At 34.9% G+C, this 576,716-nt stretch overlaps 5 protein-coding genes, 1 long non-coding RNA gene and 1 pseudogene across 17 annotated transcripts; 5 read left to right on the top strand and 2 right to left on the bottom strand.

Moving 5' to 3' along the window:
* The first annotated feature begins 113,941 nt into the window (after positions 1-113,941).
* Positions 113,942-189,732, top strand: DARS1 (aspartyl-tRNA synthetase 1). The gene is made up of 16 exons (XM_051985804.1): positions 113,942-114,143; positions 117,060-117,117; positions 120,754-120,846; positions 136,335-136,437; positions 158,028-158,130; positions 162,094-162,174; positions 162,820-162,879; positions 173,510-173,621; positions 174,430-174,564; positions 177,235-177,382; positions 179,192-179,338; positions 184,233-184,275; positions 185,210-185,290; positions 186,540-186,651; positions 186,812-186,883; positions 189,058-189,732. Exons 1-16 carry the CDS (start codon positions 114,084-114,086, stop codon positions 189,147-189,149), a joined length of 1,500 nt encoding a protein of 499 aa, XP_051841764.1. The 5' UTR covers positions 113,942-114,083; the 3' UTR covers positions 189,150-189,732.
* A 22,818-nt stretch (positions 189,733-212,550) lies between these two features.
* Positions 212,551-222,532, top strand: LOC127557245 (zinc finger protein 800-like; annotated as a pseudogene).
* Positions 222,533-224,191: 1,659 nt separating this feature from the next.
* Positions 224,192-469,538, top strand: LOC127554361 (uncharacterized). The gene is made up of 2 exons (XR_007951953.1): positions 224,192-224,488; positions 469,501-469,538. It is a non-coding gene; the product is annotated as an uncharacterized LOC127554361 (long non-coding RNA).
* Positions 253,003-292,261, top strand: MCM6 (minichromosome maintenance complex component 6). Its single transcript, XM_051985800.1, has 17 exons — positions 253,003-253,738; positions 256,286-256,432; positions 258,237-258,347; positions 261,056-261,305; positions 264,807-264,972; positions 265,423-265,568; positions 268,435-268,585; positions 275,263-275,404; positions 276,519-276,660; positions 278,077-278,184; positions 278,775-278,930; positions 279,546-279,674; positions 282,193-282,354; positions 283,890-284,025; positions 284,445-284,600; positions 287,045-287,184; positions 291,741-292,261. The coding sequence occupies exons 1-17, from the start codon at positions 253,632-253,634 to the stop codon at positions 291,855-291,857; spliced, it is 2,466 nt and encodes an 821-aa protein (XP_051841760.1). The 5' UTR covers positions 253,003-253,631; the 3' UTR covers positions 291,858-292,261.
* Positions 317,234-364,635, top strand: LCT (lactase). The gene is made up of 17 exons (XM_051985802.1): positions 317,234-317,876; positions 322,348-322,427; positions 325,571-325,654; positions 329,658-329,760; positions 331,479-331,557; positions 336,331-337,048; positions 339,298-339,934; positions 340,819-342,369; positions 343,167-343,435; positions 345,555-345,845; positions 348,442-348,640; positions 351,318-351,520; positions 352,974-353,083; positions 357,245-357,379; positions 360,102-360,325; positions 362,207-362,434; positions 363,381-364,635. Exons 1-17 carry the CDS (start codon positions 317,234-317,236, stop codon positions 363,596-363,598), a joined length of 5,772 nt encoding a protein of 1,923 aa, XP_051841762.1. The 3' UTR covers positions 363,599-364,635.
* On the bottom strand, positions 366,960-407,118 carry UBXN4 (UBX domain protein 4). Its single transcript, XM_051985801.1, has 13 exons — positions 406,158-407,118; positions 402,636-402,738; positions 400,612-400,640; positions 399,838-399,956; positions 398,870-399,047; positions 388,699-388,807; positions 382,482-382,536; positions 381,170-381,334; positions 377,968-378,095; positions 377,501-377,603; positions 373,806-373,937; positions 371,328-371,530; positions 366,960-368,213 (listed from the first exon to the last, which is right to left on the bottom strand). The coding sequence occupies exons 1-13, from the start codon at positions 406,237-406,239 to the stop codon at positions 368,075-368,077; spliced, it is 1,545 nt and encodes a 514-aa protein (XP_051841761.1). The 5' UTR covers positions 406,240-407,118; the 3' UTR covers positions 366,960-368,074.
* On the bottom strand, positions 466,315-555,162 carry R3HDM1 (R3H domain containing 1). 12 transcript variants are annotated; one of them, XM_051985787.1, is made up of 26 exons: positions 555,066-555,162; positions 549,723-549,933; positions 535,684-535,725; positions 535,084-535,176; positions 524,624-524,738; positions 522,617-522,695; positions 518,088-518,147; positions 517,858-517,998; positions 514,413-514,521; positions 514,235-514,330; positions 513,985-514,022; positions 513,850-513,900; positions 513,507-513,733; positions 510,828-511,082; positions 508,566-508,717; positions 506,406-506,507; positions 504,258-504,527; positions 502,788-502,911; positions 489,867-490,024; positions 484,789-484,940; positions 476,148-476,251; positions 473,086-473,252; positions 472,690-472,840; positions 469,733-469,815; positions 468,690-468,774; positions 466,315-467,715 (listed from the first exon to the last, which is right to left on the bottom strand). In XM_051985787.1, exons 2-26 carry the CDS (start codon positions 549,891-549,893, stop codon positions 467,354-467,356), a joined length of 3,387 nt encoding a protein of 1,128 aa, XP_051841747.1. In that variant the 5' UTR covers positions 549,894-549,933; positions 555,066-555,162; the 3' UTR covers positions 466,315-467,353. The 12 variants fall into 12 exon arrangements, with proteins under 12 accessions (XP_051841747.1, XP_051841749.1, XP_051841748.1 ...); XM_051985789.1 differs by having other exon boundaries at positions 504,258-504,524; XM_051985788.1 differs by having other exon boundaries at positions 524,624-524,735.
* Positions 555,163-576,716: the final 21,554 nt, after the last annotated feature.

Raw genomic sequence — 576,716 nt, 5'->3', positions numbered from 1 at the left:
CTTGGGCTGTGATTCTGGGAGGCAGTCCCATTAGGGAAGTAAGTAGCTCCCAAGGAGTTTTAAGATTTCAGCTCATTTATATATAATCAGACTTTAATATCCCTGTCACGGAGACAAAGTCAAAACTCAGCCTGCAGGTTGCCTCCTTTTGAGTGACTTCAAGATACTTTGATGGATCTGTGATTCCATCCTTTGCAATCTACTCCCTCCAGCTATACAGGATGGCACTCATCCATACCTTCTCATCCTGAGATGCTTATCCGCTTAACTAGGTCTTCTCCAGGAACACTGTCATTTATCTCTTGTTATCAGGCACTAACCTATGTTTCAAACAGAACATTTTCTGAGAAGCTAGCAGGAACATAATTCAAAGTTTCAGCCCCAACTGCCTAGTTTCTAGGTTTTAGATGTCCCCTCCCAGGTGGACTCCACCTCTCTCCATTCCCACCCCTGCCATGGTGAGCTTGAGCTCTTGCTCCACTCTAAGGTGGAGCCCTTTTCCAACAGTCACGAGAGGGAATATGGTCATTCAATACTCTTGGGTGATCAAGGAGTCTCTAACTACTAACCTTTCAGGAAGGTGGTGGTTCACAGGTCTTACTATCTGTTCTGTTGATGTCCCTCCAAGCCACCTAGCATTTGCCATTTGATTGCCAATCTAAGGACTCCAAGGTTTAGCCATCTGATCTGCTGCTGAACCCTCCTGGATGTGATCTTTCTCCTATTAGGATGTGAGTTTTTTGAGAGAAGAATGATCTCCTATTTTTATTTGTGATCTCAGCACTTGGCACAATATTTGGCACATAGGAAGTATTTAATCCATCCCTTTTTAATTCATTTATGGAACAATCTAAACTCAATCTCTCAACCTCTATTTGTACTTGAGGGTAAGGTGCTCAGAAGAACAGTAAGTCATTCCTTTCCTTCTGGGTATAGGGGACAGTAACTACCATTCCTAAAACTTCATCTGTTCTATTCTCTCTTCTCAACCAACCAGTGGAGTTCTCTCCCCATTGGCAAGTAACCAACTTTCACAGATTAGCTTTTACACAGGGTATTATTTTACAGCAGTATCTCTCCAAACTGGGAAGTGCATTCTCTGGTCTCTACATCCACTCAGACCCTGGAGAGAAAAGATTCAAACCTAACTGGCTGTTATAAACTATCCCTTTCTGACCCCTTATAATTCAGGATGGGCAATGTATTTCCTGGCTCTGAGAGTCTTTTTCTCCTTTCATGAAGTCTCCACTCAGTTCACTTCTGGGGATGGTGGAGCTGTCTAAAGGACCAGTTGCTCTCATGTTCAAAAGTGCTAGATATTTGCAAGGCTGGGTCAAACAGGATGCTCTTTAGAGCTAATGGATGGTCTTCTCCCCAGACTTGGCTACTGCTAACACCTTGGTGTTAATTGTCAGGCCAAAATTAGCACACATAAGAGAATCAATCTATACTCTATTGCATCTAAGCCTCAGAGGCTGCATAGAGTGCATAATCAATCATCTGCAAATAGTCATGCACTGACTCTCCTTCCACTTTAGACTTGACTTTTAGCCTTTTCAAGTTAAATAATTTACTGTCAGTGCAGTAGCTGATGCCATTTTCAGTCTCATTGAAGGAGTCTGACAACGTTGCTGAAAACATCACTCTAAAAAGCAGGAGGGCAAACACACAGCCAATTTTCACTCCACTGGTGACAGAGAAAGTGTGAGAGAATCATCCTTTATCCACCCATGCAAGCATACTGTCATAAAACTAACATATAATACAGATGAACTTTTCTGGGCAACCACATTTGGCCATTGTGTGGAATTAACTGAGTGAAGACATTTTCATGGGAATATAGCCTTAAATTATACTTTAATTGAGACTTTGTAATAACAAATAGAACTATAGCTAAAAAACATTGCTGGTGTTTCTCCCCTCCTGTTTCCTACCACCTTTTAATTAGCATTTAAGTACCACTTTTTAAATTTTCTTATTTCTGGGTTAGATTTCCCCTATTAGAATGTAAGCCTGGATTCCCCTAAACAATGAGAGAAAAGGCCAGGCTGGGTGGGGGCTTCAGGGACTTCTGTGTTCAGGCTATTTAATCTTGTGTTTTATAGTTTTTACTTTGCCTTCCCTTTACTGACAAACACCTTGTCATATGGGTGATGCCCTTTCTTGGGAGATCATAATAAACCCCTTTTTTGCTTTTTCTTACTCTAAAAGTCTCTGATTGTTTTTGTGGTCACCACTGTCCCACACAGCTATGATCTTCCACAAATCCTCATGGACAATATCAAAAGCTTTGATCAGGTCAACATATATTGTGTAGAGATATCTTTTCTGCTCCTGAAATTTTTCTTGGAGTTGTTGGGCAGCAAACACCATGTTGATCATTCACTGGTCCTTTCTGAAGCCACAAGGCTCTTGAGTAGATGATCATTGTCCAGATGAAAGAACAGATGATCAAGGAGGACTCTGGTAAAGAATCTTGCCAGCCTGAACTACAAGAGAGATAACCTTCCATCCCCACCCTCCACCCCCATGATTGTCACAGGACAATCTGTTTCCTTTTCCTTTATAGAGATGAACAATGAAGGCATCCTTGATCTCCAACTAGTATCAAAGTTACCTTGACAGTTTACTTCCCAAGGATGTCCACATAAACAATGAGATTGAGCAGGCAATGCCAGAGCCAGATCAGAGTTTGGGAAACTCCAAAAGAAAGTATGGTAGAAAAGAGATATTAGGTTGCATACAAAACTGAAGATCTAAGAGCCCTTCTACTGACTTCATTATTAAATACCTGCCAAACCTGGATAGTCTCCCAGCACCATGCCATAAAATTGAATCATTTGAATTATTTCAGGAAGATTCTGGTAAAATAAGATACCAGACATTGAGATCCTCTTTAGAGCTGAACTGCCAAGCTTTCAAATTTTGCTTCAGAGCACACAACTCTAATGGGCCGACCACTTAGTCCCAATGCCAAATGTACACTTACCTAAAAGACTATTTTATAGAGAACTCTCACAAGGCAAATGCTCACAGAGAGGTCAGAGAAGTGGTAAAAGATCTCATTGAGGAACTTTGGAATGCTCCAAATCAAAGAAGATACTGTATTCCGTCTGCAAATTAGGATCACAGAAGCACAAAAGAAATGTCAGATGCAGAAATCTAGAGACATCTCCATTCTAAATGTTCAAACGGACTATTTATGCTGAACCTGTGTTAGGTCTCTTATTGGACTAATCAGCCACAGTCAGATACATTGTTCCTGGACCCCAACATTTTCCAAATCAGAGGACGAACAACTGCTAACAACAGTTCCAAAATTCCAGTTATTAGCAAGATCCTCCATGGTTTTGCTGAATCTCTCAGTCTCCCCAACTGCCTGGATACTCGTCTTGATCAATATTCCATTTTCACAATTTATCTTGGGGAAAGGATGTCCCATCTCATGAGGCTCATTTTCCTAAAATCCCCCCAAGAAAAAAACATATCAAAGAATGAAACATCTCATATTCATGGACACCTGGATTTGGGTGGGGAGACTTGGCAGCCAAGTAATTGCCCTATTCCCTAACCTGGAGGCTTACTACAGTGCTTCCCTTTCCAAAGCTGCCCGAGAAGCGAGCAAGAGATTATCTGCTGGAGGCTTTTGTATGCATGCTCTGCCCCAGCTCAGCAGCCAATTAAAAGAACTTTAGCCACTACGAAGGCTTTCTAAGAGGAAACACAATACCTGCAGTGCTCTAAAGTGGAGTGTGTATGGGGGGGGTGTTGTTAGAGCACCTCCATTATGCATGCTGAGAAGCAGGCTCGGTGGGTCCTCAGTCTGGATAGAAATCAAGCAAAGCCTATTGTGTTGGGGATACTCTAAGGCAGGGATTGGCAAGTCTAACCCAGCCACCAGACTCTGTACACTTTCAAACTAAGAATGGTTTTTATATTTTTAAGTAAAATATTATTGAATTTGAAAATATAAAAACCATTTTTAGTTTGCTGGGCTTTCAAAAACAGAAGTCAGAATCTGCTGACTCTAAGGACTAAGCCCTTATTGGATAATTCAGTTGTTACAGATTCATTCATAAACTATTTTAGCAGCTTCTCTTAACAATCCAAAAAGATCTGATTTCACCTACATTAATAACTTCTTCCAGAAGGGAGTACATAATATTTCTCCAGGGTATTTTTCCTACTCTCTAAGGACCCAGGGAGAAGACTTACTCTTCTCCCCACTCTTCAGGCTGAACTGAATATCTGACTCATGGATGTGGGATGAAAATCTACTCAGAATGTTTCTTTTAAGAAATACTGCACAGTAACAAGAAGATTATACGATGATCAATTCTGATGGACGTGGTTCTTCTCAACAATAAGATGATCCAGGCCAGTTCCAATGATCTTGTGATGGATAGAGCCATCTGCACCCAGAAAGTATTTTCACTCCTTTTGTTGCTGTTTGCTTGAATTTTATTTTCTTTCTGATTCTTCTTCCTTTTTGATCAGATTTTTCTTGTGCAGTAAGGTAATTATATAAATATGTATGCTTATATTCGATTTACATATATGTTTTACCATGTTTAACATATATTGGATTACTTGCCATCTAGGGAAAGGGGTGGGGAGAAAGGAGGGGAAACTGAAACACAGGGCTATGCAAGGATCAATGTTGAAAAATTATCCTTGCATATGTTTTGAAAATAAAAAGCTTCAATAAAAAAAAGAAATAGTGTACTATTTGCTTCATTTCCATCACTTGGATGAGTATCCATACTTTCCCCTAATCCCTGGGCTCCATAAGAAAATTTCAGCATAAATAAAGGCAAGTTCTATAATCCATTTAAGTTTTAGATGATTTTATCTGTCAGTCATGTACAAATAAAATGGTTCATATTGATAAGAACAGCATTACATAGCTCTTAGTTAATATGAAGAAGTAATCTGATGAGGAAATCTTATTTGGTAATATGATAGGGGAAAAATACTGAGGTTACAGAAGGTAATACCAGCAGTCAGAGTAATTTAGCGTAGGTATTGTGAATTTCCAAGCTTTTATAGACACTAAGGTCAAGGGTATCATAAGGGAGTGAAATTTGACAGCCAACAGAAAATGGAAATATATAAAACTGTCATAGGTTAAAAGAATACATGTTAGTAATTCATTCACTCAAACAGTATTTATTTGGTACCAACTTCATGCAAGGCACTATACAATTTAAAGCTAAATAAAACATAGTTTCTTGCCTGAAAGATCTCATACTAAGGTAAGAAAATTCTAAGATAAACCATTTCAAAGACAGGGAGCAAAAAAAAGAAGCGAGGGAATTTGAACTAAGCAATTTTAGACTGCAAAAAGATTTATTATTCTGAAAAAATCATAGAAGATATAATCATATTGGATTCTTGAGAATTTACAGACAATAGGGTCTCCAATACCACAAAAAAAGAAATATTCTGTGTCCAAAAGAAGGTCTAAATTTGTCTACAAACAAAACTTTTAAAAATAAATTTAATATGGTAAGTACGGTAAATTCCTATCGCCTTGTGTATTTGGTACATTTGCAGCATATCAAAAGTTAGCTGGTATTAGACAGTCTCCTAGCTCTTCCTCAAACAAGACACTGTCTCCTAGCTAGGGACATTATTTCTGGCCATCCTTCTTGTTTGGAATGTTCTTCCTCCTCAGTTCTGTCTACTTGACTTCCCTAGCTTCTCTTAAAAGTCCCAACTTAAATCCTTCCTTTTAATTGGAAGTCTTTCTCAAACTCCCTTAATTTTAGTGCCAGCCCTCTGTTAATTTGTTTGCATGTTGTCTTTCCCATTAGATTGTAAACTCCTCAGGATAGAGACCTCTTTTGTTCTTTTTGCCCTGGCACATAGAAAGCAAATAACTTGATTGGTCATTTGATTTAGACAAGTGGAAATCCCATTGCCATTGACGTAGCCAGTAGAGACTGAGCCTACACCATACCAGAGGAAGAGGAAGAGGATAATTAGAGAATTAGTCAAAAGAGATGCTATGACCAAGAAGATGATGTTAATAGACTGTGTCTCATGAATGAACTAAAATTGGATATAGTATTAAGATGGAAAGAATATGGGAATGGGAATATGGGAATGGGAATGCATATCCCTGATTTCTCCTGAAGGTTCTTCTATATTATACCATCTCTTTGACCCCCATTAAAGTATTTCACTTCTCTGAGACTTGCAAAAGTACAAGATTAAATTCAACACCTTTATTTAAACAAATGAGGAAACTGAGATCAAGAGAGGTTAAATTATTTTCCCAGAGTCTCTGCCTCCAAATATAGTATTCTTTCTCCTACATCATACTGTTGATTTGTCCAATCCCTTTACTCTTCTGATTTTCTGTTTTATGATCTGCTTTAGGGTGGGTTACCTGAAACCAAGCTTGTTTCCTTGTGAACACAATGAGTTTGAGTTTTGAGAGTTTGAAAACCTCTCCTGTGAGTCATGAACATGAACTTTGACACAAGTCTATTCTGATTCACTGCAGGTATGGGAGAAGGATGTTTAGTTTTTGGTTCTTAACTGGATTTCTCCTCCATAAGGCTGTTGGATAGCTCCATTGTGGATAGATGGGATGTCACTCCAGTTTATTTGCACCAGAGAGGAGGAGCCTAAAATAGATTTCTATGAGGAAGAGTATAGGAGATAACTGTGTTCTGAAGACACAACCACAGAATTACCACAGAATAATATTACTACACCATAATGTTGATTAAGAGGCTAGAGAGATAACAAAAGAATGAACTTTCCATTTAGATGATAAGGGCTTCTGACCCAGACTGTACAGGGCAGTGAAGCAGAAACTATACACTTTACCCACAATTGGTATGTCCATCACATTCCCTCTACTAAGGCAGAAACTTAGGAGAAACTCTTTTTCAAGTCTCAAACAAGCTAGTAAGATATATGGTTAAAAACCCTAGAAACAACTATTTAGAAGAGAGAAATTTAAACCAACTAGAATCAAGATTGCAAAGTGGTAAAAGAGGTACTTTAATTAGCTCTTTTGCATATGGAAGTTAAGAGAAGCCTCTATTATCAAAGACCTTAAGATAAAAGGCAATACACAAAGATAACAGTTTTCAGTACAATCTGTATTCCTTTTTCTTAGGGAGCCCCACAGCTACTTTTGTTATCTGCTGGAAGATTGCTTCAAAATGATACTTTTTGAATGCCTACGGTATCCTGGGTATTGCCCAGCAAGCCAAGTATTGCTCTGCTGATGAGGCAAACTGTTTTTATTAGTGTCCCCTCATGCGCTGATCTGCCCCCCAATGTTTGAAGTACGACAAAGATAGGAAGAGGGAGGGGAGCTGGCAGCAAAGCTTTAATATCAATCCTCCAGTGACTCAGGAGATGTAAGCCTGAAACCCATCTCTGGTACTCTGTCCTAATCAGACCTTTTCTTCACCCTAGCAAAGACCAAATCCTGCTTGATCCATCTAATTAGAATATTTTTAGAGAAAAGCACAAGCTGTCATTATTTTTTAACATTAGCAGATCAATTATATGAAGTTTTAAAATTGCACAAACAAATCTATTATAACCCAAGAACAAAAGGAAAAGCATATGTTGCCTATAATGATAGATTTTAAGTGGAGCTGTTAGTTGGTCTGACCATTCTGGAAAGCACTTTGGACTTATGGTTGTTGGTTTTTAAAAAGTAACTGCAATATATCCATAATACCTTGAAAGACAAGTGCCTATGGATCCAGTTATCATCTCTGTACTGATCATTCTCAAACCCACTTATCCAGTCCTAACCTCTCTACTGACCTCCAGTTTTTCATTTCCAGCTGCCTATTGGACTTCTTAAACTGGATGTCCTCTAAACATATTAAATTCAACATGTCCAAAATTGAACTCATTATTTTTCTCCCAACTCTCCCCTCTTTCTAACTTTCTTATTACTGTTAAGGGCGCCATCATTCTCCCAGTCACCCAGGCTAGTAACCTAGATGTCATCCTCTATTCTTCTCTCTCTCCGGCTTTCATATCCAATCTGTTGTAAAAGCCTGTCAGTTTTACCTTCCTAACGTATTTCACATATGCACTGCTTCCACCCTGGTGTGGTCCCTATCACCTCACTTCTGTATCATGGCAATAACCTGCTGCTTTCTTTACCTGCCACAAGACTTTTCCCACTCCAGTTCATTCTCAGCTGTCAAAATGATCTTCCTAAAGCACAAATCTGACTGTGTCACTCCTATTCCCTCTTCCCAAAAAGAATTCTATGGCTTTCTATCATTTCTAAAAACAAACAAAATTTTCTGTCTGGTGCTCAGTGCTCTTCAAAACCTGGCTCTTTTTATCTTTCCAGTCTTTTTACACCTTATAACCCTTCATGAGTTTTCTAGTTAGCTCTCTTTGCTGTTCCTCAAACAAGCCAAGACATCTCCCAAATCCAGACATTTTTACTGTCACCTATGTCCAGAATGCTCTCCCTCCTCATTTCCAATGGCTTCCCTGGTTCTCTTCAAATTCCAGCTAAAATCCCATCCTTAAGAGGAAAGCTTTGTTTCTAGAAACCCTTGATTCTAATGCCTTCCCTTTGTTTATTATTTCCAATTTTCATAATATTTTTTCTTTGTACATAGCTGTTTACATGTTGCATGCTCCCTGAGAAAGAATCTTTTGCCTTTTTTCTTTGTATCCCCCAGAGAATAGGTGCTTAATAAATACTGTCTCCCTTTTTTGCTCCTTCTCTTCTTAAGCTCCTTTTCCCTCCCCCTTTTTGAGGGGACTCTCTGAATTTTACATCTTTGAATTTTTAGCAGCCAAGTGGTATATATTTTGGATTCGGTTTCCAAAGCTCAGTTTGCTTTTCTTTTGATGAACAGAAGCCTTCCTCCTTTGTGCAGGAAGCAACGTTTACTGTGCTGTGTAAAAGTTCCATGACAGAATAGCGTGGCTACCAGCAGCGGTTATCCAAAGACTAATCTGATCCAGTCTCTCATTCTGGAGCCGTGTAATTGCTGAGCCTTTCAGGAGCCGGAGGCTTAGATCCATTTAGTGACTGTGGCAGGGTCTGTTGGTATTACAGCTGCTTCCCTGTCTGTCTTTGAAGACTGTGCTTCTTGGAGAACACAATAGAAAAAGACATCTTTTAGTGGGCCAGCTTCCCCTTTACACACAGGTGTACAGGCTGACTATGAATCCTCCTGGGCCTCCAGAGGAACAGGGACACCCTCCTGACTCCCTTCTCTAGGCCATAAAAGAAGCAAAAGGTTGTACACAGCAACTGGGAAAGCAGGAAAAGTAACCCCTCCCCACTTTATTCTCAGCTATCCAGGGGCCTTGATCTCATCTCCACTCCCCACCAAACTCCCCAACTTGAGTGAATTCACTCTCTAATTCTTACCCATAATTTAATGTCCAACTTAGTCCTTGCAGCTTCCATGGGACTCTTCTTGAGCAAGTCAACTTCTGCTTGCTCAGTTTCCTCAACTACAAAACAGATATAACACCGAGATAAAGTTTATAAAGTGTTTAGCATAGGGCGTGGCTCATAGTAGATGATTAATAAATCTTGCATTCTTCCTAATAATAGAAAATAAATACAAATTTCACCATTCTATCTTTTTTCTTAGATTCTTATACTCTCTTCTAATTGCTCAGTTTCTGCCTAAAACAGGCTTTCTCCTTCAGCTTAATGAATGCTACTTTTCAGAAAATCCTTGGAGGATGGAGGGGAACTTAGTAAACTAAGTAAGAATATGGAGGGAGAGGGGCAGCAATTTTTAAAGAAGTCATGCTTCATACTGATTGTAATATTTATTATGGAATATGCCTTTTGACATAAACATTTCTACACAAATTTCTACATAAATTTCCCTTTGTTTGGCCTCTCTTGCCCTTTGTAGATCATATACAGTTATTATGCTGTGCCAATAATTGATCATATGTTATCAAAACTGAAATATTTGTGCATTATGTTAACAATTTTTAGAATCCTGGATCTCCTTATAAATACAGTGGGACAGAGGAGCAATGTAGCTTATAGGAAAGAAGATTCCATCTAGAGTTAGAAAAACCTGTGTTTGAATGCTTATTCTGCTACTTTCTACCTTGGAAATGTCATTTAACCTTTCTGCTTTTTAAAGGGCTGAACCCTATAACATCTAAGCTCCCTTACAATTCTAAATCTATGATTCTCTGATTTTAAGAGAATGACCAAAAAAGAATTCTTAAATTCAATAGGACACTGGAAAGTTATTCTATTAGAGACAGCCATAAGCATCATTATTTAAAAGAAAAAAAAATGAGTACCAAAGGAATACAGTAAGGGCTTGTTCAAGAAGTCTACTGCCCACAGAAAACATTTTAGTGAAAAAGCAATTACTCAAAATCCTTTTGATGTTATAAGGGTTTTGTTGCTTTGAAAACATTTCCAGAGGGGAGAACATTTTTGAAAGAAAAAATAATGGGTATATTGCCAACTGTATTTTGATGGATCTAATTAAGTTGTCTAAGTTCCTCAAGGAGTAAAGATGCTTCAAAATCCACTGCATTTCTTAACTTTATTCAATATAAATTCGGATGTCGATATATATCAACTTTTGTGTGTTAGTAAGACTGGTAAGAAAAAGCTCAAAAGAAGCTATATTTTCAATAGAGAAATATGACATACATAATAAAATATGCTTGCTATTGATATAATTTGTTTTCACTCATGCTTCAGCCACCATTTACTTACTAGCTACACAGGGAACTGGATTTATTACTGAAAACAGAAGCAATAAGCAAAAGACAAATGGCCCAAATCATTTTGAGTCCTCAAATATAAGAGCTGAGGAAACATCCATGGTGGAATTATTCTAACTAGATCAAGCAAATCACAATAAAAATGCCAAAAACAAAGGAGTTTATTAGTTAATGTGGTACCTAGGCCTGGAATGTTTTTACAGTAAGTCATCAGACACAGCAACTCAATCATATCAAAACAGTGACAGATGCTTGGGTACAAATTCTGTTTTCAGAATGGACAGACACTGCCCCTATTGATGCCAGGGGTAGCTATGTGGTTCCAAGAGGCAGATTTGGCCTGGTTTGGAAATTCCAAAGTAAAAACATTCAGTTCCCTGTGTAGGCAGCTCAAACATTTTCTTTTAACAGGTGGTTGTCACAGTCCCTCTTCAATTCTATTTTTTTGGATTTTATACAACTTCTGAAATTCAAAGTCCTTTAGTGATTTTTTAAAATGGCCTAGTTAGTATGGCTTCTTCACATCTTGATCTAAACAGTATTTTAAAACAAGTTCTCTCTGTGGCTTAAATGAAACTTTCTGGTGTACCAAGACCAAAGTTTGTCTATCCATGGGAGAGAGAACTGGACTCTTTGCATTGGAGACATAAGAAAGTGAAGAAAAGTCTCACGAATTTACTTCTGGACTGCTTCTCTGTTGCTGTTTCTTGTCTGGTTTTTGGGTGACCATCTAATTTGTGAGTTATTTTGGCCCCTTGTTTCTCTGCCTTTTCCCTCTTACTAGAAAACTTTCAATACTCATTAATGCCTCTTCCAGAGAACAGAGGTCTTCTAATTGTACCTACACAACAATAAGATTTAATTTTATTTAAAGCATAATGAACAGAAAAGAAGTCATATCTCAAACTTACTTAAGGAAATAGAGACCTATTTATTAATCTTGGTGTCCAGCTCATGGTCCCAAGCATTTCTTTTCATTTTATGTTTCTAAAAATCAGAGGAAAACAATGTTAAAAATGGAAATGACCCTAGAGATGGTCTCGTCCAACTCTCTTTCTGTATAGATGAGGAAACCAAAATCCACCCACATGAAATAAGGTACCCAAAGTCCCATAAATCATAGCCAACCCAGATCTCTTGACTTTCAGTTTTTTACCTTGCTTAAGTCAGCTTAGTGGAGAAAAAAATCAGTTAAAATATTCAGCTACTGATAACTATGTTTTCACATATTTCATTCACATTTATTTAGAGCTTTAAAATTTAGAAAGTATTTTCTTCACAACAACCTTATGAGGTTGGTAGCACAATTATTATAATCCCCATTTTATAGGTAAAGAAACTGAGTCTAAGTGACTTCCTCAGGGTCATACAGCTAGTAAGTGTCTGAAACCAGACACCATATCTCCAGATTCCATGAGAAATTCTCTTTCTACTATATCAACTGTCTATTTTTTTATGCTTCTTTACCCCCCCCCCCCTTTGAATAGATCAAGACTTAGTCTCCTTTCCTAATGATTCAAAGTACTAGTGAAAGTAAAGAGACCATTGATGGGTAAATAAAATGTATTTCATTATTATAGAACCAAAGAAATATTATCTAACTTAATAGTGTAACCTAAGCTTCCTTGGTTCACTTCCAATTGGAGAATGAATCAAAGAAATGTGTTATCTCACCTTTCAGAATAACATCGGTAAAAAATGCAACTAGGTTGTAAAAGGACTTAGAGAAATTAATGGACAATGACTCCACAATCTAGGAAGAAAAAAGGGACAAATATTCAAGGCAAGCCTCTAATAACTTTGAGGCTAAATTTATGAATAAGGACTAGAAGTTAGAAGGGACTTCATTGGCTGCTTAGCCCACTCCCCTCTTATTATGATTGAGTTTTAGAGACTTTTCCAGAAGTGTAAAATAGCCACCATTAAAAGGCAGGAGGCCCTCTGATTAAAAAGCCAGTAGTCTTTTCATTACACTAAGATTTTCCTATAAATTATACTTTGACAATCACATGCTAAAAAATTCAAACTGAATATAATAAAATTATAAAGTCTAAGCATTACTCAAATAAAGAGCCACAAGACAATTCTTCCCACTCACACATTTGTGGAGATGGGAGGGTTATAGGTGTTAGATTGTGCATGTTTTGGGATTTTTTTTCAGAGTATCAATCAGTTATTATTTTTTTCTTTCTAAAAAAATTCTATTTTTACATGGATAGCTTTCTGAATTAAGAAAGAGAAAGGATACTGGGCATAACAATGATGTTGTAAGAAACAGAAATAAATAAAAACTTGTTAAAAGCCCAAAAAAATTCTAAACCCAAGAAAATTCCCTTTGTGCCATTGCTAAAGATAGTTTGTTAGGCCAGAAAATTACTAGGGAAATTTAGACCTGATTTAAGCAAAATATTTCTTTGCAATTAAATTTATCTGAAATTGGGATGGACAACTTCAGAAGTTTCTGGATTCATTATGAGCAGAAGTCTTCAAACAGCATCCATATGCTGGGGGATGTTTGGGATGTATGGATTGGAGCAGCTAGCTATATGAGGCCCTTCAATTTTACTATCATGATTCCATGACTGTTCAGAGAGGAAGTTTTGAAATGACTGGCTAATATAATTTTCTTGGATTACATAGAAATTTCTCTTATAATTATTTGAAATTGCCCTGGAGGAGCTGAGACTTCTTAAATAATTAATAATTGACAATCAACTAATTAAGTAATTAAAATAATCTGTCTTTAAAAGTTTATTAATCTCTGATTTGACAAATAAAAAACTGAAACAAAAAGAATCATAGGCTCATAGATTTAGAATGAGAAGTCATTTTGAAAGCCATCTGGCCTAACACCCTCATTTTACAAATAATGAAACTGAGGCTAAGAGATTTGAAGTCAGAAGTTTCGAATATCCTGGGCTACATGGGGCCTACAACACTGCTAAGTGTGACCTGAACCAGACTAAAATTTAATTAGTTTTTTTGTTTATATGTTTATAAATGTTTATAAAATAAATAAAAATACAATAAAATATAGATAATATTGCATTTTAAAACTGGTCAATATGCATCCTACATGGATCCTGATATGCAAGTTAGTGGCCCCTATTTCTATTTGAATTTGGTATGGCAATATTAAGCAAGCTGTACAAGGACACATAATGTAAACTCTAAGTGACTGAGATTTATCAAGGGCACAATAGTGACCAATATTTAGCCCAGACATTCTGAAAACTATACACATAGGACCACTCACTCTCTTCCTGTTGCATCCCAGTTGGACTCCATTTTCTGCTTCTGAAGCTGCTGCTCCTTACTTCCCTGGAGAGATGCTGATGTCATCTGCTACTCTCTGTTATCTGCTAGAGTACTCTCTATGCTGCACTATAAGCAGCTACTAATGCTTCAGGAATCTACAGACCCCTGCTGATTCTCTGCTGAACTACTGTATGGTCACATCTTAGCCTGGCATAGGCAGCTGTCTTTTTGTGTCTGAAAGAACTGTTCCAGCTCCTTTGAGTAAGACCCATAAGCTTACCCAGACAGCCTAGACTCTGATCAGGTGTTTTCTGAATGGCTCTGGTTCCTCCTTCTTGGCCCTCCTTCACATCTGATTCCTATTTGGACTAGGGTGAGAAAATTCCCATCAGCTCTCACCAAGCCTCTGACCGCTGTTGTTGAATAGATTTTCAGTCACGTCTGACTCTTTGTGACCCCAATATGGATTTTTTGGGGGAGATACTGGAATGGTTTGTCATTTCCTTCTCCAGCTCATTTTACAGATGAAGAAACTGAGGCAAATAACGTTAAGTGACTTGCCCAGGATCACACAGCTGCTAAGAGTCTGAGACCAGATTTGAACTCAGGAAGATGTCTTTCTGACTCCAAGCCAGCACTCTATCCACTATGTCTCCTAGTTGCCCCTGTCTCTGAACACTGGGTTCATGCAAATAAACTCGATGCTTCATTTTCTGAGACTGAAAGAACAGAGTAGATCTGCTGACCTTCATCCTGCATTCCTGCTGATACCAAAATAGCTTCTTCCCTCTACAAATTTAGGTAATAAGTCACAAAACAAACATTTGGGTTTAGTAAACATAGATTATATATACATATGTATATATATGTATATATATATAGAGAGAGAGAGAGAGCATATGCTTATATTTACTATATAAACACATAAATATATATGTAAATATACATAATATATATGGAGTTGACAATCCTTCCCATTCTGTATGAGACTGAAGAGAAACCTAAGGATGTATGCAGAAAGTGAGAGAACAGAGAGAACAGATCACAAACGAATGGGAAGGAAAACAACGTCAGATCACGTATGGGAAAGGAATAGGACACATAGGCACAAATAGAGAGAGCTGGCCCAGTTGAATAGGGATGTAGGATCAGTTGTGAAGCAGAAAGATGGAGCCATAAAGACTATCAGTCCTGCCTTGAGATCTGGGGATGCTAAAGCATCCTGAGATGACTATAGACTATAGGCTCAATATTAACTCTTCCTGACCATCCATCTCATCTCCATAAATATATAGAGCCCAGCACCAGAGGAAGATCCTGCATCAGTAGGAGATCCTGCATCAGTAGGACATGAAATTCCTCCTGTGAGTCAGGGACTTTATTTACTAAGTAAATGTTTGGAGACCATGAGTTTAGACAACAAAGCAGAGATTAATTGAAGGGTCTCTACTGATTTATTAAGGTTTGAGATATGAGTTCTTTTCTGTGTTTATTATGCCTTAAATAAAATGATTCTTTGTTTAATGTTTTTGTCAGCCTTGTTGCTGAAAGCCCGTTAAAAGCATATTAGATTCTGATGCTTCTGGAAAGGAGACTCTGGGAAAGTCCCTAAACTACCGAAACTATTATAAGAGAGAAGCTTTAAGGTCAAAATGCACCCATGGATCAAACTCTGACCTCTAATGTGATGGACTAAATCCAATCTCAGGGGACTTTCTAACAGTAACTCCAGATCTACATATACATGCTGCTATCAAGGTGCTAAAAGTAAGTTGATGCTGAACATTTGTTCAGCAATTGTTATTAGTTTAGACCAATGAGTAAAAATAAATCCTAAGACTTATTAATAGCAGTTTAATTGATGATTCAACATAGAAGAATTGGTTAAAAGTTCTAAAACTAGATTCTAATAATGAATATAAATCATCCCCAATTTATAAGCTACTTACAAATGTCCATTACATATGAAATACAGCTTCCAAGCATTTAGGTTAATAGTATACTGGGGTGGAAATATCATGAGGTGATTCCCCCATACAAATATCCTTACTACAAGTGTTTGTTCCTCTCACCCCAAAATTGGATAGATTATAATACTCTTAGTTTCTTTCTACTTTTACTACTGAAAGTATCTTCTTCCACATATTTTTCAGTTAACATATATACATCTAATTTAAGCTCCCAATAGTTTAAGATTATCCTGATAGACCTCTGATTCTTTCATAAAATAAAAACAAAAAGTTTTTTTTTCTTTGACAAGAATAGACAGGTGTTGATGACATAGACCTGGCTTATTAACAAACAAGTGATACAAGGCAAGGCAATGAAATGAGTGTGGTAAAGCTCAGGCCAACATCCCACTCAGTTTCCAACCAATGGGAATCAGGAATGATTTCATGGAGTTAGTGTTATTTAATTTGGTCCATGAGTAAGGCTTATCCACTGGGCCACTACTGTCAGATTCTTATATATCTAAAACTTCTCACTATATTGTGGATTCATTTATACTCCAGAGTGAATCATGCTCCCCATTTAATATACCTTGCTAAGTAGAACAGAGAAAGCTTGTGACATGAATAAAATCTTTCTCTTCTAACATTAGTGTTTTACATAATAGAGTTCAATTATACTTAACATCATAGTGACCTAAGTTAATTCATCCTCCAAAATTACAAAAATGCTTACCATACCTCTAAGGAGTAAGATGATCCCTGAAAGAATCCTACTCAGTATGTTAAAAAATAAAAATAAAAAGCTTAGCATAGGACCATGAAAATGGGATTTTTCTCCATGACAACCAGAGGTTTTTTTTTTTTTTTTTTTTTTTTTTTTTTGCTAACATTTGTTCTATGGAAATCTCTGCTTTCATTCTTTTCTTGCTTTGTTTTGTTTTTGCTGTTTTTTGAAAGTTGGACTTTGAACAATACCCAGTAGGTAGCTAGCTCACTTGATGTCTGGTGTTTCACTTTCCACATAGGACACTAAGACTATTCTGAATGCAAATGGTTCAGGTACCTTTTGTAGACCTGGCAAAACCCCCTTTTCTTTTGGATTATAGAAAGTCAACATTTCAATTCTGTTCTGAGGAATATTGCTTTAGGCTCTGAAGTTTGGCAGATGATTTAAGGCTGATTTAAGTTGTCTCAAAGCAGGTTTGAAGCAATTATCTAGGGGATTCAAGAAGAAACAGGGGTTCTGGGAGAAGGAGAGTTTTTGTTCTGAGTTTTTCAATTGGCTGTTACTTCACCACATGGCATGCTGGTGACCAGAAAGGATGTGTCAACAAGGGCAAAATAAAATGAAGAACTGGAGCAATTTATCCAAATGTCTGAACAAGACAAAAATATATACAGTTAAAGAGAATTTGCTTGGTCTGAATGATTTAGATCATCCACGTTCAGCCAGTGAATTTGATGGATAAGTGCTCAATTTCCTATTTCACTTTACTTTTATTTTTCACTTGTCAAGTCTTGTGGTTTTTAACTTCCACACATCTCTTCTTCCTCCACTTTTCTCTTCTGACATTAAAACCACCCTGGTGCAGATGTCTGAACTATTGCAATAGTTTGGTTAGACTCCCTGCCTCGGCTCTCTCCCCGTGCCATCCTCCTTCAGCTGTCAAATTGATCTTCCTGGTGCCGGACTGATCATTTCCCGCCCTCCTTTCTTACCTCCAATCAATAAACTCCAGGGGCTCCTTATAATTTACAGGATCAAATAAAAAAATCCTCCATCTGGCTTTTAAAGCCCTTCTTAACCTGGCACCTTCTTATCTTTCTAGTCTCCTTACACTTCATTCCCTTCCACGTATCCTGCAACCCCATGACAGCAGCTTCTTTGATATTCTTCAGAAGGCCCTCCTTCTCCCAACTGGGCTTGTTTTCTCTGGCAGTTCTTCATGCTTGGAATGCTCTCCCTCCTGGTCTCCAGCTTCTGGTGTCCTTGGTTCCTTCAAGGCTTAGATGAAACCTTTCCCAATTCCCCCTTAATTCTAGTGACTTCCGTCTGTTGGTTATCTCCAACAGGTACTGTTCCTTTGAACATCATTGCTATTTGCATATTGTCTTTCCCATTAAGCTGTGAGCTTCTTGAGTACAGGTCCTGATTTTTGCATCTTTTTGACTCTCCAACACTTAGCACAGAGGTCAATCGGTGCTAGTTAACTCACTTCACTTCACTTTACATGTAAACGAGGACAAAGGAAAATCTAATTACAACTATTCAAGGAAATGAAACAAATACAGAATAAACTAGGGGGAAAAAACCTTTTGAAAAATAATGAAATTCAAGATTATCTAGTATATTAGTTTGAAGAATAAAGAGGTATTGAAGAGAAAGATTTAAAGAGATTGGATTAGAGAGGGTCTAAATAAGATGAATCTAAGTTGATTTTAAAAATTATTTTGTTTTTTATTTTACTCTCATATAGAGTTTTTTTTTGCATTTAATTTTTATCTATTCAATTGTTTTCCCTCAAAAAATTTTAATTCCCCACTTTTTTTTTTAACTATTACTCTTGATACCTCTATACCTATGTCAAAACTATCTTTCAGGAAGGAACAGATCATGGTATGTAGGCAGGCAGACAGGCAGGCAGGATTTTATTAGCATCAGAATTTGCTCCACCAAAATGCTTCAGGAAATTATCACTTGAACATGCATTCACTTGTATAATAGGAATAATAGCTACATAACACCTGCAACATAGGCTAGGGTTGCTCTTCTTAAAACTCTACTCCACAAAAGCCATCTAGTACTTCCTTAAAAGGTATCGGGGAATCATACTCAAGACTAAGTGGCCCAAGGAGCAAACGCTAGAACAGCTATTGTACCTTCATGAGTTTAAAAACCAGCCCATGAGACAGGAGCTCTTCTCTCAGACTTTTCCTAGCACCAATCTGACCAACATAAGAAAATGAAATCCACTGAATCAATGTTCTGTCCTTTCCAAGTTACAGTAATGTAAACCTCCTTTTATTAACTGCTAAATGGAATAGGAGGGTCTTATCTCTTCTAATCCTAATCCTGAGCACAGGACCACCTACAATAATTTCTGTTCATGAAAGATTTATCTCATATGGACTTCGGCTGGTGATATAGGAGCTGCAAAAATCCCCCTCTATGTTACTCCCTCTTGTTTTAGGAAGCTCTGAGTAGCAGTCTAGGGTGTTTGCATAATCCAGCCCAGTTTTCCTGGAAAAGTATGGGAGAAAGGTAGAAGAAAAAAAGTAGGAATGTCTTTTCAAATGCCCTCCCACTCCACCGCCAAAAAAGGCTCATTAGGAGATGCAGATTAAACAAGATGTTCTATCTAGAAACTAGGGGAGGAAAAAATTGATTAAATCAAATTTACTATCCCATGACCAGAAGTGGAAAATAGAGACTCTTTGGAGAGATTAGAATGAAAGCTCTTTTCACAGCCACATGACACTTGAGGTGGTTTAGAGAGCGGTACTATAAGATTTGTTTGCAATATCAGAGATTATAAATAGCCAAGAAGAATTTTGGCTTGAAAGCAGGAAAGAGCGGCAGCACTGACATGTAATAACCATTCCATAGACCAACTGCTCCAAAGCTAGACCCCTGGAAGCTTCTATCACCAACAGATGGAGAGCAGCAATGATAGAACACTGTGGAAAGAAGCCAACGTAGAGGAGAAATGCCAGAAAATGAGCACCATGGGGACTAGAGCACAAAAGGGGAGCTGTTGGGGAAGAGCAATGCACTGGCAAAGAACTAACATGGGGGATTGAACCCTCACTCTTTCTCCTTGCTAGTGCCAGACCCAGAGTGATACTATAAGACATAAGGATTGTTCAAGTCCCTGGCAAGAGAGAAAGATGGACTACCAGGGGATTAGGAACAGAGGTAGGGAGAAATTTTTATTCTTTATTATAGGCTCAGTTTTGAATTTTTCCTTCTTGCAGGAGCCTGGATCAGAATCTAAATGTAAGTTAAGAGGAGTGTTTTATTATTTATTTATTCCCCCCTCCCCCTGCCCCCCCATGCTTTGCTTTTTTTTTTTTTCAACATTCATTTTTTATAGGATTTTGAGTTTCAAATTTTTCTCCCCTCCTTCAAGACAGAAACAATCCCATCTAGGTTATATATGTGCAATCATGTTAAACATATTTCCATATTAGTCATATTGAAAAAGAAGAAATAAAACAAAAGGAAAGAACCGTGAAAAAAAAAGCAAGGAAAGTGAACATAATGTGCTTTGATCTGCATTCAGCCTTAAATCAATTCTTTCTCTGGATGTGAATAGCATTTTTCATCATGAGGTTTTGGGAATTGTTTTAGATCACCATATTGCTGAGAAAAGCTAAATTTCTCATAGTTAATCATCACACAATGTTTCTGTTCAGGTTCTGCTCACTTCATTCAGTGTCAGTTTATGTAAACCTTTCCAGGCTTTTCTGAAATCCTCCTGTTCATCTTGTACCACAATTTGTTCAGCTATTGCCCAATTGATGGGCATCCCCTCAATTTCCAACTCTTTGCCACCACAAAAAGAACTGCTATAAAAAATATTTTTGTACATGTGGATCCCTTTCCCATTTTATGATCTCTTTGGGATACAGACCTAGTAGTGTTATTGCTGGATCAAAAGATAAGCACAGTTTGATTGTCCTTTGGATGGTGTTTTATTATTCAACACTTTGTAATCTAAGGCCATGCAAGGAGACCTGAAGGCTACCCTTCTCAAAAGTACCAGGTATTGACATTTTCAGGTTACCAACTGAAGGGAATAGCAAGACAGAGATCCCAATGGTGGACTTTTCATACATGAAGGGATCTTCTAAGCCAAAAGTCAATCAATTTAGCATCTATTACACCTATACTGAGGATACAAAAGAGACTGAGGATACAAAAAAAAAGGCAAAAGTTAATTCCTGCTCTCAAGAGGCTTACAGTCTAATAGAAATGCAACAAATAAATTCTTTATAAAGAAGCTCTTTATAGGATGAATGTCTCTAAGATTCTCAGGCTAAATTTGAACTCAGGTCTTTTTGACCTCAAGCCAAGAATTCTATCTGCTTAGTCATCTAGCTGCCTCTCAAAAACATAAATATCCCCTTTCTAAATCATTTTAAGATCACTAAAAGAAAGACTAAAAATCCATGAGAAGTTGGTGAAAATAAAAAAACAATATTTTCCCATCAGAGTTCATAGACCCTATTTCCCTAGATTTTTCCACTTAACCTTACAGATTACAAACCCTGGTATACTCCTTTTTTTTTTCTTGAAGCAATTGGGGTTAAGTGACTTGCCCAGGTGACACAGCTAGGAAGTGTTAAGTGTCTTGAGTTCAAATTTGAACTCAGGTCCTCTTGACTTCAGGATTGGTGCTCTATCCACTGCACCACCTAACTGCCCCTGAATACTCCTTTTTAAGGATAATGATATCAATAAATCCCACATGATAGTAATTATAGTCATGGTTTGCATGGATTAAAAAAATACATAATATGACACAAAAACTACTGTAAATTGAGCAATAATCTTAAATTAATTTGTATTTTATTAATAAAATAGCATTTATATATTTAAGAATATTAATATGTGCAATATATTTATTCAATCTTCAAAAGGTAGGGCTTTTTATGGATTCATAGATAGATTTAACAACTGGTAATAATTCCAATCACTGTCCCCCATACTGGCTCATATTACACAGATTGGAAACTGCTGGTCTAAATAATATGCATAAATAAATAAAGCCTCCCCTAAGTAATTTTCTATTTTCTTTAAAGCCTGACTTATCAAGGACTAACAGCTCTTGGCAAATCCCTCTAGAAGCTTAAAGAAGAGGGGTATTTTATAATAGAATCTTGAGATCTGGAATAGAGAGAGGAAAGATTCAGGAAGGAAGGAAGAGACACTGGGGAAGCTATCACTGGCATGAAGAGTCAGTCAATAAGCAATTAACTTTAGAATTGATTGTATGACATGGTTAGACACTGGCACAGGACCGCCCAGCATGGTATGACCTCATCAGAGAATGTGCTGTGCTCTATGAGCAAAGTGGAATTGAATTAGTCCAGAAGAAACGTGAGATGTGTAAAGTTAGAGAGACTACCCCGAATATTCACAAGGACTATTTGTGTCCGAGCTGCAGCAGAGCTTTCTGAGATTGTACTGGTCTGACCAGCTATTCTCATGGCATTTTGTTCCTCTGAGAATGAAGGACAATAATTTGGACAAGGACAAGAAAGGATACTGTATAAGCAGTAGGGAGCCAAAGAAAGGCAAAAGGGAATTCTTGCCCTCAAATAAATACTAGATAGAATTAATTTAAAATAACCAATAGAGAGCGGGCACTAGAATTAGGAGGGATTTGAAAAGATTTCTTGTAGAAGATGGGATTTTTTTCTAGGACTTGAAGGAAGCCAGGAAGCAAAGATGAGGGAGGGAGAGCATTACAGACATGGAGGGACAGATAGGAGGTCAATGTGTTATCAATCAAAGGATACCTGGAACATATAAGGACTAAGTTATGAAGGACTTTTAACATCAAATACAGGATTTTTTTGATTTGATATTGGAGGTATCAAGGAACCACTGTAGTTTTTTGAGGATGAGGTTAACATGGTCAGCAATGCTCTTTAGGAAAAATGGCTTTAACTTGTGGTGGAAAATGCCATCCACATCCAGAGAAAGAACTATGGAGACTGAAAGCAGATCAAAGCATATTATTTTCACTTTTTTTGTTTTTTTTCTTTCTCAGTTTTCCTCTTTTGTTCTAATTTTTCTTTCATAGAACAACTGAACTGGAAATGTTTAAAATTATTGTACATATATAACCTTTTCAGATTGCTATCTTGGGGAAGAGGGAGAAGGAAGAAAAATTTGCAACTCAAAATCTTTTAAAAAAAAGAATGTTGAAAATGATCTTTATATGTAGTTAGAAAAAATAAGATATTGTTGAGTAAAATAAATTTTTAAAATGACTTTGATGACTGAATGAAGGATGGACTGGAGTGGAGAAAGACGAGGCAGGCAGACCAATGAGCAACTCATGATGACCACATAATTTGTGGTCCCTTTAAGAAACTGTATTTCTTATTGCTCTGCCACTATAGAAGTCAGTCTCTTGGTAAACTGATTTCTATCTAACAATAAACTTTCATTTGCAACTAATAATTCGGTAATGAGTGAATTCTTTCACTCCTCGAACCTGCGGCTGATTTAAAGGGGATTCTTAACAACTCTTTTATAGCCACTAACCTCTAGACCACCAGGAATCTAGACCACTAGAACAGCATCAATAACAACATTCTAGTCACAGGGAGATGGCTTGCAACAGAATAATGAAGGTATCAAAAGAAAGAAAGGGCGAGTATTTGAGGGATATTGCCTAAGTGAAATCAAGAGGCCTTGGCAACAGATTGTATATGAGGAGTTAAAGTGAAGAGTCTAGGATGGATTTAGGGTATAAGCCTGAGAGACTGAAAGGATAGTGAGTGGTATCCTTGACAGTAACAGGTTCTAGCTAAGGAAGCTGGAGCAGGAGCAACATTTAAGGAAGGGATAAAACTTTGGAAGTACCACTGTGGAGAATAAGATAGAATTATATTAATCCTAAATGTACATGTTTTTTTCCAAGACAGAAAAAGAAAAATGCAGACATCAATGCCAAGGGCAGCAGAGGTCAAGCTGCTGAGAACAATCTATTGTATTTGTTTAAGATTATTAATAAAGGTGGAAAGAGCAATTTCAGGGAAAACTTGGGGCTAGAAACCGGACTTGAAGAGATTTAAGGAGTTAATTGTGATGAAGTAGAAAAAGGAGTACTGATTACCCATTCAAAAAGCCAAAGAGGTCAACAAATGGAATAGTACCTGGAAAATGTAGAGGGAATACACATTTATGAAGTTGTTATGAAATGCATCATTACTATCATTACTGTTTTTGTTTTTTAAGAATTCAAAGTTGGTCAAATAGGGCTAGTAAATCAGTGAGAAATGTTTCAATTTTATATTGTGGATTTTTAATTAGTCTATTTTAGTTAGAGAAAATAAATAATATTAGATAAAATTTCTTTGGATCTATTCAGATTCTAATTCTACTCTGTGACTTGATGCAGACTATAGTCTTGATTTTGCCTTTTACCTCTGCTATTTTTTTTTCTTGCCTTCTATCCTTTAATTTTCCATTAACACATTCAGAATAATGTATGTTGCCTGGGGTGGGGGATGGAGGAGTAGGGTGTAAAGATGGAATGCTTGGATATGGGAGTGGACTATAGGGAGATAGGTTTAATGAGGTGAGAATTTATTAGAGGGAGGCAGGATACTATAGTAAAAAGCATATTGAATTGGTAATCAGAAAACCTGGGTCCTTATCAGGGCTGTGACTGAGTTTGCTTTTCATTACTAGGCAACTGTAGATAAGTCATTTCATCTCTATGGGTCTTAATTTCCTCATCTGTTAAATAAAGGGCATAGACTAGACGATATTTAAGGTGCCTTTATACTCTAATTTTCCATAAGTTTTGATCCCAGAGAGTCTTATCATTTTGCTTTCTAAGCTCTGTTCTTTGGTTTGGCATTTTTTCACTAAACATCCTTTGATTTTTTTTCCCTCCCATTGTTGACTATCTCCCAGAACATAAGATTCCTAGGCCATTTAAGTGGCTACTAGATAAAGTCAGCCTGGAACAGATTACTTAGAACAGCCTGCTGTGACATTTTCTAGGGAGGGAGGGGAGAGTGAGGGTGACATGTATTTGTGGGGATAGTCAAATGGGAATAAATCCTAAAGGGCCTCTTTCTTTATTCAAAATCTCATGCATTACCAAAAGTCTAATATCAAAGATGATTAATGTTTCAAGAGGCCCTCATCAGGTCTTTGCTTTATAGCTACTGCTTGCACATTGAGATAAAGCTAGTTAAAATTTAAAAAAAAACCCATTTTCAAAATCCCTTTTTATTTATATTTTCAGTTAATCTAATAAAAGAGCATATCTTATAAGCTGGTATGTTTTTTAAAGTTTGTGTTCACAAGAAGAATGAAAGTATTGCTTCTACATCCTGCCTTCAGAGAAAAGTACCGCCTTTAAAAATATACACAAAGAACTGATCCAACTATTCTGGAGAAATATTTGGATCTGTGCCCAAAGGGCTATCAAACTGCATACTCTTTGATCCAGCAGTGTTTCTATTGGGCCTGTATCCCAAAGAAATCTTAAAGGAGGGAAAGGGACCCACATGTGCAAAAATGTTTGTGGCAGCCCTCTTTGTACTGGCAAGGAACTGGAAACTGAGTGGATGCCCATCAATTGGAGAATGACTGAATAAATTATGGTATATGAATGTTAAGGAATATTATTATTCTGTAAGAAATGACCAGGGGGATGATTTCAGAGAGGTTGGAGAGACCTACATGAACTGATCATAAGTGAAGTGAGTAGAATCAGGAGATCAATGTATATAGCAACAGCAACATCCCGAGGGAGGACTGTGAGGACTGAATGTGGATCAGAATATAGTTTTTTCATCTTTTTTGTTGTTGTTTTCTTGCCTTTTGTTTTTTTCTTATTTTTCCCTTTTTGTCCAACTTTTCTTGTGCAATATGACAAATGTGAAAATATTTATAAAAGAATCACACATGTTTAACATGTATTAGATTATTTGCTTCTAGGGAAAGGGTGTGGGAAACAAGGGAGAAAAATTTGGAACACAAGATTTTGCAAGGGTGAATGTTGAAAACTATCTTTGCAAGTATTTTGAAAATAAAAAGCTAATATTCAACTAAAAAATAAAAATATACACAGAGAAAGATTCTACAGGGGTTTCTAATCATTGTACCTACAGGGTTCATCCCTTTTATTGTTTAGTACGCTACTCGTGCAAGACAAATATGGATAAAGAGAAGGGCACTTCTAATTTATATATAACTTTAGAAAAAGTCTAGAGTATTTACAGTGGTAAAATGAAAAAATACTTTGCCTTCATTCAACTGTTAGTAACAAGATTTTTTTTATGTTTTTTGAACCAATCTAGATCACAGTTAAGCACTGAAGAATCTGGGGGTCAATTCTTCTATACATTTTGGGAAGAACATTTGGAAAACTATTGAAAGTCTCGATTTAGAATCCTGTGGATTTTGTTTGGCTTTACCTGTGTTATCTCTACTTGTAAAACTCAGGAAATGAATCCATTTAACAAATTTCATAAGGGATGTCTAACATTTCATCCAACTTCATTTGGGATTCTGTCATATTTAAAAGAGGCTATGTAAGTATCAAACAAGCTGGCCACAGCTGGCACAAAGCCCGCAATATTTCAGTAATTGGGAAATATTTAACAAAGTAAATAAAAATATAATTAAAAATAAATAACCTTACATTTTAAAACTAAGTTCCTCAAGAATCCTTATGTATGGATCAGAGGCCTCCATTTCCATTTAAATCTAACATCACTGGTCTAGAAGGACATTATATATATAATTCTGTCTTTACTCTTCTGTGTTAAGCATTTGCTTGATCAGTGAGAACAAACCCCCTTTAACTAGCTCATAACTGACAATATTATGAATTCAAGAAATGATCATTCATCTGACTCAGATTATCTATAAACTATTAATATCATTCAAATTAGAACTTTATTGCTGTTTGAGTCTGTTTGATTAGAGAAACTCAGATAGCACAGAAGAGAAAATTGAGACTCAAGACCTGAGTTTTCAAATCCAATTTCGGACATTTTTAAATTATGATTTTAGATATGTTGCTAAACTTCTTTCTGCCTCAGTTTCCTCATCTATAAAATAGAGATAATTTTAGCACCCATTTTCCAGGATTGTTGTGAAGATAAAATGAAATAATATTTGCAAAGCACTTTGCACAGTTCCTGACAAATAGTAGATTCTATGTAAATGTCTAGCTATTATTACCATATGACACAAATTCTAGCACAATCTCAACCCCTGGTAATACAAATAGAAAAGTAACACTAAATCATGTTCTAAAAGAGCTTCTATTCTATTGGAAGTGACAACATATTTATAAAGTAGAAGATAGTTTTTAAGTACAGCAAATTATCACAGATTTGGGAAATAGTACTTTTTACAATGCCATCTACAAATAAATTGTTGATGATAATGTCACATGAATATTTGAATGTGGCGTTTCATAACAAATGAAACTATTCCTCCTATAGGACCCTATTTCTCCCACCTCGACGATGCATTCCTGGAATATACTCCCTGCTAATGTCTGTCTCTCAGAATCCCTAGTTTTCCTCAAGGCTTTTCAAGGACCACATTTCATATGGTGCTCTTCTCCTGATTCTCCCAGTTGCTAATAGTTTCTCTACAAAAAAAGATCCTTTAACTATACACACACACACATATACATACATACATATATATAATGTATACACATTATACATATATACAACCTGTATATGTGCATATCTGTGTGTACACATATGTACAAATTTAATGTTTTAAATATCTAAACATCTGTATTTATTTTCTTCCCGGAGTGGAAGCTCCTTGAGGGAAGAAACTATTTTCACTTTGGTCACATAGCTAGTATAGCAGGAACTAATACAGTGCCTGGCCCATGGTATACACTTCATAAATGCTTTTGATTGATCTTTGTAAGTAATTGCCTACAAAGGACTTGTTTGTGAAAAAATAAACTATATTCTTCTTTTTTTTAATCCTCCAGAAAAGACAACTTCTAAATTTCTCAAGGCTTAGTTTCCTCATTTGCAAAATGAGAAATTTGGGTCACATGCTCTCTAATATCCTTTCCAGTTCTAAATTTCTGATCCTAGGACAGCCCAGATCTGAAAAGTAAATCATGAATTGGATCCCAATTTGGAAGGATGGATCATCATATAATAGGTTTTTTTATAATTAAAAAAAAGTCTTTAATCTTTTCTGAATCATAGACTCCATCAACTACTCCTTCTTAGGGTACATACAATAAAATACACAGAATTATAAGGGAACAAATTATATTGATATATAGGTAGACAAAAAAAATTTAAACCAAGTTTATGGCCTCCTGGTTAAGAACCCCTGAGCTAGAAGGGACTTCTCATATAATCTAGTCCAGTACCATTATGAGGCTATGAAGCAAAATGACTTATTTGAAGTCGTTAATATTAAAGACATGACTTGAACCCAAGACTGACTCCCAAGTCCATTCTTCCTATTATACCACAGAAGGAAGGTTGGCTGAGGGAGTGGAGGAACTGCATTCTCTCCCAGATGAACCACGTCTATGGCCAGAGAAGGAGTCAGAACATCCTTGGTGGAGACTTAGATCCATTCAGGTCATAGGAATATCCGCCAGCAGACATGCCTTACACCTAAGATGGGACTGAGAGTAGACAAGGGAGGAGAGGGATGACAGACAGGAGCAGGAAAAGCAGGAAGAACAGGTAAAGGAGTGAAGTCAACAAGGTCTTTTAAGTTGCTTGAGATCTTGCCAGCACTGGCCGGCTGGGCTTAAGACAACACAGCTGCTTCTTTCTGGCAGCTCAGACAGCTGGAGCCAGAAGGACGGGGAAAGTCTAGTTGGCCAATGACCAAAACGAAGTCTTTACAACATCCTGTTAAAGACTGCTTTGAGGGAGCATGCTTTAGTTAAGATAATGAACCTTTTTTTTTTTTAAGTCCAGTCTCTGTATTTTCTCCTCCCTAGCGTCTTTTGTAATCTGAAGGATCCTGATGTCCCAGAAGGTCAGAAGAACTGTCTTAAATTTTCTAATCTGACACCCAATTTCAAGAAGATTGTGTTTGTTACACTTATAATTTTTTTTATTTTGATGCTTCTTTATACATTTACCAAAGTCTCTAAGGATAGATATTCCCAAGGTTAAACCTTTGGTTTTCTCTTTTCTCTCTCTACTCATTTCCTTAACCATTTCATCCTCATAAATCTATCAGAGTTAGGGCACAGAATCCCACAGTTTTAACCCTTTTGAGACCCCCAGAGAAGCATCTCCAACTACCTTTAGGACATCTCCACCTGGATGTTTTACTCCTATTCTCATCAGCAACAAGATTTTATTAAATGTTTGCTAAGTTCCAGGCACAGTGCTAAGTGCTAGGGACACACACACACACACACACACACACACACACACACAGAGGCAAAAACATGGTCCCTGCTCTCAAGGACCTCACACAATCTGCTTTGTTCAGTCAACATGAAGTCATCAGAACAGTGTTCAACCTACTACCTGCAAACAACTATGCTAACCCCTGGGTAAGTTACAAAGACAGAAACAGTCTCTGTCTTCAGTGAATTTACATATTGTAGGAGGCAAATAATATATACACAGATAAATATGAAGGAAAATGTTTTTGACCAAATTTTATTTGATTCTTTTGGAGAATTTTCTTTACCAATATGGATGTATGGCTTTTCTTCAAATTTATCTGGTCTCAGAGAGCTTCCTAAAACACTGAATTCAAATCTGGCCTCAGATACTTGAGAGTTGTATGATCCTGGGCAAGTCACTTAACCCTCTTTGCTTTCATTTCTTCATGTGTAAAATGGAGATGATAATAATACTTCATTCCCAGGGTTGTCATGAGGATCAAATGAGATAATAATCATAAAACACTTATCATATTACCTAGCAAATATAATTACTATATACATATTACTATTATAATTATAATTAATTGTTGTAAAGTGGATAGAGATCTAGGCCTGGAGTCAGGAAAAGTTCAAATCTGGCTGCAGACTTAATACCTGTGTGATCCTCGTCAAGTCACTTAACTCTGCCTCAGTTTCCTCATGTATAAAATGAGCTAAAGAAGGAAATGACAAATCCCTCCAGTAACTTTTCCATAAAAACCCCAAAAGGAGTCACAAAAAGTAGGATATGAAAAGAATAACAGGTCCTATATGTGGGGGTGCAAAGTACAAGGTACATACCAATTGAGATGAAAGGAGCTGTTTTTATTCTTAATGACCTCTGATGCCAGAATTTTTCATGTCTATTATCACACTTGAAGTAAAATCAGTTCCATTTTTGATGGTTCTATAAGCCTGAGTGTTTCTAAGAGTGAACTATCATCACTGGGAAGAGTCAGGTCCTTAAAGCATCAGAAAGAGAGAAAAAATGATATAGAACAATATTTAAGTGCTCAAAGTATGTCCAGGCACAAAAGTTGCAATGGAATCATAAGATTCTTCCTGACATGGATTATCCATTTCAAGTGCTTCATTGTACATCGAGGGAAACTGAGATCCAAGAGCTTAGAGTCTTCTTCAGGGTCATAGAGGCAGAAAGTAGCAGAGGAGAGATCTGAGTTCATATCTTCTTAACCCAAATTCAAATCAGATCAGCAAGTACTTATTAAGCACCTACTGCATACAAGGCACTGAGATGAACAATAGCTCTGCTTATGCTGCTAAACAGCTTGAGAGGATATCATCTTTTATTCTTACTAAGTAGTTAATATATAATCTTTATAGTAATTCACCTTTATTCATCAAACATATTCTAGACCTGTGTCCTCGGTACCAATCTTTATTTATTAGATCTAAAACTACCTTCACTTTTTTTTGGTGGGGAATAAAGGAGAGGAAGGAAGAAGAGGATAATTGAGGAGTATAAAATATACATCTTAGGATTTTTCTATTAGCTAACTGAACTGTTTTTCATTTACCATTGTAGGCAGATTTGAAAAATCTAGACTATTTTATTATTTGGAAAAATTTTGGAGAATTTCCTAAAACGTGACAAAAATATCCATTTTGTACCATGAAAGTATGGTACATTGGCATAGTAGGTATGCTGAATAAATGATTGTTGAACTGAATTTAATATAGATAGGCTAGCCTTTTCATCATTTATGGCACCACTCCAGGGTACCACTAACTTAAGCTTATTCAGCTCTACAATGAGAAGGGAAGCAGACAATTCATAAATTCAGAATCTCTCATAGAGTAGATAGGTGAAACTATTATCTAGAGCAACGTTTCTACAACTTTTCCTTAATAAAGATCATTTTTAAAAGTTTGTGGGGATTTTTTTTAATTTAACGAGCAAACTACTTCATTTCTTTCTTTCATAAACTTTTTCCTAGTTGGTATCTTTGAAATACGAAATATAACCATGTCTTCATAATGGTGCTTCAACAAACTTATTCACAATATAATTAATATTGACCAAATTCTGCTCTAATGTAGGTTTATCTGTTAACTTTTTTGAGAGTGCTCCCTACCCAGGCTGGCTCAGTTCAGGCCCTGGACTGAATTCAGTTGCCTTGGGCCTATTTGCAATTTCACTGAGACTTTTTCCAGAGACTGATCCACTTAGAAATCTATTCCCCTTGGCTAAGCCCACTTATAGCATCCCCCACTTCTGCCCCGACCATATAAAGAACTGCCCAGCATACTTCCCACATCCCTCAGCCAGCTCAGCTCTTTTCCAGGTCTGTCTCAGGCCGACCTCATTCTAATTTGGCATTTTCCTCACCCAGATTATTTTCTACTCCCATAATTTTTCCCTATAACTTTGTCTCTATGAAATCAAATCTTTAAGAAACCACTAGTTAAGGATGTTGGAATAGGTGTGTCTGTAATTGTTTTAGTGTAAAACCTTTCCCCTAGGCATAAGGATGTTGGAATAGGTGTGTCTGGGATTGTTTCAGTGTAAAACCTTTCCCCTAGGCAAAATTCCTTTGAACTTTAATAATTCTTATTTTCTGTCCCCTCCATTAGTTATTCTTCTTCACTCATTTTCACTTATGACTCCAAGACCCCTTTTGAGTTTTTCTTGGCAGAGATAATGGAGTGATTTGCCATGTCCTTCTCCAGTTAATTTTACAGGTAAAGAACTAGGCAAACAGGGTTAAGTGACTGACTCAGGGTCACACTTTTATTTTTTTTTTATTTTTTATTTAAGGGGAAAAGTCGGAACAGAAGTGAGTGTAGGGTCACACTTTTAGTGTCTGAAGCCCAAATTTGAATTTACAAAGGTAAGTTTTCCTAACTGCAGGCTTGGGACTCTATACTAACTGTTGACATAGCATAAATGGCATTGTAGTATTAGTTATTTGTTTACTATATCTCCTGCTTCCTGAAAAAGTACAAGTTCTATGAGAATGGGGATCATGTCTGCATTTGCTTGTTTTGTTGTTTTTTTTCTTAATCCCAAGGGAGCCTGAGTACATGTAGTGCACTGAATGTATTAGACATGCAACTTTGATAATGATGTTCCTGCCACAGCTTCCAGATGCCATGCCTTTGTCACTGGGATTGTTCAACTCTTAGTGCTAATAACCAGTTGTTCTCTCCAGAGGCCGAAGATAGTAGAGAACGATGAAAGTGATATTTCAAGGTTTTCAATAATAAAGATTCCCTGAGTACCTAAGTGTATAACACTCAGGGCAAAGCAGCATTAGTCTTCAGTACTGGAGTATTTTTGCTGAGTGACTGCTATGTAAATACCATTTAGGGAAATGCTATGGATAATGCAAAGCATACTATATAAATGGGATGGGAAAGACTAAAGAACTTGAATGTTAATCTATAGGCAATAGGGAAGCACCAGATTTCTAAATTTGTGCTTTGGGAAAATTAATCTGATAATGGGGTTCAAGGTGAATTAGACAGGAAAAGACTTGTGGTAGAAAGATCAATTTTATTGACTAATTGGGAGAAATAAAGCTGTTTATCACAAAGTTCAAGATGGAAAGAGCTGGGACAATCGAAAGAGGGAAACAAGGAGGAGGAAGAGCTAGAAGAAACACTGTTAACATGAATCATACAAGCCAGTGTTCTTTTTAGGGTTCAGTTCCTTTATTGAACCAACCACTTTCCCCATCTGAGTGCTCTCTCTTTTTCACTTAAGGCACATTCTCCTTTCTCCCTCGGCAAAGACCTGATATTAAAAATCCAGGGTTTTACAGCATTTTTATCTTTTCCTTTATGGCTTGCTTTCTTTGTTTCCACTCATATTTATTTATTTAAATAAATCTTTATTGGTATCTTTTGTTTCCTATAACCTAAATTAAACCCTGAATCTCTCCCTCTGATCTCCTAGTAGACAGACATTCCATATTATAATGATTTTTTTAAAGGGAAAAAAAAAGGAAGAGAAAAAATGTCTGCAAAATTGATCCATACATTGGGAAAAAAATCTGCTAATATATGCAATGTTCCATACCAATGAACTATCTTCTTTCTTCTACAAAGAATTAGGCAGAGCTGTCTCTGATAACCCTTTTTTTGGGGATCTTGCTTGTTCCTTGTAATTTTGTAATATTCATTGTCTAATGTCTTATGGCAGTTGTTCTTGTTTTCAGTTTCACTCATTTTTTCAATGCCCATCTCAACTCCTCCTTACCCCAGGAAGCTTTCTGTGATTACCATAATTCCACAGAGATCTCAACTTCCTGTGAATTCTTATAAATAGTCCTATTTACACCATCCATTTGGTATTTGTCATAAACCTTATTATTATTCATTCAATAAATATTTACTGTCTGATTGATTGGTCTGTTAAGACACTACCACAGTCTTTGTCATATGCTGTGTCGATGCTCTGTGAAGATTTATTCCTAAAAATATTTAAATATTATTTCCCTTATTCTCTTCTATCCTCAGCCCTTTGAGAGAATAAAAACTAGGTATTATCTCTAAGACCTGAATAAGCTCAATTACAAAGACAAGGCACTACCACAATATATCTGTGTTTTTATCCTTGCCTGTGTTTTATTTCCCCTGTGGTAACAAAGGATACAGAGATAGAATAAAACAGATGGGGATAAATGCAATTGTATTTCAGCATAAAAGAATATCCTGCTCTTGTGTAGATGTGACCTTTGAAAATCATATTTAATCAAATAATAAACACCAATCAGAAATGTGTCTGAGTACATCCCAAACACTATTTATCCTAGAAGTAAATCACTTGAATAAACACTGAAGTTTTTCATTTTTTCAATTTGATCATCATGAGGTATTAAAATGAATACATAAAATCTTTACATAGCTTTAGGAACATTCCTCAAAGTGAATGTTAAAAATTAAATGCTGCTTTCTTGCTTAAATACATTTTAAAGAGAAAAAGTATAACCTTTATACCATTCCAGACACCAAAATGCAACATTAAAATAGAACTGTCCAACATGGCCAACTTTCTTCTCTATGAGCTCCCACATGCTATCAATTTAGGCATTTTGTCAAGTCTTCCCTCACATCTTTCAGATTTTCTCAGTAATTACCCTAGTTCAAGTTCTGTCACCACTTGTCTGAATTCTTGTGATCTCCTCCTAACTTCTCTTCCTATTTCCAGTCTTTTCCCTCTCCAATTCACGCTTCATATAGCTACCAAAATAATCTTCCTAAAGCATCAATCTCACTATACGTTGTGCCTGCTCCAAAATCTTCAGTGACTCCTCCACTGTCTAAAAATAAAATTCAAACTTAACCTCTTATTTAAGGCCCTCTATAAACTGTCTCCCACCTACCTTTCCAAATTTATTTTATTCCGTTTCTCTTCCCAAGATTGCCATTTCAATCAATCTAGACTATTAGCCATTCCTTAAATGCAACAATGCATCCCCTGGTCCATACATTACAACAAGTCATTCCCAATGTCTGGAATACACTTCATCTTTGTTTCTCAGAATTCTTTTTTTTTTCAAGGTTCAATTCACATGCTACCTCCTCCACAAAATCCCTGATTGCACCATTGATTGGTGCTGTCTCTTTCTCCTCAATTTTCCTTGGACTATACTTATTTCTACACATTTGTGTACTCCCCTCCCCCTTCTCCCTCTATCTCCAGATCGAATAAAAATTCTATGAGAGCAGGAACTGTTTTGCTATTGTCTCTATAGTACTAGCATCTATCACTAGGTGCTAGCCTCTTGCATATAGGTAGCCATTAATAAATTTTTGTTGAATTGGATTCATAGAGTGTAGATTTAGGAAATGATAAAATTGAATTTAATTGAATGTTGAGGTTGAGTAAACTTAAATAATTATGTTAATGTGAAAGGGTATTCTAATTCTAACATAGGTCTTGATCTTTAATCTAAGTTTAAAAACAAAACTTCAGGATCTTAAAAATGTCTGCCTAAAATATCAGTTCCTACTAAACCTAATATGCGACCCAGATCTTTCAGGTTTGGTAGTAGAATCAAATAAGAGACAGTACTATGAAGCAGGTATTCTAGTGGGAAAAATTTTATTATGCACCAATTTTAATAACATCTACAAATGTGAGCTGCTATTATTATCTATTAAACTCAAAAAAGACTGTACACACAAGGTAACTTTGTCACCAGGACAAGGCACACTATTATTGCCTTCATAATCAAATTAGTCTGCAATATTACTTTCATTCAAGGCAGTTATATGCCTAATAAGAAATGCCAGGACAGTATATGCTCAGCATTTTCACACTCATTTATTGCAATACCTCAGAGTATTATAGAAATTTCAATTGAAATATAATTTTCTAGCGAGGCTGCCACTATAAAAAGAGTTAAGGAAACTTAACCCCCAGATTTTCTCCAGGAGATTTAAAACTCTAATTCTATTATGACTGTCTCAACATGTCAATGTAAACCCAATCGTGTAAAGTTACACTCACCAGAAGAGAAAAAAGCTGGAGTTTCTAGCATGATGTAACCAAATGAAAGCTACAGACTTAAAATGGCATTCTACAAGGAGACATAACTAATGTCAGAACTGGACAAGATGGAAGCAACTGGATATCCATATAGCCGTGTTAACATAGGTCAGAACAAAATTCCATTGTGATACCAAATCAAAAATGGAAGATTTGTCAGCATATTTAAACATGTTTATTATATTTAATAGACACAGCAATTGCCAGGACAATATTCTCTTTTTTTTTTTTTTTCCTGAGGCGATTGGGGTTAAGTGCCTTGCCCAGGGTCATACAGCTAGGAAATATTAAATGTCTGAGGGCAGATTTGAACTCAGATCCTCCTGACTTCAGGGCTGGTGCTTTATCCACTATACCAATATTTAAAGCCTTTCCAGCTTGGTAGAAGCTGCCTAAGATGGCTTCAAAAACATAGCCTTCAAGTACCCAAGAGCATTTTGGTATAGCCATTCCAGAAAGCAATTTGGAACTGAAACCCAAAAGTTACTATAAAAAGTACATATCTTTTAACCAGTGATACCACTACCAGAAAGAAGAAAAAAAGATCCTAGATGTGTTCCCCATATAAGTCTCTTAATCTTTGCCTCAGTTTCCTCAACTGTAAAATGGGAATAATAATGGCCCCTATCTCACAGGGTTGTTGTGAAAAACAAATGAGATGATTTTAGTAAAAGTACTTAACATAGTGCCTGACACAAGCAGATGATTAATTAGTGATCTTTTCTTCCCTTTTTCCTTTCCCATATGTATAAAAAAAATGAAAATTGAGCATACCCACCAACTTAAATTATGACATATAAATGTATTGGAATACTATTATGCCATAAGAAATAATGAAATGCATGGTTTTAGAGAAACCAGGAAGACTCATGGTAATTGCTGAAGAGTGAAATCAAGCAAAACCAGAAAAATAATTTATACAGTAACAACAGCATTTTAAAGACAAACAGCTTTGAAAGACTTGAGAACTCTAATGAAAATAATAGCCAGTCATGATTTCAAATGTATTATTTGTAAGAGATAACTTTGTTACTCACCTGTGGACAGAGATGTTATAGGCTTGGGATACAGATTGAGATATATACATTTTGGACCTGATCAATGACATAATGTGTGTGGTTTTTTTAACCTATCTTTTTTTTATTATTATTATAGCTTTTTATTTACAAGATATATGAAAAAAAAGATATATGCATAGGTAATTTTTCAGCATTGACAGTTGCAAATCTTTTTGTTCCAACTTTTTTCCTCCTTCCCCCTACCTCTTCCTCCAGAAGGCAGGTTGACTAATACATGTTAAATATGTTAAAGTATAAGTTAAATACAATAGACATAATGTGTTTTGATTAAGACTATGCATATTTATTCAAGTTGTTGTTTTCACTGGAAAGTGTGGGGAAGAGGGAAAGAAAAGATACTTTTGTTAATTGAAAAAAGTTAATAAGTAAAAAAAAAAATAGTCCAGGGGCATTCCATGCTCCTATGAAGCATCAGAATAGGAATTCATGGAATCAATTAAATTAGATAAAGAGATATTTAATGCATCTAAAACTCTTATTTCACATAATTGAACTTAAATAATACTTATCCATTTAGAATCCCCAAGGCATCACAGATAGTCCCCTGAAAATATTTACCCATAAATATTTGTATTTGAAGCATGTTGTAAGTAATGTTACATTTGTGTAAATTAATACATGATGTAGGCAGCAGAATGTGATTCTTCAACCCTTTGATACCAGTTCTAATAGATGATAGCTTGAGTGAGAGCAGGAATTAAAAATTTCCTTCCTTTGTGACTTTTTTGTCTCAATCTCAACTTTATTTTAACATTGTTTGAGGCTTTATTGTATTATTGGGCAGGGCAAGGCTGATAAGAGCAAAGGAAAAGACCTAACACAGTTTGGGGAAGGCAATATGGATTTCCTCTAGAATCCATTCAATGACACACCCTTGGAGCCTTGAAACATGGGAATTTCCGACTAAAGTATGTACCAACATAAAGTTTAATATAGTCATCATAAGACTAATGGAGTTTGCATTGAATAACCCAGACTTGTATGCTATAATGAACTCAAATACAAGTTTAAACTTCAGGTGTATTTTGGGGTTTTTCTACAGATATTAAAATGATCCTAGACTAAATGGCTATACTTTGAGAGGGAAAAATTTTTTTGTGCAACTTACTATGAACTGTGAAGAATCGAAATGATATGCTTGAGGACAGCAACAACACGGAACCTCAAAGGGGAAAAAATTTTTAAATCCACTTCTGAAAACTGATGAATGTCACATATTATGCTGACGGGATATTCAATCCAAAAGGATTTGCTTCTTTCAACTGTCCTACAAGTTACAGCTGTGACTGTCACATTCTTGGGGTGATTCCATGCTCCGTGGCAATCTAAGCCTGATCCTCCTAAAAAGCTAACAACCTCAAATATGCAGCCTGCTGTGCTATCCTGACCTCCCATTGCTAACATAAACACTTCTAATATTGTTTGATTCTGGAAAGAGGTAAGGAATTGGACCCTCATGTCTGTGGAGGTTTGTTATTAGGGGTTAAGGTGGACAGTGTAAGAAATTCATGCTTTTATTGTCTATTTCTCCCATTCCCAAAGTCCTTATCTCCCTTTGCTTGAATAGAAGTCTAAACTGGTAGACTCCTCTGCAAATAAAAAATGGAATTCCTTTGGCATAAAAATATTCTTTTCTCCTCCAGAAGACATTGTCTTTACTGTTTTTACTACTAACTTGATTGTGAATCTCCTAAAATCAGGCCACGGAAAATATGGTAAATAAAAGGACAATTAAGTTTGGATATAGAGAGAAAATATAGCTATATATGTGTATGTGTGTATATTTGTATAGATGTTACGTAATATGTATATATATGTGTGTATGTGTGCATAGATTAAACCTGTGAATACGATACTACTTCCACTTGCCATTTGAGTCTATATGCGTCATCTGACTTTGACTAAATCATATAACTTTAATGAAATGATTCAATTTCTTCCCCTCTCAAATGAGAATAAATAGATATTCTGGGGGATCTGAACTCAAGACCGTTCAAACATTCTGCTTTCCTCTTTTTCAAAGGAAAAGTAATTTAGCACCTCGATCCTACCTATTGAAACTCAAACAAAAATGGATGTGGAAATAGGTAAGACAATGATATGCAATGTTATCTGTCCATCACCAGTTCCAAGCCTTTTAGTAGTCTCCTTTGCAGACTCCTTATTAAGTTTTGACCCTATGCATAGCTATGTCTTGGGGCTCTAAACTGGGCCCTCATCTTTTTCTCTATATTCGCCCTTGGTTGTCTCATCAGCTTCTATGAATTCAACTACCATCTCTGCTGGAGAAAGTGAGACTGATAGCTGTACGCTGCTCTGATTCACTTCTGTGCAATTCATGCACAAGTCAATTTATCATCTTTGTGATGTCATTGGTCCTCTTCAAGAACGAAGGGCCAAGCACCCCTCTCTTTGCAGATGATGTCTCTGTCTACCTCTCCAGCTCTCATCTTTTTAGAAATAGTCAGGTGGCAAAGTGAATAGAGCACTGAATCTGGACCCCCTTCCTGAGTCATAATCTGGCTTCAGACACTGATTAGCTGTATGATCCTAAGCAAGTCACAAAACACCTATATGCCTCTGTTTCCTCAACTGTAAAATGAGAATATCATAGTGTCTACTTTCTGAAGATCAAATGAGATATTATTTGTAAAGCATTTAGCATAGTGCCTGGAACATAGTGGGCGTTTAATTAATGCTTGTTTCTTTCCTTTCTTCTTTCTCCTAAGCTTCATTCTAACATTTCCTACTGTAAGTTGGATATCATTACCTGAATGTCCTATAGATATCTAAAACTCAACAGGTCCAAAATGGAACTTTTTTGCTTTTAAACTGATCTCTCCTTCTAGCTTCCCATTTCTGTTGAAGGCTCCACTATGCATACTATTCAAATCACCAAGATTTGAAACCCAAGATTCATCCTCAACTATTCACTTTCACTTATTCCACCATTTCCAATTAGTTTCCCAGTCTTATTTATTCAACCTTTTCAACACCTCTCTCACACATTCCCTTCTCAAATCACAAAAATCATAGTTCAAACCCTCATCATCTCTTCTCTTAACTTGTACAATAGTTTCATAATAGGTTTCCCTGTTTTTAGTTTCTTTCCTCTCCAATTCATCCTCTATCCAGATGCAAAATTGATATCAGATCTAGCCATATCATATCACTGTTCAACAAGTTCCAGTGGCTCTCTTTTGCCTTTAGGACAAAATACAACTATTCCATTTGATTTTTTTAAAATAAAATTGTTATATCTTTGTTTTGCATCACCACATTTTCTCTAATATTCATCTCCCTATCACTGATAGCTATCTCATTTGATAAATAATATCTTAAATATAAAAGAAAAATAGAGGAAAAATCAATATAACATCAATATATCAAATAAAGTAAAAAATAAAAAATACACTATAATTGTAAATGTTCTATCTTTTCAAAGGAATGGGGTGGAATGTCTCCTTGGAGCAATTCTTATTCTTTGTAATTTTGTCACATTCACTTTGGGTTTTTTATGGTTGTTCTTTCTATTTACATTGCTGTAGACAATGTACGTGTGTGTGTGTGTGTGTGTGTGTACATGTGTGCACAGGTATTCTCACATACCCATACATATCTGTTTGGCTCTTCTTATTCCACTTTATGTCACTTCATGTAGATCTTTCCATGTATCTCTGTATTCATCATATTTGTCATTTATTATGGCAGAGTAATATTACACCCATTACATTCATTTTTTGCCATTTCCCAACTGATTTGAGTTTGCTTTGCTTCCAATTTTTGTTATCATAAAAAGTGCTGCCGTAAATATTTGGATACATATAGGGATTTTCTTTTACCAGTGTCCTCCTTGGTGTACCAATCCTAGTAGTAGAACCTCCAAATCAAAGGACATGGATATTTTATAGTCACTTTGTTTGCATAATTCCAGATTGCTCTCCAAAACAGTTGTACTGATTCTTAGCTTCACCAATAATTCTTTACTGTGCCTATTTTCTCCTTTCCAACATTGACTAGTCCCATCTTTCGTTATCTTTGCCAATTTCTAGAATATAAGGTGAAACCTCAGGATTGTTTTGCTTGGAATTTCTGTTATTAATATTAATTTGGAATATTCTTTCATACAAGTTGTTGATAATTTCCAGTTCCTCTTTAGAGAATTATTTATTCACTTTCTTTGACTCCTTATCTATAAGGGAATTTTTTTGGTCTTGCATACATTTGATAATTATTAATTATTTGCATCAGGTAAATTGAAAACAAAGATTTTTCCTCTTTTCACTCACTTCCACAATTTCAAGCCTATCTTTTCAATTATTATACATTATTCTCTCTTACATACTTTACACTCTGGCCAAATCACATTTCTTGCTTTTCCCTGCACATGACATTCCATCTTTGGTTTCTGTACCTTTGCATATGCTCTTGCCCCATGTTTGCAATGCTCATTTTTCTTATCTTTGCTTCTAAACATTCCTAACTCTCTTTAAGACTAAACTCAAGTACCACCTTCTTTAAGAAGACTGTCTTGTTTCCCTCAGTATTCCCCCAAATTATTATACATTTTAAAAATCTAGCTTATATTTATTTATTAATGGAAATGTTGCATCCCCTGTTGAAATGAGAAAGCTTAGAGAATGAAAAACAAACAAACAAACAAACAAACCAGATGATCCAGAGCAAGACAACTTCAAGGACTTACTGTTTATCACAGTTTTTTCTTATAAGTTTTTGTGCTCTGTGTTGTTTGTGTCACTAGGGAAGTAGTTCTGTGTGCTAGGCAATGATGCAATCTGTCCAATGTGATGGTCAGGGAACATCAAAGGATTTATGTTTGTAGTGGGAAAGATGTAGTTTGTATGTCTACCATAAAAGATAATTAACAGTCCTATCCTTCCCAGTACTTTCTGACTTCTCCCTCTTCCATCTATTTTACCAGTGAAGGACAATTCCTTATTGATGGCATGCTAACTGATCTAAAGGCTCTTTGATGAAACTCAGGTTTCCAAGCCTCCATTTATCTTTCCATTAGAAAGAAAGCAACAACACAAAATGTGTCTCAACTTCTTATTTTTCATGGAAACTATATGAGAACATGTTACATGTGGTAGAGAAATGATCAAATGATTTCTATTTTCTAGAAGAATTAAGTTCATCTATAAAAGGTAATTCCTAGTTTTTACTTCTTATAGGCAAAAACTCCCCACCTAACGATAGTATGTATATTGGGAACTGCTTACCTTTAGTGATATAGTATCACCAGGTACCAGTCTTGGATTATTAAGTGTCAGATTTCAACCCTTTGAGAGGCTATCATTGGATGACTGGCTTCAGTGTGAAATCTATACAGGAGCTAATCCCACGACATATTATCTAAGTTATCCTTAAAACATCAGTGATAAGACAGATGGTAGAGCTCTGTAAGATAAGCAATAATGCCCTCTCCAGGCTGTTGATTATGGTGATAAAATGTAAATCTTGAATACGGTGAGAACTGTGCTTTCAATAATTTCACAAGATCATCAAATATCTTAGTTTAAGTGATACATGAGTAGTGAGGGATGCATTTCAGTCCCATGGATTACATCAAAAGCACAACATACTTCTGCTCAGGAGTCTCTATTCTGTGCTATCCTGAAAGAGAGTCTCTCTATATGCAAGCATCCTAGGAAACTGGAGGACCGTTATCAAACCAAAATGAATCTCATTAGGCACAATGTTTACTTAGGTTCTATGGGGAGGTAATATTCTACTAGCATTCTTTCGGAGTGAAGTAGCACTGCTTTCAGGGTTCTACTCTTATCCAGATTGAGTCCCCTTTTGGGTCCCAGTAACAAATACAAAATAAGCATTATAGTCTATCTACTGCTACAAACCTATTTTAAACAAAACCCTCCTTTGGATGACAGGAGATGGGTGAACTCAGGAATTTTGAACCATAGCATATTAAAAAGCCCATTGGATTTTCTCACTAAATATAGAATCAATATGTCCTCGGGATATGAGGGTCACAGTCAGAGGGAGAACTCTGGGTAAGGTATAAAACCATTCAGCCCAGAGGAAACCTGCTGACAATGTCTGGTTCAGCTCCCCATCTCCCCTAAGGGCTCTCAGCCTTCCTGAGAAGTCAGGGGGTGGTGGCAACCTGTGTTGTGATTGAAACAGAGTGATAGCAGGTGGAAGAGTGATACCAGGTGGCAAACTACATAGCAAGTTGTTTATGTGGTCCTACGTGCTCAGAGTTGTTTTTGTTACATTATAAAAAGGGGAAAGCCCTTGAAATAAACGGACTCCATTTTCCCACCATCCTTGGGAGTACCGCTTCATCACTTCTCCACTAGGAAGGTATATTTTAATCACCCGGCATGGGGCCTCTCAAAAGCAGGCTATTTTAACCACCCCGGTGTGGGAGCTCTAGAAAGCAACAATACATTTTGTCACTCCAACTTGGGGGCTCTAGAAAACAGGACACAACTTATGAGGACAACAGGCTATCTAAGGAAAGGTGAACATCCCCAGGTCTGCAATGGAACAGATCAAAACTTCTATGCTGACGGAGATAGTCAGACAATAAGCATTTATTCAATGGTATTGTGGTAGTCATGGGAGATGATAGAAAATAGTTAAAAGACCTTAACTTTGAGAAACTAACAGTCTAAAGTGAAAGATGACAAACAAATATGTACAAATTATATATAAAATAAATAGGAAATGATTTATAGAGAGAATACTAGAATTAAGAAGAATTGGAAAATTCTTCCTTTTCACATCAGGATTTTAGTTGAGACTTGAAAAAAGACTGGAAAGCTAGAAGGAAGGATGAGGAAAAAGAGCATTCTAAGATTGGGGGGTAACTGGAGAAAATGCCCAAAGCTGAGAGATGGAGTTTCTTGTTCACAGAACCATGAAGATGCTAGTTTCACTAAATCAGAAAATATGAGAATTAGGGAGATTGAGTTGTAAGAAAAATGGAAAAGTAGAAGGGTTAGGTTCTTAAAGGTTTTGAATGCCAAACAGAATGGTTTGAATTTTATCTTGAAAGCAACCGGTTGCTAGTAGACTTCATTAAATATAGGAGTGACATGACTTGCTTTTTAGGAAAATATCTTTGGCAGATGAGTAGAGGATGAACTGAAATTGTGGTTGCTGTTCCTTCTTCACTCTAGAGGACCAGTGAAATCACAAAGGTAATATCTTGACTTGCACATGAATTGGATTTAAATGAAGCAGAACTTCAGAAAGTCATCAGCCTCATTTTCTCTCCAGAGTCCTCAAGTCATTGGCAAGACAAAAGTCAAGATGACTGGTGATAGTCTGGGAGTTTATATTTTGTAAGATATTTGGGGCTTTGAGGGCTAGATTTTTCAAATTATTTATTTATTATAGTTATGATTATTGATGTTATCATTGTTATGTGTTATGGTTGTTATTGTTACTATTGAAGTAGGGAGAGGTTTGTGGCAGGACCATTCATTAGCTGGCTGTTGCAATAATTCAGGTGATGAGGGCCTGAACCAGAGTAGTGGCAATATCTGAGGGGAGGCGCAGTTTTTGAAAGACATTGCAAAAGTAAAAATCAACTAGCTTTAGCAACAGACTAGATATAAGGGGTGAGAAATAGTGAGGAGTCAAGGATGACTCCTAGGTTGTGAACTTGGGGGACTGGGATAGTGTTGTGCTCTACAGAAATGGGGAAGTTAAGGGCGAAGGAGAAGGCTTAAGGGAAAAGACAATAGTTCTAATTTTGGACATGTTGAATTTAAGATCTCTGTGAGACATCCAGTTTTCTGAAAGGCATTTGAAGATTTGAGATTGGAAGTCAGAAGAGAAGTTGGGATAGTTTAGGATCTTGAGGATTATCAGGATAAATGTGGTAAGTAAGTTCATGGGACCTGATGAAGTCACTAAGTGAAATAGTAGAGAGGGAGAATAGAAGAGGATCCAGAACAGAATGCTGTGAGATATCTATAATTAGAAGATATAATCTGAATGAAGATGTCACAAAAGAGGCAGAGAAGAAATGGTTAAATGGGCAGGAGGAAATGCAGAGTGTTGTCCCCAAAAACCTAGAGAGAAGAGAAGTGAGTGATCAACAGAGTCAAAAACTTCAGGGGTCAAAGAACAAAGATTGAGTAAAGACACTGGTAATTGTGGAGAGTAGTTTTGGTGGAATGATGTGGCTACAAGTCAGACTGTAAAAAGTTAAGAAGAGAATTAAAGGAAAGGAAGTGGAAACATGGCAGCCAGCCTTTGGAGGAGTTTAGTCAAAAAAGAGAAGGATATATAAGGTATTAGGAAATGGAAGGATCAAGTGTTCTGAGGATAGGGGAGACATAGGAAGTAGCCAATAGATAGGGTAGGTGCAGTTTGAACTTGGGGGAATAGTGAAGACCAATTTAAAACAAAACAAAACAAAATTCCAGCCATATAAATTATAGTAATGATCAACTATGGGAATATGAATAAAAGCTTGCAAACTGCAAAGTTTACAAAGTACTTTCCTTGCCATAACCCTTTGAAGTGATTAGTTCCTATTATGACCATTTTTACAGATGAGAAAACTAAGGCTCAGAAAGATGAGGTAAATGGCTAGCAGTCATGCAGCTACCAAATGCAAAGCAGAAATGGAATAAAAGAAACAGTATACGTCCAAAAAATCAAAGAAATAAAAATATACCATAACATTTCCTAGAATACATAAAGAACATCTAACATAAGAATCCTTTCAGAGAAAGAGGTGTCTACTACTTCTTCAAGATCTCCAGAGAAAAACTCTGCATCCTTTTTTGGTAACACCTTGTTATATTTCTACCCTCTTTAAACGTAGAATCCCTTCTCTAAGGATTTTAAAGAAAAAGAGTAGACAGCATTGCATCTAGAAAAAAATTTTAATAAAGTTCTGCCAAAAGTTCTCATGGTGCCTTAGAGAACCAGGTAAGGTAGAATTCAGCCTTTTTGACTCTTGTGGTGGGGGGATGGTTTTTAGGTTTCTTTCTAGAGAAATATATTATAATAGTCAGGACCAAATTTTTTACTGATAAGTTGTATACTGATTCTGGTAACAACAGGACTGGCCTTAATCATAGAAAGCAATGGTATAATTTCACAAGTTTGGACATTTGCCAAAAAATACTTTTCTCCCTTGCTCCCTGTAACTCTATCATGAGAAATTCATTCCTTTGAGGCTCAAGAGTTCCCTGTTAAAATGCTTTTTAAATATTCCTAAAATAGTAGTTAGACTTTAGGTCTCTCTTATCAGCCATTAACACTTTATTAGAGGTCACAGAATTTTTTTAAAAGGGTGGAAATGAGCTCTCAAGAGACTTTATCATTTAAGGAATCATGTATAGAGGAAAAGAAGTTGATACAATAAATTAACAAAGAGAGGTGAGCAATACTGTCCTCCATTTCAGAATGTAAGATCACTATGACAATCCTTGGTCAGGTAAAAACTAAGTTTAAAATAAATTAGCTAAGAATGTTTTGCTTAGACTCCTATGGGGAGGAGAGAGTTTGGGTCTCAGGCCTGATGGTTCCCATCCTGACTTAATTGGAGTTGGGAGTGCTCTACTCACGCCCCTCAGGGTCAGAGGGAGAGTCTGTGTCATTACTTTGCTATTTCTCTCCCAGCCTGTTTGACATCATTGGCTTTAGTTGTGAGGATAATGATGCTGAGAAAGGGGATTTCATTTTGGGAGGTCTTAGCAATGTATGTTGTAGGGGAAAAAACTAAACTAAAAGAATTTATTCCTCTAGCACATATAAGCACAATTTCCATTCCTCCCTCCTGGGTCCTCCTACTCACACACAAGAAATCTCTTCCCTGATAGTCCTGCTAGAAGTTTTGCTTTTAACTGCATTGGTTTTGTGAGGTCCCATCTATTTTCCCACAAGATACCCGTTCCCACCGAGGGAGGTTTTCTTACTACATAAATTTATTTCAGCTGGCCACTTGGAAAAAAAAAAAAGAATAAGAAATCATGAAAGGATTTTATTGTGACTTTGGGCTGTTTGCATGTGTCAGACAATAGATAGATAATTTGATTAGACATCTGGACCAAGAACACAGATCCTCAAGAAAGCGAAGACCTGGAGCTGCTCCTGAAGGTCTGTCCCCTGCGAGGAGGCAAGAGGCACAAGGAAAAAGCGGGGTAAAGGACCAACGTCAGGAAACGGGGCACCCACATCGGGACCTCCCTTCGCAATAAATAGCTCTGACCCTGACACCGCCCCCCGCTCTTTTGTTTTTCTCCCTTTGCCTTTTCCTTTCTGTCTGCCTCCTCATCGGGGGCCACAATAGCCTGTGAACAGTCAGCCTGTCCCTTTCTCTCTGCTGTCCAGTTCCTTTCAATGGGGCTCCTGGAGTTACTGTGGCAGGCAGCATTTGGTTGCCTGGCAACGTCCTGAAAGGCAGCACATGTTGCCGCCAGGGCAGAGACACATACGGACTGCGCCCGTCTGCCCAATTCCCGATCCACTCCCGCCCTGGCTCACACCCCCCGCCCCCCCATTGTTGTCTCCGGCACAAAAAGCTACAACTCCAGTGTGGCCATGGGGGCTGCACTGAATTATGAGCCACACAACAATTCTTTCCAACTAGCGTTTTGTGGGGCTGAGTCCGCCTTCCTCCCAGTCCCGGGACTTCAGCAAATTACCCATGCTTAGACCTCCTCATAAGCCCTGGGGACTTGTCCCGCATCCATCCACCTACCTAACACTTTGTTCTTCTCAGATGGCTGCCAGACCTATCCTCCGCTTTAAGGGGGAATTGGCCGGGACTGATCCCTGAGCTTCCAGCTCCAAGATGCTCTGACTACTCCTGGAGCTCACTTTATTGGGCATTTTTCCTCGTCGCTGTCAAGTCAAGTTTTGCATGCAAATTCCCAGGCCTTTTCAGTCACTCTTTTCGGAGTCCCCCACCCTTTTTTCCAAGGGTTGTTGCCATAGAATTCTACTAGCATTTAGGGTTCATGTGTGTCTGCCAAGCTCCCACTCCCTTCCCCCAACTAAAAACACAGAGAAGGACAGATAGAGCAAAGTCTTTGTGCTTCCCCCACCAGCCTCCCAGTCTCTAGAATAAAGTTCCCGCTGGGTTTGGGTTCTGCAGAGTACAGCGATTAAGTTGGAAAAGTCATTAACCAAGTTTTTTTTTTGTTTTTTGTTTTTTTAATCACACAACTGCATGCAAAATCTGAGGAAAAAAGAACGGAAAACATTCCAAATTATGAGCAAATTTTCAGATGAAGGACACTACAACAATAAATGGACAATGAGAATTATGAGAGGCAGAGTGGGCAAATATAATGAGCACTGACCTGAAGTCATTAGATCAGGGTCTCAGATCCAGCTCTGCCTTTCTTCTCTCCCTGGGTCTCAATTTGTCACCTCTGAAATGGGAAAGCTGGACTAGATAATCTCTTCTCCCTTCCTTTTGTGCTCTAAATCCAAAAATGCTGAATTTGATTCAAAATTACTTAGTGTTTTCTGTTTACAGATCATTTCATATAATCTCTCTTGATGACAACTAATATTTAGATAGAACTTTAAAGTTTGCAAAGCACTTTACATAGAATATCTCAATGGATTCTCTGAATACTTGTAAAAAGTAAGTAACATGTGTAATCACTTTGCACATGAGGTAATTGAGACTCAGAATAGTTAAAAAATAAGGTCAAGGTCAATGCAGTGGTACAGTTAGGTTAATCATCATCTGATTCTAATGCCAGTGCTTTTTTATATTGTGCCTTTTCTAATAAGAATTCTTATTGATGGTCTGGAAAGGATTTATATTCACAATCCTTTAAATTTCTGATAATCTATTAATAATTAATAATCTAATCAGAAGCAATTCAATATTAACTCCTAGTTTCTAATGGTGGCTTTACATGACAGCTTTTCTGGTGTGTATGACTATAATGTCATGCTACTCTGCAACCTTTTATGCTATTATTCTCCTCCCTTTATAGAGTAGGGATTGAAGGCATGAAAAGTTAATTGCTAGGAAGCTCAATGGTTCACTTAGGACTCACACGTTTATAACCTATAATCTATAATTCAATCCTTTTGAGTAATGAGTCTCAAAGGGCACCCTAGCAGCCCAGCATATAGGCAAGCAACACACACACACACACATAAAACAATACACACACACACACACACACACACACACACACACGATTCTACCAGCAGTACTACTGTTTCTTTGTGTCTCCCATTTTTCCCACCCATTTCATTCTCTCGAGAAGTAGGAAATGCAGAAAAAAAATACTACACCCACTTCCTTCCTCTTGCCACAAGTGTTCTCTTGTTCAAACTTGGGGAACAAGGAGAGGGGGCATAAGATGTGCTCAAAGTTCATATTTATGCACTATTTTAGGAGGCATAGAAAACATAATATAGGGTTAAGGTATCCGGAGAGCTAGGAACAACAAAACCTTTCTGCCTTTATTCCCAGTGGCACTAGCTCACATTGCACTCCCATTTGTGATGGGAATAACACTGTCATAATCAGTCAATCCACTAATTTATGAACTATTATTTATTAAGCATCTACAACATGCTTAGCATTCTGATTGGGATTCTGGAAAGCACAAAGAAATAGATAACATGATGTCTGCTCTGAATCTAGGCAGTGGGAGAAAACTTAAATAAGAAAGCGTAGGAACAACAAAAGATAATACAATAACTGCTAAATGATGTGATAAGGATGACAAATGCTGTAGGAGTTCAGAGGCAGAGGAGAGAAATATCAATAAGGGCTGAACAGTGGGGAGAAACAGCCCCATAGAAGTGGGGCTGAAGCTGGGATTTGAGAGAATAGATAGGATTTGGATAAATGAAGGAGAGGAGTGGTAAAAAAAAAACAAAACCAAAAACAAAACAGAAGCCAAACATTTTCTCTTCTCCCTCTTTAGAACAAAGGGATTTTTTTGGGAGAGCTGAGGAATAATTTTGGATAAGTATCATAGATATAGTGAAAGCCATACATTTAAATGCAATATATTTGACATGTTGAAAGCCACACAGTGTAGTGTCTTTGACAAAAAAAAAAAAAGTTGAGAAGCACAGTACCATATACTTTAAAAAGAAGCAATTTAGAACAAAGGATGTAACCTTATAGGAACCCCATCTCATCTTTTAGTTTTGCTTTCCAATACCTATTTGCATATATAATAGTCACAGGGACTGAAAGAAAACCATGATGTCTCAGATTCATACAATTCTTGAGGAATTTCTTTGGCAAAGCCTAGACCCAAAATGAGTTTTTGAAAGGACAGATGTCTCATAAATGGTTAAATGGGAATAATTTTTAATTTCTAACCTTCAAAATGAATGATTTCTAAATTAGGTAGTTGTCTGGAACAATGGACAGGAACTTTATGTGTGGACAGACTAAATACCTGCAAGTTTAAATTAACTGGCTCTTCTATGTTCAAAGAGAGCTTAGTCCCCAGAAACTTTGACTCTCTTAAGTAATAGATTCCTCTTTTTATGCAGAATAAAGTCACTTTTCCCTAATGCAATGAATGGGTGTGTTGAGGGCTGATCTTCCTTACTATAAGATCTGAAGCTTAGTCTGAGTTTAAATGAAAGATGGTAGAACTCATACCTCTATGGGAAAAAAGTGGAATCTCATCTGGGGACTTTAGCTGCAAAGTGGTGGAAATGGAAGGGGAGACCTAACAGGTAGCAGCAGATAGACAATGACTGATAGGTGTGGGCCCAGGAGAGATTGTAGAATTACATTTTCAGAATATATCCTACAATGTCAGAGGCATAAATTACCTTCCTATATGCATGTCCTGGTTACATGTATTTTTCATAGGTGTATGCTATACATATAGCCTGACTATAGGCATGTACCATACATACATGATAATTTTAATGCAATTTTCCATACATACTAGTCTCTTAATGTACCCATTGACCACAGTCCCTTTTAATATGTCCTTTGCATGTAATATGAATGTCCCATTGATATATGGGTTTGTATGCATACATGCATCCAGAAAAGTCTATCATAGATTTATGGGGGAAATATTCTATAATTTTTTTAATATGCTATTTCATCAAATGCCTTCACTTTTAACAAGTTGAGTCTTCTAACCAACTAGTGGAATGGGAAAAGAATAAGTATTTAAATAGTTTTTACTATGGGCCAAGTATTTTGTTAAATATTTTACAAATATATATTTAACTCTTACAACAATCTTGGGAGGAAGATGCTTTTATTATCCCCATTTTAGAGTAGAGAAGACCGAGGCACAAAGAGGCTAATTGACTTGCTAAAGTCACATTGCTAGTAAGTGCCTAAGGCTGGATTTGAATTCTTTTTTTCCTGACTCCAGGCCCAGCATTCTATCCACTGCACCATCTAACTGTCCATAAAAGTAAACATATCTATGGGGGCTTATAAATTGTGGGGTGTTTTTATTATTTTTATTTTCCCCAGTTACATATAAAATAATTTCTTTACATTTGTTTTTAAATTTTTGAGTTCCCATTCTGGAGAGCAATTTGGAACTGTGGGCTATCAAAGGGCTATCAAACTGTGCATACCCTTTGATCCAGCAGTGTTTCTACTGGGCTTATATCCCAAAGAGATCTTAAAGGGGATGGGAGAAGGGGGAAGGGAGGGAGAAAAAAAATCTTGTAACACAAGGTTTTGCAAAGAAGAATGTTGAAAACTATCTATGTATGTGTTTTGAAAATAAATAGCTTTATAAAAATTTTGAGTTTCAGATTCTCCCCTTTACTCCCTATACTCCCTTCCAATTAAAAAGGCCCATATGAAGTTGTACAAAATATTTCCATAAAAATCATGTTGCCAAAAAAACATAGACCTCCTCACCCTTCCCCCAAAAAAACTCTTAAGAAAAAAAGTAAGTTTAAAAAGTATTAAGCTGTAGTTTTAAGTTGAACTTGGGGTAATTTTTCTGGAGTAGGGGGCAGCATGAGCATGTCTGGTTGTCCCCAAGTATTTACAAATAGAAAATAGATATCTATTGAAGGGGAGAAAAAAATGATTACTTTGAAAAAAAAATTGTTGCCCTCATTGTGTTTATAATCTAATAAGATAGATAGATAAAAAATGTAACTAACTGCAATTAAAAAAGTATATGATAAAAAGTCCTGCTCTGATGTCTTCTTATGACATGAAAAGGATGTTCAATTCTCAAAAGCCATGCCAGTGGCCAGAAGGATATGAGAATAATCTAGCAAAGTACAAGCTCTGGCAAATTCTGCCAACTTGGAGGACTTTGAGAACTGACCTAATGATGACTGCTGTATGAAGGCTAGTACATATTAAATCTAGAAATGTTTATCACCAGATAAGACTTAAGGTGATGGATATGGGAGCTATGGCAACTCTTAAAAGACATCTCCTATATGAGAAAGCCTTAATTTTTGTTCCTGGAAAGAGTACCAATATCTATGAAATCACAAATCCTTGAAGTATGCAATGGGTATCATAGGATAAAATAATAACTTTGCTTCTGGATATGTTTAGTTTGATGTGATAACAGTGGTAAGAGAATAGGTTTGAAATCAGAGGATTTCTCCTCTACTTCCAGCCTCTACTTCTTGTGAAATTGGGGAAGTTTGCTTCATGACAAAGGGGCTTAGTTTCATTGCCATAAAATGAGGAGATTGAATTAGATGACCTCCAAGGTCCATCTGTGAGTTTATCATTCTAAGACTTCCAGGAAAATCAAGTAGCCAACTCAATTCAACAAATATTTATAAAAATCCTCCAATATACAAGGCACTCTGCTAGACAATAGAGATACAGAGATAAAAATGGAATAGTCCCAGCATTCAAGGAACTTATATTACACTAAAGAGGATACAAAAAGCACACTGATAACCATAATGTAAGGTAAGAAGGAATGATGGCAAAGGAGAGATCCAAACAAAATGTTTTAGGAAAATATGAAAAGAGAATATCCCCTTGAAAGTTGAAGGGATGCTATCAGAGAAAGCTTCCCAGAAGAAATAGTAACTGAGATAGCCTTTAAAAGAAGATTCCAAAAGAGTTGAAGAGAGTGTACATTCTGAATTTGGGGAACAACTTATACTAATGCATGAAGGTGGGAAATGAAATGTCATGATCAATTGTCAAATGACACAGAAAAGTCAAAGATAAGGACTAAGAAGAGACCATGTGATTTAGCAATTAAAAATTCATCAGCAACCTTTGAGAGAAAATTAATAAATGTGACAGTAAAACTTGGGAGAAGGTTGAGAATGGAAATATAGAGCCATAGATAGCTACAAAGATATTCAACCTAAAAAAAAAACTCCATTGGAATCCATTCTATCCTGCTCTTGGATTAATAACATTAGTAATGGCTACTCACAGCAAAAGAGCACTTTTCCCCAAGCAATATCATTTTATGGATAACAAAACTGATGTTTCAAAATGAAATAACTATTACAATTCACACAATTAGCACCTGACAGAACCAACATGGGAATCCAGGGGCATCAATAAAAAAATGCATTTTTATAAAATAACAAAAAAGTCTTCTTATTTTGAATTTAACATCAATCCAATAAGAACATTTCAATATAAAAAGAAGAATTTTTCACAATAGTATTTTATCTTTTCAATTACATGTAAAGATAGTTTTCAACATTCATTTTTTGTAAGATTTGGAGTTTCAAGTTCCCTCCTTTCTTTATTTTCTCCCCCTGCCCAAGAGAGAAAGCAATCTGAAATAGGTTATATATGTACAATCATTTTAATTTCATTATTAGTCATTTTGTGAAATAAAAATCAGAACAAAAGGGAAAAGCCATGAGAAAGAAAAGGCAAACAAACAACAAAAATGGTGAAAATACTATGCTTGATATACATTCAGTCTTTGTAGTTTTCCCTATGGATGTGGAGGGCATTTTCCATCCCACATTTTATTGGAATTGTCTTGGATCAGCACATTGTTGAGAAAATCAAGTCATCATGTAATCTTGCTGTTACTATGTACAATGTTCTCCTGGTTCTGCTCACTTCATTCAACATCAGTTCATGTAAGTCTTTCCTAGTTTTTCTGAAATCAGCTTTTCATCATTTCTTATAGAACAGTAATATTCCATTACATTCATATACCATAACTTACTCAGCCATTCCCCAATTGATTGGGGATCTACTTAATTTCCAATTCCAATTTGCCACCACAAAAAGAGCTATTACAAACATTTTTTGTATATCTGGGTCTTTTCCCCCTTTTTCTGATATCTCTAGGATACAGAACCAGGGGAGACACTGCTAGACTAAAGATAAGCACCATTTTGTAGTCCTCTGAACACAGTTCCAAATTGCTCCAGAATGCTGGATCATTTCACAACTCCACCAACAATGCATTGATGTCCCAGTTTTCCCATATCCTCTCCAACATTTTTCATTATCTTTTCCTATCATCTTAGCCAACCTGATAGATATGAATGGTACCTCAGAGTTGTTTTAATTTGCATTTTTCTAATCAATAGTAATTCAGAGTATTTTTTTCATATGACTATAGATGACTTTTATTTCTTCGTCTAAAAATTGTCTGTTCATATTCCTTGACCATTTATCATTTGGGGAATGATTTGCAGTCTTAAAAATCTGACTCAATTCTCTCTATATATATTAAAAATGAGGACTTTATCAGAAATACCAGTCATAAGAAAATTTTCCCCAGATTTCTGCTTCCCTTCTAATCTTGCCTCCATTTATTTTGTTTGTGCAAAAACTTTTTAATTTAATGTAATCAAAATATCCACTTTACATTTCATAATTTTCTCTATTCCTTGTTTGTTCATAAATTCAAAGCGTATTTTTTTTAAAGTTTGCATATGAAACAGTGAATTTGATTTGAGGAGTGCTACCAAAATACCTTCCTTCCCTACAAACCTTTCCTCTACAGGAAAATCTGAAATTCATTCTTTTGGATTAAGTAGAATATTGTGTTTTCATCTGTCTTCTTTTCAACCACAAATATAAATCAGAAGCAGGGCAGGACAAGATATTATCAACCATTTAAGCTATAATATATACTAGCTTTTTGGATTAGAACCAGTAATATTCAAAGGACATATGGCCAATAACAGATTTATTTTTATGCTGGAGTTAGGATGGTTTTGGTCAGCAACCAGGATGAAGGGCAGCCTTCAAAGATGCTACAGTTGTCATTAAGGCACTGAGAGCCTTCATAGGGACCAGAGAAGGAAAGAAAGGAAGGAGACCCTGTCCTGCTGAGCTCAAGATTTTTACATACTCCTTATTTATAATATCTATCTTTATGTAGCCAGAAAATCTCCTCTTCATTAGAGTAACTAAATAGAAAATAATTTGCTCCACAGAGACCACCACTTTAAGGGAGACAATAAGTAATGTTCTACAACTGTTTGAACCCCCTGGCAGTTTGCATAGTTTTGGATGGGCTTTTTTTCCATTGACTTTGATTCTCATGATTTTGTACTCATGGAATTTTTCTCAGAGAACAGTCCCTTTGGCAACTCTATGCTCACAATTGGCATCAGTATCAATAGTAGCTATGTAGACATGTTAGCAAGAGAATAGACCTCTCTGAGTAGTAAAGGGGAAAAGAATCTGTCTCCTTTTATTTCTAAAAATAAAAAACAGAAGACAAAAGATTTTTTACCACACATGGTACAGTCAAAAGAAGAGGAAATGAAGATTCTCTCCATAAAATGAGATGCTTTGTATGTTTCAGATGCATGTTATGTGGTATAACAAGGAACTGGCTTCAGCCCCTTGGGCTTTGCATTTGAATTGCACAGACATAATAAAAAGACACTGAATTCTTCTCTATACTTTCCTGCCCAGAAAAATATAACAAAACAAAGGTGCTGAAAGACAGCATCATCTGGAGACAGCTTGTCTTTGTCATTTATAATTTTCAATAGTGAGAAGAGTCCCCAAAATAATTTAGAAAAGATGGTAATAATGGTCATAACTATGTAGTCAACCTCATGCTTTTCCACTGAAATTTTAGTTTAATATTTGCAGTATTTTAAAATACTGGATTATTTTCTCAAGCATCACTTCAACTGTTTTTGTGTTGAAAAGTTCTATCGCCATTTTTGAAAATGACTCTTTTCTGGGGAGTTCATTGTGAATTCATCATGAGCTATAGCAATCAAACTTAGGGCTCACCTATAATACACAGACACAATGAATAGTGCTCTCCTTTGTTTGAGAAGTTGATGCTACCTACTCTACAATCAGTATTCCATTAGGATTGTGTTACAGTTGGAGTTAGAAATATAGTGAGAGACCTAAAAACAGAGAAAAGTGAATTGATCCATATTGGTGGTATTGACCTCAGTAGTAGAATCTGCTGAGCAGATTCAGAGAAGCAGCCTGGTGTGGTAGATAGTGCTAGCCAGATTTAACAACATAAAGACTTGGGTTCAACTCCAGCCTCTCTCATTTATTAGTTGGATGATCATGGAAAAGTAAGAGAATGAGCATTTACACAGTGCCTACTATGTGCCAGTTACTGTGCTAAGTGTTTTACAAAAGTTATCTCATTTAATTCTTAAAATGACCACGGGAAGTAGATACATCACCTCCATTTTTGCAACTGAAGAAACTAAGGCCAAAAAAAAAGTTTTTACATGCCCAGTGTCACACAGTATGTATGTGAGTCTGTATTTTTAACTCAGATCTTCCTGATTATAGGCCTAGTGTTTTACTCCCTGCACTATTAGCTGTTTTAATTTTGATAGCTATCTCAATTTTGTAAAATAAGAATCATAGAATTTCAATCACAGCATCATTGAGAGACTAAAATGAGATAACATATTAAAAGCAATATGTAAATGTTAGTTACTATTCGGTAAGAGGTGCTGGTTATAATGAAATTCCTTTACAAATTCATTCACTTCAACTACTGATCTCCCTGGCTTCCTTTAAGTCCCATCTAAAGACCTTTCTCTTATAGTAAGTCTTCCCCAACCTCTCTTCATTACAGTTGCTTCCCTTTGTTAATTGTTTCCTATTTATCCCGCAAATAGCTTGCTTTGTATATAACTATTTGCATGTTTTCTCCCCTTATAGACTGTAAGCTCCTTGAGTCTGGGACTGTCTTTTGCCTGTTTTTGTATTCCCCCATGCTCAGCAACAGTGCCTGACACATAGTAGGCATTTAATAAATGTTCATAGCTGAATTGAATTCATTCATCAAGTACTTATTAAGCATCTGCTATACATATAGAATTGTGCTAAGCTCTAGCTTCAGTTTTCTTCTCTGTAAAATATGGAGATTAAACTGATTGACTTCTCAGTCTTCTTCAGTTTAAAGACCAACTCTATGTATAAGATGGCATTTATTATCTATTTGTATTCATTTTTGTATTTTTACATGAAAAGATTGCCTAAAATCTTTTCATATCTAGAAATCTGATTCTTTTCCCACTACAAGTTTTTATTTTTGAAGTAGGGAAAGTCAGATGAACAAACTGTTAGGTAGACCAGAGGTGTCAAAATTGCTGTCGATCCAATTAAACCAGGTTAAAATATTATTGGGAAATATTTAACAAAACACAATAAAATATAGGCAATGCTAACGTGTGGTTTTTCTAATTCAATTTGGAGGGGCAGCTAGGTGTCCCAATGGATGGATTACAGGGTCTGGAGTAAGGAAGACTCAACTTCTGGAGTTTAAATCCAGCCTCAGACACTAACTCTGTGATCCTGGACAAGTCACTTAACCCTGTTTGCCTTAGTTTCCTTATCTGTAAAGTGAACTGGAAAAGTGAAAAGTAATTGACAAACCACTCCAGAAAACCCCAAAAGGAGTCAAGAAGAGTCAGACAAAACTGAAAAATGACTTAACAACAACAACAAAAATGCAAGGTAAAAATAAAAAGTCTCTGCCCTCCAGGAGTTTCCATTATTCTAGTGGGAAACAATGTATGTAAAGATGAGTAAATATAAAATATAGCATAGACAAAATAAATACAAAAAATCATTATGGTAGAGAAGGGAGAGAACTTACATTGGATCAGGAAAGGTCTCCTGTAGATGGTGGTACTTAAGTTAAGCTTTGCCAGGACTAGAGATTCCAGGAAGCTGGAATGAAGCTGGAGAACATTAAAAGTAAAGGGAAAATGGCCTGTGAAAAGGCATACATGAACAAATAGACCAGTCTAGTTGGAATCTAGAATATATGTGAAAGAGTAATATGAAGTTAATCTGGAAAAATGCCTTGGAGCCAAATTGTAAGGATTTTAAATGCTGAAGTGAGGAAGTAGTATTTGATCCTTGAGGTGCTAATGGAGCACAAGAGTTTAGTTGTTCAGTTTTTTGTTGTTGTTGTTAGTTTATTTTTAATCAGAGGAGTGACACAGACAGACTTGTACTTTTGGAATATCAATTTCATAGCTCTGTGAACGATATATTAAAAAAGAATGAACTAGATTGAGGGAGAACCCAATAGCCCAGTGAGAGATAAGGATCTGAACTAAAATGAGGAAAAAAGACTGTTGCTGATTGGATATACAGAAAGGGAGAGGGAAATGTCGGGAATTTGAAGACCTGGAAGACATTTGCATTGAGATGAGGACTGAACCCATAGGAACTGAAAAAAATCATCAAGGGAGAGTATGTAAAGAGAAAATAGAAGAGGTCCCAGGACAGAGCCCAGAGAAACACTCCTACCAACAGGACAAATTCAAAGGAGTCCAAAAAGGAATGAGCATGCTATCAAAACCCAAAGAGGAAAAGTATCAAGGAGGAAAGAATGATCAATTTTGTCAAATGCTATAGCAAGTTCTGTAAGAATGAGATTGATAAAAGGCCATCAGATACAGCAATGAAGAAGATGATTAGTGATCCTGGAAAGAGATGCTGGGATTGGGAGCCAGACTGGCTGGCTTGGAAGCTGGTACAAGCAGGACAAAGACAATGGAAACAAGAAATCCAAGATCAGATGCCAGATCCCAGCTGGAAAGTACAGTCAACTTCAATAGTAGAACTTAATCAAGACTATAAGCATTGCACAGGCCAGTGAATACTGGTCATAGTCTTACTGATCAAATTGAGAGCTTAGTTATTCCAGTCCACCTGAAGTACACGGCAATACATCATAGAACCTTTCAAGCACTCAGGGTTACAAGGACAGAGGAAGGAACCGTAGAGAGCATCTCGGTTTCTAGATTTAAGAAGCAACATGCTATGGTGGACTGAGCGTAGGACTTAAAGTCAAAAAGACATAGTTTCAAATCCTGTTTTGCATCTTCTCAGGTGTGTGACCATGGAAACATCACTTAGCATCTCTGGGCCTAGACCACCGCCCTCATTGTCACAAAGGCAGTAAGCACTAGAACAGATTCAAACTCAGCTCTTCTTGACCCCAAAAGCAGCATTCTTTCTGCCACCTGGCATTTTCTCTCCAGATTCACTGACTTGTTTACTGCCTCCAGACAACAAGCCCTAGAGCAGGGGTATCAAACATGCTGTCTCAGCAGATGCCACCAGCTCAGAGAAGCCAGATTAAAATGTAATTGGAAGATAGTTAACAAAATAAATTTTAAAATACAATAAAACACAAACAATCTTACATTTTAAAACTAAGCCAATATGCAGCCAGCAAGGATCCTCACATACACATTAGCAGGGCCACTTCTAGTTGGGTTGAACCCCACGGCTCTGGTGAATCCTTATTAAAACAAGGCCAGTCACACAGTTCAGTGAACTCCCAGAGATAAATCCTTGCCAATCAAGTCAAGAGAAGCAGATGGGGAAATGCCTGTGTGGGATTCTCCCACTGACCAAGCCAAATATTTGAATGTAACAAGCACAGCAATAGTAGAATATATATGAAAAGCACTGAATATATTACAGATCTGTTTTGTTTACCCAATAAACACTGGGCTGTAATTGCTTAAATTTATTCCTCTCCAGACTGTACTCTAGATCTCTTCTATCAGACCCCTGCTTTTCATACTGAAGTGTCACTCTAGCCCTGGAATTAGAGGCATCCAATGTACCCTCTCTTCCCCCCACACTGTTCCTTCCCATCCGATGGCTCTTCCCAGATCCTTCATTTAAAAAGCACATCCAGACCAACCATGTCTCATTCCTGTTGAGGATGCACACTGGATTTCCCCACCTTTTTCTACCGTGCCTCTGGCTGGATATTTTTCTTTTTCCTTTCCCCATCTTTTTATAACTTTCTTTAAACTACTTAAAGTCAGGGACTGTGTTTTTTTCTAATTATAATTACATTCTCAGTGTTTTGCATAGTGCCTAGTACATAATAAGCATTTAATATAGGCCTTGTTGACTAACTGAAACAAGTCCTACTTCCACTTAGAGTAGCCATAAGGAGAGGACAATTTAGAGCTTTTGTAGTTGGAGGCAGCAGTAAGGCTCCCATTTTGCATGGCACTCAGTATAATCACTGTTGCATCTTTGGGAGTATATTCCAGTGTAATATATATACAATATTCTTTCATTTTTCATCCACTTTTGAAAACATAAGAATTGGTATCAGTTCTCCAAGCAGTCCAGGGTGAAGGTTTACCCAGGTTTCTGGTAGGCAGCTTGAGCCAATCCATGTATGATAATTATGGTTAAATCTTATCTGATTTTTGTGACCCCATTTGGTATTGGTAAAGTTACTGGAATAGTTTGCTATTTCCTTCTTCATTTTATTTTATAGATGAGGAACTGAAGCAAACACTTGCCCAGGGTCACACAACTAGTAAGTATCTAAGGCCAGATTTGGACTCAGGAAGAGTATCTGTGTCCTGGCCAAGTGCTCTAACCACAGTGCAACCTAACTGTCCTAAAGAAATATGGAAGCCCCCCAAATAGCACCTAATTCCTAGACTCTTAGTACTAAGAGAGTGTCTGGATAATAGTTACATACATCTAGAAAGCTCAAACCTGTACTCTAGACTCCATCTATATTGCACCTCTCAAAATAAATCCAAGTCTTCACTACTGGCCATGAATTCCACAAAAGCTCATTTTGTTACTATTTCCTCCATTGGTCAGAGACTAAACCAGCCATCAGTCTGACCTTCACTTGGCCCTTGAGGTTGCCCTTTTCATACTCAGAAGCTAAAAAGATTTCCCACTTCAAGCTAGTAAAACATCAGTCAGCACTCTGAGATCTGAAGTCAAACAGTTGTTCCTAAAGTTCATTTGTATTCATAAAGGAAGACTCTATTCTCTGTGCTTCAGAGGTAGTTTAAACAGGATCTTAATGACTTTGGAATTGAGAATTTAGTATATCACAGGATAATCACTTAACCAAGTACAATGCATATGGCTATTTTCCTTCCTGCTTATCCTTTACACCCCCTTTTTTTCACCATCTAATTCACTGTAGAAGAGCTGTTTTCTTCACTATTCCTGACACACATTAGAGGCTTTCAAATGGAATCACTTCCTCTAATTCCTGATAGGTTAGGTGAGTGACCTCTAGTTCCGCTTCATCTGCTTCAAACTGAGATACCATCAGAATTCACATTTCCTTTCCAATCCTTTACAAATTACTCTTGTGAACAGATCACATTTTTAAAAAATGCAATCTCAGCTCTTGAAAGTATTTAAATGGAACATGGAATTTAAAAGACATGACATGCTGTGATGTAATTTTTTAAATGTCTCGTTAGCCTGTTATAGTTCCAACAGAAAGAAGCAATTTAATTCAAGCCTCAGAAACAACAGTCTGTAATTATCTTCTTGGTCATGGTATTAAGAGAAAAAGGAATCTTTTCAAAGGAATAAACTCTTCAAAAAAAAAGTAACAAAACTTTGTATCAGCTCAAAGTTATTCAGGATTGTCTTGTTCTAATTTGTTTTATTTCCCCCTGTTTATATTTCCATTTCAACCTTCCTTTTGACTGTCTCAGTAGTTTCCCCTTCACAGTGGACAGAATACTGGCCCTCTATTGGGAGAACCAGAGTTCAAATCCAACCTCAAACACTTACTAGCTGTGTGACCCTGAACAAGTCACTTAACCCCAATTGCCTCAAACACAAAAAAAAATTTTTTTAAGAGAAAATGATATACAAGTCTTAAAAGCTATACAAAATGATATGGTTATATAGAAAGAGAAAGATTACTTCTTACTATAAAGAAAGGGTTCATTGAGAAGCTGACATTGGTTTGTCTTTGAAAAAGAAGGATTTTGACAAATAGAAATTCAGGAGGAGGACATCTCAGATGAAGGTTACAATATTTACAGGATAATTGGGAAGTTTATGTCACATCTAGAAATAGTGAATGATCTATTTTAGCTGGAGTGTAAAGTAAATTAAGAGAATCAGCAAAAGATAAGACTGAAAAAAATGTAGACTTGTGACCAGCTCATAGACAGCCTTGAATTTCATACTAAGGAGTTTATTCTTGATTCTGGAGAGACACTGTTTGATTTATGTAGCTTTGTTTGATTTGTACTTTAGAAAGATTATCCTGGAAATATTATGTAGAATGGATTGAAAAGAGGAGACAGTGGAAAGAAGACAAATGCAAGGAGGGTTAATGAGGACCTATTAAAATGCTATCATTAGAAATGAAAAGAAAGAAAATAATGAGAAAGAAATTGGGAAGGAGTAATCAGCAGAATATGTGACTACTTTGAATAGTATTATATGGACATTGATATAAATATAGATATTGATATGGAGTACCTATACACATAATCAAGTTATCCCAAGCCTTAAAAACTCCTTATTTGAATCTATGATCCTCTCAAACTTGCCTCCTTTTGCCCCACTTCTAGAAAAAGCTGTTACATTCATTCATTGCCTTTACTTCCTATCTTTTCATTCACTTCTTAAACCTTTGAAATCTGACTTCTGACCTTGTAACTCAATGGAAACAGCTCTCTTCAAAGTTACTAATTATCTCTTAATTTACCCCTGATGGTATTTGAGGGCTTCTTCTTAGTCCTTGATTTTACCTCTTTACAGTAGTTGATATTTTTGGCCAGCTTCTCCTCCCGAATATTCTCTTTTCTGAGCATTTATATGTAGCCCTGTTCTCTTGACCTTCCCCTATCTATCTGACTACTCCTAGTTTCTTTTATTGACTTATAATCCATATCATGCCCCCTAATTATGGATATATCTCAAGGATCTATCAGATCTTTCTTTATACTATTTTTCAGACCTCATCAACTCCCATGAGTTTAATTATTATGTCAAATTCAATGTCCAAAACAGGATTAATTATTTTCTTTCCTTAATTATCTTTGAACTTTCCTGTTTCTGTCAAAGGCACCATTATGCTTTAAGTTACAATTAAAGGTCTCCAACTTCAGCAGTATTCTTGACTTCTCATTCTCCATCACCATACTTAACAACTTAGCTTCAAAATAGTGTCATTTCTGCCTTTACAACAGCACTTACACATGACCTTTTCTCACTATTCAAAAGGTATTCAAAATACCTTAATTCAGGCTCCCTTCACCTCTCTCTTGAATAATTTTAATAATTTCATAATTGACCTTCCTATTTCCTCTCTACCCTCTCTAAACTATTCTACATCCAAGTTTCAGAGTGATTTTCTTTGAATGAAGGTCTAACCCTGTTATTAATCTACTTGTGAACTCTGTTGACTTTCTCTTATCTCTTGGATAACTATAAACTTCTAAGCTCTTCATAACCATACTCAACTTACCTTTTCCACCTTATATTACTTCTCTTTCTATACTCTGCTATAAAATATACATATATGAAGTAAGGCTACTCTGTAGTATACATAGAAGGCCAAACTAGCCTAAACAACTTTTTTTATTTTAATAGCTTTTTGTTTACAAGTTATATGCATGGATAATTTTACAGCATTGACAATTACCAAACCTTTTGTTCCAATTTTTCCCCTCCTTCCTCTCCCCTTCCCCAGATGGCAGGTTGACCAATACATGCTAAACAACTTTCAATGTCCCATCTCTGCCCTTTGTACTGGCTATGGCTCCATGTTTTGGAATGCATTCCTTCCTCCTCTCTCCCTCAAGATTCAATTTAAACACTACCTTCTACATGAAACCTTTCCTGATTCCCCCACGTTTCCTGGGCTTTCTCTCTCCAAAATACTTTGGAGGTTTTTTTGTTTAATATTCCAGAAATACTGATGTAATTACATGTTTCCTCTGATAAGTATGTAAGCTTTTTAAAGATTGGAACTCGTCCAGTTTTGTCTTCATGTCCCTAGCACCTGGCATATCACTGGGCACACAGATGTGCTTTAATAAATGCTTGCTGATTGATTGTCCAAAAAAAGTAAGAAGAGACAGAGTTAACATTAGAGTTCAAGCTTGGGCTGCCTGGGAGAATGGTGCTACCAGTGACAGAAGCAATTTGGACATATGCTTTTCATGAGATGGCTGCGTAAAATGGTCAACTGGAAATGTGAATATAGAACTCAGACAAGCATTGGGAGATAGAACATATATTTGAAAGCTATTTACAAAGTCCATGGGAATGGATATATTTGCCAAATGAGGGAGAGTAGTAGAAGAAAAAGTTCCCCCCAAGAATTTCGTGGCTAGTCTTTATTTGTGAGGAAGAAGATGACTATCAGAAGAGTCAGAGAAATGACTGGAGAATCTTGTGTCAAAAAAAGCAAGAAAGGAGAATTTTTTGAAAGAAGGCAAGGATCAACAGGGTCAATTACTTCAGAGAAATAAACAATAGAAAATGAGAAAAGGCCAGTAAATTTGATGATTAAGAGGTCATTGGAGCGAAAGGAAGGCAAAAGTATGATTGCAAAGTGCAGAGATGTGAGAATGAGAAAATGGAAGCACCAAGTATAAAAAGTAAGAAAGTTGTTAAAAGGAACAGGAAGGTTAGAGGAAGAATTTAGCTTTGGAATGGATTTTTTGAGGCTAAAGTAGACTTGAAAATGATTGTAAAGAGGAAAGAGCCAATGTAGAAGGAGAGATCAAAGATGCAAGTGAGGGGATAACTGATGGAATAAGAACAAAGAGATGGTAAAGGATGGAATTGAGGCAAGAAAAAATAGAAGATTTCATTTGGGAATAGGAGGGAAAAGGAAAGGATGTATAAAAATCACAGAGAAATTGTAAAGAGAAAATAAGATGAGCAAGCTTACAACAAATGATTATAATCTTCTCATTAAGAAGGCAGGATTATTTGCTTAGAGGAGAAAAAGAATGGGGAATTTAAATAAGGTAGAAAATATATGAAATAACCACTGTGAAGGATGTGATGGAATCAAACTGATGGATTTATCAAGCTGCACAGAAAGTATAAATCTGATATGAAGTCATGTCATAAAGACATGATTCTTTGCTTTCTCTTATATCCTGAGAATCCTGGAAATAGAAATAGAGAAATTCAGTGGAGTGGAAACTGGAAGGACCAGCATAGCAGAAGGTCAAGGGAATAAAGAATTCTACAGGTACTAATAAAAGTGTAGTTGAGATGTCTGGTCATAGGGCCCAAAATCACTAGGGAGGAGGCTAAAGCCAGGAGAAGGCTGATGAACTAGGAGATAAAGGAAAGGTCAAGCATCTAGAAAATCACAATGAAGATAAAGAGCAAGATAAGTAGAGTTGAGGGAGAGGAGAAAGATGAAGTTATGAGGCAGAATGGTATAATTATTAAATCCTTAGATTTGACATCTGAGAAGCTAGGTTTAAATCCCAGGTTTACCTACTTTTATGACCTTAAACAAATTACTTAGTTCTTACAAGTTCTCTAGGCCTCCATTTCTGCATCTCTCAAATAAGGCTAAATTAGGCAAGCTCTTACAGAGATACTCAAACTTTTTAAATAGGGGGCCAGTTCACTATCCCTCAGATTGTTGGAGGGCCAGACTATAGTAAAAACAAAAACTTTGTTTCGTGGGCCTTTAAAAAAAGAAACTTCATAGCCCTGGGTGAGGGGGATAAACAATCTCAGCTGCAGCATCTGTCCCGTGGGCCATAGGTTGAGGATCCCTGTCACATACAGCATACAATGCATTCTCTCCCACTTCTCTGTGAAATTCTTAGTAAAGTCTCTTTTAGCTCTAAATCCTGTGATTTTATGCAGGTATAATCAAAGACAAGCACTTCAGAGTTTGTTATCTTGGAGGCAGAGCTATTCCAAGCCTGTTCTGCTAACATACTTGTGAGTAGCTGATGTACAGCAGAGGTAAAAGTCATTGAAGTAGAACACAGAAAAGAATTGTAGGGTGTTCCAGGGGCTTGAAAATGTCATCAGTGTGAATACTGAATCTTTAAGGTAGGAAAGAAGGAAATAAGCATTTATAAAATGTCTACTATGTGACAATCATTGTGCTAAATGTTTTACAAATCTCCTTTAATCATCACTATGATTCTAAGAGGTGGATGCCATTATCATCCCAGGAAATTGAGGTAGATGGTGATTAACTTGGGTCACACAGCTAGTAAGTGTGAGATAGGATTTCACCTCAAATCTTCATAATTCCAGGTCCCAGCTCTATAACTCCTGAGGCATCCAACTGCATCACTAGTTGGTGACCTTCTCATAGGAAAAAGTGTAGATTAGTAGATAGCACTTCCCAAAAACAATAAGAGGGAGATATGAGTGAAAAGATATACTTTAAACATTGAAGAAGATATTAAACAATAAAAATGGGAAAACAGTTTGGCGTTCTCAGTTGTGAGGGAAAAAAAAATTATGTTGATCCTCCCTTCTGGCCTTGTGAGGGAATGACAAAAAGGGCGTTTTCCATTGGTTAATATTTCAAGAAAAGGGGTATCATTAGGACAAAATTGGGTTTTGTTAAGTTGAGGAGGTTGAAGGAAGGTTTGGGGGGGAAAGGATATAAGAGGAATTTATTCAAAGTTTTAAAAAAAGTAATAAAAGACAATAGGGGCAAATGTTTATTTTTGGAGTGGGGAATAAATAGCTAAGCTGGATAGGGATGAGAATAATGGAGAAGTTAGCAGAACATTACACTCAGGTATACCAAGAAATTTTGCTGAAACAATAAATCTACATCTAAAGGATGTACAGGGAAATTCTTCTCACTTCCTTGAAGATACTGAATTGCTGTTTTACATTGTGGTTTCATAAAAGGAGGGGGTTAGGATAGAACTTTCCTCTGGAAAAAAAAACATTTGGTCAGAGGGATATAGAATAGGACACAGAAAAAAGCAGAAGGAGAGTATAAGAAAGAGAAACCCATGGACCTGTTCCTAGATAACTTGAAGTTTGTTAATATAATAATTCTTCCCAGTTTTAATATACTATGTATTTCTGGCAGCGTAAGGAATGAGGCAGAAATCTTTAGGTAGAGAACTATTTTCTGGCCAAATATTTTGACCATGAGTGGCATCTGACCTCAAAGGGATCAGATTTTCAACAGGAGGATTAAATGTCTAAATGACAAAATCAGGGAATCAGTCTCTTGCTATTTTCACATGCACTGTTATTGTTCAATCAAGGCATATTCTTCATGACCCTATGGATCATATTGTCCATGGAGTTTTCTTGGCAAAGATATTTATGACTTGTCCAGGATCATACACTGGTATCTGAGACTGGATTTGAACTGGGGTCTTCTTGACTCCAGACCCAACACTCTCTCCACTTAGACACCTAATTTCCTCCAAACATTTGGAGAATGTCAGCATTAAGACCTTTTACATGCTAAGCAAGCTTTCTACCATTTGAGCCAGTTTTCTTCTCTTTAACAGATATTGCTGCATTTAAATGTTGAACTGTAATAGGTTAGATGAGGCCCTATTTGCTTGTCCTTTTAAATCCTTGCTGCAACCACTATAGCTGCAAAGCAATTATTTTTTCTCACATTCTATAGGTGGGGTGGGAAAAGAATGAGCCTATTTCTTTTAGGCATCAGAATATTTTGTTACAGGAATATTTACTGACCACCTAGAACAGGAAGGCTCATTTGCCCTGTCAGGCAATAGAAAAATGTGTAATAAAAATCAATTTTTTCAAGCTTCTGGGGGAGGAAGTAAGAGGGGAGGAGGAGAAGCATATGATCACCAAGTAAACCTTCACCCATATCTTAAGAAATGTAATCAGTGAGTCACATTTTAAAAACTGGCATAACTATAGGGAAACATTCCCTTTACATAAGGGACTATGGAAGGGATGTCCAGATGCTTCTGTGTACAATATGTGGTGGTGGTGGTGTTTGCCCTTTGTTTTCCAAGAGGATCACGACATCAGGGAGGCGGTCACTTCTGACTTTTTATTTCTAATGCCAGTGGGAACTTAAAAAACATTCATTTGCTGCAACCAGCCTAAAAAGTGACATCCTCCCTTTCATAATCAGTCTCTAGATGAAGATTCCTACTCTGTCACATCCACTTGCTCTCCTCCACTCATTTCTTAACAACTTCTAATCTAGTTTCCGAATTCACCAGCCAATTGAAACTGGTCTTTTTCAAATTATAAGTGATCTCTGAATTTCTGAGCCTCATCACCTTGTCTCTGTCCTCATCCTTCTTCATTCTGTAAAACTAGATTTTTGATTAATTTTTTGTTCTGAATTTAACAATGATGAAAAAAAGAACATTTCAATACACAAACAGAACAGGAAGATTATATGTGAAACCTTAAATTAAGTTTAGTTTGCTTTTTTTTCTAAAGAATAGAATAAATTTAGTCTGCTTGTCTATATCTCCTTCTGAGTTCCTTCTGCTCTCTTTTGTGCATTTAAAAATGCTTCAATGAATATCTGAATTAATAATTTATGAAATTATGAAAAGGGAACAGGCACTCCCAGTTCTTAGGGAACTCACCAGGAAACACAATGGCAATGGGAAATACAGCAGCAATCACACTTTAATAAGACTCAGAGGGTACCATGACAAATGGAGAAAGGAGCAAGAAAGATGGCCTGGGACAGAAGGATGGAGGATGGAAAGGAAGCAGGTAGCATGGAAAAGAGAAGAGGGAAAGGGAGAGGCAAGAAAGTATCACTCACATAATCATGCATTAGAATTGGGAGCATTATGCAATGTGGAGCTAATGGAGATGAAAGAGGTCTCAAGCAAGACAGGGATTTGAATCTCATTTTTATGGAATTTTTTGGGGGAAGAGACTTATTCTTATCTGTGCCACCTTGGGGTTAGATTATTAATGTATCCAAATAATCTTAAACTTAACATATTGACATCATTTCCAACTTTTAAAAAATTTCTTTGGGAAGTATGAACTTTGTTCATCTTTGGAATATAGTCCTAGTAATGGTATTCCTGTGTTAAAAGGTTTACACAGTTTAGTGATGACTTTTGGGGGCATTTGGGAGCAAAGTTCCAAATTGCTTTCCAGAATAGATGGATCAATTCACAGTTCCACTAATATTTCACCACTGTGTTCATATTAGTGCAACCCCTCTAATAGAAGTCACTTTTCTTTTTTGTCTTCTATTCCAATGTGATGTGTGGAATGGAATCTCAGAATTGTTTTGAATTCATATTTCTCTAATTTAATTATTTGGAACATTTTTGCACTTTGCCCTCTTCTTCTATTGTTAATAATATCTTTCACCCCAAGTTTTCTACCATTCACTTTCAGCCTAGCTTTCCTAAATGTACCACATCTCTTTGTCACTTTCTTCAAGTGTGGTCAAACTCCTTTACTTGTAGGACCTCTCTTACTTCTATTACTACTTTTAGACCCTCCATTAGACCATTATTTATTTATTTGTTTGTTTATTTTAAATTTATTATTAAAGCTTTTTATTTACAAAACATATGCATGGGTAATTTTTCAATGCTCACTCTTGCAAAGCCTTCTGTTCCAAATTTTCCCCACCTTCCCCTCACCCCCTTCCCTAGATGGCGGGTAGTCCAATACATGTTAAATATGTTAAAAACACATGTTAAATCCAATATATTTATGCATATTTGTACAATTATCTTGCTGTACAAGAAAAATCCGATCAAAAAGGAAAAAACTTAGAAAGAAAACAAAGTGCAAGCAAATAACAACAGAGAGAGTGAAAATACTATGTTGTGGTCCACGCTTAGTTCCCACAGTCCTCTCTTTGGGTATACATGGCTCTCTTAATCACTAAACAACTGGAACTGGCCTCAATCATCTTATTGTTGAATACAGCCCCCTCCATCAAAATTGATCCTCATATAGTATTGTTGTTGAAGTGTATAATGATCTCCTGGTCCTGCTCATTTCACTCAGCATCAGTTCATGTAAGTTTCTCCAGGCCTCTCTGTATTCATCCTGCTGGTCATTTCTTATAGAACAATAATATTCCATAACATTCATATACCACAATTTACTCAATCATTCTCCAGTTGATGGGCATCCATTCATTTTCCAGCTTCTAGCCACTACAAACAGGGCTGCTACAAACATTTTGGCACATACAGGTCCCTTTCCCTTCTTTAGTATCTCTTTGGGGTATAAGCCCAGTAGTAACACTACTGGATCAAAGGACATGCACAGTTTGATAACTTTTTGAGCATAGTTCCAAACTGTTCTCCAGAATGGTTGGATCCTTTCACAGTTCCACTAATTAGTGTGCCCGTTTTCCCACTTTCCCTCCAATATCCGTCATTAACTTTTCATGTCATCTTAGCCAATCTGACAAGTGTGTAGTGGTGTCTCAGAGTTGCATTAGATCATTATTTAACAAATACCTTTTTTCTTTTAAACTTCATTCTATATTATCCAAATCCTTGTAGTTGATAACTATAAACTTCCAAGTAAATTCTTCTTCATGCCAATAAGTTTAGTAGTGGTCAGAGTTTTTTTCTACACTCACCCAATTCCCCCTTCAAACACCTGCTCAGTCTCTCAATTCCCATACCTTTGTCTCCAGTCTATAAAATCATATATATAAGTAGTTGTATCTTAGACCCCCCACCATCTTCAAATGCATTTGTCCCAGGTGCCAGAATTCCTAGTTATAGTTTTATTCCCCACAGTTAAGATCTGGATCTTTTCTATAAACCTACTTTCTTGGTGATAGAGCATCATCAATCATGTATCATTTCTGTGCAGATAACTTTTAAGATCAATATATAGAAAGAGATATGTATTATAAATACATTCACATACGTATGTGCATATACATATAGATACATATATATGACATGTATGTGTATAGACATGTAGATAAACAGACATATAGATAAGTATAAATATATAGACTTATCCAGTCCTATCTATTCATCATCAATAACAGCCTGATTGATACAAAATGTGCTAAGTATTGCCAGAACATAAGTTAATATAATTAGCCTTTAAGTGATGTTTCATGATTTTTCTAGCTTTATCCCAATTTCTATAATGATCCTGGAAGATAGGTGCTATTTCTATCTCTGTTTTGTTGTTGTTCAGTCATTTCAGTCATGTCTAAGTCTTTGTGATTCCATTTGGGATTTTCTTAGGTAACATGGTTTACAATTTTCTTTTCTGGCTCATTTTACAGATTTGGAAACTGAGGCAAAAAGGGTTAGTTACTTGCCCAGGGTCAAATAGCTAGTAAGTGTGTGAAGCCAGATTTGAACTCAGAAAGATGAGCATTCCTGATTCCAGACTTGGCACCCTTATGGACCTAGGACAGGCTGGTCAGAACAGTTCTAAGTTTACATGGTAAGGAAGATTGAACGAGCCTCGTCCTTGACCTCTGGATTCTGGTCAACTTCTTTATCAGACACATTGCTTGTTTCAATCACAGGCTGTTCAGACTGAGTCACTTCCTCAATACCAGCCCCTTTCTTTGATTTGACCTGATTTTTTTTAAAGCTCTGGCTATCCAGCACATTTTTAATGATAGACCATTAAAACCTTGATGGATGTTTGGGGCAAGGAGGGACCCACAGTGAACAAGAAGTTATTATTAGGAATTACAAATACATTTAGCATTTCAACATCAGCCATCGGATGTGGCATCTTGTCGAAAGAGACTTTGTTTTGAACAGTGACAGTGCAAAAGCCCTGTGGAAAGACCTACTTTCAATATGTTATCTAACTTATAGCATTAAGTGAAAAGCACCAATGCTCTACTCTATTAACAATGACATTTAAAAATATATTATTGGAATATTCTCTAAGTCATATACTTTTGTGCTTATTTCCCTTTACTGGCCATTTTAATTTCTTTATTTCATTTTTGCATGTTTTTGGGAAGTAACACAAATACATGTCTGAGAGGTATTTCACAAAAAGCTCTCCTTGCTGATGCTTCCTTTGTCTGCTGTAATAGTACCCCCAAGTACCATTTATTATAAAAATAGTGAAAACAACGTTTTCTCAAGACTGTTCTTATTGGGGAGAAACTACTCAGTTTTCCAAAATTGTTTGCAGCAGGTTATGTGTCATATTGCTAAAAGTAACATGTATAAGGTATAACCCAGTATCTTACATTCTACCTCTCATATTTCTGTCATATGTACTTTTAGGATACTTTTTTGCATCTTAAGCAATGGCACATTTAGAGCAATGCCATTGTGGTTAGGAATTCAGCCTATTACCATGTAAAAGGATGAGGTGAGTGAGGGATGAAGAAGTGAGGGGAAAAGCTAAGACATAGGACATAAGACATAGTATTTTTATTCTTCAAGCTATCCTGGAGCTCTCTGAATTTGCTGGGTAGGCAAGTGAAGCAGTGAGAGGTCCTATTACTTATACTTGCAATATCCCACCTTAATGTTTTTGACTCAATATGTATTGACTCTCCACTCATGGTTTATAGGTGTCCTTCCCTACAATCTAGAAGCAAGGTCCAGAATGTTAGTGTTTGAAGGGATTATGAAGATCACTTAGTCTAACCTCTCACTGTATAGCTGAAGAAACTGAGTCTGAGTAGTTGAGTGACTTGCCAGTAGTTATACAATAGGTGGCAGAACAGGGACTAAAATAGATCTTTCCACTATTTGAGGCTACCATCCTATTGTTTATTCACTACCATATATAAGTGTGTGTAGTTATAGTTCTGGCCATAAATAGCCTTTTATATCCTTATTAAGTAATAAACTTTGAGTGATAGGCCCAACTTGAGAACTACAGAGTCCTAAGTAGTCATTAATATTAACTCAAAATTACATGACTATGGAATCTATAAAAAAAAAAAAAAAAGGAAAGAAGCTAGAAAATTAAATAGAATTTTTCCTATGCCTCGACAAGGAATTGTTTGTATGTTTGTTTTTAAACTCATCCTGGGAAAGAATGGAGAGGGAAATCTACAGAATAAAATAATAGAAAACAGAGAGAAAGAAGTAGGAAAAGTAGGGGCCAAAGCAGAGTCAAAAGAAAAGAAGGGAAAAAAGAGATAAAACAAAACACCAAAATAGAAAGAAAAATTAAAATGTTTAGAGATTTTCTTGTTTGATATAAGCTTAAGAATAGTCTTAGTGTTGAGGAAAATAAGAGAGAAAGGCAAGTAGTGAGTGGATAGAGGAGCCTTAAGAGAGAAAAGAAAAATAAGCGTTCTGAGATTAGTGTGGAGCAAGTTATTGAAGAATTTAGAACAAGAAGGGAAAAAAGTATTACAATTATAACATTTTTGATGAGAGGATTGAAAGAGAAATGAATGAGGCAGTCAAGGTGAAGATTTTTCTGTCTTGTTTTAACATAACAAATATAACAAATATGTATTATTTATTTAAATTAGTTGAAAAGTCCAAGTGGAAAGCAAGTGGTTAGTGGAATTAATCCATGCCTATCTTTTAAATAATCCAAATGTAACTTGTTTGTTCCATATATTTTAAACACAGGAATTTAGGACAATGTAACTCCTTCCTTTAAAAACAAGTCGTTTTCCCTCCTGTCCACATCATAATAGAATTGTTGGACTATGCTGTGCCTGATACTCATGAATTTGGCCTGCTCCCATCCCTCCCTAACAGCTTTTGGAGCTTCCTGGTGTTATGTGCACTTGAGTTTTCTTTTGGCTGGGCCTGTTTATAGCACTATCGGAGGAAGAAACAAAGCAATTGTAAAGCTTGTTAAGAAGTAGTTCGAATGATATTAAAGGTGACCTTGCCACTTCCACTCCTATTTATTCCACTTCCTTCCAAATCTGGGCAAATCCTTCCTTTCAGAGCAAGAGCACCGCTTCGTGGATGCAGCCTGTGGGAACCTTGAAAAGTTCAAGCCCTCAGCTTTCAATTCATTCATTACCAGAGTCTGGAAATACTGTATTTCCCATTGACTCAAATGATGTGTCAGTAAATCACGGCTTCTTGGCAGTAGTGGCTGACAATCGCCTGCTTTTTGCCATTGCCTTGGGGAAGAGCAGTATTTGTTTTTGTTTACTGGAAAAGATTATTCACTTTGGCAAGATTTATGTTCTGGTCATCTGCCCACTCTAAAGAATTTAAAACATTTAAAATTTTAATTTTTCCATAGGAAAATTATTTTTGTTTATTTTTCATGACCTTAAGAGTTTACAAAAAAAATGGGACCCCCAGCAATCTCCTTTGAACAGCCATAGCAAAATAATCTAAAGAAGAGACCAAAGTTCTTCCCAAACATGGATTTAAACCGGCTATGGTGGAAGTTTTGTTCTGTATTCATGGATTTGTCAGGAAGTAGAGCCATTTCCTAAAGATCCTCAAATACCCATCAGGTGCAATGCTATTTTTAGTCTTACACTTAAGTGTTGTGGTCTTTGGGAGTGGAAAATGTCTCAAAAATATTACAGCAAATATGAATCTTACCCATCCTTCAAAGTCTACTTCATAGGATCATGGAATGTTGGAGTGGAAGGAAAATTTAAAGATGATTTAGCCCAGATCTACAAACTGTAGTCTATGGACCATTTTTCTTTTCTTTTTTTTTTAATAGCTTTTTATTTACAAGTTATATGCATGGATAATTTTACAGCATTGACAATTGCCAAACCTTTTGTTCCAATTTTTCTCCTCTTTCCCCCCACCCCCTCCCCTAGATGGCAGGATGACCAATACATGTTAAATATGTTAAAGTATAAATTAAATACAGAATAAGTATACATGACCAAACTGTTATTTTGCTGTACAAAAAGAATCGGACTCTGAAATATTGTACAATTAGCCTGTGAAGGAAATCCAAAATGCAGGCAGGCAAAAATATAAGGACTGGGAATTCAATATAATGGTTCTTAGTCATCTCCCAGAGTTCTTCTGCTGGGTGTAGCCAGTTCAGTTCATTACTGCTCCATTGGAACTGATTTGGTTCATCTCATTGCTGAAGATGGCCAGGTCCCTCAGAATTGATCATCATATAGTATTGTTGTTGAAGTATATAATGATCTCCTGGTCTTGCTCATTTCACTCAGCATCAGTTCATGTAAATCTCTCCAGGCCTTTCTGAAATCATTTGGTCATTTCTTACCAAGCAATAATATTCCATAATATTCATATATATGGACCATTTGTCAATGAAGTTTTATTGTATTTAAAAATGCGAAAAAACATTCTTAGTTCTTAGCTCTCAGATCACACAACAAGGGGGATAAGGGGCAGGATTTGGCCCTCAAGCTGTACTTTACCTATTCCTGATCTAGTCTAACATCCATATTTTGCAAGATGCACCTTTTCCATTAAGACTACCCCATCTGTTTTCTATGGCTCTCACTTCTTCCCTTATTGTACAGTAGCTTATATTCTTAGCTACTTTTATAAGTATATGCTAACAAGATTGAAATCTCCTTAAGGGCAAGAACTATGTCTTATACTTCTTTCAATAAATCAACAAGCATTTATTAAGTACCCACATAACCTAAGGGTTGCTGCATTAGATTCATATTTTATGAGGTTTCACGTTTATTCAAATTTTAAAATATATGAATGACTTGTAACTATGTGCCAATTTAAAGAGCTACTCTTCATTAATTTGGTTTTTTTCCCCTGTGTACTTTACCATCTTTTTGTTTAGTTATGGGGCTCATAGAGCCAGCCCTATGGTATTCCAGGGTTTGATATAATCAGAATAATGACATTCTCAATCAGGAATATCTTGTAAACCACATTGCATATGGGGAATCTCACCTCAATTTAGACTACTTGTTTTCTGTTTTAATAGATGTTTAAAATTAGAGTATTGTTAAAGAAAGTTATTTCTGTGATTTTTACTATCAAGAATCCTTTATTTCCTTAACAGCTATATAAGAGGCACTTCATTAGAGGAGTCATATCATTGGAGTCCTGAAGGCTACATTTTCCTTTGCAAGGTCAAATGTTTTTTCACCATATCAAGACATTTTATTCTCAATCTCTTTTAATCAATTGTGTCAGTGTGATGTGGCAGCAAAAAAGGCTAATGTGATCTTAAACTGCATTAAGGAAAGCATAATGGCCAGGACCAGGAAGGTGCTAATCCTATCACCTCTTGTCTGATCATACCAAATCTGGAATATTATGATGAATTATTGATGCCATTTTTAGGAAGGATCTTGATAAGCTGGCGTTTCAAAGAGGTTGAGTAGGCTGATAAAGAGTCTTAAGATCATACATGTGAGGAATGATTGGAGTAGTTTGACATGTTTACTTTGTAGATGAGCATTTTGGGGATGGACATGGTAGCTGTCTTCAAGTATTTGAAGAGGTATAACAATCTATATTCTTAATAACAACAATGGAGATACTACATCTGGATTCTAACATCATAGCCCCTAATATACAATATTTAAGAAAGGGCATTTAAAAAGACAAAGATGAAAAGAGAAGTTGCCCCCAGATCAATTACTCCAGTACAGAAGAAGTCTGTACTAGAAATGGTATAATTTTCAGATAATTGTGGATTGACTACTGTCAAAATATTTGAAAGAAAGAAGGATATCAAAAAATCACAGATGTTATTCCAACTGAGGAAATATCAGTTACTACTTTCCCATTATCACAAAACCTTTGTGAGAATCAATGAAAATAATCTATATGTGTACTAAAAGCATTCTTGATAAAGGCATGAGAACTAGGTCAAGTTTTACAATGATAGTCATAAATAGATGACCCTATTTTTATAGTTACATAATTTGAAAGATATAAAGAATGTAATGCTCCACTCTGGTTATTGTTTGTAGACCATTAAAAAGCACTGACAAGTATAGCTAATGTAATACTGCAGGTTCTCCTTCAAAGAGGTAATCCCAAGTATATTTGTAATGATATAAGATTCCCTGAAAAATGAAACAAAAGAGATGATTTTGTGTAAGAACTTTCTGATTATTAATATCAATTAAGGAAAAAACCAAGAAGGTGAATTTTAATCAAAGATATTTGTCATTGTCATGAAAATCCAACCTAGGAAGAAAGATTCCTAATAAATGATAAAGTCCTCCAGATTCTTTTCCTTGCACACACAAGAGTATATCACTCTTTTGAACAATGCAAGATGTCCTATATGATATCTAAATGATATGTCCATTATAATTCAAAACAATGCCGCTCAACTATTCAGAATGAAAAAAAACTAATGATGAAGAATAACTATTATCATTCTATGCTTTGTCATTGAATAAATGTACCATAGAGCTGCATCATCAATTGATATATCATTGATAGTCACTGAAAATGAGTAATTAGATGGAATTAAATATAAGGAGAAAAAATGTAAAGTGGGTCTTTTAAAAATGAAAATCTAAAATATTTTTAATTCCCTCATACTTCTCCTGGGGGAAAAAAAGGTCATTTTTATACCATTGTACTTCTGGTAAAACTATATAATTGCTAATCATCAAATACTACATTCCAAAGAATTAAAATCACATTTTACCTAAAAAGTGACAGAAAGATATATGTTGGGCATATATAGGCTGCTGCAGATTATCAACAAAAAATTGCAAACCAAAATCAACTTAAGATATTACCATCAGCAAGGCATATGGCCAGAAATGGAAGTGAACCAGTCATGTAGAGAGGGTGAGAGATGACAGAAGGATAGGCTGTAATCTAGTGATGTCAGACTCAAATAACTGATGGCTATAGGGGTATATTGATTTAGAAAATTACAAATTAACACAATCTATTTTTTGTATTAGATTTTTATTTATCCTGTTAAATATTTTTCAATTACATTTTAATCTAGTTGGGCAGCAGTAGTTGTGCCATATTTGTGGCTAGTGCGAAACAAGTTTGACTTTGCTCTATACCAAAAGTGGGAATACCCATAAGATAAGATCATAAATCTGTATCAAGTATTGAAATGTCATCTAGTTTAAGGATTCGATTTATTCTACTTAGTTCTGGAGGACAGAACTACAAGCTATAATGGAAAATTACAGAAATATATATATATAGACAATGTACAGAAAAACTTTCTGGTTTTGATCATTTTGTTGTTTGGTTGTGGCTGACTGTGATGCATTTACATTTTTAAGGTTTTCTTGGCAGATACTGGAGTAGTTTGCCATTTCCTTCTTCAATTCATTTTACAGTTGAGACAAATGGAATTAAGTGACTTGCCCAGAGTCACATAGCTAGTCAATATCTAAAGTCAGATTTGAACTCAGGAAGATGAGTTAAGGTCCAGTGATCCATTTATTATACCATCTAACCCCCTTTCTAACCATTAGAACTATCCAAAAAATGGAATGAATGTCTTAGGAAACAATACGCTTCCTCCACTAGAGGTCTTCAAAAAAAAGGCTGAATGACCACTTTGGGAGTATATTGGGGGGGAGGGAGTTTTGTCTTTCCAAGCACTGTGGAGGTCTTGCATGGCTTATAAAGTCTCTGTAGTCTCTTCCAATTCTTAGATTCCATGATTTTTTTGAGAACTTAATCCATTATAGAAAATTACTTGTGAAAGACTACTGCTTCCCTTTATATATTGTCATCAAAAGTTCCTTTAAAATGTATGTCTATCATTCTTAGATGAAGAAATTGAAACTCTAGTCATACGAAAAGGTGTTCCAAATCACTGTTGATCAGAGAAATGTGAATTAAGACAACTCTGAGGTACCACTACACACTTCTCAGATTGGCTAAGGAAAAGATAAAGACGAATGTTGGAAGGGAAGTGGTAAAACTGGGACACTGATACATTGTTGGTGGAATTGTGAATGGAGCTAACCATTCTGGAGAGCAGTTTGGAACTATGCTCAAAAACTTATGAAATTGTGCATACCCTTTCATCCAGCAGTGTTTCTACTGGGCTTATATTCCAAAGAGATCTTAAAGAAGGGAAAGGGACCCACATGTGCAAAAATGTTTGTGGCAGCCCTCTTTGTTGTGGCAAGAAATGGAAAATGAATGGATGCCCATTAGTTGGAGAATGGCTGAATAAACTATGGTATATGAATATTATGAAATATTATTGTGCTGTAAGAAATGACCAGCAGGAGGATTTCAGAAAGGCCTGGAGTGACTTACATGAACTGATGCTGAGTGAAATGAGCAGGCCCAGGAGATCATTATACACGGCAACAACAACACTATATGATGATCAATGCTGATGGACGTGGCTCTCTTCAACAATGAGATGATTCAAACCAATTCCAATTGTTCAGTGATGAGGAGAGCCATCTACACCCAAAGAGAGGGTGGGAGCTGAGTGAGGATCATAACATAGCATTCTCACTCTTTCCATTGTTGTTTGCTTGCATTTTGTTTTCTTTCCCAGTTTTTTTTAATTGATCTGATTTTTCTTGTGCAGCAAGATAACTGTACAAATATGTATACATATATTAGATTTAACATATATTTTAATACATTTAACATATATTGGACTACCTGCCATTTAAGGGAGGGAACGGGGAGGGAGGTATAATTTGGAACAGAAGGCTTTACAAGGGTCAGTGTTGAACAATCACCCATGTATATGTTTTGTAAATAAAAAGCTTTAATTTAAAAAATAAAAATAAAATGTATGTCTATCAATCATATAAATATTTTACACAGATGAGAAAACAAGACTATGGGTCAATAATTTTCTCTACCTCCTTGTTTGTGCAATGATACCATTCATAATTTGTTCAAATTATTTGTTATCATTCCTGCTTTCAAATATCTTGAAAACTGATTTCTCAATGTTCCCTGTTCAATCCAATCCACCAAGATTTATTTGTCTGCTCTGTGAAAGTCACCGTGATACGCCCTGGGATATATAGACAAAAATGAAGCAGTTTCTACCCACCAAAAGGATTGTATTACAAGCTAATTTGGAAGAGAATACTAACACCTGAAAGGGAAGAGAATAAGCATTTCTATAGCACCTACTGGGCTAAGTGTTTTATGAATATTATCATATTTGATCCCCACAGCAATCCTGTGAGGTAGATGTTTATATTATCCCCATTTTGTAGTTGGAAAAAACTGAGGCAAACAGAGATTAAAAACTACTTTTCCAGGATCACACAGTTAAGAGGTGTCTGAGGTTGAATTTAAATTCAGGTCTTTCTGACTGCAGGCCCAGTACTCTACCCACTTAAGTCACCAACTGCCTCAAAGCCGCTTTCCCAGCTGAGAGGATCATAAAGCTCATTTAGTTGGAGATGGAGCATGAATTGAGCTTTGAAGAAGCTAAAAATTCTAAGAAAGGAAGGGGAGGAAGAAGTGCATTTCAGGCATGGAAAACAACCTGAATAAAGACATAGAGGTGGGAACTTCAGGGTAATAATGAGTAGGCCAGTTTGGCTAGAAAATTAACTATTTTAAAAGTATAAAAATCTGCATAAGACTTGTAGATATATTTTGAATCCAGTCTGGGAAAAATTTTAAATGCCAAGATGACTAATTCACAATTATATATTCACACACACACACACACACACACACACACACACACACACACAAGCAATAGGGAACCATAGAAAGTTCTTCAGTAGGGGATTGACACAAGCAAACTGCTCGTTTAAAAAAATTATTTTGGCAACTATTTGAAGGATGAATTGAAAAGATACTGGATGCCAGGCATTCAGTTAAGAAAACTGTTAAAAAAGGAAAGGAAAGGAATCAATCAATAAATAAGCATTTATTAAGTACTTTCTTTAGAATGCAAATTCCCCGAGGAAAAGATCTGCATTTTTACTTTCTTTGGTCAAAGGTGAGACAAATACACACAGAATAAAGATTGGATACAAAAATACATTTTACTCAATAGGGAAACAACAGGGAAAAGAGGAGAAAGGGGGAATTAAAGGGAAAAGAGATAAAAGGAGAGATTGTTTTTAAGCAAAATAAACTCTAAGGGCATAAAAAAATGTTATAGCTCTTTTTAAGATGGCAATGAATGGAAATCTAAAGAGGAGTCCATCAATCAATTCAGAAATGGCCAAATGGAATATCATTGCACTGATGAAATAACAAAAGGGAAGATTTCAAAGAAACTTGGGAGATACTGTTATGATAAAGGAGAATGATTTGTTAAATGACAACAATATTATAAAGACAAGTAACTTTGAAAGAATTAGGAACTCAGATCAGCAGAATGACTAGTCATAATTCCAGAGGACTCTTACTACCTACCTCCTGATAGAGATATAATGACTCAAGGTGTGGAATGAAACATATTATGGGGCAGGAGAAGGGTGTGCGTGTGTATGGAATGAGACCAATGTAGAAAATTCTTTTGTTTACCTATACATGTTTGTAACAGGGTTTTTGTTTGTCTTTCTCATTTGCATGGAAGAGATAATAAGAGAGGGAAACATGTATTTTTGCTGATTTAAAATTTTTAATTAATTAAAAAAATATTTATTTATATATAAAAACACACACACATACACATACATACACAAACACACACACAGAAGTAGATTGATCATGTGGTAAAAATGAAAGACAACACAATTAATATATTAGTATTCTGGAAACACTGCCCTATCCCCACCCAAAAACACTCTAAAAGCCTCACAGAAGAAAAAGGCCTATAGCATTTCTGGCAAGTCTTCTGCAGTGGGGAATAAGAAGTCCCTTAGGAGTTCAAAGGAAGGAGAATTTATATCATCTAAAGTGGAGGATTGCAATAGGGACCAGAATATGATCAAATATGATCCAAATAAAGACTTGAAAAGAAGGACAGTAAGTATTTCAATAGGGGCAGCTATGAAGAGAGCAGTCTAGGTGAAGTGAGCAATCTGAGAACAGAAGCAGAAACTGGTACTTTTGGGGAATGGCAAATAGTCCAATGTGGCTGGAGCACAAACAGTAATAGAAAGTAAATAAAGAAAAATAGAATGGGATTTGACCATAATCATGGAGAACCTTAAAATCTATGCAAAATAATCTGGACTTTAATTTTTAGCCATTGGAAACCCATTAAAGTTTGTTGGGGAGAGAAGAAACAGGATCATACGGCTCATACTAGGAAGCAGAAAAATTAAACGTGGTAGTGTTTAGGACTGAAGGAGCATGGAGGTAAAGATTGGAGTCAGGGAGATCATTTAAGAGATGCTGAGTAAGAATAAAAAGAACTCTGTCAGTGGATAGCAGTGTGAGGTTCTAGAGACATTGGAGAGGTAGAATGGGCAGGGCTCACAGATCTGACTGAAACCATAGGGTGAATGGTACAACAAAGGGGATGGAAAATGTTTTGCAAAGAGTGCTTTACCAAGTATTATTTATTACCATGTGATTTTGCTGAAATAACTTGAGACTTCGATGTGCTGTGTCTATGCTTTCTCTACTTTTTTCATCCATACTGAAGTATAGAGTTGAGATTTCAGGGCAAGAAAGTTATTGAGGGAAAAGAAATAACAATATTTTTATTTGTTCACTTAGGGTATACATGCTTTTATCTTCCTTGCCTGCAAATATGTATGCTTTGCCAGAAACCAATTTATTCTTTTTTCACATAAAGTGACTATAAAGAATTTCTTCATAGCATATATTCCTGCTTATTTATCATTAAAGTAGCATAATAGCAGGATCATCTTTTGAGAAAAAAAATACAACCAAATGTCCTTATGTTGAAGATTGCATGCATATTAGGGGACAGCTTATATCTTAAGTAAATAGGTCACAAATAAATACAGAAAACAAGCAATATTGCTTTATGTCAAGGAAGATAGAAAAACTATTTTGGTATTTAATTATGATTTAAATACTGCTTATAAATCAACTTTCTTCAAAGGACACTAAAGCATGTAATAAATGTTAGAAGAACAACAAAAACATTATAATACGCTTACTTAATAGGAGGATAAACTGAAGTAGACAGACATCAAATTTACCTATCATCTAGAATGGACACAGGAATAAAAATCAAGACTCTGTATTGAAATTTCTAAATATACTATACTTCCTTCCTAAGGTCATCAGGACAGTTAGTAAATGAAAATAAAATGACTAACAATAATGACACATTTTCTAGTAACATTCATATAAGATATGTACCATGTGCATAGAACTAATGGCTTAATTCAAGGCAGGAGTTACAAAGCCTTCCCCCTTCTCCTGCTTTGTTAGTTCACTTCTCTATGTTGTCTTTCATCATTAGAATTTAAACTCCTTTAGAGAAGAGACTGCTGTGCTGACTTGTATTTGCATCTCTAACACTTAGCACAATGCTTGAAACACAGTAAACACTTTCTAAATTATCTATCTGTCTCTCAAAGGCTATTGCCTGTGTGAAGTGATTTAAAGAGCAGTACTGAAGAGAGGGGAGGAAAAAAACCTGCCCAATTATTATCTCTACCTTTTGGCTTAAGGAATACAGATTCTGGAAGGGGCCAGCTACTGTCTATTAATTCATTAGTTTTATCAGAGTCTTTCCAAATTGAGTGCTAAGTGAGTACCTTTGTCCCTTTAGGATAAGATATAGTATGTCATTTCTCAGGTACTGAGTAAGGGGAGTCGTGAGCAGTGAGGTCTAGACTTGGAGTATTATGAACCTGAAATTTCTTCTGTACTTTTTACATTGCCAGAACAAAAGCAGCATTATTCTCCCATCCTTAGAAACTCCTTTTAATGGCCCAGGACCATTTGTCAAGCCTGCTTTCTGTAAGTAAAAAAAAAAAAAAAAGTCATAAATTTTTAAATGCCAACGAAACCTTAATATCATCCATTTTGATTTCCTCATTTTACAGAATTGCCAACTGAAGCCTAATTATGTTAATTGACTTCCTAGAGCAAGGCCACATGACCAGTTGGTGGCAAAGCCAGGGCTGAGACCAGATTTCCTGATTCCCAGTCCTGTGTTCTTTTCATTATAGCACAGTGCCCTATCCATTCCACAGTCAGCTGTTTCCTGTTCTACTCTCTCCTATTCTCAAAGGATTTCAGACCATTCTGTCTCAGACAAGGCCTTGTCAGACTATTGACCTGCCAGTGACTTTGCCAGCACAAGTCTGCCCCTCTGAGGACCACTGACAACCCCGACAACACATACAGTTTAGGACCCCACAATAGTTGTAGAATCATCCTTGCCTATGGGAAACACAGGTTAAAAAATAATAATTTTGTCCCAACAGAAGCCATTGACCCTAGTCAGGGTACATGAAAAACATTCTAAAGAAAGAAATGTATCTACAACAGCTATAGAGAGAGTGTCCTAGAGATCCTGTGGCCTCCCAAACCATTCCACTCTAATTACTGTCCAGCTTCAAGTTTAACACACTGGGTGACTAGAATTTTGATGCCATATTATCCTCGGAGTTGAGGCTAGCTATTATATAGAGAACGAAGAATAATGCATCAAATTCATTCCAGTCTGGATTCCAAAATAGAGTGGAAGAATATTGATTTCTATAGTCCCCTGAAAATTCTAGCAAATTCAAAGGGACAGGGAATGGAGACTGAATTTCCCCCGGCTGGATTAACTTTCTGGATTAATGTTTATTAATTAAATTAATTCATATAATTATTTAATTATATGAGAGACTGAATAATTAATTTAAATGGATTAATCTTCCATTGTATAGCCTATGTTAAACATGATATTTTTGCAAACTAATAATTTCTCCTTTGAGGGGTGGGGAGTAAAATAAGTTTACATGTACATATATAACATTTTATATGTATATATATACAGGTACATATATGTGTAAATAGACAGAAATGTATAATTTCCAAATGTGGAGTTATATATCCATATACATTTCTGCACAGATCTGCTTTTATGTGTGTATATGAGTAAATCTCTCAATCACTAAGGTCATTTATTCTTTGTAGAGGAGTGGAAAGTCATAATGCCTTCTTTTTTCTTCAGTAAAATGCTGCCTAATATGAAAACAAAACCCATGGGAAATGTAAGTCTAATTAATTTATGCAAATTATGCAAATCTGTAATGCATAAACATCAGAATAAGAGCCCTTTCTGTTTGCTAAAAACTTATTCTTCAAAAGAAATTGTCACTCAAAACCCTATATGTTTCTGTAGTATTTTTAGTAAATAAATAACCCATCTAACGTATGGGAAGGAGAATTAACTGCAGTTTGACTTTTTGTAACCATTAAAGGGATTTTTGATTAATGAATTAATTTGGTTATTGACAGAAAATGTTAAAAACAGAAGGCATTTTAGAAGCCTGATTAAAAGAATTTCCCAACTTAATTTATGTGTCTTTTGTGTTCCTTTAGCAGGTTTGCCTCTGTTGGGCACAGGGGGCCTGAAAATGAACTCTAATAGCATACTTAGCAAATAATATTCACCAGCTGACTAACTATTGATTTACTATTTTGTCACCTCCATGGTTCAATCAGACGTATCAACCAGTCACTGTGAATTATTTGGAATATCTTCAATGAACCAAAAAATGAGCAATTCCCTTCAAATCAGAGAGATATATTTACCGTGTTGGAAAGATATAATTCTCTCCAAATAACATAATGATCAAGTTAAGAACTGATTCAACTTGGATCAGTTGCTCCCTCTGCTTAATGCATATTATTCACATAGCATTTGCCACAGATATCATGTATTATAGATATTTATGTACAAAATTTATTTCTTCTACTCTACCATAAGCTTTTTGGAAACAGATGGACTGTCATTCATTTTTGTATCCTCCAAAGTACTTAGAATGGTTCCTTGAACTGAGTAGGTGGTTTTTTTAACTGTATGTTAGGTGGAAATTTATACATTACCACTTACATCTGCCTGTTTAAATCCTATCATCCAAGGCCTTTCTACATGAAGCTTTCTCTTATCATTTATTCTTGATAGCATTATACTAGTTTTGTGGAAGTTACAAAGAGGAATAAAGCATGGACTCTGACATCATCAGTCAATAAACAAATATTTATTAATAATCTATTACAAGCCAGGCACTGTACTAGACTGGAGATAGGGAAAAATAAAACAATATTTGCCCTCAAGGAGCTGACGTGTCTTCATCTTCATTATCATTATGATCAGTATCAAACATTTACATAATACTATAACAAAAGTATACAAAATGCCTTTTATAAATTATCTCATCCATACAATACATACCCATAAAATTGTTTGTAGATTATATACAAAATGAATACAAGGCAAAATGATAAAAGTAAGGTAGCAAGCATTTATGAAAAACCTACTAGGTGTCAGACACAGTGCTAAACACTTTATAAATATTATCTCAGCTGTCCTAAAAGGTAGGTGCCACTATTATTCCATTTTGCAGTTGAGGAAACTGATCAGACAGCATCAAACTTGTCAAAGATCACATTGCTTGTTTTTATCTTTTTATCCCTTAAATCTTACACATAGTGTGTACTTGTGTGTGTGTTTAATATTTATTAAATTGTGAAGTCTTCCTATTTAGCTAAGTTGATCCTCAGATTGCAAATACAGACCATTATCTGACTGATAGTGGAAGTTTTTGCTAGTTGCTAGGATCAGCCAGAGCTTTTGGATTGCTATGATAGCTTTCAAGAACCCAGAGTCACCTCCCAAACATAATGATACCAGAATAAGACTTTGTTGCTTATTTAGGAAAATTAAGAAGGTATTACTAACTCAGCAGTGAAAAATATTTGCCTTGCATATGATAAGAGCTTATCAAATGGTTTTTGAGTAAATGAATGAAAGAATTAAACTATTCATTCATTCAACAACTATATTAACCATCTACTATATGTAAATATTCTACTAGAAATTCAGGGGTCCTCAAACTACAGTCTGCAGGCCAGATGCAGTAGCTGAGGACTTTTATCCCCCTCACTCGGGGCTATGAAGTTTCTTTATTTAAAGGCCCACAAAACAAAGTTTTTGTTTTTACTATAGTCCAACCCTCCAACAGTCTGAGGGACAGTGAACTGGCCCCCTATTAAAAGTTTGAGGACCCCTGTAACTAGGTGCTAGAGGAATTACAAAGCCACTTCAAAATCATACCTGCCCTCAAGGAGCTTACAATGTAATAGAACATTCACAGATATTACAATTACAATAAAACATTCACAAATATGGAATGTCATACAATAAGAATCAAATGAGAGCATTTTTTTTATTTTGCAAAATGACATTGTTAGTGAAAGAATATTGATACAATTATAACATTGTAAATTCAATAGAATAAAAAAAAATCCTGAATGTTATATAATTATAATGACTAAGTTTGGCCCTAAAGAAGAGCTGAGAAAATGTTTACCTCCCTCTTTGCAAAAATGGGACACTGTGGATGTAGTATATTGCCTATGCAGTTGGTTTTGCTAGTGATTTTTTTCTCTTGTAAAAGAAAAAAATCTTTGTTACTAAATGGTCCTTTGAGTAGAGGATTTGGAAATGAAAGTGATATAAAAACAAGATATATCCATAAAAATAAGATTGAAAAATATAGAAAGTGTGCTAAACCATCTATTGCTTTCAGAAAAAGTAATTTCAAGTATATTTAAAATAAAAAGTTTTAAGATTATGATGCATTAAATGGTTTTGGGTCCATAGATTTTCATCATTATTCCTTTGTCAGTCTGAAATAAAGTAAATGACTTCATATGCAGGGATTAAAACAAGGCAATGTTAATTTTGGTGGACATTCACACAAATAGAGCTTTAGTCTAGTTAAGAAAGACAACTATGTGTTTCCACAGCTCACATATAATATTGGTACAGTAATTATATCCTCCTTGCTATCTGCATAAGATAATAACTCAAATTCATATAGTGGTTTGAGTTTGCATAGTGCTTTCCTTATAAAAACTCACAGAAATTTGGCAAATGAATAAACAGAGGCACAGGGGAAATGATTTGCTCAGAAATACACAGCTAATAAAAATCAAACTCAATTCTCCAAAGTTCAATCTCTCTCTAGTACATGTCCTGCTACCCAAGAAAAGTAGTCATCATTATTGCTTTGGCAGAGGATTTATCCTCCTTTAACTCAATTTCCACTAACTATGGAATCAAAAGTAGTTATATTATCCAACCAATAGCTTAACTTTAAAAAACTGTTTGCCCTACATCTTAAAAATCAGGATAACTACTATGTCTCACAACAGTGAAATTGTAAGGAAAGGATGCTCTTCTGATTTTTAAAGGTGGTCTTCCCTCATTTGCCCATCTTTACATATTTAATTAGTAGCAGATTTGGGAACGGAACTCAGATTTCCTAATGGCCAAGATAGAGCTATTTCTACATTTTTATTGTTGCAGCAAACATTGACAAGATTTTTCCCTTTTGAAGGGAAAGATAAGGTTCCCCCATTTGACAACCTTTCATACAGAAGACTAACATTTGATGAGAGACAAGCTGTAGCCTAGTGCAGTACTTATTCCACAAATGAAGGTAGTTTATCTTCCTCATGCCATAGTAAAGATGACTTGACTCTGTCACAAAGAATTAAATTCTTTATCTATGGTCCTTGTCAAGCTCTAGCCCCTTAAAAGAAATCAGCCTAAAGCAGGTGCAAAGACCAGTCAGACCTTGAAATTTGTTTTGAAACCAGCCACCTGTTACTGTAATTGTGTAGCTGTTTTTCCTGGCTTATGGGATTTTGGTTCAGCTGTTGTTCTCAGGCTAACGTTTATTTCCTCCAGGAATCAACTAGTACGCTTGCACTAAACTTAACATTTACGTGTTAAGATCGTCTGGAGGCTGATTCAACAGATATCTATCTGAATCATCTCTCCAGAGTCCTGAAATCAGCAGTAGATTACTCTGTAGACAAAGAAGTCTTGGACTTTCTACAGAAGAAAGTAAGCAATACATTTTAAGTCTTTTGTTACAGATCATCATTTATCTGAATTCTGCCTGGGGGACAAAGGGAAGTTGCTAAAGAATCAGCTTTGGTGCAGATTTCTAACTCAGTTTTTGCAAATAACAGAGCAGCTCTGTTCTTGCCATTCTACATTGAGTCAGCATTTCTACTAGGAATCCTGGCTCCACTTAAAAATCAGTGATCCTGTAAAAGTTTATTTCGAATCAGAACTTGCTAGACAAAGACTTCACACAGACACTTTTCTCTGAAATTGCGAAAGAATCATAAGAGCTTACATTTAGGGCTGGAAGAGACTTTCCTGTGCTCTTATAATTCCTTCCACAATTTCCTCACTTTAACAATGTGGGGAGGAGGAAGGAGAGAGAGAGAGACAGACAGAGACAAAGACAGATTTAAAGAACTTTGTTGTGCTTCTGAAGATCAGGTTCTTTTCCCCAATGTAAAATATTGTAAGCAATTTGTTTTTTAGCATTTGGGAAACAAGAAATCAAAGAGTCATTCTACAACTGAAGGTTGGGCATTAAATGGGCTACCAACCATTCCATATTTATCCAAACAGATCAGAAATCACTCTTTTTCATCAAGAATCTGGATAAATATTTCAAAAATCTGTGTTCTCCTGACTAACCAGGTAGTATTAGTGGCTAAAGTTATAGTGATTGCTTAAGCAGTTGCAGCTGCTAACTCTGAAAATGGTTGCCAGCTAAACCTTCCTGTTTAAATAGGGCCATACATGTAGGCATGTGAGCACAGGCAAATTTCTATTTATCACACAAATAGATCTTTAAGTCCTCAGCTAGTGGGTCACCTATTTCAGAAAACAATTCAGAACAATTTCTTGGAATAGAATTTTCCCGAGAGCAATGATAACTCAAGAGGCATCATGGATAGTCAGTAGATGGAGGATTGACACCAGAGTCAGCATGATCTCATTTCAAGTAGTGCCTTTAATATTTAAGGGCAAATCCTTTCAAATGCTCTAGGCAACTTCCTAACACTTTAAGCAGCAGAGCATCTTCTTGGTGCTACTGTAAAGAAAATTCCTTATGCCTATGAAATCACAAGTCTAGTTAAAAAAAAAAAAAAGAATTTACAAAACATTTTCCTGACAACAGTCCAATTAGGTAAGTAATTAAAGTATTATCTGAATTTTACAGGTGAAAAAAACAAACTCCAGAAGTTGTCTTGGGATTCAAATCGAAGTCTCCAGATACCAAATCTAATTTTTTTTCAAGATAGCATTACCTAAAAATGTGGTATATGAAATTGTTCTGTAAGAAATGACGAGCAGGATGAATACAGAGAGACTTGGAGAGACTTACATGAACTGATGCTAAGTGAAATGAGCAGAACCAAGAGATCATTAGATACTTCAAAAACAATACTGTATGAGGATGTATTCTGATGGAAGTGGATTTCTTTGACAAAGAGAAGATCTAACTTCAGTTTCTTTGACAAAGAGAAGATCTAACTTCAGTTTCAATTGATCAATGATGGATAGAAGCAGCTACACCCAAAGAAAGAACACTGGGAAATGAATGTAAACTGTTGGCATTTTTGTTTTTCTTCCCGGGTTATTTTTACCTTCTGAATCAAATTCTTCCTGTGCAACAAGAGAACTATACAGTTCTGCACACATATATTGTATCTATTATGACCTATTTAACATGTATAGGATTGCTTGCCATCTGGGGAAGGGGGTGGAGGGAGGGAGGGGAAAAAATCGGAACAGAAGTGAGTGCAAGGGATAATGCTGTAAAAAATTACCCTGGCATGGATTTTGTCAATTAAAAGTTGTAATTATTAAAAAAAAAAAAAAAGAGGCCAGATTTGAACTCTTAGGGCTGGATAGTCCACCACACCAACTAGCTACCCCTGTACATTATTATATTAACTTATTATATTATATATATGATTATATGTTAACATTATTAGACTAACTTAATATAATAAAAATTATCCATTTTGCATTTCAAAAAAAAAAAAGATAGCATTACCTATTCCTATCTACAGATGGAGGAAGAGTCAGGGGATTATCCTTTAGGCAGTTAGGTGGGCTGATAGAACACTGAGCCTGATGTTAGGAAGAATGGAGTTCAAATCCAACTTCACACACCAGCTATTTGATCCTGATTATGTCACTTAAGTTCTATTTGTCTCAGTTTCCTTATCTGTAAAAACCTCAGGGTTATTGTAAAGATCAAATGAGATAATTGTAAAGTGCTTAGCACAGGGTCTGGCTCATAGTACTATATAAATGTTGGCTATTATTATTATCCTATATTACTATTATCCTATTATTATCTATTACTTTCAGGGGTGGTAGGGAGGCAATTGGGTAGCAGTATGCTACAATGGAAAGAGTCCTAGGTTCATATTAGAGGAAAAGATTATGTTTGAATCAAATCCTAGTTTTGACACAACACCTGGATGATCTTAGGCAAGTCATTTAAGGAGGGAAGGGAGTGGGAATTGTACAGGTAGCATTTCCTCATACTTTTTTGTTTATGTTTTTTGGATGAAGTGATTGGAGTTAAGTGACTTGTCCAGGGTCCCTCAAAAGGTATGAAGTATCTGAGTTCAAATTTGAACTCCAGTCCTCCTAACTCCAGGACCAGTGTGCTCTATACACTGAACATCTAACTGGCCCTTCCTCATATTTTTAATAAAGAAAGGAGTTGGACTGGATGATCTCTCAGATCCTTTTCTAATCCTAAATCCTATGATGCTGTAAAATTAGATATTCAGTTTCTCTAATTTCCCTAAGAAATATTGCTATCTATCGCCATCTCTATCTCTTTGAGTATTCCCTGAAGAAATATCTTTTCCAACTAGTCAGCAATATAGGTAAGGCAGTAGTATGGAGGCAAAGAACCTGGATTTAAAGTCCACCTCAGCCTATGTGATCCTGAGCAAGTCCTTTCTCTATGGGACTTAGTTTTCTCATCTATAAAATTAGGAATATTAAAATTTGTCCTTAAAAACACAGTAAGTCATAAGATGTAGATTTTAATTACAATTCTTTTTATTTACTTATGTGATTCTGAGCAAGTTACATAATCTCTCTGAGGCAGTTTCCTTTTCTACAAAATGGAAATAATGAAATCTAACCTGCTATTTCTTATTCTATGAAGATCAAATAAGAGGATATAAAAGGTATTCTGAAGGTATGGAATCTGGTCTAGAACAAGTTTGGATTTCATCTATCACTGCACACAATACCCAGGAGACTAGGACTTAGAACACAATGCCAAGCAAGAAAAAAGTTGCCATGACTGACCTCACTGCTTAGAACAAATCTGGTGCATCTTTTGCCCTAGAAGTATGGGTAAAAATCAAATAGAATGAGAATTATTATGGGGAATAATTGTCAAGAGAAATTTCTACCACAAAATACTAACAAATGAAAGTTTTGTTGTAATGAGCTATTTTTGTTTGGCAATAAAAGATAATATTTTAACCTGTATTGAATTGCTTGGGGAGGAAGGAGAAAAATTTGGAACCCAAGATTTTACAAAGGTGAATATTGAAAACTATCTTTGCATGTATTTGGAAAAATAAAATACTATTTAAAAATTTTAAAATAAAAGATAACATTTGTCAAAAATCTCACTATCAAAATAAAGAATAAATTTAGAGAGCAGTATCATAGGATCACAGATCTATGAGATCTCAGAAAAATGAGATCCAGGATGGTAAGCAACCCACCCCAAGATCATACAAGTAGTAAGCATCAGAGGTGGGATTTTAACCCAAGTCTTCTAAGTCCTAAATTTTCTGTCTACTCTAGCATACTGCCTCATGTCAACATCATTTAATTTAAAATGGGTCTGGCTAATTTTCCAAAGTGAATATGCTCTAGTGCAATTTATTACCAAAGTCTGGCAGGCCCAAAAACCAAGATAATTAACATAGATACTTGTACTTATGCTACTTGCTCATTGCCACATACTGGTTCCCTGGTATCATCACAACCTTGTCAATTTTGCTGTTCCCCTGTGATTGCTGCCATCTTCCTGATTATTCCTGCCATCTTTTTATATGTTCTCATTGTGAATCTCTTGTTCTTCCCCATCCTACAGGTGAAGAATAAGAAATAGACTAAGTTGATGGAATGAGACGGGATGGAGAAACCAGGTTTATAAAATATGGGACTTGAATCTTACCTCAGATACTTCCTAGCTGTGTCACTTAATCTCTCTCATCTTTTATTCTCTTATCTACAAAATGGGGATAACAATAGATTCTACCTTACAGGGTTATTGCACTAAACAAATGAGATACCATATGTAAAGTGCTTTGCCAACATTAAAATGCTATATAAATGCTATTGTTATAATTATGGAGATGAAAAGATGAACTATGGGTACAAAGAAAGAAGATGACATATTAGATTACAATTATAGTTATTTCATCCTTAAAAAAGCAAAATCACTGTTTAATGTAGTTTTGTTTCAAACCATGAGGTGTGATGTCTTCTAAAAGATAATCATTCAGAAATTGGATCATGCCCTTCTTAAATGACAAAGAATGTATCTTTTATTCATGTAAACTTTTTTGTGGCAAGTGGCATATCCCTTGTTTGTTATCATCTAAACTCGTGCTTTCCCAAATTTCCTGTTTTCCGGAAGATTTGTGAATTGAAATTTCTGTTTGTAGGAAGAAAATGATATTATTGAAGTTTTGAAACAAAGAAAATGACTATGACTTTAATCCTCTGAATAAGGCTTTGTTTTCCACTGACTTAAAACTTCCTAAAGGAAGTAGAGCTGGGAAAATTCAGGAAGGATTTGTATTTTATTTTACAACAGCTTTGTGAAGGAAAAAAAATGTCATTTTTAAAACCTTAGAATTGCTTTCCTGGTCAATGGGCATCAGAATATACAACAGTGTGTGGATGGGCTTGTAAACTTTGGCTCCCTGCCCACCAAAAACTTCCGAAATCCAGATGACAATTTTGTGTTGTTATTGTTACACAGACATTCACAGACGTTCATCCTGTGCATGATTTCAAATGTTCCAGGGATATGAGTAGAAACAGGTGGACTCATAACGCCTTTAAACATGTATTTCTCTTACATGTATTTAAAAACATGTTTAAGTAGATTTAATTTAGCTTTTAATGAACAATAGAAATGTAAACAAGGTCAAATATCAATAAATATAGGATAATTATCAGTATTCATCATGGAGGAAAAAATTCTACAGACCATTAAGAAAAGATATATAATGAATTCTTTTAAAGTTATCTCCTGACTGGAAATTGAGTAGATGCCCATCAATTGGGGATTGGCTGAATAAATTATAGCAAATGAATGTAATGGAATATTATTGTTCTATAAGAAACAATCAGCAGGCTGATTTCAGAAAGGCCTGGAGAGATTTACATGAACTGATGCTGAGTGAAGTGAGTAGAACCAAAAGAACATTGTACACAGCAACAACAAGATTATGTGATGATCAACTGTGATAGTCTTGACTCTATTTAACAATGAGGTGATTCAGGCCAATTTTAATAGACTTGTTATAGAGAGAGCCATCTGTGTTCAGAGAGCGGTCCATGGGGACTGAATGTAGATCACTACATAGTATTTTCACCTTTTTTGTTGTTGTTTGCTTGTTTTTTATTTTCTCATTTTTTTTTTCCTTTTTGATTTGATTTTTCTTGTGTAGCATGATAAATGTAGAAATACGTTTAGAAGAATTGCACATTTTTAACTTACATTGGATAACTTGCTGTCTAGAGGAGGAAGGAGAGGAGGGACAGAGAAAAATTCAGAACATAAGGTTTTGCAAGAGTGAATGTTGAAAGCTATCCGTGTGATGTGGGTAAACTTTGTTTAAAAAAAAAAAAACTGTCTCCTTTTGATCTGTAAAATTAAATCTCTGAAATTCTGTCCCCTTTAATTCCTGGCCTCCCAAACTCCAGAGAATCTGAGTCAGAGGATATCCTCCTGGTTGGCCTTTTCTAAGGCAAATCACCCTCATCCCCTCATTGGTGGCCCAAATCCTCATTCAGGAAGCCTTAAAAGTGATTTCCATTCAATTGAAGATCTGGGCCTGATATTGATAAACATCTATGCCTGGGGGCATTGGCTTTCTTTTCAACCTGAAATCTAAGCCTCAGATTCCCTATTAAAGGATATTTATAAAGTCCTGATCCTTGCAGAAGTCTGGAATAGGGCATAGCTGCCTGCCAGGACTGCTGTCTGCTGTGAAGACATTCTCTTCTCAGCAGAAAAACCTTTTGTTATTTCTCTGCCACTGAAGATGTCAGTCTCCAAGCAAAGCTGACTTCTCATCCTACAATAAACTTCCCTTTTTGCCATTTAAGCCTTTCTGGTTCATGTCTTTCACAAAGGACCTGCACTTACCAGAAGGGGATTCCCACACCTCAACTCTCTGCACTGCCACTAACCTCATCACTTGCATATATTGGGTGCAGGGAATGCTATTATAAAATAAATAAAGTTACTTCCTAGAACTGTATTTCCAAGCACTTCACTACTATGCACACATTTTTTTAAATGAAATTATATTTTCATCCACAATTTCTTTTTAAAGGATGGAAAAAGTCAATTTTAAATCTCCAGATGCTGACATGGTCATGGCTTTCATCTCTCTGCTCTGTACTTGACTATATGCCCTAGGCATAAATTATTTAGCATCAATGAAATCTGTTAGGTCCCACTTGGTGGGCAAAGTATAGGTCTTGAACATCTGCCTCACCGGTGGCTTCTTGGTGATATTATCCTCATTCATTAGACCCTGCTGAATGAACAAAGACTAATCATCCTTGTTATGGTGACTCTCTCTCTTATGACTTTTTTCCCCAGGTATGTGCCAGGGCATACATTTCAGATATTCATCATTTTGAGTATCTTTCTTATGTAACAATTGTCAATTAAGTGTCTGCATCCATAAATGACCTTTCTGTAACAGAAAGGGCAATGAAGTTTGGGTTTTTGTTTGTTAACTATAATTAGAGTAGATGAAAGTGCTCTTTATCCAGGTAAATAAATGGGAACAACCACCTACAAACTTTTATTAAATCACAGTGAGAAAAATAAAATAGTCATCAGTGAAAAGACGGAATCGATTTCCCTTCCCTTTCAAACTTAAATTTGCTTAATTCTAATTCAGAAAAAAATATCCAAATTACTTTAGATGGAAAAAATTTAAAAAGAAAAGTGGGGAAAAATGTCTACATTTTTATAGATAATATTTATAGATATTAGATATATATCTATGTAATATATAGATATATATAAATAATATAGTGATACTACCTAATTAGGGAAATGGAATAAACATTTATTAAAGTGCCTCTATGTACCAGACGCTGTGCTAAGAACACAAATATTTCATTTGATCCTCACACAAACTCTGGGAAGATTTATTCTTTTCCCCATAATACAGTTGAGAAAATTGAAGCTGACAGAAGTGACTTGCTCAGTGTCACATAGCTAGAAAAATATGCGAAACATAATTAGAACTCCCAAACTCAAGCACAACACCCTATACACTGCACCATCTAGCTGTTTCTAAACTGCCTATATAACTACAAAATATATTATCTTATATAAAAAGGAAATAGGATTTAGTGTCCTATGTTACACTAAAAAAAAAAAACAATTTAAGGGATTTCTTTTGAACCAAAGATTCTAGTGGCAAGATATGTACCAAGGAGCTCAAAGTCAGAAACATCCCCTAGATATCCAAACCTTCATAGCACATTTTGTGGTTACAAAAAACTAGAAACAAAATTCACACCCACAAATAGGGATAAATAAGTTATGGTTATTGTTACACTATAAGAAATGATTGAATATTAAGAATTCAGAGATGTTATAAACTGATGGCTGAGTGAAGTGAGTGAAACCAGCAAACCTACATATAATGATTACAAAGGTATAAATGGAAAGAACAAAAAGAAATGAAGCTGATCATTTTAGAATTTTAATACCTAAGCTTGGGCCCAGAGAAAATTTGAGAAAAAGTATATCTATCTTTACTTTGCAGATATGGGAATTTATTGAGTGGGAGCTATTGTATGTATATGTATGTATGTATGCATATAATGTCAGCTTTTTAATATATATCTTGGTTGATTTTGCTGCCTTTTTTACCCTTCTTTTGTTATTCTTTGTTATAAGGGATGGACTTCCCAAATAGAAGAAAGGGGAATTGATAGAATCAGAAAATAAGACAATGCAAAAATATATGGCGTTAATTTTTTAAAGGGGAAAGGAGGGGAAATAAGTATTTATAGAGTTTCTATTATGTGCCAGCCCCTAAGCACTTTACAAATATCTTCTTGATCAAATATTCCCAACAACACTGTAAGCACCCCATTTTACAGGTGAAGAAATTGAGGTTAAGTGACTTTCCCATCTGAAATCAGATTTAAAATCAGGTCTTTCTGACTCCAGACCCAGCACTTTATGCACTGGCACCATCTAGCTGCCTATTATACTACCTAGCACAGAGCTTTCTTGTAGAGAAAGAACCATCTCTCTCCAAGAAAAATGACAACTAATTAATTTTTTCCTGATGACAGGCAGGATTCAAAAAACACAATCATAACTTTTGTTATTTAGCAAATTAAATATGAGAAGATATGACACATTTCATTTGTGATAGGTTCTAACTTCTTTCTTGGACATATGGGAAGAGAAAGTGGATAAATGGGACCACCTGTGTTTAAAGCACAAAGGGCTTTAAACAGTGATGAGAGTAAAGTTGTTTGTTGGATAGAAAGCTAGAAGTTCAAGACTAGTAATTTCTGTTCTTGGGGCAATAATATAAAGACATATTATTTTTATTCCCAAATGATACAGAACCTCAGAAAATTAATTATTCTGTATTACCAAGTAAAAGAATTTGTTCTGTTTGGTTTACTCCAAAGAAGGAAGAACTATGATAAATGGATTACAACTTGATAGATTCACTTCAATATAAGGAAATCTTTTGTAACGATTAAAAAATTCTGAGAGACGTAGTTTCTGGATAATTTAATTATTTTATCAAGATTATCAATAAAAGGCTGTCCATTTGGCCATCTCTCTTGAGCCACTGCCTTTAGGAGTTTTTGGTCTAAGAGTTTATAGGTTTTGAGAGAGTAGGTGTTCCTGAAGAATAGCAATCAACTCCGATTAATTAACATAATGGTAAGAGGGTCATATTAAAATGAGAGTCTTGGGATATGAGATATGAATCACCCAAATCTTAGTCTAAGAAATATCAATTTCTGTAACACCTGTCTTGACAAAAGGGAAAATCAACACCTCTCCAGAGAGCAAATACAATGAGGAGGAATAAACCCATAAGCAGAAATTTAGAATTTCTTTTACTATCTAATTAGATCTTGGCCTGAATAAATCTTTGAAAGATATTTCCCACACTAGTTGGTTTCTGAATGAGAAAATAGGAAAAGGAGAAAAATCTTGCCCCTGATACAGTAACTAGTTATTAAATAAAAGAGAGAAATAATTTGTCACACTTCCAAATTATGAGTGATCCAAAAATAGAATGTTACCTCTGGATTTAGTGAATTCTCCATCATTCAATGTCTTTAAGCAGAAGCTAGATGACTACTTGTTGGGGAAGTTATAAAAGCTTTTATTTTAACAGGAGTTGAACTAGATCACCTCTGAAAAGATCTCTTTTAACAATAAGATTCTACAGATTTTTTGGATTGCTACAAGTTCACTATTTTATACAACAAAAAATCCTTTTATTTTAATCATTCTGGATGGTTTCTGTACAGTTGCTGAAGTAGATATAATGTGCATGCAAGTTTGTTCTCCCTAACTCCTCCCTAACTTTTTTTAGACTCCGCCCTTACTTCGTTCCTCCTCCTCCCCTCTGAGCTTTAAATGGTGCCTCTTTGCTCACTTGTTCAGCCCATTTTGTCATTTTTACAACAGAAAAGAGCTTCCTTGTGGTGATGATAATGACTTTTGTCAGCTTTTCATGTTCATAAAGAATTATATTATAAACAAATTAGAAGAACATAACCTAGTACTTCATCTCTCACATCTAATGGTCAGGCTTCAAATATCCAGTCCAAAGTTTGAGAGAAGAGCTCCATCAGATCTTGACTACTTTTGTACTCAGGTAACCAGAAGCTATACCAATAACCTATATTTTAATGTTCTGGAGGGCTATAATATCTTTTAAGGAAAAACTAACCTGACCTGCCTCAAGAGTAGGATGTTAGAATATGGCTTCCCTCACAATTTTGTATATATTTATATATTCTGATTTATGTGTGTGTGTGTGTGTGTGTGTGTGTGTGTGTGTGTGTGCTGTTTCTCTAGAAAGTAAGTCTCATGATTAAAGGAATTAGAGTAGGTAATGAGGAAACCAAATTATCACTTTTTGCTGATGATTTGATGATATACTTGGAGAACTCTAAAGAATCAACTAAAAAACTATTAGAAGCAATCCAAAACTTTAGCGAAGTTGCAGGATACAAAATAAATGCACATAAATCATCAGCATTCTTATACATCACTAATAAAATTCAACAACAAGAGATAGAAAGAAAAATTCCATTTAAAATAACTGTTGATAGTATAAAATATTTGAGAATCTATCTGCCAAGGGAAATTCAGGAAATATATAAATAAAACTACAAAATACTTTCCACACAAAGTCAGATCTAAGCAATTGAAAAAATATCAAGTGCTCTTTGATAGGCCAAATGAATATAATAAAGATTATTGACAATACTACCTTAACTAATCTATTTAGTTCTATACCAATCAAATTCCCAAAAAAACTAGTTTACTGACCTAGAAAAAAAAACAACAAAATTCATCTGGAAGAAAAAAAGGTCAAGAATTTCAAAGGAATTAATGAAGAGAAAACCAAATGAAGGTTGCCTAGCTGTACCAGATCTAAAACTATATTATAAAGCAGCCAAATGACTTGATCACTTGATCAAAGTCACTTGATATTAGCTAAGAAATAGAGAAGTTGATCAGTGGAATAGGTTAGGTTCACAGAAAAAAATAGTCATTGACTATAGCAATCTAGTATTCAACAAACCCAAACATCCCAGCTTCTGGGATAAGAATTCACTATTTGGCAAAAACTGCTGGGAAAATTGGAAATTAGTATGGCAGAAAGTAGGCATAGACTCACACCTTACACCATATATCAAGATGAGGTCAAAATGGGTTCATGATCTAGTCATAAAGAATTATATTATAAACAAATTAGAAGAACATAGGATACTTTACCTCTCAGATTTGTGGAGGAGGAAGGAATTCATGACCAAAGAAGAATTAGAAATTATTATTGATCACAAAATAGATAATTTTGATTATATTAAGTTAAAAAGTTTTTGTACAAACAAAACGAATGCAGACAAGATTAGAAGGGAAGCAATAAACTAGGAAAACATTTTATATCCATATTTATATCCATTATATCCAAATGAGATAAAGGCCTCATTTCTAAAATATATACAGAACTGACTCAAATTTATAATAGTTCAAGTCATTCTCCAATTGATAAATGGTCAAAGGATATGAACAGATAATTTTCAGATGAAGAAATTGAAACTATTTGTAGTCAGATGAAAAGGTGCTCCAAATCACTATTGATCAGAGAAATACAAATTAAGACAACTCTGAGATACCACTACACACCTGTCAGATTGGCTAGAATGACAGGGAAAAATATGCAGAATGTTGGAGGGGATGTGGGAAAACTGGAACACTGATACATTGTTGGTGGCATTGTGAATACATCCAGCCAATATGGAGAGCAATATGGAACTATGCTCAAAAAGTTATCAAACTGTGCATACCCTTTGATCCAACTATGTTTCTATAGGGTTTATATTCCATAAAGATCTTAAAGGAGGGAAAGGGACCTGTATGTGCAAAAATGTTTGTGGCAGCCCTGTTTGTAGTGGCTAGAAACTGGAAACTGAATAGAAGCCCATCAATTGGAGAATGGCTGAATAAATTATGGTATATGAATGTTATGAAATATTATTGTTCTGTAAGAAATGATCAGCAAGATGATGTTAGAGAGGCCTGGAAAGACTTATGTGAACTGATGCTAAGTGAAATGAGCAGAACCAGGAGATCATTATACACAACAACAAGAAGACTATATGATGATCAATTCTGATGGACATGGCTCTCTTCAACAATGAGATGATTCAAACCAGTTCCACTTGTTCAATGATGAAGAGAGCCATCTATACCCAGAGAGAGAACCGTGGGAACAGAGTGTGGAACACAACATAGCATTCTTACTCTCTGTTATTATTTGCTTGTATTTTGTTTTCTTTCTCAGTTTTTCTTTTTCTTCCTTCTTGATTTGTTTTTTCTTGTGCAGCAAGATAACTGTATAAATATGTATACATATATTGGATTTAACACGTATTTTAACATATTTAACATGTATTAGACTACCTGCCAGGTAGGGGAGGGAGTGGGGGAAAGGAGGGGAAAATTTGGAACAAAAGATTTTACAAGGGTCAATGTTGGAAAAATTATCCATGCATATGTTTTGTAAATAAAAAGCTTTAATTTTTTAAAAAAAGAAAGAAAATAAGTCTCATGGGGCATATACTGCTTCAGTTTTGTCTTTGAAGAAATGCTTATTGTTTGATTGATGTGTAACATATGCATTTTTAAATTAAATTTAGTTTATATGATTTGCTTTAAAGCTATTAAAAATAATTTCATTACTCTTCAGGCAATGATTTAAGATACTGAACCAAATATTGGCTAAGAAGTAGACTAATTGATCAGTGGAATTGGTTAGGTTCAAAGGACAAAATAGTCAATAACCTTAATAATCTAGTGTTTGACAAACCCAAAGACCCCAGCTTTGGGGATAAGAATTCACTGTTTGACAAAAACTGCTGGGAAAATTGGAAATTAGTATGGCAGAAACTAGGCATTGACCCACACTTACACCGTACACTAAGATAAAGTCAAAATAGGTTCATGACCTAGGCATAAAAAATGAGATTATTAAAAAATTAGAAGAACATAGGATAATTTACCTCTCAGACCTGTGGAGGAAGAAGGAATTTATGACCAAAGAAAAACTAGAGATCATTATTGATCACAAAATAGAAAATTTTGATTATATTAAGTTAAAAAGTTTTTGTACAAACAAAACTAATGCAGACAAGATTAGAAGGGAAGCAATAAACTGGGAAAACATTTTTACCGTCAAAGGTTCTGATAAAGGCCTCATTTCCAAAATATATAGAGAATTGACTCTAATTTATAAGAAATCTAGCCATTCTCCAATTGATAAATGGTCAAAGGATATGAATAGACAATTCTCAGATGAAGAAATTGAAACTATTTCTAGCCATATGAAAAGATGTTCCAAGTCATTATTAATCAGAGAAATGAAAATTAAGACAACTCTGAGATACCACTACACACCTGTCAGATTGGTTAGAATGATAGGGAAAGATAATGCGGAATGTTGGAGGGGATATGGGAAAACTGGAACACTGATGAGTATGGCTGAATAAATTGTGGTATATGAATGTTATGGAATATTATTGTTCTGTAAGAAATGACCAGCGGGATGATTTCAGAAAGGCCTGCAGAGACTTACATGAACTGATGTTGAGTGAAATGAGCAGGACCAGGAAATCATAATATACTTCAACAACAATACTATATGATGATCTATTCTGATGGACGTGGCCCTCTTCAACAATGAGATGAAACAAATCAGTTCCAATTGAACAGTAATGAATTGAACCAGCTATACCCAGCGAAAGAACTCAGGGAAATGAGTGTAAACCACTACATAGAGAATCTCTCGATTTTTGTCCACCTGCATTTTTTATTTCTTTCACAGGTTAATGGTACACTATTTCAAAGTCCGATTCTTCTTGTGCAGCAAAATAACTGTATGTACATGTGTACATATATTACATTTAACATATACTTTAACATATTTAACATGTATTGGTCTACCTGCCATCTGAGGGAGGGGGTGGGAGGAAGGAGGGGAAAAATTGGAACAAAAGGTTTTGCAACTGTCAATGCTGAAAAATTACCCATGCATATATCTTGTAATAAAATGCTATAATAAAAAAAGATACTGAACCAAAATAAGACTGGTAATCATTTACAAAATATAATGTCTGACATTTACATATTTCTAAAGCACTTTACATACATTATATTTAATAATATAATAATTATACACCTATAATAACTATGTTACATAGGCACTACAGACATAGTTCTCCCTATGTTACAGATGAACAAAGCAAGACTGAGAGAGGTTAAATTATTTGCCCGTGATCACATAACAGCTAATAAGTAACACAAGAAAAATTTGAATCTAGGTCTTCCTAGCTACAAGTCCAATTGTTTACCTTCTACTGTTATTCTATTTCTCATATATCTAAATAGAATATTATATGTTTGATCAATGATTCCTGTTCTTGGATCCTGCTGGTTCAATTACTCAACCAAAAAATATTAATTAACTACCGACTATGTTATACGGAAGTCAAAAATTCACAAACAACAGTCTATAAGCACCTACTCAATTGGAAATAAAAATAAAAGTGCCTTCTGCCAAGAAGTATACAATTTTGCTAGAGAATTATAGCACCCGAGGTGAATCCTGTGTGGTCCTTTGCTCACTTCCCAATATGGTAAAAACAACAACAATAACTATTTTTTACAAAATGGTAAGTCTAAATAATGTTGTGGAGGAAAAAATGGTAAGCCTTGGCAATTAAATGTCGCAAAAAGAGTAGGGGAGAACTGACAATTATTCCACTATTTCTGGCTCAAATGACTAAGGCAAAGATCTAAGTATGGATTTTCATGCCTAGGCAGATACGACAAACCTTGCTTGGTGATTGTATCATAAAAGGCAACCTTAGCTGAACAGGGTTGAATAGGAAGAAGGCAGGCACCATGGCACACTGGGGGAGAAGACAAAGACCATGGGATATTGGCCTCTATTTGGGACTTTGCCATGATAAGAGCAAGGGGTCAGGGAAGAGCTCACCCTAGTCAGACATCTGGCAGCTTTCCTTTTTTTGGAATCCAAACCTATAATTTCATCTCTGCAGGGAACATTCAATATGGAGATATTCTTTACAAATACAAGGAAGGGCAGAGATTCCAAACATGGCTACCATGTGAGGACCCTCTGTCCACTGGACCCTCTGTCCAGTGCCCTCCTTATCTCTACCTTCGCCTATACTTTAACTTTGCTTATCCAATAATAAACCTCTTTTATCAATCTAAAAAAAAAAAAAAAACAAAACAAAACAAAACAAAACAAAACAAAAAAAAAAAAAACAAAAACAAGGAAGGCCCAACAAACCTAAAATAAGATAAATAGGCATGGATGAGTTATGATTTGCATTGTTAGAGGGCTCACTGTGATGAATTAACAGAACTATTGGCTAGTATTGAAAGCAACTCCTGGCATGGTGACTCCCTTCACCAATGCAGACAGGAACTTTCCTATAATTATCTTGGGGAGTTTCTTGGATTTATTCATGATCACACAGATATTGTGTGTCATAAGGAGGATAGTATGTGTCAACTCTAAAAGTGGCTAGAGGTTTTTTTGTTGTTGTTGTTGCGGAAAGGTGGGGGAGGGGGGGCGGAGATTACTCATTCAGACTCATGATTCAGCTCTGGTTCCTTCCTGCATTCTCTGGTTATCCAAAATCACGTTGTCCCTATATCTTTTAAGTACTTATTTTTGCTAACTAAGCTGAAGAAATATGTCTTCTAAAAGCCTTCTAAATTCAGCATACTGTATTGTATCTAGGATATACTGCAACATATATAGGACTGCTTGCCATCTAGGGGAGGGGGTGGAGGGAGGGAGGGGAAAAATCGGAACAGAAGTGAGTGCAAGGGATAATGTTGTAAAAAATTACCCTGGCATGGAATCTGTCAATATAAAGTTATTATGAAATAAAATAAAATATATATAAAAAAATAAATAAATTCAGCATACTGAAGAAAAAAAAATCCAGTCATTTCCATCATGATTACACTTTTTAACCACATAGTAATTGTAATTCCTATAGAAACTATGAAAGCAGGTAAGAAGAAAAACATTATTGGTGGGAAAGAATGAAGAAGGATAAAAAAGACAAAGATTTTGGCGTTTTGAGAAAAAGAAGCAACTGTTATTTTCATAATGTATGATATATTTTTCTTGCATTTCTTTAGGATAGAAAAGCCCTACTCATTTTTACTTTATGAGGTAGTACAGTTTTATTATTCATTTTACTGTTTGTCATTCATTGAATACAGTTTCTACCCAGTATGTTTACAACTCACATAAAATACTGAAGACAATCAACTATACAGAAACAAGACAAGGGAAGGCAATTCACATTCACAAATGTAGTTGGTATCTAGTAGCAGCTGCACACTGTAAAACCATGGGAAAGTCTATGACTAGAAGGCTGGCGGAAAGTGTATCATCCTTTTAGGTGATGGGAAAAACATGAGAAATGAGTTATCTTTAACACTGCGGTAGAAGGCTTTTTGGGGGGGAAAAAAGCTTTTTCTAAATGATCAATCAGGGACCAAGAAGAAGTTACCCAAATTTTAAAAATAAGAATCTAATGAGAAAAGAATAGAGAGAAATGTAATTCAGCATTACAGAAAAAGGAGGCATCCTAGTAAAAGTCACAGAATAGGAATAGGTGCCAAAAATCAAGTTTTTAAAACCAATGCTGTGATTATTCCCAATCAGTGAAATTGACCTTCCCGTGCAGAGGCGGGAATAACTATACAAGATGAGAAGACGCTGTGGAGCTTTAGTCTAATAACTCAACACATACCTCTACTAAACCCACTGGAACAAACTGTATAAGCCACTGAGTAATAGTCTTTGGTTGGGGTGACCTCGGCTGTGAATTCCCTCTCCTGAAGAATCCTCCAAACAAATTTAGAAAATGCTTAAGGCTGAATCTTGATGGAAACATAAAGAAAAAGCCATGAGGAGCCATTTGTCCAAACCAACTCAGCATAGAGAAAAAGACAAAGAGGTCTTTGGACAGTGGGGAAGAGTCAAGTTGGGAGCACACTCCATGGAGAATACTGAAGCACCTGGAAGCTTGTGTAAGAAGTCTTAGGCAAGTGTGGAATACCACAACGGGCACAGGTGTCAACTGGCAGCTTTATCACTTAATATCCAGGTCAAGGTCACACTTCCAGGGTGAAGTGAAATGGGTTCCTGCATAGGGGAGTGGCATCCTATAACATGGAGGCCTTTATATGGGAAAAGAAAGAAGCTTCAGAAACCAGTACTAGCAGTAGTAGCTCAGGCCCAAAGATCAGAGCAAAGTCTCACTTCTAGCATCTAGTCCAGCCTGCAGAGAAATCATCTGAACAGGAATCCAGACCAAAAGGCAGTTTTCAATTCTGACACTTTGAAATGACAGAGATTTCTAACTAACTGATTTAGGAGTCTAGCAGGAGACCAGTTATCTAATCCAGGAGGGTAGCAATCAGACTTTGCCCTGGATCAAATTACTTGGGGATCATGGTAATGTTGCAAATCCCCAACTTGTCAGTAAGACCCTCAATATCCCCCCAAAACAGCAAAAGGATCTTCTCTCCAGATGTGTGACAGAGTCCAGCCCTAATTTCAAGTTCAAAACAGAAAGTGGGTTGGAAGAATGAGCAAACAAAAAGAGTACCACACCATACCAAGCTGTTATGGTAGCTGGAACAGGCATGACACAAATGCAAAAGGATATGACTCCAAAACTTCTACAAGTAGTACCTTGGGATGGGGAAGGGAGAGGAGGGACAAACAAACAATCAGACAAACACATCCTAGGCACATATAAAATTTCTGGAAGAAATTAAACAAAGGAGCAAAAATATATTATGAATTAAATGAGAGCACTTGAGGAAAAAAGTTAAAAAGGAAATGAGAGATATAGAAGGGAATTAACAGCTTGGCACAAGAAGTGCAAAACCTTGCCCAAACATCACATCCATTAGAATGGATCAAAGAAAAATAAATGATTTCATAAGGAAACAAGAAAGATAAAAATAAAGTTAAAAGCTAAAAACAATAGAAGGAAATATAAAATATTTCAGAGCAAAAACCGACTTAGAAAATATTGAGGAAAAAAGTAAGAATCATTGGATTATTTGAAAAAATGTAAAAATCCTTGGACTATTGAATTGGACCATGGACAAAAAAAAAAAAAAGACACTAGACATCATATTTAAAAAAAAATCTTAAAAACAAAAACCTTTTAGAATCAGGGAATAAAATAGAAATAGAAAAAAAAAATCCACTAATCACTTCATAAAAGAAACCCAAAATGAAAATTTTCAGGAGCATCATAGTCAAAATCCAGAACTTTTAAGTCAAAGAAAAAATACCAAACGTAGCCAGGAAAAAAAAATTTAAATACCAAGAAATCACAGTCTTAAGATTTAAGAGCCACTACTCTAAAAGAGAAGGAAATCCATGTCCTAAAGGAATATGGATACAAAAAGCAAAGGATATAGACTTATATAGAAGACTACTTTATCAAGCAAAACTGAGTATAGTGTTATAGAGGGAAAAATGGATTTTTAATGAAATAGAGCATTTTTATGCATTCTTGAGGGAAAGAGCTACTCTGAGCAACAGAGCAACTTTGAAGTACAAACATAGAAATCAATAGACATATAAAAAGGTAAGTATGAGTGAACAATGATAAAGGACTAAACAAGAATAAACTGTTCAATTCAAATCTGGAGAGATGTGATATGTGTCTCTTCTGAATTTTGTCATCAACAGAGTTCACAGAGGGAATTAAATTCTTTAAGATCTACTTTTTCAGTTACATCTTGATCTGAAAGAAAAAGGAGTGGGGAAAGAATATACAGCAGGAATATAATAAAAATGACAATTCTTCCTAAATTAATTACTTAGTTCTATACCCATCAAATTACCAAAGTATTTTTTGGAGATCAGAAGAAATAATAACAAGATTCACCTGGAATAATAAAAGATCAAGAATATCAAGGGATTCAATTTAAAAAAATGTGAAAGAAGTTGACTTAGCACATCAAATTTCAAACTCCATTACTAAATGTTAATCATTAAAATAATCTGGTATTACCTAAGAAATAAAATGATAAATAGTGAAATAGATTAGGTATACAATACACAATAGTAATCTAATGTCTGATAAACCCCCAAATCTAAGTTTTTGTGGTTAAAAATAACTATTTGCTAAAAATTCAGGAAAATTGGAAAGCAGTTTGGCAAAGAGAATCTCACAAAGTACACCAAGATGAGGTCAAAATAGGTACATGATTTAGAAATAAAAAATGACATCATAAACAAATTAGGGAAGCATGAAATCTATTTTTTAAAAGTTAGGAAATATGCGATATCTTTAAGCAAGACTTTTCCTTTCTTTGTCAGTAAAAGTATAGTGGCTAGACTAATGATTTTATGAATATAAGGAACTTTTAGCTATGGAAATTCCTCCTACCAGTGTAGGTTAATATCTGTACTGGAAAAGCGTTGCCTAGAGCAATTAAAAATTAAGTGAATTGGCCAGACAATGTCTGAGAAGAGATTTGAAACCAGGTCTTCCTTGCTCTAACCACTTGCTCCAAACATCACATTGTTTATGAAGTTATCACAGAAGGCATCAAAATGATTGGGTGACACATGGCATGGAGTCAGAAAAAGAATAAAGGACAAAATCTGTTGTACTCAGTTGTACAGAGGCTCTTTCTCAAACTAAACTGCCAAGCATTCCAATTCTGCAGCAGAGATCACAACTCCATTGGGCTGGTCACATTGTTCAAATGCCAAATGTACACTTGCCAAAAAAAAAATAATAATTTTATGGAGAACTCACACAGGCTTACAAGGTAGTCAGAAAAAGCAATACAAGGACACTCTCAAGGTCTCTCTTAAGAACTTTAGAACTGATTGTATGATGTGCCAGACACTGGCATAGGACTGCCCACCATGGCGTGCCTTCATCAGAGAAGGTGGTGTGGTCTATGAGCAAAGCAGACTTGAATTAGCCCAGAAGGAACTCAAGATCCACAAAATTAAGAGAGTCCACCCCAAATGTTCATAAGAACTATCTGTGAACAACCTGTGGCAGAGCACACTGTGCTCGTATTGATCTGATCAGCCACATTTGGACACATTGCAACTCAATTCTAGCATAGTGGTCTTCTACCATTTTAGGCCTCTTCCAGGACAAAGGACAACAACCAACCAAGAATCTTTTCAACAAACATTCCTTTTATAATAGCTAAATGATCAAACAATACTGAGCTAGGAACTACTGGTGATTAACACTCTAGAACAGATATTTGAAGTAATATTATTAGAAAGATGCCTCCAAACAATGCTTCCAGATCTCAAACTATGTATTTCTATCAGAAATACTAGAAAATAACAGTGTTCAATAAACTTGAAAATATAAATTACCTAAGAAAGAACTCCTTGTTTGTAGGTATTACTGTGAATCCTGGAAGCAGACTGACAGGGATTAAGTTTAGACTAACATCTTTTATCATATCCCCACTACAAATTTAAAATTGATAAAGAACCTGAATTTTAACAACAGTTCTATACAAAAAATTGAAGAGAAGCCAATCAAATGTTTTTCTCATTAACTGGTAGGGACTAAGTTCTTAAATGAGGGATAAAGGCAATTTCAAAAAATAAAAGAGGTAATTTTCATTACATAAAATTGAAAAACATTCAATGAAGAAAATTAATAATTTAGAATAAGTAAAATAATCAACGAAGGAAAAAATTATTAAATTTCTAGGATAAGTGTTTGGTATTGAAACTACATAGAAAACAGAAAAATATAAGACCAAAAGTCATTCCCCAATAGAGAAGTGGTTAAAGAAGTTTTCAAAAGAAGAACTGCAAACTATTAACAATCATATAAAAGAATGCTCCAAATCATTAAAAATAAGACAAATGCAAATCAAAACAATCTAGGGATTTTATCAAATAGCAAATTGACAAAGATGGCATAAGATAGCAAAAAATCAATGTTGGAGAAGTTGTAGGAAAAAGAAATGGTAAAGCAACTTGGTGAAACTATAAATTAGTGCAATCATTCTGGAAATCAAGTTGGAATATTGCAAATAAGGTGGTTAAGTGTATTTACTTTTTGACACAGAAATTCTACTGCTGTGTATTACCCTAAGAAGGTCATTTACCAAAACAAAACTCTCTACATACAAAAATATATATAGCAATGCTCATGGCTTCAGGAAACTGGAAACTAAGTAGATTCCCACCAATTAGAAATGGCTAAAAAATTGTGGTGACTGAACTTAATGCAATATTACTATCCTATAATAAATACTTATTTAGAGAAACATGGAAAGACCAACATGATCTGATGCAAGGTGAAGTAAGCAAAGTCAAGAAAAATAATATTCATAATGACTAAAGCAATATAAATGGAAAGAATTAATATCACAAAACAACAAAAAATGAATGATGCATAATTACAAAGAAGAAACTTGGTCCTAAAAGAAAGCTTTGAAAAGAAAAAGGAGGGAAGGGGATTTATGGGTGTGGAACAACATACAGTATCAGAGTTTTTAAAAATATTGCTCAGTCTTGCTGAATTTTCTTTCTCTCACTTTTTCTTTTGTTTAAAATCTTTTTTTAGTCCCTGGAATAAGGTTAGGGAAAGGTTGCAGATGAAAAATTTGGAAAATTTGGGGAAAAACCAATAAAAATTTATTAGAAAAAAAAAAGGATAACCCTGTCCCATGGGGCACCTACAGAATACTGAGGAGAAGGTGTAGTCTTGCTCAGGAAACCTAACTTGCCAGTGAGTAAGGCTGGCTGAAGGACTCTCAGAGATTATAAAAACTTCATTCTGAAAGAAGAATGTACAGAATTTGGTAATTAAAAGAATCTAAGGGATGAGTTAAATATGAATCCATGTGATTGAGGCTGAGAAACTAGGATAATTTTGACGCTGATGATAAAAAATACAAAAATATGAAACTGAGGAAAACCAGTTTTCTTCTATCAGTGGAATATGGAACAATTGAGAAAAGAAATGAAAGAATTTTTTGGAGGAAAAAGATAAGGACAAAAGCTCTTTCTATTGTTTTTCTTTAAGATTCAAGAGAAACAGAAAAGAATCAATCCATCCAAAGTCCCATATTTGAATTCCCTTTTCTTTCTACCACTGATTTAGTGATAAATGAATTTATTCACGGGCTTAACCTGCTCCAAAAAGGCAAAAGAAAATAGTCTTATTTGTCACTACAAGAAGTGTATGCTTCATTTGTGTACAGAAATCTTGTCTGTTCCTCAGTATAGCAGGTAATTATTAGAGCTAATATCTGCATAATTCTGTAATGTTTTAGAAAGGTTTTATATATATTTCATTCTCATTGGAGCTTCACAAAAACCTTAATAAGCATTGGTCTCCCCATAGTTAAATTGGTAAGCATTTGTGTCCCCATTTTATATGGTATCGATGTACTAGTACTAGCACCTCATGGAATTTTGTTCATACTATAAATATTTTCTAGGAAATATTTGTACTTGGCTCAAGTAACCATTCCAGAAAATGAAAATCTCTAGAAATCAAACAAGGGCAAGGTATCTAATTAGCTATTGTTCTAATTGAAACACAGAAAAATAAAAATACAGAATCTTTTTTTTTAAATGTTATAGGGGCAGCTAGGTGGTACAGTGGATAGAGTACCACCCCTTTAGTCAGGAGGACCTGAGTTCAAATGTGACCTCAAATACTTAACATTTCCTAGCTGTGTGATCCTGGGCAAGTCATTTAATCCCAATTGCCTCAACAACATCAACAACAAAAAAAATTATTATTATTATATAGAATTATTATATAGAAATGAAAATATAAGAAATCAAAAATAGAAACCTAAGACAATAAAGACGTTCTCAGTACCTATTCCTCAGAGAAGTACCCTCCCACTCTTTTTTGTTAACATAAAATAGGAAGTATTCCTTGGGGTTCCATCTACAAACTACAAAAAACAGGTTAAAGTATTGGCACTCAAGAGCATTGAACCTTCACAACTTTCAGTAAATGGTTTGCCTCCTCTGTCTATTTCTCCAAACTCTCTCCATGGTACTGGGAGTCCTTGCAGTTTGCATTGATTTGAGTTTGTCTATTCATAGTTTGACCTGCCATCCAAGGCTTTACTGCTGATTGACTCTGAGACTTGGGACCCTTACCATTTCTGCTATGTGATTCAGCTTCCACTTCTTCCTCTTTGTCTCACTCCAGATACTAATCAACTATTTTTGTAATAAGCATAGTGTTACATGGAAACCAAAGTCCTAGAAACTTCCATTAAATTCGTTCCTAAGGTTCAACAAATTTTATAAAGTCAATTTGTATGATAACATGTCTGAAAAATTAAATTGGGGTCTTTTGACATCTAACCAATTTTTTTTTTAACCGAGGCAATATAAGTTAGGTGATTTGTCCAGGGTCATATAGCTAGTACCTGTCATGTATTTGAGGCCAAATTTGAATGAAAGTCCTACTTATTCCCCACCTGAGTTCAGCCTCCTTTTAGTAAACAGTCCACAGAAAGAGTAACCTCATTGTTACTCAGTGTTACAACAGTACAGACCAGATGATGGCACTTATAAAATGTTCTATAAAAACTTTCTTGGCATTCCTATCCATTTTTTTCACTCAACTCTTCACATTTTGTTCCCCCCAAAATCCAAATATATTGTAAACAACATAAAAGCATCTTTTTTTTTTGATTAAGCAACTTTTGCCTTTATGATTCTACCTTATTGCTAATTCTTGTAATAGATTTGCTATTTTTCAATCATCAGACTTTCCTAAGGATTGACACCTTTGTCTCTGCTCCCTTTCAACATGCCTTCTCACATGTCGATGCAACACATGAAAATAAAATACTAGCAGAAGATAATTTTGAAGAGTCAATTAACGAACAGTGCAATAACTTGTTGAGAAGCAATGTCAGTTTGCCTGGTACAATATATATGGAAGGGAGTACTGCTTTCAATTTCCTGGAACAAGATCCCCTCCCTCAACCTGTTACTCCCTAAAATCCCTTTCCTCCCTTCCAGCCTTTCCTACTTGCCTACTTTTGTTTTACCTCTATCAATAGTACCGGCGGGGCTTAGCACTATCTCGAACATAGTAGATACTTAATAGATAGAGGTTTGTAGGTTTTTTTGGTATACTGTATAATAACTATGGAAAAGTCGTTTGTGAAGGACTCTAACAAAGGAATTTCGTCCTAGAGCCTACAGAGAACTTCGGGAATTTCTTAAGTGGTATAATTATACCTGTGGAGTATCACTTTGGAAGCCCTCTGGGAAATGAAATGCAGGAAAAACGAGGCAAGGCAAGCAATTAGAAAGCTATTAAAACGGGATGAGAGCTTGAAGTAGTGAAGACTATATGAATGGAGAAAGGGACTGAAGGGACTATCTTGTTTCTTTTTATATCCCCGGAACTTAGCACAGTACCTGGCACATAGTAAGTGCTTAACATTTATTGACTGATTGAGGTATGGAGGTAAAATTCACAGAATTTGTAAAATGATTGCACATAGAAAATGAGAAAAGAGGGCAGGATGTCACTGTGACTGCGAGCCTGGACCTTCTGTAATATTTGTTGAATGGGGCTCAGGAGAGATATAAGGGTTGGATATATAGATCTAGAAGGGAACATCTACGATTAAAGCCTTGGAAGTAGATGAGGAATATTCAGGACAAAACATTCAGGGACACGTAGCATTGGAAGGTCGGGGAGCTAGGAAATTACACAGAGAAAATGGGGCGGACGGGGGGTTGTTTCCAGCCTTGCCCCTCTTCCCTCTCCCCGCTCTCCTTCCCCCCGTGAGAAAGGATCTGTTCGCAGTAAGAAAAACTGCTGATAAAAAAGAAAAAGGATCGATAAAACCACTATATTTCACTAGTAAGGAATCAATGGGGAGATATGTGGGGAAAACAATTTCAAGTTCTCAGAACCAGAGACCCAAAACACTTGAGCCACTTCAGATAATGTAGTAATAGATAATTTCTATTCCACCAATTTTCCCCCTTTCAAGCAAATCCCACAAATAAATCCTCAAATCACGCGCACTTTACTCCAGCAACAGCAGCGGGTTGCGGAATAGCTGGAGAAGCTTTTAACCCTGCCTCCCTCCCGTTCTCGGGCCCTCCAAGATCTCGAGAGAGTGAGGAATAGGAGTCCATCTCGCGAGAATTCCAGACAGACACGCGCAGTGGCGGCGGGGAAGACGTGAGTGCGTGTGCTGCGTGTCTGAAGAGTCTTGTGGGCGGGAGAAGGATCAAGGGGAGGGAAAAATCCTTAGTCCAGGAATTACGGAAGCCGGTGAGGAAGTGTGGCCACTTTGCCACAGTCCAGTCGTTCCCGATGCCCAGCGCCAGTCGCCAGAATCAGGAGAAGCCGCGGGAGATCATGGAAGCGGCGGAAGTGGGTTTCCTTCTTCCCTGGGGCTGGGAGGAGTAGGTCGTCTGAGGGGTGGGGGAGAAGGGTGACCCGGGGCCCTGCTTTAGAGGGTCCCGATGAAGCCCAGGCCAGGGCAGGCCTCGAGGCCTGCTCGCTGTTTGTATCTCAGTTGACCCCCCTGCTCTCCACAAGGTCTCTAGAGCCCAGTACGCGGAGGAACCTGCTTTATACCCACGTGGGCGCGAATGTATGTGTGTGTGTGCGCGTATGCGTATGCGTGCTCTGTGCAGAATGACCCCCGTCCAGGGGGGTCTTTAGTCCCTCTACACACACTGAGTTCCTTAATGCCCTAAACACAAATGCGGGGGTCTTTGCCTGCTCCCCCGCACACATACCGGGATCCTTACCCTACAAACGCACGAGGGTCTTGTCCCCCATACATCTATATCATCAAAAAAAAAAACTTAACTTCTTGGGCATCTACAGCCCTGCTGATCCGTCAGTGGGCTCCTTCCACTTCCAGCCCTTAGCACCCACACCTCCGACTTTAAAAAGTGTGTACACTGTTGAGGAGATAACAGCTTCTGTACCCCAAATGCACTTTAAAGTCGGTCCTTTGAGCTATTATTGGTTCTTTAAAAAAAAAGAAAACTAGTTATTTAACTTTCACACTCATAATTTCGGTTTTTCCAAGTACATAGAAGAGAAATTAACTATATTTTTCGAGCATAGAAGCAGATTAAATGTTTTTCCTAAAGCTGGTGACTGTGGCAGGAACATATCACCATTCTCCTTTTGCAAAACTGAAAAGATGTAAAGGAAAGTGGCACCCCTTTGTGCTAATAATTTCAGGGCAGCTTAATCAATTCTCATAAAGAGTTATGAATAGAGAATAAATTGAATTAGTGCCTTTGTTATTCACAAAGCTACACAATAATTTCGAAGCTCTGGGCAAGGAATTTCTCATTTGCAAAGTAAGAATAGTAACAGCTTCTACTTCACAAAATTGTTGTCAATATTAAAGGTGACATGTGATTTGCAAACCTTAAATAAGTGGTTTTCAAACTTTTGTTTTCAGTATCTTTATGCTATTAAAAATTATTGAGGATCTCTCCAAATCATTTTTGTTTATCTGGATTATATTTATAGACATTTACCATATGTCTATAAATAAAAACTATCTTTGAATTTGTAGACCCTCTAAAAGGGTTTCAGAGATCCCCAGGATTCTCTAGACCATATTTTGGGAACCACTGCCTTAAACCATAAGAAATGCTAACTATTATTAATGTTTGTTTATAATTGGATGATATTTATGTTGTGATGGTAAAGAGGTAGTACCACCTTCCTTTCTAAACAGGGCATTTATGTAAACTTAGCTCTTTCCTTTATTAATCATCTCTATTCCCTTCGCATGCTGAATATTTTGAATCAAAGTGGCACTGACTATTGATAAATGCTTGCTGACTTGACCCATATGGGGCATAAAGTTCTTAAAATATAAAGGTACTGCAAGCATAGGAAGACCCCATGAAAAAAAGCTGGACCTTAGTTTTTTGGCTTAGATGCCCTAACCAAGTCACTTCATATGTTTGTACTTTCTTCAGCTATAAAATGACTATTTGCACAACCTACCTCACATAAGTGTGAGGGGAGTGTGTCAAATAGACCCCATAAAAAGATGATAATTTCTTGATTTAATAATTAGTCTAGTTTATATATGTTCCCAGAGGCCTACATTGCACAGAGGGATCTGTAGCTCCCTAATATGTATTGAACATGGATGTAATTTTGATGCTTGTGAAAATGAAATTTTTTTAAGCATCGTGGGTGCATATATGCATATGGTCCAGATTAATTTCTTGACTTAAAATTCAAGGTTAAATATAGATACAAAGGAAGGAAATTTCCTTTTCTTATAACACCATGTTTTATCTAATAGCAAGAGAATGACTTGATAGAAATCAACAAATTACACTAGAAATCCTCTACACTGCCACAAAACTAAGGAAAATTTCCTTTTGATTTTTGAAATATGATGAACCTGTCTTTGAATTAATGATATAGCCTTATAATTATAGCAAGTTTAAGCATAAGAGTAAGTTCATGAAGTCTAGTAATACAAAAACCATGAATCTTTACAGGTGCAGTCACTTGTTTTCTGTGAAAAGGCCATTTCAAATGAAAATTAAGAGGGAGGACATTTTTTGATGTATAAAGGGAAATCTTAAGTATTGTTAAACATGTCATATCTCAAACATGTACAAAAATTTGGAACTTAAAAGAATTTCCTCCAAAATTGGCTCTAAGTCTTCAAGTACTTATTCAAATAAAAAGAAGCTAATAAGGTAATCTAGCCAGTCGAATCTGTGCTATTTGTTTTCCTCCTAACATAGGGATTTATTTTACTTTGAAACAGTGTAACACATTTTGGAGAAAATAAAGTATGGAAATTTATACTTAGCATAATGGATCAAGAATTGGATTTAGAATCAAGACTTGATTTCAAATCCTGCCTCAAATAACAGCTGTATTTAATCTCTTGGCCTCAATTGAGAAAATTGAGTATAACAATGAGGATAAGAGTAATGGCTATCTCACAGGATTGTTGTTAGGATTAAAGAACATATAGAATGGTTTGCAAATCACAGTTTGCAAACCTTAAAATGTATATAAATGTTAGCTATTATTAATAAGTATGTTCATAGTATTAGATGATATTTAGGTTCTAATGCTAGACCTTCCATGCCCAAAATAGGGCACATGTAGACAGCCTTTTTTAAAATTATACATCTCAAGTTCTCTTAGGAGTCTGAATATCTGAATCAAAGTGGCTCTAGATGTTAAATCTATTTTCTATTCATATTTATTACATGTTGACTTGTGACCCGCTGTTATTAATATAAGACATAACAAATTTTTTTTTTTTTTTACATTTAGGATTATGCTAAAGAAAGATATGGAATATCTTCATTGATACAGTCACAAGAGAAACCAGGTTAGTTACTATTTTTTGTAGAGATTAAACTTTTTTCTGCCTAATGGCAAGAAATAATTAAAGTTTTGTTACTCAGTGAATTTCTGAATTTCTAATCAAACCCAAGTTCAATTCCTTGCTCTGTTGCTAGTTATATGAATTAGGAAAGTCTCTTTCTCTGGGCCTCAATTTCTTCACCTTTTTTTTTTTTTTTTTTTTTTTAAACTGAGGCAGTTAGAGTTAAGTGACTTGTCCAGAGTCACCCAGTTAGGAAGTGTTAAGTGTCTGAGGCTAGATTTGAACTGAGGTCCTCCTGAGTTCAGGGCTGGTACTCTATCCCCTGAGCCACCTATCTACCCCTACTTCACCATGATGATGAACTGAAAACTAGGTATATCAACCTTCCACTGTTTGAGTTCTATACAGTTCCACTGTATTGAGTTAACAATTTTATATATCCCTCTAATGATGTTTTAAAAAAAAAAATCTCCAAATGGCCCTTGGCAGAGAAAAGGTTCCCCACCCCTGTTCTAGTAGGAGGTGCACAAGTCTGTCATCCTAAGAGCTATAAAAGGTCCAATTGGAAAGTATAAATCACATTGTGTTATAGTTTATTAAAAAAATTCAAATATATTCATAATCCTGTCTCTTTAGGTTCTTGGATTTAAAATAAAATGATCCACTTGCAGAAATAATTGGTGTTTTAAATGACAACTTAGAAAGCATTATTAAATGGAAGAGATTTTTAATGCCATCTCAGGTGTAGTTTTGTAATATTTGCTATTATAGTTTTTCCAAATTTGTAAACTTAATGTACGTAGAATTTTATGAGAAGGAAGTGTCATATCTCCTATCTCTATAGCCCACAAAAACCTGAGAATTTTCAATCTCCAGAACTATCAATGTTAGTCAAAATTCTCTCTTAGTGAATTCATTCTGTTTTGCTTTGGTTTACACTTTATCTTTCTGGCTGCCTACTTATTACTCTTTCAACCTTGATCATCTTGCCACTTTTTCCTTTTGAGTTACATAAATTTTTTGGTAAGAAATTATATATACTGTTTTGCCTTTCTTTCGTGTCTCCTATTGACTGCACAAAGGAGAAATAATGATTTGGTCCACTTGACTTGGAAATACATCTCAGTGATTTGATCTCAAATCTAGGAAGTTCTAGTTACCAAAAAAATAATGTTTTGACTCATCAATGTCCTTTTTTACTTTTGGCTGTGAAAACTCTTTAGCTTTAAAGAAATTACTTCTTTTCTGCCTTTTGTTTGAGTGAGTATGCTTCATGAAGGAAAATCATAGAGCATACTTGTAGCTTGAAGGGATCTTAGAGAACAAGTAAACTAGTTCAGCTCTTATATTTTGCATATAAAGAAACTGAGGCCCAGAAAGGTTAAATGATTTGTTCAGAATCACAAGAAACTAAGTGGCAGAGATCATATTAAAACACAGTTCCACCAATTCCAAATCCAGGGCTGTTTATGATCAAAAGCAAAAAGAGGGGTAGGTAAGTGGCACAGTGGATAGAGTACCAGCCCTGAAGTCAGGAGGACCTGAGTTCAAATTTGGCCTCAGACACTTAACACTTCCTAACTGTAGGACTCTGGGCAAGTCACTTAACTTCGATTGCCTTAGCAAAAAAAGAAAGATACTTGCTTTCACATGTTTAATCTATATTGAATTACTTGCTGTCTAGGGGAGGGGAGTAGTGAGGAGAGGGAGAAAAATTTGGAACACAAGGTTTTGCAAGGGTGAATATTGAAAGTTATCTTTGCGTGTACTTTGAAAAATAAAAGCTATTATTAAAAAATAAATGAATTTTTCCTAGATGTGTGACCCTGGGCAAGTCACTTAACTCCAATGCCCCAGCCCAAAAAAAAAAAAGAGAGAGAAGGAAAAGAAATTGCAAAGAAGCATTTTTGCACTAAAATATGAAATTTGTTCTTATATGTACTCTGTACTGTAATTATAGTTTCAGTGTGGCACATGACATTGACTGCTTTGCTTCTCTTTAACAATATAATAGGCTTTTGAGAATAAGGAGCCTCTTAAGTATGATTTGGTTGAGTCAAAGTTTATTTTATCCCTGTTTTCCTGCTTGTTTTTCGAATTCTAAAGGCATGTGAGTCATTTTCTCTGCAAGCATGTTTAGAAAAAGAAATTTTATAAAAGTTGAAAATGAAGTGGGGATAGATGGTTGGGCCCTGATTTTCAAAAAAATGATAGACAAAGTTTCCCTTAAAAGGCAGGTCAGGATCCCCTTGTTACTTTCCAGAAGCATTTTTATTTTGTAAAATGATTCACGTATTCTCATTAACTCAATTGCCTTAGTGCATTTAGATTTTTTAAAAAAATCATGAACACCTCATATATAAATTGAAATAATTTTGTATTTGAAGTTTAAGCAATTAAACAAGCATCCAAATTATTGATGTAGTTTTTACATAAGACTACTAGTTCTAGACGTTGTAAAGATTTGCATTGCTTAGAAAGAGCTCCTTATGATGATGAAGTAACAGAACCAGACCAAAAAATCAACATAGACTTGAGATATATAGATAGATAGATTTATATAGATTGATGTATAAGTTTCTATGAATTTATGTGTATATGTAATACAGTTCCTCTGCACTAATAATGAGAGTCTTTTAGTTCAGACCAGATAGATTTTCTGGTCTAGATTAGGTTTCCTAATATATGTAATAGATGGTATATTAACTTAGCCCATATTTTCATCATGTTCAGGTTAGTCGATGTACAGGTTGTACTAATGTAGAATAAATCAAAGATGGTTCTTCCAAAACTGAGATTATAGCAGCTATTGTTGTCTAATATAAGGGGTTTTGACCTTTGTTGTGTCTGGTAGAGTCTTAGATCTGGTAGTTTATTGGTAGTCTGGTAGAGATTAGATTACATACAATTGTGTGTACATATCTACACATTATTGCAAAGTCAGTGGATAAAAAACCCATTATTTTATAATAATTCTACTTATTTAATCTAAGTGAATTGATCCAGTTGCCATTATCTTTTTTTCACAATTTTATTGGATTGATGTGATCTTTTTTGTGTCATAGAATCCTTTGGCAGTCTTGTGAAGCCTTTAGCTTCAGACTTAAATTATAAAATACATAGGATTACAAGGGGAAATTTTGTATTTAAATACAAGTCAGCAAAAAATTTTACAAAAACATTGATCAGTGTCTTAAATTCAGATCATTAGCCAATCTTTTTTATTTTTCAATGTATAACCCCTCTCTTTTTCTAACCATTTTTGCTCCTCATCATACCCAGCTTCACCCTTAATTATTACATGGTACATTTTCTTGTAGTCCTGGTTTTCCTCTTCTAATTTCAGCTGTAGACTTTTGACACTTTTTCAATGGGAAAAAAAGATATAATCATTTTCCCCTTATTACTATCATTGAAATCTTGTTATGCTTGAGTTTTGGTAGAGTAATGACATAAGAAATAGGAAATCCTAGGAGATATAGAGAGATGACAAGATAAAACTATTCATCTGGTGTATGCCAATTATTGAAGTTAGTAGTTACACTGAAATTGGATGGTGAGGGATGTTTGATTTAGATTGACCTGATTGACACCGGATTAATTTGTTCAAACTTAACTTGCTTAACTTGTTTCATGCAGATCGAATTTTGGTTCGAGTTAAAGACCTGACAGTACAAAAAGCTGATGAAGTAGTTTGGGTTCGTGCCAGAATTCATACCAGCAGAGCTAAAGGTAAGATTATTGGTGTGGTTTTAATTATTTATGAATGTCTTCTTTGAATTTATTTTTCTAGTTTCTCATAAAAATTAATGAACATTTTATTTGTGGTATTTAATTTAAAATATTTGTCCATGACTAATTCCATAAGTTTTCCATATTTTGCCTTTTTCTAAAGGATTGTAATAACCTTAGGGCTAGACCTTAATCAGTCAGACATTTATTAATGAACTTCTACATGCTAAGTACTATTTGAGGTAGTGAGGATACAAATACAAGAAATGAAACAACCTCTCAGTCTCATAGCTTTTGCTTGGTCAGTACTCCTTTTTCATCTCCTTGCCTCAAGCCTGTCCACACTCCAATCCATTTTCCATACAGCAGTTAAGTTGATTTTCCTACAATACAGGTCTGATTATAATACACAGACAAATGCCCATGGGCACTCTTATTTTTGGCATTGAAATCTTTTTCACAACCTGGCCCCCTCCTACTTTACTTTCCTCCTCATTCTTTCCAGTCTAACTGTACTGCCCTCTACTCGTTGTTTAACACGCATTCCATTTCCATCTCTGTTTTTGTATTGACTTTTTCAGGCTTTTCCAACTCAAGCCTGCCTTTGGAATTCCTTGTAAAGGAATTTCCTTCAAACTCAGCTTCACATAAAGCTGACTTCACAAGACTTCACCTTCTGTATGAAGTCTTTCCTACTTAACCCAGCTGCTAGTGTACCTCCTGCCAAAATTACTTTTATTAATTTTGTATATAGCTATATGATTAAATATATAGAGTGCTTAATACATAGTAAACCAGTCAGTTGTTTATTAAATGCCTACAATGTGTCAGATACTATTAGCTCCTGGAGATGAAATAAAAAATGAAATCGTTGCTTATGGTCTAAAGAGAGAGACAAAAGATACATAGAGAAATCTATGTGGAATTAAAGATACATAGATAATGTCAAGCGATAAATATAAGACAAGGTTAGGGAGGAAGTGCATTAGCACCTGTGGTCAGGAAGGACTGCATGTAAAAGGTAAGTGTAAAGCTGCATTTTGAAAAAGAGTGGATTAATAAGCATTTGCTGATCGAGTTATTTCAGTATGCCTCCAGTATCATTGACAGATCCAATAATCACATTTGTCAATTTTTTCAGTATCCTAGATTATTTTTTTGTCTAGGCCCCGTGACTTGAACTCCTTGAGGATGGATAGGTGCTCTTTATTATTTAGATTTCTGCTCTTTTTTCCCTTCCTAATTGAAAGCTCATTCTCCTTTGCAAGAAAAACAAGCAGAATTAGAGTTGGTTAGTTTGACCTTATCTCTGTGGTCTGCTGTCTTGTCTGTCCACAAGTATCAGTCTAATCTTTAATCTGATCTTCCCTGTGGCCTTTAATTAGCTGAAAAGTATTTTGTTCTCCATATATAGCTCTCTCTGGAGTATTCCAGATGCTAATTTTACAAGATTTTTTTTTTTTTGCTTTTATATTTATATTTGTTGCTCTCTTTTATATGTGATTTTTTTAAATTTTGAGTTTATCAGAAAATTCCTGGTGCATATTATTGGTCTCTGCAATATTAATAGTAATAACAATAAACATATATCAGACACTGAGAATATTAATACAAAAATAAAACATCTACAAAATGGTGTTTGAGCTAAATCTTGAAGGAAGAAAGGGATTCTATGAGGCAGAGGTGAGGTGAGAAGCATATTCTATGCAGCAGGGAGAGCCAATGCAAAGGCTTAGAGGTTGTTGATGAAGTGTCATATGAGAAATACAGAAAGGGCCAGTTGTCTACTTTGCAAAAAAAAAAAAAAACGTAAGGGGGAAGAGGGTTGTATTTTAAAATTGCAAAAGTGAGGTTGCTGCTACATTGTGAAAAAATTTAAAAGCTAAACATATTTAAAAGCTTATATTTTACCCTAAGGGCAGTAGGGAGCCACTGGAATTAAGGAGGGGAATGATTTAGTCAAATTTGCATTTGAGGAAAGTAATGTCAGCTGCAATATAGGGTATATACTGAAGTGATGAGAGACTTAAAGTAGTGTGAGCAATTAGAAGACTGTTAGAAAATAATATAGGGAAGTAGTGATGGGTCCTGAACTAAGGTGGCAGCTGTGTATATAGAGAGTAGTAATCAGATGTGGGAGGTGTTAGAGAGATAGAAATGGAATAATTTGATAGTAAATTAGATATGTAGTGTGAGACAGAGGGCAGAGTCAAGGATAACACCATAGTAAAAATCTGGAAGACTGGAAAAATGGTAATGCCTTAAAAAGAAATTGGTAATTTCTTACCTACCTCTGGGTAGGTATGAGAGGGGAAAGATAATTGAATTCTGTTTTGAATACATTGAGCATGCAATATTCCTTGGAATATCTGATTTATAGTGTGTATTAGTGATGTGTAAAACAACCTCAAGGGAGAAACTGGGGGTATTTTCATTGTTTACATAGACATCACTCAGTCTAGAATTTGTGAAGTGTTTCCCTATGTGCCAGGCACTTTGCTAGACATTCAGGATACAAACACAAATGACAATTCCTATTCTCAAGAATCTTATTGATAATGATTTCCATGGGAGCTAAGGACAAAGCACAGAGTATCTGTGTAGAGTAAGGATTCTTAACCTGACGTTCGTTTGTTGTTTTTTTTAACCATTGATCCACTTAAAATATTTTTTTGATGAGTATATAATTGAGAGGCAGCTAGGTGGCGAAGTGGATAGAGCACCAGCCCTGAAGTCAGGCAGACCTGAGTTCAAAGTCTGGCCTCAGACATTTAACACTTCTTAGCTTACAACCCTGGGCGAGTCACTTAACCCTAATTGTCTCAGGGGGAAAAAAAGATATCAGATAATTATATAATTGGTTTACATTCTAATACTACATATTTTGTAAATTTAAAAACAATATTCTGAGAAGGGTGCCATAGATTTCCAAAGGAGCTTGTGGTATACAAAAGGCTTAGAACCCTTGTGTAGAGGAAAAAAAGAGGACCAAAAACACAGCCTTGAAAAGAAAAGAGGCCATTAGAGATGTGAGAGGAGAGCCAGTAAAGAGTATTCATGAAAACTCCAAGAAGAGAGTGGTCATCAGTTCCAAATACAGCAGACAGATTGAGAAGGATGAAGGCTAAGAAAAAACCCCTCCCTAGGCTATTAGAGATTTTCAGTAACTTTAGAGAGAGCAATCTCATATTTAAATGAAACTGAAAGCCCCATTGCAAAGAGTTGAGAAGGAATGAGAAGATGACAGTGGTAGGGTCTAGTGAAGGTTTTTTTTAATTATGAGAGAGACTTGAGCGTTTTTAAGAGATTATAGAAAAAATCCAGTAAATAAGGAGAGGTTAAAGATGGAAGTGAGAGAAGAGAAAATGGGAAGCTGTGAGATCAAGGAGAGGAAGGTAGTGAGCACAGTGCTGATCTATTTTAAGAAGGGTGAGGAAGATGACCTGTGAGGTTTGGTATATGATAGCTGCCATGGTCTGAAATAAGTCAACAGGTTTTAAATCAAGTGAACTTAGAGGAGGAGAGATTGCTGAGTGGTAGCAGAAAATCTACTTTTTGTAGATCAATGATAACAAAAAACACCTTTTCTTATTGGTTTGTAGGACTGGGAAAGCTTTGAAAAACTTTTTTCACAGCATTTATTGCCACTGATCTTATTTTATAGTCTACAAAATACTTTTGAAATCTTGTACAGTGACATGTACATAGGGAATTTTGCTTTTGATATTTTTTTTGAAGCTTTTGTTTTGTTCTTTTCTTAATTGATGTATTCTTTCTTTCAGATAACATTGATTAATTACATTATACATAACATCGTCATTTTTCTTCTTCAAAAACCAGATTCCCCCCCAATTTCTTAATTTTTTTTTAATGGCACCATCCTCTTAGCAACCCATATTGTAAATCTAAGTTGTAATTAATTCTTCCATTTCTTTCTTCAATAAGTGATTACAGTACATTATTACCATGTCCTGTAAAAATGCTTCCATATTAACTCTATACCTCTTTCTTAGGTCTTTTCCTCACAGTTTCGCAATTGCATTTTTGGAACCGGAGATTTTCATTATTGTAATTTTATGTAGATGTTGATGGTTGTTGATTCCGTCAAATCTGACTCTTTTTGACACCATGCAGCATGTTATATGTGGGGTTTTCCTATCATTTCCTTTTCCGGTGGATTAAGACAGAAATTAAGTGACTTACCTAGGGTCACACAGTAAGTAACTGAGACTATATTGGAACTCAGGAAGATGACATCAGATCTGGCACTCTATTCACTGTATCACCTAATTTGCCTTATTTGCGTTATAAATAATCTAGTTTTGATTTTTGTTGTTGCTCAGTCATGTCCTACTCTTTCTGGTTGCATTTGGGATTTTCTTGGTAAAGAAACTAGAATAGTTTGCCATTTCCTTCTTCAAGTCATTTTGTAGATGAGGAATGGGGCTAAACAGGGTTTAGTGACTTGCCCAAAGTAACACTACTAATAACTAGATGTCTGAGGCAGACTTTTTATCAATTCATTCTCTGGAGTTAGATAGCATTTTTTATCATGAGTCCTTGGGAATTGTCTTAAATCATTGTATTGCCAAGAATCACTAAGCCATCCACAGCTGATTTTGTACAATCTTGAAAATGTCACTTGCATAAAAGGTAAACTGAAAGGTATATATGACGCATTTGAACAGGTTGCATCATCTGACCAGTGAAGATCTTTTGAGAAAATCAGGGCTAGATTTATGGAAAATGTATGATAGGAAAAGATAGACAATCCAAGGATTCCACTCATATCTACAAGGTATGAAGAGAAATATTAGGTAGAAAGAGTTCTCCAGGATGGGTCACAATTTGCATTACAGGAATAAACTACAATGAGTAAGCCTTTATTTCATACCCACTATGTGCCAAAATGGTGAGGATACAAAATTCCCATTCTCATAAAGCATATACAAATATATCTGGGTATATTATAGATTTCCAAAGAAGAAACAAAACAATAGGCTTCTTATTGTGTCCAAGTTTGTTTTCACAAAAAAGGAAAAAAGTTTCTTAACTTGAGATACCTGGGAGGGAGTGAATAAGAGGAGAATGGAAAAAAAGAGGAGGATATATCAGGATCACTAGGATTCAAACAAGATCTCTAGAAAGGATATGATACATAGTAATCTTACCTTAGATATAATGGTCATTAAGAGGTGATCAGTATTCCAGATCAGAAGTGCCATTCCAACCTTGTCTCATTTCTTTGATGGGACATTAAGACTTTCCCACAGTCCAGAATGGTCCTTTAACACAGAAGATGACCAAGAGTCTATAGAATCTGAACCTTATTCAGTGATATCAAATTAGTTTCCTCCCTTGGTTCAGTAGACTGTGATGCCAGTTAACTGTGAATTTGAAAGTTTCTGAGGAAGTAGATTTCTACTAGACTCCAAAAGAGGCAGAGCAAGGCCAGAAAGTTTAGGTCTAAGAAACCAGAAGTTTTTCTGAACTACTACAGTTTTCTGCAAGTTGAAAAAATAGTAGCATTTGTCATCACCCCCTCCCCGCTATTTCCATCTCCCACACCAGATTGGGCCCAAACAAGTTAAAGGATTTGAAGCATCAGTGATTAAAAAGTGTCTAGAAAATATTCTATGTACTGCAAAGTAATGTTACAAATTCTGTTGAATGACATGTCTCTGAATAGATATTAGTGTTATATTAACTTATAACTTATGTTATTAACTTATAAAAGTTGAAGATGTTTTAAAACTTCTAAAGATTTTTGAGATTTGTTAAAATCGCAAAGCTTCCCTATTAATTACCATTTCCTTTTTCTATGTATCTAATGAAAATCATGCAAATTTTCCATTGCACTTTGACATTCATTTATTTGTGTTAATGCAGCATACCTCATATTTTTCTGCTATTGAAATTGTACCCATATTAAATTGAATTAATATTTAATTGAACATCCTATACCCTGTATTATACATGTACACAATACTGTCATATAGGAATGATTTACATTATCTATTCGCAAAGCTCAACATCCAATCATATATTCAGTCATTGACAGCATAACAAGAGTAGAAAGAGGAAAATAAAAACGTATTACTTAAATGATTCCATTGCTTCTTCAGTACTATTATGAAATGTGGGTTACCATCTTTTCTAATCCTTCTAAAGCAGAAATTCTTAACATGAAGTCCATGGGAAGATTTCAGAGTGCATGAATTTAGAGAAAAAAATGTATATATTTTAATTAATCTGCAATTATGAATATAGGCAGTAAACATTTTGAGAAGGGATCCACAAATGAAGGAGCTTATATTGAAAAGTCTTTACCAAAGTACCAAAGTACAGAGATAAAAATAGTTAAGAGCCTCTATTCTTTATGTCTATACTTTTTGTTAATTAAGTAAGCAATTTAGGGAGAATTGGATAGCAATACTGAATTTCAGTTTCTTAGAACAAATTCTTTCTTTTGATCCCCTATTTCTTTTTATGTAACCATTCTCCTAGTCACTCAGTCTGAATGAATTTTCCTTTACAGTGCTTCAAATCTTTCACTCCTTTTGTTGGTTGTCTACCTCTCTCTTCACTTTTTCTTTTTTCCTAGAAGGAAGAAGGTAGTGGATAGAAAGCTGCAATTGGAGTTAGAAAGACTTGGATTCAAATCCCACATCTAACACATACTAATGGCATAATCTTGAGCAAATCACTTAGCCTTGCATCAATGTGAGTTGTTAAGAGAGGCAGCTGGTGGCATATTGGATGAAGTACTGTACTTGGAGTCACTGAGACTTCAGATACTTATTAGCTGTACAATCCTAGGAAGATTACTAAACCTCTGCTTGTATCAGTTTATTCATCTAGTAAAACAAGATAGCAAAAGACCCTATTTCTCCATGTTGTTGTGATGATTAAAGATTGTTGTTGTGTGTCCTTTGATCTTCAAGAGGACAGTTACGTCAGTTAGAGATGTCATGACTTGGACACAAATTGTATTTAAGTAAGGAAAGGCTGTGCAGAGTAACAGACTCGGTCTTCTTCTCCGAAACCATCTGGTTCCAGTGGCAAAATATGCATTAAGATGACCATGTAGTGGGAGACCTTGGCCTTTTTAAGTTAAAGTTTTTCCCAGGTTTCTGATTGATTGAGACAATGTCCATTCTGTGATTTAGGCTGAGTAAGAAATTAAGATAAAGAAAGGCATCTTTTACCTAGTTTTAAAAAAAATCGATTGGGGAGAAAAAAATCAATCTGGGTTTCTGGCCAAAACCAAAACACTTACTCCCTACACTCACTCAGGGCCCAAAAAATAACTAAGTAAAATTTGGTTTGGAACCCTTTGTTGGCCAGTCAATGAGAGGTAGAGTGATTTGGGATCCAAGTCATGATATCTCCTTCCTAATGTCATGGTTCTCTTCCAGAATGAAGGATAAACAACAATTTGTGAGTAGTAGGAGCTACCAGTTGGGATCCCAACTGGCCAGTTACAATTGGGCAGTGCAACTCCTTTTTTCCTCCCTCCTCCTTTTCCTTCTTTCCTCTCTCCTTCCTTCCCACTTCTCCCCTCTGAGCTTCTTCTGTCCACATAGGATTTTATACCCTTGCATACAGGTGGGTATTCTGCCCAAAGGAATCTAAATTTTGACCCTGAAACCCCACACGATATCTTGGAGTAGAGAGATTAAATTATTCTTGAGAATTAAAGGAGATAATAATTGTACAGCACTTAGCACAATGCCTGGCACTTAATAAGACCTATCTAAATGTTATCTAATAATAGTATTAGTTCTCTCAAATTCTAAGTTAAGTAAAGGATGCCAACCTTTGTTATTGACAGGAATTTCCTCATCAGGCAATTCCTTGAATCAATAAGATCACACAAAAAAAGCCTAGGCCAGTTCCTAAACCAACTCCTTCCTAAACTGTTCTTAGCCTCCTAATTTTTTTTATGCTGCAGAAATTTCTTATGCAATCCCACCAGATTGTTATTATTAAACACTCTTATCATTTGCTCAGAATTCTCTTGTGGTTTGCCATTGCCCATGGGTAAAGTATGAACTTTTCAGCTTCTGTTCAAGTTGGTGCAATAATTTGCTCCTCAGATTGCTTTTTTTTTCTTCTTATCTTTTCTTGCCTCCCTTATTGTTATGTATGAGGTTGTTGTAAAGATCAATTAGTTAACTACTGGGCTTATACCCTAAGAGATACTAAAGAAGGGAAAGCGACCTGTATGTGCCAAAATGTTTGTGGCAGCCCTGTTTGTAGTGGCTAGAAACTGGAAAATGAATGGATGCCCATCCATTGGAGAATGGTTGGGTAAATTGTGGTATATGAATGTTATGGAATATTATTGTTCTGTAAGAAATGACCAGTAGGATGAATACAGAGAGGCTTGGAGAGACTTCATGAACTGATGCTAAGTGAAATGAGCAGAACCAGGAGATCATTATACACTTAGACAACGATATTGTATGAGGATGTATTCTGATGGAAGTGGATTTCTTTGACAAAGAGACCTAACTGAGTTTCAATGGATAAATGATGGACAGAAGCAGCTACACCCAAAGAAAGAACACTGGGAAACGAATGTGATTTTCTTCCCGGTAATATTTTTACCTTCTGAATCGAATTCTCCCTGTGCAACAAGAGAACTGTTTGGTTCTGCAAACATATATTGTATCTAGGATATACTGCAACATATCTAACATATATAGGACTGCTTGCCATCTAGGGGAGAGGGTGGAGGGAGGGAGGGGAAAAATCGAAACAGAAGCAAGTGCAAGGGATAATGTTGTAAAAAATTACCCTGGCATGGATTCTGTCAATATAAAGTTATTATTAAATAAAATTAAATTAAAAATAATAATAAAGTGATCCATTAAAGATGTAAAAAAAAAAAAAGATCAATTAGCTGATGTACATGAAAGAACCTTATAATCATAAAGTGCTACAGTAAATGGCTGGCTTTTTTCTCTTGCATTAAACCTCATCAGTGTAGAAAATGTCCTCTACCAAAATATATCAACCTTATACAGTAGTTTTAATGAATGGTTTAAGAACTGAGCAGTTAAGTAACTTGCTCTGGATCACACAAGAAAAACAGTATGTGTCAAAAGTAAGACTTGAACTCAGGTTTTCCTGATGATAAAGATAGGCTTTTGTCTAGCACGTTGTGCTACTTTTATTTAGTTGGCAGCCATTATTTAGTTGGGTTTTTGTTGTTGTTGTTGTTGTTGTTGTTTTTTTTTTTTACTAATTTTGTGATATCTGTGTTAATACCTCCTCATAAAGTTATTGATGTCAAGTCACTTACATATTTTTTACCATGTGTACTTTTTGTCTGTGACCTTGAAATTCTCCACAGGAATCTACTTAACCTGTTAAGGGGAGGAAGGAGGGTCATTCCCTAGTTTGGGTTGTTTTTTGATTTTAACATATACATATTAGTATTACACACAAGCTGTCCATCTGTATATTTCATTCTCACTGAATTACCAGTCTACCTAATTTTTGGGTAAGATATTTTTGGATATAAGTTGTCATTGATAATAACTTGAGGCATAATTTTATACACATGTCTCTATGTTGCTCTAAGTCATATGTAATCTTGATTCTTCAGGGATAATAATATTTCACGATTACAGCCAAAAATTAGAATAACTAATGAGAGGTAACACTTTCTAAATGTTTTATATAAATTATTTCATTTGAGTTTCATAACAATCATTGTGGAACAGATTTTGTTATTATCTCCATTTTACAGTTGGAAAAATTGAGACCTTAAGGCAGTGAATTTTTCCAAAGTCACATAGAACATAAATATCTAAAGTAGGACTTGAACTCAGGTATTCTTGATATAGAACAAATAGGAAATGATTAAGAGAGGGAAGGTACTAAAATTTAAGAAGGAGGTGGGAAAGTCTTCCTGTAGAAAATGGAAGTCACTAGGCAGAGGTGAAGAAGGAAAGCATTCCAAGCATGGAAGATAGCCAGAGAAATGCCTGGAGTTGAGAGATGGAGTGTCTTGTTCATGGAACATCCAGGAAGCCATTGAGTGTATATGACAGGGAATAAGATGTAAAAAGATTGGAAAGATAGGAGGCTAAGTTGTAAAGAACTTTGAAAGCCAGATTATTTTTGTTTTTGATCCTGAAGGTAATAAGAAATCATTGGAATTCACTGAATGGGAGATAACATAGACCTGTGCTTTGGGAAAGTCATTTGGCTACTGAATCAAGGATGAATTGGTAAAGGGGAAAACTCGAGTCATGCAGATCCATTAGCAAAACTATTGCAGCAGTTCAGGTATGGGGACCTGGAACAGAGTGGTGGTTGTGTCAGAGAAGGGGATATTTCATGAGATGTTGCAACAGAAAAAAATCAATAAGCCTTGACAACAGATTAAATAGGGGGGAAGAAGGAAGGAGAGATGGTGAAGAGTTGAAGATATTATCCAGGTTACAAATCTGGATAACTGAGAAAATAGAGTTGTCCTCTGCACTAATAAATACCAAATAAAGGTATTTGGACATGTTTATTTAAAGATACCTGATGAAGATCCAATACAAGGTGTCTAAAAGCAGGTGGAGATTTGAGATCAGCAGTCAACAGAGAGGTTGAAGCAAGATGGGGACGTTTTTTAATTGTCGGCAAAGATACGAGGTCATTGAATGAAATAGAGAAAGAGAAGAGGATCTAATATTCTCAGTAAAATAGGCAGTTTTCAGCTGAAAAAGTACCCCAGGGATGGCATGGAAAGGAGGTGGGAAGTTTGAAGAGGAATGAAAAGGTTTGGAAGAGCCATCATGCAGAATAGTATAATGAGTTGGTAAGGGAAGCTTAGTAGATTGTCAGAGAAGCCCCAGTTGAGGTTATATAATATAAATTTGTAGTAGGAACCAGACAGATTGATTGTGCCATCTTCTTCATCTTCATTCAGCAGCATGTATATAGGAGCAAAGATGACAAATGATGGGAGTGATCCAAAGTGGCTTGACTGGGCATAATTGGCAATATGATATGGGGGTTAGGGATTCAAAAGGACAGTGTAGAGCTGGTATTTATTATGAAAGGTTTATGAAAGGTGAAGATGGGAAAAAGAAAAGCTCAAGAGAGTTGAGGGAAAGTTGGTTGAGATTTTATGATGCAGATGAATGGGTAAGATTTGGTAAGAGGAAGCAGAGGAAGGGACAAAAATTTAGTAGATATGATCAGAAAAGAGGGTTTGGGAATTCTTGACCGTGAAAGATATATTTGTGTATGGTTGCAAGATCGAGAGTATGACCTTTGTTATGTGGCTAAAGTGGAGAAGAGAAGTAGGTCATGGGAAGTGAACTAGTTGAACTGAGTGCTGGGGTGTTTGGGTGAGAATTAGTATGTATGTCGAAGTCCTGTAGTATGGGGATATACTTTGAGAATCTCTTTTATTGTCTTTTTTTTCTTTTTTCTTTTTTCTTTTTTTTCATATTTTATTTTTATTTTATAATAACTTTATATTGACAGAATTCATGCCAGGGTAATTTTTTTTTTAACAACATTATCCTTTGCACTCACTTCTGTTCCGATTTTTCCCCTCCCTCCCTGCCCCCTTCCCCTAGATGGCAAGCAGTCCTATATATGTTAGATATGTGAGCATCTCTTTTATTGGATCTTATTTTAAAATTTTGGATTGATACTCAGAAATGATATTGCTCTGTAGACCAAAATCCTATCAAACTAAAGCAATTCATCCAAAAAGTATTAACCATGACCAAGTTAGATTAGAACAAAATATAAGCAGGTGCAATCTTAGGAAGACAGTCACTGTCAACTAGCCATGGTCTCCATAGTCATAACCCACCATCCCACCTTCATTTCTGCCTTTTACAATACTTAACTCCTTTACAAAATTCAACTTACATGCTTCTTCTTTTAGGAAGTTTTTCCTGATGCCAACAGTTGCAAGTACCTCTTTGCCTTTTCCCAATTTTTACCCAATATTCATTTGTAGTTTACTTATTTCACCTATTTTGTGTAGCAGGACTTGCCTAAGGACATGCAGGTGACTTTAAATATAGTACTTCTGTCTTTGTACCATTCTGCTATATGTTAGGGTCCTCTGCAGTGCCTGGCACATGATAGATAATCTGATGCACTTATGAAAGTAATTTTGCACTTACTGTTCAGCAACAGTATTAATATTTTTATCTAGTAGTAAAACCTTAGTAGGTACTGAGGAAGATCCAGGCTGTTGTTCTGTTCCCAGATAGCAGTGTTTATTATATAATATTATATTTTATATATATATATATATATAGTTATATATATATATATATATGTAGTTATATGCAGATTATTGTTTTTCTCCTTGAGATTAGGGTGAAAAAAAATTTAATTCTGCTTTGTGCTTTTCACTAGAGGAAATTTATAATCCAGATAAAAATACCTCAGTTTGTTCTGTCGGTTGTATTCAGGAAAACAATAATTATATTAGAGATTATCTTGCCACTCCTTTGTTCACTTAATGCCTTTTAAATTGTATTTATTGTCACAAAGTCATATTCACAGAGTTAAAAGAAATCTTAAGGATCAAGTAGTTCACATTTTCACTTTACAGATGAAAAAATTAAGAATTGGAGAGGTCAAGTGACTTGACCAAAGCTGATTAGTTTACAGAGCAAGTCTTCTTGATTCTAAATTTTTGTGTATGTTAACGGTCTGTGTCCCTCCATCCTTTCCTCTCTCTCAACAACCTATTTTCAAAGGTTACTGAGATGGAACTGAATGTTGCACAACTGAACCCTGTGTAATTATAATGACAAAGCTCAGGTCAGAAAAGATGATTCTTTAAGAGGAGTCTTGAGTTCAGGGGGTAATTGGTGCAAAATATTATCAAACTAGTATTTGTTTTGCTGAATAGCTTTTTTCTATTTTTAAATCTTTTTTATAAGAGATAGCCTTCATTTCTAAAATATGTAGAGAATTAACACAAATTTATAAAAAATCAAGCCATTTTCCAATTGATAAATGGTCAAAGAATAAAAACAATTTTCAGATGAAGAAATTGAAACTATGTCTAGTCATATGAAAAGGTGTTCTAAATCACTCTTCATCAGAGAAATACAAATTAAGACAACTCTGAGATACCACTACACACCTGTCAGATTGGCTAAGATGACAGGAAAAGATAATGACAAATTTTGGAGGAGATGTGGGAAAATTGGGACACTGATGCATTGTTAGAAGAACTGTGAACAGATCCAACCATTCTGAAGAGCAATTCGGAACTATGCTAAAAAAAAGTTATCAAAGTTATCCAGCAGTGTTTCTACTGGGCTTATATCCCAAAGAGATCTTTAAGGAGGGAAAGGGACCCACATGTGTAAAAATGTCTGTGGCAGCCCTTTTTATAGTGGCAAGAAACTGGAAAGTGAATGGATGCCCATCAGTTGAAGAATGGCTGAATAAGTTATGGTATATGAATGTTAAGAAATATTATTGATCTGTAAGAAATGACTAGCAGGATGATTTCAGAGAAGCCTAGAGAGACTTACATGAACTGATGCTAAGTGAAACGAGCAGAACCAGGAGATCATTGTACACGACAACATCAATATTATACAATGATCAATTCTGATGGACGTGGCTCTCTTCAGCAATGAGATGGTTCAAACCAGTTCCAATTATTCAGTGATGAAAAGAACCATCTACATCCAGAGAGAGAGGGGACTATGGGAACTGAGTATAGACTACAACATAGCATTCTCATTCTCTCTGTTGTTTGCTTGCATTTTGTTTTCTTTCTCAGGCTTTTTTTTTTCCTTCTTGATCTGATTTTTCTTGTGCAACAAAATAACTATATAAATATGTATACATATATTGGATTTAACATATTTAACATATTTAACATGTAAAGGACTACTTGTCATCTAGGGGATGGGGGGAGGGAGGAGGGGAAAATTTGGAACAGAAGGTTTTGCAAAGGTCAATATTGAAAAATTACCCATGCATATGTTTTGCAAATAAAAAGCTTTAATTAAAAAAATAATAATAGATGGTCTGCTGAAGAGAGGAGGTGAAAGAGAAAGAGATATTCAAAAGTGAAGCTCATATAAAACCAAGATATCACTAATGTTTTTAACTTTTTTGAGTAAGTATGGGATGTTGCTCCTCCTCACCCCGGTGATAATACTGTTCTTTCCTCTGTTTTTTGTTTCCCCACTTCCATGTTATTATCAGTATCTGTTATTCCTAGGACTCTATTCCAGCTGCTCCTAATTCTAATCTCTGTCATTCTATTCTCTCTGCTTTTCTTTTTTATAATTTCTGAATCATGTTACTTCTCCCATGCATCTTTCTAGAGAAACTTCTGACCTTTTATAGACATTGTCAGCCAGGTCAGATGGTCCTATCCCTCTGGTCAGCAACATGATAAGAAATCATACAATGGGGATAACCTCAGTTCTTCTTGGAAGTTATCATTGTAATTTGTTGCTCCATCTCATTCTGTTGCCAGAGTCTTGGAGTCTGGGGTTACATTTCTGAATTCTTTTGACAGTTGAAAATTCCAGAAGTCTGGTCTCCAGATAAATAACATTTCATTCTTTGATTATGGAATGTATTAGTTTTTCAGCACAAACCATTAGAGTAAGGTGATGGTAAATGTATCTTCTTACCTGTCTCACTCTTTTCATTTCTTGCCTTTTCTTTTTTCTAACAATCTGGAGTTCAAGGCAACTCTTAAGGGTGATCATTGTTTTTATGTATCTAAAGTTTCTCATGTGATAATAATGAGGCTTTGAATTAATGAGCTAATCTTGAGTCCATGCCACAAAATGTTTTCCTATTTTATGATTTTCTTTTTTGTTATTTTAGTGTATAGACAAGAAAACATAGAATGTGGCTTTGGGATAATGAATTGGTACAAATATTCCAGTTAACCAAGTGTGGTCAACAATTTAAGTAGATTATATCTGTAATTAAGACTTTATCTTTAGCCTTTTATATTTAACTGAAGATTGCCATCCTTTTGGAAGATTCAAGAAATAACTTTTTGATATGCTAATTATAATTGACTAAATATTTAGAATCTACTATGTGCCAGGTAATAGGGATACAGAGATAAAAATTATGTAATCCATGTCCCCAAGGAGCTTACATTTTTATGGGGGGAGAAAATATGTATATATTTAAACTTATGTAAACCATTCAAATAAAACATTTAAAATAAATACAAGGTAGTTTGGAGAGAGAGAAAGTATTGACAGCTCAGGAGAATTCGGAAAAGCATGTAAAAAGTACATGGTGTTTGATACTAATGCTTCTGCTTTCTTTTATCAAGGTAGATTTCCTTTTAATAATTTGCATATTTTCAATTACTTGTTAATGATGCAATGAAAAGCTTTTTTTAAAAGTAAAGAAGAGGTTTCTTTATGCTTAAGCTTATTTTAAAAAGAAGACGAAACAGTAGTTTGATCCTAATATACCTGCATTGTTTCTATTTCTTTCTTCAGGAAAGCAGTGTTTCTTAGTACTACGTCAGCAGCAGTTTAATGTCCAGGCTCTGGTGGCTGTGGGAGACCATGCAAGCAAGCAGATGGTAAAATTTGCTGCCAAGTAAGTAAGCAATTATATCCTGTTGTCAGAGTAAACAATGGTGGGAACCAAGACTCCCAGGGGTTGGGACCATTTTCACACATTAACATCAATGCATCGTTTGTTTTAAAATGTAGTTATTTAAATTGTCAGTTCACTATTGCTGAATACATTAAACTTACAAAAGATAAAATAGAACATAGACTTGAAATTCATTTGGAAGTGCTGAAGTAGCAGCTTTCCAGAGACAGCCCACACTGACTTTCAAACTCAGTAACAAAAAAGCCTGGCAGCTTCAGCATCACAGGATAACTTCATTTTCTTAGATTTGGTTGTAATTTTTTTTTTTTTTTTTGAGCTTGAGTCTTTATAATTGAGCAACAGCTTTTTCAAACTAAATTAATTTTAAAAAATTATTTGAAAGGAAGGAATATTGTAGGCAGTTTTCTGAGTTAGAAGAAAGTAAAAAACTACTACAAATCTCATTAGTTTTATCTTTGCCATCATAGTTTATATTTCCTTTTGCCAGCTCATGGAAGACTAAAGAATTTTAAAAGGAAGAAAACTCTGTGTGTGTACATATACACTTTTTTTTTAAAGTGGAGAAATAGTTTCCTTCATTTTATACACACACACATACTGTAGACTTAGGACCTCTAACCTACAGTTCATTTAGAAGCATAATTCATTGCTTTGTTTAATTGTGACTATAAGTAAGAAAAGATTTCTTTTGTAAATTATGAACCATGAAGGTAGTTTTTCCCTCTCCCAGGCAGCATGCTTTTCTTTTCACATGAAAGTATCCTTTTTAATCTGTAGCCAATTTGTGTTTATGCAGATGGGTTCAGTACAACAAACATTTATTAAGCATTTACTATGTAGGGAAGCATTGTGGGTTTTGTTGTTCTTAATCCTCAAAGATCTTTTAATTAGAGTGGATACTGCACTTCACCCCGCAAAAAAAAGATTTTTGACACTCTAACAGACTAGTGAACCATTAGCTTTTATGTGGTATAGATATACTTTGAATCCTATAGAATTATTTGTACATTTATAACACACCTAAAAAAAGGAGAATGATTATAGAAGCAAAATCTATGTATATGTGCATATAAACATTTTTACACACAGATGTTCACAAAAAAAAATACACATACAAGAAGTAGTGTGAAGTAATAGACAAAAGCTAGTCAGGAGTCAAGAAATCAGGAAGGACTTGGATTCAAGTGTGGTCTCTGACAAAAACTGAATGTGTGAATCTGGGGATATTACTTAATGTCAAAGTGACACAGTAAATCTAGGCCAAAGATGCAAAAATATTGATCCACTTTAGATGAAATTCTTCACCCACTAATTCTGTATATTCAAAAAATAACAAGCCTACATACAAAACAAAGCAAAAATGTACATGAGCGCTAATATGCATGAACATATTTTATTGTATGCATGTGTATATGTACTTTTTTTAAACTTGCATTCAATACCTAGAAAAATATTGGGGAAAAGAACCAGTTCATTAAATTATCTATATTTAAAATAGTATAGAACTTGGGTTGGTCTTCTTAGCTGTTGCAAAAGTGGTGAAAAAGAAATGTTCCCCCAAAAGATCTTTTTAAAAAAAAAAAAAAAAAGCTGTTCCCTTGATTTTCATTCTCCCCCCCCAAAAAAAAAGTTTTTAAAATTTATTTTTAGTGTTCATTTTTTAAAAATTTTGAATTCCAAGTTCGCTTTCTCCCTTTCAGACCTTTCACCCCCTTGAAAAACAAGCAATATGATGTCAGATAAATATGTGAAATCATGCAGATCATTAATTTTAGTAATTCATTCCCATAGAAAACATTTTGGTTTGTAGATGAATTAAGAAAATACATTCAAAAATCTTAACATTATTTTGAAAATCATTTTACTGTTAGTGAAATATAAATTAAGTAGTCATACCACATGATACTTTATAAACTCATTAAAATGTATACGTTCAGATATACAAAGCTAATTTAATAAAATGTTCATTAACTCTACAAGCAACCACAATGACAATGACTTTGAGCCATTTAGAAAAGTTTTAGTATATAGCCTGATAGTTTTTGAAATGCTCAGTTCAGGATGTAAAAATCATCTTAAAATGTTATTAAAACCCTTATTAAAAATTATTCAAAATTGTAGCATAAGGAATTTATATATAGGGAAAATTTTCCTAAGAATGATTTTTATTATTAAACATTGGCATAACCTCTTAGACTACAGTAATTGTTTCTCTAGTGGTCTTTCCCAATTTGTTAGAAACACATTTGACACTGAAATTCAGATGTCAAGGGAAGTTTATTACAGAGAGTCCAGAGGAATTGGGTGTTTCTGGCCAAAAGAAAGCTCTACTCTTTTCTAAGAAGAGGGAGCACTGAGTACAGAATCAAGAGAAGCCTTATATTGTTAATTCAAAGCATTCCCCCCTCTCCAGAAAATGGATTGGTTCATTCCCTTTTGGGTTACATCATCCCTTACATGTTTCTCCTATGCATGTTCTCCTTCCTTAGTCATATATCCCATGTTCTATTAATAAGGCCCTAATTTTATGAGGGGATGTGTCAGCTTCTATGCATATGAGTTTATTAAGCAAACACAATGAAGACCCAAGGGCAAATTGATCCTAACGGGTTTAAGCCAATTTCTAGCCTAAACCCCATTATCAGAATTTTATAACTAAGTTTCTTCTGAAAACTTATTGATACGTGGTACTTAATATCTTACATTACCTTGAAGCTTACAACAAGCTGTGGACATCTAACTTTTCAGTATTTCCCGCAAATTCAGTAGACTTTTATTATCTCTTTGGTATGTTGGTATGTTTTAAATATGGTAGTGTTTTAAGATTAAGAGATAAACTAGATATCTTTTAAGTTCCTTCATGTCCAAAATTCCATGATTCTTTGTCTTAAATGTAGACTGTAACATAGTATAAGCTTAATAGTGCATTTGCAGCTTGATTTTTATGTTTAAGGATAAACATTTAAAAATAGGTTTTTTAGTAATTTTGTATTTATTTTATACAATAACATATTGGAGGTATTTTAGACATGTGAACAGATACTTAAGCACAAGGTATGCAATACAAGTCTTGAAACGACAATTCAAAAGAAGCTTAACATTCTAATGGAAAACAACAAGCATGTATAATAATACAAAGAATAAGCATAAAGAGAATAAATACAAAGTAGTTAAAGATAGTTTTGGTGGGGCAAGGGGTGCAGAGCAAAAGCATTCAAGGATAGTAATGGAAACACAACTGCAAACTGAAGAAAAATGGAAAGTAGTACAAAAACTATTAAAAGAAACTTTTTTCTCCATAAAGATAGTAACTTCACTATGTATCCCAACATCACAGTGTCTGAGGTGCTTAAAAAGGAACTAGAAATCCCATTTTTAAAAAAAATTGAAAAAGGCAGCCAAATTGCTTCAACTAGTTTTTGTTTAGAGGTGATAGTTATGAAAGCGTTGAGGGACCAATTTATAAGCTGTAAGGAGGAGAAGATAGCAGTAGCTAGAAGAAAAATCTTATGCTTTCAGTACTAAAAAAGCTTAAGCAACATTAATCACTACGAACTTACATGCCTACTATTCCAACTATAATACATTTTTTTGATAGTTGCCTTATTCATGAATTAAGGGCATCCTCAATGAAGAACAAGTAGACTTTAGCAAATGGCATTCAACAATGGTATTGCGTCTTTTCCATCTCACAATTGGCCAAAATGTGTAGAGAATTTAAAATTGTGCTTATTGTGCTTATTGATCGATTTTGAAAAAGTATTCAGTATGGACTGTTGGAATCCTTACTAACTGCTAATTAATTAGAGTTGATCTAATCTTACAAGAAGATCTTGGCCAGAACCTGAAACAAGGTACTAAGTAGAACTAATTAATACAAGGCTTCTGTTCACACCTTTACTCATTGGAGTTCACAAGTATGCCAGCTTCACAAAGTAAAACTTTCTAACTTCAAGGGAGTTAACACCTCCCTTAAAGCTCTTTGGGCCAGAGAGCACTATGGGAGAAAACCCATAATCCCATTCTCTCAGAAGATTCACATATAAAGCGAGACAGCCATTCCAGAATACATTTTTCCTCTTGGCTGGCTGATGGCAGACGAAGAGTTTTCAGAGGATAAAGCTATGAGTGGAGAGTTCAGTGGACAACCAGATTCATCTTCATCTCACACCACTGTAGTTGGTGGCTGGGCTCCCCAGAAGGATACAAGAGAGACATTCCATCTCTGTGTTGGTTGGAGGCTGAAGAAAGCAGAGGCTGAAGGACAGAACCTTTGGATTTGGAGATATTCGGAGGGCCCTAAGCTAAACTGGCTGTGTTTTGAGAAGAACAAGAACTCCAACATTGAAACTCATAACAATGGACCCACACTTAACACCATATACCAAGATAAGATCAAAATGGGTCCATGACCTAGGCATAAAGAACGAGATTATAAATAAATTAGAGGAACATAGGATAGTTTATCTCTCAGATTTGTGAGGAGAAAGGAATTTGTGACCAAAGATGAACTAGAGACCATTACTGATCACAAAATAGAAAATTTTGATTACATCAAATTAAAAAGCCTTTGTACAAATAAAACTAATGCAAACAAGATTAGAAGGGAAGGAACAAACTGGGAAAAAATCTTCACAATTAAAGGTTCTGATAAAGGCCTCATTTCCAAAATATATAGAGAACTGACTCAAATTTATAAGAAATCATGCCATTCTCCAATTGATAAGTGGTCAAAGGATATGAACAGACAATTTTCAGAGCATGAAATTGAAACTATTACCACTCATATGAAAGAGTGTTCCAAATCATTATTGATCAGAGAAATTCAAATTAAGACAACTCTGAGATACCACTACACACCTGTCAGATTGGCTAAGATGACAGGAAAAAATAATGATGAATGTTGGAGGGGATGCGGGAAAACGGGGACACTAATGCATTGTTGGTGGAGTTGTGAACGAATCCAATCATTCTGGAGAGCAATCTGGAATTATGCCCAAAAAGTTATCAAATTGTGCATACCCTTTGATCCAACAGTGTTTCTATTGGGCTTATATCCCAAAGAAATACTAAAGAAGGGAAAGGGACCTGTATGTGCCAAAATGTTTGTAGCAGCCCTGTTTGTAATGGCTAGAAACTGGAAAATGAATGGATGCCCATCAATTGGAGAATGGCTGGGTAAATTGTGGTATATGAATGTTATGGAATATTATTGTTCTGTAAGAAATGATCAGCAGGATGAATACAGAGAGGACTGGCGAGACTTACATGAACTGATGGTAAGTGAAATGAGCAGAACCAGGAGATCATTATATACTTCGACAACAATACTGTATGAGGACATATTTTGATGGAAGTGGATTTCTTTGACAAAGAGACCTAACTGAGTTTCAATTGATAAATGACGGACAGAAGCAGCTACACCCAAAGAAAGAACACTGGGAAACGAATGTGAACTATCTGCATTTTTGTTTTTCTTCCCGGGTTATTTTTACCTTCTGAATCCAATTCTCCCTGTGCAACAAGAGAACTGTTCGGTTCTGCAAACATATATTGTATCTAGGATATACTGCAACATATCTAACTTATATAAAACTGCTTGCCATCTAGGGGAGGGGGTGGAGGGAGGGAGGAAAAAATCGGAACAGAAACAAGTGCAAGGGATAATGTTGTAAAAAAATTACCCTGGCATGGATTCTGTCAATATAAAGTAATTATTAAATAAAAATTAAAAAAAAAAAAAAAGAAAGAAAAAAATAAAACGAAAAAGTATTCAGTATAATAAAATTCCCTTTTATGGGTTGGAGTACAAGGTGTCTTACATTATTACAAGTATTCAAGATTCTTTGGAATATGTAACAACAGAAATAAAAGTGTTCACCCTTTAATAATAAACATTGAGCAAAGCCTGAAACAGAGTTGTATGCTTTCCAGCACTATTTGTTACTGTGATAGAGGAGATCCAATGCAGAGTCTAAGTTAAGGAGCGATTCCCTTTGATTGATCCTTTAATCAGGGGTCCTCAAACTACGGCCCGTGGGCCAGATGCAGCACCTAAGGAAGTTTATCTCCCTCACCCAGGGCTATGAAGTTTTTTTATTTAAACAAAGTTTTTGTTTTCACTATAGTCCGACCTTCCAACAGTCTGAGGGACAGTGAACTGGCCCCCTATTTAAAAAGTTTGAGGACCTCTGCTTTAAATGCTCCCGTTTCCAAAGAACATAGTATTAATTGCACCATCCTCTGTGATATTACAGAATCTCCAGAAAGAGATCTGTAATTAGTTAAAGGTGGGTCTGTCCAGTCACATAGGAAAGAAAAAATGGACAGTAGGTTGTTCATATGTCAACATTTATCTGTGTGGACATCTGATATAGCACTTGGTCAATAAAGTATATACAGAACAGAGAGACACAGATAGATAATGAACTGGTTTCAAATTTAAAAAAAAAAAAAGATTGCTTTTGGAAACTGCAAACATACAGAGCCATACTTTTATTGAACCTGAGTGTTCCATAACAGTGAAGGCCCATCTTTTCAGGCCTTGTGTTGCTGTATAGCAGCAAGCCCTGGAACACCACTCTGATGAATATCACAGGACAGTGGAAAGACACATAATGAGTATGAAGAAAAATAGTAAAGAAAGAGAAGATAGTCACTCGACAAGAATAAGGGGTGACAGATGGTAAGTTAGGGTGCTCTACCAGTTTGTTCACTTGTTTTAATTGTGTCTTCATAACTTCATTAGGGATTTTCTTGGCAGAGATATAAGAGTGGTTGCTATTTCCTTGTCCAGCTGATTTAACAGATGAGGAAAGTAAAATAGGATTAAATGATTTATTTAGGATCACACAGCTAGTGTCTGAGGCCACATTTGAACTCAGGAAGGTGAGTCTTCCTGACTCCAGGCCTGATAGTCTATTCATTTGCCTATTTGCCTGCCCACTCTACCAGTACTCTCACCATAAGCCTCTAGAACTGTGGCAAAGTAATGAAGACTTGAATGTTACACAGGGCTCTGTGGAGTCGTTTTGTGTGACAAGTTTAATGTGGCATTTGAGCTAGTTGTTTAGTTCTTGAACTCCTTTGGTGAAGAGTCAGGTTCATTTTTATGTTTTTACTGCTGCTGCCTGCATAGTGCCCATTCCATAGTAGGCACTTAATAAATGCTTGCTAATTCTCTGTGACTATTGGTCCCAGTTATTAAGCATGTTAAAAAATTTTGACACTTTAAAGGGAAATTCACCTGATAAATGCTGTCTGTAATTTTAGAAAATTGTGTTAAGTTAAAGTCTTTATCTAGACCAGTTACAACTCTCTCCCAGGGCAGACAGCTAATAAATGTTTGTTATTGGTCAGAGGGGGCAGAGGAAGAGATCACAGACATGTGGAATACTACAAATCCTTGGGCTTCTTAGAAAAATAACTCAAAACCTGTAGCTTCATGACATTGGCTTAGAGCAAAACAACATTTTTCTTTCTTTTTTTTTTTTTTTCAGAAAATCTATGATTCTGTTATCTGTCCTTATTTAACTTTTTTTTAATTTAATTTAATTTAATAATAACTTTATATTGACAGAATCCATGCCAGGGTAATTTTTTACAACATTATCCCTTGCACTCGCTTCTATTTCGATTTTTCCCCTCTTTCCCTCCACCCCTTCCCCTAGATGGCAAGCAGTCCTATATATGTTAGATATGTTGCAGTATATCCTAGATACAATATATGTTTGCAGAACCAAACAGTTCTCTTGTTGCACAGGGAGAATTCAATTCAGAAGGTAAAAATAGCTCGGGAAGAAAATAAAAAATGCAAATAGTTCATATTCGTTTCCCAGTGTTCTTTCTTTGGGTGTAGCTGTTTCTGTCCATCATTTATCCATTGAAACTCAGTTGGGTCTCTTTGTCAAAGAAATCCACTTCCATCAGAATACATCCTCATACAATATCGTTGTCGAAGTATATAATGATCTCCTGGTTCTGCTCATTTCACTTAGCATCAGTTCATGTAGGTCTCTCCAAGCCTCTCTGTATTCATCCTGCTGGTCATTCTTTACAGAACAATAATATTCCATAACATTCATATACCACAATTTACCCAGCCATTCTCCAATTGATGGGCATCCAAAAACAACATTTTTCATAGGGTAAAGTAAGGCCAGATTTGTCCCCTAACTCCTTAATTGGTGTTAGTGAAGTAGTAGTATTCCTGAGGAGCTCTGCCTTCACCACAGGTGTGTTAAAGTAGTTAATGCAGAGAGAAGAATGATCAAAAAAAGTAGAAAAATCAGTAAACTGATTCACAATTGGGTTCTATTCCCAGGTTTTATTATTTCTTTGCTGTGTCATGGAAAGTAATCGTGTAGCTTTCCTGGATCTTGTTGTTTTCTGTAAAGATTAGAAGTTGAACTTGCTCGTCTCTAAGATCACGCCATCTTTGAAGAACTGATTCTATAACAATCTTGTTCATAAGGATTATCTGCACAGACCTGAATCCTGATTTGAACTTAAAACACCCTGCTAACCACTACCCCTACTTTCAGCTTAGCTCTTATAGCCAGTATCCTAGAATAAACCCTTGTAGAGACTTGACTTGATAACTACTTCTGCATATGTTCGAGCCCCTGCCTTCTCACCAGAAACAACTACTGAAGAAAGGAAAGGTCTTTCCACTGAAGTCCTTGGCACTGTCAAATGATTCAGCATTGAAATTGGATATGGTCTTTTCAATGTAAATAACATTAACAAAGATGCATTACCATCTGCTTTGCCCCTATACCCTAGGGACCAAGGGACCTTTCCATATGACTTATAACTGAAACCTCTACCCCTCTTACAATATGAACTCCTTGACAGCAAGGACTCTAATTTTTTCTTTGTGTTTCCAGTGTCTGGCACATTTCGAAAGAGAGAGAAAGAGTGTGTGTGTGTGTGTGTGTGTGTGTGTGTGTGTGTGTGTGTGTGTGTGAGTGACTGTGACTATAAAGTGCAGTTTTATATTATAAAAGCTTAAAAAAATTAAATAGGAGTTTGGGGGCAGCCGGTATTGTATTTATATAGTGTTGGTAGAACTTCCTCTTTTTAGTATTAACACACAAAAAACAAGAACTTTCATAACTTATTGTGGTCTAAATGTATTAGCATACAGGTTTTTTCACTATTTCTTAGCTTCTAATGAGAAAGGACAAAGAGTGTGATGTTTTAATCCAAACCTCTGAGCTTTTGATTTACTGGATTGTTCATATGCTCTTCATTTATTGAATCACTTTTGTTGATTTGACAAATCAGTCATTTACAGCATCTTTGTGAATCAAATCCATTTCTTTTGTTGTTGTTTGTTATGAGCCAGAACTTGAAACAAGATGTTAAATCACTAGAATTGGTAGAAACAATGCTTAGGTTTACACCTTTGAGAGTTCATACATTACTTATACATTAGTTCACAAGTTTGGGAGATTTCAGGATTCAGTATGAGGTATCCAAGTTTACGTCTCCCACAGTCCCACTCTGTCAGAGGAGGATTCAATCTTTGGGTTCACACCTTTAAGAGATTATATATAAGAAGCTTTCAGTCTCAGCAAGAGAGAATTGGAGATATTGAGAGCCACAAGTTAGTGAGGAGACTTTGGGAGATTCACAAGTGAGAAATCAGTTGGGGAGATTGAAAAGCCAGAGATTGCAGTCAGGCAAAATGAAGGATTCAGAAGATGAGAGGCTGAAGTTGGCAGAGGAAGAATAAAAGATTGGATTTTAACTCTGGCTGTATTTGAGGTAATTATTGATATGAACTGAACCTGAAACTAAGGCTGCCTCCAGAAACCTCCCCAAGAAACCTGCTCCCAGAGAGAACCATCATATTTTTTAAAAAGGAGAGAACACTACAGTTGTTGTTTTTGTTTTTCCTTTTTTTTAAATAAAACTTTTTATTTACAAAACATGTATGGGTAATTTTTCAGCATTGATCTTTGCAAAGCCTTCTGTTATAAATTTTCCTTTCCTTCCCCCTATCCTCTCCCCTAGATGGCAGATAGTCCATTGCATGTTAAAATATATGTTAATTCCAATATATGTATACATATTTATACAGTTATCTTGCTGCACAAGAAAAACTGGATCTAGAAAGAAAAAAACTTAGAAAGAAAACAAAATGCAAGCAAACAACAACAGAGAGAGTGAGAATGCTGTGTTATGATCCACATTTAATTCCTACAGTCTTCTCTATGTGTGTAGATGGCTCTCTTCGTCACTGAAACTGAACAACTGGAACTGGTTTGAATCATCTCATTATTGAAGAGAGCCACATCCATCAGAATTGCATCATCTTCTTGTTACCATGTACATTGATCTCCTGGTTCTGTTCATTTCATTTAGCATTCATTCATGTAAGTCTCTCCAGGCCTCTCTGAAATCATCCTGCTGGTCATTTCTTACAGAACAATAATATTCCATAACATTCATACACTATAATTTATTCAGCCATTCTCCAGTTGATGGGCATCCATTCAGTTTTCAGTTTATTGTCGCTACAAAGAGGGCTGCCACAAACACTTTTGGACATGTGGGTCCTTTTCCCTCCTTTAAGATCTCTTTGGAATATAAGCGCAATAGAAACACTGCTGGATCAAAGAGTATGCACATTTCTGAGCATCATTCCAAATCGATTCTTGGTTCTGTTCACAGTTCCCCTAACAATGCATTAGTGTACCAGTTTTCCTGCATCCCCTCCAACATTTGTCATTATCGTTTCCTGTCATCTTAGCCAATCTGACAGGTGTGTAGTGGTATCTCAGAATTGTCTTAAATCAAATCCATTTCTAACCCTACAGCTTTGCCATTTCTTTTTTCTTTTTCTTTTCTTTTCTTTCTTTCTTTTTTTTTTTTAAAGACAATTGGCATTAAGGGATTTGCCCAGAGTCACACAGCTAGGAAGTGTTAAGTGTCTGACCCGAATTTGAACTCAGGTGTTCCTGATTCCACTGCACCATCTAGCTGCTCCTTGCCAATTCTTCTTTAAGAATTCTTTTATTTGAAAGTAGATTATTACAAATAAATCTAATATTTTTAATGTTTTGGTTCTGAACCACTAATATTTAATAGTATATTTGGGTGTTTTTACATGTATAAAAATCTGTTTGACAGATTTGCTTTTTTTTCCTGAAAAAACATGAGAGTGCATACATGTTAGATTTAAAAGTCCATTGCTATACTTTTAAAAGTCCATTGCTATACTTTTAAAATTCCATTTCATTTGCTGTCCATTTTGTTAATGTTAAAAGCAATAATTTTAGCATCTATTTTTGTTTTAGTAAACGTAGCTACATGTATGACAGAAAAAACACTACTATGACTGTCTTCTGCAGTAATTGGATGTAGGAGCAATTATGGAAAATATTAATGGAATCAAAAAAAAATTTTAGTTTCAGATTCCCCCCCCCTTTACCAGCACTAATAACAAACATTTGTGGGATGCCATCAGTAAAAATGATAATATTGTCGTTATATGGATTTAAAAATTTATTGAAGGGTCAGTTAGATGATACCATGGGTAGAGTACCAGTCTAAGTCAGGAGATCATGAGATCAAATCCAGCCTCAGACATTTAACACTTCTTGGGCAAGTCACTTAACTTCAATTTCCTTACAGTCTCCCCTAGGGAGGAAAAAAAAAATGAGTATGATTAGAAAAACATTTTAAAGTACTTAAGTTCATATATAATATAAAATGAAGTCCTTAAGTCCATATATATACACCATTACATATAATGGAGTTTAAATTAAAAATTAAATTCTCCTTAAATCTCCTTAAGAGAATATTACTGTCATAATACTCATATTCACCATGATTTGGGATTTTTTTTCTCCCAGTATTGGTGATTCTGCACCCATTGTTCTGTAGTATATATTTAATGTCATTTTTAATTTGGTTGATCAAGTATTATGGTAGGTCAGATTTTTTTCCCCTCCATGTGACAATTAATTGACTCACATAGGATCAGTAACAACAATTATTCTCTTATCAGTTTTCTTTGTTCCTATTTGATTGAGTTCCTGCTTCTACTTTTGTATCTATTGCATATACTCCCCAAGCTCCTAACAAGTACATTATGTAAAAACTTAATGTTATTAATTTCTATTAATCCTGAATATTCCTAAAAAGGATTTTTTAAAAGGAGTATATCCATTGCCACTACCACTTACACTTTAGGGTGAATATTTTGTAAACTTCCTCCTCCTTCCCACTATTTTAGAAATAGTTATTGTGGGTTTTAGAAATTTACTATCCAAGGCTTGGTATGACAAGTCTTCATCTATAATTCAGTTGTTACAAACCAGTAACAATACAACTTAACTTTTAGAAGGTTTTTCAGACTAAACTATTAGATAAATTTGTTTATAAGCTTCATTTTAAATTAAATAATAATGCAAAACTTAGCAATTTTGTTGTGATCTTTGGCCTTGCTTTTCTTTGCTGAATTTTTTATTATAATAAAAGTACTTGAGTAATGGTATTAGCAATTTCCTTTTTTATATATCTTGTCTATCTCTCTTTTTACCATCTCCTGAAGGGCAAATTACACCCAGTCACTAAGCAGTTATTCAGAACCTGTTTTGGATATGAAGGGGAGTAATGTTCGGTGAGGCTGCAAGGATAGGTTAGAGCCAGATTGTGAAGAGCTTTACTAACTAATCACAAAAGTTGATAGTTTATCCTAGAGTCAATAGGTACTCTATTGTTGGAGTTGATGGAGAAGGGGAACCAATTGGTCAGCTCTAAGCAGTCATCTGTCCCCCTCTGACAAGAATAAATAGGAAAAAGTATCAACTTTTGTGATTAATTAGTAAAGCTCGTCACAGTCTGACTCCAACCTATCCTTCCATTTTACTTAATTCTCTCCTATAGGACCATACAGAGCAGGAATGATCTCTCTTCCACATAAGACAGCCCTTTAGATTCTTCTTCTCTAGACTGAATATACATAGTTCCTTCAATTGATCATAAACTGAAGGTTTTTATCATCTTGCTTAACCCTTATTTCTGGGCACTTTCCAACTTACTAATGTTCTTCTTAAGCTGTGATATTCTGAATGAACATAATATCTTAGGATCATAGGACTCCAACTTGAAGCCTGCATAAATTTAGAGTTAGGGTCATATAGCTGCATTATTCCTGGGAAATACTTAACAAAATAAATAAAAATGCAATATAGACATAGTATTAATTTGCATTTTTCTAAGTCACTATACAGGCTGCAACCATTGCCCTAGATGAGTCTGATGAGAGCAGGTTCTTTTTCTTTCAGCCTATATCAGTCAGTTGTCAAGTGTTGCTAATTCTGTGACCTTTCTTTTCATCCCATTCTTACCACCTGCCTAAATTATTTTTTAAAAAAGCCAATTGGGCTTTCACTTCCACCTTCATCCCATTCAGTCCTATATAATTTTTGACATGTTTTTCTTCCATATGTCCAGAATTGTTCTTGATACAAATTCTTCAAACCCTTAAGTGACTTTCAGTTCTCTGATGAATAACATTCAAACTCTAACCTTTGAAGGTCTTCCAGTCTGATACTTTATCTAACCTTTTCTTATATTTTCTCCCTTCACATACTGTATACAGTGCTTCTATCAGATTGTATGCTCCATTATCCCCCAGATAGATATGTCTTTGGTCTTTTACTTCTTTGATCTTACTGGTTCCTTTGCATGGAATGCCAAAACAATACCAAAAGTGTATTTGCTATCTGAGTACAGATCTTATTAATTCCATTCTTCTGAATGCTAGGAATATGATTTTTAAAATTATATTTAAAGGAATTTTACTTGTAAAACAAATCTCCTATAATGTCCAAATTATTTTATGATAAATTTTGATTAAATAACCACCTTAATATTTCTATTCGCAATGTATCAGGCTTCTGTAGTGGACTTGTAAATGATTCATAGAACATGTACTTTAGAAGGTTCCTTGAAAGTTATTTAATCCAGTTTTTATTTTACAGATGAGCAAAATAAGATTAGGAGAAGTTATAGTCACAGTGTTTAGGAAGTGACAAACTAGAAACTCTGGTGTTTGGCTTATACTTGCCAATGGATTACAGTTTATGTATATATCATTACTTTTATCTTGTCATCCTCCAAACTTTATAGTAAGTACTTAATGAATGTTTTCTGTATTGAATTAAATTTAATTTTAGGAATTTTCATTGAAGCACCTTAACTCATGTTAATTTAGACAGTTGATATATTTTAGGGGGACAAGGCTGAAGGAAACATGAAAGATAATGGACAGAAAGTGGAAATATAATTATCTGCATAATAAATTATCTCCCTTTTCCCCCCTTTCTCTACATCCTGATATGTACAAAATAAGAGGCTTAGAAACTCTGAAATTGCTTAATAGTTCTAAATAGATAATCTTATTTTTTAATAGCATTTTTTATAGAGGATTTGCTTTGTTACCTCAGTGACAAAATAGTTTCACCAGGACTTAGAAAAATCTGTTTTGTTTAGAACTCTTCTTTTGTAATGAATTTCCTTATTGACAGTAGTGGCCCTCTGTGATATTTATAAAGCAGAGAAAATTAAACATCTGTACCCCAGTTTCACCAATTTTCTACCCTTTCTTCAGAGTCCATGTCTCTTTTACCTTCCCCTTCTCCTCCCTTAGGAGAAGCTAGGTATACAGTGGATTGAGCTCTGAATCTGAAGTCAGGAAGACTTACATTCAAATTCAGCCTCAGAGACTTAATAGATAGCTATATCACTCTGAGCAAGTCACTTTACTGTTTGTCTCAAATTCCTAATCTGTAAAATAAGCTGGAGAAGGCCAACCATCCAGTGTCTTTGCCAAGAAAATCCCAAATGGGGACCTGAAGAGTCAGACATGACTGCAACAACTGACCAATAACAAAAGTCCTTCAGGCCATTGTTTTCTTCTTTCTCTCCTTGAACTAACTTCTCATATCTTTCAGCCACAGAAATATGTTCACAGCTGGCTTTAGTGTTATCCCTGCCAGTATTTGTTTTAACCATCTAATAGTACCAGTTAGGAAGATATTAAAGGGTAACTTCAAAACTATCATGTCATCTTTAGCTTTTACTTTTCATATGTTATTGGTAATATTTTCCACTTAGATTACCTCCTATATACTTTGTGTATATAAATTTTGTGTGCACCTAGAAACTTGCATGTTATCTCTTTTTTTATTGGGATGTCATCATCTTGAGAGCAAAAGTATTACTTAATTATTAAATGTTACTATTTTGCTTTTCTTTGTGTTCTGAGCAGTTAGCATAGTAAGCCTTAATGCATACATGTTAATTGATAAGTCTGGAAGTTATCTGCATAAAGATGATTGTTGAATCCATGGGAACTTTAAGATAATTATGAAGAGAATATAGAGAAAGAAAATAGGTCTCAAAGCCACAGCTATATAGAGCAGAGTAGAAATAGGTAATAGTAATTGTTAGAGACTTCATTGAAGACTACTTAAAAACAGACATTGGGATTGGGGATTTAAAGTTTTAACATTCTTAGAGTCTAATTTCTTGAGCATAAACCCAGAAAGTCATTCTGAAGCATCTAGTTTGTTAGGCAAGCAAAAATGATCCCAAACTGTTCAGTTTCTGGATGGGAAAGGTTAAACATTTAGAGATCAAAAAGAAGTTTTTCTTTCTCTGAATATCAAATTAAGTCCTTTATAATGCTTGTCATTTATATCTATAAATATATACAAAGATCAAATGCAATCATAAAAATTGTTGAGTAAAATAATGATGCAAAATAACCTGGCAGAGTTAAAATACTGGTAATCCCTACTCTATGGTAAGACAAATAGATTTTAATGCAAATATGAATGAAAAGATAAGAAGTATTGCATTCATATATTAAATTCTGTTTTCCCTAATGCTTCTCTGTTAGGAAGGGAGAGTATTTTTAGAAGATAGTACAGTTATTCTTTCCATATCGTGACTTTCCCCATCTCATTTTAATATATCATAAGTGCTGTAAGAAATGGACTAGGAATATTGGTCGAGTTTTCTGGAAGCTACAGATGATACATGAAGCCCAATAGACAATACAGAGCTGATGAGAGAATACTTCACCCAGGTTTTGTAATAAGATATTCTAAAGATCTTGTAAAAGAAAAAGAACAAAATTCAGACTTCTTCTCTGTTAAAAAGGGAAGGCCAGAAAGTTTTACACAGATTTTCCAGATGAGAGGGGTCTCCATGCCCTTAAACTCTCACAATATAGAAGGGATAACTAGTTTCTTCTACAATGTGAAGCTCATATCTTGACTTAAAAGTTCCTTTTGGTATATTTCAGTGATTCAAATATTAAACCAATATAAACTTTTTTAGATGAATATACAACCTGCCATTTGGGAAACAACTTAGTGGCCCAACTAACCAGTCTGTCAGGGCTTGTAGTTTAGAAAATATTAAGCCTAGAAATATGTTCATGTGAAAGATCTAATAGACCATAGAAAATTTTTCCATTTCTAGCTCCTGTTAAATTTCCATTCCATTTTAGGTCTGTTATGGTTATAAACATTTTAAGTACCTATAATATGTAGTGCTGATTAATTTTATATACATATACATAGCAGCATTTCTACCTTTAAAGAGCTTTCATTGTAGCTAATATAAATTTCATATTTAGAACATCAAAATATAAGGAAAAACATTTATATGTTAAGCTATCGGGCCCTATCTGTATTCATGCAGCATAACCACTATTAAGGTGTATATTCCCAGCAGGTTCCTAAATCATCTAAAAGGTAAAATTATTTTTTTAATATACTAAGTAGGTTACTACAAGTGACCTAAGTGTATTTTTTATTTGTGAGTAGCATACCTTATTGATGTGATTGATGTCAAATAGAATATCATTTTAGAACTTCAAGTATTTGAGAATTTCTTCATAAAGTCTCATTAAATCTCAATATGAAGTCAACTTTTACTATTTTTTTCCAAATGATTCTTAATCTAATTGAACAATATGTTAATGAAAAAAGTATACTTAAATAATTATATTTAAGTGTTCCTTGGACACTCTACTCCTCTTACTTTATTTGATCAAATTTTTTGAAAGGTCTACTTTTATATAATTAGAATAAGCATATAAATATGAAGCAACTAATCAGATTACTGAGGAGAAATAATATGATTCACGTGGAATCTTTAAAGAATAGAATATTTATCCACATTTCCAAAAAATGGTTTAGATCTTTAGGTGAAAGTTGTGTGAGAATAGGAAATAGAGTTCTTTTTCCAAACTTTTGTTTCTGTTATTGTCTTACATTGATATTATTTGACAATTGTTGTTGAAGTATCAAAGTTCCATTTTATTTTTCTTTGTCAAAAAGTTTCAAATATCTTTATTTTGGTTTAAGGTTTTTTCCAGAGTAATTCTCTAAAATTTAGAGACTTTTTTTTATTCTACAGTCAGAATTTACTAGACATTTTTTCCTTAGTTTGGGTTTCTTTATCTTTTTTGTTTTAATTGCTGTAGTCAGTGATTAAAATTGGGTTAGTTTTAAAAACTGAAGTCAAGTATTTCTCACTTATGTGTAATGAATGATTGCTTATATTACTTTTTTTTGTTTTCCTTTGTCTCTAAATCTACCCTTTTAAATTCAATATTCTATTAGTTGGCCATCTTAACACTAAAAAACGGGATATTGACATAATTTTACTTGAAATAAAAATTTCCATCCCACTATCTTTATATTCTTTGCCTTGTAAAGAAAAAAAAATGTGCTGGGTCATTTGATACAGCTTGGTCCTTTGGTTTTCTTAAAGTTGTGTTCATTTCAAAATCTTAAGATTGACTTTTAAATGTGGAATTTCTTAGAGAGATTACTAATTTCATCTTAATGTAATAGTTAATTTTTTATTGATAATTTTTGTTAATATTATTTCTCTTTTTGTGTATACATGTGTCGTGTGTGTGCATGCATAAACACTCACATTATCCCTCACACTTCCCCTGTTATGCAAAGAGTTAAGGAGGGGAGGAGCAAGGGGTAGCGGGAAGGGTGGTGTAGAACAGCAAAATAACTGCTACATCTTTTAGCATATGTAGTATTCCATCCTAAGAATTCCCAGGTATCCCTCTGCAAAGAAGGAAGGCTATCCCTTGCTATTATAAGGGCTAAGTTCAAAATGCTGGGATTAACTGTTAATTTTCCCCAGGTGAATTATATACTTTTATTTAAGTTCTCTAGATAACATTTGACCTAATAATGACAAGATATATCAAAATGGTGATCTGAAATAGGGTAATTAAAGCCTCTGTAGGTAAAATAGAGATGAATAAATATCAATGGATCTCTTAAATTGTTACAGTTTAGAATGCTGAAAATTGTTAAGACCAGAGAATAGATTGCATGATCAGAGGGAAAAAAGCATTACTAAATTTCTCTTCAGAGAAAAAGCAGCAATTATCTCTATATCCTTACGGTTATATTGAATAGAAAATCCTACTGGACAAAAATGTGTCTTTTCAGTAACAATGATCCTGTGAGATAAAGTGAAACTAAAGTAACATTACTATTTTTTTTTTTATATGTAGCTTGTGTCAGGCTCTGTGCTGAGCACTTTGTAAATATCTCACTTGATCCTCACAACTCTCCTTAGACATAGGTACTATTGTTGTCCCCATTTTATAATTGAAGAAACTGAAGTACATAGAGTTTTTATTGACTTGCTCAAAGTCACACAGGTTAGAAGTATCTGTTTTGAACTTGAATCTTCCTGACTCTCGGCCTAGCACTCTTTTCTGTGCCTTTTTGCTGCTTCATTGACTATGTCCAAAAATGTAAAACTCATTCTGTACCATGAAGCCACCACTTCTCTCTAAAGAAATAGGTCATGTGTTTCATCACCATGATCAGTCACTCCTTCGCTTCTGCCTGCTGTTCCTTCAAGTTGTAAAATGGGGATAATAGTACCTAATCTGTAGGGTTGTTCTGAGAATTAAATGAGTTAATATTTATAAATTGCTTTGTATGATACCTGTCATGTAGTATTATATAAATAAATACACTTTTATTTTATTTTATTTACTTCACAGGATTGTTGTGATGCTCAAATAAGATAATGTATACAAAACATCCAAAGTGTGAATAAAGACTAATTATTTATGTTTTAACTTATTTATGGTATCAGTTTCTCCTTTTTCATTAAACAGTAAGCTTTCACAGAATAAATACTTGTTCATTTTTGACAGTAAGTAAGTGCCATGCATATAGCTAAATATGTTTAATTAAATCCTTCACATTTTGAAATAAAACTTCATATGAAAAAATGTTACTGAAAAGACTTATTTGTGGGCAATAGGCTTTTGTATTCAATATAACCACAAAATCGAGAACAGCTGGTGCCTTTTCTCTACAAAATGTTTTTTCCCCCCCTCCAAACATGCTATCTCATCTCTGGTCTTGACAATTTTCAGCATTTCAAATTTTTATTATTATCATTATGATATATCATCATCTTTACATCTCAGTAAATTTCTCAGTTTACTCTTCTACCCTCTTTGAGTATTTTCTTCAAAACTTCATTATATTTAGCTACCTTTAACATTTTTCAGTTGGGATTGATTTTTAAAATCAATAGCCAATCTCAATATGCAGTAAAATTTTCTTTATCATCTATTTAATTTCCATTTTCTTTCACTTAAGTAAACTAGAAGCTTTTATCTAAGAGAAATAAAATATTTTTTATTATAATCACCAATCCAAAGATCTAAAAGATGCTCCACTTATGACATAATAAAAAGTCTTGTTTCCTTGTGTTTTTGTTTTCTTTTATTTCGCTAACATGTACTGTAAAATTCTGTGAGCATTAGTAAGATCTAATGAAGATTTTTTTAAGGATAATAAATATTTGAATTGTCTACTTGGTAGCAGAGAAAGAGTCTATATCAGGACAAGATGAAATAAAGAAGAGAAAAGTAGTGATAGTGGGGGCAATCAAAAAAGATTGGAAACATTGATCACTTGGGTAAAGAATGCAAAGAGCAAGAGATAAGTGACATGGTTAAGTCTGTGCTGAGGGAGAAAGAAGTGGGAGGTTTGAAGAGGGAAGGGAAGAGAAGGTTTGGAACAGATACTGTAGCAAGTGGAATAGAAAATAAATTCAAGAGGAGTAAGAATATTTACTTCTGATAAGGGTCCATTTGTAATTTGCTAGTATAAATTTGGGGTGTAGCCATTCAATATGGTTTCAGGATTTCCTCCCATTCTGTTAATTGCATGTGATTAGGTTTCAAGGAAACACAGACAATGAGAGAAATCTACAGCTAAGATTGATACCATGAAAAGGGAACAAAAAAATTAAAAAGCAAAAGATAGTATGTGGAGTTGAACTAATTCTCCAAGAGATTTGAGAATTTAGAAGGAAGGATTGAAGGGATAACCTAGAAAATTCTAGAAACCTAGAAAAATACTAGAGGTTTGGAGGGTATAGTAAGGCCAAAAAGTAGAAAGTATAGTACATATAGATAATGACAAGAATGATCTGACCATCCCTTTGTGTAGCATATAGCTGGAGTACAAAAGTATATCATGGAAATTGAATGCTTTGAGGAAGAGAAAATAAATGTGAGGGAACTTCATCATGTATGTACAAGATTCTTAGAATGAGTATAGGAGTTGATAGAACAACTGTGACTAAGAAGCTCAACTCAAGTTGATCAAGGACTTAACATGTGGACTTTTGCAACAAAATCCAACTTAGTTCTTCACTGCCACCATTCTCAATGCTATTAAGATCCATGCTACCATGGACAGCATTCTGTATTACAGAAGATTTCTATAGGAGAAAAGAGAATCAGAGAAAAAAGGCAGGACAGGACACACAGCTGGACTTAAAAATAGAGCTTCCTATACTCTACTTTCTTCTTCCAGAACCTCAAGAAGTCAAAACTACAGAAATCAACCCTGTAACACCAGCACAGCTATTCTTTAAACTGGAGGTACCAGTGAAAGTATTTCTATCCACTTAGGATTTAAAAAAAAAAAAAAAAAACCCAAAACTTAAATGAAAAATTCAGAGGAGACCAAAAAAAAATTTCCAGTAATAAAATCTGTGTGGCATAAGAAATCCATACACAAATGAGCAAAGTATCAATAAGGTGAATTATAGAGGGAATATTGATACCATTTGATATTACTGAGATATTGTGGGATAAAATTTTGATTGAAATATTTTTTAGATTTTTTTTTTTATTGTTTTTTTCCCTGGTGTTCGTATCTTACAGTAACTAAACTTAAATTGTTAATTTGACTAATCAATCAAGTTATTAAAATAATTAAGGATATCTTATAGTCACTAAGTTATGATATCTGTGAAATTATTTGTCCAAGGAACTATGTAATGACTTATTTTAAGTAGGTTAATAGATTGTCTGAAATAAAGTACTCTATTAAAGAGTACTCTAATGTAGTATTCTGTAGAATACTACAGCCTTTAAATACTTTTTTTTTTTTTTTTGATGGTAGGCTTCCAAATGAGTATGACACCTGATAAAAATTTAAAGTTAACTATTTTATTCACAGCATCAACAAAGAGAGCATCGTGGATGTAGAAGGCGTTGTGAGAAAAGTGAATCAGAAAATTGGAAGCTGTACACAGCAAGATGTTGAGCTTCACGTTCAAAGGGTAATGGTTTTTGGTTTTGTTTTTAATAAGGTTATAGGGGAGGGGATGTTTAGAGAGAGCAGGAGAAAAAAATTTGGAATTCAGAATCTTAGAAAAATAAATGTTGAAAATTATCTTTACATGTAATTGGAAAAAAACACTATATTTTTTATCTCTCCCATGATTTTTCTCTTTTGCTCTGATTTTTCTCTCCCAAAGTGATTCATAAAGCAATGTGTGTTAAAAAAAAAAAAAGCCAATAAAATAAAATGCTATTAATGAAACAAAAATGAGGTCATACACTGAAATAAATTTAAGTAAATTATTAATAATGTATGTTTTTAGTAGAGTCAATATGTAATGGTATGAATCTACAGTTTTTCCTTGTCACAGAAAAAAAATAAAGTAAAAATTAGATTTAAAAAAAATTAATATGAAGAAAACATTTTTTATTTTTGCTTTCCCAAGCAGTGATATAGTTTTGTGGATTAATGATTTGTACAATTAGATGAGGTTTAGTTCAGTTTATTGTTTAATTATCCTCTAATTTTTTTGGGAGGAGCAGATAGGTGGCAAAATGAACAGAATGCTGAACCCTAAATCAGGAAAACTCATCTTACTGAGTTCAAGTCTAGCCTCAGACACTAACTAGCTATGTGACTCTAAATAAGTTATTTAACCCAGTTTGCCTCAGTTTTCTCCTCTGTGAATGATTTGGAGAAGGGAATGACAAACCTTTTGAGTTATCTTTGCCAAGAAAATCCAAATCCCAAGTGGAATCACAAAGAGTCGGACATAATTGAAAAATGACTGGATAAGAACAACAGCAATCTTTTTGGATCATTAAATTTTAAAGGGACATAATCATTGATTTCTGTAAAACAAGAAGACTACAAAATTAAAGTAGGGAGTCTTTCAGATGAAAATCATTTTAGAAATAAAATACTTGTTATTAATTAATCCCCACCTCACCTCCTAATGATCCCCAATTTTATTTATGATGATTTGACAGTGGAATGGACTGTATGACCAGAATTCATTATAATGCATTACTCTACCAAATTCTTGTATGCATTTAGAATTAGCTCATCATTTATCTCCTTTTATTCATTTAAATCTCCTTTCTTTTTCTAAATTTATAACTGAATAAACTATAAATTAATCATTGAGATAAAGAAAGGATCTAATGCATAAGTCTACATATCCAGTCCAAGATATCCCACCTTCCCAAAACAATATTATTTGTTATATTTAATGTTTTCAAAACATAAGCTTTTTGTTTTCCATAATGCTTTTATAAAACAATTACAAAATAATATAGTATATTTACATGTTGTAACATTTATATTTATATAGCAAATGTAGGTTTGCCTAACTTACACAATTTCATGGATGTAAGATTTCATCCATATGATACACACTCTACTGATACAGAACACAGTTGCAGGAGAAATGATTTGGTTTCTATGACCATAATCATGCACCTGATAATAAGCCTTTCAGAACTTAGCAAGGCTTAATCCTTATATACCTACCCAGAATATCATCAGTTTTACACTTAGAAAACTTTTTAGCTCTCTAGGTACTGAACTTATCAAAGTTTACAGTGAGTTGATATGATCTTCAAGAAAATCAGATCACTTTAACGTCAGAGTGATGCGCTATAACAAGATATTAGAAAGTGATAAAAGAATGCCTTGTAAAGTTATTGCAAAGCACTTATAAAGCATGAATTTCTATATATTAGACATTTGAAATAAATTATTTCTACTACTGAAAATTCAGTGAAAGTATTTCTATCCACCAGGATACCCCCCCCAAAAAAAAAAAATCAAAAACCTAAATTTAAAAGTTCAGAGGAAACAAAAAGAATCCCATAATAAAACCTGTAGGATAAGAAATCTATACACAGATGAGCAAAATATCAAGAAGCTGAACTACAGGGGGAGAATTAATATTATTTGGTATTACTGAAATATTGTGGGATAGAATTTTGATTGAAATATCTTTTTAGAAGGTTTTATCATTCAGAAGGAACAAGATAGATTAAAAGGATGGAAGAGAGTAACATTGAATAATAACATGATTGTGGAAATAAAGGCATTGAAGAGAACTAGGATATTTGAATTTAAAAACAGAAGCAAAATTGTTATGAAAATATACTACAAAAAAGAAATCGATAAGGAATTTGGAAAATGGATCAAAACCTGGCACAGAATAATGATATAATAGTGATGAAAGACTTCAGTTAATCCAGACATCTGCTGGAATCCTCTACAACAAGTATAGATGCTAATTATTTCATAACTTTGATGATAATTTCATCCTTCCAAAGGTACCAAAACCAACAAGGGGAAATTCTAATATGAATTAAGTCTTTACCTACAAAGAGGAAGTGATGGTAACCTTGGGGGAGAATGACCCTTCCCTTTTCGAAGTTGTGCTAGAGGAGAGAAAAGCCAGCTGTTAGTCTTTGGAAAAACAAATTTGAAAGGATTCAGAAAATGGAGATGAATAAGATCTCAAAGATTAAAATTCAACAGGAATAATTCTGTTTAGGAGCATTAGGGAAACTCAAGATGCAGTTGTGAAGACACAAAAAAAGCTGTTTCAGAAAGGAAGAAAAGAAAATTGTCACACAAGACTGCTGTGTATGCAAACTCAGAGAATTAATCCATCAGCTTAGGTTTTAAAAGAGAATCATGGGTCAGCTAGGTAGCGCAGTAGACAGAGCACCAGCCCTGAAGTCAGGAGGTCCTGAGTTCAAATATGATCTCAGACACTTAACACTTCCTAGCTCTGTGACCCTAGGCAAGTCATTTAACCCCAATTACCTCAGCAAAAAAAAAAAGAGAGAGAGAGAGAATCACTAGGAATGGAATGACTGAGAGGGGCTGAATATAAAATCATGGCATAACTATTTAAGAGTAGTATTAAGAACATTAAAGTGTTATTAGATCAGTTAAAACAAACAGGGAAGGGGAGGACTTGGAGTTTTAAGAGATTTGATATGGGTGTTGTTTTTTGGGGGAAGAATTTGACTTGTTCTGTTTGACTCAGAGGACAGAACTAAAAGCAATAGGACCTGCTTTTAGACCTGATGTAACAAAACACTTCCTAAGAATTATCAATCCAAAAGTGAAGTGGACTGCCTTAGGAGGTTGTAAATTTTTCCCTATCCTCCCTCTCCCCAGTGCCTTAAGGCAAAGGCTTTATAGCTACCTTTTAGGAACATATAGACATTGAAAGCATTCTTATTTGGAGAAGATTGGACTTGGTATTCTGTGATTCCCAAGTTAGGTTTATTTTTAAATTAAAACTGTAACTTTCTAATTCTTTGTGTGTAGATTGAACAGTAGTACTCCATAAGCATACCAGTTATAGAATCCCAGACATTTTGAAGTGTAGATACTTAGACCAGTCTAAACAGTAGAAGAAAAATTTTGTCAGTGTTCTGTTTATTCCTATTATTGAAGTGTCAAAACTGATGGTTCCAAGTTTGGAACAACATACTTCTTTAAATTAATCAGAAGAACTTTTGTTTCACCATGTGTGTTTAAAAAACAAAAAACAGAAATACTTGTGATTAGTTTTTGTTTTTCAAAAAGTAGGTGAACAGTAGAGTGTTTTAAAAAAAAAAAATTGAGAACAGGGTTCTAAAAAAAAAAGGACAATAGCTATTACCTTGTGTAGAACATAAGGTGTAGTAAAGGTAAAATAAAGTATTAAAAAGTGACTTGGGAAAAGCAAATGGAGCAAGAGTGGAAATGAGAATAAAAGAAATACTGTTGTTAAGCTAAATCGGTCCTTAAAAATGATGAATGTATAGCTTAGAGTTGGTATACTTTTCGTTTGATTTCTCCCATTTCAGTTAAAGGTCTATGCAAATAGTGATTTATATTTTACCATCTGTGGACTATTTTCTACATGATGTGCTATGTTATTCTTTCCTTCATTGTATTTCTGGTGTTTTCACAATTTCAGATCTATGTGATTAGTTTGGCTGAACCCCGCCTGCCCTTACAGCTGGAGGATGCAGTTCGACCTGAAGTAGAGGGTGAAGAGGTGAAAAATTTGTCTTTGAAATAACTGACCTTGCCCTGTATTTTTAGTTAGCAACTAAAGCTAGTTTGATTTGCACAGCATTTGAAAGCATAGTATTTTAATATAACATTGAAATCATTTTGTATTTATCTCAATTAAACTTTTTTCATGTTATATGCTATCTTTTCTTAATTTCCTGATGCTACTAGGACTGTTGAAATCAGTGTAGTCTTTGGAACCCAGTTTTCACTGGAGAAAACCTACATTGAAGAAAGGGAAATTCATTATGAATGGCAAATAACTTGATGAAATAGAAAAGAGCCTTTAAGAAAGAAGCAGTAATTCTATGTTCAGTGTCATTTCTCCTTTCTCATGTCTCTTGAATCTTTTCCTTTCTCATTTTTTTTCTGTCCTGTCCCTCTTCATCACTAGCTTTTTCTGGTCCTCCTTCCCAGATATTGCCATCCTTTTGATTAGGGGTCCAATATGTTGAATAAAAAGGGAATTATAACTTAGGAGTCTAGAAATAACAATGTCATCATACTCCCTTTTTCCAGCTCCAGCTCTATACTGATGAAAGAAGTTCTGTTGCTAAAGTATAAAGTATAAATTCTAATAATTCTACTCAATTTTTTTTTAAGAAAAATTTTATTGGTTTATTTTTAGGAAGGAAGAGCTACTGTTAATCAGGATACAAGACTAGATAACCGAGTCATCGATCTTAGGGTAAGACTCATTCTTTTTTTTTTTCTTCATATTGTAAACTTTTATTAATTGGGCAAAGCTATGAGAGAGTCAAGATTGGTGACCCCATCCACTGGGAAATACATAAAAGGTAGATAAAAACATAAGGCACAAATATTTTAGGATAATAGCTGATAAAACATTTAATTATAAATAGATAAGGTAATGCAGCAGTGGCATCATAGAGTATAGAAATATAGGATTTGCAAATTTAGCTTTTGTACCTTTCTTGTTTTTTGGCCAAGGTATATAAAGCTAGACAGAACTAAGCAATGTACATACTTCTTTTTGGTACCTGTTCCAGGAAAATCAAGCAACTATCAGATATTTTCTAATGAACATAACTGATAAGGAATGTCTCTCTGATGCTAAAAGGACTTTCAAGCTATCTACTTGTCTTCTTTTACTGCCAGACTTCAAGAAAGATTGATCTAACTTAACTCTTCTTCACCATTTACACATTCATCAGAACCTCGTAGTGTGACTTCCCCTTTGTCAAACTACTGAAATAGTCTCCAAATTTAGTGACTTATCTTTCAGTCTTTGCCCTACTTTTTCATTTCTTTTCTTTTGGCTTCCCCGATTCAGCTGTCTCACATATTTCTTTTCCTAAATTTTAAATATGACACTCCTATTCGTGGACATCTTATTTTTTAATATACTCTTTCCTCAGCGATCTTACCTACTCTTGATTTCAGGGATCTTTTTTATGTTGATGGCTCCCAATCCCAAATTTACATTCTCAGCCTCTCATTTTCACTTAACTTCCTGCACATTTTCAGTTTATATCTCATCAAATCAATCTTGTACTCCCAGGCATGACACCTTAGAATTGGGAGATCATCTAATCCAATCTAAAACTAAGCTCCTTTCTTATCCCTTTCTTCTCCTTTTACTTCTGATGGTACTGCTGTCTTTCCTTTCAGGCTAATATTGGTTTGGTCTGAATATCTTCTGGGCCTGGAAATTGGTTTTCATTTGATTTTCCCTCTCTTTCAAATTCACATTCAGTCAGTTATCATGTCCTGTTAATTCTACTTCTTCTGTCTCTTAAAAATGTATCTTTCATTCTGACTGTCACCATCCTAGTTAAGGCTTTAATTACCTAGTTCTTAATTAAACTATTTTTATATAGTCCTAACTGGATTTTTTGATTCATCATCTCTCCCTTCTAGTATGTCCTAGTTCCATCATAATCTTTCCAATATACTGTAATGATTACCTCACTTCCTCACTCAAAAACCCTTTTGTTATCTTCCTATTCTCTACAAAATAAGGTAGAAATGCTTATGTTTTGGCATTCAATTTTTTTTGTAATTTAATGCTAATCTACTTTTCCAGATTTATCTTCACATGATTTCTTTAGCATGCTCTATATTTCCATCAAATTAGTTTACTCATGCTTGATATCTTCATATAATCTTTTGCCTAAGTTCATACTGCCATTCATACCTAGGATAGATTCTCCTCCCTACACTCCTACCCCCATCTCAATTAAATTCAATTCCAGCAAACCTTATCATCTCTTTGTCAGAATCCTTCTTTTTGTAATAACTTTGCTAAGGTGTCCCTCTATGAAACCATTCTTCCCTCAGCAAAGTATTTTGATTTTGGAACATTTTTTTTCACTTCCATTCTGAGATATATTATATAGTTTGTGTATAGATTGTAAGTTCCCTTGAGGTCGGAGACAGTGTCTTTCTTTCAGTAGTACCTTCCAACATAGTAAGATTAATAAATGTTTAGATGAATTGAGAATTGAATTAATATTTATAAAGGAAATTGTGTCCCAGTTTTAAAGTGGACAAATTCTAAATTAATGCTAAAAATTATTTTGATATTGACTAAGCTATGAAATAATGGACTCAGTAATTTAATGTGGTGTATAAGTAGTTGATTCGAGTGGTTTTTTGCAGTATTCTCATTGGTATTCTTTTCCCCTTCAGATTGTGCTTTGGTTTGCAAGTGAAAAGTTCAGTGGTTTCATCACTACAGTAAAACCAGTGTCATCTTTCTTTCTTAATAGCCTAACCACATCTTCCTCCTTTTTGAATTTGTTAATGTGTTTCATCATTTATTCTATCTGTTGTTGTTGTTTTTTTTTAATCTTTAAAAATCCTTCCTAATTATTTTCCTTTCCTTCATATTTGCTCTTACACTTAGATTTTGCTCCTATTTGGCTTTTGTCTCTTGCTTTGTTCTTTTCCATTTTACCATTTATGAAAAAAGAGTAATCGTGTGACCAGTTTTTCACTTTGAAAAAATCCAAACCCAGCTTTCATGTATTCTTGCTTTGGGAACCATATACTGTGCTTTGTTCATTCTTTTCTTTGTTTATACTTCAAGGCTCTACATATTATGTAATTCACTTTTTTGAGGTAAACATTTTTACATATTAATATCTTTTCAGTACATATCATTAAACCACTGATGAGTTAAACATCAACTAGTCTTTATAAGCATTGACTTGGAAAGTTGAATATTTTGTAATTAATTAGTAAGGCTATTTTTGACTTGAGTTACCACTATTTTCTAGAATCTTGAAATTCTGGAAAATCTAGGAAGTATATGATTCTGATTGAAGATCTTCCTCAATTGAAAATTTTTGATATTATCTGTTTCCTCTATCCTTAACTTTTCTTCCTTCTTGGCTCTCATCTTCAGTGCACTGACATAAGACTAACCTGGGGAAAATATTAAGATAGATTTTGTGCCACTGTGTTTATCTTTTGCTCTGCAAATTTCATAGAACACATCTAGTTCATGTGTCCAAAGCCACCATGGGACGTTTCTACTTAGAAGATTCCAGATTGATATACTTTTCTTCCTCCAAGCATGTAGAAATGGGGAGAGGAAAAAGGAAGAAGTGTTGAACCTAAGGCAAATAAATTGAATGTACCTTCTTAACTTCAGAACTGGAGCCGTTGCAGAATGACATGGGACCATGTGGGCCATATGGAGAAAGAAATAGGTTTTCACATTCTGGGAGCAGTCTTATTTAGTCAACATGCGTCTATGTAGAGTGATTATTATATAACTCATAATATTCTTGGATCAGTTTACATTTATTAATTAATGTCCCAGTTTTCCTACATCCCCTCCAACATTCGTCATTATCTCTGTCATCTTAGCCAATCTGAGAGGTATGTAGTGGTACCTCATAGTTGTCTTAATTTGCATTTCTTTGATCAATAGGGATTTAGACCATCTTTTTATATGACTAGAGATGGTTTCGTATCTTCATATGAAAATTGTCTGTTTATATCCTTTGACCATTTATCAGTTGGAGAATGGTTTGAATTCTTAAATTTGAGTCCATTATCTATATATTTTAGAAATATGCCTCATAATATTCTAAACATTTGGAGAAGATACAAAAGATAGTGTCCCCACTTTCAAAAAACTTGTGGCTTTGTGGAGTATATAAAATGTAAATTCATGCAGCAATTGAGAATTATGTAAGCCAGCATGTAATCAAGTGGCAAATTTTATTGCATGGAGAAGTGTTACAGATATTAAGAGGAAAGGGAAAGATAGTTATGGATTAGAGTAGCTGAGGAAGGATTGATGAAACAGGTGAGACTTGATCCTAGAAACCAACTCAACCAATAGAAGTTGTGTTTAATGATGCCAGAAAAAAAAACTTGTGTATCAGCATACATTTATATAATGGTCCTATACTTCTATCTATAATCTACTGTTTTCCTTTCATTCTTTAGAATTAGGCATTTGTTGGAATGTTGTAGCATATACCTTTCTGGATTATTTTATGTGACTTCTCTTTTACAATGACATAATAGCAAAAACAAAACAAAACAAACAAACAAAAAAAAAACACTTGGAACACTTTTCTGATAAGATAGCCTTAGTTTATAAAAATATCTCAGGTTCTTGGTACCTTGATATCCAAAAAGGATTTCCCTTTTACTTTGATCTTTAATAGCATCATGTAACACATTTCAGATATTAATTCAAAACTGCTTTTTTTGCTCCTCTTCCACCTCCTTTATTTATGCCTTATAACTTCAAACAATATAGCATCTAATTCAGCATTTAGCTCTAAACTGACAGGAAGTTTTGTGTGACCTTACCAAGCAAAAGCTTTAATAGGTATGGTTAAGATGGCAAACTATAAATATTTTTTCGAACAACAAGCTTCACTCAACATAAAAGTAAAGGGTTGTGGGAAGTACAGTGATTTTAGTAGAACTAGAGTCTGGGTAATAAAGATTAAAATTAGTTTCATTTTCCTGTCTTATTTTAGAGCTTTTGTAAAGTCTTCTGATTTACTCTTTTTTTACATTTTCAAATTCTTTCAGAGGTCCTTGGGGAAATGCATTATACTGAATAGCAAATACTTTCCTTCATTTTTCTTCAGATTTGTCTGTGATTCATTCAGAATACCAATATCATTAATAATTATTTTAATAAATTGCTAGTGAAAGAAAAAGACAAGTATTTTAGAAAATTTGTTGTAAAATAGAAAAATTGTTTCTTGTCTATAAGCAATGGCAGGTATTTTACAGAGCAAATTCAGAGAAAGGGGATATTTGAAGTAAAAAAACAACCTGTCTAACCTCCTAAAAAGTAGAGAAAACTCATTCACTGCTTCCCCTTGTATTCTTCACCTTCGAAACATACTCATTGCTTAATATAAAACTCTCCCTCTTAAGCTTTAAGGAATATATTTCTAATTTAGTTAAGTTAAAAGTGCATTTTTTAACCTTATAACATTCAGAAATTTTTAAATCTTGTTAAAATCTCTAATTTATTTTCTATTTTGTGATGGGATAGTAACTGGAAATTCATTTCCTAAAGTCTTTTTTTAAACATGATACTTTTTGTGCAATGAATAAGTACCCTTTTTTGTATGCCTTTGTTTAGTAAAAAGTTGAACTTTATGTAGATGCGTGAAATTGAGTCTGTAAATTTAATATATAATTGTAGCTATACAATTATAAATTTATTTGCCTTTATATTTGGTAAAAAGTTGAAGTGTGTGTGTGTGTGTGTGTGTGTGTGTGTGTGTGTGTGTGTGTGTGTAAAATTAGGTATCTAAAGTAATTATGCTTCAGTTTGCCAAATAAAAATAAAGATCAGATTCTGGCTTCTTAGCAGCATGATAAAATGACAAATTTTTTAAAAACACTTTGCTTAAGAACATTTTTTTTAAACAAACTTATTTTATACTATAGTATGAAATTGCATTATTTTGTTATTTTAACCATCACATTCTCCAACTATTACGGGGAAAAAAATCAATTGTTTGTCACTTATAATGGGAAAAATGCTTCTGCAAAAAGAATCATATTTTTGTTCTCTGGCTTTTGAGATTTTCTATCTAAAACATTAAAAACTATTTTAAAAATATAATATTTTTAAGCAAAGGTCATGCCACCAACCTACCTTTGCACATTTAGCTTGTACCTTATTTGTTTTCTTTCCCATCAGTCCTTTTTACAAGCAAGAACATGACTTTGCTTTAGGTGAAACGTAAAGGCAAATTTTTTCTTTGTAATATTAATTATCTCATGCTATTAAATTTTTCTGACATTTTCTTTAAGCAATTAGGGTGAGCATCTAAACTTTTAACTAGTGGAATGTCGCAATGTTATCTATTTTATACATAGTGAGTGAATAGTTGTTTTTCTATTTCTCCATTCCTAAACCTCACTTTCATTCGTCTCTATACACTTTTCTTTACACTTCCTTTGAACTTTTTTTGACTAACATTTCTCTTTTTCAGAGTTTATAATATTTTGAATATCCAATTAATTTTTAAGAGAAATTCAATTCAATAAATATTTACATGTAGATAGATATTATACCATTGAGTATGCAAAGACAAGAAATGAAAGCATTCTTTCCATCTAGTGCTTCACATCATGCTAGGAGAATATAACAGATAAATAGTGACATACAATATTATTTGAAGGGGACTGTGTTTCAACAATAGTGAAGATTACTAAGGTTTGAAGGGTCTATTGTGAAAAACATGATAAAAAGAAATCAAACCAAGAAAGAATAAGAAAATTTCCATGTAGTACTAAATAATGAATTTGCAGTGGACCTATCTGGCATTCTGTTTTATTACATCTTCTAGCATTCAGCTCTGCATTAAGATCCTAGAAAGCAGTGGGTGGTGAGACTCAGTGTTGGGGATTGATGAGCATGAACAGTGGGAAGAACAAACTGGGCAACAGTCTATTAAATTGTTTAATACAGGGACAAAACTATAAAGGGAAACGTAAGTGCGAGGCAGGGAAAATTAACCTGGATAAGAAGAGACTAAAGGATGTTTTTAAATAGCATTGAGGCCAGTTGAAATATGAAAATATAGGAGATTGTGATAAGATGGGAAAATTTCAGAATTTAGGAGGTGGGAAGTAGAATTGTAGGTAATGGTGATATCTGGTCATTATTAGTCACTATTAGTGTTTGATGTAGAACAAAGTTGTAGACTACATAAAATGAAAAAGTTGATGGAAAGACCATAGTGTTCAGAAATTCAGTATATGATATATCAAGTTTCCTGAATATGAAAGCAAAGGTGAGATAAATAAGAAAACTAAGAAAACTTTTAAGCCAAGTAATGAACTCCTTGAAAAAAGGAGGAAAATAATGACTTAGAGGCCAGTAGACAATTAACATTGATTCTGACAGTGTTATATAGAGAAGAGAGTAACCTTTGAAGGAAGAAGCTGCCTTATTTGCCTTTATAGTTGGTAGAAAGTGACAAAGGGCGAAAGTTTGGAAGTGGCTATAAAAAAGATGCTCATTCACTTAGTAATAGTTAAGCAGTAAGTTTCTCTGATAAAGGTCTCTGTTCTTAAACATATAGAGAAATGAGTCAAGTTTCTAAAAATAGTCATTTCCCTACTTAATAAATGATCAAAAGATATGAAATTTTCAGATGAAGTAATCAAAACTATAGCCATATGAAAAAATGCTGTCACACTTGATTAGAGAAATGCAAAATAAAACAATACTGAAGTACTGTTTCACCTATTAGATTGGTTTATAGAACAGAAAAGAAAATGGAGAAGGAGATGTGAGGGGAAATGAGACATTAATACATTGTTCGTGGAGTTATAAACTGATTCAGTCATTCTGTAGAGCAATTTGGAACTATGTAAGGGCTGTAAAACCATGCATATACCCTTTGGTCTATCAATACCATTATTAGGTCTATATCCCAGAAAAGATAAAAACAAAAAGGGAAAGGTTCTACATGTACAAAAATATTTGTAGTAGCTTTTTTCTAGTGGCAAAGAATTTGAAATTGAGGGGATATCCATCATTTGGGAAATAGCTAAACAAATTGGGGTGTGTGATTATGATAGAATACAATTATGCTATAAGAAGTGATAAGGAAAATACTCTCAGAAAAACCTGGGAAAACTTACATAAGCCAATATAAGGTGAAATGTATTGTGAACAAAGTATTTGCAATACAGTGATCCAAGACAATTCTGAAGGTGTAATAATGAAAGATGCTATGCATCCCCAGGGAAGGAATTCATAGTATCTAAATACAGATTGAAACATATTCATTCATTTATTCTCTCTCCTTTCCTTCCTCCTTTGTTCTCTCTCTTTCTGTTTCTCTTCTCTCCCTCCCCCTCCTTCTCGCTCTCTCTTTCTCTCTCCCTCACTCCTCTCCCTCTTTATTTTTTTTTTTTGAGTGGTATTGGGGGGTGGGGTCTGTGTTTTCTTTCACAACATGGAAATGTTTTAGATGACTACACAATGTATAACCTATATAATTGTTTGCCTTTTCAATGAGTGGTACTTGGGAGGGAAGAAGGGTAGCATTTGGAACTCAAAGTTTTAAAGATGAATGTTGATAATTGTTTTTTACATGTAAGTGGGGAAAAAATACTAAATGAAAACCAAAAAAGAAATTAAGATGCTTAGCCCTATGGTACCTTAAAAAAATATGCTGTCTCTTCTCCATAGATACTAGAGAAATTGGCAAAGGATAATATCTTTTGGGGAAAAGCCAGATTTTCCTGAGTATAGGAAAATAGAAAGAATATGAGACAAAGATATTTAAGAAAGAAAGGATCTTATTAACAATGAGACAGGGAATCTAAAGAATAGGGTCAGGGTCCAAGACGGATTTGGTGAAGGTGAGCTGAAAAAGAAAGTATTGGGAAAGATTTTGGTTTCAACAAGCAATAACTCTGAATTTCAAGGATTAAAAAATAGAAGGGGGAATTTGCCTGCTTTAGGATTAGTTATATCTGGAAGTCACTAGTTTAGAACAGAGAGCCAGGTCAATGGTGATAACATTTAGGGAGATCCACTTTGAAGGAGATCACTAATGCTTGACAATTTGCATCTGGGACTACCTTCTCACTCTTTTATCCATATCCAGTACAGTGCTTAAGATGGACTGCTTTCAAGCATGGGGACAATGAAATAATAATACAGCTAGGTATACTGTTTGATGAAGGGGCCTCAAGTTCCACTAGATTTGGTTATTTTCTATCCCATAATGCCAGTGAATTCCCAAGCCAGGGAAATAGAGTTGGTGACAGTAGTTGAAGTACCTCCTCTTTCCTCCTTCATGGGAGTGACCAACAACCTTGACCATGAAGGGGCTGTAGAATCTAGGCAATTTAAAGAAGATAGTAATTTCTAAATGGCAATGGAACTCAAGTCATGGAGAATAAAAGCAGTTGTCACTTTAGCCCATAACATCTAGGAGAGCATTGAAAATCCTCAAAATCTGTCACAAGATTTTCTTCATCTTTTAAATATCTGACAGAAAGTAGAATAGTCTAACCACTATATAACTAAAGAAAAGCAGGAAGAAGTTTCTCTGACATTCCCATTATTACTTTTAACTCATAATTTTTGCAGACTGTTGGTTTTATGGAAACACAATTGATGAAATCTCAAAACTAAGAGGAATCATAACTAACTTATTAGAATCACAGGATAGGTAAAAAGGGACTTTAAAGTTTACTATACAGATAAGGAAACTTAATCCCACAAAAATGAAATGACTTGTCCAAGATTATACAGCTTGTGGGATGACTCCAACTCAAGTCTTCTGGCTCCAAATATAGTGTGATTTCCATTGTACCATGATCTTTAGTTCATCTTCTATTTGGCAAGAAGCCAAAATGAATTTATGTATGTTAATTAAATAAAAGAAAGTGTGGCAGTAAAATTCCCACAAATTTTTCATATCTTAAGTTTTTGGTATCTTAGGTTTTGATAAAAATGTTTCTTTTTCAGTGAAGGTGAAACCAGCCTTTTGTTTTAAATGGGTTACTGGGCTTTTTGAATTCAAGGTTATGCAGTTTGTTTTGATTGGATAAAAAGAATGTCACAAAACCACATATAAAGTGAAAACCACAAGTTTCTTGTCTCAAACTGAAAATGCATGTACCTTCAAAATGAACAAGTAAACACTGTGATGAATGACGCAAATCTTTTCAAATTGTTCCTCATTTGTGTGAAAAATTATTAATAAGTGCATTTTAAGCATATCTTTAGAATGTGAATTAACACATGTACATTCAATTTTAAATGGTTACAAAAAATTGTAGCATTAGTAGCATATTTCTATTGAAAGGTAGGAAAACTGCAGTATAGCCCTTCTTCATTAACAGTGTTTGAAAAGCATTTGGAAGATATAAGTTTAGTGTTATAAATGAGGCAATTCTTGAGTTCTTTCTAATGAGATCACAGAAGATTAAAATTTTTCCAGGTTTGCTGCTACACCCCATTCACAATCCAACTGGTCCGGTTGGATTGGTGGTCAAATGTGTGTCTAAAACCTTAAGGTAGACTAAGAAAATTCACTCTCATTAGTCCTAGCAAGTTTTTTGCTGTGAAACTCGCACATTTAAACTACTTGAGCCAAAAACATACACAAGTTCTAATCTAGAAAGCATTGACCTCTTTCACCCTGATTCCATCAGCTGAGTGAATTAATGTCCATTTCAGCATAGAGACATAAGTAAGAAAAGAAGAGCAAAAAAGGAAGGGAAGATTAAATGTTTTTGTTCTTTTTTTTTTTTTTTTAAGTTTGGTAGAGTACAGCTAACAATTACTTTTTTATCATCTTCACTTTTTTTTTTCTTTAAGTATGCAAAACTACTTGGAAGCAAAACAGTTTCCCTTTTGCCTTGACTGCAAAATTATGAATAGCTATGCTTGTAATAGATGGGATGATAATATTCTGGTGATTTTGTTTTTAATATAATATATGAAAACTTTTAAATGAAGGAAGAAAATGTAATTTTTCCAAAGTAAAAGTTTTTATTTCTTAAAAAAAATTTCTAAAAATCCATTCTTCCTGGGCTAGCTATTTACTAAGTAACGCATAGGTAAATAGTACATCCTACTTATTGAGTTAACATTTTCTCCCTTTCCTTAAAATAGAAGCCTTTGTGTGCTTCTAAATTCAACACACTAATTGCCAGTGGATCTTTTATTAATTGTTGAAAATTTTATTACTTTCCTAAAACCTCTTATACTTTGATTTGCCCAGTAATGATTTCTTTTAGCTTTAATCTTATTTTATCAATTTAACAGACAAAATACAATTTAACCATTAAATTGTTTTAAAATTCATTATTTACTTCTCTTACAGACATCAACTAGTCAGGCAATCTTCCGTCTCCAGTCTGGTATCTGCTCCCTTTTCCGTGAAACTCTAATTCACAAAGGGTTTGTAGAAATCCAAACCCCCAAAATCATATCAGGTACTTCTCTAAAATTCCAAAATTGAAATCGCAATACCCAAAGTTGAGGTTGTATAGTGGATAGAGTGCTAGACCTGGAGTCAGGAATACTTGAGTTCAAACCTATCTTGAGACATTTAATAAATTATGGGTACCCTGGGCAAACATTTATACTCTAACTGCCTCTATTTCCTCTCTGTAAAATGGGGACAGTAACACCTACCTCACAAGGTTCATTTGTGATAATAAAAATGAGATGATATTTGTGAGGTTATTTGAAGCCTTAAAAAACATTATAAATGCAAACTTAATATTATTTCATTTTTATGTTATGTTTTTGTGAAACCTATTCTCCATAATATTCTTTGTCATCAAACTATACCAATGTGTTTTCACCAAATTCAACTCATTCCCCTTATTTTAAGAGGCTTTATATAAAGTAGTGAAGCAATACTGTATGATCCACAAAGCAACAAGTTAATTGCATTAAGAACTATTTTCATTCCTTGAGTTTCTTTCAGAACTGGTGTTGTATCCATCTTATTTGTTTAAGTAGATACTATTTCAGAAAATTACTTAATATAGCAAACCAGGAAATCTCAATAAAATTCTCGTGCTTTAATACTTTAATCATGCTTTTTAGATGTTTGCTTAAATGATTGCCTTAGATTAAAAACAAATCCTGATTTTCACATGGATCTGTAAAATTTTTCTTTTACATTTTAAAGGTTAATAATTAAAAATGTAATTGTTTTTCTTTTGAGGCTACATATAATTCCTTAGTTTGGTAATAATTTATTATTTACTATATGAATATTGTACTTTTCAGCTGCCAGTGAAGGAGGAGCCAATGTATTTACTGTATCATATTTTAAAAGCAATGCATACCTGGCGCAGTCTCCACAGCTATATAAACAGATGTGCATTTGTGCCGATTTTGAAAAGGTCTTCTGTATTGGACCAGGTAAAATTTTGACCAGCTTGATTTTACTTGGTTAGCATTGTATGTATTTTTATAGTTTTGAGGTAGTTACATGGCACAGTGTATAAAGTACCAAGCCTGGAGTCAAGTACACTCATCTTCTAGAGTTCAAATCTGACTTTAGACACTTATTCTGTCTTAATAACTTCATGACATTGGGCAAGTTTAACTGTGGACCTCAGTTTCTCATCTGTAAAATGAGCTAAAGAATGAAATGTCAAACTACTCTAGTATCTTTGCCAAGAAAATCTCAAATGGCCTCATAAGAATTGGATACAATTGAAACAACTGGAAGCTCTCCTCTCCCCCCCCCCCAAAAAAAAAAAAAAAAAAAAAAACTTTATAATTTAGAGATGTGTTTAACCAAAGTAATAATATGCTTTGGATGTTAAGAGTCCTGATTAGGACTCTATATTAAACAAAAAGTTTTATAGGCTAAAGATAGGCAGGTAGTGTGAATCCTATCTATAAATTGTCTGCTACTACTACTACATTAGAAATGATAATTGCTGAAATATTATTTTGAGAAGCTACTACACTTCAGTTTACCAGGTTCCAATATAGGTCAGTAAGCATTAAGTGTTTGTGCTCTCAGGTTCACAGTCTACTGAGGAAATGTGACTACACTCTGGGAATAGTGTTAATAAACTAGAGAATGTTTAGCCAAAGATCAGACTGTCCGAGGCCTCGGGATTGTATTTACAAGAGTTAGTTAAAAAGACCAGGAATGTTTAAGCTAAAGAAAAGAAAACATGAAGAAAACATCCTTGTTATCTTTTAAATATTTAAAGGATTCTCATATGGAAGGATTATATTTGTTATGTTTTGTCCTCAGAGGACAGAACTACCAAAAAGAGTTAGGAAATTACAAAGGGATAGGCATAATATAAGAGAAATAGAGCTAACTAAAATAGGTACTTCTCAGAAGAATAAGATTTCCCCTCACTAGATGTTTTAAGGCAAAGACCAGATGGCTATTTGTCAGATACATTGTAGGATAGAACTCTTATTTAAGTATAGCTTGGATTATATAGTCTTTCAGAAATTATTATAGACTGATTATAATTTTAATTGCTTAAAAATATTTTCTTTCTTGGGCAGCTAGGTGAGGCAGTGGATAGAGCACCAGCCCTGAAGTCAAGAGGACCTGAGTTTAAATTTGGCTTCAGACACTTAACACTTCCTAGCTGTGGGATCCTGGGCAAGTCACTTAACTCTGATTGCCTCAGCAAAAAAAGAAAGAAAGATATACTTGCTTTCACATGTTTAATCTATATTGAATTACTTGCTGTCTAGGGAAAGGGAATAATGAGGAGAGGGAGAAAAATTTGGAACACAAGGTTTTGCAAGGGTGAATATTGAAAGCTATCTGTGCGTGTACTTTGAAAAATAAAAGCTATTATTAAAAAATAAATGAATATTTTAGAAAAAGAAATATTTGCTTTCCTAAAAAAACTTAATTATGGGGGGGGGGGGTAGCAAAAATCTCCCATAACTCCCCATTCCCCCCCAAAAAAGGTATTTTGTTATTTGTAAATTATAGAACTATTAGAAACTAATTTCTGAATGAACCAATCAGTAAATGTTAAATGCATAGGCTATATGGACCTACATTCTGCTAATTACAGTAAAATTTAATTAAGATATTAATACCTGATCATTGAGGAACTTAAACTCTAGTTAATGATCATCAGTAATCAGAGTTCTCAGGTATTTTTTTATTTTGTGTGGGTCATGTATGTTGATATTTACCATATTAGAAATTAAAGTATCTTAGTATTAAATAAATATTATTGACCTCAGAGATTCCTAAAAAGGTTCATCAGGCTAAATTTTGAGAACCACTTCTCTGAATAATAGCTATAAGTTGTAAGGTACAGAGAGAGGTGCTTAAGTTAGGAAAGTTAGAAAGAGTCATTTGGGAAGTAAAGATGGTATTTGTTGTTGATGTTGAAGATCAGGTAAGCATGCAATCCAGGTGTAGAGAGAGGATCTCAATCTAATTGGTACAACAGGGTTTTATGTTCAGGTGGTGAGTTGTCTCCCCCTTTGAGTAAATATGGGCAAATGTTTCTCTGGAAGCCCTGTGTTTTTCTGTTAGGTAAAATCATTGCTTCAGAGGTAAGCCCCTAAGTAGGTTAAAGCTTTGGTGGAAGCAATTAGACCTCTCCCCAGATAGAATATATTTACTCTTAGTCATCATGGTTACAGTTTATCATATTCTATGGTCCATATTTAAATTATTAATTTACACAAAAATTTAAATTTTGTAAATATGTTTAAAACTACCAAACAAACTTTAATATATTTTTGTGCTTTAGAAGACACTTCAAGGTCTTACCCTGTCTTTGAGTCATTATGAACATCATTTATTTTTGTACTAATGTTCATTGATCATATCCAGATTTCTAGCTTATGGTAGGCTAGATAAATCAACTTTTATTGAATTAGTTTTCTTATAAGTTTGTAATAAACTTACAATCCAAAGGGAAGTCAAAGTAGATAGCATGTCCTAGCCTCTTCCAACTATAATTCTGTGAAAACAGTCTCACTTGAGTGGCACAAATGGGACAAAATAGATTTTTAAAAGTGTATTGTTTTCCTCAATTTTTGGAGCAGCATTTATAGTGTAATCCTTATTTAACTTTACAGTATTCAGAGCTGAAGATTCTAATACACATAGGCATCTGACAGAGTTTGTTGGTTTGGACATTGAAATGGCTTTTAATTACCATTACCATGAAGTAGTAGATGAAATTGCTGACACATTGGTACAGATATTTAAAGGACTTCAAGAAAGGTAAGAAGTATTTTATAATTCTCTATACCTCCTTAATTACTCATACTTCAAAAAGGAAAGTCTGTTGCATAAGAGATATGTCAGCTATCATTATCAAATAGTATAAATGAAGATTTGATAGTTAAATAGTTAAATATAATCAATGAAGAGGGCCATACTAAAGACCATATTAATCTGAATATAGGCCTCACTTTTGCCTCCAAATCTTTCTCATATAAAACTCTGAATAAGTCTTATTATCATTTTCATTAACCATAGACAAAGCCTAAGCATAGCTGGTCTGTCCTCCCTCCCTGCCCCCCAGCATTATTACCAGCAGTGGTTTGCATTGTGGGGAAGACTGTGTGAGATAAACCCTGATGCTGATGCTTCAAGGAAGGTATATTCCAATTCATTTACCTACCCTGAGGGCTACCTGCATCCAAAATGGGATTATAGATAGCTATCTCATTGCAAAGTCCTTCATCTCTAAATTAATTCTTTCCCCTTCTTTTCCTTCATATCCAAGTGCAAGGGACTTGTAAGAATGGGAGGAGGCAACAAAATTGTTAATGAGTTTTTATGTCTCTATTCTCAGGAGAGCCAGGCAAGTAATTTCAAGGACTCAGAAATGAATTATTGATCTGGGATAGGTATTCCCTTAGCATAGGCACAGATATTTTCCAGCAGTCTTCTGCATTGCCTTATTGTAAAATGATCTCGAGTCCTACTGCTTTTCTCCCAGCCTAGCAAAATACTCAACACATTCTCTTTTTAAGTCTTTTAGAGTTCAGTACTACCATTAATGTCCTTTTTTCCAGCTATAATTAAGAGGCCTTTTATTGAACAGACTTTTTAAATTTAATTTTTTTTTTTACTTTTGCAAGTCACAAATTTGTATTCTGAAATTGTAGAATTGATTCTTCATACATATGAGTATTTTTTTGGATGGGGGCAGTTAGCTTTGGTATCTTTTCCCCTCAATAAACCAGGTTTGAATCAGGCCACAATTAAAGAGCCACTTTTACAAATTAAAAATAATAAGCAAACATTCATTGACTTATAGTGGACATTTAAAATAAAGGCCTGATTTGGTTATCATACATTATTTTTAGATTTCTGTGTCCAAATTTTAAATTGAAAGATCAGGTAATCTACATTAGCCAGCTGACTTATTTTTGGTGGCCAATCGCTGTCTTTTAATATAACATTCATACTTTGAATTTAATATTGAAGAATTTGATTATTGAGACTAGTCATTTGGCGCTAAGCATCTGTGTTTCTGTGAAATTTGTAGTAATCTATTAAGAGATCGTGTAATGTTTATATATCCTTTGTAGATGCTCATAATGAAAGAATGAATAAGGTTTTATACTTTTCAAGAAAAGATAATGCTCCATAATAAATGTATTTTTAAAAATTCATGTTTTAAATTTCTTAATTATTTTTTCCAGCTGGTAATACTTAGGACATAGTAGAACTTTCTGATTTTTTTAAATATTTGCTTTATTGTTGATATACCAGTTTTATTGAGTAGAATGAAACACTCTTTTTCTCTGAAAAGAGCCACTGTTGGTCATAAAGAAATCTTAATTGTATAAAGTTTTTGCTAAAGTGATAACCAATGATTAAGTGTGAGAAATTCCATTAAATATTTAACATAAAGTATTTAAATGTTTTATGTTAAATAACTTTCTGTCCATAACATTCTTAGTCTGTACTCTGATTCAAATTATGATTTTGTATATGGCAACAGTGGCATCTTGTGGGGGAAAAATTAATGTTCGTATAAGCATTTCTAAAAACCCCAAAAATATTTTCTCTTTATAGGTTTCAAACTGAGATTCAGACAGTAAACAAACAGTTTCCATGTGAGCCTTTCAAGTTTTTGGAGCCAACCTTGAGACTAGAATATCGTGAGGCTCTCGCTCTACTCAGGGAAGCTGGAGTGGAAATGGGAGATGAAGAAGATTTGAGGTCTGTACTTTGGAAAATGAGAATGGTCTTCATTAATATTGTGCAGCTTTAAAAACTATAAACTTTTAACATTTCAGTATGACAAAATACTTTCTCATGACTTTTTTGACTAGTGGACATGGACTTCACATCTGCTAGCCATAGAATGCAGTTTATAGTAACCATCTTATTTTACCTATCAATCAAGTTAATAAAGTTTAAAAGTTTGCAAGAACTTTGTGAAAACTACCTGTAGTATGAATGTATTGACTCATATGTTACTTTTGTCCTATATTACCTATTGATCATTTTTATTCCAAATTATCCAATCTAAAGATCATTCTTGGTAGTGCAAAAAAAAAAAAAAGTCAAAATAAGAATTGATACCTTTCCTTCATTATTTATTATCATCATCCTAACTATCTTGAGCAATGTTATGCTTGTTTTTCTTTGACCTTCTTTTAGTAAAACTCTTTTTGGTTATCCTTAGCATTCATTACCAATATTAGTTTATTTTGAATGTCAGTCTTGCTCATATTATAGGACCATGCCACTTTGTTTTTTTTTCTTTTGTTCCTCCTTAACTGCCTTTGCATCTTCTAAAAATATATTTTAAAACTGTGTCAATCAAGTTTTTCTGTGTATATCTATGTCTCTAGCAACTTCTCCCTCATTGGAATTGTTTTTCTTGATATGTTAGAATTTCATCTTGAGAGCTTAAGCCAACTTTCCTTAGCGATTTTTAAGTCATGGGATCCTAGTTAGCATTTCTCTGACAACTTAGATGTACCATAGTATATAGCTTTATATAAGTTTCTGCCCAATATCTTGTTGTCTTTTCCCAGGTTTCCTTACTGAAAGAAGGAAAAAAATCTATTGACTTGTCATCCCAACATTTAGAGGTTGAGAGAATTTCCTTCCCTTCCATCTCTTTTTCTCTTTTCTCTATCATACATTAAGATAATCAAATCAAATTCCTTTTTCTGCTTTCTGCCCTGTGTGTGTGTGTGTGTGTGGTGTTTGTGCATATGTGTATGTGTCTTTATAAACAAAGTAAATACTGAAAATTATTTATTTTTAATATATAGATATATCACCTTATAGGTAAATAATTCAGTACCCTTTTATGTAATTTTCAGGGTTTTTTTCTTAAACCTTAAAACTTTTTTTTTATTTTGCTTTAAATTTTTTTCTACCTCCCTTTCCCCATTACACAAAAGAAAAGAAACACAATCCTTGTGTCAAATATGCATAGTTAAAACATATCCATGTGTTGGCCATGTACAAAAAATGTATGTTACATTTTTATGTCTTTTATTTATCACTTCTCTATCAGAAATGGGTCACATGCTTTCATCTTTAATCCTTTGGAATCCTGATTTATCATTGCATTGATTAAAATCCAAAAGGTCTTTTTTTTTTAATTTAATATTTTTCCCAATTACATGTAAAAACAATTTTTAACTTTTTAAAAAATTTTGAGTTCGAAATTTTCTTCCTACATCTCTCCCCTGCTTTAGAACACAATATAGTTTGATGTGGATTATACATGTGCAATCATCAAACACCAGAGACCAAAAAGACAAACCAACAAGGAAAACAAAATTTAATAAAATATATGTTAAATCCAATATATGTATACATGTAGATAGCATTTTTCATCATGTCCTTCAGAATTGTGTCTTAGAACATTGTATTATTGAGAATAGTTAAGTCATTCACTTTTGATTATCGTACATTATTACTGTTACTGTGTGCAATATTCTCTTGGTTTTGCTTATTTCACTTCTATATCAGTTCACATAAGTCTTTCCAGGTGTTTTTGAGAGCATCCTGTTCATCCTTTCTCGTAGCACAATAGTATTTCATCATGATCATATACAATTTATTCAATTACTCCCAATTGATGGGCATCTCCTCAATTTTTTTCTGCCACAAAAGAGAGCTGCGATCAATACTTTTGTACATATAATATGGCAATATATTGGATCTGCACTCAGTTCCCACAGTCCTCTCTCTGGGTATAGATGGCTTTCTTCATCACTGAACAATTGGAATTGGTTGGAATCATCTCATTGTTTCTTTATAAGTTTTTAGAGGTTTTCCTCTGCTTTCTCTGAACTATCCCATTTCTTTATTTCTTAAACCACAGTAATACTCCATCACATTCATATATCATAAGTTGTTTAACCAACCCTAAATAAATGGATACCCTCTCTCCTTAGTTTCCAATGCATTGGAATAGAGCTACTATCAGTATTTGTGTATGTGCGTCCTCTTCCTCTTATTTTGATGTCTTTGAGATATCAGCAGTCATACAAATTGCAAAGAGTGCCCCAACAAGGTTTTTTATCTGCATACTTTTCCTAAAATGGTTATATAAATAGCCAATTTTGCCCTTATGTGTGAAAAGGAAAAGCAATAGTCATTAGTAGGTAGTCTCTCTTTTCCAAGCTAGTAGTGACAACCCATAGTCCACAAGAAAAGAGAAACAAAAATACAGTCTGTTTCCTTAATCATTCTATGCCCCTGTTAGGTGACCCAACATAAAGGGAGCTTTTATTTTTTAATTCCCTTTATTCCTTAGACTTCCTTAGAAATAAGACTAATAAAAAATCCCTGTTTTTTCTTTTCAGTTTTAAGTTACTATTCAGTCACAAGATATTATTCAGTCTTAAGTGTCATTTTTATTGCTAAGATTCTATTTTAAGATCAAAAAATATGCCATCTTTGCCATGAAAATTTAACATTTATTTCCATTTGTACAGTATAATTCTCCATTTATTCACAAATTAGATTTTCAGTAAATTTTCAGGTCTTCATAATATAATCAGTTGTGAAACATTTTTAAAAAATAAGTAGAACCTCTTTGTAGTCCTATTATTAAAAGATAACATAAATATTGGTATGTTGGAAATGATGAATTTATTGTCTATATGGGTCCAAAAAAAAAGTGTTGGATTTGGACTCATGATCTAAGTTCAATACCTGTGTTACTAATTTCTCTTGGCTCAATTTCTTTAAAAAAAAAATCAGTTTCTTCATCTCTTTTCTTCTAATTCCTTTCTGTTTGTCTTCCCAATGCCATCTGATGAATCTTCATTCACTTCTTGCCTGCTAACTATGCATATAGCCAAGAAGGCCCTGTTCTTGGTCTTCTTTTCTTTCTCTTTATACTATTTCACTTGATGATCTCATCAGCTCCAGGAGATTCAGTTGTCATCTCTAATCAGATTATTCTTAGGTCTACTTCTCCAACCTCAATCTCTAGCTTCTTACTGAATTCTTTGAACTCCAGATTCAATGAGTCCAAAACTCAAATCATTATCTTTTCCTCAGAACTGTTCCTTCTTCCTAATTTTTTTTTTCCTGCCTTGGGAATTATCCTGGGTATTATCTTTGGCTCCTCCTTACTATATCCAATCAGTTGTTTTGTTTTTGTTCAGTCATTTCAGTAGTATCCTACTCTTCATGACCCCATTTTGGGGTTTTCTTGTCAAAGATACTAAATAGTTTAACATTTCCAAGAGGTATTCAGCCTGGATTTGAACTCATGAAAATAAGTTTTTCTGATTCTAAGCCTAGTGTTCTTTTTCACCAACTAAATCTATAGGTTCCTCTTTTTCTCTTCCACTGCTAGCACCCTAGTATAAGCTCCCATCACTTTATGACTAGACTGTTGAAATAATCCATTGCCTCAAGTTTCTCCTCATTCCAATCCATTCAACTATCACATTGATCTTCCCTAAAGCATAAGTCTGACCATGTTAACACAAGTTTCAGTCTATTCCAGTGGCTATTACCTGCAGTATCACATTCAAAATATTTAAGAGCCATTCTTCAGTTGATAAATAAATGCTCAAAAGATGTGAACAGGCAGTTGTCAGAAGAAATCAAAGCTGCCTGTAGTCATATGAAAAAATATTCTAAATCACTATTGATTAAAAAAATAAAAATTAACACAATTCTGAGGAACTAATTCATACCCACCTATCAGAAATAACAAGTGCTGGAAATGGTATGGAAAAGTAGACACGTTAATGAACTGTTGATGAAGTTGTAAATTGGTCCAGTCTTTCTAGAAAATTTGGAACTGTGCCTTAAGATCTATAAAACTGCATACCTAGCAATGCCAGTACTAAATCTGTATCCCAGAGAGATCAAAGGAGAAGGACCTATATTACAAAAAAATATTTATAGCAGCTTTTTTTAATGGTGGCAAAGAATTGAAAATTGAGGGGGATGTTCATCAATTAGGGAATAGCTGAAAAAATCATAGTATATCATTGTGACGGAACACTATTGTGCTAAAAGAAATGATGAGGGCATTATTTTTTAAAATCTTGGGAAGACCTGTGTGAACTGATGCAAAATGATGTGAGCAGAACTAGATCATTATATGTCATAAGAGCAATATTGTAACGATAGTCAACTGTGAAAAGACTTCTCTTAGTATTTTCCAAGACAGTTCCAGAGGACTAATAATGAAAATTGTTGGCCACCTTCAGAGAACTGGTAGATTCTGGGTGCAAATTAAAGTATAATTGTCTCATTTTTTCTTTCCTCTTCTCCCCCCCTCCCCCCCCCCATGGCTGATATGAACATATATTTTGCATGATTTCACACTTACAATAGATATCATATTATTCACCATCTCACTGGGTGGGGGAAAGAAGGGCTGGGTGGGAGAGAAAATTTGGAACTCAAATTTTTAAAAATAAAAACAAAGTGCTTGTTGACTATAAAATGAACAATTTGGACTAGATGATGTCTGAGGTTCCTTTCTGTTCTAAATTTGAAGCTAGGTGTAGTAACTTCAAAATAGAAATTTTAAAAATTAATCAGCAAAATCTTTGAAAGGGACTTTCCTTTACTGTTCCACCCTTGAATAAATCATTTCAAATTTCTATTTCAGTACACCAAATGAGAAACTCTTGGGTCGTCTGGTAAAAGAAAAGGTAATATTGTTTATTATTTATTTCTTGGAATTTCTAAAAAACTGGAGTATGCCTATATTCCTTTGCTAATGAGATAGATTCTGGGGTAAACAGACCATTAGTACAATGTTGCTCCAGATGTCTCTAATAACAAGATAAGAATAATAGAATAAGTTTCTCAGAAAATTCATGTTTAGCAAAGCCTGATGATATTAGCTTTTAGAGTTAAGCAGTTGACTAGTATTTCAGCTATATACTAAATGATTTTCCAAAGATGATAGCCCTGCCATATGTTATCTCCTTTAATATTACTTTAAAGAATTTATGAGCTAAAGAATTTTAGGCATTATATTTAAAAAGGATCTTAAAATTACTTGAGATTATTTTTAAATGATCTGTTTCTTCTTTAGCTGCCTTGAGACTTCTTTCATGTATCTTTTGAAAGGAAAAAACTCGAAGAAATAACAATTCATTTTTATCTACTAATTCTTTGGTGTTTTGAGAAAGAAAATATAAACCTAGAAGTTAGTTTTTAATTTTGTCCTAATATAAATACAAACTTGGGGGGGGGGGGGGGGAGGCGGAGATGCTAATAAAATTAAAAGCAATCCATGAGCTCCTCCTTCTGGCTGTTCATAAGTACAACTTAGATAGAAGCAAGACACTGGAAATAAATAAGTTAGAAAGTTGACTAATTTTATTTCTGCTACATAAAAAAAATTTTCACAATGTCATTTCACAGAAAAAAATTAAGAAATGTACATTTTCATTCCATTTTCAGTTTAAGTCAAAATGTAAAATTGTTTCACTGTCAAATTAAATGGAAGGGCTACAATGAATAAACTATTTTAGTGAATTTTTTTATTCTAACGGGAAAATTGTGGTTACAGTTCATTTTGTTACTATTAAATATATTTATTATTAACACTGTCAAAAATATTTCTTCTCTTTAAAGTATGATACTGATTTTTATATTCTTGACAAATATCCTTTGGCTGTAAGACCATTCTATACAATGCCTGACCCAAGAAATCCTGTAAGTACTTTAATTTTAAAACAATTTATTGTTGGGGTATGGATAGAGTTTGTGTTCTTTTGGGGAAAATTTATTTTATTTGAATGGCCGCCATTGTGTGTGTGTAAAATCATTGCTACTATGTGCTATGTCTGCCTACAATAGTAAGTCTGATATTTTAAATCTGCATGCTATTCTTTCACTTATCATTAATATGATAGGCTATCTTTTATTCATAACTATTGAGGAAAAAAGACCACATAAATATAAAATAAGTATAATCATAAATTTATTTTAGATTATACTCTATTATTTCTAATTAGAAGTTTACAAATTATCCCATTACTACCAACTAATCTAAAAGAGAACAAGTTGACATATTATCAAAATGCAGCTTATTTTGTTTATATTTGATAATTTAAAAAACATATTTAAATTAGATTGATAATTTGCTCAAGTATAATAGCCTAAAAGTATTCTTGTTGAAATTAGGATAGCATAATCAAACAAGGAGGAAAATATCTCATGATAAAATAAATTAAGGAAGGTAATTATCGCAATCACTTGTGATTACTCCCTGGAATCTACTATTGTATTATGCATAGTGAAGGGTGGGGTTGAGGAGGGTTAATAGTAATATGATTACGGTTCATTCATTAAAGCAATGTAATCTAATTTTTGAAAAAGTTAATTTATTGTTTGGAACCGTTTTTGTCATCAGGTTGTTAAAGAAATAGAGATGCTCCTTATTTTAGAACTGTAGTATTCACCAACCACAATTTATTTAAGTAGAGATGTAGGTCTTTTTTTCTCCTTCCCCCCCAAAAAAAAATAATTTAAGCACAATGTAATGGTTAGAGGTACTTCTCTTCTTTCAAATTAGATCTGAATTGAAGTCCTGTGTCTGGTACACTCAGGTTTTGTGATCATGGACAAATCATTTAACTCTCAATACTTTAGTCACCTCTCCAAAATCATGGGTCATAGGATATTCCCTTTCTAGTGTGATAGTTTCCTTGTCAGGAGTTCCCTCCACCATTCAGAGCACAGGTCCAGACTGTTTGTGTTAACAGGCCCCATGGCTATGAATGGGAACAATAAGACATGTTTGGAATCTCCAGATGAGGAGACTCATCAACCAATACAGATTTCTCTACAACCTTCTCTACAACTGTAAATACTAATTTTAAAAATACATATAATAGAGAGCATAATTACAATAATAGATGAATAATTCATAGTGAAATAAATCCATTTTTACTTTTTCTAGAAACAATCCAACTCTTATGACATGTTCATGAGAGGGGAAGAAATCTTGTCTGGAGCACAGAGAATTCATGATCCTCAGCTGCTAACAGAAAGGGCATTACATCATGGAATTGGTAACTTACTTAAATGTTTCAAGGGCAGAAGGAAGGCAGAGTTCATTTTAAATAAACAGATTTGCACATTTCTATAATGGGTTATTGGTAATTGTATATAAGATTGTATCTCTATTAAATGAGTTCAAAATTATGCTTTTTTTTTTCTTCCTTTTTGTAGACCTGGAGAAAATAAAGGCTTATATCGATTCCTTCCGTTTTGGAGCTCCTCCTCATGCTGGTGGTGGCATTGGTAATATTTTCTTAGTATTACTTTGTCATATGTGGTTACAGTTGGAATTTTATTTGAGGAAATGATCAATACTAACTAAATTTCATCATAACTGGATTTCAGAAAGTGTTTTTGGTAAGGCTTAAAGAAATTGTCATATGATGCTCAATTTTAAATATTTTTAAATCCTACAAATTGAATTGGAAGGTGATCTTGAAATGAGTAAAATCACACAAAAGATTATCAAGACAAAATTCATTCACAATAGTTCTTTTGGATGTGTTTTGAAATTATGTTTTCAATCCTTTAAAATGAGGAGTGGCAGTTTATTTTTATTCATAATGAAATTCAAAATACTGGATGTACTTAATAAATGGAATGTTCAGTTTTCTTTCCTAGTCCTTAAAGACTCTTAATTCAACCTTCTTTTTGCCTTATTTAAAATAAAAGAAAGAAAGAAAACTGATATTGATAAAGGATTTAATTGAAATTTTGAATTTCATTTAAATTAAGGACATCTTTTAGAATGTGGAAGAACAGCTTTTTGCTTTATTATCTTTACAGAATTTAAAATCTTTAATGTAATTTATTAAATGGCTATAATTATAATTGGGTTTCTGACTTTGTTTTAGCTTTTTTTAGGTTTGCTTCCATCCCAATAACAATTTGGAAGAAAGTTGGGGAAAGTGTTTTTAGGTTAGCTGTTTATTCCTGACCCTGATCACTTGTTCATCTTTGTCTCTGTCTTGTCTATTTTGTGTAGAAAAGGAAGGGATAAACTAATTTTAATTTAGTGTCATGAATTTAGAGATGGATGGAACTTTTATCTAATTAGATAAAATTTAATGAACATAAATACAAAGTCCTACATCATAGACTCAAAAAATCAACTACAGGAATGTTTGTATATAAAGATCTGATCATTTTGGTCACCTGCAAGCTAAAAAAACCAAAACCCTTCATTAAGAAAATTCAAATCCTCTAACATGATAGTCTTTATTGTACTCAGTTATGGCCTTTTAGTGATGATGTTGGCAAGCCTAGAATACCTCTAAGATCAGACAACCAGGATAGAAAAGTTCTATGGATTATTTAGATCCCATTGTGGTCAAGTGAAAGAAATGAGATTGGGGGAAAAAAAAAATTACAGGAGCAGATTTGATATTAAATTAAGGAATTTAAAAAAAAATTTTTTTTAAGGAATGTTATATAGATATGGATTGGAATGACACTTGAGGTCCCTTTGCTACTGTTCTATAAAATGTAAGATTCAGGAAATTCAAGCATACTTTTTACATATAAGCTCATTTTATTTATAAGGATTGCTTATGATATATAATCAATAGTCTTAGATTTATCATAAAAAAGAGAATTATTAAGCAATTTACTGATTTCTTTGATATTTGGTCATTAATCCTTATAGATATTTCTGATGGATAGAAAGACATGAAACTGCTTTCTTAAGTTGCACAGAAAAATTAATTTTATTTTATAGTCATACTTCATATATTTAACTAAATATTCATTAAGCATATTTTATATGTATAACACTGCTAGTTACTAGAGAAAGTACAAATTTTAAATCTTTTTTAATAAATGTTGAATTCAGTCTTTGTACCTTACAGTGTAGTTAGAAGAATATAACTACATATTATAAAATTGTGCATTTGAGACCCAAGGAAAAAAAGATCATTGGGAAGAGGCCAAAAATTAAACAATGTTTTATGAAGGACATGATATTTGGTTCAACCATGTTGGGAAAAGGCAGATCTTTCTTTTAAAAAATGTTATTCTAATCAGAGACCATCTTGTAGTTGAATATTATAAAAAGAACCTCATATGGTATAACACAATTATTATTGAATTCTGTACTCTAATGAGTTCAGGTATAACTTGAAATTTTATAAAACTGTATACACCAAAATAGAATTCATTCATATATCTCACATTTTTTGAAAAGGGTCACACTAGTCAAGAGAACCTATCTTTGTACAGTAATGGTAAACTTAATACAGAATACCTATTGGTGAAGATTTTAAAAATTATCTGATCTAGCTCCTTGGCATAATCTACGTTTCTGAAATGACAACTAGAATGTGCCAATATGCAAATGAATGTATTGATCAGTTTAGATGAGTGAGATCCTAAGAAGCTTTAGAAAAAGAAAAGATTGATGAAATATTTTGTTTTTACAGGATTGGAGCGAGTTACTATGCTGTACCTGGGATTACACAATGTTCGTCAGACATCCATGTTCCCCCGTGATCCCAAAAGATTAACACCTTAAAGAAAGTTGCTTTTTTATTCTGTCCAGTAACCTGCTATTGATCAGGCTGTTTAAATGCTCAAAATATGCAATAGAATTAATGTCTTATCTTCTAAAGTGCCACAGTTTTTTTGGCTCATTAACTGCAATTTAGAGATGATTTTAACTGTCTTGGACATTCTCTGATAGGAAGTGCTTAAATATTTTGTATGAGGATTTCATATTTATGTTAATTCATATTCCGTTATGTCAAATTTTAACAAATTTCTAGGCAGATAACATTTTAAAATTTTATGGTTGTGCAGTAAAAAAAAATTTTCTATCTTACAAGGGCCATAAAATTGTATGTCTTAAAATTCAGTATTTCAGCCAATTTTTAACAATTGTGTCAAAGACAGCCTAGAAAAATATTGTGGAACATTAGCATCTTTCTAACTGGAATATCATGGAGAAAAGTAGGAAATAGCATTTTAATTAAAAAATTATGCTCATATATCATGTAAAGCAGGTGGAAATGCAGGTTGCAAATCTTAAGTTTTAATGAAATATTGTACTGAGTTGGTAAAATTCTAAAACTTGAGTTGCAATAAAATTCTAAAACTGGTGTTAGATATCTTTTTTATTAGGCTTTTCTTGGGTATAAAGTACAGGCTAGCTCCCTGGAGGGCCTCAGAGTCAACCAGAGTCAGGATAAATCAAAGTTCTTGGTCTTTAGGGGGAGAAGTGAAGGAGGCAGGCAAACTTCCAGGAGGCTTGCCAGAGATGTATCCTGGATTCTGGAGTCCTGAACCTGAAGCACCTCTCCTCCTTATTCTGCAGCCAAGCGACTCTGACTTCTCTCCTTCCAACCATCAATCCTTGCCTACAATTATCTCCACACCAAACGTTGAATAAGCACCAATGGTGAGGAGAGCCATCACATCACCATCTCATCTAAATATGTAGAGCCATTGTCTCACATCAAATAGGTAATTAGCCTTAAGTGCTCCTTGTCTGATTCAAGCACACCTTTTTGGAGTTTCAGCCCTCCAGCTTGGGAATTTGAATTTAATTGCTCCATTGAAAGTTTCTTTTTACAGGAAGAATATATTCTAATATAGCTGATTTATGTGATAAAGATATTTTTTCTAGTTTTTAAAAATAGAAATAAATTTGGATAATAACTGTCTTTCACTTTCAACATAATAATATAAAGGCAGTACTGTATTTGGCAGCAGAAGAACAGCAGGAAGTTAAGAAGCCTTCTCTTCGTGTTTGTCATGATGCTTAATAATTCATAGACTGGTAGAGCTGAAAGGTTCTAGATTTCATTTCATCCAACAAATTTGTTTTGAAACTTGAGGGCCAAAAGTTTTAGTACTTTAAGATCACACAGGTATTAGCATGATTTAGACTTGGATTCCAAGACTTTTTTTATTAGACCTCCCACTCTCTTTTTAAAATGTTAACGATGAGTAAACATTTATTAAGCACCTATGCTATAACAGGCACTGTGCCAAACACTGGGCTACCTGGAGATGCTCACAACTTAATGGGGAAGACCACATGCAAGTAACTAAGTGAACAAATTAAATACAGAGGGAAGATGCTAGAATTAAGAGGGATTAGGGAAAGCTTGCTGTTTTAAAATGGGATTTTACTTGAGATTTAAAATTCAGTAAGCAGAGTTAAGGAAGGGGAGAGCATTTTTGGCATTGAGGACAAAGAAAAAAATGCTGAACAGGAGGCCAGTTCACTAGACCAGAAAGTTGGCTTGGGGTGGGGGTAGGATATGAAGACTTGAAATGTATTTTGGATTTGATTCTGCTTCTGTTTTTAGGTGTGGTGTGGTGATGGTCTGTACCACAGTGGTGGTCAGAAAAGGAAGTGTACATGAGGTGTTAGAAAAAGTAAAATTTATGGGCTTAAAAACATCAATAAACATGAACATTTCAATATACAAAAAATAAAAAAGATCATATATTAAATTTTACTTGATATAACAAAACTGCCTTGTTTGTGTCACTTGTTCTTTTTCATACAGTGATAAACACTTTTTTTTACATCACTATCTCTAGCCACCAATTAACACCTCTCCCCTTGTAATAAATAAATTAATGCAATCCAAAATATTAACCATGATTAAAGATATATGTCTTTTTATACTCCTATCATCTACTTCTTTTTCAAAAGGTGGGACAAATTCTTTGTTTTTAGTCTGATGGAATCTTCATAGGTCACGTTAATCAAAATTCTGGAGTGTCAAGAGTTATTTATGTTATTATAATCATTGTGTACATTTTTGTTATAGCTTTCTCTTCAATACATAGCAATTTGTACAAGTCATTTAAGGTTTCCTCAAGACTGTCATCATTTTTTTTTTTTTTTATAATTGGGGTTTTTTGAGCAATTGAGGTTAAGTGATTTGCCAAGTCACATAGCTAGTAAAATATTGTGACTCTTAGGTCCTTCTGACTCCAGAGCAGGTGCTCTATCACTGGCATCTAACTGATTTCTTAAGGTAAATAATATGCCATTACTTTCATGTCCCATAATTCATTTAGCTGTTCCCCATTGATGAGTAACACCTGGTTTCCATTGCTTTGCCAGCAAAAAAATAAAGATCCTATAAATCTTTTAAACAAATAAATCCTTTACCTCTGTCTTTGACTACTTTTGTATCTCTTTTTGAAGTATAGTTTCCATATTTATTTCCAGAATGGCTAGAGGAATTCACAGACTCACCAATAGTTCTTTAATCACCAGTGGTTCTTTAAACAATTGCCAATTTCCTCTTTTTCATCTTTTTATCAGCCAATCTGAAGAACTTAAATGTTTGAATTTGCATTTCCATTAACAAACGCAGTAGAAAGAACCTACAGTATGCCAGGAAATAGCCTGGCAAAAGATATTTAAAGCAAGAGCAAAGAATGAAATAATCCCTGCTCTTCAGGACCTTATTACTGGTAGAGAATTTTTCATATGGTTGTTGATTACTTTCCAATTTATATCCAATTTCTACTTGATCTCTTGCTCATACAAATGTGCAAAAAGATTTTTACCCAGTTTCAAATACTAAAGGCATTAAAATTGGTTGTGCCTTTCAATTTTATGTACTTGAAATTACCAATTTTATCTCCTGTTGTCAACTTTATCTCTTGTTAAAAATTCACCTATGTCCATGGTTAAAAAATTTTTCTTCTAATGTGTTCATGGAGTGTCATTTGTTTATATCATATATCCATTTGGAATGGATAGTAGTATAGGGTGTAGTATGTTGGTTTAAACCTAGTTATGGCCAAGAAGCTTGCTAGTTTTTGTCAAAATTCTAAATCCCAATTGTTGCTATCCTTGAAGTTATTCAACATTGTTACTATGCTCACTTATTTCTGGATCATGTAATCTATATCATTGATCAACTCTTCTGGATTTGTTTTTTAACTATTATCATCCCACTTGATGATTACTATTTATGATGGTACAGTTTGAGATCTGGTACTGCTAGGTAGTCTATTTCTCACCTTTTCCCTTTTAATTTTTCTTGATGTTACTGATCTTCTCCCCCATAGTGCTGGAAAGTAATCCTTTGGTCTCTTTTCTGAGAATATAAAGTACTGATTCAAAATTTTAAGATAACATTCTCTAATTAAATGGTCAGAAGATATTAGCAGGCACTTTTCAAAAGTAACTAAAAAGTCACTAAGAGGTTTCATTTTGTACCTGACAAATTGGAAACATTGACAAAAAGAAAATTATGTTGAAGAAACTAAGAGAAAAAAGACACATGAATACATTCGTGGAATTGAGAATCTGTTCGACAATTTTGAAAAAATGTGAATCAACCTTAAAATTCATCAAACTGTTTTTCTTTGAATTGGCAATACCACTACAAGTTAGGCTCATAAAGAGTTCAGATAAAGAGGGAAAGGATCCATGTGTGCAAAAATAGAATTTTTAAAAGACCTAGAAAGTTAGGATTACCCATAAATTAAGAGAATGGCTGTGAACAAGTATATGAAAATAAAGGAATGATACTATGTTATAAGAAATGAAAAGGATAGCTTCATTGAAACCCAGAAGTCTTGTTTGAATTAATGCAGAGTAAAGTGAGCAGAACGATTTATACAATAATTGTAAAAGTAACTGATCAACTAGAGACCATTACTGATCACAAAATAGAAAATTTTGATTATATCAAATTAAAAAGCCTTTGTACAAACAGAACGAATGCAAACAAGATTAGTAGGGAAGCAACAAACTGGGAAAACATCTTTACAGTTAAAGGTTCTGATAAAGGCCTCATTTCCAAAATATATAGAGAACTGACTCAAATTTATAAGAAATCAAGCCATTCTCCAATTGATAAATGGTCAAAGGATATGAACAGACAATTTTCAGATGATGAAATTGAAACTATTACCACTCATATGAAAGAGTGTTCCAAATCACTATTGATCAGAGAAATGCAAATTAAGACAACTCTGAGATATCACTACACACCTGTCAGATTGGCTAAGATGACAGGAAAAAATAATGATGAATGTTGGAGGGGATGCGGGAAAACGGGGACACTGATGCATTGTTGGTGGAATTGTGAACGAACCCAACCATTCTGGAGAGCAATCTGGAATTATGCCCAAAAAGTTATCAAACTGTGCATACCCTTTGATCCAGCAGTGTTTCTATTGGGCTTATACCCCAAAGAGATACTAAAAAAGGGAAAGGGACCTGTATGTACCAAAATGTTTGTAGCAGCCCTGTTAGTAGTGGCTAGAAACTGGAAAATGAATGGATGCCCATCAATTGGAGAATGGCTGGGTAAATTGTGGTATATGAATGTTATGGAATATTATTGCTCTGTAAGGAATGACCAGCAGGATGAATACAGAGAGGCTTGGAGAGACCTACATGGACTGATGCTGAGTGAGATGAGCAGAACCAGGAGATCATTATACACTTCGACAATGATATTGTGTGAGGATGTATTCTGATGGAAGTGGATTTCTCTGACAAAGAGACTTAACTGAGTTTCATTGGAGAAATGATGGACAGAAACAGCTACACTCAAAGAAGGAATACTGGGAAATGAATGTGAACTATTTGCATTTTTGATTTTCTTCCTGAGTTATTTTTACCTTCTGAATCCAATTCTCCCTGTGCAACAAGAGAACTGTTCGGTTCTGCAAATATGTATTGTATCTAGATATACTGCAACATATTTAACATATCTAGGACTGCTTGCCATCCTGGGGGGGGGGAGGAGGGAGGGAGGGGAAAAAATGAAACATAAGTGATTGCAAGGGATAATGTCGTGTAAAAATTATCCTGGCATGGATTCTGTCAATACAAAGTTATTATTAAATAAAATAAAATTTAAAAAAAAAAATAAAATAAAATAAAATTTTCAATTTTATCTTTTAACATAAATATAAAATAAAGTATTTTTTTTCTTGAAAAAAAAAAAAAAAGTTATCAAACTGTGCATACCCTTTGATCCAGCAGTGTTTCTATTGGGCTTATACCCCAAAGAGATACTAAAAAAGGGAAAGGGACCTGTATGTGCCAAAATGTTTGTAGCAGCCCTGTTTGTAGTGGCTAGAAACTGGAAAATGAATGGATGCCCATCAATTGGAGAATGGCTGGGTAAATTGTGGTATATGAATGTTATGGAATATTATTGCTCTGTAAGGAATGACCAGCAGGATGAATACAGAAAGGCTTGGAGAGACCTACATGGACTGATGCTAAGTGAAATGAGCAGAACCAGGAGATCATTATACACTTCGACAATGATATTGTATGAGGATGTATTCTGATGGAAGTTGATTTCTATGACAAAGAGACCTAACTCAGTTTCAATGGATAAATGATGGACAGAAACAGCTACACCCAAAGAAGGAACACTGGGAAACGAATGTGAACTATTTGCATTTTTGATTTTCTTCCCGAGTTATTTTTACCTTCTAAATCCAATTCTCCCTGTGCAACAGGAGAACTGTTTGGTTTTGCAAATATGTATTGTATCTAGGATATACTGCAACATATTCAACATATATAGGACTGCTTGCCATCTTGGGGGGGGGGGGTAGAGGGAGGGAGGGGAAAAATCAAAACATAAGCGAGCGCAAGGGATAATGTTGTAAAAAAATTACCCTGGCATGGATTCTATCAATACAAAGTTATTATTAAATAAAATAAAATTTAAAAAAAAAAGTAACTGATCAATGTAATAATCAACCATGATTCCAAAACACCGTTGTTGAGTCCTGCTACCCATATCCTAACAAACCTGATGGATTTGAGGTACAAAATAAGATATATTTAGATGTAACTAATATGGGAATTTGTTTTATTTCACTGCCTATTTGTAACTATGATTTTATCTTTTATTTTTTCAGTTGTCAGGAAAAGGAAACTTTTTTGAAAACAAAAAACCAATTTAAAAGTAACCCTTTACAGTTTGATATAGCACTAAATCTATAAATTAGTTACCATTATATTTATCAGCAAGACCCAATTCATCTCTTTCCAATTATATGTCTTTTCTATAGAGTATTTATAGTTATGATCCTATAAATCCTAAATGCAACATAGATGGATGCCTTACTCCATTCCATCTTCAACAGAATTTCTATTTTTTTTAATCTTAGCTGTTAGTAATATACAGAAAGATTGATGATTTTTGTGTGTTTGTTTTACATCTTTTTACCTTACTGAAGTAATTTCAATTTTTTAATTAAACCTGTTGAGTTTTTTAAACTAAAGTTTCTTAAACTTGTTTTCGACCCTATCTGGGTTATAACTGAACTGGGGAGCGATCACAAAATTGTGGTTTATTATCAGCAAATGTTTTATTTGTATACCTATTTTATATACCTGGGGTCATGTAAAAATTGCTCAAGCAAGAAGGGTTCCTAACTCATATTTCTAAAACTATCAGACAACAGTGGCAATGGATTTCCTTGCTTTATTCTTAAAGCAATGGATCTTCTTGTAAAAGCTTCTAGTGTTTCTCTGTTACAGATAATATCTCTTGTTTTTAGGTGGAGTCCATCATATTAAGGAAAAGCCATTTATGCTTAGAGGGGATTTTATATAAATGAGTGTTATACTTTGCCAAAGTCTTAGAAGGATGGGTAAAATAAGGAATAGGACAGTAAGGGGAAAAAGATAATAAGGTCATAAGTTTAGGGTAAAATAAAAGCTGAGAAGGAATATAGTACATTAAAATAAGAAGGGGCATTCACAAATATAATGTGAATGGAAAAATGGAATTTGGAGGGCAGGCATATGATTGTGATAGAATACTATAGTGCTATAAGAAATGAGTTTAATGCTCTTAGGAAAACATGGAAAGATTTGCTCAAAATATTGAAATGAAATAGCAGAAACAAGAGAATATACAGTAAGAAATGTTTGTTTTTGTTTTTTTTTGGAAGGCAATTGGGATTAAGTGACTTGTCTAGAGTCTCACAGCTAGAAAGTTATGCCCTTAATGTTTTTAGAAAGACTGAGTGAATAAGTCATTTTGAATATTGTAAATACACAAATTAAGAATAAAAGGACACATGAAGATACTCTACATACAGAGAAAGAACTGATAATAGAATTATGTATAGAATAATTTTTACATACCTATACCTATGCGTCTTAATGATAGCTATCTAGTCTATGGCAGGGGAGAAGAAAAATATTTACATGATAATTTTATATATTTAAAAGGAATAACAAATAAATAGATTTGCATTTTCACAATCATCTTTATTAAACTTATGAAAATATTTCATTAAAAAAATTTTTTAAAGCTTTTCCTAATTCAGGATGTAATATGAATTTTATTAATGTCTGTCATGCTTATAGCTTGATATTGAAATGCTTGGTGTAGCACTGTATGGTATAATTAAATACAACTTAAATCATAGTGATGTTCTTTTCAATATGTTGCTTTGGTCTCTGTCAATATCCTATTCAGTCTTTTTGTACTGATAGTTATTAAAGATACTAATCTATGGTTTTTTCTCTCCTCCCCCCCCCATTTGTATATGAAAATCATATTTGTTTTTAGGAGTTTAGCAAGTTTAGAAATTATAACTTTAATTAGTTTATAGGAGTTTCTGTATTTGAAAACAATCTAATATCAGAATTAATTATTCTTTAACTTATAAAATTGTAAATCCATCTGGATCTGGGGTGCCCTATTCAATTTTTTTCTGATGCCAGGTAGAATTATTTAAATTCTTTATATTTATTTTTTGGAGACAAGTACTCATCATTTTAGTTACAATTGAGTAATAATTTCTAACAATTTTTGGTCTTTTTTACTCAAAACTAAAAAATAAAAACTCAAAATATTGTTCATCTCTTTAACTGTATTACAGATTCCTTAATTGTTTTAGCATTACCGTGTAGCCTAGCAGAATGGCTTGTCTATAAGAGCTTATCCATAAATATCCATAAATATTTGGATGATTCTAAATTGACATGACCTATATATTGTATCCTGTATTGATTCTTGGCCCTTCCACTGTCATGATCACAAGACCTTAAAATAATATTATTTTAGAGAGAGAATAGTGCATAAGTCATTTAATCTCTCATTGTCTTCAGACAACTTTATGTAGCTATAAGTTAACAGATAAATTACAAGGAGTTTTCATGCTTAAAAGTTGCCCCCATACCAATGAAATTACAGATCTGGACAAATTATTTAAAACGTTATTTGTAAGGTGATTAATTTACAGACGCACCCTATTTACTGCTCCTCAGATGGATTCTTCACCATAAACTCATCATTGGCAATTATCTTGCAAGATCCAGTCAACCTTGGTACTTGTACCTCATCCTCTGCTCAGTACTCTCTGATTGGAGAGTAAAGCCATGAACTTGATCTCTAAGGAAGATGGTAGAGACTTCTACCCTCATTTTAGACAGATTTACCATCTTCTATGCTTACTTTAGACTGATTTTGACTTCATCATATCCCCAATGCACTTCACTTTTCAGTTTTCTTTTGTAAATGATCTTCCACTGTTAGTTGAGTTACAGGGAACTCACGTTCCTTGAGGGCAAGGACTGTCTGATTTGTATCCTTGTAACAGTAACAGTATCTGGCACACAGTAGGAGCTTAACAAATATCCATTGTGTACTATATGTCATAATGTGAAATTAGAAGATTGAGTGAATAATATAAGTATTCTCTATTCAGAATTGCAAGTGATCATTGACAGAGCAGGATCTAGGAATTAATTTTTCAAATATCACATGAAATGACAGAATTAGTAGGGCAGAGTCAAACTGCTTAGCCATGAAGCTTAATGATTTAGATTTGACATGTCCTTATATAGCATCTGCAGTTCTGTACAACTCCCATAGATTTCAGATTTCTTTCCCTACTTCATTCCATCCCTGGAAGGTTGTGTAGGTTAGAGCTTTTCCTTAAAATACAAGTTCAATGCCTCAAGCTGAAGCCCATTAAAATATGTAGAATCCTTTTTTAATTAATTGAAATGAGATTTAAATGAGTCAGCATATACAGTGTATTTCCCATCTGGCTGTTTTAGGATGAGACATCTGTTTTTCCATTGAATGCTTAGTAAGGATTTGCAATATTAAAATGTTCTTGATCTTCAGTCAACCTATGAAGCTTGGTTTTCTTCCAAACTCCTTAAGCTTTCCCATGTCTGACAATAAGTAATAATAATTCATATGCAATATTGGTCTTTAAAGCACTTTCCTTGAATCAGTCAAATAAGAACCTACTGTGTGCCAAGCATTGTGCTAAGCACTGGAAATACAAAGAGAGGTAATAGGCAGTCCCTGACCTCAAGGAGCTCATAGTCTAATGCAAACAACCCTGTACTTTTTACAGGATGCATTGGAAATAATCAACAATGGGAAGCGACTGGGGTTATAAGAGACTGGGAAAGGCTTCCTGTAGAAGGTAGGGCAGTATCTAGGATATCTAGGAAACCAGAGATGAGAGAATTCTGGGCAATGGAGCACAAACAGTGAAAATGGGCAGAGGAAATGAAACCTTTGAGAAATAGTAAGGAGACCACTGGATTGGAGAGTATATGGATGAGTACAACGTGTAATAAGGTTGGAAAGGTGGAGGAGCCATGTTTTGAAGGGAGTTGAATATCAGACAAGGCTTTGTATCTGTTCCTGGAGTTGATGGAGGCATGAAGTTTATTAAGTGGGGATAGGGATGAGTTAATATAGTCAAATCTGTGTTTTGGAAATGTCATTTTGATGGCTGAGTGGAAGATGGAGCAGAGTACAGAGAGACGAGGCAGGAAGACCACCCTCGAGATCATTATAATGGTTTATTGAGTAGGGAGATGACATCATCAGACCTGTGCCTTAGAAAGACATCCTGTGAGGTTCTGTCAGTTGTAGAATAGTCCCTTCACTGAATTCTTTAACTTCCCTACCCCATTTTTGTTGATGCTTTTGTTTCTTACATCCCGGTTGTTTTCTAATGCACTCTTTCCCTCGTCAACTGAACAACATTTAAGCACAACCTACTCACAAAGCAAGAAATTCTGACAATGGCTCCTCTCCATCCTGTACCAAGGATAGAGGTACATTACATGCCCTCCTCTTCAGAATCAGAATTTTTCTTTTACATTGACCTTGGTTTTCTTCAGAAAGTCTCTCTCAGCTATTGTACTTCAAAACCACAAGGATTATGAACAGTTAGGTGGGGAAGTGGCTAGAGGGCTGGACTTTGAGCCAGGGTCTCATCTTCCTCAGTTCAAACCCAGCCTCAGACACTGGCTGTGTGACCTTGGTCAAGTCACTTTGTCCTGTTTGCCTCAGTTTCTTCATCTGTAAAATGAGCTGCAGAAGGAAATGGCAAAACAACACCATGATGAACACCTAATTTCCCATGTGTGTCAGCTGTCTGTAGCTCCCCAGTGTGACTAAAGTCAGAGATTGTGTCTTGAGTTCCTGTTTCCTGATACCCTAGGCTGTAAGCATCTTTTCTGCAATTACTTTGTGCCGATTTTACATACACCCACACATGCACAAGGTAAATTTCTTGAGAGAAGAAACTGCTCATATTTCTGTTTATATTCCAAAGGCCTAGCTCAGTACCTAGTATGCAATAGGTGCTTAATTAAAGTTTATTGCTCAATTATTTGGTTCCTCAAACTTATCATAGCAATGTACACAGAGTAAGTGATAAAAAATACTGATTAAATATTTGATTATTATCACATTTTCCAGGTGTTCAAGGAAGCCTTTGATAATAAAAAGGGGAAAAAAATTGTAGAATTAAAATTTTCTTATTATATTCATATAGTTACAGGAACATAGTGTCTCTTGGTCGATAGAAGACCAACCTTGAAGTCAAAAAGACCTAAATTCAACTGATTCTGGGACTATTAGTTGTATGACTGGGCAAGTCAAAGCAACTACTTAGTGACCTCAGGTAACTAAATTTTACATTTTAGATTGTACTGGCAGAAGGTGTTTCACACTGGAAATTCCCCATACCACTGAAATCTCTGGCAGGTCCAAATCAACCCTACCCCACCCCAAAACAACAATACACACACAATTTTTTAAAACCATGAAAATACTTTAAAATTTCACTTAATAGTATATCATAATAATGAAGTGTAGTGCATTTGCCTTTGTGAACTGTTAAGTGAAAGACCATTGTATGAATTTTCTTGTAAAAGAAATATATTCCACACATCCAACTTTTTGCAATAACATTGGATCACTTCTGGGTCTGTATCCCAAAAAGATCATAAAAAGGGGGAAAGGATCCACATATACAAAAATATCATAGCAGCTCTTTTGGGGGGCAAAGAATTGGAAATTGAGGGGATGCCTACCAATTGGGGAATGGCTGAAAAGATTGTGGCATATGAATGTAATAGGTTACTTGTGCCATAAGAAATAACCAGCAGGCAGATTTCAGAAAAACCTGGAAAATCTTACGTGAACTAATGCTAAGTGAGCAAAACCAGGAGAACATCATACAAATAATAGCAACATTGTACCATGAACAACTTTGATAGATTTAGCTCTCCTCAGGAATGCAATGATAAAAGACAATTTCAAGACTCAAGATGGAAAATGCTATCCATATCCATAGAAAGAATTATGGGATCTAAAGGCAAATTGAAGTATACTATTTTCACTTTTTTGTTAGTTTTTTTCTTTCTCGTGCTTTTTCCCTTTGTTCTGATTCTTCTTTCACAATATGCTTAATGTAGAAATAGAAATGAACATGATTGTACATGTAATAAAATATAATGTAATTTTGTATCAGATTGTCTTGGAGAAGGGGAAGGAAGAAAAGGAGAGGGGAAAATATAGAACTCAAAATCTTATAGAAGTGAATGAATGTTTAAAAAAATATATTTTTATATGTAATTGGAAAAAATAAACTATGATTAAATGAATAACATTGGATCATAAGTTCATTCCTTGAAGGGAATTTAGAGGTCCTTCCAAATGCCCTCATTTTACAGATGAAGAAAGAGTTCCAGACTGGTAAAGTACCCTGCACAGCTGAGAAACATTTCTATTTCTATTCAATAATTACCAGAGGGAAATCTATCATATATAATTTTTCTAAACTTCTGTTTTGGTCTTTAATTTGTAAGGTTTTTTGGTGGTGGTTTTGTTTGTTTCACAGTTTTATTAAATTGATCTAAGGCTGATAAAGGTAAATTGAGGTCCTCTGTTATTATGATATTGTGATCTATTTTTCCTTGTAATTAATTTAATTTATCTTTCAAGTATTTAAAAGCTATGTTACTTCATACATATGTTAATTTGTTGTCTTTGTTATGTTTCAGCAAAATGTAGTTTTCTTCATATATCTCTTTTAAGTCTATTTTTATTGGTGCCTTGTCTGAAATCATAATTGCTGTGCCTGCTTTTTTGTATTCATCTGAGGTTATAACAGATTTTGCTAGCTTTTTATGAGTCTCTGTTTCAAATGTGTTTCTGGTTTTTAAAAAAGATGTTTTTGGATTTTATTTGCTAAGACATCCTGCTAACATCTTCCATTTTATGGATCAATTCATTCTGTTACCAATAATAGTTATGATAGTTAATTGCTTATTTCCTTCCATTCTATTCTCATACTTTTTCTTTTCTCTATTCCACATTTGACCAATTTAGATGAATGTGCAGTTCAAGTGACGCCAGCTTTCCCCACTTCTTCTGTGTTTGGATATGATTCTACTTTCACAACCTGATTATGTGTCTTAAAACATTCCTCCAACTTTTTTCCTAATATATCTTCCCTCTGTCTCTGCCCTTTCCCCCTCTCCCTTCCCTCACCTTCCCTTTTTCTTACATCTTCAAAACATAACAAAACTATATATAGGTCTTCTGTCTCAGTTGACTACCTCCATGACTCCATGTGACATTAGTATTCTAAAAGCTCCCCTCCACCATCCATTAGAATGTAAATATGTTTTGGACATAAAAACCTCACAAATAGAAGTAGAAAAGAGAAATATTGTATATATTCTTTACTGATCACAATGCAATAACATTACATTAAAGGATCATTGAAAAATATTTTAAAAATCAACTGAAACTGGAAAACAATCCTAAAGAAATATTGATTCAAAAAACAAAAACAGTGGGTAATTAAATTAAAGGTAATTTCAAAGATAAATTCACCAAATTCCCAAATGTTGAGGTGCAGTCAAGGAAGTCCTTAGGTGAAGGAAAAAAGATCAATGAATTGGGAATGCCACTAAAAATATTAGAACTCCAACAAAGGAGAAAACTCCAATTAAACGCCAAAATAGAAATCTTGAACATTAAAAAAAACAAACAAAATAAATTCCCAACATTAAATTAATAAATAAAACTATGAGTTAATTCTTTGAAAAAACTAATAACATAGATAAACCATTAGTTAAGTTGATTAAACAGAAAAAATCAGATTACCAGTTTCAAAAATGAAATGAAAATTTACAATGAAGATTATTTAAAAACTATTTTGTGCAATTATATGTCGACAAAATCAACAATTCCTATAAAATAAATGAATATTTACAAAAATATAAAATGATCAAATTAACAGAACAAGAAATAGAGAATTAAATAATTCCATTTCAAAGTAAAATTGAAAAGGTCACAAATTAACTTCTAAAGTAAAAAAAATCAATTATGCAACCATATTTATATATTACCTGTAAATGTAAATTTAAGCACATTTATGTTGTATATAACACATATATATAAATATATTTATATATTATATAGTAATTTATTAAATGTTAAATGCTATGAATTCAATAAACATTAAATATTATGTGGCAGTACTAAGTACTGGGGATTTTTTTAAAAAGGAAAAAAATAATTTCTACCTCTCTGTCCTCAAAGACCTTACAGTCGAATGGGGGAAATGACATGAAAATAAATATCTACAAAATGAACAATATATAGGATAAATAGGAAATAATTAAAAGAAGGAAGTCACTAGAGTTAAGAGAGGTTGAGCAAGACTTCCTGTAGAAAATGGGGTTTTATTTGGGATATAAGGTCCAGAAAAGGTCAGTAGTCAAAGCTGAGAAGAAAAGGCATTCCAGGCAAGGCAGGCACACAGAGAAGATAACCAGAGTTGAGAAATGGAATATCTTATTAGAAAGCTAGCTTTGGCAATAAGAATTGAGAAAGAGATTAAAGGAATAAGAATAGGCAATGAGGAAACCAAATTATCGCTCTTTGCTGATGATATGATGATATACTTAGAAAACCCCAGAGATTCTACTAAAAAGTTATTAGAAACAATCCACACCTTTAGCAAAGTTGCAGGATACAAAATAAACCCACATAAGTCATCAGCATTCTTACATATCACTAACAAAACCCAACAGTTAGAGTTACAAAAAGAAATTCCATTTAAAGTAACTACTGATTGTATAAAATATTTAGGAATCTATCTGCCAAGGGAAAATCAGAAACTTTATGAGCAAAACTACAAAACACTTTCCACACAAATTAAGTCTGATCTAACCAACTGGAAAAATATTAAATGCTCTTGGATTGGGCGAGCAAATATAATAAAGATGACAATACTACCTAAACTAATCTATTTATTTAACGCTATACCAATCAGACTCCCAAAAAACTACTTTGATGACCTAGAAAAAATAACAACAAAGTTCATATAGAAAAACAAAAGGTCAAGAATTTCAAGGGAATTAATGAAAAAAAAAAAAATGAAACAAAGGTGGCCTAGCTGTACCAGATCTAAAATTATATTATAAAGCAGCAGTTACTAAAACCATCTGGTAGTGGCTAAGAAATAGACTAGATGATCAATGGAATAGGTTAGGTTCAAAGGACAAAACAGCCAATAAATTTAATAATCTAATGTTTGACAAACCCAAAAACTGTGATAAGAATGCATTATTTGACAAAAATTGCTGGGAAAATTGGAAATTAGTATGGCAGAAACTAGGCATTAACCCACACTTAACACTGAACACCAAGATAAGGTCAAAAATGGGTTCATGACCTAGGCATAAAGAATGAGATTATAAATAAATTGGAAGAGCATAGGATAGTTTACCTCTCAGACCTGTGGAAGAGGGAGGAATTTATGACCAAAGAAGAACTAGAGATCACTATTGACCACAAAATAGAAAATTTTGATTATATGAAATTGAAAAGTTTTTGTACAAACAAAACAAATGCAGACAAGATTAGAAGGGAAACAATAAACTGGGAAAACATTTTTACAATCAAAGGTTCAGATAAAGGCCTCATTTCCAAAATATATAGAGAATTGACTCTAATTTATAAGAAATCAAACCATTCTCCAATTGATAAATGGTCAAAGAATATGAACAGACAATTCTCAGATGAAGAAAATGAAATTATTTATAGACATATGAAAATATGCTCCAAATCATTATTAATCAGAGAAATGCAAATTAAGACAACTCTGAGATACCACTACACACCTGTCAGATTGGCTAGAATGACAGGGAAAGATAATGTGGAATGTTGGAGGGGATGTGGGAAAACAGGGACACTGATACATTGTTGGTGGAATTGTGAACACATCCAGACATTCTGAAGAGCAATTTGGAACTATGCTCAAAAAGTTATCAAACTGTGCATACCCTTTGATCCATCAGTGTTTCTACAGGGCTTATACCCCAAAGAGATACTAAAGAAAGGAAAGGGACCTGTATGTGCCAAAATGTTTGTAGCAGCCCTGTTTGTAGTGGCCAGAAACTGGAAACTGAGTGGATGCCCATCAATTGGAGAATGGCTGAATAAATTATGGTATATGAATGTTATGGAATATTATTGTTCTGTAAGGAATGACCAGCAGGATGAATACAGCGAGGATTGGTGAGACTTACATGAACTGATGCTAAGTGAAATGAGCAGAACCAGGAGATCATTATATACTTCAACAACAATACTGTATGAGGATGTATTCTGATGGAAGTGGATCTCTTCGATAAAGAGAGCTAATTCAGTGTCAATTGATCAAAGATGGACAGAAGCAGCTACACCCAAAGAAAGAACACTGGGAAATGAATGTAAACTGCTTGCATTTTTGTTTTTCTTCCCAGGTTATTTATACCTTCTGAATCCAATTCTCCCTGTGCAACAAGAAAACTGTTCGGTTCTGCACAAATATATTGTATATAAGATATACTGTAACCTATTTAACATGTATAGAACTGCTTCCATCTGGGGGAGGAGGTGGAGGGAGGGAAGGGAAAAATCGGAACAGAAGTGAGTGCAAGGGATAATGCTGTAAAAAATTACCCTGGCATGGGTTCTGTCAATAAAAAGTTATTAAAAAATAAAAATAAATAAATTTTAAAAAGAGAGAGAGAGAGAGAGAGAGAGAGAGAGAAATGGAGTATCTTGTTTGTGGGACTGCCAGGAGACAGTGTCAGTAAATTGAAGAGAACATCAGGAAAGACTGAAGGAGCCTAGGTTATGAATGCCAAACAGAACATTTTATATTTGATCCTGGAGTAACAGGAAGCCACTGGAGTTTATTGAAGGTGGTGGGAGGAAGGATGAAATGTTTGGACTTGTGTTTTAGGAAAATCACTTTAGTGAATGGATTGGAGTGGGAAGAGACTTGGGTGAGGAAGACCTACCAGGACACTACTGAATTATTCAAGAATGAGATGATAAGGGTCTGAGGATAAATATCAGAGGAGAGAAGGAGACATATTTAAGAAATGTTGCAAAGGTGAAAGAAGAGGTGAAAACTGGTCAGATAAGTAGGGAAAGAGGCTTCTTGAAAAGTTAGGGAGAAGGAAGTATCAAGGAGAGAGTGACCAACAGCATCAAAGGATGCACTAGAGAATGAGATTTGAGGAAAAGGTCATTGGTAAATAAAGAGCACTTTTGGTGAATGATTAAGTTGGAAGCCAGATTGTAAAAAGTTAAGAAGAGAGTGAGAGGGGAGAAAGTGGAGACACTCTTCTGTTTCAAGAAGTTTACTTACAAAAGGTAAAAGAGAAATAAGGGACTACAAGATCAAGTAAGGGTTTTTCAGGGCAGGAGAGATATGATTCTACTTATATAACCTGATTATGTGTCTTAAAACATTCCTCTAACTTTTTTCCTAATATATCTTCTCTCTGTCTCTGCCCTCCCCTTCCCTTTTTCTTACATCTTCAAAACATAACAAAACTATATATAGGTCTTCTCTCTCAATTGACTACCTCCATGACTCCATGTGACATTAGGATTCTAAAAGCTCCCCCCACACACACCATTCATTAGAATATAAATATGTTTTTGGACATAAAACCTCCCAAAGAGGGAGAGACAAGGACATATTTGTAGGCAATAGAAAACTAGCATAGAAAGGAAGAAATTGGAAATAAGTGAGATAATAGGGAATGACAAAAATGGCAGTCTGTTAGAGGAGATAGGATGAAATAAAATCCTTTGAACAAATAACAGAGTAAGGAGTAAGCCCACTTCATCATGTGAAATGGGTGAAGCAAGGGAAAATAGCAGAAGCCAGAATGATAGATTAGGAAAAAGAGAGAAGAGGGAGTTCAAAGCAAATGGCCTTAAATTGTGTGTGTGTGTAAATATGAGCAGGATTCTCAGCTAAGAGAGTCGGGGGCAAGGAACCAAGAAAGGTGTGAGGAGAATTAAAAAGGTTTGAAAGAGCTCCCTACTGTGAAGAGTGGAATAGCAGATTCAGCCAGAATGGTTACATGATTTTCTTCACCTTCTTTCAGAAGTTTGCGTACAGAACCAAAGGCAAAAAAAAAAAAGTGATCCAAGACCGAGGCTTAGCTGAGTATAACTGATGAAAAAAGGGGACTTAGAGATTCAAGACAGGAGGACAACATACAGTACACCAGAGTCAAGATGAACAAAACAGGAGAGAGTCACCAACTCAGGGGAGATGGCCTGGGAAAAAAATGAGGGGTCATGATGAGGATGAAGAGTAGGGTTATATAAGAAAAGGCAGAGAGAGAAAGAAAAATGTCAATAGAGTATGACTGAATAAGGGAATTTCAGAATTCTTGAACAGATAGAGTACATTTGTGGGTAAAGAAAAGATCAAGGATATAATCATCCAGAAGCAGAGGAATTCACAAATTAATTCTATTAAACATCCAAAAAACAATTAGTTTCAGACAGGTAAAGTGATTTACCCATATTGACAAAGCTAGGTTCTGAACACCTTTACTGTATCATCTCCACATTCAGCTCTTTCCACTGCACTGACCTTTGATTCCAAAATTTTCTTATGAGGGAGTTGGGAGAAGCTCTACATTATTGATCCTATGAACATTAACCTCATGAAATTGTAGAACCTCACTTCACCATTTGTCTAATCGCTCATTTATAGCATTATTTCTCTGAAAATAACTGAGCGTTTCTCATAATATGTTTTCATAGAATCAAATCAACAGTTCTGAGTAAGATGTGACAATAGCCCTCTGGGCTAAAAGCGGTAACTAAAAGCACACCCAGCCAAATTCATTGCTTTCTCCTATTTCTACAAACACATTTTTGCTTAATTAAACTAAGCTACCTAACCAAAGAATTACAAACAATGGGAACCTATGGATTGAGGAATGTCTAAACAAAATTGTGACATCTGAAAATAATAGAATATTCTTACATTATAAAAAACTGAATATGAGTAATTCATAGAAAATTAGGAAAATGTATATAAACTGATGAAAATGAAATAAACAGAACCAGGAGAACTATCTATACAATGACTACAACAATGTAAATATTAAGAATAAAAATGAAACTTACTACTCTATAATTATGATACCCAATGCTGGCCACAGAAAAAAGAAAAAGAAATGTACCATTGTCCTTTTAGGGGAAGAATATAAGTGTCTTGAGGGGGACGGGGGGGGGGGGGGTGCGGGGTGGAGGGGGAGAATTACAAGTGTAGAATAATGCTGCTTCTTTTGTCAGACATGATATTTCAATGATTTTACTTAATTGTTTTTCTTTTATTTTAAGGAAAGCTCATTGCATAAAAGGGCAGAAGTGACCATGATACAACAAACAAAAGACATCAATAAGACTTTATATAAATAAATAAAATGAGCTATTTCATCTGTAATAGCTACTCATAAAGTTGATCTTTTTGCTGCTACTGTTTCTTAGGAGTTTGTGTATTAAAATGCTAAAAGCCATGTGCATTTTTCATGTCCTTAGAAAGTTGATTATAGTTTTTAGAAAACTCTCTCTGGAAATAAAACACTATTTGAAGAGATCTCTCACTACTTGCCATTAAGACAAATAAATTATAAACATTGCTACTTATCCAAGTTTCAAAATAATCACTTATTTTCTTAATTCAAAGCAATTTGACATGGAATTAAGCAAATTCAGTGACTACCCTTTCTTTAGCAGTTAACCAATAATGTATCTGGAGGAGTTTTTGCTGAAAACCCATTTCAACAAATGGGAGTCATGAATTATACAGTATTTCAAACTCAGAGTTTCTTAGCAAAACAGATTTCTTAGTAGTCAATGAAATGAGGCTTGGTCTGACTTCCTAAATAGAGTGATGCTGAAGTTCCTTTATACACTAATTAACCCAGGCAGTCACTGATTGCCTTTTTAATCCTTCTCACTAACATTTCAATTGGCAGGAAAACCTTTGACACAAAATGCTGCTGCTATTGCTCTGAAGGCACATTTGTCATTGCCTCCACATCTGCAGTCATTTACTTCTTCCAGTTCCAGACTTAATTGAATTTTCCAGTTGTGGGAAACATAAAAATGCTAATACTCAAGTTCTTTGATTGTCTTATTACCATAACCAGCATATGTAACCAAATAAGCAAACACAGGGTGGGACCAGACTTATGTGTTAGAAAATGGGATGTTGCCATTTAAAGGGTTGAAGGCTTTGATCGTGGTGGACCACATTTCTTATTTAGATGGTGTCAAGTTGAAATATTTCTCGAAAATTTCAAAGAGCCCATGTAGTATTAGGGAATCATAAAAGGAGATCTGTTCGGTAGATTTTCTTTGCCTTTGCCTTAACAGCTGTTGAGGCAATAATTCAATTCATTTGAAGAAATAAGAAACATCTTCCACCTCCTGTACTGTAATCCCTCTACATGGCTCCCACCCAGAATCCTCATCTTCCTTCAAGGCTTGACTCCTCAGCCTTTCTGATTCTCCTGGTGGGTAGTATTATCTTTCTCCTCAAGCTATCTGGATTTCATTTTCTTCTGTATGTTTCATGACCACCCTGAAGCATATAAATTCAAAGGAGGGAGGGACTATTTTAATTTTTTTTCTTTATAGCATCAGTTCTTTGCAGTCTTAAAGGCTTTTAGACTTAATATGCCCTTGTTGAGTTAAATTACTAAGTGTCTATTGTGTGTGTAAAAACATTGCTCAAAGACTAGGAATATTAATAAATTTTGGTTGTGTCTGATCTGTCACCTCTATCTTCATGGATGTGTTAGGAAGAAAAATAAAAAAACACAAATAATTGTCATACAAAATAATACTCAAATGAATATGAGAAATACAATGGTCTCTGGGATGTCCAGTTTGGAATTAGGGGAGGGTAGCACAATTTGGGAAAGATTTTCTTTTCTTTTCTTTTTTTTAAGAGGATAGATATGATTTTAAAAGAAAAGTGTAACTAAAAAAATTTAATAATAGCTTTTTTATTTTCAAAATACATGCAAAGATAATTTTCTACATCCATCTTTGCAAAATTTTATGTTCCAATTTTTTTCTCTCTCCTTTTCCCCTACCCCTCTCCCCTAGACAGCAAGTAATCTAATATAGGTCAAACATGTGCAATTCTTCTAAATACATTTCCACATTTATCATGCTGCACAAAAAAAATTGGATCAAAAGGAGGGGGAAAATGAAAAAGAAAAAACAATAACAAAGGTGAAAATACTATGTTGTGATCCATATATAATCCCCATGGTCCTCTCTCTGGGTGCAGATGGCTCTCTCCAGCACAAGTCTATTGGAATTTGCCTGAATCAACTCAAACCTGTTAGGTTTTCCTATTCAAATGTTTCCTTTGATACCTGGTTTGGGTTTTCTTTTAGGGGGTAGGATGGAGGGCTGGGTAAGAAGAGTGTAGAAAGAAAAATGATGCAAGATGGTAAAATTGAGTGACAAAGGAATGGAGTTTGGAAGAAGGAAAAGTTTAGAGAAGAAGAAACTTAGTTCCATGAATGAATGAAAAAATATTTATCAAGCACTTATTATATACAAAATACTGTGCTATGTTATTAGGATGCAAATGGAAGAGATAGTCCCCTTTCTCTGGAAGCTCATGTTCTAATGGATCAGTCAACTGATAAGGAAAATTTCAGCTACAAATCACATGGAACATTCCCATAATCCTTAGGGTATGGTAGCAAAGCAAATGGCAATACCTCTTTTTAAAATGTCATTTCTACTGATTAAATCCTATCAATTTCTGGTGTTGAATCACTTGATAGTTCCAAGACTTTTGGTGGCAAGAACTTATTATTTGGGGTCTCAATAGATGTGTCCCTCAAACCACCAGACTTTGGAGTTACCAGGCTATATCTCTATAAGTTGATACCTATGGAGAAATATCTACTAAAGTAGATATAGATTCTACTAAAAGAGAAATATCTACTTCGGAGGGTTTCAGATTGTCTCCATGGGGTCTGAGAGGAGATGGTGCTCACAATGATATTGGAGTAGCTAGGTAATGCAGCGCCTGGAGTCAGGAATTCAAATCCAATTCAAATCCAGCTTCAGATACTCATTAGCTGTGAGCAATCTTTTGGGCAAAGATCCAAATAAATCTGTTTGCCTCAGTTTCCTGAATTGTAAAATAGAGATAATGACAGTATCTGGCTACCTAATTTGATTGTTGGGAACATCAGTGAGATGTTTGTAAAGCACTCAACACAGGGCCTGGCAATAGTAAGCGATGTGTAAATGCTAGTTATCATTATTGCCTAACATATATTGCTTCTTATCTCTTCCTTCAGGTGTTTTGCCGAAGGGTACTTGGCCGACCTGCCTGTCCTGTGTCTGACAGCTGGTTGACAACTGGTGGGGAAGGCTACTTCCCCAGATAGCAGAATGATTGCTTCCCTAGATGATGACTGTGAGAGCGAAGTAAGACTGGTGGTTGGGGTAGGGTGGAGAATACTAACACTCCCAAGTGTTTCAGTTTTTGTGCCTAGTGGTGGAAGTTGGTCAACGGTTGCTTTGGGTGCCTATAAGGAAGGTAAGTCCCTTCTCCACAATGATTCATCCTTTCAGACTGGATTGGAAGTAAGTCTGGTGGTTTGAGGGAAACTACTATTCCCAAGACTCTTGGTTTCATTTTGTACATGTTGAGTTTTCAATACTGATAGGACATCCAGATAAAAATGTCCTTCAGGCAGTTGGTGATAAGGCATTGGAGCTCAATAGAGACATTAAGGCTGAATATATAGATTTGGGAGTCATCTACATAAAGGTGATAACTGAACACGTTGAACTGAATAGATCCTAAAGGGAAAATGCATGAAGAAAAAAAAGGGGGGGATAGAGCCTTCAGGAACACATATTTAGAGGGATGAAAAAGGAATGATAATCTAGCAAAAAGAACTGAGGATAAGTAGAAAAGCAGGAGACAGTAATATCTTGGAACCAAGGGAGATCAATAGGAATATTTCAGAGCAAAAGTTACAGAAAGGTCAAGGAGAATAAGATCTGAAATTAGATTTAACAATTGAGAGGTCACTTATTGTCTTGGAGAGAACCATTTTAGTCAAGTGGTGAAGTCAATCCAGATTTCAAGGGAATGAAGTCAAAAGAATGTGACAGGAAAGAATCTAGGATAAAGGAAAACGTGTTAATGTAGCAGGAACAGTGGTTTTAGTGGCTGCAGGAAGCTAAGGCAAAAGTAATCTGCTCTACCCAGTACCTTTGGTTTGAATGAAGATCTCATCCTAATTGGCATGAATGCAGGACAGTGACCAGAGATGTGGCAAGCATCAAAAGGATGTAATTCACCCTATTTCAAGCAGCAGATTCTGGCTGCTGCTGCGAGACCGGATAAGCTGCACCTGCCACTGTCCTGTACATGGTGGGGATTCTTTGGGAGCACAGGGGTGGCAGCATGGCCTGGCAAGCTCCTTCCTGACTCCAGATGCTGGGAGTCAGCCACTGGAGGCAATTGCAAAGAGGATCCTCCAACGTAGAAGAAAAATAGTTCACACCCACTAAAAATACCTTGAAGGGACAAGTGCTGTCAGACTAACCACCATCATCACAGATGCTGTGAACTAGTGCATTTTCTGGAATGTGGTATTACAGCAACCACTGCAGACTTCTAAATCTGACATTCAACAAATTGTTGAGTGCTTTCAATCAGTTTAAGTTTGCAAATTCAACATTCAATATCCACTTTAAAGAACAGAACCTGTTATTAAGGAACTAAACAGCTAAAAGATTTTATTAAAAGATGTGGACACAAGTTTTGAGTGTAAATTTTATTAAGAGAGGTGGACACAAGTTTTTAATGTAAATTTGAATGTAAATTTTCTCTTCAGAGACTCACCAAAATTAATTACGCATAAAAAATTCTACCCCCTTCCAAGTCTCCAGATGGATGACAACCTTCTGAAGGTAAATGATAAACAAAGCCAAGCCATAAATGATTTCCTAAAAGCTATCTATCCCAGCATGGACAAACACTAATATATTAGAAGAATCCACAGTTCAGTATTTTGGTATATTTCAAAGGCTAAAATCCAGCTAAGGTCACAGTCAAGTAATTCTCCCAATCAAACTCAAGTTCAGATATAGAAATCTAATATCAAATAGTCCAAAATAACTCCAGTTCCAGATACAGAAGTAAAAATTGTAGACTCCCCCCACCCCTCCCCACACCATAGTAATCATTGATCTTAGACAAAGTCAAACTTAGAGATTCAATCAAGAGAGAAATCTACATTATATGTTGGCCATATGAGTGGGATAAACTGAGAGAAGTATGTGGCTTCCACCTATGCCCTAATTATGATTTGAGACTTTGTAAATACAAGTTGAACTATAGCTAAAAAGCTGCAGGTGTTCAATTGGATAAACATTTCCCCTTCTGTTCTCCCCCACCTTTTAATTAGCATTTAAACACTTCTTTAAAAGGCCATGATGAGAAATCAGGAAACAGAATTCTCTCATCCAAGAATATCTGCTTATATAGCAGCTCTCTAGGGAAATTTGAATTAAGAGTTTATTATTTACTTGTATTCTTTTGTTTCTGGAATAAATTTCTGCATTTAGAGTGTTTGTCTGGACTCCCCCAGAAAATGGGAGAAAAGGTCAGAGGTGGGAGAGCTTCTGCTTTTAGGGTCTGTTTAATCTTGTGTTTTTGCAGCTTGTGCTGTGTACTTCTCTACTGACTCCTTGTTTGTTGAGAGTTGCCGTTTCTCCTCAGATTGTAATATATATATATATATATATATATATATATTTTTTTTTTTTTTACCTTGAGAGTTTCTGATTTTAATTTGGGTAAAAGTCACTGTCCCACATACATACTGAAGTGGAAAAGCACCTCAAATGGGACCGTGAAAAACATAATCTTGAATCTTTGTAGTTAGAAGTTTATTACTAGCTCTTCACTGCCTAATGCAGATGGTATTTTTAACAACCCAGATGTGCTGTCCTGAAAAACCTGAGACCTTGACAACCTGATAAACTTAAAGAAATACTGCTTATTGCTGTATGGGAATGACACCCTTAGAGTGATAACTCTGCCTCCTGTTTAGAATAGAAATTCCTTTTATTATGACAAATGTATCAAGAAACATTTTGATGTCTCTCTCTTCTTTCTATAAATATGTGGCCCTGAGACCACTCATTCGCTGACTCCCTTGTTCTGGTGGAGTGCAGTCGCTAGCTAGCAATAAACACTCTTAAATTTTCATTATTTTGGCTGCCCTATGTTTTCTCTTGCCTGGGCACTTCAATACTTATTATTTTAGATGCATGTTTACATATGGATAAATTGTGCGTGTATATATATATTATTTATATATGTATCTGAGTATATGTAGAATTGTATGCATGTTGCTCTATATAAGTATGTATAAGTACATGCATATATATATGTAAGTGTGTGTGTGTATAAATATATGTATATGTATGTGGGTCTGGGGGTGGGTGTGAATGTGTATGTGTGTATATATGTGTGTGCATATAAATGTATATGTATGTATGTATACATTCCCTCCTTGAGGGAAGTGGGGAGATTAAAGAGAAAAAAAAGAAGAAAGTAAAAAACTCAGCAGAACAAAAGAATAACCTACAAGGAAGCAAAGAAAGGAGGGAAACTTGTGAATATAATTTCTTCTACTATTATATTTCCTTTTTTAATTGGAAATTTATTATTATAGATGTTGAATCTTTCTTGATGTTCTGCTGGGCACATGACAATGTTCTGTTGTGTTTTGTTTTTCCTTTTCTGCTTTTTTTTTCTATTTTTTTTAAATAAAGAGAAAACTAAAAGATAAGAAAAGAAAAAAAAACAGTTATAATTGAAACAACACTAATTTCTAATGAACAGCCTCAGGAATCACATGCTAACTTGGAATAATTCTGATTTTGGTCACCTCTTAATTTATTGTCTTTGTAAAAAAGACTTCAACTCCAGAACCAATGTGTATGAAATAAACTGAGTGAAGACCCTTTCACAGGAATATAGCCTTAAACTATATCTTAATTATAAGCTGAGACTTTATAATAATAAGTAGAGCTATGGCCAAAAAAAAAAAAAAAAAAAATTGTATTCCTTCCCTCCTGTTTCCCATATCTCTTAATTAGCATTTAAGTACCTCTTTTAAAGGCAATTTGTTCTTTTACTTCTGGAATTGATTTCCAGGATTAGAATATAAACCCAAACTCCCCCCAAAAATGGGAGAAAAGGCCAGGCTGGGGGGTAGGAACTTCTGCAATCAGTTTATTTAATCTTGTGTTTTGCAGTTCTTACTTTGTTCTCCTTTTACTGACAAATACCTTGTCGAATGGGAGATATCCTTTTCTTGTGAGATAAAAATAAACCTCTTTTTACTTTTTCTTACTCTGAGAGGTCTGATTGTTTTTGTGGTTGATACTGTCCCACACTGTTTGGGGGTTTGTTCCACGATATTTCCTGTTTGTGAGGGTCTCTCCTGTACCAAATCCTTGGGCAGGCGCCCTCCAGAGAGTTCCTTGTGATCCTTGGACTTGACACTGAAGAGAGACACTGGGAGAAAGCAAAAAATGGGAGTAGGCTAGCAAAGATAGAGGATTAATTCAGTCCAAGAAATAAGCCAGCTGAAAAATGTTTGAAATTAGTCAGGAAAGTTGTGTAGCACAGTCTGTAATGCTGGAGAAACTGAGCAAGATAGAGATTAGAGAGGATTTAATAAATTATTAAATGGGAGAGATTTGCTGGGACCGAATGGATCCATGGCTTGGTCCCAGTGCTGAATGAGGCTGTCATCTCAAAGAATCCAGCAGCAAATGTCAGATACAAGATTCTTTTACAGAGTAACAAGAACAATGACATAAGGGGGGAGGTACCTGGATAAGAATGACCTAATGGGGGGAGGCACCTAGAATGGCATAAGGGGGAGGTACTAGAGAGGCTCCTGATATTCTAATGATGTCTAAAATGGATAAAGGTCTTTATCCTATAAACATTAAGAGAGAATGGTTACAACCTGAGGCAGAGTAACTAAACAGACAATTAGGGAAACTGGGTCAGGATATTAAAAGAGAACTGTGGCACAACAAACCCAGAAGGCAAGAACTGGTGAGGGGAGAAGAGATACTGCCAAGGAACTGGTGAGCTGTCTGGGTGACTGGAATTGGGATTGGGAGAATTTAGTCAGTTAGACTCTGTAAAAAGTTCCTATTTCCCTTTGAAACGGGAAGAACTGGTGAAGAGGGGGGAGACTATTTGAAAGAGAACTCTCCTCTGTCAAGCAACTGTTGAGCCATCTGGATAACAGGAAAATCCTAGGCAATTCAAGTCTGTAAGGATTCTCTGATTTTCCTTTGGTAAGATCAGATGAATCATCCATTAAAAGAGGATAAGATACTGTGAACCTTAAGAAAGGAAAGTAGCTAGCTCTAAACTTATTTGGTATCCTGGCAAGATAGTTCTTTAGGAAGAATGGGGATGAAATACCAAAATATATTGGGATTTAAGATTGTTGATTTGTTTAGGCAGATGCTCAGCTCACTCAGAGAAACAGTCCATCCTCAGAGGACTGGGTATAAATTCAAAGGAGCCTTCTATAGTAGGCTCCTGAACCCCCTCAGATTCCCCTCCAAGGTGGGGCTGAGAATTGGAGCTTGATTGATTTAGAAAAGCAGTTTGTGTTTGTGTGTGTGTGGTGTAAGCCTGTGTTTTGTCTTCTGAGTTTTTCTCTGTCAGCCGAATTACAAAGGAAAAGATCTGATTATTTGGGGATTTAAAAAGTGCTTGTTGTTTTTTACATAATTGAATTTATGTAAATTGCTTTTAGCTCGGGAGAGGAAGGACTAGTTCTGAAATAGTGAAAGTTTTTAACAGCCACACCAAAAAAACAAAACAAACAAACAAAAAAACCCAACAGATCAACTGATATTAAACCAATATAAAACAGCTGAAGGAAAAGATCCCACCCTCTTGGGAATTTTTCCAAGCTTCTCAGATTTGTGGAATCTATCCTGGCTAGGATCCCGTTCCTGGCTGGCCTGAATTCTTCTGGAGTTTGTGCTAGTGCCTCGATATCTTTGACATAGGCCCCTTCCCCAGCATTTCTGACATGGGGAAGGGTTAGTCCCTGGGCCACAGACCTGTAGCCAGATACCTGAGTCCAAATTTCTCCAATCCATTTCCCCCCGAGTCCTAAAGTCCGACAATCTCTTAAAGTTCTGTGAACAGACTTGAAAGAGCAGTGTTCTGCTACCTTAAATTTGGGGCTGTGTGTATTTAAATTGGAATTCTAATTCTGAAATTGTATGAAATAATTACTATTAACTAATGCATGCTAAAATTGTGAACTTGTTTATTCTGGTATAAGATTTTAGATCTACATGTGCATTGACATTGAAGTATTGTTACTAGAAATTTAAATATGTATTTGATTTAAGTTACAGATTTTTTGGTTCTCTGGTAACTTACCTAAAGAGGTCACATGTTTGTATCTCCTAATTAGATGAAATATATTTAAGCTACTTTGTTGCTTACTAAATTGTATATTGGGAATTTGTAAAAATTGTATGAGCTGTGCTTTAACATTTTGTTAGCCCAGCAGGATATGTGGTAATAAATTCTGTGAAATTTAGTTCAAAGCTATTTAGTATATTAATCGTAAAGGTTTATCTTGCTTTATTCCTTTAACAAAGACGTGAAAGCAAGAAAATTTGGCATATGGGGATATGTGTAATTGCAGAAGAAATTGTATCTGAAAGGTATGTAATATATCTAAAAATTAATAAGAAGGTATTGAGGAGGTAGCACTCCAGAGGGAGGGAGCCTAGCTCCAAAATATTTAGATTAAGTTTTAATGAAATGACACCAGTCTGGAAACTGAGATATAGTGGGGATGGATGGAAGCTTTCCCCTGGGCTCTGTTGCTTTAAGAAGAGTTAGTAGAATAATATTGGAACAAATTGTACCTAAGTATAGATTGGTAAAGACTATTGATTCTGATACAGAAATATATTTTATTTCTACGGTTTAATAAGAAATAATGGGGAAAGATTGCAAACTGAATGGCAATTCCATATACCTCGGTATCTGTCCTCATCAGGGAAAGTGGAAAGAATGAATCAGATTCTTAACAAATGAATTATTAAATTGATTTTAGAGACTAAATTGCCTTGGACCAAATGTTTGTCTATTGCTTTGTTAAAGAATCAGAATTGTTACCAGAAGTGATCTAGGACTTTCTCCATATGAGATGGTGTTTAATTTAACTTTTATTTAGGAGGGGAAAAAAAAAGAACCCCTTTTTTGAAACAAAGGATAAGTTTGTAAGAAATTATATACTGGCCAGATACTCATCTCTTTTTAGCCCTAGGAAACAAGGATTGCTGATCCAGACAACACTTTTGAATTTTCACTTTGTAGGAGATTGGGCATTAACTAAGTCCTGGAAGAAGATGAGTGAAAAGACCTTGCCAGATGTTAGAGATGAATGAGACTGCAGCCTAGAGGCTGAGAATACCAAGCTTGAAAGACTTGTGGAAGAACCTCAAGAATGGACTGTTAAGGACAATTTATAACCTCTAAAATTGACTTTGCAATTAGGAATGTTTTGGTGGGAGGTGGGAATGTTTGTGCTGAGAGGAACTTTAACAATATTGATATTATTTATATTTTATAAGAACTCCTCAAAAGGAAGAAGTTGAATTAACATTTTTTTTAGGATGAAGAAATTATTAATGTTAATTCTGATAGAGTTCTTTAATGTGAAATGAGAACAGTATATTCTATATATGTGAGTTTTAATTGGTTGTATAGAGTCATTTAAAAATTGTTCTCATTGTTTAGGGAGATTCTGAGAATAGTACCTTTGTACCTTTGAACATGGTTAATAACATATTTTGATATAGATTGTTTTATTGAGCATCTTAAGCTAAATTGATTTGTATAATGTTGAATTTAAACCCCATCTACGAAAATAAGCTGTCAATTTTCTAGGATAAATCTCTTTCTGTTATCAATGTAAGTAGTATAGTCAATACTTATTTAGCCTATGTGATCCTTGAGAGCTAAATTCACCAGAAGCTTTGATTAATGAGACTTGTTATTTGAGATCAAATCTTTGGGACTGTAGCTGCTATTATTTGGAGTTTTGAATTCAGATATGATTGTCTGATGAATTATCAAGCCAGTAATACACCATCTGAAAGGAATATGCCACAAGCTACTCAAAGGAATGTGATCCTGAATTGTTACGGGGTTGAAGTTAGTATCTGAACAAGAATTGGGAGGACAGCCTTGGCCTCCACTTAAGGTGGGATCTTTCTAATTCTGTTTCCCAGTAGTGTAAGAATCCCGCCTCATTTTTCCCAAATCTGGCTATAAGGTAGAATTGTCAACTATAAGATGAGCTAAGGATTCTTTATCCTGTACTTTCAGGCTAAGACCTGAAGGACCAGTTTTTTTATTATAATCCTGTCCGTGCTTTTTCCTCTTATAGCAAATTTTTATAATCAGGGTGAGTGTTTAGTACATGTAAGATCTTACAATTTCCTATCTGAAAATATCTGGTCATTAAGTATTTGGCCTATTCATCTATCTGTTGCTAGAACATATATCTGTTTCTTTTAGTATTTTGTTGCTATAGGCATTTTTATTTCTGAAAGTTTACCTATTCTAATTACTAGAGGGACAAATGACTCCCCACATGGGAGTTGGGGGTACAGAACCCTAATTCATATATTGAATAGGCTCATTATTAGATTCCAGGCTATGATAGAAATAATTATTAACCAGATGAAAAAGGCACTGGATTTGTTATAAAATTTAGAGAGCATATAATTAGCAGGAAAAGAGTTCTTATAAGTTTCTAGGTGGAATTCAAAATTACCCAGTAAAGGATTACCCATGAAGTGAGGCATGCTCTTAGCTGGCAGGCTAAATCCTGAAAGGGACTGAGCCCCCTGAAAGACTTAGTTTTAAGGAGAAATGGGGTCAAAAAGTATAGTGCAGTTAGGAGAGATTCCACTTGGTATGGAGGAAGGGAAAAGACACCACAGGGCAGGATGTTTTGGTGAGCTAACCCAGAGGAGAGTGGCCATGAGATGACCCATAGGTTTTATAGGAAAAATTTCCTGGGATTTCCACAGAAGAGAGATTGAACAACTTGGAGAGGGAAGTACAGTTAGACTAGGATGAACCCCAACAGAGGAAAAAGGACAAACCAGGTCCAGAGAGATTGGAAACTGAGACAAGATGGTTGGGGAATATATTAAGAATGGTAGGAGAGACCTTCAAAGGTTAATAATACCAGAAATGTATGGAATAAATTGAGTGAAGAACCTCCTATGGGAATAGAGCCTTAAACTATACCTTAATTGTGACCTGAGGTTTTATTATAATAAGTAGAGCTATAGCCAAAAAAAGTTGCAGGTGTTCTTCCCCTTCTGTTTCCCACCACCTCTTAATTAGCATTTAAGTACTTCTTTTAAAGGCAATGTGTCCTTTTATTTCTGGGATACATTTCCAGGATTAGAATGTAAACCCAGACTTCTCCCAGGACAGGCTGGGGTGTGGGAGCTTCTGCAATCAGACAGTTTAATCTTGTGTTTTGCAGTTTTTACTTGGTGTTTACAAACACCTTGTCAGATGGGAGATGCCCTTTCTTGGGAAATCATAATAAATTCCTTTTTGCTTTTTCTTACTCTGAGAGAATCTGATTGTTTCTGTGGTTGCTACACAAATGTTTGTTAGCACATTAGAAAAGTACATATGTGTGTACACACACACACACACACACACACACACACATACGGAAGAACTAAAGAAGTATATTGAAACATGAAAATCCAAACCAGTTCTCTTCTAAAGGGTATAATAAGAATGTTCCAGTAACATTGAGTAAGGAGCTGTCCAGCATGTTATAAATCATTTGCTACAAAAGTGAATGTGAGGAGGAATTTTTGTAAAATTCATAGAGGATTGAGAAGGGATTCAGTTACTCCTGATATAGCTACCAAGTGGAAGAAGAAGCCTTTGTTCCTGGATACTATTTCTCCTAAAAAAAAAAAAAAAATCTTTTAAGACTCAGAAACAAAAGCCTTCTTCAAAGGCTGAATACAATTTAACTGCATGCAAATGTCTTCTTTTCAGGAGGAAATAGTTTATAAATAATGCTCAAAGCAAGATAACTGTATAAATATGTATACATATATTGGATTTAACATATACTTTAACTACTTTAACATGTATTGAACTACCTGCCATCAGGGAGTGGGAGGGAAGGAAGGGAAAAGTTGGAACAGAAGATTTTGCAAGGGTCAATGTTGAAAAATTACCCATGTATATGTTTTGTAAATAAAAAGCTATAATAATAATAATAAATACAAATAATGCTCAGAAAACATATTTAAGTTGTCCACAAGATAATTTTTTATGGAACTAAAATGGAGGAAGGTCCTAATAATATTGCCAGCAGCATCAAAATGAAGGTAAAAGTTCAAACATCAAACTCTGGAAAATTATTACCCCTTTCTATTAACCATTTTCTACAGAATGAATTAAAAAGAACAAATCATTCAAATGAGAAAAAGAACCATATGGGTAGAAGAAAAATAAAGTTAAGCAAGATTCAGACAGCCTTAAATCAACTAGTCTTTCTGCTGAGTGATCAGTAAAAACCCAGTAAACCAAAACTTTCAGATGACTGGTTTCAAGCAGGCTTATTATAATCATTATAAATGCAATTTTTTTCCAAACAAAACTTGATAAACACATTAAATTTCACACAGATGGAAATAACATTAATGTTAAGTTTTGTAAGTCACTTTGCACTTATGATATGCTTTGGAAATGTGATATGTTAAGGCACATAACTGTGGTTCACAAAAAGTCATCACATTATCTTGGAAAAATCACAGCCAGTTTGTAGATCAGAGCCATAAAAAAGCCCACTGATTTTGTTCTAAATAAAATAGCAAAAAGAGGCTCTCCAAGGGATGAAGCAAAACAAAAGCATTCAAATCACGATAGAACTCTTAATTCTCCCAACAAAAAGCATAGGGTAGCCAATATAGGCATTGAAATAAAAATCACAAAAAATCTTTTCTTTTCACAGATGCAATAAGTGTAAAAAGGTATTTGCAAAGAATGTCTTACCTTGAACATCAGGAGAAAACTCATAAGGCAAATATTTCTAATTCACCTCAAAAAAGGAAATAAATCAAAGGCTGAAATATAAAATTTAAGGCTCTTATCTGATAACTTCAAGTGATTTACAGGAAGGTTTGGAGTTAATTTATGTGGAAAAATTTTATATTGGTGTTAGAACCACTAAAACTCCAAATTGTATTACAAAGAAAAAATATTTTCACAAATACTCAACTGTTACTGCTGTTTTCTAAATTAATAATCATTTCATTACATATTTCTAAGGCTACTGCCACTTTCAACACTCTCAAGCATCTATGATGTTAACCTTATTCTACCTACATCATAGTTTTTCTTACCTTGTACATTTATTCTACAAGAACCCTTAAAGACCAGGAGCTTTAGGCAGTCAACAACCTGAGAGAATATTTCTGCTGGTGGAGTTATTTGACAAAAGTTCTACCACTTTATTTAGCAAGATTTTCATCCAGATTGTGTGCATGGTTTCAAAATTTACTCCAGTATGCTAAGAATAGTCTATTAAAACAGAAAAACTTAAGTCTGCTGAACTTTTCCTTACATCAACTCATCTCAAGTTGATTTTCTAGTGTAATTTGAGTTTTGTTGTACTAAAAAGTTCCAGTTCATTTTCATTCATGATTCATAGTAACACCTTTAATTTATAAATATCTGTGGTTTATATGAAAAGAAAATATCCCCCCTATTTTAACTTTAAATTTTATATACAAGTACTTTAATGATAAATGTTGAGGTTCAAAAGGGACCCCAAAAGGTTGAAGTTGTAGTCTCAAAAGAATTTGCAGGCTTGAACCCATCTCCAAGTCAAGGGGCAAAGTTTATTGTAATTGTAATGCCGATCAAAGCAGGCTAAATTCCAAAAGAATTTAGCAAAGAACCAGGAGAAAGAAGATAAATTTATAGGATAAAGTTAGAGAGACCAGACTTTTCATGTTACTTATTTGCTAATTTTATGGCTTACAGATAGGTTTGAGGGATGGTCTATTCACTATTATCTCAGGAACTTGGTTATCACTGACAAGCAGATTATTTAACTGACAGTCAGCAGTGTTTGTATGACTATCCTAAATCCAGAAGATTTTAGAATCATTGGCAGGCATATTGTTAGAACAATAACACACTAAAGTCAAAGAACCTTAGGATTACTGCTATATCTTTCCTAAAGTCTAGCAGAGACTTTCAGAGACCTAGCAGAGGTCTTCAAACTTTTTAAAGAGGGGGCCAGTTCACTGTCCCTCAGACTGTTGGAGGGCCAGACTATAGTAAAAACAAAAACTTTGTTTTGTGGGCTTTTAAATAAAGAAACTTCATAGCCCTGGGTGAGGGGGATAATCATCCTCAGCTGCCACATCTGGCCCGCTGGCCGTAGTTTGAGGACCCTTGCAGGGAAGGAATATATAACTATATTAATATATTCTTGAGGCCAGGAGACCTTAGGATCATTGATAGATTGTTAGAACAATAGCATTCTAAAGTCACAGGTCCCCTAGATTTCCCCTAGAAGCTGTACCCCATCAATACATACAACTTAATTTTTTCAACTTCTATTTTTTTTAAATGAGCAGCACAATTACTGATGTCAATATAAAAGTAACAAATATCTTACTGTTATTTTATATTTACAGATAATCCACACATATCACTTCTTATATTACTTTTATTTCTTTGAATTTTGCTACTTAAACAGCCATTTTTTTAAATTTTTAATTTTTTATTTAATGATTACTTTATATTGACAACATTATCCCTTGCACTCGTTTCTTTTCCGATTTTTTTCCCCTCCCTCCCTCCACCCCCTCCCCTAGATGGCAAGCAGTCCTTTATATGTTGGATATGTTGCAGTATATCCTAGATACAATATATGTTTGCAGAACCGAACAGTTCTCTTGTTGCATAGGGAGAATTGGATTCAGAAGGTATAAATAACCCGGGAAGAAAAACAAAAATGCAGATAGTTCACATTCGTTTCCCAGTGTTCTTTCTTTGGGTATAGCTGCTTTTGTCCGTCATTTATCAATTGAAACTCAGGTCTCTTTGTCAAAGAAATCCACTTCCATCAAAATATGTCCTCATACAATATCGTTGTCGAAGTATATAATGATCTCCTGGTTCTGCTCATTTCACTTAGCATCAGTTTATGTAAGTCTCGCCAGTCCTCTCTGTATTCATCCTGCTGGTCATTTCTTACAGAACAATAATATTCCATAACATTCATATACCACAATTTACCCAGCCATTCTCCAATTGATGGGCATCCATTCATTTTCCAGTTTCTAGCCACTACAAATAGAACAGCCATTTTTTTAATGGTAAAGAACTAGAAATTAAGTGGATGCCCATCAGTTGGTAATGGCTGAATAAGTTATGGTATATTAATGTAATGGAATATTATTTTCCAATAAACCTATTGACAAATTTCTTGGTAGCTTTCCATATACCAACATTTTGTACTTTTTAGGAAAAACAATTTTTTTAATAAATTTATGTCAAAATATCCTAATTTTAAAAAGTTCAAGAGAAAACATACCATGTTTTTATAATAGGTTCATATTTGTTTAGGAGGGACCTTGCTTCTATTTCCTTTTTGTATAAAATCTAAAAATGTTGAAGATCACAAGATCAAAAGAATAAAATGCTTCTGTGGATAGAAAAGCATTTAATATTTCTAATGCTTTGCACTAATATATACTGTGAAAAAAATAGAAAGTCTAATTATTGTTAGAAATGTACATTCTTTTGTTTGGACAAAGAGGCTTTATATGATGAAAATAAACAAGGCTCAAAATCAAATAGCAGATTCCATTCATGAAGTGGCTCTTGAAGCAGAAACAAAGAAATTCAAAAGGCAAAAAAACTAAGCCTAGGGCTTTCACTAGAGAGATGGGTGGATGTGGATATGGGTCTGACTCACAACAGAGCTGAAATTGCTATTGAGGAAAAAAGAACAGAGCTTCCCTCTCTGTGAAGAATGAAATTGCAATTCACTATAAAACCAGCAGATGGAAACGTAGGAGTAAAAATAGATCAGTAGAAGATACCCACAGCATGTAATACAGGAAAGAAAGGCATATATCCCTAGGAGTTAAAAGTCACTTTGAGCCTACTTTTACATGGAGTCCTGACCACTCATGGTCCCTCCCCACTTGTGGCATAGGCTATGTGGAGGACTCTGTTTTGGGGGACATGGGGACCTGCACAAACATTTTGGGCAAGTCATTTAATACAGTTTACCTTAATAACAAACCGCTTTATTATCTTTGCCAAGAAAACTTCAAATGGGATCAAAAGAGTTGGACATGACTGAAGTGACTGAACTACAAATATATATATGTTTATTTTGTGGTGGCAAAAAACTAGAAACTCAAGAAAATGCCACCAATTGAAGAACAGTTGAATAAGTTGTGCATATAAGTGTGATAAAATGCCACTATGACTTAAGAAATGAAAAACTGGCGATTTTAAAGAAATGTGGGAAAACATTAAATGATGCTTAGTGAAGTAAGTACCACAAGAATTAATTGATTTTTTTTGGAGTGTTTCAATTTATTGAACACTCTGTTACTATCTTCATTTGCTTCTAGAACTTATGTACTTAAACTGCTTAACTTTTTCTATCTCTCTTTTTTTTTTATTAAAGCTTTTTATTTTCAAAACATATGTATGGATAATTTTCAACATTTTCAATATTTACCTTGCAAAACCTTGTGTTCCAAATTTTTTCCCTCCCTTCCTCCCATCCCTGAATAGCAAGTAATCCAATTTATGTTAAATATGTGCAATTCTTCTGTACACATTTCCACAATTATTATGTTTGTACAAGAAAAATCAGATCAAAAAGGAAAAAAAATGAGAAAGAAAACAAAATGCAAGCGAACAACAAAAAAAGTGAAAATACTATGTTGTGATCCACACTCAGTTTCCACACTCCTCTCTCTGGGTGTAGATGGCTCTCTTCATCACAATATCATTGGAACTGCTCTGAATCATCTCACTGTTGATGAAAGCCACATTCATCAGAATTGATCATTTTATAATCTTGCTGTTGCTGTGTATAATGATCTCCTGGTTTTGTTCATTTCACTTAGTATCAGTTCGTTTAAGTCTCTCCAGGTCTCTCTGAAATCATCCTCCTGGTCATTTCTTACAGAACAATAATATTCCATAACATTCGTATACCATAATTTATTAAGCTATTCTCCAATTGGTGGGCACCCAGTTTCTTGCCACTACAAAAAGGGCTGCCACAAACATTTTTGCACATAGTGAGGGAGGGAAATAATGGCACTATTCCCTAGGCTCTTGGATTCAGGGCTCTAGGCTGTATCCATTAGGATCTTAGGGAGATGATGATCCAAATGGTGCTGGTGATAATTCAACTAGCCTGCTTCCATGGATAATAGTTGTGAGGACTGAGGACTGCTTCAAATTAAGTTTGAGCAAGGTGGGTGGTATACAGGGCATAGGAGTATGCTACCATTCCTAGCATTTCTGGGATAAATTTTGAGGTGTTTAACATGTGACTTGACCACATGGGTATCCATCACATGTGATCCCCAAATAAGTACACACCACACTGAATGTGTTTGCAAGTCTGCTTCAAATTTGCAGGAGGTTGTTATTTTTATAATTGTGCTATTAAGTATCTTTCCTTTTAACTAAAACTGAGTAGTAAACTTATCAATGGGAAGGAGGTAGGGGAAATGGATTATAAATTCTTGTTTGGAAAGAATTCGCAAAATTTCTAGAACCTATGATAACTTTATGGATAAGGAAGAGCCCAAGTGCCATACATAGGACTCTATACCTACGACCCACAAAAATAAATGTGTTGTTGATGAAAGAATTAATCTATATATTAAGAATTATTAGATCACGAGTCAAAATCAGAGTGGAACACTATAGTTTTTTATTCTGTTAAAAAAATTTTTCACTTCCTTTGACTAAATGTCAGGCTAAAAGATGGAAACACCCTATCCTTGGCTCCTATGCCATGTATATCGTACAAAGAATTACTTTCTAAAGGCTGCTCAATGTCACCCAGACAATCCTCTTTCTAACTGCTGAGAACAGCAAGGCTTTCTTTTCTTTCTTTCTCCTTTTTTTTTTCCCTCCAATTGCCTCAGGATAACTTAGTGGTCTTGCATCCAAATCAGAAATAAATGTATCACTTGGTTCCACCTGAATTGCTTATAAATGCATCTCTTTCTGAGATGACTGTCAACATGCCAATCTGCTGAGCCTGTAATGAGTCCCCTAGGATGGATAAAAGATGCAATGGTCAACCTATGATATCTGCACAGCCTGATGCAACTGTACATGAAGAATAAGTATCTCTTTTATGTCTTGGAAAATGGAGTGTGAAATATTCTTTTTCAATCTCAAGTCAAGGAGATGGGTTTTATCTCTCCGTGAAACATTGGGTAATTATTGGACTCTAAACCACAATGGAAACAGTTTACCTGGTAGATATTTACTATTGAGGAAATGAATTATGTAAAACTCAAACCTTTGTTCTCCACAAAAGACAAAGGACATTAGGTTGAGTAGGTAACCACCGACCTAGCAACAATACCAGAAGTCCCAAGGACAGCTGCACTGCCTAGAATCATCCTATCCTACACCAGATAACTGAAAAAAAAAATTCAAAAATTCAGCATAGTGTCTAGAATGCTGGATTTGGAGTAAGATGTAGGTTCAAAATTCATCTCTCAGCCTCAGTTTCCTCACATGTAAAACAAAAATAATGCCTTCTTTATCTAACAGGGCTGTTGTGAACTCAAAGAAGATAAAGTAAAGATATTTGTGGATTTTAAAGTATTATATACACACACATGTATGTGTGTATATATGTATGTGTATATAATACATGTATATACACATACATATGTGTGCATATATACATGTGTATATAATACATGTATACATACATGTGTGTGCATATATACAGGTATGTGTATATAATACATGTATATATACATACATATATGTGTGTACATATATGCATGTGTATCTGCAAATATCTTTATTTGCATTTATATATACACACATATACACATACATATATTTACATATAATATATGTGTATATGTATGTACACACTGTCAAATGGACCAGAACCAGCCTTTAACCTATGAGCACCCAGAGCTGAACAAAGTTGGCCAGACACAGGAGTCAGGAATCAAATCGAAATTTAATTTCAGAGTGAGGAAAACAAAGTTTGCATCTGAAGTCATCTTGAGAAGGAGAGCCTGTGACTCATGAAAGCAGTAAGGCTTTTAAGCATGAAAACTACAAAAAGGTAAGACCACAACAGTCATTTTTAGTTCTAGAGTAAACAGTTTCCATAGTTGGCATTTCTTGGGACAAAAAAGTGTTTTTAGACTGTACCCACAGGAACCAAGTTATTAGAATCATCAAGCCTTGGGATTGTCTCAAGTCTTAAAGGTTGTTGAGCCTTGTGTGTTGAGCCTCATTCAGTGGGGTACAGAACCAAAGTGTGACAGGAATAGGGGCACAGTCCTTGATTCAGTTCACTTAGCATTCACATCACCTTCTGCTCCAGCTCTCAGACCAGTGCATCTCCTGGGAAATAGGGCTAAATAGTTAAACCCATAAATGCTAGTTTTTGGGGTTTTGCTATGGTTGAGATCACCCAGAGGATAAGCCCAAAGGATAGTTCTTATGCCAAGCTCAGGGCACAGCCTGAGATAGGAAGGCAGTAAGGAGAAGAATCTCATCTATTATGTGACAGATACTCAGTATACAAACCCAGAAGAAAAGAATGACTCTAAAATCTCTACTAACAAAACCTATAAGAAAAACACAATTTAGTCACATATTCAGCTGGAATTCCTGAAAGAGAAGAAGCAAGGATGTAAAAAAAAAAAAAGTTAAATATTTTTTGAGTGAAAAAAAAAAAAAAAGGACTGAGGGGATTCTTATCAACTAGGAAATGGCTGAAAAAGCTACTGTGGTATATAAATGTGATAAAATACTATTGTGCTATAAGAAACAATGAAAGGTCTTACTGTCAAATTGAAATATAAATGTATTGGGGCAGTTAGGTGGCACAGTAGATAGAGTACCAATCCTGAAGTCAGAAGGACCCGAGTTCAAATTTGACTTCAGTCACTTAATGCTTTCTGGCTGTGTAACCCTGGGCAAGTCACTTAACCCCAATTGCCTCAGCAAAAAAAGAAACACACACACACACACACACACACACACACACACACACACATATGTGTGTGTGTGTGTATGTGTATCCCTGAAGGATACATACTAACTTGGAGAACCATAACTGAATATTGTCTATGTTGTATTGTATTTTTGTTAAACATTTCCTAATTAAATTTTAATGTGGTTTGTATTACACTCTGCTCTCTGGTGAAAGTTTGAAGCCTCTGGTGAAGAGGATTTCAGAGAAAACTTGTAAGCCTTGAATAAATAGGGAAAGCATTCAGAGTACAGAATATGTCCTTTTTGAACATAGTTTAGGAATTTGCTTTGCTTGACTATACATATTTATAAATAGAATTTTATTTGTCTTTCATTCTTTCTGGGGAGAAAAGAATTTTGTGTTATGAAATATAATTTTGAAAGATAATTATGATGACCATAAAGCTAATAAATTTGTATTTTCAACCACAATAGTAATTCCTTGTGTTTGAAAAATAGCAACATTTAGGCAATAAGTATTTATTCAGTCTATAAAAGATACGTTTTCTTCTTTATCATTCACTGTAATGCTGCACTTTTTTTTAAGAGCCATATGCTCTTTACTACTTAATGCTCATATGGATTCATGGATTTCTTAGACAATTTTGGCAAAATCTAGTCAACAAATGTGTGCCAACTATGGGCAGGACAGAAAAGAACTAGGTGTTTTCAATCTAGCAGGGCAGATAAGACACATGCAACAAAGGGCTTTAAAATATATATTTCTATTTCCTCAGGAGAACCCTCTAGAACCCTGAAGGGAGGATGAGCTAACATTGCTCTGGGAGAATGAGCTCATCATATTGCTATGCAAATAACAATAATACAAAATCAAAAGTGATAAATGAATACTCAAGGGAGAAGAGGGAAAGAGGAAGAGAATAAGAGGTATAAAAGGGATTTAATTGTGGTATTAAACATAAAAGACATCAATTTTTAAACAAGAGAAAAGGACTAAGAACAGAAGTTTGGGAAATATCCACATTTTGAGCCAAGAGATGAGCTTGCAGAGGAGTCAAAGAAAGATAATTTTTTAAAATTAAAGAAAGAAAATGCATTTCCAGAGAAGCCATCCAAACCACGATCCCCTCTAATCTAACTAATGCACTTATCAATATTTCTCTCATAACTAAAAAAATTTACAACACAAAGAACATCCTATAGAGCTGCTTTGCAGATGTTTAAAGCACCATATGACCCCTGGTGGCAAAATTGGGCCATGCTGCTTTACATTGCAATTCATTTACCTCTTTCTATATTTCAGCACCGAAATGCTGCTGAGACCACTTACCAATTGTATAACATTGGGCAAATCCCTTAACTCTGTTTGCCTCCGTTTCCTTATCTGCCAAATGAGGTAAAGAAGAAAATGGCAAACTACTCTGGTATCTTTGACAAGAAAACCCTAAATGGGATCACAGAGTCACATATGACTACAACATCTCAACCACAAACAGAAATGCAATTTTGACTACACACTGAAAAACTGGGAATACTTCTCCCAAAAAAGAAGAGGAGTAAAGGGGAAAAAAATGCAGATTTCACTAATTTATACATTTACTTTCCCTGATGTTAGAACACAGCATTTTTCATCCTTCTTAACCTTTCTGAAGCATGTGACACTATTGGCCCCCCTCTCCTTCTGATATAAACACCTCTGGACTGTCCCTTTCACTGCTCTCACTTCTCTCTTACATATCTGATCATCATCTAAATTGTGCATCCTAACTGTGGGTGTTTTCCAGCCTCCATCCCATGCTCAAATTTTTCATCTTTGCTGGTTTCATCAGTTCCCATTGTTTTACTTATTTTCTCTATCCAGATAATTGCCAGATCTATAAAACCATCCTTAGTTTCTCTTATGAGCTCCAATTCCATATCAACAGCTACCTAGTTGATAGAGGATATACCATAGGCATCTCAAACTCAACATGTTAAAAACAGAACACATTATTTCTGTCAAGGTTACTCTATCCTTCCAATCACTCAGGTACATATTCTCACCTCCTCACATACTCTTGAACTCCATCCCCTTCTCTCTATTCAGAGAGCCACCATCCTAGTTAAGCCCTCATCACCTTTAATTTGGGCTATTGCAATGTTATCCTAATTATTTGTCCTAATCTCAATTAATGCTCCAATTAAAAATAGCCTTCTTTCTTTTCCTCATATGTGACATTCCATTTTCTACTTCTGTACCTGGATGAACTTCCTCCATTGATTAGCATCCCTACTTTCCTACAGGGCTGCCTCAAGCTGCCTTCATCTTTATTCTGTAGGGTTTCCTGACATGTCCAGCTATGAGTGCCTTCCCTCCAAAATCATCTATCTTGTATATATTTTATATGAACAGGTTTATTGATGGTGAATATGTCTACATAGGATATTCCAGAATATGTGCCCAGAGCTTTCCTAAAAATTTCTTTAGTTTTAGGGGATGATGAACAGCCTGGCTGCTCCTGGCCATGTAATAGCCTAGCACCAAAAGGACTCATTGGTGCTCAGGAATGATGTAATAGGCCCTGAGAGGTATGTCTGTCATTCCCTTCTCTGTGACACAGAAGGCAGGAAGGCTACTTCTTATGCTTAATGAAGAGGCTTCTGACTGACAATCATCTTTGGCTCAAATTTCCCAGCTAACAATACATGTCAACAAGAGATGAGGTGAGCCAGGCCCTTCTGTTTATCCCTGGCTCGTGCTTTTGGAGGGAACAGGATGCATCTGTCTCCAGGGGCAACAGTGACAGGAGTGGGATGGAACTGAGGGCAGCAGCTATAAATGAAGTTGCAACGACAGTTGTAGAATGGCTACAAAGAAAGAGTTAACAATGGAGAGAAAATTCTGCTTGAAAGTAAAATGAAAACTGGCTAATTGGCAGCTTCATAAAAACTATGTCACAATGAGTCTAATAGACTATATTAGAAGTGATTTGATTATTCTTTAAAGTTCTGTGATTCTTCTATGCTTATCATATAAGGAAATAATTTCAATTCATATTTATACTTTATCTTTTTTTCTAGATACATAATCTTTTTTTATATTATAGCTTTTTATTGACAGAACATATGCATGTGTAATTTTTCAACATTGACCCTTGCAAACACTTCCCTTTCTTCCCTCCACCCTCTCCCTTAGATGGCAGGTAGTCTCACACATGTTAAACATGTTAAAGTATATCTTAAATACAACATATGTTATGGTTTATCTTTTTACTTTATTCACTTCTTTTGGAAAACTCTAAGATTAGATCCAAAAGAAACCTTATCGAAGTAATTAGAATCTTTGCTCAGAAAACTGAGGTCAATAAATGTAAAAACTGGGGATTCTACTTTCTCTGCCTACATATTGGGATCCCCCAGTTCTTGTCAACCTTTCAGGTAAAAGACAGGAATTGGCCTAGATCACCATCTATGGTAACAGATATCTAGTTAGTTATGGTATTAGATTTCTATCTCCAGAGAGATTATAAAGCTCCTTGAAGACAAGAAATGTTTGTGATATATGAAAAGTTTGAGACATAATTTCCCAATAATCATTTTATTAATTATGCTACCAGATAATTCATAAAGAGGATCAGTGGCACTCTCAAATGCCAAAGACTCCCTACCCTCCATGAAACCCAGTCAACACTTTTATGCTATTGGAATAATGAATGTCTTGAGGGTGGCAATCAACTAACAACTTATGGGACCATTCCATTTTCCAATTAGCTGAGAAACTAATCTTCCTAAAATGTAAGTTTGAACGTGTATACTCCTAATTAATAAACTGTAATGGCTCCCTATCACTTCTAGAATCAAATATAAAAATCCTTTGTTTGGAATTGAAAGCCTTTCATAAACTGGTCCTCTCAGCTATAATTTTTTTACCCTTATATACTGAGATCTAATGATTTAAACCTCTTTACTACTGTTCTTACAAGATACTGTCTACCAGCTCTGGACATTTTCATGCATGTCATTTTCTTCCTCCTTCAAAATCAAAAATTTATATATTCTATAATTTTTTTTACAAATTAAAATAAAAATGCTTTCTTAATTCCCCTTAATGCTAAAGTCTTACCTCTATTATCTCCCATTTATCTTTTATATGTCTTATATGTAGTTTTCATATTTATACATAGTAATTCATATTAGACTACAAGATCCTATAAAACAGTCTGTCTTTTGCTTTTCTTTGTATCCCCAGCAAATAACACATGCTTGACATATACTAAGCCAAGTAATTTATTCCAAATAATAGTTGTTTTTTAACTGACTGATAAGAATAATATGGTGGAACATTGGAAAAATAGGAGGGGGTGAGGTTATGAAAATTTGTAAAAAACCCAAACTATATTGTAGAAACCAGACTATATTGCTAGAGCTAGTCTTCCTCCTTCATTCTTATGCTGTGACCTCTGAGCTAGAACTCTAAAATTTGGACCTCATACTAATCAAATTGGCAAAAATGAACAGGTAACATGCCTGTGGAAATCAGGCTGTTGGTGGATCTATGGATTGGTCTATCCATTCTGAAAAGCAATTTGGAATTAAGACCAAAAAGTTATTAAACTATACCCATCCTTAGATCCAGAAATATTACTATTAGGCTTATATTCCAAAGAGCATATAAAAAGATAAAAAGATCCCATATGTACAAAAAAATTTTTTTTGTAGGAGCTTTTAAATAATAATAGCTTTTTATTTTTCAAAATACATGCAAAGATAGTTTTTAACATTCACCCTTGCAAAATCTTATGTTCTATGCCCAAAGAGCTATCAAACTATGCATACCTTTTAATCTAGTAATGTCTCTATTGGGCCTGTATCCCAAAGAGATCATAAAAAAAGGGAAAAGACTCCTCTCTGCAAAAATGTTTGTGGCAAGACACTGGAAACTGAGTGGATGACCATCAGTTAGAGAATGGCTAAATAAGTTATGGTATATGAATGTTATGAAATATTATTGTTCAATAAGAAACAATCAACAGGATTATTATTTTTAAAAAAATTTTTTATTATAGCTTTTTATTGACAGAACATATACATGGGTAATTTTTCAACATTGTCCCTTGCAATCACTTCTGTTCCAACTTTTCCCTTCCCTCCCTCCACCCTCTCCCCTAGATGGCAGGCAGTCTCATACATGTTAAACACGTTAAAGTATATCTTAGATACAATACATGTGTGCAGATCCACACAGTTCTCTTGTTGCACAAGAAAAATCGGATTCAGAAGGTAAAAATAACCTGGGAAGAAAAACAAAAATGCAAGTAGTCCACATTCATTTCCTAGTGTTCTTTCTCTGGGTGTAGCTGGTTCTGTCCATCATTGATCAATTGGAACTGAATTGGATCTTCTTATTGTTGAAGATATCTACTTCCATCAGAATACATCTTCATACAGTATCGTTGTTGAAATGGTTCTGCTCATTTCACTTAGCATCAGTTCATATAAGGCTCTCCAACCCTCTCTGTATTCATCCCAGCAGGATTATTTCAGAAAGGCCTGGAGACTTGCACGAACTGATACTAAATAAAGTGAGTAGGACCAAGAGAACATTGTATACAGCAACAAGAAGATTATATAATGATCAATTCTGATGCATGTGGATCTTTTCAACGATGACTTGATTTCAGGCTAATTCTCAATAGACTTGGGATAGCCATCTGCAATCAGAGAGAACTGTGGGAACTGAATATGCACCACAGCATAGTATTTTCACTTTTTTATTGTTATTTGCTTGGTTTTTGCTTTCTATTCAATTTTTTTTTCTTTTTCAAATGATTTTTTTTTGTGTAGCATGATGATTGTAGAAATATGTATAGAAGAATTGCACATGTTTAACATATATTGGAATACGTGTTGTCTAGGGGATGGGATGGGGGAAAGGGAGGGAGAAAAATTTTGGAATACAAGGGTTTGTAAGGGTGAATGTTGAAAATTATCTTTATATATATTTTGAAAAAAACTTATTTTAAAAAATAAAATATGCAATATATGTAAAAAACAAAACAAAACAAAATTTTGTGTTTCAAATTTTTCTCCCTTATTTCTCCACCTCCTTCCTCTCTTAGACAGCAAGTAATCCAATATAGGTTAAATATCTATAATTTTTCTAAATATATTTCCACATTTATCATCCTGCTCAAGAAAAATCAGATCAAAAGGGGAAAAAAATGAGAAAAAAACAAAGAAGCAAACAACAACAAAAGTGAAAATATTATGCTGTGATTCACATCCAATTTCCATAATCCTCTCTCTGGATGCAGATGGATCTTTCCATCTATTAGAATTGCCTTGAAAAACTTCATTGTTGAAAAGAACCAAGTCCATCATATTTGATCATCACATAGTCTTGCTGTCACTGTGTACCATGTTCTCTTGGTTGAACCCACTTCACTCAGCATCAGTTCATGTCAGTCTTTCCAGGTTTTTCTGAAATCAACTTGCTCATCATTTCTTATAGAATAATAATATTCCATTACATTCATATACTATAACTTATTCAGACATTCCCCAATTGATGGACATCCATTTAATTTCCAGTTAGGAGCTTTTTTGTGAAGGTAAAAAAAAACTAAAAATTCAGGGGGCACTTGTCAATTGGGTAAACAGTTAAACAAATGATACCATATGAATGTAGTATAGTACTATTACATTGTGTGAAAGAAAAAATTTTTTTAAATTCTGGAAAGATTTGTATATGAACTAAACATGAGATGAAGAAAGCAGAATTAGAACAATTTATCAATTATAAAAATGCAAATTTTGAAAAACTTAGAAATTGTAATCAATACATGTTCAGATGCTATGCTAAAGTACTGATAATAAAGAATACTGCCTACACCCTGACTTAATATGCTTAGAAAGATGTATTTTTTTGGACATGGCCAACAAATTTTGTTTTAATTGATTGCATGTTGCAAATGGTTTGTTTTTCTTTGTGTCAATGGTGAATTGAAATGGGGGAGAGAAATTCTTAATTAGAAAAAGAAAAAATTTTAAAGGGAGCTACAGTTTCTAGGTGTGTGGAATTGTATGAAGAAAAAGTCCTATTGCTTGATTTTCCAGGTTTTTTGAAAATATTTTTTGTCTATAAATTCTATATTATATGTTCAACCTAGCTAGTGTGGTATAGTTGTGTCCTAGAGTTTTTTGTTCACTTTTGTAGAATCATAGATTTGATCCTTTAGAGTTTTAGTCCAGTATTCCCAATGTGGAATATGACTGGGGGCATACAGAATATTTGATCTGATAAATGTGTAACAAATTTATGGTGCTGTCACATCTCAGGTTCTCTAATCCATTTTTTATTCTTATATACTGGAAAACTCTAGAATTTTCCCTTTCATATTGAACAAGAAAAACACTTCACTAGAAGGTCAAAATCTAAAGTTGCAACTTAAATAGTTTGGCCACATGATGAGAAGGGACTCGTTTGGAAAGACATTGATATTGGGAAAGACTAAAGGCAAACAAAGAAATCAGCAGAGGATGAGAGAGATATACTGACATAGAAACAAAGAATAGGAGCTTGGACAAGTGGAAGATTGAGGGACAGTTGGGCTATAGTCCACCAGGTCCAGAATCTGAAATGACTGAACAATAGAATATTCAGATTTACAGAAAGTCAAGGGGAATGAAGTCCATAAAAGGTTTGGGAGGCCTGATCTAGTCTAACCCCTTATTTTATAAATGAGAAAATTCTCCAGTTTTGCAATTAGGCCTTTAGAACTCAGTTACTAGAAAGTGATGGGGTTGCCATTGTTATTGTTAAAGTGATGATGCATTGATTTTAAGCATAAATAATTTCAGGGCTTACTCTATGAGCCTCTTCTACTCCCAACCCAGGAGAAAGGTCAAGTTAGTAAAATGTTTTAAAGCATTGTACATTAAAAATAACATGACCCTATATTCAAACTGTCAATGAGTGGTCTGGTGGGAGATAGGAAGGAACCCTGAACATCTCATTTGTCCTTTTCCCAAATCTAAATGAATGAATCCATGTACCCCAAAGATCCAATTAAATCAACAGGATATAGCTGATATAATTGATCCAGCAGGTCAGGGCAAAGGGTCCTTGCTCATCCTGTACCATAACAGCACTGAAGTCTCAATAATAATGACCAAACCTAAGGATGTTTACCTCTATTGAATACAAGGGCTAGGATGGTTCCTACTAATCTTGAATACAGATCTCAGAAGGGGCTATCAAACTCTGATCTCAACTGACCCCATGATTGGAACATGTTTCCCTGTTTCTGTATATCTGATCCCTGTCAGCTGTTCTGACCAGATGTCACCCCCTTCTCCACTCCCCCAACCCTCATCTTCTCCCAACCTTCCCTATGGCTCTAATAAACTTATATAACAGAGCCCCTGATGCTGTGTCTACTCTGAGACTCCCTTTGTTATTTAACCCTGTCCTTCTGCCCCTCTTGGGTACTCCAGTACTTGGTATTATGCAGTACCCTGAATCACAATTCCCTTGCCTCAATTTAAAGATTCCAGGTTTTGCTATTTGGGTAATCTTCATTATTTCAGGTTGACACTAGTGAAGAGTTTATAATTTGAGAAAGAACTGAAACCAGTTAGAGTGATTAGCCCAAGTAGCCATCATCCTAGCAGTACTTAGGGAAGTACTTAGGTAGTAACTGACTTTCAAGTATAAATCAATAGAAAATTTGATTCCCTTGCCTCCTTAGGTCTTTAGCTGGGAACACAATAAGATTATGTGTGTGTACATGCATGCATATTTGCAATGCATGCATGTTACATGCACACACATGTACACTGCATGTCTGGGATTCCACAATGCTTTATATGACACATTGCATTACACGGCATGCTACTCATGTGACACATGACACATGTGTAGCATGCATGCCTTGCAGACAGGAACATGTCACATGTTTATCACACACATATTACATGCACATGTGCACACACATATCACACACACACACACACACACACACACACACACACACACGGCAGCATCCCAAGATGCAGGTATACAGTATTGCACAGTGCAACTCTTTCCCTCTTGGAACTGGCGTAGCAATTAAGTAGCAATTCCAATAGGAAGTTGGCAGCTATTGTAAATCTCTCAAAGCTCCAGCAAGAAACTCTCAGAAATGTCTTACCTGTCAGGTAAAGTGTGGCCAAGTGGATACCAAAAAGGCTTCAGAGGCACTTTCAGAGTAAAGCTTCCAAAATTCCAGTTGAGTGATAAATGGGAAAAATCCTAATCTGGCAGAACTTCTCAGAAAGCTGTTTACTTCCCTAATTAGGCATCTAATTAAACTTCCAGATTATGCACTCACTATAAATCATAGTCACCCTGACTTGAGCCAGTAGGTTGTTGTAATCATAGCTGGGGGTAGTTTCTCCCACAGGGTTGTTGTCAGCCATAGTTAGAGAGCAGCAGCCATTCTAGCTTCCACTTTTAAAGTTTATAGACTTCTTCAAAATGAAAAAAAAAACTATGCTTTCCAGTACTTTAATGCATGCTTCTTGAAGAGCCCTAGGCTGTGGACTGGCAGACTGAAGTTGAGCAGGGCTCCTGGGGCTAATTAAAGCTTCCTTACTGGAGTTCAAGTTTTTGGAGAAAGAGCAGTACCACTGCAGTAGATATTTATATGGCACGTGTATAGCTGTCATCAATCCTTAATTATGCCCTCAAAAAAAAAAAAAAACCACCCACACCATAGGCTAAAAAAGATTGTCAAAAAGCCCTTTCTTCTTGCAGGTGATTATTATTTAGCAAAGGGTGTGAGATCTGTTTGTTAGGTATTGAGTTAATGCTATATAACTAGAGAGAAAAGAGACCAGTAATTAAGTGTTTGTGGAGAGGAAGTAGAAATTAGAGAATAAAAAATCTAGCAGATGGTCATAAAGGCCCTTCAGAGTCTACTGTTGGGAATGGAACTTTACCACCCATCCTATATATCCCCTCAATTATTCTCATTCCTCCTTGGAACTTCTTTTGCCCTTATTATTTGTGAACATGTATCATGCTCCCCCATAAACTTGGTCATAAAAGGTCAAGGACTCTTTGCCTTCATTCAAAAACAAGAATGTATTTTCTATCCTTGTATCACCACCATATAACAGAATGACTTGTATAGAGTATCAGCTTTATGTATGTTTGCTGAATTGAATTATCCCTACCATCTTTGATAACTTCAGTGGAATCTATGAGGTATCATACAAAGAGGAGAAAATATTGGAAAAGATCTTTGATGTAAGTGAGCCAACTATTCAGAGAAACATTGTATCAGGTTGAAAAAGAAAGCATTCTAGAAATGTGGTTTTACCTAGAAGAAATAGCATTTAAACTAAAAGAATAGACAGGGTCTCCAACCACCTCATTTAAATCTGCTTATATATCTTAGCCACTCTATCTCTATTTTCTAGATTTGATACCGATTTTTACAGATATCTCTTACATGCAAAATAACTGAAATTTTGAAAAACAGATTTTGTAAATAAGTTTAACATTTGCTAGAATAATTAAGACTGCTTTTATCAAAAAATTTTTATCCATAGAAAGCAGATTCATTTTTTCATTCTTTCATTCAACATATATTTGTTTCCTCTGCTATGTGCTAAAGAGGGAAAAGGAGATATTGAGAAATATAAAAATAAATACCTTCCTTCCAGAAGTTATAAGCAAGTAAGGTTGATAACCATATTAACTATGCCATAGTTATCACAATAGCAATAATATAATTAACTATAATACATGATAAATTTAAAGTGCTATTAGCATGGTGTGGGGGTAAGTGCTAGAGGAGTAGAAAGGATAGAAAGACCATACCTCTCTGGATTAGTCAGCAGAGTAGATAGGATTTGAGCTAAGCTTTGAAATAGGGATGGAGGAGAACAGTACCTTAAAAGATTACTTTTAAGAAAGGAATATTAACCCAGAGACAATAGGCATCAAAAGAATTTTGAGTAGGGGAGTGACATGATCAGACCTGGTCTTCAGAAAAATCATTTTGGCAACTACTTAGAGGAAGAATTAGAGTGGGGAGAAAAACTGAAATTAGGACATCAATTAAGGAGATAATTGTAGTGTTCTAGATGAGAGAGGGGAGGAGATCCTGGACCAAATGAATAAAGAGAAGAGAACTTGCGGAGGTAGAGTTGACATGTTTGAGCAACTGCTTGTTTGTGGAAAATGAGGGAGAATGAAGAATCTAAAGATGAAGTTTGTGAGAACATGAATGCCTGGAAGGATGTTGTTTGTCCTTCATTCTCCAAGAGGACCATGACATTGGGGGGGGGGGGGGTGATGCCATGACATGTAAGTGAATGTAAGAGAGGGCTGTGCAAGGTTACCTGCCTCACTTTCTCCTCTGGAACCATCTGGAGACTGGGTATAAATGAGAGTGACTGGAGATGGCCCTGGATGCAGTGGTAGACCTTGATCTTTCTAAGTTAAGGTCTTTTACAGGTCTCAATTTGACAGACACAAGGCCCCAACAGTGATTTAGGCTAGGTGAAAAATGATTCTGAGAATGGCCTCTTTTAACTAGTCAAAGAAAAAAATTGTTAATCTTTCATTATATCATATGAATCTCTATAGTAAACTTGTGAAACCTATGAACGCTTTCAGAATGTTTCTTGTTGCATAAAATGAAATGCATTAGATTACAAAGAAAATCAGTTATAGTGAAATACAATTATTCAAAACAAATTTTTTTTTGTTTTTGTGGTGGGAATTGCTCAAGCATATAGTGTTGAGAATTGACCAGGAAGCTTTCTGTGTAGAAGATAATTTGCAAGTTTATCAATCCTCTTCTACTCTGTAAATTAAAAAGACACTATCATAGCTACATTGAATAGATAAAGCCAGGTTCTATAATAGGCTTAGAGTTTCCTGATTATGGGACCTACCTTGGCAGGCAACTTTCTTAATTGGCAGTAACAATTGGGTCTATAGAAGATTTCTGTCACAGTTCGCCAAGGTAAAGTCCTGACTTGAGTTGATGTGGGAAGAGAGGGATCTCTGTGATGAGAGATTACTCAGATGTTGTTCTTTATCCCTTTAAATAAATTGTCCAAATCTAGAAAAACAATAAAGGTTGCCTTTAAAGGACATCTGTAAAGATTTATGTGATAGAGTAGGGACTTCATCTAGGTCTGCTGAAATGCTGTTTAACTATGTGAACCTAAGTAACTCCATCTGGGTTTTAAATAATTACAGCTCTACCATGGTTTGCAGAGTAAGTGCAATTGCATAACAATGTCTACCTGAAAAACACTGTTTATTCTTTTTCAACAGATATATCTTTTCTGCAATTAATTGCCTATACAAGATATCACAAGATTCTGTTTGTGCAGATGTGTCATTAGCTGAAGTTAATAGTCTCTATCACATGTCATTTCTATCATTTTAAAAGCAGGGCTTAACTATGAATTTTTTTTCTAGATGCATATGTATTCCTGAACTATTGTTACAGTAGTCAATCAGAATAGAGTAAGCATTTCCCATGATCTTATTGATTGTCATTATTTTTAAAGCGTTAAAGCAAAATTTAATTGAGCTATCTTCAGATATTTTCAAATGTATCTGTTGCTTTGCAAGTTAAAACAACTGTTGATTAGCACCTATGTCTAAGAATTTTTCTTTCAGGTACCATAATATACAAGGTGACATATCTGGACACTGAGAATGAGAGACTAGAGAGAATTCTTCCCCCACATGATCCCCCAGATGATGAGGATGATGAATTAAGGTTGGAAAGTCTCACATGTCAATAATAATCATAGACCCCAACAGGACAGGAAAGTAAAATGGTTTGAAAGGAAGTCATCTCCAATGAAAGGTAGCAGCCTTCAAAGAGCAGTAGTCTTCAATAATCAGCAGTTATTAATTCAAAATAGAGAGGAGAGAAGGAAAGGGAAATGTATGGATAAAGCACTTCTTGACACCTAAGAAATATTTATGAATTCAAACAAGATAAGAAATAAGATCTTATATAAGACTATTTTTTAAAAATTTTTGGCAAAAGATAGGTTTATTTAGGAGAAGAGGTTACAGACAAAATGAAAAAATACAATAGACACCAGGAATGATGAATATGAAATAAGAGTTTGGGGAAGATGTAATTATTAACAATGGAAAAGACAAGTTCCCTAGTGAAACTTACAATTAACTAGGAGAAAGGAAACACCCCATGATGTTAGAGTATGCCCTTAGCTGGCAGGCTAAATAGCAAAAAAGATTTAGTACCCTAAAAGAGTTAGTTAACTAAAAGAAGGAGAAAGCATAGAGACATGGTGGAGGATGAGAGGAGACAGGGAGACACTATGTGCTAGGGGGGGTGTGGGGAGGAGGAGTGAGGGGAAAGATACCTATAGACAGGTGTTAGGCATAATCCAGAGAGGATCAGCAAAGATGTCATGAGTCACAGACAGATTTTTTTGGGAAATTTAACCTCAGGGGTTTCTGACCAGACATAGAAAGGCAAAGTTGCCCACAACCTCCACAGCTATATAAGACTATTTAAGTTGAACTACTTTGAAAAAATCTTAAACTATATAGCTTTTAAAAATTCTTATACAAATGTTGAGGTAGAAACCTATAAAGTGAAATTAAAATTAAGTAATAATTAAAAAGTCATTTAAAAATCTAGAACACAGAATACACAAAAATATAATGAAAACTGATATAAACATGCCAATTTCAAAATTTTAAAAATTAATATTAGTTGAATTATATTGTTAAGATTTTTCACTTTTTTTTAATAGAGATGATAAATTCACTAGAAAAGAAGACACTTTTGTGACCAAGTCTAATTTGAAATTAGATACAAAAGAGAGTATCCCACATGAATTTTCTTCAGTGAAATTTTTTAAAAGTTATTTTTTAAAAATAGTATTCATTTGGTGTTTCAATTGTTCTTTATTCTGAAAGAGCTCAGTGTCATAGTGACTCCTGAAATCATTCTGAATCATGGAATTGTATTATAAAGTAGATTCTGGGCTTTTGGGGCCAAACTACAACAGGGTATACATCTACACAGCATTTTGCAGGAACTTGGAGATCACATTAGGATGACAAGTATTGCTTCTCTAGTATTAGTGGTCCTCCTGGCTGCTGCTGAAGAATAAATGTCTGACAATGAACTAGGCAAACAGGGATTGCCTATAAAATTTTCTATATATTGATAGAATATACACAACTATATTGTTGTTTTAGTCATCAAAGAGCACTCATCCAAGTGCCTGGCTATTTAGAATGTATATTAGATTATTTGAAGAGAATTAAATAAACCTGATCTTTGATCTATAGAAGTTGACAGTTTACATAGAGCAGTAAGATGTCATGGGAAGAGCCAAAAGATCTGAGTTTCTGTGCTCAGTTCTTTCACTTAATAATTGTGTGACTTAATTTCTTGAAGGTTATTTATATTTGTATTTAATTTTATATTTATGCTACATATAATTAACAGATAACTCTCTTATCCATTGGAATACAGAGTTAACTAGGGTGTGCACTGGATGGAGTGTTGGACTTGGAGTCAAAAATGCACTTTGATCCTGAATACAAATCATGCTTCATATCTGTATGACTCTGGGTAATTCACTTAATCTTTGTCTGTCTCAGTTTCCTTACCTCATCTGTCAAATGGGATAATAATGGTACCCTGCCTCCTCAGGTTCATGTGAGGACGAAATGAGGCAATATTTATAAAGTGCTTTGTAAACCTTAAAGACTACATAAAGCATATTTTTTATTATTATTAATATTGTTGTTGTTTGTCCTTTGTTCTCGAAGAAGACCATGTCATCAGGAAGGTGATGTGATGGCATGCAAGTGAATTAGATTTAAGTGGGGGATCATTGTGCAAAATCACCAGCCTCTTTTCCCCTCTAGAATCATCTAAGTCCATTGGCCTGTTATAGATCAGAACAACTGAAGATGTTCCTGGATGCATTGGGAGACCTTGATCTTTTTAAGCTAAGGTCTTCAGCAGGTCTCAGTTTGACTGAGGTCACCTTCAGGTCCTGATCTATATCTGACTGACAGATAGTTAAGGAGGAACCACTGGAGATTAGATTTAAAGTCACATATAGTTGAGGGAATGATTGCCTGAACAATAATGTCCTGGAGTAGATAGAGTTGCGATAAACTTAAGAACAAAAGAATTAAGAATTAGTTTTAGCAATTCATCCTTTCTAATCATGAATTTTTCTTTTTGATGTGTTGAATAGGCTTTGTTCTTAGTCCTAATGCATAGTACATAGTAGGTATTTAATAAATTAGAATTGACTGATTGTTGGTCAAAGATGATAAGGGCCTGAATTGGGATCATGATTGGGTTAGTGGAGAGAAAGCAATGTATATAAGAAATGTGAATGTAGAATGTAAAAATTCCAAAATTTTACAATAGATTGGACATGTGGGATTGCTAAGTGTATTCATGCAAGAAGACAAAATACTCTAGGCAGAAACTTTTTAATTAAAAATATGTTTGCAGACTTAATGTCATGACTTTAGAAAATTTTTTGACTGAAAAGTGATGGACTATATAAGTGGACTGAGACATAAATTTCCAGAGCTCGCCATTATTTTGATATGTTAAAAGAGAGGCTTTCTATTTGAAAAAAGTTGGCCAGTTATTGGATAGTGACAAAGATTTGGGGGGAGGGGTAAAGGAGGAATACAAAAATAGATCAATGAAACACTAACAAATACACAGAGAATACATAGTTAAGGTATATAGTCATAAGAAGCAAAAATAGAATCAAAGAAACTTAAGGATCAGATTCTTTCAAATACAATGAAACAATTTCAAACCTTGGAAGGGATGTGGTCTTGACTTTTAGGAGTTAAGCAGCATCATTCCTAGGGGAAAAACCGCCCCAGTACCTTTGTTCCCAGACACTCAATGAGAGTGAGACTTAGCAATTTGGGAAATATATCTGGATGGTCTCTATAAATTACATTGGTTCTGAACCAGTTAGAATTGTCCAAATAGGGGAAGTCCCACCTCAACCCACTCCTGCTTGGGAAGCAACAGTCAGTCAATAAATATTTATTAAGCACTTACTACTACAAGCCTGACCTGTTAAGTTCTAGGAATGTAAAGAAATAGGATGGTCCTAGTTCTATCTAATAAGGAAAGACTATACATAAAAAGAAGCTATAGGGTGGGAATGCCGGGCATGTGAGGATTTGGGAAAAAGAGAAATACAAAGTCCTGTAGGGTGTAAAAATGAAATGCATAAAATGCTTGTGGAAACTGAGTGGATGCCCGTCAATTGGAGAATGGCTGAATAAGTTATGATTTATGAATATTATGGAATATTATTATTCTGTAATAAATGACTAGCAGAATGAATATAGAGAGACTTACATGAACTGATGCTGAGTGAAATGAGCAGAATCAAGAGATCATTATACATGGCAACAACAAGATTATATGATGATCAATTCTAATGGACATGGCTCTTTTCAACAATGAGATAATTCAGGCCAGTTCCAATGATCTTATGATTAAGAGAGCCATATGTACCCAGAGAGGACTGTGGGAACTGAATATAGATCACAAAATAATATTTTCACTTATTTTGTTGTTATTTGCTTGCATTTTGTTTTCTTTCTCATTTTTTTTTCCTTTTTAATCTGATTTTTCTTCTGCAGCATGATAATTGTGGAAATATGTATAGATGGATTGTACTTGCTTAACATATATTAAATTACTTGCCATCTAAGGGAGAGGTGGAGGTAAGGGAGGGAAAAAAATTTGGAACACAAAATTATGCTAGGGTGAATGTTGAAAATTATCCATGCATATGTTGTGAAAATAAAAAAACCTTAATAAAAAAAAAAAAATGAGATGCATGCCCTGGTGTCTTGTTAATAATGGAGGATCTGGGAAGAGCTCATCACAGCTTACCCTCCATCCTCTTCAAAGGGAGGTGAGATCCAGAAGCAGGAACTATTGAGGAGGTATGAGTGCTTGCCTTTGGACTCCCCTCTTGTTATGGTATGTAGCCATGTCACCCCACAACAATGAACCTCAGTTATTACAACGTGCCAAGTCCAGACCAGTCTTTCTGCCCTTTCTGAAAGATTTCTGTAACACTGTAACACTCCAGTGAAAAAGAGCTCAGTGATAACCAGCCAAACTTGACTGAAAGTGGTGGATTGTAGCTACCACCAATGAGGAGACACAGGGAGTAGAGATTCAGCTGTCTAGCAAACCTAAGTAATCTGCCTGGCTCCCCCAGCAGCCCATTAACCCATCCAGGAGAGACACTCTTTCTTAAAGGACTAAGCTGAGGTAGCATGTTCTATGAGGTAGAAGCCCAGCCTAGCAGCAGAGCCATATGCCCATAACCTACACCAATACCCCACCCCACATTGAACATCGTGATGATTCTGGACGGGATATTTAAGCCCTCCAGTTGCTTATTTTGACTTCATGCATCTTACTATTATTATATTCCAAATTTGTTCTCTCTTCTTCCTTCCATCCCCACTCCTCCCTTCTGTGTATATGTGTGGAAGAGTATTTTCCAGGTGTGAGGGATGTAGAAGACCCTTACCCAAAATGACTACTCAGAGTTCCCTCAGTAGAAGGCAGAAAAGTTGTTTATTGAAAAACCTCCGGAGGATGAGCCGTCCCATCGCAAGATAAGCTCGCGGTAGGAGGGCTAAAGAAGTAGTAAAGATACATAGCTTTTATACAAGAAATTACATCACAAATAAGAGAGCATTGAAAGGGGAGGGGGAGGCATCTAATTGGTTGTTGCTATTTGGGGAGATTGGAATGGAAGGTTTCTGTTTTCCTGAAATCTCCTGATTTCTGGGAAACAAAGTTAGGCCTTCAGGCTTAATCAAGCAGACAGTGGTCCAGCTAATAGACTAAATATTGATAAATGTCAAATACCAATAAATGTCATCAGTTCAGGTTAAGTAAATATGTTCAAATAGATATGAGCCTGCACATATTATATAGTCATAGGGGAGACACAGAAATAATAAAATACAGAAAAAGAATTCATACATTCCTGTAAGTTCTTCACCTTATCTATTCCCCACACAGGTGAAGGGGAAAATTTCTAAAATCCAGTTGAGACACTGGCTAATTATTATTGAAAAACATGTTGGTTGGAGACCATGAACTACAATGTTAGTTATCCCCAGAGTTACTCCTAGAACCCAAGGTAGAATCCACGATCCTCCTAGACCTGGTACCTTCTCTTTCCTTTCCTCCTTTCAATTTCCTTTAATGTTGTTTTCTCTCATTAGAAAGTACCTCCTTGAGGGCAAGGTCTGTCTTTCTTTTTTACTTGTATTTATATGCCTGGCACTTAATAAGTGCCCACTGACAGATGTAGAGAACTTTGACAGAGCTTACAACTCTCCTGTTCCCGTGAGAAGCTGGCTCAGGGTTCAGCAGGTTCTCCAGGAGTCCTTCCCATGATGTGCAAAGCCACTAAGGAAGGGAGGCAGAGAGGACAGAGTCCAAGTGTTTCTGATCTCATGGTTCTATATAAAGCTGAGCTAGCTATGGAATAAATGGGGTTGTTTTCCACCTCTCCCCTCATCTGTGCTTTAGTCATCTCATCCTTCCCCAGAGCTAAACTTCTTGGTTGCAGCTTGATTAGTCCATCTGCAACAGAAAGACTGGCTATTAAATTGTTCTCTTGTTCTATTCAACTTTGCATCCATTCATACAAATTTTCCTGGTTTTCTCTGAAACCATCTCTTTCATCATTTACAGTATAATTATATACCATTACATTTATATACCATAATTTATTCTGCCATTACTCAATTCACATGCACCCCCTTGGTTTCCTATTTTTTTGCCATACAAAAAGAACCACTAAATATTTTTGTATATATGGATCCTTTTCTTCTTTCTTTGTTCTCTTTGGAATACAGGCCTAGTAGTGGTATTCTAAGTTAAAGGATCTTCACAGTTTAGCAACTATGGGATACAGTTCCAAATTGTTTTATGGAAAAATTGGACCAACTCAATTAATAATAAGGCAATATTTACCCACAACAGCATTTATTGTTACTATTGCTAGGCACTATTTATTCCATGGGTATATGATGTGTGAAACGTTCCCTACTTGCATGAATCTTAAGTTCTAATGAGGGAGACAAATATAAAAATCACCATACACAAAATAAATACGAACAAGTTAAAAGGGATATCAGAAAATAAGATCTGGACAGGATGGTATCAACTTTAGAGGAGGAGAGATAGTTGCTGAGGTGGTGATGGTGGCAGAGCAAGACTATGAAGAATGCAGGGAAAGAGTAATGAAAATACCAGCTCATCCACCACACCTTATGTTTTAAGAGTTATGAGAGAAAAAGGTACTGAGTTTGGAGAAGATGCTAAGAGATGCTGCATCTTGAAGAGACAGCTAAAGTTCTTAGCAATTCCCAGAAAAAGTAAGGAATATGAAAAGAGATTTAGAATCATAGATTTAAAGCTGGAAGAGGATGTAACTACCTCATTTTAAAGGGGGGCCAAGAAAGGTGATATAGGTTATTCAAGTCATAGGTAATAAGTCAAGGAAATAGGATTTGAATCCAAAGCCCCCAGCTCCAACTCCAGATTGTTATACAACATCATAACATAATTCAGAAGGGAACACAGGATAATTTGATTATTTGCTTATTAAATTTAATATACACTTAAAAAAATATAACCCAAATTTGTGGTTTTATATATCTTATTTTTTTCTTCTTTGTATGTTGAGATATTTGTGGATTTTTTGATCATTCTTTTTTTAAGGGGGGGAGGAGAACCTTTCTAAGCAACTTATTTATAAAACTACTAGATAGATAGAAAAAACAGTTTTAGATTCTTTTTTTTTAAGGGAGGGGAAAGAGAACCTTTCTAAACAACTTACCTATAAAACTACTAGGTAGATAAAAAACAGTTTTAGATTCTTTTTTTTTAAGGGGGGGAGAAGAAACTTTCTAAACAACTTACCTATAAAACCACTAGATAGATATAAAAGCAGTTTTCATTCTTCACTTAGTCACTGTTTCCCATAAACACTGCCCTCATTCCCACTTATGTATGGCTTCTTTTGCCTGGATCCTATTCTCCCTCCCCATTTTAATTGGTCAAAATCCCAGACCCAACTGAAATGAAACCTTTGATAATATTCCTCAATCAGAAATGATCTATTTTTCCACGATGGTTCCTATATGCACCACTCTTTCTAACACTTAACTATATCCTGAAGTAGGGGTTTGCACTTAGAGCCACAAATGGTTTTAAATGTCAGAGAACAGATCTTATAGGCAATAGGAAATATTGAAGAATTTACTGAGCAAAAGGGAGATGTGATCAACTCTGTGCTTTAGGAAAATCATTTTGACAGCTTTATGGATTAAAGAAAGGAAAGACTGAAGGCATGGAGCTCAGTTAGGAGGTTGGGAGTCAGATTGCAAAGGGTTAAGAAGTGAGAGAAAGAATTAATACAAATACATAAGAACAAGAACCATTCCCAAATATAGGAAAGTAGTCAATGGATATAAAGAGTAATTTTTTTAGAGTCCTCTGTGTATTTGTTTTACAGCAGAATGCCCAACACAGATCACCATAACTGCCAAATAGTCAACTGTGCAAAATAGAATATAAAGTGCAAATGGGAGACATGAATTTTTAAAATAAATACTTAATCACAAATTTATGGTCCTACAAAAGAGCATTCAAACTGGATGGTCTAATTTGATCTGCCTCTTGGACCCATAGTAACTATTATTTTCCCCAAAACCAATAGAATCAATATACTGAATCATCAGTTCCAGTTTCTTAGGTCAATGACTGATAGCTTGTACCATTTCCTCTTACCTCACCTAAGGAGAAGCTGGTCTTTCTTGTGTGGATATATTCTTTGCTTCACCCAACTTGTCACCCTGTGACATGATATTTTGCTTACCTTAGCTTATGCAACATATGTCAATCATTGGAATTATTCTGTATTTGATAGTTGTTCTTGAATGTCTGGATATTTAGTTCTATAAAAATTGGACCCTGGAAGGAGGGGACCTTTCAGATGGTGAGAAAGATCTGAATGGACTTCAGATCCATTCATCTTACCTATAAACAACTTATCTCTAAAACCACTAGGTAGATATAAAAATAGTTTTAGATTCTTTTTTTTAAGGGGGAGAGAAGAAACTTTCTAAACAACTTACCTATAAAACCACTAGATAGATATAAAACCAGTTTTCATCTTCACTTAGTCACTGTTTCCCATAAACACACAGATCACAAGATCTGAACTCCATTCATTAGAGAGGACCATGGACTCTTTCATAAAGTGTCACTGACCCAGAGAACTGTCTCATCTCTTTTATTGTAGATGGGATAATTTTAATCCTCCCAATTCTGAGATATACTCTTCATTAGAGCTAGCATTTATAGTTTTTTAAGGTTTTCAAAGAATTTAACAAAATTTTGATTTAATTTTATCACCACTGTAAGTTAAGAGAACTGATGCAAACAGAAATTAAGTGATTTGCCTAGGATCACAAAGTGATGGAAGTGTCTGAGGATTTGAACTTTTAAATTTTCTTTATCTCTAGGTCCAGCACTGTGTTCACTCTGCCACGTAGCACCATTAGCTGTTTAATGTGTTCATTTGTTTTTCTTAGCTATACTTAATTTATTACAAGGGAGGATTTCTATGAGGAGTTAATTTATTGTTCAATTCTTACTCATGTTCCACTCTGTGACCCCATTTGGAGTTTTTTTTTTGGCAGTATAGGACTAGTTTGCCATTTCCTTCTCCAGCAAATAGGATTAAGTAACTTGCCCAGAATCACACACCTGGTAAATATCTGCCACCTGATTTGAACTCAGGAAGATGAGTCTAGCTGACTCCAGGCCCAATACTCTATCTACTGTACCACTTAGCTGTCCTCATAAGTTAATTTAGACAAAAGATACCAAAAAAAGAGAAAAGAAAAGAAAAAAAGAAAAAGAAAATAACATTGATAAAATATTTTATAAAGCAGCACACAGGAAAAAAATGGTAGAGGGCACAAACAAGCAGGACAATTTTTTATTATATTTAATTTAATAGGTGCTTTAAATATAAATTATATGTAATTGTTATAATAATTAGTTTATTTAAAACCTGGGGGACAAAATAGAAATCCCTAAGATTCACATATTTCTTTCCTTGTCAAATTTATGGAGTTTATTTGTTTTGTGTGTGTGTGTGTGTGTGTGTGTGTGTGTGTGTGTGTGTGATTTTTTTAATAATAGCTTTTTGTTTTTTAAAATATATGCAAAGATATTTGAAAAATCTTGTGTTACATATTTTTCTCCCTCCCTTTCCTAGACAGTAAGTAATCCAAGATAGGCTAAACAGGTGCAATTTTTCTAAACATATTTTAGAAAGTTTATTTGAAAAGAAAAGGTATGAGGGCAGTCATAAATGCTTTCAGCCAAGCCTCCAGTTAAGAATATCCTAACTTTTAGGCAGAGGTTGGACTTTCTCCAAACTTTACATTTCTCTCTAATCCCTGACCTCTTTATGGTTGAGGAAAAATTCAGTTTACTAGAAACCTCTGAAAAGTAAAGCAATAAATTATCTTAGTATCTGTAGATAAGTACTAGAAAGAGAAGTTAGGGAAAGAATCAATCATTTTTTGAAACTTCTCTCAGTAGGGACTGTTAGCTCTGAGAGATGCCATGAAGCTTGGCCCAAAGTCCTTAGCATATGAAACAGGGACTCCAGTTCCAAGACCTTTTCAAGCACTTTTTGAGGCTTATGAAGCTATTCAATGCACGGCCATTTTTTTAACTCTAAAATTGAGATTAAGTAATCAACCATCCCATCATTACTTACATAGACATATGTAACACACTCCAACCAAAACTTCTAGATTTCACTGACAACCCAAGAAAATCTCTATGTAACCTAAGGACCCCATGGGCTTTAACATTTGCTCCTTTGCTGCATGCACTCTACGAACTTCTTGGTTTCTTTTATTAACCCTGTAGAGGCCTCTTCTTGTAAATATTTTCTCCTTTAATTAGAGTGAGCTCCCGAAAAGCAAGGATTGTTTAGCTTTTCCTATTTGTATCCCCAGCACTTAGCACAGTGCTTGGCACAGTGTAATTAATAAATAATTTTATATTCATTCTTTTTATATTGGAATGTTCATATTTGTTGACAATTATTAACTTTATAATAATAAGGAAAAGAAGCAAATGAAATAAAAGTAAGTAGAGGCAAAGGTTGTAAAAGGAAAGGATCTAGAATGAAAACTTGAGAATGTTAATCTCTATTGAGAGCTTTTTTTAAATAAGGGAGAGGTGAGTACATTTGTAGTTAGGAGGGAAGTAGGGAAATTCTTTATTCATTTTTGTACACCCAGTGCCCGGTACAGTATTTTACAAAAATATGTTGAATATTGTTCAGCGGCAGAACAATAATTTGAATCATTTTAAAACACTTTAGAGTAACTCCTGATAGCGTAAAAAACAATGGCCCCCCAAATCCGAAGGCCCGTGTTCAAATCTTCCCCTCAGTGTCCTGTGCTGTGTAACAAGTGCGTTAACCAAGATGGCCTTTGAGGTTCCTGAAAGGTTTAGATCTACGATCGATCAGTAAATATAGGCAAATATTTCATAATTAAAATCTTCTACTTCGGCAAAGAAAGTAGGCCGGTGCATCGGTTTAATCCAGAGGCCTCTGGTGGAGAGTCCTGGCACTCAAGTATTGGCGCGAAAAGGCTCTCTGGATGGGCGGAGCTTCGGAGGACAACTTCTCATTGGCTAGGTTTGGCGCGAAAACGCCAGAGTCCGGGCCCGCGATTGGCTCGGGCAATCTCGTCGGGAAAGACCGCGGGGCAGACACCGTTCTCTCCGGGCCCCCGAAAAAAGCGTGTGGCTGCTTTGAGAAAGCTTGAGAACCGGCGTCCCAGACTTCCCTGGGCTGGACGCTAGTGGCCATGGACCTAGTGGCGGCGGGGGAGACGGGGGCGGGGACCCAGCATGTGGAAGTCCGCGATGAGGTGGCGGAGAAGTGCCAGAAGCTATTCCTGGATTTCCTAGAAGAGTGAGTAGGGGGGCCTCAAAAAGGGGGAGGGGACGGGGTTTGCACTGCCCCGAAGCTGCCTTTCTTCCCCGCCCCTCCGGTTTGTACCCTGGGGATGGTGATTTCCCCCCCTCCCCAACTCCGACTGCTCAGGGATCAGGGTGCTCGCCCATCCCCCAGCTCTTGGGGTCAGCGTGCTAACCCACTGGATCCGTTCTCCCCTACTTTGTCCCGAGCTCCTCCTCCAGGGGTAGTTGGGGGAAAAAAAAAAAAACACTTTGTCCCCGGGACATCCTTCTTCCCTCCAGTCCCATTTTTCTCACACAACTCCTCACCCACGTGCACCCCAAGGCTTCCTAGATCCCTCCACTTTCTGTTTCTTCCCTTCTCTAGTGTCGGGTCCGAGCATTGGCCGAGCCTGGAGCAACGGCTTTGCCTATTTTAGACCTGGTTAAGAACCGGATATCGGAAGGGGTTGGCCGAGCGGGGAGAGACCCATTCTAGAATAGGTTTCCGGTTTGGGATTTTTTGTTGTTGTTTTGGTTTTTGTTTTTTCCTTGTCGTCTTCTCCTTTAGAATGTAGCAGCTAGATGGTGCAGTGGTACCCGGAGTCGGGAAGATCAGAGTCCCAGTTTTGCCTAAGACCCTTCCTAGCGGAGTGACCTTGTGCAAGTCACTATGATCTGTCAAAGAATCCTCACCTCGCTTGGTGGTTGTAAGGAGAAATTTAGATAATATTTATAAAGCGTTTTGCAAACATTAAAGTGCTTTATAAAAGCTATTATTAGATAATAGGATGAAGATGATGTTTGAGAACAGGATTCAAGTTTTTTGCCTTTGTATCCCACTTTTTTTTTAATAGCTTTTTATTTACAAGTTATATTCATGGGTAATTTTTCAGCATTGACAATTACCAAACCTTTTGGTTCCAACTTTTCCCCTCCTTCCCCCCATTCCCTTCCCCCACATAGCAAGTAGACCAGTACATGTTAAATATGATATATGTATATATGTCCATACAGTTATTTTGCTGTACAAAAAGACTCGGACTTTGAAATAGTGTACGATTAACCTGTGAAGGAAATAAAAAATGCAGGCCGACAAAAATAGAGGGATTGGGAATTCTATATGATGGTTCATAGTCATCTCCCAGAGTTCTTTCCCTGGGTATAGCTGGTTCAGTTCATTACTGCTCTGTTAGAACTGATTTGGTTCATCTCATTGTTGAAGAGGGCCACATCCACCAGAATTGTGTATCCCACTCTTGACAGTACCTGGTCATATAAGTTGTAAGCTGTAAAGCTGGGATATGTGTATGTGTGTATGTGTGTGTGTGTATGCATATGTATATTCATTCACTTACATTATTTATATATTTTTTATTTATTTACATATATATTTCTCTCTTTTTAAAATATGTTTTCCCCTCAGTTATATGTTAGACCCAATATCTTTAAATACAAACCAGTCCCTCCATTTCCATCACACTCAAATCTAATGGTCCACCTAACTTCATGTTCAAGGATTTGTCTGGCTATTCCGTACTATATGACTTTGATAGACTTAGTAGCTTCAGATCTGGATATAATGTAGAGTTAAGCATTGTACACTTGAACATTTTATATTTGTGCCTTGGTGTGATGCTTTTTTTTTCCCTGAAAAAATTATTATAGTAGCAGATGAATCTATTTTTTGTTCTTATGCTCTTTTACTTTAGGATTGAGATTATATATCTTTTCCTTCCCTAAAAGCAATTTCTTATAAAGGAACAGCTATATGTGCAGGAAAGAGCTCTAGTTGTGAAGTTGGGAGACTTGGACTTGAATTCACCATTTCTATCATCTATTTCTATTTCTCTCTTCCACCATTTTCTGTCTGTATGGCAGATATGTCCCTTAACTTCTATGCGGTTCTGTGTAAAATGGAAATGATACATTTACATCTCTGAAAGCCATTTGTGAATTCTGAATCGCAGATGTGAGTTGTTATTAGGTCAACCAAATGTTAAGTATAAATGATTGCTCCCCCAATTGTTCAGTCAAGTGTATTTTGTTTTGAAGAACAAGGAACAAAAATATATAAATTTTAAAAAATCTTAGATTCTTGTAACCTTTCTGTTTTGTCCTATAAAACTTGCAAAATTTTTATTCATCTTTGTATCGGCATGTTTATGAATCTTCCATTTCCCTTCTCTACCAAAAGTTGTCAAGGATTCGATCATATCCATTGTACTTATTTTTGCCTTGATTGTAGGACTAGCATTTTAGTCAGTTTATGTAAGCCCCATTGGAAAATTTGGGTTTCTGGATTTTTTTCTTTTCTTTAACGAAATCTTTCCTCTTTGTATTGTAATCTCAGGTACCACATTTTTTTCTTCTAGCCTTTTGTTATTTGACTTCTGGGATTCATCTTTTTCAATCATAAAATGGAAATAATAATACAGTACTTAATTTCTAGGCATTTTTTTAGACTTTAGGGTACCCCCTCTTCCTCCACACACATATATATATTGTTATAGTACTTCATGCTGACTTGTTTAATTTGAACTGATCTTGATGTTTCTAACAGATTCCAGAGTGGTGATGGAGAAGTAAAATATTTGCAGCTGGCAGAAGAGCTGATTCGTCCTGAGAGAAACACATTGGTGGTGAGTTTTTTGGACCTGGAGGAATTTAATCAGCAACTTTCCACTACTATTCAAGAGGAGTTCTACAGGTATGATGTTGTATTGAAAACCCACAGAGTTTGATTGAGGACAAAAGCCCCCAAACTAGCTAGTCTTTGAGATTTACTGGGCCATCAGAGCCAGATGGGACCTTTGAAATCAGTCCAAACTCTGTCTTGATTAAAAGGTATCCTGCTAGCAAGGTACTTGTCACTGGAGACATATACCTCCCAAGGCACTAAAAAATAGGGGAGGCCCACAAGAGTATTGCTCTCAAACAAACATAGCTCACACCAGTATGCCTGTGGACTGGTTTTCTCATGCTTGTCAGTCACTCTCTGTTTTACCAAAACACCTGTCTTGTTTACAGGTTTTCGAGTTTATTTCATTTGGGATATTGAACACTTAATATTTATTTTGTTCCCTCATAAAGGGAACTGTATATGGGTTTGTGTAAAGTGTAGTCCTCAGGATATCTCTCCTTTCTACAGAATAAATCAGTGTTAAGTGAATATTTGAGGCAGCCTTGAAGGAGAAAAGATATCACAAAAGGGAAGGAAGTCAGGGAGAAATTCCCTGTTTTTGGTAATGGGAAAATGGCCTGGACCTAGGCAGCTGGGAGCCACAACGGAGAATGTTGAATTTGGACTTAAACCTTGCTAGCTTTATCATCCTGGGCAATTCATTTAACTTTTGGTATATTCTTATTAAATTTTATCTACTAGTTTCATCCCAACATTTTAGATTATTATCTTTTTGACAGAGGATGGTAGTCCTCCCTCCCTACTCTGTCATGTGTAAATTTGATAATAATGATTTATCCCAAGTTACTGAGAAGGGGAGAAAGAACAACTTGGCACTGGATTAAGCAAAGATCTTTAAGGCACTCCACTGGAGATCTTTCAAGTTGACAGTTGATCCATTTATACCTACTCTGAGTCTGAATCCATCTAAAGGTGCTAAAAAGCTTCTAACCTGCCTCTCTTTTTTGGCTAAAAATATGAGATAAATCTTTATATCATGAAATATTTCTGATACATGTCTGATAATCCAAAATATGTAGACAGCTAGCCAAAAACCATTCCCCAATAAATCAGTGACCAGAGGGCATTAATAAGTCTTCAACATAAAATTGTAAACTTTTAACAGGCATTTAAAAGAATGCTAATAAAAGAAATGAAAATCAAAATAAGTCAAATGGTTGAACAACAGCAAATGGACAAAAGGAGGAAAAAATAAATGTTTAATATCTGCTCAATGTTCTGCTAAAACCTGGTAAATTGTATCTTGAGAATTCCCTCTGACTTATAAAAAAAAAAAAAAATAGGATGTTAATCTAATATATCCTATTTTTAGTGACACCAACTTGGATCTCTATGATAATATCTGTAAAATGCTTTTAATACTTTTAAAATGCCACATAAATGTACTTTTTAATGGTTTTGTAGTAAAAATGATGAAAGTAGCAAAAATACTAAGAAAACTGTCACTTGGAGGGCTTGTCACTAAGTTTGTGCAAACTAGTTGTTCATAATTTGATGTCTATAAATTTGTTTGCTTTAATATTTTGATTACTGTACAATATTTTAACAGAATTGGTTTTCTTTGGGATCCTATTTATTTTATTCATTTAAAAACCTTCTTAAAAGGAGTTCTTAGATTTAACCAAGTTGCCCCAGGAGTTTCTGACACAAAAGGGACAAAGGATTCCTCATCAGGAGAAATGTTCTGTTCGGTTGCTAAGTTGCCTACAATTGTTCACAAGCTGAAAATTCTTGTTTGATTCTTCTGACAAACATGAAGGAGAACTTGTTACCCATACATAGGTTATATACTGGTTTTCTGTGTTTTCAGAGTTTATCCCTACTTGTGTCGAGCATTGAAAAACTTCGTCAAAGATCGTAAAGAAATTCCTCTTGCCAAAGATTTTTATGTTGCGTTCCAAGACCTCCCTACCAGACACAAGTAAGAAGCCAGCCTGTATTTTCCTTTGCTTCCCTCCCTTTCTTCCTCCCTCCCTCCTTCCCTTCCTTCTTTCCTTCCTCCCTTCTTCTCATCCTCCCTTTTTCCTTCCTTTCCTTCTTTCTTTTTCTCATTGGTATTATTGTAATTATTATTGCATATTATTTTGGCTTTGAAAAATTCATACAGAAGCAAAGTCGATTAAATTTTATTACAGAAACTGTAAAATAAATTCAATTAACTCATTTTAGTTTTAACAATAATTTCACATGCAATTAACTTTTAACTCTAAAGGAAGCAAACAGCTATTCTTACCCACCTATCAGAATAGGGTCAGCTGTATGTGACTTCCACAAAACTAGCATACTTAATAATTCAAATAATAATTATAAAATGAAAAATGTTCATATGTAATTATTGAAAAAAGACGCTCTTACAAATGGGAAAGATGGGGAAATACAAGCTAGAGCAATTTGCAAAATATATATTATATACACACATAAAAAAATTTTAAAATTGCTGATGAAAAGGACATCTTCAGTTCATTATTTTGTCTTACATTTTTAGTGTCTACACAGACAAATGTTTTTAAAAATTAATGATAATTATTAAATATTTAAACAATAACAGTGCCTTGAGGATTTTTTTTTTCATATAGTAATACATATTCTTTTGTAACAGTACTATAAAAGAGTATATATGGCTTTATGTACAGTACATAAAACTCCTTGAAACAGTTGATTTTGCTTAATGATACTTGTGGACCACTCTTGAAGCATATAAAGGAAACATAAGTTTTTATGTTTTATATAAAATACTACATGTATTTAAATACCTCGTCTTTTTTTTGAATGCTATTTCTGAACTCTTACCCTTCAAGAAGATATTATCACAGTTAAAGTATAGGTAGGATTTACAATTTTCATAAAATTCTTCTGTCATTGTATAGTTTTTGCTAGATACATGTATTCAAAGTGGGCAATGGCTAATGTACTTCCTCTTCCCTCCCTCTAACAGAATCACATCATCATAGAAAAGTTTTCAGTAATCTGTTATTTTTCTAAAGGAACTGGACCATAAACAAAAAATAAGCTAATGTCACTTCTGCTTAAATTCAAAATGTAAATTACTTTTGGGTAGACAAAGAGAAGTTATGTAGAAGGCCAAAACACTTAACCTAAGTCATTTTTTTAAAAAGTGACACAGATATAAAAATAGACTTACTACTAGTTCTTGATTTTTACAGATTACTACATTATTTTTCTGTGAAAGTAATTCTAACCTCATCTACCTGACATAAGGATTATCTAACTGTACTCTTTTTTTTTTTTAATTTATTATAGCTTTTTATATACAAAACATATGCATGCATGGATAATTTTTCAACATTGACCCTTGCAAAAATTTCTGTTTTAACTTTTCCCCTCCTTCCCTCCACCCTCTCCCCCAGATGACAGATAGTCTCATACATGTTAAATATGTTAAATACAATATGTATATACATATTTATACATTAATTTTACCCTTAACTAGATTTGCTAACTTTACATATACTTAAGAATTCTGGGACATTTTTCTTCTGGATGTACATATATCTCATTGTAAAACTAAAGAGAAAACTGTTCTAAAATGATTTATTATTCTTGTGCTTTTTCTTTTGAATAAAAAGAATTTATCAAACAGCACCTTGTTAGTTACTACATAGTGTGTGTTGCTTATTTAAAACAGTCCATCTTAGAGCATTTTGGACAGTCACTGTCCTTGTTAATGGTGGAATTATAAACTTATATAATGGGGTTAATGCTGGACACTAACAGAAATAATGTTTGCATATGTGTGTGCATGCTTTTTGTCTGTTTTTAAGTTGAGTTTTAAAATTGGTCTTAGAATTGTGGAGAAAAGGTTTTTTTTTAAGGGCAAAATATAAATTCAAGAGAAAGCAAATTTTCATTTTTTATGCTAGGGCAAACAGATACATCTTAGAATTTGACAAAGACTTTGATACTAATAAGTCAACTGAAAAGAGGTGAAAAGAATGATGACATCTTCAGAAATCACAGGCAAGATTTAGCTGAGTTAACAGAGCAGACAGTAGTTAAGACTTTGCAGGTACATCTTAGAATTTGACAAAGACTTTGGTACTAATAAGTCAACTGAAAAGAGGTGAAAAGAAGGATGACATCTTCAGAAATCAAGGGCAAGATTTAGCTGAGTTAACAGAGCAGACAGTGGACAAGACTTTGAAATAATTTTTGTTTTTGTTTCTTTTTTTTTGCAAGGAATTTGAGGGGTTTGTTGAGTGGGTGGAAATTGAAGTGTATTATAAAATCAGTCAACCATCAGGCATTTATTAAATGGTTTCGAAGGAGTTGCCAAATGTCGAGAATTAAAGTAATCCTTTCTCTCAAGTGGATGTTATCTTCAAAATCAAAAAATTTCAAATTAACTTATCCTATATCACAGACATAAAATACTCCAATTTACTTTCCTTTTGCATTGAAGTAAAGAATAATTCACACTGTCAATAAAAAGTTATAATAAAAAAAGAAGAAGAATTCACAGCAGTGTCTGACAGGGTTGAAGATAGGAGGAGGAATGAACTAGAGAAAAGTTGTAATAATGTAGAAGAACTTTTTTTTTGTGGGAACTTATTTGGGAAATTCTGTTTGGGCAATGAATGACTACCAATAAAATATTTTTTCCTTTTGCAGAATTCGGGAGCTGACTTCATCCAGAATTGGTTCACTCACACGTATCAGTGGGCAAGTAGTCCGAACCCATCCCGTGCACCCAGAGCTTGTAAGCGGCACATTCCTTTGCCTAGACTGCCAGACAGTGATCAAGGACGTGGAACAACAGTTTAAATACACACAACCCAACATCTGCCGAAATCCTGTGTGTGCCAACAGAAGAAGGTTCCTGCTGGATACAAACAAATCAAGATTTGTTGACTTTCAAAAGGTTTTTTTTTTTGTTTGTTTGTTTTTTTGATAATTTCATTGTATGTCAGTAACTCCTTAAAAAAAAAAATGGGGGAAGTATTTTACATTTATTTTGCCCATCAAATTACCATTTGTAAGTTTGATAAGTACTAGAATAGTGATTTTATTGGTTTGAGAGAATTTCAGTATAGAAACTTACTTCTAATTAATACCAGTCTGCTGTTACTCTGATTTGTAGGCTAAGAGAATTGTCCTGAGCTCTGAGTAAAGTCATACAACAAATATGTGTCTAAGAGAAAATTTGACTCCAAGGCTAATTCTCCACTCACTACTGCAGACTTTTGGGGTGTTGAGAGAGGTCTAGCACCTCAGGTCTGCTCACCTGTCTTTAGTGGCTACTTGTCACTCAGCTGTCATATGTGGGTCCCGGTAGTTGTAGCAGGTGCAGCAGCTAAACCCCAGTGAAATCACCATAGCTGATGGGCTAAACTAGGTTGAAGGTAGTTGACAGACAAGTAAGCTGTCTTACTCTTTGGTGGGCTAGGGGGATCTACTCCAAGCGCGTGAAGACTTTTGGCAGAATAGGCAGATGAGAACAATTGTTCCAATATCCATTAAAGCAATTGAAAGAAATGCTGTGGAGAGTTTAGGACTTGAAAAAACATTGAAGTCATCCACTGCATCCCAGTCTGTTGCCAGTCATCCTGATTTTTGTCTTGCTACTGCACTTTGATGACTGGAAAAGATTGAAGCCAATTGGCAATTTTGCCTCACTTAAATCCAGTTCATACAGAAGTCAAGACATCACCTGTGATATCAAAAACAAAGAAAAAACAATCCCAGACCATTTTTCTATTAATTTAATTTAATCTTTTTTTGGATTGTTATGGGTTTTTTTGTTAAGCCTCAGGATTGTTTGCTAGTTTTTTAATTTAAAAAAATACTTTAATATATTAGAATATTGGCTAGAGTATTCATTTAGAATGGCAGATCATAATACCTTTTCTTTGTTGAAAAGAATAATAGCTATTAATAATTTTCTTAGCTTGTGTATCAAGGAATTCAAAAGATTTAAGACTTGGTATAATAGTTGATGAGAATGTGAAATAGGATTTCTTATAGTCAGACATAAAAGCTTAGAAATGTATCATGACAGATATTCTCTTTTCTGTGAAGGAGCTATGGTCTGCTATTCTAGTCAGTCCTGGCCAGTATCCCCAATTTTATATCAATCAGCAATAAGTATTTAATTCTTGGTTCGATTCCATTTGCTTCCAGCCTGCCAGTCAATCAAAAAGCATTTTTTTACAGTTTCTGTTTTATTGTTAGCCATAATTAATTTACCTAGTTATTTAAGGTTTACAAAATATATTTTTTAATCTTGTCAAATGGGGATATGTGTACATACTACCGAAAGAATAGTTTTAAAAGTAAGTTAAGCAGCTTGCCCTTGGTGATAGGCCTAGCACTTAGTGAATCCAGGAATTGAAGACAGATTTTCTGATTCCTAATCCAGCACCCTTTCCTCAAGCTACCTCAATATATTTGACAGATGAAACTACACATCAGCTTAGTGTTGGCACATAAGCACTTTAAAAAAAAAAAATTTCTATTAATAGAGGGGTATGATGGTTGAATCAATCCTAAACTATCTGAAACAAGTATTTGTTTAAATTTAGACTCTATTGTAGACTTAGAGGTTTTCTTTGGTTCCACATTAAAACTAGTTGGTATTTCTGGAGTAACATACACTGTCTGGTAGTTGTGGAAGGTGGGCAAGAAGTGTGTTAATTATTAGCAAAGAGGATATACTGAAGAGGATTAACATCACATATTCCTTTGGAGTAAGTTTTTCTTCTAAATAGACATAGTTTGCTGGCTATCATTGATGGGAAAGAGTCGAAACTTGTAGGATTGGAATAATAAATTTTAATTTCTTGGCATACTATTGTTTTCTGCTTTTTGGAGCAGAACAAGTTCATTTGATTTTTTTGTCTTTTCCTTATCCCCTTCCCCTCTCTCCCCCCCCCCCCCCCATATTAGTTACTGCTTGATTCCATTTAGTCATAGGATCAAGGCATATATAATTCACTCTTCTCCCTCCCTCATCCCCATAATTGCACTAGTTCCTATAGTTAGTAGTTTGGTAGTAATACTCTTAGATTCCTCCGTGCCTAAACTTTTATCATTAAAAGGAGCCAAAATTTCTTTTTGATTTGTTAATGAATAACCAGGTAAAGTACATCTCCAGTATCTAAATGCCTGAATTTTTATTCTTATGAAAACAAGTTTTCCATGCTTACATAATTGTTCTCAGTTCAGTCTGATCATTTCTTGGGGATTAATTCATCATATTTGAAAGAATACTAATGATTCTTTTTTCTTAATGAAAGAATGGGATGAAATTGTTTTATTTTGATTTGTTTTGGGAGACTAGATTATAGTCTCACCCAGACCAGAAATGCATTGGCTACTTAAGGCTGTGGATTGACCTGAAACCTTGGACCTGCTCCATTTCCTGAGCCAATTCACAAATTCTTAGGCAGTTTGGTAGTCTTTCCTACCTTCTACTTGGAGGCTCCCCATATAGGAAATTGATTAATAACTTGTTCATTTCCTTTTTCTAAAATGGGACTACTTAAGTAATTTATTTCCTTCTCTGTTAATATGGGCAATCTGCATTTTGGGAAGTATTCATCCATTTCACTTAGATTATCAGATTTCTTGGCATACAGTTAGACAAAATAGCTCCTAATTATTGCTTTAATTTCCTCTTCATTTGGTGGAAAGTTCACCCTTTTTTGTTTTTGATAACTAATGATATGATTTTCTTCTTTCCTTTTTCTAATCAAATTAACTAAAGGTTTATCTTGGTTTTTTCCATAAAACTAACTCTTAGTTTTGTTTTAGTTCAAGAATTTTCGTACTTTCAATTTTATTAATCTCCCCTTTTATTTTCACAATTTCAAATTTGGTATTTAATTGGAAGTTTTAAATTTGTTCTTTTTCTAGCTTTTCTAGTTGCCTGCCCAATTCATTGATCTTCTCTTTCTCTATTTCTGTAAGTAAGCACCTAGAGGTATAAAGCTTCCCCTAAGAACTGCTTTGGCTGCATCCCATAGGTTTTGGTGTGTTGTCTCGTTGTCATTCTCTTGGATGAAATTATTGATTGTGTCTGAGATTTGTTTCACCCACTCATTCTTTAGGATTAGATTATTTAGTTTCCAGTTAATTTTAGGTCTCTTTTTCCCTGGCCCTTTATTACATGTAATTCTTATTGCATCATGATCTGAAAAAAAGATGGATTTCTGCATTTGATTTTGAGATTTCTCGGAGGAGCTTCCCATATAGTCTCAGTATGATCAGCTTTCAATCTGTTGCTGGCTGAGGTCTCTGATCAGCCTCTCCCCAGTGTGATACCTTTTAAATGTCAGCACTTCAGAAAGTTTTCTACAAAGTGGAATTTAAAAGTTGCCTCATTTCAGGTTAGCACAAAATAGTTTTTTGTCCTCTCGTGTAGGTTCGTATTCAAGAGACACAGGCTGAGCTCCCACGGGGGAGCATTCCTCGGAGCTTGGAGATCATCTTGAGAGCCGAAGCCGTGGAATCCGCGCAAGCTGGTGACAAGTGTGACTTCACGGGCACTCTGATTGTTGTCCCAGATGTGGCTAAGCTGAGCACACCAGGTGAGTAAACCCCATTGAAGGGGCATTGGGTTCTCTGGACGAATCTTACGCTTGAGTCACTAAGTCAGTCAGTAATCATTAAGTGTGGACTGTGTTCCAGCCAATGTTCTAAGTGACAGGAATATTAAAAAATGTTTAAAAAAAAAAAGACAAGGAGCTCACAATCCAGTCTAATTGCTTGTATTTAGGTCTTAAGTTTTCCAGCTTGTAGGTGGTTCAGTTACTTCATTTCTGCTTGTCTCTTGGCTATTTGCTAAAGAGTTGGTAGGAAAAGGGGATGATGCTTAAAAATGCAAATGTTTTAGGGGACAGAAGTTGAAACTGTCGACCAGAATGAAATTTGGAGATTAATTGCTACCTTTTGTCTGGGCAGATGAGTTAGGTCACAGAATGTTGAGAGTTGGCTGAATTAAGAGCTATCTTAAGGGGTTACTCATCTTTTTCTTTCAGGTGTGCGTGCCGAGACAGATTCTCGTGTCAGTGGTGTGGATGGTTATGAGACAGAAGGTGTCAGGGGCCTCCGGGCTCTAGGTGTGAGAGATCTCTCCTATAAGTTGGTCTTTCTGGCCTGCTATGTTGCACCAACCAATCCAAGGGTGAGTTGTATTTTTATTTTTTAATCCTTCTTAAAGACATTGAATTGTTTGTTGGACAAGGATCCAAGACCCTTGATCCTTATTGTGTATTGTTTATTTAAATGTTATTTATTTAAGTATTATTTATCTTGCTCATATTGAGAGGTTTTTTGTTTTTATTTATGCTTGTTTTTGTTTTCCTTTAAAAATCCCAGTGCTTAGTGCAGTCCCTAGCAATTAGTGGATGCTTAAGAAATACGTGCTGATTTACTTTGATTGAGACTTTAAGTGAAGTTTATCTATGAATTATTTTTTGATTAATAGAATAGTTCTTGATTGTCTAATATTGAAAGAATATCTTTCTGTAACCTCGGTAATTTTGGTTTATTACTTGTTTAAAAAAAAAATCTCTATTTCTGAAGTATAAATTTAATGTAGTAGAGTTCCTTAGTTCTTTCCAGTTAACAAAATTAAATGTATCCCTTTATGATACTAGACAGAATTATTTAAGCAGATCTTTTTCAAGAGAAGCTTATAAGCCAAGATAATAGAAATGGAGTTGACCTTTAAAAGGACACAAATTGAAATTATATTTTGTGCAAGAATATCATAGGAATTGAATGTTTAGGGTGGAGCTAATGAGAATTTGCTTTTTTTTAGTTAATTTTTCCATTAATGTGATCACTACCATAATTTCTGGCCCAGATTATTACAATTGCCTCCTCATTGATTTCCACACCTATAAGTTTTTCTTCCTTCTAGTCTATTCTACGTATTGCTATCAAAATGATTTCTCCTTAAAAAGGAATCTCTAGACCTCATTTCTCAGCTGCAAGAGGACAGAGTTGAACTAGATAGCCTCTTGAATTTCTTTCCAGGTCAAGGATTAGAGGGACTCAAATGAAGATTAGACCTTGACACTTCCCTATTCAGAAATTTCAATGGTTTCCTATTGATTTTAGAATAAAATTTAAATTCATGTATTTAGCTTTTAAAGCCCAAAGTAATCTGGCCCCAATGGCCCAATCAACCTTTTCAGGCTCATTGAACATTACTCTTCAGAATTTGTGATGCAGCCAAACTGGTCTTCTTTCTTTCACTTAGGACACTATCTGTTATCTCCCATTTCCATATCTTTGCTTTGGATTACCCCATTTTTGGAATAGCTCACCTCTGTCTTTTGACTTCCCTGATTTCTTTACAAAGTCTCTTCTTACTTTAAGATGAATCTCATTTGTCATTTCCCTTTTTTTATAAACTTTGCCAGTCCAATGGGTGTGATATGGTGGTACCTCTGAGCTGTTTAATGTCATTTCTCTGATTTCTTTTAATTGTTAAACTTTTGTGAATTACATATCCCCCTTTATCTTCTTCCTCCCTCTCCTATTTTTTGTACCCTCCCATTCTGTAATTTGGTTGCATAAAAACATAGCTTTGTAGACAATTTTGAAAACTTTAGTCTGTGATATGCTGTATCATTTCTGTTTGATTTCTGCTTTTTTTTTTTTTAATTAAAGCTTTTTATTTTCAAAACATATGTAAGGATAATTTCCAATGTTTACCCTTGCAAAACTTTGTGTTCCAAATTTTTTCCTTCCTCTCCTTCCACCCTCTTCCCTAAACAGCAGAAATCTAATATGTGCAATTCTTCTGTATATATGTCCACAATTATCATGCTGCACAAGAAAAATCAGATCAAAAAGGGAAAAAATAAGATAGAAAACAAAATGCAAGCAAACAATAACAAAAAATGAAAATACTATGTTGTGATCCTCTTTCAATTTCCACAGTCCTTTCTCTGGGTGCAGATGGCTTTCTTAATCACAAGACCATTGGAAATGGCCTGTGGTTTCTGTTTTTGGTCCTGTCTCCTTATATATTTTCAGAAAGAAGTTACTCAGTGGTCTCTCTGTTGTTGTTTTATTGTTGTTGTTATTATCTTTCATTACTGTATTTATCTTGTTTTTCTGTTGTCGGGGTATTTGAGAAAGGAATGCTTTTTATTGGATATCCATCCTTTTTCATTAATATTTAGGCTTAAATTTACAGGACTTGTCACTCTGGGTTCTGTCTTATTCTTTTTTGCTTTTCAGAACATATTATATTCCTTCTTGTGATTTCTTGACGCTCCTTTCCTTTATATTTGAAAGTTTTTTTCTACTGGTCACTTGTGGAAATTTTTATTTGCATTCCCAATTAGTTATGAGAACTGTAACAAACAAGCCACTATTGTATCTTTAGCAAGTTTCTGTCCCGCTTGGAGTTAAGCACTGTGAGGCACTGGTAGTAGTTTAGGCGTTGGATAATAAAGTTGAATTCTGTTGCAAGTCTGTGTGTCTGCTCTTGCAGCCTTGGTAGGTGATAAGGAAGGAGGTAGTGAGTGAGCTCTTTGTTAGAAGTTAGGGATTAGTCTTCTCTGCTGTTCATTCATTTAGTTTTGTTGGGTTCTTGGTGTCCTATAATTCCTATTTTAGAGAGGTTTGAGAGATTGGTGAGACTAAGAGAAAATAGTTCTTCATCTTATTGGAGCTAAATGTGACTTAGAATTTTACATTTATCTTTCTAATATACTGTATTTTCTGTGTACTTTTTATAATTAGGTATGAAGATATGTACATGTTATATTCCCCAGTAGACTGTAAGATTCTCGAAGACAGGGAATATTTTACTTCTCTGAATCTCGTAATACCTAACACATAATACTTACTAAATGTATGTTAATTAATTTTTTAATGAAACTCCACAGCTTCCAGATTCCTGTTTTTTTGTTTTATTTGACTAAGCTAGTGATGTTCCTTCTTCCCCCTCCTCTTCCTTATGCTGCTGTCACAGATCATATTGGGTAGTCATTACACTAACACTTGATTTTTTAATTTTTTTTTTGAAGTTTGGTGGGAAAGAGCTCCGAGATGAGGAACAAACAGCTGAGAGCATTAAGAACCAAATGTCTGTAAAGGAGTGGGAGAAAGTGTTTGAAATGAGTCAAGATAAAAACCTTTACCATAATCTTTGTACTAGCCTTTTCCCTACTATACACGGTAAGAGTTGAATGATTTAAACTTAAAAATGAAACATTTATTGTAATAGTATTGTATATACTTTAAAAATGGAAAGGAATCATAGATCACAAAGGCACCCAAGTGACATGCAGAGTTCTGAACCTGGAGTCATACACTACCTAGTTTTGTGATTGTGGACAAAGCACTTAACCTCTATCTGCCTTAGTTTTATCTGTAAAATGGGGATGCTGTTAATAGTAGCACTTAACTCAGAGGGTTATTGTGAGAATCAAATGAGATAATATTTGTAAAGCACTTTGAAAACCCTAATGCACTATAAAATAAATTCTTAACTCACTTAACATTTTTCTTTTTTTTCCTTAAATTTATTATGAAGATTGATACCCTCTTAGTAAAACTCATTTTGTTCCTCACACCTTTCTAAATTAAATTTCCTGTTCCTATATTTTACTGGGGTTTTTATCCTCATTTGAAATGGAAATCAGCAGATTACAATCCCTCAAAAAATACTTCTTCATTTTAAGGATATGATTAAATCTTGTAACTTTCCTCCTGTTCTCTCCCACCTTGCCCCCTTTCTTCTTGCTTTCTCTTCTGCAGCATCCTTGAATTGAGCCAAGAGTTTGTAAAGTTTTTGGATCTTCCTTATGGGCATGCTTTTAATCATTTAAAATAGTCTCTTTTTTCCAATTACCTAATCAAGGAAATTGCACATGGATCAGAGATTTGGAACTAGAAAGGACCTTAGAGGATCTGGTTCAACCCACTCCTAGATTAGGAGCTGAGGCAAGGAGAAATTAAATAATTAGCTCAAGTTTACCAAGGTTAAAAGTGAAGCTAGGTCCTCTGATCCAATGTTAGTAAGGCATCTTTGTGAACTTGTTTTCCCCTAAACATGTAAGTTATTTTTAACTAGAGAGGAAGGATAGTTCCACTCTGACAATTTATTAGAATATTGAAGTATCAATGGAATATGAATTGACATTGAGTGGCATGATTTGGTTTGAAATAAAATATTTTGAAAATGGAAATATCTTTAATGGTTTTAGGTTTAGCTGGCTGTGTGTGATAATTGAATAACTTTGTGCCTTGAGTTACCTTTTTTCCTTAACCAGAAACATGTACTTATTCTCACAAACGCTAAATTAACCCTACAGAGTAATTTTTTCTTAGCACAGTTTCAAAAGATTAATTTTTTGTTGCTTGTTTTCTTTCTCTAAAAATTTGCTGAGCACTTAGAAGAAATTCCATTTAGTCCTTTTACTGAACTCATTCTCCAAGTCCTTATCATAAAAAGTGTAAGCAGGATTCTTTTGTTTAGAAAAAATTTATTTCTCTTTTAGTTAATAAGCTTTTTTTCTCCTCCCTCTGATTCCCTCTTTCTTATTGCTAAGGAAAAAAGTACCTTTATGATAAATGTGCAGAACAGATTTCCACATTGGCCATATCCAAAAATAGATATCTCAAAATCAGTATCCTGAGTGTCTCCACTTGGTCAGGCCTATGGGTCTCATGCTTCATCATGGGCCTTCTACAGTTATTGTTGATTATGGTGTTGGGATAGGTTTTGAGCATGTACAAATTATTTACCAAATGGTGCTTGTAGACTTCTTTATATGATAATATATATATACAACCCTTTGAAAACCTTGAAGCATGTATAAGTGTAAGCTATTGTTTTGGGTTTTTTTAATGTTAGCAAACATTTATTAAGTGCCAACTATGTGTCAGGAACTGATAAAGAATACAAAGAGGTAAAGATAATCTCTCTCCTCAAGAATATGAAAATCCAATGAGGGGAGGCAATATACAAATAACTATACAAATCAGCTATGTAATGGATAAGTTGGAAAAATCAAAATTAAAGACTCTAGTATTAAAAGAGATTGGGTCATAAGTGGTCAAAGGATTATGAACAGACAATTTTCAGATGAAGAAATTGAAACCATTTCTAGTCATATGAAAAGGTCCTCTAAATTATTATTGATCAGAGAAATGCAAATTAAGACAACTCTGAGATCCCACTACATACCTCTTATGTTGGCAAAGATGACAGGAAAAGATTATGACCAATGTTGGAGGGGAAGTGGGAAAACTGGGACACTGATGCATTTTTGGTGGAATGGTGAATGGATCCTACCATTATGGAGAGCAATCTGAAACTGTGCCCCAAAGAGTTATCACTTTGATCCAGCAGTGTTTCTACCGAATCTGTATCCCAAAAGGATCAAAAAAGGGAAAAGGATACACATGTGCAAAAATGTTTGTGGCAGCCCTCTTTGTGGTAAGAAACTAGAAACTGAGTGGATGCCCATCAGTTGGAGAATAGCTAAATAAGTTGTGGTATGTGAATGTTATGGAATATTATTGTTCTATAAGAAATGATCAACAGGATGATTTCAAAGGATTTTAGCTGGGACTTTAAGGAATTCAGAAGGAAGAGTGTTCTGTCCTTGGGGAGAGAGGATTGGGTATGTTATTAAGGGCTATGAATGCCAAATGGGAAGGGTTTTATTTTTCATTCATTCATTCATTTAAAAGCTTTTTATTTTCAAAATATATGCATAGATAATTTTCAACATTCACCCTTGCAAAGTTTTGTGTTCCAAATTTTTCTCTCCCTTCCCCTCTACTTCCTCTCCTAAGGCAGCAAGTAATTTAATATGTGTTAAACATGTGCAGTTCTTCTATATATATTTCCACAAATATCATGCTGCACAAGAAAAATCAGATCAAAAAGGAAAAAAATGGGAAAGAAAACAAAAAGCAAGCAAACAACAATAAAAGAAGTTAAAATGCTATGTTGTGATCTTGCACTTAGTCCCCACACTTCTCTTTTTGGATGCAGATGGCTCTCTTCTTCTTCACAAATCTATTGGAATTGGCCTGAATCTTCTCAATATTGAAAAGAGCCATGTTCCTTACCATTGATTATCACATAATCTTGTTGTTGCTGTGTACAGTGATCTCCTGGTTCTGCTCACTTCATTTAATTCATGCAAGTCTCTCCAGACCTCTCTGAAATCATCTTACTGATCATTTTTTTATAGACAAAAGTATTCTAAAACCTTCATATACCATGATTTATTCAGCCATTCTCCAACTGTTGGGCATCCATTTGGTTTCCAGTTTCTTGCCACTACAAAAAGGGCTGCCACAAACATTTTTGCTCATGTGGGTCCTCAAATAGGAGGGTTTTTAAATACTTGATCCTGGCAGTCATAGGGAACCACTGAAGTTTATCAAGGAGGGGAGTTACATGGTGAGTGCAGGGCTTAATAAGAGGTTTATGGACCAAGGATATATCATGGCATGGTGGATCAGGTCTGGACTTGGAGTCCAGAATATTTGGCATTTCTCTAATTATGTGACTGAACAAGTCACTTAATGACTTGTAGCAATTCTCTAAGATTTACCTATTAAGTTATAGACAAGGCAACAGTGTGGCATTTTTGATATACTATTGATTAAGGAGAGTCTCTGGTTTTATCACTGTGGAGCTTCTGACCATACATGCAGATCCCTAGCCACCCATGCTTTCTTATCCACATATTTTTTTTTAAAAAAAATGAGACACTTTGAGCAGCTAAATGGCACAGTAGATAAAGCACCAGTCTGAGCTCAGGAGGATCTGACTTCAAATTACTTCTTGCTAGTTGTGTGACCCTAGGCAAGTCATTTAACCCCAATTATCTCACCCACATACCCCAAAAATGACATGCTATTGAGATACTAGAGAGTCTTCCGAGAGAGATCAGCATGGTTGTTTATGTTACTCCTTTGAAAAATTAGAATATTTTTTCAATTAATGAGCATTTATTTTCTTTCCCCCTTACTCCCGAAAAAGGGGAGGAAAACACTTGTAACAAATATACCTAAAAAAGCAAAGCAAATTCCTATAATGGTTTTGTCCACTAAGAATTGTCTCAAATATGTGACTATCATTTCTCTTTCAAGAGGTTAGTTATCATGCTTCATCTTGGCTCCTCTGGAATTGTTATTGGTTATTGAATTAATCAGTGTTTTTAAGTATTTCAAAATTGTCTTTACAATATTGTATAAGCTGTTATTTTGATTCTCATTTTTTTTTTATTTTGAAATTGATTCTCCTCATTTCTCAGTTTCTCCAAAATGGTCTCAAGACTCCATCATTTCTTATAGCACAATAGACCATATGAACATTTGAATTTTTGTGTATGTTACAGCTGTACAATAAGATCCCTGCATGCTGTAGTAAGCAGTCCAGACTTAGGTTAGGTTAGGTTAGGTTAGGACTCAGACAATTTTTAGGACACTTTTTCTTTCTTTATTTTTTTAAATAGCTTTTTTATTTGCAAGATATATGCATGGGTAATTTTTCAGCATTGACAGTTGCAAAACCTTTTGTTCCAATTTTTCTCCTCCTTCCTCCCACCCTCTCCCCCATGTGGCAGATTGACCAATACATGTTAAATATGTTAAAGTATAAGTTAAATACAATATATGTATACATGTCCATACAGTTATTTTGCTGTACAAAAAGAGTTGGACTTTAAAATAGTATACAGTTAACCTGTGAAGGATATCAAAAATGCAGACAGACAAAAATAGAGGGATTGGGACTTCTATGTAGTGGTTCATACTCTCATTTCCCAGAGTTCTTTTGCTGGGTGTAGCTGGTTCAATTCATTACTGCTCTATTGGAACTAATTTGGTTCATCTCGTTATTGAAGAGGGCCATGTCCACCAGAATTGATCATCATATAGTTGTTGAAGTATATAGTGATCTCCTGGTCCTTCTCATTTCACTCAACATCAATTCATATAAGTCTCTCCAGGCCTTTCTGAAATCATCCTGCTAGTCATTTCTTACAGAACAATAATATTCCATAACATTCATATACCACAATTTATTAAGCCATTCTCCAAATGATGGGTATCCACTCAGTTTAGGACACCTTTTCTAGTCCCTTCCTTATATCAGAAGATGAGCTATATGGTCCTTTTTTAAAGCTGTTCAGACATCCTAGGGGTTGCTGAATCTCACTGCTGCTTCAGTCCACTGGACCACCTTGTATGCGAGGTTGGGACTAAAGTTCCCATCCTTACCTGCCACATTGTTACTTGGTGTGGCAGGACTACTGCAATCAAGCCTTCCAAGCTTGTATTGGTCTGTTCAGCCATTCTGACATGCTATACATTGACCCAGACATGGTAATGTCTTTTTGATACTCTAATTACGAAGGACAACCACCAAATCAGTGGCATGTCATATTCCACCTTGATGTATTTATTATTCCATTCCCCAGTTGACAGTTATTCCCTGAGTTTTCAGGTCTTTACTACTACTAAAAGAGTTGTTACAAATATTTGTGTACATGTGTACACAGCTCTACCAACAATGGATTTATGTACTCTTTTCCACTATCCCTCTATTCTTTATCATTTTCCATTGTCTTTGTCAATCTGATAGGCGTGAGATGAGTGAGGTTTGGAACTTAAAAGTTTCTTTAACTTGCATTCTTTCTGATTAATACTTTGGAGTATTTTTTCCATATCTATAGTTTAGATTTCTTTCCTTGAGAATTGCTTATATCTTTGTCTTTATTAGTTGGAGAGTTGCACTGATCCTCAGAATCTATAAGTGTAGTGGGGAAAGCTTTGTCCCAGGCTGGAGAAATCAAAACTCCACCAATAGCATTTGTCTTCCTCTTAGGAGGAAGGTAGTAATAGTTTGGAGACAGCTATGTAAACTTAGGATGTGACAAAATGTTGAGACGTTGACAATCTAATCTACTTGAGGTGAAGTGATGCTTCAGAGTTTCTTTAATTTTTCTTTCTCTTTTACTAGTAATTTAGAGCATTTTTGTGTGGTTGGTAGAGTGGATTGCTTCTCAATGTCTACTTGTTCATAATCTTTGGTTATCAATTAGGAATGGCTTTTGGTCCCATTTGAACCTATTCCTTACATATCTTAGAAATGAGGACTTTATCAGAGAAATACACTGCAAAAAATTTTCCCAGTAATTGTTTCCCATCCAATTTTAATTGCATTGTATCTGGTATAACAAAAGGCTTTAAATTTTATGTGATCAAAATTGCCCCCTTAGCCATAGGTCAGAATGGTAATTTCTTCTTTGTTCTTCTAACTTGTTTTATAGTTTGACTTTTTTCGTTTTAAGTCATGTATCTATTTGGAGATTATCTTGTTATGTGGTAAGAAGTGTCACTTAAAACAGTTTCTGCCAGACTGCTTTCTAGTTTTTGTCTGTGGGGTTTGGGGATTTTTTTTGAACATGAGGTTGTTGTATTCATTGAGTTTCACTGTTGTATGACTCATCTGTTTCACTAATCAAGGTTTTTACTTTTTACCCAGTACCCTCCCTCACATCAGTATCAAATTGAGCCCCATACTCCCTAATCTCCCTCTTTTTTATTATAGAAATACCACTTTTGAAATGAAGGATAATAGGCTGCAGTCTTTTTAAACTCATTTCTCCATTGGCCTTTGGAGAATTACAGTTGTGATTCTTTTGGAGACCATTTTGTATTGCGGTTCATGACTCTCCATAACATCACTAGGAGAGTATTATGGAAAAAATGAGCTTTAATGGCAAGATGTAGCTTTGGATCATTTCAGGCACTATGCATTTCCTTAAATAAATCAGTAAAGTCTAACTTTTACTTCATCCTTAACTTCTCTCCTTCCCTTTCAGGTAACAATGAGGTAAAGCGAGGTGTTCTTTTGATGCTCTTTGGAGGCGTTCCTAAGACAACAGGAGAAGGCACCTCCCTAAGAGGAGACATAAATGTTTGCATTGTTGGTGACCCCAGCACAGCCAAGAGCCAGTTCCTCAAGTGAGCATCATTGCCTACAGTGAGGCAGGGTTAGAAACAGTGACCTTTTTCTTTAAAGGATTTCTAGGTTACCTGATATGCATTCTCTGTGTCTTATAAGGAGTAGAGAGCAGGGCAGGAGTATATGTATTAGATTAATATATAATACTCAGGAACATTATATACTCTTAAGATGTGTGTATACTGAGGGAAAGACAGTCCATGTACATAGTGATCCTAGGCTTAGAAACTTTGGATTCAGTCCCAGCATTGACACTAATTACATATAACTATGGAAAAATCATATCATCTCTCTAAATCTTGTTTTAATCACTTGTAAAATAAGAAATACAAAATTTATGGTATTTAGAGTTTTTTCTATTTTTTTGGTGAGACAGCCATTCTTAAAACTTTAAAATATGGGGGTATCAAGTTTACATACTTTTTTCTTGCTCTAGAGTTTCATGGTTAGATATTAACTACTTGAGAGTGCCATTGATTATAGCATTGTAGTCACAGACAGACATTGGGGACCTTAGAGAGGATCTTACACGTAATAATAGCTAGAGAAATAGTATTTGAACCTAATCCCTTGATTCCAGGTTCACAAAGTACCCTTTCCATTGCATCATAATGCCATTTCTCTGGATTGCTTTTTAGATGTGTAAGTAGAGGCTCTAAGATAAATGGGATCTTTAAAAAAAAATGTTTTCTAAGAACTATGTTGCCTTTGTCAAATGTGTGCTAAGGTTATGCTGTTGTATCTGGTTATCTTGAATAGATATGTTCCAAAAATCGTTTTTTCCTACTCTTAAAATCATTATACTGTCCCTGTGTTAGTTTCAAATCATCATTTGAAACTGAGTAAGTTAACCATTCAAAAGGCCAAGGAAAATAAGGCTTTCATAGTAGTATATCAGCCTATATAAGACATTGGTTTTCCCCTTCCCAATGAATGGGCTCTGTCTTTTGTGAATAGACTGTACTCATTGTGTTGCTCTCACTTATGCTAGAGTGTCATTTAATGTCTAATTATCACAACCCCTACATACTCTTGTTTCTGGAAAAGGTTCTCTGAGAATGGACCTGAATTGCAGGTTAATCTAATGCTTTTCCATGTAATGTCCTTCAATAGGCACGTGGAAGAGTTCAGTCCCCGAGCTGTGTATACCAGCGGTAAAGCCTCCAGTGCTGCTGGCTTAACTGCAGCTGTGGTCAGAGATGAAGAATCCCATGAGTTTGTCATTGAGGCCGGAGCTCTGATGTTGGCGGATAATGTAAGAAATGGTTTGGGTTCTTGAATTTAAAAATTAAGAATCAGTTTGTCATGATAGAAATAAGTGGAGACAGTGCCTATTTTTGGTATGAGGCTGTTTTCTTAGAATAGGTTAAGGTTAAAAAGATGGAATAAACTAAATGGTTTTTTAAAAAATTATTTTCTACAGAAAAAATGTAAGAATGGTTTTCAAATTGTCTTGATTTAGTAGCCTGACAAAATTATTACATGCTATGGATAGCATAGGCATTTACCGAACTCTCCAGGGTACATTGCTTTTGGTTGTATCCTGCTAGGTTTGTGAAAAACCAATGTTTTTTGCCATTATTTTAAATTTGTTGCTCTGTTGTGTGAGCCAGCACACGGGAGAATGTGTCTTTCCTCATCCAGGCATCTCTCCAGCCTTTGCTTAGTGTAATAGATAATGGCTTTCTTGAGCTGAGTTCAAATCCTACTTTGGAGACAGACTAGTCATACTATTTTAATGGTATGGTCATAGATCATACTTAGTCCTTCAGGGTCCCATGACCACATTGAGGTTGTAAATTAGATGATTTGCCAGTCTGCAGTGATAGGTGTTTCTCCATTAGGAATTCCCCACATTTAAACTACAAGGTCTGACCCCCCAAAAGGAGGGAAACTTGCTTATGGGAGGGGGTGAGAGAGAGGAGGGAGGCTGTAACTTTCCTTAACCAGGATGAATGTATTGTGCTCACACATCAGTAGGCTGTAGGGTATGTTATTACATTATTCTCCATCATGCTTACTTAAACTTCTCTCCCCAGGAACCCCAGATTTGGGCAAAGAGTAAAGAAACCATTGTAGCATTCTGAGATGTGTACTAGGACATCTAGTTGTGAGTTAAGAAGGGACCATTAAGTAACTTATGACTTAGGGATTGAACCAAACAGGGAGCAAATTAAAGATTTAAGGTAAAAAAAAATCTGTCTCTACAGTAACTGGATGTGTCTTTTATATACAACTCACATTTATGTGAAATTAGCTGTTTATGTGGAAACTAGTTCAGCTCAAGCATCATCTTTAATAAATAATAATTAGCATTTGTATATTGCTTTAAGATTTTCTCATTTCATCCTCACAATAACCCTGGGAGATAATTACTATTATTATCCTTATTTTACAGATGAGGAAACTAGGGCAAAGAGTTGCTTGCCCAGAGTGACGTAGCTAATAAGTATCTGAGGCAGGATTTGAATACAGGTTTTCCTGACTCCAAGTCCAGTGTTTCTAGAGGGCAGAGAATGTAGTAGGCACTTAACAAAGAAATGCTTATTGATTAATAAAATGAGAACTTTCTTTGTCATGTTGGTAAAACCTTGTACTTTTGGTAAGTTGGTCCTGTTTCTTTGAAGCTTGTAATCAGACCACCCATTCTTGATTCTCCATTTACTTTCAGGGTGTATGTTGTATTGATGAGTTTGATAAAATGGATATGAGGGATCAGGTTGCCATTCATGAAGCAATGGAACAGCAAACAATCTCCATTACCAAAGCTGGAGTTAAGGTATGTCATAGTTCTAGCTTGCCATTTAGAATATTTCCAGAAAGAGGCAATGGGGGGCCCCTGAAATAAAGTAATATTTCATAAGAATTGAGAACACTGTCTTTTATCACTAGAAATTACTGGTTTTCTTGGGGTATTGTGGAGTTTTGTGGGTTTGACACTCACTAATACGGAAAGGTTGGGCACAATATTGGGATTGTTTGTAGATCAAAAATAACCTTCCTTCCAAGGTGATCTGTTCTGCAAGAAAGCATGCACTAGAGAGTTTTTACTCTTGAGATTCTGTAGACATCTAGGGTAACTTCTCCATTTACACACTCACACTCTCTCTCTCTCTCTCTCTCTCTCTCTCTTTCTCTCTCCTCTTCCTTGGTTGTCTGGGGCTCCAAGTATTTCAGACAGATTCTCAGCATCTCCTTTATCCTTTTCTAATTCTGACCCTGGATTCGCATCCCAGATACATGCTATTTAAAAATGGACAAATGTGGTTAAAAGGAAGTGTCACCTTTTTTGTTGCCGTTTTGTATCAAAGAAGGGGAATGAATGAGTTGGGTTTCTCCATTCTAATTTTTTTTCTGTTTTGTGGCCAGGCGACTTTGAATGCCAGAACGTCCATTCTGGCTGCAGCAAACCCAGTGAGTGGACGCTATGACAGGTCAAAATCATTGAAGCAAAACATAAATCTCTCAGCTCCCATCATGTCGCGATTTGATCTCTTCTTTATTCTTGTGGATGAGTGTAATGAGGTAACTGGGAGCTGTTGTTCTCCCCCTCCTTTTTTGTTTTCCCTTTGAAAAAATGAGTGAAACAAGACTGGAAGTTAACACTGATGAACAGCTAACATACATATGTGCAGTGACCTTTCATATCAGGAAGTGGGCAGGAAATGTGTTAGACAGCTGAAGTAAAAATTGTTTGAGTTTTAACCTTAAGTGGAACTGGAGGTGAGAATTACACTGGACTGAGCTACTATCCAAAGCCTACAAAGCATTTCAGATCCTCCCCACCCCCATTTATTTATTTATTTACTTATTGTTAAGTTTGATAGGCCAAATTTGGGAGAGGGCAGGGTGAACCTGCAAAATGTGTGGGTAGAAATTTAGTTTAAATTGGGTACATTTTTCTCCTGTTCCCAATGTTTTATTTACATCTAGAATCAGCATTTAGCTTTTTCCGTGCTCAGTTTCTGAAAATCCACATTATATTGTTGTTAAACAAAACATTGCCTTAAAAGGATGAAGGGGTGTTTTTTTTTAGAAAAGAACCAAGTGAAAGTCTCTTATTATCTCTGGCAGCTGGGTGTAGAAGTTACGGGCAGACAGCAAGCAACTAATCAAAAAAGCATCTTTGGTTTGACTTAGGTCACAGATTATGCCATTGCCAGGCGGATAGTGGATCTGCATTCAAGAATAGAGGAATCCATTGATCGCGTCTATTCCCTTGATGACATTAGAAGGTATCTGCTCTTTGCAAGGCAATTTAAGCCTAAGGTAATTTGACCTTCTTTGCCATTCTATTATATGTACAAGGTGGTACTTAAGGCAGGAGCATTACACAAAATGTCAAGGGAAATGAATTCTGCTGGCTTTAAAAGTTTGCTGTTATAATGTAAGACATATTTGAATTTAGGAAAAGAACAGAGTCAAACATAACTAATCAGGTACACATGTCCAGCCTCCACTTACCAATTAAATGGTTATTTGGGTCCTCCAGCTACCTAACATTTGAACTTTCTGTGGCTATCAGAGGGGAAGTAAGAAAGTTAAATTAATTCATATTTATATATTTTGGATAATGATAATAGCTGAGACATCTCAGTGTAATAGAGAACCAACATAAGTCTGGAAGACCCGGGTTTCAATCTCATTTCTTGAACTTGCATATGTGGCCTAGGGCAATTGGTTTTAATTTTTTAACTCGCAGGGTGTCAGTTTGCTCTGCTCATAATGAAAGTTCTGTATACTAAAAAACTTTATATGGGATGACAGATCTGAATCCCTCTCCCTGTCAACATAGTTGATATTTCCATGTCACTACACAGTTTACAGAGCGCTTTATTTCATTTCATTTGAGCATCATAACAACCCTATGATGTAGGTAGTGAGTATATTCCCTTATTATAGATGGAGAAACTAAGTTTCCAACTTGCTCAAGTTCATATAGCCAACGAAGAGAGGTACTCAGGTTGGTACTGATATTTTCTGAGTTTACACCCACAGTTCTTTTCCCAGTACTGCAGTCTACTATACAATCTGCTATAGGCCATACCTCTAAACTTTTTGAAAGAAAAATTATAGTTATACACTAAAAAAAACCATACTTTATAAACTACACTCAAATTTAATATAAACCAGATTTATCAGGGAGAAAATTCAGCTTATATTTGGCTGTTAGGTAGACTCTGGCTTAAAAAAAAAAAGGATATGAGAGAGTACAGTTTGAAACTAATCAGAAATATTCAGAATGTCATGTTTTTATGAATGTAACTTCTTGGATCATTTATAGCAAATTAGAAAAGTCTTTTGTTTTTTTACTCTTATTCCTAAAAATTCTTTGAAATGTATTGGGGGAGGGAATGAAAATAAGTAAACAAAGTGTATTGGGGGCAGCTACATGGGGCAGTAGAGCACTAGCCCTGGAATCAGGAGGACCTGAGTTCAAATGCAGCCTCAAAGACTTGACACTTACTAGCTGTGTGACCCTGGGCAAGTCACTTACTGCTGATTGTCTAGCCAAATAAATGAATAAAATATATTGGTTCATTTCCTTTAGATTAGTATTATTAAAATAATTAAATCATTCTGATGTATGGTAATAGTTGTGCAGGCCATCTTTCTGAATTTCAATTATATTTTTATAGTATATTGTTAGTGCTGTTAACATAGGAGGTTGACCTGAATCTGTACTCATGTCAGGGCAGCTCTTAGAAGTTTGTGGTTTGTTTGAGGGAGGAGAAGGGAAGAATGGATTGTTTCATTGATAAATTCAGAAAAATGATCTTATTTTCTTGTCATTTTATTATTTTATCTTAAAAATGAGAGACCTCCCCCTCAAAACAAACACAATGCCATTAGATTTTAACTTATAGAGAGCTGGTTGTATTGATTAAAATGCTATTTTGAGATTAGATTAGATTCTAATTATCCATACTTGTCTGATTATCCATGGCATTCAAGTTGATTTTTAAATGCTTAGGCAGAATGAGACTATGTGGAAATAAATATTATTTGCAAAAGTTTTCAGAGAAGTGATAGTCCATCCAGAATATCCTCCAGAGCTGAATACTCTGTGACCTTGACATAGCTCACTTAATATTGCTGAGTTATTTGATCTGAAAAATCGAGATAATTCTTAACCTTCCATTCTTTTTTCTTCCTTTGCATAATTCAGGAAGTAGAGTTTTCTAAAATCATTAGCATTTATATTTGCAGTTACCACTTAATCCTTCCAAAGATAACATGAGTTAATGAACTACTTCTCAAGGATTCTTTGAGTATTAATGCATTTAATGAGCTTTGACATCGCCATGCCTCAGCAAGCCATATATCTTGTAGAAACAATCCTTTGGCTTAAAATGAGCCCACCTTCTGTATGTTAAACTTGATGGACATTTCATTTTATTATTATTATTATTATAGGTTTTTATTGACAAAACATATGCATGGGTAGTTTTTCAACATTGACCCTTGCAAAACCTTCTGTTCCCACTTTTCCTCTCCTTCCCCTGACCCCCTTCCCTAGATGGCAGGTAGTCCAATACAGGAACATTTCATTTTCTAAGAGCACTGTAAAGTCACAAGTTTTCCTGGGCACGGAGGTTTTGTAAGGAACTTTAATATGGCAGTCCAGTGACATTGCCATTGAAGCATTTACTCTCGGCCCAGTTATCGAAATGCCTCCAGGCTCTTAAGGCACATTACCAAACAAGACGTGTTACCTGTCCGACCCCAGTCCTCCTTGTAAACAGAGGCCTCTACAATTCTCTTCCCCCCGGGTGTCTCGGAACAGATCTCCAAAGAGTCAGAAGACTTCATCGTGGAGCAGTACAAGCGCCTGCGCCAGAGGGACGGCTCCGGGGTGACCAAGTCCTCCTGGAGGATCACCGTGCGGCAGCTGGAGAGCATGATCCGGCTCTCGGAGGCCATGGCCCGCATGCATTGCTGTGATGAGGTCTGGCTGAGAAGGGAGGGCCAGAGGCGGCTCTATAGGGAGGCAGATGATGGGCTTTATCATTGTGGGGGGCAGCTGTGGGGCAGGATCTCCTAAGCTACCCATCATTGAGCACTTAAAAGCTTACACGAAGTGGAGGAGATAAAGCGAGCGAGAGTGAGTGGCAGAAAAGGTCCCGGCAAGAAGGGGCTCCCTCACCTGGAGTTCTTTCTCTAAGTTACCCGCCCAGTCCCCACAGTTGTGTAAATGGTTACTAAGCACCTGCAGGGATCTGGGTGCTGTGCCACGAGCTGAGCATTGGCCTTTCTGCAAGTAGCTTTGAGTAATCAGGGAGGGGGGAGGAGCGTGCAAAAAACTACAAGCACAAGGGGCTTGGGAGGTGACCAGCAGGAGGAAAGTGCTAGGAGCGGAATGGGATAGACTTCCTGGAGAAGGAAATGAAGAGGGAGGATGCCAGTGAAGAGTCTTGTTTGGGGAGCAGGGGGAGGCTGGAACTCAGAGTAGAGTGGTGGTGGAAGGTGGGAGAAAGGTTGTAGAGGGGGCAGATTGGGGAGGGCTTTAAGCACTAAGCAGAGGATTTCCTGTTTGGTCTTGGAGGCACTTTTTTGTGTGGAGGGTGGTGACATGGTCAGGGCTGAAAGATCATTCTGACTGTTGAGGAGAACATGAGCTGGAGTGGGGAGAGAATTGAAGCAGGGATCCAAGTAGCTGGCCATTGTCCCAATCCCAGTGTGAGGTGGTCAGGTCCTATGCAGGGGGACAACTTTTTCAGAGGAGAGGAGGTCTATATATGAGAGAATGCAAAAGTAAAAATCAACAGACCTTAGCTGTAGATTGGATTGGGGGTGGGGAGTGGGGGTAGAAATAACAAGGGACAAAATTAACATTTAGGTGGGGTGTATTGGAGACTGGGAGGATAATAGCGCCCTTGACAGTAATGGGGAAGGGAGAGAGATTGGGGGAGAAAGAATGAATACAGTTTGACATGTATTGAGTTTAAAATATCCATAGGATGTCCAGATTGAGGTGTCCAATAAGAAGTTGGAGACAGAAGACTGAAGATCCCCAGAGAGGTTAGGGGTAGTTAAGTAGATCTGAGAATATTCAGTATAGAGCTAATAATTGAATCCATGGCAGCTGATGAGATTTCCAAGTGAAATAATATAAGAGGGAGAAATAATATAAATAAAAAAGAGGGCCCATTCATAAGGCTAGGTAATGTGTTCTAGACCTGAGCTTACTCTTACAATCCTCATCTGTTTGATATATCAGGTCTTCTACAATCTTGCACTCCATCCTCAGTATATGCTGGGCAATTATCCATATATGTTATATGTAGTAATATGTATGGAAACATGGGACTAAATTCACCTACATCCAAACAGTAAAGATATAGTACTCTGTGTAATTAATAGTACTGAGTTTCTCAGTGCCAAAATCCTTAAAATTAGAATTGATGGAAAACAGCTTAGATGCATTCTGCTTGGTGAGTCAACTCCAATGAACATCAGCTTTAATTCTCTCCCTCTGTTCAGGTACAACCTAAACATGTGAAGGAAGCATTCAGGTTATTGAATAAATCTATCATTAGAGTAGAGACACCAGATATCAATTTGGATCAAGAGGAAGAGCCCCTAATGGAAGTAGAAGAAGGTCCAGATGGCATCAATGGTGAGTTTTGGCACATCTGAGCCTATTTGAGTTAAAGAGACCCAAAAAGCTTCCTAAAAGTTTTTCAGAAAAACATGTTGGGCAAAAAGTCATTTCAATAGAGAAACATGGGATAAGAGAAGAAAAATATGCCAAAATTTTGTGCATTATTTGTATAGGCTTGTTTTTATTTAGGGAAGTGCTTTATAAATCTCAACTTTGTATAGAAACACATGCTATTAATATTATTATTATTAACAACATATATGAAACTTGGAAAAATGTTTAAAATCTAAATCTTTGTTAGTTACTCCTGGCAAGGAGGTATTTACAAGTTAAATTTCAGTTTCTCTTTGAGCAATCCTCTCCTCATACTCATACAAGTTGGGTAACTGTATATGGCCACCAAACTATTTACTAGGTTTGACTTTTTAAATTAGGTCAAGCTGACGTCCCAGTTACTGTCAATGGAATCAATGGTCACAGTGAAGATGGGAACCAGGATGCAGCTCCCAAAGCCTCCTTGAGACTTGGCTTCTCTGAATACTGCCGCATCTCTAATCTCATTGTGTTACACCTTAGGAAGATGGAAGAAGGTAAGAATCTAGACTTAATACATATGTTTTCAGGCATTTGCACAAATTCTATTGAAATAGACTGACTCCCTCATCTTAACATTTGAGATCTTGTAAAGAATGAATTTGTGAAAATATCCAACTTGCCCAGCAAACTTTTTTTGGTATGGTCAAGAGAATATATTCAATTGCTTTTTTTATTGTTACTTATTTGGTATTTTTAACACTTTAAAATGGCATTTATTTGGAAGCTGAAAAACATGATTTTATTTTCTTCCTGAACACTCAGAATTATTGCTTCTAACAGTTGTTCTATGTGCTATATAAGCATTCACATTTTACAGGCCAAGAAATCAAGACCAGGGAATAAATGTCAACTATCCTAAGGCCATTTTGAGCTAGAAATAAAATGAATTCCTCATTTTAAGCATCCAAGTGTTTAATTCAGTATCAGGTTATCTTCCTTGTACACCCTACTGTTCTAATGGTTTCCCTGATTTGGAAGGAGCTCCAGAGACTAGTGTAAATTGTACTTGGAAAAGTTTTCTTGTTCATTTCTTTCAGAGATTGGAAAAAAAGAAATTGGGGTACAAGATAGATTTTTTAAAAATAACTCCTTAAAAATCAGTAGAGGGGTGGGTCTTAGGATAACTTTTGAGACTAATTTCCGACATGCATCCCAGCTGTGCACACTATCCACATGGGATCTGCTTTATTGTGAAGGACTAAGAAAGAGTGACTCCGAGCTGCTTGAGCACTTAGGAGTGGGAAGAGGGGGAAGGGGACAGACTAGCTGCCATTAGAACAAGCATCAAGATCTGTCTCTCTCCCTTGCTTCTTGTTTAGGAAAGAAGTGAATTCCCAATAATGAAGCTCATCAGTTCTTAATATAACTTGTTTTATAACATCTACAAAATGATTTATGCTTTCTTTCATATGACATGATCAGCTTCTGCCTCCTCCTTTGGCAAATAAGGAAACTGAGGTGTGAAGAGGTTGAAAGACAGGAAATGAGATCCAAGATTAGCTCTTAACTTCCAAGTCATAATGACTCTGTTTTCCAAAAAAATTGCATTGTATCATCTTCCCCCCCTTATGAAAAAGATACTGGTGAGGGGGCAGGTCAACTAATCAAGTAAAATATCAAATTTCCAACTATGTAGTGGGTGGTTCCTGCCCATAGTGGAATGTAGTTACTTGATATTCAAGACAAATGATTTCAGCTCATTGAAATGTCAGTTTAAAGTTTGTGTTCCACTTTATCCTAGAGTTCAGACAAAGACTAATGATTTAGCTTATCTATTTATTTCAGGAGGCATATCTATAACTGGTTTTCAAAGGGTCTATGGACTTTTAGGAATACCTGAAACCTTTTCAAGGAGTATACGATATCAAAAATTTTAATGTTAATAATATTAAGACATTTGCCTATTAAAATCCTCCCTCTTCCAAGTACATACTTTTGTGAAATCAGATTTTCTTCATATACTTCAATCAAAACAACATAGCACAAAAAATTGAATGCTGAAGTAGATATGAGAATCCAGCTGTCTAATAAGCCAAACGTTAACAATAGTTGCAAAAATATATAAAAACAATGCCAGTTGTCTCAATAAATTTTTGTTTTGGAAAATATAGTTAAAACATGCTTAAAGGGGTTTATTTTTTTGTGAATCAATAGATATTTTAAGTCTTTATCAGCTTTAATTACTAATATAATAAGTCAGTAGAAATATAAGAAGGTCTTTGGAATCATCAGTAATTTTTAGGAATATAAAGGAGTACTGCTATTAAAAAGCTTGAGACCCATTGATTTACAAATCCATTCTTGGACATCTGGAGCTTGGTGCTTAAGTTCACAAAGTTCAATGAGCAATGTTAAAATACTTTTAAATTTTGATCTGTGCAGCAACATCTTGAATTCTAACTTCAGCCTGGCTAGAAGTTACATTTTTCCCCTGGTGTTAATGTATGCTTGATCACTGGGGATCAGAGGTTCTCTGTTCCTTAAAACCTTGCTTTAACAAACTTCCCTTACTGCATACACATTTGTTCTTCTGAGTGGCTCTGCTTGCCACTCTGATACTTGATATCCTGCTTCTGTTTTCAGCTGAATTTGGTAGATACTCACTTCTCAGATTATAGAGTGGAGAAATTTTTCTGACAGAAAAACTTGTGTACGTTAAACTCTAATAATTTTAAGCAGCTCATTAAATGTAATCCTTGTTTTATTAGATTTTTCTCCTTTTAGCCTAAAGTAAGTTCTCTAACACAAGTAATATGACAGGTTATTTCAGACTCCTGCTGGTACAATATGAACTTTATTATAGCAGCTGTGCTTTCTGACAGGTTGGCAATAATCTAAACTGCACAGTGTATCTTCTTGTGTACATAAACCCAAGGAATTGGCATTGCATTTTGTAGAAGAATAATTTTACCCTTTAAAAATTTATTTCTCGTTGCAGAAGAGGATGAGTCAGCACTAAAGAAGAGCGAACTTGTTAATTGGTACTTGAAAGAAATAGAATCGGAAATAGACTCTGAAGAGGAACTTATAAATAAAAAGAGAATCATAGAGAAAGTCATTCATCGGCTCATACATTATGTATGTAAAGAATTTCATGTGCCCAGATCTTAATGGGGGGAGATTTTAACTTATTATTTTGTTGGTTTGGAACTTCATTGGTAAATGTTTATCAATTCTGTATTTAACACGGGAGTTTTAACAAAGAGTCAGATTCTTATGAATTCCAAGGCAAGTTGGGGCTTAGAGATCTATTAGGTAAACCAAAGACCTTAATTTCTTCTGATGGAAGAACACAGGCTTGCTTAAGGATTAAGTTCATGGAGGTAAATAATACCCCAGGGTCTCTGATCAAACTTCTGGTGTTTTTTGGTTGGCTTTGTTTAGCTTATTTTCTTATATTCAGATAATAAGGATAGATCTGGTTTCAGGATTAATTGTTGTTGTTGTTTCATTTCTTGTATCTATTGGTTATGATTGCTGTTAGAAAGGAGGACAGATTTGTATTAGGGAAACAGCAAACTGAAAATCAGAATTGAATAATAACAAATTATGGTGTGTTAATTTGTCTTAAACTAGGAGTGTGTGTGTGTGTGTTGAGTTGCCTTTTCACTAGTGAAGAATGAGTGTACACTCCATAACCAAATAAGCAGTTAAGTACCTCTGCTTAAGGCACTCTGAGAAGTACTAGGGGTATAAAATACAAAAAGAGAAAAGCCTTCCCTGCACTTAAGGAGCTTACAGTCTGGTGGAGAAGATAAAAACAAAAGGAAGCTGAAGGGGACAGAAGCCCTGGGAGGGGGAGGCATCCAACACAGAGCATGGGGCGTCAATCAGAGTCCCAGAATTGTTAAGCCAGGGGAGAAGTGAAGATCTCACAGACGGGGAGGTCATCTTGGTCATAATGGAACATGGTGGAGAAATCCCCAAGTGAGACTGCTGAGAATGAGGAGAGCCATTTGTGTAATCCTTGTGAGATTGTGATTAATTTTGGGGGGGCAGTTAAGTGGCACAATGGGCTGTGTTGAACCTGGAGTTGGGACGACAATAGTCGGGTGACCTCAGTCAAGTCATTTCATTTCTATCTGCATCAGTTTCTTCATTAGTAAAAATAGAGATAATAATAGTGTCTGCCTCCCAGAGTTGTTATGATAGCCAATTGAGATACATATTTAGGTATAAAGCACTTTGCAAACCTTAAAGTGCATATAAATGTTAAATTATTACTACTGTGTTTTAAGCAAATGTGCTAACTGGGGACAGTAGATCACAGGGCTAGCAATATATGGCCCTTGTCTATTTAAATGACATATTATTATATTCTTTCTATTATATGTTATCTGTTATTACAAGGTGTAATTGGCTAGGGCTTTTTGCCCCCAGATTTCCCAGTGATTTTAATGTTGATTTTTGGGATTGTTTTTATTCTCTGAATGCTATTGCACTGTTTCTTAATTTCTACTTCTCTTTAGACTTGGCTAAGGAAATTCTTCTTTTTAGTGGAAATTTTAAAATGACTTTGGAAAGTGTGGTACAGGCAGTGCTATCAAAAGAAAACATGGGCATGAAGCCATATGCCATTAAATAATCCAGATGGCATGGTTTTTACCTTTTTTTTTTTAAGCACAGGATGAAAATGTTTCCAAGTGAAACATGATAAAAATGATATTAAAAACTAGATTAGAGATGTGTGAGGAGGAATTTACCTAGTCACTTATTAAAAAGTCATCAAGAGTAATATTGAAATAAATCTGATAGAATTTTGAATGTCAGGAATTTGTGCCATTTTGTAAAATTTGAAAATTAGGATGGTATGGTCCATCTGCTTTGAAATAAATCATATCTTTAAAAGTTATCACCATATGGTATGGTGTGTTTATGGCTTACTATGCTAGTGCTATTCATTAAGTGCCTATTTATTAAGTTGGTGCCTAGTGTGATACAAGCAACTTCAGTAGAAACTGTCCCTATTTTTTAAGAGACTAATAAATCAGCTAACATTTAGTAAGGTCCTACTATGTGCCTGCACTGTGTTAAGTGCTAGAAATGGATAGTAGGACAAAAACCAGCTCCTGCTCTCTAAAACTTAAAAACCACTCTAAAAGCTCACAGTCTAATAGTGACAAACCACTATGTTTGTACAATAACTTTGTACAGGATAAACTGAGGGCAGTCTTAGAGGGAAGTGCTCAGCTTAGGGAGAACGGCTTCTTGGAGCCCCTGACTCCTTAGATGATACATGAGCAGAGCTGGGGGGCAGAGATGAGAGCAAGCCTACCATTTGGACATTGAGAACTATAGTGTCCTGGAGAGGAGTCGGAGCAGGGAGATTAGGATGGTGGGCCCACATGTTCATGTTTGACCCTGGGGGCAGGTAAGAGCCCTCAGTGTTTGTTGGACTGCGGGGAGGATGAGGACGCTTGGGCAGAAGATAGGTTAACTGATGGGGGAGAGGGAAGAAGGTCAGCACTAAGGAAGGAGGACAAGAGGCAGTCTGGCATGCAGGTAGGAGGCCAGGGTCAGAGAAAGGGACCAGGCTAGACATGATGGACCTTGGAAGCAGAGTGGACCTAGGGAAATGAGAAAGGGAGAGCATCCCAGGGAAGCTGGGAGTCTGTGGGATCCTCAGCAGTGCTAGGGGAATGTTTGGGCTCAAGGACAAGTGGACATCTTGAGTTGGAGATGTCTGCAGGACATCCAGCAGGACTGGAAAGTGGGGGCAGTGGATAGAGCACAGGGTCTGAGGTCAAAGGCAGCCTCAGATGCTCGATAGTATGACCTGGGCGACCTTGGACGGTAGAGAGGAATTGTAATTCCTCATGCGCTCTCCTATACCCCTCTGCCCCCGAAGACTAGAGATTGGGAGAAAGCTCAGAACTTGGTGAGCAGATCTGAAAGTCATCTTGATAAGTGAATTCCTGAGAGTTGATGGAGTCACCAAGAGAAGAAGTATGGGCCCAGGACAGAGCCTTATGGACTTCTCCACTGAGTGTGAGGTGGATGAAGATCCCATAAAGGATATTAGTGATGGCAGGGAAGGTGAGAACACAGGGTCAGAGAAGAGCACAGTTTCATTTTCTCCGTTTTTGTTCAGCAGGAGACATTCACAGCTGAGGCATCTTAGGAAAGATCAGCCATAGGACAAGGGGCAAGAGGCTCAACAGCAGAGGAACTCGTTTACAGAGAGTGGAGGTCCTGAGAGGACAGGGCTTGGGATTGTTAGGCAGAGGAAGCAAAGACATGACCACAGATGGGGATCATGTAGGCTTTGTGTGGAACACTTTTATGTGGCAGAAAGATGGAAAGGTATCTTTTTCTCTGTATATAGCTGTCATGGGGGTAGGAAATGAGGAAGTTGAAGAACTGGATTTTAGCTAGGACTTGAAGGAAGTCAGGAAGTGGAGGGAGAGCATTGTATTGCTAGCATAAGTAATAATTACATTTCCATCATACTTATTGTGTGCCAGGCACTGTACTAAGCCCTTTACACATGGCTTATTTGATCCATAACAACTCTAGGAGGTAGGTACTATTATTAAACCTATTTTACAGATGTGGAAACTAAGGCAAACAGATTAAGTGACTTGTCCAGCATCATATAGGGAGAAAATTGTTATGGGCCAGAACTCTGAACTTGAAACAAGGAACTAAGTCAGTGGAATTGATAAGACAATGGTTATCTAGTTTAGAATGTTTCGGTATGATTGATTTAATCTTACAACAAATAATGATTTCCTAGTGATATAATGATTTTTTATACTCAGTCTGGAGCATATAAGCAGGGACTGAAAGCCACAGAGGAGAAGCTTTTAGAGGGCAGAGAAGACAGGTGGGAGCTCAAGCTCTCAGAACCAAAGACAGACATTCATTCAATCTTCAGTCAGGCCATTGGTGGCAGGCTCGCCTCCTGCATTTCCCCACTGAGACCAAGGCCAGACTGAAAGGCTCTCCAGAAAGCTGCCCAGTCCCAGGAAGGAGATAATAAAGGATGTGGACTTTAACACCTGGCTGTCCTTGTGATTATGGAACTGAAACGAAGGCTGCCTCAAAGACCCCCAAGAAACTGAACCAGAGAACATTATAGAAAACGTCTGAGGCTAGATATAAACTCAGTGGTAACTGACCCAGCTGGTGCCCTGTGCACTTATCACTTAGATGCAGTCACTAGTGTATAAATTGTTAGGTAGATCTTGCACTGGATATTTTTGTTTAAATTTCCTTTACAGAAAGGAGGGCTCACTGAGGCAGAGGAAGTGATTAATATAAAGAGAAGAAGCATCATTAGAAATTTTAAATTAAAAAAAATCCTAAGTGGGGAGATAACTTCAGACAAACAAGCCAGGCCTGGTGGTAGACTCTGAGAGAGGATATCATGGTGTGAAAACGGGGTGCCATCTAAACAAGGATTTTACACATAAAGCATTTTGTTCTATGAAAGGGTCAATGCCTTTCTGAAAGGGGATTGAGCAAGAGAATTGGTAGTGTTGGAATGTATTGATTTCTTTTGAAGTGAAAAAGAGAACATGGCAGCTACTGATAAAGTGACAGGTGCAAGGCTGTTGAAGGGGATCACCATCTGCTTAGGTCTTGCACAATACTTCTGTTTTCTGAGACTTATTTGTCTGTCTGTTTTTCAGGATCACGTTCTAATTGAACTCACTCAAGCTGGATTGAAAGGTTCTTCAGAAGGAAGCGAGAGTTTTGAAGCAGACCCCTACCTGGTCGTTAACCCCAACTACTTGCTTGAAGATTAAAGGGGATTTTAAGTGACTTTATTTTTAATGTTTAATGATGGAAAACTGGGTGGAAAGTATAAATTAAACACAAGTCTAGTGTTTGAATGATGGTATATTCACAAATGCAGTAGGGAAGAGGGTCATTTTAAAGGCAAGAAAAGGAATATATGTTTCTGTCTCACTTTCCTTGAATTCACTTATGCTTACACCAGTTCTTGTCCAGTTCAGGCCAGATCCCAGCAACTATGTAGTCTCTGTAATCAGAGGAAGAACTTAAAACTATGTGTATTTTAATTCTTAATTCACAAGATAAAACATTGCATCAGTTTAATGAATTCTGTTCCTTTGTTTGAAAAAAGCAGCCTTTCTTGTTTGACACTGCTTTTAATTTTCAAATGAAAAATAAAATAATTTGTTCAAAAGCTCATTTGTATACAATTTATTCCTACCCAATTTTGATGATGTGATTATTGATCGTTTTTCTCATATTAGTGGGAGAGGGAAGATAATGACAGTAAGTTTTTTAATGGTTATGATCCTGTTCAATATTTTATCATGATATGGCAATGAACCCAAGTTTTAGAGAACTGCCTTTGGGACCTGAATCCTGCTGAAAGGGCTTCAAGGATGTTCATCAGAGGATCTGTTAGATTCAAAAAAACTCATCACCAGAGAATTGGCCACAAATTTTTTTGGTTTTGAAGGATTGTTTTTTTGTTATAGTGATTCATTTAAATTTATTAGAGTATAGAAAGGATCTCATCCTGGCATTTTACACACGGCAAGCTGGTTCAATATTAGGAAAACTATTAGCATAATTGACTATATCAATAACCAAACAAACAAAAACCATATGATCATCTCAATAGATGCAGAAAAAGCATTTGATAAAATCCAACATCCATTCCTAATAAAAACACTTGAGAACATAGGAATAAATGGACTTTTCCTTAAAATAGTCAGGAGCATATATTTAAAACCGTCAGTAAGCATCATATGCAATGGGGAAAAACTGGAACCTTTCCCAGTAAGATCTAGAGTGAAGCAAGGTTGTCCACTATCACCATTATTATTCAATATTGTATTAGAAACACTAGCCTCTGCAATAAGAGTCGAGAAATAGATTAAAGGAATTAGAGTAGGCAATGAGGAAACCAAACTATCACTCTTTGCAGATGATATGATGGTATACCTAGAGAACCCCAGAGATTCTACTAAAAAGCTATTAGAAATAATTCATAATTTTAGCAAAGTAGCAGGATACAAAATAAATCCCCACAAATCCTCAGCATTTTTATACATCACCAACAAAATCCAACAGGAAGAGATACAAAGAGAAATTCCATTCAAAATAACTGTTGATAGCATAAAATATTTGGGAATCTATCTACCAAAGGAAAGTCAGGAATTATATGAGCAAAATTACAAAAAAAAGTTTCCAAAAAAAATAAAGTCAGACTTAAATAATTGGAAAAATATTAAGTGCTCTTGGATAGGCCGAGCAAATATAATAAAGATGACAATACTCCCTAAACTAATCTATTTATTTAGTGCTATACCAATCAGACTTCCAAGAAACCATTTTAATGATCTAGAAAAAATAACAAAATTCATATGGAACAATAAAAAGTTGAGAATCTCAAGGGAATTAATGAAAAAAAATCAAATGAAGGTGGCCTAGCTGTACCTGATCTAAAATTATATTATAAAGCAGCAGTCACCAAAACCATTTGGTATTGGCTAAGAAATAGATTAGTTAATGAGTGGAAAAGGTTAGGTTCACAAGACAGAATAGTCAACTATAGCAATCTAGTGTTTGACAAACCCAAAGATCCTAACTTTTGGGATAAGAATTCATTATTTGATAAAAACTGCTGGGATAACTGGAAATTAAAATATGGCAGAAATTAGGCATGGACCCACACTTAACACCATATACCAAGATAAAATCAAAATGGGTCCATGACCTAGGCATAAAGAACGAGATTATAAATAAATTAGAGGAACATAGAATAGTTTATCTCAGACTTGTGAAGGAGAAAGAAATTTGTGACCAAAGATGAACTAGAGACCATTACTGATCACAAAATAGAAAATTTTGATTATATCAAATTTAAAAAGCCTTTGTACAAACAGAACTAATGCAAATAAGATTAGAAGGGAAGCAACAAACTGGGAAAACATCTTCACAGTTAAAGGTTCTGATAAAGGCCTCATTTCCAAAATATATAGAGAACTGACTCAAATTTATAAGAAATCAAGCCATTCTCCAATTGATAAATGGTCAAAGGATATGAACAGACAATTTTCAGATGATGAAGTTGAAACTATTACCACTCACATGAAAGAGTGTTCCAAATCACTATTGATCAGAGAAATGCAAATTAAGACAACTCTGAGATATCACTACACACCTGTCAGATTGGCTAAGATGACAGGAAAAAATAATGATGAATGTTGGAGGGGATGCGGGAAAACTGGGACACTAATGCATTGTTGGTGGAGTTGTGAACGAATCCAACCATTCTGGAGAGCAATCTGGAATTATGCCCAAAAAGTTATCAAACTGTGCATACCCTTTGATCCAGCAGTGCTACTACTGGGCTTATATCCCAAAGAAATACTGAAGAAGGGAAAGGGACCTGTATGTGCCAAAATGTTTTTGGCAGCCCTGTTTGTAGTGGCTAGAAACTGGAAATTGAATGGATGCCCATCAATTGGAGAATGGCCGGGTAAATTGTGGTATATAAATGTTATGGAATATTATTGTTCTGTAAGAAATGACCAGCAGGATGAATACAGAGAGGCTTGGAGAGACTTCATGAACTGATGCTAAGTGAAATGAGCAGAACCAGGAGATCATTATACACTTCGACAACGATATTGTATGAGGATTATTCTGAAGGAAGTAGATTTCTTTGATAAAGAGACCTAACTCAGTTTCAATTGATAAATGATGGACAAATCAGCTACATCCAAAGAAAGAACACTGGGAAATGAATGTGAACTATTTGCATTTTTGTTTTTCTTCCCGAGTTGTTTTTACCTTCTGAATCCAATTCTTCCTGTGCAACAAGAGAACTGTTCAGTTCTTCAAAATATATTGTATCTAGGATATACTGCAACATATCTAACATATATAGGACTGCTTGCCATCTAGAGGAGGGGGTGGAAGGAGGGAGGGGAAAAATCGGAACAGAAGCGAGTACAAGGGATAATGTAAAAAAATTACTCTGGCATGGATTCTGTCAATATAAAGTTATTATAAAATAAAATAAAATATATTTACACACAGGAAGCACTCAGTAAATGCTTTTTCATTCATTCAATCTGATGTGCATCGCAAATCCTTTATGTACTAGTGGAGAAATCAACATAATATTTAATCTGGAGACATTCAATAGGAAGAAGAATTGTTTTTAATGCTTGCTTTATTAGTCTTCTTGCTTGAAAATTAGAGAATACATTTCAAGGTCACTTTCACAAGAATTCTACACTCTTAACAGCTGACTAAATTAAGCCATTTAATATTTAAAAATTTTTTTCATCTTTTTATTGAATTCCTAAGGTTTAAAGATAATTGTTCTTGATTAGGTTTCAACTGTTCCATTTTAAGAGCAAACTTTGACATACTTTTTAAAGTAACAAAATGTCCTAAGATTGGAGCAGATTTTTAAAGAGTAAAAAGACTTCCTTACCAAACAGTGTAAACATGTCCTCAGGGAGATGGCCTCTGTGATACCAAATCTCCTAGAAAGATTAATATATTTAGAATTTGTATTAGAGTGTTAAAAAGATAACAGGAAATGATAATGACAAATGTCAGAGGGAATGAGAAAACTGCGACACTGATGCATTGTTGGTGGAACTGTGAATGGATCCAACCATTCTGGAGAGCAATTTGGAAGTATGCCCAAAAAGCTACCAAACTGTTCATACCCTTTCACTCAGCTGTGTTACTACTGGGCTTATATCCCAAAAAGATCTTAAAAGAGGGAAAGGGACCCACATGTGCAAAAATGTTTGTGGCAACCCTTTTTGTAGTGGCTAGAAACTGGAAATTGAATGAACATCCACCAATTGGAGAATAGCTGAGCAAATTATGGTATATGAATGTTATGGAATATTATTGTTTTGTAAGAAATGACCAGCAGGATGAATACAGAGAGGCTTAGAGAGACTTACATGAACTGATACTAAGTGAAGTGAGTAGAACCAGGAGATTATATTATACATGGCAACAACAAGACTATATGATGATCAATTCTGATGGATGTGGCTCTTTTCAATAATGAGATGATTCAGGCCAGGTCTGATGATCTTGTGATGAAAGCCATCCACACCCAGAAGAAGGCCTGTGGGAACTGAACGTGGATCACAACTTAGCATTTTCACTTTTTTGTTTGCTTGCTTTTCTTCTTCATTGTTTTCCTTTTTGATCTAGTTTTCCTTCTGCAGCATGCTAATCACAGAAATATGTATAGAAGAATTGTACATGTTTAACATATATTGGATTACTTGCCATCTAGGGGAGGAGGTGGGAGGGAAGGAGAAAAAAAATTGGAAGATAAGATTTTGCGACAGTGAATATTGAAAACTATCCATGCATATGTTTTTGGGGGAAAAAAAACTTAAAAAAAAGAATTTGAGCTCATGATCTATCTCAGAAGCACATAACTTATTCAGCCATGGCTATACTGAGAATAACATTCACTCGAATTTAATACTTGTTCGTGAAATGTGACTCAGACATGAAAAATAGGATGGTATGGATAGGAGAAGGAAAAGCAAAGACTTGCTGGAGTGTAGAAACATTTATATAGGAAGTAGTAGTATCAGTGCCTGCCTCCAGAAATTATTTTTCTGTATTTGTACGTGTGTTTTAATTCTCTGTGATTAGACTGTCTGGCTATATAGGTCCTTAAAGTCTTGTTTAATCCTATTGGAGTAAACTAAATCCCCACCTATTTCAGTGCTCATAGGGTGTTTGATCTTGGATGAAACTGGAGGAATTAGTTATTACAGAATTTATCAAACATTTGCAAGTGTATTGTATTCAGAGCATTATATAAGTGAATAAGTCATAGACATATCTTCAAAATTAGAGTATATCTGTGCAAATATAAATGTCATTTTACAAGTGTGACTCACTTGCTCCCTTATTATGAGATAGTAGTGGTTCAGAACTTGTGGCCACCAGCCATGGCCTGACAGAATGGAAGGGGAAACATTTTCCACCTCTTAGGAGGTAAATGAGGGGATGCATTTTTAGTTATGGGTGATATGTTGTTCTGCTTGGTTGAATTTATTATAAGGGAGTGATGGGACAGGATCAATGACTACTGGGTGATAAGAAATACAAGTTACCAATAAAGCTTTTTCTAAAGTTGACAAAATTTTTAATCAGGAGCTTTATTGTGTAACCACTTTTAAAAATAGGATGGATGGTTTGGTTGAAGAAAGTCTATTCTCTGAGTGAGTATGGGTGGCAGTCAAGGGAGGGAGGAGATTATCTTGAAAGGTTAAATTCCAAAGTGGAAGGTTAAGGGAAGAAGCAGTGGGGGTAGAAAGTACAGAGCTAGAGTCATGGACCAGAGAGAGTTTTTGCTTGATCTAGAAGTCAAGGGAAAATCTAGGAGAGCAATTAAGACCCTGCCCTCCATCATTCCAGTTAGGTTCTGGTTGGGTTGTGGGACACAACAATCAAAAGCCACTCAAAAATGTAATGGGCTGCCTTGGAAAATAATGAGTTTCCCCATATTGGAATTCTTCCTGCAAAAAGATCAACAGTTGAGTGGGTGATAGAAATTGTTATTTTTATATGTGTAAGTGAATAATGGCTTTTTAAGAATGCTTTAAGTTTTATAAAGCACTTTACAAATAATATCCAATTTTAACCTCACAACAACCCAGGAAAGTAGGTGTTATTACTATATCCATTTTATATTTGAGGAAACTGAGGCAGCCAGAAGTTGTGACTTGCTCACAGCTAGTTAGTGTGTAGGATACAGGAAGGGGGAAGGAATCACCAGATTTCAGAGTAAATGGAAGTTAGGAAGGTGTGGAAACACAGCAAAAAGAGAAGAGCACCAGGTTCTGGAGGGCTTTAACAGGATCTTAGATGATGAGGATTTTTGTGTGCATTAATGTCCCTTCCAATTCTAAGATTTTGTGATTACTGGTGACTAAAGTCTGGCAGTGTCTGCAGGGAACCAGGATTTGTTGCTTAAAGTGCTATTTTTGACAAAAGATGAAACTATGAATCACAGCAATATTTTTAAAACTGGGTTTTGTTATTTGGTCGGGGGAAGGGAATGGCAGAAATGAATGGCTTTTTAGCTGAAAATACTTTAGTGGTCTGTGCACCTAAGTCCAACCCCCGCCCCAACTTTCTCTATTAGGATCTGAAATTAAAACCTAGGTTTTGTGCTAGTGGTTGGGAATCAAGAGATCGCAAATGGCTTTCTAACTGTGATAATGTGGACTTCATTGGTGTCTTAAGCCATGAAAATGGTAGGAACATCTCCAATATTTGCCCCAATTCCTTGCTAGCCATGTGGCCGATATGTCCAAGTGGGACAGCTCAGAATGAGGGAGGAGACCCAAAAGAAGCTCACTGCTGCCCTGAGAAATAACGCAGAGTTATACGCTCTTTGGGGGCATGTGCACTTTTCTATGATTCTGTCTCTGAGAGGGCAAATGGTAGAACTGGTAAGAATTGCTGCCCTTCCAAGTCACCAGGGATTCCACGGCTGCTTTCTTTACACTCCTCTCCATGATTAATTTCCCTCTTTACTCCTAAGATCTAGCATTTGCTGTTCTGATCTCCCTCCTTGGGACAGTGTAGACAGAGAGCAGTTGGGACAGTGTAGACTCTGGAATAGGTTACAGGAGAGGTATACGGAGGAGATTATAATGTAAAACACTGTGTTGAGTGTGGAGGAGAAAAATGAACAGTGCAGAGAAGAGAAAGATCACTTCTAAGCAGGGAGATAAGGGAAGGCCTCCTAAGGAGAGCCAAAGGTGAGCAGGGAGAAATCTGGACTAGGTATAACAGGCAATTTTTGGTTTATTCCATTGTGTCAGTCATGTCCCATGTGGAATTGTCTTGGCAAGGGCACGAGGGTGATTTTTGCCATTTCCTTCTCCAGCTCATTTTATAAATGAGGAAACTGAGGCAAATGTTCTTCCTGTGTACATTATTATAATCATTGTGTATATTAATTTTTTCACTCTGTTTACTTTACCCTGCATCCATTCATGTGTTAATCATATTTGTAATTTCTCATAGTATAGTATAGTATAATAAAGTATAGTAATAATCCATACATTTATGTGCCATAATTTGCTTATCCATTTCCCAATCAATGGACATCCACTTTATTTCCAATTTTTTGCTATTGTAAAAAGAGCTGCCATAAATATTTTGGTGTATATGAGGATTTTCTTCTTACCAATGACCTTAGGGTATATGCCAAATAATGGAATTTTTATGTTAAAGGATGTGGACATTTCATTCGTTCATTCTTTATTTTTAAATTTTTGTATGTTTCTTTTTTCAAATTGCATGTAAAAACAAATTTTGAGTTGTTTTCGTTAAATTTTGAGTTTTAAGAACTTTGTTATAGATTGTAGATGTACAGTCATGTAAAATATATTTCCATATTAGTCATGTTGTGAAAGAAAATACTGAATCAAAGGGTATGCACAGTTTTATAGTCTCTTGTGCAGAGTTTCAAATTGCCCTGCATCATGGTGGGATCAGTTTACAACTCCACCAAAAATATATTATTGTCTCAATTTTTCCACATCCCCTTCAGTATTTGTCATTTTCCTTTTCTGTCACATTAACCAATCTGATAGGTGTGAGGTAGTACTTCAGAGTTGTTTTAATTTCATTTCTCTAATCAATAGTGATGTAGAGCATTTTTTTCATATGTCTAGAGAAAGCCTTGGTTTCTTCATCTGAAAACGGCCTGTACACATCCTTAACTATCAATTAAAGAATAACTTGCATTTTTATAAATTTGACTCATTTCTTATAAATTTCTATCAAATATTGTTTCTCAAAAAATTTGTTAATCAGCTTTTCTGCTTGCCTTCTAATTTTGATTATCTTTTTGTGCAAACTCTTTTTAAATTGATATAATCAAAATTATCTATTTTATATTTCATAATGTTCTCTAGCTCCTGTTTAGTCATTAATTCTTCCCTTTTCAATAGATCTGGCAGGTAAAGTATTCCTTGCTCTCTAATTTGTTTATGGTATCACCCTTTATGTCTAAACCATGGACCCATTTTGACCTCATCTTGGTACAAGGTATGAGATATTGGTCTATACCTGGTTTCTGTCATCCTATTGCCAGTTTTCTCAGTAATTTTTGCCAAATAATGAGTTCTTATCCCAGAACAGGGTCTTTGGGTTTATCAAACACATATGTGGTTACTTACCACTTAAGACACTTGCTCTGTGTCAGTGATCCAGCATTATTTGTTAACCAAAACCAAATAGTTTTGATGACTTTATAATGTAGTTTGAGATCTGGTCTGGCTTGTTTACCTTCCTTTGCATTTTTTTCATTAATTTCCTTGATATTCTGGTTTTTAAGCTTTTTATTTTTAAAACAGATGCATAGATAGTTTTCAACATTCACTCTTGTAAAACCTTGTGTTCCAAATTTTTTTTTCTCCCTCCCTTAGATGGCACGTAATCCAATATATGTTAAACATGTGCAATTCTTCTCTACATATTTCTATAATTATCATGCTGCACACAAAAAAAATCAGATAAAAATTTCTTAATATTCTTGATCTTTTATTCTTGCAGATAAATTTGTTATTTTTCTAGCTCCTTAAAATAATTTTTGGTTGTTTGATTGGTATGACACCAAATAAGTAAATTAATTAGAATTATAATTTTTATTATATTACCTCAGCCTACCCACGAGCAATGGATATTTTTCCAATTGTTTAGATCTTGGCAGGTAGACTCCCAAGTATTATATATAGTCTACAGTCATTTTAAATGGAATGTCTCTTTCTATCTCTTGTTGCTCCCCTGTATTGCTAATTTATAGTAATGATGACAATTTATGTATTTATGCATGAATGATATCATTCTTTATGTCTAAATCATGTACCCATTTTGACCTTATCTTTGTGTCTGGTATGAAATGTTAATCTGTTCTTAGTTTCTGCCTTCTGGTTTTCCCAGCATTTTCTGTCAAATAGTGACTTGTCCCCAAAATTTGGATCTTTGCATTTATCAAACACTAGATTATTGATGTCATTCACAACTATATATGTATATCTAATCTATCCCACAGGTCTGATAAAGATATTTTAGTTGCTTTATTTCTATAATTCCAAATGGTTTTCCAAAATGGCTACATTGATTCACAGTTCCACCCACAATGCACTTTCATCCCATAACCTTTTCAACATTGATTATTCATAGCTTTTGTCATATTTGCTATTTTACAAAAGTATATATATTTGCACAGAAGCTTTTCAGTTTCATGTAATCAAAATTATCTATTATATCTCTTGGAATTGCTACTAAACCTTGTTTGGCTAATAATATATCTCCTAACCAAAACTGTGAAAGGAACATCTACTTTTCTTCTTGTCCATCCTCATTCTCAAAGGGGACCTATAATAACATCACAAGGGTCATTTCTTGACTTGTAGGTTAATTGGATTTAAGTGAGCCAAAAGTTCCCCAAGTCACCAGCCTCATTCTGTCCTCCAGAATCATCAAAATTCAGGGACAGGACAGAAATCAAGATGACCATCAATGGCCCAGGATGCAGTGAGCGACTTCAACCTTTCTCAGTTAAGGTCTTTCCCAGGTCTCAGTTTGTCTGAAGCAATGTCCATTCAATGATTAAGGTCTAGGGAAGAATTGAGACAAAAGATGGCCTAATTTGTCATCACACAAATATCAGTCTGGGAGGAGAAAGACCCTCAAACTTCTGATCAGAACAGAAAACAATTGCTATTTACACTCAATCTAAGCCATCAAAATCTAAACAGAGTCATAGAGTCTTTGTGCCATAATAATCGTTTTCTGTTCCATTTCTCTTTAAAATTTTTAGGGTCACATATCCATTTAGAATGTTTTGTGCAATATGGTGTTTTAAGGTATTGGCCTAAGTCTAATTTCTAAAAGACTCTTTTCCAGTTTCCCCAGAAGTTTTTATCCAATCAGATCTTCTCTAGGTAATTAATATTTTTCTGTTTATCAAATACTGGGTTACCAAGTTTCATTGTTTCTGAACCTTCTTTTTCTAATCCATTCCATGGATCTACCTCTGTGCTTTTTACCATTGCTTTTTGTGACTTTTTGTGCTTTTGTGTCTGTTGCTTTTTAATATAGTTTGAGGTCTCCGATATTTCCCCTCTTCCTTATCACTGAATGGGAATTGCATCAATGAAACTGAGCCCTGGAAAAGGCTCCAGGTCTCCTGCTGTCTGGGGGCCTCTCCTGATCTATCCCAAGCTCTGGATTCAGAAAGCTCCTGAGCAGAGTGTAAGGCAGAGGACTTTGCACAGCTCACCCTCACTGAAATCCAGTTCACTTACAAATCATGGTATCATTTTCCTGAAGTCATGGTCCTCTGAAAACAAAGAACACATATCACTTTTCATTATTTTCCTTGATATTTTACAACTTTTCTTTTTTCCAAATAATTATTTCATCAAGTTCTTTAATTATCCTTTTGATATAGCATTAAATCCATATACATTGATTTTGGAAGGATTATTTTGTAGCCTGCAATTTTGCTAAAAATTATTATTAATTAAATTATTAAATCATAAAAATATAAATTGACTCAGTTTCCTGAGATTTTCTAATTGAACCATCATGTTCATTACCATTAGCAAATGAGGTAGTTTTATCTCTTCTTTGCCTGCCTTCATGCCTTTAATTTCTTCCTCTCGTCTTATAACTATTGCTAGTATTTATAAAACTATATCAAATAATAGTAGGAAGATAGGTTATCCTTGCTTTACTGTTGTATTTACTGGAACTATATCTCATATTTTCCAATACGCCTATCTTTTTCATTGGATAAGATTCTTGTCTGTGGTTTTAGATATTTAAAAAGTCCCCACTGTAATGATAATTTGTAATTCAATTTAATTACAATTTATTAAATTAATTAATTTAATAAAATTACAAATTACAATTGTAATGTAAACTAATGTTGTAACTTTGTCAAAGATTTTTTCTGTCTTGATTGAGATAATATAGTTTTAATATAACTAATTATGTTTATGTTGATCATTTATATAAGTTTAATCATCCTTGCTTCCCTGTTTCAAATACAACTTGGTCATGAGGAACAATTTCTTGGATGAATCTCTGTAGCCTGTTTGATAGAATTTTACTTAAAATTTTTGAATCAATATTCATTAATGATATTGGTCTATGGTTCTCCTGTGCTTTATCCTTCTTTGATTAGGTAATTGGACTATCTCAAAAAAAGAGTTTGGTAGAATGCTTTCTTTCTCAACTTTTGAGAATTATTTGTGTAGTATTGGTACTAGTTTTTAAAAATTTGATGCAATTCTCCAGTGAATCTATCACTACCAGTTCCCCTGCCTCCCTTTACTAATTCCTTTACAGATAGTTTTATTGCCTTGTCTGAGATTGAGTTAAAAGCTCTAACTGGTCTTCAGTTCTTAGGATATTTTTGAAGGCATTTCTATAATTCTTTTATGATCTCAGTTTTGTTAGTATGCCACAATGCATAATAGGTTCTGATAATAACTATTATTATTTTCTGGTTTTGATATGTTTTCACCTTGTTGGTTTGTGGTTTTGCTGATTTGACTTTCTGCTCTCTTTTTTTAAATCAAGTTGAGTAGAGATTTATACATTTTAATATTCTTTTTTAAAGAACCAGTTTTAGTTTATCATTTCTATAGTTTTTGTTTTTAGTTAATCTACTTTTCTAATTCTGAAAATTTCATCTTTTAAGCTTATTTTAGATTTATGTGATGAATTTCTAGTTTCAGAAATGTATATTTATGATAGTAATGATTTAGCATTAATATAGCACTTTAAGATTTGCAAAGCAGTTTACAAATATAACCTCCTCTGATCCTCATAATTACCTTGAGAGTTAGATGCTATTACTATCTCCATTCTACAGGAGAGAAAAGTGAAGCTAATAGAGGTTGTGATCTTCTCAGTCATACAGCTGAATTTTAATTTAAACTAGATTTTAATTCAGATTTTTCTGATTTAAAGTTCAGCATTCATCATACCACCTAGCTGTCTTCATTAAGCTGCATTCAGTTTGTTAATGTGCTCTTTTTATATTTTAAGTATATTTTTAGAAACATAATTTTCTTTTTGTTCTGAGGACTGCTTTAATCTCATCCCAGAAATTTGGGTATGTTGTTTCACTATTAATTTCCTCTTTTACATAATTATTCATTATTTCTTCGGAGATTTCTTCTTTTGTCCCTTTAATCGTTAGGATTTTATTATTATATCTCCATTTGGCTCTGTGTCTTTTGTTTTTGCTACATTAACTGATAATTCTTTTGTTGCATAATACTTATAAAGAATGTGCTTATCATTTCTGTCCTTTTATATTTATTTCACAAATGTTTGCTAAATAAACATGCCTCTCCCCAGGAAAATAAATGAATGAAAAATTAAGTTGTTGTTAGCCTATGGAAGTTGTTACAGTGTGGTCTAGCTTTTATTTTAGTTAATGAAGGAGGACAAGAAGGCTTTCTTATTATTCTTCCTCTTCCTTATGGGTGAAAAACTTATAGAAGTATTCAAGCAAAGGGAAAATTGGGTATGTTTTATTCTGTCCTAAATTTTTTTCCCTCCAACTTCGTCTACCATTCATCTGAAGCAACTTGACTGCTGTTTAGAAGAGTAAGGTCTGCAAACAGGCAGTAATTTATTTTTAGTTGATAAAGTATATCCAGTATTTTCTGAGCGCCCATGATGTATAAAGCATCATATTAGACACTGAGGAATAACAAAGACTTTCCATTGAATCAACTTTATAATTTAACTGGACAGAATATGTGAATATGAAAGACTACCCGTAGAAGGTAATATGTAATAAGGGTTGTCAAGGTATTTAATAAGCACTTACTATGTCCCAGATTCTGTGCTAAGGTCGTAAAAAATTAGAAGTAACAAAAAAAAATGATCCTTTTTGTCAAGGAGTTCAACCTTTTTAAAGGAGTGAGCTCAGTGTGAGCTGAGCTCAGTGTGAGTAAATCTAAAACTGTATTTTCCATTGCTCCTGGTGACCACAATGAGAAAGACCCAATAGGTGTTTTTTTTTTCTTTTAATTTACTTTTTATTTAGTTTTTAAATTTTTTTGACCCAATAGTTTTCATTTAGTAGGAAGAGATATGCAGAGGTTTGGTAAGAAAGCATTTATATGGTTTTGGTTTCTAACTTCAGGTCTTTCTCAATCTATTCTCGCTTCTGCTCTTTGTAACTTCCTCAGGGCCCCTCCTTAAAAAACTTTTATCGACCCTTCCACCCACCCCGGAGATTATTGTTCTGTATCTCTCCTTTTTCACAATCAAATTCTTAGAAAAAAATTCTGCTTCACCTTTTCCCTCATTTTTCAATTCTTGCAATCATTGCTCTTCCCACCCTCCCACTCCCGAAACTGGGCTCCCCAAGATTACCAGTTATCTCTTAATTGCTCATAGGAGAGTCCTTTCCCAATCTTTGGCCCTCCTGACCTCTCTCCGGCAGGTTAACCACCTTCTCCTTGCAGGCACTCGTTTTGTGACTTCTTTCCGCTCTGGTTTTCTTCCTACCAATCTACCCTCTATCATTAGTCTTCATCCCCCACACTGACAGAGGATCTCTCCTAGACCTCTGCCTTTGGCTTTCCACTTTTTATATTCCCTTCCTCTGGATCTAATTTTCTTTATGCATATGACTTCCAAATTCCAACTATATCCAGTTCTAATCTCTCTTTCCTCAAATGGGATAATATTTATAACAAGAGCTTACTTAACACAAGCACATTTCTATGGAAATGCTTATTCCCTATTCTTCCTTTCCCTTCTTCCTCCTCTTAATTCCATACTAATAAATGTCTGTCAGGCATTTCAAATTCAATATGCCCAAATCCTCCATACACATTTGCCTATTTTATTTATTCCTCCTTTTTTAGTCCACAAGATCACCAACTTAGTCTGGTCTTTAGCCTGTAGCAATAACCCCTGTTCTCCCTGTTTATAGTCTCTCCCGGCTCCAGCGCATCCTCTAACCTGATTTTCTTAGACTACACGTTCCTGCTTGAGGATAGAGCTGTCTCTTCCAGTGCTCAGCTTAACATTCAAAGCCTTCCACGTCTGATTCCAGCCTAGCCTTCCAGCTTCAGTTCAGTCATTCCCCACTCTCTCCATTACAAATGAACTGGGCCAAATTGCCCTTTTTTAATCCCAGCCTTACATTCCCCATTTCCCTGTAGGTCGCCGAGCTCTCTTAAGTACTTAGCTTCTTCTTCCTCATCACTAACAGGGCTCAACTCAGGTACTAGCTCCTTTAGGAGACCTTTCCTCATCTCCCAAACTCTCCTCTTCAAATTACAGAGCATTAGGAGGATAGTCAGGAGGATTTCAAATCTAACTTTAGACCCTTGGCACTTACTAGCTGTGCAATTGGGCTTAAACCCAATTGCCTTGCAAAAACAAAAAAAAAATTGCATTTATCTATAGTTTATATAAATTTATAGATTTATATCTATGTTTGGCTATATAAAATATAAGATATATATTTTATACCTTAGTGGTATGTAGACTCCTTGGGGGGGGGGGTTGATTTTTGGTTTCTTTCGCTTCCCAGTGCCTAGCAGTTATTCATTAACTATCCATTAATAATCATAAAATGTTGGACCTCAAAAGGACTTAGGAAATATCTAGTCCAATAGCTTCATAGTACAAATTGAGTAAATATGGTAACTTTTAAAGTAAAACACTGGCATGAGAAGTATAGAATTTATGGGGGTTAAAGCAAAGGGTGGGAAGGGACAAGGGGCAATTAGAACTATTTCCAATACTTTTTTGTTACACATTATAGATCTAAAGTTACTTGCTGGTTAGGAGAACCCCAGAAGTTTTTATCCAATCAAATCTTCTCTAAGTAATTAATGTTTTTCTGTTTATCAAATGCTGGATTACCAAGTTTCATTGTTTCTGAACCTTCTTTTTCTAATCCATCCCATGGATCTACCTCTGTGCTTTTTATCATTGCTTTTTGTGACTTTTTGTGCTTTTGTGTCTGTTGCTTTTTAATATAGTTTGAGGTCTCCGATATTTCCCCTCTTTCTTATCACTGAATGGGAATTGCATCAATGAAACTGAGCCCTGGAAAAGGCTCCAGGTTTCCTGCTGTCTGGGGGGCTCTCCTGATCTAACCCAAGCTCTGCATTCAGAAGGCTCCTGAGCAGAGTGTGAGGCAGAGGACTTTGCATAGCTCACCCTCACTGAAATCCAGTTCACTTACAAATCATGGTATCATTTTCCTGAAGTCATGGTCCTCTGAAAACAAAGAACACATATCACTTTTCATTATTTTCCTTGATATTTTACAACTTTTCTTTTTTCCAAATAATTATTTCATCAAGTTCTTTGACCATCCTTTTGATATAGCATTAAATCTATATACATTAATTTTGGAGGGGTTATTTTGTAGCCTGCAATTTTGCTAAAATTATTATTAATTAAATTACTAAATCATAAAAATATAAATTGACTCAGTCTCCTGAGATTTTCTAATTGAATCATCATGTCATCAGCAAATGGGGTAGTTTTATCTCTGCTTACCTTCATGCCTTTAATTTCTTCCTATTGCTAGTATTTATAAAACTATATCAGATAATAGTAGGATATATTATATATATGCAAGCTAATATAGCAACACTTTTTGTGGAAGTAAAAAAAACAGAAAAAGTGAGAGCCCATTGACTGGAGGTGGTTCAGGCACCGTGGTGTGTGCATAGAATGGAATATTGTCCCCTTTACTGCTGGTCCTGCAGCACAGTGCTCCCTTGCCAGCTGTGGCCTCTGCTCAGATGGTCTGAGCCAGGTGCTTCCTCCTCCTTGTCCCAAGATGGCTCTGCTTCCAGAAACACTCAGATGCCAGCTTCTGCACTAGAGAATCCTGCGCCGGTTATTGTCTCCTCTCTCCTGGGCTGCTCCCAGTTGTTGCCCCCCAGACCCCACTCATTTTAATTCATTGAACTGATATTTTGCACTTATGTTTGTATGTGGACTATAAAGTGTATATAGCTATATGCACATGAGTACGTCTGCACCTGTGCATGTCTGTGCATGGACATGTGTATGACCAGGTATCTTACACAGGGGCAGGTGCGTGTGAATGTGGATGCATGTTGTTTATGCAGTCATGTGCATATGCATTGTATCAGGTGTACACGTAGTCATGTGCACACATGCATCATGTGTGGCGTGCAGGTATATATCCATAAATCCACATCTGCATGTTTGCACATGTACAATATATGGGCGATAACATGTATGTATATATGTTATTAAACCAACTAATTAATATGTTGATTACATTAAACTTAATATATTATTGAACTAATTAATATGCCAGTCAATTAATTGGTTACAATGTTAATTAATAAGTTAAACGAATTAAACAAACTAATTAATATGTGATCTCTTTGCGGGCAGAGACTGCTTTTGAAGGCACATAAGAAGTGTTTAGAAGGGCAATCAGTTGGTGTAGTTAATGGAATGGTGGTTTTCAGACTCAGGAGATCTGAGTTCAAATCCTGACGCATACCTTTTACCAGCTATGTGACTCTGGACAAGTCACTTCCTTTTCAGCCTTAGTTTCCTAATACATAAGATGGAGATGAAAATGACTCTTACTACATGGTGCTGTGAGGATTGAATGAAAAAATGTATATGAAGTACTTTGAAAACTTTAAAGCATTGTGGTTTATGGTTTACTATTTAACCATAAGATATCATTATAAGTAATTTCAAGAAACTTAGGAAAACTAGTAGGAACTGAAACAGAGAGCAAAGTAAGCAGGACCAGGAAAAGGTTATACAAATTGAGCATAATATTATAAATAACAATAACATTACAATTGATAACAATGTATTATAGATGTAATGACTAATACTGAATCTTATGGTGATATGACCGATGCTGAAGGTGACAGATGCCCTTGTGGGAAATGCTTTATTATATTGTTCAGAAAACTTAAAAAAAATTTATGCTTTTTATATGCCTAAAGGGCTATAAAACAGTGCAGACCTGTTGACCCAGAAATGCCATTATTTGTCTTTATCCCAAGGAAATTCTAAAGGAAGAAAAAGGACCCACATGCAAAAATGTAGCAGCTCTTTTTGTAGTAGCAAAGAATTGGAAAATAAGTAAGAGAATGGCTGAACAAGTATATGAAGGTAATATAATATTATTATTCTAAAAAAATAATGAAGGTCTAGAAAGATTTATGTGAACTGATGTTGGGTGAAACAAGCAGAACCAGAAATACATTTTACACAATAACATCAAGAATGTGCCATGATCAACTATGAAAGACTTGATTCTTTTCAGTGGTTCAGAGATCCAAGGTAATCTAAATGAACTTTGTATAGAAAATGCCATCTACATCCAGAAAGAGAACTGTGAAGATTGAATGTAAATCAACACATGCTATGTAACTTTTTTTTTTAATCCCCAGTGGCTTTTTCTCTTTTGTTCTGATTTTTCTTTCTCAACAGGATTTATAAAGAAATATGTATTTAGAAACAGCAAATCACAGACAGCATTAATAATTTCATCCAAGATATATGAGACGCAGCCAAAGCGGTAATAAGGGGAAATTTCATATCTCTAGAGGCCTATTTGTATAAAATAGAGAAAGAGAAGGTCAATGAATTGGGCTTGCAACTAAAAATGCTAGAAAAGGAACAAATTAAAAACCCCCAGTCAAACACTAAACTTGAAATTCTAAAAATAAAAGGAGAGATCAATAAAATTGAAAGTAAAAAAACTATTGAATTAATTAATAAAACTAAGAGTTGGTTCTATGAAAAAACCAACAAAATAGACAAACCCTTAGTAAATCTGATTAAAAAAAGGAAAGAAGAAAATCAAATTGTTAGTCTTAAAAAATGAAAAGGGAGAACTCACCACTAACGAAGAGGAAATTAGAGCAATAATTAGGAGTTACTTTGCCCAACTTTATGCCAATAAATTCGACAACTTAAATGAAATAGAAGAATACCTCCAAAAATATAGTTTGCCCTAACTAACAGAGGAAGAAGTAAATATCCTAAACAGTCCCATCTCAGAAAAAGAAATAGAACAAACTATCAATCAACTCCTTAAGAAAAAATCCGCAGGACCAGATGGATTTACATGTGAATTCTACCAAACATTTAAAGAACAATTAACTCCAATGCTAAATAAACTATTTGAAAAAATAAGGACTGAAGGAGTCCTACCAAACTCCTTTTATGACACAGACATGGTACTGATACTTAAACCAGGTAGGTTGAAAACAGAGAAAGAAAATTATAGACCAATCTCCCTAATGAATATTGATGCTAAAATTTTAAATAAAATATTAGCAAAAAGATTACAGAAAATCATCCCCAGGATAATACACTATGACCAAGTAGGATTTATACCAGGAATGCAAGGCTGGTTCAATATTAGGAAAACTATTAGCATAATTGACTATATCAATAACCAACCAAACAAAAACCATATGATCATCTCAATAGATGCAGAAAAAGCATTTGATAAAATCCAACATCCATTCCTAATAAAAACACTTGAGAGCATAGGAATAAATGGACTTTTCCTTAAAATAGTCAGGAGCATATATTTAAAACCGTCAGTAAGCATCATATGCAATGGGGAAAAACTGGAACCTTTCCCAGTAAGATCTGGAGTGAAGCAAGGTTGCCCACTATCACCATTATTATTCAATATTGTATTAGAAACATTAGCCTCTGCAATAAGAGTCGAGAAAGAGATTAAAGGAATTAGAGTAGGCAATGAGGAAACCAAACTATCACTCTTTGCAGATGATATGATGGTATACTTAGAGAACCCCAGAGATTCTACTAAAAGCTATTAGAAATAATTCATAATTTTAGCAAAGTTAGCAGGATACAAAATAAATCCCTATAAATCCTCAACATTTTTATACATCACCAACAAATTCCAACAGCAAGAGATACAAAGAGAAATTCTTTCAAAATAACTATTGATAGCATAAAATATTTGGGAATCTATCTGCCAAAGGAAAATCAGGAACTATATGAGTAAAACTACAAAACACTTTCCATACAAATAAAGTCAGATCTAACCAATTGGAAAAATATTAAGTGCTCTTGGATAGGCCGAGCAAATATAATAAAGATGACAATACTCCCTAAACTAATCTATTTAGTGCTATACCAATCAGACTTCCAAGAAAATATTTTAATGATCTACAAAAATTAACAACAAAATTCATATGGAACAATAAAAAGTTGAGAATCGCAAGGGAATTAATGAAAAAAAAAAAATCAAATGAAGGTGGCCTAGCTGTACCTAATCTAAAATTATATTATAAAGCAGCAGTCACCAAAACCATTTGGTATTGGCTAAGAAATAGATTAGTTGATGAGTGGAAAAGGTTAGGTTCACAAGACAGAATAGTCAACTATAGCAATCTAGTGTTTGACAAACCCAAAGATCCTAACTTTTGGGATAAGAATTCATTATTTGATAAAAAACTGCTGGGATAACTGGAAATTAGTATGGCAAAAATTAGGCATGGACCCACACTTAATACCATATACCAAGATAAGATCAAAATGGGTCCTAGGCATAAAGAACGAGATTATAAATAAATTAGAGGAACATAGGATAGTTTATCTCTTAGACTTGTGGAGGAGAAAGAAATTTGTGACCAAAGATGAAGTAGAGACCATTACTGATCACAAAATAGAAAATTTTGATTACATCAAATTAAAAAGCCTTTGTACAAATAAAACTAATACAAACAAGATTAGAAGGGAAGCAACAAACTGGGAAAACATCTTCACAGTTAAAGGTTCTGATAAAGGCCTCATTTCCAAAATATATAGAGAACTGACTCAAATTTATAAGAAATCAAGCCATTCTCCAATTAATAAATGGTCAAAGGATATGAACAGACAATTTTCAGAGGATGAAATTGAAACTATTACCACTCATATGAAAGAGTGTTCCAAATCATTATTGATCAGAGAAATGCAAATTAAGACAACTCTGAGATACCACTACACACCTGTCAGATTGGCTAAGATGACAGGAAAAAATAATGATGAATGTTGGAAGGGATGCGGGAAAACTGGGACACTAATGCATTGTTGGTGGAGTTGTGAACGAATCCAACCATTCTGGAGAGCAATCTGGAATTATGCCCAAAAAGTTATCAAATTGTGCATACCCTTTGATCCAGCAGTGTTTCTATTGGGCTTATATCCCAAAGAAATACTAAAGAAGGGAAAGGGACCTGTATGTGCCAAAATGTTTGTAGCAGCCCTGTTTGTAGTGGCTAGAAACTGGAAAATGAATGGATGCCCATCAATTGGAGAATGGCTGGGTAAATTGTGGTATATGAATGTTATGGAATATTATTGTTCTGTAAGAAATGACCAGAGGGATGAATACAGAGAGAACTGGCAAGACTTACATGAACTGATGGTAAGTGAAATGAGCAGAACCAGGAGATCATTATACACTTCGACAACGATATTGTATGAGGACATATTCTGATGGAAGTGGATTTCTTTGACAAAGAGACCTAACTGGGTTTCAATTGATAAATGACGGATAGAAGCAGCTACACCCAAAGAAAGAACACTGGGAAACGAATGTGAACTATTTGCATTTTTGTTTTTCTTCCCGGGTTATTTTTACCTTTTGAATCCAATTCTCCCTGTGCAACAAGAGAACTGTTCAGTTCTGCAAACATATATTGTATCTAGGATATACTGCAACATATCTAACATATATAGGACTGCTTGCCATCTAGGGGAGAGGGTGGAGGGAGGGAGAGGAAAAATCGGAACAGAAGCGAGTGCAAGGGATAATGTTGTAAAAAAAAATTACCCTGGCATGGATTCTGTCGATATAAAGTTATTATAAAATAAAATAAAATATGAATTAAAAAAAAGAAAAAACCAACAAAATAGATAAAGCTTTAGTTAATTTGATTAGAAAAAGGAAAGAAGAAAATCAAACTTTTAGTCTCAAAAATGAAAAGAGAACTTTCCATCAATGAAAAGGAAATTAGGGAAATAATTAGGAGTTGTTTTGCCCAACTTTATGCTAATAAATTTGATAACGTAAGTAAAATGGAGGAATATCTACAAAAATATAGATTGCTCAGATTAATGGAAGAAGAAATAAATTACTTAAATAGTCCCATTTTAGAAAAAGAAATAGAACAAGCTATTAATCAACTCCCTAAGAAAAAAATCTCCAGGGCCAGATGGATTTACATTGGAATTCTACCAAACATTTAAAGAACAATTAACTCCAATACTATATAAACTATTTGAAAAAATAGGGAAAGAATGAGTTCTACTAAATTCCTTTTATGACATAGACATGGGGCTGATACCTAAACCAGGTAGGATAAAACAGAGAAATAAAATTATAGACCAATTTCCCTAATGAATATTGATGCAAAAATCTTAAAATATTAGCAAAGAGATTACAGAAAATCATCCTCAGGATAATACACCACGACCAAGTAGGATTTATACCAGGAGTGCAGGGCTGGTTCAATATTAAGAAAACTATTAGCATAATTGACTTTATCAGTAACCAAATAAACAAAAATCATATGATCATTTCCACAGATGCAGAAAAAGCATTTGATAAAATCCAACATCCATTCCTAATAAAAACACTTGAGAGCATAGGAATAAATGGACTTTTCCTTAAAAATAGTCAATAGCATCTATTTAAAACCATCAGTAAGCATCATATATAATGGGGATAAACTGGAACCATTCTCAATAAGATTAGAGGTGAAACAAGGTTGCCCACTATTACCATTACTATTTAATATTGTATTAGAAATGCTAGTTTTGGCAATAAGAGTTGAGAAAGAGATTAAAGGAATTAGAGTAGGTAATGAGGAAACCAAATTATCACTCTTTGCAGATAATATGATGGTGTACTTACAGAACTCCAGAGATTCTACTAAAAAGCTATTAGAAATAATCCACAATTTTAGGAAAATTGCAGGATATAAAATAGATCCACATAAATCATCAGCATTCTTATATATGACTAACAAAATCCAACAGAGTTACAAAGAGAAATTCCATTTAAAGTAACTTCCGATAGTATAAAATATTTGGGAATCTATCTGCCAAAGGAAAGTCAGGAACTATATGGGTAAAACTACAAAACACTTTCCATACAAATAAAGTCAGATCTAACCAATTGGAAAAATATTAAGTGCTCTTGAATAGGGCAAGCAAATATAATAAAGATGACAATACTACTTAAACTAATCTATTTATTTAGTGCTATACCAATCAGACTCCCAAGAAACTATTTTAATAACCTAAAAAAAATAACAACAAAGTTTATCTGGAAGAACAAAAGGTCAAGACTTTCAAGGGAACTAATGAAAAAAAAAATCAAATGATGGTGGCCTAGCTGTACCAGATCTAAAGCTATATTATAAAGCAGTGGTCACCAAAATCAATTGGTACTGGCTAAGAAATAGAAAAGTCAATCAGTGAAATAGGTTTAGGTTCACAGGACAAAATAGTCAGTAACTTATAATAATCTAGTATTCAACAAACCCAAAGACCCCAGCTTTTGGGATAAGAATTCACTATTTAACAAAAATTTCTGGGAAAATTGGAAATTAGTATGGCAGAAACTAAGCATTGACTCACACTTTATACCATATATCATGATAAGGTCAAAATGGGTTCATGATTTAGGCATAAAGAATGAGATATAAATAAATTAGAAGAACATAGGATAGTTTATCTCTCAGACCTATGGAGGAGGAAGGAATTTGTGACCAAAGAAGAACTAGAGGTCATTATTGATCACAAAATAGAAAATTTTGATTATATTAAGTTTAAAAAATTTTGTACAAACAAAACTAATGCAGACAAGATCAGAAGGGAGGCAATAAACTACAGAAAAAAATTTACAATCAAAGTTTCTGATAAAGGTCTCATTTCTAAAATATATAGAAAATTGACTCAATTTATAAGAATTCAAGCCATTCTCCAATTGATAAATGGTCAAAAGATATGAACAATTTTCAAATGAAGAAATTAAAACCATCTCTCGTCATATGAAAAGCTGCTCCAAATCACTATTGATCAGAGAAATGCAAATTAAGACAATTCTGAGGCTCCATTACATACCTTTCAAATTGGCTAAGATGAGAGGAAAAGATAATGATGAATGTTGGAGGAGATGCGGGAAAACTGGGACACTGATGCATTGTTGGTGTAGTTGTGAACAAATCCAACCATTCTGAAGAACAATTTGGAACTCTGCCCAGAGAGTTATCAAACTGTGCATACCCTTTGATCCAGCCCAGTAGAAACTGGGCTTATATCCCAAAGAGAGATTAAAGAAGGGAAAGGGACCTGTATGTGAAAGAATGTTTGTGGCAGCCGTCTTTTTAGTGGCTAGAAACTGGAAACTAAATGGATGCCCACCAACTGGAGAATGGCTGAATAAATTGTGGTATATGAATGCTATGGAATATTATTGTTCTCTAAGAAACAACCAGCAGGACGATTTCAGAAAGGCCTGGAGAGACTTACATGAAGTGATGCTGAGTGAAATGAAGAAGACCACAAGATCTTTATACACAGCAACAACAAAACTATATGATGATCAATTCTGATGGACGTGGCTCTCTTGAACAATGAGATTATTCAAACCAGTTCCAATTGTTCAGTGATGAAGAGAGCCATCTATACCCAGAGAGAGAACCATGGGAACTGAATGTGAATCACAACATAGCATTCTCACTCTTTCTGTTGTTTGCTTGCATTTTGTTTTGCTTCTCTTTTTTTAACTAGCTTGATTGGATTTTTCTTTTGCAGCAAAATAATTGTATAAATATGCATGCATATATTGGATTTAACATATATTTCTACCATGTTTAACATATATTGGACTACTTGCCATCTAGGGGAGGAGGTGGGGGAAAAGGGGGGAACTGGAACACAAGGTTTTGCAAGGGTTAATGTTGAAGAATTGTCCATGCATATGTTTTGAAATATAAAAAGGTTTAATAAAGAAAACATTTTTAAAAAAGAAATGTGTATTTAAAAATTTAATATATTTATATAACCAGGAAAAAAATTAAAAATAAAGGGAACTGACTATAAAAATTTTTATATTGTTTAAATCTAATTTTATGTGACTAGAGATTGTTTGAGCTCAGAATGTCACTCTGCCTCAGTAATTCTCCAGGAATGCCAGAGAAAGAATTTTGAGTCCCTTCAAGTCCTGGATCCACCACTCACCCAAAATAATATTTGGCTTTCCCTAAATTTTATTGAATACTTCTATTTATTGATATCCATCTCAATCTACCTAATTTTCAAGCTCATAATATAGGTACCCTTATCTGAATCCTATATGATATAAACCTTCCAGAGACTGCATGAGAAGTCACACTTTCTTTCTGGTTTGCTCTCCCTTTATTAAATGACCCAATAAATATCTTTCTAAAACTCTTTCAGGGGCAGCTAGGTGGCACAGTGGGTAGAGCACCAGCCCTTGAAATCAGGAGGACCTGAACTCAAATTTGATCTCAGACACTTAACATTTCCTGACTGTGTGACCCTGGTCAAGTCACTTAATCCCAATTGCCTCAGCAAAAATAAATAAATGAATAATGAGAAATAAAACTCTTTCAGATTTTGGGGTTTGTTCTCATGACCATTGCCTCCAAAGTCCATAGACTGCTTTTCTTCAGTCATTCAGTAGTATCCAACTCTCCATGGGACACAGTGTCCATGGGATTTTCTTGAAAAGGATGCTGGGATGATTTGCTATTTCCCACTTCAGTGGATGAATGTGAACAGAGAGTAAGTGACTTACCCAGCATCACCCAGCGATAAGTAGGGATTTGAACTGAAGCTTTTTCTGAGTTCAGGCACGGTGCTCCAGCCATTGAGCCACCTAGCTGTTGCCATAGAGGGCAGTATGTTCTATTTCTTTGTGCTGGGTACATAGTTTACAATTTATTTTTGCAGATAATCTTCATTAATCATTACATTTTACAACCCCTTAGCATTTTACAACCCCCGATTTCATGTATAAATATCTATACTTGGGAATTTGTCATTAGAAATGGAACTGGCGTGGAATATAGTGTTTGTTCTTCTGTCCAGTTCTCCTTGCTGGGCAGTAGACTGGGAATCCACTCAGAATTTCATTGTAGCGGCTGGCCCTCTCCCCAGTGACTGGATTCAGGTTGCGAATCCTCCATTAAATGAGCAGGGGGCTAACTTCACAGCAGCTAGCCTGGAAGCTCACATCTGCAGCCAGCAGTGGACTGCCACCTCGGCGGAATACTTGGACAGCCTTTATGTCAGTGGGGTGACCCACTATAAAGTCTTCCTTCCTTGGGCACAACTTCTCCCAACAGGAAGCTCCCAGGAGCCAGACAAGAACATAGTGCAATGCTACAGAAGACTTCTTGAGGCTCTCCATGCTGCTCAGCTCCAGCCACTGGGGGTCCTGCACCATCCAACTTTACCCAGGCAAGCTGGGGCCTGGAAAAGTGAACTTTTCCCCAGCCTATTTGCCGACTATGCTTTGTTTGCCTTCCACTCCTTTGGGGACCTGGTGCAGATCTGGTTCACTTTCAGTGATTTGGAAGCAGCCGTGGAGGATCTTCCCCACCGGGAGTCAAAGTCTTCTCGTTTTCAGGCCATTTTTGATGCCCACAGAAAAGCCTATAATGTCTACCATGAAAATTTTGCTTCTCAAGGTGAATGAAAATGGGATGGGATTCTTGTGCTAATTGAGAAAGCTGATCTAAAATTTGTAAACTCACAAGTGATTTAGTGTGTCTTTAGGAGAATAACTTAATTTCCAGGTTTCAGCAGCTTCTCCTTCTCCTCCTCCTCCTCCTCCTTTTCTTCTTCTTCTTCTTCTTCTTCTTCTTCTTCTTCTTCTTCTTCTTCTTCTTCTTCTTCTTCTTCTTCTTCTTCTTCTTCTTCTTCTTCTTCTTCTTCTTCCTCCTCCTTTTTCTCCTGTTCCTCTTACTCCTCCTCTTCTTCCTCTTCTTTTTAAATAATTTTTATTTTAAAATTTTAATTTTTTCTTTATTTTCAAAATATATGCAAAAATAGTTTTCAACAGTCATCCTTGCAAAAACTTGTGTTGCAATTTTTCTCCCTCCCTTCCTCCTACTCTCCTCCCCTAGACAGCAAGTAATCCAATATAGGTTAAACATGTGCAATTCTTTTATACCTATTTCCACATTTATCATGACTCAACTTCTTCTGATGTAAAATGAGTGAGGTTGAATGGTTAAGGAATGGCTAAACAAATCATGGTATAAGTCATGGAATAAAATTCCATTAAAAACAAAACTATAAAGAAATAGAGAAAGACATGATGCAAAGGGTAGGGGGAGGAAAGAAGGAAGGACTAAGAAGCAGCATGGTACATTAGAAAGCAAGTTGATGTTGGAATCAGAAGGTCTGAGTTCAGACTAGGTGTCTGCCACTTAACTACCTTTATGACCTCGGTGCTATGGAGTCGAGGCTGGAGTCAGGAAGGTTCATCTTCCTAAGTTTAAATATGGCCTCAGACACATACTAGCTGTGTGACCCTGGGTGTGTCACTTAACTCTGCCTGTCTCAGTTTCCTTATCTGTAAAATGATCTGGAGAAGGAAATGGCAAACTTCTCCAGGATCTTTGCCAAGAAAATCCCAAATGGGATCACAAAGAGTCAGAACAGAAACTGAACTGATGACCTTAAAGTAAGTCAGAACCTTTCTGGACCTTAGTTTACCAAATGGTAAAATCAGAAGGGTTGGCTTTGATGACCTTGAAGTATCCTTTATATTCCTAAATCTATGGTTTTATAATTATATGCATATTGATTGTTTATTATATATGTGTTGATTACAACAATATGTGGTATATATGTGTGTGTGTGTGTGTGTGTGTGTGTGTATAATGTAAATATAACATACAGAGATGAAATGGGCAGAGTTGGAAGTCTTTTTAGAAGTCATAATGCAAAAACAAAATTTAAATTTCTTAAATCATGAATATGTTGGAAGAATGTTTCTTACTGGTTTAAATTAATTTAGAGGAAATGTGGCTCAGAGGAGTGAGTGCTGGATTTGGGACTAGAGGACCGGTTCAAATCCCACTTCTGCACTTACCAAGATGCAGTTGGCCAAGTCATTTTTTCTGCAACTTTGTTTCCTTATGTGTATATGAGAGATATGGGCTAGAAAATTGCTGAAGTTCTTTCCAGTTCTAAACCTAGGATCCTCTGATCTTTTAGTTATTATATTTTTATAATAATATTTATTAGGCACATACTACATGCCAGGCACTGGGCTAAGTGGTTTATAAATATTATGACCTTATAACAAGCCTAGAAGATATATACTGTCATTATTCCCATTTCGTAGTTGAGGAAACTGAGGTTAGGTGACTCAAGGTCACCCAGTTGGTAAGCTGAGGTCAGATTTGAACTCAGGTTTTCCTGACTCCAGCACTCCCTCCCTTTTTACCTGGCTGCCTCCAATCAGTCTAGAAACAAGGCACAAATAGTGTGCAGTCTTGGAAGACAGCCTCCGGAATGATGAATCAAACTAGAAGAAAGATCCTAACGTCTTTGGTTCTATCACCACTTTTATGAGTGACTCTGGGCAAGATGGGCAACTTTCCTATGCCTCTTTTTGAATTATCTGTAACATGGAGATCAGAATTCTAAAAGATTCCTATCCTTTCTCACATTTCATCTTATTTTTGCTGTCACCTAACAGTAACTGGATTAAGGCTGTTATGCCAAGGTCCCCAGGAGAAAGCTTTTGAGGCTCCTAAAAGTCAGAATGGATCCATATTTCAGACAGGAGTGGGGATGCTCTCTGAGCTCCCTGGAGAGGACATGGTAATAGATACCCCTATAATTCCCTGGATGCCCCCTCCAGGCTTCCCGAGGGCCATGTAGCTGGACATAACCTTTCTCTGGGGTTATCCTAAAACATAGTCTCTGAGTCTGAATAATTCTAATACTAAATACAAATCTGTCAAGCTAATTGGGGCACTGCACAGAACCCGCTGTCCCATACTTCCCTTGGCTGACTAGGACATGGGTGTCTACTTGGTCTATTTTTATTTTTATTTTTAGGGGATGTTGGACAGGACAGGATTTCCCCGATTCTGTGCCCATGCCCTTCTCCACAGAACCAACATCTGGTCAGTTTTAGGTTCCATAATTGTCTCTTCTTAATCTTCTCCCTCCTTACAAGATCCCACAGAATGTCCCATGCTGCCCTAGCCACAAATTCTTCAGTGATTGTGCTTCGGTAGGGCAGATATTGCCGGGTTGCTTAGAATGGAGCACCGATTAATATTTCAAAGGACCTTGGAGATTATCTAGTCAGATATCTTCATTTTATGCATGAGGACATTAAAATCAAGAGATTCTTTGAAGTGTAAAGTTACATAAGAATTAATGACAGAGTCAGCACACTCAAACCTGGCCCTTCTGATGTAACCTCAGTTAAATTTCTGTTCTCCTTCCTTTGACCTTATCTGGTATTTCACCAGCAATTTGTTTTATAGCTCTTGTCTCATTTTTATCTCTCATTTACTCCCCAGATTCTTATTTCAATGAAATCTTTTGGGTTGTTTTATTGTTGTTGTTGTTCAATAGAATTTTATTTTTCCAATCACATGTAAAGATAGTTTTCAACATTCATTTTTATAAGATTATGAGTTCCGAATTTTTTCTTCCTCCTTCACCTCCCTCCCTCTCCAAGACAGCAAGCAATCTAATATAGTTATACACGTACAATCTCAATGAAATCTTTTAAAGATTTTTAAAATAATTTTCTTTCTTTAAAAAACCATTATAATGGTGAATTTTTTATACTTAATGTATTTTAATTGCTAGTTATATTATAAGTACATTGATGAACTAGCATTACTATTCATCATATATAAACTGGATTCATCATTTAAATAGTGTTAAAATATACAGGAAAAAATATTTGAAAACCACTGAAATTTTAAAAAATTATCTTTCAAATTACCAGTAAGATGTATTATATAGACTATTTGTGCCTGATCTATAGTAGACCCTCTCGAGCCCATATTGGTCTGATCAGCCACAGTTGAACATACAGTACTTTGAGCCCCAACATGATATCATTTTGGTTCACTTTGAGATGAAAATCAACCACTGACCTATATCAGATGAGTGACATAGAAATGGGGCAGGATGTGGAGGAGAGTTAAGGAAGCAGGGAAGATGAGTAGGAGAGATTCTATCATGAGCAGATATGGGAGGTAGCTAGTGCAAAGGTAAGGTAATAATCTGAGGGACAGAGAGAAGGCCAGTTTGGGTGGATTTCAGAGGAAAGGGGAAAGGAAGTAATATGCAATGTACCTGAAGCTAGAAATGTATTTGGCTGGATGGTGGACACCTTTAAAAGTAAACAAAAGTTTGCATTTTATTCAAGAGATGATAAGGAGCCACTGGAGATTATTGATTAGGGAAATAATGTGGTCACATCTATGCTTAAGGAAATGCTGCAACATTCTAGACTGGAGTGAGGAGAGTATTGAGTCTGAGAGGTCATTGCAGTTATCTAGGCAGGTGATAAGAATCTGAAATAAGATGGTGACCATATAAGTAGAGAGATAGTGGATTTGAAGGATGTTGTTGAGATAGAATAACAAGATTTGGCAGCTGCTCAGATAGGTGGGACAAGGCAGAATACAGAGTCCAGGATAATGTCAAAATTGCAAAGCAAAGCGATTAAAAGAATAGTCCCCTTATAAGATACCCTTAATAAAAATAGTAAAGTTGGAAGAGAAGAGCTTTGTTGGTTTTTTTTTAAGGATATATCAGAAATACATATTTGAAGGGAATAGAGAAGGAATCAATAAAAGGGGAGCAATTAAGTATCAAAGGGAGATTACTGAGACATTAATTTTCTGAAAGATGGTAGGGAATGGGTTTGGGGCACACATAAAGGGACTGGCTCTGGCAAGGAGAAGAGGAATCTCACTGTCAGAAGGAGGAGGAAATGGAAGGTGATTTCAAAAGGTTTTGAAATGAAGAAAATGGGTCCCAATGAATGGCTTCAATTCTGTAAAGTTAGAAGCAAGGTCCTTGTCAATTGAGAGAGTGGAGGGAAGGAAAAGGATGGATTAATTGCCTATAATGTATTTATTATCTTCCTTTTGTTGGTTTGATTTTCAGGTGGGAAACTGTCTCTTGTGCTAGGAGTTGACAAGATCTCTGAGTACTTGTTGGGCTCCTCACGGCATCATCTTAACAAGGTACAATCAGTGAGCTTCATTTCCCATGTTAAAAGGTGATAGGGATTGACAGGTGATAGTGACAGAATCAAACAGACCTTGAGTTCTCTGGCTTCAGATACTTAGTTAATTGTGTGATACTGGGCAAGTCACTTAACTTCTGTCTGCCTCAATTTCCTCATTTGTAAAATGAGAATAATAATAGCACTTACCTCCCAGGGTTGTCATAAGGATAAAATGAAATAGTTGTAAACACTTAGCATAGTGTTTAGTAAATAGTAGGTATTTAATAAACGTTTTTAATTTTTAAATTAAAAATCATATTTATATTGTCCAAAAGTATAGACTATTATGATTTTAGAAAGTCCTTACTAGCTGACAACGATTTCATGTATACTTCTTGGACAGCCTTAAAAACATTTCTTTACTCCAAAATAATTAGGGATTTTTGTTGTGGTGGTGGTGGTGGTTCAATCCTATCCAAATCCTCATTACCCCTATTTGGGTTTTTATTGGCAAAAATATTGGAATGGTTTACTAGTCCCTTCTCCATTTTACAGGTGAGGAAATTGAGGTAAACAAAATTAAGTAATTTGCTAGGGGTTAGACAGATAGTAAGTGTCTGAGACCAGACTTTAAGTCTCCTTAACTCTATACTCTATCTACTATGCTGCCTTAGGGGCCCGGATTTTTTTTTTGAAATTTTAACTAACCTACTTAAAAAGATCTTGTCTGCTTTGGCCAAGCATTCAACCTCAGGAGCATCGATTACACAGCTTCCTTCAAAGTTCAGTTCAAGTGGGTCTGATTCCCTCTCCAACTCGTCTCACTTTATACTTTATATGTATTTATCTATGCACAAAATTCTCCTCAGTAAATGTAAGTTCCTTGTCTTGCTTGGCATTTGGGTCCCCAGCCCCCAGTACAGTCACAAAGAAAATATGTAATAAATGCTTTTTTGAACTGAACTTGAGAAGATGAGATCAGTTTAGATAATGGTAATTTAAATATGTTCTTTTTTAACCATCTTAGTTCTCATTTCCTCAAATCTTGTGGTTTAGAGAAACAAAAAAAGTCAGAGCCCCAAAATAAAGCAGTCAGAGCCTTGGGGTGCTTTGTGGGTGGGTTAGGGCTCATGGTTGTAAGTACTATTTAAAGAATCGGTGTGAGGTAGTTTGTTCCATTTATTCCGATTTTACAGAAGGGGGAAGAGTTTTATAAACTTCAAGCACTATACAAAGTGACTTATTTATTATAAAATGAGGTGAGCACACCTGGATAAAATACTCCAGATATCCAGAGGAGGTCAAAATAAAATGGATTATTGCTTCTCTTTCTCTGGATGCAATTCTTCTAATGTAGCCTCCAAACTCATTGGTTTTCAGTGTCTCTACATAACATTGCTATATTAGAATGCAATTTCTTAAAACCCAAAAGTGGATTTTTTGTTTGCTTTTTGAGGTTGTTGTAGTTTTTTATTTTTATTTTTTAGCATGAGCTACTTTTCCTTCCTGTACTTATTAATTGATTACTTAAATTCAACTGAAATATTTTACATTTATCCCTCTTAAATCTCATTTGTTTCTGCCTCACCGATCCAACTCCTTTTGAGTTCCTACACTAATAAAATAATATCCTTATAAAATCCTTAGCATAGTGCCTGGTACAATAAATAATAATAATAAAATAATAAATATCATTCTTTCTTTTTCTTTTTTCTTTTTTTTTTTTTTTTTTGGTGAGGCAAGTGGGGTTAAGTGACTTGCCGAGCCAGGAAGTGTTATGTATCTGAGGCCGCATTTAAACTCATGTCCTCCTGACTTCAGAGCCAGTGCTCTATCTACTGCACTATCTAGTTGCCCCTAATAAATACTATTTATAAAATAATATATTATAAACATAAAAGAAAATACTTTCTAAATAATAATAATAAAAGGTACATAATAAATGTTTGTTCTCTTCCCTTTCTACTCTGTCCCTCAGTGTATTAATTCTCTCACCCTCTTTTGTATCATCTGTAAATTTGATAAGCCTGCCATATATATCCTTACTCATTCATTGGATATAAACCAGAATCTGTCCAAGGACAAAGTCCTATAATTAACTCCGCATTGAGATTAATCAATTAGTCAATAAGTTTGGGTCTGATCAGCCAATTATTTCCAGATCCATGTGATTGTGTTTTGTTAGAAAATACAACAAAGATTTTGACCTCAAGTCTATGGTACAGACTTTAAAAGAAAAATTAAAATGATGGAATAAGAAAAATAGATAAGGAATCAAAACTAAATCTGAACTTGGCCATCATAACAGGTAGCTGCAAGATAACAAATGGCAGATGCTCCATAAATACTGATGATAAAACTTAACTTAGAAGTCATTGTGGAGCCAGTCAACATACTTATAGGGTTCATAGGACATGTTGAACTTAATTGGTACTGGGGGTATATAATGAAGATTAGTCATTAATTAAACAAGATTAGTCTTTGTCCTTAAGGACTAGATAAACTTAACAAGCCCAAAGCAATCCAGAGAAGTATCTGATCAAAATAAATCTATAAATAAAGTATTAGTCAAGTTCATGGAGAGGCAAGAGGTCAGATGCTGTGCTCATGGACTGAAGAGGAGATGGCGTAGAGAGGGGTGGGATTAATAAGGAAAGACTTCCTAAAAGATATAGCCTTAATTTGTATTCTAAAATGTTGACAGGGCAATTTGAAAAAGGTGACCTCTGAAAGTATTACCATCACAGGTTCCTGGAACCACTGGCCCTAGAACTCATGACTCTTTGAGGTTCCCAGAGTGTGGAATGCAACTAGTTTTTTTTTTTTGTTTGTTTGTTTTTTAATAAAACTTTTTTTTAAATTAAATTTTAAAATGAAATTGTCCTTTCATCACATCATCCCTTTCATCACATCTTATGACATATTATCCTATTGTATTTCCATACCACCAATTGTTCAGCAATCCCCTAAATGATGAAGCCCAGCCCAATAGTCTAGGATCCATTATTGTCCATTGGAACTGGTTGGAGTCCTCCCATCATTCCCCAACTTTCCTTCCCCTTGCCCTTTCCCTCTACATGGAAATCAGAAAAACAAAACAATTCCAAGTTTTGTCTTTCCAGTGCTTACAATGTACTGACTCTATCTGCTTGTTTGTAGGACTCAATCGATTTCCTCTCTCTTGATCTGCTGTGTGATTGCCAAAATCAAGCTGGCCCACCACAGGAGCTGAGTGAACTGCAGGTAATTTGAGTCCCTTTCCATACTGATAATGAGTATAGTGATTTCTGGGAGTGTATTAGATATTGAAGGTTCAAATTAATGCATGATATTAATTGGAATAATAATATATTATAATATTATATATATTTTTATGTGATTACATATATAATATAAAAAGTAATATAATAATATATTATTATTAATAATTAGAATTTATATAGTACCTACTACATAGCCAGCATTATGCTAAGAGCTTTACAGATATTATCTCATTTGATCCTTATAACAACCCTGAGAGGCAAATGCTATTATTTTACTCACTTAACAGTTGAGGAAATTGAGGAAAACAGTGATTAAGTGATTTGCCTAGGATTACACAGCTAATAAGTGTCTGAGGCTGAAGTTGGACACTTGTCTTTCTGAATCCAGATGCAGATTTCTATTCACTGTATCACTTGGCTGCAGAGGCTGACTTTTCACTGACATGAAGGGTGCTCATTTCTAAATAAGGGAGCTGCTTGAAGTGATAATAACTGAATCACTAGTGAGACTCTTATTGAGACATTAGAGACAGGGTAATCATCATTACTTTTAGGATAGATATTTATATATAAAGGCACTATGATACTGGGATATAATATATAATATAACATATTATGTAATTATATAATATATGCAGTGGATAAGGTACCAGATCCCAAGTAAGAAAGATTCATCTTCCTGAGTTCAAATTTGATCTTAGACACTTACTAATTATATGACTTCGGGCAAGTCACTTAACCCTGCTTATCACAGTTTCCTCAGCTACAAAACATACTGGAGAAGGAAATGGCAAATTGCTCTAGTAGCTTTGCCAAAAAAGAACCCTAAATGAGGTTGCAAAGAATTGTTCATAACTAAAAATGAACAATAAAAATAGCATATATTGAATTTAGCTGGATTTATTTAGAAATACCTGGGTTTGAATCCTATCTCAGACATTTATATGTCTATGTAAACTTAGTTCTCTTGGACCCAGTTTCCCTATCTATAAAATGAAGAGGTGGACTCAAAAGTTCCTGTTAGTGTTTCCATTCTTGCTTGCCCCTATCCTAGCCCCATTCTTTTTCATGACATAAATACATTAAAAACATGCTAGGTTCTGAACTTTGGTCATGATTAGTTTATTTATTTTCCCAGATTCCTGGACCTTTATTTATTCTTGCCCATGTATACTGTCCATTCTTTGTACTCTCTCCCTATATAGCAGACCTCTGAGACCTGCCTATTCCTGGGTCTTTATTTTATTTTATTTTTGCTTCTTGCCTGACCCTCACCTCCTATACTCTCATCATCCTTAATCTTTAGCTCATCCCTCTGGGTTTAAGTACCAATCTTTGCCTTGCGGACCACCTGTAAGTTATGCAATGACAAATACATATTTTTTGCCCCATATTTTACCTCTAATCATCAAGATGATGGCTTGTCAAAAAAGTTATCAGATCAAAGTCCTGGTTTATCAAATCCCTCCTGACCCACAGGGTCAGTCTCAGCTCGCCTAAAGTAATAAACTGATAAATGACAAACCAGCCCTGGCTCACATGGGTTTGCCCCCATGTCTCCAGCATCACTGCAAGTACAGATAGGTCAGTCAAGATAATGGATGTATATACATGATAAAAAGCATCTTCTCCTTCGAGTTGTTATTCCCGTTCTAGTGTGAGCGATAGTGAACCATTCTCACCTTCTCACCTGATCTCCCTGTAATAATAGACTTCATGTATGAGACATGACTGACCAGCTTTGGCCCTGATGGATATGTGAAAGTTTGTATGTGAACTGAATATTAATCTGGTTTGTGTGTGATCTGAATCCATAAGGTTTTTACTCATTAGATAGACTGGTGGTTTCCTGTGCATTATAAAACTTTTAAAATAGATATTTAAAAATAATAAGTTAAAGATGAAATAATGTTGGATCTTAGAGTCTCTATCCTAGTAGGTGCTGCAATGACCACAAGGTAGTAAGCAATCAGAAGTTAGAAAGATGGGTTCTAAAAGAAAAAAAAAAGGAAAGAAAAGAAAAAAAAATTAAATTTAATTAAATTTAAAAAAAAAAAAAAGATGGGTTCCATCTCACCTTTCCTGTGAAACTTGATAGGGCCATCTTGTTTTCAACACAACCCCAGCTCCATTAATCATTATTGCCCAACAGCCCTTCCTCCCCTCCCCCAAACATTTTTTTTCCTTCAGCTCTTAGTAGAGGTCCCACAGCCCAAGCACCTGCATCCACAGCTGTTCAGGCAAAAATTCCTCCCCTCCCCCAGCATAGGTGTATCCTGTTGGTCACTGATAAGACACTCTCTCCAATCTCCTTTTTGTTGGGACAGAGTAAGTTATGATTACAGTCTATGTCATAGGTCCCCTTACATTCTTTTCTCCAAAACCCATATTTCCTTCTGAAATTTCCTATTTTTGCCATGTTTATTCTTCTGGCCACTCCACTTTAAAAACCCAAATTCCTTACTTTCCTTCACTTCTTGTATCTAAAAATTTGCCAAATGGCAAATTTGTCCATTTGAGTTCCACAATATTTCATATATCCATTCTTTTCTCTATATTCACACACAGCTACTATTTTCTTTTCTTTCCTTTTTTTTTTCTTTTTTAATAGCTTTTTATTTACAAGTTATATGCATGGGTAATTTTACAGCATTGACAATTGCCAAACCTTTTGTTCCAATTTTTCCCCTCTTTCTCTGTACCTCTTCCCCTAGATGGCAGGTTGACCAATACATGTTAAATATGTTAAAATATAAGTTAAATATAATATAAGTATACATGACCAAACCGTTATTTTGCTGTACAAAAAGAATCAGACTCTGAAATATTGTACAATTAGCTTGTATAGGAAATTCAAAATGCAAGCAGGCAAAAATATAGGGATTGGGAATTCTATGCAGTGGTTCATAGTCCTCTCCCAGAGTTCTTTCGCTGGATGTAGCTGGTTCAGTTCATTACTGCTCCATTGGAAATGATTTGGTTCATCTCATTGCTGAGGATGGCCAGGTCCATCAGAATTGATCATCATATAGTATTGTTGTTGAAGTATATAATGATCTCCTGGCCCTGCTCGTTTCACTCAGCATCAGTTCGTGTAAGTCTCTCCAGGCCTTTCTGAAATCATCCTGCTGGTCATTTCTTATTGAACAATAATATTCCATAATATTCATAAACCACAATTTATTCAGCCATTCTCAAACTGATGGGCATCCATTCAGTTTCCAGTTTCTGGCCACTATAAACAGGGCTGCCACAAACATTTTGGCACATACAGGTCCCTTTCCCTTCTTTAGTATCTCTTTGGGGTATAAGCCCAGTAGTAGCACTGCTGGATCAAAGGGTATGCACAGTTTGATAACTTTTTGAGCATAGTTCTAGATCGTTCTCCAGAATGGTTGGATGTATTCACAAGTTCACCAACAATATATCAGTGTCCCTGTTTTCCCACATCCCCTCCAACATTCCGCCTTATCTTTCCCTGTCACTCTAGCCAATCTGACAGGTGTGTAGTGGTATCTCAGAGTTGTCTTAATTTGCATTTCTCTGATTAATAATGACTTGGAGCATCTTTTCATATGTCTAGAAATAGTTTCAATTTCTTCATCTGAGAATTGTCTGTTCATATCCTTTGACCATTTATCAAATGGAGAATGGCTTTCAGACCCTCATCACCTGGACTATTTCAATAGTCTCTCCCTTTTCTTTTCTATCCTCCATACAGCTGTCAAGCTGACCTTCCTTAAGTACAGGTATTATTTAACTCCTATGATTCTCTATCGACTCAAAGACCCAATATTATTTCATCTTTAACTTGTCATTTTAAAATAACTATTTAAAAAGCAAAGTCAAATAGCTTGCAATTACACCTACAATGAATGAGTATAAATCAAACTGATTCTTGTACATCTCCCAATATGCTTCCTGCTTTTGGAAGCATTAGATTGAGTGATCTTAGTTCCTGACTAGTTTTTGTTTCTTTGCAGATCATCGATCCCAAAGTGAAAGTTTTCATCTTCAGCCTAAAATTTCACAACTGTGTTCCCTTGAAGGAGAAATCAGCCGAAGTTCTGTTTAACACGATCAAAGGTTGGTAGGAAATGCTCAGAGAGACTGAAATTGGCTTTAGTGACCTGACTATTCATCTCTAAGGTGCTTTCCTGCTCTAAATCTTATAATCTGTGAAAGACTAAGGTACAAGCATGGAAAGATGGTAAATAAATAGGGTCAAAAAACAAGAATGGCATCTCTGCTGGGACTTTTATTGTACTTCCTGCTCCTTTTCTCCCAACTCCCCTGCCTTGTGCCAGCTCCCATGGCATTTTGGAGATGATACTCTTGGTGGTGTCTGGAGTGGCACAAATTTAAAGAACCTCTGTGGTGCAAGGCTAAAAACCAGGAGACTTAGGGTCTAATTATAGGTGCAAGGACACTGAGCCTGTTTCCTTATTTGCTCAATGAAATGAGCAACTATCCTGGCTCCTTCCCAGGCTTGTTACGATGGAGATGGCTCACTTTTATATCACACTTAAGGTTTACAGAATTCTATCCTTATAATAAAGTTCTTGTCCCAGAGGGATAGGCAGCAAGGTATCATTACCCAAAGTACAGATGAGGAAACTGAGGCAGAGATCAATGTTCACATAGCTAGTAAGTATTAGAATTGGACTAGTACTCTGCTCACTCAAATCCAAGACCAGTTTTTTTTTTCCCCCTAAATCACCCTGACTTTTATTGGGATAATATGAATAAGATCGATTCAATAGTATTGGAGGAACTTTGAAAGGTACACATGTCCAAAGTATAAGCTCATTTATTAAATGTGTGTATCAAGCAGGAACTCAAAGGAAGAATCAGAGCGTTTGAACAGGTATCCCAGTTTTTCCTAGTAAAAACTTGGCCAAGGTCTAGCTGAAAAGAGGAATTCTAAAGAGGGTGGAGTGGCTAGGTGGTACGGTGAATGGAGAGCCAGCCCTGGAGGAGAAAGACTTTTTCTGAGTTCTGATCCGGCATCAGATAGTAGCTGTGTGGGCAAGTCACTTAACCTTGTTTGCCTCAGTTAAAAACGAACCCGAAGAGGAAATGACAAATCATTCCATGATCTTTGCCCAGAAAACTCTAGATGGGATCACAAAGCATTGGACATGTTTGAAATGACTGAACCGGCCCAGACTAGTGAATTTCTGTGAGATTCAGTTTTTCCATTGGCAAAAGGACTGATCCAATTTGCTACCTGTTTGTCTCTCAGGGCCAACTAGGTAACAAATGACTTTAAGTCCATGGTGGGATATTTACTCATTTGCTGACACATTCCACTTAGTTTTAATTGAGTAAATTGCCCTCACAAAAATCAGTTTTAATTGAATAAATCATCCTAACAAAAATGTTAGGAAAATTTTTCCCCACCCTCATTAATTCCTCAACCTATGAAGGAATGAGAGGCAGTATGTTGCAGTAGAGTAAGAGCTGATCTTGAAAGTAGGGAGATCAGAGTTCATCTGTAATACTTCTGAATGTATGACTCTGGATAAGTCATATAATTTCTCAAGGCTCCAGGGACCTTGACATCCCTGCACCAACAGAAAAAGCTTCCCCATGTAGAAAGCCCTTATGCTGGTGAAATCAGAGGTTCACTCCATGTCTTTTTGAAGAAAATGATAATTCCCAAAGCAGGTAATGAAAGGACATTTAATCTGTTGCCTAGTTTTCATAAAGCTCTTTTTAGGCCCTAAGAAAACTCCTAAAGATGGACACCCTTCCTGACTGGCAGTCTGAATGTGTGATTTAACAAACTTCTTATTTTACAGCCATAAATAAAGACCAAGTACTGACTATTGGGTTTGATGTCAGTGAATTCCTACAGTGTTCTTTCAGTGCCAAGAAAAGGTAAGACTAATTTTCTTCTGTGTGAGAAAGGCTGATCTCGGTATATGGATAATACTTCTCATTAAATATCTGTGTAACCTCAGACAAGTAATTTTATCTTTCTGATAAATGAAATCAAATCTCATTTTGTCACTCAGTTTTCCATCCTCTATTGTAAAGATATGCTGTTAAGAAAACAATATGAAAGCATTCTCTATAAAATGTTGCTTGGAGACTGTCAAACGGCATCTCCTGGAGCAAGCTGGAAAACAGAAACTGGCTTCCCAGACCTTCAAATATTTCCCTTTCACTCTCTTCGAGCATTTATTTGTACTCATCTATCATCCCTTACATTTGAATAGAACTTTACAATTTTATTCTGACAGCTAGGAAGTGCAGTAGCTAGAACATCCAGGACTTGGAGTTAGGAAGACCTTGAATTCAAATTCAGTCTGAGATATTTACTAACTTTGTAACTCTGGACAAATTATTTATCCTCTTTCTGCCTCAGTTTCCTTACCAGTAAAATGAAGATAATAATAGCATGACCTTCACATTACAGGGAAGATAAAATGATATAATATTACCTTGCAGGGGAGGGTTCTTTCTTCTCCTAAGCCAGGATGGCCTAAGTGATGGTCTCTTCCCATTGGACTTCTGTGGACTTCTGTCCTATGCCATTTATATTAACCAGCCAGAAATCAGCTAGTGGTTTTAGTTCAGACATAATGGCAATCAGACCAAGAGAGCTCTGAACCAGGAGCTCTGGGTTCTCTAAGTTGCTCCAAGACCAGAATTATCTGAAACTCAGTTTCTCTGTCTTTAAAGTAAAGCTACTGAAGGTATAAGAATTAGATCCAGAATTTCTTTTATTTTATTGGTAAAGGTATGCTGAAGAGAGCTCTCTCTCTCTATTATATCACCTTCTTTATAGCTGAGAATTGCATAAAGCAGTACTATCAAACTCAAAAAAGAATGGAGGCCACCAAATTCAGCTCCATGTTAACTTAGAAAATCATATTAACAGTCTGTGTTCTAGTGTATTTTATCATATATTTTTCAATTACATTTTAATCTGGTTCCAGAGACCTCAAGAATATTGCAGGCTTCCTGACTAACTGCTGAAAGAACTTGAGCTTTGGCTTTTAGAAAAAGGAGAGAGGCAATTCATGATAAAGGGATTTATCTTCTTTGTTGATGATCTCTGACCTCTGCCACGCCATCAGGGAGGATCAATAATAATCATTTACAGTTTTCTAAAACTGCAGATACTTTCATAACAATCTCAGGAGGCAAATAATGTCAATATTATTGCCATCATTCTACAGACAAGTAAATTGAGGTTCTGAAAAGTGACAACCTCAAAATCATACCACTAACTAATGGCAGAACTAAGACTCTAACCTAGGTTTTCTTTGATTCCTTGGAGCATAGTGTACTAGACTTGGAGTCTGGAAAATGTGGGTACTCATCCTCCTCCTGCAGGCCCATCCTGGGCAGGCTACTTAAACTTTCCATGCTCTGTTTCCTCACTGTAATACAGATGGGTTGTCTTTTTAACTCTAAGGTCACTTCTAGCAATAGATCTAATATCCTAGGAATCCAAGTCACTCCCCTGCAAAAGGCCAGGAATGGGAACAGAAAGAAGGGCTTGGGTGAGTGAAAGCCAGACTGAGTGGCTGAGTATTTGTCAGCAAATGCTGGTGATCTTTGGCTTAGCAGATGTTTCAGACACATCCTCTCCTTGGTTCTTCTCTATCCAAATGGATAATTGAGAATTGACTCTAATTATAGAATCACAAGATTTCAGAATCTTCCAACCTGCGACCCGAGGCAGGAATCCTTTGTCATTTCTGACAAGTGGTCATCTAGCCTCTTTTGAAAAACTTCTTGGTGCCTCCTGAGGTAGCTCCCACCTTTGGACCACTTTCACGATTACAAAGATCTTCCTTAGACTGAATTTAAACTTGACTTTTTGTAACATTTACTCAAGCTATTTTTGGAAGCTTCACAAAATAAACCTAATCTCCCTTTTATGAGATAATCCTTGAGGCAGCTGGGGGTGCAGTAAATAGAGCTGGGTCAAGAGTTAGGGAGACAAATATGTATAGAGGAATTGCACGTGTTTAACATATATTAGATCACTTGCTGCCTATGGGAGGGAGTGGGGGAAAAGGAGAGAAAAAATTAGAACACAGGGTTTTTGTAGGGGTGAATACTGGAAATTATCCATGTATATATTTTGAAAATAAGAAGCTCTAATTAAAAAAAATAAAATAAACAAGGGAAAAAAAGGGAGTTAGTTCAAATCCAGCTTCAGACAGTTACTAGATGTATTATCCTTGGCAACTCAACCTCTATTTGCCAAACTTTGGGCGATTTACCTAGAGTCACGAGGCAATATGTGTTAGAAACAAGTCTTGAATCCAAGTCTTTCCATTCCAAAGTGAGGGCCCTGTCCATTTTCGCAGGCTGCCTCTCTGTTATCTTATTATCACTTTTTGAACAGCAATAAAAAAATTAACTGAATGTTTTGTGGTTCTGATAGCCAAACTTGGGCACTGGAGGAGAGTGAAGGTGGAGTCTGTGAATATGGGATATTGCAGACTGTCCAGTCAACAAGCATTTATTAAATACCTGTTATGTCCCAGGCATTGGGTTAGACCTAGGGATAGAAAGAAAAGCAAAAAAAGAATTCCTGACCTCAGTGAGCTCACAGTTTAATGAGGGAGGCAAGATGCAAACAACTACATGCAAAAAAAAAAAATTAGAAATAGGAATAATAGGAAATAATTTCTGAAGGGAAATACTAGAATTAAGGGAGATTAGGAAAGACTAATTGTAGAAGACAGTGTTTTGGCTAAGAAAGCCAGGAGGCAAAGATGAGAAAGGAGTTTCCAGGCTTTGAGTCATTAGATGTCTTATGTGGAGGCTGCTGTCACTGGATTGCAAATTATATGAAGGGAAATAAGATGACAGAAAATTAGAAAAAGTAGGAAAGGTCTAGGTTATGAAGGATTTAAAAGCTAAACAAAGATTTTTATATTTGATCTAGAAGATGATAGGGAGCTACTGAAGTTTATTGGGCAGGGGATGACATGGGTAAACTTGCATTTTAAGATCATTTTGACAGCTGAGAAGATGGCCTGAAGGGGAAAAGTTCTGAGGCAGAGACAGCCACTAGCAAGCTAGGACAGTGTCAGAGGAAGGTGGTGGGGTGATGGACAAGAGATACTGCAAAGATGGACTCTATGGGACATGATAACTGATTGGATTAGAGAAGGGAGAGAGACAGGGAAGAGTTAAGAATGGCAACTAGCTCAAAAGCTTGAATGGCTGATAAGATAGCCATGACCTTGACAGAGGTAGGGAAATTAGGAACAGGGAATGGTTTTATTCCAAGGAAGGTAAAGTGTTAAGTTTTGTATGTTAAATTTAAAATGTCTATGGGCCATCCAGTTTGAGGTTAATAGGCAATTGGAAAGGTAAGACTGAAAGTTAAGAGATAAGGGCTGGATAACTAGACCTGAGAGCTATCTGCACAGAAATGATCATTGAATCCATGAGAGTTAATCAAATGAAGTAGTATAGAGTGAGATGAGAAGCCCTGGAACAGCACCTTGGGAAAAACTCAGTTAGCAGAAATGAGATGGTTGAAGATCTAGCAAAGAAGGCTAGACCACAAACTACTAGAGAGCAAGATTTTGGGGGGTTTGTTTTCTTTTGTCTAGCATGGGGGTGTTTCAGTCATTGGCCTTTCTTTGTATCTCCAATGTCTGACACACTGTAGAGGTCTCCTCAAGTTTAGCCACCAAAGGTAAGAAAGATGGAGAAAAATAGTTTTCAGATGAACCAATCAGTCATCCTAAATGTCATTGGCCTTCCTGAATTCCTTGAAGTTTCAATTAACACCCTGTCTCCTACAAGAAGTCTTCCCCCCACCCCTTTTAATTCCAGTGCCTTCTGTTGTTTCCCATTTACCCTGTATATAGCTTGCATTTTATATATATATAAATATATATATATGTGTATATATATATATATACACATATATATATATATGTATTTTCATGTTGTCATCTGCCTTCCTCTCATTAGACTGAAGCTCCTTGAAGAGACTTCTGTCTTTTGCATCCCCAGTGTTTAATATAGTAGCTGACACATAGTAGGTGCTTAATATTTTTACATTGCATATGTTGTATTGTATATGTGTTCATCTGCCTTCCTCTCATTAGACTGAAGCTCCTTGAAGAGACTTCTGTCTTTTGCATCCCCAGTGCTTAATATAGTAGCTGACACATAGTAGGTGCTTAATATTTTTACATTGCATATGTTGTATTGTATATGTGTTCATCTGCCTTCCTCTCATTAGACTGAAGCTCCTTGAAGAGACTTCTGTCTTTTGCATCCCCAGTGTTTAATATAGTAGCTGACACATAGTAGGTGCTTAATATTTTTACATTGCATATGTTGTATTGTATATGTGTTCATCTGCCTTCCTCTCATTAGACTGAAGCTCCTTGAAGAGACTTCTGTCTTTTGCATCCCCAGTGCTTAACCTGGTACCTGACACATAGTAGGCGCTCAATATTTTTATATCACATGTGTTGCATGTGTGTTAATTGTTTTGCTGCTCCCCTCTCCATTTTTAATTGTTCATTACGGAGAATTATTTAAGTAGTAGGACGGTGATGGACAGGGATATATTTGGAAATGAAAGTAGGCAAAAAACAAAATGCACCAATACAAATTAGACAAAACCAAGGCTCGCTTCCTTTTCTTGCGCTTTGGCAGGTCTTGCTCCCTGCCTGACGCGCTGCTTGGCCACGCGGCACAGCAGGACCGGAGCCCAGCCCCCCCGGGGGCGCCTCCATCAGCCTACCGGAGAGTCTGGCAGAAGTTTGCGGGCCAGTCTGAGGCGGAGAGAGACGCGTTCCTGCAGGGCGACTTCCCCGAAGGCTTTCTCTGGGGCGCCGCCAGCGGGGCCTTTAACGTGGAGGGTGCCTGGGCCGAAGACGGGAAAGGAGAAACCATCTGGGACCGGTTTGGGCGCGAGGGCCGCGCGGAGAACAAGGCGGCGCCGGATGTGGCGGGTGACGGCTACCACAAGGTGGCCTACGACGTCGCTCTCCTCCGCGGCCTCCAGGCGCAGGTGTACAAGTTTTCCATCTCGTGGGCTAGGATCTTCCCCACGGGCTACAAGAGCAGCCTCAACCGGCGCGGGGTAGCCTACTACAATAAGCTGATCGACAGCCTGCTGGACGCGCACGTGGCGCCGATGGTGACCTTGTTCCACTGGGACCTGCCTCAGGCCCTGCAGGATCAGGGAGGCTGGCTGAGCGAGAGCGTGGTGGAGGCTTTTGTGGACTACGCAGCTTTTTGCTTCGCTACCTTTGGGGACCGGGTGAAGCTGTGGGTGACCTTTCACGAGCCTTGGGTGATAAGCTACGCAGGCTACGGCACCGGACGGCACGCCCCCGGCATCTCCGACCCCGGGGTCGCCTCCTTTAAGGTACGTGCTGCCCCTAGGAGCATGGATTAAGGCCTTCCTATAGGCTTGACACTGGGCTAGGTGCTGAGGGTACAAAGCCAAGCCAAGCCGCAGTTTCTGCACTCAAGGAGTTCACATTCATTAATCGACTATTAGAAAAGGATACCGAGTATATCCGCCCTCCCTCAGGTAACAGCTAACATTTCTGACATTTGTTCCATCAAAATTCTCTAACTGGAAGAGACCTCAGATGCTACCCTCTTATTTTATATATAAGGAACCTGAGGCTTATGGAATTAAGTGTTCAACCCATAATAAAAGCTTCAGAAATGAGCTTTGAACTCAGATATTCCAACTCTGGAACCAATTCGCTTTCCCCTGGAACAAGGGGTGTCTCCTTTTCTGTAAAATCTTCTTTCCATGGCACTGTGCCCTAAAGTAGCCATTAGTACCACACTATAGTTTTTCTTACTCTTTGTTGCTATAATTTAAATTCCATTCAGGGCTTTCCAGGCAAGATGGCAGAATGAGACAATCTAGTAGTCACACCTCCCCCAAAAATGAACAAATAGAAATACAAAGAGAAATAGCTATTTAAAAAAATAGCTAACCACAATAACTCAACCAAGATTTTTAAATGAGTAGAGTAGAGTAGTGATACATTTACATACAGTTCAAAAAGGATTTTTAAAGTACCACACTAAGATGCTAGGGGGAAATCCTGGAAAATGAAACTTTAAAGAGATATGGAACTAAGGTCTTCTTGACTAAAAACCCAGTACTTTTGTCTCACTATCTTTTGGAGAACTAAACAAACCAATATATGTATGTATGTATGTATGCATTGTGCATATGTGTGTACACACACCCATACATATATGTATATGTGCATATTGATGCAAAACAAATTCTCATGTGAGTAATATCAAAAAAGAAAGAAAAAAAAGGTAAAAAGCAAAAAAGAAAGAAAAAGGTAAAAAGCAAAAAAAAAGAAAAGTAGAGAGGAAAAAAGGAATAAAGAAAAAGGAAGGAAAGAAAGAAGGAAGAAAGGGAGCGAGAAAAAGAAGGAAGGAAGGAAAGAAGAAATGCACATTAATTTACACTCTGACCCTATTATCTCTTTATCTGGAGGTGAGTAGCATGTTTCATTATGAATCTTTTAGACTGTTGTTGGTCATTTTGTTGTTCAGAGCTCCTAAGACTTTCAAAATTGATATGTTGTTATTGTATAAACTGTTTTGGTTCTGCTCACTTTATTTTGCATCAATTCCAAAGTCTTCCTAGGTTTTTTGAAACTATTCCTTTAATTTCTTATAGTAAAATAGTATTCCATCACAATCATCTCCAATTAGTGGGTATCCCTTCAGTTTCCAGTTTTTTGCCACTACAAAAAGAGCTGCTATGTTCTATATTCGGGTTCTTTCGATTGAATTCAGTAATCATTTATAAAGTGACTAATATGTTCTAGACACTGTGCTAAGTGCTGAGATACAAATACAAGACAGTTTCTGCCTTCAAAGAACTTACAATTCTATGGGGGAAACAACAAACAAAAGAAAGCCGTTCATCCCAGATGAGTATGCAAAGAGGAACCAGCTAGGGTTGAGGGGAGTTGGAAGTGAGAAGGGTATGATGTTCCATAGAATCTCAAAATCAAGCAGCGCCTCAGGTGGAAACCGAAGAATTACTTGAAAAATTCTGAAATTTCTGATCCTTCTATAAAGGAAGGCTTTGGGAATTTCCTGCTCTACTCTCCAGGGGTGAGGCAACTGAGGGGTTGGAGTGTTGTCTACCAAAAATTTGAGTCAATCGGCTTAGGGATGAGAGTTCAGCTATTGAGAAGCAAGTTGATTTGGAAAGACCTGAGTTCAGATTTTCCTCATTCCACGTTGTCCAGCATTGTGTTTAACGTAATCTAAACCCCTCAAGCAATCCTCTTCCTGCAATCCTGAGAGGCCATAAAATCCACACCCCCCAACTTTTACAGCTAAAGAAACTGAGGCACGGAGAGTAGCCTGCCCTAAGATGGGGGATGGAGTGCCTAACATTTGAGCTCAGCTCTTCTGACTCTAGGGTCATTCTCTCTGTTCAGCCGCCCCGATGCCCTGAGGCATCTAAGTCCAGAAGTTGTGGATCTGGCGTCACTCTAGAAATAAGTGCCCGCCTCTTCTGGAGTTCCCAGCACCTGTGACAACAGTCCACGGCACCGGTGCAGAATAAATAAGCGTCCCTAATACTGCCTTCTGCTTTTCCTCCTCTCCTTTCCCAAGGTGGCTCACTCCATCCTCAAGGCCCACGCCAAGGCCTGGCGCTATTACGACCGCCACCAGCGCGCCCAGCAGCGCGGCCAGGTCGGGATCGTGCTGAACTCGGACTGGGCTGAGCCCTACTCTGCCGAGAGCGAGGATGTGGCGGCGGCGGAGCGCTACCTGCACGCCATGCTGGGCTGGTTCGCCCACCCGCTCTTTGTGGATGGCGACTACCCCGCCTCGCTGAGGACCCAGATCCAGCTGAAAAACCGGCAGTGTGGCGGCGCCGTTGCCCAGATGCCCGCCTTTACCGAGGAAGAAAAGCTTCTCTTGAAGGGTTCCTCTGATTTTCTGGGCCTGTCCCATTATACCTCCCGCCTGGTTAAGGATGCGCAGAACGGCTCCTGCGGCCCGGACTATGATAGTCTTCGCGACTTCTCGCAGCACGTGGACCCCCGTTGGCCCCAGACTGCATCTCCTTGGATTCGGGTGGTCCCCTGGGGTCTCAGGAGGCTTTTACAGTTTGCGTCCCTGGAATACACCAAAGGGAAGGTTCCCATCTACCTGGCTGCCAATGGCCTGCCCACGGAAGGCAGAGACCTTGATGACTCTGCAAGACGAGACTATTTCAATCTCTATGTCAATGAGGTGCTCAAAGGTAAGGGCTTGACTGGTGCCATTATAATTCCACAAAACTATCCAGGTAGTACCTTTAAGGTTGGCCGTCATATGGACTTAGTCACTAATCAAATCAGATTGGTTTTTATATTTTGCATTTGTATTTGAAATCTAATATCTCAAAGGGTCAAATCTTGCTTATTTCACAGAACTTTTGTCTTTTGTTTAAAAAGTGTGTGTGTGTGTGTGTGTGAGGGGGCAGCTAAGTAGTATAGTGCATAGTGCATAGAGCGCAAACCCTAAATCCAGGAGGACCCGAGTTCAAATGTGGCCTCAGATATTTAACACTTTCATTTCCAAATTCTACCCAATTCCAGTGCTCAAATAAAGCCTTTTCTGTCATCCCCAAAACAACTGATCCCAACTTTTGATTGTAAATATTAAGGTGCTATTTGAATAAAACGTCATTCATATCTGTTTGGTGACTAGACTAGGGAATTAGCTATCTGCTTCTTCCAATAACTTCTAGAATGTTTGGGTTTATTTATTATTTTATCATAAAAAAAGTTTAGTAATTTTGTGCTGGTGATACCTGAGATAGATAGGAAAGTAGCAAAACAATTTCAATGAAGTTTTTTTTTTTTTTTTTTTTTGTAGTATAAATATCAATGGGTTGTATGTACCAATGGAAGACTTTTCTAAAATCATAGATAACGTTTATAGTTGAAACTTGGGTGCAAGTTGATTGGGTACCAGAGATAAATGTGTGGCTTTTTTTAATCTGGAGTGACAAAATATTAGCTACTTCTCTTTGAAATATGAACACTTCTGAGTCTTTCACATGAACAAGAAAACTTTAAAAACCAACAAAAAGAAAAGATAAAAAAGGTTCTAATCTTCACCAATTCTGTTTTCTCTTCTTAGCTATCAAGTTGGACTTGGTGGATGTTCGGTCCTACATTGTTCGTTCCCTCATTGATGGCTTTGAAGGTCCCTCCGGTTACAACCAAAGATTTGGGTTACACTACGTGGATTTCAAAGATGGCAGCAGACCCAGAACCCCCAGGAAGTCTGCCTATTTTTTCTCCAGCATTATCAAAAAGAATAGCTTGCAGACTAAAAAGATAGACAGAACTTCTCAGTCATTCATTCATAGCCTTCCTCGCACAATTCCTCTTGTTTTGGGACCCTCGGAGGTTCCTTCCAAGGCTAAGGTAGTTTGGGAAAAATTCTCCAGCCAATCCAAGTTTGAAAGAGATCTCTTCCACCATGGAACATTTCCGGATGACTTTGTCTGGGGTGTGTCCTCCTCCGCCTATCAGATTGAGGGAGGCTGGGACGCAGACGGGAAGGGCCCCAGCATCTGGGATAACTTCACCCATACGCCTGGGAACAATGTGATGAACAATGATAACGGAGATGTGGCTTGTGATAGTTACAATAAGTTGGAGGAGGACCTGAATATGCTGAGAGCTTTGAGGGTCACAGCCTATCGCTTCTCCCTCTCCTGGTCCCGAATCTTCCCAAAAGGGACAAATGATTCTGTCAACAAATACGGAGTTGACTACTACAACCGGCTCATCGATGGCTTGGCGGCCAGCAACATTACCCCCATGGTGACCCTGTACCACTGGGACCTCCCCCAAGCCCTGCAAGATATTGGGGGGTGGGACAACCCTTCCTTGATAGAGCTGTTTGACAGCTACGCAGACTTTTGCTTCCGCACTTTTGGCGATCGGGTCCGATTCTGGATGACGTTTAACGAGCCCATGTACCAGGCCTGGTTAGGCTACGGCGAAGGCGTTTTCCCCCCCAATGTGAAGGATCCCGGCCACGGGCCTTACAGGATCGCCCACACCCTCATCAAAGCTCATGCCCGAGTTTACCACACATACGATCAAAAGTACAGGCCGAGTCAGAAAGGAGTCATTTCCCTGAGCCTCAGCACGCACTGGATGGAGCCCAAGTCGCCACATTCCCCGAGAGACGTCGAGGCGGCTGATCGGGCCCTGCAGTTTAGCTTGGGCTGGTTTGCCCACCCCATCTTTAAAAACGGGGACTACCCCGATGCTATGAAGTGGAAAGTCGGCAACCGGAGCGAGCTGCAGAATCTGCCCGCTTCTCGCCTCCCCATCTTCACGGAGCAGGAAAAGCGCTACATCAGAAACACGGCGGATGTCTTCTGCCTCAACACCTACTCCACCAAAGTCGTGTCCCACAGAACTCCTCAGCTGCAACCTCCCTCCTACGAGAGCGACCAGGAGAGGACCGAGGAGGAGGAGCTGTCTGGGCCTCCCAGTGCCCTGCACAGGGCAGTGCCCTGGGGTCTCAGAAGGGTCCTGAACTGGATCAAGGAAGAATATGGCAACAAGCAAATTTACATCACGGAAAATGGAGTGGGACTCAAGAAGTCTCAAATTGAAGATATAGACAGGAAGTTTTTTTACAAAACGTACATCAATGAAGCTTTGAAAGGTATGTGGGCTTTTCAGACAGCTTGCAGAAATGTCAAAGGTCTCGTGGGTTGCATGCCTGGGATTGTTTGGCAGAAGAATCCAAGTTCTCTTAACATTAGCTCTGTTTTAATTGGAATTTTTTGTTTTTCATAACTAAAATCCAGTGTTTCTGAGGGTATCCTGAGCTCTCTCTGCACTGTACTATAGATTTCCTACCTACCTCTTTTTCTCTCACAGTTAATCTACCCAATGGCACATTAACTCCTTAATTAGTCAGAACTGACTCCTTGATCTGGTTAAACTATTCTTGTTCAGTATAAAAATTCAATATAACATCTAGTTCTCTTCAAAATACTAGGAAGAGGGACAGCTAAGTGGTGCAGTGGAAAGAACACCAGCCCTAAAGTCAGGAGGACCTGAATTCAAATCCAGCCTCAGACACTTATCAGTTCCTGGCTGTGTGACCCTGGGCAAGTCACTTAACCCCAATTACCTCGCCCAAAAAAAAAAAAAAATACTAGGAAGAAAAGAAGGAAATAAGCATTTATTGAATACCCACTGTATTAAGCTCTATTTACAGATATTATCTCATTTAATTCTTGTAATAACCCTGGAAGATAGGTACTATAATATCTTCATTTTATAGTCCAGGAAACTGGCAGACAACAGCTAAGTCACTTGCCCAAGATCACACAGCAAGCATATAAGGCTGGATTTTACTCATACACTCAGCACTCTACCCACTGTACCACACAGCAGCCTAAACTCACAATATAAAACTATTCTTTCAATATGCTCCCTTTGAAATTTCATCAGCCTACAGTCTGGATGGTGTCAACCTCCGTGGGTATGTGGCTTGGGCCCTGATGGACAACTTTGAATGGCTGAATGGCTACAGTGTCAAATTTGGACTATATCAAGTAGATTTTAATGACCCCAACCGACCCCGGACTGCAAGAACTTCTGCCAGGTATTACACAGAAGTTATTAGCAATAATGGCATGCCATCGAGCAAAGAGGATGAGTTTTTGTATGGAGAGTTTCCGGAAGGCTTTATCTGGAGTGCAGCTTCCGCAGCCTATCAGGTAAGGGGGGAGCCGGGGAGGGGTGATGCCATGCGTGTTTTGTTTCCTGGATGTGACCAAAATGTCTGAAGAAACCAGGCTGGGCTGAACTGAGCTGAGCAAATGTTATAGAATCACCCCTGAGCTGGAATCAATGTCAGAGTCCATCTAATCCAACCTTTATTTAAAGATTCTTCCCAAAACTGATCCAATGAATCTATCTCTTGCTTGATGATAGCCCATTCCACTTTTGAACAGCTCTAAAGGAAATTTTCTTGACTCCAAGCCTAAATTTGTTCCTTTCCAACCAACACCATTAGGTCCTTGCTTTGCCTCCAGAACCAACAAAAACAGTTCACTTATCTCTTCCTAATTGCAGATTTTCAAATATTGGGACAGTATTCCTTTAAAAAAAATTATTTATTTAACACAAATGCAAAATAAGAAAAATAAAATAGACAGAAAAAGAAAAAAAAAAGTTATATGCCCAGCAGAACATAAGGGAGGATTCAAAATATGTAACAATAAATTTCCATTTCAAGAAAACATATATAACAATAGAACTCATTATATTCATGACTGTCCATCTTTTCTTTGGTTCCTTATCGTTTCTTTTTTTCTCCTATACTTTTTTGCTTTATACTTTTTTGTCCTTTTCTCCCCCCTATCTCACCCAAATATACTACAGTTAAGATCAGATATATTTTTGTGTATACATTAAACACACACCTATGTACACACATACATATACCTATATACATACATACATGCATATATATACACATATGCATATATCTGAAAAAATAGTAATACGATTGACATATCATGTAGATTTCTCTCTTGATTGAATCTTTTAAGTTTGTTTCACTCAGCATCAGTTCATGTAAATCTCTCCAGGCCTTTCTGTCATCCTGCTTGTCATTTCCTACAGAACAATAATATTCCATAACATTCATATACTACAATTTATTCAGCCATTCTCCAACTGATAGGCATGCACTCAGTTTCCAGTTTCTGGCCACTACAAAGAGGGCTGCCACAAACATTGACTTTGAGATTAATGATTACTACTCCTAATTTTTTTCCTTAATAAATTCTACTCATAATCATTGTTATTGTGTGTATATTTCTTTGTTGTATGTGTATCTTATTGTTATTTGTGTATATCTCTTATTTCCTATCCTGATTCAGTATTTTTGGAGAAAGTCGAGTCAGGTAGATTCAAAACAAAAACAGTAAAAATCACTCAGGTTATCAATATTTAAAATCAGTAATTTTGATTTTTTGATCTGTCCCTTCCACTCAGTCAAATCATTCAACTTCAGATTCAGCTTATGTTTATTAATTTGCTTTATACAATGCAATGTGCTAGATGCCAGAGATACAAAAGTTGTTACAATGAACTTATAATGGCAAAAGGAGAAGTACACACACAATCCATAGACCAGAGTGTGAACTCCCCACTGCCCTGACAAATTCAGTTTTTATACTCAATTCACTTTCTGAGAAGCCCTGAAAATAAAAACAAAGTGTTGCTTCTCTCCAAGAAAAGAAGGATATAAAGGGATTAGATGCTTGTATCTGAGGCCTTTTAAGGAATTTCAAACTAGTGAGATCTGTATTGTCTTCTTGCTTTGCAACAGGAAATAATCCTACCCTGTACATGTTGAGTTTAAATTAATGTCTTAATCCATAAAGAATTGGAATAATCTATGCTAGTCACACAGAAGTGCAAGTTTGAATAGTCTAAGAGGGCCATTAGGAATCTGTACAGTATCCTTGAGAGAAATGCACCAAGACCCCCGCTTTTTTTTACTTTTAATTTTGAGGAAAAGAGATCATTTAAAAATTTTTCATATTGCTTATTTTTTGGAAATTTGGCCTAGCTATGTGACACCTCAAGAACTTGTCTGCCATACTCTAAGAAGGAAGTCTAACTCTACTTCCTTTTCCTCCTCTTCATCAACCAGCATTTTTTAAGCATTTACTATATGACAGACATTGTGTTTGGCTCCAGAGATACACATTATTCTTCCCAGTTGTGTCCAGATATTAAATTTAGGGGCTTGAGTTAATGAAGTGCTCTTGAGGTGAGGAGGAATTTGTTTTAAATAATGAAATTTGCTCTTATCATTTTGAGATTGAGGGTGCCTGGAGAGCTGATGGCAAGGGCCTCAGTATCTGGGATACCTATTCCCATACTCCACTAAGGATTGCAAATGATGACACTGGGGACGTTGCCTGTGACAGCTATCACAAAATCCAAGAAGATCTGGCAGCTCTTCAGAATCTCGGCGTGTCCCACTATCGCTTCTCCATCTCCTGGCCTCGTGTTCTCCCTGATGGGACTACGAGGCAAATCAATGAAGAGGGGCTCAACTACTATGAAAGACTCATCGATGCACTAATGGCAGCCAATATTACACCTCAGGTAAGAGATTTTTATATATATATATAAATACATACATGTATATTAATTTTATTTATGTACCTTTATGTGTATACATATATATGTGTGTGTGTGTGTATATATATATAAACATATTAAAGAGGCTCATATATATATCACAGAGGAGATTTCACCAGAGATCTGTATTTGACTTAAAAGCCTAAATAAGCTTGCCTGCCTTCCTTTTCCTTAGGGAGGTTTTAGTTGGATCCCTGAGAATCTGTTTTTCCTGTCTTCTTGGTTGGGGTGAGTGGAATGGAAGAGGGAGTAGGCTCCAGGAAAAGAGATTAGCATGAACAAAAGTAAAGAGGAGAAAATAAAAATATTATCTCTGACATTTAGATGGTGCTTTATGTTTCTGCATAATGTTTTACATACCTTATTTGCAGAAGTTAAAATTACTCATCCATATTCATAGCGCAAGTGTATTATTGGGGTGTGAGTGCTTGATTTACAAATATGTTAGGAATATTTTCTTCCAAGAAAAAGTATTTGATGGTTTCTGAAAAGTGGTCAGTGCTCATATTTAATCCAGCAAAGATCTCCTCAGCATCCACTGTAAAGGTAGCACAGGAGACAGAGAGAATGTAAGCCTGGCCTTCAGTGAATCTTCAGTCCATGCAAAGTGGCAGTATTTACACTAAACAAAACAGAGATCAGTAAAATATATGGCTCTATCCAAAGTCAGTGATGGAAAAGGTCAGAGTAGTCAGGGAAGAATATCATAGCTCATGTTTTTATCATGCTTTATGGTGTGTGAAATGTGCTTTCTTCACATGTGGAGTAATGCAAGTCCTATTATTATGAGATTATGAGATTCAGAAGGTTAAATGACTTACTAATGGTTGCCCAGTTAGCTAATAATTCCAGAGTCAAAATGCAAATGTAGATTCCTTGAGTGCAAATCTAGCACTTCCTATTTTTTTATGGAATTCACAGGACTTTAATCTGGGCTTGAAGCTGGTAAGTGGAATAGAAGAGGGAATGGGCTCCAAGGAAAGAGATTAGCATGAACAAAGGTAAAGAGGAGAAAATAAAAATATTATCTCTGACATTTAGATGGTGCTTTATGTTTCTGCATATTTTACATACCTCATCTTATTTATAGAAGTTAAATTACTCATCCACATTCATATTGTAAGTGAGCAAGAATTTAAGCCTAAGAATAGTCCTGATTGCCAGTCTAACACTTCCCAGTCTTCACTAAGCTTCACTGCCTTTAATTCATGTCAGTATGGGTGTGAGGGAAATTGTCATTCAATCTATAAACACTTATTAAGTGTCTCCACTGTGTCAGTCACTGTGTTAAATGATGGGAAAACAAAAAACAAATTAACAAACAAAAAAGAACAAGACAAGGAATCCATTGCACCCAGTTCTATAATGGGCATCATATTGCTTGCCTTCTCAGTAGGAGGAAGAAGGACTTAAGGGAAGAACTCAAAATTAAAAAAAAAAATTGAATGTTTCAAGAAGCCGATAATATAAGGGAGTGGTATTTCTTGTAAAAGGTGAGAGTAAAGCTATGAGGGAGAGATGAGAAGGGAGAGCATTTCAAGCATTGGGAACATCCAGTGAAAATGTCTGGAGTCTAGAGATAGAGTTGGATCATAGTAAAGATATTGGCTTGACTGGAATGTATGTGTTGGGTAACAAGGGAGAGTCTGGAGGAAAGAATCCAATGCTATTCAGGTCCGTGTATTAAGTTTCTGCCATATACAGTGCACTGTGCAGGACTGGAGATAACAAGTTGAGAAATTAGTCTTTTTCCTCAGGGAGCTTATAGTCTAGAGTAAGGTTATGGGACAAGTACACAAATACCTATAATACAAGTTAGAATGTAGTAGCATACTGGCTAATGGGAATAGAGAGCCTGTGTTAGAGTGTTAAAACTAGGAGACACTGAATGAAGAAAAGACCATTTATGCACTGTGTAGTGTGGCCCCCATAAGGGTCATTTTTTTTCCTGAGGCATTTGGGGTTAAGTGACTTGGCATGGGTCACATAGCTAGGAAGTGTTAAGGTTCTGAAATCAGATTTGAACTCACGTCCTCCTGACTTCAGGGCTGGTGCTGTAACCACTGTGCCACCTAGCTGCCCCCTTAAGGGTCATTCTTATGGAGAAGAAACTTAATCACATAGAAAACTGCCAGATATTGGATGATGTCACTTGGCACTGCACACAGTTCACAGGGAAAATGTCTCTTCCTCTTTGAGACCAAGATCAATTTCACACATTTCCAATAGATATGATATCATCTGAGAGAGGACAACCCAGTCTTTTATTTAAGTGTGTCTTTGCCTATTTTGGGAAATACCCTAAGCATCTAGAATATAAAACGAAGTATAAAAAAACAAATATGTTGAAAATTATTTTGAGTATCCTCTTTGAATTATTTATCTTAAAACTGTAAGATGAATTTAGTTTCTTCCTGAATTAAATGACAAAGACTTTGAAATTGGAGTATGTGATGAGAGATGGCTTTCTCAAGTCTCCTATGGAAAACCTGAGATTGGAAGTAGTCAGAAGTCTGGATTGGTGGCAATTTTCCTAATGTGACTTTTTTTTTTTTAATAGGTGACTATTTACCACTGGGATCTGCCCCAGGCACTCCAGAATGTTGGAGGCTGGGAGAATGATACCATAGTCCAGAGGTTTAAGGAATATGCAGATGTGCTCTTCAGTAGGCTGGGAGCTAAGGTGAAGTTTTGGATCACTCTCAATGAGCCCTATGTCATTGCCAACCTGGGCCATGGCTATGGAACAGCTGCTCCAGGTAATGGCCCCAGATGTGATTTGTTACCTTATTGTTTGGGGATATGGTCTTAGAACCATGAAAGTCACAGAGTTCAGCTCAGGGGGTAGGTGGGTACTAACCTGATTGAGTGAGGTCTAAACATTTTTGTGTCACAGAAGGAAAACATGGCTCAGATTCTGATATTTCATCTCTGTATAGCAGGCTTGAAAAGAGATGCTGATTTTCCTCTCCTGAAGCATGGTGTGTTGAAACTGTAAGGGACTTAAGGAATCATGTAGTCTAATCTTCTTTTACATATGAGGAAACTGAGGTTTAGGCAGGTCAAGTGACTTGTCCTATGTGACATGACTAATAAGAGTGTCAGACTTTGAATTCAGGTCTCCAGATTTCTAGCTCAGGAGTATTTCCATTATACTGCTGGCTGTAAATATGGAATCTATAGAACTCACTTCTCCAAACACTGTGTCAGTATGTTAATATTAATTACAGTTATAATAAAATGGACTAACATACAAAATGAGAAATTCATTTTCAGAAATTATCAGTAGGAGAATATGTTTTCCTTCCCTTCCCTTTCTTAGTAGAAGAAAAATGCTTGATAATTGAAATTATATATTTATGTTCATATACATAACATTTTAAATATAAGCTCCTTGGGAGTATGAATTGTTTAATGTATTTGTATTCCGAAATGATTGTTGATTGATTATATTTAAAAAAAGTTAATATACCCCTTGACATATATACTTTTCATAAATTTGTATGTCTTACTTTTCCATCTTAAATTGAAAACTCTTATAAGATGAGCAATATTTTGCCCTCCATTCAGGGTCACACACTAAAAGAGTTTTAGACAATGACAATGATATTGCTCTGGTGGTCCAGAATGGCCTCCACAGAGTTATACACAGGCTAAATCAACTCCCTAAAGTGGGAAAGGGAAATTTAACAAGATGTATTTCTTTTGACTTTCCCCGGAAAACAATTTCCCCATCTCTCATTCTGTTTTACCTAAAGCAATCTTTTGATAATAGATTTGTGTTCCCTAGCCCTGTATATGATTATAGAGAAGGGGAAGCTTCATGTAGGTCACTTAACTTTTATCTGTCTCAGTGTCATCATCTATAAAATAGGGTTTTACAAGTTACAAGCCTCCCAGGATTTTTCTAAGGAGAAAATGAGATCAAATTTATAAAGTGCTTTACAAATCTTAAAGCATTATGTGAGTTACCACTGATGTTGCTATTAACATGTATGTACAGTTCTGTGCAGAGCCCCTGGCCAGGTGGTGAGGAGGATGTGAAGAATTAAGGATAGTCTGGTTGGAGAGATCAGACATCACACGAAGATCTGAATGACAGTGCAAGGCAGTACCTGATACATGCCTAGTGGCCTAGACTGTAGGGAGACAATGAGCTTAAGAAGAAGGAGTGGTTCAAGGAGATCCTGTGGGACAAGGGGCATTGAGCTGGGTCTTCGGGGATGGGAGCAGGTGGGGTGGATATCCCAGATGGGAGGCAAAAGTGAGGGCGGCATTTGTACAGGAGAAAATTGAAGTGTCAACCGTGGGAAGTGGGGACTTTCTCCTGGGAAGTAATGGAAGACAAGGCTTGCAGAAATGTGGGGGATTCCATTAGGCCTTGGCAATCAATGAAGCTCTGATCAATCCCAAGATAACTATCAGTGAAAGAGGTTGGAGCTTGACAGGTAACAGGAAAGACAGGTAACAGGAGGTGGGCAGCATTATTGAGCAATAGCATCGACTGCCATAGTGAAAGACAAAAGTTATTTTCACCCCCATCACAGTCCTTTTGTTTCATTGGTGATATGGTAGATAGAGCAAGACACTTGGAATCAGTAAAACCTGTGTTTGTATGCTGACACACACATATTGTGTAACTCTGGGCAAGGCACTTACTAACTTGGCTCAGTCTCAGTTTCCTAATCTTTAAAATGGGAAAAATGAGAGAGAGAGATCTACAATTATATGTCAGCCATATTCATTTTGTTTTAAATGTATGTGTATATACATGGTATATATATATGTGTGTGTATTTGTATATATATGCTTGTGAGTATGTGAAATATAGATATATGCATGTGTGTGTGTATATGTATGTATCTGTGTATGTATGTATATTTTATCTATCTATATCTAATATATCTCCATGCTTAACCATAGCCTGCTTGAGAGAAATGGGAGGGAGGAGAAAAGGAGAAAAAAGTATAAAGGGCACAGTAAAGAACAAAAGAAAACCTACAAAGAAGCAAAGAAAAGAACAGTCATGGATATAATGTCTTCTATCATTACATATGCTTTCTTGAAATGGAAATTTACTGTTACATATTTTGAATCTTCCCTGATGTTCTGTTGGACACATGACAATATTTTTTTCTTTTTCTTTCTTTTTCTATTTTGTTTTTTCTTATTTTGCATTTAACTTTTAAATAAATAAATACACTTTAAAAATTTTTAAAAGATCATCTATCTTATGGGGTTATTGTAAAGATCAAATGAAATATTCTATAAAACACTATGTAAGTGCTACTTGTTTTTCAAGTAATTGGTGCTGATTTGGAGGTGGGGGGGGGAAGGGTTAGCTTTCACTGTCACCAGATCAGACAAGAGAAGTGCTAGAATCCAGATGTACTCTGTTTTTTTGAATTCTCCATTCATTTGCCTTGCGTTTTGTAGGCATTTCCTTTAGACCAGGCACTGCTCCCTATATTGTTGGCCATAACTTAATAAAAGCTCATGCTGAAGCCTGGCACCTGTATAATGATGTCTACCGACCCACACAAGGAGGACTGATTTCTATCACCATCAGCAGTGACTGGGCAGAACCCAGGGATCCTTCCAAACAAGAAGATGTGGAAGCTGCCAGAAGATATGTTCAGGTCTGGTTAGTTCCTTTTGTTGTTATTCTTACTCTCCTTCTGTATTAGTCTGTCCTTCCTCCCCAGTCTTTTTGTTAGCCCCTCTTTCATCATCATGGCACAGTGTAAAGAATTGAGATTAGGAAGACTGAAATTCAAATCCTTTCCTATCAAGGCCTAATAGAGAGATAACTGAGTTGTGAGTTAGATGAACCCAATTCTTATTTAGGGTTCACAATTCCACCAACTTGACCCCAAAATTCCCTGCCACTATCACAGAACATAGGGATTTTCTCCCTGAGACAACCCTGACTTTTATCCTTGTAGTTCTGATTCTTAACTTCCTCTAATCTAAATGTTTAACATTTTTAACATGTTTAACAGAGTTGGGTTACAGTATCACACTTGGCCAGTGTGTGCCAACATGTTGTAATATAATACTCATTCCTTGAGTTTGAAGCCTTAAGATTTTGGGGTCTTGGTTTTCTATCAGTTTGAAACAAAGAAGTATATTTTTATTCTCTGCTTTTTATCCTATGTGAAGCCTTATTTTCCCAGATAACTAATACTCATTCCTTGAGTTTGAAGCCTTAAGATTTTGGGGTCTTGGTTTTCTATCAGTTTGAAACAAGTATATTTTTATTCTCTGCTTTTTATCCTATGTGAAGCCTTATTTTCCCAGATAACTAAGAGTCTTTTCTAGAAAACTCAACGAATTGAGAAAACAAAAACTCAATTGACCAATTTAGCTCCTTTCTCAATCTGAGTTGAATGACAAAGCTGTAAAAGCCTATAAAAGATTGACCATTTTGGTCTCTGAGATATCTGCTGCAAAGTCTGGTGGGGAATGTGGGACAAAAGGAATATTCATCCCCATTGAAGAATCAGGATAGGACAGTGGTCTCTCTTCCCCTACTTTTGGGGTTCCCTCAGATCCTACCTCTTTTCCTTAAATCTTCTCCAGATCTACTAAAGCTTCTCTCCCAAAAGGATACCCTATCTTCTGAGTCAATCACAGAAACAGACATCGAGTCTCTAAGTGGGGAGGGTTAAATGGGAAAGGGTACACAGAGATTTGGTGGAAGACTTTGTCCTTGGACATGCCTGCCCAAAGCCAGGGACTAGCAGTTTTCCCCACTGACAAAATATGAATTGTCAGCCAAGTTTTCAAGCCTTAATTTCCTCATCTGTAAAATAAAAGGATTAAATGAGATAATCTCTAAGGGCCCTTTCCAGCTCTAACAATCTAAATCTAAATGATTTACTATTATTGGGTTTAGTTATCTTGTTCCAGAGGCATTAGCAAAATTGTAAATTAGGCTACACTCTAAAGATGGAGTTAAGAGTTCATCACTGAAGGCTTCCTGGAATTGGTGTGTTTGGAGATGTATTTTGAAAATGGAGAGATGGGTTGTCCCTCTGGGCAGCATCTCACCTCTTAAGTTTCAGTTTTATCCTTCATTTCCCTAATTAGTTTATGGGAGGCTGGTTCGCACATCCTATTTTCAAAAATGGAGACTACAGTGAAGTCATGAAGACCCGGATTAGGGACAGGAGCCTGGCAGCAGGACTCAGCAAATCCAGGTAAGAATTGGCAGTTGCAGTTGGTCTAATGGATATCAGGGGCAGATACTGAGGAGTTTAAGATTCAGGCAATTTTGGCACCAAATGATGTGTTCAGGGTCCAAATGATGTGTTTGGGGTTTAGCCCCAAATGTTGGGGTTCGGTCACTTGAAGAACTCACAATGACCATTATCTTTGGCAAAATTTAGGTGTTTATTTAGAAGAGGTCACAGACAAAATACACAGAAAATAAAGAGATACCAGTTGAACTATGCTCTTAGCTGCAAGCTAAATTCATAGAGGAGTTTAGCATCCTGAAAGAGTTAGTTAGCTATAAGAAGGAGAAAGACACCATGAGGCGTCATGGGGGATGAGGAAAAACATCATGAGGCAAGGGGAGAGGTGAGGAGAAAGACACGGTAGTCAATGAGTATAGTAAATCTACTGTTTGATAAACCGAAAGATCCCAACTTCTGGGATAAGAACTCACTATTTAACAAAAATTGCTGAGAAAATAGAAAAATAGTAAGATAGAAACTAGGTATTGATCAACATCTCACACCCTGTGCCAAGATAAGCTCGAAATTGGTTCAAGATTTAGACATAAAGATGATTTTTTTTTAATGGTAAAGAAGAGCCCCTTTTCTTAGGTGAAGCTCAGGCCAAATTGAGAATTTTTTTTTTTTTTTGCCTCAAATACCTAATTACATGGAACACTTCCCCTCTCCACCCCCCCCAGCCAAGGTAAAGTCTTAGGGGCTCCCCTATTCCTATGACTGTCTGCATCATTGACTATTGTGGGCTAACCCAAAAAGGGTTCAGCAAAGATGGCAGGAGTCATGGACAGATTTGTAGGGGAAATTTAACTTCAGGGTTTTGACATAACTCGGATTTCTGACTGGGCCCAGCAAGGTGGGGCTATCCATAACCTTCACAGAGGGTGGGACTATAAATTTAAACTGATCTCCATCGGGGCCCTTCCTACTTGCCTTAGGAGTAATTTTATCAGTACTTCATCGTTTCTCTACCAACCCCATTCAGTGACCCAGGACCTCATCAAGATCATCCAGAAATCCTGCATCTTGTGAATGGATTATAAGGAACAGTCACTGCCCTGGGCCCTGGGGATGTTATCCACCTAGAGACATAACTTCCAGGAAAAGCATCACAAAACATGCAGCATAAAAGGCAACCCCCAATCAATTTTTAAAGATGAATTCAGTTGAGAAGGGACTTCAAGGAGAGACCTTGGTCATCAGAAGCACAAAGCCATATGGAGGGAAGAATCTTGGGACCCCCTCTTGTGGGGAAGCCCCGTAGGACAGTATTGCTGGAGGTGGCAAAATATAGGGAAGAAACAGAGTAAGGCTGGATTTTTACCTTGCCTGTTAGACTGTGGGAGGAGGAAGCTAGGCCATCTGCAACTTCCTTTTTTCACTAATTATTCCTGCTAAGTGATAAACTCAATTATTTCTTTCTTGTTGAAAGAATATGTGCTGTAAGTGAATATGCATTGTAAATGTAAGGGACAAAGTCCCAAGCACCCATCTTAGCTCTGGCTCTCTCCCTCTGAGTTTGCTTGTTTCACAGAAGTGATGAGTTTGAATAAGTGAGTTTATGTGATGGTGTGCCATCCCTTCTGTATAGACAAGACATCTTTTGATCTGACACCATATCAGGACATGGGTGGGCTTTAAGATTAATTTTCCAGAGAACCTATTAAGAGTCAGGAAATAGCCTACATCAAGGAAACAGAGAGAAATAAAGGTATTAACAAAGGTAAAACCAAAATGTTTTTAAAAGAAGAAAATAATTCATGGCGCTGCATCTTGCCTAAGAAATATTTGTTGGTTTTACTTTTTAATCTTCTCACCTCTCTAAGAATTGTCCTGTCTTTGAAATTTCAGTGTCAAGATCAAGTCAGGGCCAGCAAGTGCCCATTTTTATTTGCCTTTATTGGGGAAATCCTCTGTGACCAAAGCCATCCAAAATAACTTCATTTGCACTTGAGCTTTTCAGTAGGGAAAAAGAGTTTTCATCAATCAAAGATCCCCTAGTTTTGATCAAGTTCCTCCTTTGTGCTTAACCATTTGGTGGATGCTGTGAGGAGTACAAGAGAATTATAAGACAACCTCTGCTCTTAGGGAGCTTAGGGTCTTATTTTGTAGGGAATAGAAGAGGAAGAAACCAGAGCATGTTATAATCTCAGATACATTCTAACTGCAGCAATTATTCAGAAAAGTGAGAGATCAATGTGGGCTGGAGCAAGCTTCATGGAGGAGACTATTTTTTTGTCCTTCATTCTCCAAGAGGACCATGACATGAATTGGATTTAAGTGAGGGAGGTCTGTGCAAAGTCAGCAGTCTCAATTTCTCCTCTGGAGCCATCTAATGAATAAGAGCCAAAGTGATTTGTTTTTAAGGCATGGTCCTCAAGTAAGAAATGTAGCGCATAAACCCTAAGATATCTTGCTAGGTTTAGCCATCAAAATTTACATTCCTTTGGGTAGAGCACATGCAGGTAAAGATATGATATACCCTATGTGGAGAAAGGGAAGGAAAGAGAGGAAGAAAAGGAGGAAAGAAGCGGGGAAGAGAGAGAGACAGAGACAGATAGACAGAGACAGAAAAGGAGGGAAGGAGGAAGGGGAAAGAGGAGAAAGGGAGTGGGGGAAAAGGAAAAAGGAGAAGAAAGAGGAAGGAAGTGGGGAGGGGGAGAGAGAGAGATGTTGTTTGTCCTTTGTTCTAAAAGTATATGACATGAGGGAGGTGATGCAAATGAATTGGATTGAAATGAAGGAAGCTATACAAAGTCACTAGCCTCACTTTCAGGGAGGAGACAGGGATTTGATGAATGGATGGGATATGGGAGAGGAGCAGGCATACTAGGTAGGAGACCAGCACAAGCAAAGACATGGAAGCTGAAGTGGACATGATATTTTCAGAGATCTCAACCATAAAGTATTAGAACTGAAAGGGATATTAAAAATCAAGTAGTCCAACCCCTTATTCTATAGGTAAAAAATCTGAGACCTAGAGAATCAACTTATCCAGAGTCATTGAGGAGAGCCACCTGACAGGTCTTGCCTACTAGGTATTAGAATATTAGAGAGATAACAGGTGCTAGGTTGGGAGGGCCCTGAAAGTCACACCTGGAGTTATTTATGATGGCTGTGATGGGCAAGAGGACTGAGATAGAGCCATGATGAGCACGGGTTTTAGACATCTTCAACCAACTTTTCAGAAATGCCTTTCTTGCAACAGTGGGAAATGGGCAGGCAAGTGTTTGAGAGGAGGGGCATCAGCAGGCAAGTGTTTGAGAGGAGGGGCATCTCCAGGAGTTTGTGATTCACCAAACTAAAGGTCACAAAAAAGGACTGAGGCAGGCCCAGAGCAGAACACAGTGCTCCAGCCTACCTACCTCCCCAATATTTTTCCACGTGAAATCAACTTTAAAAAGGTAGACTGTGGTGATCAAAAAGATACTCACTGAAAAAAATGCATATCAATTAGGGATAATTATATATGAGCATTATCTAAAAAACATAGAGTGCTGCATGAGATATAACCCCCCCAAAAAAAAAGATAGAAAAAAGGAAACCTCAAAATGTGTATGAGAAAATCCAGTTCATAAAAATCTATTCCTTTTAAATTCTCCCTTCTAAAAATGAGAATTAGACAAAAAGAAGTATCCAAAGAAAAGGAACAAGGAATTAGATACATAGACAATAAAATATGGGAAAAGCAAAAGAGACAGGAGATGATAACATATACATATGATTTTAGAGCTAAAAATGTCTATCAGGTGTTTGTGACATGAGATTTTTTTCCAAGTTCAATCATCAGTTTGTGAGGTATAAAATTAAGATATGTACCCTGTGGAGCAAACAAGGGGCCCTCTTCAAAGTGAAAATTAGAAGAGTCACAAAAGCTTAATTGTGACCTTCAATGGAGGGGGCTTTGCTTTAGTGATGATGAGAGTTGCACATTTCAAGCCTTTCTTTTTTTCCAACCTAGCCACCTAAGTCACTCTCTCCTATTTACTGGGACCATTGTTTCTATTTGGCAAGCCCATGGCATATCTATGTGTGTAGACCATTGAAAGTGTAGTCAAGGAGAGAAATATGTCCAGGGACTCCTTGAGAAGGCCCCTTATCACTGTCTTTGCCTTTTACCTTTAGGCTTCCAGAGTTTACTGAAGATGAAAAGAAGAGAATTAATGGCACATTTGATTTTTTTGGCTTCAATCATTATACCACTATTCTGGCTTCTAACCTGAATTATGCAGATATAATCTCCTCCTATGACGCAGACAGGTAAGCCTGCTGTCTTTGCTGATGGAATCAAGAAGTAAACTTCTTAAGCTTAAATACAAGTTCTGCTCCTTGCTGCTTGTGTAGCTAATCTCACTGAGATTCGATCTCTCATCTGTAAAATGAGGGAGCTGGATTAAGGCAGATAGGTGATGCAAGAGACAGGACTCTGGGCCTGGAGTCAAGAAGACCTATAGTCCAATCCAGCCTCAGGTATTTCCTACTGATGTCACTCCAATCAACAAGTCATTTAACCTCTGTTTCCTCATCTGTAAAATGGGGATAATAATGGCAGTTACCTCCCAATATTGTTGTGAAGATCAAATGAGATAATAATTACTCAATGCTTAGCATAGTAGTTGGCACTTATAGGCTGCGGTGGTGGAGGTTGTTCCTCCTTCATTCTGGAAGAGGACCAATGATATCATGGAGATGATGTTTTAGCTCACTGCTGTATTGGATGTAAGTGGGGCAGAGTTGTGAAAAGTTGCCAGCCTCACTCTCTCTTCCAGAGTCATCAAAATTCAGTGGTAGGACAAAGGTCAAGACAGCTAGAGATGGCCCCAGATACAAATGACAGAGACCGATATAGATAAATGGATATTATGTAATATATCTGTGTATACATACATTGTCATGTATTTATTTTTAAGTCAGACAACTTTTACTAAATGAAAAAACTATTTGAAATATGTCTTTTAAAGTAGAATTAGAAAAGATCATTCATTTTAAAGAACTTTTTCATTATGTTAAAAATGAAATACCTCTTGCATTATATAATGTGCCAATTCAAATTAAGTTATTAGAATTCTCAATTTAATTTTTAAATAGATATTTCAAAGATTATATATACATGCATGTATGTGATATACACACATATGTATGTCTGTGTGTGACCAATAAAGTCCTTCTTCCTTACTCTAAGTTCATGATGCTGTTGCTACACTGCAAGTTTATGCAATGGAGAGAAGTCATCTCCAGCACTGGAGTTATGAGCAACTTTAAGAAATCAGCACTGGGACAGCTAGTTGGGGTAGTGGATAGAGCATCAGCCCTGAAGTCAGGAGGATCTGAGTTCAAATTTGGTCTCAGACACTTAACATGTCCTAGCTGTGTGACCCTGGACAAGTCACTTAACCTCAACTGTCTCAGAAAAAAAAAAAAAGAAATCATCATTTTAAGAATCAGTCAGTGGTATTTATCAAATGCTTACTATGTACCATGCACTGTGTAAAGTCCTGGGGCTACAAAAAGGCAAAAGGTAGCCTCTGACCTCAAAGAGCTCACAATCTAATGGATCTTAAGAAAATCAAATGCATTAATAATAAGAATAGATAGAATGTATATAACATTTAAGATGCACAAGGTATGTTAGCATATTTTATCTCATTTGATCCTCACTATATCCATTTTGCAGATGAGGAAACTGAGACTGAAGTGAAATGTGTTTAAGGTCATAAGTAGGTATCTAAGACAGGACTTGAACTTGGGGCATATCTGGACTACCAGTCTAGAATTTTATTAGTACACTGTGTAAATACTCTTTCTATTCCAAGCTAAACTGAAGAGCCTGGGAAAGGAAGAGGGAAAGACTTTGAGGGAATTCATCAGTTACCTTCCACAGGGCTCTGAGACTCAGGCACAAGGTATCACAGAAGCCAGTAACAACGCAAACACGGCATTCTACGGGGTTTGAAGGCAGAGAGTCATGAATGGGGGTGAAGAGTGTTTAAAAATTTATAAATAATAATTCCTGAAGTCACTCAAAAGAGCAAATATTGTTCTCTTTCTCCTAAGCAACGTAATCTCATGAGAGGGGAGCAAAAAGCAGATGTTGTTCTCCCGTTGCACAGATAAGAAGCCAGAGCCTCAGAGGGTAGGCGACATGGTGAAGATCACATGCAGCTAGCTATTGGGGGAGCCAGGATTGCCAGTGAAGAGTAGCCCATAGGACCTTTTTATGAGTTCCATCAGGTGACTAGAAAAATCCAGGCATTTTTCCCGGGATAAATAATATTTTATGTGAAAGGCCGGTATGGTTGGTCAATCAGCTGTCAATAAACATATATTTGGTGCTTATCACATGCCAAGTACTCTGCTGGGGATACAAAGAAAGGCAAAAACAGAGTTCCTGGACTCAAGCACCTTCTAATAGGGGTGGAGGGGGTGGAGGAGAGGGCTAACACCTGTTAAATACAAGTTATACAGAATGGAAGGGAATGCCAGAGGGAATGCATGGAGGGGCATAGGGGATCTGAGATGTGTCTGGAAGGAACTCAGGAGGCAGAGATGAGAAGGAAAAGCCTTCTAGATATGAGTTTGGCCAGATATATGAAAAAAGATGCTATTTGCATCCAGAGAAAGAATAGTAGAAGTATGTATAAAACAATTTCATACATATATACGTAGAGATGTATACATACACACACACACTTAATTGTATCTAATGGCAGCCATCTCTAGGGCAAAGGAAAGAAAAAAAAATTATATAATTATCACATATTTAAAAGAATGGTAAGTTGTACATCATAGATTTGCAGTTTCATGTGCAACCAATTTTTATTATACTGTTATGAAAATTCTTGTTTTATTCTGCAAATTGAAATTTAAAATTATATTTTAAAAATGCACACAGTCCAGAGGTAAGTGGGAGATATAGATGGGAATTTAGCAAAATGAGGTTTTAAGGCTTTTGTCTCTTACTAAGTCTAATTCTTGTCCCAAGGGGAGTGGCTTCCATCACAGATCGCACTTGGCCAGATTCCGGCTCTTTTTGGCTGAAGATTACTCCTTTTGGCTTTAGAAGGATCTTGAACTGGTTAAAGGAAGAGTACAACAACCCTCCAATTTATATTACAGAGAATGGGGTTTCTGAGCGAGGAACCTCAGACCTCAATGACACCGTAAGAATCTATTACCTCCGGAGTTACATCAATGAAGTTCTCAAAGGTACTTGAGCATATCAACTTGTGACTTTCACAAAGAAGTCTGTGACTATTAATACTTAGGGCAGGTTTGTAAGACAGTGGGTTCACTATTAAATCACTCAATTCATAGAGGATAGATGTCCCATCTTAGTCTGAATTCTTTGTTTCTAGACCTAAAATCTCTTGGCCAAGAGCCAATTGCTTGAAATGAGTTATTACTTCAGTTTTTTAGCTGTCTCTGTGGTATTAACCTTTGAACCTATGACTAGAAATTTTGGTTTCTACCATAAATTATTCCTTACTGGAAGCACTCACTGGAATTTGGAAAAATGATTCTATTTTCCTCCTTTATTAAGCTAGGGCCGGTAGAAGACCAAGGTCAGATTTGGAACTAGTAGAGTCATTTAGCCTTTCAGAGGAACCTTCAAATGTAGAAAGAAAAGAAAGATCACTATTCAACTATGGAACGAGAGTGTATTTAGCTGGTCTGATCAATCTTAATAACAAATGTGATATTACATGAAAGTTGGATTTTGTCCCATTTAATATTTAAGCTCATTTGGAGTAAAGGAGAAAAAGGCCAGAAAAGCATTTGGTCAAATCAAAACAAAATTTACAATATATTCCACATTTTTTTTAGGTGCCCTGTTGTGTTCCCATAATTCTTCTTACAGTTCAGGCCCAGAAAGCTTGTGAGGCCTTTCCAGACTTTTAGTTTCATGAGACCAGCTCCACTGGACAGTTGTGTACTAACTTGCAGAGAAAAAGAGTTTTAGAACCTTAGAGCTCACTAAAATTATTGTACATTGAGAACAAGAGAATTGTATTTATATACTGAGTTGTCAAAGAAAGTGCCTGATGTGGCTCTTTTTAACAGAGAGGTGATTCAGGCCAGTTCCAAAGTCTTGTGATGGAAAGCCATCTGCACTCAGAGAGAGGACTGTGGGGATTGAATGTGAATCACAACAGAGCATTTTCACTTTTTTTCATTGTTGTTTGCTTGCTTTCTGGTTTATTTCTCATTTTTTCCTTTTTTTAATCTGGTTTTTCTTGGTAGCATGGCACATATTTCTGTGGAAATATGTATAGAAGAATTGCACATGTTTAACATATATTGTATTAGTTGTCATATAAGGGAGGGTTGTAGAGGTAAGGGAGGGAAAAAATTTGGAACACAAAGTTTTGCAAGGGTGGATGCTGAAAATCATCTATGCATATGTTTTAAAAATAAAAAGCTAAAAGAAAGTTAAAAAAAAAGTTAAGTGTCCAAAACCCTAGGACTTTAAGAGAGATGGCCTCTTCAACAGTCTTGCTCTATTGTCTGGCCACCGGACCCAGATGATCTAGAGGAGAAAGGGAACCAGCTCACTTGCATGTCACCTCCCGATGTCATGATCCTCTTGGAGAACATGAAGGCCAAACAACCACCGCCAAGACCCTAGTTTTAGAAGCCCCAAGGGACCCTTTACTCACTGAGCACTCTTGCTTAAAGATCACCAAAATGAACTTACTGTGCAGTGACTGCTATTGAGATTAGAGATCCTCGGAGCCCGGAGCCCGGGGATAGGAGCTGAGCAGTCGCAGTGGGCATAAGTCACTACTAGACAGCAGAGTGCACTAGCCCTTGTGGCTCTTGTTTGTGACCCATGTTCCCACTGTAGGACAGGAGAGTGGGTCTCCTTGTTCTGCCATCCTGTTCTGTCAAATGAACACCAGACACACCAAATGGGGTGGGGATAGGAGGACGATTAGGAACAGAAAGGATTTTAGGAAGAATTTCCAGAATATGAAGCCTTCCACGGGAGAAGGGAGAGCAGCACATTAAGGCAGTTCCAAGGACACCATGGCACCTAACTCTTAGGAAACCTCACAGCCGGGGCGGGGGGCTTCTGTGTTTGTCCAGCTATCCAGGATAAGGTGGACATCCGTGGCTACACTGTTTGGAGTTTGATGGACAATTTTGAATGGGCTACTGGCTTTTCAGAGAGATTCGGTCTACATTTCACCAACTACACAGACCCTTCCATCCCAAGGATCCCCAAGGAATCTGTCAAGTTGTATGCCTCTGTAGTCAGGTGCAATGGCTTCCCAGACCCAGCCAGCGGGCCGCACCTCTGCCTCCAGGCCCCAGGTAAGACCAGGCAGGCTGAGCTGCTCACCCCAAGAAGGGAAGAGGCCAGCTGCAAGGAAAGGCGCACTGTCTCCCATAGAGCCCAACCTGGAGATTCTGCTCAAGGAGCTAATGACATTGTTTTCTTAATTAATGCTGAGAAAGCCAGTAGAGCCTAATGGAAAAAGCCTTCATTTGAAGTCAGACAACCTAGTTTCAAACATTTCCTAGCTGTGTGACGGTAGTTGAGTCACAATCTTTCTCTCATCTAAAAAATGGAGAAAATAATAGTTACTTACCTATAGGGTAGTCTTGAATATCAAATGACATAAAGTGCTCTGTGAACCTTAAAGTGCTATGTAAATGCTATTATTTGTAGTTTCTAGTTCTTGGTATACCACTGACTTGTTAGATAATTTGGGGTTAAATTATTCAAACCTTCCTGGGCCTCAGTTTCTCACTTATCAAATTGGGATAATATATTGCCTACTGCTAGACTACCTCTATTGTTATTGTTAATGATCAGATAACAAGTGTGAAAACATTTTAAAAATATAAATCATCATTAGTTTATTCAATTTATACTATTGTTACAGACCACTGCTCTGACTTTCAAGAGTCAATTATAACAGTACTTCATTATCTACGTCAAAAAATTTGCTAAGTACTTTACATATATAATCACATTTGATCTTATAATCCTTGATGTATTTGTTCAAACTAATTCCTAAAATACACATCAAATAATACTAATGGCTCAGTGATATGCATTTAAATGAATATAATTCATGGAATTATAATTTTATTGCTGATAATGAAAAAAGGAACTTTTTCTTTGGAAAGATAAGGCCACCTTTTGTGATTTATTGGGATTTACATTTGAGTTTTTAGATTAAAGGTACTTTGGGAAATAAGTAGAATAGCTGAAACTTGAGAATAAATCATCTTGTATGTGCTTCTCTCCTAGATGGTCCCACCACTGAATCTGTGACAGACAAGCAAGTTCAGTTCTTGGGGCTAACACTGGATGCCACCAATGCAGAAACAGCTTTATACGTACTCTTTTCTTTCTTGATTTTCTTTCTGATTATCGGTATCTGTGGACTAGCATTTACATTCTATAAATACTACAAGGTGTCTAAGAAAAGTCCAAGTACCAGCCAACAGGAATTGAGTAAAATGTAGTATTTGCCGTATGCTTTACAAGTTAGCTAAAGCATTGCTGAGTTTCTTTGCTTAAAACTGCCTTACCCAATTCCCTGCTTTTATATCAAACTCCCTGTATAATTTAAGAAAACAGAATATAATAAAAGATCAAAGTAGCTTCATGAGTAGTTTACCTGGAACATCTCAGATAACTGCTCCTAATTTTCTCCAACCACCTGATATAACCATTAAGATAGTTTTGTTTTTGTTAAGACCTTTTAGTTTTCTTAAGACAGTCATGGGAATGTCAATCTTTTAAGACTTTATCTGAGGGGTTGAGTTTTCCATGTATTCAGGCATTTGGGGCAGAAAAAATTCTCAATTTGGCCTGTGCTTCACCTTAAAGGTGCTTCTCTTTACTATTTTAAAAAAAATCATCTTTTATGTCTAAATCATGAACTAATTTCAATCCTTTCACCTTGGTACAAGGTGTGAAATGTTGGACCATGCCCTAAATCCTTACTATTTTTCAGTTTTCCCAGCAATTTGTAGTGAGTTTTTATCCCAGAAGCTAGTCTTTGAGTTTGTCAAACAATAGATTACTAGTCATTGACTATTGCGTCTTTGTGTACCTCATCTATTCCACTGATCCAGGACCAAATTGTTTTGATGACCCCTGCTTTATAATTTATAAGTTTAGGTCTGGTATGGAGAGGCCACCTTTCTTTACATTTTTTTTTTTTTTCATGAATTCCCTTGTAGTTTTGACCTTTTGTTCTTTCAGGTTAATTTTATTTTTTTTTCTAGCTTTATAATTTGTTTGGCAATTTGGTATGGCACTGAGTAAGTAGATTAAGTTATTTACCATTTATTTTAAAAAGTGTAGGCATGGGCAAAAGCCACGGTAATCCTATTGTACATAATCAAACTTAAAAAGCAAACCAACATATAACTGGATGCCTTGCTTTAGTTTGGGAATTATCTGAATGGGTTTTTTCCTCCTAACACTTTAAAAAATTCTCCTCACTCTTACTTTCTGGTAAAAAATAAAAATGGGACTTATGAAGGCTACATCATTTTCCCCTTGTCAACTGAGTATTTATATGCTACGCACTGTACACAAATACAAAAGTGAGATAGAGTTTGTCCACCTAGCTTATATCTATTTTAAATTAAAAAATGTTTCTGTACATACCTACAAATCCTGGGCTCAGCAAAAGATTTTAGGTGACTATCCACTCGATTAAACTAAAATGTGCCAAAAGTTGAATACTTTCATACTGAAATTCAAATATATATGACCTAGCAATAGATATTCCTTACTGCACTTAGCAAAATTTTATGCTCTTTTCAGTTGGAAAAAGTAGGCATACGGAAGCACTATCCTTCCTAGTTGTCACAGAAGTTAATAATTGGTCCACCTATTAGCAAAACTTAGAACTAGAGCAACTCTGCCTTGAAGCAATTATTATCATAGTGTTGTAATGGGCCAGAACTCTGAAGAAATATACTTGGGGCAAGGATTCTTACAACAAGGTGTTGACTCAGTGGAATTGATAAGACAATGGTTATCTAGTTTAGCATGGTGATTAATATAGTTCTCTAGTTCAGTGTGATTGATTTAATCTTACAACAAATAATGGTTCCTTAGTGATATAATTGGCTTATACTCAGTATGATGAATTAATTGTAATAGAGTATATAAAACTTGGGACAAACTCAGCCAAGGAAAGAACTTTCCCAGCCTCATGGTGACTCTCCTGCCTTTATCACTTCTCCACTAAGACCAAGGTTTCAGGCTGGTCCCAAGACCTCCAAAAAGCTAGCCAGAACAATACCTAGTGTGAAACCCAAGAATGAACAAGTGCCTTTAAATTACTCTTTCCCAGAAAAGATGAAGAAAAACAATTTTCCAAAGGCTTTGCAATTACCTGAACTTTTTTTTCATGTCTTTTACATCTACAGACCAAATAACAATCTGTACAGAACAATATGCTTCTAAATCTCCACTTGGTCTTAATTCATTGTTTCTGAAACATGTATTTGAGGGGAAAATTACTTAAGTATCCTATATTTCATGTATATTCTTTTGTATCAGAGAGAGGTTGATAGGTAAAGGATTTATTTCAATAATTTTTTTTCAATTTCAAATTTCATGATTTTATTTTTCTGAATGTTTTAGATATGTCCGACTAGAATTATATTCTCTTCAACAGCTAATGCACAAAAGGCTTCATCATTATTTTTCTTTACTGCTTGTCTGTAATCTTAGACTAAATCCACTTGCTTTTAAAGCTCCATTTGTACTTGAGTAATTTTTTAGGTGGGAGGGGAGGCAATGCAGACTTACAGCTTCATGAGTCTTAAAAGAATTTCTGGAGAACAAATTTCTTTCACAATGCAATTCAGCACAAGTTGTTGTGCAACTCATAGCGTTAAAGAAGTTTTTGTTGTTGTTTGGGGGAATAGGAAGGAGACTTGTCCAAGATCACATGATGTATTTAAGATTAAATGTAGGGCTCCCTGACTCTGATAGAGTACCTAATATTTACTACATCAGTGTAGTCTCTGACTACTAAAAAAAAAAATTAATATATCTGAAATACATTCAGAAATTTGAAATGATTCCTATTTGAATTTCCAATGTCATCTTTTTAATGTGTATTCCTTTTGCATCAGAAATAATTTAAAGTGATAGGATAGTTCTCACAATTTCAGATTACTGATATTACCACTAAAACAATTTTCCCTTCACATATGATACTTGCCAAGTTTGATAAATGAAGCCAACAGAGGCTCTCTGCTACAATTTAGCCAATAGTTAGATCTTTTTCACTGACTGACCGTGTATGATTAAGGAAAATAGAAAATAGGAGCACCAAGAGACTCACTACTCTATGTAAATAATTTCATTAATACCCAATAGGAAAGACAAGATATTCAATAATTTGTTTCTCAATTATTTTACTCCTTATAATTGGCTAGAAATCAAGGAAATAAATTACATGAAAACATGGACAATAAAAACTGCTAGAAATGTTAATATTACAGATTCAGAGCTGGAAAAGCCTCATTAATCAGTTACCATTTGTCTCAGCTAATTATTTATGCAACCACATAACTGGCCCTATCTTCCACACTGTTTTGTATAAGTTATCAGATCTGCTTACTAAATTTGGCTAAAGGAAACATTTAAGAGATATATCATATCCCCAAGTATTGGTTTGAACTACTGGGAGCCCTTCTAGGTCTAAAGCAGGAAAGAGAAATTTAACTCCACAATGGCAGTTGTTGATATTTCCATATGTGCCCCTCAACCTTCCCAGATATCTGTTACTCAAGGGGGTTACAATAGAAACCATTTCTTTATTCTACTGAAGGAAAGAAAAATAATACTGTGTTCTATGATAACTAATTTATTTAGTGGAAAGCACAAGAAAATTCTCTATCAAAAAATGAAAAACTCCAAGAAAGTGTTTCTAAGAAGGTTAAAGACAGATAAGGTATCTCAATAATTTAGAGCAACATATAAGTGACAAAAATATAATTTAACCTGAAAAAGAAAAGAAAAATAATTAAATTGTAATAATGTATAGAACTAGACAATTCTCTAAACATTGCCACCTATCTTATCTAGCTCTAAGGTTCACAGGACATTTTGACCCAATCATTACTCCATGGACTGTATTCTACCAAAGTCATTTTTTAATGAATTATCGAAAACCAAGAGGAAAAAAAAAACCTACTTTTTAAAAAAGGTTGTGTATGTGCAGAGGATAGAATTAAAAAGTCTGTAACAAATGGCAGACAAAGGAATTTATAACAAAGGACGTTATCCATGGCTATTGATGAATCTCTTCCTCTGGAGATATTTAAGGAAAAGAAGTCTCTCCACTTTACTAAGACTGGTAGATAAGAAACAGGGAGGTCATATAAACTCAAAAAGTCCTGATGACTAAAAACTTTTATATAGAAATACTAACAATCAGTTTTTTTGGAAAAGATTTTTATTTAGCATTTGAATAACAGATTAAAAACTACAAGATTTGGCTTGCAGTTGCAGAGCGATAGAGAAAAGTTAAACATAAGTTATCATTTGATTGGCTAACTAGAATAGAATGCTTCTGACACAAAGTCAAATTATTCTGTGGCTTACCAGTTGTATGGGCCCCAAGATTTTGGGAGCAAACTATAAAGTGCCACCTTCTCAGCATAGTTGGGATTGTGAGTGTATGAAATACTGAATTTGAAAGCTGATGGAGGTTTTATGAATCCTTTTGATTCTTTGAGCTAGCTGCTGATTACCATATGCAAAATCTTATTTGTCAGCTACACTATCTCTTGACTTTTCTGAGTTAGGCAACTTCAACCCATACCCTCTCTACGCAAGAATAAAGAGAGACATTATAGAGACCTGTCAGTAAAACATACAGCTGCCCCAATTGTCCAGTAGAGTTTTAGTTGAATTAAATCATAAGAGAAACAATGATTATTGCCCATGTGTAACTTGTCAAACTACATTTGTTGGGTAGAATTTCCATTCCAAGTGTTGTTTTCATCTTCACCATCATCTTGAGTCCTCAATCTATATATTTTTCCTTCTTTTTTGAAGTCTTCTCCACGTTTTTCTAGCACTCTTTTCCTGACTCCTTCTCTGTTATTTCAAAAAAGACAGGGGGAGGGGAGAAAAAGGAAGATACCTTTATAACAATCATTATTTGAGTAAGAACATAAAAACTAAAAAGGAATCTCTGAGATTTCAATCAGACACCAATGACAAACACAATATTCCATTAGTACTTAGCTTTCAGTTTTAGTATCTAGAAAGAGATTGCTTGATAGGCACCAATAAGATACTCTCTGTAATTAGCATCTAAACTGCCTAGCTTTGAATTTTTTAAAGGCGTTGATCATTTCTAATATGTATTTCAACATATTTAACATGTATTGGACTACCTGACTACCTGCCAGCTAGGAGAGGGGAAGGAGGGGAAAATTTGCAACAAAAATATGCAAAGGTCAATGCTGGAAAAATTACCCATGCATATGCTGTGTAAATAAAAGCTTCAATTTAAAAAAAAATAGGTGTTGATCATTACGAGAAAAGTTTATCTTCTTTCAAAACTACATACTTTTTAAACTGACTTAAGAAGCAAAAGTTCAAAGTGTCACCGTAGATTACACTATCATTTTAACTACCCCCTATGTTTCACAAAACAAGTTATGTGTCGGAGTGAAAGAATAATCCTAAAGGGAGTTAGTCAGGGAATGAGCACTGATATTTCTTGTTCAAACTCTTCAGTAACACATAGACAATCAAATTAGGTATAGAAAGAAGTATCTAAGTACAAGTAAGGTTAGTCTATAAAACCTTTAAAATTCCTCCTTTTGCTCTAATATTCTATTATAACATAACTATAAAGGGACCAAAAATGACCTTGGCCAATGGTATCCCGTTGCACTGATGAAAAAAAGATGATGTCAAATTTCTAAAAGTAAAGAAGTATCAATCAAGCATCCCAAGGGCAGAAAAGAGTTTCTGGAGAAATCATTTTATAGTCATAGGGCAAAGAATATGCATAGAATTGATGGGAGTGAAACAATGAAGATATTTTGCATAGAACAGATTTCAGAAATAAAAAATAATAAGAATGCTAACACTTTCTTGTTCTGAAGGACAAAAACTCAGAAAAATAAGATTACTTCAAAAAATGATACAGAATGAAGAAAGCATATCAAAGAAAGCAATGTTCTCTAACCCCTGCAATGTTAAGTTAAAAGCATAATGTGCAATGAGTGAAATTATAATGAGTAATCTTGGTCCTGGAAAACTGATAATGAAGCACTCACACTCCTCTTTAGTATGGATCAGTGATAGCCTATATAAGCAAGGAATTGCAGTTGTGAAATGAAGTATATGCTATCAGATAGAGAAATTATGTTAGTTGGATTTCCTCAAATATTTTTCCTATAAAGATTACAAGTGGGATTGGAACGATGATGTTAAAAGGCAAATATAAGAAAAAATTAAACAAATTTAAATTTTGCCTCACATCACACAAACTAGAAAAGATGACAATCTTCAATTTGTAAAATAAGAATAATGCTGATTTACTAAAGACTGAGTTCATATTTTCTGGATTTCAATGTGAAATCATGCAAAAAAGTGACCGATCTATATTCTATGACTTATCAGTTCTTTTCCTGGGTAAGGAAATCCAACTAACATAACCTCTCTATCTGATAGCATATACTTTATTTCACAACTGCAATTCCTTGCTTATATAGGCTATCCCTGATCCATACTAAAGAGGAGTGTCAGTGCTTCATTATCAGTTTTCCAGGACCAAGATTACTCATTACAACTTCACTCATTACATATTATGCTTTTAACTTAACATTGCGGTGGTTAGAGAATATTGTTCTCTTTGATATTTACCCCAAGTAAGTCAAAGGCAGAATTCTGTTCTATTATATACCAAAATATCCCTTGCAGAACTCTTTCTGGTGGTAAAGAAATAAAAACAAGATGAGGTACACATCAAGTGAGAAATGGCTGGGAAAAAAAACCATGATACAAAAATTTAATGGAATGAGCATTATGCTATAAAATGATGAAGATGAGGAATTTAGAGAAACAGGAGAACATCAGCATAAAACTTTAGTATGAACAGCTATACACAATAACCACAACAATGTAAATGAAAAGCTCACTACAAGAAAATTGAACTGAGGAAATAAAAAATCCATAAAGTTCTTAGAGAAGAAATAATGAGACATCCCCCTCCTTCCAATCAATCACTGAATTAATAACTCACAGGCTAAGACAAAAAGAATAAAAGTCTTATCCTCAAAAAACTTCTATCTTATTGGGAGAAATTAACTGATATACATACAAATACATAAAAAAGATACATAAAATGAACACAGGATGAACTGGGGAGGATGGGGAGAAATTGCAAAAGTAATATACATACTCATGAAATTGAACTTTAAAGGTCACTAGGAACCCCAGGAAGCAGAGACAAGGGAAAGACATAAAGATAAAAGAACTTGCACAGCAAGTTAGTCAGTTTGGAAAGATCTAAGAGGATATAATGGGAGAATAATAAGCCTGGAAAGGTAGGCTAGAATTATTAATGTGAAGAAACTTGAATTTGAAAAGTGAATAAGAGGCTTGTTGAGCAGAAGGAATGACAAGGCCAGACATGTACTTTAGAAATGGTAGCAAATGACTTGACCTTTTACCTTGGCAGCTGTGTGGAGGATGTAGTGAAAAAGATAAACTTGAGACAGGAAGATCCATAAGGGGACTATTGCAATAGTTCAAGATGAGTTATTATAAGGGCCTGAACTAGAGTAACAACCTTGTGAATGGAAGGTAGGGGTCAGATCCAAGAAACATTGTGGACGGAAAAGAAACACAACTTAGTAAAAACTATCTGATAATTTAGGGTTTGAGCAAGCAAAATAAGCATTACTCCAATCTCGGGGACCTGGCTGAGAGAAAAGATGGTAATGCACTCCACAAAGGAATATTCAATCTGGAAAGAAAGGGAGAGAGGGCTAAAATGGAAATTTAAAATGAATACAAATACATCAATGACATACACTTTTTTTAAAAGAAAAGACAGCACTTCCAAGAAGTAGAAATACAATGGTTTAGAAGAAAGAACTCAAAGTCATATTGATGTTTTCCTATAAAATACAGCATTTCTATTTAATTTTCCTCAACTATCCTGCAAATGAGGAAAAGATGATTAAATACCTGTTTTCTGAGCTGCCAGATGCTGTGGGGTTTGTGTGCTCCAAAGGTGTTGATCTTATTGAAGTCTGAGAAGGAGGAGGACTGGTAAATAAGAAGTTGCTAATCAATCTCCATATAGCAAAGAATGGGTAAAGTACGGTTCCCAAAAACTTCCACAGTTCTCCACTTGACGACTGTACCACAGATGTTGCAGGTCTTCCTGCCTAATAATTAAGAAACAAAAACATTTCGTTAAGTAAAAGCATTTTTAAGTGTATAATGGAGAACTATAAACAAGATTACATCTGAAATAATGACTTTTATAAGAAAAGGACCTATATATACATAAAATTTTTCTGGTTTACCAAAGGGAAAGAAATTAGATCTGAGATTTTACTGGTATTGGTGAAACTCTACCACAGTAGTAGGCTAGCACTTTCTTTGTAATATATAGTTTTACAGAGTTGCCAAGGACCCTGAGAGGTAAATTGCTTTGTCCAGGGTCCCATATCCAGTATATTAGAGATGGTAAATTAGAATCCACACCTTCTAGACTCCGCAGAGCCAGTTCATTTTTTCTCTACTCTTAAGATTGTGAGCATTCTAAGAACAGAGATTATGTTTGTTCCTTTCTTTGCATCCTTAGTGCTCAGAATAGTGTCTAACAACTAGTCAGCTTTAATGAATACCACCTTGACATATCACACTGTCACTGTCTCTCTAAATTTATCATAAAGCAACAAAAATTGTCTCCCCCTACTCCCCCTTACTAGGGTGTAAAATAGCTAAGCAATAGTTAGATCTTGCATTTTCTAAAAGTTGGCAAGCAATAAAGCAATAACAACAATGCACAAAAACTGAGAAAGTACTTCTTGTAAAATGAGAAAGGCAAGACTTCATGGAGTCTTTAAGAAAACCAAATAAATTTAGTGATGCAAACTAGTGTATTGACGTATATTGTAAGTAGTCCTCAATAATATTAGAAAGATTTAAAATGTATCATAAAACCTTCTGCAAGATTTAAAGAATCATGTAGGTATCTAGGTGGGCCAAGTGACAAAATGTTGGACTTGAAGTCAAGAAACTCCAAATTTAAATCTGCTCTCAAATACAAAACATGTTATCTTAGACAAGGCACTAAAGCCTTTTACTTCCAGTTTCCTCAATCACACGATAGTTATCTACACCTTCAAGAGGCTGTTGTAAGAATGAAATAAAATAGTATAAATAAAGCACTTTGCAAACCATAAAGCATTACTGTTTTTCCTTTATTTTCAAAGACCAATGACATCACAGGTGATGTCTTGTCTTTCTCATGAATTGCATTTAAGTGAGGCAGTCTTTACAAAGACATCAGCCTCACTCTCTCTTCCAAAGTTATCCAAGTTTAGTGGTAAAATATAAATCAAGATTACTAGTGATGGCATAGGATATAGTGAATGATCTTGACACCATATAAGCACTATAGAAAAGCTAGACACTTTGCCTTCTACTTTTCTGCTCTAGTCATTTCTATTTTGTTTCTTCTAAGCTTTTCTGATCAAAAGAATTATGGGCCAATCTAGGGCTTAAAAACAACAACAAAAATCACCAAGTATTAGATATTACAATGGCAACCAGAAATTTCACATGTATATTTTCAAACTATTTTGGTAGTAAAATTTGAATGAATGTTAGAGAGAAGGGAAAAAAAAATGTACTTCTCTGGCTTTGAGAATTATGAGACTTGAAATTTAAGTATCATTATGGAGTTTCTGTATTGTTAAGTCAAAAGGATATGCATCATTTTATAGCTCTTTGGGAATAATTCACATCTTTTGATCACATCAATTGGGGAAGGGCTCTCTCTTTTTTTTTTTAACAAATCTGACTCAGTTCCTCATACACTTGAGAAATGGAGCCATCCAAGAAATTTACTTCAAATTTTTTTCCAATTATTACTACTAACTATTTCCCCCTATTTTTTTCTATTCTCTATCATCCTGAGCTCCTCAAAAAGTTTTGCTTCTGATCCACCTACCTCCCCCCCCATATGCCCTCTCTTCTGTTACCCTCCCCCCCCTTCCCACCTCCCCCTTTTCATGATCTCTTCCTTTCCTATTTTCCTGCAAGGTAAGAGAGATTTTTATACCCATATTGAGTGTGTATGTTATTTCCTCTTTGAGCCAATTCTGATGAGAGTATTGGTTCATTTACTTTCTCCTATCCCCCTCTTCCCTTCTACTGTAAAAGCTTTTTCTTGCTCCTTTTATGGCATATAATTTATTTTGTATTTATTCTTATTGTTAAGAGTTAGTTCTCAGGCTCTGAATGAAATCTGAAGTTACTGATCATCTAGAATTCAATTATTTACTTTATCTCTACATTACCAGAAATAGCTGAAAATGGAATGGCATCAAAAATGGAAAGTGGCATCAATAATATATTGCCAAAATGCAGTGTCTAACTGAAGGGGAATAAAATGGTGAAGATAGGTAGATTAGACAGATATATACATACTGGTAAAAGCACCACCGAAGCACTTGGTGCAAGCTCAAGCTCTGATAATTTCTTTCTGTAATCTTCTTTGGTAAATTCCCTCCTTGGAAACATGGTAGCCAAAGAAAAATTACTGTAAGTATTACCAACCATCTGTAACATAAAAGAATTCAGAAATGTAAGTTATATGGTATGATGAAATTTAATTTACTGTTTGCCCTTTTCAGCTCTTCTTTTAAAATTAACTAAAACAATTGTCCAAAGAAAAGGAAATGATAACTTCTTAAATACATCCATAACTTTACTGCACTCACAATGAAATTTAGTGGAAGATTCACTCTTCTACAACAATCAGAAAAATATTTTTGTCTAAGTTTAAAAAATGATAAATCACAGCTCCAAGAACTACACAACTTAAAAAACAATGACAATGTATAGCTCACTAAATCTTTTAAAAGTCAGTTACTCTGTTCTTTACAGAATTTAATCTTATATGTTAAAGTGTCCAATAGGGTTTTCACTATTTTTTAGCTGTTTTGTGAACATTATACCTTGGATCATGAATTAGAGCTACAGAAGTAGCAGGGAAGCAATCAATATATAATATACTGATGATTAGTCAGAGATTAAGAATGAAGAGAGAGCAAAATTTGTTGCAGGTGGTAGGACAGAATGGGATTTAAGGATGTATATGTGGAAGGGTTTGCCTTGGCAAGAAGTTCTATTTCTTCTTCTTTTTTGGGGGGGGGGTGGAGGTGGGGAAAGGGGGCACTGAGGCAAATGGGGTTAAGTGACTTGCCCAGAGTCACACAGCTAGAAAGTGTTAAGTATCTGAGGCCAGATTTGAACTCAGGTCCTCTTGATTTCAGGGCTGATGCTCTCTCCACTGCACCACACCCAGCTACCCAAAATTCTATTTCTTTATGTGAGACAGAGGCAAAAGAAGAATACAGAAAGTATAGAAAGAAAACAATGTAGTGAAGTTGATGAAAAGGAGTGAATGGTCTCAATTTTTTGGTTAAGTATGAGGTAAGGTTTTTAACTAGAATAGTAATTAAGGGAAAAAGGTGCCAGTGGGATACCTGAGAAAGAAAGAAAAAGTATGACATAGCCACTGTGGCAAATTGATTAGAGAGGTATAAGAAGATCGCCTTGCTGTAGTGAAGATCTAGTTATGCTTATATAACAGATTTGTAGTGGACCTAGGCAGCAGTTTCCTCATTTTCTACAGCTCATTACAGTAGGATGTGAATATAAGCAAAGGCAACCTGTAGTGGGAATAAACTATGGTTGGAGGCTTACAAGACATGACTAATAAACAGGATGAGGGAAACAAGGGACCTGAGTATAGAGGGCAATATAGGTTTAACAGTTCACCGAGGAGTTGAGATGGTAAAAGAAGCAGAGCATGTACTCCACAAAGGAGTGATGGCCTAGGCAAAATGGGGTAAAGGAACTAGAGGATCAAGGTGAAGACAAAGAAATGGATTAATAGTTACAAGGCAGAGGGGAAAGTATGCTAAAATTATGATCACATAAAGAAACTAGAAGAATTCATGGCAATTGAAGAGTATGACCATCTCTGTACATAGCTGAGATATGTCATGGGAAATGAGTAAACAAGAGGAACTGGGACGTTAATAAAGTATTCAAAAAAATGTTTATACATTGGAAGTTCTCTAGTATAAGGGCAGATCTTAAGGTAGAGACAAAGTGATATTTATTAGGGAAGAAAGGAATGTATCTTGGGGGTTGGTTAGATGACAGCTGTTAGAATTCTGATAGGGTGATAAATATGAATTGAATACATCTCAAAGGAGGAGAGACTACTGAGTAATAATTATATATGTAAAGTCTAGAAGTGGCCATGAAGAGCATGGAATATTCTACCTCACTGGAAAACTACTGTGCTGTAAAAAAAGATATACCAGATAGTTTCAAAGAAACGTGAGAAGATATTATAAAGGGTAAAGTGAATAGAATTAGGAGAACAATTTATACAATAACAACCACATTATAAAGTCAGACACCTTGGAAGATTTAATTATCCTGATTCTAAGCTACAATTCCAAATGACTACAAGGACAAAAGCCTATCACTCATTTCCTGACAGAGGTGATGGACTCAAGGTAAATTAAGATACATACATTTTTTGATACAGCCAATGTGTGGATTTGTTTTGCTTGAATAATTTGTTGTAAATGATTTTTTTTCTCTTTTTCTTTTAATGAGATTGGGGGGATATGGAAGAGAGAGTAGGAATGACAAATATGATACTTTAAAAAGGGGGGGAGGGTTCATTTTTGGAAGTTTTTTTTTAAATATGAGAAAGAAAAAAGAAACAAACAAGTGGGACTACAAAACTGAAAGTAACATGTTGAATTATATACTTTAAAAAAGTAATCTGAATAGAACACAGATTCACATTTTTAAATACAATCCTATTTTTACATTTTATTTTGTAAAGTGCTCATTTTGGTGTTTGTTAAATTCTCATTTAAAAAATTAAAGTGTTTTAGAACAAGACCAGTCATTATCTTTAAACTTAAATCTACCTCTGTCTTCAAATTACAAGAAACTTTAACATCTTTTTCTTTAAATTCCAATAGCTCCTTCAGAATCATAAAACACCAATAACAATCATCACCCTTCACAATCATGACCCAAGTATATTTAAATTATTCCAGATTTCAACCCTTTGATCAAAAATATACAGAAAATGAGACTTCTTGACCACTTATGGCATCACAAATCTGGATTTCATAAATCTTACAAATAGGAAGGAGCAGTGTTCCCCCCCCCCCCTTTTTTCTGAGGCAATTGGGGTTAAGTGACTTGCCTGGGGTCACACAGCTAGAAAGTGTTAAGTGTTTGAGACCACATTTGAATTCAGATCCTCCTGACTTCAGGGCTAGTTTTCTAACCACTATACTCCACCTACCTATTCCCAAGGAAGAACCTTTTTAAAAAAAGTCTAGTTTCTCACATTTCATCTTTATGAGTACCCTGAATACTTTGAAACCATTAATGAGTTAATAATCTACACGCTAAGTGGCCAGCTAGAAAAAACTTTTTTTTTTAAATCTAAGGACTGAATTTTTATTTTACTTATTAGTCAGTGCTACAATAGCTTTTTAAAACATAAGATCCGAAGAAAGACTATCAATGCATGTATTTCCAGAAGAGAAAAGATCAAAGATGAAATTAATTTTAAGCTGATGCTAGATGAAAAAATATGACTAGCCCCAGTACAATCTCAAAACAACACCCGTATGTGAAGAGAGTAGCAGCTCAGCTTACCACAGGGAAGTGACAAAGCTCCGAGGGATACTTAGCAGTACAGTTTCACTTGGAAACCAAATGCATGAGAATACCCTTTGGGAAACAACTTTTTCACTCCCTAAGTTATTTGTCCTAACAGACTGGAAGAAATATCTTCAAATTACATATGCAATTTCCTTCAAAAAATAAGAAAAAAAAGCTTAATACTAATAACACTTTGCTTTCTTTTTTCAACCAAGTGGCATGCACAGTCAGACTCTAAATACAACTATGTAATTTTTCTCAAAAACATGTGCTCAGCCAACCATTATTGAGGGTCTTTTGCACTGCCCTCTGGTGGAACTTCCTACATTACTCATAATTTCCAAGCTTAGAATTCTCTCTTAATAGAGACTTATAGTTTTGGTTCTTTAATAACTTATATACCAATTTACCTGTGCAGCAAATTGTCTTGCTTCTTCTAGAGGAGCATCAGAAGGAAACTGATTTGTAAAGGAAGATCCATCTGGAAGGCGGAATTGAATTCTTGCAATAGCACTATGAAAAATAACTGAAGTCAACATAGAGCTCCAATTATATGTTCTCATGCAATTTTGCTTAGAGCCAATTATTAGGGACATTAAGAGTACTAGATTTTAATCAAAACAGATTTTAAAGGTCTTTTCCAGGAAGAAATATGTGCAACCATACTTGCAAAAGGTACTACTACCTAGTGACAAATATCACTGCCATTTGCCAAATCAGTTTGTCATATCTAGAACACAAGATTGGGCAATTAGTAATGGCCACAACATTGTGGCATGAGAGCTAAAACAAGTTACATCAAAGCTAAACGTAGCCCACATCTGTTCCTTTCCTCCACCCCCTTTTCACAAATATTTTTGAGTACATAATAAAATACCTTCTTTCTCGTGAAGAAGACTCTTTCTTAGCTTCCATTTCAGCCTGTTTGGCCAATAAAGCTGCAGCTTTGGCAGCTTCTACTTCTTCCTTTGTCTTTGCAAAACGCGCTGCCCTTTCTGCCCGATCCTTTAAAAAGATCAAACACCAGTTATAATTCATCAACAAGCATTAAGTTTCAAGACAGAAGCAACATATATTATGCACAGAACTGTGAATTCACAAAGTTACAAAGTTTACTTTGTGAATCTCACATACTTGTGTTGGAATCTTTACAAACTCAGAACAAAGCCCTTTCACATCAAATGTACTGATTTGAAACTTACTCATTTTGAAGTTAGTGTTTAAAATTTCTCCAACCTACCAAATGTAAAAGAGTTGGAAGGTAGACAATTTTGGTACTTAAGTTTTTTTCTATTCAACTCTGCTAGAAATTATTTCAAAGCTGACTTGATGTACTTTTTCTCCACAAGATTCTTCTGGTTTCAAGAAAATGTTATGTGACCAATGTTTAGTTTGATTCTAGAGAATCTTGAAAAGCTATTTTTCCAAATATTTGTAAAACACTGAGAAGACAAAGTATAAGCTGAACAAGATAATATCTGAAGTATGCCAAATGAGATTTTATAGTTCATAAATCTACTTTAAAATGTTTTATAAGAGCTACTTCATATTTATTCTTTGGCATTATCTTACAATAATAAAGCAACATAATTCTTGTTAATGTAGCTCTTTAAGATTTATAAAATATTCCCTCTGATGAGCATGATGTGAGAATAAAAAAATCCATCAATCAATAAGCAATTTATTATGATCAATTATCTTTCAGGCAAATGAACTAGGCACAAAAGATGCACAAAGACTAAAGTGAAAACATTATTTGTCTTCCAAGATCTTAACTAGTTAAGAAGACAATGCAAATTATATAAATATAAATAGTATAATAATGGTAGTGGTGCTTTAGATAAGCTTTGAAGGAATCTAGATAATTCCAGTGAGAAAGGAATTCTCTTCAGGCTTAGGGAATAATTGATAGCCAATACATTGGCATACAGATAGGACACATATGATATAACATCAACGAGGAAAGAAGGCCTGGTGTGACTAGACTGCAATATATTTGAAGGGAAAGTAATATGAAATGACATTAGAAAGTTAGCTCGGACAATTCTGAGATACCACTACATACCTTGGCTAAGATGACAGGAAAAAATAATGATGAATGTTGAAGGGGATGTGGGAAAACTGGGATACTAATGCATTGTTGGTGGAATTGGGAATGGATCCAACCATTCTGGAGAACAATTTGGAACTATGGTCAAAAAGTTATCAAACTGTGCATACTCTTTGATCTAGCAGTGTTACTTCTGGGCTTATATCCCAAAGAGATACTAAAGAAGGGAAAGGGACCTGTATGTGCCAAAATGTTTGTGGCAGCCCTGTTTATAGTGGCTAGAAACTGGAAATTGAATGGATGCCCATCAATTGGAGAATGGCTGGGTAAATTGTGGTATATGAATGTTATGGAATATTATTGTTCTGTAAAGAATGACCAGCAAGATGAATACAGAGAGGCTTGGAAAGACTTACATGAACTGATGCTAAGTGAAATAAGCAGGACTAGGAGATCATTGTACACTTCAACAACAATATTATGTGAGAATATATTCTGATGGAAGTGGATATCTTCCACAAAAAGAAGATCCAATTCAGTTCCAATTGATCAATGATGGACAGAATCAACTATATCCAGAGAAAGAACACTGGGAAATGAATGTGGACTACTTGCATTTTTGTTTTTCATCCCAAGTTACATTTTTACCTTCTGAATCCAATTTTTCTTGTGCAACAAAAGAACTGTATGGATCTGTACATATATGTTGTATTTAAGATATACTTTAATATGTTTAGCATATATGAGACTGTCTGCCATGTAGGGGAAAGGGTAGAGGGAGGGAAGGGAAAAGATGGAACAGAAGTATTTGCAAGGATCAACGTTAAAATTACCAATGTGCATGTTCTGTCAATAAAAAGCTATTAAAAAAAAAAGAAAAGAAACAGTTAGCTTGGTGCCAGGTTGTAAAACATTCAAATATGAAGTAGTGGAGTTTATATTTAATCCTAGAGTTAACAGGGTTGAATAAAGAAGTAGCATGGTCAGATTTGTGTGCTTCAGGAAAAGCAGTAATGCAAAAAAAATTGTGGAGGTAGAAAAGACAAAATCTGCCAAACAAGTAGAAATATTAGATGAATGAAGCATGGATAATGCCACCATTGTAAATCTCAGATGAGTAAAAAGTTAGTGACAGTCCAGAGAGAAACAGTATAATTCAGAAAAGAAGTAGGGAAGGGGAAATATTTAATGAGTTCAGTTTTAGACATGTGAGTTTGAGTTATTTATGGGACATTTAGTTTGAAATGTCCATTGAATAGGGAGTAATGCAGGATTGAAGCTCAAGAAACTAGAGTTGAAAATACAAATTTTATTTACAAATAAACTAAATATCATCACATATGATATATAATTAAACCCTATGTAAGCAGATGTAGTCGTCCTAAGTGCAGAAAAGAAATTCCATGAGGAGCCTTAGAGGAATGTTAGAAATGATGATTATGATCCAGCAAAGACCAAGTTAAGAGAACCAAGAAAAAGTAGGGTTACTGAAACCCAGAGAGGGAGGAATGGGTTTGACAGAATGATTAATAGCATCAAATGAGGGATAAAAGTCAAGGAGGAAGAAATTGATAGTTTATTATTCCCATTTTACAGATAAAGAAGATAAGACTGAGAGAGCTTAAATAACTTCCCCATGGCCACATACTAAGTGTCAAAGATAGAATTCTAATTCAGCTTTCTTTTAAGTCCAGATATGGTGCTCTTTCCACTATCCCATGTTGTTTCCATTTTTTCAGTCTATCGACGGGTTTATAAATCTATATACAAAAATTTCTTTAAAAGAATAAAATTCATCAAAGCAATCTGCTGCTTTTTTACAAATAAAGAAAATAAGACCGAGAGAGCTTAAATAATTTTCCCATGGCCACATACTAAGTGTCAAAGATAAAATTCTAATTCAGCTTTCTGTTAAGTCCAGATATGGTGCTCTTTCCACTATCCCATGTTGTTTCCATTTTTTTTTTGCAGTCTACCAGAGGGTTTAAAAATCTATATACAAAAATTTCTTAAAAAGAGTAAAACTTACCAAAGCAATCTGCTGCTTTATCCGTTCCCTAGCTGCTTTATCTTCTGCTTTCTCCCTGTTCCTCTCCTCTAACATTCTTTTTGTCAACTCTTCTTCCTGTTTTCTTTTATAGTCCAACATTTCTTTACCAGTTTTCCTTCTATCGATTTCCTTCTTAATCTCTTTCTGGATTGAAAAGAAAGTAAGCTATAGAAGTCAAAAATGAAATTTTAAAAATCTCTTTCAAAAATTATAGATTATATATGGATTGTAAACAGAATATCATTTCTACATATTATACTTTTTTTATAGTGAATTACATTCAAATGCCAATTATTTACAAATTTTATTAATCGCTGTATTGTAATTATAACAGTGTTATTTGATAGCATGTCTTGCTTATAGGTCTTTTCAGTTTCTAGACTAACAATTGGGGCAAGGGGTAGGGAGGAAGGTATAAAGGGGCAACCGAGAATTTGCTTATTATTGGATATGTGACTTTTTTGATTAAATGCTTGATGAAAACAAACTGGGACAAAGAAATTATATATTTGCATTTTGTAAACTTTGTCATTACAAAAACAAGATTTTTACAGTATTTCATTGGCTAATAAAACTATAATAAATAATAATTGGCTAATAACAAATAATAATAATAAAAACTCTGTAAAACAGCCAGAAAATATGTATTTTACCCACAATTTCCAGGTGAAAATTTAGCTCTAGCTCACTAGAGTCAGGTTAAATCTATTTCCTAAAGGCAAAAAACTGGTAGCACAATCCAGAATTTTCTACTTTCAATCTAAGGTTCTTTCTACTACTATACTACCATTCTGTTAAAATGGTAAAGAATAGAATAATTTAGTTCTAAAAAGGAAAATGGGCCAGTTCTATGGAAATGCATGAACAGGAAAGAAAAAATGAAACTAAAAAAAAAAAAAAAAATCCCCCCCAAACAAAAACAAACCAGGAAGAGGGATGATATCTATTGCCATACACTACCCACTTTTAGCTGTACAACCCTCCTTGTCCTTTTTTATTTTCAATGAAAAAGCAAAATTTAATTTTGGAAGCAAAGGGAAAAGTCACAAGAACCTACTCTAATTTATGCAAAAAAAAATTCCAAATGAAAATGGAGATCTGCTGTAGACTATGATGATACTTGGGATTTAGAATGTGAAGGTAGTACCTGAGAAATCATCTAAATCCAAGAAACTCATCAAGTTATTCTGAATTTAGTCACAAATTAAACAGAATTCATAAAAGTATTCCTCTTAAAGACAAGCATAATGAGCTATAAAATTGGATAGTCATGAGTTTGTGAACACTTTACCTGTTCTTCCTCTTTCCTTTTCTCTTCTCGTCTTTCTTCAAGTTTTTTTGTTAGTCTACATTTAAGAAAAGCAGGTTAATTGACTGAGTCATGGTTTGACTTTATAAACTTAATTCAGTTAAGAAAGTGACAAAAAGTGGATAAACAGAAATCTCTTAGTTCAAAAAACAAAACAAAACAAAACAAAACAACCCCAACTAGACAAGGTAACAACATCTGTGTTTGGCTTCCAAAGAATTCAGTGACCCAATCCATTATTCATGTCTTCAACTGTAATTTCAACACCTCTTGTTTATTTCCAATTTCTACTAAATGACAAACCTAGTAAATGATTATTCCAAAATGCTACTATATGATGACATTTTCAAATAAATAACTCATATGTGCCTATCTGAATAAATTACATTTACATATTTCCCCAAAATGAAACTAAGCAACTTAAGAATACCTCATAAAAAAAAGCAAGGCTACACAAAGTTGCAGGATATAAAATAAACCCACATAAGGTATCAATATTTCTATATATTACCAATAAAATCCAGCAGGAAAAGATAGAGAAATTCTATTTAAAATAACTGCAATATATATTTAACCTATCAGATTGTTTGCTGTCTTGGGGAAAGGGAAGTTAAAAGAAAGGGAGGGAGAAAAATTTGGAACACAAAGTCTTGCAAAAATTAATGCTGAAAATTATCTTTACATGTATTTGAAAAAATAAAAGTTATTAAAAAAATTAACTGCAGACAATATGAAATACTTGAGAGGTTACCTGCCAAGAGAAACCCAGAAGTTCCATATAGTTAAATGAAAACAATTAAAAACACTTTTGACACAAATAAAAGTTTGATCTAAATTAACTGGAGAAATATTAATTACTCAGAATAGGCTAAGCCAATATAATAAGAAGTACAATTCTAACTAAATTAATTTACTTACTCAGTACCATGCTGATCAAACGACCAAAAAATTATTTTATAGAACTATAGAATTCTATAGAACTATAGAATAAGAAATTTCATCTGGAAGAACAAAAAGCCAAGAATATCAAGGATATCAAAGGAAAAAATATGAAGGAAGATAGACAACAGTACCTAATTTCAAACTGTATTACAAAGCAGTAATTATCAAAACAATCCAGTACTTGCCAAGAAACAGTGTAGAACCAGTGGAATACATAAGATGCACAATAACGTTTGATAAACAAAGATCCAAATTTTTGGAAAAAGACCTCATTATTTGACAAAACTGCTAGAAAAACTGGAATACAATTTGGCAGAAAGTAGGTATAGACCAACACTGTTCATCAGACATGATAAGGTCAAAATGGGCTCATCAATTTACAAAAAGCGAGTGATACCATAAGCAAATTGGGAAAGCATGTGGAATAGTTTACCTGTCAGAGATATGGATAAAGGAAGAATTTATGACCAAACAAAATAGAAAACATTACACGATGTTAAAAGAGATAATTTTTGTGATTATACTCAATTAAAGGTTTTGCACAAATAAAATCAATGCAGTTAAGATTAGAAGGAAAGCAGAAATCTGGAAAAAAAATATTTATAGCTAATGTTTCTAAGAAAGGCCTCATTTCTCAAATGTATAGAAAACAAAGTCTAATTTATAATACAAGTCAATCTGCAAGGGATAAATAGCCAAATGATGTCAATATGCAGTTTCAGAAGAAATCATAAATGTTATCTATAGTCATGATGAAAAAAATGTCTAAATCATTATTAGAGAAATGCAAATTACAACAACTGAGGTGTACCACCTGACAGAAAAAGATAAAAGTCAGATGGTGTGTAGGAAAGCTATGACACTAATGTACTGTTAGTAGAACTGTGAATTAATCCAACCATTCTAGAGAGGAATTTTGGGACGATGCCCAAAGTGTTATAAAAGTGTGCATATCTTTTGACCATGTAATACCATTATTAAGTTTGTAACTGAAAAGAGATCAAAAAAAGAAAAAGGAAACTATACAACAACACTATACAACAAAGTAAAATACAAAATATTGATAGCAGCTTTTTTAGTGGTAGTATTGAACTGGAAATTGAAGGAATGCCCACTAATTAGGGAATGGCTGAACAAACTGTAGCATATGAATGTGAAAGAATACTATTATACCCCCCTCACCCCACCACACCCCCACATATAAAAACTAGTTGAGCAGAATGGTTTCAAAAAGACCTGTGAAAATGAATTAATATAAAGTGAACCAATTAGAGCCAAGAAATCATTATATACAGTAACAGCAATACCGTATAATTTTGAAAGGCTAAGCTATTCTCAGCAATGAAATAATCCAATACAATTCTGAAGGTCTTTTGATGGCAAATGCTATCTATCCTCCAGAGAAAGAACCGATGGACTCTGAATGCAGATTGATGGAAGTTAATTTTATTTTTCCTATTGGGCTTTTAAAAAATTTGGTCCATGTTCTATTTTTCAACATGGCAAATATAGAAATATGTTTTGTATAACTTCACATGTAGAATCTATATCATAGTATTTGCCTTCTCAAGGAGGAGGGGGGAAAAGGAGGAAGGGAATCTGAAACTCAAAAATTTATGCTCTTTTAAAAACTTAACAATATCAAAGCTCCATGTCCATACAAGGACATTAATTGCCAGCAAAAAAAAAGAACAACAACAACAAAAAAAAAAAACCTGGATTCTAGGTAGTCATTTTAGCCCCCATTCATTTATATGGCATGTACACCTTTTGATTAAAACTTCTTGAAAACTGGTCAATAAAGAACATTTTTGGAAAGCACCCAAAAAGGGGGGGTGAGTATCAAGTTCCAAGCTATGTTTCCAGGAATTCTACTAATTCTACATGTGTGGGATTGTTTTTTCCTGAACTATGACAGGGTTTTGCTATTTGTTTAAATAACTAAGCTTCTCAAGATTCATTCCATCTGCAACCCACAATAAGCACGTAAGAGTTTAGCATTTGTATAAATTAACAAATTCCCCCAGAACATCAAATAAATGAGATCACAAACGTGGATTGTTCAAAGCAAAATTATCAACCACTAAAATAGCAAAATGATTCTTATTCCATACCAACTGCCTGACTCTTTTCAAAAAGATAATCTAAGCAGAGAAATAATTGTTAAATATTAAATGTCATCTAGAAGCAGTATTATTCAAGTTATTTTTTCTACATTTATTTCTTCTAAAATATTAGATACATGGGAAATTCATAGACATATAAGAGGTGGCTTTCTACCACAAAAAATCTCCTGTACCTCTCATAGTATTTTATTTCCAAAGACACTTTCCCTAGTCAAATTCTTATTCATATGTGAAGACTATTAGTTAATTAGTGAAAATCTGACTATTTTAGTGAAAGATAATCTGATTAAATACATTTCAGTAAAAATTTGAGGATCTTATAGCAATGTTAAATATATGATCATCTGCCTTATATTAAACAATCTTGATCATGGAAAAATCCCTCCTCGATAATTTATTGAATTATAAAGATTTTGACTACAATTTTAGGGAATGATCTATTCTCTCACATACAAACCCAACCCACATATCTTTGAATTTTTCTCATAGCCTTAACAACATGTGCCCCCAAACCTCAGCACACCCTCTTCTCAAAATATCCAAGATTTTTTTTTAATTTAAGGAAAAGAATTTCAACAATTACTGACCCACCCTGTCCTAAATTCTTAACTATATTTCCATCTGACACTTCTAAGATACATACAGGTAATATCCCTGACTTAAATAATTTTCCTACATTTGAAAAGACACCTAGGAATCTCCATTTATTCAGGTTATTTAATGGCCAAAAGCACTTTCTTTCTCTTTCCAAAGCCTTCTTTCCAAGCTAAAGAGCTTGATCCTAGTAGCATTTTATTGAATCTTTCAAAAGTATCTAAAAATGAATAAATAACCAGTCTTTACTGGTAAGAAAAGGCCTTTTTCTCCCATACATTTCTTCATTGTTACTAAAAGTAAAAAGTCCTGAAAGAAAGGGAGAACTTAAAAGAACAGTATATTTTCTTCAGGGACAAGACAAAAGCAAAGAAAGCAAGATACTCCAGAGTTGAAATCCTGGTTAGAAGCAACACATGGTGTTATCAGAAATGGAAGCAGGATGATCAGTACCCTAAGATCTATGAAATAAAAGGAAGAATAAGAACCACAAAAAAGTGTCTCAGTTCATTTCTAAGCATTCTACAATCAAAATAAACAAACTGTTCTAAGTCATATTTGTTTTTACTAAGTGGGGCTATTTAAAGCAAAGAAGCTTAGAGTACTTAAAAAGAGGAACATTTTTAGCTTTCAAATAGAAATTAGCACCCCAATCTAAAAACAGAAACATTTCCTTAGGGGTTTCTAAAAGTAACAAAATTCAGTCCCACTTCTCATTACTTACTCTTAGCTACTAGTTCCCCAAACCTGAAATTCTGCAGTCCCAGTTATATGCCAAATATGCAACTATGCTGAAACTCTTGCCCCACATTTCAATATCCATCAGCAGTAGCCTGGAGCTAAGAGACATCTTTATCCTCCAGCAAGTGAATAGTTAGCAATTTCACTAACAGGGATACAGGTTAAAAAAAAAAAATAGGGGTAGGGAGACACAGCAGCAGCAGGTGTTTTCCTGTAATATTCAAAGTAGAACTTATTCATTCTATGCTTTAGATACAAGATGAACTAAAGAACATTTTTCAGACCGGTCTTAGAAATTAGTGTTTTTAAGATTTAATGTGAAAAATGGAAAAAAAAAAAAAACCAATACTGAGTTCAAAACAATCAACCTGTAAATAAACTTTTGAAACATAATTTGAGAAGTGGGTATTCTAAAACAAAAAAGTATAATGATGAAAACTTAAGGTTTCAAATTGATGGGATTAAAAATGAATAATCTTTCTACTTTTAACTAACAGATTATTGAAGTTAATATTAAAATTCTGATTCAGTTACAGGGGCCAATTTTTATTAAAAGCTGAAGAAGTTTCTTTTTTAGGCACTCTAATAAGCTTTCTCTGCTTTATAATGCCACTTTAAAACCAAAAAATCTTAGTAAGTCTTAGAATAGTTTTTTTTTTTTTTTAATTACTTTGGGTTGTAAAATACTCAGAAATGGAGTTGAGATTCCTTTTTTGTGATAAGCTTTCTCCCAAGGCTTCTATATGGCATAAAAAAAGTTATAATTAATCAAGGCACTCTTGACTACTACTGTTAATTGGATTTCAATCAAGAATAATTATATCTAAAGGACATGGGAAATCCTCTCTATGTCCACTTAAGAAGCATTATAATAGTTATAGAAAATGGAGAATGGGCAAATTAGACAAGTCAAAAGGCTAGACACTTATGTATGAAAAGGAAACCATATCACTCAAGAAACGATATTTACTAAGCACTCATGGTATGCAGAATACCAAGTTTTATATTCATGATTATACTAAGAAACATGACTTAAATATTCATAATCTTTGATTCAAGCGCTCTTACTACTAGATACATTTAACTAATGATCCATATACATCAAAAAATTCATAGTGGTAGTAGCAAAGAACTGGAAAAAAAAATCTACGTCCGTTCATTAGGAATGTCTAAGCAAATTGTAGGACATAAATGTAATAAAATATGGTGTTATAAGAAAAAATGTGAATAATTTTAAGACTTAACATGAGTTGATACAGAATAAAATAAAGAACAGGAAGACAATATACATAATGATTCCAACAATGTAAATGGGAAAAAAAAAAGAAACCTGAACATTATATTTATAATGACCAAACTTGACTCTGAAGAGATAAAAGAAAATTTTATCTCCTTTTCTTTTTTCCCAGGAATGGACGGCACTATAAATGTATAATACTTAATCAGACTAAGTTGAAATAATGGCTAGTTTTCCAAAATTGCTTCTCTAAAAAAAATTCTAAGTTACAAAGGTTAATTATCTGAGAAGGAAGGGAAGGGACATATACAAAGTAATTTAAAACAAATCAGTATATATTTTAAACAAATAAACAAAAACAGCTTTCATAAAGAAATTATGCTCTAACATGAATATGATCTATTTGTAAATATACAAGTTAGTCAAGTAAGTAATCAAAAATTCCAACTTTAACATTTTTACCAATCATTTTTGTTATTTCTATGAATTCCCTAGAACAAATAATAAATAACTAAACATTTAAATCCCATTTACAAAATAGATTTTTAAAAGGGCAAACCTCTCGACTTTAACTGTGAGGTCTTCTTCAGCTTGGTGACTCATCACTCTCTCATCTGAACAATCATTGGCTTCCTGAGTGGGACTGGTATGACCTGAATTTTCTCCACCTTTAAAAGGGGAAGGCGAGAGAGGGAAAAAGGGAAAGAGGAAAAATACAATATTTTAATAACAAGTTTTAAAGTATAAAAAAGGTATACTTTAACATTTATTAATACTTCTATTTCTTAGTGTTATTATATACTTGGTCCTTTGTTATATATGTGTTAACACACCATCTTAACAAAAAATCATCTTGGTTTTCACTGAAGTCCTAATTTATTCAACATTTTAAAAATTACTTCCTTTGATCTAAAACTTATAACCAGGCTTTGATCTCTGCTATTTGAAGTTTCTAATATGAGTCACTGAATATCCTATAATATATTAAAATAAAGAATACCTTACAGAGGCAGGTCCCTTGCATTACAGAATGAACTTAGGAAATCTGTGTAGACCTATATCACTCATTCTCCTGTCCACCTCCCATAAAGATAGATAACTATTTCTAAAAACACACAAGGAAGGAGTTATGCCTTAAATTACTCCACGGAACAAATAAGGGAAAGAAATCTCTAGTGTGACATCTAAATGGATCCCATCATTCAAGATATTCTACAAAGCAGATTCAAGGAGACCCAAAAAGAGATTATCGGGTAGATTCTGGATCAATACATATTGGGGCAATCCCAAGTTCTAGACTCACCTGCAAACTTGGCCAATCAGATCTGGCAGTCATAACCAAGTATTCACTTTAACTGCTTTCAAATATTTTTGCATCACAATCCTGCCAGATTGTGCAACATTGTTTTCCTATGTCTTGTCTTTTACCTTTCCCTTAGTAGAAATCTCCTGGATAGTTTCCACATTCCATACACAGTTTGTATATAAAGCTACTCTCCAGAGAGCATATGATTATAATTGGTAATGTCCAACAAGTTTTATTACTCTGAAATACTATATTTATTAACTCAAAAGGACAATAATTCTCACTGAAAAATATTTGTTACATACTTTTAAATCAATTCACAATGAAGATGAAATATAAAGGAATGGCCTTTAGTCTATTTTCTTCTCTGATGCTTTGATTGTCTTTCAACTTTTATACCTCGTCCACAATTTCATTTCTATAACTCTTCTCTATTCACCATCTTCAATTTTTTCATGTTTATTATCGTTATTATACCTTGAACTGAAATAAATCATTTAAATTTTGTCCATGGAATCTGAAACATAGCATTTTTAGACCCTTTAGCTAAACTCTTAAGAGTCTGTGAAGCACATTATGAAAAAAGCTAAAATTCTGAATATACTAAATCTTATAAAAATTCTAAATACAACAAAAGAGTTTCTGAAGTCTGGGATAAAAAAGAGGAATAAAGAAAAGATAGGCCCCACTGCTTGGTATAATATTAACAAATGCCAGAGAACAAGAACTACTCAACTTGTATTCACTTCAATCAACTATATGAAGGAGAATGATATTCAAAGCGAAAGTAGTCGAATATAAACATCATCAAAATGGAATTTTAGGCAAAGAGTATTAGGAAGGCAATAAGAGATCAATTAATCACTTCTTTAAAATTCAAATTATTCACACCTAGAGAAATCACATCCAGGAGACTGGTAGAGATATCAGAACATTATAAGGAAGAATATATTATCCTCATTTTTTTTTTTTTAAGTTTCAATAGTATTTTATTTTTCCAAATACACGTAAAGGTAGTCTTCAACATTCATTTTTAAAAGATTTTGTGTTCCACCGTACACATCCTTTAACGCAGCAGTGTCTCTACTGGGCCACTATCCCAAAGAGAAGGAAAAGGAATGTGCAAAAAACATGTGCAAAAAATGTTTGTAGTAGCTCTTTTTATAGTGGCAAGAAACTGGAAACTGAATGGATGCCCATCATTTGGAGAATGGATGAATAAGTTATGGTATATGAATGTTATGGAATATTATTGTTTTGTAAGAAATATCAGAAGAATGATTTCAAAAAAGCCTGGAGACACTTACATGAACTGATGCTAAGTGAAGTGTGTAAAAGCAAGAGAACACTGTACAGCAACAAGATGATTACTGATGATCAACTCTGAGGAGCGTGGCTCTTTTCAACATTGAACTGATTCAGGCCAATTCCAAAGGACTTGTGAAGAGAGCCATCTGCATCCAGAGAGAACTATGGGATGTGGATCACAACATAGTAATGTCATCTTTTTTGTTGTTGACTTTTTTGTTTTCTTTCTCCTTTTTTCCCCTTTTTTGATATGATTTTTCTTGAGCAGCATGATAATTGTGGAAATATGTATAGAAAAATTGCATATGTTGTAACATACATTGGACTACTATCTGCTAAGGGAGGGAGAGGAAGGGAAGGAGAAAAAATTTGAAACACAATGAAGTTTTGCAAAAGTGAATGTTGAAAATTATAATTTGCATATAATTTGAAAATAAAAAAGCTACAAAAAAAGTTTGTGTTCCAAATTTTTCTCCCTCTCTCTCAACTCCCCCCTCTTCCCCAAGACAGCAAGCAACCTGACATTATAATATATTTCCATATCTGTCATGTTATGCAAGATAAATCAGACTAAAAGGGAAAAAAGGCATGATAAAGAAAAAGAAAAAAAATGCTTCAATCTACATTCAGTCTCCATAGTTCTTTCTCTGGATGCAGATGGCATTTTCTATCCTGAGTCTATTGGAATTCTTTATTCTAATTTTCAAAAGGAGTTAAAATACTTCAGGAAACTAAGTCCAGTAAATTTAATGACCTGTAAAAAAATTTCTAGAGTAGAATTTTTTTCCTTTCATTTTTTCTAGTAAAACATTTTTTTTAAATACTATTTTTTACAATTACATGTAAAGCCAATTTTTAACTTTTTTTTTTAAACAAAATTTTGAGTTCCAAATGTTCTCTCCCCCTCACGAGATGGTAAGCAATTCGATAGAAGTTACACATGTGCAAATGTAAAACTTATTTCCAAATTAGTCATGTTATAAAAAATATAAGGGAAAAAAAAAAACAGGAAAAAAGTGAAAATAGTATTCTCTTTGATCTGTGTTCAGATTTCATTAGTTTTTTGTTTTTTTTTTTGATATGGACAGAATTTTCTATCATAAATCTTTTGGAATCATCTTAGATTGCTGAGGAGCTCAGTCAATCATACGTGATCATCACAAAATGTTACTGTGACTGTGTATAAAGTTCTGGTTCTGCTCACTTCACTTTGTGTCATTTCATATAAGTCTTTCCAGTTTTTTCTGAAATCTGTCTGCTCATCATTTCTTGTGGTACACCATAATATTCTATTACATTTCTATTCCATATTCCACAATGTATTCAGCCATTTCCCAACTGATGGACATCTCAATTTCCAATTCTTTGTCACCACTAATGGAGCCATCACAAATATATTTGTATATATAGATCTTTTGTCCTTTTTTTATGATCTCTCTAGGATTTAGATCTAAGAGTGTATTGCTGGATCAAAAGGTATTGCAGTTTTATAGCTCTTCAAGCAAATTCCAAATTGTTTTCCAGAATGGAAGGATCAGTTCAAAACTCCATCAACAACATATTAATGACCCAATTTTCCCACATTCCCTCCAACATTTATTGTTTTCCTTTTGTGTCATATTAGTACATGTGAAGTTTTTTTTTTTCATGACTAGAAGAGGTAGATTTTTTTTTACCCCAAAACTGTCTGTTCAAATCCTTTGAACATTTATCAACTGAAGACTTAATTTTCTTATAAATTTGACTCATTTCTCTACACATTTTTAAAAATATGGCTTTTGTCAGACACTTGCTATTAAAAATTGCTTCCCAGCTTTCTGCTTGCCTTCTAATCTTAAGTACAATGGTTTTGTTTGTACAAACTTTTAAAAAATCACTACAATCAAAATTATTCATTTTACATTTTGTAATGCTTTCTATCTTATTTGGCCACAAATTCTTCCTTTCTCTATTCCTCTCTCCCCCAAAATTGTTTATGGTATCTCTAAATCATGGACCCATTTTGACCTCATCTTAGTATATATGGTGTGAGATATTGGGCTGTACCTACCTTATACCATATTGTTTTCCGGTTTTCCTAGCAGTCAAAGTGAATTCTTATCACAGAAGCCAGGGTTCTTTGGGTTTATCAAACACTAGATTACTAGGATCACTTACTACTTAGTGATTTGAGTACTTAATCTATTCTAGTGATCTAGCACTTTTATTTCTCAGCCAGAATCAAATAGATAATACAGAGTTTAAGATCCAGTATGGTTAGGCCACCTTCCTTTGCAATTTTTTTCCTCATTAATTCACTTTATATTCTTGATCTTTTGTTCTTTCAGATAAATTCTGTTATTTTTTTCTAGCTCCATAAAATAATTTTTTGGTAGTTTTATTGGTATAGCACTGAATAAGAAAATTAGAATTGTCATTTTTATTATGTTGACTCAGTCTATTAGCAATTGATATTTTCCCAATTATTTAGATCTGACTTTATGTGAAAAGTGTTTTGTTTATATAACTCCTGGGGTTTGTCTAGACTCCCAAATATTTCACATTGCCGACAGTTATTTTAAGTGGAATTTCTTTTTCTATCTCTTGCTGCTGGATTTTGTAGATATTTTATGGAAATGCTGATGATTTAAGTATGTTTTCTAATATTCTGAAACTTTACTTAAGTTGTTAATTATTTCAAGTAGTTTTTTAGTTATTCTATAAGGATACAATCATACATTACTTTTCTGCAAAGTGTGATATTTTATTTTATGAATGCTTATTCTAATTCCTCTAATTTCTTTTTCTTCTCTTATTCTAGCAAAATTTCTAGAAGATAACAGAATGGAAACAGGCTTATGAGTAATTAGGAAATAAAGTTATGATTGGAATGAGTTACAACAAACTAACAACATTCTAGTTTCACATTTTTACTAGATTAAGAAAACACAAATCCCCAAACCTAACATATTTCTTGATTTTAGCAAAGCATTTAACAAAATAATTACTAGTTTTGTAGACCAGATAGAGAAATATGGGCCAATTGATAGTTGTCCTACAAATGTTAGGTCAATTCTTAAGAATTAAAGAAGCAATAAAAATGTTCAAGAAAGGCTAGACAAATGCTTGTTAAGAGTTACTGCTTCTAAAAATTTGAAGCTAGAAGAAACCAACTCCCTCTTTTCAAGAAAAGGAAATTGAAGCTCACAGACATTGAAAGGACTTGATCAAAATTTGTTGCTGAAGGGAATTATGTTATTTATTTTTTTTTTTTTTGGGGGGGGGGGGGTTCCTGAGACAATTAGAGTTAAGCGACTTGCCCAGGGTCATACAGCTACGCAGTGTTAAGTGAGGCCAGATTTGAACTCAGGTCCTCCTGACTTCAAGACTGGTGCTCTATCCACTGCACCACTTAGCTGCCAAGGAGAATTATGTTTTTAATATAGTCTTTTCCAACTCTTAAGAGTCTATGAAACTATGCCCTATAATCAAAGAACATTCATCAATGTCAAGCTAGCTCAAAATATCATTCAAATGTCATACATACTGCATTGCCAAACCAAGGGAGAAGCCAGGGAGAGAAGAAAATAATTTTATTAAGATGATTGAGAGATGTGAATTTTGAGTCAAAGATGAACATATATTCTTAAGAACTTGAGAAAGACTTTAGATTAAGGAAAAGAAAATTACTGAGGAAGAAGACTTCTTTTTTAGAAGTTAACTATTGGCTAAGATAAAAAAAGGAAAAGAATCCACATAGGCAAAAATGTTTGTAACAGACCCTTTTTGTAGTGGCAAGAAACTGGACACTGAGTGGATGCTCATCATTTAGACAATGACTGAATAAGTTACAGTATATGAATATTATAGAATATTAATGCTTTATAAAAAAACAATCAGCAGATGATTTTAGAAAGGCCTGGAGAGACATGAACTAATGCTATGTGAAGTGAGTAGAACCAAGAGATCATTGTACATGACAAGATTATGTGATGATCAACTGTGATGGACATGGCTCTTTTCAATACTGAACTGATTCAGGCCAATTCCAATAAACTCGTGATGTAGAGAGCCATCTGTACCCAGAGAGGATTGTTAGTACTGAATGTGGATCACAACATAGTATTTTCACCTTTGTTACTGTTTGCTTGTTTTTTCTTTCTCATTGCTTTTTCCTCTTTTGATTTGATTTTTCCTGTGCAAGATGATAAATGTAGAAATATATATGTATAGAATTGCATTATGTTTAACCTATATTGAATTACTTGCTGTCTAGGGGAGGGAGGGAGAAAGATTTGGAACACAAAGTTTCCAAGGGTGAATGTTGAAAATTATTTTTGCATATATTTTGAAAAATGTAAAGCTATTATTATGTAAAAAAAAAAAGTTAGCCATTAAAACAAATGAAAAGAAACAGAATTAAATCTGTCAAAATGAGAAGATGCTAATGAGGTAAAGAAAATGAACAGCTCCAGAGCAGAAAACCCACACAGACCTGTACCACAGCAATCAGTAAACAAAAGAAGAATAAAAAAGGACTGAGGAAGTCAGTCCAGGAGGAAAATACTGGTTAAGAAAATACGGTTTATCTTCTTAACCAAAGACTTAGATTTCTAAACTACATCTTCAAATACAGATATTTGGAATGAAGCACAACCAAGAAAGGCCAGTAAAAATGTATTCATTTACAGCTTAAAAATGTAATTAAAAGACTAAATTTAAAAGGATGAGTAACTGAGAAAATTGTCTATTTTGACCAGATAAACTATACAGAGTATAACACAAGAAGAAAAAAATAGAATAGGGATGCTCCAAAACCTGAAAGAAACAGATTCCAAGAAAGGAACCAGTAATGACAATTATACCTTCAGATGCCTCTATACAAACAAAATATGATTTATAAAGCAAGATGAAAAAGATTCTACTTAAGAGGGCAAATTCAATTTCAGATATTTCACTAAGTCTTGGGAGCTATCATCAACTACGGCACTGACAAAAAATATTTTATTCAAAAGAAATAGGACACACAAAGGGAAAAAAAGTAGGAGTCTAGTGGGCTTATGGATTAAGATATATTCATGTCTGAGAAGTCTGGGAACCAAAGGAGTTAACATGGAGATCAATGGAAATAGAACTAGAGATGATAGTTAGAATACTACAGACTACCTAGACAGAACAAGAAAATAAATGAGAGAATTGAGAAACAGACTGCAAACTTCTCACAGAAATATATTATAGGGGATTTTAATTACCCAGATATTTTCTAGAGATTTCCTTCTACCAAAAGCAGAAAAACTATATAATTTTTCTGGTTTGCCTTAATGACAATTTGCTTTTTTCAATAGGCTGAATGAGGGGAAATGAAAGGAAATGCTATTCTTGACTTTGTCGCTGAAGTAGAAATGATGGGCACTTATAGAAAAATGACTTCTTACATTTTGTGACAAAGATGAGTACTAGATATATTCTGACTAGATTTTTGGAGAACACACTTTTAGGGCACTGGGCAAAATACAGATAGGACTCTGGACTAAAATTTCTATAAGGAAGTCAACCCAGAAGGAAAAAGAAACTCAAAAACGAAGCTGAAGCAAGTACAATCAGAGAGAAGAGCTGTTTAAAGAGATCAATATGACTACACAGCAAACTCAGTGACCAACTTCTATCTTAAAAAGAAACAAGCCAAGTATAATAGAAGGTTAATATAAAAAATGTGACAAAATGTGACGAAAAATGTGAAAAATAATTTCAATATAAAAAAGAAATAATATAAGAAGTCCTAAAGCATGGGATAAAGCTGATACTGGTTAGGAAAGCTAATAAAAACAAAATTATTTTTAACTGAATACTGGTAAAAAGAGAAAGCTCAAAGAAGATATGGGATTGGTATTATGGATGATAACAATGAAGAGAAGGCAGACGGATTTGGCTGTCTGTTGTCTTTGGACTGGGAAAAAAAAAAAAAAAACAAGAAAAAAAGCTAAAAAGGAGTTGAAAACCAAGATGATGAGTAAGAAGATCATAAGAGATGATCTAGATGTCCGTAATGAGTTCAATTTCCCCATCCAAAAGAAAAGTATCTCAGGGTTCCGAAAGAACTGGTAAATACAATTGCTAAGACTCTATTAGCGATACGCCAAAGACTGTGGAGAACAACAACAACAAAAAAAAAAAAAAAAACCCACCACAGGATTAAAGGGCAAATGTTGCATCTAGTTGAGTAACCCTGTCAAAAACATAAATTAGTTTGGTATTTTTTCTCTTTAAATTGATACCCTTTGTTTTTACATCATAGCTATTTATGAATGGTAAGATGTGAATGAAATGACAGAACACTTAGGTAGAGTCTGTCTTAATGAATTACTAGACCCAAAGAGTAGTTGGTAAGAGTTCCATGGCAACTTGGAAAGAGATCCCCAGTTGAATATTACTGGGATTTGTGTTAGACTAACATTTTTAGCAGCCAATTGCATAAAGGCAAAAATGGTACACTTGTAAAATTTTTATGATGAAAAGCTAGAAGGAATAGTTACCATGTGGGATGACTGAAGAAAATCAGTTTCACAAGTAAAAGACAAAGATGGGCACAACTAGATTGCAGCCTGTCTATAAAAGATGTGGGGGTTTTACTGGGCAGTGAGCTCAATAAGGTAGCATTGTGACATGACATACCATGAAAGGTATACTGTCAGCTAGGAAGGGCTAAACAGGTTATGGTACATGAAAATAATGGAATGTTACTGCATTATAAGAAACAATTATTACAATAAAGAAACATGGGAAGATTATGAATTGTGAAGTAAGCAGAACCAGTAAAACAGTAGACCTAATGAGTACAACAATATAAAAGGAAAGAGAAACAATCAAAAAGAAATGTTGTGGAATTATAACAACCAAGCTTGGCCCCCAAAATTAGTTATAAAAATATAGCTTTCTTCCTTTTTTGCAGAGCTGGGAACTATTAAGTACAGAACTCTATACATAATGTCAAGACCAAGCCTTTACTAGGCTTTTATTTTTTCTCTTTTTATTTAGGGGATAGCTCTTTGGGAGATAGAAGGATAGATAGTGAGAGATGGATACAGGAAATGTAGGTGAAATAAAAACAATTCTTTCAATACAATAAAATAAAATTCTTTTTAAAAGGAGGGCATAGTATGTAGACCTAGGGTGTTATTAATGAACTTAGTATTCTATCTTATCCTATGATAAGCAGGAAGTTAAAGAAACTTAATTCCAATTTAAGAATTTTCTAACAATTAAAACTATTCGAATTGATTAAGCAATTAATAATGATTCCTCTACACAAGGAACTAAACAATGGTGAAGATAGAAAAAAGATTCTCACTAAAGACTTTACAATCTAATGTTCATGGTGGAAGTGCAAAGGGAGATGGGAGGACGACTAAAGACAGAAGGATATATAAGGCTTAACTAATGCTGGAAGATTGGGGCTGCCTCAGAAGGCTGCTTTGTTCAAAGATAACTGAAGTTCCCTGAGGGAGAAGATATATTCAGTGATGAGGAACAAATTGCCTCAACAAGTAATCGCATTATCACTCACCCTATTACCCTCACCATAGCATTAGAAATGTTCAGGCAGATGCTAGACAAGAATCGGCCACATTGGAGAAGGGATTAAACGACAAAGGTCACTTCCCACTATTATATACCATAACTTTAACTTTTAAATTTCTTTAATCACATACATGTTATCTTACTATAAAAGGTATGTTCCACTATGTTACTTTTTAAAAAATTTATTCAAGAATAAAAGCATAATTATTGCCTCTATTCAGAACCTCCAAGAATTTTTAAATGTACTAACTTCCCTTTAAATCTTTTGATATTCTCTTTTGAACTTGTACCTCTTATCTCCCATATCAGCCATTTCAGAGTTCACATACTGAGGAAACTTAAAAAATAAAAAAAGTCATGATGGAATTCTCTGAATTATTATAACACAATTTTTCAAGCAAATAAATTCTATTTAGATTAGGATTTCTTATCCTGCAGTTGTCTTCATCCACTTAGATAACTAAGCACAACAATTGTTTTTAAAGACATTACACTCACACACACAGTATTAACATGTGAACTGGATGGACATGTCTAACAATAATAATATTAAAATTACCTATAGAAAAGCTTGATTGTGTATCAGGAGATGTGGATGGTGTTTCACAAAGTTCTACATTTCTGGCTTGAGAATTTTCTGAAGTGTTGTTATGTTCAAAAGAAGAACAAGGGTTAGAAACTAGATTAGCTGATTGGCTCCCAATTCCAATCGATGCTTCACTTTTTAGTGTGTGCATCTGAAGAAAAACAAATGAGAATTTAATCAACACATAATGCTCTAAAGCCTGTATTAATAGATAAGCCTAAAATGTGAGCCCAGATGATTTTTATTATGTAGGATTTAAAGGCATGTGCCAAGACCTCCTGTAACACATTTAAACTAGCTTAAACAAAAAAAAAAAAAAATCTATAATCTCTAAGAATTATTCCATAACTATATTACAGAATTTTGTTATTTCCTGCAACATAAAAGGAAGACCCTTTAAAGACATCAGTGAATTTCATTTAAATCAACTTTAAATTAATTTTTAAAATGAAAGAAAACAAGGGTATAAAATGTGGCAGCTGTTAGCTTAGGAGAGTTTCTCTTTATTCTAACAGAATGCAGAAGGGGTACAGCAATCAGAAAGCAGTAACAGTAAAGAACAAATTATTTTTTTACAGGAAGAAGAAAGTAAAAAAGCAGTAACAGTAAAGATCAAATGATTTTTTTACAGGAAGAAGAAAATAAAAGGAACATAGAAGTATGCAGTATTGGAACCATAGGAAAAGAAGCAGGGACAAAAAAGGAATATACACAACACAGTCCTATTTATCCTACAGATATCAGTATTTTTAAAGGAGAATAGCTTGCAAAACCAAAACAAGGCTTATTATTACTTTCTGATTAATTAATTACCTAAAGGTTCAATGTAACTGGCTAGTTCTAAATGCAATAAGGGACTTCAAAACCATTTCTGTACTGAGTAAAAAAGAACCTCTGCATTTTCTTATTTTTATGAAAAGTAAACTTCTGCTATTTCTTACCTGTCTGACTTTGTGAATTCTGTTAACAAGCTCCTCTGCTGTAATGCTTCCTGCTATTACTTCCAAGGGAATTCCACTATCCCCTATAAAGAAACTGGATGGGACACATACTACAGGATCTGTGCAATAAAATAAAGGCTAACAAATTTATTTGAAAAAAACTGGTTTTTATAAAATGCTGATGACATACGAAAAAAAGGTTAAGAGCAGTTCCATTTTAATTTCTATGAATTGAGGCCTTTTGCAATATAACCAATTACGCTCTCTGCCACTTACTACCAGTATGACCTTGGAGCTAACTCTTGTCTCTGGACCTCAGTCTCTTCAGCTACAAACATGAGGTTGGGCTAGCTTATTAATCCTTTTTTTAATAAAGTATGCTAACAAAGTTATCAAACCATAATCTTGTACCTAAAGATATATGATTTAATGCTCCTCATATCTGATTAAATAGGTCAAATGTACTGTTTCTATTCTCTTGACAAGTGGCTCTCTTTCCCTTCCTTATATCACTATCCTGGAAACTTCTTCTAAAAACTACAAGAAGATGCCCCTCTGTGGCTTCCCTGACACACACTGAATATGTCATACAATGAAATTGGCATATCTTGCACCATTATCATTTTAAATAATAGGTATATGACCATAAATAAAAATACATTACTTCTTTTAAAAAAAAAAAGTTTGATTTTTAAAAAATTTCATGAACTATTCAATTCATTAAAGTTATTGCCCTCAAACTTATATAACAATTTTTTTCCATTCAAAGGATACAGATTTGTGAGAATTGTAGACATGCTTCACTGTAAAACAAAACCAAATACATAGTGAATAGATTATTAAGAATGTTTTCTAAGTGCTAGTTTTTAAAATGAAAAGTTATTAGTGGAAAAAACAATGGGTTTGGAATCAGAGGACTTGATTTGAAGCTTGGTTCTGCTTACTACCTATGTTCTTTTCTTTCTTTGAGGCAACGGGGGTTGTGAATAGGGCCACACAGCTAAGATGTATTAAGTGTCTGAGGCTGGATTTGAACTCAAGTCCTCTAGACTTCACAGATGGGGCTCTATCCACTGTCCCATCACAGCTACCGCCTGCCTATGTGCTTAAAATTTTAACTTCTGGGACACCATTTCCTCATCTGCAACACAAAGAAGTTGGACCAAATACTTTCTAAGGTCCTTTCCAAATTGACTTTATGAATTATCCTAACTCACTACAGTTATTTCTCCAAGATATAAAAATCAACTAAAAGAGAAGAAAATCCCCACCAATTTTATTACAAGTAATTTGAGAGTGATTTATATCATTCTTTTCGGATGAATCCAATCACTAGTCACCTATGAACTGATCTGCTATTTGCTTATTGTTAAACTCTCCAGAACTATTTGCACCAGATTTTCTCATAGGAAAATAGTGCTGAATTGCATTAAAAAGCTCTTCTATAAACAAATTTTGACTGATTAAGGTGACTGCTTCAAAAGCCAAATTAATTTTTTCCCAAGAACTAAGAATTTGTTTCATTTTCAAAGTTTGAGAGATCCCACAATTACTGCCATTTGACTATTTAATTTTACTTTAATTTCCAGTTTTTTTATTTGGGAAGCAGAAAATACCTAGCATTTTAACATTTTACAATTCCACTAATCAATCTTACAGAGGCTATGAATATAAAATGAGCAGTTTTTAGGGATAAATAGAAGAAATAGTCATTTAAAAGGAAAAGGAAAACCACCTAGAGTAGTAATTTCTTTCCAAGAACAATTTCTCCTAATTGAATAATTAAGTTTGTACAATAGCTCAATTTCTATTTCCAGACAGCACCATTATCGATCATGGGAGAAAAGATATATGGTTCAAGAGGGAGAGAGAGCACTGTCTTTAGGGTCAGAAAATCTAGATTCATATCTTGGTTCTACATATTTACCAACAAATCATCTAACTTCTTGATGGCTTTGGGAATGGGCTATCTGGTTAAAAAGCTATTATGTGTCCCATGTATATATATAAATGACTAGCTTTTAAAGTTACAAAAATATAAGACAGCATGCTTATTATGCAAAACATTTCTATTAACAAAGAGGATGTAACTCAAATATTGTATTACCTTCATTACCTGTGGTAGAAATAATACAACAAGCAAATGGATGTGTTCTAGGACAGATTCTCTAGCCAACAAATCTCCATGGAACACCCCTTTCCTCCCCTAGTCAAAATAGAACATTCCTCAAGAACTGGGGAACATCCTTTCAAGAAGATCTCTCCATATACATATGCCTACAAGGTAGGCAGTTATTTCCATACTCATAGATAGCTGAACTATGTAAGCCCTGAAAATATCTGTGGTCCCTTCTTCTGGCTGAGCCTTGGCCCAAATGAAGAAGTCTATACTTAAGTCCACTTCTCTTAGGATTGCCATCTCACACAGCACCTAATTTTTCTTTTATGATTTGGAAGACCCTTTAGAATCTTACAGAAGTTTAGAGTCTTTATTATGAACATCAATTATCATTGTACTATAAATATGTAAAGCACTTAGGCAAGCTATTGGTTAGAATACTGGAGAAATCAGATTTTACACTCTGGCAGACCATTAAAAGTTTAAACCGTTTCAATCAAAAATACTGATGAATCTAGAAAATACAAGACACAAGTTTCTAGCCTGTTAAAACATTCTAATCCCTGCCAAATCCAGATTCTTACAGTCCAAAGTATACTATGACATTGCATAATTATAGATTACAATAACTACGACCAGAAAAGTTGAAAATGAAAAAAATATGAAGATGTAAGCAAACCTTTTGGTATCAATTTTAATTGCCACAAAACTGTCCGAGGAAGCTTCTGTAACCTTTTCATCCTCCCAACTTTCAGCCATCTGTATAGACTGTTCATCATCACCTGTAAAACATTTAAAATGTTCTTAGAACCTAAAGATCTACAATTCATGAATTTATTTTTTCTGGAGATAAATATCAAATGGGGGGAAGGGCATTTCCTTGAAAGTGTAATTGCCATGAATATCTTTTCATGCCAAATATGAAAACTGTAATCTTCATAAAATATTTAAAATATTCTAAAGAATATTTTGAAACTGAAATGATATTCTTGCATATAAGATTATTTTCCTGAAACATGCTCAAAATATAAATCAAAAAGTAGGACAGGAACAAAAAGTTCACAGGCATTATATTATATGACTTCAAAAAATAAGATTTTTAATATGTTGAATTTGTAAATAGCACCTTTCTTTGAAAGAAACTCAACATCTTCAATAAAATTGGACATCTGTTCATTCAAAATCTCAACAAAGTAGAAAAGTGTTTTAAAGTGTGTTTTTCTCTCCTTTTACAGATAAGAATGATTTGTCTAAAATCACTATGCTAGTAAACAGTCTAACAGACACAATGACTCCAAAGTCTTCCTAGGCTGCTTCCATTAGACTTGTTCATTTTCCTAAGTATAAAATAAAAACTCTTTTGCAATTTCACATGTTCTTTTTGCTATATCTAAATTACCTTAGAAATCCTAATAGTTTTGTTGAAATATAATAATCTTAGTCTCATAACATCAACAATTCTGATTTTTTCAACGTATATATGAAAATTTCACTAGTCAAAAGCATGGATTAGTTACAGAATCTTAACAAGTAAAAGGTTATATGAATCAAAAGCTACTCCTAAGACCAAAATTCTTTAAAGCTTTGGAAATTGTCTTTCAAGTTTTCCACTGGCCTAAGTTTTGTTCATATTAAATATGTATACTGCTATCATGGTTCTAGATCTGAACCCTGATTGGACATAGTTCCAGAGGGTTAGCAGGTGGCATAAATTCCTACTTCCACTGCTTATATATTTGCAAAAGAGCTACAAATACTACTTTGAAAATCTCAGACTAGGCACAAAGGCTAATTTGCTGTAATTGTAGGAAGGCCAACAGTTTTTTGGAACAGGTCATTAGATAGGCACAGAAAGATTGCCAAGAATCACTGTACAAACCTTCCAACAAAACAGTCATTATTAGAATGCTAACTGAATGCAATATGTTTCTCAGTATAAAGTTAATTTAAAAAGAACTAAGTTCCAAAGAGCTAAGTTCTAAAGCAAAAGACTTAATATTTTATCCTATTATAAATATCTCATTAATATGAGCGGATTCCTAAGTATGTAATTAAATCTAATCTAACCTCTAACACATCATTTTAAATCTAACAAAACTTTTAAGGGCATTTTCTTGTAAAAGATATGTCTGCTTGTTCTGAACACAGAATGAATACCCTAACACCCCAGAATGCTAGATTTCTTAATTTTTGTGCAATTTAAGTAATAGAGCAGTCCATAGTTATTCCACAAAATTGCCATGCTTTTATGGAATGAAAACAGCAGAGTGCATTTAGTAAAACTACTATTTAAAACTTAATTTCTAGATTAAGAATAAAGCTGACAAATTTAACCCCCAATAGTAATTTTATTTGTAAAATGTGAACAAAACTATTAAATTGTAAATCATTAGAACTATTTAAAACTTTAACTATACCACCAAACTGAAATTATACTAAGGAATCAGAAGAGGGTTAAAGTTCCAGCTCTACCACTTACTATCTGCTTGTTTATTTAACCTCATTCAGTTTGTTCTTCTGTAAAACAGGGAATAATAACTACTTATAATAGGTTACTGTAAAAATCAAATTAAATATGTGAAAATGCTCTGAAATCTTTAAATGAGTATAAAATATTATTTCAGTAAAAAATAATTATGTGCCACTTGATTTCCCTTCTTTTCTGATACATTTCTTACAACAAAATAATTGTTTTAATTTATGTATACATACGATGGTAGGCACTATATGATCTCCAAAAACATGGTATAGAACATATCAATTGAAATGATTCGAGATTAGTTAAAATGATCTTTCATTTGCCAGAATTTTAGAACTAAATTTTTAAAAATAGAAAACTTCATCACCCCAGGAAAATCAAACTTTAATGTAATGTTTTTATATATTTTCCATCTTGTTCTTGATTTCTATAAATATTATTTTAGTGCTGTTATACTGTCCAAAAGAGAAATGGGAAAATGGAGAGTGTATTAATGCTATTAAACAAAAATAACTAATAAATTCTGATCTAATAGTAGCCAGATATTGTTCTGATTCTCATAATTCAAATCTGAAAAAAAAAAAAAGCAGATTGTTAAGGCACACTGAAAATCTGAGTGACAGCAATAAAATGTGAGAATGTGGAGACAAATACAATCTGTGAGCATAATTAAAGAAATTAATTAAGCCACATTTTCAATTGTGAAAAATGGCTGAGAGGTTTAAAAAAAGGGAAAGGGAGAATGTTAAAAAAAAAAAAAAAAAGGATTTTTTTTTTTTTACTCACCTTACAATAGCACTTTCACGTTCTATTGCTCAAAAGTTTTGGATTTCCTAAACTAACAACGGTAACTAAGATCATCAGGTGGTTTTTCTTTGTTGTTTACCAACGACACAGCTTTCTTCCTGGTCTTTCATAACTTAATTATGAATATAATCACTTAACTAACTTCGTCCCTGCCTCCATCCAAAACTTCTGAAATTAAGTGTGTAGTTTTAAAGCATTCTGAAATTCTAGGTGATGGAAAGCTTTCCCCAATACCTATTCATTAGCTACTGGATGAGGATATGTAGTCTACATCACCACAGCGGTTTAGCTTGGAAATGACATTTCCTCTGACCCATCCAGCTGGGAGAATGAAGGTGGAGGGTAAAAGCGGAAGGTAATATCGAAGTGGAGGCGAGAGATGAAGGTAGAAAAGAACCCCATAACACCACTACTCCCCCTTCTCCCCTCCCCCGCCCTGGTTGTCTCAGAAAGCCAGGCCAAGGCACACGGACCTGACCCGGAGCATTTCTCGGCAGGAAAAGGACGAAGAGCTGCAAGAGGCTGGGAATATCTGTCTAAGATCAAGTATATTTGAGCAAGAAGGGAAGGAGAAAATTAGGGGAGTTAGACCGTGGGGAAGGGAAGGGGACTAGGGGGACATGGGGAAGGGGAATAGAGAGGAGAGAAGAGAAAGCTACCTCGGTGTCTCTCAACGTTAGAAGGGAAGTGAGGCTGAGGATAGAAGGGGGAGGTCAAGTTGGCCTCGGGGGAACGTGGGGGAGTGACGAAGGGACCGGGGTGAAGGCGGGACCCTCCGCGACCCGGCCGTCACGGGCAGTGAGCCCGGGAATGGACCCTGGGAGGCTGGGGAGGGCTTGGCAAGTGAAGGAACCAGGGATAGTGAGGTTGGGGGGTGGGGAGGGAGATTGCCGCGGCCTGGGACGCCCCCTTCACCTGCCACGAAGACCACGAAGACTGCTCCACTCTGCTTGGCCGCCGCGATGGCGGCCGGGATCGCGCCCTGGAACCACAGCATCGTCCCGCTCGGGCCCGGACGGACGGACGGTCAGATGGACAGAAGCCCGGCAGCCGTCGCTATCGCCCCCGCGTCGCCCGCTCTGTTTCACCGCAGCCGCCGGGCAGGCCGGCAACCAGGGCCCCCGCCCCCTGACACACAACACACGCACACACAACTCCCCCCCTACACACATACACACACACGAACACACTCCCTTCAGCCGTCCCTCAGGGCGCGCGCACGGCGTGTCACGGGCACGGCTCTCCCGTCTCCGGGTCTCGTCCCAGTCAGTAGAACCCGTCGGGGGCTCCGGTAGAGTGAAAGAGGCCCCAGAGTACGTATTGCGTGACGCGAAGACACGTACAGGCGCGCGCGTGCCCGTCGAGACCGGGGCCGAGGGAGCGGAGGTAGGAAACTGGAAAGGATGACTAACCGCTCGCACGCGCCGACTCGTTCCCCCACTTCCCCTAAGGGATCACGGGAATTGTAGTTTTGAGAGGGGCTCCGCCCATGTTGAAATGAGTCAGGGGTAACTGTGATTTCATCAGCTCAGATTTGTCTCGCTATAAAAGCACCCCGGGCCTGAAGCGGAATTAGAATGACGCGGAAGAGAAGGAAAGCGGCCTCCCTCATTGTCAGAAGCAGGTGGCTTCTGCCGGGTCTGCCTGCCGGTCCTCTGGGAGGCCTCCCTCACAGAGCTCTGTCCTCTCTGGACCTCACAACCTCCATCTGCCTAGACTAGGAGCATGGCGTTCTGGCAAAGAAGGAGAGCCTGGCCTCTCTCGGTCCCTCCGAAGGGCCTTGAGAAAGGAGGCAGAGGCCGTCGGTCACCACCATGGGAAGGGGGACAGGGGAAGCAGGAGACACAGGGCCCCCCGCCTACCCTCAGGGAGCTCCTGGTCCGGTTGCGGGGTGAGGGGGAGGAGAGAGACTGACTTTGATGGATCTGTGATGTCATCAATGTGGATAGTCCCTCGGACGGAGTAGATCGCGACCCATCCAAACCTCATCCTCTGCTGCCCTGGTTCATGACTCCCAGAAATGCTCTTCGGGGGAACACCCCCCACCCTCACTCCCCCGCAAATGCTGGTGCTCTTCCTTTCAGCCATTGGAACTCTCCTCTGTCCATCTATCCTTCCTGGCTCTTGTTACATTGATGCATTGATGCCTGTCCTTTCCAGGCATATATGTTTTCAAGCTATTTCTTGCTTTTAAGTCACTTGTGGTGATATGCTACACAGTTTTCACCCTCAGTGTCACTTGATTGCTGTCCTGAGTAACTCACCATCTGATTTTTCAGTGACTGATTTCTAATGTAGGAGGAATATTAGTGTTCAAAAAATGAGGTGTGATTTTGTGTTTTGTTTTAAGGAGAAACTTGTGAATCATTAAAACCTCAGTTCATTTTCCCAAATGCAATATAACCTTATTTTCTCTTCCTACACAATTTTGAGCTGGTTTGTTGTTCATCTTACCTCCAAGTTTTGCACACACATATAAACTTACACACAAACGATCCACATGAACTAGCTCTGTGGGCTGTCCATTTAACTACAATTATATAAGTCTTAATCTACTTGTTTTTTCCTATTTACTTGATATAAATTGCACAATGGGATCCGCAAACAAAAACATTTGGAAACCTCATCTTTAGAGAACCCCTCCATGACATCCTCTTAAAAACATAATTCAACCTGCTTCCTGCCTTGAATGAAGTCAATAATGAGAAGATGGATGAAGTTATCTTTATTGTTCCATGTTTCAAGGAGTTGTTTTTTGTTTTTGTTTTTGTTTTTTTTATGATTTTGACATATGAATGGAAGATACCTTGTTAGAGGAAAGCTTTTAAGAATAAAATTTCCTTAATTGTATTATAGTTGACAAAAAAAAAAAAAATATGTCCACCAGGATCTAAGCTTACTAGATTTGAATTCATTAAAAAAAATTTTAAAGCAACTTTAGTTGTTTTTTATACCAGTTACTTTTCCCTAACTGTACCACCCCCACTGAATTCTTCTTTACAACTAAAGAAAGCATGTAAGCAAAACCAACAGACCCAAAAAATCATGTCTGATAAAATATATTACAATCTTCATAGTCCTCTACCTCTCTTACTGAAAGAAGGAAGGGGCATTTGATCATCAGTCTGAGGCTGAAGTTAATCATTAAAATTAACCACAGTTCTATTGTCTTTTCATATTTTTTAATTGAATAAATAAAGCATTATTAAGTACTTTTGTAACTATAAAGATGTTTGTTGCATGCTGCAATTTGTGAAAATCTACCTCTTGGAATACAGAAAACATCATAAAAAGAAAGATTTTAGGTTAACAAAAGATAATGTCTCAAGAAGTATTTAAACCTAGCTCTATCTGTTTCTAATAAGTGCTTTACAGTTATCACATTTGATCCTTACAACCATTCAAAGTCGTTTAACAGATGAGGAAACTGAGATAAATGTTAAATTATTTGCTCTTGGTCACATGGTTATGCCATTAACATAACAAATCATAAGTTGTTATTAGAGCTTAATACCATGGCTTATTGTACAATACTCAATGTAATCATACAATCCAGTATTTTCTAGGACACTATTGATTTTAAGAAAAATATATTTTCATTAAGCTATGCAAAAGGAAAAATTCTTTGTCAGATCACATGTTCTAATTTTTGTTTTTTCTAATTTGATAACTATATTTTAGGCACTGAGTTGTTTTCCTGGTACAAGTGATTTTTTTTTCCTCGATCAGTCTTGCTTTCACCTCTTTCCCCTTATGAAGTACACGTAGGTGGAATGGGTAAGTACAAAGGTGTAATGAGTAGAATATTAAACTTGAACTTACAGTATTTTTAAAAAATTTTCTCTTAGACTCTAACTATGGGTAAGCCATTCTGTTTCTCAAGATGCATTTTCAACATTTTTTCAAATCAGAATCCTAATGCTTATATGTACCTACCTCATAGGCTAGCTGGGGAAGTACTACTCATGCCTTAAAGTGATATATAAATTACTTATTATATATTATGGAACAGGGATATAGTACACAGCTATAAAATAATTTTTCTTGTCTGGAACCATTTGTGGGGTTTGACCCATGACTTTTATCAGGTATAAACTACTGCACTTATGCAAACTTTTTAAAAAAGATTTTTAAAGCTTATAACTGTTAATACCAAAGTCATTTCCTCTGAACTACATTCCCTTCCATTGACTCCATCTTTAAAACTAAAAACAAAAAAAATAAAATAAAAATAAAAATAAAAACAAACCTAAAAGCAAAACCCAGACATATAACATATCTGGTAGTTGATACCACAATCCACATCCATAGTCCCTTACCTTTCAATTGAAAGGATTGTGTTTCATAATCGGTCCTCTAAAACTGAAGTAATTAACCAGATTATAATGTCTTTTCATGTTTTTATTCACCTTATTGAATGAATAAATAAAAATATTTATGGAATACTTATTATGTGCAAAGCACTATGCTGAAAGCTAGGGATACAAATAACGCAATCCCTGCCCTTTAGGAGCTCTCACTCTAGGGGAGAAAACACATGGAAGGTTTTCAGGGCAATTCACATGGAAAGGTCTTATGATTCATAGGATACGCAGCAAAACAAATAGAACCTCCTCCTCTTCAATATCACTTTCACTGATAAAATCAGTTTCTGATGTTGAACAATATTTTCAATTTCAAGAATTTTGGTGACAAGAACTTTTCTTTTCCAGGTCTTCCATAGATGTGGCTGTAACATCAGCAGAACAGAAGTTTTGATGGCTCTCCTGATTCTACTTTCTACTTGATCATTAGTCTATACAAATTTTCCCAATTTTCTCTGAATTCTTCATATTTATCTTTGCTTATAGTCTAATGGATAGTTGTGGTGAGCTTTTTCTTCTCAAAACACAGCCAGGTGATAAAAGTTCAGATCTTTTATTATCTTCAATATAGCCCGGTTAGCTTAGAGGCCTATCTCTCTGCTTGGTTCCAAGAGCTCTCTCCAAATGTCTTTAAATCCAAAGGTCTGGTCCTTCAGCCTCTGCCTCTGCTTTCTTCAGCCTCCAGCCAGCTCCAGTCTTCATGTCATTCAGGTGAAATCTCGACTTGTAGCATCTTCCTCTGAAGAACTCCTCGACTGGCCCATTGAAGCTCTATTTATGCTCAAGAGAGGGATTGTGGGTTTTCTCCCATAGTGCTCTCTGGCCCAAAGAGCTTCAAGGGAGGTGTGAACTCATTGAACTCCAATGAGTAAAGGTGTGAACACAAGCCTTGTATTAATTAGTTCTACTTAGTACCTTGTTTCAGGTTCTGCCCAAAACATCTTGTAAGATTAGATCAACTCTAATTAGTTAGCAGTTAGTAAGGATTCCAACATTTCCCCCTTTCTTTTGTTAGATGAAAACACCAAAGGAAATAGGAAATCTAATCAGATTAGTGGGTTTCTGAAGGGGTACACATAAATCCATCAATATGGGCCAGAACTTTGTAACCGATATACATGGTATACATAAATCCATCAATATGGGAGGCATTATACATAATTTACATAAGCACATAGCAATATAACACAGGCTAATAGTAATGTAACAACATGAATCAACCTGAAGATTTACACATGTCCATAAGTCCTAGAAATAGTCCATAAGCAATCCATTGTCCATTAGTTCATGTGCCAGGAATCTAATAATTCCTGTAAGCTCTGAAGTACTGCAAAAAGTCTCATCAACAATTTTTCATCTCAGGGAACCCAATGATTCTTGCTGGTTTTTCAAGAACTAAAACAGTTTCATCCTTGTCAGCTATTTGATTCTTTCTCCATCTGTGGAAATATAAGCAGATCCTCTTCCCCAAGCAGTTAACCTAATTCCCTTCTATTTACCAAATTTGGGATTTGGTAATCCTCATTACCTCATCATTTGGTAATTACATTGGAGTTGTTTGCATTGGATATTGTCTTGTTGTCTTAAAAGGCCTGTATTCTTCCCAACTGTAATCCTGATTGCTTTTCTGTTGGTTGATGACATCAGAGTTCTGAATTTCTAAAGTCTCTCTGGGTGTAACCTCAGCTGCTATCATGCCCCACCTGTCCTTTGATTGATACTTTGGAGCTGGGCCCTGCCTCTCCTTCCTCTGGGTCAATATACATTTAGAGGCCCAATGAAAGCCTCGGTTACATTTTGGACATGGGGTTTTGGGTTTTCTCTCACCCTGTCTTCTCACTCTATCTCCATTTCTACATTGAGCTCTCAAATGTCCAACTTTTCCACAAAGAAAACATCGACGAGTTTCTCTAGAATTCCTCTGCCAAGAAGGACCTTGTCTTTCCATGTTCATCATAGTTTGGGCATAATAAGCATTTATGTCCACTGTGGCACAGCGTCTTATGATCTCTTCTAAAGGAGCATTTTTGTCTAGCCCCCATATAATTCTCTTGCAAATCTCATTGGCATTTTCCTTAGCCAAATGTCTAGTCATTATTTCTGTGGCTGCATTATCTCCAATGGTTCTTATTACAGCTGTTTGTAAATGTCCCACAAAATCTGCAAAAGGTTCATTGGGACCTTGCTCTATTTTTGTGAAAGCATTATTTCCATCTTTCTGTCCAGGGAGAGAATTCCAAGCTTTTATTGCAGCCTTAGAAATTTGCTCATATACTGTTATGGGATAATAAATCTGTTCTGAACTCTCTGCATACTGGCCTTGACCAGCTAGTTGGTCAAAAGTGATTTGTCCTGTTTGCCTATTGTGTTGGGCTTGAATCCTACATAATTCATGAAACTCTGAAAGCCACAATAAATTTTGTCCTGGTTCAAGACATGTTTTAGCGATGGATTTCCAGTCATTCGGGGTTAAGATTTCATAAGACAAATTATCCAGTAACATCTTCACATAAGATGATGTAGCCCCATAAAGAGTGCAACCCTTTTTCAAATCTTTAATTTTTCCCAAATTAAAAGGAGTATATTTTCTCTCTTTTTGACCTGAGGAGTTGAGCTCTTCAATCACAGGATATGCATTTATAAAATCAGATATATGTTCTCCTTCATTTTTTGCTTTAATTAATGCTTTTTAAAATCTTGTCAAATTCTGCTTTACAGGAGAAGCTGACTGTGTTTCTATCTCTCCCCCTCCCCCTTGTTCCACCCATGAAGGGTTAATTGCGGGGGGAGGGTCATGAGATGTGGAATCACCTAATTCCTCCTGCTGTGAAGTATCATACTTAGAATTGTAATTAACTCCATTCTCATCTGATTCGTCCTCCTTTTCACCTAGTAAAGTTGGCACTTTTTCCTCCTGTACTTTCCTTTTCATCATTCTATCACTTAAATAACTTCTTATAGCCAATTGTATCACATTATATGTATTAATTATTGAGTTAGGCCCATTTTTATCATAGAATTGACAAAGATCTTCTCCAACCAATTTCCATTCATTTAGATCTAATTCCTTATCAAGAGAGAAACAAGGACATATGTCCTTTACAGTTTGTAAAAGTTCAGTGATTTGCTGTAAACTTATAATTAAACCTTGGCTTTCCATAACTTTGACAATGCTCTCTAAACATTTTCCTTGAACAGAAACAGGCTGTTTTCTAAATATCTGTCCCATCTTAGCTGAAATTCTGCTTTAACTCTTCTAACAAAATTTCTTTGTTGCACTCACCCTAATTTCTGGGTTGAAGAGTCTTTTCCACTGGATCAGGATTAGAGGCTTTTCCACTTGAATCAGGTTCGGAGCTTTTCCACTGAAATCCACTGAGGGGGTCTGTCAGCCCCACGTTGGGCGCCAAAATGTGGTGAGCTTTTTCTTCTCAAAACACAGCCAGGTGATAAAAGTTCAGATCTTTTATTATCTTCAATATAGCCCGGTTAGCTTAGAGGCCTATCTCTCTGCTTGGTTCCAAGAGCTCTCTCCAAATGTCTTTAAATCCAAAGGTCTGGTCCTTCAGCCTCTGCCTCTGCTTTCTTCAGCCTCCAGCCAGCTCCAGTCTTCATGTCATTCAGGTGAAATCTCGACTTGTAGCGTCTTCCTCTGAAGAACTCCTCGACTGGCCCATTGAAGCTCTATTTATGCTCAAGAGAGGGATTGTGGGTTTTCTCCCATAGTGCTCTCTGGCCCAAAGAGCTTCAAGGGAGGTGTGAACTCATTGAACTCCAATGAGTAAAGGTGTGAACACAAGCCTTGTATTAATTAGTTCTACTTAGTACCTTGTTTCAGGTTCTGCCCAAAACATCTTGTAAGATTAGATCAACTCTAATTAGTTAGCAGTTAGTAAGGATTCCAACAGATAGTGAATGCCATTATATTCACATACCAAAATTTGTTTAACTATCCTCCATAGGCACCCACTTTGTTTCTAGTTTTCACTTCCACAGAAAGTGATGCTTTTGAATATTTTTTGATACATATATATTTCATCCAGACTTGAGAAGTAAAGAAAAGATTGAAAACAGATATGAATACTGAGGTAATCTAATATAGTAGGAAGAACACTAATCTTGCAATTAGAACACCTGGTAATAATTGCTGCTGCAGATAATGATTACCTATGTCATCTTGGTTAAGTCCTCATTTTTCTCACCTAAATAATGAGAGGATTGGAAGCAGTTCTGAGGTCCCTTCCAGCTCATGCTGGATCCTATGTATCTGAATGCAGGAGCTGCTGGATCACAGGTTACAATTGTTAGTACTGATCATTTCCAAAGATCAGTTTCTAGCCATGTTTTTATGACAGCTACTTTTCCTGAGAGAAAACAAAATCAATGTACAAACTTGCTTTCTAAATAATTTTACATAATTGTTTTGTAATCAAGGAAGGGAAAACACTTTATGGTTAATTGTCTTTGAGAAGAATTTTTCTACTAAGAGCTGAGGCTTTTCATGAAATGGCCTGAACCTAAAATTTGCTTCATTAAGCTGCTATTCATTCCATAGCTATTGGCTAAAGACTGAATAGTCTTGATGGAATAAGCTGAATAATTTAACTTATTCTACATTAATTAAATTCCTCTTGGAATAATGTGATCATTTAACAGTTTTCTAGGATAACATCATCTTTGTAAGGATAAGAAGCTGACACATTCCAAAATTTCTTCCTCATTAGGAGTTTACACTAGTTAGCAGACTACATTCCAATCTGGTTTCTAATATTTTATATTTTTGCTAGATGGCATAAGAGTGCGGGGCTTGGGTCAGGAAGACTCATCTTCATGAGTTCAAATCTGGCTTCAGGACTATGTGTGTAACTGGGCAAGTCACTTAACTTTTTTTTTCCAGTTACCAAGGGAGTGAAATAAGGCTGTGCTTGCTCCCATGAATTTTAGCATATTTGTCAGCTGCTGCCAGTGAGGACAAACATGGCTTCAAAGTCAGTTACCACATTAAAAGTAAAATTTTTCAATTTGAAAGAAGCTATTAGCCAACACTAAAATAGAGGAAATGTTGGTCCATGATTTTCTTTTTTGGCAGATGACCATTTATTGCATCCTCTAAAGCTGAGAAGCAAGCAATCTCTGCTGCTTTTTGGTCTAACAACACCAAGAAAACACAGGTGCTGTATCAGCCAGCACTACACCATCTATGTGTGGAACCATCGTTTATAGCAAATGGAGAAGTTCTGAATGATGGGTAGAAGTTCGCTTGCTTTGGCACTGTAGGGGCATGTCTAAGGATGTGCACACTGAAAATGAAGTCGATGCATGCATTGTCAGGACTGGCTCAGGTTTGGGAAACACTCTGAAGGAAAATATGGGAAAAAGGGGTCATTAGTCTGGGCTATCCAACTGGAGGTCTACAGAGGCTTTGTGATAACTCTTTGTTGTAGGCCTGTGAAACCAGAACAGTATTCTAGCGCCATGTCAAAAAAATGAATCACTTACATTTGAGTTGTCTTAGGAAAATCCTGAAGATCACTTTGGCAAGATAAGGTACCAGGAATGGAAGTTTTTCACAAACTAAACTACCAAGCATTCCAACTCTACCATAGCTCCGTTGGGACGGCCACATTGTTCGAATGCCAAATGTATGCTTGCCAAAAAGACCATTTTATGGAGAACTCACACAGGGCAAGCACTCACAAGGTGGTCAGAAAAAGTGATACAAGGATACTCTCAAAGTCTCTCTTAAGAAACTGGAAATTGATTGTATAAAATAGGAGACACTGGCATGGGACCACCCAGATGGAGTGCTCTCGTCAGAAAAAAGGTGCCATTCTCTATGAGTAAAGAATTAAAGTAGCTCAAAAGAGACGCATGATATGCAAATTTAGAGAGTCCACCCCAGAGATTTACAGGGACTATTTGTATCTGACCTGTGGCAGAGCATTTCAAGCTCGTCTTGGTCTAATCAGCCACAAGTGGATACTGATTTGGATACCGGATGGCAACTGACTCTAACATAGTCATGTCTTTTGGTCTTTTTTGAGAATGTAGGACAATGAACATCCAACTGACCATAAATTAGCAACAGATTGCATTGCAATAGGATTCCCAACATTTTGTGTTTTCTCAAAAAGGTTTCCAATTGATACATTTAACAACTGAGGTATAATTCTGGTTATAGAAACATTATTTTCTTATTTAGTCCCTTTTGGTAGCTTGTTTTCTTAACTTGATTTTTTTATTTTAAATGAAATTTTTCAATCTCCAAAACCCCTAAACTCTTCTAAATGAATTATGGATTTGCATTCTACCATTGAAATAGCTATATGACTATGGATAAATCATCTAGCTTTTCTGGGCCAAAGTTTATCATCTGTGTAATGAAAAAGTCATAATTTGTATTCCTTTACCGAAAGCAAACATACAGCCCTATTAATGTCTTCTAAGGATTAAAATTGCCAACAATAAAAAAGAAAATTTGAGAAGTAAAAAAGCTCCCTTTTATGTCTTTTTCTTTTTTTTCCTTCACTTTGATCCAATAAGGAAAGATAAAACATCTTGAGTATATTGTCATAGGGACTTCACAAGAGATATGAGATGAATATAATATAACCAAATGTATTAAATTGTTCAAGGGCTAGGACTATCAAGTAAAAAACCCTTGATGGTATTTGAATTAACTTTGTTAGCTTTGTTTTAAGAATTCATAATTGCATCAGGCAAGACAAACCCAAGAAGTATATGAACATAATTACAAAACACAATAAAGCCAGATCTAAACAACTGGAATTGTTCTTGGGGGGACTGAGCCATTATAATAAAAAAGACAATTCTCCCTAAATTAATTTACTTATTCAGTGCCATGTAAAACTACCAAAAAAATATTTCATAGAGCTGGAAAAAGTAATAAAATTTATCTGGAAAAACAAGAGGCCAAAAATATTAAGGGAATTATTTTTTTAAAAATGTATCAGCTCTCAAAATGTATAAAACAGTAATCATCAAAACAATCAGGTCCTGGCTAAGAAATAGAGTGGTGTTGGTATGGATTGGATGTACTATATGATAGTAAATGACCACAATAATCTAAAGTTTGATAAACCCAAAGATCCAAACTTTTGGGACAAGGCCTTGCTATTTGACAAAAATTGCTAAGAAAACTGGACAACAATTTGGCAGAAAGTAGGTATAAACTAACATCTCACACCAGATACCAAGATAAGGTCAAAATAGGTACATAATTTAGACATAAAAGGGAAAAACCATAAGCAAATAAGGAGAGCATGAAATAGTTTGCCTGTCAGACCTATGGATGAGGGAAGAATTTATGATCAAATGAGATAGAGAGCATTACAAGATACAAAATGGATAATTTTGATTACATTAAATTAAAAAGGTTTTGCACAAATAAAATCAATGTAGCCAAGATTAAAAAGAAAGCAGAATGTTAGGGGAAAACTATAGCAGATGTCTCTTAATAAAGGCCTCATTTCCCAAATATAGAGAGAATGGAGTTAAATTTATAAGAAAACAAGTCAAAAGATATGAACAGTTTTTAGATGAAATCAGAAATCAATTATTGATTGGAAAAAATGCAAATTACAACAATTTTGAGGTACCACCCCATATCTATCAGATAGGCTAATATCATAGAAAGGAAAACAATAAATATTGGAGGGGATATGGGAAAATTGGAACACTACTTCAGTTTTACTGGAGTTATGAACTGATCTAACCACTTTGGAAAACAATTTGAAACTATGTCCAAAATGCTATAAAATTATGTACTTTTCCAGAATTTCCAATTCATGGGCATGGTTAAACAAATTGTGGTATATAATAGTCATGGAATACTATTGTGCTATAAAAAATGACAAACAGGATTGTTTTAGAAAAAAGCTGTAAGGACTTACAGGAACTGATATAAAGTGAAGTAAGCAAAACTAGGAGAAAATTGTATACAGTAATAGTGATATTAAATGATGAATGACTTAGTTTTTCTCAGTGATACAGTGATCCAAGACTATTCTGAAGGACCATAATGAAAAATGCTATCCTCCTCAGAGAAAGAATGATGGAATCTGAAAGCAGATCTAAGCATACCGTTTTCCACTTTATTTTGTGTGTGTGTGTGTGTGTGTGTGTGTGTGTGTGTGTTTCTTTTACAATGTGACTATTGGGGTGGAGAGAAAAAGAATATATTATTGCCAGCATATTATCTTAAACATATAGGACAGTTTCTGATTAAATAAAGAGAAGTAGCAATAGACCATGGGAAAAAGATATATTTGAAAATGGATCCTGATAATTAAAAGTTATACTGATAAGAACTATGCTAATGCATACTAATGATATCATAACGTGAGTAAACAACAGCAAAGATATACTTTCAACTAATTACTAAGTGACATCTGAGGATTGAGAAGAAACAACACCTTGTGTAATCAGGAAATATTTTACCTGGTACATATAAAGTCCTTAGACCAGAAGGGAAGCCATTTAGGGTGCATAATGCAGCAAATGCACTCTCTATAGATCTTTGCCCGATCTAGCTAAGCTCAACATTAATTTTTATATATTCATAAGTTTAAAACTCTGTTTATCTGAAACCCTCTTGGCCACAGCAGAAGAGATGATTTCTCAAGCTTCAGGGAAACATTTTAGTTCAGGGGGCAGAATGGGCTGAATCACTGTATACCTCCTTCTCCATGCTCCATCCTCTCCCTCTAACCAACACTATCATCTTGGAATTTTGATAAACAATAACAGATGCAAAATATCTGCAACTGTCAAATGACATAGAAGAGGAAGGAGAAACACATATATTTATGTTTATATATGCAAACATACGTTTAAGTAAATATTATATATTTAGGGGAGTGAGAGGCTGGGGGGATACGACTTATTGAATGTAAGGTATACTAGCTGGCCTATACCATATAAGAACTTAGAGCCAAGTTGTTGATTGTACAACAAATTTATTCCATAGTTTTAAGCTAGCTTAAATAAAAATGCAAGCTTAATAAACCACTTATCTAACACAGGGACTCTCCAGATGACTCTCTGCTGATGCACAGGAGCTAACAGTTGGGACAATTCCTATCCTTTTACCCTATCTTTCGGTTGGCTTTGATGCATTGTTCTGGCATTGTCTTCTCAATAGTAGAACTGGACTCTTCAGTGCTTCAATTTCATGCCCATCTTGAATTTCCACTCAATAATTCTATTTCTGGTTCTAGTTTAAGAGATTTCCGTAAGGTAAAGGGACTCACATGTACAAAAATGTTTGTGGCAGCCCCTTTTTGTAGTGACAAGAAACTGGACCGTGAATGAATACCTATCAGTTGGAGAATGGCTGAATAAGTTATGTTATATGAATATTATGGAATATTATTATTCTATAAGAAATGATCAGCAGGATGATTTCAGAGAGACCTGGAGGGACTTGCATGAACTGATGCTAAATGAAACAAGCAGAACCAGGAGATCATTATATACTTCAACAACGATACTGTGTGATGATCAATTCTGATGGACGTGGCTCTTTTCAACAATAAGATGATTCAACAATGGAACAGTTCCAATTGTTCAGTGATGAAGAGAGTCATCTACACCCAGAGAGAGGACTGTGGGAATTGAGTGTGGACCACTCTTTCTTTCTTTCTTTTTTTTTTTTTTTGCTCTTTTTGTTGTTGTTTGCTTGCATTTTGTTTTCTTTTTTCATTTTTTTCCCTTTTTGATCTGATTTTTCTTGTGCAGATAATTGTATAAATATGTATACATATATTGGATTTAACATATATTTTAACATGTTTAACATATATTGGATTACTTGCCACCTAGGGGAAGGAGTGAAGGAAGAGTGGGGAAAATTTGTAACACAGGGTTTTGCAAGGGTCAATGTTGAAAAATTATCCGTGCATATGTTTTTTTTTTGTGCATATGTTTTGAAAATAAAAAGCTTTAATAAAAATTAAAAAAAGAGATCTCCACGGAAAATAGGGAAAGTAAAAGGACTCTCATATGAATAAGGTATGGAACAGGTAATCTATGAAGATAATGGAATGTTAAGCCATAAAAGTATTATAAAATGATTACAATAGAATCCAGTAATTCATCATTATTCATTTTAGTTGAGAGGTTAATATTTAGACTTTGCAAATAGTTCCTTTGGAAAGAATTTTTTTTTTACATTTTGCCTCCACTATATATAGTCAAATGGAATCTTTCTGATGGTCTTTCTCTGTGAAGGCAACTCTATTTTTGGCTGGTCTCCCTCTTCAGCTGTGACCAATATCATCACTCTAGGAGCTTTTACTGGTGCTCAGGGAGAAAGATGCTAACTACCTTTTGAGGTCTCACAAGGCCCGGTAGTGACCCGTCCAGCAGGTCATCAAAGTGTGAGTCCTGAGGCTGGCATTTGTCTGTGAGGCTAGGCCTGAAAAGGGATGGGGTTAGAAATGAGGAGGGAGACAAGTTGAGGTGGAACAAAGTCTCCGTTTAATGAGTGAAGAGGGTCTAGTTAAATACATTTCTGAATGGGGGGTTGCAATGTAAAGAATGTCACACCAGATGTGTGGCAGACATCCTGGAGCCTAATCGTTATCTTTCACCTGGGCTGATAGGGCCAATTTCCTGGGACACACATCATCTTGTCTCAGGAGTTTAGGATGTATAGTTTGTTTACGATAAGGTTGTAGCTTCAGAATTTATGTGCAGGCGATTACATTCTTCTTTAGCTCTTTGATTCCAAGGACATGGTCTCTGGCACGGTAGCACAGAAAAAATGACACAAGCCCTGAAGGTGCACTTTTGGAGGCTTGGACTTATCTAGGAAGCTATTGCCTCAAGATTTGCATCTAGGTGGAGAGGAGGAAGAAAGGAATAATTATTTATTAAGCCCTTATTATGTGCTAAGTGCTTTATAAATTTTATATCCTTTGAGCCTCATAACAAGCCTGTGAGGTGGGTGCTATTATTATACTCATTTTATAGTTGAGAAGACTGAGGCAAGCAGAAGCTAAGAGATTAGGGTCACATAGCTAGGCTGGAGCTGAATTTGTTCCTTCTGATCTAGACCCAGGATACTCTATTGCCCCTACAACAAATACATCTTTCACCTTTTCTCCAAGAGTGCTCCAATGTCTTTAACTTAAAGGCTGGAGGGAAGATGAGATCTAGGGGTCAGGGACAGGGTGTGGTGAAGCTTACTTTGAATTGTTAAATTTTCAGTGTATTTTGTACCTTAGAAATCGGCAAAGCCTATGGAAATTGGCAAACACCACACTCAGGGTTTGATTTATTGGTTTTGTTGGCTCTCTAAACCAGAAAGTGATGGAAAAAATATTAATCATGTTGATTAAACTTTAAAGTGTGTTTACATTCTTTTCTCAGAAATCCAGTGGGCAGGGACGACCCATTTAGTAGGTTACTGCAGAGGTTTGGATTCACAAGCAATTAAAAGAATTTTTTTTTTTGTCATCACATAGTATGAATCCTTGAGAATTCATGGATACCAGAAAGCTCTTAAAGGATATCTGTGATGGCTCTAAAATGGGGAAATTGGGAAGGGAGGAAGTAAGAAGGAGTTTGCATCACACTTGCCCAGAAGCAGATCCATCTCAAATTTCCATAATCTTGTCTGCAATCCAGCTGAGCATGCTTCAGAGGTGGGGGGAAGACTACATTTAGATAAATCTAGGCATCCTTATGTTAATCCATAATTCCAATGGCCATGACTTAAAGAATGGTCTGGAATCAGCAGTCTGGCATAGTTGGCTAGATATCTAATCAGCATGTGTTCACAGAAGGCTATGTCACCTACGGGAAACCCCTGATAGCCTCATAGATTGCTCACTCGTGTAATAATATTTGGTGAATGCTGGAAAGTATCTGAACTTCTTGAGAAGTGGTTTTGATTATTTGAAAAGAGCACGGGAATGGGGTTTGGAATAGATTAGGAGGAACTAGGGGTGCAGGGGGGACATTTCTGATCCCAAGATTAGCTAAAAAGAAAAGGAGTGATTCTCTAACCTTGGGTAGGAAGCATAGAAGTCTTATGGACTGAGCTATCTGCTGTCTGGAAGAACATTTCCCCGAGAAATACAGAGGATTAAAATCAAGCTCATTAGTGACATGCTATTGCTCAACTGTGAAAGGCTAGGTAATCAAGAAGTATTAAAGGTTTACTATGTGCACTGTGCTGGGCACTTGGGATCCAAAGGCAAATGTAAGATGGTCTTCATCCTGTGTGGGGTGGATGCTAGACCCCTTACCCAAAGTGACTACTCAGAGGCATCTTCAGATACAAGGAGAAAACATTTATTTGGTCCTTGCAAGGAGAGGCCCCAAGCTCTCCAGCTGAGCATGTCCAGAGCCTTTCAGCTTCCATCTCCCAGCAGGATGTGTGGCCCCAAGGCCAGAAACAGGGAATCAATTATATAACAAAAGACTTGGGTTCATTGGATGGACTGAAAAGGAAGTAACCATTGACCAATGATCAGCAAGGCTGTCTATTTCCTGTGGGTCATTTAACTTCCTGAAGCTTAGATCTAGGGTCTGACCCTGTTGTGCCACAGTTCCCTTTTAATGTCCTGACCCAGTTTCTAAAATCTTGCTGGGGCCTCCAAAATGTAATGCTGGAGAAACTGAGCAAGACAGAAATTGAACAATTTAATACTTTATTAAATGGTCTAGGCGCAGAGATCTTCCGAACTATGGCCCGCGGGCCAGATGCAGCAGCTAAGGACGGTTATCCCCCTCACCCAGGGCTATGAAGTTTCTTTATTTAAAGGCCCACAAAATAAAGTTTTTGTTTTTACTATAATCCGACTCTCCAACAGTCTGAGGGACAGTGAACTGACCCCCTATTTAAAAAGTTTGAGGACTCCTGGTCTAGGGTCTGAGCCACTCCATCTCAAAGATTTCTTGAGAAAGCTTCTCCTGCTTCTATTAAGACCCCCTTCTTTTTCATCTGTTTGAAGATTTCTCACCCCAATATATACATCTTCCATTAGGGCATCTCTGTGACCTGGGCCTTCAGGCTGGTCCCTCTTCAGTACTAACTGTAATCTGCCTTCTACCATTTAGAACCAACCCTCGAACATCAGTGGAAGCTTTCAGGAAATGCTTTAGCTACTCCTGAATTTGGCTAAATCTTGAATTATCCTTATGACAGAATATTGCTACTTAAAGCAATGAGCAGGAACCAGAGATCCCGATTCCACCAACTCCCACTATCTGTCTTGGAAACCCAGTCATCACAGACCAACAGATTGGCATCTGGCAGCCATAGAACTACAGCACTGTGGAAGACCGGGGCCTCAGGGCCATTGTCCCATCATTCCCATCTCCAGCAGTCCAGACCCAGAGTCATTTCGGACAAAAGGACAAAGGTCTCATCTTCTGGAGCTGCTTCAGGCTGAGAAGGGGTGTAGAGCCAGCTCTACCCAATGGGGTCTGGACTGAAAAGGGGAGACAAGTGATTTGTAGGCAGTGGGAGTAGTGTCTGGTGCTGAATGTCAGAATCAGGTCTCAGGGGATTTCAGGTTGACAAAGTGGTTGGAATATCATGACTCGAAGTCTGGAAGAAGCAACTCTCACAAATATATTAAAACTCAAGGACTAAATATGAGCAAAAGAAAAATAAGCAAAAGTAGAATTAGTATGGAGGTTACTGGGAACAGTAGCCAGGAATCTCACCCAGAGGAAGACTGAGGGGAAGACTAACATGAATGTGTCTCATCCAAACAGCTTTTCCTAGAATACCAAAGAACATTTTCTCCAAATTCCTGCTTTTGTTTCAGGGCCAATGGGTGGAACATTGTGACCTTCAGTGAGTATGATTTTCTTTAGCAAAAATTCTAGAGCCTTTGCAGTCTTATAAGAGAAGGCTTTTACCCAATTAGTACAGGTGTTAACAAAAACCAAAAGCAGTTTCAAGCCCCTGCGGGGGGCATATATATAAAATCCATCTGCCAATCCTCCCCTAAGTATGTACCCCTCCTCCAGATAGATCTTTTTTTTAACAGTCCATTCAGAATTTACTTGCCTGAGACGATGAGGGAATGCAGGAGTCAGGAGTTGGAGAATTAAAGGTGCCATGGTCAGGGGCAAACACGCTACAGCAGGGGTAGCTGAATCTGCAAGCCTTTTTCCCTTGGCCTGACGTGAATTCCCCTTCCTTTATGAAACATAACAAAAACCTCTCTAGGTCCATGGACAGCTTGCAGTAATTGTTCCACTGCATACTTAATGGAGGGATATTTGGTTATCAAAAATTCACTTTCTTTCCATATAGCCCCCATGCAAAACATGAAAAGTATATTTGAAGTCAGTATAGATATTCATTTTCATTCTTTTCCCCAATTTTAAAGGACTGAACTTTAGTTTACAAGATTACCTAAATTCTAATTAAATGTTTCAGACAAATTATATTGCCATTTGGTTATTTCCAATTCACATGAACCTTTTCTCTTTTGTGAGTTGAAAAGGGTTAAGTGCCAGTTTTTATTGATAGGGTCCCCAAAGTGTGACTCCAGATAATGCAAAAGCAAAAAAAGTTTTCTGCCAGAGTTTTAAAATAACATTTAACTGCTTTTCTGATTTCTTAAAGTTCACAAACTCTTAAATCTTCTGTTAACACTGTCATTGCAAATAGATTACAATTTATATATCTTTTTAGTGGGTTTTGATTAGAGCTCTCCTTTCAAACTGTTTTTGCTATCATATCTCAAATATCAACTTTCACCAATCTGAGTATATTGCCTTTCTCTCTCTCTCACCCCACATCCATGTATCCCTGGCTACAGGCAGGAAAGAAGGGAAAGAAGAAGGAAGAGAGACTTTCTTTCCTCATGCACTATCCTCCTAATTCTGGGGAGCCCAAGTGTGGTAGCCTTAATTTAATTGAATTTGCTTCCAAATTACTTTACACATGGACAAAAAATAATTTTTCTCAATATAGGCATTGTATATTGGTCACAAATAAAAACCCATATAGAGTTGTCAAATATGAAGCAATTATATCAAATAAAAGACTTAACATTCATATAGCATTTGCTTTATACTAAGCACTTTTGCAATCAAGTGATCTTCACAACAACCATTATTATTTCTCTTGTCAGCAGTCCCCACAATAGAGAGACCCTCAAGACTCAAGGGAGAAGAGCATGATGAGTGGGGGAGAGAAGCATGCTGAATGTCAAGGTTGTAGAGAGAGTCCCTTAATACCTTCTGGGGTGCTAGTTTCGCCTTTATGTAAAGTACATCATATTTCCTTTATGAATGGAGCTGAAGGGGACTCTGAACAAGATAGGAATCAAGGAAGGGTTCGCAAAAAAGTTGTTATTTACCTAGTTATTTTTTTTTTTCCTTTTCCACTCCCTTCTTTCAGAATGGGATAAATTCCTAGAAATATCGCTAATATCTCAGGAATTTTCTCTTGCAATCTTAAAATAACTAATTGCCAAACTCCTTAAAATTTCCAAGCTCTCAAAACCTTGAAAATCAAAATCATTATTTTAATAATTCTATAATTTAATTAGCTAACTTTATTTTTGTAGCTCCCAGCTTGGTCAGAACTGGGGTCTACAGAAAAAGTCCAGCTTTTTTCCTTTGAAGATGGGAGTCAAGGATGTTAAGAAATCTTCCCCAGTGTTCTAAATACAGCATAGAAGTTTTTCTTCTTACCAGCTGCATTTTAAATCTTCCCAGGTAACAAAATCTAGCTCACAGAACAAACATGACACAGACATTCTACACAGAGACACAGAGACAAACCAAATGATATGGAAGAGGACTGGCCCTATCTTTGTCAAAAGACATGAAATTTCAATAGCACATCCTCCAGTGAGAAAAAAAGTGGTAAAGGTTTTTTTTTTTTTTGCCAAAATCCATCCTATAGCATGTCTCCTCCTTTGGAATCCCAGGGAGGGTCAAATGTTGGCAAAGGTTTCCTAGGAACTTTGCTAAAAATTGCAAGAATTTCCAAGCCCAAGTGTCCCCAGTCAAGGAAAATTTTCTGAGTGTGCATATTAAAATGACCCAGATAAGCTTTTAGATGCTTGGGATGTCCCAACTACAAGATTGAGGGAGAAAAGAATGGGGAGTTTACCTTGTCAAGGAGGGGGTAAAGCCAAGGGGGACCAGACTCTCCCTGGACAGGCCACCAAATGTGAAAGTTCAAAGGAGATCCTGAAAGGTTGGGGTCACAGACTGATGTGATGAAATATCTCAAAAGAATTTGCAGGCTTGAACCCATCTCCAAGTCAAGGGCAGAGTTTATTATAATTGTAATGCCAATTGAAATGGGCTAAGTTCCAAAAGAATTTAGCAAAGAACCAGAAGCAAAAGATCAATTTATGGGAAAAAGTTAGAACAGGAACTTCCTGTTAGTTATTTGCTAATTTTATGGCTTACAGGTAGGTTTGAGGGGTGGTCTATTCACTATGGTCTCAAGAACTTGGTTATCACTGACTATCTGAGAGTCAGCAATGTTTGTAGGACTATACATATTCATAAGGCCAGGAAACTTAAAGATTATTGACAAATTGATTGTTAGAATAATAGCATTCTAAGGTCAGGGGGCCTCAGGATTACAGCTATATTTCCCCTAGAAGCTGCACCCCATGCACCCCATCAAGTCTGGCCTTCCTCCTGTTTTTCACATATGGCTGCCATTCCATTTCCTGTCTCCTCATCTTTGAACTAGACAATCTTCAAGCCTCGGAAGCCTTCCCCTTCTCGTTTAGGTTCTGAAAATTCCTAGTTTTCTTTCAGACTCTACTCAAGTGGCACCTTCTAGATTAAGTCATTTTTGTTTCTCTCCTCCAAATCATTTTGTACTATTCCCACATCCCCAATGTAAACCCCTTGAGGACTAAATAGGACTAGGTGAAGATTTCTCAAAAAGTCTGGGATCATCAGGCTTGGTGATCCAAGGTTAAGGGGTGCTTTCTAGGAAGCCAGAAGAAAGGCACTGAGCCACCTCTGGATGACTGCTGGATGGAGGAGACCTCTTCAGGGTTGGGAATCCGAGTTGAGAGGCTTAGTGTATTATGGGATCTCAAGCCATGAAACTGGAGCTGCTCTCACCAGAGGGAGAAGGAAAAGAGGAGTCCACAATCTTCGAAGCAAAAATGCACTTGATGAGATATTTCTGCTTTGTGTAGGGAAGGGATGGTCCTCTTCCATGTAATTTTTGTCTGTGTCTGTCTGTGTCTCTCTGCAGAATGCCTGTGTCATGTCAGTTCTATGAGCTAGATTTTATTATTTGGAAAGATTTAAAATGCAGCCAGCAAGAAGAAAACTATGCTGCCATTAGTACGCTGGGGAAGATTTCTTAACACCAATTTTTTCCTGTAGACCCCAGCTTTGGCCAAGCTGGGGGCTATAGTAATAAAGTTAGCTAATTTTTGAGAGCAATGATTGGGGAGTTTGGCAATTAGTTATTTCAGGATTTCAAATGTGCCTAGCATAAAACAAATGCTGTATGAGTGTTTATGTTGTTGGATTTAATTGCTCCATATTTATAACTTTATATAGGTTTTCAGAGATGACCAACATACAATGCCAGTGTTGAGATAAAAGAATTTTGTGTGTGCATAAAGTAATTTGGAAGCAAATTCAACTAAATTAAAGTTTCCACAAGGAGACAGTGCATAGAGTAACGAGAGTCTCTTTTCTTTTTCTTCTCTCTTCCCCCATTCTCTTCTGCATTAAGAACATGTGGAGGAGAGGAAAAAGAGAGAGAGGGGGGAAGGAAGAAAAATTGAAAAGAAGGATGGGAGGGAGAGAAAAAATATCTGAAATTTGTTATTTGAGATGTGATAATAAAAGCAGTTTTATGTAAATTGTAATCTTTTTGCACTATGTTAACAGAAGATTTAAGAGTTTGGGATTTGGGGAAAAGCAGAAAAGCAATTGACTATTTTTAAAACCTGGCAGCAAGCAGACTAGTCTGCAAGCCTACTCTGATTCACAGAGGAAAGAGAAAAAGATTTGTGTGGACTAGCAAAAACAATCAAAAGGTAATGGTTTCATTCTAAAATTGAAGAAATAAGATTTGGTTTATAACTAAAAATTTGTATCTGGGGGAAAAAAAGAGCCAAATCTTATCTGGATCAGGTTTGCACTTTAAAAGCCTGAAGATCTGAGAGTATACAGCTCTGAATGGGGGGAGGTAAAAAGAATAAAGAAAGCTGATGTCAATCAAACAAAGTAAACGGACAAGAAGTGAAGAAGAGTCTTTTTCTGGAATTCCTCTTAAATTGTAAACTTGTTAAACTTCTTAAAACTATTTTGTAAAATGGGTATTCCTGAGGAATAACTTGTTTGAGTCCATAGGTCCTAATAGTTTGTATTTGTATTTGATTTGATTATAAGTTTTAAAAAATATAGATTGTTAAAACAAAGTTCTGGTAACTTAAGAGGTCACATGTTTGTATCCCCTATTTAGATGAAGTATGTTCCTTTCTAAAATGTATATTAGGTAATTTATAAAATTTATGAACTATGCTTTAAAATTTTGTCAGCTCTGCTGGACATATATACTAGTTTTATGAAATTTGGTCCAAAGTTGTTCAGATATTAGCTGTTCAGATAAGATTGTGAATGTTAAAATTTTTTAAAAAGATGATTTTATTTTATTTTTATTTTTGAAGCTTTTTATTTTCAAAATATATGCAAGGATAATTTTTCAACATTGACTTTTGCATAGCCTTGTGTTTCAGATTTTCCCCTCCTTTCTCTTACTCCTCTTCCAGATGGCAAGCAATCCAATATATGTTATATGTGTTTAAATATATGTTAAATCCAATATGTATAAACATATTTATACAATTCTCTTGCTGCACACGAAAAATCAGATCAAAAAGGAAAGAAAATGAGTAAGAAAACAAAATGCAAGTGAACAACAATAAAAAGAGTAAGAATGTTATTTTGTGATCACACTCAGTTCCTACAATCCCCTCTCTGGGTATAGGTGACTCTCTTCATCACAAGATCATTGGAACTGGCCTGAATCATCTCATTGTTGGAAGGAGTCATGTTCATCAGAATTGATTGGCATATAAAGATATTGTCATATCATTCTGCTCATTTCTCTTAGCATCAGTTCATATAAGACTTTCCAAGCCTCTCTGAAATTATCTTGCTGATCATTTCTTATAGAACAATAATATTCCATAACATTCATAAACTATAACTTATTCAGCCATTCTCTAATTGACAGGCATCCATTCACTTTCCAGTTTCTGGCCACTACAAACAGGGCTGCCACAAACATTATTGCTCATGTGGTCCCTTTTCCTCCTTTAAGATTTCTTTGGGAATCAGGCCCAAGAGAAACACTGCTGGGTCAAGGGGTATGTACAATTTGATAACTTTTTGAGCATAGTTCCAAATTGCTCTCCAAAATGGCTGGATCCCTTTACAATTCCACCAACAATATATTAGTGTTCCAGTTTTCCCACATCCCTTTCAACATTCATCATTATCTTTTCCTGTCATCTTAGCCAATCTGAGAGGTGAATATTGGTAGGTATCTAAGAGTTGTCTTAATCTACATTTCTCTGATCAATAGTGATTTAGAACAAAAAAAAAAAGGTGATTTAAAAAAACAAGGGACAAGAAAGGTCGATTTGCAAAAGAAATTGATATTTTGAATGGAACATTTAGTTAGAATATCACAAGGTAAAGTATTGATTTTTAAAGTAAGCCTTTTGATTGGTGTATATGTTAAAATTAGAAATGACTATAAATTACATGAGATTCCTATCCATTTTTATGATAGGCTATGCTATGTTTATTTGGGCTATCATTTATTAAAATTGGGAAATTGCTAATTAAGTAGAGGTTATTGTAATATTGAAACCTAAAATTATTAAGGATTATTGATTTGATAGGTTATGAGAGACACAGAGAGAGAGACAGAGACAGAGACAGAGAGACAGGAGATGTGAGGGCACAGAGAGGAGCAGGATGGAAAGGAAGGGCAAGTTCTTTAGTGGGAAGAATTTGCCATTTACCAGGAGAAAGGAAACACTCCATGAGGTTGGGGCAAGCTCTTAGCTGGCAGGCTAAATCCTGAAAGGGACTTAGCACCTTAAAAGAGTTAGTTAGCGGTAAGGAGGAGAAGTGGGATAGGGAAACATAGTCAGATTAGGAAAGATACCCATGTGGCATAAGGGAAGGGGAAGGGAAGGTGAAAGCTTTATGCATCTTTTCCCTCACTGCTCTTAAAGAAGTGAGAAAACAAACCCATTCACTGGAGCTCACGACTCCACTCCTCCTATTAATTGCTTCTGTTGTTAATAAGTGAATCTTTTTATTTTTCACATTTATGGATGCTTTAAGGCAAAGTCATTTTTGATGCTGTATCAAAGATTCCACTGTTTAGCAATGCAAGAAACAAGAGGTTTGTTAGAACTGCAAGTTCTCTGAAAATGATTATTTCTACCAAGGTCTCCATCTGTTTTCATCAAATTATTTAATATTTATTTAAGTGCATAATGATCTCCTTGTTTAACAAAGATAATAACAAATATGATCTATTGCTTTCTTGAAGTAGACAGAGCAGAATTTTAACCTGATATCCCTGCATTGATTTTGAATGTGTCTTGCAGGCACATGATAAGTTATGCACAATGGTTTGTAAGATTTCTTTTTTGTGTTTATATAGATCTGAAGCTTCTGATTGGTGAAACTTGCTATTGAGATGAAATCTCGGGACTGTAACTAATATTGTTTTGATTTTCAAATTTGTATTTTTACTGCATGATTGGTTGCTAAATAGAGATTAAGGATGTATTCTCCTGTCATGCTATTATAATCATGTTCCTGTTTTTTTCTCTTATAGCAAATTTCAATAATCAGAGCAAGTGGTTGGTAGAAGCCATGAGCACAATACAAATATGTAAGATGTTGTTATTTTCAATATGAAAATATGTAGTCATTATATCCTAAATAATTTTGTAATTGAATAGATATTTACGTGTGTGAAATTAATACACTGTCCCTAAATTAATACACTGTCTATGGTATCTGTTATTCTATTGATTATTGAAACAAAATCTGAAACACTTTCAGTGTGGTTTAGATCTTGTCACTCCCTAAAACTGTCTCAAATAACTGCATACTTTTCTGGGCATAGCAGAATTTTGTAGCTATTCAAGGCCCTGACACACTTCCTCTCGAGTGGCGATCAGATCAGGCCAAAGCTTTTATGACCCTGAAAGCAAAACTGGCCTTTGCCCCTCTAATAGCCTTACCTCTTTTAGAAAGCCTTTTACTCCATATGTGGATGAAGGGCGGAGCCAGGCTTTTGGGCCTTGACTCAGTCCCTTGGGCCCTATCCTAGGATGTCGCTTACTTCTCAAAGCAACTTAACTTAGTGTCCTTGAGGAGACCTTTCTGCCTTTGAGCAGTGGCTGCCATAGCTCTCCTAATTGAGGAAGCCTCCAAACTCATCCTAGGCCATGCTTTGGTGATTTTAATTCCCCATTTGGTTCAGAGCATTTTGGAAGCAAAGGTCATCAGTGGCTTGTGAATGGGAGGCTTAGCAGGTATCATGCTCCTCTGTTAGACATCCCTGATTTGATTCTCTGGCTCCCTGATACCCTGCTCCTTGATAGCACTCAGGCCAGTAAAAACTGGGGAAAAGGAAGGCAGGTTTGTGAGTGTGAGTGAGCCTCGATAGCACCTGGAGACTGAGCCACTCCCCGGGGCCTCTGCTCAGACAGCCCGACTCATTGCCCTTACCTGAGCTTTAGAATGGGAGAAAGACCCTCTAATCCTTTGTGAAAAATCCTGAAGAAGCTGTGAAACCTCCTCTCCTGAAGCCCATCTAAAAGAAGGGTACATTCCTTGGGAAGGACTGGCAGATTGATTTTACTCATGCCCCCTTCAAACTGTTTTTGGGCAGTTGTTGTTTTTGACCCTTTTACTAATTGGGAAAAGTCTTCCCTAGCTCAGCGTTTTTGCTAAATGAGATACTACCTCTTCTTGGTCCTGCCCCGCTCTTTAGAGAGCAACAATGGCCCAGCTTTCACTTCTCAAATAAACCAAGTTGTGGCTAAGGCACTTAACACATTTCTACTCTGCCTGTCATCCTTTCTACCCAAAACTTAATACTTTTAAACAATACGTTGCTTGTACCCTACTCAGCCACCTGAGCACTAAACTAGCTGGATGTGAGACATTCATGATGGCCTCATCCCTTTCCCTTCCCCCCAAGTCTTCCTCTTGGTGGGGCTCCTGGTTTCTGTCCCTAGTAACCCCCATACCAATTCCACTTTTGTTTATTCTTTTTTGTTCATTTTGATCCCTGCATTTTTAATTTACTTGTGAGATTTGTTTTTTTCCATACTCCAAGCTATAAACTTCCAACTACTTGGTCAACCTGAATACCACTGCTACCTGATTCTGATGCTGCTGCTGCCACCTTCAAGTCTCCCCTCCTTAGTCTGGACCCCTTTGGGCAGGGCCAGCTCTACACCCCTTAATGGCCCAAAGCAGCTCCAGAAGATGCATCCTTTGTCCCAAACGAATTTGGGTCTCAAACTGCTCGAGAGGGGAATGATGGGGTGCATGGAGTTCATGGAGTGCAGCTTCTAGGGAAAACATAGCAATAATTTTGAGGCCTCCTCACCTTAGCAGTGCTATTGTTCTTTTTTTTTTTAATATATTTTATTTTATAATAACTTTATATTGACAGAATCCATGCCAGGGTAATTTTTTACAGCATTATCCCTTGCACTCGCTTCTGTTCTGATTTTTCCTTTCCTTCCCTCCACCCCCTCCCCTAGATGGCAAGCAGTCCTATATATGTTAGATATGTTGCAGTATATCCTAGATACAATATATGTGTGCAGAACCGAACAGTTCTCTTGTTGCGTAGGGAGAATTGGATTCAGAAGGTATAAATAACCCGGGAAGAAAAACAAAAATGCAGATAGTTCACATTCGTTTCCCAGTGTTCTTTCTTTGGGTGTAGCTGCTTTTGTCCACCATTTATCAATTGAAACTCAGTAAGGTCTCTTTGTCAAAGAAATCCACTTCCATCAGAATACATCCTCATACAATATCGTTGTCGAAGTGTATAATGATCTCCTGGTTCTGCTCATTTCACTCAGCATCATTTCATGTAAGTCTCGCCAGTCCTCTCTGTATTCATCCTGCTGGTCATTTCTTACAGAACAATAATATTCCATAACATTCATATACCACAATTTACCCAGCCATTCTCCAATTGATGGGCATCCATTCAATTTCCAGCTACAAACAGGGCTGCCACAAGCATTTTGGCACATACAGGTCCCTTTCCCTTCGTTAGTATCTCTTTGGGGTATAAGCAACAGCACTGCTGGATCAAAGGGTATGCACAGTTTGATAACTTTTTGGGCATAATTCCAGATTGCTCTCCAGAATGGTTGGATTCATTCACAACTCCACCAACAATGCATCAGTGTCTCAGTTTTCCCACATCAGCAGTGCTATTGTTCTAACAATATTTGGCAATAATCCTTAAGTCTCCTGGCCTTGGGAACATTATAGTGTAGTCCTATAAACATTGCTGACTATCAGATAAACAATCTGTCAGTCAGTGATAACAAAAGTTCCTGAGACAATAGTGAATAGACTACCTCTCAAACCTATCTGTAAGCCATAAAATTAGCAAATAACTAACATTAAGCTCCTATTCTAACTTTTTTCTATAAATTTCTTTCTTGCTTCTGGTTCTTTGCTAAATTCTTTTGGAACTTAGCCCACTTCAACTGGCACTATAATTATGATAAACTTTGCCCCTTGACTTGGAGATGGGTTCAGATCTACAAATTCTTTTGAGATATCTCATGACACCAGTTTGAAATCTTTTGGGATCTCCTTTGAACCTCAACAAACTGACTAGGCCAAAGCATATATAAAGAGGAAAAATACCTACTACTTCAGGGATGACAGATGAGACTTACTCATCAAAAAAAGCTTATCCTCACTAAGACTGAGAAGGCATGAAGATGATATGGGCTGTTCTAATGTAGAACAGATTCCTACATCTCCATTCCATTTTCCTTATCATTTTTTATTTTTTATGCTTATCATAATGCCTTACATATAGCAGTTACTTAATGCTTGTTGACTATTGGACTATTATGGAGCTAGTCCTGGATTGATCTCAATATGGTAGAGAATCCTGAAGATGCACCTGACTTATGTGTAATTTTTGATTTGGCATGGAATATTTCATGAAATTCATGGAATTCTAAGGAGTTGGCCTGTGGCCTATTTATTATTTGACCAGGGTTTGGTATGGGCTACTATTCTCTTTCTAGAAGGGAGTCCTTTGTCCTGTTCCAATAGGGAGTGGTATATAATTAGAAATTTGATAATGCAGAAGTTTGATAAGCAGATAATAGAGGTACACCCAGTGATGTTTTCTGAGATCAGTCCAAAGATAATGAAAACCTTCAGAAAAAAATCCTGGGGAAGAATCCCATGACCTATTAATAAAGTGTTATTTCCCATGGGGTACTATGTCACTAACAATTTTGCTAGAAATCACAACACATTTAAGTTATTAAGTATGACATTCTGATCCTGCATTTAGGATGATGCCTAGCACATAATAGATAGTTAATAAATTCTTTTTGAATGACTGGCTGAAAATTGAGCACATTGGCATTTTGAAGAGGAGAAAGTCTGCTTCACCTCAAATAATTGGTCAAAAAAAGACTAAGCCTACTTGAGACTTCTTTGATTACCTGTGAAATTTGGAGACAATAAAAGGGACAGATTACCCTATTTTATTTTTATTGGTAGTGCTGATCATCAATTCACACACTTGGAGAATAATAGAAAAAGGAAGGAAAGAAGCCATGTTTAAGTTACCCAGTAAAGTCATAAGCTGTGTGAATAATGAATGACTAATAACCATTGACAATAGTAAGAACTTTAAAGATTGCAAAATATTCTATATTATCTCATTTGAGCCTTACAACAACCGTGTGAAATAGATACTATAAATATCTTCATTTTATAGATGAGTAACTTGAGTCTCAGAGCAATTAAATGATTTGTTCATAGTCACAGAGTTCATGTATTAAAAGTGTGATTCAAACTTCTAACTCTAGTTTGAGATCCTTTTAAATTTCTTCTAGGAGAGCCTTGTTTGATGGGGACCAGGATATATCACCTTTTGGGCCTTCATCTGGAGAAGATCTGCTTTTTGTCTCCTCAGAGTTTGAAATCTGTCTTTCTATTTACCATAAAAGCTGTCTATTATCAGAGTTCTCTTTGCTTTTTTACTCATTTTTTTAAAAAAAAAGTTAAGGTCTGCTTTTAGGGCAGGGGAGGTTTTCCAAGCTTCCTTTGCAAGCAGCAGCTTCCTTTATAAGCGGCTGTGGCTGTGCTGGGTCAGTGCTGACTCACTCCCAATGCTGGGTGAGTGTGACCAGGTCCCATTCTGGCCTTTTGAGGTTCACTCCTTACCTTTTGTGTTTGTGTTGGATGATTTATAACTTCTCTGCTAATCTACTGGCTTGCAATGAGGACAGAGTAGCCAACACTGTGGTAGAGTCCTTCCCAAAGATTCTCCACTCAGCAGAGTCCGCATTGCCCTGGGACTCTGCGCTGTCTGCATTGGTGTCTGTGCTAGGTCTGCTTGCGCTTGGCCCGCCTCCTTCCATGCCTAGTTGAAACAGACCTTCCCTGTCGATCTTCGAAATTCTCTTCTGCTGGTAATTTGTTGCACTCCTGATATTCCTAGGTTCTGCCAGTCCAGAGCTAATTTAGAGGTTGCTGGATTTGCTAATTGGTCTGAGGGTTGTACGAGAAGGTCAGAAAGAAACATGAGTCCTCTCCACCATCTTGGCTCCACCCCCAGTGTGATTCAAACTAAGGTCTTCCTGATGTCAAGTTTAGTGCTCTATTTACTTTGCTATGCTGTGTTTCTAATGTTACTAAGAGCTATTTGCCAGACAATGACAGTGGACCTGTGGACAACTTTGCATCCTAAGTTAATTGAGGCACTAATTTTGAGACACTCTTATCCTGGACTCGACCAACTATATTATGAGTTGTGGTTTCTCCTCAAGGAAAAAAGAATAATGAATGATTCTATATAGCTTGAATTACCAATCAATAAGTATTTTGTTAACCATCCACTATAGTCTCAGTATTGTACTAGAAATTTTGGATACAAATACATAACTTACTTTAAATGCTGATTGGATTGGTCCTGGAGTTGCTAAAAGCAATTGTATTGTAAGCAAATAGTATTGGCATCCCTTTCACACTTGAATCTTAGGATAAGATAGATCAACAACATTTTCACATTAAAAAAAGGAACTATTTGCATGGTCATATCTACTTCAGGGTTATTCCATCAGACCCCATAATACAATTTTAAAATAATACAATTAAATTTATGTTCTTTATGTTAATAACATTCTAACATGGGGCCATAACAGACAAATGGGTAAAGTTGATAATAGTTTGGATTAAAGTTAGATAGGAATAAGAATCAATAGAGTTTAGATTTTATTACTTTTCTAGTAGTGGCAATGTCTGGATGGAATTGTAGTGACCCTATAAAAATATATTATCCTTATCTTTCTTAATTAAAGTAGTATAATCACTGTTGGGGTTTTTTGGCTTCAGTTTGGAAAGCTTTATTTCCATTAGCATCTGCCAAGCTGCTCATCTGGTTCACAACTTTTGCAATGGAGAGGAATAACTAAGTGGTGCAATGGATGGAGTATAGGGCCAGAAGTTAGGAAGATTTGAATTAAAATCTGGCTTCAGACATTTACTAGCTGTAAAACCCTCTGTGCTTGCTTCTGTTTCCTCATCTGTAAAATGAGTGTAATTAGGGCACCTATTTCACAAGGTTGTAGGGATTAAATGAGATTAATATTTGTGAAGTGTCTTATCATATACCTGGCACAGAGTAAGAGCTATATGTTAGGTATTATTATTATTACTGGAAGTTCAAGTTGTCTAGAACAAGTTAAAGTCTCCAGTATTGACTTTAGTCAAGGAGAGGTGACCAATCATTACTTATTGAAGTCCATTTCTGAGAGCGGGGCCCAGTTTGCTTTCAGAGGCCATGAGGAAATATTTCTGATCTTCATAGTCAATAAAGTCCAGCACAAAATTTAACTTATTCATCATATCTGAAATCTACCAACCTGCTGTAGTAAGATGGCTTCAGGAATTTAAAGTCACTCAAAATGGAACACTGGATACGTAAACACTGTTGACTATTAGTTAACTCATAAGAACCTCAACTCCAGATTAAAATGGACAGATTGTGGTACATTCACACAATGGTATACTGGCCAGCACAGAGAAATATTAGCTTTTTGCAAGGTCCAATAAATAGCTTAAAGCTTCTATTTACTATCACCAACTCTTTGTTATACAGTTATCAAGTATTCAATATGGTATTAGAAATGCTAGCTTCGGCAATAAGAGAAGAAAAATAGTTAAAGGAATTAGAGTAGGTAATGAAGAAATCAAATTATCACTCTTTGCAGATGATATGATGGTGTACTTCAAGTACCCTAGAGAATCAACTAAAAAACTACTAGAAACAATTCATAACTTTAGCAAAGTTGTAGGAAACAAAATAATCCACATAAATCATCAGCATTTTTATATATTACCAACAAAGCCCAACAGCAAGAGATACAAAGAGAAATTCCATTTAAAATAACTGTCAATAATATAAACTATTTGGGAATCTATCTGCCAAGGCAAAGTCAGGAACTATATGAATACTACAAAACACCTTCTACACAAATAAAGTCAGATTTAATCAATTGGAAAAATATCAAGTGCTCATGAGTAGATTAAACTAAAATAATAAAAAATGACAATACTATCTAAATTAATTGACTTATTCAGTACCATACCAATAAAACTCCCAAGAAATTACTTTATAGATACAGAAAAATAATAACAAAGTTCATCTGGAAGAACAAAAGGTCAAGAATTTCAAAGTAATTCATGAAAAAATGCAAATGATGGTACCTTAGCTGTTCTAGATCTAAAACTATATTATAAAGCAGCAATCATTAAAACCATTTGGTACTAGTTAAGAAATAGAGTAGTTGATCAGTGGAATAGGTTAGATTCACAGGACAAAATAGTCAATGACTATAGTAATCTAGTGTTTGACAAACCCCAAAATCCCAGCTTTTGGGATAAAACCTCACAATTCAACAAAAACTGCTGGGAAAATTGGAAACTAGTATGAGAAATTAGGCATTAACCCACACCTAATACCCTATACCAAGATAAGGTCAAAATGGATTCATGATTTAGACAAAGACTGATATTATAAGTAAATTAGAAGAACAAAGTATAGTTTACCTCTCAGATCTGTGGAGAAGGATGGAATTTGTGGCTAAAGAAGAACTGGAAATTATTATTGAACAAAAAATCAGTAATTTTGATTATATTAAGTTAAAAAGTTTTTGTACAAACAAAAGTAATGCAGACAAGATTAGAAGGGAAGCAATAAACTGGGAAAACATTTTTACATTCAAAGATTTTGATAAAGGCTTAAAATTATAAAAATTCAAACCATTCTCCAATTGATAAATGGTCAAAGGATATGAACAGACAATTTTCAGATGAAGAAATTAAATCCATTTCTAATCATATGAAAAGATGCTCTAAATTATTATTGATCAGAGAAATGAAAATTAAGACAACTCGGAGGTACCACTACACACCTGTCAGATTTTCTAAGATGACAGGAAAAGATAATGACGAATGTTGGAGGGGATGTTAGAAAACTGAGATACTGATACGTTGTTGGTGGAACTGTGAACAGATCCAATCATTCTGGAGAGCAATTTGAAACTATGCCCAAAGGGCTATCAAATTGTACATACCCTTTGACCCAACAGTGTTTCTACTGGGCCTATATCCCAAAGAAATCTTAAAGGAAGGAAAGGGACCCACATGTGCAAAAAATGTTTGTGGCAGCCCTTTTTGTAGTGGCCAGAAACTGGAAACTGAGTGGATGCATATCAGTTGAAGAATGACTGAATAACTTATGGTGTATGAATGTTATGGAATATTATTGTTCTGTAAGAAATGACCAGCGGAATGATTTCAGAGAGGCCTGGAGAGATTTACATGAACTGATGCTAAGTAAAGTGAGTAGAACCAGGAGATCATTGTACAAGGCAACAATAAGATTATATAATGATCCATTCTGATGGACATGGCTCTCTTCAACAATGAGATGATTCAAACTAGTTCCAATTGTTTAGTGAAGAAGAGAGCCATCTACACCCAGAGAGAGTAGTATGGGAACTTAGTATGGATCACAAAATAACATTTTCACTCGTTTTACTGTTGTTTGCTTGCATTTATTTTTTTTCTCATTTTTTCCCTTTTTGATCTGATTTTTCTTGTGCAGCAAGATAATTGTATAAATATGTATACATATATTGGATTTAACACATATTTTTACTATGTTTAACAGATATTGGATTACTTGCTATCTAGAGGAGAGGGTGGGGGGAAGGAGGAGAAAAATCTGAAACAAGGCTATGCAAGGATCAATGTTATCAAATTATCTGTGCATATGTTTTGAAAATAAAAAGCTTTAGGAAAAAAATACATATGTGACTATATCACCACCCTACTGAATAAAAAAGGGTTAATGTTGAAAAATTATCCATGCATATCTTTTAAAAACATTATTATTATTATTATTATATCTTTTTATTTACAAAACATATGCATGGGTAATTTTTTCAACATTGGTCCTTACAAAACATTCTGTTCCAAATTTTCCCCTCCTTCCCCCCATCCCCTCACCTACTTGGCAGGTAGTCCAATACATGTTAAATATGTTAAATTATATGTTAAATCCAATATATGTATACATATTTATACAGTTATCTTGCTGCACAAGAAAAATCAGATCTAGAAAGAAAAAAAATCAGACCTGAGGAAAAAAAAATAATGCATATCTCTTGAAAATTAAAAAGCTTTAATTTAAATATATATACTGTCAACCAGAACTATGTACAGGCCAAAGAGGAGATTCTACACTTATACAATGACCCCTTGTGGTATCTAGGGATAAAACCATACTGAGTGATAGTTCTTTGGACAAATTGATGGGTTAAAAGTAGTATTTACGCTCCCTGGAAAGGTTACAAAGAATAGTGTCACTGGAGCATTCCATGAATGATAGCATTGGATCTGATTTCTTCTTTTAATTTTTCCATGGCAAGAAAACTAGTGTATTTATTGGCATTTGAATGGCCACATCATATAGATGACTATGAAATTATGCAGGGAGGTTATACATCCAACTTGGATCCAGCCAGAAGATTCAAAGTGGCTGCAGAAACAAAAGAGCCTAAAAAGATTCCAAGACAACTGAAGAGAATCAAGGAACACGAAGAGACCAAATCTCTTCCCTCTCCTCTCATCATTGTGCCCCTCTCTTCAAATAGGTCCAGGACATGATCACCTAAATGGAAAAAGATCCATTTCAATGGGATTTGGATTACACCCAGTGTTACTGGGAAAGTAGGATTTAGCTTGGTTAGGAATATAAAATGAGTGTCTATAGAGATATAATATCTGTAATAATTCTGCTTTTGGACCTATATGTAATAACAAGATTGGGTGTAAACCCATCATATGTTATGATGTTAAAAATTGGTTAACAATTAAAAAATATACTAAAACATAATGTTATTGTGTTGTCCTAAGTCAATATACTGCCCATAGAAATCCTTATGTACAGCTTTGTGGCTATTTAATTTTGACACAACTGATCTAGAAGATGTTACTGTTATTTGGTCCAACTTTGGGTCATGTCTTAGAGAAAGCCACATATATATCTTCACAAGATTGTGCAAATGATAAATAGATTTATTTTGTAGCCCTGAAGAATGTAAAGCATGGAACATCATTCTGATGGTATAGACTAATCTATTTGTACTTTATAAGGATATTTTAGAAGGTAGTAACATCTTCTAGATCAGTTGTGTCAAAATTAAATAGACACAAAGCTGTACATAAGGATTTCTGTGGGCAATATATTGACTTAGGACAGCACAATAACATTATGTTTTAGTATATTTTTTAATTGTTAACTATTTTTCAATTATATTTTAATCTGATTCAGAATGCACTTGGAGTCCACAAGTTCTAAAAGAACTTCAAATACTTAAAAGACTTTAGAGGTATTACCAGTCAACTTTATTCATAGGTTTTCAAGAAATTAGATACAGACAGCACTAAAGAAGGAAGAGAGTGGGGCATGAGTAGGGTGTGGTGAGGTGTGTGTGGGGTTGGGGGCAGCTAGGTGGTGAAATGGATAGGGCACCAACCCTGAAGTCAGGAGGATTTGAGTTCAAATTTGGCCTCAGACACTTAACACTTCCTGGCTGTGTGACCTTGGGCAGGTCACTTAACTATAATTGCCTCAGCAAGGAAAAGGAAAAACTGAAACAATTTGAGTAAAAATAAATAAAACAATATAACCTGAAGGAGTGAATAAATCTTTTTTTTTTTTTAAAAAGTCATTTATTTTACATTGCATTTATATATTATTCTCACTTCTTGAGAAGTTTCTTGTGACAAAGTAAAACAATTAAATAAAACTAACAATGCAGCTACCTCATTTCAAAGTATACAATACACAACATCTGTAGAAATTCCCCACTTCACAATTTTTTAAAGTTTTAGTGAAGTTAACTTTCAGTTAAGTAATTAGGTGATACAATAGATAGAGCACTAGTCCTGAACTCAGGAAAACCTGATAAATTCAGATATGTATTAGCTGTGTGACTCTGGATAAGTCACTTAACTCTGGCTCAGTTTCCTCATCATCATTTTCTGAGGAAGGAAATGGCAAACCATTCCTGTATCTTTGCCAAGAAAATCCCAAATGGTATCATAAAGAGCCAGAGGTGGCTGAAACAGCTGGGGGAAAAAAAGGCACTTTAACCTGAATGAAAAAAAAAAAGGAGGGAGACAAAAAACAGATTCAACAAATATTCACAGTAAAACAAAACACATTCCCTCCCAACTGTATTCAAAAATATGTCTCTCCTGCCCCAAATCTATTATTTCTATCATGAAGAGTTTATTTCATCATCAATCTCTGAGATCATGAATGGCCATTGTATTCATCAAAGTCTTACAGCTTTCAATATTGTTAATCTTTATAGTATTGTTGTCACTGTAAATGTTTTTATTTGGTTTTGCTCATTTCATTCCTGATTGGTTTATATAAATCTTCTAAATTGTTCAATTTCATAATATTGATGTTATAATATAAATTAATTTGTTTTTGCTCATTTAACTCTGTAACGGTTCCTATAACTCTTTCTATTTATCTTTGAAATCATCTATTTCCTCATTTCTTACAATAAAATAGTGCACCATAGCTTATTCAGCAATTCTTCAGAGATGAGCAAACCTTTAGTATCCAGGGTTTGTTTGTGTTTTTTAGGCAGGGGTCCAGTCACAAAAATTGCTGCTATAAATATTTTTGTGAACATATATATGTATATATAATATTTTTTATCTTTTAAAAAATTCTTTTGGATATAGGTACATCTGTAGTGTATTTGGGTGAAAGGACATATTTTTTTAAGGGACTTTTTGTTTTTTGGAATGGTTATACTCATTCACAGATCCAATAAGTGCATCAATGTAACCATTTTCTCACAACTCTTCCAATATTTATCATTTTCCATGTTTCTCATCTTTGCCACTCTAATATATATGAGGTAGATTCTCATAACTGCTTTAATTTACATTTCTGTAATTAGTGGTGATTTGGAACATTTTAAACAGGGTATAACCTCAAAATCTTTAGGTTATTATAACTCTTATTCTTTTTTTTCCCTAAGGCAATTGGGGTTAAGTGACTTGCCCAGGGTCACACAGCTAGGAAATGAATAACTTTTATTCTTATAAATTTGAAGCAGTTCTTTTTGTTGTTTTATCCTATTGACAAATATGAAAGGTTTCTCTAATTTGTTATGATGTAACCTTTATATCTAGGTTTTGTTACCAATATGAAGTTTATTTTTGTATAAAGTATGAGATTTAGTTTAAATTTAATTTCTTCCATACTTTTGCCCAATTTTCCAGGTATTTTGTCAACTTGTGATAAATAGTAGTCAGAATCTTTAATTAATCTCTCTATTTTTTAATCACGACTATTTTTTTTGGAAAGATTGCTGCTTTGTAGTTTATTCTGATATCTGGCTCTGCTAACCTCCCTTTCCTCCCACTTCTTTTCATTTTCCTTGAAATTTTCTTGATTTTTTTTTTACCTACATGTGAATTTCATTTTTGTATTTTTTAGTTCTATAAAGTGATCCATTGTTAGTTTGAGTGGTATGGCACTGAATAAATGGATTAATTGCATTAATATTGTAATTTTAAAATATTGATTTGTCTTTTGCATGAGCAATGAATACTTTTCCAGTTATCTGGGTCTATTTTTGTAAACAATGGTTCATAATAGCATTATATTGCTTTTGTATGTGTCATAGTAGATAGATTTCCTAGTATTTTATACATTTTGTAGTTTTTTTAATTTTTAGAAGTATAAGAAAATTATAACATTAAAAAAAGATTTATGTTTTGAATTCTCTCCTTCCCTCCAGAGTTCCCTTTCTCCCCACTGCATGTAAAATCATTGTATTGATCAGAGTTGTTTAGTCTTTCACAGTTGATTATTGTTATAATGTTGCTGTTATTATGTGCAATGTTCTCCTGGTTCTGTTTACTTCCCTTGTGAATCAAGTTTGTGTAAGTCTTTCTGAAATCATCCTGCTCATCATTTCTTAAAGTGCAATAATATTGCATCACAATCCTATACAACAACTTGTTCAGCCATTCCCACATTTTATAGTTACTTTAAATGGAATTTCTCTGTCTTTTCATACTGGATTTTATTGCTTATTGAAATACTGATTATTATTTATTTGAGTTTATTTTATATCCTGAAAGTTTACTGAAGTTATTGTTTCAATGAATTGTGACTAGTCTTTAAATATGCCATTATATCATCTGCAAAAAAATGTAATTTTGTTTCTTCTTTAGCTATGCTTATTCTCTCAATTTCTTTTCTTTTCTTTCTTCTTCTTCTTCTTCTTCTTTTTTTTCTTTTTGGTCTTAATGCTATATCGAGCATTTCTAGCACTAAATTAGAAATGGTGATGGTAGACATTCTTATTCATTTGTGATTCTTCCTGTAATGCTAGTATGATTTTAAACCAATATCTCTTATAGAAGATACAATAATTTGATCACAAACAAATCCACTAAAGCTAAGATTAAAATGTAAACAATTAACTAAGAAGAAAATCTTTGTGACAAATTGTCTCCTCTAAAATGTAATCATCTCTGGGAGCAGGTTTCTCGGGGAGCTTCTGGGAGCAGCCTTAATTTCAATTCAATGTAATAATCACCCCAAATGCAGCCAGGGGTTAAAGTCCAAATCCTTTATTGTCTCTTCCAAAATCTTATCTCCTTCACTTGGGGCTCTGCTAGTTTTCTGGAGGCCTTCCGGATCTTGGTTTCAGTGTTCTCCACAGGACAGCCTGCCACCACTTCTCTGTCTTCCTTTGTTCTACCCGTCTGCCGACCCTGGCTTGTAAATCTGTGGTGAGCTTTTTCTTCTCAAAACACAGCCAGGTGATAAAAGTTCAGATCTTTTATTATCTCCACTATAGCCTGGTTAGCTTAGAGGTCTATCTCTCTGCTTGGTTCCAAGAGCTCCCTCCGAATGTCGCCAAATCCAAAGGTTTTATCCTCCAGCCTCTGCCTCTGCTTTCTGCAGCCTCCAACCAGCTCCACTCTTCATGTCATTCCGGTGAAATCTGACCGAGAGCCTCTGTCTGTTTCTTTTATACAAGAGGGAGGAATTGTGGGATATGAGAGAGAGGGATTATGGGTTTTCTCCCATAGTGCTCTTTGGCCCTAAGAGTTTCAAGGGAGGTGTGAACTCACAAAGTTACAAAGTTTACTTTGTGAAGCTGGCATACTTGTGAACTCCAATGAGTAAAGGTGCAAACACAAGCATTGTACTAATTAGTTCTACTTAGTACCTTGTTTCAGGTTCTGCCCAAAACATCTTCTTGTAAGATTAGATCAACTCTAATTAGTTAGCAGTTTGTAAAGATTCCAACATCTCCCCCTTTCTTTTGTTTTAGAACATAGGGTGGTCATGACCTCCCTGATTTCTCAAGGAGGTGAGAACCCCCCAAAAAAGGTGATCATGCCTTCCTTGACACCTCAGGAAGGGAGATGAAAACACCAAAGGAAATAGGAAATCAAATCAGATTAACGGGTTTCTGAAGGGGTATACATAAATCCATCAATATGGGAGGCATTACACATAATTTACATAAGCACATAATCAATGTAACACAGGCTAGTAGTAATGTAACAAATAACATGAATCATCCTGAAAATTTACACATGTCCATAAGTCCTAGAAACAGTCCAAAAGTTCATGTGCCAGGAATCTAATAATTCCTGTAAGCTCTGAAGTACTGCAAAAGTCTTATCAACAATTTTTTCATCTCAAGGAATCCAATGATTCTTGCTGGTTTTTCAAGAACTAAAACAGTCTCATCTTGTGCTAGGAAATCCAATGATTCCTAAAGATTTTAAAAGTCCTTTTAACAGTCTCATTGTCAGCCATCTGACTCTCCATCTGTGGAAATATAAGCAGATCCTCTTCCCCAAGCAGTTAACCTAATTCCCTTCTATTTACCAAATTTGGGATTTCTCCTCATCATCTGGTAATTACATTGGAGTTGTTTGCATTGGATATTGTCTTGTGGTCTTAAAAGGCCTGTATTCTTCCCAACTGTAATCCTGATTGCTTTTCTGTTGGTTGATGACATCAGAGTCCTGAATTTCTAAAGTCTCTCTGGGTGTAACTTCAGCTGCTATCATGCCCCACTTGTCCTTTGATTGATACTTTGGAGCTGGATCCTGCCTCTCATTTCTCTGGGTCATCCTACATTCAGAGGCCCAGTGAAAGCCTCGGTTACATTTTGGACATGGGGTTTTGGGTTTTCTCTCACCCCGTCTTCTCACTCTATCTCCATTTCTAATTGGGCTCTTAGATGTCCAACTTTTCCACACTGAAAACATCGACGAATTTCTCTAGAAGTCCCTTGCCAAGAGGGACCCTGTCTTTCCATATTCATCATAGTTTGGGTATAATAAGCATTTGTGCCCACTGTGGCACAGCGTCTTATGATCTCCTCCAAAGGAGCATTTTTGTCTAGCCCCCATATAATTCTTTTGCAAACCTCATTGGCATTTTCCTTAGCCAAATGTCTGGTCATTATTTCTGTTGCTGCATTGTCTCCAATGGTTCTTATTACAGCTGTTTGTAAACGTCCCACAAAATTTGCAAAAGGTTCATTGGAACCTTGCTCTATTTTTGTGAAAGCTTTATTTCCATCTTTCTGTCCAGGGAGAGAATTCCAAGCTTTTATTGCAGCCTTAGAAATTTGCTCATACACTGTTATGGGATAATAAATCTGTTCTGAACTCTCTGCATACTGTTCCTCAAATGCAGCTAGCTGGTAAAAATACAAACGTTTATTTTCTCCTTCCAAAATAGCCTGGTTAGTTTTTCTTAGAGGCCTCTCTTTCTCCTTGGTTCTAAGAGCTCTTGCAGTTTTGTTCTTTGCTTCTGCCTCTGCTTTCTTCAGCCTTCAATCCAGCTCCACTCTTCATGTAATTCCGCTGAAATCTGTCCAAGAGCCTCTGTCTGTTTCTTTTATACGAGAGAGAGGAATTGTGGGATACGAGAGAGAGGGACACTGACTTAATTTCCATTTCTTTGCTGTCATAATATTTGGCTATATGTTTGATTTTTGTTTTTATATTTTACTTCACTGGGATATACATCCAACGGTCAATGGTTCAAAGAATGTGAATAATTTAGTAACTTTTCTTTGATAATTCCAAATTTTTATCCAGAATAAATATATCAATTTGCTTGTCCACTAGAGATATACTAATATCACTCCTAGCTCAGTGCTTGACACATAGTAAGCAATTAATAAAGGTTTTTTGACTGACTTACTGTCTACATACTGCTCTTTCAACATTAAGTTTCTGGGGTTTTGCCATCTTTAACAACATGCAAGGAATGAGGTTAGACCTCAAAAATGCTTTGATTTATATTTGGCTTATTATCAGTGATTTGGAACATGTTTTCAAATGATCAATATGATAACAAACAAACAAACAATATCCCAACTTCCTGATCCATGCAAGTTAGGTTATTTTTTTTTTTTCTTTGAAATGCACGCAGACCATCCTCAAGGCTTGATTAGCTCAGGAAACCAAAGCCTCAGACTGCTGACATCACTTTCTGTTTACCTGAGCAGAGTCACAAGGAGTTTTCTTTGATGCTTTGGGAGTAAATCACAATGGGCATCTAAGGCAAAAGAACTACCCATCCTTCTCTATGGAATTTGTAAAGAGGAGAAGGTCTGGTTATGGAGCCAGGCAACATTAAATGAATGATCTTACAAGGAAAATCTCCCTGACCTATGATAAAGTTTCCATGATTGTCACCATCTCTAGGTGCTGCTCCTGCTTATGGTCACCTTTTTATATTACAAGCTCCCTGTAAACTGCAAAGATTTGGTATCACCTACCACATGGACTTGATAGGACCTGGTCCTTCCTATAAGAGTCTTATATTGGGTCACTCCTGATTTTAATGGAAACAATTCTAGTTTATCTCTATTATATATAATTGTAACTCTTGGTTTTATGTGTGTGCTATTTATCACTATGAGGAAAGGTTTATTTATTCTTTTTTTCTAATGTTTTTAGTAGAATAATAACAACTAGCATTCACATAGCACTTTAAGGCTTACAAGGCACATTACAAATATTATCTCATTTATTCCTCACAACTGCTATAGAAGGAAGGTTCTTTTATTATGTCCAATTTATTGCTGAGACTGGTCAAGGAATTTGCCCTCAGTCACTCAGCTGGAAAGTACCTAAGATTGGATTTGAATCCAGGTCTTCCAGACTCCAGATCCAGTGCACTTTACACTGTACCACTTCCCTGTCTAACAAATGTTATGTTTTCTGCATCTATTGATATAATAATATGGTTGTTTTTTATAAATTTTGTTCTTAATTATGGTTAATTAAATTTATAATTTCCCTAATATTAAATTTTGCATTACTAGTTTAAATCTAATTTTATCATACTGAAGTGGGAGACAAACTGTTCCCTTTACTGAAGCTATGTTTTCTTTAAGATTATCACTAAACTGTGTTCCCTTTAAAATTAAATTGTGTCCCCTTTTTGATCTCAGAGATCAGGATCTCCCAGGCTCCAAGGAGTCTAGAGAAGGCCCATCTTCCCAGGATGAGAAAAGCAACACTATTCAAGGGCAAATCAACTCCCATTGATCTTTTTGAAATTCTAAATTCTCATTCAATTGAGAAATCCTGGTCTCATCAGCTCAGGCTGTCCCAGCCCCAAGATACCCATATAACAGGTTTCCTTAAACTCACTCCTTGCAGAGAGCCAAGCAATTTGCTAGGATCCTGCCTGCTAAGCATTCTCAGCATAAGATTCCATTTTCTCAATAGGACTCTGCCACTATAGAAGTCAGTCTCTTAGCAAACTAGTTTCAATCTAACAATAAATTTTTGTTTTGCAACTAATAATTCGGGAATAAGTGAATTTTTTCACTTTAAACCTGCAGCTGAACAAAAGGGGATTTTAATAACTCTCTTGTTGCTATTAACCTCATCACCACCAGGAATTGAAGGGATACAAATCTCATCAATACTACATAATCTTAGTGATATGTTGTTTTAAACTCTTTGTCAATATTTTATTTAAAAATTCCTTGGGAAAAGATCTTTATCAAAGACACTTGTTAGAATTCTTACAAGGTGCTAAGTCAGTGGAATTGATAGAGACAATGGTTATTTAGCAGGATACTTAACAGTTCTCTAGATGTACTTAGTACTTACAATGGTCCCACAAGATTCACACCTTTAAGAGAGTTTAAGATAGGAGCCTCAACCAGGATTGACTCCGGGAGATTGACGTTGGAATCTTTACAAACTGCTAACTAATTAGAGTTGATCTAATCTTACAAGAAGATGTTTTGGGCAGAACCTGAAACAAGGTACTAAGTAGAACTAATTAGTACAATGCTTGTGTTTGCACCTTTACTCATTGGAGTTCACAAGTATGCCAGCTTCACAAAGTAAACTTTGTAACTTTGGGAATTCACACCTCCCTTGAAACTCTTAGGGCCAGAGAGCACTATGGGAGAAAACCCATAATCCCTCTCTCTCGTATCCCACAATTCCTCTCTCTCGTATAAAAGAAACAGACAGAGGCTCTTGGACAGATTTCAGCGGAATTACATGAAGAGTGGAGCTGGATTGAAGGCTGAAGAAAGCAGAGGCAGAAGCAAAGAACAAAACTGCAAGAGCTCTTAGAACCAAGGAGAAAGAGAGGCCTCTAAGAAAAACTAACCAGGCTATTTTGGAAGGAGAAAATAAACGTTTGTATTTTTACCAGCTGGCTGCATTTGGGTGATTATTACTTTCAACTGCAACTAAGGCTGCCTCCAGAAAATCTCCTCAAGAAACCTACCTTCTCCTAGAGAGAAAACTATCCTTATTATATTTTAAAGAAGAAAAAAGATCACCACAGATAGGAGAGGGCAGAAGAGGACAGTAAAGGAGAGGAGACAACATGAGAGGAGAGAGAGGACAGAAAATGGCTCCTATGGCTGGAGCATTAAGCAAGCTTTTCCCAGTCTTCTAGGATTAAGTCAGAATCATAAATTTGGAGCTGGAAAGAACTTTTGAATGTCCCTAGTCCGAGAGAGCTTCAGAGACTTGCCCAACATCATAAATCTGGCCAGGTATTTGACCCCAGGTCCTCTGATTCTAGATCTAGGGATTTTTACCATTGGACCATATTCTCATCTCTCACTCACAGCTGCAAAGCCCCAGACCACCCAGATGGAGCTTGGTTCCTCTTTTGTTAAGCCAAAATGAGCAATGTATCATCAGAAGCCAGCACAGAGTAATGTGACTGTCTGACTGTCCAGGTTCCCCAGATCCTGTCATCACTGGCCAAGCCACTCACTTCCATAAATAACTGACTAGTTTCCTCTCCCAGTGTGATCCAAAGAGTTCATGTGATGATCAAGGCCCGGTCATATCCTTGTACATCCTGAGAGATGACTCTGAGATGTACCCTCCTATCACGGCCCTCCTTATTTGAGATCAAGGGCTCTTAGCCTTTTTTGTGTCAAGGACTCCTCTTGCAGTCTGGGAGACCTTGGGATCCTTTCTTAAGTTAGTCATGTCAACAAGCATATTATTAATACAATTTTAAGCTATTAAAGCTTTTATAACATGAAGGCTTTTGGGGTGCCTTATATTTCTTCCCATGAGAGTATTCATGTGGGCTAGTCATTTCATTTCTCATCTTACTGTGCCATTCTTACTGTGACCTGATCATGGCCTAGCCCACCCACAGTCAGTGACCAGATATAGTGGTCAAGGTATTGTGGTAAGAACTGAAGATAAAAAGAAAGGCAAAAAAGGGTCTGATCTTAATGGGTGCAAAATCAAATGGAGTAGACAACATGCAAACAACTTTGACAACAAGTTATATAAAACTTCTTAAACCTTTCCCACTCATGACCCCTTTTTGCTCAAGATATTTTTATGTGAACCTGGGTATGTAGCTATATAAACCAAACCTTTACTGATGATAAATCATAATTTCATGACCCTTATCTTCAGTTATGAGATCTCATATGGTCTTGTGACTCATAGTTTAAGATAGTAGGATATAAAGGATAAATTGGAAATGAGTCAGAGAGAAGGCACTAGCATTAAAGTGAATAGGGAAAGATTGCTTATAGAAGGTGAGATATTAGCTGAGACTTGAAGGAAGCCCAGAAGCAGAAATGAGGAGGAAGAGGATTCTAGGAGTGAGGGAGAGCTTATGAAAAGGCACAGAGAGCTTATGAAAGGGATGGATATATATATATATATAAGATTAAGTAAGAAGATTGGAGATACAGGAAAGATTTGAGTTATAAAGATCTTTAAGAGTCAGGGTATTTTATTTTTGATAGGGAACTGCTGAATGGAGGATGGACAAGACTGGTGAGATACTTGAGAGATGGAGACCAATCAGGAGGTTTTTGTAATAGTTCGATCATGAGATGATGAGGATTTGCTTTGGATTGGTAGCTACAGAGTGAGCAGAGAAAAGGAGGTATATAGAAAAGACATAGAGAAGGAAGAAACAATAGTTCTTGATAACAAGTTGATTATGTAGGATGAGTACTGGTGAGAAATTGATAATGGTATCTAGATATAATCTTCCTACATGGGAGTAGGGTGATATTCTCAATAGGTGTAATTTCTATCTAAAAGTTTATTAGTATGAGACTCCATTTTCTTCTTGGTTAGAAATGAAAGACTTGGTCTACTTGAGGAGTAAGGCAGAAATAGCAAGAGACAAATCTTCAATTAATTCTCAGAATTTGGGGATTGGTCAAGTCTCAAGTTTCCTTTGATTCATCTTTCACTTCAAGTGAGAAGATGAAAGAAAACAACCCCACTTCAGTTTGCTGAAGGAAAAGACTCTGGAAGACATGAGAAGAGCTGGCAGTCTCCCACCTTGTTTTACTAGAGATTTTGAGGAAATCTAGGACTCTCTCTCTCTCTTTTTTAAACTAGTATTTTATTTTCCCAAATACATGTAGAGATATTTGTCAACATTCTCCTTTGCACAACCTTGTATTCCAAATTTTTCCTCCCTCTGTCCTCCTCTCCCCTCTCTCCTAGATAAGCAATCGCATATAAGTTAAATTTGTGCAATTTTCTTAAACATCTTTCTATATTCATCATGCTGTGCAAGAAAAATCAGATCAAAAGGGAAATATCCATAAGAAAAGAAAAAGCAAAGAACAATTAAAAAGTGAAACTACTATGTTTTGATTCACATTCTGTAGAGGGCTGAAACTATTGAATTCAATGCACTGAGGTCAGGACTGCTGAGAGCTTGAGGCTAACTTCTGATTGAACAATACTCTATGGGCATATGCTTGGAAAATGGTCCTTTCTACTATCCATATTAGCTCAATGATTGGTGTATAGAGGATTGTAGGAGGAACTAGGGGATGGAGCAAAGCTAACCAGAGACACACTCTCCGAAGTAGATGATGGAGAAGCTGGTTGTGGAGAATCTGCTTCCATCCTGTTCAATCCTATGTCTGGGGACTAAGAATAAAGATTGAGGACTTTTGCTTATCCTGACTCTGGCTGATTCTGGGGTGTCCTGGATGCTAGTACGGTCATTACAACATTCAGTCTCCATAATTCTCTCTGCATGCAGATGGCACTTTTCATCATGTCTTTTGGAACTGCCTTGAATCACCTCATTGTTGAAAAGAGCCAAGTAGAATCTCTGTTTTGGTTGAATTGACTTGACTAGCTGCCAGGAGAGCTCCTTTATTCTGTTTAGTCTGGTATAAATCTCCTATGTATATCTTCTCTGGTTTCTGTTTTCCTCTGATTTGGATAATTTTTTTTAAGCTATCTGCTAATGTGTTTTCTCACTTTAGCTGTCGTTCTCCTTCTTTTGATATTCTCATAATTGGTCATCTTTGATGTTGTATGTTACTAAAAGAACAAATGTTCAGGTCTTATACTAGCCAAGATTGTGGAAAAATTCAGACCCAGGTCATACTATTGGTTATAAGGGAAAATAAGCATAAGAAAGTAAATAGCGTAGTGAAAATCTGTAATTAATGAAAAACAAATCATGCTTCAAATGGACTAGTAGCTACTATACCTTGGAAAACAAAGAATTATAATGCTTACATATTTTGACCACTAGAGGAAGCTGAATTACAAATATTGAAAAATGCTTTGTATATATAAAAAAATGTAACTTGTTTTTGCCTTATCTTAAAGGAAGGCATACAGAAGATAAAAAGAATAAAATGTAAATTGGAGAAGTGTGAGCTTGAAAGAGCAAAATCACTAAGCATGTTTGATACAAATTGTTATTTTTTTTCTTCATCAAAAGTAGTGCTCATCTTCGGAGAAAGACGCTTTCTTTTAAACAATTACTACTCAAGACCTAAAAGCAATTAATAAATAATTCTCTGTACAAACATCAGAAAGGGTTTTTTTTTAATTTTAAAATTATGTGCTTTATTTTAGTTTTATGTATTATGGTTTAATTTCTAGAAAATTAGCAAACCATTTATCAGAACTCTCAAAATATTTTTAGTGAGATTTATATTCTCAACTTTTCACAGAAATGGAGATTTGTATGTGTACACACACACATATATAGAGGTATGTATATATCTAACTGTATATACATAGACAAACAAATACATGCTACAATAATATTTCAATAGTTCTGTAATATCATTGATCCACAACAATTCCTTTTAAGGATGCAGATTGCAATCCATCTATTCCTGTTCATCCTGGAGAAAATCTTGTTCACTTATACAGAGGATTTACTCATTTTACTAGGGGCCTTTTCAAAGTCTCTTGACATTATGAAAACATCAGGGAGATATATGAGTTATCACTTCACTTACCATATAACCCTTTTCAATTTTACAGTTAAAACATTTTTTAAAAAGTTTCAGTTTGATCAGTACTGCTAGATTTAATCTACAAAACCATCACAGCATTTTCCAAATGTTTTCCCTAATACATGTTTTTCTCATGCCCTTTTATTATGGTAAGGTAGAAAAATATCTACCTTTCCTCACAAAACCTCTGAACTTTCCTTCTCTTTCTTCTGTTTGCTTTTGTTAGTTTTTTTTTTATGTTTTTATTTAAAGTTTTGAGTTCCAAATTCTATCTCTTCTTCCCTTCCCTGTCCACTCCCTAATAGGGTAATTAAATAAATATAGGTTATATGTGTGCTATTATGTAAAATATTTCCATTTTAATCATTTTGTATAAGAAGACTGGAATAAAAGGAAAAAATGAAATGACAGAAGTGAAAAATAGCATGCTTTAAAAGTCTATATTCAATTTCTGGAAGCAAATAGTGTGCTTCATTATTACTATTTTGGTATTATCTTGCATTATTGTATTGATAATAATAGTTTAGTTATTCACAGTTCTTCATTGAACAATATTGTTGTTGCTATGTACGGTATTCTGGTTTTGTTCACTTCACTATGTATCAGATCATGTAAATCCTTCCATATTTTTCTGAAGTCATTCTGTTTATCATTTCTTCTTATAGCATAATAATAATAATGCATTACTCTCATATACCATAGCCTGTTTAACCATTCCTCAATTGATGAGCATCCCTTTGATTTCCAATTCTTAGTCACCCCAAAACTAACGGCTATAATAGTTTTGTACAAATAGATCCTTTCTCCCCACCCCCATCTCCCCCGTTTTCATAGTTCTTTGGGATTTAGTCTTAAACTTAGCAGGATTTATTATTGGTTGAAAAGGTATATGGAGTTTTACAGTCCTTTAGGCATAGTTCCAAATTGGTCTACAGAATGACTGGATCAGTTCAAAATTCTACTAAAAATGAATTAGTGCCCAAGTTTTCCCACATCCCCTCCAACAAATAATATTTTCCTTTTTATTTATTTTTGTCATATTAGCCACCCTGATGGGTGGGAGGTGGCATCTCAGAGTTATTTTAATTTGCATTTCTCTGATCAAGAGTGATTTAGAACATTTTCATATGATTATAGATAGCTTTGATTTCTTTTGATGTCTAAAAACTGCCTCTTCATATGCTTTGATCATTTGACTCAGTTCTCTATATAGTTGAGGAATGAGGCCTTTAGTAGAGATAATTGTTGCAAAATTTTCCCCCTGCCTTCCTTATAATTTTGGTTGCATTGGTTTTGTTTGTGCAAAAAACTTTTTTATTTTATATAATCAAAATGATGTGTTTTACATTTTGTGATGCTCTCTACATCTTCTTTTGTCCTAAATTCTTCCCTTATCCATAAATCTAAAAGATAAAGTATTCCATGCTTTCTTAATTTGCTATGTTATCATTCTTTATGTTTAAATCATGTACCAATTTTGACTTTATCTTGGTATAGTATGAGATATCAACCTAGACCTAGTTTCTGCTATACTGTTTTCTAGTTTTAAGTTTTTGTCAATGAGTTTTTTTCCTTAAAAGCTCAGATCTTTAGGTTTATATCATATCATGTCATTATGGTCATTTATAGCTAATCTAGTCCACTAACCCAACATTCTATTTCTTAGCAGTATCAGATTGTTTTGATAATTACAGCTTTATAGTACAATTTGAGATATATGGCTTTTGCACTTTAATCCTCTCCAACCCCCACCAATGATTCCCTTGAACTTTTGCTCTTCCAGATGAATTTTGTTATTTTTTCTAGCTTTATAGTTTTTTTTGATAGTTTGTTATAGTATTAAATAAATGGATTTAAACAGAATGATCATTTTTATTATATTGGCTCAGCCTATTCATGCAATTAATAGTTTTCCAGTTATTTAGATCTGACTGTGTGTGAAAAATGTTTTATGGTTGTATTTATGTAGTTTGTCTGGGTTTGTATTGGCAGGTAGATTCCCAAGTATTTTATATTGTCAACAGTTATTTTAATCAGAATTTCTCTAACTCTTGCAATTGGACTTTATTTGTAATATATAAAAATGCTGATGATTTACATGCATTTATTTTGTATATTACAACTTTGTTAAAGTTATTAATAATTTCAAATAGGTTTTTAGTTGGTTCTCTAGGATTTTCTAAGTATATTGTTGTAATGGGCTGAAGCTCGAGTTGATGCACTGAGGTCCCAAGCACGTGAGGCTAAATAGTAATTGGACCATACTCTATTACTATATATGCTTGGAGAAAGAATGGCTCCCGCCTACTCTTTGTGCGAGTCCTAATGTGTTGTATAGGAAATTATGATTTTGGTGGGTGGAGGCAGGGGGGCAGAGAGAGAAGCGGAAAGGGACTGCTGGCTGGTTCCTGTCGCAACTGCTCATATTGCTATCGCGATCCCCCTTCACCTCCAAAAAGAATAAAAATTGAAGGTTTTCCCTTAACCTGAATTCCTGACTCCGGCTGATTTTAAAATACATGGTCATCACATATTATATCATTTGCAAAGAATGATAATTTTTGTGCATACTCTTTAATTTAGGAATATCACTACTTGGTCTGTATCCCAAAGAGATCATAAAAAATGGAAAAGAACACATATGTACAAAAATGTTTATAGCTCTCTATGTGATGGCAAAGTATTGGAAATTGAGGTGATGCCCATCAATTGAGGACTGGGCTGAACAAACTGTGGTATATGAATGTAATAGAATACTATTGCTCTGTAAGAAATGATTTCAGAAAAACCTGTAAAGACATAATATGAATTGAGAACTTTCTATACAGTCACAAAATTTTCTGATGATCAAGTATGATTGATCTTAATAAATGAAATGATCCAAAATGATTCCAAAAGATTCATGATGAAAAATTCCATCCACACCCAGAAAAAGAACTAAAGCAGTCTGACTACATATTGAAGCATACTATTTTCACTTTTTTGTTTTGTTTTTTCTTTCTCATGATTTTCCCCTTTTCTTCTGATTCTCCTTTCACAACATGACTAAGTGGAAATGTTTAAAAATATTTGTACATGTACAACCTGTATTAGTTTGACTGCCATCTTGGGGAGGAGGGAAGGAGAGGAGGGAGAAAAAAATGGAAATCAAAATTTTATAAAAGTAAATGTTGAAAACTAAAAAAAAAACCAAAACCAAAAACCAAAAACCAAAGATGATAGTTTTGTATTTCCCTTCATGTTATGTTTTTGCTTGCTTATTACCCCCCTCCTTATACCACATTTTTTACTTCCTCATGTCTTTTACTTCTGATCAGTCTTCCCCAGTATACTCTCCCTTTTATCAGTCCACCCTCCCCCTTTATTTATCCATCATTACTTCCTTCTAGGGTTCTATATCCAATTGAGTGTGTATATTAGTCACTCTTTAAACCAATTTTGATGACAGTAAGGCTTATGCTTTGCCTGCCACCCTCCCCATCTTCTCCATTATAATCTTTCATGCATATTTTATGTGGAATAATTAACCCCATTCAATATCCCCCCTCCTTTCTTCCAGTGTAATTTTCTTTCTCCCTCCTTTAATTTTTTGGCGGGGTATGATCCCATCAAAGTTACCTATGTCCACACCCTGTGTCTACATATACTCTTAATTGCTCTTTTATAGTAAAGTTAAGTTATAAATATGATTTTGCCATATAGAAATGTTAATGTTATTGAATGTTTTTTTTTTTTCCTCTCTTTTTTAAAGCCTTTTTGTGTTTCCCTTGAGTCTTATATTTAGACCTCATTTTTTTTTTTTATTTAGTTCTGGTCTTTTAGTTAGAAATGCCTAAAAGTTGTCTATTTTGTTCAATATCCATTTTCTTCCTGAAAGAATATATTCAGTTTTGCTGGACAGGTGATTTTTGGTTATCTTAATTCCTTTGCCTTTTGGCATGTCATATTCTAAGTCCTCCATTTTTTTTTTTTAAATGTAAAAGCTGCCAATCCAGCACCATGTTATTTGAATTATCTTGACCTGTTAGCTCTGAAATTTGGTTATAATATTTCTGGGAGTTTTTATTTTGGGATCTCTTTCAGGCAATAATCAGTGGATTCTTTTAATTTCTATTTTGCCCTCTGTTCTATAAATCAGGGCAATTTTCTCTGCTAACTTCTTGAAAGATGTCCTTTTTTTTTTTTTTTCCTTATATCATGGCTTTTAGGTAGTCCAATAAATCTTATATTATCTTTCTTGGATCTCTTTTCTAGATCAGTTGCTTTTCTCATGAGAAAATTTCACTTATTCTATGTTTTTTACTTGATTGATTTTTATTGTACCTTGATATCTCACAGAATCATTAGTTTCCACTTGTTCAATTCTAATTTTTAAGGAATTATTTTCTTTAGTGAGCTTCTATACAATCTTTTCCATTTGGCCAATTCTATTTTTGAGCAGTTTGACACCTCCAGGGCACGGCTTCTTTACTGATCAGCAGTGGGGGCAAGGTCTTGTTGGTGGCTTGTGATGGAGTGGGGTCACTGGAGCAGGGGCTTGCTGTGCTGCCCAGACTGTTCACTTGCCTAGTGGGGTGCTGGTTTACAAGAGGGTGGGTCCTGGCTGTTGGATAGTCCCGGGCTTGGAGCCCTGCTGCAGGCCTTCTGCTGTGAGGCTGGCTGCTGCTGTCTTTTGGACCTTGTTCCTTTCTTTCCCCAATAAGATAGACTTTTCCTTACATGCTGATGAGCATGCTCCAAGATCAATTCTGAGGTGGTTTCCTAGTGTTGTACCACAGTTCCCTTTTATTGTCTGCCTCAGTTTCCCTGAATTGTTCTGCCTCAATCCCCCTGGTTGCAACGCCACTCCCCCCCCCCCCCTCGCTCCTGACAATTAAGACTGAGATAATTAAGGCTGAAGCTGGCCACTCTGACATTCCAAGAGTCATAAAACTCCAGATGTCCTATCTCAGATGCCTAATACTTCAGATTTCCTGGCTCCTAATGCCTCCTAAGTTATCAAAATTTTATGGTCCTCCCCCCCTCCCCCCATGCTGTCAGAACCAGATTGTTGGTTCTTTCTGCTCTCAATGCTCAGACTCCACCCCCTTGCTTTGGTCTACCCCAGTTGCTTAGAGCCATGTGTATATATTTCATGGGAAACTCACATTTGCTGCTGGATTCTTTGAGATGAAAGTCTGATTTAGCCCTGGGATCAACATAGATCCTTTGGTCCCAGAAAATCTCTCCCTCTCAGAAATCCAAATAAAATATTAAAAACTCTTTAATCTCTATCTTGCCTCAGTTTCTCCAGCATTACACTAATTGTTTAGAGGAGGAATTTGGGAGGGTTTCAGAGAGTTCTTTGCTTATCCAGCAATCCTGGTACTTGAAGTGCACAAAGGGTTTCTGACTGCAAAGTAAATAAACTACCTGGGATGTGTGCACCTTAGGACCCAAAATATTAATCCCAGCCAGATTCTTATAGTTTAACAATATAATCTTGCACAAAGACCAACAGCTAGGGAGGATGGTAAGTTTAGTCTAGGCTACATAGCACTGTTTTCAAACAAAAAAACTTAAGATTTAGAGTTGGAATAGGTCATCTAGCTCAACTGTCCTCATTATATAGGAGAGGAAACTAACAGCCTCATAGATCATGCGAGTAGAAAGAAACAGAAGTGAAATTCAAATCCAAGTCCTGTAATTCCAAATGAATTAATAGTGATGATGATGATAGCGTTTCTATAATAGCATTTTTATAGGGCAGCTGAATGGTACCATGGATAGAGCATTGGGCCTGGAGTCAAGAAGATCAGAGTTCAAATCTGGCCTCAGACACTTATATGACCCTGGGCAAATCACTTAAATCCTGTTTGCCTATTTCCTTATTTGTAAAATAAACTGGAGAAGGAAATGGAAAACCACAAATGGCATCATGAAGAATCAAACATGACTAGAAGCAACTTAACAAAATTTATATAGCACTTACTATATGCCAGGTATTGCACTAAATGTTTTACATCTTATCTGATCCTCATGACTACTCCAAGAAGGCTCCTTCCAATCCATTCTCATTGTTTTCTTTTGGTAACTATAATGCCAAGTTACATTTGCTACTTTTTAGCTATGGTATAGCAACTAATCATACTCTAAATAGAGTACTTACTCTGTACTAGGCATGTAGCCTACTACATTCAGTACAGTAATTCAGAAATTAAAAGATAAAATGGATCTCTGCCATCCAGGTGTATAGATGGCTACAGGAAAATCAAGAGGTCCTAAGGCCTAAGCCCACATTATCCAGTATGGGGGCATTCGTCTTCAGTACCCTTATTCAGTCACAGATAACTAAATTTGTACCTGGGGCCAATATCCTTAAAGACATGGGTTGTCTGGGTGAAAAGACGGTCCAAAGATAGGAAAGGTGATAAGGTGACATATAGGACAAGGGGATGATATCCTGATGGTTTAAGTTATACTTATGCCTCTAGAGCTTATTTTTCAAAAATATCTTTGTAACTATATTTCAATATAAGTGGTTTTATTTCTAATTCTATGTATTTGTTATCCATTCAAAAATATTCTGAGGAGCCAAGCCTATCTGCCAAAGGTGTCCATAGAATTGAGCTTACATCTTTAATAGGTTTGTCCTCCCTATCTCTTTGCTTATCACTGATTTCTCATTTATTCTTCAGTTTAAGTGAGAAGGGACAGATAAGCTTAATGCTTCTCCATAGCTTTTTTGACACATCCCTTAGTTTTCTTTGAGCACCCTGACTCTTGGGCTCCCCAGATCCAACATAAACTCTGAAAGAGCTACCAGCAGTGGGCTCTCAGGCATATTGTTCATCATTGTTAATATCAGAAAAACTATTTGCAGAATAAATAGGAAATAATTGAGAGGGAAGAGACTAGGATCAAGAGAGGTTTGGAAAGGCTCCTGCAGAAGATGGCCCAGTAGACATCTGAAAGGTAGTTGCAAATTTGAGGTTGGAGATGAGCAGAAAGAAAATGAGGAGGAAAGGTAGAGTTGAGATTCATCAGCACATTGTTTGTCCTTCATGTCCATTGCACTGGGGGAATTCTTCACATACTTGGGGCAGACATTCTCCTAACTCACTGATGAAGGCCCAGGAGGTGAGCACTGTGCATGCTAGTTTCTTGGAGTCATGAGTAATAGTTGAGAATAGAGAGTCCCAGTAGCTTTGGGGAAGGATAAGGTTTGGAAGAGCTACTATGAAGAGTGGGATACTAAGTTGAAGATGTAGTAAAAGGATTGCCCCGTTGAAGCTGTAATGTTAATTTGTAGTAGGCCCAATCAAAATGGTTGCATGAATTTCTCCATCTTTGCTCGGCAACACATGTAGAGGAACAAAGGAGGCAGACAGTAGGAATGATCCAAGGCAGAGATTTTGCAGGGAGCAACTGTAGAAATGATAAAGGGATTATAGACTTGAAGATAAGAAAACAGCATAGGATTTAATTGGTTCACCAAGGGATGAAGATGAAGAAAAACATATGCCCTTTTTACATGTTCAGGTTTGCTTTATGGTTTCGGTCTTGCCTCTGGAGTTGCCATTTTTCTCCATCAATTTTTCTAAGCGGTGAATAAACTGCAGGAAAAATTTAGGAGTCTAATGAGTGGGTAGAATAAACAGAAGACAAAATCTCCTTATCAGATTATCCCAGTGATGAGCTTCTGGGGGCTTGTGAACGATAGAACATGATTATTCCAATTACATATTGAAATAAGTCTCTGGACAGTCATCAATAGCATTTATTGAAAATCTGCTGTGTGCTAGACACTGAAGACAAAAATGGGAATAACACAATCTCTGCTCTCAAAGTTTATAATTTAGGTGGGGACACAGAATATTTTTGTAAAGTGTTAATAATATTCTCACATAGTCTTAGGGGTAATGAATATCCACAAAAGGGAAAAGAGGCTTTCTTACTGTGTCTGGTGACATTACAGAATTTTGGCATCAGGTTTCTCATACCACCAGCAGCAGTCATTTCTAACTCCTTGGATCATTCCCTACTGCTAGCATTATGAAGTCGTCAGGGACACATACCTTCTAAGTGCTCAGGCCCAACTTAAACCTAGTATTCTGGACTCCAGTCTTGATGCTGTATCTACTGTGCCCCCCAGCTGCCTACAGCTACTGATGGTTATAAAAAGTTCAGGTTGTGAGCCTGTATGGAGGAATTGGGGTTAATGAGGTTATATGCTAAGACCTCTGTAGTTTGACTCTAAGTAATTTGTGGCATGAATGGCATATATGGTCCATCTGACATTTGCAAATAGATGTAATCTCACACCACTACCCCCTTTCAGCACCAGCTCTCCTTTATGGCATAGATTTTGCTTATTAGAACATAGGCTCTTTGAGCATAGGTACTATCCTCTATTGCTACTCTTTTGCTTAACACAATCCCTGACATATAGCATTTAGTAACTACCTATTCATTCGTTATCACCTCTGGTAATTTGTAGGTAGTTGCACAGAAGATGGCCAGGGGAAAAATTGGGCCCACATGGACCTAGAAACCCTTCTTGTGTGTTCTTTTAGTTTGTAAAAGACTTTAGACAATGTGTAAAGTTTCTTTTTGCTCCACTGATGCAGTCTTCCTTTTGATCTTCTCTGACACCAGTCACTCTTTAATGGTCTTTTTTCCAGTCCATTTCTTAATTTTTAACTTTATGTTAGAGTTGCTTTTAGAGTTAGTTGGAGATCTGCAAGTGTTCCGGGCTTTGAAGGTGGCTTTATTCTGGGAGAGATGTAGTAACTGCTCGCTGAGTTTGTGAGCAAACACAAGTTTTGTTTTCTGCCCTGAAACTGATCACTGATTCCCTGCAGTCAGGATCTCTAAGTGTGCTGGTGTTCCTCTTCACTCTTGTGACTGCAATGCAACACAGCACTGCACCAAGTGCAGGCAGAGGGTTCCCTTGTATTCCCCTTCTGACCTTCTTGTCTGTGGGCTGGGAACTCCAAAAGTAGCTGCTGCAGATTCAATTGCCCTGAAGGTCTGTTGCTGGCTGGCTTGCTGGAAAGAATTTGTTTAAGGCCTTAATTTTAAAATTGTTTGAAGGAGAGTGCCTGCCTTTACTCTGCCAACTTGATTCTGCCTCCTCCTGATATGGTTTTTGTTGCAGCACTAACAAATTCATGGCTAGTTCCTATACCTTAACTATATTCTTCAGGGAATGGAGAGAAGAAAAACAGAGCTGGAGAAAAAGGAGTTTAGATATAAGAGGAGTTACAGACTGGATAGCTGTTTCCCTTCTCTCCCCAACATGGAACATTTTAGTCCCAATGAAGCCATGGTCAGAGGTTAAGGTAGCAAGCTCCTGAGTCCTTGTGCATGATAGAACATGAGCTGCCAGAGCAGGAGTTCTTGGATTAGTCTAATACTATAAACAATTATGAGATATCTAGTACAGTTAGATGCTAGTGACACTTACAAAAAGAAAAAACAAGCCATGGATCTGGTTCAAACTTGCAGCAGAAGGTGGACAAGAATTGTGAGCAGTCACTAAAAGGAGCAGAGACCCTACCCTACCCCTTACTTCTATTATCTGTTAGGTGAGAACTTAATTTAGACATTTTTGGACTAGGTGATATAGGGCATGCTTTGCTTTATTTATCTTACCTAGCCTTAATCACTGAATGCGCACTGCCTCAGCCAAACTAAGATCTGGGAAAGAACTTAGTTTAAAAAGGCTGAAGTTTCCATCACATCTGGGGCCTGATCAATATGGTCACTGGGCCCAGATAGCTTCAGAGGCCAAAGACTTTGCACGGCTCTACCTCATTTAAAACCAATTTACTTGTAAGTTATGACATCATTTTCCTAACATCATGGTCTTCTAGCAGGAAGGATAAACAATCGAGTTAACTTTGCACATATAGGGAGGTGGAGACCACCCTTCTCCTTTGCTTTCTCCTAGTGAGGGTAGGACTATGACTATATGGATTGGTAGGGAGGGTTTCTATCCACATCTCTCATTTTCTTGGCTTTCTTTACTATGTGGATAACATGATTTTATTTCTATTGTTCCTAACTACAAGGTTGTGGTAAATATTCATGTTGTTCTGGAGTTTTCATTCATTTCGACTGCTTCAAACTTTTGTATCCCTATTACTCTGTTAAAATAGTTCCCCTTCAAGGTAACCAGGGACTCCTTGGCTGACCTTGTCCCTCGCATCATGGAAAGCAATGAAGAAGGATATACAGAAAGATGCAGGGTCAATCAGTGAACAAGTATCATAGTATTGGGTGTGGTAATAAAGTCAAGATAAGCAGTGCTGATAAAAGGGACTCATGCCATCATTCCCAAGTCCTTTTGATTCTACTCTACAGTAACTCTCCTTTCCCACTTTCATCCTAGTTTGTTTCAAGTCCTTATAACTTCTATAGAATGTCTTCAGCTCCATCTATATCATTTCTGACAAGGTCAGATCAAATGTCATCCTTTTCCAAAGTTACGTCAATACAATATTAAATGAGGAGAACAAGCTATGTCCTGTGCTAAGTACTGAGGATACAAAGAAAGAAAGGCTCTTAAGCAAGCTCAGAATCTAATAGTGAAGACAATACTCTGACAGTTTTATACAGATAAGATATAGGATAAATTGGAGATAATCAAGAAGAGCTTTCTTTGAAACCCATAACCAGAAACAGTCTTTCACAAGGACTTTTCTAATGCTTTATAATTCTCGATTGTACTTTCATAGCTAGTTCTGTGCCTTATTTTTTTCCACTAAATCTTCAGCTATATTGGGGCATGGGATGCATTTTATTCATCTTTGCATTGCTCACAACACTTCTGCACATATTAAGAGTTCAATACATATTTGTGGAATGAACATATTAAAGGCCCAAAAACAAATAATCAGTGATGTTTCTTAAAACCACTGCCTGGTTAAAAAATTTAAGTGCTACTAAAAAAGGGCATTAACATTTTGTTATCCAGTCTTTTTTGCCTAAGGAAGATGTTGGTCAAAAGATGCTTGAGAAGTTAGGAAAGTGAATGTTTTAATAACAACAGTGTTGACTCCTAAATGTGTTAAGCAGATTTAGGAGATTGCATGCTTATTGGGATAAGATTGCTTAGTCTGTGAGAAAGTAGTGGAGACTTTGATAGAGAGTTAAAGTATTGGGAGTGTGCTCTGGAGTGTTTCCTAGAGCTAGTGTATACTCCTAGAGAGTATAAGTCATACTGTGTGTCCATTCTCTACTTCCTCTAACACATAGTCCATAAGCTTACTGTGAGATAAAATATTAGTTGCTGTATTTGAGGAGGGATGCTGTGACTTAACTTTATAAAAACCTCAGGTATTTTAGCACACTTTCTCAAGCATCAGTAAATAAAGCCACTTCTTCTAAGATCATCTGGCCCTTTATGTAATTACTCCATGGGATTTTCCTAAAGCATGGGGGTAGTGAATCGTAGTGGGAAAAACAATGAATTTGAAATTGGGAGTGTTTGGATTTGCTACTTACCTCTTAAGTGATCTTGGGCAAGTCCTGTCCTTTCTCTGGGCCTCAGGGGACTTGTCTGCAAAATGAAGGGGTTATACCAGATGATCCCCAAAGCTTCTCCTAGCTATGAATCTATGATTTGAAGGTAAAAGCTCATAAAATTGCTTTTTTGCATAAATAATCCTAAGACTTTCCAGAAAGGCTGTTTCTGGGAAAGAGGTTATTAAAGAGAATATTCAGAAAAAGATGCTGAAATAAAAGAGAACTGTTTCTTCTCATCTCATATGCCGGTTGGAGCCATAGGGGAACTCATCCTGTTTTTTTTTTTTTTTTGGCTTAGTTCTTGCTGATATCTAGGTACCCTGCCTCTTTGTCCTTCCAACTCAAAGGTTGAGGTCAAGGTTTAAATGACCACAGGAACACAGAACACAATGGAATAAAAAAGTGTGTTCCAGCAAATAGAAGATTAATAGATGATTACCATGGTTTTTACTCCAAATCCTTCTCCTTGGAGTAGCTTCTTTGTATCTGAAAGATTTCAAGTTTCCACATGATAGTATACTTTCTAACATTTAGAGATGCTGGAAGGTCAACATTCATCAACAGTCTAGATTTAAAGAATCCTTGGGATCAAGTAAGATCATTTCTAGATTATCTTTCATTTAGGTCTGCTTTTGCTCAGAGTGAAGAACCACTTTGAGCCACCTCAGGTCTTTCATAGTATGAATATGATATTCTGAACTAGAAAAGAGCATCTAACTTCATAGTCTGAATCCTCAGGGAGGGGCTGGAATCAAACTAGTTCCAAGAGAAATTAAAGTGGACAATACTTGATTTTCTATCTTAGTGATTTCTGAACTGCTTGAAGAATTAGTGAAATAATTAAAAGGCATGTATCAACATGGAAGAAGCAAGCAATATACAAATGAAACAGAGATTATGTGCAACCAACAAATTCTTAAAACAAAGAAATAAACATATGAGTTTTTTTTTTTTTTTTTTTTGGTCTGCACTTGGAAGTTTTTTAAACATTGTTTTCCTTTCCTTGGGTTGCTAGAGAGTATCCAAAGAATTACAAATTGAAGGCCATGCAAATTGCAATGGAATGATATATGTTGGGGATAAAATAAGCTTGTGTATATGTGTGTATTTACATGGGTACAAATTTATTGGCAAAGGACACCATAATAGAAATGGTGCTATGACTCAGAAAAGGAAATGAGGTAGTTGACCAGAGGGAGAGGGAGGTGTCAATGAATTGATGGCCTATATCCTCTATTGATACTTCTTGTGAAAAATAGAGGGGAGGACATGGAGAGGAGTCCAATGGCATTGTTGGATTGCAGCCCACCACCTTGGAAGGCCATGGGAGTACTGAGGAAGCCCAGTCATTTTCCACTTTTGATTAGAATTCATTTACTGGGGACATGAAGTTATATGAATCATAATGCAGGAAGTGACAACAGAATAAGAAAAAAAAATATGATTTTTGAGGTAGTTTCCAAATGCATGGCATGTTTTATAAAATTGAATTCGTTAATTAATGGCTATCCTCATTAAAATGCACAGTACTTTTATATTTGTAAACATTTATTCTTCTGAACTGAAAAAGGCTTGCATCAGCACACATTGTACAGCCTTGCAAATTACACAGAAATTGAAAAAAAGGTTTCTCGTTCTGCAGTGCAATGAATCTTTGATGTCCAGTGATCCGCTGCAAACAATGAAAACAAATTTAAACCATTTAGGAATTTTCTAGCACTTGACAAATGCATTTCCTTACAGTGACCAGAGATAAGATCCATATGGAGGGGAAGGCAAATAAGTGGCACGGTTATCTGGGGGACATATGTTTAAGGTTCATTATTTTTACCCTTTGACTTAAAAAAAAAAGAAAAATATTTTTAGTTTACTTTCTCCTGTTTAAGAAAGATTCCTATTCCCCTTAAGAGAATCTCTTTGCTAAATGGTTTGATTAAGATGGGTTAAGAACATAATTTATTTACAATTAACATTCACATTGTCTGAATATTGAATGAACAAAGGACTTTGTGAACAAATTCTATCATTACTGAAAAATGTGTGGTGGAAATTCAGAGGAATAGGAATCTTCTATTTAAGGATTCTTTTCATTCATCCACCAAGAAAGAGAATGAATAGTTTTGGCTCAGATAGTCTACCTCTTGCATCCTTCCCACATCCAAGATGGGTCACAGTGTCCTGGCTGCAAAAAGGATAGGAAATACAGCTTCCAATATGGTTATTTGTTGTGAAGAAAAATTTGCTGTACAATAGAGCTTTGGATCTGATACAAGAATTCAGAAATATAAAACAAAACAACTATAAAAGTTAGCGGCATTTTAACAGCATCCCTCAGAGAAAGCTGCTACTCTGTTTCAGGTTGGTATGAATTCTGGTCATCTGGGGTCAACTGTGTATCTTTCTTTTTGTCAACCTTAATGGATCACTGGCCTTTCTTCGAATGCTATCATGCCATGACCAAATGTCCCAGGAGTCTCTATAATGTTAAGAGAAGCTCCAAACATCAAGCTAAACAAGGACGGCAGAAGACAGAGGTGTCATAAAGGCTGATGGTCCAGTAGTGGATCTGCTACTGAGAACTTGCCCTTTCTAGGATATGAAAGTCATAGTGCTTCTTGCTTGTCCTCAGCTTAAACTTGTTAACTGAATTAATTTGTTTCTTCAACGCGTTTTGGGCAGCTGAAATGGAGGGGAATGTTGCTAGAACTGTGTAGGTGGAGGCCAAGTCACTAGGTTTAGTTTGTTCTGTCTTCACCGTGCCATCTCCACTGCCACAGTAGAGAGAATGGTGGCGCAGAGGTGTCTGAGACTGGGGATCCCGGAGCCAGCGGATCTTGGCACCAATTTTAAAGAGTTCTCCAAAAAGCTTCTCAGCTTCTACACGGGTTATCCCATCAGGCAGTTCTGTAATTTCTAAGACCTTTCCAACAGCTGCAATGAGAAATCATAGATTAGGATATGTCGTTACCAAATGTAAAGAAGATTACCGAACACACAGATTCTGATCTGTGGAATGATTTTCTAGATTAATCAATTATTCATATGTATATGTGTACACACACACACACACACACACACACACACACACACACACACGTAATTGCAAAGTCACCCAATGAACACTATCATTTTATATTAATCTGCTCAAGGGTTTTGTACATCACGCTAAAAGTACTGAACCAGCTGCCAGTTATTACTTCTGTCACAGATGATGCTCAAGAACAGGAATTTTTCACCTGGGTCATGGTCCCCAACCCCTTTGGCAATCTTGAGAAATCTGTAAGCACCCCTCAGAACATTTATTGAAAATAAAATATATAGAACTACAAAGAAGCCAATTATGTTGGGCAAGTTATCAAAATAATAATAAAAAAATAAATTTCATAGGCCTCAGACTATGGCCAAAGGCTGGTGAAATAGAGAGAAAAAAAGAAAAATGGAGTTAAATCTAGATTCTCATCCTTGTACAATTTAGTACAAGGATGAGAGTCTAGATTTAACTCCATTTTTCTTTTTTTCTCTCTATTTACTTACTTAATTTAAAGTAAAATGGGTTTTTGACTCCGGACAAGTCATTTATCTTTTATATAAAACATATATTCTCATCTGTAAAATCCTTATATCATATTAGTTCAAATATAGTTTATTCCCAGAGTCCATGGTTGTAAAATGAAATCTCTTTGCAAGGATTAATGTAGTCATGTGCTGAAAAATAACACCAATGTTAGACTGTATTTGGGTTTTTCTAAGTCAGATTTTTTGGGAAAAAAAATTTGTTTTTAGGTTAATATGGTGATATCTGTCCTAATTACCCCAATAAAGTTACTGTGGGATGGTCTCTTTTAATGACTGCTTATTAAGCAGACAATAATGGAATTATGCCTAAATACCCCAAAATGATTTACCTGCTTCTCCAGCACCAAGGTCAGTGGAAGCAGCCTTTTTAGCTTGTTTTCTTCCTCGGTTTCCATGCCTGTTACCAGGCTGACACTGAAGAGTCAGAAATAGATCATTTAAAATACCAATTTTTCAGAAAAAGTCTATGTTCTTAATGTTTAAAAATGATGCAAACTTAAGAAAAGCCTCAGCAGATGCAAATGCATTTTGGACTATAAATCATTTAGGAAAATAAGAAGTAGCAGTTGTGTTTCTTTGAGGGCTTTTCTCCCATCCCTGACTTCATGGAAGGGCAGCTCTTTTCTCTCCCCTAAGAGATTTTTCAGAAGTGTTATTCTGCTTCCCAGCATATAATAAAACTATGCTTTAAGATGTTACCTACAAACAGTAGATTTGCACTGATCTGATTCTCTCCTTTCCTTCTTCCCCTCCTATTTTCTGTGACTAATGATAACATTTATGAGCCAGCTTTCTGCCTGGAGCACACAACTTTTCTTTTTTTTTTTTTTAAATTTTTATTTAATAATTACTTTATATTGACACTCGTTTCTGTTCCAATTTTTTTTTTCCCTTCCTCCCTCCACCCCCTCCCCTAGATGGCAAGCAGTCCTTTATATGTTGGATATGTTGCAGTATATCCTAGATACAATATATGTTTGCAGAACCGAACAGTTCTCTTGTTGCATAGGGAGAATTGGATTCAGAAGGTATAAATAACCCGGGAAGAAAAACAAAAATGCAGATAGTTCACATTCGTTTCCCAGTGTTCTTTCTTTGGGTGTAGCTGCTTTTGTCCGTCATTTATCAATTGAAACTCAGTTAGGTCTCTTTGTCAAAGAAATCCCCTTCCATCAAAATATGTCCTCATACAATATCGTTGTCGAAGTGTGTAATGATCTCCTGGTTCTGCTCATCTCACTTAGCATCAGTTCATGTAAGTCTCGCCAGTCCTCTCTCACACAACTTTTCTAATACAGGGACTGAATTCATAATCTTGATTTCATAAAACTAATCAATGGAACAATCTGGGCTAAGCAACTATTTTCCCCACCTGTTGGCTCGGAATGTGTCCATGCAGAATAGAAGGAGGGTTATATTGCAGTGGTTGGCCCAGTAATGGATATCTGGCATCACCTGGAAAGTAATAAGAATATTTTTCTATTTTTCTTTTAAAAATTATAATATCATTTCCCAGTTTTCTAGTTAGAAAAAGGGAAAATATTTGACAGGAAGAGCACCATAATATTGGAGGAAGAAATGAATTAGGGTAATCAAAGAAGGCAAAAATCTTAAGGACAAGCATGGTATAAATTCCTCACTATGTCAGATACTTGTTCCTCCCTAGTTATTACAGAAATATTAACTATACAGTTCACTGACAATATTTAGTAGTCTCTATTAGTCTCTACCCTACTGGCCTATGTAGTTCTGGCTGAAGAACACACACAGGTAAACTTAGGCTGGAGGGGCTGAGATTCTGGCTAGAGTAACACTTTGGGGGTAGGAATAGTGTGGGCTATAATCTTTGACATATTGATGGATACAGACTAATCTAGGGGTCAAAAAGTTTTTTTTTTTTTGGGGGGGGAAATTAGTTCAGGAAAATTCATATAACTACTGGACAAACCATCTGAAGGTAAATTCTTTTTTTTGGACTAAATCTCTGTTATATGTAAAAAGAATTCTCTTTACTCATGCAGAATGATATTTGCTGTACAATACTTAGAGAGTACATGGGAACACTGAGAAGTTAAAATCCCATATCTATGGGACTTTATATAGCTGGGCTATAAAGGAAGCCAAGAAAGCCAGGAGGAGCAGATGAGGAAGGAGAGCATTCAAGTATGGGGTTCAGATGTGCTTAATATGACCAGAATATCTTGGGAGATACTTTTTCTTTTTTTAAAGAATGACAAGGAGGCCAGTGCCACTATAATGAAGAATAAGTGGTAAGGAGGAAGATATAAAACTGGAAGAAGTGTGAGAATATGTGTGTACGTGTGTGTGTGTGTGTGTGTGTGTGTGTGTGTGTGTGTGTGAGTGAGAGAGAGAGAGAGAGAGAGAGAGAGAGAGAGAGAGAAATAGAAAGAAAGAGAGAGAGAGAGAGAGAGACAGAGACAGAAAGAAACAGATATTTGATCCCAGAGAGGATATGAAGCCTCTGGAGTTTGCCATGTAGGGTGATGACATCCTTGGACATGCCCTTTAGAAGATCATTTTGATATCTGAATAAACAATAGATTGAAATGGGGACAGAACTAAGGCAGAAGACCAACCAACAGGCTACTGCAATAGCACAGGAATGAGGTAGTGAGGGATTGCCCCAGAATGGTGTGTTAGAAAAGAGAAAAGGGTTTATTTGAGACATGTTGCAAAATTGAAATCTGTAAGTCTTGGCAACAGATTGGACATGGGAGGTGAAGGAGTGAAGAGTCAAGGGTGGTACCCTCAACATTTATAGGGAAGTTTAAAAGAGGCTAGGATTTTGGGGGAAAGAAACTAAGTTCACTTTTGGAAAAGCTGAGTTGCAGTTACATGATTTGCCTAAGGATGACCAGCCAGTATAGAGTAGGACCTGAATTCGGGTCTTCTTGACTCTGAAGCTGTTTTTTTTATCCATTACATCCTGATGTCTCTCCTGAAGAACACTGTCCTTAAAGAATAGTGGTAGAATTATTATGTGACTATAGAATCACACAAAAATAGTCAGGATTGGGGCAGCTAGATGGCACAGTGGATAGAGCACCAGCCCTGAAGTCAGGAGGACCTGAGTTCAAATCTGACCTTAAACACTTAACATTTCCTAGCTGTGTGACCTTCAGCAAGTCACTTAACCTCAACTGCCTCAGCAAAAAGACTATTCTAAATATAGGAAAAAGAAATCTTAGAAAACATCAATTTGCATATGAAAGGTTTAAGAGCCAGAATCTGAATATTTTTGCATTCAAATAATAGTCGAGAAAAATACGAAAGGAATTCATTATAATATCAAGCCTTTTCTCTATGTATACCACACAAATTATGAAGGCCCTTCTTTCTTTATCTGGTAGGAATGGCATGTTTTCTAGGGTGCAAAACCCAAAACTGTCTTTTTTCATCTCTAAAAATAATCCTAGACACATGATGTGATGTATCGAAGAAGATATGTTAAAACAACAAAATCATTTCTGATTTTTAGTGATAAAGTAGAGGGAGATAATGACAAAGATTAAATTCAAGGTCTACTTGATGAATTCTAGAATCACAGAATTTTTAGAGTTGGAAAGAACCTCACCTAACATCTTAGTTTAATTTTTACCTGAAAAAGCAGCCTTATCACAGCCGAGAAATGGCCACCCAGCCTCTGTCCAGAGACCTAGAATGAGGGGAAACCTAGTATCTCCTGAGATAGACTTAATGGCCTTCCTTGTACACATGGGAGTGGTGTTCTAATTGTTAGAACATCTGTAGTAACAAGACCAAATCTGTTTCTTTACAGCTTCTACCCATTGCTCCTAATTATGTAATCTGGAGACAAACAAAACAAGTCTAATTCCTTTTCCATATGGCGGTCCTTTGCATACTTAAAAGATTATCATCTCTCTGATGCTAACCCTTCTCCACCACTTCCTTCTGTTTTAGGCCAAATATTTCTAATTTCAGCAACATATCCTCAAGTGACATGGACTTGAGACCCTTAATCATTCTCATTGCCCTCCTCTGGATATTCTCCAGTTTATTAACATCTTTCCTAAATATAATTTCTAGAACACAACACTCCAAGAAACACTCTTATGAGGGTAGAGTACAGAGGAACTCTTGTCTCCTTATTCTTATAAGTTATACTTCTCTTAGTTCATATCTTTGCCCATTAAAGTAAATTAGGGGACTACACTGTGGGTATTGTGACACTGGGAAATGAGATCTTGGTAAAACAGAAACAGAAATAAAATAAACTGCAGATTATTTGGTCATGATAAACTTTAAGTTATTCAAGGCAATAACTACTTGTTCATGCTGAAAACTTACCTTGTCCAGGGACAAAAGGTCTAGAAAATTGGGGTACGATGGAAAGAGGTGCTAATGTGGGACAGATATTTTTCATATTGGAGAGCTGAGCTGGTGCTGGTGACTGGGCTGGTGAGGTTACTGGGCTACTAAGCTGAGGGCTGTGCTGTAACTAAAATATGATACAAAAGACATGGAAATGTCAGAAGTTTAAGTGAAAGAGTGAAACATGAGAAAAACTGATCATAGGTCGTTAACTTTAGAAACATTCCTTACAATTGTTATAGTAAATAAAACATCTAGTGCTTTGTAAACTATAAAGGGTCACATGAAGCAGGTTGCTATTGAGGTTATAATGTAGCAAACATTTTTGGCTACAAAGTAAGCATTATAAGGAATAAGAGAAAATGAACTTACCTGGACGACATTTTCTAAATTGCTAAATTCTACTGACTTCTGTCCTCTTTGATGATCACAGTAGTATTTGTTTTGTTTCCACTGAGGAGGTGAGTGGGCTCGAGGTTGAGAACTGTTTGGTAAATTTAACTGCATCATGACCACTCCTCCACCAGGCGGTGGTACTGCTACAAAACAGAAGGATGACTTTCATTTTCATGATTGGTATTTAGAGTAAAATTTACATTTCAGAACAAGTGCTGTTATTTCACTGTAGATAATGAAAATTATTAACAGCATGTTTTCAGTAAAAGAGTAAAGCAGATAAAAAAATCATGTTTATATTAAAAATAGAATGTTCATATTAAATAAGGTAGCTTTAAAGTAGGTCCCATCATTTTACTGTAAAATCCAACAGGATATTATTAAAAAAATAATCGATTCAGTTGAACAAATACCAAATTTTGTTTAAGATATTGCATTAGGAGTTGTGGATACAAAGACAAAAAACCAAACAAACAATGAGTTTTTATCCTCAATTTAAGAAATGTGTATTCATTCATTTAACATTTATTTATTAAGTGTACATTTTGTGTCAAGCATATAATGTTGAGGATAGGAAATCAAAAATCAAAGCCAAACCAAAAACAAAATAAACAAACCTGAAATTAAAATTGTCACAGTTAAAATTAATGTTAAATACACTATCATTTGAAAAAAGAAAAAGTAAAAAAACCCAGAAACTTTTAAAAAACTAATTTTTAAGCCAAGGAGAGAGTGGACTGTAGTTCTACAACTAACTTTTTGTGAACTTGGTAAAGTTAACTCATCTTTCTAGGCCATATTTTTCTCACCTGTAAACTGAAGGGATTCAACTAAAGTTTTGAAAATCCCTTTTAGCTAAAATAAATCTATGCTCTTGTGATCCTCTGAGGGGTGCTTTTCTTGCTACTGGAATTCAAAACATTCATTTACAATCATTTATGCCAAAATTCTATTGCTCATCTTCTCCCTCACCTTACATTTATATAATGCTTTACAGTTTACAAACTATTTCCAATCAATGTTTCCCTGCTCCTCCCTCCTCCCACAAATTTCCTATTTCTGCTGATACCACCAAGATTGTCCCTGACAGAGACTTTCTTTCTTGTTCCCAACATAGAAACAGTGGCTGAATTCAGGCCCTTCTCTTCCTCCTACATCTCCTGAATTATCCTCTGCTTTCCTGTCACACTATCACCACCTGAGGGCAGCTGTACACTATTATTTTCATCTCCTAACCAGCTCCTCTGGATCTGGTCTTTTCCTTCCAATTCATCCTGTAACCAGAGCAATATACTTAATCTATAACTTTGATTTCATCATTCCCTAGGTTCAAATATCTTCAAAAATTTTTTACTGCCTCCAAGGTGAAATCCAAAATCCCCAGTTGGCAATCAAAGTCCCAGATCCCTCTTTCCAGGTTGATTTCACATCCTTCCTTTTCATGTAGTAGTCTACCTTCCTGCCAAACTACTACTTTGGCCTTGTTCTATTGAGTTTTCCCCACTCTTGCTGTGATTTTGCTATGCTACTTTTTGGAATATCCTTCCCTACCATTTATACATACTGAAGTCTTATTTAGTCTTTAAGGCCCATTTTAAGGTCTATCTTGCATACGGGCTTTCCTTTATTTCAAAAGTGAAACATATTCTATTACTCCATTGGACATAATAGTAAAATTAGATTTCTGTAGAAATACTACAATTCAGTCATATTCAATAAAATTGGATAAAGATTGTGGTATAAAATATTATAAAAATTCAAGTAAATTTTTTAAAATTATTTTTATTTTTGTTTTATTTTATTTTTATTATTGCTCTCTTGATCATCTTTACTAAAAGAACACTGATATAGGCCACATTTAGAATTTACATGTCAGAGTATTAAAATTTTATAAAATAGATAAATAAGTATTTGGGTCTTTTAGAGCATTTTTGATGTCTTCTATATGCTAGGCTTTATGTTGTATAAAAGCAATCTTATTTCCACCATCAAACTATAAATTTCTTATTGGCAGGAACAGTAACAGTATCTTATTTATTTTTTATCCTTATTGCCAAGTATATACTCCTCTGCCAAGTGTTTGCACATAGTACAAAAAAACTGTCTTAACTGAATATCCATTCATACTCTCTACTAAGTCAGCAATATCCTGTCTAAACTAGTCACTCTTTCTCACCATTCAAACATTTTCTTTCTAAAACAACACAAAAAATCCTAAAACATCCTCATGTTTTTGGTCCCCCACCCCTTATAGATTACTCTTCTCATCATTGTAAATATATGTATTCAAGAGAGTACTTTATACCTACATTTTTGGTCTAAATTCTGTTTAAAAGTACTTGTGTTGCTAAGCTATAGAAACAACAATAGTGAATGGCCCCCTTGGATAGTCTGCTACTTTAAGACACTATTTTCAGGTTTAAGTTTATTAGAATTGGATTTGGTTGAATATTGATGTCAGTTATCAGATAAGCTGTATATGGAACTAGAACGGGTACAGTGATAAGTACATTCTCTGTACAAATATGGTATATAACAAAATATATAAATGGATATAGAGTGTTAAGGCTGATTCAGATGGCAACACTAATTACATTTAAATATGTACATTTCTCTTTTTACATTCAAAGTAATTCAGATAATATTTATTAAGTGCTTATTCTATGTAAAACATTAAGCTAGGTGCTAAGGTTACAAAAATGAAAAAGTTCCTGCTTTCAAGAAATTTACACATCCTGGAATTAGAGGATACTGACATGATATAAATATAATGTGGCAAGGAGAGCTGCAGAGTATTTTAGCAAAAATTGCTGGGGAGGAAAATTAGGGAGAGTTTCATGGAAGTGGTTGTATTCAAGGTGACCTTTACCTAAGAGAAAGATTCTAGCAGATGGAGATTAAAATGCGTTAGTCCCTCAAGATATATTTTGGGCATGAACAATGGGTTTTCTAGAATTTTTTAATGTATTCCATTTAGTTTTTCTTTTTCAAATAGGGAAAAAATCCCTAATTGCAATTATTCAATTATCTTTCCATACCTGCACACTGGTGGCTTTGAAGTTGTTGGGAATTGCATGGTGAAGAAGTTTGAGGAAACTGTATCTGATCTGATCCTAAAGGCTGCAAATAACCTACAGATGAGCTAGAAAAAAGAAGACAAAGTACAGAGGTGGGTGCTTTTTGTAACAAGTAAAGATGTATTAGTTTAAATTAGAATTAAAGTAAAGACTTCTTGAAAGTTAGTTGGCTATAAAAGCCAAAACTAAGTAATTGCTATCACCCCTCAAGCTACAATGATACAATATCATAAAGCACTGTTAAGTTTCTTCGATTGTTTCGATAATTCTTTCAAAAAACAAAATAATTATAAAAACAAAATATTTAAAAAGCACTAGATATTCTAAGTACACCCTATTGGAAAATTAACAAAATGATGAAAAATTGTTAGATTAAGCAATTGACACATTCTTTTGTTTTTCTCTTTATATGGTAACTTCTAGCCATTTGCAATTTTGCTAATTTGAGAGTCTGTGATTGTTATTATCTGTTTTAGAAAAATTTTCCCAATCGTAAGTCCAAATTTATAGCGTAAACAAAATTACCAGGTAAATTAAAATTATCTAGATTTCCAAGAAACTTATCCTATAACAAAAACTTAATTTCCCCCAATTAATGTGCATTAGTGAGTTTTTACTGAATTCTGCCAGTTGCAATCTTCTTCAATTCAACAGAAAAACCCGAAGGGGATAGTAAAAGAGTGTAAGTGGAGAGTCAAGCAGGTAATTAATTATTATGATCAAGGAGGGTTCATCTTGACAGAGAACCAAAATATTACCTAATTTGTTTTCTACAAAGACCTTCAGCAGAGTTAGAAAAGGTTAGATAAAAAGAAAAGCAATCAACCTTTAAATGAAAGTACTGGTTATATACTAGAAAAAGCTGACATTATAAGCATTTAGGTATGACATCTAACATTTCTTCTTTTGAAGATGGCAGAGGGTGAAAAGAAAAAGAGAATTTTTAAAATGTAAAAGTTCAAGGTTTCTCAGGGACTTCATCTTCCAAATAACCATGTGACCAACAGACATAAATCACATGAAGAATGTAAGACTGAGAGAAGTGAGGGGATTTACTCAGGTTATTGTCAACAGCTATTGTCAGAGATGGGAATGGAAACCAGATCTCTCCTGACTCTCAACTGAAACATTCTTTCCACTTATCTAGGAATATTCAATTGGATTCAGAAGGTTATCAATTTGGATGTTTCCTCCCAAGACACAACTCATTCATGTCTGATGGATGAGGTAGAGAGAGGTCTAGAGGTTAGTGGTTATAAAAGAGTTATCAATAATCCCCATTAAATCGGCCGCAGATTCTAGGAGTAAAAGAATTCACTCATTCCTGAACATTAATTGCAGAATGAAAATTTACTGTTAGATAGAAATCAGTTAATCAGAGACCGACTTCTATAATTGCAGATCTATGGAAAATAGAGTTTTGCACTGAGAATGCAGTTCTTAGTGGACAGAAAGTCCTGGCAGCTGAGTGAGCTACCAAGGTCCATTTGCAAAGACGTTACTTGATGGACGCTTATTATATTGGGTATCTTCGTGGGAGTTGGGAAGCCTGAGCTGGGTGGCCCAAGCAAGTCAGAATGGGGGCAGGGACAACTGGAGCAGATGGGAGAGCCTAAGTTGGCTTAGATTCAATGAGGTCTGGGACAAGCTCAGATCTCCTGTTGGAATTCAAAGAAAGGCTTTTTGACCAGGATTTGTGAATCAAAGGCCCTAGCATACAGGAAAGACAGCTTTGTCTGGGGAGGATATGCCTCAGCCAGGAGGGGCTGGAAATCTGAAAGGAAACACAGATCAATAAGAAACTATAGGAAATAGTTTGTTAAAGGGACCCCAACCCATTTCATTATCACCCTGTACAACTCCTGTCCATATTCTTCGATAAATTAAGTATAATAAATTTCATGCCTGCCTTTGAATTTTTTTTAAATGTTATATAGGATGTTCTGAAAATCTTAATATGGTTTTAGGCTTTAACAGCTTAAAGTTATTAAGCTTCCACCATGTGCTTTTCCACTACCTTCTGTGCAATACTCATTTTTGGTTATGAAGAGAATATCCATGTTTTGCAGCTAAAAATAATGGAATTACAAAAGTATATATTTTTGTTTCTAGGAGAAATCTGGGGTCATTAAAAGAGCTTTTCAATTCCCTGAAGGCTGGAGTCTAGCCTCCTCTGTTCCTCCTATTTAAATCTGGAACCAGCTCAGAATCTACCTTCTGAGAAACAGTCTAGCTAAGTACAGAGAAGAATATCATCAGTTTCTAGGCAGGTCAACTGAAGAGGAAGAAGAGAAAATTCCAAACCTATCAACCTCTCATATTCCCAGAAGAGACAAACTTAAAATATTTTCCTTCCTCAAGGCAATTTATTATTAAATTAACCTACTCAAGTCAGAGTCTGATCATAAATTTCATATCAGTGATACTTAGTGGGGTCAATATTTTCCATGGGGTGAAGTGGGGGGAAGGTCAAAAAAGTCAAATGTAGAACACCACTGATTCTTCCTGTCACCTGCATCTTGGCAACTTTTTCAGAAGTTACATTATCAATTGTATCTTTAGTTGACTGTAATATTCTTCTCTAAAACATAATGTTCTCTGGGAGCAAGTTTCTTGGGAGGCTTCTAGAGGCAACCTTCCTTTCAGTATCAGTAATTGCCCCAAATGCAGCCAGGAGTTAAAGTCCAAATCCTTTATTGTCTCCTTCAAAGTCTTATCTCCTTCACTTGGGGCTCAGCTAATTTATCTTATAGGCCTTCTGGAGTCTTGGTTCCGAGAGCTTAAGCTGCCTTCTCTGGCTTGTGAATCTCCTTCACTGAATCCTGGCTGAGGCTCCCAGAGCTTCTAGTAGGCTTGTCCTCTCTGGCCCTGACAGCTCCTCCTTATATGTTCCACAATGAGTATACAACAATCATTATATGACTAGGAAATCATTATTTGCTGTAGGATTAAATCAATGCTAAATGAGATTTAATCACTATCTCCTCAATTCCACTTACTTAGCATCTTGTAAGAATCCTAACAGTTGACCAATAGAAATTAATGGTAATTTTCTCATGCCTGGATCTCCTGTGATGTTTATGCATCCCTCCCTTCCTTGTTCCTGCCACACCATTTAGAAATTGCTCTTATGAGAAATTCATCATTATATCTGAGAAAATACCAAATAATTAGGAATTTTCTTTTTGATATCTGTCTTCTTATATTGTCATGGAAAAAGCTTTATATCTTAGTATATTTCAATTAATTTCTGGTGTTTTCTTCAGTATTCATAAACTATTTTTCTGCTCAAAGAGGTAATTTTTTAAATTTTTATTTTTTTAAAAAAAGTTTAATTCTTTAGCCTCCTTTTATAGTATATTACAGGAAGAATTCTTTCTAGTTGATGAGACCTTCAGATGCCATTTGCAGATGACATTGTGCTGACTGCATCAAACTCCAGAATTACTAAATTGTTTACTTAATCATTCACGTGAGCTCAGCCTAATTATCCATAAGGGCAAAATCAATAAGGTAAAGAATAAAGACTGACTATCCTCAATAGGCACTGTAGATGGAAAATGAGTTGGGTCCAGAAAAGTAAGGTAATCCGTATAATTATGCAGTGCATATAGATGACACAGTTTGAGAAAAAAATTAAAATTTACTTTACAGATTGTTTTGAATTGTTCCTTCATAGTCAATTTAGAATGAGGTAAAAAAGTTTTTGGAAAAAATAAAAGAATAAAAATTGAGTAGTAAAAGCAGAAAGCCAATTAGAAATAATTTGCACTTAATCATCTCTCATGGATGAAGGTATGTACACAATATTATTTTAGTTGGATAATAGACTATTTCATGTTGTACTTAAGAACAATTAGGAAAAACACATTAACATCAACATGTTTTCCCCAGTCAGAAAAATTATTCAGAAAATAATCAATGTAGGAGCTGCCCAAAGGAAATGCCAAATTACCTTAATGTTCAAATTCTTTGCCTTTTTCTTTTCTAAATCTAGGTCAGCCAAGCCCTGGGGATGGACTTTCCTAATTGTCCAGGTTATTTATGGCCTGAAGAAATCATTAAAGGAAGAGAAGGGGGAAGTCTGAAAGTTTTCCCTAAACAAATATTAAGCTATCTGGTACAAAGCATATTTTCTTGCTCTAGTGAAGCATAAATCTCAAAGTTCTAATTTAAACCAAAAGAAAGGCAATAACTTGAATTTAGAAAAAAGAACAACTTTAAACTTAATTTAAAATTATTTTTAAAGAATAAGGCCTTTAAAGGAAGAGACAGGAATATGAGTGAGCAAAAAAAAAAAACATTTTTAATATTAGCAACAGCACATATGAATCAAAAGAGGTTGAACTACATATATGCGGGACTATAAACAGATTGACTGTTCATGAGGTGGAATGTATATGTCGAAGTGGAAGTGATTAGAATGACCAATCAAGTTGAGCATATTTCTCCAATGAACTTGATAATATAAGGTTCAGGTCATTTTTAGGCCCTGATCAAATTGATGAGTTGTCTAATCAAACTGATGTAATACATTGAACTACTTGTGAATGACGGAAGAATCTGCCACTCTTCTTTATGGCCTATAAAAGTAGAGCTCTCAGCTCTTGATCTTGTTCTTTATTTTTGCATTATCTTACTTCTAGGAAGAGAGATTTTCTGACACAACCTGTTACTAGGGGAAGGAAAAAATACTGTCCAAATTATTCCTATTTGGTATTTTACTTGGAGAATAAAGCCACTAAGTTACCTGTACAGTAAAGGTCTGATAAAAATGGAGTTTGCTTATTGATCAAGTTCTAAATATTTAAAAATATTTCAGAGATGGAGTCCATGTCACAGGGAGGCAATTAACCTATGTAAGAATTAATGGGAAAGGAGAATTCACTAGAATGATAGAAGGCTGATTGTGTAAGAGTTTTGTGTGGTCTCTGGGAAGCATATGTAATAACTGTGAACCAAAGGATTCCTCCATCCTTTGAGTAAGCTGAGTCATATTATACAATTAAACTTCTTGGATATAACTCTGAAAGTCTTCAACTGATCAATAAGTAGAGGAACAAATTCAAAGCATGAAACAATTCCTACTTGTAAGCAGCCTAGATTTCAATGGGAGGAAACAATGACACATATAAGCACTTTATAGTTATTATACTGCTTTATATTTTACTCTATCATATTATTACTCTATTATATTTTGCATTTACTCTACAAAAAGAGTAAATGTAAAATAAAAAATAAATATAAAGTAATTGAACAGAAGGTAGGCAGGAAGGAAATGTAAGAAATGAACTCTAGATCTTTATGCTATATTAAACCGAGACTCTCTATAGAGGAGAAGGACAGAAAACAAAATCAGAGCATGGGTTCAAGGTTTAACACCATCCAATGAGAAAACGAACCAGTAGAGTATCTCCTATGAGAACTTTCAGATAAAATGCAAGAAGACAAGAAATAGATAAAAAAGGAAAAAAGATAGTTGGTTATATTTTTTGTAGTGCTTTATTTCCACTGCAGTCCATAGTGGAAGCATGTCATTTGGATACTACTACATAAAATACTGGAGGCACTCTGTGACTAAATGGAAATATTTAAGATGAAGCCAAGAATAGCAAAGTTGATCCAAATATAAACAAAAGAAATCTGTGCAGGAATCCACACAATTCTAAGCTACTGATGGAGTTTCTAGATATCATAAAAAGAAAATATTCCAAAAGATTAAAAAAGACCACAAACTGCTTCTGTCACAATATAGTATCTGGGTTAGCCAGCAATGACTGATCCATGTGCCTTTCTTGTCATAGGAATTTTTTAATGGGTGAAGGGTGTAGAGAAGCAAAATTAGACGTGATATAAGAAAAAATTTACTAATAAGTGCTAATTTAAAATAGACTAGGATTCTTTGGATGGTGGATTTCTTTAAGTAAAGACAAGAGGACCATCAATTGAGTATGTCTGCAGACTAAACTGATCTGGTATGGGTTTGAGCAAAGAAACTTTTAGGGTTCCTTCAAATGATGATAGATATTTTTCTAAAAAAATCCATGTAATATACTATATAACTCAAAACTACTGAATTTAAACAAAAATTTTAAAATAAGGAAATGAGCCATATTAACATTTGAATGTCAATCAACTTCTATGGTTAATTATGAACAGCTAAATGTAGATAGGACAGCAGTGGATAAAGTGCTGGGCCTGGACTTAGGAAGAACTGAGTTTAAAGCAGTCAGGCACTTATTAGTTGTACAACTATGGACAAGTCATTTAACCCTCTTTGTCTCAGTTTCCTTATCTTAACTGAGCAAGAGAAGGAAATAGCACATACCGTATCTTTGCTAAGAAAACCCCAAATGGGGTCATAAAGAGTCAGACATGAATGAACCAATAATAATGTGGTAGATATTTATCAATTAAGGGTGTATTTTATTAATATGGACATTTGTCTGCTAAACCCTGCTAATAACTGGAACCAAAATAACTTTCTGTTTAAAATGTTATTATATTTTATAATGTCTAAAGTACATTACAAATATTTCTTCATGCAATCAATATTCTTGTTAATTCTACAACTGGTATGCTCTCACACCAAATGAGTAAACTGAGAAATTCTTCTTGCATACAGTCCTGATTGGATATACATTCTTTGCTTTTTAAGTTGAGTATTTTTAAAACTTACTTTATTGTTATAGCATGTTCATGGAATGGACCTATGCCAATGTGTTATAAAGTCAGTGCCTACCAGATTAGGGTTAGACATAAACAGTTAATTTGAGATGTATCACCCAAAAGTTATATTCAGTTTGAACTTTATCTAAACCCCAAGCAGTTCCAGTTGCTTCTTCAACCTCATTCGGACAAACTAATTTTATTTTGTCTCATGATTCATGTATTAGAATCAATATTTTTCATTATACCTTTTACTCACTTCAGGTTGCAATCTTTCTTCACAGTAGGTATTTAATCCAATATAATGTATATTGATTTAGAAGATTTAGCACTGATAGTAATGCAAGTGAAAAGTAATAGTTGAAAGTGCAAATATTTTCTCTCTACTTGTAGAATTTTTAAAAGACAAGTATAGTGTTGGGGAGTGACTGAATAATTATGGAACATGAATGTAATAGAACTAAAGAGCTATGAATATGAATAGTTCAGAGAAACATGAGAAGACAACTGATGCAAAATGAAATAAGCAGAAAGAGGAAACAATATTTGCAATGACTACAACAATGTGAATGGAAAGAACAACAAAATAACTCAGACTGAATACTCTATAATTGTAATAGGCAAAATTGGCACTGAAGAAGATTAAAAAAAAATGCATTTCCCTTCATCTCTGCAAAAGGAGACTAGGTGTGAAACATTGCTCACCATATTATAGTTAGTTGCTAATTTTATTAATTTTGGCCAAAGTAATTTATATTTTCCTTTTTCCTCTTTAAAAGGTAGTAAGATATCAATGTATAGATTGATGAGCTTGGGCTCAAGACTTAAATTAAAATCTAGCCTTGAACATATATAGCCGTGTAACCTTGGATATGTTTCTTAACCTCTGCCAGTTTCCTCAACTGCAAAACGGTCTTATTACTGGCACCTATCTCCTATGTTTGTTGTAAGGAACAAATGAAATAAATATGAATAAAAGCACTTAGAAGAGTTCTCGACACATAGTAGGCTTTTTGAAAATGCTTCCTTTAAAAAAAAATATTCTTAGTTGCAAGGATGGCTCTTGGGCTAGGAATGAATTTGGAAATAAGGTGGTGTAAAAACAAAAAGATATCTAAAAAAATTTTTTAATTAAGGACCAAAATAGGAATTTTAAAATGGACATACAATTTTACTTTCCTCGTGTAATAGGCATTGCTTAAAAAGAGTTGGGTTTTGCTATCAAGTAAAACTCAAGAGTTATTATTGTTAGAACCAGAACTTGTCTTTAATTTTAATTTGACCTTTTGTACTACTTTGCCAATCTTAAGGCTGTTGTAATGTCAGCAATGAAAGAAAACATTATGAGTATTACTAAGGGAGTTTTGACAACAGTTGAAATGATGATGAATTCCTTCAATGTCAAAACAATCTCTAACACAGATTATAATGCAGTAGATATGTCAATCCTGATTCTACCTCCATACTGAAGACAAATGAGCCATCTGCAATCACTATAACCTGACAACAACTCTTACCACCTAGCATATCTTAGTTCTCCACTCTGTAAAGTAAATAAAATGCCAGTAGCCCCTCTGGCAAACTCACGGGAATGTCATAGGAAAAAATAAAACAACATGTAATATGTTTTTGATTTCTTGGAAGAACAGTTCCTCATCTAATGAATAATTGCTATTTTGTAGAATAGTAGGCTTGCCAAAGGAGATTCCTCTTTTTCCATACACTAGAATTTGATAAAGTACCTGACAATCTTCTTTCAGAGCAATTGTTGGCATATGTTATTTTTCCAATTCTATGTAAAGAGAATAAGCAAAAGGGAGAAAATATACTAGTATTACACTAAGCTTAAAATTAGTGGACACTGATAAGGCTAGAGATTGTAGCTGATAAGGCAATGAATAGGAAACTATAAAAACTTAGTTCAGTTATTCACCTTAAATTATTTTGCTGACCAGGTGGGATGACACTATAGTAAACTGGCATTCCTGTTGTGGGTATAGGTCCTTGATTAGATTGATTAGGTATTATAATAGGTTGCTGATAAGTCTGCTGAGGCATTCCTTGAGAACCTTGAGGCAGTGAAACCTAAAGTTGGTGAAGGAAAGAAGACATGCTTACTTTCGAGAAAGAAAGAAAGAAACAATTTCCCTTCCAAACCCCACTCTGCTAATTTCCACTTCCAAATGTCTCTGAAGATATGCAGCAGCATCATGAATCAACCAGATTCTTTTGTTATACTACCAACAAGGTATTTATCCTTCAATTCCTTTGGTTCCTCTTTCCCTTAAAAATTCAAATAAACTACAGTAAATAAAAAAATCTCATCTAAATTCCTCAATCATCCAACCAAACACATAACCTATAAAAAATATCCAAAAGCAACACAATAAACATACAAACTAAAATGGTATAATAGGGTCAAGAAGACAATGTAGACATAATAACTTTTGCTTTTTCATTAGTAGATTTATGGTATGTGTTAAGAAATTCTTTGACAAAACTTTGGATCACCGAGTTCCTTAATCATGGGATATAAGATGTACTTACCTTTCAATAATAAAGTATATTCATTTAGAAAAGTTTAGACTTCAGGACAATGACATAATTTTTCCAGAAAAAAATTACATAAAATTTCATTATGCCTGCTTACTCACTGGCCATTTCTTTACTAGCAAGTTAAACTGTATACCTCTCAAAAAAATATTAAAAAATTATAAGCTTTTTATCCTAGAATGCTGGGGCTGTGCCTTTTTTTCTTTCTTTAAGTTCCTTGTAGCATACATTTATCACCCAAAAAGGATTTACTAAATTTAATAGACCATGGTGAATTAAAATGCAATAAAAGATTCTTAGTTATTTTTATAAACTATAACTAGTGTTATTAAGGCCTCTCTAAGCTTGATCCTATGTTCAAAAGTCTCATAATTTTAATAGTTCAACCATATTAACTACAGTCTTTTTCATAATATGTTTCTGAAATAGAAGTAATCCTTCCCAACTGCATTGGAATTTCTTAATTATCTCACCACTAGATAAATGATCCAAAACAAAATCATTGGGCTGATTTTCTATTCTACATAACATAACATAATCTAATCTTTCAAGAATGAAAGTAATTTAATATTATTTAGGTGGCATTTTTGATTGCATCAGATTTAATATTTATGCAAAGATGATCTAAGAAAAATGAAAGACCACTTAATGATCCACACTATTGAAGTAAATGTGAAGCTTAAAGCAAAGGAAAAACAAACCTACTGTGAAAGACATTTCACTGTGCTGGAGAATGAAATACAACCTACTAGGAGAAGGCAATTTAAAAAAAAAAAAACTTCTTAGCTCAGAGTTCTGCTTTCTAAATTTGTCAAATTTAGTGACCAAAAGTGTCAAATGGCATAGCTGAGTGGTTTCTATCAGCTACCATTTGCTTATCTGAGACTTTTAAAAATGTCCTTTCTTTTTCTGGATGAAGAGGTAAGTCAAGGGGGTTAAGAAGCACCAGAGAGAGTAGAACTAAGGGAAAAAGCATTTACTGGATGAAACCTAGAACGGGGATATGATTGGTAGAGAACAATGGGGACAATAATTTTGTGAAGGAAAGGAAGAAAGAATGGAAGGAAAGAAAGAAACAAAGTCAGGAAAAAGCGATGGAAGGTGGGAAGAAAAGAGGAACGAGGCATTTACATCTCAAAGTAACCTTTGTTGGCTTTGTTCCTCAGACAAGTTTTAGTGCTCAATAAATGCCTAATGAAGGTAACTAATCTCATCTGTTTGTTTCATTCCTTTATTCTAATTTTTCAATGTTCTTGTGATTACATAGCACACATTTATGCTAAGTAAAAAACATGTTGTAATAAAAACCATGAAAAGAATAAAGATTCTATTTCTCTACAATTAACTTTTGGATGGGATTTAATATAGACCCTGTGACACAAAATTGTCCCCTTTGCACACTGCTCATTATTAAGAGTTGTGATTTGCAAATGCTATTATTTTTCCTGGGAATGCCCTTCCATATTCCCTCTTTTGAAATAAGTCCTTCATTTTCTTTAAGATAGTTAAGGAATTATAACTTCTTTAGGTCTTCTTTGTTCAATTTCTAGCTTCTTATTATATTATAATGAATATAATCCATCATATTCAGCGTCTCTTACATTGCAGGTAAATTCCTTCATGTTCATATATTATGACTTGTTTAGTTATTCCCCAATCCAACTAGTTCCTTGTTACTATGAACAGCATTTTAAGATATTTAATCCTCCCCCACCTTTTTTAAATCATGAACCTCTTGGGGCAAATGCTTCACAGTAGAATTCGTAAGTTAAAAAGGATGAACCTTTCCTTTTTTTTTAAGAACAATTTTAAACCATTTCCCAAAATCACTAGATCAATTCTTAATTTAACTATCAGTCTATCTTTAGAATGTTGGTCTTTTCCCAAGCTTTCCAACACCAACTACTCCCATATTTTATAATTTCAATTTGCTTAGAATGCTCAGAGCTGTCTCGCTTTAAATTTAGCTTAAAATTAGTGACTCAGTCCATTCTTTTATAGTCATCAATAACCTGAAATTCTTTTTTTTTTGAGAACCACTTGTTCATACCTTTTGACTGGGGAATACCTCTTAAAGTCTCATATGTTTCTGACAGCTGTCTATATATTTTAGATGTCAGAATTTTAACAGATACGTGATAATTTTTTTTTTTTAGTTTTAGATGCTCTCCTTTTTATTCTCAATGTATTAATTTTATTCATGCAAAAAATTTTCAGTTTCATATAATTCAAATCATCTCAGTTATATCTTTTGTAATTGCTCCTATTCCTTCCTCAGTTAAGAATTTATCCCCTAGGTACAACTGTAAAAGGTATCTGATCTAGCTCTCTTCTAAATTTTTTTAGTGACATGATTTCTAATATTTAAAAAAAATTATTTATTAAATTGTCAAAGATTCATTTTCTCTTCTTTCCACACCTGTCCCACTCACTGGAGTAAACAGAAACCAAAACTTGTTATATAGCCACGTAAAGACAAACAGTACTCGTAAATAGGGTAGCAACATTTATAAAGTCAAAGAGTCACTTTTCTGTCTTCACTGGATAAATGGAAAAGTCTTTTTAGCTATAAGTCTTATACTTTTTTTTTTAAAGAACTATTAATGAAAACAGTTTACTGTAGCCATCATTTCACTATGTCTTTCCATGTCTACAATTAAAATTTAGAAAATCCTATCATCAGATTTTCATAGTCATAGTTAAATAAAACAAATCCTCATATTAGTCATGTCCAAAAAATACGTGTTTCATTCGGTACCCTGATTTTTATCAATTTTCTGTAATAACGTAAACAGCATGTTTCTCAGGTCACATATTCATTTTGAGTTTATCATGTATACTGTAAAATGTTGACCTAAATCCAATTTTTGCTGGATTTCTGTCTTATCAAATAGAAAAGTTCTTTTCTATGCAATACATTTTTGGATTTATCACATTCTGGAATTTAAAATTCTAATATTTCTGATTCTTCCTTGTCAAGTCTTTTCCTACTTTTTCTAATTTTTTTTTTTTAAAGCAGCATTAAATAGTTTGGAAAGTGCTATTTCTTTCTTTATTATTTCTCATTTTTCCAGTGATAATACAGAACTTGTGTACTTTCTAGTGAATTTTGTTATTCTAATTTCTTCATTTTATAGATGAGAAAATTAAGAAAGATTCAGTGATTTACTTAAGGTAAAACAGTAAAACGAAAAGTTGGGATCTCAATGCAGATCTTCTGACATCATATCTAGTATTCTTTCCACAATACCATGATGTGGTGATCTTTTTGCTAAAACAAACAAATAGAATAATATACTAGAAATAGAAAATAGAAACAAACATCTTCAAGAGTACAAGATAGGGAGGTGTGACTAGATAAGTCACCTGAAAAAAAAAAAAAAAAAAGGTGAGAATTTTAGTAGATTACAAAATCAATTTGAATCCACAATACAATATAACTGCCAAAAGAGTCAATGTGAAGTCAGACTATATTCTGAGATGCACAGGCTAGGGAACCACTAGGAATGCTTGTGTGTATGTGTGTGTGCATAAGGACACACACACACACACACACACACACACACACACACACACACACACACAGTAAAATTTTGTTATACCCTTCCTAATCATTCCACCTGACACTGTTAAGGACTATCTATAAGAAGTAAGAAGGATAAAGGAGGGCCTTGAGATCATGTGATATGAGCAACAGATAAAGGATGGTAAGCTTGGAGAAGGGAAGAAAACCTAAGGGGGACAAGATCTCCATCTTCAAGGATGTGAAGTTCTATCTTGTGGAAAGATGGATTAGACTTATTCTGCATGGCTAGAATATAGATGTAAGAACAAGAGGCTTGATACAAGGGAGAAACATCTTTAGAAGTGGAGCTAGCCAGAATTTGAATAGGCTGCCAATATCCACATGACCTCTCTACTGATTAGAGGTAAGCAATAAAGCAAAGACAGGCTGGTTGCCCACTTATTAGATGGGTTGTACGGGAAACTGTTGTTTTAGTGCAGCTTTGTCTAGTTGGACTTTGGGCTCCCTTTACATGATGAAATTCTAGGATTCTTTGGCCCTGTCATTCTTAAATTCTACTGCCTTTTTCTTTTACACATGTGGGGACTTTGGTAAAAATCCGAAGAGTAAGACATTTACTTGCATGTGCAGTTCATTAAACAACCAAGAGATAGAAAAAATATACATCAGCCAATGAAAGCCTAGTGATAGAATTTTCTACATTTTAATAATAAAAATGGAAGGATATAGTGAAATGATTATTACAGTAGATTATTTTCATTAGTTATTCTTTTTTTTTTTTAAAGACCATAAAATTCCTATAGGTAAACAGAAATTTGATTTTTAGCTTTTTTTCCCCAAGTTATGTGATTGTATCTTAAAGTTTTATTGTTGCATTTCAATTCACTTATCTACTTATCCAAAGACATAATTAATTAAGATAAGTAACATACCTGATAAGATGGCACCGAAGGGTAAGGGACAATCACACCTTGAATTTGATTTCCAATATTGTTTTGTTGGCCACTGACTAGATTTTGATTTTGGGATGGTTGAACTGCAACTATCCCTTGGTAGTTTTGCTGCTGCTGGCTGGGCATAACCTGGTAACCTGTAATGATATGATGGATTAAATACTGCTTTAAACTTAAATTCACTATGTATAACATCACATATCTGTGTCAAATATATTCTCATAAAACAAAAGCATTTAATTAAGACAGTTCAATAGGTGATAGCATTTTCTTAAAATCTCTCTTCTAAATGCCAATAACTTAAAAAGTCCATAGTTAAGTACTTTGTTAAATGGTAAACATTTTATTTGAAATTCTTTGTAATTTTTACCACCATAAGTTAGTGACTAAACATAGATCTCCACTCTCAGAAATTAGATATAGTTTAGTTTTACAGGAGAAAAAAAAGGTCCTAGATTTCACACAGGATCACTGGCACACAATCTATGGATTATCCAATGATATTTAGTGCCAACTGTCAAAGTTGATTAATTGAAGTAGCAAAGAAAAGAAATATCCTTGATTGCTGAAGTGTTGTTTCTGGAAGGAAAGACTGAATTAAGCTTCGAGAAGATGAAGATCTTCTGAAACATTAGAACAGAAAATAAAACCTTTTAAGTCCTGTTTTTAACCAGGAGGAAAATCATGTTCGCTGCCACACACTTTCTTATTTACCGAAACCTAAAAGAAAATCTTTTGCATTTTATCAAGTGTTATCTATGCCTTTATTTTTCAGGGGATTTTCTTCACTGTTATTATCAAAGATAAGTCTAAAATATAAATCCTACTAGAGAGAGGTAAAAATAGAGGTGGCCCAGAAAGACATTAGAGTAAATAGTCCCAAATTACAAAGAAAATATAAATTTACAATCTTCTGCAAAGATGAATCTAGAATAGTAATGTCTAATATGATTCAACTTTGAAGGATAGACAGAAATCTTATGCCATTTCTTTATGAAGTATCCATTCAGCTATACTGTTAATTCAAGTGTTCTTGTCTTGTCATTAGTCCACAAGGAAAGAGGAATCACAACAATTCTGTACCTCAGATGTTGGTGCTCAGAGACAACAGCATCATTGTGTTAGATGGGAAACTTACCACCATCCAATTATGCTGCTCTAGGTTTAAATAATTAAATCAAGTATTCAACTGCTCTAAAGCTATTGGAGTTGGGATGAGGGGAGGGAGAAACAGTCCTAGGAACCAAGTAACAGGAATGTTAATACAAAAGTTAAGTCAAAAGACAATGAACTGAATCAGAAGAAGATTCTATATAATGAAGATATTTCCATAACAATGTTCTTTGAGATGAATAATTCTGTATAAAAATTGCTTTCTTTGTCCTTATGGATAATAATCTATGTGAAAGGCTAACTTCTATGATCCTATGAAACTGGTTGCATGTTGTTTAGTGAATGTTCTTCCCTTTTTGAATTCATAGTAGAAAGTACACCTGGAAAAAAGGAAAGAGAGAAGCAGGCTTTTCCTAAATTTTTTAGGTTCCACAATTATCTTTCAAACTCCTTTCATGCTACTCTATATCATAAATGTCACAAACCATACACCAACACACCATTGTGTACACAAAGATTTAGGAGAACAAAGAAGGGAATGGAATGGTGATAAAAAGGGAAAAAGATGATAAAGGTATGCAAGACACTTCCTTATTTCCCCCATGTTACAAATGATATTTTTCCCTACTAACCTTGGGACAAAGAAAGCTCGGGCTCAGGAATGTTATTTCAAAGCAAAGTACATATCACAATCAGATTTTGTTGATGTAAAAATGAAACAAATAACAACATGCTGAGATGGTCTGTGGAATTTCCTATAAAAGGATTTCAGTTCTATAACAAATTTAAATCATTGCTTTCCCTCCACAGGTATTTAAAGTACTTTACATTATTTTATCAAGTTATTTACAACTGTATGTGAGAATTAGGTTTGGTTCAAATAATAATTTGCAAAGGTAATGTAGGCCTTGAATTCTGTGCTGTATTTTGATTTCCTCCTCTAATACTATTTAACTTTTCACATTTTTAAGTCCGATTTCCTAGACTATAAGGATAGAAATGAATCTCTGTATTCTTCATAGCAATTCACAAATTTATTATCTTACACATTTTACATGTCTTAAGTATATCGCTGTAGAATATGTTGTGAAGGAGATACCTCAATGTCATTATGGTATTCCATAGATCAAATCTAGTTAAGACAACATACCTGAAGGTAATAGCTTTGATATTAAATCACATTACCTAAGCATACACAAAATATATTCAAATTGTATTTGAAAAGAATATGTGATTTTTTTTTTTTTAGGATTTTGAAGTGTTGAGACTACTTTTTGTCTTTTTTTTTTTTTTTTAATATATATCACCAGTGGTCAACATGTTAGTTGATTAGTTAGGTAGATATTAAAAGATTATAGGTTATAGATTTTATATATGTGTATATATATATATATAATCTGTAATCTGTAAAAGATTATAGAGGCCACTATGTGCAAAACATAGCATTATGCTTCAATCAAAAGTTAAAATTTTAAAAAATCATATTATTCATTGGAAAAAGTTGTATAGGTGATCCTAGTAATGCAGCAAAAACAAGAAATATGAGATGGACAATCCAAGAACTGCTAACTATACTCAGGACATAGTATAAGACCAAGGAAGGTTTCTAGTTTATCGTGTTGATTTTTTTTTATGGCAGAATACAGACAAGATGTACATTAGACTGAAATGTGAGAATGAGTCCATACAATTAAAGTAGTTAAAAAAAATGTTTCATGTATCATGAGCCTCTCTGGAAGTCTGGTGAAGCTTATGGACCCTCTTCTCTGAAAAATATTTTGTGGTCTAAATTCAGAACTGAAGAGCATGTTAATTATTTTTCCAACCTAAGTTGACAGACACCCTGAAATTAATATCTGAATTCAGATGTTTGATTAAAAATCCATGTAGTAGAGGGAGTAAAGCAGTTTAAGGAAATCACTCACCAAATGAAGAAATAAAGATTATTTGCTTGAGACCAATAGACTTTTTAAAAAAAAGTGACCAAAATTATCATTTCAGTAAAAATGAGTAATACTATAGCATATACTTCTTACTTTTTAAATAGTCTTTATTTCATGAGAATAATTTTTTCTATCCTCCCCTATTCCCCACTGACTGGTGTATTGCTAAGAAATAAGTCCAATACATTTTTAAAGCAAATGATTCCTGAAGACTGTATATTTTTTGGGACCAAACATGAGATTGTTTTGTAGCTCCATAGATTGTCCCTGCAAAATCAAGGGGTACTATTCTAACCCCACAACCATCCCAGAGAGTATTCTGTTAAGTGTGTGACTGGCCCCTGGCCCTGAACACTTTTTCTGATTTAATAGTATGGTTAACATGCCAATCTATAAAATACCATTTATAGCTTTGTAGATTGTTCAAAAATAAGATTCCCTACTTTTGATAGTGACAGATATGATCATGCAGGTTTCATGTCTTCATGATTTTTTAAAAAAACACCTGTTGACATTTGTTCAAATTATGTTTCCCCTCATAGATGACTCCATTTCTCAATGGAAATCCAATTTCACATAGTTTTGTAATCACTTCCATGTGCTGGATCCACGTGAAGGGTATTGGTAGAAAGATTATCTATTCTACTAGTGGATTTTGAAGTACTAAAGTAATACGATTAAAAAATGGCATTTATAGGCATTTCACAATTTAGAAATTTCTTTCCTGCTAACTAACAATCCTGGCAGAGAAGCATCAAAAATGATGATCAGAAAGATTAAGGGTCTTGCTCAATGTCACATGACAGGTTCAAGAGGAAGAGATTAGTGCTAGACTCTGTATGAGAAGGAATCAGCTATGTTTCTTGATTTCAGAGATATTTTTAATGATTCCACAAAGTAAAAGTTATTCGCTATGAGAATTATATTGATATAACTGATGGTAACATTTGCCTTGTGAATCACTGAGATTATTATTAATAAGCTAGTAGCTACAATTATGGTTCCTGCTAGAAAGGCAGTTGTTATGGTGCCCAGTAATAAATAAATATATAAATAAAATCTAATCTGAATCAAACTGCTTATTTTCAACTCTGAAATAAGTCTTTAAGGAGATAAGTAAGATTTTAAATAAACTTTTTTTAACACAAATTTTGAAGTTAAATAATTAAGGAATGATAGTTATTACTTTCACAGTATTCAAAAATATGAACAAAGCAGTTTTCAGACTACATAGTAAAACTGTTAGCAGTGGTGCCTATTATATTATAGTTAAGGTTTCTCAAATAACTATCCAATCACTACTGTATCTGTAAGCTCAATAATGTAGATATTCTTTCCACTGAGGCAGAGTGAAACCCATCCATGTCTGTCTACACTCTACCAACTCAGTACAACAGTATTTATATTATCTCTTAACATTGTACAGATATCATTGGAATATGTGAGTTGGTCATGGGTGTTTCTTTCCTTTTGCTATGAGAAAGACCCACAATACCCTGTTACAATGCCACAGTCTGCTTAGACATAGTTTGTCTGAATCCAATGCCTTTTGAGTCATACTCGACTTTAATTCTTCTGAGAATGTAGTACTCCAAGACATGTAGCCATATATGTCACTGGAGGAATACAGGTGTAGAAGACAGGTTTTTGTTTTAGGGAGGTTGGTATCATTAAAAGAATTATGCAGTTTCCCAGAAGGAAATGTATTCTGTTTTTCTTTTTCAATTTAACTTTAGGATTAGTGTCTACTAACATTGGCTGTCCAACAGACATGTACTAATAGCTGACCTATAGACTGCAGATCATTCTTCTATGTGTTGAACCCCTCATTAAAATGTGTACTCCTTGACAATAGGAATTGTCTTATCTTTTTCATTTGTATCTCCAATCCTTAGCACAGTGGTTAATGTATAGTAAGCACTTAATAAATGATTTTTTTTATTCATCCAAATATATACAATGGACAATAGCTGCTCTTCACCTACTAATTTTATTTAAAAAATTTTTTTTTCTGGGACATGAGTGGTCAAACTCCTCCATATAGAAGAGTTTTGTTATAGATCTCTCCAAGTTATAGGGATTGAAGCTAATCACAAAATATCCAAAAGACAGGGGCATCTATAAATTCTTATTATCTCTAAGAAATTCTTCACCTTGGTTTTGTGTTGGACCTCCTCCACAGTAGAGGAACCTTTGGGAATCATACATTTTCTTGTTTTATGTTTGCTTGACATAAATAATCAGAGTCAAATCAAGTTATTGCAATTCTACCTTTTCAAGATTCTGACATATGCATGGGATTTGCATGGGATTAGAACTTGCTGGAAAAGAGCATAAAATACCTTATTGCTCTGCATTAAGTCAAATGCTTAAATTTTTAAGTGAAATGTTATTGATATCTTCTAGATCAGGTTTTTGGGCTAATAATAAAGTCTAAGATTCTTCCACTTTGCATCCTTCCCCATTTCTTTGGGATCTTTCCTTTTTTTACATACTTTAAGAACTAATCTCTCAATTTCATTGTGTTGGGCAGTCTCACTGTGCACTTGGTCTAATGCAGTTGTTTTTCTCATCCATTTTCTTTAGAAAACTTTCTCCAGGAGCAACACATCTGGAAATATAATCTTACAGTCCAATGTGTCAGTACCACTATTCTTCAGGGAAGAGTTGAGTGCACAACATTAATTTATTTAGTAATCTCAAGTTCACCAGGATGAAAATCTCTTTTATACAAGTTCTTTCACAAACAAATGTTGCTTTGTTAGAAAGTCTCTGATTAATACAAATTGATTTGTGATTTTTGCTGGGAAAATTCTGGGACCTTAGGAACTTATGTCTTTTTCCCCCCTTTCTTATATCTTATATCTCAGCTGAAAAAAGAGTTTGTTATAAAAATCTTAACAGATCTTTTACATTTTTGGAGGGAGGGAAGAAGGGAGGGTCTCGTGGGAAATTATTTTTGTCTCATGCTTATGGGAGGACTGTTTGGTTGGACAAGTCAAACTGGGAATGCACAAGCTACAATGAGTAACAGATATCATCAGAAAAAATTAACTTGTCTCTTAACACACAGGAAATGACTAATAACATGGGAGTCATTCCTGGAATCGGCTCTCTATGAAGAATCAGAATACTGTCTTGAAGGAGAAACAGTCAAAATCAACATAAAACTAGAAGGAAAAAAAATGAGAAAAAGAGATGATATGTACTCAAAACAACTACATTTGGATCAATTTAAATAAGTTATGCTGAAAATAAAAAAATTAATAAGGAAAGGATACTGTATCAAAATTTCACAGAGAAACTGTGAACAAACTAATTTCATGAGAAAAAGAAAACTGCCTTAGTTATCAAATAATTGATCCCCTTGTTCATAAAATCTGATAAAGAAGATTGTTTAATATGTAACAGAAAGAGGTCAAATACGGAAAGACTTCACATGCCACAATATATTTCCAAAAGCACTTTTTAATATTAAAGAATTAGAAACACAATAGATGCCTACTCAGTGCCCAATAAATCCTAGTACATGGATACATGAATGTATCAAACTCAACACTAACAAATAATTAATGGAAATAATTCAAAGACATATGAAAAGACTAAAATGAACCAACATGGTATGAAATAATCAGGAAAACAAAAATGACAATATAAAATGAAAGTTAAAAAAATTGATTTTTAGGTAATTATTATTATCAAATATGCCCTGAAAAAGAAGTAAGAAATTGCATCTCCTTTTCCTGCAGAGATGGAGAACTCTAATGGTGTAATACTTCATATACCATTGATTATTAAGTTGAGGTACATGAACTTTTTATTAAGTATTTTGGTAAAAGTATTTAATTGTAATTGATTTTCTTTGTGATTCTGTATCAAAAAGTATTCTGAGAAGGGGTCTATAGGTTTCAGTAGACTGGCAAAGGGATTAATGACACAAAACACTTCAGGAACCCTTGGCACATATTCTCAAACTTGATTGCAGTGTGGTTTATTTTTGCAGGGTTTTCCCCCCCACAACCCTTCCAATTCTCATCCCTTTCAGTTTGTTACAGGGGAAAACTTGCTGGGTAGGTGAATAAAGAGGTATCTATTTGAAAATGAAGATGCTATAAAAACAAAAGAGATCAATATATATTTTAATTATGGAGAGTGGGGAAAAATTGACATTTTTTTTTTTTAATTTGAAGCAGTATTAAAAAAAAAAAAAAAGAAAGTTTAAAGAATGGTTTGTCACAGACCCAATTAAGCCAAGTCGGCTAACTATCCAAATCAAAGGGAAAAAGAGTAAAGTCCATGTAGCTGCAAAATTACAGAGGGAAGGAAGATCCAGTGTCAGGGGAGATATTCTCAAGGTCCTGGAAAGAGTGAAAAGGATAAGAAATAAGAAGCATTGTACAACACCCCAGAGCAGGTTTAAAAGTCTATAAAAACATGACATGAGCCTAGTCATATTTAAAATTTTTTTTTCTCAAATGTTTTTTCAAGTCAATATTTGGGGATGTTTTTTAAGTGTGATAAACCCAATTTTATAATGCTAACCAAATGCAAAAAAGGATCTTTGTAGGAGTATGCTTATAGCCAGGTAACTGGAAAAATTTTTTTTTAGGAGTATAAGCACAAGGTACTCTATCCAAGACAGAGCAAAAACACCCAGGCTTTCTGTTACATGTCATAAATATTGATATTATTTAACTCTCATTTTCCTTTGTTAAAAGACTACACTGCTGAAATATTATCCTGTTTCTCTTGGTACTTTCACAGATGAGCACAATCAATTCTCCAAAGCTGAGAGAACTGGGACAATAGGAATTGATGGCTGAAACGGCTTCCCTGGAGGGCTCCAAAGAATATTCTATTTTTAGATCTATTTCACCTCAACCGAAAGACAACAGTAAAGTAATGCAGTATTCGGCAGAAAAGGATTGGACTGGTTTTTATTTTGGAGATTTAATCTGAAATAACCTCTATCATACATACTTAATATTAACAGGAAATAATCTGAAACACACACAAAATTGAAAAAAGAAAACTTAACCAAAAAGCCCTAAATATGAAGTTATAGATTCACTAGTCAGGATTAATATTTTTAGAAGAATTCTAATTCATTTGTGCAGAAAAATATTGGACAAGATTATATGAAAGGCAAAATATTTGACCAACTCTAAGACCTTTTGTTTTGGATAATGCATTTCACAATCAGGAATGTCTACGGAATTGTAAATGATTGTCACTGAATTTATACATACCTTTCATGGGTCCATGGCCTAGCAACTTTTATTTCTAAATTTTTATTTCAGACTTAAATTTTCCCTAGTTACCATGAAGAATATAGACAAACTTAGTAATATGAGATCGCAGGAGATTGTTTTGAAAGCCCAAATGCTCATACTGTCATTGATTCTGTTACTTTTTTCTCATTCCTCTCTGATAAAAATGTCAAAATACAGGTTACCCCATAAACTATTAGGCAAATATCAGATTACTTCATAGGACTGTTCATCCAGGATAGTTTGGGAATTCTTACCAGATGTCTTTGCTCTAGATTTCAGGTAAAAGACATTTAATGGAAGAAAGAAAAGGGATATAATGAGAGCTATAATTATAATGTAAAGCCCAAATCTGTGCAAAATAGGTGAAGAGTGGATGTTTTATTCAATAATCCAATTAAAAACAGGCAAAAGCTGTCTAAAGTTACCCTGAAAATCAGTTGATGCACCCTAGGCATGGAGTGCCTCCCCTAAAAAAAAAAAAAAAAAAAACCAAACCAAACAAAAACAAAACACAAGAATTTGGATCAATTTATCTTTTTTAAAAATTCGATTCCTCTAGCTCTTTCAGATTAAAGTCTTATACACAAGACTTAACATGCAATAGCTTCTATCAGAAAAGAAGGTACAACCATTAATAGGAAAAAAAAATAACTCATGGTTAAAATCAGAAACTCTTTTTCAGTGTCCTATGAGGGAAGGGAGGATAACTTTGAGCTTTTGTAGCCAATATTGAAACAAAAAGACTTAACACAATTGCACTGTACGTTTTGAAGGAACCAAGTCACAATACATTAAAATGTGCCAGGCTGATCTGGTATGCTGTACTGCAGGACAATTTGCCTGAGCAGAGTTCTATAGATAGTAGGGAGAAAGTTGATATTTTCTAATGATATAAGACATAAACTTTATTAGGTTAGCTTCAAACCAAACTGAATCAGTCTTGAATTGCCTTCTAAACCTGCCTTGGAAAAGAAATCAAAGCAACAGCTTTCAGGGATTTTAAAAAGCAAATTAAATCAGTGGTAATTAAAATTCAAACATTTGTTTTTTGGACTATGTTGAGTTTGATTAAAAGACATTGCATGTTAGGAAAATAGCAGAACATGTTAAATTTTAATACAGCATTTAAAAAGCAGTGAAACCTGAGTAAAAAGAAGCCAGGAAGCAGCTGAAAAAGAGACCGGTTCACTGTGAGAAATGTAAACCTCTCAGACAGTGCTACGGCCCCGAATCCAACAGCTCACAAATAAGGCCAATTATTCCATGATATTAAACAAACATGGTTAAATGACAAATTCTTAAAAAATAAGGGTAAAACCAGCTATTAAAAAAATACCCATGGGATTACACACCTAAACACTGATATTATAATTGTTTCATGGGGAGAATTCTTTTTATTACTTACAGAGCTATATTCTGTGTATCAAATTATAATTAACTTAGTTATTAAAAGGGGGCAGATATTACCTTATAGTCAGACTTATGGAAATGGCTTTGTGTAAAACTATATTTATTACAATAATGTGCTGATCTGTACTTTGATTTATGACCAAATATGTTACATCTCATCTACTAAATCAAGAAATACATCATTTACTAGTCCCAATAGACATTATTCTGAAAGGCTTAGAGAAACACAATACCTTCATTGTCTATTTCCAGATCTAATCTTGCTTTGAATGGCTTTAATGTGTAATCTTTTTTTTTTTTTTTTGCTTAGGCAATTGGGGTTAAGTGAATGTGTAATCTTATAATAGGAAAAAAAAAAAGGATAGCACATTCATTCCCAATATTAAGTTGATATTAATCCCTTTTCTATTTCCATAATAGCCTTGGAACTATTTTATTCCACTCTTACTGATATAAATATTTATGTATTCAGATGTAAAACATGGCTAGACAAATCTTTTATAATATACTGAGAAGATTCCTGCATTTCTGAGCTGAGGAAAAGCAAAACGGGAAAATAACTAGAAACATGTATAACAATTGATCATATCCAAAGCAGCCTATAGAAAAAGATTTTATTTTTTAGGGCTAAAATTCTACATCATATGCTTTAAAATATCCTTTATATCATCTAGACCTGTGTAAACAAAATAAATTCCATATTTATTAATGTTCTCAAAATACTGTCTAATACTTAAGCCACTATGAACTTTTTTTATGTAACCAAATTCCCTAATAGTAACTTGCTTGTCTCCTAGAGATGGAAACAGGCTGTTACTTGTCTTTATATGGGTTGATAACTAGGTGACTGACAATGAAAAAAAAAAAAAAAAAAGGCAGAGATGAATGTACCAAGCTACTTACCATCTTAATCAGACTGTGATGGTGCAGTGTTGGAAAAATCATGTTTTAATAAGTTAAAAATAAACATGAAACATCAGTTTTACATGTGAAAATGGAAATTAGTAAAATATTACAATTCTTACAATTTGCAATAGAAAATCTGCTCATTCTCCAGAGCACAGATTTTTCTAAAAAGGCTCATCATTAGAATTTGTGCCACGCGCACACACACTCACACACACATACACATGCATGCGCTGTCTGTCTGTCTCTCTCATTTTCCCTCTTTGAAGCTTTACTTGAAAAATGATGATATCAAATTGAACTGCTCTAATCAAAACAGGTCATGTCTATTACATAGAAGGATAAAGAATTAATACCGTTTGAAGAGAAACTGCCTATTATAGAAATGCATGATTTGGGATGTGGGAACAAGTTTCTTTTTTGGTCAACAAGAAGAAAATACTTTACTGTGCTCTTTCTTATGGATGTTTTGAAAAGGTTGTTTATCCTTCCTATCCAAAATGAATGAAAATTTCATCTCCAAATAAAGTATCTCACCTTTAAAATAAAGATGAATATAACTCTTAATTATGTAAACTCTTTCCATAAACAGACATATATACAAGTTAAGGCAATTGCTCCTGATTATGTAGTTAATATGTGTTAAGAAACAGGACTTACACTTAGGTTTTTCTGACTCCAAGGCTGGCTATTCATCCAGTATGGAGAGAGGAGTACTTTTGTCTGGCTATTATAATCACTTCTCGGATTAAAAAAAAATGAATTAAAAACTACACCATCTATAGATTATTTGACACTACCTCTCTTCCCACCTTTGAATAAAATTTCTACAGCAATATAAAAGTTCCAGAAAATCATACATTAATTAAAAAATATTAATTAACAAGTATAATATGTTAGAATTTGGGAAGTTTCCAAGCATGAAAAAAATGTAAACGACCATTAAGACTAGACCATCTACCCTGAATGATTAAAAAAAAAAAAATGTATCTAGACCATCTGGTGATTATAGAACAGGGGAAGGTTTATGAATAGGTAGGGGTGAGTAAAACTGAACGAAGAAACACTACCAGAAAGTTCCACTTTTCCAAACAACCTCATGTAGAGAGGCTGTGTAGAGTGGATTCTGCTGTTTTATATGGACTACATAGTAACTTAAAAAATTCTGCATGGAACTCAAAAGAAATCAGTTCAATTCTTGCTTTCTGTTTGATGGGGGTGAATCACTACAACATCAAGTTCATCTCTTCAAGTCCCAAAAATGTTACTGTTTCTATAATTCTCTAAGCAAATGACAGCAGAATGCTATAACTGTCCTTAAGAAGCTGGCTGGAATTTTCAATTTAAATAACAAAAGAGCTCCTATGAGAGGGTAGGTTATTGCTATACATCTTATGGAAAGGGAAACAGGTTGGATTGGAGATAAACCCCATAAAGCATGAACATAAAAATTTATAACTTTTCATTTGAAAGTACAGATGTTTCTAGAAACTTCTTGAGGAAAAAGTGAAGGTTAAGAAATATTTCCACTTATAGTCTGCATATTTAATAGTAAATTGCCCATTGTTTTCATTTAATATTTTATTTTTCCAATTATATTTAAAAACAAATATTTACATTTGTTTTTTAAAATTTTGAGTTCCACATCTGTTCATTTCGCTTCCCCAAAAAGGCAAGGCAAACTATTTGAGATTGCACATTGTTTAAAGTAATATCGTATCAGAAAGCCACTAAGCTAAAATATAAAAACAAAAAAGTAACATTGAAGACGTACAAAAAGACACGTACTAGGTGGCCTTGGTCTTTCTAAAGGAAGCTGCTGCACAAGGCAGACCCTGCAATATGGCCTGTTGCATTTGTTTCCATCTCAATCCAAATTCTGACCTTTCCATGTAATTCCACTAGGCTGCAAAAAGGAGTTACACTATGCAGATAGCGGGCATTATGCCTTGCTGTTTCTTGCATTAATATTGTTATTGCAACCCTTTTTACAATCACTTTTAAGGCTCTGAGTGGTATTTGATAACTGTATCAAATAGCCTCATTGCTTTAATGGGAGCATGTTTAATTCTCCCCACAATCAACTGATCTACTTTAAACACTGAAATGTATTCTACTTCTGAGTTACTGGATGAACCAAGGGTTTTTTTTTTTTTTTTTGTTGTTGTTGTTGTTGTTGTTTTGGTGGTTGATATAATCAAAAAATGTGGAAAGTAGCAATACTGGCTGAAATTCATGAAATAAATGCCACTAACCTGTCTGCTGAGCAGGCTGTGGCAGTGCCTGGTTTGGCTGTGTGTTATAATGGACGGAAGCAACTGGGCGATACTGATGTTGACTGGAGGGATACTGCCCTGGAGCACAGTAACACGCTGGAATCTAAAGCAGAAACATTTGGAAAAATCACATTTTATATCAACATTGTATTCCTTTATTATTGGATACCCGAAGGTTCAAGATGAATGAACATGATGAACAATATAAAGAAGAAAAACAATTTTTCTTTTTAAATAAATTCTAGAGAAACAATTCTCAAAACTTAAAAAATATTCGTTTACTTCTTACCTTTCCCCACCCCTTTTTTGGCCTTTTTGATGCAAAACAAAAAGCCAAAAAATCTGAGTTAAATGATTTCATCTCTCTCTGAGAACAATTTCAATCAATTCTAGATATCGTCCGAACTAATATCACCTAACTCTCCAGTATATTGTTTTAAGGTAAGAAACAATGGAGAGTCCCTAGTTTCCCCTCTAGAACTTATATCCTTCATAAAGTTCTAGAGACTCTTGCTTAGTGTCAAAGAGATTCAGCTGAAATGGCTGCTGGTTTAAAAAAAAAAATGCTTCATGAAACTAGTGTAGAGTAGATTTATCTCTGCATGACCAGTCTTATGGTTATGACTATCAGAAGTGATGTCAAGCATTTTGCCAAGTACTTTGGATATAAACAGACAAACAGCCCTAGCTCTCAAGGAACTCACATGCTGAGAAAGGCAGCACATAAAAGAGAAAGCATCTGTAGTGCCTAGGAAGATCTGGAAAGCTTAAGGACTCAACAGCAAGGTAGATGGCAAACCCCAGGGGTTATGACTATATGGCCATAAAGCCAATATTTAAATTCCCCTTGATAATGTGTCTATATCTGTGAAATAAACAAGGAAGGAAAAACCACATACCAAATCTTTTCTCATTCATAGTAATTCTGAGGTTAAATAAGTTAAAATTACTTTCAAATAGTTTAAATCAACAAATTCGGTCAAATGTCCTTAAAAAATAAAAAACCACACATATATACATATGATTATGAAGTAACAATCAAGGAATCAATCTCTACTTCCTTTTTTTCTGCACCAAAGGCCTCTTTGGCATTCTAGAAAAGTCTACAGACCTCTTCTCAGAATAGCATAAATGCATAAGAAATAATATATAAGACTATAGAGGGTAAACAATCATATTGAAAAATTATCAATGTCTTTTTTAGAAACCAAGTCTATCCTGAGGTTATCCTGAGAGTTCATCCCTTAAAAAAGAATGCTTAGTCCAAGAATGCTGTCTTTCTTTCTGGAATTTTTTTTTTTTGGCTTTTCTATCAAATAACAATTAAGCTAATGTTTTAACTCCATTTTAGAAAGTTTCTAAATCATCTGTAATATATTTGACTACAGGTAAGTAAACTATTATTTATTTTTTGCATGATAATTGGTGAGAGGAAAAACAAACTTGTACCTGAGGCGTGGGCTGCTGTACATATCCCTGTTGTTGGAGCATTTGCTGGTTTACAGGATGACCAGAGGCAGAATAGCCAGTAGTAGGGATTGGTTGGGCAGGTGGGAGGGGTGGTGCTGGAGGAGGGGCTGGTGCCATAATATATCCAGACTGCTGTGATGGCTGAAGAACAACAGTAGACTGGAACATAGTGGCATGAGGGTCAGGAGCATCAGCAGATGGCTGGCGGACAAGACTCATATGGCTAAACTGGGATCCAAGGTTGTCCTGCTATAGGGAAGAGATTAAAACATGTTAAAATAATCATATACATGATGATAATGTTAAGAAATACTAAATACCTTTTTTTTGAGGAATTAAGATTATTACATGAACGTTTTGTAACAAATAAAGCATGCTCCCATCCAGTGATTATGTATAAGTACAATACTGGAAAAATGAAAGGAAAAGGAAACGTCTAAGACAGGATTAAAATAATTTAGTAGTTATACTTAAAAAAAATACGTTTTTAGAAATCAATGGAAATTAAAACAAATGCAGAAAACAAAAGTCTTTAATATTTGAAATTAAATAAAACTTTTTCAACTGCAGACCTAAATAAAGCCCTAACAGTAAAACAAATAATTATGATACTGATTTACAATTTAAATTATACTCGCATTTGGAAAAAGGACTTCAAAGGGCAGGGAAGGGCATGAATTATTTTTTTAACTTAAAATCCACGTATATAATTTCCTCTTTAACATGCTGTTGCAAAAGAAAGACTGGAGTAAAAGTCTTTGCCACTAATAACTTTCAAGATAAACAGAAGTGATGTATGATCTACAAGTGTTTTATTCAATAAAAGACTTAAAGATTAAAACACAGTCATACTTGTTGCCTTGGAAAAGAAGTGAATTACACAAATGGGGGCCCAACCTGCCAAGGCAGACTGTGGTAATAAGAACACTTCCATTACTGAAATCAACTTTGAAAATAAGTTGACACTAAATAGATGACTTTAAAAACATTAAGTTGAAGCTGAAATAATCAAAAGATAAAAATCATGAATTATATATTTGGGACAAATGGAGGACTTGCAAGGGAAATTTTACGTTTAAAAACAGAATAATTTTGATTGTGGGAAATGGTATACCCAGTGCATTGTTGGTAGAGCTATGAATTATATATTCTGGAAAATAATTTGGAACTATATTAATGTAATTACTTAAAACATTTTTTGAATGCTTCCTATGATTGATTCTTACCAGAGTTTTTCCATATTCTTTTTTAAAGCCTCAATGGTTTTAGCAAATCATTACTTGAGAATGGATCAGATAAAAAAAATCAGAAACTTGGAGACAAGTGTAATAAAATAAGCCAGGTGCTTAAGCTGGGCAATATTTGTTTTGGGGAAAAAATGTATAATCATTAAAGTAATGAAAATGACTTTGTTATGTGACAAACAAATTTGACTACAAAGAAAATTTTATGTGAGGAGTCCTAAAAATATTCTGAACAATGATAGTATTTTACAGAGCAACTAGAGAGGCTCCTAAAGTACCTTACAGGAGCCGCTAATATGTAGAACTCAGATATGGTAACTTAAAAAAAAAAAGTCTCTAAAATTGTCATTCATATCTTATGTATCTAGAAGTACCTATGGATGGCCTAATTTGGGTGTGTTGATGCTTCTCAGGACAATGTACTACAGATACATTGGCTATAGTTACCCTGAATATTTGCTATCAACACTACAAAAGAGGGCATTGAAGATACCGAAGTCCCAAACCAGAAGAAATCCAAAATTTCAATTGCAAAATAAGATTTTCTTGCCACAATTGGGAATAAAATCAAATAAGATCCAATGTTTGGGAGGAAATAATTTGAAAAGTGTTTTTTTTATGAGAAGGCTGAAAAAGACTAGATTGAAAGTAATCAGCGACAAAGTGATTAATATTATCTTTTAAATTTTTAAATTTTTTGGTTTATGAAAGAGATGGATACTTCCTAAAGCTCGCATATGTATCCATTAGTCTTTAAAAATTAAGATGGCACCTTTGTTTTATGCTAATAACACACTCACACACAAAAAAACCCCCATACATTGGCGTTCATCAAACATTCACCCACAAAAAGAATGTAGGAGGTGAGTAGAAGATATAATACCACAGTATATTGCTGGGTAGGTGAGACTGGCAGGAGCGGGGATGGGTAAGGGACTGTAGAGTACTGAACAGGCTGTGAAGAAGACTGCAGAGGCCGAGTTGGCTGAAGAAGTAACAGGTTTACAAAAAGGATTAATGTCAGAATAAAATAAATGCATAAAATGGAAAGTTACAATACTTTAACAATTAATTTAAAATAATTACAACTTTTCAAATCACTACTGACATAACATAGAAAGCTTTTAAAATAAAATACTAAATGAAGAATGCTATCCAATAAAAACTTCAGGAAACAATATATAACCTTCCTGAAGTCTTTATACTTACTATAGAATTAGTATTTTTTATCAAAATAAAAGTATTTCCAAGACTCTCAGTTCATTTTATTTAATAAGCAATAGAAGTTGAAATGAAATAGGTAATTTACTTAGTTAACTTTAGTTTCTATTTTTTTAAACATCATTTTTGGTTTCAGAATTAAGAGAAAAATTTCTTATTCTTAATCCTTACTCTGTGGAAGGAGTGTCTAAGCAAGCTATACAATTTTAAAAATTATAGCTCTCACTCTGAACACAAAATTGGTGAAAACTCTTAAATAGCTTGGGAAAAAGCACCTGTGATGGTATGACTTTATATTCTAAAGTAGCTATGATTTTAAGTGTTAATCACTTTTATATAAAAAATGTAATGTGATGTGCAATAGGGAAAAAAATACACACACTTATATAAATATTGAGATAAATCCCCATTTCCAATGCATATGGAGCATCTTCAAAGAATACTATATTTTCACTTTGCCTCACCTTACATTTAAGTAGTATCTCTCAAAAACTTGAAAGCAAGCACATGTTACCAATCATTCTACCATTCTACATTCTACAAATTTACAAATTTTTACAAATCAAAAAATTAGACTAAGGCAAGTTAAATAACCTGGCAAAGGCTAATCAAGGAGCTTCATTTCTAGTTTAGTACTTTTTCCACAAGAATACCACAGTTAAAAACCGTACTTTTAGTTGAAAAGTGTGTACATGGAATCTTTCTCCTCTGAAAGACACATCTCCAAAGATAATGCTTAAAAGAAATTCAAAATTTACAAGTTTAAGAAAAAAAGTAAAGAGAACCATCTAAAAAAAGGAAGTTACCTCAAAATGATCAATAAAAAAACAAGAAATAAATGGGTGAAAAGTATTTTTTGCCACAAAACAATACACTAAGAATATGTAAACAAAAACAAACATAACCTTTCTACCACTCCAAACCTAACAAACTATTAAGTAGGTTCTCAGAATCAATTTTGAATTTAAAATGAAAGACAGAACTTAAGAGGCTAGCTATGGAGGTACAACCAGAATGTCAACACTTTGCTGAAGTATCTGAAGAACAGTATTTGGCTGTCTTACGAATTTCCAAGATGGAAAAAAAAAAGGGGACAACAATATGTCTCAAATTGAATTAACTGCCAGATTTCTAATTAAGAGACAATTAAAGAAATCTTAACATCCAGTTAGGCATAACTTTTCTGTAGATATCTTGACCTACCATACTACTACCAGATGAAACAAAAATGGTGTTAAAAAATGATGATTAAAAAAATAAAAAGAGCCTGTACAAATGCGTTGTGTGGTAGGGAACAAGATTAAAGTCTCATGGGGAAACCGAGAAATTCAACTCAGTTTCTTCTAACAGCTTAATATATTAAATTATAGTAGCAAACTGCTTACTTGTGCTTTCAAACAGCTATATCTTTGTTATGTTTTCCTCTCCCTTGCTGGCACTGTGAAACAGGGGTTAAATATTTGTTGGGGAGACTGATGAAAAAAATACCATTAATTTATATTTTTAAATTTGCAAGTATTTAGCTGAGGAGCCCTGAAAGTTTTAAAGTCTGGCTCCCTTTAGAGTATTAGGATATCATTTATAAGTAATTCTGTGATGTGAGCAATTTCAATGAAGGAGAAAATGGTCCAAGAGTTAATACGGGTTGAAAGTCTTTGTAATACATTAAGTATTGGAATGGAAGTATGGGGTCTTCCAGAAAAGAGACAGAGGGTTAAGATTCTAGGAAACCCTCACTTTCCCAGGTTAAAGTTAGTGAATCTATCCCCAAACTAATTGAAGGAAGATAAACATGTCATCTTGCAATCTAGGATATGTGCACCTGTGATATAATGTGATTGGCTGCTTGTTGTTGAGATGGTTGGGGAGGAGGAGGTTGCTGTGGAGGTCCAGGCACTTGAGTTCTAACAGGTTGTTGAGTCATAGGAGGGTTATACACAACTGGACTGCCATCTGGATTTATAAAGGGCTGACCTAAAAAAGGAGAAAAATATGAAGACTTGAAAAAATGCCAAGTATAGTTTGTACTAACATAGTGCCACATTAGGAAAAAAATAATTTTGAAAGGTAGATACTATACTTGAGTAATATTATCACATTTATAATCCATTCATTTGTAGAGAATGGCAACAAATTTGATATATCAATTTTATATTGTATTTAAATTAAATAGCATTTAATTATGCTTATTAAAAAGACAAAAAATATCTGCAACTTTTTAAAGTCATTTAAATGAGATTATCAAGAGTTATTTTTTAAAAACTAACTAAAAAGTCACACAAACCATGCTAAACCTCTTCTTTCCCTTGCCCTTGTAATCTAGAGTTTAAAGCTTTAACTGGGATGTTACATTATTCAGTATTTAATTAAGAGTAGCACTTACAATTACACAAAGCAAATAACAAAATGCTATTTAGTAAGCACACCAAAAACATTAAAATCAGCAAGGACCACAACTACTTTCATTTTCTTAAAGAAAAATTGTGAACTTCTTGGCAATGACCATAAATGTAACTAAATATGTACCAAATGAAAGCCATGATCCTAGGGTCCTTGACAAATAAGAAACAAAAGTTAAGGAGTGTACACATACAATTAAGAATATTCAGCATCTCTTTAAAATAAAGAAAAGCACTTCTAAAATCCTTCTAGATAAACTCTAGTGGGCTTTCCTTATTGGTCTTAGATACAACTGGAGAGATTTCAACTTTAGTTCTGTTCTGCTACTTCATTTATTGCTGATGAAAGAGGCCTAATTGAATCCTACATTAGCCAAAGCAAATATGGGGAAGAAACCCAGCTCAGTCCAAAATCTGGCATATACTGAAATAGATTCTTTGGAAAAGGTTATCAAGACACCTCCTTACTGAATGTATCCACCCAATTAGATTAGGAATAATAGAGAACTCAAATAATTATAATGAGTACCTTCAATTTATTTCCAATAAAGGGAGCGGTTGCTCTTTTATATTTTGTGGTGGACACTCACTGTTTTTCCTCACTGCTGTTGGATTAAGTTTTAACACTAAAGTAACATATGTCAAGTATTAAAGAAGAAAAATTCTCTATAGGGAAATAATTCCTTTTGGCTCCCTAGTCTCACTACCAGTGTTTTTTCTTTTTCTTAATGAAATGGGAAATGTACAACTGAATAGTAAGAACACTGCTATTCTTTCTGAAGATCTGCTGAATCTGTTTTAGTTGCCAGATTTTCTAGAAACTTTCTTAAGTATAGTTTCAGGTATAAGCTGTGCTGATAATATAAGCTATTCTCCTAGCATAGAACAGTCACCTTTAAAGAAAGATATGTCTTATTTGGGAATAACATGCTATTTTTAGTTGATAAGATTTATTTACAATCTAAGTACTATAACAAACTCTTAGGTTACCTAGCAAGACACTCAACCATTATTTCCTGAAAGGGAAAAAAATAGTAGGTACAAAAAAGACAATGAAAATATACTGATTTATATACTCTTTGTAATTTTTATTTAATTGATCCATACATATATTTATTTATTTATTTCCTTATCGATTGTTTTAAGTGCTGTCTTCTCTTGTACTCTTGTTCTACTTCCAAAAATACCCTCAACAATATTGTTTGCATAGTAAGAATTCACTATATGAAATTAATTTTAAATTAAACTAATATATTAATCACATATAAGCATAAGGTTCTAAAAAATAGAAGATGGGGATTAATGAATTATATATGGGACTTGTTAAAACCCCTTAGATATGTTATATTCTTGGATAACAAATGTGCTAATAAAGTATAGCTATAAGAGAATAAGATAACCACCACTTAGAAGACTTCATGGTAATTTATGAAGAAAAGCAACTAATTAATTCATCTAAATCATCATTCAGACTAGAATAAGGAGATGCAACAAAGTTCACATTAGAAAAAATATATTATTACAAACATTTAAACTTTTCTTAACAAAAATATCAAGGTCTTAAGAAGAAATAATTCACAAAAAAATGGTAAAGACTAAAAAAATTTCACAAAATGGTTTAATTCTACAAATAACTCCTGAGTTCTTGACTAAAATATCTATAACATCTATATCTGGATACCAACCTGTTTGTGGGTTGATCAGAATACTGCCAGGTGGTATGCCTGCTGCTTCCAACGGAAGCAAAAAGAAGCTAGTGCTAGGAGGTGCAACTTGCCCACTTAGGCCACCATCAAAGGAAAGAGAATTACTAGTGCTGACAGTTGGATAGACGACAGGGGGACCATGAGAAGGTTGGCTGAGAGCTGTAACTGGAAGAGACTGCTGGATGTGAGAAAGAGAGCCCGTGGATGACCCTACACTATTAGAAGACTCAGAACCTAGGAAAGGAGTAATAAAAAATTGATTTTTTATTTAGATATAGAAATATGTCATTTAAAAATGCAGACTTAAAAAAATTATCATATACTTTTATACAGCATAACATGCAGTTAGCATATAAAAACACAGGTTCATGTTAAATTATACTCTTTTCTTAAGTAAGTTTATTACAGTAAATGGCATACAGAAGCTATTTACAATAATAAACTTACATACCCAAAACATATGATTCAAACAGTCTTCTAATAAAAACAGACACTAAGCAGCCAAAAAACATATCAAGCAAATTTCCAAAACCCAAATTGACAGTTTACCTTTTTGATAAAAACCAAAGGAATATACAGATTATAATTCTTTTTATAATAAAAAGCATAACATATTGAAAGGCCTAAGAACTTGCATCAGAAATCCTTTTATGTAATGTATCTGAAATTTCTTCAGATTCAGAAGGAAGATTAAGTTAAATGACATTATATATCCTTTCAAATAAGTTGTTAACTCTCTAAGAACTGCATTTGGAATTTACATTATCTTCAGAAATAAAGCCAATCCTCCAATTCTCCATGAAAATGGGATGCTATATAAAATGAATTTGCAGGAATAGAAAATAAACACTATTTATCATTAATTTTTCAACTTCTCCATGCTGAAGTTCTAAATAAACTGCTAAATTAACTTCACTGAGTTTCAACAATTCCTCATCTGTCCTCCTGAGTTAAAAAAAAAAAAACCAACAAAGTGACTAAAACAGTAGGCAACTAGATGGGAAAATCAGAGTAGCTCTGGATGATCAGCCTCTAAAAAGTCAAAGTTGACAGAATACATGGAGATTCAGTATTTTTCTGGAAAGTTATATAATAATTATATAAATTAAATTCTGAAGGGTAGGAACACTGATTAAAAACAAAGACTAGAAGAATCTCAAAGGTTAAGACCAACCCCTACATTTTACAGAGAGGTCTAAAGTTACATAGCTGGACAATGGCCAAGCTAGGGTTTAAATTCAAGTGTCAAACTCAAATATAGTACATTTTCAGGATCCCATTCCAAATAGAATACTCTTATCAAATAGTGTTTATTAATAGTGGCCATTGTCCTATTAAAAATAATTTTTTTCTTTAATGAAAAAATATTAAACATTTCTTTTCTTCTGAAATTAACAAGAAAATTACAGAAATTAGTTCCACAGAACATATAGTGACTTCAAAGTACATCTGCAGGTGATTCATTTATTTTATCTGCAGTTCAAATTGTGGTAAGATATTTCTGGCGATCATATATTTATCGTATAAGTTTCTTATGTACAGAAACTCTCACAATACTAAACAATATCTTTTTATTTACCATTAAAAGTATTTTGATTTGTTTTCTGAAAGAAGTGGAAAAGATAAGATTAGAAAAAAAGTGCGGTTCACTGAAATAAGCAGTTTACAATAATGATAAAGTAAAGTTTCCAAAAATTTTGTCATTGTCAAATATACAGGTCTTCCAGAAATCATCTTTAAAATCATATGTCTAAAGTGAATGTTCATTCAAAACAGAATAAGAGTTCTGCTAACTTTTATAGAAATTTTAGTTCAAGAATAAAGGCATACAAAGGAATTGATAGTTGTGTGACTTAATAGTTGTGAGGCAGACAAAAAAAAAGAGAGAAAATGGTCATGAGCCAATGTAGTGTTAAGAAAAAAAAAAAAAAAAAAAAAGACAAGGGGGAAAATACTTTGGTCATTTAGAATCTTCCAAAATCTAACCTGGTATATTAAATCCCTATTCTCTGCATGTTCCAAGAAAACAAAAACATTTAACAACAAACTCGACAAATTTCAATTTAGATGAAGAAACACACTATTAAAATCCAAATATTCTTCAAGGTTCACTGGAGTACTTAGGGAAAAAAAAAGACTACTACTGAGATTCGTTCTTCAGTTATTTCAGTCATATTTGACTCTGTGACCCCATTTGGGGTTTTCTTGCCACCTCATTTTACAAATGAGGAAACTGAGGCAAGCAGGTTTAAGTAATTTCTCAGAGTCACACAGCTAGTAAATGTCTGAAGTTGTATTTGAGTTTTGGTCTTGAAAGATTTCAAGTCTCTGGCTCTGCCACCTGTGCCACCAAACTGCCCCACTACCAATATGGTTATTTCTTTATATTCTAGCTGAAGTTCTTGGCTATAACTTGGGCAAGGGAGATAAATTTTCATCAAAGAAGTTTAATTTGAACAAATTTCTACAATTTACCTTACAAATCTTTTTATTTTGAAAAAAATTTTTTTTAAAAATCTGCCTCTGATTATATATACATGTATAAATAAAGAATTATTGCTTCCAGAGATATTTAGATGCTACAATTTTACATAATAAAACATTAAATTACCAAGAAAGTTATTATTTTGCTCCATAACATTTTAGAGACATTTATACCTGTTTTTGAAAGCCTGCCTATGCTTTTGCTGCTTCCAGAGCTATCCCCTCTTGTCAGAACTGAAATTCCACTGAAGCTGCTGGCTTTGGTTACAGCTGGCTTCAAATTGCGGAGGGAGCTATCAGAATCTGTGCTGCTCCAGGGACGGGGCTCGGAGCACCTCAGCTCGTTCTCAGTGCTGCTCTGATGGCTGGTGGCTGATCTTCCAGATGCTTCTTTATTGACTCTGGAATTTAGAAAATAAACTTTGAAAATACATATGGCTTTTAAGAACATAGGAAGATGGTGGCAAAACAGGCATGAGGGATTTTTAAAAAAAAATTTAAAATAAATATCAAGTACCTAAATATCTGGCGTCTTTGCTGTGTACTATTTGCCTCCTCTTCTTGGATTCTGTTGGAATTTTAAGAAGGCATTAGTTAATTACTGTCAGCAGAATTCAGATAATGATAAAAAAGAATGCAAAAACCTACTTACCTTTTGTCAGTAAGATAGCTCTCTGGGGAACACAGGGACTAAAAAGAAAGGATAAATGTAAAATGCTGAGTTATGGCCAACAACATACTGTACCTATAAAGAATAAAACCTCACAGACAACAAAGCAACATTCAATTTTTGAAGCTTTTACCCAATATTTGTGGTGAGGGTATAAAAAGATTTTTCAAATGAATAATCAGCACCAATTTCAACGTTCTGAAGTTAATAAGTTTACATTTAGTTTACATACATCTTGGGCAAATATTCGATCTCTGGCTCTCTGATACTCTTCTTCTCGCTCTTCTATAGATTTGCTTCTTCTGTCATCTTTTAATCGTATTCTCATCTAAATGAAAATAACAGTTGTGAATATTGACACTGAGAATGAATGAATGTCATAGTCAGAAAAACGTTTTAATTACAATTACCTGATTATCATCTTTGTCTAAACTAGAGTTATCTCTTTTAAGGATATAACGTTTCTGAAAGTCTTCACTTTTATCATCCTTGATATGATCATTAAATTTCTGATCTGGTCTAAAAAAGAAAAGAACAGAAAGCATAATAATGTAGGTTGACTCTTAACTAAAAACACTGATTTGACTACCTTATTTTGTTTTAAATTTTATTTTAAAATTACATTATTTTTCCAATTACAAATAAAGATGGTTTTCACTTAAGTTTTTCTAAGTTTCAATTTTTTTTCTTCCTCTTCCTTATCCTTCCCCCAAGCTAGCAAGAAATCTGCTATAGGTTATATGTGTCACATTCACTTTTTAAAACATATTTCTATATGAGTCATTTTGGGAAAAAAAACAAACAAACAAAAGAAAAAAAAATAGGTCAAAATAGTGTATTTCAACCCGCATTCTGTCTCCATAGTTTTTTCTCTCTGGATGTGGATGGCACTTTTCAACCAAAATTTATTGGAACTGCTTTGGATCAATGAATTGCTGAGAAGAGCTAAGTCTATTCCAGCTGATCATCACAGAACCTTGCTGTTGCTGTGTACAATGTTTTCTTTAAAGACAATTATTCCAAAGGTTAAAAGTATGATCAACTGTAATGTTGATGTATGTGATACTGTAGATCCAAAGAGACTGACTGACCTACCTTTATGAATACCTTTCATTTTACCTGAGATAATCTTTTTCTATTTTCCCCTTAACAGAGATGTAAAGAAATGCTGCCATTCTACTATTATTGCCGAATTCTTCTGGGAATTCAAGGCTTTTTCTTATTTAAGGGTCTACCTTATTCTTACAATGCTAATGCCATTCAGAAAGAGATAAAGCTTAGTTTGTAATTAAACTGCTAAATAACCAACACCTTAAAAAGGATGATCAACAATAATTTGGAGTTGAGGGAGAAAAGACTTGAGTTAGTGCTGGAAATGAGGGATATCAGGAAAGCAAGAGAAAAGATAGGCAAGAATGATCAAGAAGGATATGAAAAAAAGAAATTTTGTCCACTTGATTATTAGTAAATTTTAAAGCATTATATAAATGTGAAAATTATTACTCCAATGCAAAATCAATACTAACATTGCTCCTGAGAAAACTTGTTAAATGAAACACAGGTGAATATAAATAATATGAGTAAAAATTTTAAAAAGATTTTGTTGGACAACTGAAGTGAGGGATAGATAATATAAACATGTCTAGTGATGCAGAAATAAAGTAAAAATATTTCCTTAAGTCAACTGAGAAGAGCCATAAGTAGGTTAACCTTAAAATACCAATTTTTTTTAAATAGCTATAACAATAATACCATTTTACTATCTTTAGTCATGTGATTCTTCAATATACACCTAGGGACAGGCTTATAATTGTATAAAGTCATATTTTCCTTTTTCTTAATGACTCAAGGATTTTACACTTTAGATATGCCCTAAAGGAAATAAAGTTGAACCATGTGTCTTGCAACTTCTCTAAGAGCAGCTGGATTTCCATCCCAAGTAGCATTAGCAGGCATTTCAGCTAACCTTAAGACTGTCTTACCTCTTTCTTTTACAGGTGCCTGAATTTACTGCCCTGCAATCGCCAACTTCCCGCTCTACTGAGACACCCCAGTGTGCACTGGGTTGTTGACTTCCATAACACCACAGGTTCAACGCTGGAGCGGGGAATCTGCCTATGAGGAAAAGGCAAGTTTGTTTTTATTCATTGGAGCAGATCTCTAAGGTTTTCTGTTTTAAAACCTCCTTTATATCCCAGAAGATATAAAATAAGAATACAGTGTAACTTCAATGATTTGAAATTTCAATTATCCACAATTATGTCAGTGTTCTGTACTACTTGAAATGTATGATAAAAAATTTCAAATTATTTAAATTTTTTGGTCTCAAATTAAAAAAAAAACTAAAACTTTCTAACATGTCTTATGACATTCAAATGACTGAGGTTACACTGTATTGAAAACCTTAGAGAATCATTAGTCTAAAGGTTAGTCAAAATGCCTGCTAATGAAGATATATTTGGGCATCCAGCAACTTTTAGTAAAGTTGGAAGGTTTGGTTAAAATAATTGTGGTTCACCTTTAGTTTGACTGCTCTTCAAGCTTATTCCCCTAACTGAAGTCTGGGTTTGGATATGATTGTAGTTCCTAACTGATTGAGATATAAAAAGTAGTTGGGGAATAGGCAGGAAAAGCAATATATTTAAACAAAGTTAAATACTTAGGCTCTAAAGTAAAAAGGAACACCTTTCAAAGCCATCCATACCTTATCAGTTTAGTTTTAATTGTGTCATGATTATGAAAAACAATGGGTGATGGTGTTTGTCAAACTCAATTCATACTTTTCATAAATGAAGGATTATTATAAAGTGAAAAGTGAATTTTCAAAACCTCAAGTCAGTATCAGCTAAGTAGCTTGAGTGAACTATAATCAAATGGGATATAAATAAATATAATAAATATACCCACAGGTCCTGAGGTAAAGAAGGATTCAAGGATGTCAAGAAAAAAAATCTAGAAAAAAATCAGTCTTTTTAATACTTCTTCAACTATATGGATGCTTATTATAATATGGACAACTGCCAGCTAGATTAGTTGGTAGCATACTATTAAGGACCTCAGTTTGTTGAGACAACCAAAAAGATGTCTTCTGTATCAGTCTTATATATGGTCAGTCTGAGAGGGTGACATAATTGAAGAAGACATAAAAGAGTAGCTCTTTCCTTAAAATATCAATACTACCCTGCTACCATTATACCATTATTGCTAAATTCTTCTGAGAATTCAAAGCTTTTTCTTGTTTAAGGGTCCACCTTATTCATAAAATTCAAATACCAAGAAATAAAACTACTGAGTAGTAACACCATAGAAAGGATGAACACTAATAACTTGGAATTGAGGGGAAAGGACTTGAGTTAATGCTGGAGATGAGGGGATATCAGGGAAGCAAGAGGAAAGATGGGCAAAAATGATAGAGAAGGATATGAGGAAGAGATTTTTGCCCATTTGAATTTTTTGTGTAAGCATGTCTGTTCTACACATGCTGAGATATTCCTAGATCTCTCTGATTCTGGATACCAGGAATATAAAAAATGACTGCTACTGAAGAGTATTTATGCATTTTTGAATGATATACCATGTATACATAGCAATTTCAAAGATATTAATTTATCATATTAATTTTTCATCTATCTACCATATTTAGGCTCAGGTTGGAACAATTTGTACTGAAGAAATAAGTGATTTACTATTATTATAAAAGGTCATTTAAATGTCAAATTAACTAAACTGATAAAAGCACTAGGAGAGGCTTATATGAAAGGTGTTATAGGAGAAAAGAATTATTCCAGCAATATGCATAAAAATATTTATCCAAATACATGTAGACACAGACAGAGATACACTTTTAGCACTTACATTCTTGTATTGCTAGTTTTGTTCACTATGACTGACTTCCCACTCTGATCAACATTGTGGTCTAATCCAAAGTAAGCAGCTACTCTGTGTAATAGCATCCTATGGTAAGATGTCATTGGGGGGAATTTTTTTCTTGGAGACCTAGAAATAAAAAACAGATAAAAAGCAAATTTAGAAATTAAAAAAATTGATATTGGCAACTTGGTTTGTTGTAAAATTTCAGAACTTACTCATTATTACCAATGAAATCTAAAATTTCCTGTTCTAATTTCAGCAGCATCATTCTGTCCCTGAAAAACAAAATTTAACAATTTTCATATGAAAAAGTGAAATAATCATAAATGTCATTGAATTTAAAAAATATATGATTGATATGTTTCGTCTAAGAAATGAATTCTGAGGCTTGATCACCACAGGATTCCACAGAACTGGCTAATTTTTCTAAAAGAGTCAACTTTTAAAGAATGAAAATCTTAAGTTTTATTAATTTATTAGATAGCCTTGTACCACAGGAAGATTGCAATGAAGCAGAAATAGGATATAAATTTTTCTCTTGTATTTATAGCTAAGTAAAGAAAAGATAAAAAAAATATTATTTATTGTGTTTACAATGTTATTACCATGTAGTACCCCACAGAACAAGAATCAGACTATGGGATGCTAAGAACAGTAATATTCCTCAGCGAATCATATGCTGAAGGAACTGAGAATCACAGGACAATGGCATCAGAAATATTTATTACTTTAGTTAACTAACTGGTGAAGGGGAAGTAGATTTGGTCCACATTTTAATGAAACCTATACTTTTAAGACAGAGCTTTTCTTTTAAACAAAACACAACAAAACAACCAATAAAAGTCATCCTCTTCAAACATGTAAAATAAACAAAGAACCCTTGGGATCCGGCATAAGCTCTCTCAGGGTAATATGATTAACAGTTAGTACTGAGTCTGTGACTCACCACCCTAGTGGTCTAAAAAAGCAATCACAGATTCCCAAAAGCCTCATATGCACTGGGTATACAACACTAGAATCAATTTTTTGTAGTCACTAGAAATTTCATATTATTAAGAGAAATACTTAATAAAAGACCAGTAACATTAAAACTGAACATCCCTAGAAAACACTATAACAGTATGGTATGTGTGTGTAAGTGTAATAAAAAAATTTGCAGAAATTCACTAGGTCAACATATAATACAACTCTCTAAAGTTCTGTCTTTTTAGGCCGTCAAAGCAAAACTGAATGATTCTCAAAGACATTATGAATGGTCTTACTAAAATCTTTTAGTGAGTTGTGCTCACTGTTGTATTGATTCTTTTTATAAGACAGAGGTAATGTCATATTTCCATTAGAATGCTTTTGAAACTTCTTATACATGTTAAATAGCTCTAAATATTTCTCTGATTTGGGACACAGTTAATTTTCAAATAGGAATATTTCCAAATACAAATCAGAAAAACCACTGATCTGATAAGGAAGAAGTTAGCACACATTTATTTCTGTTTGTGAAAAAAAGACTGCATTATTTAATCTCATTATTTTAGAATGAGAAATGATTTTATAATCTCACCTAAAAATTGAGAAATGTACTACCACTGAGATTTATCCCTTTCTATTTTCCAACTGTTAACTGAATAGTAAGATTACTATGAAAAATTTTAAAAGTCAAGAAATATTTTTAAAGAACCTAATATGTGCCAAGAAGTGTTAAGTCAATCACTTGTGATACAAAATCCCACACATAGTTTTCTTTATTCCAAAATATATTTGAAAATTAAAATTTGAAAAAAAAAAGTAATTATAAATAACTGGTGGTTTCAATCCCATGAGAGGATATTTGGCACTTCTCCTTCTATCATTCTCTTTCTCTTTTTGTTTAAAAGAAGTGTTTACATATATAATATATATTGGATTGCTTGCCATCTAGGGGAGAGGATGGGGAGAAAGAGGGGAAAATCTGAAACACAAGGCTATGCAAAGATCAGTGCTAAAAAATTATCTGTGCTTGTTTCGAAAATAAAAAGCTTTGAAAAATATAAGTAAAAGAAGTGTTTTATATATATATTTGTTATCACAAATAATGAAGACATTTTCACAACTATAAAATCACCTTGTTTTCTCAGATTTTCCATTTGGCAATGATATTTTTTAACGTTTTCTGGGTCTGAATCTCAAATATGGAACAGACTGAATTTTCCTTTGTGGGATAAAATCTGGAAAAAATTTTGTTTTCCTATAAGAGTGAAACAAATCCTAATAGTCTTAATTCAGGTCTGTTTCTAGATTAGTTACAGTCAGATTTATAATTCCATTACTGCTCTTATCATGTTTCTCCCACCCCCAATTTCTGTATGTATTTTTAAGTTTTATAATACTCATTTCACTGTTTTTAGTATATTTTGTTAACATGTTAACGCTTGTGATCAAGGCAGAGTCTTGTCTAAGCTTACAAATGCTAATTTTAATGAATAACATTTTATAAAGAATCTTAATGAATAAGCTATTTATAGGTCCTGATGGACAATAACCCTTGTAATATTAGAAGTATTTCTAAATATATTCACTTTAAAAATGAAATTACTCAAAATAAAATTTTAAAGTTACATCTAGATATATATTATCTCTTTATGAAGACTAAAAATAATGGATTACTGTCCCATTACAGAGTAAAGGAACTTATTAAAGTTGTGTCAAATATTTAGCTACTAGAATTTATTAAGTGCAGAAATATATATGTATATTTTTGAATTATCTGTGCCAAAGCAAAAATATTTGTCTTCTTCCTGCCCATGCAGAAAGATCCTTGGCCATTTCTTTCCAATAATAAAAAATGTAAATTAATTTTAATATTAGCTTAAATCAACTATGGGATAGTTATGCTGCTTAAAGAATAAACTACATATCATAAAACTTTCTGAAAGTCAAATACTATCGACTCTGGAATTACTGAATATTTGTAATAAGCCATACCCATGCTGCTCTTCCATATGCAGTAATAAAGTTGAAATTAAGGGTAATGAGTAAAATAAAGCATTTAAAAAATTAATCATTTAATCTTGGGTCCAGTTTATTACTAAAGGCAAACAAATTGTTTTTCTACTCCACTAGTTAAATAGAATTTCTGCAACATATACAATGATTACAAAAAGGTACTTTTTTTTTTTTTGTTAGCACATGCAATTTCTAGTAAAGTCACTGATAGCCAAATTGTGCTTTTTAGGAGTTTATCAGTTGACATTGCAACATTATCTTAAAAAGTTTTTTAAAAATTGGTTATTAAAAATATACTTCAGATAACTTTCAATATAAATCATAATCACTGGATTAGGCTCATTTACTAACTGGCCTAAGGATGAAAAAATTATATTTCATAATCTAAAATGAAAAATGGAAAGCAACAATTTTTGGAGAGAGAGATATATATATATATTTTAACATTAAAAGAAAATTTAAGCATTCTACATTTGTTAAAAATGTTTCAAGGATTAAAAATAAATTTCAATGTGACAAAAGTGTAAACTTACCCAATATTATACCTTGTGGTTAATATTAGATCTTAAAAAAAAACAAACCGGTAGAAGCTGATAACACATTGTTAGAACCGTGAAAAATTACTATTCACACTTAAGTGAAAGCTTGATTACAAAGCCAGTAAATGAGTAAATCTTTTGTTTCTCCCCCATAAGATTTAATATTAGCCACAGTTTCCAGTCTGATGTTGATACTGGCCATATTTTACATACTAGCCGTGAAATACATATTCATAATTAGCCTAATCTATCAATAAGCATTTATTAATAAGTAAATAGGTAAGTAAATATCTGTATTAATGGAGAAAAGCAGAGAGGTGGAAAAACCAAAATGAATTGATATCTGGCTTTGAAATGTTTTATGCTTACATTTACATATGGGTGGGTCTGATTTTCTAGGCATTTTGGCCTTTGGCTCAATTCTTCCTTTTTTGTCCTTGTTATAAGTGGATAACACCCCTTAGATAGATGCAAAACACCAAGTTATATAGAACTGTCTGTTATCTCACTCTACAAATTTGCCATTTTTCTGACTTATACCTTCCATGAGATGGCAAAAATTATTTTTTGAAAGGCCTTCCCCACTGGGCTTTGTGGTAGAGATTCAAGTAAAAATAAACAATAACAATCCTATATAAAAAAGTATAAATTAGCATAGATAATAAATATGAACGAGAACTTCAAAGGAAAATTATTCACAAGTTAAATTTCAAAAAAGATAAGAGAATGATGACATGAATATAGATATCAAAATGTAATTCTACTTCAATATATTTTGAACATCCAGGATTTTAAACACTAAACAACTAAAAATAGCAGAAATATTTTCAATTTGAGAAAACATTTACTCAAATAGCTCTTACAACAACAAATAACCTCAGAAAGAAAAACATAACAGCACTATTTTTAAAATATAAAAGCCAATTTAAGAAATACTTTATATTTTATAACATATTTTATTATGTAGCAGAGTATGTTATGGAAAAGCAAAATTTTGTCTCATAATTAAATCTATCTTACATAAGATAATGGTGAAAAATACTAACAAAATACATCCTCATAATACACATAATGAACATCATCTTAGCTCTAGCAAACAAGCTGTTTCTAACCTCGCTGAAATCACTATCTATACTTATAATACTCTCAGTAGTCAAGATAGAAAAAAAGCAAGATTATTGGTACACTGGAAGTGATTTAATTTAAACCTTTTTATTTATTTTTACCTGGGATTGTTTTTTAATGTATTTACTAAAAATTCATGTAGATCTATGCCAGTTGAATCTGTGTATTCTTGACTGGAATCTAAAAAACAACAACACAAAAACCCAGTATAAAGTTGCTTGAATTATCTTTTAATCCTTATATACATGATGTTCATCTTAATTTTACTGGATTAAAAAAATGCTCCTCATATAGAAAAACTGATAAAGTAGGAAAGGGGAATACTAAGACTATTTTGGACCAATAAAATTCTTCTACTCCTATATAATTTCTGCTAATATTAATTTATAGAGTTACATAATCTAACCTAACAAATAACAATTTAACATATTTTCTGAGTTTTTGAAAAATCCTAATATGTACTTACCACTCTCCTCATGCTCAACATGTCTTCCTTCAAAGAAAAATTTCAAATAATTTAGATTTAAAGATTTCTATTAGAAAAGATAATGTTTAGTTCAGTTTTATTGGTGTTACTACAAATATAGAATTTTGATGTGGTGAAGGAACAAGAATTTTAATTGTGGAAGAGAAAAATACTTCTAGGTCCAACCTACACTAAAAAACAAAACAAAACAAAAAGCAAACACACAAGTTTCATCTAGAGTCTATATACCATAACTCACTGACACAGTGTTTTAAAAATGCTTGTATTTACTTGTTTCATTTCAACATGCTCCTTTGCAAATGTTAACTGGAATCATAAAAAACCGCTATCCTACTTCAGATACTAGTTGATTGTAACAATGTATATTAAAACACACACACACACACACACACACACACACACACACACGGCACATATAAACTTAAATGCTCTAAAATTTAATCTTGAACTAAAAGCAATAGAAAACTCTTTAGGTTTCTTTTTTTTTTTTAATTGAATTTTTGAAAAAAAAATTGCAAAAATTTCAGTTTCAATTTCACATATTATGAGGGCTCCAAAATATCAAAGAGTGATAGTTAAGACTATCTGTACAAATTTCTTGCAAGTAAAAAAGTAAAAAGTATGTAAAAAAAAATGACAAAGTAATAACAGAAATAGAAACATTAAAAGTAATTAAAATCTTAAGTAGTTTTACAGAGTTCAAGTGGACTGTATTTCTTGCTTAATGTAAAAAAAAGATAAATATAATTACTTCACATCAAAATACTTTTTTTTTTTGAATTTGCTTATTGCATGTTTCTTTTCCACTTATTTCTTTCCTTTTAAAAATTTGCTTACAAACCAAACTACCATTTGATTTTGGCTTATCATTGACTAATATTATGTTTTCTTTGCAAGTACATAATTTTTTTAGAATCATAGATCCTAGACAATTCTAATGAGTTTACCAAAGATAACTTCATCTTTTCCAAATAAAATATAATATTGGAAATTTCATTTTATATTTTTTGGGGATTATACAATATTTTTCTAGCATTAAAAAACTTCTTTTCAAGTATTTTATAAAATGGTCTGTGAATTCAGCTTCTTAGATTAACATTTTCTTTATATAATATTTTTTACTAGCTCGATGACTGGTTAATAAAAGGTTTGAGGCCCAAATTTTTAAGTTAAAGTATTAAATTTTACTTCAAGTGTTCCTGTAAGGCTTTTAAAACATTATATTCAGAAATTTATTATTTTGGGAGTCATATTTTCTGAAGATAAAATTTTACTCATTCAAGCTGGGGCTTCTTACACTCTCTTACGTGTTTTTTTTTACACTTGGACTTCTGATAGTAAGATTTATATAGTAATATTTTGAGGAAGAATACACAAAATATTATGGTGATTTACATATTTCAATATGAAGATAACAAAGACTAGAAAACACAATCCATTACTGTTATTACACTGACTGTGGCTCTTAGTGCTGTTGCTGTCTTCTTTGTAAAATGTTTTGCTGAATTTGAGTACAGTTAAATTATCTGCAATGATGATTTTACTACTTAAACAATTCACATGGGCTTTTACCTGGCATAAATAAAATGCAACTTAGAAACAAAAGAACAAGATTGCAAACCTCTTGATAACATTTTTCTGGGCAACTTATCGCCTTTTTCTTTTTCTGCTTCATCTTTGGAGGGTTTCTCATCTTTTTCAAATGATTGTGTTAACTGGATCTGGATTTTCTCCTGCTGAAAAATGAGATAAATTGTTTGTTAAAATTTAACAAATTTAGCTACTGTATAATACTTGTATTAAGTCTTGAGTAATATAAAATGTTTAAAAAAAACTATTCTTTTTCTGAGAAAAGGAGATACATTTTAAAAAAAAATCAAAATACAAATTATACAACCTTATCAGATACACAAGTATGCTTGAGAGATATCAAAGATGAACTTGTAAAAATTGTAGTTTGTAAATTATTGCAAAACTTAGTTTGACTAATTATATACCTTTTTTTGGTCAAATTATTAATTTATATAACTTTAACCCTTTAGAATATGTAAACTTAGAACTTCAATTTTGTCCAGTTGTAAAGCAAGTGGAGAATTAAAAATACAATTGATAACAAGACCACATGACATAGTAAATAAAAGGCTGATTATGAAGTAAGAAGACCTGGAAGCAAGTATGACCTCTGGGACACACTGGATGAATCATGATCATGCACAAATCATTTAGATTTCTTAGTGCACACCCCCTCTAACTCACAAAACATTTGTCAATCTAGTATTGGTAGAATAAATTTACTCACTAGTAATCTTTTATACCAATAAAATGAGCTCTAGACCAAAAATAAGTGATTAAAATAACCCAAACAAACTATGAAGTCACATTAATACCCAAAAATGTTTGCATACTCAATATCATATCTGTACCTTTAACTGCTACCTTTTTATTGTCCACTTTTGCTTTCAAGATGATGCATGAACAAAAATCTTATCCAAAACCAAATACAAATAATGTTATAAGGTATAAAAATCTGCTATAAGAAATTTCCCTATCACTTCTTTCAATCTGCCCAGAGAAGAGATATAACTAGAGTTCAGAAAGGCTTCCACAACATTTTTTCCTTTTACATTTTGCTTAATTTGTGACTAACTATAAATTTTCACCTAATCACCAGCATATGATTTTTGAAGGTCTACTAAGTTCCAGGCTCTGGGTTAAGTACTGAAGACCACAAAGCAAAAAAAGAAATAACTTCTTTCATGGAGCTTACATTCTTCTATTTAAAATCAAATTTATTATTTGAAGAAACAGAATAAGAAAAGAAAAGCAAAAAAGCAATAACAAAACAAAATGAAATAGAAAAAAATAGAACATTATTATATATCCAGCAGAACTTCAGGGAGGATTCAAAACATACCATAACAAATACTAATTTAAGAAAAAAAAATACACATACATATTAGTAGAAGAAATTATATTCATTAGCGTCTGTCTTTCTTTACTTCCTTGGAAAGTATTCTTTTGTTCTCAGAGTACTGCGCACCTTTTTTACTCTTCTTTTTTCCTTCCTTTCATCCTCTTTTCATCCTATTATATATACATACATACACACACATACATACATATACATATACACACACATACATATGTTTTAATTATATATACACATACATATATAAATATATATGCATGTGTACACACACACACACACACACACTCACTTCCCACCACACATATTTTATATTCTTATAAAAAAAGCTTATATTCTATGAGGGGTATGTATATGTATGCACACTATGTTTAATAGATACAGTTATTTAATAGATACAAAATAAGTCTAAACACTAATAATACAAAATAAATCTAAATTAAACATAATTTTTGTAGTGGAGACACTACTAGCTTAAAAAAAGAGATAAAGAAAGGTCCTTTCTTTTTAAGGGAAGGGGCAGTGCCATCTGAGCTGAGCTTTGAATCAACTAAGGATTCTAAAAGGCCAAAAACAATAGAGATTCCATGGCAAGTATGGACTATTTTGCAAGATGCTTAGAGGGCCTTCATTTCTAAAATATATAGAAAATTAATTCAAATTTATAAGAATTCAAGCCATTCTCCAATTGATAAATGGTCAAAGGATATGAACAGACAATTTTCAGATGAAGAAATTGAAACATTTCTAGTCACATGAAAAGGTGCTCTAAATCACTATTGATCAGAGAAATGCAGATTAAGACAACTCTGAGATACCACTACACAGTTCTCAGTTTGGCTAGATGACAAGAAAAGATAATGATGAATGTTGGAGGGGATGTGGGAAAGCTGGGGCACTGATATATTGTTGGTGCAATTGTGAATGAATCCAACCATTCTGGAGAGTAATTTCGAAGTAAGCTCAAAAAGTTATCAAACTATGCATACCCTTTGACCCAGCAGAGTTACTACTGGGCTTATATCCCAAAAAGATCTTGAAGGAGGGAAAGGGACCCGTATTTGCAAAAATGTTTGTGGCAGCCCTCTTTGTAGTGGCAAGAAACTGGAATCTGAGTGGATGCCCATCAATTGGAGAATGGCTGAATAAGTTATGGTATATGAATGTTATGGAATATTATTGTTCTGTAAGAAATGACCAACAGGATGATTTCATAGAAGCTTGGAGAGACCTACATGAATTGATGCTGAGTGAAATAAGCAGAACCAGGAGATCATTATACATGGCAACAAGACTATACAAACGATCAATTCTGATGGATGTGGCTCTCTTCAACAATGAGATGAACCAAACCTGTTCCAAATGTTTAGTAATGAAGAGAGCCATCTCCACCCAGAGAGAGGTCTGTGGGAACTGAGTGTGGACCACAACATAGCATTCTCACTCTGTTGTTGTTTGCTTGCATTTTGTTTTCCTTTCAGGTTTTTTTTTCTTTCTAGATCCGATTTTTCTTGTGCTGCAAGACAACTGTATAAATATGTATAGATTGGATTTAACACATACTTTAACATATTTAATATGTATTGGACTACCTGTCATCTAGGGGAGGAGGTGGGAAGAAGGAAGGAAAAATTTGGAACAGAAAGTTTTTCAAGGGTCAATGTTGAAAAATTACCCATGCATATGTTTTGTAAATAAAAAGCTTTAATAATAATAATAATTCTAAAAGATGCTTAGGGCCTGAATTAGGGTAGTAGTTCTAATAGTGGAGAAAAGTGGATTTTGAGAAATTAAACTTAATCCATTGCAGTCTACTTCTCTGTTGACATTGAAGGCACTATCTTCTTTTAGTCACTCAGGCTTGCAGCCCTGTGTCATTCTTAATTTCTCTCTCACTCTTGGATTATATGTCCTACCTGGTGCTAACTCCTGTGGTTTCTACCCTCATAATGTTTCTCAAATATTTCTTCTTACACAGCAGGGTGCTCTTGGTTCAGGCTTTTATTATCTCCTGCCTAGACTACTGCTTGAGCTTCTTGACTTGTCTGCCCTCCTCCAATCTCTCTTCATTCTGAACTATCTTCCTATCTGCTGACAAAATGAAGCGGAAGTCTGATCACATCATGTCCTCAATAAATTCTAGTGACTTGATATTATCTCCAGTGATCAAATAAAAAAATCCTATTTGTTTTTATTCCAATATTGCCTTTTTTGGTCTAAGTCTTCTTAAACTTTTCTCCTGTACTCTATCATTTAGGAACAATAGCCACCTTGCCTTTGCTAAAAAATAACACTGGATTTTCTGACTCAGTGCCTGACTTTACAGTGATTATCCTTGAGGCCTGAGATGCTTTCTCTCCTTACTTTTGACTATGGCCTTCTTTGGTTTCCTTCAAGACACAGCTCAAATTCCATTCTGCAAGAGAACTTTCTGTTCTCTCCCTCCCTCTCAACCTACCAAGGCCCACAAGTGCCTTCCCCTCTCACATAGGCTTCTATTTCTTCTCTCTATATATCTTACACTTAGACATATACTTGTATACATACTTGTATATTTTCTTCCATTAAGATGAGGGCTCTTTGGAGGCAGGAACCATGTTTTTTTTTTTTTTTTTTTTAAACTTTCTTTGTATCCCCAATACATAGCACAGTGCTTAGTACATAAAATGTTTATTGACTAATTAAAGCTAAGTAATTAGGCAATCAAGCATACTTTCATTATTATTAAAAAAAAAAACTATTTTAAAAGCAATTTTACTATATGAATTTAAGTAGAATAATTGGTAGAAATGGCTTCTCACTAGGAGCTTCCCCATACCAATGAAATCATAAGTTTAGTGTCTCTCCCTAGCTAATTAAAAAATAAAAGTATTCAAAACTAATTTATATATTATGGGCATTTGGATATATAGGACAAGGATTTGAAATCAGGTTGTGCTAATTACTAACAAGACAAGTCACTTATCTTGTTTCCAGTCTCCAAACCTGTAAAACAAGGACTTATTTCTAAATGACTTCTGAAGTTTTTAAAAATCTAAACCATCCAACCCTAGATTTTGGAAAGCTGGAAAGAACATAGCTTCATTTAGTGAGGAAAAATGATGACGAGAATTGAAAGCAATTATTCAATTTGCCATTCTGGGGAAAAAGTAGGGTTCTTTTTCACTTGAATTAATTATGTTTGTTTGATCAAATTTCCAGAAAATATGTCTAATCCATTTTTCTTTTGCTTCAAAGAATCAATACTAAAGAGAAAAATGAAATTTAGCACTCTCAACTCATAGTAAGAAGACATATATTAAATGGGATTTAAAATAAACTTTTCAAAATTAATTCTCATATTAGATCTTCATATAAATAATTCTTTAGACTATTTCCTGCTACTTTATTCTGTCACATCTACAATTTCCCCACAAATCTGTCTAAATCAAAAGTAGTATGATAAATTCTATGTATTAAGTTTCTTTCCTATTGAAGATATTGTCACTTTAAACCATTTAATACTTTTCCCTTATTATTTTTGAAAAAACATCTATTATGCAATTAGGTCTAATGTTGATTTTCATAAAATAGTAATCTCATAGAAATCAAAATTTTTCATGAGTCTTACCCATCTACTTGTATTCATCAATAAGTCCATTTCAAAACCATAATCCTATCAAATCCAGCAAAAAGAAAAAAATTTTTTTACACAATGACAATCTCTTGTATTTCCTTTCAACTTTTCTACCAAGTATTTATACTTTATTTAGAATCCTAGGAAAATGTGAAGTATAACTTAGATGATTAAAACTGTTAACACTTCAGTGGTTTTAAATATGATTTTAACTGGAATTCCAAGTGCATGTCAACAACTACAACTCTAAAATTACTTCTAAACTAAGCTAGAAGCAACATTCCATTATGTAGTAAAGTTACTTTTTTTTTTTTTAATAGATCACAAATTATAAATCTTTTAGATGCATTCAAACTTTTCAGATCTTTAGTTATATAGCCTTTAAAATGTTTTCCAATACAAGTGAATTAGCAATATTTAGAATGCTATCATAAAAGGTCATGATACAAGGATCAATTAATGATTTTTTACTTATAGTTTTCTTTGAGTTCTTCCAGAATAAAGAAGAATGAGATTAGGATACAGAGGTAAAAGAAGGGAGCTCGTTAAGAACTAAGTCTGATACACATACTGTCTTCAGATTCATTCAAATATCTTCATTTGTTTCAATATATGTTTCAAGTTTGATGGAGTATAAGCAAGAAAAATGTCACTTTTGAACAGCATGATCACATATGTACTCAAATATATGAAAGGGTTTTTTTTTTAAGTCCAAATTTTTATAAGTAACATGTTTATAACAGATTATGCCAACTATTTTCATTATTTGAAGAACTTTTAAACATTTCGGTAAAAAATTTTGAATCAAGTTAAATATTGCTCTGGGAGGTCTCCAAATGGATGTACTTTACTAGTTCAATGATTTTTATTTTTTCTTTTCTGGACAAACCTCTAACTAGGAACTTGAAAAAACATTAATAATTTAATATTTATTTATTCATTGCTTACTTTGCTGAGGATTTCAAAGACAAAAAAAGGAAGAAAGGAAAAGAAAAAAGAAAGAAGGATGTTGCAATATGGAGCCACTTGCCAGTGGCTGCTGGAGGTCTAACTCAGACCTGTGGAATGGATCTCTTCATGTGAGAGGATAATGATGGGACAAGGAGACTAAGAGGCATTTGTGTTCTCTAACCTCCCCACTGAGAGGCCATTGCATTGTCTCTCTCTCCTTTTTCCTCTTGCCTCCAATTTATTTTATTCCCAGTACGCTACACCTATGTCAGTAAAGACTGCTTTGCAACTCCTTCAAGTGTTATGATTCACAGCTGTGGAGGTTCTTGGAGAATTGACCTGCCTCTTCACCTAGGAATGGTCCTTAACAGAAGGAAAAGGAAGGGAAGAATTGGAGAAAAGGAAGAAAAGGAAGAAAGAAAACATTCCTACTCTCAAGGTGCTTACATTCTATAAGGGAAACACAGTACATATAGGTGACTAAATACAATTATTTTGGTGAGAGTGCTCTAAATCTGTCTTCATGAATGAGATTGTACAGGAGCCGAGTTTGAATGAATAAGGAGTATATAAAAAAGAATTGTGAAAATAATCCAGGTTTGTAGAAATTATTTAGGAGATGGAGTTTAGGCCAATAGTTTAGTAGGCATGTTGAATGGGCAAAGAGTCAAAGTCTTTCAGAAAGGTAGGCTTTTAATTCTACATTGAGTTTTCCTTTTATGCATAAGCAATAAGCAATCACTAAAAATTTTTCAGTGGAGGAATGATATGGCCAGTCTTATGACATAGGAAGATTATTTTCAGAGCGAGATAAAAGATGTACTAAAAAAGTAAGAGACTGGTAGTTATGACAAGGGCCTGAAGGAAATATAAGTTGTATCAGTGAAGAAGTATGGAGGTAGAAACCAATTTGATAAGATAATTTAACTTGGATGGTTATAAGATAATGAATTTTCAACCATTAGGTACACATTTCATTCTCCTATAAATACACAGATAGATGCCATTATCTTATATATATAGTAGGCACTGAATGTTTTCACGTCCAAGAAAAATCTTTATTTAAAACTTTTACTATTTACTACTATAAGCTATAAACTGCATTTTATCATAAACTTATGATAACACAAAATTAAGTGACATTAAATAATGATAATGCTTTCTTGGGCTATTAGGGAAATGTTTTTATTTAGGGCTAAAGTCCATCTACTATTGACTTGAGTGTGACCAAATAATACTCCTTTTAAAATAATTTCAACTTTTAAAATACTGGCAGAAAATATTCCAGATAACTGCCAAAGGAAGTAAATATAAAGCTATCATTTCTACCAAACAATACCAAATTTTATTCTGAAAAAATATATTTATATTTATATATGGTTACCTGAAAGCCATCTTATTACAACAATGTTTCAGTATTTGTTGTTTATTAAAAAGAGTAGTTTAATAATAATAATGATTATGACAAAAACAATAATAGCTACCATTTTTATAGCACTTTGAAGACCTACAAAGCACTTTACAAATATGATATCATTTTATCTTCATGAGAACTCTAGTATTATTATATCCATTTGAGAGATGAAGGAACTGAGGCACAAAAAGGTTAAGTGACAGTAAATGTGTGAGCCTGAATTTGAGATCTTTCTGACGTTAGGTCTAGTGTTCTATCACTGTGTCCCCTAGCTGCTTCTTGGTTTTTATAGAGCCAGGACAGATTTTTGATGAACCATCTATAACTTTACCATTTTTGACCAATTGCACACATTTGCAAGCATAGATAGCTAATGCTAGAGGGATATGTCATCACAGAATTATTTACTGATTTTACCTTCAACCAAATGTGATAACCAGCAACAGACAAAACTATTAGGGAATAAAAGTTAAATTCTATAGGTCAAATAATTAAGGGGGAAAAAAGTAAGACAAAGAGGAAAAAGGTAGTGGAATCTTAAAATCCTTTCAAATTCTGTAGCTTATGTTACATATCGGAAACTTCCAAAATAGCTGTTCACTAGATAAGCAGCAGCTTGATATAGTACTACAGCTGAGAGCCTTACCTAAGAGGAAGATCAGGGTTCAAATGCTACTTCTGACATATACTGGATGTATTGGCTCAAAATAATACATGTTAAACTCTCAGATTTTTATGCAAGTGATGTCAATATTTTGGAGGGGAGGGTGAGTGTCGGGGCCACTAATCTGTATATAAGGATCCCTGAAATATGTAACAACTTAGAAAACCCCACATTATCCCTATCTATATTTTATTGTATTTTCAAAATTTTGTTGACTATGTCCCAATTAAATTTAATTTGAGTAAGGCCACAGTAGGGAAAGCTATAAGCCATAATATCAGGTCACATGTTCAGCATTTTAGCTTTAGGCAACAAACCAAAAATTGCATTATAATTGCAGATCTGCATTGGCAGATTGAGACTCCTTATTGTGAACTGTCTCCAGCAATGAAACCAAAGACAAAGAAAGTAAACAGTTTAAATAAGTTAAAAACAATTCTAAAATAAAGATTTAGAAGGTGACACACATAGCTAAGCCAAAGAATACAGATGTCTTTTCTCCTCTTTTCTGAAATAAATACTCATCTCCCTCTGGCCCTTTATGAAACATTGCCTACATCTTTCTGCCAACTTTTTAAAAAATGTATCAAATCCTTATCTATTGTGCATATACTGAGCCCTATGTAGTTTTTCTCCTGTTTTATGATAATATCTGATTTACATATATTTACTTCTTACTAATCATGGGAACATGAATTATGATTTTTTAAAGTTCTATATAATTCAACAAGGACCTAGATTATAAGGCACCCAATTTAAAAGTGAGACCTCAACAAATTGTGATTCACTTAATAAGCATTCTCTGGAAAATTCTTATTACTGAAAATATAGCCAGATACAAAAGTATCAGTATGGATCATCAGTATGGAATATAGCCTAAATATTAGTTTTCAAGCTAATCCTCAATTATCAATGTCTTATTATAGAATAGAGATGAATCAAAATTAAGAGAACATTACCAAACTTTATTTTATGTGACAATCTTAATCCTATTTTAAAAATTAGGTTTACTGATGAATAGAAAAAAAAAAGTACTTCAATTTTTCTTTCTTGGGAGGAAGTGGTATCCAAGTAATAAAAAAGAAATTATAGCTAAGAGAAGAAAAAAAGTTGTAGGCAATTCACAAAACATATCCTCACCTGCTTTTGGAGGGGCTGAGAATGGTATTACAGGAAATTAGATGGGGAAGAGAGAGTATAAGAGGGATAAAATAACCTTAAATGGCGGTTAGCCAGGTAGAGTTTGAAACAAGTAAATCTCCTTTGACCTATTGGGAGGCCTTGAGGTAAGGAATTAAAATATACCTGTAAACCTCAAGAAAACTACAATTATGGAATTACAATCAATCTTTGTGCTAGGTAGGTCTACTTTAGGGAAAACTACTAACTTGTCTTTGAGTTATTTGGCATTATACCCCGGCAACTCTTTTTTTAAAGAATGCATAGGATTCTGAATGGGTTAAGATGTAAACCTATATTATGGAATATACATTTTATCCTATAATTCAATTAAATGACAATTAGTTTAAAAGGGCTAGGAAAGGAAATTCTATGATTCATTCAAGAATTTTCATTGATAAAATGAAAAGATTTGATTTTAGATAAAATAATCTCTCATTTTAAAATTATAATGATTACAGCATATCCCATTACCATATCAAAACATCTTAGAGCAGTAAGCCAAACTTAAGATAGTCTGTACAATGACTTAGAAAATCACAACTAAACATAATCAATATTATACCATATCTTTATTTATGTTGTTAAACATCTCCCAATTACATTTTAATGGGGTTTGGCCAGCATGGGGAGTCTTACAGCTATATGCAGCTCCAAGTTTGACACCTTTGATCTAGAGAATTTACAAATTTACAGTTGTAATCATACTTTCATTTGGAAAAGGAAGAATTCAATTATTATTCAGGATAACTGAGTAAAGTTGTCAGAAATTTTAGGTCAAATCACCATCAGCTCTAATTTAGTTTCAGAACAACAACAGGTTTTTTAGTTAAGTAGTTTCTTACTCACAAGTAAATGGTTATGTGGCTTACTGAAAAAGAGAAATAAGTCAACATACTTTTATGAAGAAATCAAAGCCATTTCAAATTGACTGTGGCCCTGTCAGGAGATTTGACTGACTTGACCTTGGAAAATAGAATAAAATACTTAAAGGATGGATTATTTTAATTTCATGATTTCTGCATTTTATTTTATAGGAATAAAAAGGTAAGGAACTTCAGGTAGAACAACTGGAAAAACAGAACATCAGATCCCACCATACAAATTGTCTTGTCAAAAACCCAATTTTTCCTAAGACAATACCTTGAGCTTTAAGTAAAACAAAACAGATTTGTTTTCACCCAAAATTTTCACCAACATTCCATGGTAACAATATCAGTTTGACCTGTTTGTTCAAAACAAAACAAAATAAAACTGTCCTTAGCTTTCCAAAAAGCATTCTCCAGGGAATACATGATTTCTATCATGTCTTCAAATTATATTAATTTTACCTGGTTATCATCCTGTGATATCTCCGCTGTGGGAGGTGGTGGAGATTCTTCACACACTGCAAGGCTCCGAACTAGCTTTAACTTTGAACTTGACTAAAGAGAAGTATTTATAATTAACACTACATTTCACAAAACTAGGGCATATCCAAAACCCCCTAAAGAGGGCCTTTTGTATTTCTTTATAAATAGTTTCTGCCAAATATAAAAGTAGATGAAATGTACACAAAGTTAAATGTATCATTAAGCACTACTAATCCCTTTATTAAAAGGGAAAACAAGCAGTTGAAGCTTTGAAAATCACATAGCATCAGCAACGGGTATAATTCCAATTTTTAAAAAAGCTAGCCAAAACCCAACGAATGGTAGGAAGCTACTTTTTCTTGCTATGGATAAAAAGCCATCAAAAGTATAAAGCAAATGCACAAAAGCAGACAACTAGGCAAGACAAAAACCCCAAACAAAACAAAACAAAAAAAAGCTTTCTGCCAAAAACAAAATATGGCAAAATTAAGTTTAATGTAATTAATTTATGAAAATAAGAATTCATCAAGCATGAAGGAAGTCCCTTGACATGCCAGCACACCCAAGTATTTACTATACCTTTGACCTTTTTCCTGTCTGTCCAAACGACTGCACTGGCCGCTGAATATTGGGTATAAGAGAGGTTTGTATTAAATTTTACAGTGAAATAAGAGGATGTTATTAAATACACAAGTTACTACAGAAGAACTAACCATATGTAAAAAAATAGCAAAGGAGGAAAGGTCATTGTTAGTCTAAGAATGTTGATTTTTCTAATTAAGTGTGTGTGCATATATATGTATGTATGTATTGCAAAAGCTTATATTATCATCCAAAATGGTCTTATAAGTTGGCATTTTATATTAGTCTGTAAATGTAACATAGCAAACAGCTTCAAAAAACATGTTCTATTTTAATTCAATTGTTAACTTTTTTAGAAAGCAGTCCAATAAAAGATTCTCTAATTTTTCATCTTGTAATAATTAAATTAAATCTTGTTTTAAAAAAAAAATCAATTGAGGAATTTTAAGTAATAGTGTTCCCAAGTAGGAACAAAAATGGAAAATAAAAGAAGAGCAGTTTCCAAATTTCAACCTGTGGAGATAAGGATGAATTTCTACTTAGTGCTGTGAAACTGCTTTTAGTATAACACCAATTCAACAGTGAATATTTCTGCGCACTTCCCCCCTCCCATTCTCTCCCCGGAGTTTTTAAACTGATGCAGTAAAAAACACAGGGCAGTTTGCTTGTCATTCCTCTTGAAATGACCAACTGCTAAAAGTGGCCTTGATTCTGAATCACATATTAGAAACCACAATGGCAGAGTTTCCTAAAGTAATTTGTCTAAGGATCACTTATATTTGGATTGAAAATTACTGCTGGGACTTAGAAATATTTGTCTTGTGCTTATACAGCCCAGAAGTTAAGAGTTTGACAGAGAAACTTCTGAGCAACAGGAAAAAAAATTATAGTCGTTAATTCTCAAGTATGTATTTACATGTAAAAAAGAAAAATCACCAGTATTATTTTTTCAATAATCAGTTTCTATTCCTACCAAAAGAAATAGTATGGGGGATACTATGTTTAGTATGTTTATACTGTGTGACTGCTCTGGGACAATGGTTTAAAATGGAAAAAAAAAACAAAAACCACACAGGATTCAACTTCAAGTTCTCGCAGGTCACATTAAAAAAGGAGTATATTCTGAAATCCAAAACCCAAACCTGCAAAATTCAGGAACAAACATGATACGAAAATATGCAAAATGCCAAGATAAAAGCACTGAAGTATGGATTAATGTATTTTCACTTTCAAGATTAGGTGAAGTAGTGTGTTGTAGTTTTAGAGTCCTAAGACTTATTTTAAGTTTGAGTAATTGACTAAGGGAAAATGGCCTACTTTGGGTCTTTCATTTTCTGTAACATGGCAAAATAAAAAATGTTTGCATTACTATCTACCTAACCAAGTCATTTTGAGGAAAGTACTTTGCAAATCATAATGTGCCAAATAACTTATTATTAATAAGATAATGCTTCACTATTTCACCCTAACACACAAATAACAATAAGCCCCCTTTTGTCAAAATAGTTATGGCACTAAATTCATTATTCAATTAGGAACTAAAATGTTCTTGAATAATTCTCTTCATTTAGGAAACAAAACTCCTATCAAGAACCCTAAATCATCACCAAATCATATCAATTTACTATAGAATAGAGTGGGGTCAAATTGCTCCACCTAAATCAAAAGAATTTTACTTAAGAAACAAATTATATTAAGTGACTTTAAATAAATGCACATAGGCATGCACACACAGCATGCGCTTAGCAATGTTGCCAAGAAACTACTTTACATTTAGTTACCTTCACCCACTCTTCTTATCCTCCCCTTTAATTTGCACAAAGAAGATTACTAATTGTTTGGAAGTAACACTTGTATCTAATATTAGAAGAAAATGAAGGCAGAAATTTGATATTTCAGGGTCAGGATTTAAAAGAATAACATTTTTAAAATAGGGTATGTTGTTGCTAGGAAAAGACACATTATGATTAATGTGTTTATTTAAGCCCCAACGGAATAAAAGGTCAAGAGAATAAATTGGTCTGTAGTCTTATTTAACATAGAAAAGTAAGGAAAAAAAGAAGATAGCTTTACATTTGCACTTTTTTTACAAAGATATAAAAGAGACAGCTGATATGGAAACCATAAACCTAAACAAAATAGTGCATCCACATAAATTATTGCATATAGACTTGCTGAAATGATTTGTAGTGACACAAGAAAATATGCAACAAAATAGACTGCAACACAATATATAAAGCATAGTAAACTAGCTTGCCTTGGTTTAGATAAATGCCTTTTGTTTCATCATCTTCTTCGTTATGGATTCATAAGCCAGTCTACTGCAAAAAATACAAATCTCCCATATTTCATATTACACTCTACAGCAAAATTTTAGTACCCACTTTAATGTTAAAATTTAATTTTATCATTTTAGGATCTGTAGCTTTTAAAAAAAAGTCTGGGGAAAACTTTTACTTCTCAGGTAATATATTTTGTTTCATATTATGGTATAAAGGCAGGAAGTAAGCAATATAAAAATACAAAATATTCTATATTAGACCTTAATTTGAGAAGATGCCACAAATTGTTCAGAGACTGATAACAAAGGAGAAAAATGATGTGTCAATAAAGAATTGGGAGTCCAATTAGTTTAGCCTTTATTAAGCAATGATTATATGTAAGGCACTGTACTAAATGCTATAGTCTGGGTTAAGTATATGAAAACACAATCTGTAGAAAACAACAAAGAACTTTTATCTTAATTTATTGTGGTACACTTCAAAATAAGGACAAAGAGGTAAAAAGATAATCTGGTTCTGTTAAAGAATCTATCTTTTAGTTTGATTAGAAATATTAAAAAGGAGAGGAGAGTCTGAAAAACAATGAAGGTAGATGGAAATTTCTTATTAATCAATAATAAAAATGTAAATCTCAAAAAAAAAAAGAATATCTTTTAAAATTACGACAATTTTAAACACATTTCAGATGACCAAACTAGAAATATCTTGGCCTGTCTACTGCTACTTGGAAGGCAGAGTGAGCTTCTGAGTCACAGCAACTGGACATGATATGAGTTTATACTGGTGGACAAAATATAGGTAAGAACTTGGGACAGAACAATTACCCAATTAGAGAACTGAGGGCCCAGCAATCAAGGAATTCAATGATGCTAGGATATATTCTATATGCTTAACAAGTGGTAGCCTCTGTTCTTTTCAGAGAGCATTGTGAATGTCTGGTAAGTTTTTTTGGCTATTTAATCTAAAGAGAGTTTTACTTTTAAGTATTAACTGGTATTTTCCCATGGTAGTGTGTGCCTCAGGGATCTAGTTCTTGGGATGTTCATCATTTTTTCATCAATGATATAGATGAAATCATAGGTGACAGGCTTAAAAAAATTTGGAGATGACACAAAGCAAGGAAGAATTGATGGATGACATAACTAGAACAAAAAAAATCTTGACAAGCTAGAATGATAGGTTTACTGTAAAAAAAATTTTAATTTAATAGATATAAATAAAAAAAAAAACAAATCAAAATCTCATAAGATGGGGGAGGTAGACATGGACTCTGAGTTGTACTTCTTTGGGAGTGATTAGCAGTTGCTCTTGCCGAGCCATTCACAGATTCATCTATCTCCAATTCTGGGCAGAAACTGAATGTAAATAGATTTGTGGGTTGTGAGAGCAGGGAGTAAATGTCGGTAAAAATCAAAATAGAAAAATGTGCTTTATTTGGAAGTACAGAATTAAAAACTGGTAAGATCTCCAGCGAGGCAAAGTCAATTCCAAAGGGATTTTAAAAAGAAGGAAAACCAAAAGAAAAATGGAAAAGATATGTACAAATTATAAAAAACAAGTCTTTCTCCCCTATCAAGTATAGTGGAACCAGTCCTGAACTTGCTTACAGGAAACAGAAATAGCACTAATGAAATTTTAAAAAGGAGATGGATTGTACTGAATGAAAATATTCTGTTCTAAGAATGTTACCATTTTGAGGATCTTGATAGATCAACATACAAGGATGGAAAAGATAATAAAAGCGTGGAGGGAAAAAATCCAATCAAACCTTGGAACCTTATTAATATTGAAAAAAAGGAACTGAAAGAACATTGATTAACTACTGACCTATTTGTCTAGCCTTTGGTTTGTAAAGAATCTTTGTCAGTTCTCTATACATAAGCTGAAGACATCTAGAGCATCATTAGCAGAGATCAAGCAAGCTTTCAATAAGAGATATTTAATTAACTATATCACATTTCACAAGTGATTTACTATTTTACAAATGATAGAACACAGAAAACATTATCCTTGTGAATATATTGCTTGTTGACTATGAAAAAACACCTCATTTGGCAGAGCAAAAGTCACTTTAGAAGCTCTTTCCCATTAGTGTCACATGAAAAAAATGCTCCAAATCACTATTGATTAGAGAAATGAAAATTAAAACAAATCTAAGGTACCACACCTCACACCCATCATACTGTTTGAAAAGGAAAAATGACAAAAGTTGGAGAGGATGTGGGAAAATAGGTACACTAATGTATTGCTGGTGGAGCTGTGAACAGTCCAACCTTTCTGGAGAAAAATGTACAACTATGCCCAAAGCACTATAAAAGTGTGCATATCTTCTGATATAGAAATACAATCACTATGTTTGTACCCTAAAGAGATCAAAGGAAAAAAAAATAATTCATATCTACAAAAATATTTATAGTAGCTCTTTTTGTTGTGGCAAAGAATTGAAAATTGAAGGGATACCCATCAATTGGGGGGAGAGGCTGAATAAGTTATAGCATATAATTGTAGTGAATATTGTTATGTTATAAGTGGAAAATTTACCTCAAATGACAGAAAGGGAGAATAAGCTGAACCATGAGAACAACGTTCTCGGCAACAATAATAATGAACAATGATAATCAACTGTGAAAGACTTAGCAACTCTCATCAACACAATAATCCACTATAATACCAAAGTCTAGTGATGAAACCATGTTATCCACCTCCATATAGAGAACAGATGGATTCTAAGTACAGATTGAAGCATCCCACCTCCCCTTATTTGTTCTTGTTCTTGGGAGTTCATGTGGAAATATGTTTTACAAGACTTTGTGTGTGTACTTAATAATTTTTTTTTCTTTTTTTTTTTTTTTTGCATTCTCAATGGTTGAGGAAGGAGGTGAAAAGGAGAAACTTTGGAATTGAAAATAAAAATAAATTTAAATGTGTCTCCTGTCCATACACAAAAATCATTCACTATTCTTCATAAGGAGATAGCCCTATTCAGTCATAAATATAGGTACAGAATAAAACAGAGATGGAAGGATTTTTGTCACTGTAAGACAATTCAACACAGAGTTCAAACTAAAGAGGAATTATCAGTGGCTGATGAGCTCTTCAAATATTTCTATTTGAGGATGACTATATGATTATTTCATGCTGCAGAACACTAATAAACAAATCATAGAGTTTGTCTACGAATATATACGAATACAGATGAACAGCAAGTTGGTGCCAGAAAATTTAAAAGGATACTTTAATAGGAAAGTGTTACTAACTTTGATAAATATGTATGGAAAAAAAGGAATGGAGGAAGAAAAAAATGGAGTAAAGAGTAACCATTTCCCATGGTTTACAGGTAATTCAGAACAAAGAAGTGGAACATTTTTGTGAAACCCAGACTTAGAATGGGGACAGATCCTTAATAAAATCTAGACCTATTGTCTTAAGGTCATGGTAAAAATAATATTTGCAAAAAGAACTCATGAATTTTTAAGCTGTATCTTCAAAATTAATATAGGCTTTTTGCAAATTCTCTTGTATTGTCGAATTGTGCCAGTAGGGAAATAGGGGTGAACAAATAAAAGATCTTCAACATTCTTTGGTATCCTGTGGCTGGCATGTAATAATAGAGGTTCAGTATTTGGTTTGGGTTTGGGCTTTCCCTGGTGACATTAATATAATGGTAGTAGCAGAGGTAGTATAATCTAGATATTAGCTTTCCTTCAAAAAAAAAAAAAAAAAAAAAAAAAAAAAAAAGAGATAAACACACAACATCTCTTTCCTTTGGGAAAAGTGGGGAACTATGGATGTGGAACCAATGTTGCATATACAGTTAGAACTGGCTAAAGGGTTGGTTAATTTTGCAGAACAGATTTCTTTTTTGCTACACCTTTTATTCTTCATTACAATCTATTGCTTTTTGTAGAGAGGAGGGATGAACATATAAAGAAAATAAGGGTGACATAAAAATAAGATACAAATATTTTTAAAAGAAAATTTAAAGTTGCGTAAAAGAGGGAAGAAGTAGACAAAAAAAAACATTTACCAAATATAAACTCTGTCTTTTATCATGCTCAACTCATCAATCTAGATCTTTATTGAGTCTTCTGTACATAAGTAAAAGGCAACTTCTAAGATAGAATTAACAGTGAATATGCAAGATTTTGTAATGATTACTTAACAGTAGACAATATCTTCACCATTTCAGAGCTGAATGAAGTGAAGATGATTTCAAATCCTACCTCCAACATATAAATCAGCTGTATAATTCTAACCCCTCTTAGCCTTAGTTCCTCAAAAAAGGATATAAATAGCTTAACAGAGTTGTTATGAGGATGAAATAAGACAACATGTACAAACCTTAAAGTGCTAAATATTAGCTATTACAATGTCAACTATTACACAAGTAATAAAATATAATTATTGCTACAATTATAATTATTAGCTACTAAACTAGTAAAAATTAGGATGCTTTTTCTATTATTAGAACGAGTAACAGGCCAGGAAAAAGAACAAATGACAAGTTCTAAAAATATGGTCAAAAACATTAGCTAGTTATTGATAGAAATTTAGTAGTTCTGTGATAATTTCCATAGATCTTAGTAATGGAAAATATGCTACATATAGCTGACCTTTTCAAGTCTGTTTTACATACATAGATGTGATCCACAAGTAAATATGAGATATGACTGATATCAAAAAGGAGACTTACAAAGAGCTTAGTTAACTCACGTACCTTTAAAGTTACCTCAAAATAAATACAATTTTATTAAAAGATCTCAGATGCTGATAATGCTTGTAATTACAATGATATCCTATCTATCCCACTATTTTCATTCACGGGAATTATTCTACTATTGTAACTTCCAGATCCTTTGTCTATCCCAATTTTTCTCATTGCTTACCTAACTTCACTTGCTTCTTTTAATGATCCTGGATCCTGTGGGAAAACCATTAAAAGTATGTGCCATGTTTAATCTGAAATAAACCCATGATTTCATCTTTGGGTTATATTCCTTTCAATGAGGCAGATTTCAACGTTTCCACAAGGTGTCATCCTATGTGATTCTTGTCCATATTTTACTAGGTAATTTTCACAGGATTTATTAAATATGTGGGAATCTATCCTTCCTTTTCTTCCTTCTTTATACTGAGGGGAACAATATACCATTCAAACTGGCCATTTAATTTCCTTTATTCTTTGGATATATCTGTATATATATCTGTTTCCTTTCTAGGCAACCAAATTCTTAGTAATGTTCCTCATATCACTTCTTACTTATAAATCATTGTTGGCAACATGCAGATCATGGTGCTCTAAGATTTTGAGTCATCACTGAGAAAATGAGTTCTAAGGAGATGAGTTTTTTATAGGAGTCGACAGTTTAGAATCTTTGAAAGTACTGCACAATTGCCCTTGTACAGCCCGGCTCACACATTCTTCTTGCTCAATTTTGTACTCAAGGAGGCACTCAAAGATACTAAATATTTCTGAGCCATGGAGTTTATATGATAGCTATATAGTTATATCTGTGCACTGGCAAAACTAAACTGGAATGGCATTTAGAAAATATTAAGAAAGTTACTTACTTTCTTATACTGCTAAAAGTCCCCTGGATCTGGAATCATAAATTCATAAAACCAGAACTGGAAGGGACACCTCAGAGACCATCTAATCTAATCCCCTCATTTTACAGCTGAGGAAACCTAAATTCAGAAAGTTTAAGTCATCTGACCAAGGTCACACAGGCTAATAATTATCTGAGGTGAAATTGAAGCTCAGGTCTTCTTATATTAAATCAAAGCCATTGTGCTCTTCTTAATGTAATACATGGGCTTGAACCGATTTACTTCTCTGCCAAGTCCAATTTCCTACATTGCAATTAAAACAGGACTTGCTAACCAAGTGAGGCAGCTAATTACATGCTTACCTAGCATGTGAATTATCTAAATGTCTATTTTAGACCCAGATCTTAAGAAGTTCAAAAAAAAAAAAAAAAAAGGGGGGAATTGTCTGTTAATTCCTCAAACAAAAATGGACAAAATATAAAGAAAAACTAAAAAGAATATCAAAACTAGTCATTCCTTTTTCTTTTCTTTGAAAGAAAAAAAAAACTAGAGGTAGGCAATACTTTAGAAAATGACTTATAGAGGGCAGCTAGTTGGTGCAATGTATAGAGCATCAGCCCTAAAGTTAGGAGGCCCCGAGTTCAAATCTGACCCCAGTCACTTAACACTTACTGGCTGTGTCACCCCTGGACAAGTAAGTCACTTAACCCAATTACCTCAACAAAAAAGAAAAAGAAAATGACTTATAAACAATGACATCAACTGGGGCCTACTGGCCTTCTGGATGATTTTTATGTGTCTGCAAAGCTTCCTTTACATGACATGTAATAAGTGCTTTGTAAATCTTAAAGAGCTATGTAAATGTTATTTGGTGATGGCTCTTAGTACTAGTACTACTACTTCTACTTCCTCCACCACTACCACTATCACCAGAGGCAGTTATTCCCAACTGATGGACATAAGTTAATTTATTTTTCTTTTATTTTTATATCACCATGATTTTCAAATATGTTCCGTCCCCATTTCTTTTAATGAATAAGGAAAAAAAAAGATAAAAAAGCAGTTTATCAAATCAATAAATTAACCAAGTCTGATAGGATATGAAATATCACATACTCATGACTCTCTTACTTTTGCCAAAACTGAAGGAAGGTTTTTTTCTCTTTTTTTCTATAGGACTGAACTTGGTCATTGTTACTTACACAGTACTTACCTTTATTTGTTCTTTACATTTCTATTATTTCCTTGATTCTGCTTAGTTCATGTTAAATCAGTTCACTTCAGTTGTCCAGTGCTTCATTACAGTTTTCATATCCAATATTTTTTATGACAGTGATTTTAATTCCATTAAATTCATGGTACCATCATTTGCCTAACCATTCCCAATTCAAATGAGGCATATATCTCACTTCCAATTGTCTTTTGCCAAAAAGGGGGGAAAAAAAACCCTGCCATAAATATTTTGATTTATATGGGATTGTTCATTTTTTTAATCTTTGAATTCCATGGAGTAGTTTGCCTAGTAGTAAGATCTCTTGTTCAGAGATACATTTTAGTCATTTTCCTAGAATAATTCCAAACTACTTTCAAGAACAATTGAACCAGTTCATGGCTCTTCTTTCCATAACTCTTCTAGCATAGACTCCTATATTTTTTTCTCCTTTATCAATTCGCTTGGTGTGAAGTGAAACCTCAGTTGTTTTGATCTGTATTTCTCTTATAAGTGTTTCATAATAAACTTAAGGGAAACTTTTAACAAGTAAATAAATCTACTTGTTTCTGTCTCAATTACCAGAAAATAACATTCATTAAATTAAAAAAAAAGAAAGAAAGAAAGAAAAAGGCTTTTTAAAATGAAATGCTCACAATATTATCAGATAAGTTCTTGTTTAGGAACAAAAGAGTTTTTTTGAAATTGAATATATATTTACTTTTCTATCCCTTGTTACAGACTACCAAAGCCATTGCTACAATCAACAATAGGAATATACTGAAATACAGATTTTCAACTAGGGATTTATATCTGGAATGAATATTAGCCTTCCTCCCGCCTTCTCCCTCTATTTTTCACAGGAAAAATGAAACTCAGGTACTTTGAAAATAAGAAGAACATAGTATTTTTTTTTGGGGGGGAAGGGGGGAATAGAGCAAATATGGTGGAGAATAGAACAGGACTTTGCCTGAGCTCTTCCTAATTTCCCTCAGAATCAACATTAGATCAAGCCTCTGAATGAATTTTTGGATGACAGGATGCAAAAATATTTTAAGTGCAACAAATTTCCATTGAAGATATCTTGGAAGGACTTCAGGAAAGGTCTGTCTCAGTTGGGCAGGGGGAGGAGGGGAAAGGGTGGCCCAGTGCAGGAAGAACCCATGTGGGGAATCTACTGGGAGGTTCTTAACAAAATACAGCAGTGTTGGTTACTCTGGTGTTTCAGAAGACCAATGGATCAGCAGACTTGCTGTGAGACCTCCAAAGCATCTAAAGAACCCCAGTATAATAAGCGGGATTTGATCAGACCCCACCCAGCACAGCCTGCAGCAGCCCCAGTCCCAGTCCCAGCCCCAGCCCCAGCACAGGCAACTGAAAGCCCTTAGAGGAAACTTGGGACAATCTCCCCTATGTCTTAGGAGCAGACCTCAACCTTTAAAAATGAGCAAAAAAGAAGTGCTCTGACCATACATAGCTATTATGGAAGAATAGAATTCAAACCCTGAGGACACTAAAGCAAAAAGCCTATAGATAAAGCCTCAAAGGGGAATATGAACTAGTCTCCAATTCAAAAAGCTCTCTTGGAAGAATTCAAAAAGAGTCTTAAAACAGAGTTAAAAGAGAAATGGGAAGGAAACGAGAGCTTTGCAGGAGAGTTTGGAAAAGGAAACACAGAAACTGACTAAAGAAAACAAGTTCTTAAAAAATACATTTGGTGAAAAGAGATATTAAAGAAAGGAAAGGGACCTGTATGTGCCAAAATGTTTGTGGCAGCCCTGTTTGTAGTGGCTAGAAGCTGGAAAATGAAAGGATGCCCATCAATTGGAGAATGGTTGAGTAAATTGTGGTATATGAATGTTATGGAATATTATAGTTCTGTAAGGAATGATCAGCAGGATGAATACAGAAAGGACTGGCGAGACTTACATGAACTGATGCTAAGTGAAACGAGCAGAACCAGGAGATCATTATATACCTCAACAATGATACTGTTTGAGGATGTATTCTGATGGAAGTGGATCTCTTCGATAAAGAGAGCTTTAATTGATCAAAGATGGACAGAAGCAGCTACACCCAAAGAAAGAACACTGGGAAATGAATATAAACTGCTTGCATTTTTGTTTTTCTTCTCGGGTTATTTATACCTTCTGAATTCAATTCTCCCTGTGCAACAAGAAAACTGTTCGGTTCTGCACACACATATTGTATCTAGGATATACTGTAACCTATTCAACATGTAAAGGACTGCTTGCCATCTGGGGGAGGGGGTGGAGAGAGGGAGGGAAAAAATCGTAACAGAAGTGAATGCAAGGGATAATGTTGTAAAAAATTACCCTGGCATGGGTTCTATCAATAAAAAGTTATTAAAAAAAATACATTTGGTGAAATGAGAAAAAAAATATACTGAAGAAAACCACTTCTTAGGAAATAGTTTTAGGGAAATGGAAAAAGAAAAAAAACCTCTTTGAAAAATAGAATTTGAAATGGAAAAAAGAGAATAGCAGAATAAAATGGGCACATGTTATTATTTAAGGTACAGTAACCAGTACAGTGGTATGAAAACTAGTGTTATTAATGATGATTCTGACATATTCCTTTTGGATCATCAGAAAATTAAATTACATTTAGTTGTGAGAAAAAATTATTTTATTACTTTAAACATTTCCTATTTCATGAATGGTATCCAATTTAGGTCCTTATTTTTTCTAGCTGTTTTATCTTTAAATTTTTTTTTCTTTTCTTCTTTCCTTCCTTTAACGTTTCCTAGGTTTTCTTTACCTCTATTGCACACCCCTTTCCAAAGCCATTCTTTTTAAGAATTTCTTTTAAAATGAAGAGAAAAACAAAAATCAGAAAACTAATATCATGGTAAAAATAATGCAATGTTTATATGTAATGTACATAGGTAGAGACTTCCTATATCTACAAAGAATCCAGGAGGAGATATCTTTTGCTACCTTTGATTTATGGCCAAACTTGTTCTTTATAATTTTGCAACATCCAGTTTTAATTGTTTTGTGGTGATTCCTTCTCTTATGCTGTTGAAGTCATTGATGGAGATTGTCTTCCTGGCTCTGCTTGGTAAGTTTCTATTAACCAGAATATTTTATTATTCAGATTTATGATTCTGTACCATGTTGGATAAGAGAATATTCTTCTTGTGATTTTGAGCTATTTAATCAACACAAGGATAAGCCTTGTCATGTAATCAATATTACTTGATTTTGAGATAAAATTTTGTTTCATCTACTATAACATTTAGTAGAGTAAAAGCAAAAAAAAAAAAAAAAATCCTCATATATGTATATTCCCGCCACAAAACAGTTCAAAGTTTTTAACTGAAAGGTAACTGTGTCACAACTTTTAGGATCATATTTATGTTATAAGAACTTCCCCATACATCGAATTACACTTTCATGTAAATTCAATGGGGGGAAAAACAAAACAAAATACATCAGTTATATCTATAGTACTTTTCCAAAACACTAGTTCTACACATGTCCATCTTAAAGTCAATAATTCCATTTAACTCAGTTTAGCTTGTTTGAATATAACAAAGTATTATATGCAGTAATTAAGAATGCTATGCACAGCTCATTAAAAATTTTTCTTTGAATGTGGATGCCTACAGAATCCCAGTCTTTCAAACTTTTCTATGTGACATTTTCATTTGAGAAAAATAAATTCTAAGACTGAAAAAGAGAAGTTGTAGATGAATTCCCCGTTACCCTATATACCAAAGGACTTCTTAAATACTAATAGGCTCCTGACCATTTTTCAAGGACTGTAAAATGTTAGAAATCAAGTGTTAAATCACTTGATTAAGCTGGTCAGGATATAGTAAAACTTCAAATTATTTTCTTTCATTTCTTCTATTATAAAGAAAATTTCAAAGTTAAGTTAGTTTCCCTAGATTTGAATCCACTGGGATAAACCCAAGTAAGTCCCTGTCTTTAATGATGTGTATAACTGTAAAATTAATTGTGCTATAGTTGACATCTTGTTTAATAAATGGGGATAAGTAAGTAGAAATTTTTTTTCTTTTCTATTTCAAGAAAACTACAATTTTGAACATCAAAATTACAAAAGAATTAAAATTTGTTCTGAGAAAGAAAAGTTTCAATAGTCTTTAAAAAAAAAATTTCTTTTTAACTTCCTAGAAAACTTTTATTTAATTATAACTAATCACTGAAGTGATATATTTACATAAATTCTATGAACTTATTGTTGCAGATCAAAAATATAAAAACATAGATACTTTAAACAAATACCTGAAGCTACAATTCAGATATGGTGTTGCCCAATGTTGGTTATCAGTTTGCCACAGTCACCACACTGAGACTGAAGAGCACTTTCTTACATTTCTTAATATCCCTCTCCGCTAAAAAGACTAAATTTAAATAATAGTATGTTTTAAAGTAACATATTAGACAAACGAAAAAACCTCCAAATTGCACATTATATAATTTACTATTGTTATTCATCCATCTTGATGCTTTCTTTATCCATCGATCCTAAATATTAGTTTCAGTCAGAAGTTCTTTCTGGTGGCTTATCTTCAACCTTGAAACAAGCTTAGGGCGCCAAGAGTGACTAACTAGCTGTTTATCTTTCAATAGCAATTATGACATTTGTTTTTCATTCAGGATAGGATATTCCAATTAAGTAAAGAGGGAGTTTGATTTGCTTTTTCAACCTTTCTATTTTCAGAAAACCCAGGTTAAATAACAGCTAAGCTTCAGAAATCACATACTCAGATTCGGATAAGAAATTTTCATTCTATTTTTTAAAAATACCAATTATTTTCGATACATAATGAATGATACAACTGGAACAAAGAACTAAGCATGCTCATACCAGACAGCTGGCATGGTCAGCAGCAAACACTGAAGAGACATACCAGAATTTTAAATGATGAAAATTATATATCAATAAAAAACCCAAAAACATTCATTGAAGACAACATTTGATGCCAGGAGGAAAATCCTTACCTGTAAATCAATTTTGCTGTCAATACAACGTTCATTCTTTTCTGCTGAAATCTTCTCATAGTTTTCTGATTTGATAAGATTTTCGACTCTGGTTGCATCTTTCATTTCTGCCTCCAAACCCTTCATTGTATCAGTTCCATCTTTTACAGTAACAGTATCAGACATCCTCATTAGAGAAGGTTATTTTAGAATCCTACAGGAAACTTGAAGCCTTTGAAAGAGAAAGGAATACATGACCTTTTTTTTATTCCTTAAAGTGAAAATATTTCTCCAATTTAAATATATCAGAATAGTATGTGTACTATGAATTAATTGGGATATATTTATCTCTAAAAAACTATTAGAATAATTCCTGGAATAACTATTTTTCTCCTAATTTTCATGGGGATTTTTATGATTGGAATTTATCATATTTTTTTTATTTTCCTTTTAGCATTTGGACGGAAAAACAACGGAAAGACAAGGCTAGAATATTTCACATTAAAAAAAATTTGGGGAAGTATCTTTAATTAGGAAAATAAGTATACAATAGAATTTCTCACACAAACTATGTGGTTGGATATCAAGAAACAGGTTTCGTTGAAGAGGAATAGTAGAAATCCTAAGATATCACGCAGTACAAGGGGATAGAGTGGCAAAACAGTAATCCTCTATTCTTCCTTCCCCACAATTCTGAAGATCTTGGAGTGTCTACCAAATAATGGTGGTTTAGCCATTTTAATAGTCTTTAACTCTTCAAGACCCTCTTTTGGGATTTTCTTGGCAGAGATATTGGAGTGATTTGCCATTTCCCTCTCCAGATTATTTTAAAGATGAGAAAGTCACTTGCTCAGGGTTACACAGTTACTGTCTGAGGTCAGATTAGAACACATGAAAAGGAGTTTTCCTAACTTCAGGTCTAATACTCCATCTACTGTATCACCTAGCTGTCTCTATTCAAGGGTACTTCAATTAATTCAACAAATACTTATAAGTACTTAAGATGCATAGAATAGAATGCAAATCAGAGGTAGCAAAAGATATCTCCTCCTGGATTCTTTATAGATATAGGAAGTCTCTGCCTATGTACATTACATATAAACACTGTGTTATTTTTACCGTGATATTAGTTTTCTGATTTTTGTTTTTCTCTTCATTTTAAAAGAAATTCTTAAAAGGAATGGCTCTGGAAAGGGGTGTGCAATAGAGGTAAAGAAAACGGAGGAAATGTTAAAGGAAGGAAGGAACCAACAATTCTGGTTAGAGACAAAGTTTGGCTAAACATGATCATTGCTTTCACAGAGCTAACAGTCTACTATGAGGAGAGAAACATAAATAAATATTACGCATAATGATGTGTAAGTGCAGCAAAAGGATAAGCAAGGTTTGAGTTCTGACAAGGAAAAAGTGATTATTGATAGAAGTAAGGAGTAAGAAAAGTAAGAAAAACTTCATTGAATAGGTAACTTTTGAGTTGGGTTCAAAAGAATTGATAGTATGAATTCAACAGATAGAAGTTGGAAGTAAGACATTTTAACATATATTATATGGAGCTGGGAAGGGAATAAAAAGATTAGAAAATCATAGAGAAAGACAGTGAAAAAATAGGAAAACTAGAGGAAGGACTGCGGTAAATCTTAATTCAGAGGAAGAAAGAATATTTAGATCAAACAGTATGAAATGCTACAGTAACATCAGAGGGAGTACACCTTTTATAGGGCCATTGGATATGGTAATTCAAAGGTCAGTGGCAATTTTCAGGCAGTTCAATATTGGGGAGGCAGGCTAGATTTCAAGAGTGTGATCTTAACATTAATAATGTTAACAAACATTTATTAAGCACTTAAGATGTGTCAGTTCCATGCTCAAAAAGTTATCAAACTGTGCATACCCTTTGATCCAGCAGTGTTTCTACTGGGCTTATACCCCAAAGAGATACTAAAGAAGGGAAAGAGACCTGAATGTGCCAAAATGTTTGTGGCAGCTCTGTTTGTAGTGGCTAGAAGCGGGAAAATGAAAGGATGCCCATCAATTGGAGAATAGTTGAGTAAATTGTGGTATATGAACGTTATGGAATATTATTGTTCTGTAAGGAATGACCAGCAGGATGAATACAGAGAGAACTGGCAAGACTTACATGAACTGATGCTAAGTGAAATGAACAGAACCAGGAGATCATTATATATCTCAACAATGATACTGTTTGAGGATGTATTCTGATGGAAGTGGATCTCTTCGATAAAGAGAGCTCTAATTGATCAAGGATGGACAGAAGCAGCTCCACCCAAAGAAAGAACACTGGGAAATGAATATAAACTGCTTGCATTTTTGTTTTTCTTCCCGGATTATTTATACCTTCTGAATTCAATTCTCCCTGTGCAACAAGAAAACTGTTCGGTTCTGCTCACATATATTGCATCTAGGATATACTGTAACCTATTCAACATGTAAAGGACTGCTTGCCACTGGGGGAGGGGATGGAGTGAGGGAGGGGAAAAATAGGAACAGAAGTGAATGCAAGGGATAATGTTGTAAAAAATTACCCTGGCATGGGTTCTATCAATAAAAAGTTATTAAAAAAAAAAAAAAAAAGATGTGTCAGTTCCTGTGCTAAATCTGAGGATAAAAGAATGACAAAAACATAGTTCCTGGAGTTTTCACATTCGAATTAGGAAGAAAACAAGTTAATTTTAATAATAGTTATCATTTATATAGAACTTTAAGATTTTAAAAACGCTCTACACATATGATCTTATTTTATCCTCATCAGTGCCTTAGAAAACTTGTATGTATGTAGATACAAGATGTATACTGTGCAAAAGTAAGATTATCTTAAAAGAAAGGTAATAAGGGGATGTGTTGTGGACACAAGATGACTAAGAAAGGCCTCTTGCAAAAGGTGGGATTTGAACTGAGTCTTGAAGAAGACATAGGTAGAAGGTGCATTTTTGGCATATGAGATAGCCAGTGAATGGATAGAGAAGACAGAAGATGGTATGTCACATCTGAGGAAAAGCAAGAACACCAAATGCTTCTAGACTATAGAAGACAGATAAGAATACTGTAGAAGAAGAGTAAAGTAAAGGCAGTTAGGTGGCGCAGTGGAGGAGCACCAGCCCTGAAGTCAGGAGAACCTGAGTTCAAATGTGTCCTTAGCCACTTAACACTTCCTGACTATGTGACCCTAGGCAAGTCACCCAACTCCAATTACCTCAGGAAAAAAAAAAAAGTAAAGCATTAAAGTTTAAGGAAGGGACAAGGCTGTGAAAGGTTTTAAATGTGAAAGGATTTGAACTTGAAAGAAAATAGGGAGCCATTCAAGCTTACTGAATAGAGGGGAAGACTTGTGTTTTAGGAAGACTGTTTTGCAACAGTAAATGGACTATAGTAGAAACAGAATGAAGGCAACAACAGTCATTAAATACTAATGGCAATAGTCTGGACATAAGATATGAAAATTTGCATTAGTTGCTAGCTGCCTAGCAAGGTTGTAAAAGTAGAAATGACAAAATCTGGCAACAAATTGGGCATGTGGGGTGACTGTGAGGGAGAAGTTGAGAATGACACCCAGGACATAAACCTGGACAATTAGAACGATGGTGATAACTTAAACAGTAACAAGGAAGTTAGAAAGATGAAAGGATTTGGGGAGAGAGAGTTCAGATTTGGACAGTGAGTTTAAAATGTCTACTGTACATCCAGGTTGAGATGACTAATACGGGCAGTTGGAAATATGATATTGTAGGACATAAGAGAAATTGGAGCTAAACAATAAATGTACATAGAGATAACTGAATACATGGGAGCTGAAGAGATTGATGTGGGAAAGATTCCTTTCTAGATTCCCACCCCCTCCTAGTTAATGTAATTGCCCTTTTTTTTTTTTTTTTTTTTTAAATGTAATTGCCCTTTAACTCACAAATCCTAACCCAGATCTGAGCCAAACTGAGAGGTTTGGAGCTATACCCCAAAACCCCTCGAGCTAAATCTCCCATTATAAAAGGGACCGGCTGGGGCCCCTCTTTGCAGAGATCCCAAACATGCTAGCCATGTGAGGACCCTCTGTCCACTGGACCTTCTGTCCAGTGCCCTCCTTATCTATACCTTCTCCTATCTCCTTACTTCCAAACCCAATAATAAACCTCTTTTATCAATCTAGCTCTCGGGCCAATAAATGCTTTTATTGGGGACTTGTGCCTCATTTATTGCTGTATCCTTGTGCTGAATCCAGGGGAATTGCAGGGGAGCTCCATTTGACTCCCTGTACCCCGAACCTGTCACTAGACCTCAAGTAAACCCTAATTTCATTTAGGTACCCCAAATCTATACCTCAACAAGATCACCAAGTGAAATTTTATAGAAGAAAAGGAAGCCCAGGAAAGAGTCTTCAAGAAACATTCTGGTTAACTTGGGAGCCCAGGATAAAGACCTAGCAAAGGATATTGAGAAGGAATGGAACAAACAGGAGAAAAACCAGTATGGAACAGTGACAAAAACACTTACAGAAAGAAAGAAGAGTTACCAAGGACATTTAGACATTACTAACAACAGTTACAAAGGAGTAGTCAAGAAGGATGAGATTTTGAGATTAAGGCATTAAATATGAAAATCAAGAGTTCAGTGGATGGGGGAGTGGGAGAGTAAGAAAATAAATTTTGTTAATTAAAAAATAAAGTTACATTAAAAGAAGGATATCTTGGTAACTTTGGAGAGAACAGTGTCAGCTGAATAAGGTCAAAAGCTAGACTGCAGAGGAATCGGAAAAGAGAGAGAGAGGACAAAAAATGGAGGTACCTAATTTAGAAAGCAGATGAGCAAAAGGCCAGAAATTGGAGAGAATTAAGAATGGTGGCTGAGAATCATTAAAATGGTAGGGCCTAGGGTCACGGTTGCATATGGAAGCAAATTAAGTCTTGATTTAGTGTTTAACTGTGAAAACCTTTAAAAACAAAACAAACAAAAAAACAAGGCTGAATATATTCTCTACAAAGACCTGGAATATCCAATATTTCTTACATTTGGAAAAAAAATTTGTCATATAGATGTAAGTTTAAGTCAAGAAATACAAAAATTCAAATCTGAAACTCTTAGTAGCAAATCAAGCAGTAGATTTTTTTTAGTCAGAAACAGTCTAACTGAAAATCTGCATTTCTTAAGCTAACATTTTTTCCCTAATTAACTGACTTGTTTGAAAATGATTCAAAACACAGAAGTAAAATATGCTGATGACATAATGAAAAAGGGAAACAACAATATTTTACTTAATCATCTTATATCCTGTCCAGCATTTTAAAAGAAAATGTAATAGTACATCAACATCAATATACACATTTTGGGGGATTTGGGGAAGTGAGATATTATTACCTGATGTGTGCTATAGATTTGGGATTGTGGTCTTCCACAAAAATAAAAGAAAATAATCCAAGGTTCCTTTTCACAGTTGTCAGCCAGGATGTCAGTTGTATTGAACCATCTGGAATCTGGTAGAAGGAGTCCCATGTCCTTGTCAACAGTGTAGAGTCCTGGACTGAATTGGACTTTCTTGGATCATATATATCATCACTTTTAGTGGCCTAAAATTTTAAAAAAAGAAGCAGCAAAAAAACCTTATGTAAATTCACCATGAAATCTTTATCGGTATCTATAACAATGGTTCTTTAACCTTTTTGTATTATGGACCTCTCTGGCTGTCCAGTGAAAGTTATAGACCTTTTCTCAAAATAATGCTGCTAAAAAATAAAATAACTATGATTACAAAGGAAACTAATTCTATCTAAATGCAGTTATCAAAGCATTTTTTAAAAAAACCCAAAATTCACAGGTTAAGAACCCTTGATCTAAGGAAACTGGAACACTTCAGAATAATTTACAATTTTATTATCATTTTTTAGACATCACATAATTTTTCTGTTCAAAATGATAAAGTACTCCTTATTACGAATTTTAATTTCACTGAGAAAATTTCAAAGCATTAGATACCACACAAAGCTGTTACAAGAAAAAAATACCCATGGTACTTGATAACTCTTGAGAACATACAAGTACAATGATCATATTTTTAAAAATCCACCTGAAAACCAGTAATTAGAGAATTAAAAAGGATTACGACTAAGTTATAATATTTAGTCAAAATTGAACTAGCATATATTTGACTAATTATATAAAATATTCTTCTCTAATTACCCCAAAGTCACTCTATAATCCTTGTTTGTATTTCTCTCCTCCCACTTCTCTACAGCTACTGAAAGCAATATTGATTAGGATTGCCAATTGTGGTAAAGTAAGCTAGTCCAGTGCTTCTTGTTCAGAATCAGATTACAATTTGACTATCAGAGATTGCCTTAATAAGTCAACAAATGGAGATTTACTTAACTACTAGATATGACCCACTGGGGATCCAATGGGAACCAGTCAATAAAGATATCCTCCTTCACTCCTCTCATCTTTCATCTGTCCTTCCCCTCATTCACAAAGACTATCATACCCTTATCAGTAGATGCTGTTAAGAAAAGTTTTTTTTTTTTTTTTTTTTTTTGGGGGGGGTCACTGAATCCTCCTTTATTATCTTGGGGTTTACTGGCTAGATTTTGTTCTTAAGGGCCATACAGGAAATCTAAATCACTCTGATTCTGTTTGGCCAAAGTTGCTGTGGTGGTTGCTGTTCCAATTGATCTTAATTTCATCCAAATTGATTCAGAATGAATGTAAATAGCAGTCATTTTTGTGGCTATTCCCCTTCGAGATTTAATTATTTTGTTTCCTTTTTAGGGGTAGGTCAAGAGGAGATTCTTTGCCTCAGTTGCTACCTAGCTTAATTCATTGAACGGTGTGGCCTAGGCCAACTGAGCTCTGTTAAAGACCTTAGGTTTCAAAAGTCCCATTGCATCCTGGATCACCTCCAGTCGTCCTGATCTATATCTAGTCATTGGACCCAGATGACTCTGGAGGAAAAAGTGACCTTGCATAGCCTTCCCTCACTTAAATCTAATTCACTTGCATGTCATGTCCTCTTTGAGAACAAAGACAAACTACAAGCCATATTTTCAAGGAATCACTATTTTAACTTTATTCAATATAAATAATTGGGTTACAAACAAATTACCAAAAAGTATGTATTAATTTATATTTTCATTCTTTTGAGAACTTTTATGAGCATATGTATGCATAAAGTCCTGGGCAATCAAGTTGAAAAGCTCCCTAAACATAGCTGAAGTATCGTAATCAAAATACAAATATTTAAAAAAAAACATGAAATATAGCACCAAAAAATTCATAAAATAATTTTTTACTCTTTCAAAAGTATTGTGAAACATAAAGTCCAAGGACACAACAATATTTCAAAACCAATCTCCACTTTTCAAACTATTAACATTGCAATATAGGAATGAATAAAAACAACCAGGAATTTACAGACACAAAAAGAGTATTATTGTTTTGGATTTTTTCTGTCTATTAATGACTAATTTAGTGATAATTTCCTCATATGAAATATACAAGTTTTAAAAAATACTATATATCTACTATAAAATGGAGCAAAGAGCATAATTTTGTGGGATTAAAGTCAAATTAGTTGACACAAATATAGAGCTGGAGGATTTGGTTACTAATTATTAAAGCAATTACTACTGAGACACAGTGGCCTGATAGTGGACGGAAAACCTGACTTAAGGCAAGAAGCTCTGAATTCAAGCAACACCTTCCTCACATATTGTAGTGAAAATTGTTAGCAACTCTCTTAGATTATGAATTGTAGAGATAATCCTCTTCCCAAAAAATTCCCTACATCAAAAGCAAAGTCCAGTTTTAAAAGTTGCTGTCAAAAATTAAAATTTTCTTTTCTAAAAAACTTTTGTATCGTTAGAAAACTATCATCTGTTTTCAGCTTTCTCATAGTTTATTAAGAGAAAAACATTCTTTGGTCTTTTATTTAATATAAATAAAAATTCCTTTTATTGCTTTTTTTTTTTTAACTTTTTAAGTTGCAAGCTTTTGTTTTTGTACTTATCAAGCACATTTATGAAAATCTATGTGATGGGTAGACACAAACTATAAAAGAGTATGTATGGAAATCTGATTTTAGTGGCAGAGGCTACACCTGAATCTGAGGTTTTCATATTCTATTTAGTCTTCTTTCCATCATAAACCTTTATATATGGTGAGTAGGTAATCCATGCAAATAGAGTAGGTGCAATACAACTTACTTGAACAAACTACTGTCTCTGAGGGAAAAAAAAAAAGGTGAATGAATAAAAATAAAGAAAATATCTGACACCATTTATTAGACAAATTTGAGATAGATATATAATAGCTGCAGAAAGCAATCCAAAAAAACAATGAATGTTCCTAACTTATCAAAAGTAAATTTCACAATCAGAGAGAGAGAGTACATTCAAGAGAAACACTGGCATAGATACAACTTCATTTATATGGTCAAGTAGTGCAGAAGTCTGGAGCGAAATATCAAGAATATATACACACACATACACATACAATCAAGATATAAAGAATAAAATACTGCAGATGTGGTCAGGTGAAAACAAACACAGTACAAGACTTCAACTTTATTCCTACAGGTTAGATCACTCTTAATATACTCTAAAATTCAATTAGCTTTTTTTCTCCAGATAGATCAGAATGCAGATTCATATTAAATGTGTAGTTGACCAAAACTCTGAGATCCTTATAAGATAAATTGTCATTTAATCATGTTTCCACATCCTATACTTCTTACATAAATTTCTTGAACCAAGTGTAACACTTTAAATTTCAAATTATTCAATTTGATCCAAAGTTCTATTCTGCCAAGATCTTTTTTGGGGACTTAACTTTGCCATTAAATGATTTAGTCATTACTCTATTCTAAGCAATTATCCTAACTCTTTTCCCTACTCAAAACAAAACAATACCAAACAACAACAAAATACCTCCCATCCCCCCTTTAGTTGTCATCACTCTCTACTTACTGTCAGCTTTCATAGTTCTGAGAAAATTGTTAATATTCTTGAGACATGGCTTATACCACACCATGCTTTTGTATACATTCTTTGTTGGCTGCCCATGATTCCATTTTTTCTTTTTCAGTGTTAACTTGGATGTCAATTTCCCGAGCATTCCTTTCTTTGTCTTCAAAATTTAATTCTTGAAAGGATCTCATCTCTCAAAGGTAACCTCCCCTATAGTGAGTAAGATCTTAAAAATCCTTTCTCCAAACCCTTTGAAAATTTCCCACCTAAAATTCTAGGGTTCACATCAGGATATGTGTCTTCTCCTTTATCAAAAATTCCAAGATGGAACGAATAAACACTTCACTCCAAGGTTCCTACCATTTCTACTCTAGCAATTAGTTTCTTTCAGTTGTTGTGACTCAAATTCAGTATAGGTTCTCCCCCACCCACCGCCTTTTATTATAATAAAATTGTATGTAACCTTGCTGAAATTCCCTCTGGATCACAGGTACTGCAATCTGTCAGTACAAAGACTTTTGGCTTTGTCACCAACCCTTCTGTGGTATCCTATGGACAATCAGACCTTTTCAACCTTCCTGAATTCTTCTAAATATATTGTCCCTTCTAATTAGAATGTGAGTTCCTTGCAAGCAGGGACTATTTTGTTTTTTATTTGTATGCCCAGAACTTTAAACAAGGTTAGATACAAAGTAAAGATTTAATAAATGTTTTTCCATCCCTTTCTTTTTCCTTAACAGTTCCTATGCTTTCTCAAAGATGAAATTATCAATAAGGCAAGTAAAGAAATTATTAGCTATTCTGTTTCTGGCAATGTGCCGGATTCAGCAGATGTCCAGATAATTTAGTATCCTCAAGCTTGTCTTCCCATTTTCTTTGTTACCCTCTCTCTTAATTGAGAACTTAGCATCATATTTTGTTGAGAAAATGGAAAACTATTTGCTCAGAGAGCTCTACCTAGAAAGGATATATAGTGAAGAAAATAAAGCCCTGGATAGAGAGAGGATAGAAGGATTCAAATCCTATTTCTCTCTATCCCTGGTTTGATTCTAGATAAAGTCATTATCACTGGACTTAATCTCCTCATCTTTAACATAAGGACTTAGGCTCAATGACTTCTGAAGTCCCCTATAGCTATGAATCCATGATTCCTTTCTCTATATTTAAACCCATGAAATCATCTCCCTTTCTTATTCTTTATTCCAGACGATCAAGAGATAACTTTGCCGACCAATACTTGTATGTATAAGTACCCTTTATCTTACTTTCTCTCTCATCTTCTCTAGAAAATTATCCCTACAATCAACCCCTCCCACTGTCAGTCATTTCTCCATTTGCTATTCATTCCCTACTGCCTATAAAAATATTTAAGTATCCAAGAAAGAAACAGCCCTCCATTCCAACAGACTACTGTCCTGTATGTTTCTTCCCTGTCAAAGTCAAATTCATGGAAATTCATGGAAAAAGCTATTTACAATCTGTGTCCTGTTATAAACTGGCTATTATACCATATGCCTGGAATATATGTTGTCTCCCTTGCTCTCTTTATCTTATCTTTACCTGAAAGCTTTGGAGAGTAGATCGATCTGGGTCAAAAAAAATTTTTTTTAGGTACCTCAGCAAGGATAGAAAAAAAAATGGAAAGGAAGAGGAAAAGAGAGGGACCCATTAAAGAATCTTTACATGAATTGGTATTGATATTCAAATCTAAATAAAAACTTCCTCCCAATCCAAAATTTCTAAAATATACAAATGAAATATGGAATAAAAAAGGAAAATACTTTTTAAAAAAGACAATGTAAAAACTTAAAGATGTAAAAAGAAATCTCATCACATTGTAATGCACATTTTGGAACATATAACCATAGAAATTGTAACTTTTTGAAAATCACAGCAGTACTATAATGCAACAGGCTATCAATATTTATAAATAATTTATAATAAAATGTGTAGACCACTGAATATTTTTAAATAATTAAAAAATTTAAATAATGAAATAAAATTGTACCCAAGTTCCCACATAGCAATTTTACTTTATAAAATTTTTAAAAATCCCAAACTCTATTTTAAAAACAATCCAGAAAAGCAATGTCTGTACACAATAAATTGATTGAATTGTTATATTGTCAAAATTAATATTCATTCATAATGAGTTGAAAATCCTATTCCTAGCACAAGTTCTCAAATTGTTATTCTGAACTGTGCATGCACTGAACACAAAATATATAGTTATGAATTATATTAAAATTTAATTATATTCTGTTCCTCATATGTAATTAGTAGTTCTTTGGTTGAATAGAGTTGATATTGGTTAATAGCTGAGAGAATTTCCTGTCATTTTCTGTGTCACCGATTTCACAAAGTACAACAAAAATAACAAATAATGATAAGATGGAAAAAGATAACAACATTTGTAACACAGAGAGAAAACATTGCACAGCTGTTCTCCGTTTCCTCTCAATACCATCTCTCTTAGATCTTGGTTCCTTACAAAGCTCAGCTCATGTGTCACCTTCAAAGGCACCTTCAACATGGGGCCTTTCCTTTGTCCTGCAAAGTCCCTCCCCACCAAACTACATTGTATATGCATATCTGATAGAATGGAAAATTCTAGGGGGCAGGAAGTGTTTCATTTTGGTCTTTGTATTCTTAGAATTTAGCACAGTCCCTGGCAATACAGGTCTTAGTCAATAATTGTTGCCTAGACTCAGTTTTGAACCCTTTTATTATCTCCTGTCCAAGTGGTGTTCTACAGAGGTTGAATTAATGAACAAAAGATATACTTGCACCCAACATATATAAAACTTTGAAATCATATTTTCCTAAACTTTTTTTTAAACTCAAATCCATACCAGGTTCCTTACTCTGAATTTGGTGACAAAGACTGAATATATTCTGTATTAAGAACTATTCTTTACTACAGAATTAGGACATACCTAATGGAGACTTTATTATTATTTTTTAATAACTTTTTATTGATAGAAACCATGCCAGGGTAATTTTTTACAACATTATCCCTTGCATTCACTTCTGTTCCAATTTTTCCCCTCCCTCCCTCCACCCCCTCCCCCAGATGGCAAGCAATCCTTTACATGTTGAATAGATTACAGTATATCCTGGATACAATATCCGTGTGCAGAACCGAACAGTTTTCTTGTTGCACAGGGAAAATTGAATTCAGAAGGTATAAATAATCCGGGAAGAAAAACAAAAATGCAAGCAGTTTATATTCATCTCCCAGTGTTCTTTCTTTGGGTGTAGCTGCTTCTGCCCATCTTTGATCAATTGAAATTGAATTAGCTCTCTTTCTCGAAGAGATCCACTTCCATCAGAATACATCCTCAAACAGTATCATTGTTGAGGTGTATAATGATCTCCTGGTTCTGCTCATTTCACTTAGCATCAGTTCATGTAAGTCTCGCCAGTCCTCTCTGTATTCATCCTGCTGGTCATTCCTTACAGAACAATAATATTCCATAACATTCATATACCACAATTTACTCAACTATTCTCCAATTGATGGGCATCCATTCATTTTCCAGCTTCTAGCCACTACAAACAGGGCCGCCACAAACATTTTGGCACATACAGGTCCCTTTCCCTTCTTTAGTATCTCTTTGAGGTATAAGCCCAGTAGAAACACTGCTGGATCAAAGGGTATGCACAGTTTGATAACTTTTTGAGCATAGTTCCAAATTGCTCTTAATGGAGAATTTATTAAGATTTCTGAATACTCTTGTGAGAGTAGGCTAATTTTATCATTAACTTTTTAAGTGTCAAATTTTCATTTTCTACTTAACTTCATTTGGAAAACATGGGGTTATAGTTGACAAAAAGGAACTGATACTTATGTAACTTTCAAAACTCTGAAACATCAAAGTATCAGATAAAATGTGCATTATTATTATTTCATGACTACTTAAGAGGATAAATCATTAACCTTATGTAAAGGCACAATGCTTATTATCATATAGATACACAGAGATAGGGATATAATTATATAGTACTCTTTGTATATAAAAATTAATTTATACTTCTAAGCATAAGTTTCTAACTGCTTTTTTTTTAAACTGATAATGTGTCGCACTAAGTCATATTATTTATCTTTCTTAATCTCATTTCTTTAATATTTTTCTAAGTGATCAAAGGCAAAATTTGTGACAAAGCTTAAGCTTACTCTGTGTGTATGTGTGTGTGTGTGTGTGTGTGTGGTTAATGTGCTGAGTGAAGGTAACACACGCGAATTTTGTACATTTTTCTATCCTAGACTGGCACACCAGGATAGGATTAGGCCACTGAATAAAGAGCATAATTTTTAAAGTTCAAATTACAAATGAAGTCCTTTGTTTTTAGCAAGGTGCTACAATTCCAAAGAATTATTAGATAATGTCTCCTTAACTTAATTTCTAAACTTTCTGTATCACAGACCAAAAGTTTATTATGTAGAAGAAAAAATGAAATCTCAATTTTGGACTACAATTGAGTCTAAATTGGCAAATTATAAAAAAACTGATATTTCAGTGAATATAGTCCTTAGGATTGACCTACTATTGTTTTTTGTATTTAGGGAAAATAATTTTTTCATATTAAATGCATTTAAATATTTTAATAATACTAGCGCTATCACAACTGAATTCAAGTCACTTATTTCTCCTTTACATTACAATTTTATTCTATGCTTTTTTCCCCCATAGGAGAAAGTGAACACAAAGATTATAAATACAATTAATGTTGTATAAAGAAAATTCAAAGCAGAAACCCAACCCATATCACTTTGTTTCCCTCTAAAGGTAAAAATAGACACATTCAATATAATTAACCTTAAGGTAAGTATTGCTAAAGGAAGACAAAAGTCAGAAATGATGGAGGTTAAGCATTCTAAGAATCAACAATTTATTGTCACTAGAAAAATAAATTAAGAAATGAATTAATATTTAATAACGATAATTGCCTATATCCTCAAGTTGACCAGTTATTCAACTAGCATTTATTGAGTACCCACAAGAAACACAGTAATGTCATAGAAGACTGGCGCATGACAAATAATAGACACCAACTTCTTTCCAACTTATTTCTAAGCTAAAAAATGATGTTAAAAGAAAAAAAATATCTCCAAACAAATATAGCAATTACAAGATGCTGAAAAAAAGCAAAGACTATGATGATTTATTCTATTGATTGAAGAAGTGAAGGTGTCATTAAGGATATTTATGAGTTATTTTTCAGAAGAATATATTAATAGAAAAAAGGAAATTCTCTCACCTGAGAAATGGCAGAAGAATGGAGGAGGTAAGGAATGGTTTAATTATGTCCTAAAACCAACTGCTCAAAGATCAATGGCCAAACTTAAGGTTAGTCCTTATTATCATTGATAGCTATAAAGTATCTGATATTGGCCTGTAACTTTTAGTTACCTTTCTGAATCAGAAGACATTAGAAGTCACCAGTTAATAATAAAAACACTATTATTAATAATACTAATGTGCATATCATACATTAAAGTTTATAAAAAGCTTTCCCCTTAGGTGTTATAATCTTCATGTTGCAGACAAAGAAACTAAAGCCAAGAATCAATGAAAACAGCATTAAGTACTATCTAGTGCTAAGTGGGAAAAATTATCTATATTTGGTAACTGCACTTCTCTAATTATCCTTTAAACTCATTGCAGTTTGGCTTCTGACATCATTCAATCTGACACTGATCTTCTCCCAAGTTACTAACTTCCAAATCTAATGATTTTTCTCAATTTTCTTAACTTCTGCAATCTTTGAAGTTATTTAACACTTTCTTGATTTTTTTCTTTTCTCTTTGTTTCTGTGACAACATTTTTATCTTAGTTCTATTTCTACCTGTCTGATAGTTTCTTCAATCTTCATCCAGGTCATGCCTACTAATCATGTAACCCCAGCTTTCGTCTCTTCTTTTGTAATCTCGGTGCGCCTAACTCTTTATTATCGGTCCCACCCATTCCAATTCATTGCCAATTTCTATTTTTCAAACATTTATTCTATGCCATCTCTCTTCTGACACAAAATGTTGCTTGGGTGCAGGCCCTCATTGCCTCTCTTGCCTGGATTATGATAACAGCCTTCCTTCTAGTTTATCTTGCCAAGAGACAGGATAAGAGAAGTATGAGTGAGTGAGGGAGTGAATATGATACCTAGGTTGTACTCTGAGATACCCGGGAGGATTCCAGTGTCCTTGGTAGAAATAAGACAGTGATTTCAATGTAGAAAATGTTAAATTTTAAGAATATCTATGGGCTTTTCAACATGAGACGTTCAAAAGCAGTTGGAGATGTGAGAATGGACCAGAAAATTAGATAAAGAGATCAAAGAAATCATTTAAAAGGAAAGTGATGAAGTATCAGGGCAGAGCCTAAGGGGACCTCATGATTGTTAGGCATAACCTGAATGAAAGTCCAACAAAGGAGACAGTGATGAATTATCTTTTCTTTTTTTAAAGATGCCCCACAGTTCCACTATTTAGTTAATTGAAAAGGGTTCTCCTTATCATGTGATTAGGGAACTGGAACCAGTAATAGAATGTCTATACATTCTCCAAGTTACAAGGAACTTCCATTATCTGTCATGACTTTCCCAGAAGCTGGCTCTCTGGCCTCAATTATCTGGAAGAGTAACATCAGGAGTGCTCTTTGTCCATGTCAAATCTGTTACTTAAGACAAAATCATCTTATAATTAATTTTCAAGTTTAATCTTTTTTGATCCCTATATAAATTGATTTTCAGTAAACCTTTCTGTACTATACATTTGCTATAAAAGAGAAAAAATTCTAGACTTTACTATGAATTTGCATGTAAAAAAGGAATTAACCAAATTCAGTAAGATAATATAATTATGTGCCAAACATTCTTGGTAACCCCCTCTGAAAAGTTCTTAATATGCCTGGGGGAACTTGTAGCCTTAGGGAGTTGATATATTTTTCACAAACCTTAATGTCCTCTCTTTCCTTCAGAGAATTTGTTCTTTCAAAATATCTAATGATATTTTCCTTTTTGTTCTTGACACTATTAAAATAACCATTTCCTTGGGCTACTCATACATTTGGCTGAGTTTTCAGTCTTGCCACAGATCACAATGAAATCCAGCTGACTGCCTTAAACTATATTTTATTATTGCAGATTCTCAGCAAATTCCATGTTGTTCATCTGGTAAGATACCTTACCCATTTGTGGGGTATCCTTGGTTGCATTTCATATTTCATCAGAATTTTAAGGGTTCATATCCTTTGTTATGTTAACTTAGAGAAGAATCTATTATGTTCTATTTTCCTTTAATTCTCATACTTAAGATGTTTTCTTAATGAATCTGGCCACTATGTGGAAAGAATTGTTAGCTAGATTTTGGCAGGTGACAAAATTATTCTTTAACTCTATTATTAATAGATTTTGCTTTTCGTCTGTCTTCCTTACAACTGTGTAATTTTAAATCCTGTATTGTCACAGATCAGTCACATACAGTTCAGTGAAGCTGTTATTTACAAGCATTATTTTAATACCAGTAGATTGAGTGATTTCAGGATCTCAATGTAATGGTATCCTCTTCACATTTGATTAAAACTATGTTTTAGAGGAAATAATGTCTTATTTCCAAAACACCAGAAATAAGATACTAACTTTTGTAGTACTTTGCATATATCTCAGTCACTTCTGGTCAGAGTCTTAATTTGATACTAACTGAAGATCTGTTTTATAATGTTTTCTTAAAAGATTTGTTGGCTATGGTCATTTATATTTTTCCTTATCTATTGTCATTCATTAACACTATGCAAAAAACAAAGCAGTTCAGTTTTCAGGCTTGCATATAATTTATAAAAACTGGTTGCAGTTACCATGACTCAAGTTAACATAAGATTTGGGGTTTTGGCAGGTTTATTAGACAAATCCAAAAGCACTAACTAAATCTTTTGTGGCTGCCATTAGTACCTGGTATGATCAGCTTGAGTCAAATGGCTTTTATTGAGAACTTTAAATGAATTCAAATGTATTTAATTTAAGTCTTTTGAATATATTAAGTATTCCCTTTATGACTACAAATCACCTGGCAGCTAAGTGGCACAATGGATAGAGGACTGGATTTGGAATTGGTAAGACTCTTCCTCATGAGTTCAAATCTAGCTTCAGACACTAACTATGCAAGTGTGGCCAAATCATTTAACCCTGTCTGCTTTAGTTTCCTCATCTATAAAAGGAGCTGGAAAAGGAAAGGCAAACTATTTCACTATCTTTGCCAAAAAAACCTCAAATTGAGTCACAGAACTGGATACAACTGAACTGCAATAAATCACTGTAGACAAGTGAACAATTCAACGATTCAAAATTAAAAAACAAACAACCAAAAGACCAACCAAACCAATTGTTGGAAGTATTGTTGAAATTACTATCGAATGACTTAATTTCTTGTTTATTCCAAGATGTTATTGTATATATCCATCTATTTAGAGCTGTCTCATTACAATTAAAACAACAAAAAAAAAAGGATAACTGTTTTGTATTCATAACCATTCTTTATTCTCAGACTTTGTTACTGTAACAGCAATAGTCCTTTATTCTTCCTATCTAAATCACCTATAAGTATATCTTGTTTTATTGTGCTTTGCAGATAATGTGTTTTTTACAAACTGAAGGTGTAGGGCAACCCTTCATCAAATAGATCTATTGGTGCCAGTTTTCCAAAAGCATGTGAACATACTCTCTGTGTCATGCTTTCATAATTCTCACAATATTTCAAACCTTTTCATTATTATTATATTTGGTACAGTGATTTATGACGTTACTATCACAATTGTTTTGAGCATCCATATAAAAGTAAACTTAGTTGATAAATGTGTGTTTTGAATGCTATACCAAGTTTCAAATCTCCCTTTCCTCAGGCTTCTCTATTCTGATACAAAACAATATTAAAATCAGGCCAATTAATAACTTCATTCTTCTTTTATTTCAAGAAATTGCCACAGCAACCATGCCCCTGATCATTTAGCAGCAACCAATAATGAAAACAAGCCACCACCAGAAAAAAAGATTATTACTTGCTGAAGGCTCAGATGATTGCCAGCATTTTTCTTTTTTCTTTCTTTTTAAGCAATGAGACATTTAAAAATTATGATATGTATATTTTTGGTATAATATTATCACACACTTAATAGATTACAATATAGCATAAATGTGATTTTTAAATGCACTGAGAAACAAAAAAAAAATTATTATTTACTTTATTGAAACGGCTTAGAACTAAACCCACCATATTTCTGAGTTATACCTAAAGTTTCTTTAGTCTTTCTTCAATGTAATTTGAACTTTTCTGTTCTCTCCAGTCATCATAAAGTACCTTATGTAAAATGGTATAGCAAGCAGTAAGAGATTTATTACAAGTTAGTATTCCAATCTCTGTAAATTGATTTAAATTCAGAAATATTCTCCACAGGAAAAAAATGTTATTGTGTTAGCAACAATTTCTACCAGGTAAAATTGGTTATTTTTTCTTAAACAGTAATAAACTTGTCCTCAACAATGAATTGATTAAGGGGTCTAAGGCATAATTAAGCATTTGAACTAGCTTCCTGATAGCCTAAGTTCAAAAGTCAGATGACAATGGTAGGAGTTGCTTTCTCCCACAGAGAATGGATGAAGATATTAAGAGAGGGTTCAGCAGTTAAAAAAAAAGTTTTTTAAGAGTGCCCATGGGGGGGGCAACTAGGTGGCACAGTGGATAGAGCAATACCCCTAAAGTCAGGAGGACCTGAGTTCAAATCTAGCCTCAGACACTTAACATTTCCTAGCTGTGTGACCTTGAGCAAATCACTTAACTCCAATTGTCTCAGAAAAAAAAAAAAGAAAAGAAAAACAAACAAAAAAAACAAGTGTCCAAAGGTAAGGGTATGATATCCTATGTGGATGGACAGAGGAAGGGAGGAAGGAAGAAAGGAAGGGAGGGAGGGAAAAATAGGAGGGAGGAAAGAAGGAGGAGGGAGAGAAGGAGGAGGGAGGGAGGAAAGAAGGGAGGAGGAGAAAGATATCAAAGGAAGGTTCAACAGTCAAAAAAAATTTTTAATAGTGTCCACAGGTAAGGGTATGATACCCTATGTGGACAGAGGGAAGAAGGGAGGGAGGGAGGGAGGAAAGAGAAAAGGAAGAAGGAAGGAAAGAGGGAAGAAAGGGAAGGAGGAGGGAGGGAGAGAGGAGAATATTAAGGGAAGGTTCAACAGTCAAAAAAATTTTTTTAATAGTATACACAAGTAAGGGTATGATACCCTAAGTGGACAGAGGGAAGAAGAGAAGAAGGGAGGGAGGAAGGAAAGAAAGAAGGAAAGGATGAAGGAAGGGAGGGAGGGAAAAAGGAAGTTAGGAAATTTCCTAACTGAGTAGTTCCAGTTGAACCTTCAGTGGGGCATCTCTACTAGTGAAATTAATCTCCATTTGTTGACTATTAAGACTACGAAGACAGTCTAGCCTGTCAAACTGCAATCCGATTCTGAACAAGAAGCATTAGACTAGCCAGTATAGGATCTACCTTACAACAATTGGCAATCATTAAATGGTCTCAGCAAAGTCTCAGCAAAGGAGAGAAATGCAAAGGAAGGTGAGTGGATGCATAAATTACATGGCTTTTGTTTTTCTTTATTTTTCACTTGAAGGGAGAGTAGATAGGAAAGAAAATAGATTTTTATTGAAAATAAATTTTAAAAAAAAAGTAAATTGAGGTGATTCAGCAAATGAGATAAAAATGTTCTGTCTTAAAAGAATTATGTCCCACCCATATATATGTGCAAAAATTTTTTTTGCAGCTTTTTTTTGTAGCAGCAAGGAATTGGAAATTGAGTGGGGAATGGCTGAATAAGTTATGGTATATAAATGTAATGGAATATTATTGTTCTATAAGAAATGATTAGCAGGATGATTTCAGAAAAGACTGCAAAGACTTAAATGAATTGACACTAAGTGAAGTGAGTAAAACCAAGAGAACATTGTACATAGCAGCAACAAGATTTATGTGATGATCAACTGTGATAGACTAGGCACTTTTCAACAATGGCTGATTCAGACAAATTCCAATGGACTTGTGATAAAGAGAGCCATCTATACCGAGAGAGAGGACTGTGGGGCTTGAATGTGGAACAGAACATAGTATTTTTACTTTTTTGTTGTCTGCTTGCTTTATTTTTTTCTTTATCACTTTTTTCTCCCTTTTTGATCTGATTTTCTTATGCAGCACAATAGATGTGGAGATATGTTTAGAAAAACGTCACATTTTTACTGTGTTAATATCCTGCTAATGAAGCATACTGCTCATCTCTTGACTGAGAGGTGATGAGGGGTAGGTGTGCAATCACAGCAGGCCCCAGCCCCAGCCCCAGGATAGGGAAGTATCAGAGTATTTGGCTTAGCATAGTGTGGTAAGGAAAAGATCCTATGGATCTGTGAAGTAAAAATGCCCTTTGTGATGTTTGATTTGTACAGAGTGGTAAGCAGCAGAATCTGGAGTAGTATTCCAGAAGACCTTATGATCTGACTATTAATAGTTGGAGTGTGGTTGAAACAATGTCTGTCATGGAGGTTGGTTTAGTTTTCTTCTTAAAGGATACCAAAGCCATCCTTCAGACTTAATTAACTTAGGGCACTAATACTTGGTCCACTGACGTAACTTTCAAGCATCTTAAGTTCAAAAATCAACTCAAGAAGAGGTAAGAATTGTTCTTTTTTCATATCAACAGAACAATATTGCCGAGACTGAGACAGACACTATGTGGTAAAAATCCTTTTTCTGCTATGGCTAATGAAACCCAAATTTGCTAATTATTACATGGTCAAAGTATCATTGCATTGTAATTATGAACACAAGAATCAGACTATCCTGAATCAGGTCTAGCTTACTGCTGTTTATGAGTTATACATGGCAGCATCATAGAAATGTCTCTAAAAATTCAATTAATGAACAATATACACTAAGCATAGCTGTTTATAGATGTGAAAACACTATTACATGGTTATAGAAAGTGGACCTGGTTGTAAGGAAGATCTGGCAGGTTAAATTCTTGCCTCTATCACATACTGACTATAATTGGGTAAATTAACTTAAATCACCTGGGCAGACAACATTAAGGCGTTTCAGGGCAAGTACCCATTTCCATTGGTAGAGGGAATGTCCTTATTGAGAATTTTTTATATCAGCAAAATCACAGCCTTGGTCCAAAAACCAAGACATACTATTACTGGTAAGTAGCTATTCTAATGCATAATGATGTTTTTGTGGGAAAATGTCTTCAGCTATCAAAATGGAGATACCAGGAATACATCTGTCGTTACAGAAGGTTCAGGAAATTCTACTTGACTTAAAACTACCACCTGTTGGCCAATAACTGTAAGTAAAGAACCAAGGCAGAGGTTCCTGCCAGTCCTTAGATTGAAGGTAAAGTCCCTTGTCACCCCATTCTTTTCTTTTTTTTGGTCCTCCCTTTCTATTGTCATCAACAGCTCCATTTGACCTTGGTTTTGTACCTTCCTGAACCCATTTCTTTAACGGACCTATTAATTTCAGAAGTCCCTTCTTTGATTTTTTTTTTTTAAATAGAGATTTGCTAATTTATTTACCCCATACTTTCAAAATGGAAAAAAAGAAAAGAAAAGAAAAAGCAGTTAAGACTCAAAAAGTTTCTTGAAATGAATTTTTTTCTTTTTTTTCCTTCTTCTTTCTTCTTGCCACTTAGACCCTATAAGAGAACTTATATAGTACTAAATTTCATCAAATATTGGACTTTTACACTGTATCGCAGACTCTAGGAGTCTGTCTAAAACTTTTTTTAGGATTCACTGGCAGTCCGATGAAACCTATATACCTCTTCTGTTAATTATTATCTTAGAATAATATTTTTTAAATTTTTTAATCGAAAGATATGTTCAATTTTAGCTAGAAGTTAATGAAAATAAAGATTAAGTTAAATATAATTTAAATTAAATTTATGTTAAATATAAAATAATTATGCTTAACTATATCTTGGTATAAGCATTTTAAAACTTTCTTCTAAGTGAAGAATGCATGAAAGATAAGAGCTAGTAATGATTTCTCTGCTGCTCTAGGCTCTCTAACATAGTGGACTGTAGAATATTTCTCACCCCTCTTTTGGTTTCCTTAAAGAGAAGATATCCTTCCTATATACATTCTGAAAGGTGCTTTAGGTAAACTCTAAAAATAAAATCTCTTTGGTGCCTTCTTCACAACTCCATTTTAATTAATTCTATTTCTTTATTTCTTTCTAATTAAAGAATTGTAGAAGGAAGTGGCAACTAATTCAGTGTCTTTGCCAAGAAAACCCCAATTGGAGTTTTAAGGAGTCGGACACAATTGCAAAGACTGAAGAGTTAAAAAAGGCTATTGCGTATAGGTCCACTGACATCTATATAGCTATAGTCTGAGGACCAAGAGTTTCATTAAGTTGGGAAACACTTATCACCAGATTAGCTGTAGGTTTCGATGTTTTCTTCCCCTACATCAACTACTAAAGACCACCTAGTAATGCAAAGAGAGGCTTCAATCTGCAGTGGAATACTCATACCAATAAAATACCAGTACCCTCAAGTATTGAAGTATCCATGTTTAAAGAGATTAAAAATATATTAAAAGACTGAACTGAGATCACTACATTCTAATTTTAAAAATTCAATTTAAATCATTCTACTTGTATGATGTTTTTTAAGCTATGTAAGTCAGATTTGTGTTATATAAAGAACAAAAGAAAAGGGAAAAATCCATATGATAAACATTTATAGAGCATTCTAGACTACAGAAATACTTGAATTCAGAAGAAGGGAAGGCAGGTGTCCATATGTAAGAATTCAGGATTCGCTCACAGTTAGAAAATATTTTTTTTCTTATAAATCTCCCTCTACTTCCTTAATAATAGCATCCACCATGATTTACTTGTATAAGTTATTCTTTCTAAATTTAAAAGCTATCTTAAAATAGTTTTATTTGGGTATGATGAAATCTCATTACTTAGAAAGGATCCTTCACTTTATATTCTTCCAACAATTTCAACATTAGTTTATTCTGTATAGATTACTGTGTTAGGTGTTAGAGACATAAAAAAATTACAGAAGCACTGTCTCCTTGTCCTCAGAAGTTATTCTCTTGTAGTATTTCCAAAAGAGTACAAAGTACTAGATGGGAAATAAATGATAATGATTGACAAGGAGATCTGGGAAGGCTTACTAGAGGAGATAATATTTGAATTTGGCTTTAAATGACAGGGAGTGTTTCAACAGGTAGAAAGGACAGCAGGGGATATTAGTGACTTAGCAAACAGTATGTACAGAGGCAGAGAAGAGAAAAATGGGACAATTAAGAAAGAGCAGTTCACTTTGGAAGAAGTATACATTATACACGAGGAAACAGATTTTAAAAAGGCTAGAAGAGTAGATTAGCAACAAGAGCTCTTGGAACCAAGGAAAGCTGAGGCCTCTAAGAAAGCTACCCAGGCCCAAGGAAGGAGAAAATAAACGTTTGCACTTTATCAGCTGGCTGCATTTGGAGTGATTATTACTCTAAGCTGAAACTAAGGCTGCCTCCAGAAAACCTCCCCAAGAAACCTGCTCTCAGAGAGAACCATATTATATTATAAAAAAGAAGAGAACATCACAATGCTGCACAAGAAAAATCAGATCAAAAAGGGGGGGGGGAAAGCTAGCAATTTTTAAAAAGGTGAAAATACTATGTTGTGATTATCTTTTCCTGTCATCTTAGCCAATCTGAGAGGTGTGTAGTGGTACCTCAGAGTTGTCTTAATTTGCACTTCTCTGATCAATAATGATTTAGAGCATTTTTTCATGACTATAAATGGTTTTAATTTCTTTATCTGAAAAATTGTCTCTTCATATCTTTTGGCCATTTATCAACGGGAGAAATGCTTTAATTCTTATAAATTGAGTTAATTCTCTAAGTATTTTAGAAATGAGGCCTTTATCAGAACCCTTGGATATAATTTTTTCCCAAAGTTTATTGCTTCCCCAGATATTATATTTCAAGAAATTATCAAGGAAAACTGTTCTGTTATTCTAGAACCAGAGGATAAAACACAAATGGAAAGAATCATCACCTATCTCCTGAAAGAGATCCCAAAAAAAACCTCCCCAGAAATATTATAGCCAAATTCCAGAACTCCCAGATCAAGGAGAAAATATTGCAAGCATCCAGAAAGAAAGAATTCAAGTATGATTAAACCACAGAATAATACAAGATTAAGCGGTTCCTAAATTAAAGAATCAGAGGACTTAGAATATGATATTCTAGAGCAGGAGTCCTCAAACTTTTTAAATAGGGGGCCAGTTCACTGTTTCTCAGACTGTTGGAGGGCTGGACTATAGTAAAAACAAAAACTTTGTTTTGTGGGCCTTTAAATAAAGAAACTTCGTAGCTCTGGGTGAGGAGGTTAAATGTCCTCAGCTGCAGCATCTGGCTGTAGTTTGAAGACCCCTGTTCTAGTGTAATGGAGCTAGGATTACAACCAACAAATCACCTACCTATCAAAACTGAGTATTATCTTTCAGAGGAAAAGGTGGACATTCAATGAAATAGAAAACTTTCAAGCATTCATGATGAAAAGACCAAAGCTGATTAGAAAGTCTGACGAAATTTCAAATACAGGTCTCAAGACAAGCTTAAGGGAGCAATCAGGAAAGGGAAATCATAAGGTCAATCTGTTTACATTCCAACATGGGAGGATGATACTTGTAATTCCTAAGAATTTTTTCATTATTACAGCAGTTAGGAGGAGTATATATAGGCAGAGGGCCCAGCTGTGAATTGGATATGAAGGGATAATATCAAAAAAAAATTAAGGGGTGAGAGAGGAATACACTGGGAGAAGGGAAAATGGAAAGACATAATGGTGTAAATTATCTGCCATTAAAAAGGCAAGAAAAAGCTTTTACAGTGGAGGGCAAGAGGGGAATTGATTGAATACCACTACTAAGCATATATCCCAAAAGAGGTTGGGTGGGGGGAAAAAGGGAAAAGAATCTACCTGTAAAAAAATATTTATAGCACCTCTTTTCTCAGAATAAAGAATTAGAAACTGAGAGGATGCTCATCAATTGGGGAATGGCTGAATAAACTGTGATGTATTTTTATGAATGAATATTATTGTCTTATAAGAAATGATGAGCAGGATGCTCTTAAAAAACCCCCCAAAACCTGGAAAATCCTCCATGAGCTCATACAAAATGAAATGTACTGTGTACAGAGTAATAGCAATGCTGTGGGATAAGCTGTGAATGACTTTGCTATTCTCAGCAATACAATGATTCAAGTCTACTCTGAAGGACTTGTGAAAAATCTATTCGTACCCAGAGAAAGAATGGATTGTGTTTGAATACAGCATAGGTTTTTTTTTTTTTTTTTTAAATTTTATTTTTCTTGAGGGTTTTTTTTTTTTTTTTTGGGTGATGGAATTTACATTTTCTTTTGCAACAGGACTTCTATGGAAATGTTCTGCATAATTTCACAGGCACCTTTTCACATGTACCAATGAGGGGGTGGGGTGGGGGGGGAGGAGGAAGGGAGAAAATCTAGAACTCAAAGTTTTAAAAACAAATGAAAAAATTGTTTTGCATGTAACTGGGAAAAATAAAATGTCAATTAAAAAAAAATAATAGTATTATAGAAGTAAATGAGAATACTAAGGAGAGAATGCAGTACCAGAGAAGAGGGCTCCTAAAAAGACTTGGGGAAACAACAAAATTAAGGCCACCAGTATTCATCAAAAGTCAGTTGTTAATCCAATTTAAGCGAATTATATGAACCAAATTATATAAACTATATTTAACCATACTATATGAAACCAACATTTTCATAAATTAGGTTTCCTACAGATTAGGTAACATTAATAATAACACATCCCCACCAATCATACTGGCAGATATGCATCATTATCATCAGCATTCTGTAGAAGTAAAAACAAATGGATGAGTTACTTATTCACGGTCTCATTCTATACCACTTTCTATCCTAGGACTAGAATAGTATTTGTATCTTTTTGCCATATTTCATTTATTAATACTAATAAAAATGCTACTTTCCAAAGCTTTAAAATATACTCTTTTCTTTTTCAACTAATGAAGAGACATTTCATTATAGTTGCCAGGGAGAAAAGTTGTATATAATATATTTGGAAGTGTTAAGTCCTAACAGGTTTGTCTCAAATACACAAAAAATTGTGAAGCCTATTTATAATTTCAGCAGCTGCAAGAAAGCTACAGTGGATAAGCTAAAATAATTTTTAATAAACACACAACTAAGAGAACAAGAATATGTTTATTTTCTTGACCCCTTAAGCCTCAAAAAGATCTTTCTTAAAAATAGCAAGGAAAACAGACTTCATGGGTGATACTAATTGCATATGAAGAACAACTTAAGACTTCTGATTTACTAGACTTCAAATATTTTAACACATGATTTACTTCTGATGTTACATTTTATCTTTATACTACTTTAGATCTCTCAACTTGGAATGATCCCTTGAAGCCAAATAATCATTAAATTGAAAGTCTTGAGTTAGACTATTAAAAATAGAGAACAAAAAATTTTTCAAGGTCAATGGAAAGAAAACAAGTTTTCTCTTTAGACAGAAATAATGACTTTTTTGATTAAAAAAAAAAATCCCAACAATTCCAACACAATAATGTGACTGATCAGTCATTATACTAATGATTTGAAAAGAGTATGGAACTGAATAATAATTTCAGCCAAGATGGAAGAGAAATAGTTAGGAGATACATGCCATTATGTTGTAGGACACACAGGTTTGTCAACAGATATCATTATTGGTTATATTTCTGAAATTTTTTATTTCTATCAAGTGAATCAACAAGTATTTGTTAAGTGCCTATTATGTGTCAGGAAATATGTTCCATCTACACCAACTTGTTAAAACTCTGGAGCTTTCTATCACTGAATTTAGTTATCAGGTTATAATAATCCCCTGAAATACAACTTTTATATATTGATATGCATATAATAAACTCTATTTGGTATTTAAAG

This window comes from Antechinus flavipes, chromosome 3 (assembly GCF_016432865.1).
Source record: "Antechinus flavipes isolate AdamAnt ecotype Samford, QLD, Australia chromosome 3, AdamAnt_v2, whole genome shotgun sequence".
In the NCBI taxonomy this organism is placed as follows: Eukaryota; Metazoa; Chordata; class Mammalia; order Dasyuromorphia; family Dasyuridae; genus Antechinus; species Antechinus flavipes.
The sequence above is the reverse complement of the archived record's forward strand: the minus strand, read 5'-3'. Positions and strand labels throughout refer to the sequence as shown.

What these genes read in the sequence shown, in the direction of transcription:
- DARS1 (XM_051985804.1), top strand. Translation starts at nt 114,084, where the DNA reads ATGCCCAGCGCCAGTCGCCAGAATCAGGAGAAGCCGCGGGAGATCATG. An exon ending in GGAGATGAAGAAGATTTGAG is followed by an intron (nt 179,339 to 184,232) that starts GTCTGTACTTTG and finishes TTTCTATTTCAG; the next exon opens with TACACCAAATGAGAAACTCT. An exon ending in TCATGCTGGTGGTGGCATTG is followed by an intron (nt 186,884 to 189,057) that starts GTAATATTTTCT and finishes TTGTTTTTACAG; the next exon opens with GATTGGAGCGAGTTACTATG.
- MCM6 (XM_051985800.1), top strand. Translation starts at nt 253,632, where the DNA reads ATGGACCTAGTGGCGGCGGGGGAGACGGGGGCGGGGACCCAGCATGTG. An exon ending in GACCTCCCTACCAGACACAA is followed by an intron (nt 258,348 to 261,055) that starts GTAAGAAGCCAG and finishes TTCCTTTTGCAG; the next exon opens with AATTCGGGAGCTGACTTCAT. An exon ending in CCTTAGGAAGATGGAAGAAG is followed by an intron (nt 284,601 to 287,044) that starts GTAAGAATCTAG and finishes TTCTCGTTGCAG; the next exon opens with AAGAGGATGAGTCAGCACTA.
- LCT (XM_051985802.1), top strand. Translation starts at nt 317,234, where the DNA reads ATGGAACTGGCGTGGAATATAGTGTTTGTTCTTCTGTCCAGTTCTCCT. An exon ending in CCGGGGTCGCCTCCTTTAAG is followed by an intron (nt 337,049 to 339,297) that starts GTACGTGCTGCC and finishes TCCTTTCCCAAG; the next exon opens with GTGGCTCACTCCATCCTCAA. An exon ending in CATCAATGAAGCTTTGAAAG is followed by an intron (nt 342,370 to 343,166) that starts GTATGTGGGCTT and finishes AAATTTCATCAG; the next exon opens with CCTACAGTCTGGATGGTGTC.
- UBXN4 (XM_051985801.1), bottom strand. Translation starts at nt 406,239, where the DNA reads ATGCTGTGGTTCCAGGGCGCGATCCCGGCCGCCATCGCGGCGGCCAAG. An exon ending in CTCACAGTTAAAGTCGAGAG is followed by an intron (nt 382,537 to 388,698) that starts GTTTGCCCTTTT and finishes TCTTAAATGTAG; the next exon opens with ACTAACAAAAAAACTTGAAG. An exon ending in AAAGGAAAGAGGAAGAACAG is followed by an intron (nt 381,335 to 382,481) that starts GTAAAGTGTTCA and finishes TTTTCAATCCAG; the next exon opens with AAAGAGATTAAGAAGGAAAT.
- R3HDM1 (XM_051985787.1), bottom strand. Translation starts at nt 549,893, where the DNA reads ATGAGGATGTCTGATACTGTTACTGTAAAAGATGGAACTGATACAATG. An exon ending in TATCACAGGATGATAACCAG is followed by an intron (nt 524,739 to 535,083) that starts GTAAAATTAATA and finishes CTCATTTTTCAG; the next exon opens with CAGGAGAAAATCCAGATCCA. An exon ending in ACATTAAAAAACAATCCCAG is followed by an intron (nt 518,148 to 522,616) that starts GTAAAAATAAAT and finishes TTTGTTTTTCAG; the next exon opens with GGACAGAATGATGCTGCTGA.